This window comes from Macrotis lagotis, chromosome 4, assembly GCF_037893015.1.
Source record: "Macrotis lagotis isolate mMagLag1 chromosome 4, bilby.v1.9.chrom.fasta, whole genome shotgun sequence".
NCBI classification, from domain to species: Eukaryota; Metazoa; Chordata; class Mammalia; order Peramelemorphia; family Peramelidae; genus Macrotis; species Macrotis lagotis.
Window position 1 is genome coordinate 163,077,589 of NC_133661.1, and position 486,430 is coordinate 163,564,018.

Below are 486,430 nucleotides of genomic sequence, written 5' to 3' on the forward strand. Positions count from 1 at the left end.
TCAGAAAAACATATGGATTTGTTTTGCATGACTATACATATTTGTTACAAGGGAGGCTTATTTTTTCCAGAGGATTGAGAATGGAGAAGAAGAGTAAAGAGAGGGAATTGTAGTGACACTTTTTTTTAAATGAACATCATTCAGTTATTTTTTTTTTAGGTTTTTGCAAGGCAATGATATTAAGTGACTTGCCTGAGGTCACACAGCTAGGTACTTAGTAAGCGTCTGAGACCACATTTGAACTCGGGTCCTCCTGACTCCAGGGCCAATGCTCTATTCACTACACCATCTAACTGCCCCTCATTCAGTTATTTTTAAAATAAACGAAAGAGGGAAGTACAAAGTTAAGAAGTGGATACAAAGAGGATAGTGTTGGAATTATGTTGTTAAATTTTTAAATTTTAATTTTACATACACACACACACACACACACACACACATACACACAATATGTACATGGTGAAGGAGAAAAGATAAGTTGTACATAAGAGAAGTCCACCCTTTCATATACAATCCCTTTTGTTTTTCAGTGCATATTAAAATGTGTATATTTGTTGATGATTATCAAATTCATAATAAAAGAATTTTTTTAAGAAAGGATGGTGATGGGAAAAGAGAAGCAGAGGATTATAAACCACTCTGGCAGTTTAGTTTAGTAGCTAGAAAATGCAACAATATCAAATTCAGTTTTTTTTTATCATAGGAAAAACCTCTGCACATTTGAAGGCTACTATGTAAAGTGTTTGCTGCAGCAGTTACATTAGGGTAGTCAACATTCCCTTTGATCTAAAATAATATAAATATTTATTTTGTGATTGCAAACTTTTTCATTTTAGAAAAAAAAATTTCATTATGTGACATTCTAATCAAGAGTGTCTAACCTTGGGCAAATTTAGGGTTCAATTTATAAGTAAGTAATTAAAAGACTGAGTTAATTACAAGTTAATTTTTATTGAAAGCTTTTATTTTTCTGTCACTTAAATTCCCTTTTGTATTCCCCTCCCCACCCCTTTCTAGTGATCCATCTGTTAAAATTAAGATTTTTTCCCAAGTGAAAGGGGAAATAGGAATTCAAAAAAAGTAATCAACATACTTAAAAAGTCTGCTATTCTTATAGGTTGTTGTTTCTTTTTTAATATTCTGTTGTTGATAGAAACATTTTAAAACATAGGAAATCCTTTTTTTTCTTTTTGCATTTCAAAAGCATTGTTTTTTCCTTGTGTTCTGAAATAGCTGAAATAAACCTGATTGTTTTTGTTAAAAATTTCTCCTTATATAGTCAGACAGAGTTTGTATAAAAAGACACCTGGGTTTGTATAAAAGATTATTGATGTCAGCTACTCAAGAATTTTTGAAACTAGCTATTATTATTAACTATTGTTCTTTAAGAAACCATGAATGGCTGGACTCTAGAGAAGCATAGAACAAATTATAGGAACTGATGCTGAGTGAGGGGAGCAGAACCAAGAGAACATTGTACACATTGACAACAACATTGTGAGTTGTTCAACCTTAGTGTATGCAGTTCCTCTCAACAGTTTGGAGAGCTAGGAGAACCCTGGGAGACCTGTTATGGACAATGCTATCCACACTCAGAGGAAGAAAAGCAAAAAAAAAACAAAAAAACAAAAAAAACAAAGAAAAACCTATGGAATCTGAGTGAACACTACATTCACTTTTTTAAAATTTCTCTTATGTTTTTCTTTCTTATCTCATGGTTTTCTTTCTTTTCCCTTAGTCCTAATTGCTCATACAGACTATAATTAATCTGTAAGCATGTTAAACACAAATGTGTATGTACAATGTTCACTGTACTATTCACTGTTGAGGGGAGTGGGATGGGAAAGGAGGGTGGAAGGAAATTATGTAACTTACAGATATGCATCTGCATGTGGATGTCACTGGAACATGTAACTGGAAAAATAAAATATGAATTGTGAAAAAACTAGTTATTATTATGACAGAACCAGCAGAGGGAGCACAGAATATTAGAATGTATTTTTAAAAATCATTTTTACAACATGCAGAATTGTTGAGATAAATATATATATTATATATAATATATATATATATATATATATATATATATATATATATATATATGGCTGCTAGATGAGAATATATATGGCGCAGTGGATGAGTACTGTCCTTGGAGTTAGGAGGATGGAAGTTGGAATCCAGCTCAAATCTTGACACTTACTAGTTGTGTGACTTTGAACAAGTCACTTAACCCTGATTTTCTCACCTCCAGGGGCATCTCCTATAATCTTGATTCATATCTGGTCATTGGACCCAGATGATTCTGGAGTAGAAAGTGAGACTGGTGACTTAGTCCAGCACCCCCTCTGTCAAATCCAATTCATGAGCTTGTCATGGTATCACCTCCCGGATGTCATGGTCTTCTTCAAGAACAAAGGACAAACATATATGTGTGTATGCACATACATATCTATTGAATAGATTGGTATATAGACACACACACACACACACAGAGAGAATTATCCTTGATAGGTGATCTTTTTGACTTCATGATTCTATGGTTTCTCTTGCTGAAAATTCAGTTTTAGATTATTTAAATAGGCTAAAATGGAATCTTGTCATAGCAGTCCTCACAAGAGTTGAATTTTTTGTTCAGTCAAGTCTGACTCTTCATAACACCATTTGAGATTTACTTGGGAAAAATACTAGAGTGGTTTACTTCTCCAGTTCATTATACAGATAAGGAAACTGAGACAAACAGGATTAAATGACTTGCCGAGGGTCACACAGCTAGTAAGTGTATGAAGCCAGATTTGAGTCTTCCTGACTCTAGACCCAGTGCTCTATCCTCTAGCCACCTAGCTGCCTCCTAAATTGTTTTACTATTCACTTTGCCACAGCATTTAATGCTTAATACTAACATATTTATACTTTGAGTATATACAAGTATCCATATCCTCAAGGAACTTAAAAAATCTAATTTTGAAGTTAAGACTATGCACATGAAGAAGGAAATATATGCATAAGGCTGGAAATAATGTACATTTCAAAGATTCTCAGAGCAAAGTTTGCTTTTCACTTTGATTATTGAGGGATGTTTTTTTGAAGGATAATATTCATGGGGATAGGGGATTTGATGTGAGCTTTAAATGGAAGTCAGAATTTCAATTGATAGCATTCCAGACTGGAAGAACAGAAAGAGAAAAGATAGAGAAGCAAGAATATTGACACAGATTTCTTTTCAAATGTCTTTATTTCCTAGACAAATATGTTAAATGAAGTAACATGGAAAGTGCTTTGCAAACCTAAAAGGGTAATATAAATAAATGCCAGCTATTATAATTATTAAATTTCTTAGATAATTTTGCTTCACCTTTGTGACACATCTTGCTTACTTTGAAAGTTTTACCTCTTGTGGAACCTGTTGTAATTTGATTTCAAGTAGGTAAGTTATCTCTGCTGGCTCACTATTTTGATTTGGAGTATATCATCAGCAACCCCAAGAACACATAGGGGATATACACACAAACCTAGACCAATAGAGATCCTGCAAAAACCCCATATTCACTCCAACAAAGAGGAATATTCAGGAGTTCTAAAATCTCTGTTATATTACTGAACCATTTCTCTCAAACTCCTTTCCATCAACTCTGTACCCACACATTATCTTTTCTCACACACAATAAAGTCTGATCAATCTTATTTCTTCTGTTTGATTTCCTTCATTTCACTGGATAACTTTAAGCCAGTGCAGAAGTATTCATGAAATCAGCTCAAAACTCACCCCAACTATTCCCCCTAGCCCTGACAAGGCAGAAGTGTTCTTGGCAAGCATCCAATACAAAATTCATACATTTCTCCCTGATCTTTCTCCACCCCCAAGCCCTGCTGTGCTTTTCTAACACTATGAATGTTCATAATCATGGGATATAAACCATGTACAATGGTAACTACAGAATTTCAAATTTATTTTAGTGGCGGTATTTCTATTATTACAAGAATTTGTCCTAGAAATGGCTTTAGAACTAGTAATGCAACCCAGTAATTCCATCCAAGGCTATAATAATGACATGAATTTTTCTTACAGATGAAGATATAAACCCAATAACCAGATTGATCATACAGTGTCAGCCAAAGACTCTTTGTCCCATTCTCCCTCCTATTTCTAGAGCTTTATTGTTTTCCCTCCTCCTTAAGTTTACTTCTTTATTCCCTATTTTCCTTCTGTCTAAAAAGTGACCAAGTATGTATGTCCAAATCAAGATTATCAAAGAAGGAAAATGGTGCAATGATCCAAACAGTTCCAATAAAGAGGAAAAAGATCTCTATCAAATAATCCTTTTCAATTAAATGATAGCTCACACTAAGAGAATTTACAAAGCATTTTTCCCAGTAAAGTCTTGTGATTGGAAATTAAAAGGGAGAATTATTTAAAGATAAGGAAAATAATATAGGTCTTTTCTGAGTATTTTCAGTAATTTTTTTCCTTTTTTCTTTTTTTAAATAATATTTTCTTGGGGGTGGAGCCAAGAGGGCAGCATGAAGGCAGGAATTTCTGGAAACTCATTCCCCCCAAAACTCCAAAAGCCATAAAATTATGACTCTAGCCAAAATTTAGAAGGGCAGAACCCACATAAAGACTGAATGATACAGTTTCCCAGTCCAAGACAACTTAGAAGTTCCGCAGAAAAGGTCTGTTCCACCAGGACCAGGAGCTGGAAAAAATTGCAGCACAGCCACAGCCATAGCGCAGCACAGCAGGGCTGGGCTCCTGGTGGGGGTTTCCAGACCTCTTGGCCAGGGATCATCAGGGACAGCTGGAAGGGGTGGTGAGAGAACTCTGCCACACCAGAGTGAGGGCAGAGCAGAGCACCAGCCTCAGAGCAGCCCTGCGGTGAGAACCTGCAGCAGGAGTCGGCAGAGCCACCCAGCACATCGGGACCTCTTAGCCCAAAGACAGTAAGGGAGTGGGGGGGGGGGGGGGGGGGAGAACTGCAGAGATCTCTGCTCTCCCTGGGGCAGGACTCAGCTGTTTACTCACATGAAGATCCAGGTTGCACCATCCTCACAGCTCCAGGGCAAAAGGGAGGGCCTAAACACAGACAAGAGAGTAGTCAGAACCTCTCATAAGACCTTGGAGGAATTAAGGTCCTTGTGGGGGGCCCCCAAAACTCCCCAGAGCTGAGGAAATGAGCAAACAATAGAAAAAGAAAAATCTGACCATGGAAAATTATTTTGGTCCATGGAAGATCAAAATACATACTCAGATGACAACAAAATCAAGGTTTCTGTATTCAAAACCTCCAAAATTTTCAAAAGAAATAGGTTATGGATGAGTTCAAAAAAGCCTTTGAAAAGCAGTTAAGAGAGGTAGAGGAAAAATTGAGAGGAGAAATGAGAGCAATGCAAATAAATCATGAAAACCAAGTCAGCAACTTGGTGAAAAAAAATACTGAGGAAAATAACATTAAAAACCAGTTTAAGCCAAATGGCTAAAGCAACACAAAAGGCAAATAAGGAGAAGAATGTCTTAAAAAAACAGAACTGGCCAGCTGGAAAAGGAGATAAAAAAGCTCTCTGAAGAAAATAACTCCTTCAGAGCTTTTATAGATGAAGCACAGGAGAGAGCTGAATTTGAAGATATAATATAGTATCAAAATGGAGTCAATGTCTAAAAGGGAAATGTAATGGGAGTAAGAGAAAGGAGAGGTGGAATAGGCTAAGATATTTCATATAATAAGATTTTTTTTATTACAATAAACTATTGCAATGATATGGAAGGAGGAAAGACAAGGGAGAAGGAGGGAACCTTTGCTCTCATCAGAGGTGGCTAGGAGAAGAAACAGCATATATACTCAATGAGTATAGACATCTAGAGTAAGAAGCAGGGGGGGAGATGTGAGTGATGGAGGAGAGGGTGGTCTATGGGGGGAGAGTGGTCAGATATAACACATTTTCTTTTTTACTTCTTGCAAGGGGCTGGGATTGGAAGGCCTGTCCAGGACCATAGGGCCAGGTAGATGCTGGGCCTAAGGGGTGGTATGTGGGCTCCAGGCCTCTTGGCCTCAGAGCTGGGGATCTGTCTGCTGCACCACTCAGCTACCCTACAGCACATTTAAGAAGAAGGACAGAGTGAAAGGAGAAAGAAAATACAGTTATATGGTAGTGGGGAAGTATGAATGGAGGGAGTTGCGATCAGCAATGGCAACAGTGGAAAAATATGCAAGTAACTTTTGTGATGGACTTATCATAAAGAATGTGATGGGGTGGCTAGGTGGTGCAGTGGATAAAGCACCAGCCCTGGAGTCAGGAGTGCCTGGGTTCAAATCTGGTCTCAGAGACTTAATAATTACCTAACTGTGTGGCCTTGGGCAAGCCACTTAGCCCCATTTGCCTTGCAAAAACAGTAAAAAAAAAAAAAAGATCTCTGGGATACAGACCTAGTAGTGATATTGTTGGGTCAAAGGGTATACACAGTTTTATAGCCCTTTGAGCAACATTCCAAATTGCTTTCTAGAATGATTGAATCAGTTCACAACAGCAAAGCTATACAAACACCTAGCCTTTTCTCAGCATCAGGAAGAAATAAAACTGTATTCCCCCCCCCAAAAAAAAACAAACAAAAAATTAGAAGAAAATGTGAAATATTTCATTGAAAAAACAACTGACCTTGAAAACAGATCTAGGAGAGATAATTTAAAAATTATTGGGCTATCAGATTGGCCAATATGACCAGAAAGGATAGTGATCATTGTTGGAAGGGTTGTGGGAAATCTGGGACACTATTACACTGTTGGTGGAGTTGCGAACTCATCATGGAGAGCTATTTGGAACTACACCCAAAGGGCAACAAAAATGTGCATACCCTTTGACCCAGAAATACCACTACTGGGTCTATACCCTGAAGAGATGATGAAAAAGGGTAAAAAAAAAACATCACTTGTACAAAAATACTTATAGCAGCCCTGTTTGTGGTGGCAAAGAATTGGAAATCAAGCAAATGTCCTTCAAATAGGGAATGGCTTAGCAAACTTCGGTATATGTATGTCATGGAACACTATTGTTCTATTAGAAACCAGAAGGGATGGGATTTCAGGGAAGCCTGGAGGGATTTGCGTGAACTGATGCTGAGTGAGATGAGCAGAACCAAAAGAACGTTGTATACCCTAACAGCAACATGGGGGTGATGTTCAACCTTGAAGGACTTGCTCATTCCATCAGTGCAACAATCGGGAACAATTTTGGGCTGTCTGCAAAGGAGAATACCATCTGTATCCAGATAAAGAGCCATGGAGTTTGAACAAAGTTCAAGGACTATTCCTTTTAATTTAGAAAAATAACAGATATCTTATTGTCTGATCTTGTTACCTCTTAGACTTCTTGTCTCTTCCTTAAGGATATGGTTTCTCATCACACTCAAGTTGGATCAATGTACAACATAGAAACAAAGTAAAGACTGACAGATTGCTTTCCTTGGGGGGATGGGGGGAGGGAAGTAAGATGGGGGAGGAATTGTAAAACTCAAATAATATCTTTAAGAAAAAAACAAAAACAAAAAAAAATAGTGGGCTACCTGAAAGTCGTGACCAGGAAAAGAGCATAGACTTCATTTTTTGTTTTTCTTTTTTTTAATAGTTAAGACATCTTTATTTCCAAACAATGACATATATAACCCCCAGAAACAGAAGTTTTTTTAAAAGTTACCCAATACTAGTTTCTTAATTTGAATGTTATTTTATTTTTACCAATTCCATGCAAAGATGGTTTTCAACATTCATCTTTTTGAAAGTTTTTGAGTTCTACATTTTTCTACCACCCTCCCTTCCCTCCCTATGACAGTAAGTATTCTAATATAGGTTATTACCCAATAACTTTTTTCTTTTTTTATCTTTTTTTAAAGATTTTATTTGAGTTTTATAATTTTTCTCCCAGTCTTACCTCCCTCCCCCCACCCCACCCCCAGAAAAAGCAATCTGTCAGTCTTTATTTTGTTTCCATGTTGTACTGTGATCCAAATTGAGTGTGTTGAGAGAGAAATCATATTGTAGGGTTCTGGTTTTTAATCCACTCTGCTATTCAATTACATTTTAAGGGAAAGTTCATCCCATTCACATTCAAAGTTATGATAATTTATTCTTTATTGCCCTCCATGCTGTCTTCCCTCTGTTTGTATTTTTCCCCCCCTTTCCACTCCCTTTATCCATTTTCCCCAGTATTTTGTTTCTGAATATCACCCCCTTCAGTGTGTTTGCCCTCCTATATCACTCCCTCCCCTTTCTTTCCCCTTTCCCTTTTTCCCTTTTCCCTTCCCTTCCTTTTGTTAGTTCCCCCTTTCCCCCTTCCCCTCCCTTTCTCCGTCCCCACTCCCCTTTTCCCCTTTTAATACCTGAAAGGTTAGATTTTTTAAGTTAACTAAGTATGTGTAAATTGACTTTAAGCCAAGTCTGATGAGAAGAAGATTCAGGTGTTTCTCATCTCCTTCCTTCTTCCCCTCTATTACCATAGGTATTTTGTACCTCTTAATGTAATGAGATTTACACCATTCAATCCCCCTCCCTCCTCCCGTCTCCTTCCTGTCCTCCTTTTTTGAGGAAGTACTGTTTTTAAAAATCATTCTATCTGAGTCATAGAAAATTCTGAGTATTCGGCACTTATAGCTAACTCTTGAGAGTTATTAGGGTCTTTCTCCCAAGTGGGGTTAAAGCTAGTTACATCCCATTGGATAGCAGTCTCATGGATACGTCATGAATGTCCATCACTTCTGGCTAGGTATATTCTCTCTGTTAGAGTTACAATTCTCAAGATTTATGAGAATCTTTTTCCCCACACTGGGATATGGATGATTTCAACTTGTTGGATAGCAGTTTTTGTTTTCACTTTTACCGCACCACCCCTTTTTTTTTACCTTGTGTTGTGTCTCTTGAACTTGCTGTTTGATGTCCAGATTTTCTATTTAGCTCTGGTCTTTTCATCAGGAATTTTTCAAATTCTTCCATTTAGTTAAATGTCCATCTTTTTCCCTGGAAGAGAAGGCTCAGCTTTGTGGGATAGTGTATTCTTGGCTGCATTCCAAGCTCCCTTGCTCTTCAAAATATCTCATTCCAGGCCCTTTGATTCCTTAATGTTGATGCAGCCAGGTAAGTCTTACTATGGCTCCTTGATATTTAAATTGTTTCTTTCTAGCTGCTTGCAGATTTTCTCTTTTATCTGATAGTTCTGGAATTTGGCCACAACATTCCTTGTTGTTTTCATTTTAGGATCTTTTTCTGGAGGGGATCTATGTATTCTTTCAATAACTACTTTGCCCTCTGGTTCCATGATATCAGGGAAATTTTCCATCACTAGATCCTTTAATATTAAGTCCAGACTTTTTTACTCTTCAATGTTTTCAGGAAGTCCAATAATTTTCAGGTTGCCCCTTCTTGACCTATTCTCAAGGTCAGTGGTTTTGCTGATAAGGTATTTCACATTTTCTTCTATTTTTTCTATTTTTGATTTTATTTGACAGGCTCTTGCTGTCTCATGAAGTTATTAGTTTCTGCAAACAATTCCTTTTCCAATTTGTCAATTCTATTTTTGAAAGAGCTTTCCATTTAACCAATTGAGGTTTTGAGAGAATTATTTTCTTTTTGCATTTGCCCAATTGAGGATCTGAGAGATTTATTCTCATTTTGTATTTGTCCAATTGTATTTTCTAAGGATTTGTTTTCTTGTTGCAAGGTATTAATCTTCTCTTGGGTTTCTTTTGCCAAATTTTGTAGTTGATTTTTAAACTCCTTCCTTAATTCTTCAAGGGATTTTTTCTGTACTGGAGACCAGATCATATTCTCCTAAAAGGTTCTAGGTCTCTCTGAGTTAGGGTCTTTTCCTTACAAGAACTTTTCTATGGATCCACCTTTCTGCTGACCCTTCTTCATTTTGCTAAGACCTTGAGTGGGGAGGGGCTGGTTCACAGGGGTTTGGTGTTTGCTAGAGGTGATTGCTAGAGGCTTTACTCACTGAATGCAATTTCTCTGGCTGGCCAGTAGGAGGTGCTGGCTGCTTTCTCTGGCATGTCTGTGACCTTGATTGAGGCCTTCTCGCTTAGCCTGAAGGGAGGGGTTGGAACTATTGAATTCTTTTGCCTCCAGTCAATGGTGGGCTTTACCCTGGGGTGAGGTCATCCTTCTTCCTATTGTCAGCTGGGCTGGTTCTTCTGCTCACATACCTGTGCCTGAGACAGAAGTAGTCTGCAATTGTTTGTTCTGGAAAGAGGCCTCAGCTGCAGTGGGGCCATGGACTCAGAGTTCCTCAGACCTGAAGAGCCCAGGGAATGGTGTCCACAGCTCTGCGGCACAGGAACTCTTCCCCCAGCCCTGTCGGCAAGCTCCAGAGGGTCAGTGCGCCTCTGCTCCCTAGTTGACACAAGCCCCCCAGTCTAGCCCCACCGCTGATCCAGCAGGTCCATCTCTCGGGCCCTCAGACCCCCTGACTCCAATTCAGCTGCTAATCTGGCTGATCGGGGCTGATCCGCCCTCTGCACCCGACTCACCTGCCCAACTCACCCAAAGCTGCAGAAGACAAATCCTGAGGTGGATGTTCTTTCTCCTGGCTTTTCTTTCTAGGTTTTGTGGGTTGGATTTCTGTTAAGAGGTTTGTTTCAGGGGCAGCTAGGTGGCACAGTGGATAGAGCACCAGCCCTGGAGTCAGGAGTACCTGAGTTTAAATCCAGCCTCAGACACTTAATAATTACCTAGCTATGTGGCCTTGAGCAAGCCACTTAACCCCACTGCCTTACAAAAAAAAAAAAGAGGTTTGTTTCATATGATAGATGGGGAAAGATCAGGAGACTTTAGAACTGTGCCTGTCTTCTCTCTGCCATCTTGCCCAGAAGTCCATAGACTTCATTTTTCAATAAACAATATAGCAAAACTGCCCTGAGATCCTAGAAGCAGAGGATAACAATAGAAAGAGAATTTGCCAATCACCTACTGAAAGAGGTCCCAAAAGAAAAACTTCCAAGAATATTATAGACAAATTCCAAAACTCCCAAGTCAATAGAAAAATTAAAAGTTGCCAGAAACAAACAATTCAACTACTGTGGCTCTATAGATTACACAGGATCTGGCAGTATCTACATTAAGGGCTCATAAGGCTTGGAATATAATATTCCAGAAGGCAAAAGGTTTTGATTTACAACCAAGAATCAACTACCCAGCAAAACTGAACATCCTCTTTCAGGGGGAAAAATGGACTTTCAATGATACAGGGGACTTTCAAATTTTCCTATTGAAACAACCAGAGATGAACAGAAAGTTTGATCTCCAAGTACAGGACTCAGGTGAACCATAGAGCGATTGGATGAGAAGGACCAAATATGAGGAACTTAATGATGTTGAACTGCTTGTATTGCTGCATGGGAAGAAGATACTGACAATTCATATGAACTTTCTCATTTATAAGAGCAGATAGAAGGAGCATATATAGACAAGGCACAGGAAGGAACTGAATATAATGGTATAATATGGTAAAAAGATGGAGTCAGTGGATGATAAAGAAAATACTGGGAGGAAGAGAAAGGAGATGAAGAAGGAGCTAAGATATTTCACATAAGAGTCAAGAAAAAAGCTTTTACAATGGAGTGAAACAGGGGAATGCAAGGGGGAATGAGTGCACCTTCATTCTCATCAGAAATGGCTCAAAGAGGAAAAGAGGAAACATACACACTCAATAGGGTATAGAAATCTATCTTACCCTAGAGAAAAATGAGAAGAAAGTTACGGGAAAGGGGGAATGGGGGTGCAGGGGAAGAGAAGGGGGGGGAGTAGGTGATAGAAGAGAAGGAAGATCATGAGAGAGGGTACTCAGATGCAACACACTTCTGAACAGGGACAGGATGAAAGGAGAGAGAGAATGAAATAGATGAGAGTGGGGAGGAATAGGGTGGAGGGAAATACAGCTAGTGGTAGCAACTGTGGGAAAAATATTGAAGCAACTTCTCTGGTGGCAATGATGGGGAAGGCAACTCATCCCAGAGACAGAGCCATAGGAATCTGAACACAGACTGAAGTATCTTTTTTTTTTCCTCTCACTATTCTTGAGGTTTCTCATCTTTTTGGGGGGGAGGGGCTTTATGATTACTCCCACAACAAAATTATTGTAAAAATATAAAAGAAATAAACAAAGGAATAATATTTTCTTTCCCCACCCCAGTTACATGTAAAGACAAATTTTGCCATTCTTTTTAAAAGTTTGAGTTTCAAATTTTCTCTCTCCCTCTCTCATCTCTTCTCTCCCTGAAGCAGTAAACAATTTGCTATAAGTAATACATGTTCAATTATGCAAAACATTATCATATTAGTCATGTTGTGAAACAAGACACAGACCCAAAGGGGGAAGTTTTTTTTAAAAAACACAGAAAGGGAAAAATAGTATACTTTGATCTCTATTTGAACTACATCAGTTCTTTCTTTCATCATGAGCCCTTTTGAACCATTTTGCATCATTGTATTCTTTAGAATAGCTAAGTAATGGGGGCAGCTGGGTGGCACAGTGGATAGAGCACCGGCCTAGAGTCAGGAGGACCTGAGTCCAAATCCAGTCTCAGACACTTAATAATTATCTAGCTTTGTGGCCTTGGGCAAACCACTTAACCCCATTGCCTTCCAAAAAACCTAAAAAAAAAAAAATACTAGTTGTCATTCAGTTGATCTTTATACAATGTTGCTGTTACTATGTAGTGTGTTCACCTAGTCCTACTCACTTCACATTGCTTCAGTTCATAATAAGTCTTTTCAGGTTTTTCTGAAATCACTTGGCCATTATTTCTTATAGCTCAATAATAGTCCATTTTAATCATTTGCCACAATTTGTTCAGACATACTCAATTGATGGGCATTTCCTCAATTTCCAGTTCTTTGACACCTTGAAGAAAGTTGTTAAAACATCTTTTTTTAAAAAATCTCTTTGGGATACAAACCTAGTAGAGATATTGTTGAGTCAAAGGGTATACACAGTTTTATAGCCCTTTGGACAACATTCCAAATTGCTCTATAGAATGATTGAATCAGTTCATAACAATAAACCTATATAAACATCTAACCTTTTTCAGCATCAGTTTCCTCACTTTAAAAATGGAAATAATAATGAAGATGAAAATAAAATAAAACCTTCCTTCCAGGGTTGTTATGAGGATCAAATAAGATGATGTATGTAATGCACTTTGTAAACATTAAAGTATTGTATAAAGAACTATTAGAATCATTAGCATCATCGTCATCATCATCATCATTATCATTATCATTGTCATTATCATTATAGAAAAAAAGCTATAACTGCCTCCTGGATATCTGAATTCTGAACTGTGAAGCTCTGTGAATATCAGATTGAAAAGTATTCAGCTATTTGGGTAAAAAGACAAGGACATGCATCTGACTGTAATACAAATAGTTGATAATTAAATCCTGAAGTTTCTGGATAGAGAAGAGAATTAAAAAAGAGGAATACACTCATATAGAAAGGATTCAGAAGAAGGGAGTGGACTTGTTATTTCTCAAAATGGGGAATGGGATAATAGACATCAAATGAACCTCACTCAATCAGATGAACAAAGGAAGATCTTGAGCAGACAAGCAGACACATGCAAAGAGTTTGGTATACAAATATAACAAACTTAACAGACAAATGGGGGGGGGGGAGATGGGAGGAAGAGATTAAAAGGTAGAATAATACCAGGGAAAGTAAAGTAAAACAAACTTCCTGTTACAAAATGGAAAAAATTAAAAGGGAGAAGAAAAGAACTAGAATCTAAGGAGGTGCCTTAGATTGCTTCTTTGACAACAGGGAAATGGATGAACAAATTGTAATATTTGAATATAATGGTTCTATAGGAAATGATGAGACAATTTCAGAGAATCTGGTTTAGTATAAATTGACAATGAGTGAAGTGACCAGGATCAGAATAATTTTTAAATGGGTGGCAACATTGTAAAAAAAAAGTAATTTTGACAGATTTAAGAAATGATTAAAACAATAACTAGTCCTGTCTCCAAAGGACCTGTGATGAAGGATGTTACCATATCTTGGCAAGGAGGTGATAAACAAAAGGTATAAATATGTATTTTTGTATATGGTCACTATATAGGTTCATTTTGTTTTATTATAATTGTTACATGGGTTGGGTTGTTTCCCCTTTCTGTTAGTAATGGAGAGCAGGAGGCCAGAAAGTTAGCAATAGTGATGTGCCTTCCCCTACCCCAACCAGAAAAAAGTGTTACTGAAGTATTCTTTAACACACAGAAGAAAAAAAAAGAAAAAGGAAGTCCAGAAGGAAGTCTAGACAAGCAGGACAGCTTTAAAAGTAACATATAAAATTTATATCTTTTTTTAAAGCAAGCCATATGAAATAGAGGTTCATACCTTAAAATAGAATCTTATTTTTGTGTCCTGCTATGTTTATGGTAATGCTCTCTTTTTTGGTGTTTAAGTTCAAAATTATAAAAAAAAAATAAGAAAGTGATGAACACCATCTGCTGTAGTGACACAGTGGGAAGTTAGCAATGGAGCTGAATTACCAGAGACAAAGTTTCAAAGGACAATGATTCCAGGTGCTTCGCTACAGAAAATAGAACTCTGTAAGGCAGTGAATAGGGACTGCAAGGAGCTCTTTGTACTTTGGTACTAACTGCTAGAAGTAGAATAAGAAGTTACACAGAGCCATGGAAAATTGTTCTGATATCCTAGAACCAGAGGACAAAATAGAAGTTGACAGTATCCACTATCACAACCTAAAAGAGATTCTAATATGAAAACTCCCAGAAATATTATAGTCAGATTCCAGAGCTTTCAGGTCAAACAGAAAATACTGCAAGCTGCCAAAATGAAACAATATAGATATCATGGAGCCACAGTCAGAAGTATACAGGATTTAACACATTAAAGAAACAGAGGACTTTGAATATGACATTCCAGAAGGCAAAGGAGTTAGGATTACAAGAATTACTTATCCAACAGAACTAGCTATAATCCTTCAGAGGAAAAAAAATATTTAATGAAATAGAGGAATTTTAATCATTGTAACTAAAAGATGAAAGCTGAATTAAAAAAATGTGATCTTCAAATATAAGACTCAAGAGAAACATAAAAAGGTGAAAAAATGAAAAGAAAGAAACAAGATAGCGAAAACAATAGATTCAATAAGTTAAATTGTTTATATTACTTCAGAGGAAGATGATATTTGTAACTCTTAAGAATTTTATCTCTAAAAGGGTAATTAAAAGCAGCATACACAGATAGAGGTGTGAGTTTTAGAAGATTATGATGGGATGATTTCCCCCCCAAAAAAACAAAATTGAAGTATGAAGAGAAGAGAGAAATAGAATGGGATAAATTATCTCACAAGAAAGATATATTACAATGGAGGGGAAGATGGGAGGGGAGCAGACTATGCTTGAACCTTACTCTCATCTGAACTGACTTAAAGGGAGAATAACATATGCACCCATTTGGTTATAATTTATAATCTATCCTCTCCCATAGGAAAGTAAAAAGGGCTGAAAATAAGAGAATGTGGGGGAATTGATTGATAGAACAAAGGGCAGATAGGGGAGGTGATGATCAGAAGTAAAAAGTTTGTTCAGACATACTCAGCTAGGTGGTGCAGTAGATAGAGCACCAGCTCTGGAGTCAGGAGGATCTGAGTTCAAATATGGCCTCAAACACTTAATAATTGCCTAACTGTGTGAATTTGAGTAAGTCACTTTCAACCCCCTTGCCTTAAATAAATAAAAAAAAATTATAAAAAAAGAAGTGAGGAGGGGACAAGGTGAAAATAAAAGAAAAAAGATAAACAAGGGGAAACAGGATGGAAGGAAATACAGAGTTATCATAACTATGAATATAAATTGGATGAATTCACTCATAAAATAGAATTAGAAGAATGGATTCAAAACAGAATCCTATAATATGCCTTTTATAAAAAATACATTTGAAGCACAGAGACACAAAGAATAAAGATAAAGGCTGGAATAGAATCTATTATGCTCCAGTTGAAGTAAAAAAAAAAGCAGGGGGGAGCAATTATGATCTCAGACAAGGCAAAGGCAAAAATAGATCTAATTAAAAGAGATGAGAAAGGAAACAAAATCTTGCTAAAAGGTCCCATAGACAATGAAATAATATCAATACTATATATATATATATATATATATATATATATACCAAATGGTATAGTTTCTAAATTTTTAAAGAAATTAAATAAATTATAAGGGGAAATGGACAATTGGACAATAAAACTATACTAGTAAAGGGTCTTGACCTTCCTCTCTCAAAACTACATAAATCTAACCATCAAATAAACAAGAAAGAAGATAGAAGTATAGAAAATACTAAAAAAAAATAGATATGATATCTCTCTGGAGAAAACTGAATGGAAATAGAAAGAAATACATCTATTCTCAGTAGTATATGGCACCTACTACTAGTACTACTACTATTAGGCCATGTATTAGGACATAAAAATCTCACAACCAAATGCAGGAAAACATCTGTTTCAGATCATAGTACAAAAAAACTTACATTCAATAAAGGACAGTGGAAAGGTAGAGTTAAAAAAAATTGGAAACTATATCATCTAATCCTAACAAATAAGGAGGTCAAAGAACAAATCACCAAAGCAGTATTTAGGGGAAACTTTTTATCTCTAAACATTTATAGCAGGAAAATAGAGAAAGCAGATCAATGAACTGGGCAGGCAACAAAAAAAATTTTTTTAATCTTCAAGTAAACACCAAATTGGAGATCCCCAAAATCAAGAGATTAATAAAATTAAAAGTAAGAAAAACATTGAGTTAATATTTAAAACAAGAGGCTGGTTGTGTTTTTGCCAGGTAATGGGGTTAAGTGACTTGCCCAAGATCACACAGCTAAATAATTACTAAGAGTCTGAGGCTGGACTTGAACTCAGGTCCTCCTGACTCCAGAGTCAGTGCTCTATCCACTGTGCCACCTACCTACCTCAAGAAGCTAGTTTATAGGGCAGCTAGGTGGCACAGTGGATAAAGCACTGGCCTTAGAGTCAGGAGTACCTGGGTTCAAATCCAGTCTGAGACACTTAATAATTACCTAGCTGTGTGGCCTTGGGTAAGCCACTTAACCCCATTTGCCTTGCAAAAAAAAAAAGAAGAAGAAGCTAGTTTATGAAAAACCAACAAAATCATTGGTTAATTTGACTTTAATAACTAAAAAACAAAGTTACCAGTAGCAAAAATGAAAAGGGTAAAAAACGAAAAGGAAATTAAAACAATGATTAGAAGTTATTTTAGCCAAATAGTTGCCAATAAATCTGACAATTTAAAAGACATGATTAAATATTCACAAGATTAACAGAAAAGGAAACAGAATACTTAAATAACCCATTCTTAGAAAAAGAAATTGGAGGCGGCTAGGTGGCGTAGAGGATAAAGCACCGGCCTTGGAGTCAGGAGTACCTGGGTTCAAATCCGGTCTCAGACAATAATTGCCTAACTGTGTGGCCTTGGGCAAGCCACTTAACCCCATTTGCCTTGCCAAAAAAGAAAAAGAAATTGAACCACCATCAATGAACTCCCTAAGAAAAAAATCCCCAACACCATTACATTGTTGGTGGAGCTGTAAACTCATCTAACCTTTCTGGAGAGCAATTTGGAACTATGCCCAAAGGGCAACAAAAATGAGCATACCCTTTGATCCAGCAATACCACTATTGGGTCTATACCCTGAAGAGATGATGAAAAAGAGTAAAGACATCACTTGTACAAAAATATTCATAGCAGCCCTGTTTGTGGTAGCAAAGAATTGGAAATCAAGTAAATATCCTTCACTTGGGGAATGGCTTAGTAAACTGTGGTATATATATATATATACATATATATATATATATATGTATATATATATATGTATACATATATGTGTGTGTGTGTGTGTGTGTGTGTGTGTGTGTGTGATGGAACACTATTGTTCTATTAGAACAATAGGAGGGGTGGGAATTCAAGGAAGCCTGGAGGGACTTGCATGAATTGATGCTGAGTGAGATGAGCAGAACCAGAAAAACACTGTACACCCTAACAGCAACATGGGGGTGATGATCAACCTTGATGGACTTGCTCATTCCATCAGTGCAACAATCAGGGACAATTTGGGGCTCTCTGCAATGTAAAATACCATCTGTATCCAGAGGAAAAAACTGTGGAATTTGAACAAAAGACCAATGACTATTATCTTTAATTTAGGAAAAAAACTGATATCTTATTGTCTGATCTTTCTGTCTCTTATACTTTTTGTCTCTTCCTTAAAGATATATCTGTCATCATATTCAATTTGGATCAGTGTATACCATGGAAACAATATAAAAACTGACAAATTGCTTTCTGTGGTGGGGGAGGAGGGAAGTAAAATTAGGGGAAAAATTGTAAAACTCAAAATAAATAAAATCTTTATAATTCAAAAAGAAAAAGAAAAAATCCCCAGGCTTAGATAGATTCACAGGCAAAGTCTATCAAACCTTTAAAGAGCAAGCAGTTCTAATACTATGCAAACTATTTGGAAAGATACGGAAAAGAAGTTATACCAAATTCCTTTTATGACACAAATATGGTGCTAAAGCAGAAAGAAAACCGGAAAAAAAAAAACTAAAGACAATTTCCCTAATGCATATTTGATCAAAAATTTTTAGATAAAATACCAGCAGGGAGATTATAGTAATATATCAAGAATCATATACTATAACTAGATGAGATTTATACCAGGTATGTAGGGCTGTTTCAATATTAGGAAAACTATCAATATAATTAACCATATTAATAACAAAGCTAACAGAAATAAAATGATTATATCAAAAGATGCAAAAAAAGCCTTTGACAAAATATCCATTCCTATCAAAAAACACTAGGGAGTATAAGGATAAATGGAGCTCACCTTAAAATGATAAATGATATCTATCTAAAACTATCAGCAAGCATTTTCTATAATGAGAATAAGCAAGAAACCTCAATAAAATCAGAGTAGTGAAGCAAGGATGCCCATCATTGCCACTGTTAGTCAAGATTGTCATAGAAATGCTAATTATAGCAATAAGAGAAGAAAAAGAAATTGAAGAAATCAAAATAGGTAATAAAGAAACAAAACTATATCACTCTTTGCAGGTGATATGTAGTATACTTAGAAAATCCTAGGGAATCAACTTAAAAAACTAGTTGAAATAATGAACAACTTTAGCAAAGCTGCAGGATACAAAATGAACTCACATGAACCATTAGCATTTCTCAACATTACCCAAAAAGTCCACCATCAAGAAATAGAGAAATTCCATTTAAAATAACTAGAAAATATTAAATATTTTTCTTGGGAGTCTATATATCAAGACAAGCTCAGAAATTCTATGAATATAATTATAAAATATTTAATACAAAGTTTGATCTAAACAAATAAAAAATATTAATTGTTCATGGGTATGCTGAAACAATATAATAAAACTGATAATTCTATCTAAATCAATCTACTTATTGAGTGTCATACTGAACTACAAAAACTATTTTATAGAACTAGAAAAATCATCACTCATTCATCTGGAAAAACAAATTCAAGAATATCAAGGGAATTAATGAAGGGAAAAATATGAAGGAAGGTGGCCTTGTATTATAAAGCAGTAATTACCAAGACAGCCTGGTACTGGCTAAAAAATAGAGGAGTGAACTAGTAGAATAGATTAGGTACATAATACATAGTAGTAAATGACACAGTAATTTAGTATTTGATAAATCCAATGGTCAAGGATTTTATGAAAAGAACTCAATATCTGAGAAAAACTGCTGGAAAACTGCAGCACAGTATGGCAGAAACTAGGTATACATAGCACCTCACACCATGGACCAAGATAAGATCAAGTTGGGTACATGGTTTAGACATAAAGGGTGATACCATAAACAAATTAAGGGAGTATGGAACAATTTATTTGTCAGATCTATGGATAAGGAAAGAATTTAGGATCAAACAAGATATAAAGAGCATTACAAAATGTAAAATGGATCATTATGATTATATTAAATTTTAAAGGTTTTGTACAAGCTCCTCTCAGCTGTTCAGATATCAAGGATAATCTTAAGAGACCTGCTATGAACAATGCCATCCACATCCAGAGGAAAAACTATGGAATCTGAATGCAGAGCAAAACATATTTTATGTTCACCATTCTAAAATTTCCTTTTTTTCCCCCTTTCTTTCTTTCTCATGATTTTTCTTTCTCCTTAGTTCTAATTCCTCTTTCACATGATGACTCTAGAAATATGTTAAATGCAATTTTACATGAACAATTTTTATCAGATTGTTTGCTACCATGAAGAGGAGGGAGGAAGAGGAGAATGGTAGAAAAATGTGGAACTCATAAATTTTCAAGTAGATGAATGCTGAAAACTACCTTTGCATGTAATTGAAAAAATAAAATAAATTTCAAATAAAAAAAAGATTTTGCATAAACAAAACCAATGTAACCAAAATTATAAGGAAAGCAGAAAACTGTAAAAAATTTTACAGCAAGTATCTTTGATAAAGGGTTCATTTCTCAGATATATAAAGAACAGAGTCAAATTTATAAGCATAAGAATACAACTCATTCCCCAGTTGATAAATGGTCAAAAAATATGAACAGTTTTCCTGCAAAGAAATTAAAGCTACTTATAGTTATAAGAAAAAGTGTTATAAATCACTACAGACTAGAGAAATGAAAATCAAATCAACTCTAAAGTACTACATCACACCCATCAGTTTGGTTAATATGACAAAAAAAAAAGAAAATTGTAAAGGAGAGGATTAGAAAGACCCAGGACACTAACATATTGTTGGTATAATTGTGAACTTTCTATTCAACCATTCTGGAGAACAATTTGGAATGCTGTCCAGATATACTGTGAATACCTTTTGTCCCCAAAATGCCATTCCAATGACATTTTTAAATGTCATTTTAAAAGAATCTATTTGTGCAAATATAGTAGCATATTTTTGATGGTGAAGAATTGAAAAATGAGGGTATGTCAATCAATTTGGGAATGACTGAACAAGTTGTAGTTGTAATGAACTATTGTTGTGGTGTATAAAAAAGGACAAGCAAACCGATTTTAGAAAAATCTGGAAAAATTTATATGAACTGTTACAAAGTAAATTGGGCAGAACCAGGAAACATTGTTCACAGTAACAGCAATATTATACAATGAAGAATTGTGAATGATAGATATTCTCAGAAAAAATAATGATCCAAGACAAACCTAAAGATGAAAAATGCTATCTGGCTCCTGAGAAAGAACTGACTTTGTCTGAAAATAGAATGAAGCAAACTATTCTTTACTTTCTTTATTTTTTCAAGTTTTCTTGCACAAAATAACTAATATAATATAATATATATACATATATATATATATATATATAAAACCTATGTCAGATTACTTATCATCTAAGGGAAGCAGAAAGAGAGGCAAGGAGAAATGGAATTTGAAACTCAAAACTTTAAAAAACAGTAATGTTAAAACTTGTTTTTATGCTTTGTCTTTCTCATGGTTTTCCCCCCTCTTAGTTCTAATTTCTCTTTTACATGTTAAACACAATTTTATATATACAACTTTTATCAGATTGTTCACTTCCATGGTGAAAAGGGAGGAAAGGGAAGGTGGTAGAAAAATATGGAACTCGTGAACTTGCAAATGGATGAATGTTGAAAACTACCTTTGCACTGTGTACTATAAAGATTAATTTAAGGATGTTGCCAAGCTCCCCAAATACTTGTGTAAATGAAAGCAGGATTTTTTTTTGTCAAATCCTGAATAATATGAATATCCTGATGCTTTAAGATGTCATGATTTTGTTATGCCTTGCCAATGAAGATGCCAACCTCTCCATATCCTAGTTAACAATTTCAAGAATTTCTATAGATGATAAATTTCAATATCTAGTGACCATACATTTTTTAATGAGCATCTTTTAACTTATTTAGAATGGTTCTCAAATGACAAACATGCAACATATCACTGCTGTTGAAGTTCCTCCTCACCTACCCCCCCCCACTGAAAAAGTCCAAAAAAAGCTTATGTTCAATTGACATGAGAACTCAGGTTAATGAAGATTTGTATTTGTATTTGTATGAATATACATATATATATATGGATGAAATTTTGAAAAGGTTTAAGTCATATTTCTAAATCATCCATTACTGCCTTTCTTCTTCAGACATAAATAATTTCTATATTTTTATTCAAAATATACTAAGATGATGATTTGCAAACTGAAAATCTTGTAGGCATTTATTATGAAAATCTATTTTGGTTGTTTTCATATATATTCACATCAAGAAAAATAATTTTATTCTATAAAAATAAAACCTTAGTGTACATTTTAGAGAATTTGTTCTAAATATGTTTCAATAACTTTTGAATAGACAAACATCAATGAATGTTTTTACCATCAGCTTAAATCAATTAAAAAGCAATTAAGGCAGTATATTTCTCATTAAAGCATCCATAGACTTTTCCAGATTCATAGAATTTCAATTTAGAAAATTATTCTTTTGGCACTATGTTAAGATTTTCAAGTAAGGGGGAAAAAAAGAAAAGCTTTGTAAAAGGTTATAGAAAACAAAAAGCCAACCTAATATTGGTTCAGAGCCCCATCTAAATCAAATAATTACCTATTTAATGTATAGAAATCATGAAATAAAGCTCACCAATTCTGACATACGGGTAACTTTAAAATGGAACAGATTAATTTATTCATTAGTTCTCTCTTTATTCATTCAATAACCATTAACCAGCTCTATCATTTATTAATGTAGAAATCACTGTGTTTAAAGCAAATGATATGTTGGAGGAAGTCTTTCATACAAAAGGAATCTGGGCAAGTCATGTACAAAAGATGTCAGACAATAAGTGGGTTGTTCAGCCAATAGATATGATCCCATGGAACCAGCTGTAGTTAATCAGAAAACTGAGTAAACTGTGGCATGATACATTGACCTGTCGAATTCAATAAAGCTAGAAATAAACAACCTGGAATTATTGATTCTGGTATTCAGTGGATCTATTGAACTACTATTTATTCAAATATATGATGATCAGGGGCAGCTAGGTAGCGCAGTGGATAGAGCATTAGCCCTGGAGTCAGGAGGACCTAAGTTCAAATGTGAACTTAGACACTTAATAATTACCTAGCTGTGTGACCTTGGACAAGTCACTTAACTCCATTGCCTTGCAAAAAGAATTTAAAAAATAAAGTAAATATATGGTGATCTATAATACCTATCCAGATTCTTTGATCTGAAATCCACTGTCTTCTCCTTTTTGAGCTCATACTTACTTTTTTCTTTTTTGAGATAATTGTGGTAAAGTGACTTGCTCAGAGTCGCATAAGCTAATTCAAGTGTCTAATGTCAAATTTGAACTCAGATCCTCTTGACACCAGGACTGATGCTCGATCCATTATGCCTTATATCTGCCTTATATCTTTACTTTTTTCAGTGATGAATATATCTATAGGGGCTTAAACTATAACCCAACTCTACCCATTTTATTCAGTTTTAATTCCTTTTATTTAATTATCAAACAATTGAGCTATATTAAATAATTAATTTGTACTAACTTAAGTAATGGGAATACATCTATAAAAGTGAGACCTAGTCCTAGCCCTCAAGGAACAGGCATATAGCATGTTCACAAATAAACTAATATAGGATATAAACAAAATAAAATACAAATTTATTTGAGAGATGGGAGTCTGGAGAGATAAGACTAAACTGGGAATTGATACTTCAGCTGAAACTTGAAAGGGGTTGCAGGTTCCAAAGGGTATAGATGAAGAACAATAGTCAAGGCACGGAAGACAGCTAATTTGTATCATCCAAGTGGTCTCCTTTATGTAGAGAGTGTTCTTTTTAAAGTTCAAGCTTAAGTTTTAAGTTAAATAGACTGAATTTAACATGATATTAACAAAACTACCCTACTTAACAAACACCTCTCTTGAAACTTCCTTTTGCCTTGTTCTTTGGCAATATTTTCCTGATATTTTTTTCATCCTTTCCTTTTTTTTTGCACCAACTCTCCCATTACAATTCTTTTGTGAGTTCAAGAGATCTGGAGGAACTGGGTCCACAAAGTTGAGTTGACGGCATTACAGGAATGAATCCTTCCTAAGTGCTCTGGTGTTATTGGAGAAGATGACTAGAGGCAAGAAAATGAACCCAAACCCTGATCCATTTTTCTAGAAGATATCTTCCAAGATGGGAGACAGGACAAAGTTGAGGTGAAATATGGAATGCCTTATCAGTCTGGTTACACACACTGTTCACTTTCTTCTGTAAGATTCATCCTTTTGGTGAATGTAATAGGAATTACAAGTTATGTGTTATTCTTTGTATTTATATCCTCAGAATCTAGCACAGTATTTAGCATATAATAGTTATTTAAATATTTATTGATTAATAGATTTATTAGTTGTTGATTATTTAAGTCTTAGAAATATTATGTACTAAAAACTTTTTTATCACTTGGCATTTCTTTTGCCTGGTGGGGAAAAAAACCCATCATAACTTCCTACTCTCTTTTTTTGTGGAAACCCTAGATATGAATCAGCACCTAAGCAATTTTTTCCCCCAGAACCAAAGAATGTGAGAAAAGAGAGTCTGCCACTTCTTATTAGAAGTTATGTTTTTCTGTAACTGAACTCTTATGATGACATATGTGAGTGTAATGGAAAGGCAAATAATGGAGAATGGAGAGGGGAGAATGCTCTAGACCAGAAACCCAGGGTTAGATAAGTATTCTCACATTTTTCCCAGTCAACCATATTTTTAATTTCCTATATTACCACTGGTTTCCCTATCTTTCCTGGAGGTATCTCTTCTCTCCTCATCCATATTTCTACAAAATCTTAGCTACTCTTTTTTTTTTATCTTAGCTACTCTTAAGAGCTCATGTGCAACCCACCATGAAACAGTATGATGAATGGAGCAGAAGACTGGGAAGAAGAAAATATTACCCTATTTAGTTACATGGCCTGGGGCAAGTTATTTCTTCCCCTTTGTAACAATTGAATTCTATTACATTACAAGTTAGGAGATAAGAGAATACAAAGCTAGATAAGAAGGGTAGCATGTGAGCTTGTCATTCATTTGCCTGAAATCCTGGAAAGTTTTAATGCCATTATCTATGCTACTACTAAATAGCTATAAACTCAGGTAAATCCATGGGGACTTCACTCTGAAATTTGCTATTCCCCCTACCCTTGGAACTTAAAAGTGATCTTCTTAAAAGAATTAGTATAAAGCAATCATAAAATGAATATATATTATATATATATATATATATATATATATTAAAAGAAACAATAAAAATCCTACAATAACCCAATTTAAATCATGTTTTCTTTTAGAACTTTTTTTTTAGGTTTTTGCAAGGCAAATGGGGTTAAGTGGCTTGCCCAAGACCACACAGCTAGGTAATTATTAAGTGTCTGAGATCGGATTTGAACCCAGGTACTCCTGACTCCAGGGCCAGTGCTCTATCCACTGTGCCACCTAGCCACCCTCTTTTAGAACTTTTGAAGTAGTATCTTTCTCCCAGAATATAGGGTTTGTAAAGTTTCCCTGATTAATTTAATGCATCTTTAACTCTTAAGAGTCATAGAAAGGAAAGAATCTTTTAAGGTTTTTTTTTTGTCCATGTATTTTGTCATTCTCACTTGGGAAATGTCTTGAATGATCTTAAAGACTCAGCCTTATCCACCTCATATGTCCCTTGGAAGTAACATTCTTCCCTCAGTCATACTCAATGGTGATTGTAAATATAGAATGGTCATACTTCTTTCTATACTTTGAGAGGAAAGGTTTTGGTGCTGAGTACATTTCATCCTTATCTCACCTTTTCCAGTTCCTCACAGTTCCACAATGAATAATTCTCCACTAATTCAGCCAGCTTCCTTTCTGTGATCTCCCCTGTCTTTCCAATAGAGTTCACTAACTTCAATCAAGCTAGTACTGTTGCTTGAGTAATTCAGATATTCTTGATATCAGAGGCCATCCTATCCAACAAATGTCTGAGCAAGAATTCCCTTTACAATATTCCTAGCAAAAAATCTCTCAGCTGGACAGCTAGGTGGCACAGTGGATAGAGCATCGGCCCTGGAGTCAGGAATACCTGAGTTCAAATTCGACCTCAGACACTTAATAACTGCCTAATTGTGTAACCTTAGGCAAGTCAACCCCATTGCCTTAAATAAATAAAAATTCTTTAAAAATTCCCAGTCTTTGTGTAAGTAAACCTTAAGTAAGGAGGAAACCATTTTCTCTCCAGGCAGCCCATTCCACTTCTGTATATCCTTAATTCTTTCTTTATATTCTGCTGAAATCTACCTCTCTACCACTTTTCATTCACTACTCCTAGTTCTGTACTTGGTAACAAGAAGAACAAATTTAATCTTTCTTCCACCTAAGATCTTTTCAAATATTAGAAAATAGGTAAGATATTCTTCCTAAAAAAAGGTGCCCAAGTGATGGCAAGGAATTTGAAATTGAGGGGATGCCAATCAATTGGGAAATAGCTGAACAAGTTGAGATATATGAATGCAGTGGAATATTATTATTCTATAAGAAATGATGAGCAAGGGCGGCTAGGTGGCACAGTGGATAGAGCACCAGCCTTGGAGTCAGGAGTACCTGTGTTCAAATCTAGTCTCAGACACTTAATAATTACCTAGCTGTGTGGCCTTGGGCAAGCCACTTAACCCCATTTGCCTTGCAAAAACCTAAAAAAAAAAAAAAAAAAGATGAGCAGATGGATTTCAGAAAAACCTGGAAAGATACCGAGAGAAGTGAGGAGAACCAGAACACTGTGTACCTTAACAGCAACATTGCATGATGAACTAGATTTATCTCTTATCAACAATATGGTAATCAAACACAATTCTAAAAGACTCATGATGAAAAATGTCAACCACATCCAGAGAAAGAACTATAGAGTCTGAATGCAGACCAAAACATACTATTTTCACTTTTTAAAATTTGTTTTAGTTTTTTGTTTTTTGTGGTTTTTCCCTTTTGTTCTGGTTCTTTTTTTCACAGCTACTATCACAGCATGATTAATATGGAAATATTTGCAATATGATTGTGCATCTATAACCTATAAAAAATTAGTGCCCAAAACTAAACATAGTATTCCAACTATGTAACAGCTAGGGCAGAATGGAGGTCACAATGATAAGGGAAGTAGTGCTCAATAGTCCTCAGGTCATAGAAAAGTTGATTTTTTTTAACCTAATTTTAGATTTTATACATTTATTCCTATTTAATTTCATCTCATTAAATTCTACCTGATAATCTACCATTTTAAGTTTTCCTTGGATCCTATCTCAGTCATAAAACATGCTAGTGAGCCCTATCAGTTTTGCCTAAGTGTGTCAGTGTGTCATCTATGTCTTCATTTCAATTCACTGGTCAAAATGTTAAACTGCATAAGGTCAAGTACACATTCCTGGGGCACTCCACTAGAGATCTATATCTAGATTGACAAAGACCCATTAATGATTGCTCTTGAGTTATAAATATTCAATCAACTCCAAATCTATCTAATATTATTATCACCTAGCCTCAAAAATGGAACAGAAAAATAAGCAAGACTCTATTCCAAGTGGAAAAACAGGAATGAGGGTCACCATTTGCTCCTCCTTGGTCTACTAGTCCCATTTCCTCCATCTTGATCAGTGGAGCCACCCCCTTGGTCCTTTGGTTTTGATAATCCTCACTGAAAACTGTTTTCTTTATCCCTATCAGTCTACTAAGCTCAGTGATCATGAGAATAGGGCTGAATAGGAAGGGGGATCACTGAAGAGAGCCCCAGAAATTGTGGGTTTGGACACTACCCTAGGTCTACTCTCATAACAAATTCTTGCTCATTTATAAAATAAGGATAATAATACTTGCAATGCCTACCTCAGAAGTGGTTGGAAAGAAAATGTTTTCTTTGAAAACTGTAAAACACTGTATAAGTGTGAGTTTAATGTGTCAAAAATTCAACTTGTGTCCAAAATTCCACTTGAGTTATAAATTTATTTATACAACATGTGGATTACTATAAAAGAGCTTTCCTATTTTATAAATGATTCTGTCTTTGTAGTTTATGTAGAGAATTTAGAAATTACATAGACTTGTCCATTCATTGTGAAATAAGTAAAACGATATCTGATTTGACTTACCCAGTACTACACAGGCTGTGAGAGGATAGAATAGACCTAGTAATACCCCAATTTTCCAGTCCTATGTTTGTTATTGTTAGTGCTCCTATCCCCAATTCATAATCTGTCTTTCCCTTTAGTTGTCCAGTTCCCCATCCTCTTCTTTACCACCCCAATTGAATTGTAATAGGAGCAAGACCTTGTATAAGGTTGACATTCCATAAATACTTGTGGAATAAAGGAAAATGTATGAATTATCAAGTTGTATGCAGGCAGAGATTTGTAAAAACCCTGAGAAATAACTCATCTTAACTACACATTGCGATAGAATGCATAAGGAACAGGTCATGTTTCATTACATCTCTGGTGCAAACCATCAGAAAATTGTCTCCTTAAACAGGTAAGACTGTAGCGTCTTTCATGTTTAAAATTGATCAAAGTGCTTTGATTTAATTCTTTGCTTCCTCCTTTTTCTTCTCTTCAACACACTTAAAATTATATTCACTGCCAAGACACTGGTACATAGGAACAAAATAATCCATCTTTCTCAACGAATAATAGGAAGTGTGAGGGCTTATTTTAAGTAATAGTTAACTTCAGAATTTCCAAGATTTGTTACTATATTAATGGAGGTAGACCCTCCACTGACTCTGAGTGCAGCCTCTCTACAATTTATTAAATCTGATCATTGAGAATTATTATGAACAAAAAACTCAGCACCTTGCAGCCAGTCTGGTGATGAGGCTTTCTGAACATAACTGAGTTCATTCTCAAAAAAAATAGGGATACATATGTTTTGCGTGATTTCACAAGTATAATTAATATCATATTGCTTGCCTTCTCAATGTGGGGAAGAGAAGTATAAAGGAAGGAGAAAATTTGAAACTCAAAAAAAATTTTAAATGAATGTGTTACTCTGATTCTTTACTGAAGTAATGAAATGACCTTGAATTTCTAAAGGCTCTGCCAGCAGAGAGTAACTCTAGTCAGGATTATCAAACTGGAGACAATTTGAGTATAGACCTGAACATTAAAAGGAATATCTTATTTAAAATTCTGCAAATCCTGACATGCATATAGCTGCTAGAATTCAGTTTATCCTTATGCCTTGAATTCAAATTCAATTAAAATAAGCCCATTAAAAAATCTTATCTTTAATGACCAACAAAGGAAGAGACACCTATAGCATGAATTCTTCACATTTTTTTTTATGTGTGCTGAAACTCTCTGGAATTCTGATGAAACCTATAGACTCATCAGAATAATGTCTTTAAATGCATAAAAATAAAATAAATAGTATTATAGAGGAAATAACTTCTAATGAAATACATTTATCAAAATGTTTTAAAACAAATTTACAGATCCTAAGTTTTAAACTCCACTATTCAATCTCCATTTCTAACCCTCTCATGGCTGCACAATCAACTACAATTTAAAGCAGCATGTGATGCCATTGTGAGTGGTAGAAAGGGAGAGAACAATTCTGTACCTATGATAACAAAGAGAAATGTAAAACTGAGGGGGGGGAAGATTAGGTCAGAATAAAGGAGGTTGCTAATAAAAGTTCAATTTTTAAAGTATTATATAAAAATGCTAGTTATTATTATTCTAATTGTTATTTTCTCCAACCTAATTCTTGACTGCTTTGATGCATTTAACAAGCATTTATTAAAACATCTTCTCTATTATTAGGTCCTGTGCTGGTACTAGAGATACAATATCAAAAATAAAACAGTCCCTGTCCTTGGAAAACTTACATTCATTTGGGAACAAGCAACATACACATAAGACTGATTCTTCTGGTCTCCTTACTTCTACATCTTCATAGGAATGGCCACTTTTCCACTTATACGCCCTATTCAGTTACCAGAATTCCTATTTATGACTGTCTAGCTTACTTCTCTCTATATTATCCACAAGAAAAGAATATGACTTTTTTTCAAATGTTTTGCTAAAATTTAGGTAAACTATGTTTTTGGTATTCCTTTGATCTGGTTATACTGTCAACAAAAGGAAATGTTCTATTCTTGATGAAACCATACTAACTCTGTGATACTTGTTGTCTTTTCTAAATATCTACCAACCATATCCTTAATAAATAATACTTTCTAGACTGGCTAGGAATCAAAGAAATACTCACCAATCTATAGTTTGAAGAGTACCCTCTTCCCTTTTCTTTCTTTTTTTTTTAAGAATTGGGACACTATTTGATCTTATCCAGGTCCTAGAATTCTCCTTTTCTCTATGATTTTTCAAAGATGGCTGATAGTGGCTTAAAAAAATCAGATTTGCTAGTTTTTCAGTTTTGACTGGGATCTATCTCATCTGGATATAGTGACTAAAATTGGGGTTGAAGGAAAGAAAAAAGGGAAAAGTTTACTTGATAACTTTGTTTTTTATTTGGAGAGAATAGCAAGTTATACGTAGTACATTTGCGGTTTTTATGTGTAATCATCTTTTTTTTTATTGTGTTATGGAAATGGTTGTTTTGTTCCATAAACTGAAAATAAAGTAATTATGTTAAAAGAGCTAGGAGGTCCTTTCCTATGACCTTAGTTATCTTGAATTTTAATTATTCTCTTTTCCATTTTTTTTAAATCACTCTGAAAATGAAAACCAAAGCAAAATAACATTGGAGTAGCTCTCCCTTTTCAAGATCTTCTATTAAGGATAATAACAATGACCCTGAGCAACAGTTCTAATGCTTATCCTTCATTCTCAAAGAAGACCATGACATCAAGGAGGTGATGCCATGACAAGCAAATGAATTGGATTTGTCTCACTTTCTCCTCCAGAGAGCCACCTGGGTCCAGTGATCAGATAAGAATCAAAATGACTGGAAATGTCCTAGAGGCAAGCATTCTGGTTAAGTGACTTGCCCAGGGTCACACAGCTAATAAGAATCAAGTGAGACTAGATTTGAACTTCCATCCTCCTGACTCCAAGGTCAGTGCTCTGTCCATTGTGCCACTCTCTTCTTTGATCCTCTTCTTTTACACAGTATGACTAAAAAAAACTTTTTTTGTTTTCTGTAGCATTCCTAGACAACTAGGAGCATTAGTTCTTCTGATACTATGTCAGGTTTGTGTATTCATTCTCCATCATCTACCCTTGGTTCATTCTCTCAATATGTCTTTTAAAATTCTAAATTGGATGATAAATTCTTTGTACATTCAAATTTTTTCTCTAAATAACTCCTCTTTTACTTCTTTATCAGAATTTTTCCCTTTATCTTTTCAAATTTTCATTTTTAAGAACTTTCTATCAATTCTTAGACTTCCCCAGTAGAATTTTTGGCTGTGAGGTTATACCTATCTTTTCTTTTTTTCTTTTTTTTTGCAAGGCAATGGGGTTAAGTGGCTTGCCCAAGGCCACACAGCTAGGTAATTATTAAGTGTCTGAGACCAGATTTGAACCCAGGTACTCCTGACTCCAGGGCCAGTGCTCTATCCACTGCGCCACCTAGCTACCCCTTATACCTATCTTTTCAATGAATCCTTTGAAATCTACTTTCCTAAAATCTAAGATACATATCAGGTTGTCTCCCTTTCTAGGTCTTATAATATATCCTAAGGTGGAGTGGTTGCTTCCTTGGAAGGTCCCATTGTTCTCCTTTAAGAAGTTCTTCCTTTTTAGTAAATTAGATTCAGAAGAGCGGATCTCCACATCATTTCCTCTGCCTTTTGAAGGATAAAATTATCATTAAGGAAAGCCAAAAATGTATCAGCTGCTCCTCTTTTGGCTCAGACAAAGATATCCAGCAGACATCCAACTAATTAAAGTCTCCTACCACTTTTGTGTCTTCTTGCCAAGCTTTGATTCATTTTCCAAACTCTTTATCTATATCCCAGTTCTGTCCAGGTAGTTTTTGGTATACTTCTATAAAAATAACATTTCTGTTTCTTTCTCCATTAATTATAGCTCAAACACTCTCCACCATGTTTCCCTCCTCTGGTTCCTGGACTTCCTCACATAACTGTATCTTCCACACTTTCATTTATCTATTCTGTTCCTTTGAGTTAAGGAGCATACTTCCAATCTATATTCTATCCAAGGGTCAAATCCCACCAAATTTCAGGAATAGCTATCAGCTTAAATTTGCCTCCCTACATCAGCATCTCTAGTTCATCTTGCTTGTTTTAGTCTATTCCAATCCAACAAATATATTCTGTTACATAAGACTTCATTCATTTGTATATAGATCAAGAGTTTTATTTGTGGTTATTGTATTATTTTGTCTACTCTGAATTACTAGGCATCTCTATGGTCATTATGTTGCCTACTTTGTAGTTATTCAATGTAAGCAGTTTTCTCCTAACTTTTTTTTTTAGTTTTTAGTTTATAGTCTCTCAAATGAGATTTCTCATTTAAGTCAAATAACAGCAATACCTTGTAAGAACAATTAGCTTATATTTAGCTAGGGGTGATATAATGGCTTTCAGATCTACGTGATTCCCTTTACTTGCTTTTTTATGTAATTTTTACTGAACAAAAATGCTATTAATTCAAATAATAGCAGTTCAGAGTCCCATTTAGGAAACTCTCTAATATTAGGATCATAATCTTATAGCTTTAAATCTAGAAGAAACTTTAGAATTCTGATCACCTCTTTTTACAGATAAGGAAACTGAGGTACAGAGAAATCAAGTGATTTTTCCAAGATCACACAGCTTAGTAAGTCTCTGAGACAAGATTTGAACCTCGGTCATCTTGATTCTAGCTATACATCACTCCATCATTTTATGCAAAAAAAGAGAGTTTTAGAAAGGCTTTCCATAAAAGGTGAAAATTTATTTGGGATTTAAGGATTAAGTTAAGGATTTTAAGAAAGCCAGGGAAATCAGTGGATGGAGCAAGGGAAGTGGAATGGAAGTTGGAGTGGAGGAAGGAAAGCGTTCTAGGCATAGAGGATGGACAGAGAAAATGTCCAGAGACTAGAAATGAGGTGCCTTGTTGGAGCAACAGTCAGGAGGCCAAGGTAAAAGAAGATTGGAAAGGTAGTATGAGGATAGTTTAAGAAGGGAGTCACTGAACACCAGAGGATTATGTATTTGATCCTGAAAGTCACAGGGAGTTACTGAAGTTTTTTGTTTTGTTTTGTTTAATTGTTTTTTTCTTTTTTTCAGTAAAGGGATGACAATAGTTAGAACCTGTAATTTGGGAAAATCACTTTGGTGACTGAATGGAGAATAGGTTGATGTGGGGAGAGACTTAATGCAGGCAGACCCACCAGCAGGGTGTGGCAGTGGTCTAGGTGTGAAGTGATGAGAGTCAGAACTAGAGCAGTGACTGTGTTAAGAAATAGATGGGGGAGTATTTGAGAGATGTTACAAAGGTGAAAGCAACAACCTTGATAATATACTAGACATGAGAGATGAAAGATAGTAAGGAGTCAAGGAACTCAGAGAAGCAAAATGAATGACACATGTCCTCCCAGCCAATGTAGAAGAACACAAGTCTCCCTGATTCTGAGCTAATTCTCTAAGTATTATACTGACTTGTGATTTGATCTATCTCTGCCTATTTAAATTTTCTTTGTTTTTAATTAACCCCTTTGCTTGATGTAGACTATTTACTAATATGTATGATAAATCTTCATGATCAATCATAGATTTTTAGATGAAATAAATTCAAGATAAAAGAAACAGATAAAAAGAAACAATAAAACAGTATGCAATGATTCCTGAGAATATCTGAGAATCATGGGGAGGAAGGGTAAAGAAAGAGTGGATCTTTTGGGACTTCCTTCAGTCCTTGAAGAGGTAATGTAATTACAACTAGCAGCTTCTTTCCACTCCTCTTTTCCAAGAAAGAATCAGGGATCTTACGTTCCATCATGATTTCTCTCATTTCTGTCCAACACAACTTTTCTCTGCTCTCTCCCTCTCTCTCTTTGATCAGCCTTTGTTCCTTGGTTTCTCTCCAGCTCAGCTCACTAAGTTCTAGGACACTAAAGGTGTTGCTACCTCCACTTCTTCTGCTACCCAGCTACTACCGTCTAATGTTTTTCTTTCATTCTGATTGTCTCTATTTCAAAGCTCTTGGGTATGACTCAAATTTTCTTCTCAGCTCAAAGATTGTGATAGTCTAAATCTTTCTTAGGATTGTGTGGGAATACTTGTCTGTCTGAATTTTAAATCTTAGTTTTAAATCTTAATAAATCAAGTCAATTCTTGACCATGTATATATGACTGTACATATCTTTAAAACATATGTGTATAAACACACTTATTCATACATAAACATTGCACATGAGAGCTGGGCTCAGGTTCACAGAGTATGTACATATTGAATGGATAGATGTGTATATATCAGAGACAGAACTTGATTTCCTTATTTTAAGGTCAGTTCTCTCCCTGTTGAGGCTTGACTTTTCTCTCTCCATCTGTGTGTGTGTGTGTGTGTGTCTATCTCTCTGTCTGTCTCTGTCTCTCTGTGTCTCTCTTTGTCTCTCTCTGTCTCTCTGTCTCTCTCTCTGTCTTTCTGTCTGTCTGTCTGTCTCTCTCTCTCTCCCCATCTCCTGATTTTCTCCACCTCGACAAATCATATATGTGTGTGTATTTATGATATATAATATGTGTATAATATGCAAGTACACCTGTGTATGTTGTGAAGAAAATCATGATTTTCATATTAATCAATATGATGTGAAATGAATAATTTAGATTTCTCAAAACCCTATTTTTCCAAGAGCTTGAGAGTCAGAGACTTACAATGCAGTTTAAAGTGATTCATCAATTCTTGACAGAAGCTTCACAATCATCACATTTCTTCTATATATAGTACTATATATAAAGAAATATATATATATATATATATATATATATATATATAAAGAACTATAGAATCTGTTCTCATAACAGAAGTCTGATCCTGTACCTCTTAAACAATCACAACCCTCAAGACTTGAAATAATCTTTTAAGAACTTCCCTCAGGTCTGTAGAACACTTGTATTGTCCTGCACACATGGACTTGTCCTCAAATGATTGTTTTGTAATTCACTTTCCCCCTGCCTTTTCACTTGTGATCTTATGTATGTAACCTCTATCTTTATTGTGACAGAGGGAGTTTTCTTTCTCAAGAGAACGCTAGGTAAGTATACACCTTCCTCATTCTGAAATTAAACTGCTCTGTTTTACTTCCAGCCATTCTCAGATTAGAGATTAATGCAGTAAAATTCTGTTAACAGTATATACACACTGTGAAGATCCATATAGACAAATACATTCAGACTATAGATTGCAGAGAAGAGCTACCTATACCAAAGAAATTATATGTCCTAACCAATTTACATTTCCTACATAGATAGGAGAGTGGAGAAGAGAAGAGAAAGAGAAGTGAATAAGCATTTATATATGGCCACACATATCCCATATATATATGGAATATGTGTGGCCAAGATAGCTCACAAAGGTGATACTGCAGGGCCCTAATATCAGCTTTACTTGGTTGAGTTCTCATTTTCTCTTTTCTTTTCTCTTAGATAGCACAATGGTTAGAATGCCAAGTTTAGAGTAGGAAAGATTTTCTGAATTCAAATTTGATCTCAGACACTTCTTAGCCATATGACCCTGAGCAAGTCACTTAATCCTATTTGGCTAAGTTTCTTCTTTTATAAAATGAGCTGGAGAAGGAAATGGCAAAGCACTCCAGTATCTTTGCTGAGAAAAATTTCAAGTGGGGTCACAAAGAATTGGACAGGACTGGAAAATTAAATTCTCTCAAACCCATAGGTTTGCTCTGATGCTTAGAGGGTCCATTTCTTGGAATTGTTCTCAGTCCTGAGTGACTGTTGCTTTGTCTAGCGTGTGTGTGTATCTGTGTGTGTGTGTGTGTGTGTGTGTGTGTGTGTGCGTGCACACGTGCGCAGGTATCTCCTTCAATTACTCTTTAACTGACTCCAACTGCTCTACTATGCATCTATCTGAGTGAAGAGTTCTGTTCCTAGATACTTAGTAGGAGGTAAAGAGGAGAGTCAGAAAGAAACCCTTTTCTTCCTTCCACCCTACAAGGAGCTCCCAGCATGTTCTAGTTCAGACTGACATCTCCAGGGTCATAACTAATTTTCAATCTGACAAATGGTGTCGCCCTTTTGTATTTGCTATGCTTGTACTTTATAAAGAGAGAAAAAGGTATTTAATACCTCTTTAACACATAGACACCTAACCATCTGTGACTATATCCTTTGACCAACTGGGTGGGTAAAGGGTATCCCCTCTCCCACACACATATTGGCATCTTCCCAAAGATTTTTTTAAAAAATTAATTCTAATATCTTTTTTAATATTACCTTAATTTCTCACTATGTGTCATTCTCTCTGCATTATCCAGAGAACTATCCCTTACAACAAAGAATAAGACAGCAAAAAAAAAAAACAGTTCAGCAAAGCTAATCAACACATCAATCAAGTAAAATTTGAGTATTCAATGTTCCATATCCATACCCACCTCCTTCTTCAGGATCACTAATGAGCACTATAATTACACTGTTAAATTATCATTCTTTGTTTTACTGTGGTTCTAGTTATTTTGTACATTGTTTTCCTTTAGACCTAGGAAAAATTTTGCTGGGTCAAAGGGTAAACACAGTTTAATAGCTTTGAGGGAATAGTTCCAAATTGCTTTCCAGAGTGGCTAGATCAAATTAACAATTCAAAAGGCTATATGTTAATGTAAAATTAAAGAATTTGAAATAAGGAAAAATAGGTCAAATCTATACCTTTAATGAGGCATTATAGACAGGAAAAAAACAATATAATGGTATAATGAATTAGCATATGCCCTTTCTTTGCTGAATCAGTACTGTTTCATCGAAAGGACATCAAAGGTGATTTTGACAGTACAGAGTATACTTTTTTTATATATAATATTTTATTCTTTCCAATAAGATAAAAAGATAATTTTTAACATTCATTTTTACATAATTTCGAGTTCTAAATTCTTCTCCCTCCCTCCCCTCCCCCTTTCCAAAACTGGAAGCAGTTCAATATTTTATATATGCAATCATGTAAAACATATTTCCATATTGCATATGTAGTACAGAGTATTCTAAAAGTCACAGTGCAGTTTTAAAATATTAAAGCTTAAATATCTTTAAATAATTAAAGTTTAAGTATCAGCTAAACTTTAATTGCTTAAAACTGAACTAAGACTTTTGAAACACTCTGCATTATTTCTCCCTATCTCCTTCCCCCAATTCTGTCCAATTTTCCCAAGGTAAGTTCAATATAAATGAAAAACAAATGTGCTTATTTTATTTTATTTTATTTTATTTTTTTAGGTTTTTGCAAGGCAAACGGGGTTAAGTGGCTTGCCCAAGGCCACACAGCTAGGAAATTATTAAGTTTCTGAGACCGGATTTTAACCCAGCTACTCCTGACTCCAAGGCCAGTGCTTTATCCACTACGCCACCTAGCTGCCCAATGTGCTTATTTTAAAGGTGAAGAAACTGAGGCACAAAGAAGTTATATGGTTGAACATCATTACACAAGTAGTTGAAAGGATTTTGTATGAGTAACAGTAAGAGTCAATTTGCACAGAGAGGAGTTTTATGAAATGCCTGAAAAGGAGACAAGACTTAAATATTGAAAGGTTTTAGCTAACATAGTGAGAAACTTTAACTTGAATAATTAGAAATTTAAGTTGTCATAATTGGGGAATAGATAGTAGGATATTGATATTTCTTCCTTGAAATTAAATCTAAATTTGCCTCTTTGAAGTTTCCACCCATTGCTCCTGATTCTACCCATCTGGAGCAAGGTCTAATCCTTTTAAAAACACTTGTAGAAGGTTCCGTTGTCTCTCTTGAGTATCCTCTTCTTTAGCTTAAATACTTTCTTCAAATGATCATTATGTCATAGCTTACCTTGGCTTGGTATCTTTCCATGTTATATTGTCATAGGAAGATTCTGAAGATTACCTAGCAGGATTAGGTACCAGATGCCGAGATTCTTTCTCAAATTAAACTACCAAGCATTCAAACAGCACAACAGAGAGTGCAACTCTTATGATCTAACCATATTGTTTGAATGCTAAACATACACTTGCCTAAAAGACTATTTAATGGAAAATTCACATAAGGAAGGCACCCTCCTATGGCGGTCAGAAGAAGTGATATAAGCACACTCTCAAGGTCTCTCTGAAGTGGAAATGATTCCATGACATGGGAGACATTGGTAAAGACTATCCAGTATGGTGCAACCACATTAAAAAAAGTGCCATGTATTATGAGCAAAGCAAAATTGAAGTAGCTCAAAAGAAACCTGAGATGTGCAAATTTAGAGAATCCAAATGTTTCCATAGACTATTTGTGCCTGACCTATGGTAGAACATTCTGAGCTCATATTGGTCTGATCAACCGCAGTTGGACACATTGTAACTTCACTCTGATATCATTTTGATCCTCTGAGAACAGACAACCAACCATATGACAGGGACATTCTCTAGCTTATAGATAGATGTCTTTCATAAATTGTGGTACCTAGAACTGACCATGATATTCCAGATGAGGTTTGATAAGGCAAGAGTTTGGTGGATTATTACCTACCTGGAAGCTATGTCTCTCTTAATGCTTAATCTCTCTCCAGTTTTTTTTTTTGACTTCTACATCATGATTCACATTTGAGTTTATAGTCTACCAATTAAGTCCCAGATCTTTTTTTCAAAATCACTGTTTTCTTGTCAGCTCCATGTCTGTTTTGTACTTGTGAAGTTGATTTTTTGTATCCAAAAGACTGACTTTACATTTATCCCTATTGGATTTCATTTTATTAGATTAAACCCAATGCTCTAATCTGTTAAAAATTCTTTTGAATCAGGATTCTGTGATCCAGTGCAGTAGGAATGAATGAATAAAAAAATTTATTAAATGCTTATTCTATGTCAATCTAAGAGAGGTGACAACAAGTGGGGAGGATATGGTTATGCATGTAGTGACAAAACATTAAGGATATAGGAGTGCATTATTGTTTCTAGACACTGAACTCTCACCAGCTAAGAGCACAAGGCCCCAGGGCAGGAGCCAAAGTTCCCAATCACAGTTGAAGGGCAGAACAAGGTGGACCAGTAGGAAGATGACTATAGTGGACTCTGGGGGGGGGGGGGGCAGTGTCTAGAGAGTATCTAGTGGTCATATTCCCCCTTGGAGTTTTCATTTTTATCCAGTAACCCCTTCCTCCCTAATAGTAGGAATCAAATCCAAAATAGAATTTCCTCTTATTTACATCTTTTGAAGAGTGAATATATCACTAATATAAGTTAAGAAGTAATTAGCACCTTTGCTTTGAGTAGAATAAGAGCTCTAGCAAGTATCTAGATAATATCATGTCTCTGTGATAGGATTGTAATCTCCCAAATCCCTCGTCTATTTTCTCCTTCTGATTGGGGGTGGGGGGTGTCTGCAATTTGACAAAGTCATTTTTGTTTCTCTTTCTAGAATTTTTCCCTCTTTTTTCTTTTTCTCCCAGTTTTAGTTTGGTGTTTAATGTAGAAAACAAACTTATCATTTTCTCAAAATAAAAAATAAATAAATAAAAACTAAAATAGAGTATCATTAATGTATAAATGTTTCATTTAATCAGGCTCATGTAATGAGATATCTTACATAACTGAATTTTCTAGATAAATAAATTTGACTTAATGAAATACCTGAACCTTGAAAATTTTGAAAGATTGAATAAAATCACAAATAATAAGAAAAATGTAAATCAAAACAACTTTGAGGTTTCACTACATTTCCTGCAAATTATTACAGATGACAAAAAATGGGAATATGATGATGAGGTTGTGAAAATATTTTTGTTGGTGGAAAATAAAAATTGTTTTGTTGGTGGAACTTTGATTTGATTCAATCATTCTGGAAAGCAATTTGGAATTGTGCTAAGAAAGTGACTCTTTGACCTAGAGATTCTGTTCTCAGGACTATGCTCCAAGGAGAAAAAAGTTAAAAAGAAAAGGAGACATATACACCAAAATAATTATTGCAGTTTTTTTTGAAGTAGCAAAGAAGTGAAAAACAAATATCCATTACTTGGAGAATGGCAAAAACAAAAGCAAGAACAAAACTATGGTATGGATTGTGGTAAGATAGTTCATATAAGGAATAAATAATATGAAGAATTCAGGGAGGCAAGGTAAGACTTAAATGAATTCATGCAAAATTAAATAAGCAGAAGCAAAGAAAACTAGACAATGACTACAGCAATAAAAGCAAAGAATAACAATAAGATTGAAAGTGGGGGCAGCTAGGTGGCGGCAGTGGATAGAGCACCAACCCTGGAGTCAGGAGTACCTGAGTTCAAGTCCGGTCTCAGACACTTAATAATTACCTAGCTGTCTGGCCTTAGGCAAGCCACTTAACCCCATTGCCTTGCAAAAAAAAATCTAAAAAAAAAAAAGAAGAAAGAAAGTGAATGCATTGTAATTATGACTAAATTTGACCCTGAAGAAGAAATCAAAGAAAGAGGGGGGAAAGCACATGCATGCACACACGCGCACACACACACACACACACACACACACACACACACACACATATATATATATATATGGAGAGAGAGAGAGAGAAGCTCTTTCTATAATGGTAAAGAATGGGAAGCTGAGGGATATCTATCAATTTTCTATCAATTGAAGATGCTATGGTATATGAATGTAATGGTATATTATTGTAGCATAAAAAAGGATGAAGGTGGTTTCAGGGAAATCTAGAAAGACATGATATTAAGTGAAGTGAGCAGATCAGGAGAACAAGTAACACAATAATGATGATGTTGCAAAATCTCAGGAACTCTGATCAATGCAATGACCAATTATAAGTTCTTCTCTCTCTTCCCTTGATTTTTGGAATGATAAACTCTTCTAGTTTTCCTAACTATTCTCTATATTTTGTGCTGGCTCCAGTTCTTTCTTTTCCCCTCCTAAAAGTGACTATCACCCAAGATTCAGAACTCATCCTTCTGTTTTTCTCTCATTTATCTTCATTGTACAGCTTTCTACAAATCCCTCCCAAATCTATATTTCTAATCTTGACTTCTCTTCTGAATACCAGTCCTACATTTCCCACTACCTACTGGATATTTCCATGCAGATATCCTAGCATTAGCATCAACTCATCAATTCTAAAACGGAATTCCTTATATTTTCTTGAGTAATTTTCCTCCCCTGACTTCCTGCTTTTGTTAATTGTAATTACCATTACTGGGAGGTAATAGAGTCAGAAGCATGGTAAGCATGGTAGATTAAAAACTTCCCATTACATAGTCTTCATAGTGTTTTTCTCAGACATGTCTTTGATCTATTTCTTTTATGTTCACTTGTACCAGTCTAATTTTCATTCTTATTATTTCATACCTGAAACACTTCAAGGCTTTAGAATTGGTTTTCCTTCTCCTCCCCGCTTTAATTTATCCCATCCACCATAACCAGAGTAATCTTGGTAACAGTCAGGATTTAGAACTAGAAATGAAACTAGAGTCCAATTCACTGATTTTATAGATTTAGAAACTGAGTTCCTATGAGTTAGTATATAAGAGAGATACAATTCAAATCTAGGTCCTCCCACTCCAAATTGACATCCTCCAAACAATATTTTGATCATGTCATTTATCTACACAAATACCTTCAATAATTTCTTATTATTTTTTAGTAGTAGCAGCTAGGTGGCACAGTGGATGGAGCACCAGCCCTGGGGTCAGGAAAACTTAAATTCAAATCTAGCTTTAGACATTTGACCCTTAGCATCTGAGCAATTACTTAACCCCAAAAGCTGTTAAAAAAAATTTAGATGGCATATGTATATAAACTATATCAAAATGCCTTCCATTTACAGAAAAAGAATGTTAAAAAAATTTTTGATATGCAATTGGAGAAAATGTAAAATACTATTATCATCCTTCAGTGAAAGCCCAGACTCTTTAACCTTACTTTCAAGGTTTATAACAATACTGTTTCAATGTACTTTCCCACTGTTCACAAACCTTACATTCTTTTTCTTTTGTTTTGTTTTTGTTTTTGTTTTTTTAGGTTTTTGCAAGGCAAATGGGATTAAGTGGCTTACCCAAGGCCACACAGCTAGGTAATTATTAAGTGTCTGAGACCAGATTTGAACCCAGGTACTCCTGACTCCAAGGCCGGTGTTTTATCCACTACGCCACCTAGCGGCCCCCAAACCTTACACTCTTTTAAAGAAATTGACAATAATCTTTTTTCTTTTGTCTTATCTTCCTTTCCCTTGGAAAAAAAAGAAAAAGTGAAAGAAAATCCCTGTAACAAATATGTATGATCAAACAAAAAAAAAATTCATTCACTGGTCGTAAAAAGCTTTACCAGTTAAACTGAACTATCACTGTCCTCAAAATAGCTCTATGCTTACTTGGCTCCACATTTTGTGTTCTGATTTTTGCTCCATTGCCTCCTCACTATGTTGCTCTCTCTCATCTCATTTTATCCAAATCTAACTTGATCCCTTAAGTTATAAAACAAATTCTATTTCTTCTCTGATTTCCCTTCACTCCAGGAAAAAAAAAAAGTGCTTCCTCCTCTCAACCCTTATAGCATTTAATTAATAAATGCCACTTGACATATCACATATATTTTGTTTTAGTTGGATTTTATTATTCAGATATATCCTGTCTCTTCAATCAGACTGTGGGTCCTAGAGAGCAGGTACCATATTATTTGCTTCTTTGAATTTCCTATAGGACTTTGCTTTAACATGATATTTTGTGGACACCTGTGCCACATAGGAGGGAATCCATCAATGTTCATCCTGACTATGTGATGAGCCTCGATTTCTTTTCTCATGTACTTTTTGAATGGCATCCTTTATGTTCCTTCTCCTGTGCAATGCTTTGTTAGTAATGTATTTCAGGGGCCACTAGGTGGTGCTGTGGATAGACTACTGGACCTAGAGTTAGGCAGACTGCTGTTTCTGGGTTCAAATCTGAGCTCAGACACTTATTAGCTGTGTAACCCTGGGCAAGTCATGTAACCCTGTTTGCCTTAGTTAATGCATTCATAAAATGAGCTGGAGAAGGAAGTAGCAAATCACTTCAGTGTCTTTGCCAAGAAAATCCCAAATGGAATCATGAAGAATTGAACACAACTGAAATGACTCAATAATAAGTAGTACAACCTAATTAGGTCTATCATGTACCTCTTCATTGCCCTTTGGATGAGCCAGAATACAATCTGAAATGAGCATTTCCCTGTTGGATCTATCTGCTTCAAGTCTTTCCGTTCTCCAATCCATCTTCTTCCACTTAGCAAAGTGATCTTCCTAAATTCAGGTTTGAACATCTCACTCTCCTATTCAATCGATTACATTGTCTCCCTATTATTTCTAGGATAAAACACAAAACCACCTGTTTACCTTGAAATAACTTGGATCCTTCCTTCCTTTTTCATCATCTTACACTTTATTTCCCCTCCATGTATACTAGGATCCAATGACTTTGGCCTTTTTATCTGGAATTTTTCTCCCTCCTCTCAACTTCCTGTCTTCCTTTAAATTCCAGCAATTAAAACCTACCTTATGCAAGAAGCCTTTCCTTCTCTCCCAATCCCACATCCCCCCCACCCCCACTGGCACCTCCAATGTCTTCTCTTTGTTGATTATCATTAATTTATCAACAATATATCTTGTTTGTACATGACTGTTTACATGATGCCTTTCCCTTTAGAATGTAAACCCCTTGAAAGTCAGGATTGTTTTTGCCTTGCATTTTATTTCATCACTTAGTACAGTATCGGGGACATAATGAATGCTTGTTGACTTGACTAAGATTGAGTATAGCCTTAACCCTGTATAAAAGTACCAGTTTGTCCTCCTATGTTCCCCCTTATTTATTTTCCAATTACATGCAAAGAGTTTTCAACATTCATTTTGCAAGCTTTTGAATCTAGTGTTATATTTAAAATTACACTTGACAGAGATCCTCAAACTAGAATTAACGCTGCTTCTCTCAGACACAAAGAATCAGAATCCCTGAAATTAGAGTAGGAAGAGTGTCAGAGAGCATCTAATTCAACTTGTACCTGAACAGGAATCCTCTCTGCAACATCCTTTCTTTTTGAATCCTTCTTTCTGCTACCTTTCAAAGCAGTTTATAGTATATAAAGTAGCAAGATCACCAGGCCCAAACCCCTCAATTTTCTGAGGAAGAAACTGAGACCAAGAGAGGCAAAGTGTCTTACCCAGTGAAAAGAAACCTTTAGAGTCAGACTTCCTCTGTCATTTATTACCTTTGTGACTGGAAAAGTCACCCAGCCTTTCTGATTCTCAGTTTATCTGTAAAATGAGAGAGTTGGACTTAAAGCATCTTCCATATACCGAGATATATGATCCTCTCCATACAGCTAGTTGAAACAGGATTGACTTTTGTCCAAGAGCCGTCCAGCTCTAGCTGTTAAGTTTTTACTCCCAATGAATCAAAAATCTACCTCTCTGTATTAGTGCAGATGATTGAAAAAATGAATAATCAATTCAGCTTGTTTAGCCATGCCAGCCTCAGCCTCAACCTCTCCCCTCCAAAAAGTACTAATTAAAGCACCCATTGCCAGATGAAGATGAAAAAAAAACTTCCCTCAAGAAAGTTGCGTTCTATTGGGAAGGAAGAGGACTCCATATCAATAATTAAAGGCAAAATAGATACAGTCATTTCAGGGGAAGGCATTGTATATTATAATCTGTGAGATTATTTCCAGTTTTTTAATGCAAGGCTATAGCCCTGAATGAGCTAAGCCTCAGAGATATATTAGAAATTTTATTTTTCACTAGAAAGATAACAGTTGGGTAAAGTGGAGCTCAACCAGAGAAAATAAGGAATTATTGTTACTCATGACAATGAATTGAATCCTTCTTTCTGCCTCCCATTTGGGGTTTTCCTGGCAAAGATACTGGAGTGGTTTGCCATTTCCTTCTCCAACTTATTTTACAGATAAGGAAACCGAGGCAAATAGGGCTAAATGACTTGTCCCGGGATATACAGTTACTGACTGAGGTCAGATTTGAACTCAGAATATGATTCTTCCTGATTCCAGACCTGAAGCTCTACCCATTGCACCACCTCACTTTCTAACTAGTCTGTTACTAGTATTTTATGGCTATCAGATTTTCAAGAAAGGCTGGGGCGGGGGTGGGGGGGTCAGGATTACCATTTTGATTTCTCTTATGATCCTAAACCTGAAAAAGAAAAAGGATTTCCTCTGGGTTTCCGTCCATGACTCTGATCTTCTTTGCTGATAAAATATTTTTCTCCTTTTTCATTGTTCTGGAAGAGGCAACTTCTCTACCCGGGAGGATCAGCACAGTTCAGACTTTCATGTTGAAAGAAGTTTGAAGCTTTTCTTTATTTTTATTTTTGTGGAGTTTTTTCTCTTCTCAGAGTACTAAGTCTTTTAGCTAGGAGTTTAGGTCAACAAAATTCTTTTGAAGCTGAAGGGGAGGAGAGAAGAAAGGGCCAGAGGACTACAAGATCCAGAAACCTTTGGAAAGCCTAGCTGCTCCATGTTGTTGGCTGCTGGAGTTTCCCTGAGGAATGACGCTATGAAAATAAACCCTGATTCGTCAGGGCCGAACTGAATTCTCCATTTAAGGACAGATTGCCTGGCCTGAGCCGAGGCTGAGCTCGGGGAGTACATAGTGGAGAGTAGAGAAAGAGGAGGAGCTAGGCTGGCTGCGGAGCTGCAACTGCCGGGACTGCCCCTAGCTACCGCTTCTAGTCCGGCGGCCGGAGGAAGATTCAGTGTATTCGGAGTCCTCGCCGAGCCCCAGGCAGGATGAACAGGATCTGCTAAAGGTGACCCCCCGCCCCCGAACCTGAGCTGAGGATCCGGCTTGGATGGAGTCCCCCCAGCGTCCCCATTGGTTCCTTTGAGTGTCTGGAGAGTTGGGAGGATTCTTCTTTTTCTTCTTGGCGAAAGGAACCAACTTTTGAAGTTCGAAAAGGAAATTCCATTTCAGACCTCCGCTCTCCCCAGTCATCGGATTAAGGTGGAGGAGCGACGGGAGCTGAAATCACCATGGTGAGTTGGCCGGGGCTTGGAGCCGCGGGGCGCCGGGGTGGCCAGGGGACCCGGAGTGGGGCAGGCTGTACGGAAGGGAAGCCCACCGTGCTGGGCCACTCACTCCTCCGTCTTAAAAAATCCAGTTCGGTCGGTCCTGGAAAAGGTTGAAAGAGAGGAGTCAGGGGTCCCTACTCCTTTCTCCCACCTTTTTCAACAGGTTGGAGGAAGCAAAAAATGCCCAAAGTAATTTTCCAAACTTTGTGTGTTTGTGTGTATCATGGTGTGTGTGTGTGTGAGGTGATGTGTTTTTGAATATAAGCCTGGCCGTCTGCATCTGGCCGCTGCCAGTTGTGGGAAGTGTGGGGCTTGAGCCGGAGGGGAACAAACCACATGTGTTTTCCAGGGGGCATCGGGGGCACGGCCCCCTCTTTGGGTGCGTGCGTCTCCTTTCTCCCTGGTATTGGGTGGGGGGACCCCGCGCTGTGCAACTGCGTTCTTTTCCTCACGGGTCACCTCTGACTAAGGCGATGTTGCCGCCTAACCGCAGCCCACCCGCCCCGAGCCCTGGCCAGGGTCTTCAGCCCGGGCAGCCTGGGAGCCGGGCTGCCTCTTTCCGGAGCCCTGATTTTCCTCGGTCTGTCGGTACCAAGAAGGATTTCCCAGTCCGGGCTGGCGTTTGCGAGGGGGAGTGGGACAACAAGTCTGGAGGTTGTTGCTTCTGTCGGCCTGTCCTGGAGAAGGAGCAAGAGGGAGGAAGGGAGAGAGGGAGAGGAGAGCGCCGCCGCCACCGCAGTAGCCACGGCCACAAAGGGAGGAGGAGGGGTGGGGTGGAGGAGGAAGGGAAGTCCAGGTAAAGAGTACCTGGAGATCGCCTGTTGGGCTGAGCTGGCTGCGCCAAGAGAAAGTGACGGACTGGCAGAGTCAAACATCCTGTGGGTTTAGGAGAACTGGGGCTGGCAAAATCGATGCTCAGAAATAGTAGTTAGTATTTCCCAAACTACTGCCTCGCCGCCCAGTTCCCCACAACTGCAAGGTAATAGTGTTTCTGGATACATACATATATATATACACAACAAAACAGCGTCTTAGCCAAGCTTTTCTTGAGTCTTTTCCCCCTTCTTGAAAACCCCAACACCACCGAAAGAAATGCGGGAATTTTGATAAAAAAAAAATAAAAGATTGAAAAAATAGCATAAAAAACGACTGCGTAAAGATGGAAAGACTAGAGAATTTGCACTAAAGAGTGGAATTTGCCTTATTGAAAATTAGCTTGGGCTGGGAGAGACATAGAAAGAGTTAGAGAGTTAGAGTTGGTTGCTACTTCTGCGAATTTTTCACTATTGTAGAAGTGGAGATAGGTGAAAATGATACTTGGTGCAGTAGAACACCAGTTAAAAATGTAGACATTGTAACAAAGGGCAGGGAAATGTAAAGATGACCCATATGGATCTACACTTGCTACTGTCCTCTGCTGTCTTTGGAAGTTATGTTTATTTGTAAACTGATCTTTTTGCTTGCTCTATCTGAAGGGAACACGCCATCAATAGACAATGAAAAATAGCATCAATTTGTCCCTAAAGAAAAAGACAAAAATGCCTAGCAATTTTCCTTTCAACTATCAGTTTTCAAGAACTTAGTTAACCCTAAATTACTGTAGAAACTGTAACTTATTTAAGTAGAGGTTGTTTTTTGGAATTTGTACTTTCTGATTGAAAGTGGAAATGATAGTCCTAGGGTTAAGGAATTTTTTGAAATTGATTTCTACAATTCAATCTAAAAAAACTTGGGCAATGGGATTCTGATAAAACCTAACTATTCTCATAATGTATTCATAGTGGAATAAAATCTTGAAGGAAAATCCAAAATGTTAGATGCTCTTTTAATGTTCTAAGAGATGTCCCTATGAAACCTATTTTGAGTGTCTGAAAAACTTATATATGTTGTTGTATAGATTTAGGGAATCTATAAACACAAGGTGGCAAAGGGAGGATATTACAGCAGGAAAAAAAATGATGCTTCTAAAATTCTGTAAACTATCCACTTTAAATCTTTCATTGTTTAATGCACACAGCAGCAGCAGGCAGGAGTATGACTTACCTATTAGTGGGCACTTTGCCATAGACACAGATGGGCATATCTGTGGGCAGCCAAGAGACTATCTGTGTATCAGATATGGTTGTTGAGGCCAAGGTTCCCTGTCAGAAAAGTTGAAACAGCTGGCTGCCCTGAAATAAGAGATGGCCATCACTAAATCAACAATAAACTAGGCTAATTTGCAAAAATAAAATGGATTTTTTCTACTACCATGAAGAATTTAGTGTGCTCATTTTGTAAAATGTGAAGTTATGGACATTTGTTATTAAAGGTAATGAAACTTTGTTCTAATAAAAAATATGATATTTTGTTTACATTGGATCCCATGCCAACTTGGGCACTGTATGTGGATTATGTCATCTGATGCTAAAACCTCAAAATGCACCTTTGTTCAGCTGTGCACAGCTGCACCCCACTGTAATTTAGGGCAGGAAGGGAAGAAGCATTCAGTGGAAGTGGTTGAAAGTTAGGATATAGACTGTAATTGGTATAACTTCAGCCAGGATCTAGGGCTAACATTGGAGCCGCCAATTTTTTTTTTTGTGAGATCTTTCAGGAAATAGAGGTAGGATCTTAGTCTTACACTTCATCAGAAAGAAGCCCCACCTGTCTTGAAATCCTGACCATGACTGATTCATTCCTGACTCATAGGGAAGCTAGCCATTTTCTGACTTTCTTTTTGTATCTTCCCTCTTGATGTTTTTCTGACTTCTGAATTTTCTTTGGCTTATGGTGGAAACCTGTATCTCTAGGTGGTAGTAAATTTGAATGTAGAACTAAAGAGATTTTCAATCCCATAAGAACATAAATTCTCTGGGAAAGTTTAAATCACCTTTGGCTTCACCCATTGGCCTTTAAAATCTAGGATTTCCATCTAGGATTATTTCTATTATATGTAAATTTCCTTGGAGAGATCATGTGGTGTGTTGAATGGCAGGACCTTAAACTAACCCTGAGGTTGAATGCTTGAGTAATGGGAAAGTCATTCAACTTTTCAATTTTATCATCTGGAAAATGGGGGGAGGGAAGAAAATATCCCCCACTTCAATGTTGTCATGAAATTCAAATGAGAATATATGTATTATAAAGACCAGATATCCTGAACTGGTTTGATTTTTTTTTTCTTTACCATTGCCACCAATAATAGTTATGCTTCTTTGATCTTAATCAATTACCAGAGCCTTTGAACATATGTATACATAGCTCCTAGGTTCCCAGAAATAGCATGGTCTGATATTTCTCTTTGTTCCCAATAAATTAAATACAGTTAAATCTTTTGAGTTCAAATCTTTTGGCCATACTTAGATAAAACATTCCTACAACATGATGAAAATCTTATAGAACTTGTAAAAGATAACTAATGCCACCTGATAATTTATAGGCAAGGCCCTAGATGTCCAACTTGTGCAAATTAATTGTTTGCAACTCAGAAAATAGTTTCCAATGTTCTATGATAGATAGGTTTTTGTGAGCTGATTTAAGAGAACCTATTTAACACATACTACTGGGCTAATAATACCTGAATCAAGCATCCATAAGTTGAGGACTTATCTATCCTAGCTAGAGAAATATAAATCCATCTCTCTATAGATTTCTTACTTATCTCTCCATCAGTAGTGAGGTTGTGGGTTTTGTTGGTTGAAGGTAGGCCAACCAGAAGTCCATATAGCATCCTATTCATTTTAGAAAAAAATTCCTAAAGTACAGTTGGAACTTTGAGGGAGTTGTTGGGGTTTTTTGTTTTGTTTTTGTTTTTTTTTTTTTAGTTTTTGCAAGGCAATGGGGGTTAAGTGGCTCATCTGAGGTTGGATTTGAACTCAGGTACTCCTGACTCCAGGGCTGGTGCTCTATCCACTGCACCACCTAGCTGCCCCCCCCCCAGGGAGTTTTAAGGAGGGGAAAAAAGAGGTAGTTTGGTCAGTTATAGATTAGGAAACTATTAATTATGGGTAGAAATATAAGAGGACTATAATAGGAAAAGTAAGAGTTCATGACATGAAGAGAGAGTTTATAGGGACCAAAAAAAACCAAAAGTTTGTGTTCTCCATGCATGTATCCATAAACATATACTATCTAAAGTGTTAAAAAAAAGAATCTTAAAGAATATACAGAGAAGTATCCAGTTCTCTTTCTGATCTCAGTCAACATTAGTGAAGAGAGACAGAAAAATCAGAGATGGTTGCATGAGACCTTATTATGCATTCAAGTACAGGATGGGGAAACATTTCTCTTGGTGAACTTTCCTGGGGTTGCAATTGACTTGAAGTTTTGTGACAGTCTTTTAATATTATCTGAATAACTGTCACCCAAGAGGCAGCCATCAAATCAAAGTAGAGTAGAAATCTAAGACTTGGAGTGAAACAGGATGTTGAGGAAACTGTAAAAGGAACTTAAGCTACTATGGTGGAAATGACTTTGAAACTTTGAAAAATCAATCTCCTGTGAACAAGAAGAAAGCTATTGGAGTATTTCATTATTGTATGTTCAGTAGTGATTTTATTTTTGTGTGTGTGTGACTTTCTAATAATATGCATATATAGACTGAGAACTGGAAGCTATCCCAGAAATCACCTGATACAATCAACTCTATTTACAGTTGAAAAAAATAGAGAACCCAAGTAGGGCAAAAGACTCAGCCAAGATCATTGTTGATAGCAAAGAGCTATGACTAGAAAGCAGACTTCTTGACTTCCAATTGTCTATTTTGCAATTTTATCACATTGGACCATCCCTATGCAATCATAGATCTAGAGTTTAGTTCAGTAAATTTAATAAAGCACATTGCTCAGTATTGGGGGATAAAGAAAGAGGTGAGACAGTTCTTGCCCACAAGGATCTTATAGTCTAAAGGAAGAGACAACTTGCAAATAAATATATACAAAGCAAGCTATATACAGGGAATAATTAACAGAGGAATCGGTGAAGGCTTCTTGTAGGAGATGGAATTTTAGTTGCAACTTAAAAGAAACCAGAGAAGTCAAGTAGTTGGAGTAGAGGAGAGAGAATATTCCAGAAATGAAGGACAGCTGGAGAGAAGACCTAGAGCCAAGAGATAATAGTGTGTTTTCTTCAAGGAACAACCAGAAAGCATGGGGTACATGTTGGGGAGTATAGAAGTAGGGTAGCTAGGATGTCCAGGGGATAAAGTGACAACCCGAAGTTAGGAAAATTCATCTTTCTGAGTTCAAAACTAACTCCAGAAACTTATTAGATGTGTGGCTCTGGATAAGTCATTTCACCCTGTTTGCCTCAGTTTCCTCATCTGTAAAATGAGCTGGAGAAGGAAATGACACTCTCCCAATATCTTTGCATAGAAAACCCCAAATTGGTGTCACAAAGAGCTGGTGAGATGATTCAACAAAAATTACAAGGTTTTTCTTTAAACCTCTAACCTTTTGGTCAAAAGAGATTTGAATACCAAGTAGAGCATTTTGTCTTTGTTGCCAGAGGCTACAGAAAGCCACTGGAGTCCATTCATGACAATGAACCAGAAGGGAACTCTAGGGCTATTTTAGTCCTTCTCCCCTCTTTTGTTTTGCAGATAAGGAAACTGAGGTGGAGGGAAGTGAAATGGTTTCTCCAAATCACAAGTGTTTTGTCAGAAGCAGGATTTAAGCCCAAGTTCCCTGACTTAGAGCTAGACTTTTTTTCACTATCATATACTGGTTCCCTATTGAACAGATAGCTTCGATTGTGGTATGATCAGAAGGGAGGAGGGTGCTGAAAGTTCCTTTGATAAAATGTAGTATCTCTAGAAGGCCTTGGTTGTGTAGATGTCACTTAAGTATTTACAGAAGGGCTTCACTCACAACAACCCTTTGAAGCAGGTAGCAGACATATTTTTTCTCTCATTTTTATGCATGAAGTAACTTTTCTCAGGCTCATTTTGAGTGACTTGTCCATGACTACCCAGAGTCAAAATTCACACAAATATTTCTTTCCTTGAAGTTAGCATTTTTCCTACCTCTCATACTGCATTGGGAAGGGTAAGGTAACATTTAAAAATTTCTGATTAGTTTTATCAGATGACTTCTGTCCTACTTCCATCTATGATTCTAGTTGTCTCTCTCTATATTTCATTATCTGTCTGTCTCTGTCTCTGTCTGTCTGTCTGTCTGTCTCTCTCTCTCTCTGTCTCTTTCTCTCCTTTCTCTTCACCTTGTGATCCAGGACATGGTAAAAAGTTGGCTGGTTTTAAATTCATTTTGAGCCTATGTATTTCTAAAATGATGTAAGTCTTTATCTTATTTGATACTATCTAGATTGTAGGTAGAATAATGGGTTTTCTGAAGAACTTAATTTTTCCTGTTTCTTGTCTTTGATTTTTTTTAAGTGAAGTCATTCTCATATTTTACAGAATCCTAAAATCTGAGTTTAATGGAACTTCACAAGTCATCTAATCCAATTCTTTATGTGATGCCTGAATCACCTATGCAGTATTACTACCTGACACCCAACCTCTCTGCTTGGCACTTGCAGTGGGATGAACGCTACCTTATTAATGCAGTTCATCCCATTGTCTGACAATTCCAGTAATTAGATTTTCAGTCATTTTTCAGTCATTCTCTCTGTGACCCTATTTAGGGTTTTCTTGGCAAAGATAGTGGGAGTAATTTGCCATTCCTTCTCCAGCTCATTTTACAGATGAGAAAACTGAGGCAAACAGATGAAGTGACTTGCTCAAGTTAATAGCTGCTGGTAGGTTATCTGAGGCCAAATTTAAATTCAGGAAACTATCTTCCTGACTTCAGGTTCATGAACACTGCATCACCTAGCTACCAATTGTTGGGTAGCTTTGTTCTTTTTGATGCAAAACTTTCAATGGACCCTTTATCTACTCATCCTAAGTCTGCCTTCTGTACCTTCTCATATATTCTTTCTTTCCTAATTGTACAAGATGAAAAATTTAAATTTTAGTTACTTACTGACAATTTTAAACATCAAGTTATTTCAAGGTCTGTTTTAGAAATTATGGAGAAAGAGAGCTAGATAGAGAGGTAGCTTAATATAAACGGAATGAAATTTTCATTTGACTTTTTAGTACTTTATATATTGTATTAAAATGAGTGAGTTTTCCTGAGACTCATTTGAAGGTGTTGATAACTTTGTGTTTCATAATTGGACTCTGTATTTTATACTTGATGAAAACTTGTGAAGTCTCTTCATCACCTTTGAAAGGTATTAGAGCATAAAATCCTACATAAATGTGAAGTATTTTCAGTCACATCATGGAGATTATAAGATTATTCATGATAATATGAATATTTTTCCAATTGGAAGTCCTCTTATACTTTTTTATGAAGATATTGTGCCTTGCATTTCTGTGAAGACCATTTACTTTTAAAATATGTTTTTCATTCTGGCTTCATTTTTGGCTTCTTATTAATCTTGCTGACTAAGACTTGATATTTACAGAACAAAGAAGAGGTTTTCAAATATCAAAAACATTAAAAAGTCTCAATTCTGGGCACATTTTGTGCTATGTTAAGCAGATTATTTTTTCAAACTTCAATTTCAGCATTTGATGTAGCAGACAAAAAGTTTTGCTACTGGATAACTTTAGGAACTTTGCATTTGGGCAAGTGTGGGTTATGATCTTCCCTTTACTGTAAGGATCTTCTCTACCCATCCAAGACAACCATCCCCAAGAGGAACAAAATATCCAAATGGATGTTGTCTTTCAAAGCAATTATTTTGGGAAGTTGCACTATCATTCTCTTAGTGTTCCTGCCATTGCTTCAAACATTTTTGAAACTCTAATGAAATTGTCTTCAGAGCTACATAAGAAAAGTAATCTAATAATTTTGTATGAGCAGCAGTATCTAAGTATTTAACCTATAGTTTGGCAATTCACTAGGCTTAACACTAAGTGACTTTTGGATATTTTCCAAAATGAAATATGTCAAAGGGCCACACAGCTAGGTAATTATTATTAAGTGTCTGAGGCCAGATTTGAACTCAGGTACTCCTGACTCCAGGGCTGGTGCTCTCTCCACCTGTGCCAGCTAGCCATCCCTATATTCATATATTTAAAGGCAGCTCTGGAAGAGAATTTCTCCAAAAAATACATTTGAGCAATCAAAGCAGTGTGGTAATGAAAGAATAACATCTGACTTCAGGGAGGGAGACAAGACTCATTTGGACCTAATTTAGCTGGAATCCTTAGATGTCTTGGAGTCCAAAATACTTCAAGAGCTAAAGTTTGTTTAACTGTGATCAACTGTGACTTGTCCAAGGTCATAAATCAATTATTTTAGTGTTATAACTAGAACAATAAACCAAATCTTCTATCATCTCTGTTTCTGCTAAACCAAGCTAGGATGAAATCTTAGTCTGAGTTGGATAAATTAACTTTATCAGGAATGGTAAAACAAGACCTTTCTGTGCACTGAGGAATGTACCACAAAGTCTCCAAATGGCAAGTACAGAAGGAGTTAAGAAGACCCAAGTTCATATCCAGCCTCATACACTTTACTGTATGACCCTGGCTAAGTCACTTAAACTCTCCCTGTAACTCTCAGAAGTGAGATGCAAATGCTTGCTGTTAGAAGAGGACTTAATAGGAGAGATATCCTCTCTGGGTTTGTTGTTGTTGTCCAACTCATTTGAGGTTTTCTTGGCAGAGATAACTGGAGAGATTTGCCATTTCCTTCTGCTCATTTTACAGATGAGGAAACTGAAGCAAACTTGGTTAAGTGACTTGCCTGGGGTCACACAGACTGTGTGTCTGAGGCTGCATTTGAATTCACAACTAGAAGTCTTCCTGACTCTAGGCTGGGCACTCTCTCTACTGTACCACCTAAAATTGTCCCTGCAAGGTATATTCTTGCTTTGACCTTAGATGTTCTAAGAAGTATTGCTAGGGGAATCACCTAGTAGGTGTGCAGGTATGCAGACTTCTTTATACTCGGTAACAGGTATTGTCCCTGATGTACAAATGGACCTTCATACTTTGTAGCATTGTTCCTAAAGCAGCAGACTAATGTGTTCGAGCCAAGGGCTTAAGGGTTTCCAGCCTTAATTAGGTAAATATAAATCTGATTTGAGGAAAGACTTGAAGAGGGCTTGAGAGAGGTTTATTTCCCTTCCTGTAACTTGGAGACAGACCCTAGTGTGTTAAAGTATGATCATATGTTAAAATTTCAAGCATATAAGGAACAGCATGACTATTTTCAAATTTAAAAATGTAAACTTAAATTCTTGATCTAATACTATGTAGTAGGTTTCTGTTTAGAGGCAGTAAACATTCCTTTTTTTTTCCTGTTAAAAACTTCTTGACTTTTTAACCTTTGTAGTGGTATATATTTCAATAATAGTAACATTGGAAATGGCTTATATAAAAGACATTTCATAATGTAAATACTCTTAAACCAGAGAGGTTTGTATTAGTATTTATTTTAATATCATTTTAAAATTATTTTTATTTTTCTCAATGACACATAAAAGTGAATTTTAACATTCATTTTTAAAAATTTTCTCCTTCACTCACCTATATCTTCCCTGAGTTGGTAAGTAATATGTTATAGATTGTACATTTGCAGTCATGCAAAACATTTCCATATTACTTATGTTATGAAAGAAGACATGGACCAAAAGGGAAAAAAAAATCACAAAAAAAAGTAGAAAAATAGTATGCTTTAATCTGCATTCAGACTCCCATCAGTTCTTTGTTTGGATGAGAATAGCATTTTTCATCATGAGTCCTTTGTAATTGTCTTGGATCATTTATTGCAAAGGATAATATTATTTTTATTTTTTAAGAAATAAGGTTTTAAAATTTTATCTGTACCTTCCTTTCACTCCAACAGAGTAAATTTTAAAGATAATGTAAGATAATTACAACATCATAAAATAAAGGTGAAGAAGGAAAAAAAATTGTCATGTTGAACTTGAGTCTTTCTACACAAGAGAGAAAACTGATCAAATTAGGATGACAAATAAAGTTCTACTTCTTGAACTGTTTGACACTGCCAGTAATTCAAGTTAACATGGAGCCTAGTAATGGGATGCTTTGTATAATACAGCTCTCTGACTCTGAGGAGTAATGTTCAAGACTATTTAAAAAGGTTTAGTTGTTTCCTGTTTCCCAGCAGGTAGAAGCAGACTCTTATCAAAGAACATTGTGGATTTAGAAATGGAACCATTTGTTAAAATATTTTCAGTTTATGAATGGTTTTCAAAGGACATTCAAGAACTGTTTCCCATGAAACAGTAAACATGTTCCCCATCTCCTCTCTGCTATTTCAAGAGCTATAGAAAATGTGAATTCTTCCTTAAAGATTAGAGTATAATCATTTTCTTCCCTTTACATGTTTAACAGATTTGTAACTCAGGAAGTGTGATATTTGCTCAGACTCCTATTTCATCAGGCTTACTGTTCTATTTCCTACAGTGACCCCAAGGGGAGGTGATGGATGGGCACATTTGTCCTTTACTGACCTACGTATTAAAGCCTATGTATACCCTAGATTCTCTTAATAATCACTTATTACCTAGACATTCAACAATTTGCCCAAAAGCCTTACATTCTTTGGTTTTAGTAAGTTAGTACTAGAGATAGAATTAGACTCAGTCACAAAATGTGGTGGACCAAATTTTCCTTGGTGCTAAGCTACCTTTCCTCATGAACATCAGGAAATCCAGATGTATTTGGCTTTCTACTCACACAACATTCCTGATAAACTGTGGGGAATTGGACCCAGCAGATGCTTTGCACTGGTATAGACTTAGCCTGAGTTATTAAAACAAAAGTAGAGATAAATAAAAAGGAAAATTTTATTTAATGTTTGTTATTTAAGTAAAAATAAGAATGTTTTGTATAATATGTTTTCAAAGCAATGAATCATACTTAATCAGAGAGGTCTAAATGATGCTGGAAAAATATATGAGTAGGAATAACTGCTAAACCTAACATGTATCTGGCAGGGAGTCTCTTCTGAGACATCCTTTCAATTCCTTAGAAAAGCCAGCACTTCATTGTCCAGAGGAAGAGAGTCAATCTATACAAAATAAAGTTTAGATAGCATAGTTTTTGAACTGGCATGGTAAAGAGAGAGGAATAGTGTTATGCCAGTTCTCCATTATATGTAGTTTATGCTGTACTGCAGATTTCCTTTTACACGTGATGTAGGTGCCATTGAGGAGGGAAGATGACAAACTTAAGTGAATGCAGCCTCAACTAATGTGTGTCACAGTGAAAGTTCTGGCAACCTTGTCATAGGAGGAATGATTGAGGGAACTTTGGGGATGTATAGCTTTGAGAAAAGAAGTCTTGGAGGGGAAAGTCTTCTTAAATAGTTGAAGGATTTGTCATGAAAATATGCACACTCACATTATCTCTTAAATAAAGCAAAATCAAAATCCATCCACTCTTTTGTCATCACTGACTCAGTGCTTTACATGAGTGGTTCTTAAACTTTGGGGGAGGCCTAGACCTCTTTAACAATCTTGTACAGCCTATGGACCCATTATCAGAATAATGTTTTGTCATCTACTTTCATAATTGCAAGAAGTGTTAAATTTCAGTCAAAGATTAGTGAAAGGGGGCCGCTAGGTGGTGTAGTGGATAGAGCACCGACCCTGGAGTCAGGAGTACCTGAGTTCAAATCTGGCCTCAGACACTTAATAATTACCTAACTGTGTGGCCTTGGGCAAGCCACTTAACCCCACTGCCTTGCAAAAAAACTAAAAAAAAAAAAGATTAGTGAAAATAAAGGTATATTTTCCCCCATTCCCCCATCCTGGCCTGAAGTCAGATTTGAAGTTGGATTCACTATGCACTCTTCTTTAAGATCCCTTCCATATTTGGAGTTGTTACATACTCCAACCTTGACCCACTCATCTTTGAAGCTCAAGCAGATGAAACTTAAAATTTATTTTCTACTTTGGCCTTTCTGAGAGAGAGTGAAAGCGAGAGCAAGAGAGATATGAGCAGGAAAAGAAAGGTGGGAATGAAAGATAGGGAGCTTTGCCTACATAGAAACCAGAGACCTCATTCCTATTGAGGGATCTGAGGGTTTTACAAAGTGTTTTGAATGAAAGAATTTAAAGTACTGAAGGAACATTCTCCTTCCACCATCTCCATTCACCTATTTCATGTTCTGCTTATTACTAGTGAATAATTGTATACTCTTCTATATGTACTTTGTATTTTCACTGTAAGCTTCTTGAGGACAGGGACTATCTTTTATTTTTTTTATATCTTCCAGCTCTTAGCACTTAGCAGAGCAGGCTAGTGATTAATAAATATTTATTGATTCATTGGCTGCTTGCCTTTTGAAATCAATGGAGTAGGGGGCTGCTAGGTGGTGCAGTGAATAGAGCACCGGCCCTGGAGTCAGGAATAGCTAAGCTCAAATCTGGCCTTGGACACTTAATAATTACCTAGCTGTGTGGCCTTGGACAAACCACTTAACCCCATTGCCTTGCCCCCAAAAAATAAATGAATAAAATAAAATCAATGGAGCAGCATCATCTTTTACTTGTAATTCAATTAACAAATTTAGATTTCCCTGAGTCACACAATATATAATTTTCCTTGATTGTTTTAATTTCCTTGGAAAGAAAGTTTTGAGCTCCAAATTCTACCCCTTCCTTCCTTTCCTCCCTCTTCTCAGTATGGCAGAATCTAGATATAGACTAACATCTCACAGTTAATACCAAGATAAAATCAAAATGGGTATGTGAGTTAAATATAAAGGGTGACACTGTAAGCAAATTTGGAGAGCAGTAAATAGTTTACCTTTTAAATCTATGATAAGGGAAGGATTTAAGACCAAACAAGATATATGAACCATTACAAAATATAAAATGGATCATTTTGATTGTATATAATTAAAAATTTTTTTGCACAAACAAAATCATACATCCAAAATTAGGAGGAAAGCAAAAAGCAAAGAAAAAAATTTACAGCAAATATCTCTGATAAAGGTTTTACTTCTCAAATATATATATAGAACTGAGTCAAATTTATTAGAATACAAGTCATTTCCCAATTGATAAATGGTCAAAGGATGTGAACAGAAAGTTTTCAGACAAAGAAACTAAAACTTTATATAGTCATATGAAAAAATTCTCTGAATGGGGATATTATTTGCCCAGGATCATTCTTCAGAACTGGAAGGGACCTTAAAGTCCACGTAGTTCTATTTCTTCATTTTATAGATGTGGTATTGAGACCCTAAAACTAATTTGAGACTTATCCTTTTGACACAGAGGTAAGTAGTAAGGGGAAAAACATGAATTCATCCCTAAGTTCTCTGCCTTCAAATCTAGGACATTTTTCTGTGCTAAAAGAACAAAAGGACTGTGTAAATGTGAGCCTGGATTATTATTATTACTTGATGAATGATTACATCTTATTATTGTTATTATTATTACTTGAGTCATTTTTACACACATACATCCATACATCACTCCAGAGTTAGGCTTGTAGTTGTCTGGATAAACTATGTATAGAAGAAGAGGTTTTGCACTTTGATGCATCCAACCTTTCTGTAGTTAATCTAATCTTTAAAAGTATCTAGAACCATTTTTAAAAAATTATTCAAGGCAGTAGGGTTAAGTGGCTTGCCCAAGTCCACACAGCTATGTAATTATTAAGTGTCCAAGGCCGGATTTGAATTCAGGTACTCCTGACTCCAAGGCCAGTGCTCTATCCACTGAGCCATCTAGCTGCCCCTCCATTTTTTAAAAAATAAATGCATGTCCTGCTGAAAATCTACTAAAGGAAAGAGCTCTTGATTGTCCAGCCTAGTGAAATGACAAGTAATTTGGCTTACATTGGTTTGGAAAAAAAGACTGAAGACACTCAGTAGTGTTTCTTCTCCCTTTGGTTGTTGATGCTATCTATCATCTGGACCTGAAATCAAGAAGGCCTGAGCTCAAATTTGGCCTCAGACACTTTCTAACTTTGTGACCCCAAGCAAGTCATTTAGCCCTATATGCCTCAGTTTATTCATCTGTAAAATGTGCTGGAAAATAAAATGCCAAACCACATCTTTGCCAAGAAAACCCAAAAATGGTATCATGAAGAGTCAGACATGATTGAAACCTCAACAATAACAACAAAAGCTGTCACTTTACTGCTTCTTAAAAGATTATAGGTTGAAATAAGGATAGAATAGAAAGGGAAATGGAAAATAGAATTTTCCAATTACAATAGAATTACAAACTCATTAATTACAAATTATTCATCCTTGGAAGCAGGTAAGGGGGCAGTCAATGGAGATTTGTGTTTCCTTCTTTAATCATTGGTACTCCTTATTTTCCACTCTGGGAGATATGGTTGAGATTGGAGTAACTTGTTAGCAAAGAGCTTCCATATAACTGTTGAGAGCAACACCTTCTCACCCCACCCTTGGGTTCACAAGCTATATTTCATCCTGGATTCCTCACTTTCTCTCTCTCTCTTTCTCTCACCCTCAAATCCAATCTCGAATATGTTGCCTTACCATGTTGATTTTACCTTTGTTAAATGTCTCCCACATACTCCCTCTTGTCCTGGCAATGCTACTACCTCTCTGGAACAGGACTCATCACCTCATGCATCAACTGTTATAGCCTACTGGTTAGTCTCTCTTTCTCAAATCTCTTCCCACCCTAGTCCATACTTTATTTAATTGTCAAATTGATCTTCCTGAAGAAAAGATCTGACCATTTCATCCTCCTACTCTGTTCACTTCTCTTGGCTCCCTAAAACCTCCAGGCTTAATATAAAACTCCCTGTTTGGAATCAAAGTTTTTAAGTAATTTATTTTGTATATATTTGTTTGCATATTGTCTTCCCCAATAAAATTGTCAGCTCCTTGAGGACAGAGACTGCTTTTTGTCTTGTGCCAGGCAAATAAATATTTATTAAATGACTGACTGAATGAATGAGAATGTTAATTCTACTCTTTACTATTGTGAGGTCACCTTTTTGACCTTGAGGGAAAAATAATGAATAATAATAGCTAGCATGTATATAGTACTTTGAGATTTGAATAGCATTTAATATGAATTATCTCAGTTTATCCTTGCAACTACTTATATGAGATAGGTGCAGTTAGCACCTATTCCTATTTTTCACATAGGTAAATTAGGACTAAAAAAAGTTAAATGACTTATCCAAGGTCATTATTGTCCAAGGAAGGATTCAAGCAACCATTCAGGTCTGACCATACCACCTCACAGACAGTTTCCTTATAAACAAAAACATGATGGACTGAAGTATGCCTAAGGACCTTTTCAATTCTAGATTGTGAGGGGAAAATGTCCTTTAAAGATGATATTAAGCCTCACCAGATGGTAGCAGTTGTTTTTGCTTTTCAGTTTACTTTTCCTTAGTAGGACATGATGATAAATTCAGCTCATTACATGCATGAGACAAGAATCATCAGAGGAAAGCAGACTTGATGATACCCTTCATACAACTATATTTCCTAGATAGTCTTGGTTTGGTTGTATTCTTCAGATACAAAGGGGACCATAATAGTTAGCCTTGGAAATCATTAAACCTCTAGTTTCCTCATTTAACAGATTAAGAAAGCAAGTCCCAAGGCTGAAGTACTTTCGCTTAAAGCCTATGCAACTAATCCAGGCAGTATTAGGGTTAGAACCCAAAAATCTGACTGTACTTTTATTAGCCATCCTATATTACAGATTTTTAAAAATTTTTTTACTTATACTTCTCAGTGACAGAACATTCAAGTCTTACACTCCCAACCTAAGGCTGCCATGGAAGTGGTAACCTTTTTTAAAAATTGCTCTTATATAAGTACTTCATCTCCTAGAAGAAAGAGTCCCTTCTGCCCTGAGGTCTGCTGACTTTGGAACTCATTCCCCCAGCTATGCAAATCTGAGATTCTAGCCCTTAACTCTGAGCCCAAATCTTTTGGATATGATAAGAAAGGAAGGAACAGAAATCCTTTTTTTTTTGCTAATAATACAAGATCTCCTGACAATTGCCTCCTGTCTGCCAAGGAACCTTGACTTTGTGAATCTGTATTTGCCATAATGGCAGAGTTTCTGTAAACCCTATATAAATGTAGGGGTCCTTTATAATCATTAGAAACCATTAGATTCAGTGACTGTGACAAAGCTAACAGCTCATGTAGTATATAGAGAGAGCCTAGTGTTAACAGAATAAGTGACCAGCATCTCTCATGGACATAGTTTTGCCATCTTTCTAATTTCCTGAAAACCAGAATTTCCAGCTCAGAGTTATCTTTTTTGAATTATTTTTTCCTGTATGTTTGTGTGTATGTGTGTGTGTGTGTGTGTGTAAACTTATTGCATTATCACAAATGTAACTTACTTTATATTTGCATTTCGATTAGACCTTTTTCAGAGTCATTCATTTAACAAAGAATTCATTGTACAGAGAAAGTCCTGTGTACATTGTGCCTCTCGGGGAAAGACAAATTTTTATTGTTTCTCAGTCATTTTAGTCATGTCAGATTCTTCATGACTCCTCTTAGGGTTTTTTTTCGGCAAAAATTCTTGAGTGGTTTGCCGTTTTCTTCGGTTCAGTTTGCAGATGAGAAAACTGAGGCAAACAGTGACTTGGTCAAGGTCCCACAGTTTGTAAGTATTTGAGACCAAATTTGAAATTAGGTCTTCCTGGTTCAGGCCAGCACTTCCACACCTAGCTGTGCCCTATAAAGTTTAACTGAAAATAATGACTCATTTCCAAAAATGCCTTCCTTCTTCATAGTATGCCCATTTTTATGACTGAGGGACCGCACACTCAGAGAGATTAAGTAACTTGTTCAGGGTCACTAAGTTAGTGAGTATAGCACCAAAACTTGAATTCCAGATCTGACTCCAAGGTTAATGCTTTTTCCATAATACCATAATGATACGAGGCATCGTATATGACAGAACTTAGAATAAGACAGACCTTATTAAGTCCTGCCTCTGACACATCTATAACTATATGACCCTAAATAAGTCATTTTACCTCTCTAGTCAGCACTGAAAGAATGTTTCACAGAGAAAATGTGGACCTGAATGGTAGAAAGGAGTTTTATGCAAATAGGAAATTCCCTATCAGTAAAATCACAGGTCCCCCCAATCCCTTTTAATAGGTCTGAGTGTTCCAAAGTGTTGGCATGAAATTCATATATATATCAGAATTCTGAATACAAATATGTTTTCTTGAATCCTTCTTCTGCCTGGCTTTACCCCAGGCCTAAGGAGAGAATAGGTGTAGTTGGATGTCCCGAAAAATGACTATTGAGAAGATCGGCTATTCTCATCTTGGGCTAAGAACAGCACTACCTCTGTTATTCTCCTTTATTTCATTACTAGAATTAGAATGTTATAGGAAACCTGTAGGTACATTCCAGGAATGTGATAAGGTTGGGTTCCAGTTCAAAACCATAATTTAATGCCTAATAAGTATTAGTACATGTGCCAGAAGTCAATATGAATTTGGGAGCCTTTAGACTAAATGCTGCAAAAGCAAGGGTTAGATTAAAATAAAGGGATGAGTGATGTATATAAAATGACTTGGACTGGAAAGAAATAATAAGTTTATCTATTAAGTTTTTCAAGGACAATTTATTGTCTACTTTTGTAAAGTAGCACAAGCTCTTTGGTCAGGTAGATCACACTGCTATCGGTCATTAGGGAACTGGCTTTCTCCAAAGAAGTAAGGAATTTCTGGGTAGTAAGGGATGGCAGATGGGGGAAGACAATCACCACCTTAAAAGAATGAAGTCGGTTTTATCTTCAGATTAGCCTGACTAGGTCTGATTTCCGAGTACCCCTGCTCTTTGCTCCTGCTTACTAAAATTCTTTGGATTGTGGAAGAGAGGAAGCCTTTTCTTTAAGAACTGAGATAAAAGATATTTGGTTGGAGTAACACTTCATTCAACCTGATTGAGTTTGCTTGCTATTTGAGTATAAATGTCAGATATCAGATTCTTCTGTGCTTTGATGGGAGAGGTTAGGGGAACTTTTAAGGCAAAAAGGAATGCAAAAAAAGAAGATAACCAGTGTGACAAGAGACAAACTGACTCAATTTAATGATATTCCTTAGGGTGGGTACTATTTGCTTTCAACTAGGTAGGGACAGATAAAAGCATGCCTTGAGATATATTTATCATGCAGCAAGCAAAAGCAGGAAGCTCTATTTGGCATGATTTATAAAGATATATACATGTTTCTATGTTTATTTATAGAATCTGACTTCCCCGATTCCCAGGGAATTTTTAAATTGAGATATCATTCTATGTAAAAACTTCTGTTTTTCTTAGACATACTTAGAATCATAGATTCAGACCTAGTAGAAAAGTCAGTCAACAAGCATCTTTTATATCTGTGTGTGTGTGTGTGTGTGTGTGTGTATGAGTGTGTGTATGTGTGTATGAAATATGTTTTCCAATTACATACAATGCTAGTTTCTACCAGGCAATTTTTTTTGGCAAGGTTTTGAGTTTTACAGTTTTTCTCCCTCCCCCCTCCCCTCAACTGAAAGCAATCTGATATAGGCTTTACATTTGCATCCATGATAAGCATAGATCAAAACTGAATGTTTAACAATGCACTGTGCACTACTATGCACTGGTCACTGTGTTAAGCAAGAGGAAACAAAATGCGTGAAGGAAGACAACATGAAAATAATTATATACAAACAAGTTGTATTATAGATAATTTATAATAGAGGGAAGGTTTTACATTAAGGAAGACTAGGGAAGGCTTCTTAAAGAAGGTGGGATTCTAGCTTTGAATCCTTCTAGGATTAAAGGAAGCCTGGGAAGCCAGGAGGAAGAGAATTCAAAATGCCTGAGCTTGGTGAGCTTGTTTGAGGAACAATAAGGTGACCAGTGTCACTAGACCACAGAGTTTGTGGGAGTGAGTAAGGCAGAAAAAAACTAAACAGTAACTGAGGCTTAGAAATCCCCATGATCACATAGGTAGTAAAATGGAAGATTCAGAATTCAAACGCAGGTTCTCTGGCCCCAGATCTACTATTCTTACAAATGTACCATACTTTCTTCTTAGTAACCATTGCAGGAATGAAAAAGTTTAAACACTGAAAAGAAGTTGATGATCATTTTGCCTGCTGAATCCATTAGTTCATTCCCCTTTCTGTGAGGAAAAAGCTCAGGAGGAGCTGTGATCTGGCTTATTTGGAAAGATCTGTACCTAAAATATCTTAATTCTAGAGTTGAATAATCCATACCATTTGAAGCTAAGAACTCTATAAAGAAAACTTTAAAAAACTCATAGTATTGAAAATGAGTCACTTTTTAATCTTCCTGGATATTATCCCTTCCTTAACACCTTTCCTTTTAACATTTCCTACTTAAGAAATTTCCTCTTCTTGCCAATTTCCCATGAACTTTGGACTATGTATTAAGGAAGGTAAAACAGGATGCAAAGTGGGATGAAATTTGAATGTAATTCATTGTATAAGCCCTTGGGGTGGGGGTGACTCAGGGAGGAGGTGGAAGAGAATGTCTGAATTTCCTTAAAAAGTTAAGTCACTCTGAACTCAAATGAAGCCAAAGAAGGGGAAACCGCAGGTCCAAATGTGCAAGAACTCTCTCTCTCTCTCTCTCTCTCTCTCTCTCTCTCTCTCTCTCTCTCTCTCTCTCTCTCTCTCTCTCTCTCTCGTCATCTTGAGCTTTCTGAATATAGTCTCCTTACAATGTTCAACCTCAGATTGCAGTGTTTGACTTAGATGACTTCCTCAAAACAGAGCATAGGTGACAACTATATGGTTTTTTGATTATTTCAAAGAAAAAAGTAAGAAGCAAGAGCGGTATAATAGTCCCACTCCTACACACACACCCCCCCATCCACCTCCTCAAACACCATTGATTGGTGTACCTGGTGCTCTTTTGTTCAGCTAGACTTGGTGATGCCCTTAGGTGTCCAACTGGAAAGCTCCCTGGAAATTTCCTGACCACTTAGAAGTTGTGCATGTAACTTAAGTATGGTTTGACCATGGCCTTAAATCCCGAGGTGGTCCCATTCCCTTGAGTCTATATCCCAGTCTTGAAGCAACTGTAACCTATGAAAAACTCTGGGCTGCTGGAGGACTTGGTAAAGACTCATGTATTTTTTGGCAAAGATTGTCTATCTACCTTCTTTCCAGGACCATTTATTTGTCTTGGGAAACGATGCTATCTACACCTAGGGAACTATATACTTTATCATATCCTTATAATTATTCAGAATTCAGTTCTAATGTACAACTAATTTATACAAGAATGTCATAGAACACTTTTGGTACAAAAAATATGCAGCTGTTTTACCTCAAGTCACCATATAATTTTGTATGTATCTCTGTGTATCTGCATGTATATGAGTGTATACATTATTGTTAATGTGTGTGTGCATATGAGAGAACATTAAAATCTTAGTTCAGTGTATAATCTATATGTAATAAAAACATTGAAATTATAGTTTGAGTATATTCTATCTCCATTATAATATAATATAATAAACATTATATGATATATTAAAGGTCTACAGTTAATGCATTATACTAGTTAATGCATAATCTAATTTAATATATTATTTAGAGAATAGCTATATTTTAAATATAAAATTAAGTAATAGAATTATGTGTATATCATATCAAATAATTTCATTTCATATCATATCATATCTCCCCACTCCAAGCTATAATTTCATTGTTTTCTTAGTCCTTTTCTTCCAACTAAATCTCTTTTATCTCCTCTGTATCTACCTCATATGTTCTGATTTATGTTTATTTTCTCCCTAATTAGAATACAAAGTCCTTGAAGAAAAGTATTGTTTTTGTTTTTTGCTTTTGTTTTGAATCCCCAGAATTTAGCACAATGCCTGAAGTAAATAGTAAGTGGAATGATTTGTTTGCTTTTCCCTTTTCAAATTTTCAAATTTTATTTTATTTTTTAGTTTACAAACATTTATTTTCTCTTTCTCCCACCTCCTGTCCCTCACTGAAAAAAGAAAATCAAAATTCTTCAAATAAATATGTCAAGTAAAACAAAATCTTACATTGGCCATGTCCAAAAATATATTTCATTCTACAAACATTTATTTTTCAAAAACGATTCACCTGATTCTGCTCATTTCACTCTGCATCAGGTCACTCAAGTCTTCCATGGTTCCCCAGAAACTATTGTTTTTCATCATTCCTTAACTAAAAATGGTATTCTATTACAATCATATTCCATTTTTATTCAGTCATTTTCCATTTGACTGAACTTTCTCAGTATCCAGTTCTTTAACACCACAAAAATGCTTTGTCACTTTTTTACGAATCATGTTTTAATATTTAATAAATGCTTCTTGATTGATTGTTGATCAGTTGTCTTTCTCACAGCCCCCTTATCTCAAATTGGTAAACGTCCTGTGACCTTTGCCCTCAGGAATGTTTTAGTTGACCTTCCCTTTGATTTTGGGCACTCCCATCTATTACTTTTCCTGGGATGAGCTTTTCAACTAGAACTGAGTCTCTCATCACTTTTTCACTCAAGAACTTATCTTTAAGGCTATTCAAATGGGCCCCTAATCACTTTTAACTCATCCTTTTCTTCTTGAATCATCATTTACTCTTTAAATCTAATTCTGTACAGGGAGCTCAGTACATAAGTGCTTAATAAATGTTGATCAACTAATGGAACCCACCATTTGTCTTCTAAAAAACCCCTCCAAAAATCTTGGTCCTTCTGTACATCTCAGGACTGCCTTCTCTTTATTGCTCTTCTAACCAGTGCTTGTAAAAACCACCCCAAAGTTACTTTGTCAGTATATGAACTCCTTATTTTCTTTAAAATCCAAGATACTGACTGCCTCCATGATACATAAGCCATTGGCTAGAAAGAGAACTCACTTTATCTAAGAATGAAAAGAATCCTATTATTTAATAGCATCTCTGCTCTTTGAAGAAAAATGCTGCGTAAATTCAAAGTATGTCTTCTATTAATTTCCTAATAGTCATTGAGTCCTGGATTAATCAGCCCATAGGTTACTAGCTCCCAAATTTTATGGCATTCCAATCATATTTTGCATATTTTAGGCTTGCAATAAATGTTGACTGGCTGTCTCAAACAAGTAGCCCCAACATGATTCAATGAATGTGGAGGAGTGATTTTATTTGAGTTTTTTCATTACAAGGTGTGTATGAGATCAGGAAACAAGTAAAAGCCCCAGGAGACTTTTGCTCCTTACCTTATAAAAGTCTCACTAACAAATGGAAGAATTGTATTGAATATTTATTTGGCAGACATTTCTAAGTCAAAGACATAAAGGCCCACTCTTAGTTTTGTTAAGAAAATTAGTATGACTTGGGTAAAATACTAGCATTAGATTTGGTATTAGACGAAGGGGTTTAAAATTCAAACCTTCCTATATATATACTACCTGTGTGACCTTTTTGGGCATGTTGTTTTAAGTCTCTACACTTCAGTTTTCTCATTTTTTTTTTTTAAGATTTGTTTTAAGGCAATGGGGTTAAGTGACTTGCCCAGCTAGGCAATTATTAAGTGTCTGCCAGATTTGAACTCTAGTACTCCTGACTCCAGGGCCAGTGCTCTATCTACTGCACCACCTAGCTGACCCATAGTTTTCTCATTTTTAAAGTGGAAGATGATATAAATCTATGATTGTATAATATTACCTTCCTCAATTGTTTTGCTAGGTAGATGATTCCAGATTTATGGTCCATGCTTCTAAATTTTGTATGTCGTGTTCCTTTTTCTCCAAACATTCCTAGATTTCCATGAGAAGCTTGCTGTGATTTGGATGATGGTATGCTTATCTGATGTACAGATGATACTAATTTGGATGGGATAGGTAACATCAAAAGATGCCCCTCAATAGCCAAAAGGTGATCCTTAGAAAAATGGGCCCAATCTAAAATGATGAAATTAAATAGGAATAAAAATGGTACTAAAAAGTATAAGATGTGGGAAGCATAAGTGGACAGCAATTTGTGAAAAAAAAAAAGACTTGAAGGGTTTTTTTGGGGGGGGGTTAAGCAAGGCAATGGGGTTAAGTGGCTTGCCCAAGGTCACACAGCTAGGTAATTATTAAGTGTCTGAGACGAGATTTGAACTCAGGTACTCTTGACTCCAGGGCTGGTACTCTATCCACTGTGCCACCTAGCCACCCCAATGTGAAGGTTTTAAGGGAATGTAAGGTCAGTACAGATCAGTGCTGTGAGAATAGTCAAAGTGGTAATATCTTGTACATGATACTTGTAAATGATAGTACATGATAAAGAGCTTCATGTTCAGAAAAAGGGATATATATCATAGTTTACTTCTACCCTGGTTAAGTTACATCTAGAGCATTATGTTGTGTCACTTTAGGAAAGACATGAACAAGCTAGAAAGAAAGGAACCTCCAGAGAGAGGAGACTGAGGCTATGATATACAAGAATTGAAGGAACCAAAGATATGCATCCTGGAGGAGAGAAGACTTCAAGTAGATATATCAATGAACAAGAATTTATTAAATTTCTACTATATGCCTGACTCCTAGTAGGATTTAAGTACAAAGAATTAAACAATCCCTCCTCTCTGAAACCTTACACTGTCTTCACAAGTATTTGAAGGGCTACCATGTGAAGAGAAATTAATCTTTCTCTGCCCCAGAGAACTGATCTAGCCTCTGAATGATGGGTAGAAGTGGCAGATACAAATCTAGATGTAAGAGAAAATGGAGGGGTGGCTAGATGGCACAGTGGATAGAGCATCAGCCCTGAAGTCAGGAGTTCCTGAGTTCAAATCTAACCTCACACATTTAATAATTACCTAGCTGTGAGGCCTTGGGCAAGCCACTTAACCCTGTTGCCTTACAAAAAAAAAAATGGACTGCCAATTATAGCTGTCCAAGACTTGAAGTGGGATGCCTCAGGAGAGTATGGGCCCTGGCTGTTTCCTCTTACAGGATGTCTTGACTCTGCTAAATGCTGACCACCAACATGCTTTATTAATTATGCTGTCTTCCAGCCTGAACTGATTCCCTCTTACTGATCTTGTTTTCTAGCATAAAACCTACTGGATGCTGATGGAGATGGTTGTTTATGATCAGGAACTATTGATAGGCTGGGTAAATTCTGAGGTTCCTTTCAACTCTGAGATTACATAATGACTTTTACCTTATTATAATACCTAACAAATAGGTTCAATAAGTGCTTAATAAATGGTTGCTGATTTGACTTGACTTCTCTAATGTTGCTCATATGATCTGACTTGCTTTACCTCTTCATGTCATATAGATTTTTGAGATTATAATGCTGACTCCTTCATTGTAAAATACTTATGAATAAAAATAAGCTATTAAACACTTAAAGTGTAACAAGTAACAATATTGATAATAGATGTTGATTTCCTCAATAATATTTCAGAAGTGATGATTCATTCAACATATTAGCCTTCTTATCATTCCTGGGATGCATTTTGGTTTTAGCTAACAGTAAATTCTACCTTACAGCACCTTATTTCTTAGAGAAAATTTTTGTTTCATTAATTTATGCTCTTGGGGATATTTCTTAGTTAATGGAAAAATAAAACTAGCTATGTATAATCACATTAGTCACATTATGAATGGGAAATTTTAGGCAATGTATTTAAGTGATTTGCTTTAGGATTTAAAGATTTTTATTTCTGATCTTAGATTTTTACTTCTCCTTGTAGTAAGTTTATAAGCAAGATGTTTTAGACTTTGGTGGTTTAAATACTCTTTTACATCTGTTGCCATAGACTGAGGCCCCATCTTTTGCCAAATGTGAAATTGTAGAACAAAATCAAGCATGTGCTTTACATTAGGTTGAATTATATCTGTTAGAGGTACATGTGTGGAAAAATCTTGAGAGTTCACATTTGGCAGATATGTGCACTACAGGATAAAAGTACATATTCACCAATGTTTTTCTTTCTTTAAGGAATTCATACTGGGAACTCTTTATTGTGTTTCCTAGAACTTCAACCCTGTGGTAAAGTCCTGCTGATATATGTGTGTGTGTATGTGTGTGTGTGTGTGCGCGCGCACGCGTACTCATATAACATTAAGTAACTCCAATTTTACCTTATTTTTGAATATAATTGCTAATGGAAAAAATGGGAAATATTTTTGGATCTTTTTTTCAAAAAGTGATAGTTTATTTCTTAAAACTTCTCAGAATTTAGGCTTGCTCAAAATAGTGATCCTCAAGGTATGAACTGAAAAATTCAGGTGGTTCTAGGCCTGGTACCAAATTTTTGATGAGTTAAAAAATGCTTCTTTGTTGGAATTTCCTTTCCTCGGTGAAATGTATTTTCTCTTACATATTTAAAAGCACATAAATGAGGCTTTAAAAATATAACCATAGAATAGTCATTTACCCAAACAAAGATAAAATACTCTTTTCTTTCTATGATCCTCAAGGGTTAATTCTAGAGTTGCCTATCTAAAGATTGGCTCTAAGGTACCTTTTTGTCCTATCAAAAGGGTTATCAAACTCCCTGGTCTGAGGATAACATTAACAAAAGAAAGAATGTTCTAACATCTCTACAACTAAATTGAGGCATTGCTTCTATTTAGTATCTTGGCCACACTGGTAACATTTTCAAGTATACTATATTATTTGAAATTATTAATGTGTTGCTACCTTTGTTGGGGTTTATTGACCAATAAATAAATGTAACTATCAATGTGTGTTTCTTGAGGGCATAATAAACAATTCCATTTAAACAGTGTATTAGTATAGTATAGCTTCTGGGGCACTTTAAGAGTAGAAAGAAGAGCATGATATAGAAAAGAAGAAGGGACTTTTGTCCCCCTTAAAGATATTATTTCTTGTCATGGTCACTGGTTGGAAACCAGTTTAGAAGATAGGGGCAGGGGCGGCTAGGTGGCACAGTGGATAAAGCACCGGCCCTGGAGTCACAAGTACCTGGGTTCAAATCTGGTCTCACACACTTAATAATTACCTAGCTGTGTGGCCCTGGGCAAGCCACTTAACCCCATTTGCCTTGCAAAAATCTAAAAAAAAAAAAAAGAAGAAGAAGATAGGGGCAGGTAAAGTAGCATAAGGTGGTATTTTATCTGGATCAAAATTTTTATAACCTCATGGAATCACTTTTGCTCAACAATGATGTTTTGATTTCAAAAAGAAAATACATACTTTTAAAATTATTGTAAATTTAGTAACAATTAGCAAAGCATCAATTTTTTTTGTAAAATCACTTAAAACAAAATTCAAACTTTTACATTTTTAAAGATATATAGATATATATATATAAATATATATATATATATATATATTTACTTTAACCAAATAACAAAAATTTCTATGAAAAAAATCTCTATGTTCTAGTTTCTAGGTCTTCTACTGGGACTGACTATGATATAATGAGAGTGGATATAGTATAGAGATTGCCAGACTTGGCATCAGGAGCCCTGGATTGGAATGCTACCCTAACCCTGAATCAGCTTTATATAAATAAATTACATTTTTTCTATATATCTTTTAAAATATTTATATGTACATGTACAAAAATATAGTTATGTACACATATATAATTTGTTGCTATTACTTTTCATAATGTGAATATAGAATTAGATTGTGATCCCCCATTAGATTGTGATCTCCTTGAGGGCAGGGATTCTCTTTTGCTTCTTTTGTATCCCCAACTGTTTAGCACAGTGCAAACATGTAGGAGGCACTCAATAAATGCTTACTGATTGATCAAATGATTGATTTGTTCAACAGGGAGACACATACTCATTTAATGAGTTCTCATATACTGAGAAAAAAATCTTTTACATTAATATCCCTTTTGATAGTAGAGTTCTTTGACCAATGGTAAGATAATGAGCTTATTAGTGGTAAAGAAGGAATCACACTCTCTCCACTTCCTCACTGTTGCCTCTCCAGTAGATGAAATAGAGAAAGAGACAGAGAAGAGAGGGAAGACATGGAGAGAGAGAGACAAAGAGAAGAGAAAGAAAGTCAGACAAAGAAGAGATGGAAAGAGAGATATAAAGAATAAGAATATTTGGGGGTGGCTAGGTTGCAGTGGATAGAGCACTGGACCTGGACTAGACCTGAGTTCAAATCAGACTCAGACACTTGATATTTGAAGCTCAAGAATAAGAATATTTGGAACACTAGTACAATTCTCGACATTTCTTTTTTGCTAATATAGGTGCTGTCTGTTTAACTACAAGACACATAGATGAAATGGTCTTCTTTGAGAATTAACAACAAACATCATAAGAAGCATCAGAAAGATAATCCTTGGATGCAATTTGGGACCACATTTTGCAATCAGATCAGCTGTAACCATTAATTAAAATAATTCAAAAATCAGCTTAAATGAAACTTTGACTCATATAGTCAGTAATCATTCAGCAGGCCAGTTTGACAATCTAGCATGGCATCCTGTACACTTGAATGGATATGGGCCACTAGAAATGCCTGTTTCGGGGTCACCTTTTAAGGTGCCATAATGTTCCAAAGTATACTGCACTTATGTCACCCTTGCTATGGAATAATCTTACTATAGATTGATCATAGTACAACCTGAATTCTTGTTCATGGTGAAAACTTTACAATAAGTTATCTTGAAAAATACCTCTGATTTGGTGTATATGAGAGCAAAATTGTTGTTAAGAATATACAGGAGACAATTAACTAACTCTTTTTAAAGTTATTGTTCTGTGAATGTGATTTGCCATGTTTTTGATGAATGAGAGACAAAGTACTTAGAAGGGCACAGAACAGGCTTCAGATAAGAGGCTCAGTCACTTAGTTCATTATGTAACCTTGGACAGATCACTGTGTCTTAGTTTTCATTTTTGTGATAAGGAGAAAATAACATCAGCCCTACTGGCCTCATAGGCCATGTACTTTGTTGTGAAGATCTAATGAGATATTGGTAAAGTAGGCATGATATAAATGATGATGATGTGACCTTTGATAGGGTCAACTTTTTTGCCTGTTATGTTGTTCTGTTGTCTCATTGGGTTTAAAGTTAGAATTCTTTCACATTCAGAGTCAACTGTGTGACTCCAGGAAAGTTACTTCACTTCTACCTAAGATTCTTCATTGGTAAAATAGGAATAATAATAGAACCTATCTCACAGGATGTTGTAAGGAACAAGGGAGATAATATATATAAAATATTCCATGCTATATATCAACTAGTTTTTGTTGTTATTGTTAACAACAATAATATCTCAGATGTGGTTTTCTTAACTTAAATACCTGAAAAAATCTGCCTCCCCAAATTCTCTTTGTAGGTGGTGAACAGAAGGGGTTTAAGAAAAAAGGTACCTATCATTCATTCATTGAACAGTTAGTGTCTGCTTCCTGTGTTAAAAATGCGGATAGATACAGTGGAGGATAGAAATAGATTTTCATACTGTTGGAGCCATTCACAAATAACTTTAATACATAGGGGGTAAGTAGATGATGCAGGAGGTAGAGTCCTGGTCCTGTAGTCAGGAGGACCCAAGTTCAAATGTGGCCTCAGACACTTGACTGTGTGACCTTGGACAAGTCATTTATTCCTGATTGCCTAGCTTCCAGTGCTATCTCTACCCATCCTGAGTCATACCTGGCCACTGGACTCAGATAACTCTGGAGGAGGAAATGAGGTTGATTTAGCACAGCATCTCCTTCATTAATCCAGTCATGTACTTGGCATGGCATCACCTCCCTGATCTTATCCTCTTCTTTGACAAAGAAGACTAAGCATCATAATACTCAATAGGAGTTGCCACAAGGGATTGTATTAATTAAAAGGAGATCACTTCCTGCAGGGTGGAACAGGGAAGCATGGACATTTAATAAGATTGCTATTTTAGGGGAGGCTATGTGGTGCAGAGGATAGATCACTGGCCCTGGAGTCAGGAGTATCTGAGTTCAAATCTGACCTCAGACACTTTTGCCTTGCAAAAACTAAAAATAATAATAATAATAATAATAATAATAAATTGCTATTTTAATATAGTCGATCTCCCCATAAGCATAAGTAACTTTCTGTTAGTGGGGTATATTCAGACTCCTTCAAAAATAGCCTCAATTTTTGCTTCCATGTTTAACTCAACTTTACTGTTTCATGGATATCAAAGGAAAGGACCAAAGGAATGGAATGTATATGCTTATGCTATTATTGATGTATTGATTTCAGTTTTAAGTAGTCTAATAGTAGAAATACAAATAAGCTTTTTATTTTAAGACCAAACTTGCGGGGTGGGGTAGGAAGCTAATATAGTGGAAAATATAGCTGATATAAAATAAAAATATAATAATTTTTTTTTGTAAAAGAGAAAACTTCTTGCATAAAACTTTGGGATCTTTTTTTCTTAGTTTTTTTTTTTTTTTGCAAGGCAATGGGGTTAAGCTTGCCCAAGGCCACACAGCTAGGTAATTATTAAGTGTCTGAGGCCGGATTTGAACTCAGGTACTCCTGATTCCAGGGCCAGTGTTCTATCCACTGCACCACCTAGCCACCCCTCGTAGAACTTTAAATATGAAAGACTTTCCAGTTTGCATCTGATTCTCCCCAATTAAAGACTGAGGGACCTGGGGACAAAAATTTGAAAATAGCACAAAATTTGGAATTCTTGTGCATAGTAATTCCACATGCTTAGTCCTTGCTAAAATGTTCTGTATTTCTTAGATTCAAAGAATTCTGGGCTTAGAAGGTACCTCTTTGAAGTATTCTGGTTCAGTCCCTTGCCAAATGGATAAATCTGTTATCCAACATTTGGGTTTCACCCTAAATCAGCATATTTATTCCTGGGAATTCTTAATTCAAGGTGGTCTCAAGGATTGAGGTAGTGAAATGAACCCATAAATAATCTCTGATATTAGCATTTGATACTACTAAAAGCCAATATTATCCTGTTTTAAGAGAAATTCAATTCCAGTATTTTGGTAATCTTTTTTTATTCTAGAGAAATCAGACTTTTGAGCCACCTCAAACCATGTGGAATATCTATTACAGCTAAGGAATTTGTTGTGGCTTTCTTTGATTGTGGCCTCAGACTCTGGTATATATATTAACTTATCTCTGCTGAACAGATGGACCTGCACTCAGAACAAAGAGGATTTAATTTTGAAATAATTGGTATAAATTAATCTCTCCTTAAAACATGATCTGTGTTGACATGGATAAATTTGAATATGAAAAAAATATTTCATAGTTTGCTCTTTAAAATGATGAAATTCAATTCACTTTTCTTGAGGAAGTTTATTTTGTGTGTGTGTTTTTAAGAGACTTTCCTATTGGTAAATTATTAATCATCATTTCAATGTTTTTCATGTTTGAAATACCAGTCCGCCCTGTCCATGGGGATTAGATCTCTGTCTGTAATTGACAGAGGGCTCTGGAAAGTGGGAATAGTTGCAGTTTGCTCTCTAGCAGTCCTTCAGAAACAATCAAAAAGCAGTGGTTATACAGGAAGTTTGCTTGCCCAGGATTTGCAGTTGCCAATTGTCAAATAGTAGTTTCCATATCAAACCATGTGATGCCATGAATTTGGAAGGAATAAGATTGTGGGAAAGTTTAGTGGCTGAATTGTTTTGTTTTGGGGGGGTTTTTTTCAATGATTTTCAGAGTGCCTGGAATGTTCTTTAAAGTTTTCCTTGTTCAGTGAGCTTTGAATGTATTTCAGGATCTGTCCGACATTGGGCCTGGTCCTGCTATGTTTACATGGGGATTGTTGGGGACATTTTTCTCATATTTGTGCGTATTTGCTTCCTTATTTGGAGAATCAATCAATAACGGTAGTCAAGGCAACAGGCATTTAAGTACCTATTATATGGCAGGCACTATGCCAAGCACTGGTGATAACAAAGAAAGGCAAAAGCAGCCTCTTCTTTCAAGGAGTTCACATTAAGAATAGGAGTCTACTTGTAGACAGAATACTATCCTCAGATCATTTCTGGTCCTTTCCACTTATCCTCCTTGTGATTCTGGAAAGTTTTTGTGTTTTTTTCATTTCCTCTGTCTGGAGAAAATCTATAAGTGACATCAGTAATCACTCTGTTCTGTTATTTTCCGCAACAATATGTATTTGCTTTTTGAAATCATCATGGCATGGTAGAGGACTGGATTTAGAGTCATGGGACCCTACTTCAATTTTCAGCACTACCATTTATTAAGCATGTGACCTTTGGGTCTGTCACTTGACCCATTTGGGCTTTTAATTCATCATAAGTTAATTGAAATGTTTAGATGAGATGACCACCTCAGTCACTTTTTTGCATTGTCTGTGAAACTAAGTGACAAAATTCTCCAACTTTTCTTTCTGTCTCAAGTTTTGTTTTGGTTCTTGTCTCCTCCCATGAATGGTATTTTTTTAACTGCTCAGCGACTATATTCATGCATATTTTCAGAGAGAGAGAGAGAGAGAGAGAGAGAGAGAGAGAGAGAGAGACAGATCCACAAATGACTACCCAAGTGGAAATATTTTTTACATGAGAATCTGCAAAGGGGAAAATTTCGGCATACAGTCCATAACATTAGACATAAATTAGACAAAATAGACATGTTTCCCTAACTAGTTTTATGATTATATTTGTGTTTATTCTGAAGCTACATAATAGGCCCTCAGTAAATGTTGAATATTCTGTTCCTTTTCAGGTACACATTCTTTTCTAAGGTAATCTAGTCTGCTTGATTTTTTTTTTTTGCATCTGCTTGATTTCAACTATTAAATAAGATCCCCCTCCCAGGTTAAACTTAGTATGGCTAATCTCATCACCACCTTCTAACTCTAGCCTTGACTAACACTACCTCCTCAACCTCCTTTCTCCTCTGAGGACAAGAAGGTAAGGTGGAGGATCAAACTCTTCCAAATAGAGTAGGAACTGGACTTGTGCTCACTGCATTCTATATCTGTTGCTCCACCAAATAAGATTCCCTCTCAATCCCTACTCCACTAACCTCTAGTCTTCCTCACCTTCTCCCACCTCTTTGCTGCCTCCTTCTGTGCATTGTCTTCCCCCATTAGATTGTGGAGTTCCTTGAGGTCCAAGACTTAACTGATGTTTAGTCTGACCAACTTTGCCAGGCACGATCTCATCCTTTGCAGAAAGCAATAATTAGCTAGGTGACTCAATGAAGCTTAGTAGAGCACTAGGAAGTTCAAGTCCAGCCTCAGACACTCCCTAGCACTGTGACCCTAGTCAAATCTCTTAACCATTATTTGCTTGAATATACTCAAGAAGGAAATGGCAAAACACTCTAGTATCTTTGCCATGAAAATCCCATATGGGATCATCAAAGATTCAGACACAACTAAACAATAAGAACAATTAATTGTTGAACAAATCTTCCCCCACTATGCCTGAGAACCATGTCCTAGGATTAAAGATTTAAAGCTTTAAGGGAACCCAAGGTGTATTTAATCAAACTCCCAAATTTTATAAACAGGAACATGAGGTTTAAATAAGTTAATTAACTTTCCATGGTCATACGAGCACTACAGAGTTGGAATTTGAACCCAGGATCTTCGGCTCCAAATCCAGCACTCTATTTTCCGACAAAGAATATGAAAATGAAAATAGGGAACTGATCTGCAGAAGACCTCTCCATGAATTAACAATCTGCTCCCCTGAGAATCTGGCTTGCCCATCAGGTCATAAAGAAGCTAACTTAGTTGTGATTTCTGTTAAGAAGGCTATTATTAAAGCTGGAAGAGATCCTTGAAGTTAAACTTCCACAAAGAAATCAAAAGGAATGTATAATTTTAAATTCCCACTTTTAATTAAAGCTAAGCTATAAAAAAAATTGATAAAATATAGCAAAGTATATTATCAGACTGTGCATAGAAATTAATGATGGAATGATGGAATCATAAATTCCCCATGAAAAAGTTCTTCACAGTCTAAGAATTTTAAAGCCAACAATTCAGTTCACATTTCTTAATGTGAGTGACACTGAAAAATATGCTGTGATTTTGAAAGCATGAGCCAATCTTCTAAGGCTGCCCAGTGTTCTCTGTTCTGTGGTTGAATTTTCCATAAGAAGAGAGAATCATTTGTGAATGAATAGAAATAAAACAGAAACTCCTATTGGTATAGAAAAAATTTTATGGTTTGGAAGCTCTTGATGGTTATGATTTAATTTGATCTCATTGAAAAGTACTGAGTTATTTAGGTTATTTTTTCCCCTTCCTATGAAACATTTAAAAATAAATAAGTAACAAGGCACCTAAAATTTACAGATTGAGATGGAGGTTAGTATCTAAAGAACTCTGATACATGTGTGACCTTGTGAAGGTCTTAAAGTCTCCCTAGAGCCTTATGTCCTCATCTATAAAATGAATTTAGACAACTCACAACAAAACTTTTAACACTAAATCTATAATCCTGTGGCTTCTAACCCTGTAACCCAACTTTTATAAGTTGCAGCTACTATCTCTTATACTTGAGGGAGATGGTACTGTTGTTTCCTCTAGCCACAGCCCTTTACTCAGGTTCTCAGAAGGAAATGATGAGAATGTCCATAGCATTCATCTCACTGAAAGGGAGTTAGTAAAAGAAATTCCATAGTTAAATTATCCATATTTATTTTATTATTAAAGACTTTTGCTATTAGATTGGGTGCAGTACAAAGAATGCCACCAAGTTTGGCATTAGAAGACTGAGTTTGAATCCCAGCTCTACTACTGAATATCCTTCCATGTGAACCTTCAGTGAGATATTTTACCTCATTTGTAAAATGTGGGCTTTGGACAAGATACTGCTAAAGTCTTTTCCAGCATCAGTGGTCTTCTGGTAGAACCACAGTAACTGGTACTGTCCACCAAAAATTTGACTTTCAAACCTAGAAGTCATTTATCAGTAAGCATTTATTAAATGATTTTCATAAACTTGGCTTTGAGCTAAGATAAGATATAGGATATAACACATCCCATACAAAAGTAAACACTGTCCCTGCCTTTAAGGCAATGAACATATACAATAGTACAAGATAGATGAATAAAGGATGGAAGGCACTAACATCTGTGGAAACTGAGAAAAGGCTCCCCCCCCAAGAGGGGGACAGAGCTGATTCTTGAAGGAAGCTGGATGTTTTACAAGAGGCAGTCAATGCAAAGCATAGAGATAAGAGCTGGAATCATTCCTCTGCAACAAAAAAAGAGAACCTCAGAGGACAGTCTGATCTAAAAACCTTTTTTTCTTAAAAAACTAACATTGCCAAAAGTTCATTATAATTAATTTTATCATTTTTTTTTTTAGTTTTTTTGCAAGGCAATGGGTTTAACTGGCTTGCCCAAGGCCATACACAGCTAGGTAATTATTAAGTGTCTGAGGCCACATTTGAATTCAGGTACTCCTGATTCCAGGGTCAGTGCTCTATCTGCTGGGCCATCTAGCCACCCCTATCATTTATTTCTTTGTTTTTTAGGTTTTTGCAAGGCAGTGGGGTTAAGTGACTTGCCCAAGGCCACACAGCTAGGTAATTATTAAGGGTCTGAGGTCGGATTTGAAATCAGGTCCTCCTGATTCCATGACCTGTGCTCTATTCACTGAGCCACCTAGCTGCCCCTCTATCATTTATTTCTAATGGAAATATCTTGTAGTTATATTTCCTTCAGGAATATCTAATGAACCCGTTTTCTCTAGTACTTGTTATCCTGAAACAGTATCTAGGTATTAGAGAAGGCATTTAACTACATTATGACTTTGGGGTCCCATTCAATGAATGAATGAATGAATGAGCATTCATTGCTCACTATGCACACATCTTTGGGAGAATTTTTTTTTTATTTTTATTAAAGATATTATTTGAGTTTTACAATTTTCCGCCATCTTGCTTCCCCCCCCCCCCAGATAGCACTCCGTCAGTCTTTACTTTGTTTCCATGTTGTACCTTGATCCAAATTGGGTGTAATGAGAGAGAAATCATATCCTTAAAGAGAATAGAATTCTCAGAGGTAACAAGATCAGACAATAAGATATCTTTTTTTTTTCTAAATTAAAGGGAATAGTCCTTGTACTTTGTTCAAACTCCACAGCTCCTTATCTGGATACAGATGGTACTCCTTTACAGACAGCCCAAAATTGTTCCCAATTGTTGCACTGATGGAATGAGCAAGTCCTTCAAGGTTTAATCACTCCCATGTTGCTGTTAAGGTGTACAGTGTTTTTCTGGTTCTGCTCATCTCACTCAGCATCAGTTCATGCAAATCCCTCCAGGTTTCCCTGAAATCCCATCCCTCCTAATAGAACAATAGTGTTCCATGACATACATATAACACAGTTTGCTAAGCCATTCCCCAATTGAAGGACATTTACTGGATTTCCAATTCTTTGCCACCACAAACAGGGCTGCTATAAATATTTTTGTACAAGTGATGTTTTTACCATTTTTCCTCATCTCTTCAGGGTGTAGACCCAGTAGTGGTATTGCTGGGTCAAAGGGTATGCACATTTTTGTTGCCCTTTGGGCATAGTTCCAAATAGCTCTCCAGAAGGGTTGGATGAGTTCACAGCTCCACCAACAGTGTAAAAGTGTCCCAGATTTCCCACATCCCTTCCAACAATGATCATTATCCTTCCTGGTCATACTGGCCGATCTGAGAGTTGTGAGGTGGTACCTCAGAGAAGCTTTAATTTGCATTTCTCTAATAATTAATGATTTAGAGCATTTTTTCATATGGCTATGGATTGCTTTGATCTCCTCATTTGTAAATTGCCTTTGCATATCCTTTGACCATTTGTCAATTGGGGAATGGGAGAATTTTTTTGTTTTGTTTTTAAACTCATATGTATAAACTTTTTAAAATGATTCTTCTTAGCACCCGATTTTTTAAAGTCACAGTCTCAGAACAATTAGTGTGTATAGATAGCTTCCATATGGTAAGTGGCCTTAAGTTATATTAGTATGATGGGAACCAATTGGTTCCTGTCCCAGAGCAGAGACTACACTATTGCTCACCAAGTAGTCAGAAATGATATAGGAATGTTAGGGGACCAAGGCGTTCTTGAGTGCTCAACTTAAGTGATATGCCTTTATCTTAAACTAAACAGTAAAGACACTGAACCTTAGAAGTTCAAACTCCTTGTCTAATATAGGACCTCTCTCTCTACAATATCCCTAGATTGTGATCTTTCACAATATTTAAATATTTGTCGGGGCGGCTAGGTGGCATAGTGGATAAAGCACTGGTCTTGGAGTCAGGAGTACCTGGGTTCAAATCCTGTCTCAGACACTTAATAATTACCTAGCTGTGTGGCCTTGGGCAAGCCACTTAACTCCATTTGCCTTGCAAAAATAAATAAATGAATGAATAAATAAATAAATATTTGTCATCACTAGGCACACTCTGCTTCTCCCATCAGTTAGTTAATAAATTTGATTCATTTTGGGGAGCAGCTCTATTTGTTTTGTTGCTGCTGCTGCTAATATTGTTATGAAGCGAGGTTGTATACTTTGGTTTTTGTGATTCTCAAACTATGACTTCCCCACCTTCAGTTGAGTATATTTACAAAGAAATCTCTCATTCTTTCTTTCATCCTCTTCTATCAGTTACATATAAAGACTATTTTTAACATTAATTTTAAAGAAAACTTATGCTTAATTTATGGAATAAAATAAACATTCCATATTATAATACAATAAAAAAAGCAACTGTGCATGAAACTGTAAATTTACTATGAACACAACTTACTTTTCCTTTCAAATATACAACAAAATTAGCATGGAAATTTTATATATATATATAAAATTATTCTACACAGGCATCTATTTATCATTTCTTTCTCTGGAATCAGGTAGCTTCTTTCTTCATATGTCCCATATAATCATTTTTTAAAATTTTGAGTTCAAAATTTTCTCTTTCCCTTCCTCATCTCCTTCCCTCTTTGAAAGAGTAACAATTTGATACAGGATATGCTTACATGTTCAATTATGCAGAACCTATTACCATACTCAGTACATATCTACACAGTCTAGCAAAATAGGTTTCCACATGAGCCATGAATATGTATGTTGGTTTTTGAATTTTAAGTTTATCACCTCTTTATTAGGAGGTAAATGGAGTGCTTCATCTTCATTCTTTTGGATTCTTGATTTATCATGGCCTTATGTGACTATTTGTGAGAAAGTTCTTCCTTACATTGAGCCTAATCTGTACCTTCCTTAACTTCTACCCACCGGTGTCTACTCTTTACTAGATTAAAAAGCATTTTGAATTCCCTTAACCATTCTTTATGACCTGCTTCCTATCCTACTCATCCACCATTTGATCTATGTTGGATGCTCTCCAGTTTGTTAATGGCTCTCTTAAAAGTTTTGGCACCCAGAACTGAATGAAACACTCCAGATGTGATTTGGCTATTGAAATATTCAACGGGACTGTTGCTTCCCTTATAATTAATTTATAACATAAAGTCACATTGGTCTGGGAGGGCAGTTACAGCATCTTCTTGGTTCCTATTGGGCTTTGTAGACAACTGAAATCTCTTTAGGTGTTTTTCACATAATTTAGTATTAAACTAGGTCTCTTAAATTCTGTACTTGAGGGGATTGTTATTTTCATCCTAAATGTAGATCTTTACTATTAAATGATGTTATCTTATTTTGGGCCCATTAATTCAGAGATATTTTTGGATCCGGGTTCCATCATCCATTGGTTTATCTGTCCCTCCCAATGTTGGGTCATCTGCAGATTTGGTGTCAGAATACAAAGAAGTTCAAAGTACAGAGAGATCATTTTTGGCTGAGATTATTTATCTGAGAAGAGGTAATAATTGAATTTTGTCTTGAAGGATGAGAGTTTTAATATTTGAAATGGGGGGGGGCAGCTAGGTGGTGCAATGGATAGAGCACCGGCCCTGGAGTCAGGAGTACCTGGGTTCAAATCCGGTCTCAGACACTTAATAATTGCCTAGCTGTGTGGCCTTGGGCAAGCCACTTAACCCCATTTGCCTTGCAAAAAAACCCTAAAAATAATAATAATAATAATATCTTTTCTATGAAAACCCCAAAAGGGGTCAGAAAAGTTACACAGTTGAAGTGACTGAACATTGAACATGATTTGTTGTGGACAATAAGAATTAGACCAACTTGGCTGAAGCATAAAGTTAACTTTACTAGTGGTGGGGATAAGACTGGAAAGGTAAAGTAAGGTCAGATTTTAAAGGGCCTTAAAAATTCACATTAAGGAATTTGCGTGAGGTGAGGTATAAGCTAATGTTAATTTCAGAAATCTTTTACCAGCCAACTATGGTACATGCAAGGCATTTCCAGGCTCTGGGGATGCAAAGGCAAAGAAGAAACTTACTTTATCCTTAGAGAGTTTTCATTCTATTAGGAGATATAACATGTTCACAAATAAATAAGCATAAGGAAAATTGAAGAGAGCACAATTTGGTGACGGAGGGTGAGAAGAGAGGAGAAACTCAGTAATATCTTCAAGGTAGTAGCTTCTGAGTTGAGCTATGAAGGAAGACAGTATTTTAAAAGTTAGAGTAAAGGAGGAAATGTGTTCCATTAAGGGAGATAGTTTTATAGAAATGTACTGGATGGAAACAGGAGATCAAGTGTCAGATTTGGACATCAACTTGATTGGAGTGTAGAGCATAAGTAAAGAGGATTAAGATGATGAAAGACAGGGGTATGAAATGATATAAAATAAGTTTGTCAAAGTGACCTGATTTCAGGGACCCTACTTTGAAAAAGGGAAGGAGGGAAGCAATGATTCCTCTTCAAGATAGTCCCACTTTTGGTTCCTTGGCAATTGATGCTGTTCAATACTTAGTAGAGTGATCACCAGCTTTAGTCTTCCTAGATAAGTGTTCACTATCACAGGGTCTTCCTAACCTCCTTCCTAACTAATTAGACTGATTAAATTTATCACCAATTCCTATTTTGCTGGAATCTAATTAAAGTCAAAGTCACTATAAAGTTCATTTTTTATCCAGAATAACTGAAACAGAACTGGTATATAACAAGTGTTTACTGGTCTAGAACAATGGGGGACTCCTGTGCCCACCCTGGCAGGTAGCCAGATGTTTGAACCAATGTAGAACACTTGTATTGACATCCACCCATGTAAATCAGCTAAATCTGCTAGTACTGCATTTAGAGGCACAGCATATGAGTGTGAATCTTAGTTTCTTTTTCTTAGGACCTTTTGTGTGATTTAGTCAACAAGCAGATCATATCATGTCACTGGATCTGTTTCCTTATCTGGAAAATAAGTGGGTTTAAAGCAGCTCATGAAGGTCCCTTCCATATCTACAGCCCTATGAAAATGAGTTGTCTAGCTACCTTACTTTTTGCACTGCTTTTTGGACTGGTACAATGGAAATTGCCTAAACTGCTTTGTGAAGGTCCTTGGATCCTGCATCTCACATTCTTTTTTTTTTAATCCTACTTGATAGCTGTGATATCAGTTTGGGATTTGCTACAAGTATTTTATTTGACCATAAACCTCAAGTTTATAATTCTATGTGTTCTTTTTTTTTGTTTTGTTTTGTTTTGTTTTGTTTTAGGTTTTTGCAAGGCAAATGGGGTTAAGTGGCTTGCCCAAGGCCATACAGCTAGGCAATTATTAAGTGTCTGAGACTGGATTTGAACCTAAGTACTCCTGACTCCAGGGCCAGTGCTTTATCTACTAGGAAACCTAGCTGCCCCCTATGTGTTCTTTACAAACATCCCACTCCTTTTCCTCCTTGTAAATTTCTTGAGAATAGAACTTCCTAATCCACAATCTTTAAAAATAAATAATTTGGGGGCAGTTAGGTGGTGCAGTGGCAGTGGATAACACACCAGCTCTGGAATCAGGAGGACCTGAGTTCAAATGTGACCTCAGACACTTAATAATTACCTAGCTGTGTGACCTTGAACAAGTCACTCAAACCCCCATTGCCTTAAATAAAAATAAATAATTTGATTTATAAAATTATTTCAATATAATTGGTTTGCCTTATAATCTTATGTGTTGTTGTTCAGTCATATCTGACTTTGTGACACCATTTGGAGTTTTCTTGGCATAGATTTCTGAGTGTTTTGCCATTTCCTTCTCCAGATCATTTTACATATGAAGAAACTGAGGCAAATAGGGTTAACTGACTTGTCTGTGGTCATACAGTTATTAAATACATTTGAACTCAAGAAGATGAATCTTTCTGACTCTAGACCCAACCTTCAATCTTCTGTGCCATCTAGTTATCCCCAATCTTATGTACTTTGTTTCTTAAAAAATATTTATATAGTCTATATGTCAATGCGATTTTTGATACAAATGATACAATATTGAAAAATACACAATATTGATAAAAAATGATTTATTTTATAGGCAGTATGGTTTAATGGATAGGGCATGGGACCTGGAGGCAGAGGAAGATCTGAGTTCAAATTTGTGACTGTGTAACTCTGGGCAAGTCTGACTCCATTTTCTAAATATAAAATGGAATGAATTAAAATAGCAATTACCTACCAGAGTGGGTGTCAGGATCAAATTGAGTTGATAATATTTGAAAAGTGCCTATTACTGCTGATTTCCTTCTTTCCACCTGTGACATTAAAAAAACTGATAAGCGGAGCCAAGATGGTGACAACAGAGGATCATTTCTCTTAGCTACTCTCTCATAAAACTAAACTAAGGACTCTTAACTAAATTTTCGAGAGACAGTGAGGGACCCAGTGAGGCAGTTCTCCTACTCAAGGTAACCTGGAAAAGAGCAGAAAGGCTCTGCTCCCTGGGGTTGGAGGAGTGGCCTGCCAGAGCGAAAGAACTTCAGCTGCCCAGAGGCAGCCCCAGGGTGCTGGGAGCCCCGGCTCACTGCAGCGGGGGAGTTTCCTGATCTACACCCTGGGGAGCACCAAGCACAAATTGGGGGAACAGCAGGGGACCTCTGCCAGATTGAGCTCGTGAAGCACAGCCCTCAGGGCACAGAGCAAGCAGCTTGGTTGCAGCAGCCCAGATCCAGGAACAAGAAGCAGGCAGAGCCAGTAAGCAAGAGCCCCCAGGCCATGAGCCCATTGAACCTAGGGAGGGTAGTGAAGAGAAACTGCAGAGCTCTGTCCTCTGCCCCTGGAACAGGACTCTGGGGTTCTGACCACATTCAGATCCCGATTGCAGTCTAGGGCCCCCCCCACCTCATCCCCGTGGCAGAGGGGGGCACTTATGGTCATTCACAGACCAGGAGGGAGGACAGAGCCTCACACACTGAGACCCTTGTGGGAGTGTCCCAAAAGCTCAGGAAGCACCCCAAAAACAGGCTAAGTCTGGGAAAACGAGGTAGCAGAGAAACAAGAGGAACACCATTGAGAAATATTTTGCCTGTGAGCCCAAGAAGGATCAAAACACTCAGTCTGAAGATGAGGAAGCACAAGCTCTCCTGCATCTAAAGACTCCAAGAAAAAACAGAAATTGGGCTCAGGCTATGACAGAGCTCAAAAAAGACTTTGAAAATCAAATGAGGGAGTTAGAAGAAAAACTAGGAAAAGAAATGAGAGAGATGCAGGAAAAGCATGAAAATGAAGTCAGCAGCTTAGTCAAGGAAATCCAAAAAAATGCTGAAGAAAATAGCATGGTAAAAGCCAGCTTAGGTCAAATGGATAAAACAGTTCAAAAAGTTATTGAGGAGAAGAATACTTTAAAAAGCAGAATTGGCCAGATGGAAAAAGAGATAAGAAAGCTCTCTGAGGAAAACAAATCCTTCAGACAAAGAATAGAACTCAGGGATTGATGAATTTATGAGAAATCAGGACTCAATACTTCAAAACCAAAAGAATGAAAAATTAGAAGAAAATGTGAAACATCTCATTGAAAAAACAACTGATATGGAAAACAAATTTGGGAAAGATAATTTAAAAATTATTGGAATACCTGAAAGTCATGATCAGGAAAAGAGTCTTGACATTATTTTAGAAGAATTACTACAGGAAAATTGCTCTGATATCCTAGAAGCAGAAGGCAAAATAGAAATGGAGAGAATCCACAGATACCCCCAAGAAAGAGATCCCCAAAAAACCAACCCCCAGGAATATTATAGCCAAGTTCCAGAACTCCCAAGTCAAAGAGAAAATATTACAAGTAGCTAGAAGGACACAATTCAAATACCATTGAGCTGCAATCAGGATCTCACAGGACTTAGCAGCAACTACATTAAAAGCTCATAGGGCTTGGAATATAATATATTGGAAAGCAAAAGAGCTTAGAATGCCGAGAATCAACTACCCAGCAAAACTGAATGTCCTCTTCCAGGGAAACAGATGGACTTTCAATGAACCAGGAGAATTTCAAATGTTCCTGTTGGAATGGCCAGAGCTGAACAGAAGGTTTCACCTTCAAATACAGGACTCAGGTGAAGCATAGAGATTGGAGAAGGGGAAAATAGGAGGGACTTAATGATGATGAACTGCATGTAGTCCTGTATAGAAAAATGATGCTGATAATACTCATATAAACCTTCTCAATTAACAGAGCAGGTAGAAGGAGGTTTTATAGATGAAGCACAGGAGAAAGATGAATTTGAAGATTAAAATATGGTGGGAAATGGAGTCAATAGTAAAAAGGGAAATGTGATTTGAGAAAGAAAAAGGAGAGGGGGAATAGGCCAAGGTATTTCATATAATAAGATTTTTCTTTATTACAATGAGCTATTGCAATGATATGGAAGGGTAGAAGGCAAGAGGGAATGAGGGATCTTCCCTCTCATCAGAGGTGACTAGGAGAGGAAACCGCATATATATTAAATGGGGTATAGGCATCTGGAGCAAGAAGGGGGGGGTGGGACAGGGGGAAGGGTGGTGATGTGAGTGATGGAGGAGAGGATGGACCATGGAGGGAGAGTGATCAGATACAACACATTTTCTTTTTTACTTCTTGCAAGGGGCTGGGATTGGGAGGCCTGTCCTGGACCATAGGGCCAGGTGGATGCTGGGCCTAAGGAGTGGTATGGGGGCTCAGGGCCTCTTGTCCCCAGGGCCAGGGATCTGTCTGCTGCACCATTCAGCTACCCTACAGCAGAGTCAGCGTGAAAGGAAAGAGAAAATATAGTACATGGTAGTGGAGAAATACGAAAGGAGGGAGTTACAATCAGCAATGGCAATGGTGGAAAAATATGGAAGTAACTTTTGTGATGGACTTATAAAGAATGTGATCCACCAGCGACAGAGTTGTTGGTGTTGTAACACAGACTGAAGCACATTTGTTGTTGTTGTTGTTATTATTATTATTATTATTATTGGGGGGTACAGGGCAAATGGGGCTGGGTGGCCTGCCTGGGGCCGCATAGCAGGGTGTGTCTGAGGCTGGATTCGGACCCAGGTGCTCCTGGCTCAAGGGTCAGTGCTCTGTCCACCACCCAGCCACCCCTACTACTATTACTATTTTATTTTATTTTAGTTCTTTTTTTTTTCTTTTTTTTGGTTTATGCAGGGCAGTGGGGTTGGGGTGGCTTGCATGTCACACAGCTGGGTGATTGTTGGGTGTACAGGGCTTGGGTGCACCTGGCTCCAGGGCTGGTGCTCTGTCCACTGCGCCAACTGGCCATACCTACAATTATTATTTTTTTTTTTAGGTTTTTGCAAGGCAAATGGGGTTAAGTGGCTTGCCCAAGGCCACACAGCTAAGTAATTATTAAGTGTCTGAGACCGGATTTGAACACAGGTACTCCTGACTCCAGAGTGGGTGCTTTATCCACTGCGCCACCTAGCCGCCCCCATACCTACAATTATTACTATTATTTTTTTTATTTTGATTTTAATTTTTTTTCTCTCCCCTTTACTTTATCACTCAAATGAGTCTATATTTGGGGGGGGGTATTTTGTTTACTCTTAAACAAGAATATTTTATTAATGTAAAAAAATTGTACAAAATGAGAATAAATAAATATTAAATAAAAATATTTTTCAAAAAGCATATTGTCATGCACAAGAAGGATAGGACATGTTTTGTTTGACCCCCAAAGGGCAGAATAAGAAGAACAGAGAAAATATAGAGAAGTAAATTTGGACTCCATTTAAGGAAGAATTTTCTAGTATTTATAGCTAAGCAAAACTAGAATGGGCTACCTTAGGTGGTAATTGTTTTCCTCTCACTGGAGATTTTCAGTCAGGCTCTGGGTGACCACATGTCAGGTCTATGGGAATCATTAAGTATGGATCATTGCCCTTTTACCTGAAATTACCTTCCTCCTCATCTCCATCTTTTAAAAATCCCTAGTGTCCTTCAGAACTCAACAAGAACAACAATAAAATAATAATAATAATAATATCAATAAAATAAAGTTAACAGCAACAATGGTGATGATGATGATACCTAGAATTTATTTTATTATGTACCAGTGCTTGCTATATGACCCTCAGAAGAACCCTGGAAGGTAGGTGGTAGTATTATTCTGATTTTACAGATGAGGAAACTGAGGCAACCAGAAGTTAAGTGACTCATCCAGGGTCACACAGTGTTTGAAGTTGGATTTGAACTCAATGTTCCTAATTCCAGACCTGAGATTCTACCCACTGAGCCACCCAGTTGCCACTCTGTTAGTTTCTACTGATTCCAGATTATTTTGTTATTTTATACATAATCTATATTAATATATATATATATATGATGTTCTAAACAAAAAGTGCACTCCTCCAGGTGAATGATTAAAATAATATTTTAAAAACAGCAAGGCATAGCCCTTGGTAAAGGCAACAGGGCACTGGGCTTGGAATCAAGAAGATCTGTATTACAATACCATCTCAGACCCTAATTAGCTATATGACCCTGGGCAAATCGCTAGCTTCCCTGTGCCTCAGTTTTCATCATTTGTAAAATGAAGGGTTAGAACTATAATACTGGGATTCCCCCCCCCCCTTTTCCCTAATAGGAAGAAAGTTGTTAGCAAGAACTCTAAGCCAGGTTTTATAATCTCTACTTTTGTTAATACTGCTATTTTGACTTTTCTGCCTATGCAACCATAAACAGGCCACTTTTGGCATTCTAAGAGAACTCTTAACTTCCTTCAGAGAGAGCTGGCATTAATGATAACCTCTTTTACTTACTTTGCCCAAGCTGTAGAACTATACCATACCATTCAGAGACGATGAAAAACCATTAATAATGAGACCTAAATATAATGCCCCAACCTTACATGGCCTGCCATGTAGAAGGAAATTATGTAGACACCTCATAAAATAGTTTATGTAAGTGGAAGGCCAGGTGCTCATGTGTGGATGGATTCAAGTGATTTGAAATTTTCTCATACTTCCTGCTGGAGATTACTGTTCATAGTCTGTACAAGATGGGATCAAGAATGAAGCAGGGAGAATAGTGAGGAAAGTTATGCAAAAACTTGAAAACTTGCTGACTTTTCTACTCTTTGCCATTACTTTTCTCCCTTTCTTCTGGCCTATCCCAAAAAGGAAGCTTGGCTACCAATTCTTTTGGCTGCCTTTGGCATAAAATAATTAACATTTTGGCCTCCTGTCTGATGAGCAAATCCTACTCTTTTGTATGTAATTAGGTGCCATTGAGAGTCCTTTCCAAACGGGGTGAAAAAAATGGCACCCACTCCCCTGACATGATGTCTTATGAGGGCCAAGTAGACTTTGGCAAAAATCCAGACTGGAATGGACTTGGCTTCATATCCAAATAATACAGGACTTTTGGCTATTTTAGTGCTGTCCATGAGGGCTGAGAGGCTAAATTCTTAAGATAGTGACAAGTTGTTGGGACTGTAATAAGACTGCTGGTATACTTTTCTTTTTCTTCTTTTTGTTTTCCTTTTGGGGCATGTGTTTTTTCTCCTCTGGTCTCTCACTTGCTGTCCATGGAATCAATCAAAATGAAACTGACCCACTTCACATACACAATTTAGCACATTCCTTTGAGAATAATATTCTTGTGTCCTGAAAAATGAAATATAGCTTTAGCAAAGGTATCTTAAGTTACTAAAATGTACAAGACTTGAAAGGCATCAATTAAAAGTGTGTGGAAGTCCCTCCACTTCAGGGGTCTTTATCTGGGTCTTCAACTACTCAGACTTTTTTCAGTCAGACTTTTATTGAAGTCCTGATCTATTGATTTTAATAAAAGAAAACATTTATGATATAAAGATTTAATGGGATCTTTTCTGAACAACAAGATAAGCCCTTTGAGGTCAGAAGCTTGGTCTGGGATTGGGTTTATAAAGACTTTAAAAGTAAAACCAGACAAGGCCTTTCTCCTGTATGAAATCTTTTTAATTTGGATTTCACTAATTAGGAATTTTAGATTACTCAGGCAGACAATGGTCACAGGTTTTACCTTTCATTCTCCCTAAAGAAAAGACTTGTTAAGAGAATTACAAAATGAAAATTACAAAAAGTACAAATTGATTTGGGGAGCAGGAGGAAGGGTTTTGAAGGACTGATTTTCATTTCTTTCTTGCTTGAATAAAGGCATAATTCCCTGTCATAAAATTTAGAGCTGAAAGAGACACACCAGAGGCCATATATTCCAAACCCCATATTTTATAGGCAAGGGAACTGAAGCCCAGAAAAGTAACTTGCCCAAGGTCACCCAGGTACTCAGTAGTAGAGCCAGAATTCAAACATAAATCTGATGACAAATCCAGCAAAATTTATATAGGAATTTTAGCTTTTCAAAGTGCCATATGTTAATTCACTTTATCCTTTATATACCCTAGTGAGACAAGGCAGGCCAGATATTTTATTTTCATCCTTATTTTACAGATGAGGGAATTGAGGCACAAAAATGTAAATAACTTTTTCTAAGATCAGATAGTTAATAAGTGGCAAAATCAACCCTAGATATATAACTCAGGCCTCCCCCAAACCCAGTATTTTGGTTCTACTACAGCATTACTTGTGCTCAGTGTGCACATGGGTAAGTTAAATTTGATGAATATATGCCAGACCTAGCCATTCACGGGTGTGTGTGTTGGCTATAGTTGAGCTGGCAGGAAAATATTCTGTCTGACCCCTGGGGCACAGCAAGTTGAACTGCTCTGGTTGGTCTGGGTGTAACCCAGCTATTATGGCTTCTCCTGGGTTTCCAATATATAAGAACAATTAAGTCAGTGGCATAATTTAGTGTGGGCCAGAGAGTCCCAAATCCAAAATACTCTTCTTGCTTCCTACTTTTAGAATTTGTAACAATTCCCTCTCCACCCACCCGCTCCCTAGATATAAAAACAGGTGCATTTTTTTTATTCCTTTGGCTTTAAAAAAATTCATCTTGCAAGGAGGAGGAAGACCCACAGTTCTAGTTTGGCTCAAGAGTATAGAGGACAAGCTCAGTACACACAGCTCTATAAAGTCAGGGCCGTGGACTGCTCAAACCTTGGATTTCCACCATCACCTCATTAGTGCTAGGTATAGGTTTTAATAAATGTTAGTTAATTTTGATTCCAAATTAAATCATTCTGTTCTTTAGTTATAATAGAAACTCTGGAGGCCTTTAAAATATAATTTTGAAACAAAAGAAATAAACAAACCATGACTTGGCTCTTTAGTCATATTACATTTCCCAGTTTATTAGTTGGATTTCCACTGCTTCAGAATTGCTAAGGATTTCGACCAGTTTTTTTTTTAATATTTTATTTGTATTCAATTATATACAATAGTAGTTTCTACCTATCATTTTTTGGAAGGTTTTGAATTTCATAATTTTTCCCCCACCCCTCCCTTCCTTTCCCCCCTTCCCCTCCCACAGAAGACAGTCTGATAATCTTTGCATTGTTTCCATGTGATATATTGATCAAAATTGAATGTGTTGAGAAAAAAAACATATCCTTGAAAAATTAAAATAGTAGAGATAACAAAAATCATGTAGTATATAAGACAATTTTTTTAAAATTGAAGGTAATAGACTTTGCACTGATGTAATAAGCAAATCCATTAAGGTTGATCATCACCCCCATGTTGCTGTTAGGATGTACAATGTTCTGGTTCTGCTCATTTCACTCAGCAACATTTCCTGCAAGTCTTTTCAGGCTTCTCTGTAATCCCATCTCTCATCTTAACCAAAATTCTTAATCTGAGTTCCATGGATTTTTTTTTAATATTTTGTAGTCATTTTCATTTTAAGCATTTAAGAAACATTCTGAGAAAAGGTTCATAGAATGCCAAAGGTGTCCATAGCACAAAAAAGGTTAAAAGCTCCTGATATAAATAATATCTAAAGTTTTTTGTTTTGTTTTATTTTATTTATCATTCATTTTCTCTCCAAGTAAAGAAATTGCTGAGGAAAAAATTATTGTAAATGAAATTTTTAGAAAATATTTAAACTATATACACGATAATAAATTATTTACAAGAACCTTGAGAACTTTAGAAAATAAGTTCGTGTACAATTAATTCATTGATTATGAATTATTATGCATTAAAATGTCTCCATAGGTTCCTCTGCTAGTATATATATATTCTTAGCCCAATTCCAATTTAAATAAATTAGAATTTTTTTTTTAAATCTAAGGAAGACCTTAGGAATGATCTTATCCAATCTCATTTTACAGATGAGGAAACTGAAGCTTACAGAGAAAGTGCCTTATTCATTGAGAATACACCAACTAGGTAAATGGCAGACCATTGACTCAATTAATTAGTAAATCATTTTTGGACAGGTATTTCTGAGAGACAAGAAGCAGGGTTCAGAATTACTAGGAGGAAGAGGTCAGAGTAGTTTGCATTTGAAAGTCAGTGAGCATTTTTTAAAATGTTATTTTATTTTTTAAATTTCTCAAAACCTTACAAAAATATAGTTTTCAACATTAATCTTTTTTAACATTAATCATTTTAAGCTTTTGAGTTCCACATTTTTCCTCCTTCCCCTCTTCTCTCCCCACTCCTCATGACAGCAAGTAATTTGATATAGATTATGCACGTACAATCATGTTTAACATATTTTTGTATGTTATGTTATAAAAGAAGAATCAGATGAAAGGGGAAAAAAACATAAAACAAATTTTTAAAAATGAACATAGTTTACTTTGCTCTGCATTCAGACTTCATAGGTTTTTCTCTGGATGTGGATGGATGACATTTTCCATCACAAGTTTTTTAAAAATTGTCCTTATTCACTGAACTGCTGAGAGAAATAGTCCATCATAATTGATCATCACTCAATGTTGCCTTTAATGTGTACAATGTTCTCCTGGTTCTGCTTACTTCACTGAAGTCCACCTGTTTAGCCAGCATTTTCAATGTTTCCTAACCTACTCCCTGCTACAAGAGCTCTTAATTTTAACATTATTATTTGTCTGATGATGCTACTTGGCTTTGTAACTAGGCACAGAACCCACCACCTCAGCAGAATTAAAATCACAGGTGACTCAAAGGGAATGGAAAAAAATCTGGGAGGGTGTTAATAGGTTTACACCCTTACCCAGGAGGCAGCTAGGTGGCTTAGTGGAAAGAGCAAGTCATTTAACCTCTGTTTGCCTTAAACAACTGGGGAAAGGAATGACAAACTATCTCAGTTATTCTTGCCAAGAAAATTCATCAAACAGTATGGTTCACAAGGTCATGAAGTGTTGGATACAAGAGAATGACTGAACAACAACAATATTACCAATACTAATATACATAAAATTGATATAAAGGTGTCATCATAGGGACATACCTGATTAGAAAAGGAGATAGACTTCTCCTATAGCAGGAATGAAAAGTGGAAATAAGCAGAAAACCTGATTGCTGCATTGGTATCTACACAATGAGAAAAGAATCAAAGATAATACCATTAGTGCATTAGTGAAATCATCTACGGATGCTCTAGAGTGACCATGGTTCTGGATTGCATTGTCCAAAAAAAATTTGTCAAGGGCTACATATAGAATTTAATATTTATGACTACAAGGTAACCCACATTACCAATGAGTCTAATAATAAAATGTAATAATGCCTCATGAATGAACTTTGAGGACCGTATGCAGCCCACAGACCTCAGGTCAGACACACCTGCTTTAGATTCTTGATATGGGATTGATGGAAGGATGTGGATAAAAATCTACTGGATGTGTTATCATTTCTACATCAATTAGAGGTCATGGATCTGTCTGAGCCAACAATACCTTGCTAGAGTAGAAAGAGCGCCACTTAACTTAGAAGCCCTGGTTTAAAACCCTGCTGAGTATTGTAGGAAGAAGACACTATGAGGATCAGAAGGAAGGGGGTTCAGATACTACAGTGTACAATGTGCAAGATTCTCAGGGGTTGTTTATCTGGGGAACTGGGGGGGTTGATTTGGTGCTAACCTGATTCCTTGGGTCATTCTGGTGATTCCTTAAAAACACTAGCTTTTCAGTCCTGTTTATGGTGGTAAAAATTGGAAATTGGGGAATGGCTGAACAAACTGTGGCATATGTATGTTATGGAACAATATTGTTCTATTAGAAAACAGGAGGGATGAGAATTCAAAGAAGGCTGTAAGGATTTGCATGAACTGATGCTAAGCAAGATGAGCAGAACCAGAAGAATGTTATACACCCTAACAGCAATAGAGATGATGATCAATTCCTTAATGGACTTGCCCATTTCATCAGTGCAACCATCAGGGACAATTTTAGGGTATCTGCGATGGAGAATACCATCTATATCCAAAGAAAGAATTGGGAAGTTTAAACACTTACCTTTAATTTAAATTTTTTTTAACGGTATCTTATGTAATTTTGCTATCTCATGTATTTTTTTCCTTAAGGATATGATCTCTCTCTCAACACTTTCAGTTTTGATCAATGTATAGTATGGAAACAATGTAAAGACTATCAGACTGTCTTCTGTGGGGGTGGGGGGGAAGGGAAGCAACATTAGGGAAAAAATTGTAAAATTCAAAATTAAATAAATTTTTAAAAATAAGTAGCTTTTCATACTATGATCACATTTTTAAAACTTCTTTTATGTTTTTCCTTTCTTTCCCATGGTTTTTCTTGCCCCTTAGTTCTAATTCCTCTTTTACAACATGACTAATATGGAAATATGTTAAACATGAATATACATGTACAAGTTTTACCAGACTGTTATTGGGGGAAAGAAAAGAGGGTGGTAGAAAAATGTGGAACTTATAAATTTGCAAATGGATGAATGTGGAAAAACTACCATGCATGTCATTGGAAAAATAAAATTTCAATTAAAAAAAGAATACGGGGTGGCTAGGTGGCACAATGGATAGAGCCCTGGCCTTGGAGTCAGGAGTACCTAAGTTCAAATCTGGCCTCAGACACTTAATAATTACCTAGCCGTGTGGCCTTGGGCAAAGCCACTTCACCCCATTGCCTGGCCAAAAAAAAAAAAGAATACTATCTTTTAGTCAAGCAGTATGTCATGAGTTAATGTGTCAAGTCTGAAGACTGAATTTACTAGAGCTTGTATTAGCAATTAATATTTTTTGATTTTTGCTTTTATTTTTGCAAGGCAAATGGGGTTAAATGGCTTGCCCAGCAATTAATATTTAATACAGCTAGGTAGCACAGTAAAGCTGAATCCAGAGGCAAGAAGACTTGAGTTAAAATCGCAAGTACTTATTCATTGAGTAACCTTAGGCGAGTCATTTAACCTCTGTCTGCCTCAGTTTCTTCAACTGTAAAATGGGGGTCAGAATAGGACTTATCAAACAGGGATGATGGGGGATGAGATAATCTTTGTAAAGCTTTTAAATCCCTAGCAACTGTTGAGTGATTTAAAAAAAAATCGAATTCTCTTCCTTTCCATATAGATTGATACTTAACTAGCTATCAGGACTCTGGTTAAATCACTCTCTATTTTTCTCATCTATAAGAACTAGGATAATTTATTCTATTACTGTGAAATGAATGAATGGCAAGCATTGATTAAACACTTTATTTTAAGTGCTGGGTGATACAAATACAAAAAATCAAGACAGTTCCTGCTCTAACAGAGGGTAATAACTTCTTTATGAACTGCCTAGATACCCACACCAGAGAACATGCCCAGGAGGAACTTCCACTCTGGGGCCCCACTTTCCTGATCACTGACAGCTTTTCCTGGAACTTCTTTTAGGAAAGTCCCTCCAAGGGCTTTGCTTTACTTCCTCCCTGGTTTCCACAGCCTCCTTCTTCCACCCTGGGAATCCACTCTGCTCATTGGCAACTGCCTTTTCCTTGCAAATCCTTCCCCTTTAACTCTAGAACTTTTGAACCCTGTTCCTAGATGGGATAAATTGATCTAATCCCCTGTGGCTCCTTTCATGTCTCCTAAGTGTCTTGCTTTTCCTTAACCTTACTCCCCTATTTTTTGTTTCTTCTATTGGATCTTCATCCAATTTGGGACTATCTTTGCTTTTGCATTCAAATCTTTGTAACTGAATGCTTATCAGTTAACACAGTGTGGGGCACATTTTAAGCCCTAAATAATGTTTTTTTCATGTAATCATTCTAATTGAAGAAGAAAATACATGGCTGAGTAAGTAGCCTCTGGGAAAGATTTTCTGATCTGGCAGGTTACAAAGATGATTAGGGAAGCAATTAGGGAATCCATTGACACATATCCAAACAGCGATGGTATTGGATTTATTTTTGCTGTTTTTGTTCAGATGTCCCCATCCCCATTTGGTGGCTTTGGGATTTTAGTATTGTTTCTTTGGCAAAGGTCCTAGAGTGGTTTGACATTTCCTTTTTCAGCCCATTTTACAGATGAGGAAACTAAGGTAAACAAAGTTAAGTGACTTGTCCAGGGACACCCAACTAGTAAGTTTTTGAGTCTGAATTTGACTTGGGAAGATCCTGACTCCAGATCTGGCACTCTATGCACTATGCCACCTAGCTGCCCCATTGATTTTTTTTTAAGTTCCCAGAAAAAGAGGTAGAAGGGTATAGGGGGAGAAAGAGGAATGAATACTTAGAGAATGACTAATCAATTGGATGAGATTGAATGGTGTTCTCGGTTGGTTGTGTGAGTTTGTCTCATTCTCTCACACAGCTATAAGAATGAATGAATTAAATATCCATAATCCTCAACCCTTCACCTAGGTCTAGTGTCCAGAACCTGGACAGGTGGCAAGAAGATAGGTGAGGTGGATGGAAGGATGGGATGTGAAACAAAGGAAGGTTCAGATAAAATATAAAGAAGGCATTAAGAAAACTACAAAGCATTATATGTGGAAGCTATTCTTATTGGTGGAAAAAGCAGGAGTAGAACTCAGATTATCTGACTCCAAGAACTTGAATACTCTTTTCCATATACATACATATACATACATACATACATATAATTTCTTTTTCCAAAGATTTTATTTATTTTTAGTTTTACAGTTTTCCCCCTAATCTTGCTTCCCTCCCCCTACCCCCCACCATAGAAGGCAATTTGCCAATCTATACATTGTTTCCATGGTATACATTGATCCAAATTGAATGTGATGAGAGAGAAATCATATCCTTAAGGAAGAAAAATAAAGTATAAGAGATAGCAAAATTACATAATAAGATAATGGGCTTTTCCCTAAATTGAAGGTAATAGTCTTTAATCTTAAACAAATATATTTTTGGGGTTTTTTTTTTTTGCAAGGCAAATGGGGTTAAGTGGCTTGCCCAAGGCCACACAGCTAGGTAATTATTAAGTGTCTGAGACCAGATTTGAACCCAGGTACTCCTGACTCCAGGGCCGGTGCTTTATCCACTGCGCCACCTAGCCACCCCATAAACAAATATATTTTTAAAAAAACCAATGACTTTAAAAGTTCCATTGATTGAGACTGGCAGGTCCCTTGCCTCTCCCCCCAGTTGATTTGACTTATAAAGATATCTACTGCATTTATATATGGAGCAATCAAAAGAGAAAAGGTGGGAAAGGTCATTGCTTGATTTACAATATCTAGATTGCTCCTCTCATCTAGAGCATAGGTGTTTTTTGGGGGGGTTTTAGGTTTTTGCAAGGCAATGGGGTTAAGTGGCTTGCCCAAGGCCACACAGCTAAGTAATTATTGTCTGAGGTCATATTTGAACTCAGGTACTCCTGGCTCCAGGGCCGGTGCTCTATCCACTGTGCCACCTAGCTGCCCCCCAAACACATATTTTTAAAGATAAACTTCAATTTTCCCATTATTCCTTAAACTTAAACTTATTCTACTCCTCCTACCCTGTTATTCCCACAGATTTCAACTTCCATGATCAATTAATGACAAGAATTTCTGCTTAGATATGATAAGGTGATAGGTTGAAGTGGGGAGAAGGGTGAGAGACAGAGGCAAATCAAGAGTTGCAATAGATAAATTAACAATCATCTTTTGTCATCATCATCATGCTATAGAAATGAAGTGATTTTTTCCCAAATATACACATTTAGTTGTTAGAACTTGGACTAAAACCCATCCCACTTAAGAATGCTAAAGGCAGACTTTAAATCAATCAAGTGGTTATTGAGTGTCTCCTACATGATTGTTCTTTAGTCATTTCAGACATGTACAATTCTTTGTGATGCTATTTGGGGTTTCTTGGCTAAGATACCTGCCCATGGTCACACAGCTAGTAAATGTCTGAGTCTGAATTTGAACTCATGAAGAGAATTCTTCCTCACTCTGGGTCCAGTTCTCTATCCACTGCACCTGATAATATGTTAGATACCTTAGAATTCAGAAATGGATTTAGAAATGTGAAAAATCTAATCTTCTCTCTAAGGTCCCGTTCTCTGGCATCATAGTATTTATATTCTCAAAAGAGAAACAAAATATGCATGAGACAGAGGACAATACAAAATGGTATATCAATATTAAAATGCTGTGGCACTCACTGTAACCATTATGCTAGCTTAGAGGAAAGAATAATCACTTTGAGAACTTGAAATTGATTTCCTGAAGAAAATGAGGATTGAATTGGGTCTTGAAGGATGACTAGGATTACATAGGAAGTAGAGTGATTCTACAATATATAATATTTTTGTGTGTGTGTATTACAAAATCATATTCTTCCCAGTGACCTTGTAATGTCACATGCTTCCCCTCCAGTAAACTCCAGTGACTCCTTGTCACTTTGAAGATCAGATATAAAATGCACTGCCTTCTTATCCAGTCTGTTTATACCTTATCCCTCCCCCATACATACATCCACCCTCTTGTAATCCAGTGACATTAACTTTTCTTGCTGTCTCTTAAACAAGATTCCCCATCTCCACATGCTTCCCTTGTCTGACATTCTCTCATCATTTTACCTCCTGGTTTCTATCAAGTTCCCAGGAAAGACTGATAATGCTTTTCCTCTATTGATGACTTCTAATTTATTCTATACGTCTATCCAGGCCCAGTGAATTTGGCACTGTGGCTTTCTTTACTATTGGACTTCCTTGCCCTCTGTTCTTGTCTTCTCACAATTTTTTCTGACATCTACTTAAATAATGAGTTTGAAGTTAGGAAGGCCTGAGTTCCAGTCCAGTTTAGATTCTTGTTCTGTGTGGCCTGAGTCTCTAATTCAGTTTTCCCAACTGTAAGATGAGACTAATAATAACATTGTTTCTCAGGGTCTTTGTAAGAATCAAATGAGAGGTTATTTGTAAGGCTCTGAGCACAATGCAACAATGTTTCCTCCTTCCCCTCTCACAATACCAGACTGTACTTCAGATTTCATCCAGTTGCCCACACTAGGTATCTTCTTGCTTTTCACCTCAGTATCCTTCAACTCTTCTTCTGGAAAAGTTAATAAAAACCAGTCTCTCCAGATCTGGAGACTGACTAAATGTGGGAGATAGCTTGATGTCAGCTGATTGTGATGTCAGCTGGAATGATTGTTTGAGAATAAGGAAGAATTGCTTCCAAATATCACCCTGCTGTGTGATGGAGAAAGTCATTTACATCTGAAAAATGAGGTTAATAATATCTATAATATAAGTCTCACAGGGTTGTTCTAAGACTTAGATGTGTCACTTTTTTTTTTCAAATCTTAAGCCTCTGTAATTGTTAGTCATTAGAAGTTATTACAAGATTACAGTTCTAGTGAAAAAGCCAGAGAAGGGACCTTGACCAATTGAAGTTTATAGAAAAGCAGCCTTCTCAGGAGACTCATTCACTCATTTATGGTGATTCTAAATTTTCTTTCAATTTAATTTTTTTTGAATTTATTTATTTTATGTTATTACAATAATCTTGTTGTGAGAGCAATCATACACCACCCCCTGATGAGAAAACTCAAGAATAGTGAGAGAGAGAGAAAAAAAAAGCATGCCTCAGTCTGTGTTCAGATTCCAATGGCTCTGTCTCTGGGATGAGTTGCCTTCCCCATCATAGCCAACAGGGAAGTTGCTTCAATATTTTTCCCACAGTTGCTATCACTATCTGTATTTGCCTCCACTCTATTCCTCCCCACTCTCATCTATTCCATTCTCTCTCTTCTTTCATCCTGTCCCTGTTCAGAAGTGTGTTGTATCTGAGTACCCTCTCCCACAATCTTTCCTCTCTTCTATCACCTACTCTTCCCCCCCACCCCCATTCCATCCCTTTCCTCTCATTTTCTCTAGGGTAAGATAGATTTCTATACCTTATTAAGGTTATTTCCTCTCTGAAACATTTCTGATGAGAATAAAAGGCTCACTCATTCTCTCTCACCTTCCCCCATTCCACTCCATTGTAAAAGTTTTTCCACATCATTAATTCGCTCATAATTAGTCCTTCTCACCCAACCTCTCTATGGTTCCCCTGTACTTAGAGATCAAACTTTCTGTTCAGCTCTGATTGTTTCAATAGTAAAGTTGAAAGCCCCCTGTTTGATTGAAAGTCCATCTTTTCACCTGAAAGAGGATGTTCAGTTTTTCTGGGTAGTTGATTCTCCATTGTAAATCAAGATTTTTGCCTTCCAAAATATCATATTCCAAGCCCTATGAGCCCTTAATGTAGATGCTGCCAGATCCTGTGTAATCCTGACTATAGAGCCACAGTAGTTTGTTTGTTTCTGGCAGCTTTTAGTATTTTCTATTGACCTGGGAGTTTTGGAGTTTGGCTGTAATATTCCTGGAAATTTTTCCTTTGGGACCTCTTTCAGGATGTGATTAGTGAATTCTCTCAATTTCTATTTTACTGTCTGCCTCCAGGATCTTGGGCAATTTTGCTATATTATTTCTTGAAAAATGAAGTCTAGGCTCTTTTCCTGGTCATGACTTTCAGGTAGCCCAATAATTTTTAAATTATCTCCTGGATCTTTTCAAGGTCAATTGTTTTTCCCAATGAGATATTTCACATTTTCTTCTAATTTTTGTTTTTTTGGTATAGTTTCATTTCTTCCTGAGTTCTTGCAAAGTCATCAGCTTCCTTTAGTTGCATTCTGCATTTGAAGGAGTTATTTTCTTCAGACAGCTTTTTTATCTCTTTTTCCAGCTGGTCATTTCTGCTTTTTAAAGCATTCTTTTATTCATTTGCCTTTTGTGTTGCTTTTTCCATTTGGCCTAAACTGGTTTTCAATATGTTATTTTCTTCGGTATTTTTTACATTTCTTTCACCAAGTTGATTTTCATGATTTATCTGCAACACTCTCATTTCTCCTCCCAATTTTTCCTCTACCTCCCTTAATTGCTTTTTCAAAGTCTTTTTTTTTTTTTAGCTCATCCATAGCCTGAGTCCATTTTCTATTTCTCTTGGAGGTTTTGGATACAAAAATTTTAATTTTTCATCATCTGAGTTTGTATTTTGATGCTCCATGGCACCAAAGCAATTTTCTATGGTCAGATTCTTCTTTTTCTGTTGTTTGTTCATTTCTTCAGCCTATGACTGATTTACCGCACTTCCAAGACTTGGGAAGTTTTCGGGACACCCCACAGGGACCTTAATTCCTCCAATATCTTATTCTGACTGCTTTTTTGACTGTGTTCAGGCCCTCCCCTCTGCTCTGGAGCTGTAAGGATGATCCCTGCTCTGCTATGGTGGTGTTGTGGGGACCCAGACTACAACCTGTATCTGAGTGTGGGCAAACAGCTGAGTCCCACCCCAGGGAGAGCAGAGGGACCTCTGCAGTCTCCCCCACCCCCACCCCACCTCTTACCATCTATGAGCTGATAGCTCTGGATATGCTGGGTGGCTCTGCCAACTCCTGCTACAGGTTCTCACTGCAGGGCTGCTCTGAGACCAGTGCTACATTCTGCACTCACTCTGGTATGGCAGAGTTCTCTCACTACCTCTTCCAGCTGCCCCTGATGATCCCTAGGCAAAGAGGTCTGGAAACCTCCTCCTCTGCCACAGACCCAGGCCCCTGGACTGGCTGTGCTGTGCTGCAGCTTTTACTTTTTTTTTTAGTTTTTTTTTTAATTTATTTTTATTAAAGATATTATTTGAGTTTTACAATTTTCCCCCCAATCTTGTTTCCCTCCCCCCACCCCCCCACGGAAAGCACTCTGTCAGTCTTTACTTTGTTTCCATGTTGTACCTTGATCCAAATTTGAGTGTGATGAGAGAGAAATCATATCCTTAAAGAAGAGAAGAGAAGTCTCAGAGGTAACAAGATCAGACAATAAGATATCTGGGGTTTTTCCTAAATTAAAGGGAATAGTCCTTACACTTTGTTCAAATTCCATAGCTCCTTATCTGGATACAGATGGTACTCTCCTTTGCAGACAGCCCAATATTGTTCCCGATTGTTGCACTAATGGAATGAGCAAGTCCTTCAAGGTTGAACATCACTCCCATGTTACTGTTAGGGTATACAGTGTTTTTCTGGTTCTGCTCATCTCACTCAGCATTAGTTCATGCAAATCCTTCCAGGCTTCCCTGAAATCCCATCCCTCCTGGTTTGCTAAGGCTTTTTCTAACCCCCCAGGCCTGGTGGAACAGACCTTTCCTACTGAATTTCTAAGTTGTCTTGGACTTGAAAATTGTATCGCTCAGTCTTTCTGTGGGTTCTGCCCCCTCTAAATTTTAGCTAGAGTCACAATTTTATGGCTTTTGGAGTTTTTGGGCCAATGGGTTTCCAGGAATTCCTGCCTTCACACCGACATTTTGGCTCTGCCCCCAACTCTAAATTTCTTAAGTATTTCTGAGCACTCTCCCATTCCTGAGTTTTTAGATTAAACAGAGCTTCCTATTCTTTCTGGGACCTGCCTCTGGGGTCATGGATCCTCTTGCCTTCATTGAATTCTTGATTCCAATTTCAGGTCAAGTAAGGAAGGGAATCTCAAAGAACTGAGTCAACCCTGTGTATGTCCTGGACTTGCCATCGTAATTAGTCCCATTAAAAATATCCTACTAGCACTTTTTTTTTGTGGTTACAAAGAACTAAAAATTAAATAGATGTCCATTGATTGAGGAATGTCTAAATAAATTGAAGTACTTTAAATATAGTGGAATATTAAGGAATAATGAATATTCAGAAAAAGGATGGGAAGACATGAACTGATGCAAGTGAAAACATAAAGGAAAACTGTGTGTGTATACACACACATATGCACAATGATTACATCAGTATAAACGGAAAAAAATTTTTTTTAAAAAGTATGAAAGGCAGCTAGGTGGTGCAGTGAATAGAGCACTAGCCTTGGAGTCAGGAGTACCTGAATTCAAATCTAGCCTTGCAAAATTTTTTTTAAAAGTATGAAAACTTGAATCCCATATAATTTTAATGATCAAGATTCTCTTTTTGTGACAAAAGATGATTCCGGGTGAGAAGAAATATATATTGATATGAAAGTTATGTTAAAACATAAATCAATAAAGGTCCTATTGGACTTATGTTAGAGCTACTTTGCACATTGTAAAGAAATCATAATTCTCATTCCAACTCATGTTTTTTCTGAAATTTACTACTTTAATCATGGTACTCCCTTGCTCAGAAACTTAATTGCTCCTCATTCGCTACACAATAAGGTACAAAAGTCAATTTTTTTCCACCCCCCATTCAAGGTCCTTTTCAATTGCTCCCTACACCCTACTTCTATTGTCATCTACTACTGCTATTCATGAACCCTCAGCTTTTGCTAAACTCCATTGTTCTCTTTCCCCTGAATACAGCTTCAACTTTCTATTCTATATTTTCCATATACCATCTCCCATAGGATGTTAGACTATAGAAGTCTATGATCTACTTCTTTCACTTTACAGATGAGAAATCTAAGTCTTGAGAGGGCAAATTGAATTTCTCAAGGTTTCCCCAAGGTCAACCCAATAGAAACCTTACCCATCCTTTGGGACCTAAATCTGCTCTTACTTTCTCCTCTTCTTTTTTCTGGACTCTTATAATATTTATTATATACAATTTTGTGGCAACTATCTTAGTATGCCAGATTGTTAACTCTTGGAGGATAAAGACATTTTTTTCCTTACTTGTATTTCCCATAATGATTTGCAGAATACAATGTCAAACAAGGTCAACATCTATAAGGTGTCAGCAAAAGTCAGCAAATATCATTTGATCCTAAGACATGTGTGCAATTAAGTATATATAAGATTGAGTGTTGTGGGAGAAGAGATTTAAGAAAACTAGGTAAATTTAAGGAAAGCAAAACTGGGTGATAGGAAATCAGGGAAGGGTAGGTAAACTGAAACAAAAATAGAGAAGCTGGAAAAGAGGAAACTCTAAATTATATTTTAAGTGAAATCAGATTATTCAGATGGAAATGTCCTGTAGGCAGCTATGGAAATGGTGCTGGAACTTGAGTTTGCTCTGGGAAAGTTAGGGACTATGAATAATGCTTAGCCCATTTATCCTAAGGTCCAGGTTTTGGTGGTTGTTCTTTAGACTTAACCTTGGATTAGCATTTGAATTTTCTCGTGAACTTTTCGAAAATGTGTTCAACTTTTCTTTTTTTCTCTCAGTTCACAAAATTAGGTGAGATATGGAGAAAAATGTCCTGGATATGAAGTTAGAAGACTTAGGTTGGGGCGGCTAGGTGATGCAGTGGATAGAGCCCTGGAGTCAGGAGTACCTGAGTTCAAATTCAGCTTCAGGCACTTAATAATTACCTAGCTATGTGGCCTTGGGCAAGTCACTTAACCCCATTGCCTTGCATAAATAAACAAACAAATAATTAACAAATAAATAAATGAGTAAATAAATAAATAAGGAAACAAAAACAAAAATCTAGAAGACTTAGGTTTCAGTCCAGACCTGTTATCTCTTTGGACAAATCACTTTACCTTATTAAACCTTAGTTTTTTCATCTATAAAATAGCATATGTGAAAGGGAAGTATCTCTCTAGATGGAGAGTTCCCAGCCTGGGGTATTTGTATCCTTAAAGGGTCTAAAGAGATATCTTGTAAATAAGTACATTATCTATCCTGTTGTAACTTTGAGGTTACAAAGTGGCTCAACAGATTGAGCACTGGCTCATGAAGATCTGAGTTCAAATTCTGTCCTTAGGTACTTACTGTGTGACCCTGGGCAAATCACTTAACCTCCCTTTGCCTTAGCCATTGAAGAGGGAAATGACCAACCACTTCCAATATCTTTGCCAATAAAACCCCATGGATATTAAGGTTCATGGGGTTATATATAGACACAACTGAACAGCAACAAAATCCTATTATATTTTGTAAATTTAAAAAATAGTGGAAAAATTATAGGTTGGAAAAGGAAAACTAATCAGTATCCCTTAGTCAGAAATTCCAAATGCATTTCCAATCATTTTACAAAATTACATAATTTCAGGTGTACCTTTGGAGAAGCAAATCCCTTCCTCTTAAAAGTGTTCAAAAGGTTTTATTCCATTTATATCAACTTATCCTTACAAATTTGGAATTCACATGGTCCAAAAGCAAGGAACAACTGGAGGGTGAATAAGATATGTAGGGGTCTCTTTAAAACAAAACAAAACCATCTGTGCCAAGAATGAAACTATTGGTTACAATAAATAAAACTAAGGGTTATTTGACTTTGTTCTGCTAAACATTTAATCATTTAGATGTTAAAAACAAAGTTGTGTACAGAATTAAGTGTTCTTATGAAAAATTAGTCTATTTTTAGATATGCATTTCCTTTCACATTTATTAAGTGCCCAGGATGTGCCAGACTCTGCTAAATTTCAATTTTCTTGTAAACTTTTCGAGAATGTGTTCAACTTTTCTTTTTTCTCTCAGTTCACAAAATTAGGTGAGATATGGAGAAAAAAGTCCTGGATATGAAGTCAGAAGACTTAAGTTGGGGCGGCTAGGTGGTGCAGTGGATATAGCTCTGTAGATAGCTCTGTAGATACAAAAAGAGACAAAAGATAGCCCCTGCACTGAAGAAGCTCATTATCTAATGGAGGTATGGGGAAAATTTGAATAGGAACCAAAGAAGATTGGGAGTCCCCCCTGTACTTTGTGATCCCAAAGTTGTCCTCCATCTTTAAATCACAAACACTTGCACGAATCCAGTCTCAGACACTTGACACTTACTAACTCTGTGACCTTGGGCAATTCACTTACCCCTGAATGCCTCACATCCAGGATCATCTTCAGTTTTCCTGATTCATATCTGATCTCTGTAGCCATGTAGTTCAGAAGGAGAAAATGAGGCTAAGAATTTAGCACAGCTCTCTCCTCCCACCACTCAAATCCAACTCATGTGCTTGCATCACCTCCCTGATGTATCTTGGTGGTCTTCGAGAACATCATCAGAACTAAGAAATCAGTTACCTTTCTGAGTTTGGGGAGAAACTAGCATAACTGTGCTTCTTCAACTACAAGTAGCAGATTGAATTAAATGATGTTTAATTTTTTAAAGTAATTTTTCTTAGCTTTTTTGAATTGAAATTACCTTTAGGATAAACAAAGTTTTCCTTTGCTTTAAGATAATTTTTTTTTTACAGAATATTCTCTTTTGAAAAGAGATGAGGGGTGGCTAGGTGGCACAATGGATAAAGCACTGGCCCTGGAGTCAGGAGTCCCTGGGTTCAAATTTGGCCTCAGACACTTAATAATTACCTAGCTGTGTGGCCTTGGGTAAGCCACTTAACCCCATTTGCCTTGCAAAAAAAAAAAAAACCTGAAAAGAGATATGAAACAAGGATGCTCTTTCCTGGTAGCGAACAATTCCATATTTATAGGGAGACAGAATTTGTTCTTCATTATCTGGAAATGTCAAAAGGACAAGTGAAACAGATTAGAAAGCAAGATATTTCTGGAAATGAGTTCAGAAACAGTTTTTTTTCTTTGCTTAATAGTACCAGATCCTTAGAAAATGCAGACATACTGACTCCTGAATATTTTTCAGCTGCTAATTTTATGTGTAGCTGGTATATTAGGTGGTAATTCTATTGATGTAGAGATTTGGTTTCTAAACAAAGTAGATACCACCTTTGATTTTTTTTTCTTCCCCTATAAAAATAAAAACATTAGTAGACAAGAATATGAGAATTTCTGGAAGAATTTCTAAAGTAATTAAATTTCATTTACATTAATGACATGATCTTATATTGATTATATCAGAACATTTTAAATAACCAGTTAGAATCTTCATAATACCTCTCTAAGAAACTGGATTATAAATCAGGAAATATGGGTTATAGCCCTGGCACTCCCATCTATTAGCTATGTGATCTCTTGGGGTAAGTAACTTTACCTCTGAGTCTCAGGCAGGGGAGTGCTAGTGTCAGCTCCTACACAGCACAATTTTAAGATTAAGCTACATTATTAATGCTTTCTTCTCCACTTTCTTAAGTTTGGACTACAAAACAATAAATCAAGCCCTGGTTTGTCAATTTTAAAACATTAATATTTTTGAAAAGCCTTTTGAACAAAAAAGTCTCACCTAGCACATACACTTTAGAAGCAAAGTTTATTTATTTAGCAAAACATTCACAAGCACATCCCTGACTCAGGTTTCTCCTATGTGTAAAGTAAGATCACACTGAATAATCTCAAAGATCTTCTAGCTCCATTCAGTGACACTGTAAAATACAAAGGATGGCAGGAATTGATGAAGATATGTCTGTGTTACCTACCCTGCTTTAGTACTATGTTTGTCTTGCATGGGATGCAAAAAGAAAGACTCATACATAAAGAGCTCCACATTAGTTTAGACAGGTGTACATGCATGAAGCCCTTGGTGGATATAATAGCCATATGCAGCAGTCCTTGTTGCATATTGACAAGATGAAGACCCAGAGTAGACCAGGAATATAGAACATACTAATGACTTTGAAGTTTTGCTAAATAAGCATTGCTTCTAAAGAGTATGTGCTAGGTGGGACTTTTTTGTTCAATGATTGCCTTCAGAACCTGTTTGCAAGTCTCAATGAAGAAAACATTGCTTGTTCTCCTATCCAATTGTTGGTATTTTTTTTATCCCAATATTCTTGCCCTGCTTGATTAACCCCTTTATTAAACTAAAGTTGACTTTGAATGGCTTTGGAATACTTTAAAAAATCATTTATCCCCGGCAGACTTTATTTATTTATTTGCCACACAGCTGGGTAATTATTAAGTGCCTGAGGCCCAATTTAAACTCAGGTACTCCTGACTCCAGGGCTGGTGCTCTATCCACTGCACCACCTAGCTGCCCCAACCTGTCTTCTTCTAATAAGATTAGAAGGGCAATATGACCTTGTGGATAGAGAATGTGCCTTAGTGTCCCCAGACAACTCTCTTAAGGTGCAGACCTATTGTTGGATCTACATTAGTAAAGAGTTTCCTTATGAGAAGTTACTCCTCCCAAAAATAAAGGTTGTATCTTCCCCTCCCCCCAAAAAAGACCAATCAATTAGTATCGAAGTTAATAAGTATATAACATCCAGAGGAGACTACTATTCAGGATAATCTCAGTGATAAAGATATACACCTTAAATTTTAGACATTAATTTATGTCTATAACTGTTTTAGGCACCAAAAGCCTAAATGTGATATTACTATGTATGAAAAAGAACGTGTGTGTGTGTGTGTGTGTGTGTGTGTGTGTGTGTGTGTATGTGTGTGTATGTGTGTGTGATTTCATAAAGTGATTAGGAATATCAAGATTAATGCCATCCTGATACCAATTGTAAATTTACAAAATTCTGAAGACTCTCTTCTAGCCTCTCTTTATTGAAAGTTATTACACTATTTATATACATGTGTGTACAAATGCATTGGGGTACTGTTGTGGTTCACATTTTAGTGGGTTCTATAAAAGAATAGCTTGTATATCAGTGGTGGAAGATAAAAAAATTATTTATGGAGAGATTTGTTCCTTTAAAAAGCTTAGTTTGCATGTAAGCATTGTTTAAAATAAAGCAGTATATGTAACTGAACTTTTAAAGGACACGTCACTTAATATAAAACTGGTCAGCCAGTAGAAAGGTAAATATTTCATATTCATAATCAACTATTTATTTTCATTAATTTCTTAGATGGTTAAGAACAAGAAATGAATTTCTAACTCAGCAGGAGAGATAGTAAAATTCTCCCATTTTCCACCATGTATTTGTGTGAGAAATCATTTGCACTTCATTCTTGCTTTAAATCAAAATACTGAAAAAAACTCCATGTAAGTCCAGAATCAAGTCTGTTTTTGTCTGGTGTTAGGCCAAATACCACAAACCATTGTTCAAAAAGTTCAGCATTGAAATTAAGTTGACATGTGATTATTATATTATATTAAATATTTTCCAAGTTGCAAATCTTTTCATTAAAAATGTTGTTTACACAAAATTAGTAAAATAAAGAAATTGAATGCAAAGTCTTGCAGATAATAGTAAGCATATAAAGCCTTGCTGGATTATTTCTTTTTAATCTTACAGAATTTTCCACAAAATATTCATATTTATTTTAAAGTTTTCATGGTGATAGAATAAAATTTTTTATAATCATTGTAATATAAATTTTAATTTGGAACTTGGGTGGAGTTATCATTGTAGTCTGAGAAGCAAATTACCACGGGGGTTCTTTTTTTTTTTTGGTTGAAAAGAGTTTGTAGAAATCAAAAAAATTGGGAACCATTGAATGGATAGAGAGCTCTAGTGGAAAGTGGGTAAAGAGTTGTTTTCCCAACCAGGAAGACCTGGGTTCAAAGCCCAGCTCTTGAGATTTACTGGCTGTGTGACCCTGGGTGAGTTGCCATCAGTCGTAAGTCCCAAGTAATATAGTCTAACTTGTATTGGTATAGTCTTTTTATATGTGTTTCAGTCATTTTTCAATAATATCTGACTCTTCATGACCTTAAATGGGGTTATCTTGACAGAGATACTGGAATGTTTGTCATTTTCTTCTCCAGTTCATTTTACAGAGGAAGAAACTGAGGCAAATAGATTTAAATGATTTGCTTAGTCAAATAGCTAGAAGTATTGGAGGTCAGATTTGAACTCAGGAAGATGAATCTTATTGACTCCAGTCCCTGCCTAGCCAATCCATTAAAGGGAATTTCCTATAAAAATGAAACCACATGTACAGATCCTGTTGCTAAATTTTATTTCAACTATAAATTAGATACACACACACACACACACACACACACACACACACACATATATATATATATATAACATAAATTTTATAAAACTTGTAAATGTCACTTACTGATAAAATGCACTGAAGTTATTTTTACTTTCTATGTGAAAAAGAAGGTGGCCTCCCCCAGGGAGTTTGCTGTGATTTAGAAAATTTTTAAGTAGATAGAGCCAGGAGCATTTATCTTGCTATTTCTAGGTACTTCATTCAACCTTATAAAGTCTCAAAGGCAGACTTTCTTTGCCTGAATGAGTTATGAATCCAAATTAAGGCAACTATTTAATACTAATAGAAAATGAGATATGATTAATTCTTTCCAAAATGTATTATAACCGTAGGTGAGGGATGAAAGATGTGACTCCAAGAAGCTGTATATTTGCAGCAGCCATATCTGGGTAAAAGGTGCAGATGGGTTTCAACCAGGCTTCAGCCAGGTTGAGAGTTACTGTTGAGTTAGGGGGACATCTATCCCAAGCATGTGAAGACTTATCCTGATGGAATGGGAGGATGAGAACAATTTGTTCCAATGTGTTATGAAGGCAATTGAAGCAAGTGTTGTGAGAGCACTTGGAGCTTGATCAAGTATCAGAGACATCAAGGCCATCTCACTGCATCCTAGGTCATCACCAGTCGTCTTGACTTTTGTCAGTGAACCTGGAAGCAAAAGTGAAGCTGTCAACTTTGTGCACCTCTACCTTACTTAAATCTAATTCATGCTTGTGTCAAGACATCACCCCATCATTGGTTCTCCTTGAAAAGAATGAACAACAGTAGCAATAACAGAACAACAGGCATTATAGAACACAAATAGGTTTGCAAAGCATTTTTAATTATCTCATTTCTTCCCTACAACTCCCTTCTAAAGTAAATGCTCTTCATTACCCTCATTTTACCTACAATGAGACTATGGCTGATTTTTAAAAATAGTAGTAATCATGAACCATAATCAGTTTTTTTAGAAGCTTGGTCTAAGGGGAAAGTGTTTAGACCAATACAGTAAAAGAAAAAAATAAAACTCTGTCTTTAGAATTGCAACAAAATATGTTTGCAGAAGATCTTAAAAATGTATATATTAAATATTTAAGGACTTCAATTGTCATTTTTAGAACCAAGCTCTCTGATGTCTTCAATTAACCATAACTAGAAAGATAGATAGCTATCATAACATCCTTCATATCCTTTTTTTTTTCTTTTGCAAGGCAATGAGGTTATGGGTTGCCCAAGGCCACACAGCTAGGTAATTATTAAGTGTCTGAGGCCAAATTTGAACTCAGGTACTCCTGACTCCAGGGCCAGTTTGGGATAGACTGCACCACCTAGCCACCCCCCTTCATACCCTTTTAATATTTCCTCAGTTCCTCAAGAGAGTCGCTAATTGAAGGTCCACAAAGACAAATGTGACAAAAATGTAAAATGTGTTTTTAATAGGGTTAAATGGTGCCTTAGGTCAAGAGATGGGTCTACTTGAACTCTGATAGACCCTTTTTAAAAAAAGTGAATTCCTATAAGCAAATTCTTTAATTGGTGTCATCCAAGGTTAGGTATTTCCTTTTAGGGACTGAGAGAATTGTTTTCAAAAGAATTCTTCAATACAAGAACCAAATTAATTTCTAAATAGTTCCTAACTGCTTGTAGACATTGGCTCAATTTTAAAAGCCACAAAAGAATGTAAATGGACCAATGAATATTGCCAGTCTTAACTTAAGGCATGCTCAATGAACTAAGCCCCCCAAAATCATTGGCCTTTTTACATAGAAATTGTGTGGACATATGTCTTTACTTCTCAGGCTTGTTCCTACCCAGGAAAAACTCATTTGGGGAAGAAAAAAAATGTATTTTATAATGTATGTGTATCAAGTGGCAAAAGTTAGCATTTTTAACAATACAGACAAATTAATTTTGTGGGTTTTGAAGGAGTATCCATGTAGACAAGATCATAGATCCAATTAATATGAAAGCTTTTGAGCTTGTCATTTTAGTGAATAATTCACTTAACAAATAAGGTCTTTAAAAAATATATCTGGAATATTCATAGGGAAAAGAAATGTTTTAACTCCTTGGACAAAGATAATATAGCCTCCTACTGAGTTAATTTTCTTAAGTTGGTAAATTTTTTTGCATTTTGTTTGCTTTTCATGGATATGAACAGATATAGAGAAACTGTTCTAGTTTTTGGCATCTTTCTTCAGTTGGGGTGAACAACAAGCAATAAAGACTACCATAGTAAGAGGTATGCCCAAGTTCAAATCCTGCCTCAGATAGTTAATAATTACCTAGCTGTGTGACCTTGGGCAAGTCACTTAATCCCCTTGTCTTGCAAAAAACCTTAAAAAAAAAAAGGAGCCACAGAGGCTTTCATGTTGCATTGAAAAGAGACATAGATATCAAGTCAAAAGATCTCAGTTTAAATTCCTGCCTTGTCAAGTTCAGATAGAAATGAGGACCCTATAAAGTTATCTGTGGGCAGCAATTGACTTAGTCTTTTAAAACTTTTTATTTTGTTAAATCCTTCCTCATTACATTTTTTTTTAGGTTTTTTTGCGAGGCAAATGGGGTTAAATGGCTTGCCCAAGGCCACACAGCTAGGTAATTATTAAGTGTCTGAGACGAGATTTGAACCCAGGTATACTCCTGACTCCAGGGCCCATGCTTTATCCACTGCGCCACTCAGCCACCCCTTCCTCATTACATTTTAATCTGGTTTTCTATACACATGCACACAGACACACACATTATGGATGTGTTTGATATCAAACAGCTGTTCCCTCTGAGCTTCTATTTCCTTGCCAATGAAATAATGAGGGTTGGAATAATCTTTTTAAGTCCTATGAACCTATGTATTCCCTTTTATTATTCACTCCCTAAATACCTATCTCTCTCAATGAATATTATATATATATATATATATAAATATATATATATGTACATACATATATTATACATATTTATATATTATATATATATATAAATAGATTTCTATGTGTGTATACATACAAACACATATTGCTTATACCTTTGAAGAATCAGCTTTGAAGAGGTCATTTCATAAAAACTTCAAATAATAGTACTTTTCTAGGAAGGCGGAAACGGTCTTGTTTAGAAATGTGATAGAATGCCAAAGAGAAAGTTTAAATCAAATTATTTTATAAGTCATACAAAGCAGAAACTTTCAAACTTCACAATTTAGACTAATAATGTGTCCTGCCCCCCCACATCACTGATTCATTTTGTTGCCTTTCCCTTGTATATTTCTGTAGCACTTAAAATTTTTAAAAATCCATTGTATATTGTTTTTATCATACCATCATCTCAAAATATATTTCTTCCTCTTTTCCAACATAGCAATCTAATCCTAGTAACAGAAAAATTAGGGGGAAAAGAAGCAGTTCAGAAAAAATATGGATAGTACTCCACATCTGTTGTCCCCAACCCCTCCAATGAAGAGACTAAGGAGCATTTTTTCATCTCTTCTTTTGAGTTTGATCTGGGTCATTATAATTGCATTCAGTTTTGTTTTATTCTATTTTGGGGGGGGGGGCAACCCCTTAGGCAAAAGAGGGAGATAGGTAGATCCATATAGATTTGTTTGATTGGAAGGCTCAGTTAGAATATTCTGAAATGAGGAGAAGGTAGAAGCTAAAGGATGATTTTACATGCTATCACAAGGTCTACATAGTTTACCTTAGGGAAAGCCACTCAGATGTGAATTTACATTGAATTCCAATAAAAAGTTATCTATTTTCCCTTTTGTCAATAAGAATCAGAAAATTTAAAAGGGAGCGGTGCTGTTGACTCTGGACTGGTATACTAATATGTGACAGCTGGCTCCTGACAACAAAGGAGAACAATAAAAAATCAAGCTTGAGACCTCAAAAAAATATATGGCAACCTGACTCATTTAGACTTCAGTCCCTGAAAGAATTGTAAGCTGGGTAGTATAGCTCAGTACCTAGTTGAAGTTTATAATTCTTTGCTCAGTCTTTAAGACAAGATAAAATTATGAGCAAGGTAGCCTCATTGAGAGGGTAAGAAAGGTCCTCTTTATATATCTATCTATCTGTGTGTCTAAATTTATATATATTTTGGAAAGATCAGACTTGTGATAGAATTGAGCTCAATTCTTTCTACTGCCTTCAAAATAATAAAAATCCATCTTTTTTTGAAGGCAGACCTCTGCTTTGGCTGTTAGGTCATTTGTCTAAAGCTGGTGATCTCTTCTAACCATCATGCAACCTTCTTTGTCTTAGTTAGAGAATAATCGATCTGGGGGGACAGTCAGTCTTTCTCTTAAACTCCTCTGACCTATCTCTGCCCCAGGGAGCCAAAAACCTCCAGCTCAGTGATTGCAATAACAGCCCCAAATTGAGGTCAGTAGGAAAACAGATCTGTTTTCAGTTGTAGTAAATGCACACAATGTGATGAGTGACCAGAGAAGAATGTACCCCAGTAAAATGATGGCCTGTGAATCGTGGGTTTGGTTCTGAAAATTCATAAGATATCCAAGCATAGAAAACAGGAAACATCAGTTAAAATGGGAAATAGCTGTGGGCAGAATTACTGTAATTCCCCATTTTACTTTGTAGTTGGCATTGGATAGCAACATACTATAGCTCAGAGAGTGACTGAGACTACATTACAGCTTTCAAATCTGTCCCTTCTACAGAGGGTCATACATAGTCAGGTTTATAATCCCCAATTGATGTCTTTTCAGGACTCTTGGAAGCTGTGATTCAAAATGCCATTGTTGTATTGTCTTATAGCAGGAAAACAGTATAGGTCTGTGACTGGTTCTGGCTTCCTCTTCCTATCCCTTATCCCTTTCTTAGTGAGCGATAGTCAGTACATTGAGAATGACTGCTTATTGTAATTTTAAAAATTAGATTTTTATCGACAGCTTTTATATTTCCCCCAGATGCTTTCCCTATCATCATCCCAGAGTTATGCTTCATAGCAAAGGATTTAAAAGAAAAGAAAAAGGAGGAAAAAATAGCAAAATCAATTCACCCATTGAAAAAATTTGACACTATATGTAGTTTTCCATACCTGTAGACCTTTGTTTGTTTTTTTGTCCTTTGTTCTCAAAGAAGACCATTACATTAGGGAGGTGATGCCATAACAAATACATAAATTGGACTTGAGTGAGGGGAATGCTGTACTAGGTCACCAGTCTCACTTTCTCCTCCAGAGTCAACTGGATCCAGTGGCCAGATATGAATCAGGATGACTGGAGAAGGCCCTGGATTCAAGGCAATAAGAGTTAAGTGATTTGCCCAAGGTCACACAGCTAAGTAAATGTCTTACTTCTGCAAGGGAGAAAGGAAGTGTATTTTTTCATTTTCTCTCTCTTTCTCTCCCTCCCTCCCCTTTAACCTACTCTTTCTTCCTCCTCTTCCCCCAAAGTTTCATTGCCAATTGATTGTTAAACTAACCCTGGCTACATCAATACATGTTTGCTCATCAGACCAACTGAACTCAGAAGAGAAAAGTTATTTTACAGATGGGAAACTGGCATTTCAAGATTAATTGTTCACACATAATAGTCAAAAAATGTCTGAGGTGGGATTTGAACCCCAATTTCCTGACTTTAAGTCTACTTTACATACTTTTTCTCTTCTGGTGTTTTCCTATTTCAACTTTTTTCCTGAATTAGATTTGGAATTTTCTTGGTAGTGATACTAGAGAGGTTTGCCATTTCCTTCTCCAGTTTTACAAATGAGGTAATTGAGGCAAAAAAGAGTAAAGTAAAAGGGTAGCTAGGTGGTGGTGCAGGGGATAAAGCACCAGCCCTGGAGTCAGGAGGACCCAAGTTCAAATCCAGCCTTCAACACTTAATAATTGTCTAGTTGTTGACCCCATTGCCATAAATAAATTTTTTTTAAAAAAAGAAGGAATACAGAATAAAGTGACTTGCTCAGGGTCATATAGTTCAGAAGTGTCTGAGGCCAGATTTGAACTCAGAGATGAGTCTTCCTGATTCCAGGCCTGGTACTCTATACACTTCACTACCTAGCTGGCCCTTCTTAATTATTGATAATGGAATATTTGTGTTGTACATTTTAAATTGGCATTGAAAAATCTTTGGGGGTCATGAACTTTCCATTTGATCAACAAAGTGAGGTTAAATAATAAGAACAATAGTCCACATTTGTAGATTACTTCAATATTTCTAATATTCTTGATAGAAGTTATCTCATTTGAACCTCACAACAACCCTCTAAAGTCACCATTATCCCTACTTTATATATGAAGAAACTGAAGCTTAAGTAAGAAAAGAAACTTGAGGCAGTTAAATATTAATCCAAGGGTGCATCTGAGTTAGGATTTGAATGCAGATCTTTCTGTCTCTTGAGACTATCCACCATGCTTTGAGTTTATCTGTAGCCTAGGGTTAGACACTGAGCTAAACTCTGGGGGAATGACAAAAAACATTTCCTGACCTCAAGGAACTCACAATCTAATGGAAAAGACAAAATGAAAATAATTATGTATAAACCAGATAGATATGGATAAATTGAAGATAATAAACAGAAGAAAGACAATATTTAGGGAGAACAAAAACTTTCAGTCAGAGAAGTTGAGGTTCAAAGATGAGGAGGAAGAGAATCTTAGGCTTAGTGGGGTAGTGATGAGAGTGGCATATGGAAACCTTAGTGCGTCGCTTCTGTTTTTTAAAGCAGTTGGGCTCAAAAAGACATACAGCCTGTCAACCCAGCTTCAACATCTTTCCAGTTTGCCTTAGGATCTTCATGAGCAGGGGTCATTTGTGTGTGTGTGTGTGTGTATAAAATATCATTTATAGGCTATACTTGGTCACATGTTTAGCTAATTCACCCCTAAAAAGCTGTGAGTTATTGAATTTTGAGTCCTACTTGTGGTTTCCTTGGCAATGCCACACCAATTTGACCAGCTGGAAGGAGGTTCCCTGCCCATGATCTAGAGGCTAGACCTTGAGTTGTAGTGATAAGGCCTTTAAGTATCTAGGATTACCTTTACACCTTCCAAGTGTAACTTTATGCCTTCAAGTCTTTCTCTCTACTGAATTTACCCTCAATGCCTCCCACCAATCTGTTTCTATGCACAGTTAAAGTGAAAATTTCAAATGTTTAAAATGAATCTAAATGTCAGTAACAACTTATTTTGTTTTATTTTTTCTCAAATGGAATAGTCATTATTATTATTATTATTATACAAATATTATATTTGTTTTCCAATTATTTTTTTTAAGTTTTGAGTTTTACACTTTTTTCTCCCTCCCTGCCTTCCTTCCCCCCCTCCCCCCAACAGAAGGCAATCTGATATAGGCTTTATATTTGCATCCAAGATTAGCCTAGGTTGAAGTTGAATGTGATGTGAGAGAAGAATCATATCCAAAAGGAAGAATGAAACTATTAGAGATAGCAAAATTACATAATACATAAGACAACTTTTAAAAATTGAAGGTAAAGGTGCAGCTAGGTGGTGCAGTGGATAAAGCTCTGGAGTCAGGAGTACCTGGGTTCAAATCCAGTTTCAAACATTTAATAATTACCTAGCTGTGTGGCCTTGGGCAAGCCACTTAACCCTATTTCCTTGCAAAAAAAAAATCTAAAAAAAAATTGAATCTTTGGTCTTTTTTTAAACTCCACAGTTCTTTCTCTGGATACAGATGGTATTCTCTGTCACAGAGCCCCTAAAATCATCCCTGATTATTGCACTGATGGTTAATCACCATTCCAAATGGAATAGTCTTAAAGGAAGTCCTAAAGTAGCTGGGTGGCATAGCTGGTTTTGGAGTTAGGGTCCATTCAGGTGTTTACTAGCTGCATGAACAAGATGCTTAACATCTTTCTGCTTCAATTTTCTCATGTGTAAAATGGGGATAAAATAGAGACTTTGAGATTATTCCCATAAAGTATTTTGGAAATCTGGCAGATTATCTATAAAATTTTGCTTTTAATATTGAGAATAATAATATTACAAGCATGATAAGCACCCAAAAGACTTCGGGTTTTTTTTTTTTGTAAGGCAGTGGGGTTAAGTGGCTTGCCCAAGGCCACATAGCTAGGTAATTATTAAGTGTCTGAGGCTGGATTCTGAACTCAGGTACTCCTGACTCCAGGGCCAGTGCTCTATCCACTGCACCACCTAGCTGCCCCCAAAAGACTTTGAAATTAGAATTTTCCAAGTCTAAAACAGAATTCCAGGTTAAAAAAACTAATTATACAGAATAAGACCACAACTCTCTCTAAAATGATAGATAATTATTTTACAGTAGTGTGGGGTATCTGTGCAACTACTGTCTTTCCTAAGATCCCAGACCTGTTTTATTTCTGTGAAAGTTCTGTCTGTATCAAGCATAATAATTTTTTTCATCACATGGCTTGTGTACAACATTTTTCTTTGATAATTGATGTCTTTAAGTCAGCTTGAACAGGTTTCTTTGACCTTGCTTAGCCACCAGAGTTATCTAAGTGGGCAGATTTTTCTGATTTTAAGATGTGTTCCTCAGCTGTCTTTTCAGAGCCTCTTTCCCCAAATCAGCAATTGGACTACATAGATGTCAAGGAATCTGAGCTCTGCAATTTATCAGGACCTTGGAAAAGGGCTCTTAGTCTATCTCTATCCCCAAAGAGTCTGCCATCTCAAACTTTTTGGAAAGATGCTAAGAAGAATGGCATTATCAATATAGTAAGATAAATGGACTTACAGATTTCCTTCTTTTAAAAAAAAGTCTTTTGTGGCAAGTTGAACTTGTTAATACCCTACTTGGTAAAGGATATTATTGGTTAATCCTGAGAGGGCTGAACCCAGTTCAGTCCAGATTCAGAATTTTACAATACAGAGTAGGAAGTTAAAAGGAATAGATTTACTTTTTGGTCCTGACACTTGAAGTATGAACAAAACACCTTAATTCTCTTATTTTTGATTGTAGTTTTTCTCTCCTAGAACTAAGTGTGCTAAGAAGAAAGAGGCACCAAGAGTTAAAAGGAATTTAGTCAACATATTAGATCTAGTTTACATATTTGTACTAAGAAGATAATGAATGGTCCTACATAATTCTGCTCTAATCAGAACCCATCCCAAATATTTTATTTAGTTCTGAGCATCACATTTTTGGAAAGACACTGATAAACTGGAAAGCATTCGGAGGACAACCAATGGAAAGATCTTGAGTTCATGACATGAGAATCAGTAGAAAGAAGTGTTTAGATGAAAATGAAGACAGAAAAAGATATGTATTCAAATATTTGAAGAGTTGTCCTTAAAAGAAGAATGAGATTTATTCTGCTCAGGCCAAAAGGGCAGTTCCAGAAGCAAAGTGTGGAAACTGCTGAAAAAGAAAATTTAGACGATGTAAGGGAAAATAATCTGATAAGTAAAACTCTCCAAATATGGACTAGGCAGCTTCAGGAGCTAGAAGGGCAAGTTAACAAACATTTATTAAATGCTTGCTCTATTCTAGGCATTGTACTAAGCACTGGGAAAATAAGAAAATGCAAATAAAAGGAAAACCAACAACCAGCACAGCCCCTCCTCAAAGAGATCACATTCTAATGGAGCAGACAGCATGAAACAACTTTGTACAAATGAGATATAGATATATTTATAAAAAATGCATACATGCATATCTCTCTCTCTCTCTCTCTCTCTCTCTCTATATATATATATATATATATATACACACACACACACACTGTAAATTGGGTGCAATCAATAAAGAGAGGGCATTGGCATTGAAGGGCCTTGGAGAAAGTTTCTTGAAGAAAGAGGGATTTTTACCTGGTACTTGAAGAAAACCAGGGAATTCTGAGAGTAGGAATGAAAAGATGAAAAGGGAGAGAAACTTAGAAATGGGGGATAATCACTGACAATCAATGAATATGTCTTGTGAGAAGAACAGCAGTCACAGTTACTGGTTTGAACAGTACCTGAGTGAGAGAAGAATGGAAAGATGAGAAGGGGTCAGGTCACAAAGGACATTAAAAGTCACACAGAGGATTTACTTATTTGATACTGGAGAAAATAGGGAGTACTGGAGTTTATTGAAAGGGGATGGGGAGTGATATATATCAGATCTCTACTATTTAGGTAGATCAATTGAGTAAAGGTTGGATAGGGAAAGACTTGAGACTTGAAGACAAACTAGAATGATGAAAGCTTGAACCAAAATGACTGAAGTGTCATAGGCAAGAAAAAAGGAAAGAGAAAAATATATGAGATGTTAGGAAGGTAGAATTACAAAGACTCAGGTCTCCACTGGATTTTTTTCAACAAAAGCTAGATGATCATTTGTTGGGTATGCTGTAGAGGGGATATTCAAGAATTGCTTTCCTTTGTTGACATCTGAAGTCCCTTCCAACTCCCAAAATCCTGTGATTCAATTCAAGGAATACTCTACTCCACCCCATGCCTGACCCACACTCTCAGGGGTCAGCCAAAAGGACCTCTCCAACACCCTTGTCATAGACCTCACAATGAATTCATTATCTTGCCCTGTTTTATTTAATTCATTCATCCTTTGGTTGTAGCCACTGGAAACACAGAAGCATGCTGGCTAGTTCAGATTACCCAGGTATCATAAGGGGGTAGTCTCATGTCCAGATTAAGGAAAGACACCCCACAAACACACTTTTCCCAACCCCTGGCAGCAATGTGTTCATTTTGCAGTCATACTTTCTATGGCCTCATTTGCAACTATAGTAATCCCACAATACGGTTGAGATTTTAATCACACTGGTCAGGAAATTCATAGTGAAGGTTACTACAGCAACCTTAAGTCTGCTCTGGTAAGCATATTCCTTACAATGGGGCCTTTCATTACTGCTCTCCCTAAACTGGGCAGTGAAACATGCTATTCAAAAAACAATGAGGCAGAATAGAATAGAAAGGAACTGGCATTGTACTCCAGCCACTTATGCCATATGTTGCATTTTGTCTTTATGTCCAAGCTTATTGTAAACATTAATTCTATCTCCCCAGTAACATGTTTTAAGAATCTTTTTAACTCACATGCCTACTATATAGAGTATGTTACATTGAACTATTATCATCATACTTCCAATAATTTCTTTCAATTGAGGAAAATATTTTAAGTCAAGGTATAATTGAGTGACTTTAAAAAATGTGTTTCTTTTACTATCCACATCCAGAATGGGGGGAGACTGAATAGATACTATGTTTGCTTTTCTAAACTTCTCTTGTGTTTTTCCTTCCTATTCTATGGTTTTCTTTTTTTTCCCCTTAGTCCTAATTTCTCATACACAAAATTACTAATATGTAAATATTTTAAACACAAGTACAAAGTACAACTTTTACCAGACGTTGGCCACTGAGGGGAGGGAGGTAGGAAGGTAGTGTTGTAGAAAAAGGTGTAACTTGTAAATACACAAGTGGGTGAAGGTGGAAAAACTTCCATAACCTCTAATTGGAAAATAAAATATCAATTAAAAAATGTATCTTTTAAAAGAGTAAGATGCCTTTAAAAATGTGTGCCATTTAAACTGGATTCCCAGATATTTTATAATTGTATTTTTCCCAAATAATAAAAGACATTCTATTTGCTCCAAATGACATGGAAGACTTATCTGGGAAATAATGTGGGCTATTTTTTTTCTTCTTTGGTTTCTTCTAAGAAACCATTACTGACCTTTCCGGTTTTTAGTTGATTTTGTGAGTTAGTACAAAATGCTTTCAGTGTACTTCACACTTGTACCAACCCCCAAAGATCTGTGGTTTCTTTAGAAAGGGGATTAGATTTAGTAGGAAAGGGAATTGAGAGGAAAGCATTTTTTTCCTTCTGCTTTTTCTTTAGAGCATTTATGGCATTTTATTTTATTTATTCATACTGACTGCTTTATAACCAAACAACTTTTCTCTGTTGTATCCTCAGAGCTCTGAGGTTGCTTTTATTTCCTTCCTTCTTTAATGTTTCCCTCATGTATAATTTAAATCATTTGCCTTTTATCTTTCCCAATCTCTCAAGCTATTTCACCTTCTCCGTCTCCTAGGAATGTTTCTTTCTTGCTAGACTGAATTTTTGAAAATGAAATTATATTGTTTTCCTTTACTTCTAAAATAGAAATAGTCTTTGCCCCTCCTCCCCCTTGCATTTTGCCTTTCCTTCCAGATTCCCATGAATCCTAATTGATGTGCAGTCACTCCCAAATATCTGGGTGTTGGTTATTTGATTAGTAACTAATCTGTATGTAGCCTTGGCATGTCTCCCAGGAAAGGATCCCAATTCAATGTGAAGAACCTTGTTGCAGGGCGAGAGAGATTGAAGGAATCCGCTAGAGTTGTTTTGCCTCCTCTGCTCAGCTTTCTAGATTCAGGGAAAGAGTTAAGGGGGCTATTGGGGGGGGGCTTCTAGGGCTGGACCCTAGCCTCTGCACAAATGCACATATGGGCCTCATAGCAATTTCATACAACTGTCAGACTGAAAGAAAAAATCCTTAGGCAACTCTCTGTAACTGACCTTGGACTAATCACATCACCCTTTTGACTCTGTTTCTTTAGTTATATAAAATAAGGGGAGTTGACTATATCAGAAATTTTTCACTTGGGGTTCATGAATTTTAAAAATTTTCAATAGCTTTCAATATCATTTGTTTTCCTTGGTGATCCTATGTATTTTACTTTATAAATTTGAAAATATTTTTCTGAGAAAGCTTATGGACCTAGGTTGAGAAAGGACTTCATGACCCCCCAAAATAAGGTTGAGCATGTGGATTAGATGATCTCTGAGATCACTTGTAGTTCTTATGAGTCTATGATTCTAATCTCTATAATCTATTTAACACTTTTCTCCTACACAAAATTTCTCCTCAAATAGATGAGAGTCTGATTGGTCAGAACTTTGATTAATTAGTTGATTAATTAATAATCCAGAAATTTATTTCTGGATATCTTGTTTTGAGGCAATCCATATATTTAAATACCAGGGTTTTTTTGACCTCTGGTAAATAGTACCTTCCTCTGTTGATTATCTCCAGTTTATTCTGTGTTTATCTTGTTTGTACATAGTTATGTTCCTTGAGAAGTGGAACTGGTTTTTGCCTTTCTTCATATTACCAGCACTTAGAAAAATGTCCACCACATAATAGGTACTTAATAAATAGCAGTTGACTAACTTGTACCAGACAAGCTTCTACTATATACTTTCTGATTTAAGGTTGTATATATGAATTTTCTGAAAATGGATGAGTATCTCTGCTTCTTCTTTTGTTGGGAATGACTGAGAGATCATTTTGCCTACTACTTGTGAAATCTCATCATGTTGCAGCTAATTTTTGATCACTACAGAGCTGATTTTTAAAAATCTTTTTATTAAATTATTAAAACTTTTATTTTGAATGTTTTTGCAATTTTTCCCCTAATCTTGCTTCCTTCCCCCCACCCCCTACAGAAGGCAGTCTGTCAGTCCTTACTTATATTGTTTCCATGGTATACACTGATCCAAGTTGAATGTGATGAGAGAGAAATCATATCCTTAAGGAAGAAAAATAAAGTATTGTTCCTGATTGTTGCACTAATGAAATGAGCAAGTCCATAAAGGTTGGTCATCATCCCCATATTGCTGCTAGAGTGCACAATGTTCCTTTGGTTCTGCTCATCTTGCTCAGCATCAGTCCATGCAATTCTTTCTGGGCTTCCCTGAATTCCCATCCCTCCTGGCTTCTAAACAACAATAGTGTCCCATAACATACATATACCACATGTTGTTAAGCCATTCCCCACCTGAAGAACATTTACATTAATTTCCAATTCTTTGCCACCACAAACAGAGCTGCTTTGAATATTTTTGTACAAGTGATTTTTTTTTATACTTTACTAAAATTATTCTTGTTTTAAGAGTAAACATAAAACCCCCTTCCCCCCCCAAAAAGTAGATGAGAAATAAAGTAAAAAGTGTCTGAGCTGGCATTTGAACCCAGGTACTCCCAACTCCAGGGCCAGTGCTTTATCCACTGTGCCACCTAGCTGCCCCTCAGAGCCATTTCTGATGAGAGTGAAGTTTCCCTCATTCCCCCTCACCTGCCCCCCTTCCATATCATTACAAAAGCTCATTGTAAAAAGAAGGAAAAAAAACTTATACAAAATATCTTAGCCTATTCCACCTCTCCTTTCTCTTGCTCCTAATACATTTACCTTTTAGCCATTAACTCCATTTTTGCAATATATTATATCTTCAGATTCAGCTCTCTCCTGTGCTTCATCTATATATAAAAGCTCCTTCTACCTGCTCTATTAAATGAGAAGTTTCATATGAGTATTATCAGTATCATTTTTCTATGCAGGAATACATGCAGTTCATCATCATTAAGTCTCTCATATTTTACCCTTCTCCTTACCCTTCTCCTCTGTTCAGCTCTGGTCAGTTCAACATAGAAATTCCCCTGGTTCATTGAAAGTCCATCTTTTCCCCTGGAAGAGGATATTCAGTTTTGCTGGGTAGTTGATTCTCAGTTGCATTCTAAGCTCTTTTGCCTTCTGGAATATTATATTCCAAACCCTTTGAGCCCTTAATGTAGTTGCTGCTAAGTCCTGTGTGATCCTGACTACAGCTCCACAATATTTGAATTGTGTCCTTCTAGCTACTTAATATTTTCTCTTTGACTTGGGTGTTCTGGCACTTGGGTATAATATTCCTGGGGGTTGTTTTACTTTTGGATCTCTTTTTGGGGGAGATTGGTGAATTTTCTCCCAATTTGTATTTTGCCCTCTGCTTCTAGGATATCACAGCAATTTTCTTGTAGGATTTCTCTAAAAATGAGGTCAAAGCTCTTTTTCTGATCATGACTTTCAGGTATCCCAATAATTTTAAAATTATCTTTCCTGAATCTGTTTTCCAGATCAGTTGTTTTTTCAATGAGATGTTTCACATTTTCTTTTAACTTTTTATTCTTTTGGTGTTGAAATATTGTCTTGACTTCTTATAAAGTTATCAGCTTCCTTTAGCTCCATTCTACATCTGAAGGATGTGTTTTCCTCAGAGAGCTTTCTTACCTCCTTTTCCATCTGGCCAATTCTGCTTTCTAAAGCATTCTTCTCCTCAATAATTTTTTGAACTGCTTTATCCATTTGACCTATGCTGGTTTTTTAACATGTTATTTTCTTCAGCATTTTTTTTTGGATCTCCTTGACTAAGCTGCTGACTTGCATCTCTCTCATTTCTTTTCCCAATTTTTCTTCTATCTCCCTTACTTGATTTTCAAAATCTTTTTTGAGCTCGGTTAATAACCTGAACCCAGCTTCCATTTTTCATGGTATTCTTTAGGTGCAAGAGCTTGTACTTCCTCATCTTCAGATTGAGGAGGATTCTTGGGATCATAGACAATGTATTTCTCAATGGTTTTCCTCATTTTTCTCTCTTACTCATTTCTCTAGCCTGTGTCTGGTTTTGGGGTGCTTCCTGAGCTTTTGAGTATTATTAGGACAGCCACTTTGGGGTTTTTTTTTTGGTACACCCCACTGAGACCTTTATTCCTCCAAGGGCATATGCTCTCTTGCCTGTGCTTTGATAGGTAGATGACTACAGGCACTCCCCTCTGCCCTGGAGCTGTGAGGAGGATCCCTGCAACCTGGATCTAAGTGTGGGCAAACAGCAGAGTCCTGTCCCAGGGACAGCAGAGAGCAGAGAGATTTCTGTAGTCTCCCCTGACGCCCTTACCAGCTGTGGGTTGTGCTCTTGAGGTGCAGGCTGGTTTTCCCTGATTCTCACTGCAGATTCTGCGGCTAATACTCCTCACTCCACATTCATTCTGGTGTAGCAGAGTTCTCTCAAGGCCCCTTCAAGCTGGTGCCAGTGATCCCTGGGCTGGACTGGGCTGCTCTGCGGCCCCAGATTTTTCCATCCCCGGTCCTGGTGAAACACACCTTTCTTGCAGAACTTCTGCATTATCTTGCGCTGGGAAAATGTATCATTCAGTCTTTCTGTGGGTTCTGCCCCTCTAAATTTTGGCTAGAGTCATAATTTGTTGGCTTTTGGAATTTGGGGGGGGAATGAGTTTCTGGGAAATGCTGCCTTCATGCCACCATCTGGGCTCTGCCCCCTTAAAAATCTTTTTCAAGGAATTTAACAACCTCAAAGATGGATTCTAAGGGATTGTCTTGCAGAAGGCAGGATTTAGGGCAGCAGTGTTTCAGAGGAAGAGTGTCATAGTCTTTTAGGACCCTCTCTGTTCTCTTTGACTTATGAACTAATCAACAAACATTTATTGTGGGTCCAGTAAATATGACCAGACTTTATTATAACCAAACAAGAACATCATTTATTGGGATCTTCTGTATGCTTAGTATATAAGGTATGGAAATTACAAAGAAGTGAAATCATTTTTGTCCTCAGGGAGCTAACATTCAACTTCTGTAGCAAGGAGTATATACATTTTACTGTGCAGGCTTTCAATAGATTCAATTCAGTAAATATTTATCAAATGTCTGCAATAAGCCTGGTATTCCCCTTCTGTGTTAGTCATTAGGGATGCAAAAATGAAAAATCCCAGAGGTCTTCCAATGAAGATTTAACAATCTAGTGAACTTATTTTCAATTAATATTACTTGCTTTTCATTTCTGAATAGATATATCCCTATTCACTTAACCTCCCAAAAAAGCCATCCTTTGGGATGCTGATGATGGTCCCAGTGGGATGTCTCAGCATTTTTTGCCAGCTATTTCCTTTCTCATTGGCTACCTAGTTTGTTTGGGAATGACTGGGGCAGATCTCCTGAACCAGCAATCCAGTCTCAAGAGATTTGCCTAGGCTCAGACTGAATTTTGCAGGGCGTTTGGCCTCCTGTTCAGGCAGCCATGTTGGCAGGAAGCGAGACACTTGAGTTTTGGCTGGTGCTTCTGTTGCAAATATTTCTGTAGGTCAACCCCACTGGGGCACATCAGCTCAGATCTCGCAGCCAGCCCTCTGTTCTGAAATGGATTACAGTTGGCAAACAGGAAGCCCTGTGGTTCCCAAACTCCACAGGCTCATTTTGAACCGTGAGTGAATCAATGTGATCCTAGACTGTGTCCAGTCACAACAGTCTAATAAGAATCATAGACAGACAAATGTAAATGGAGAATCCTTGTGATGTAACTCCGTGGCACCCACTGGATCTGTATGTTCTCAACTTATCTGTTATGACTGTCCTTTCTTGATCCCATGTTTTTTTTCCACAGATTTTTCTTTGAATTCATCCACTTATAAAGACTTTATTTCAAGGACATCTATACTTCATTTTCACCTTTCTAATTCCTTTGAAGCAACTGTACCCTGTGTCCAAATCAATGTATAAAAATGCTAAATCTCAGATTCAGGGAATTCCCTAACTTGGTTAAATTTACTAATCACTTCTCCAGTCTAGATTTTCTTGTGGTTTATAAATCTGAAGTTATATCCTGACTCCTATATCTATTTGTTCTAGAGCTAAGATTACTATATACATTGCTCATTTTGTGAATCTCCCCACATTCTGAAGAGTGTAATCTTATGCTCCATTAAGTGTCTGAGGCCGGATTTGAGCTCAGGCTCCTGATTCCAGGGCCTGTGTTCTATCCACTGTGCTACCTAGCTGTCTCTCACATTTGCTTTGATATGAACTTGATTTCAACAAATTCATTATAAACCTATTAATGGGCACAGGATTCTTTCTGTAAGGATGCCTATAATAGTTTTACCCCTTTTATATCAGTTTTTCCTTTCTCAAGAATGAATGTGATAGAAAAAGCTTTGATGGTCTGTCTGAGAAAGTGCGATGTCATTAGAAGGACCCCTTGCCTTGGCCCTTTCATAGACACTCTGGAATGAGAAATTGGTACTTTCAGTTCAGCCTTCCTTCTTGTTTTTAATATTGGACTGACCAGTAGAATCCCTATTTCCTTCTCCCATCTTGTTTATTTTTCCTTTCTGAAGTGGTAATGCTGAAGAAATGTCCTCCTCTCTCCTTTCTTCCATTTTCACCTAGTCTCAGTCCAGGCTTCAGGTGAGAACCAGATAGATAGAAAAAGCTTCAATTTCCAGGTATCATCTCATCCAACTCCAGAACAAAGCCATCTTCCTCATTAGCTGGGAAAAACTGGAGAAAATTTTAACTTCTGAATGGAAACCTTTTAGAAACTTTGAGATCCAAGAGTTCTCTAAATATCAAAGGTCTATAAATAAAATGGTCTTACCCTTTGTATTTTGTCTGTCTACAAAATAAAGCTGTTAGCAATATTTCATCCCTGCGTTTCCCCACAGATTAATTTGAATGCAATTTGAAAGGAGGTAGGTTGATATATGAGACAGTCTTCTAGACTTGGAATCAGGAAGACCCAGGTTCAAACTGTGCCTCAGATTCTTACAGGCTGTGTAACTTTGGGGCATATCATTTTACCTCTGAGCCTCAGTTTATCTTTAAATGGGGAATAGTAACCCCTATCTTATGAGGTAATTGTGAGCATCAGATGAAATACTGTATATATAAAAGCATGACATATAAGTGCTTTGTTAATAATACTATATGATCTTTATATAGATCAGATGATGATAGTACATTTATTTTAAAATCCTGTCCCTGAAAGTTATATTTCAAGACTTTCAAGATTGACTGAGAGACAAAGCTGTCTTCAGAGGATTCCTCTGACAAAGCTGGGGCTGCAGCTGCCATCTGCTTACCTGTGACTTGGATAGAGAAGGAATTAATGTTGGAATAAAGACAAAACTTTCAAAGTGGGCTGAGTTATTTAGGTACCTTGGCCATGTCTAATTCACTGATCAATTATCATCTACCATTTGTAGATAAAGTCCTGGAGACAGTAAGACCTGAGTTCAAAACCACTAACAAGTTCTGGGCAAGTCACTTAGTCTTATTTACTTGCATTTCCTCATTTATATAAGGAGCTGGAAAAGGAAATAGCAAAAGAAAACCCAAATAGGGTCATGAAGCATCAGACTTGACTGAAATGAATACCACCATGGGTAGAAATAATCTGAGATATCTGATCTTCAGGTTCAATCTGAACCAAAAATGATAAATAGAAAAAGAAATGAACCTGATTCATAACTGAATGCCTCATCCTTTGTCAAATTGAAGCAAGGTCTACTCTCTTTTTTTTTTTAGGGTTTTTTTTTTGCAAGGCAAATGGAGTTAAGTGGCTTGCCCAAGGCCACACAGCTAGGTAATTATTAAGTGTCTGAGACTGGATTTGAACCCAGGTACTCCTGACTCCGGGGCTGGTGCTTTATACACTGCGCCACTTAGCCACCCTACTCTCCTTTATGAGATAAAAATGCAATAGAGGAGTAGAGAAGGGGAACTTGGGGTTGCTTTGTGGCCACAGAGGAAGTGACAACTCCATAGGACGTGTTATCCACTATGACTGAAACTGAAACAGTTGGAATTCTGTGAAATGGTAAGATTTATAATGATGCAGCATCTAGACTTTCTTTCAAATTTTTATGGATGGAAGGAAAAAAGACCTGTAAGTTTGATCTTTGTCGATAGTAGGATCAGATTGTTAGAGATTTATGTGTTGTTTCTTTGTGTACTGAGGCACCATTGTTAATTAAAGTTGAGGGTATGGACTAAGATAACAGAATGTTGACCCAAGATTAGTGGTTTAAAAGAAGTCAGGAAGTGGAGAAGAGGGGAGAGAGAGAGAGAGAGAGAGAGAGAGAGAGAGAGAGAGAGAGAGAGAGAGAGAGAGAGAGAGAGACTATTTTAGACATGGGGGACAACCAGTGGAAATATACCAAGTCTTAAAATTCTTTACCAAATATATATGCATCCAGGATTTAATGCTTTAAGATTTTTTCAGCATGACTAAAATTCACTAGCTTTGCCAGTGCACATTACTGTGTATACGTGTCTGGATGAAGGGCAGACTAACAGGACACTTGCAGAAATCTGAACATTCCAAGTATTGGTTTCTGTAACTGCTCTCCTGCTGCCCCAGTTCCAGCACAGAGTATATCCTTTCAATGAGGGAATAATCATAGCTTTGTTGAATGATTCACCTTTCCTCTCCTTAGGTCACACCCTGGTAAACACACATCATTTAGTGACTTTGCACCAATGAAAGTCAGCCGGGGAATCAGCAGAGGCTTTGGCTCTATTTTAAGGGCACCCACAATTGCCTTTACATGCCTTGGTAACATCTTGTTTTCAATGTATGGGAAAGAACTGACTCACATGGAGTACAGGCTGTACTTCATTTTATGTAGTAGGTGTGTTCTTTCAAAAGTACAGAGATCAACTTTTTTACATGTGTAGTTATGCATTAAATTTACTAACCAAGAAAGCCTGGTTGTGAGTCCTTCCTGTCAGGAAGGAATTCTAGGCTTTATGTGTGTGTATCATGGACCCTTTGGGATCAAGGCCTATGGACTTCTCAGATTATTTTTTTAAGGGTGTATAAAATAAGATCTATAGGATTTTAAAGGAAATCAATTCTATAGAATTGAGTTATTAAATATTTTTTAAAATAAACACCAATCCTAGGTAAAGAACCTTTATTCCAAGTGAATGAATAATCAATTCAAAGTTTGTTTTTAAGTTTGATTAACTGATTTTCTTTGATTCATTGGATCATTATACACATGAGACATTGCTTTAAAACTTAAAAATAACACTTAGAATGATGAGTTACAGAGTAGTGAAATAAAATCCCAAAATGCCCTCAATCTAGATAGATGGGAACTAACAAACACTATTTGCTATTTAAATATCTTTCCCTAGTTTCTACTCCCCTTTATTTGTTGTCTTCCCCAATTAAATTAGCAGTCAACCAACAATCATTTATTAAGAAACTATATTATGTTGTTGCTGTTGTTGTTTGACCTTCATTCTCAAAGAAGATGAAGACATCAGAGAGGTGGTTCCATGACAAGCAAGTGAATAGGATTTAGGTGAGGGAAGACTGGGTTAAGTCACCATTCTCACTTTCTCTTCTGGAGCTGTCTGGATCCAGTGAACAAATATAAATCAGGGTGACTGGAGATAATCCAGGACTAAGTGACTTGGCCAAGATCATATAGCTATAAAGTATTAATACCTGAGATCAAATTTGAACTCAGGTCCTCTAGACTCTAGGGTCAGCGCTCTATCTATTGTACCACCTAGTTGGATAGAGTGATGGACCTAGAGTCAGGAAGACCTGAGTTCAAATCTAGCCCCAGACAAGTCACTTAACCCTATTCAGTTCAATTTCTCATTAGTGAAGTGTGTTGAAGAAGCAAATGGCAAACTACTCCAGTATCTTTCCTAAGAAAATCTCAAATGGAGTCATAAAATATTAGACCCATATGAAAATGACTGAACAAAAATAATATAGTAGGTACTGTATTAAGTACTAAGAATACAAAGAAAGGCAAAAGCATAGTCCCTGCCCTCAAGGAACTCACAATCTAATGAGAGACAACCTACACATGACTATATATAAAACAATATACATGTAGGATAAATTGGGGATGGTCTCAGAGGGAAGGTACTACTTGTCAATGTCTTTACTTTGGGAACCCTCTTTACTTTTACATTTGTATCCTGGTATTGGTCCCTTAGTAAATACTTAGTCAGTGCTTTTGCTTTAATTCATTTATTCATTCATCAAGCCTGACCTAATTCTGCTGCATCTCTGGAGGACCACCTGCAACAGTCCTCTCTTGTTCTTCAATCCAACTCTGAATCATAGCTATTAGAAACCTAGAGATCACCTACTGATCAGTAAACTGGCCCATGAACTCGATATGACCCACCACCTGTTTTTTATATGGCACATAGGCTAAAAATTGGTTTTTGCGTTACAAAATGCCTTGAAAGTTATACAAAAACAGACCTGGCTTATTTTACAGGACACAGTTTTCCTAACCCTGGACTCTAACCCTTTCATTTAAGTTGTAGAAACTCAAACCAGCAAAATGAAGTAATTAGCCCCCTGCCCAAGGTCACACTACTATTCCTTCCATTTTAGAGCTAGTACTCTTTCTATCTCCTCCCACAAGAATTTATGTTTAATGAATGAATAAATGGAAAGCATCCCTAGCTACAGGTTATTACATCAGGGTACTTTCCAGTCTCTCAATTCCCTGTCTGCTTACCTCATGAGTGATGAGTCATTTTTCCCCTAGGGAAGTATCTAGTCTCAGCTCCATACAACCTTAAATATTGACCATATATTGCACCAATGAGCATTTTCTACTTCCATCAGTAACAGGAATGTCCTTACATGTTGACTTGGTTGGGCTGTTTGCTCCTACACAACAGGTAATAATAACAAGTACCTGTTAGATTTGAATTCAGTGTCTTTGATTCATGTTGGTAATGCATAAGACATGACCCAGGCAGAGACGTTTAGGAAGATAGAAAGTACATGGTGGAGGGGCGGCTAGGTGGCATAGTGGATAGAGCACCAACCTTGGAGTCAGGAGTACCTGGGTTCAAATCTGGTCTCAGACACTTAATAATTACCTAGCCGTGTGGCCTTGGGCAAGCCACTTAACCCCATTTGCCTTGCAAAAACCTAAAAAAAAAAGTACATGATGGAGGTATAATGAAAAAATAGGATGAGAGAGATCAGGGAGAATGAGCAGAGTAGATTGTAGAGAATCTTAAAAGCTAAGCAGAGGAATTGAGACAATGTGGAAGGAAATAAAAAAATTTTAAAGATTTCTGACTAATTGGTGATATGATAAAAGTAACATTTAAGGAATTGAGAATCTGGAAAGGGTTAATAAGAAGGCATAGAATGAGTTCTTTTTTTTAAATCTCTATATCACCTTAATTTAATATTAAATTAGATTATTTATCTCCGTTTTACTGCAAAAAGAGCATTGATGGAATTGAAAGTTGACAGATCACAAACCAAGAAGAGAAAAAACAGAAAACCATAGTCCAATTTATTAATTAATGTTAATGCACAATTAGCAAAGAAGTTGTGTCAATGTATTTTTTTTTTAGATTTTTCAAGTCAATGGGTCTTAAGTGGCTTGCCCAAGGCCACGTGGCTAGTTAATTATTAAGTGTCTGAGGTCGCATTTGAACCCAGGTACTCCTGACTCCAAGGCTGCTGCTCTATTCACTGCGCCACCTAGCCACCCAAGTGTCAATGTATTTTTTAAAATAATCAATATAACTAGGTTAGATCCCTATCAAGAAAATAAGGATGGTTCAATATTTGAAACGTGTTACAAATTAAAATCACATGATCATATCCATAGAAACATAAAAAAGCCTTTGATAAAACACAAGACTCATTTGTTTTGAAAATACTAAAAAACAGAGGAATAAAAGAAACTTTCCAGTTTATGATCAAAGCATCTGTCTAAAAACTATTATTTGTAAGAGAAAAACTGGAAGCTTTCTCAGTAAGTTTGGAGCAAAAAAAAAGAATGCTAAATGTCTTCTTTAGCAAAGTACTGGAATGCTAGATAGAGCAATAATAAAAAAACTGAGAAAAAATAACTTTACTAAGTCATCCAAATATAAAATAAATTTGCAAAAAGAATCAGCTCTTTTACATACAGTAAATTTTCATTTTGGGTCATTAAGTTATATAAAGTTACTGTGAATACTGAATTAATGAATAGTGAAATATTTCTTCAAAGAGAAATATAGGATTAGGTTCCTTAGAGTTTTTGGTCACAACATTATTTTAACAACTTTGGAAGTGGCCTCACACATGGATCAGTGAATTTCCTCTTTCTTTTTCTGAATGTTCCATATTGCTGATTCATTAGTATTAACCTTATGGTCAACATCACTATAACTCATGGATGGTCTAAGCTTATCTAACAAACAGATTTTCTCCATGAGGTACATCCTAGCCTTCTTGTGCTTAGGAAAACTTGATAGCATTTCAATGGTTCTTTGGGGTCATTTTAAACAGTGTAATCACCGACAAAATGCAGTGAAAAGCATGCTTGTTTACAATGTGAGAACTGAAACAAGAAAGCAGAGCTTGTCTTGTTAAACCTTGGCTGGAAATGTAAAGGTTGAGGGCCTCCAATCTTTCACCCTTGCTCATATTCACAAATGACTATCAAGGATTGATTTTGGGTTTGCAAATCAATTTTAGAGACTAGGTGAATTTGCAAATATAGAAACTATAAATAAATCTACTTATTAATACAAGAAAATGCTATTAATAGATCATTCAAGCTCTGTCATTTGTAGGGAAGCAGAGTGGTGTGATGGAAATAGGGCTGAATTTTTGAGTCAAGACTGGAGTGCACATCTCATCTCTGACATTTGCTACCTATATGATCTTGGATATTTTACTTAACTTCCCTTAATATCAACTTTCTCATCTGCAAAATGAGATGATTGAGAATGAAATGAGACTAATAGCTCTAGATCTATATGATCCTATAAAGAGAATCTTGATTGTTTCAAATTTAAAAGTTTTCACGCAAATAAAACTAATACAGGTAAAATGAGAAGAGATAAATTAAATGATGAAACTATTTCAGTTAATTAGCTGATAAAATTCCAGTGTTTGAAAACTATAAAGAATTGATACAAATACTTTAAGATTAAGAGTTACTTCCATTAGAAAAGTGAATAGAAAGGGTCTCAATAGTTTTCAAAAGAAAGACAAGCTATCAATAACTAGCTGAAAAAATTCCAAATTCCCAATGGTTATAGAAATGCTAATCATACCACCCTTGGAAGTAGGACCTCACACTCATCAATGTAACAGATGCTAAAATATAGGAAAACTCAATCTGAATGTAATGGAATATCTCTTTGTCATAAAGAGTAACAAATAAGACCTCAGAAAAAATATGAAGATTTTTATGAAGTGTTGGAGAGTAAGGAAAACCAAAAGAACTATATACATGACTGAAACAATTTAAATAGGGACACCCAGAGGGGCAGCTAGGTGGTGCAGTAGATAGAGCACTGGCCCTGGAGTCAAATTCAGCCTTAGACACTTAATAATTACCTAGCTGTGTGGCCTTGGGCAAGTCACTTAACCCCAATGCCTTGCAGAAACAAAAAAAAGGAAAAAAAAATATAGAGACACCAGATCTAAAATGATCAAGGACAAGGATTAATTTTAATATCATATTTTAAAAATTGGAAGTTGTGATTAAATCCATAATCAAGTTTTTCTTGGGGAGTAACTTTGTAAAGGTAATTCATTTGTGTTTGTTGGAAAGTATTGGTTTTGGTATCATATGTATCAGTCAAATGTATTTTTAAAAATAAAAATTGAAGAAATGAAAGCAGAAAAAAGGAGAGGCAGTATGGTACAATTGAAGCACCACCTTCTCTCAAATTGAAAAGCCCTAGGTTCAGATCTTGCCATCAATTATGATCTCAGACAAGTCACTTAATCTCCTCAGCTTCAGTTTCCACATCTATAAAATGAGAAAATTGAACTTATATGCCCTTTGAAGCCCCATTTATCTTTATGATTGCAATTCTATGAATATTTTGAACAAAGCATAACCAGAAGACACATTTCCTGGAAAGACATTTGAAAGTGAAGGAGTGAAATATTTCTATCCCACCATATCCATTTGCCTTCTGAGGTTGAAGCTTATGTTACTTATCCTTGATATGAATATAATCATTCCAATTTCCATCTTTTATAGTCTATCTTCATTTAGAAAACTCTTTAGGACTTGTTCTCTAAAAAAAAGATTTGGTTTCTAGTCTAGAAGAGTTTGACAGGATTTCAAAACAAAAACCCAAGTATCTTCCCAAGTCTTCCTTATGCCCCACCTTTCTAAGTATGCTACTTCTTTTTCCTTCCTGAAGGTAATGTATCTAGGCTAGAATAAACTGCAGTGGTTACAGAGGTGCTGGGAAACCACAGCAAGGGAGGTTTATTGACCAAAGCAAGACTTAACACTAAGGAAGAACTATATAAGACAAGATATGATCATTGAATACATTTGACATATTGATGATTTTGATGATAATGCATTTATTGCAAATATACTATAATAGATCTGTTATAGCTAGGTTCCAGAGTGAACAGTGAATCCTCTAAAATGGTTATATATTCAGTATTTGAATTCATACTACTTGAAGTTATATTATGACCATTATATATGGTCAGTTTCCAATAAAAATATCATGTAAATTGTTTGCATTAATTGGTATATTTTATTAAAATATAACTATATTTTTACTTTGAATATGCCTCCTCTCTATGTGTCCCTTTAAAGAACTCATAATGGGACAAAAAGAGGTGAGAGGGAGACAAGTTGGAAAAGATAAGTAAACACAAATGTATACAAATTAAACAAAAAGTAATTTAGAGAGTGAGTATTAACTGGGAGAATTATAAAAGACTTTGTGTAGAAGATGACATTTGAGTTAAGTCTTGTCTGGAATCAGGGATTCTAAGAGATGAAGGTGATAAGGTGAAGTTACAAAATCTGGATGAGTCTATACAACTCCATGGAGGCAGAAGGTGACATGTCATGATCTGTGCAGTAGCAAATAGGCTAGTTTGGAGTTTAGCTTGTCATCATGATGATTCTTAGATGCCTTTCTTGATCTCTTTAGTTATAATTAATTTCAAATGAAAAAAATATACATTTATTTTATATGTACTTTCATTTTGTCTCCTTTAATAATGTCTAAAGTTCTTGAGGACAGGGACTATGCCTTCTATCCTCCAATCTTACTCTTAATTCCCCTTACTTTTCTCCCACTGGAAGCATAGACTCTTCCCTTGGGATCTTCAGTGTTGAGTTTTTGTCTTATCTTCTTAGAACCAGTTATGTTACTTTTCAGCAATTGCCACACCAAGCTGACATTTTGTATTACCCTCTTCCTAGCTCACTTATTGTATTCTCCCATTGGCTCTCCCATGTAAGTTCCTTGAGGGTAAGTGTTGCATTTGTAGCCTCACAGCTTGGCAAGGTACCTGGAATATAATAAGCATTTATTAAATGCTTTCTCACTCATTCTTCAAATCTCCAGAACCTAGTATAAAGCTTGGTACATGGGTACTTAATAGATGTCTATTGATTGAGAAGGAGTGTAGCCTAGATGTGAGGGTAATGTCTGAATTCTCAAGTCTATAGTTACAAGAGAACTCCAAAGGATATAGAGAAGACACTGAGTTATTTTCACCATGAATGGTGATGGTTAAGCTAAGACTCCATAAGAATTCTAGGGGTTGTAAAATTATTGTCTCTAGGCTATATCCCTTCTATCATTATGAAATTCTCTGTAGACCACTATTTGCCTCATTTAAAAAGCTATTGGGTTTTTTAAATTTTTTATTTAAGGCAATGGGGTTAAGTGACTTGCCCAAGGTCACACAGCTAGGCAATTATTAAGTGTCTGTGGCCAGATTTGAATTCAGGCACTCCTGACTCCAGGACTGGTGTTCTATCTACTGCACCACCTGGCTGGCCCCAAAAAAGTTATTGTTGATGTTGTTGTTTGTACTTCATTTTTAGAGAGGACCATGACATCAGGAATGTGATGCCTTGACATGCAAATGAATTGGATTTAAGTGAGGGGTAGGCTGTGCAAAGTTCCCAGTCTCACTTTCCCTTGAGTTATCTGGATTCAGTGGTCAGATATGGTTCTGGATGACTAGAGATGGCCCTGGATGCAGTGGGAGATCTTGATCTTTTTAAGCTAATGTTTTTTCCAAGGTCTCAGTTTGGTATTTTATTGTATAATAGCTATGGTAAGCTAACTTTGCCATAACCTAATCTGTCCTTTGACTTCGTTTGCCTCAAATGAAGGAGGGAATTTGATATTATTTAAGCAAAATCATAGCCCCCTCCCCTCCAGTCACATTTGTTTGAGTTACCTGGATAAATAGGGACATGTAGACATAGTTGAAATCATATCATTAGATTAGATTCCTCTAGTTTTAGAATGTGCTCTCTCTCCTCACCTATATAATTCTCATACACAGTTTTCTTTAAATCTTCCATTAAGGTTTCACCCAGTACATTGGAGCCATTTCACTGATTGTTTAAAAAAAAATTTCTGTGAACTGCTCAACCTGGTCCTTCTCAACACTTGACCACCCTGCTCTCTTTTTCAATGCTATGTTTCTTCTGCTGATGGCTTTTAAAGAAATTTCTCTCAAACTTGTCTTTATTGGTCATATACTTAAGGCAATATACATGTATGGTTATGTATTTTTCTTTGTTCTGTTTTTATAAGATCATGGTGTTTTATGATTTTCAGCTATAGCATCACTAGAAAATATTTACTGGCAAAAGATGAACCTTAGAGAATACCCATTTCATTGGCTATTTTCACTTATATGATTATGTATATTTGGCAGACTTGTTATACATATACATGTATACAGAACTACAAAACTTAAACTTGACACCTAGCAAGTACCTAATAATTTTTTTTATTCATTCCTTTCATTCACTCATAAAAAGTTGTAAATGAATCTTTATGGGAAACTTTAGGACATCAGAAAGTGATCGCATTTTCAATTCAGAAGAAAAATGTACCTTCTTGACAATCATGTTTGGTTTTTTGTTTGTTTTTTCAGGGAAGCAAAGGACACTATCGATACCACTGGCAGAGTCATAATGTCAAACATAGTGGTGTGGATGACATGGTTCTCCTGTCCAAAATCTCTGAGGACTCCATTGTAGAGAATCTGAAGAAAAGATATATGGATGACTATATTTTTGTATCCTTTGAAGGTTTGATCAGAATGTTCATAAATGAAATAGTAAGATCCAAACTATTGGAAGAAGAAAGATATTATTGAATACTAACCAATTTATTGATATTTAATAGAATAAAGAGATTTCTTAGCAATTTACCATACTTAATTTTTATGACTAAATGTATAATTAGCTAAGGTAATGGAGACTATTGTACTGACCAGAAGAACTGAGTAGACAAGAGGAAGCTGTCTAGAGTGCAATACCAAAGATTGCTCAGTAATTCAGTCATATCCAATTTTTCATGATCCCACAGATCATACATAGCACATCAGGTCCTTCTATCTTCCCCTTCCTCCCAGTCTGTCAAGCTCATGTTCATTACTTCCATGACATTATCTACCCATTTTGTCTTCTGCCATCCCCTTATCCTTTAATCTTTCTCAACATCAGTGTATTTTCCAAAAAGACATATCTTTTTATTATGGATTTAAGCCTCAGCTTCAGTATTTATCCTGTCAAAGAATAGTCTGAATTAATTTATAGATTAATTATTTATTAGTAGTAAGAATTAAGTATTGACTGATTTGATCTCCTTGCTTGTCCAAAAGTCTTCTTTACAACCAAAATTTGAAAATGTCAATTCTAGGGTGGTCAGTTTTCCAAATAGTACAACTCATGGCCTTATATTCCTACTAGAAACATGATAGCTTTGATTATACAGACTTTTATCAGCAAGGTGATGTCTATGTTTTTTAATATGCTATCGAGATTTATCATAGCTTTTCTTTCAAGGAGCAAGCTTCTTTTAATTTCATGGCTTGTAGTTTCTGTCTGCAGTGATCTTTGAACCCAAGAATATAAAATCTTTACAACACTGCTTCCATTTCTTCTCTCCCTGTTTACCTGGAAGTGATGGGACCAGTTAAGAAATGTGAAACCTTATAAAATGACTTTTTAAAAATTCATTTTATTTTAATGCCAGAAAGATCTTTCTCCATGGAACTTATTTTGTGATGTCAAATCATACATGTAATGTTAAGGTTCAAATCCTTTATGCACAATAGTGCTAAAGAAACTAATTTTTAAAAAATACATTTTATTATGTCCTTTGTCTTTAAATAACTTAAACCCCTTCTCCCCGCCCCCCTTAATCCAACTCCCTCCTCTGACAAAGAATAGCAATTAAGTAAAAACTTCCTAAATGATGATGATCACATTTGCCAATGTAGACAATAGTCTACCCTGGTAGTCTTCTGTCTTTCTTTCCTGAAGAAGGAGGTATGCTTCATTATCAGTGCTCTGAAATCACTTGTTTTTCAGTTACTTGGAGTTAAGTCTTCCTCTTAACTAATGTTTTTATTTACCTCATAAATGAAAGTCATTATGTATATTGCTCTCCTTGTTCTGCTTGTTTTGTCCTACATCAGGTCATAGAAATATGCTCAGTTTTCCCTGAATCCCTCATGTGTTACTTCTCACTACAAAAGAATATTCTATTACATTCATATTCTAGTTTTTTCAGCCTCAATTAATAGATACTATGTTTCTAGATTGGGACTACCAAAATGCTCCTATTGGTATTTGGTATGAAGCACAAGGTCATAAATGTAAGGTTGGTAAGGACTTCAGAAGATCAATGCCCCTCATTTTAGTCCAGTCCTCTCATTTTATAGATGAAGAAACTGATGACCAGGAAAATTAAGTGACTTGCCCAAGATCACACAGTCAATGAGCAAAGGAAACAGGAACTTAATCCAGATTTTCTGACTCCAAATCCAAGACTCTTCCTTCTCTGTCTCATGGCTTTTTTTAAGGGACACAAGGAATTCACTTTTCAAAATTGGAGTGTAGGAATTTGAGACCTTGCTTAAAACCTACAAAGACTTTGTTTCAGCACTGCTATCACCTGGTTTTAATCTAGAACCATGTCAGGGATGTCATGGGTTTTCCTAGACTTCCCATGAAGACGTATTCACATTTCCCCCCTCTTGATGCTGCCTGGGCTGATAGCAGAGAAAAAAAAATATTGAAGTCAGGACAGAAAGAGTCTCTGCTCTTTGCTGCCCTATAGACATCTATTGTTAATGGCCTTCCAGGTGTGAAAAAAATTTTCAAGAGATAATACTATTTTTTTTAGTCCAGAAATAAATATGCATATTTTAAAAAAACAGTTTTGCATGATTTTTTGTTTTTTCAAAATTATCCCATTCTAAAAAATTATAATAATTTGTCCATTTTTCTGCATTCTTATGTTTGTATAAGGAAACCTCAGTAGCAAATGTATTCCAAGGAATACCTAAAATTCTTGTCTTTCTTTGTGCTTTACTTTTGGCATGCCAAAGGCAATTTAAAAGTTTTTTAAAAAAGCAATGTGAAATTTTAATACAAACTTGCATTATCTTTACTATGATGGAAGATGAACTGGAGCTAGCATCCTGGGACTGGGCTGGGTCCCAGATGTGTCCCAACATCCAGGGTGGCATAATTCCTTTCCTCTAGGGTCATCCCATCCCAGAGCCAAATATGAGAGGCCACACCCCCTCCTCACTTCACTGCACTCAATTGGTCCACCTGGCTGCCATCTGGATACCATAAGACCACACTTGCCCCAGGATAAAGAATGAGTTCTCTTCCCTGGACATCCAGATCATGTAGGACACCAGTTGGGAACATCAGTGTCAAAGATGATTCATAGTGCATCCATGGTGAATTCTACTCTACCCCTTTCATAGACACACTCAAATTTTTGCCCTTCTCATCCCACTGAAACTTCTATGAACCTTATTCTCTCTTCTGATACTATGGATGGCATAGATTGCTGAACCTGAAGTTAGGAGGACCTGAGTTCAACTCTAGCCTCAGGCACTATCTCAGATTCTATGATCTTGGGCAAATCACTTAACCCTGATTGCCCTGTATCCAGGGTCATCTCCAAACATCCTGATTCATATATATCTGGCCCCTGGAGTCAGATGACTTTAGAGGAGAAAATGAGGATGGTGACTTAACACAACATTCCCTCACTCAAATTCAATTCACTTCCTTGTCATGAGATCTCCTCCCTGATGTCATGATTTTCTTCAAAAACAAAGGACAGATATCATCATTATCATCATTGTGGAACTGAATTTTAATGTAATTCTTCCTAACTGTGTGACCTAGAGCGAGTCACTTTTTTTTTCTAGTTCCATCATCTGAAAAATTAGGGAGGGTTTTGTGACTCTTACTCTATGTTTCTCTGATCTTTAAAAACTTGTTTAAACTGATCTAATTACAAATCATTAATTTCACCTTGACTCTTTCCAAGAGATTTATCAAGTTTAGATCTTGATTTATTTTTTCAAAAAAACAAAATCTGCCCATTTACATGGCTTAAAAGTATTGGTCATCTACACAATGATCTCACTGCTGAGGGGGTCTACAGTTTTGCCTATATTGCTGTGTTGTATCCTGAAAGGACATTTGCAAGTCAGCTGTTTAGAAATGGGAATTCATTTTCCCATATATCTCTAGTGGTTAAGTTCTCAGAACAGCCTATAAAAATGGCATGTCAGCTACAATTATGGATAGCTCAGCAAAAGGGAATACTGGATGACTAGATCTGTGGCTCCCCTGAACCCCCACAGAATCCTGCAGTAGCCACAGTGATGGTTATTCTTACAGAAAGAAGGAAGCTGGGTAGCACCTCCTTTTCCAACAGTAATTATCTCCCCCAAGGAGATCATAAGTTTCTTGAAGTCAGGGGCTGGTCTTGTTTATCTTTGTATTTAAGATCCTCCTAGACCCCCCATAGCTTTTCTGGCACAGAGCCTTAGAGTTTGTGGACTCTCAATAAATATTTCCTGATGGATTGCTTATCAAGACATGCTCTTTGAGTGTTCACAGCAGGATGGAAACCATGATTCATTTCTGTGGGCTAAAGCATTCACCTTAATTTTAATTGCCTAAGTTTCTACTGACTAAGAATGTGTTCACCATTGTGTACTCATTTGGATGTTAAATTCTCAATGAAAAAGGAAATAAGTTATTTGAGTACTACTGACTTTTGGGGAGAACTTTTATTGATTTGTTTTGCTTTTGATATCAAAATCATTTTCAGATTCATCCCTCTTTCTTCTTTTTCCATTTCACCCCACCCCAAAGTGATCCTTCCCCTGTAACAAAGAAAAAAGAAACAGTTAAAACAAGATCAACCCACACATCTATTGACTCTTGACAATAAGTGTAATATTCTATATTCATAGTTCCCCACCTCTCCACTAAAAAGGACAGTATAATTAACTCTTCAGTGGGACCAATATTGGTCATTTAATTAAACATCATTCAGTTTTATTTTATTGTTCCTTTAATGTATATTGCTGTATTCATTATGTGTTTCCTAGTTCACTTTGTTGCATCAGTTCAGACTCTTCTTGTTTCTCTGAATTCTTCAGAATTATGTTTCTTGGAGCGCAAGAATATTCTATTACATTTGTGAAGCACAATTTTCCATTTTTAGCTATTTTCCCACTAGTGGGGTACCCACTTTCTAATGTTAGGAATATGTATATAGTTATAATTTCTTCCTTTGACATCCTTGCCATCCTTCCAAGCAGTGGGATTTTTATCTCAATCAAATAGGATGAATAACTTAACTCTTTTTTTTACATATCAATTTCTTATTTCCCAGAATGCTCTGTCCAACAGTGACTCCAACAGTGAGCATATTCACGACACTGGATTTTAGAGAAGCTCTATAGGCTAAGTGGCACAGTAGATAGAATTGTGGACCTGGAGTTACGAAGACTCATCTTCCTGAGCTCAAATCTAACCTCAGTCACTCATTAGTTGTGTCTCCCTAGGAGAGTTACTTAACCCTGCCCCGTTTTTTTCATCTGTAAAATAAACTGGAGAAGTCAGTGGCAAAAAACTCCAGTATCTTTCCCAGGAAAACCCCAAATGGGATCATGACAAGTTGGACATAATTGAAAACAACTGAACAACATCTTTAGTGGAAAGATATTGGAATGGTTATGATTTGCCATTGTAATCAATCATAAGCTCCAATGTCAAGCTCATACTCTACCACTTGCAAACTATGTGACCATGGGTCAAGACATTTCATCTATGACTTTCTATTATCTTATCTGTAAATTGGGAACAATCACGTCTTCCCTTTCATCCTCAGAGCTTTTAGGACATTCAAATTAGATGCTGTACAAAGTGCAGCATCTTAAAGTATAATATAATTATAAACTGTTATATTATTTCCTGAAATGTTTAAATAGATCTGTCATTGCATCAGTGTGGCACTTCCTTGGGCACACCTATCTCTCTGCATGCTTCTGTATGCTTCTGCATGCTGTTGAGCAAAGAATGGTTTTCACATTTTTAAACACAATATTTTTTTTTTAAATGTAAAAACTATTCTTAGCTTCTGGATAGTAGGCCCTAAGTTTACTAACCCCCTCTCAATATAGAAGTCATTGGATTTTGGAGTCTGGAAGACCTAGTTGCAAATCCCACATCAAAATTATGTTGAACTCAGCAAATCACTTGGAATAAAACAAGGAGACTGTAATTAATAATCTCATAAAGTTCTTTCTGACTCTAAATCTGTAATCCTATGATTTTTATAGAGCAGTTAGGTAGCACAGTAGTTAGAATACAAGGTCTCAAGTCAGGAAGACTCATATTCCTGAATTCAAATCCACCTTCAGACACTCACTAGCTGTGTGACTCTGGACAAATCACATTACCCTCTTTGTCTCAGTTTCCTCAACAGTAAAATGATTTGGAGAAGAAAACAGCAAACCTCTCCAGGATCTTTGTTAAGAAAACCCCATATGGAATCTCAAAGTGTTGGACACAACTGAAAAACAATTGAAAAACAACTGATTCTTCTCTCTAAAATGAGGTCTCCCTCTGAATTTCCTTCTAGCTCTCTAAATCTTGGTTTCTCTGATTCCTTTAATACAGAAGAACACAAGTCATCCATGCTAACCTGCCTGTATGACTCCCATCTTTTTCTTCCTATAATGAGTTCTCTCTATAGGGGCATCCTTCTAGTGTTCTAGAAGCCTTCCTCTTTTGGTTACATACAGATAGATGCCCATGGATTTCATATGCAGTTAACATTTATTTTATAGACTCTAGGACCCATTCAACATAAAATGTTTTTTAATGCTTCTGAAAATAAAAATAATTCTTTTTTTCTATAGCACTTGAAGGTTTACCAAGTGTTTAATTTTACAGATAAGGAAACTGAGTCTCTGAAGAAGTTAAATGACTTGACCAAGGTCAAATAGCTAATAGGTGTTAGGTCCAGTCTATTTACTCCATACCATCTTAATAACTTCCATAGGTATTTATTAATTTATAACAAGAGTTTGACAGCACATATTTTCCTCAAATCAAGGCTTATTTTATTGCCTTCTCTGTAACAGTAACAGAAATATCATAGGAATGATAAAGCAGCATTACATTAAAGTGAAAAGTGGTTTGGGTTAGGTTTTTTCATTTTTTTTTCCTTTTTCAGCATTAATGGTCAAAGCCAGAGTCTATTAGATTTCACATTAAATTGCAAAGTTGCTCCCTGCTGTCCTTCTCCTAGGTCATTTTTTTCTTTATTATTGAAGATCAGCATTTGAATCAATCATTTGTTAAAGCTTCCGCTCTGAATGGCCATTTCTTTGGACCACATCAGATTTGAGTTGACTAGAAAAATGCTGACCTTGTTTACTAACAAAATCCAACATTTCAGCTGTTAATGTTCACAAAAGCATGCTCTATTCTCCATATTTGTTCCTAGAAAAATTGTCACGCTTCTTGAAATTTAAATCTACATTTTGTGAGAGAAATATTGCAGTCTTCCCCAACCTCCCCACCCCCCCACCTCCTCAAACTGAACTTGTCTGGCTTTCCCTGGACATGCTTGGAATGACTTAATGTCTAGCTTCTTGGCTGCAAACACCAGTTACTCATGAAAGTCACTCAGTGTTATATATTCAGAACTTCTTTCCATCAAGGCTATTTTTGCACTTAACCAACTCAAAGTTATATTTAGCACTTTGAAATATTTACAGATGAGAATTTATAGACTTTGTACACAGGTCAAGTCAAAAAAACTTATTACTTAACATATGTAGGACAATTCCCTAAGTATTGGGGATACAAAGAAAGGCAAATAAACAACCTCTGATTTCAAGGAGTCTACAATCTAATAGAAGATATATAAATATATATGTGTAAGCTATATACAGGGTAAATTGTCATTAATTTCAGAGGGAAGTCATTTGCCTTAAAGATGACCCAACAATTATCACATTATTTTTGTATAATTATTCAATTAACACAAACTGATTTAAGTGCTGGTCACTGTGCTAAGCATTGTAGATAGAAAAAAAAAGCAGAAATAGTCTCAACTCTCCAGGACTTCATAATCCACATGTGTAAATAGGTACAAGCAAATACAAACAAAAGAGATGGAAGATTTAAGGGGAGGCTATGACCTTCCAGAAGCACCAGAGAACTCAACAAGACTATTTTTAATGACAAAAATGTAATGTAGTATAAAGGCTGAATCAGAAAACCTGACTTATTAGAGCTCTGTTGCTACCAGGTTTGGTGTTGTCCTTCAATCATTTACAACTCTTCATAACTGCATTTAGGATTTTCTTGATAAAGATACTGGAATGCTTTGCCATTCTTTCTCCAGTAGATGAAAGCAAACAAGTTTAAGTGACTTGCCCGGGATCACACTAGAAGGTATCTGAGGCTGGATTTGAACTTAGGTTTTTCCTGACTCCTGAATTCTATCCACTTAGACACCAGTTGCCACATATCCTCCTTGAGCAATTCATTTCTAACTTGTCTAGAGCTGTTTTCATATCTAGAATACTTATAGAATACATCTATATAGAGTTTATAGAATTTTTTCTTCACAATTTTGGAAGTTGGTAATACATATATTATTACCCCACTTTCCAAATATGGAATCAGAAGGTTGAACTGCCCAAGTTGATCCAACTATTATATAACAGAGTCAATACTAAACCCACATTTTTTGTTTTAAATCCAGTACTCTTTCTTCTGTATCCCATTCCCTTTAACTACTCATAATTTGCCCATCCATAAAATGAGAGGATTGGATGAGACACCCTTTTTCCATCTAAAATTCTATTGAACTTCTTCATCTTTTGGCATGGTGCACCTTATATAACAGAAAAACACACTTTACAAATTACATTTGAAGCCACACCTATACAGGTAAAGGTTAACCAGTGGGTTGAGGTAATTATCTAGATCTTTCTGAAGGACCACCTGAATTATGCAGTGGGAACTGGGAATGATTGGATTATACTGATGGTTATCTAAAGTTTCCACTTTGTTCTCTCTTATCTCACCTTCAATATTCAGTGCTGAATTCTGCCTTTAAAAAAAAAACCTTCATAGCATCTTTCATATACACCTCCTTTAATCTGTCATTGCCACCATCCTAGTGGAGGCTCTTATCACATCATTCTTGAACTATTACAATAACCCTCTTACTTTCCCTGCCTCAAGTCCTCAAGTCTCTCTTTCTTTCTCTCTCTCTCTCTCTCTCTCTCTCTCTCTCTCTCTCTCTCTCTCTCTCTCTCTCTCTCTCTCCCTTCTACTATAAAATTAATCTTCCTAAAATGTAGTATTGATTGTGTCTTTTCCTATATTCTGTAAACTAGTTCTTGCTCACACCCAGGAACAATTGTTAAAGCCTGTTACCATTCAAGGCCCCCACAACCTGGTTTACTCCTACCATTCCAGTCTTTTTGTACCTAAATACTCTCCTCTCACCCTCCCCCCTACTCTATTCTGTGAGTCAGTGACATTGGCTTCCTTGATGTTCCTCACACAAGACATTCTAACTCTATGTCCCCTAGGACATGGGTCCAGCTCAGATCCCACCTCCCCTTAAGTCTCCATTATCTTATTTATTTTTTCTTTATCCTATCTATGTCTTGTTTATATATGAATGTTTATATTTTTGCCTTTCTTTATATTCCAAAACTTAGCACAATTAATAAATGCTTATTCTGTGACTGACTGTATCCATCCATTCAGTTCAGATTTGTAGAAGGGTACATTTCCCCACTCCTGCCCATCCTGTTTATGTTGTCTTCCATTATTCCATTGTAAGCTCCTTGAGGATAAGAACTATATCTTTTTTATTTGTATCTTCTGTGCTTAGCATAGCATCTGGAAAATTATAGGTGCTTAACAAATGTTTACTGACTGACTTTTTATCCTGAAAAAAAAAAAGCAACTTAAAGCTTGGGCCAGTGGGCATGATAGATTCACTCACCCTGTTCTGGCTACTGGTGTTATCTTTATTATTATTATTATCTAAATCATTCTAGGAATTAACTGAACTGGTCCTTGGCAGTTAACACCAGAATAATCCATATTCAAAGGATCATAGATTATAATTTAGAAGGAGCATTAATGATTAAAACTGAGCCCTATAGTGTTAAAGAGACTTGTCCAAAGTTATATAGGCAGTAAATGAAGGAGGTAGCATTTTTAACCCAGCCCTGTTAGTTCCAAATTGAATATTCCCACTGCATCCAATCACTAGTCTGAATTGTGAAGGATTATAGCTAATCAAATTTGTGAGAATTCTTCAAAATAATAATCTTGCCCTTCATATAACTAGATATAGGTGTCTATAGCTATCCATCTATCTGTCTTTCACTAGGATATTTAATGGTCAGTTTTCTGGGTGCTTGACCTTCCTCATTTCCATCTGAGTTATTGGATGGTGATTTAAGATATTACCCTTTTGATGCTTTGTGCTTATCTATATATGTATTATATTTTATTTCCCTCAGCAGAATATAAATACCTTGAGGGCAGACACAGATTTGAAGATTTTTTGGGGGTGTTTGCATTCTCATCCTTTAAAAAGAACTTAATCAGTGTTTATGGGGCAGATAGGTGGTGCAATGGATAGAGTGCCAGGCCTCTGTCTTAGCCTCAGTTTCCTCATCCTTAAAGGAGAACACCTATCTTCCAGGGTTGTTGTGAGTATAAATGATATGATGTTTGCAAAATATTTTACAAACCTTAAAGCACTGTGTGTGTGTGTGTGTGTGTGTGTGTGTGTGTGTGTTATTAGATCATAAAGTTTTTAACTAATAAGGGACAGAGAGGGAGATGAGACATTTGTCTTGCCCAGGATACTTGACAAAAGTTTACCAATAAATGTGGCCTGCCATTTTAGGCAGGAATTGACATTAGGGATGTTGCAAATGACATTCAAGTAGCATTAATCATGAAATAATTGACTTTCTTTTGTGTCAAGTTATTTTTAATCAGAGATAAGCATTTCCCCATCATCTAATTTTATTTGAATTAAAGAGAGCTGGTGATAGATAAAATAGAGATTGTTACTTGTAAATTTAAGACTAGTAAGTGAACTGCCAGGACTAGGACCCAGTTTTGATGATTCCCTAAGTCCTTATTTATTTGCCTTTCTTTGTATCTCCAATACTTAGGGAATTGTCCTACATATGTTAAGTAATATAATATATAGTGCATAGATTATTGGTCTTTGAATATGAAAGACTTGAATTCATATCCTGTCTCTGATTCTTATTGTCTCTGTGGCCTTGAGTTAAGTTGTTTAATTTCAAATTTCAATTTAGTTATTTTTAAAATGATATGGTTGAACTTTATGACTTTAAGGGTCTCTTCCAAATCTAAATTGGTACTAAGTTCAGCTGCCCATTTTTCCAGGGCATGGGGAGCTGGGGAGGGGAAATCAATGTTCATTAAATAAGAGAATGAATAATTCTAAAACATCAATTATGTTCTTGGGGGGAGCATCAAGATTTCATAATTATGAACCTTAACTAAATATAACTACAGACATATATTGGATCTGTATTAATTTCTGTAAACCCTTTCAAACAGATGCCATACTTTGGGGAAAAGGAAATTGAAATGTACCAAGGAGCTGTAAGTAATCTATTCCCTAAATGACTATAATGTTCTGAATTTTATTCTTTATTCTTAGTAATATCTATTTTCATATGTTTTCATTCTTCTTATACATCACCTTATCATGGACAGTTCATTAAATGATGGTATTTGATTTCAAATGTATGAATGTCAGGGGTCATTTGATACAATCTCCTCATTTTGCAGATTATGAATTTGTGACTTACTTAAAATCACCCAGAAAGTAATTAGCAGCAGTGGAATCAGACAGACCTTAGGCTATCTGACTACAAATTCTGAGTTCTTTCTGTTCTATCTTGCTTCCTGAAACTAAAGAAGCTCAGTGAAATTTGATTTTTGGCTCAAATATTTTTTCTATTCTACAAGTTACTCCCTTTTCCTGATCAAAAAAAAAATGTTTACTATTATCACACAATTCCAAATTAAATCCCAAAACAAGCTTTCCCTTTTCTGAATAAGATTGAACTTTTGTTTAAATGTTCCTACTTCACAAACAAATGACAATTTTTTTTTCCTAGGTGCAAGTGTGCACCCCATTTAAACTGTATCTCACATAAAAGCAGTTAAAATGGTAGGGAGAGTAAATGCTATATGAAACAAGTAAGATAGGAAATTGGAATATGGATGATGACACAGCGGGGGGGGGGGGTGTTATACTCCTTAGTACACTTGCTTCCCTTTTCCCTTTTAGACTTACTTGTTTGCTTTTCTCCCTTTTCCATCCTTTTTCTTTTTTATTTCCCTCTTTTCCCCCCCCCCAAAGCTTTCATTGATCCTGATCTCACTAAATCAAACCAAAAGAAACCAATCCACTGAACCTGTTGGCTGATGAAGGGTCCTGGGGGCTGAGCCTAAAATGGGCTGATTTAGAAAAATTCAACCTTTGTGACTTTGTGATCCTGAGTAAATTAGGTAATCCTTAAGTAAGTGGGGAGTAACCATCTCCATTAGTGAAGGAAGTTTCCTTCCATTAATAAATCATCCTTCCAAAGCAAAAAAGAGCAGAGAGGGAGACAGAGAGACAAATAGACAAAAACCACTATTCACTTTATCCTTTAATTTATTTAAATCTCATGACTATCTTGAGGGATAAGCAGAGATTGCTTATAGACAAGGACAGAGGACCTGTGGGATTTTCAGGCCTTGTCTAAGCTGGTGACCCAGATCTCCTGACTCTGTCTCTTTCCTCATCCTGGATTTAGGAGTTTGTGATTCAAAGTGTGTTTGTGATTGAGTAGGGGTATTGCTTTGATTTGGAGCTAGAGATGGAACAGGAATGAAAAGGGATTTTGGTTGGATAAGGAGAACTGAGTTATTTCCATTTAGAAGCCTAACAAATAAGTCCCATGAAACTGGGAGGCACAAAACTACCCAGGCCTGGTTGTTTGTTATCCACTAGAGATAAAACAAACAGGCCAAACCAGTTTGCTCCTTCAGATTACCACCACCACCCCCCTTCCTCATAAAAAGCCTATCTCTTCCAACCTAACCCCCACCTCCTATCTCCTCAAGATATCAAGTGCTCTCAACTCATCACTTCAAGAAAATTAGAGCTTTATAGTTCAAATTCAGTGTGCTGGGTCTCATGAACAGCTTGTTTCAAATTTAGCTTAGCCCAAAGGCCATATGGGTGGGCAGAGCTAATGGGCAGCTCTCTCCAAGGTGAGGCTTTTAGTGGTAGGGTGTGGCATTAGAATATCTGAAGTCTTTGGTCATGACTAAGGACTGAATCATGTCTGCCTATTAGGGATTCCTGCCTTTCATTTTCAAAAAAGAAATGCCCTGGGTCAAATTACACCTTTAACTGCATGTGGAGCTTCTATTGACAGAGACCAGGGAGCTGTCAAATTCTGGCCTTTTAGATGAGCAACCAGCAACATGCAGTTGCAAGAACATGACCTGAATTGAAGTGTATTCTAGAGTAGAGAGGAGAAAGGAATGTTTCCAAGGCAATTTTTTTTTTTTTTTGCTGTTTGACCTTGTAGCCCTAGGGCAAGTCTCTAGTGATTCTGGTTCTATCTCCTAATGTTTAAAAATCTGTTTTTACAATTAATGTATCATGTATACCTTTCCCTTTTCCCTCTCTCCAGGCACAGTATGAAAATCCTCCTCATATCTATGCACTTGCTGACAACATGTATAGAAATATGATTATTGACAGAGAAAACCAATGTGTCATCATAAGGTAAGATATTCATATATTACATTTCTGGGTCAGTCTGGCAAAACTCCCTACTGAACCATGCCAAATGTTTCCTCCAAAAGAATACAAGTAACATTGATGTCTCTAACACTCACTTAATTGTCTGATCTTGTCCATGGACATGTAGCCCACTGGACTACCCACTGGACTGAACCTTTCTAATTAGTGGCACTTTCATGTCAGCAGGTAGTGCCACAAGCCTATTCACATGGTGGAGTTCAAAGCCTGCTGGCTGGTTTATCTTTTTTTATTTTCATAAAAGCTGAAATGACTAGCACAAAGGGAGATTCTGCAATATTAGTGTTTGTTCCATGTGCTCAAATTAAAACAACCGACTTGTTGGCTTCCAGTGCCATATGTCCCCCAAGATTACTTTAATCAAGAGAAGGAAAGGCCTTCCTGCCATGTTTTAGCAAAGCAAATGCCCTGGGAAATGATGGTTTCCTTGCTTACCTTCAACTTCCCTTTTGAATAGAGAACTTTTACTTCCAAGTCAGAATATTTCTAGCTAAGTTTTTTGAGCATTGTCAACCAGGACTTTTTTTGCTCTGCTCCATTTTAAATCTTCTTTCATGATAGAATTTTGTCTCTTACCATCTTGAATGTTCCTGATGTGCTTTAAATTCTATGAGAGAATTTCAACTGAACTTCTCTGTTGCCTCCCTACTTCCATTTTATCATTCTTTTGTCCTAACACTTCTTAAGTTAAAAATCAGCACCTGAACTTCAACAGCAGGGAGGTCAAGAGCTATGTCTTTAAGATATCAGTCAAAGGATAGTAATTAAAATGAATGAACAAAAATAAAAGAGAAAAGAATTTTATTAATTTACTGAGTTTTAAAAACTTTTAATAATAAAGGAAATGTTCTAATGAAATTCAATGTTCTGATCTGACTTTCCTTCCCAAAAAAATTTCCAATCATAACTTGAGTTGTTGAAGAGAGTCTCTGTCAGGTTCATTAAGCAGAGAGGTTCACAGGCTATATGGTTAGTCTCAGAATGGAAATTAAGACAAGTTTGAGAAAGAATGGAATTGGTGGCCGGTCCCACTCTTACACACTTCTCTTTTCCTCTTCACTTGCATCAAAAGCAAGAGCAAAAGTAAATAAATTTCATTTTTGGATTAACCAATTTAGGAATATGTACCTAAGTAATAAATTCTTTCTTCTTTTCTTCTTTCTTTTCAATTTTGGTTGGTGTTTGGGGAGGAATTGAACAAGAATGTTTAACTGAAAAAATAAAATGAATTTTAAAGAGAAAAAAGTAAGTGAACTTCTCCAAGCCTCAGTTCCTTGATCTTTCTTGATCTCTAAAATAAAATGGTTAGACTTTGACCTCCAAGCCATCTTTCAACTCTAAATCTCCAATCCTATGAGCCTACAAAGGAAGAAAGCAATGATGTTTCATTCAATTTGTTCATTGCCTACGTATGTATTTTGCTCCATGCTATTAGAGTATCAAAATGAATAAGATATAGTGAGAGAGAGAGGAGACATGGACATGAAGTAAAAATAATGTCAAATAAAATAAGTGTTATTGAAAAGACAGAGAAAGATAGAATTGGAGAAGGCATTGTTGTTCAGTCATATCTGACTCTTAGTGACCCCATTGGGATTTTCTTGAAAGATACTAGAGAGATTTGCCATTTCCTTCCTTCTTCAGCTGTTGGGTAAGGAAATTGGTAAACAGGGTTTACCTGTTTTTTGTCTAAGGTTACACAGCTAATAAGTGTCTGACAGAATGGGAAAAAATAGCTTCTGGAGTCAGAAGACCTGAACTCACATTGCACCTCTGTGTGACCTTAAGTACATCACTTATGAGGAGGTGGGAATATAGACCTGCTGTAAACCTAGAGTCCTATTTTAGACAATGGGAATAGAATGAAGGCAGGAAAATATGGAATATTTTTGGGTACTAGTAAATAGCTCAATTTGGCAAAGTTGTATGCAGTCCCTAAGGAGAAATAAAACTGGAAAGGGGGGCTGGGGCTGAAGCCAGATTATAGAAGATTTGAATGACATACTAAAAAGTTTGGATTTTATCTGAAGGGTAATGAAGAACCACTAATAGATTTTGAGCAGAGAAGTAATATGGTCAGTGATTTTCCAAAGATTACTGAGGATTATAAGATTACTCATGGGGTCTCTATATTAAATAAGCTTTTATATATCTGAATAACTAAACTCTTATTTATATGAATAACAGTTAGCTCAGCACACCAAGAACATATGTTCTCAGAGCCTAATGTGCATATTAATATAAGACTATAAGTGTTTTCAACAGGCATGAACCGGAGTTGCTTCTGTTCAATCAAGATTAAGTTCATACTTCCTGCCAGCTGTTAGCCAGGTGTTCCAATGAATTAATCCAAGAATTAAAAGCTGTTGCTTCTCAGGGCCATTTCTCTGCTACCAAATTTGGACTCAGAATAGAGAGGTCTGTTTCTGTAAGGCTGGGGATGATTGAATGGTCACATTGGGAAATGCCAAAACCCAATCTCATCGTACTCTTTTTCTACTAAGTGAGCCTGGATATGAGAGAGAGCAAAGAGGAGATGTAGTTCTCCATATCTATATCCCTGGGGACAATTACAGTAAGTTGAAGTGATAAATCCTGTGGGGCAGAAGGGAGAGGTATACAACTGAATGGTTTGCTCAAGATAGTTATGAAGGGGAGAGCCAGATGAACCAGATGGTGAGTATGTAGCAAGCACAGGGTTTAGACAACCAAATGCTGACTCAAACCCAAATGTATCTCTGACACCCAAAACAAATCCAGATCTCTCAAGTTGGTTTAAAGGGAAATGGGCTTAGACTCTTACCAAATACGAAGGAGTTATTGCTAAGGTGGTAGGAATGGGGTGAAGATCTAATAGAAGGAAATACAGATCATTTTCATGCTGATGATGAAAAGGAAAACAAGAAGAAATAATGTTCTAATATCTATGGTGCTTAGTTAGACCCCTGCCACCCAGTGGGCTCCCCTATGTACCTTGTCATGATATTAACTCTTCATTTATGAGACACATGAAGTTAATAAAAATGACATTTATGATACTCTTCCAGCACTTCTTCATTTCTTTTATTAGGTTTGGGTTGGGTTTTTTTGCAAGGCAATGGGGTTAAGTGGCTTGCCCAAGGCCACACAGCTAGGTAATTATTAAGTGTCTGAAACTGGCTTTGAACCCAGGAACTCCTGACTCCAGGGCTGGTGCTTTATCCACTACGCCACCTAGCTGCCCCTCTTCATTTCTTTTAAATAGAACCAGATACAGTGGCAATAAAAGCAGTTAGGTGACTGATCCTGGAGCAGGAAGATGTGAGTTCAAATCTGATCTCAGACACTTACAAGCTGAGTGATCCTGGACAAATCACTTAAGCCTGTTTTCCTCCATTTCCTCATCTGATATGGCAAACTACTCTTTGCTCAGAAGACCCCAAATAGTCATCAAAAATTTGGGCCTCAAAAGCAGAAAGGCTTGCCTCTGACACATGCTACACTGATTATGGGATGCTAAACACATCCCTTAACCTTTCAGTGGATTGGGCAACTCTCTAAGATATTGCTAGTGTACATTAGGAAAGGAATTTCTTCTCCCAGGTGTTCCCCATGAAATCACAGATCCAGTCCTTCTCCAGCCTAGTGCTTATTGGTTGATTGACTAATCTATTGATATGAAATGAACCTTTAAATATTGTCTGGCCCAAAGTTCTCATTTTATAGGTCAGAAAACAAAAAGAAGCCCATTGAAGGAAAGTGACTTGCTCAAGGTCATACATCTAAAGTAGTAGATCCAGGACATGATACTTGCTATGGTGGAAGTAACATTGATTTTGGAGTCAGAGGACTTGGGCTCAAATTCTGCCTTTACCACTTATAAGTGTTGTGATGATGGGTAAATCACTCTCTCTCTCTGGGAATCAGTTTCCTTCTCTGGGAAATGAGGAGTTCAGACTCAGTGGCCTCCATAAGCCATTCTTCCAGCTCTAAAGTTATTATCTAGCACCTCTGTGTCCAAAGTCAAGTGTTTTTTCCACTCTTCTTCTCACTGTCTTCAGTCCCAACATGCCATGTGAAACGTCTCCATTGAACTCCCTCTCTCTCTTTCCATGGTCTAATGGCACTCAGGATAACTGGCTGTAGCTATAGGGCAGTATTGATCAATTAAATGATATTGGTCCAGAACTTGAGATCAAAGACTTTTTTCTCTATGTACATACCAGCTATGATTATTATTTGTCTGTGTTCCCAAAAGTTATACAGAGGCCGTTTTGCCACGTGTAAGTCTAATTCTTAGTATCAATGAATCAACACACCATTTATTAAGGACCAGGCACTCTGCTGAAGATAAAAACACAGGCAAAAATAGTCTCTGCCTTCAAAGAGCTGACAGTCTAATGGGGAGATAACATGAAAACAGCTATGTACAAGTAGAATATTTATAAGATAAATTGGAGATTATATCAGAGATACTGGCTTTGAGGGGGACCTTGGAAAGACTTCTTGTTGAGGGTGGAATTTTAGCAGAGGCTTCAAAGAAGGCAGAGACCAGGAAAGAAAACATTTCATCTTAGGTCTTTATAATAGCTAAGATAGGGTTCCTAGAATGAGAGAGGAAGGAAAATACACTAAGACATCAGATTACCATGAGGCTGGAACATGGCTTCTTTCCCATAATAATTCTGCATTGGTCTCCTTAGCAGCTGGAGGGGCTTCTTGGCATGAAATTCCCCATAGTTTTCATCCTCTGAGGAACAGGTGTTTAGTGGGGCACTGCCAGATTTCCATATACAGCAGTCTTTGCTCCCTGCCACAGTGTGCTCCTAGAAACCATGTGGTTTAATGGTTCATGTTTTTCCCCCTAGAAACAGTGCTGTAATTGGAGGTTGTGGTCCAGACCAAGAACTCAGTATCAAATAAATTATAACTATAGCCCCAAATGGTATAAGTAAAGCTATAATAAATATAAACCTTTATAATATTATACAAGGGGTCTGATGCACTTATAAAGTACATGATTATAAGATTTCAGAACAAGAGAGATACAATTTAGCTATACTAGTCAGGAAAGACCTCAAGGAAAAGGACCATCAAGGGTGGAATGTGGTTATTCCTAGTGACTAGGAAGGAGAGAGTTGGAGTATAGCTAAAATCAATCATGAAGGTTGCTTCTCACCTCTGGTAGAGTAATGATGGACAATCCAAGTGCAAAGTGAGATATATTGTCAGGAAGGGTCAAAATGCTGATTTGTTTTGCTCAGGAGCACTTTGTTATGAGGAATGTTCATTATGATAGGGTAATGGGAAATCATTGGGAGGTGATAGCAGTATAAACAAGGAAATGAGAACATCAACTAAACTTTTGGGGGTGGGGGTGGGGGTGAGCATGGGGAGGTGGGACCTAGCTTGAACACAGCAACAAAGAAGTTTGAGTTGGCAAATACTATTGCAAGCTTGATATCTCCCACAGATGGTACTATGGAGCTGGAGAACCTAGTAGGTACTTAATACCTGATTAATTGACTAGTAGGAGAGATTGATTTAAGTAGATAGGGAGATAGGATTGTAATAAAAGTAGAGTGTGACAAAATTGTTGAAGGCCCTGAATGCATAAACTATTTAGATTTCATGTTCCATTTAATGTGCAGATTTTTCATAAAGGAAAAATCATGAAATTCATTGACTGCCAAGCATTTAAGTATTTTTTTCACTTTTTGCTGTAGGAAATGTTTCTTGGATATACAATTTTTAAAAAAGAGTAGTCTGCAAGAAGTGCACAGGATAAAGTGCACATGTACCAAGTGCTATGATGGAGAAGAGAAGCATTCTGAAATAGAACTCAATTACTGGTTATTAAGGAGTGAAGGGGAGAAACATGAGGCACAATGGTTCAGTTGGCCTCACAACACACACACACACACACACACACACACACACACACACACCCACAAACGGAATCCAAGAAGAATAGTTTGAAACTTCATGCTGCTGCTGCTTATCTTATTCCTTTACTAGATGCTAAATTCCCTGAAGACAGGGATTAAATTTCATTTCATCTTTGTGATATTGAAACATTTACATATATATATCATTTTATGTTTTACAAAGCTTTTTACACCCATTTTTTCATTTGATCCTCAGTACAAGTCTGTGTTATAGGTATTATGGGTGTTATCCCCATCTAACAGATAAACTGAGGCTTAGACTCAGGAGTCACCTGACTGTTAAGTCCAGAGTTTTCTAAGTCAAAAATAGAATTCAAAAACAGGTCCAACTTTGTCTAGCGCTCTCTACTATACCATTCTTTGCCTCACCTTTGAAATTTAGTTCTTCCAGGAAAAAAAAAAGCAGTAATTCCTTATCTCACTGTTCAGCCATGTAAGCAGAAGGCAGTAGTGCCATTTTTGTTCATCAAATCACCAGCTGCATTACCAACTTTGAAGAAAATGGTGATTTCCATATTCACTTCCAGGAAGCACTTTGGTATTACAAGTTCCATGAAACCAAGGGCAGTTGTCTTTGATTGTTTTTCCATGTTAACTTGTAATTTTCCATAAGCTTGAAAGTTTATTCTTCATTCACTTAAATTCAATAGTCTCTATTATTCATTTTGTATTTATAAGGCCCTGTCAGTGAGATTGAAATTGAAGCAAAATTCAGTCACTAATATAATATCTGATAATTTGTGTCTGTAGATTCAATCATTTTGCATCTTCTCTTTTTCAGCACAAGGACAAGCAGGAGGAAGGATGAGTAGGAAGGATATTTTTATTATTGTTTTAGCCTTAGTAAGCTTTTTCTAAAACCATTTAATTAGTCATTCTTAGTAGAGTTTTGCATCTAAGGGGAAATGCCCAAATTTGACTATAAGCCATGGTTGATCTATTATTTTTTAAGATTTCATTATTTATTTAAAGGGTTCTTTTTAAATTTTGAGTTCCAAATTCTCCTTCCCTCTTATCCCTCTCCCACCCCAATGAGAAGGCAAGCAATATGATATCAATTATACATGTGAAATCATGAAAAACATATTTCCATTTTGACATTTTTAATTTTAATAATTCTTTTTTTGGTATTCTTTTCTTTTTTAAATTTTGAGTTCCATGTGGTAAATTATTAACTATTTGAACAGGAATGTGGAAACTGATTCACTTTTGACTGAAAATGGAGAGCTTGATTATGCTATTCAAGCAGACTGCTGAGTGGAGGCAGGGTTTGATTGAGTCATATGCATAATTTAGCTGTTGTTGATGATGTTGGAGTGCCCACAAACAAATATTGCCTAGAAAGATTTCTAACATGTCCATTTTCTTTGGGGACCAAATGTTAGTGCTTGCCTATTTGACAATGTGATTTAAAATACGGATTTATTTTCTGGGGAAGACAGAGAATTTTTATTCAAATAGTCCTCAAAATATTGGAAATACAATTGTTGTGGTCATCATTCATTAATTACATTTTGCCAACCTAATTCAGTAAGCATGTATTATTAAGCAGATATTATTTGTGATCTACTGTACTTAACTAGGAGGGACACAAAGATTCCTGTCCACAACACATTTAAATTCTAGTAAATTTTTGTTGGATAAATGAATGAATTATATTAGGAGATAAAGCATATATTTGTGTATCTATATAATATTTTAAGAAGAAAATAATAGTAGTAAAATTATTAGTAATTTTTCTAACATTAAATGGCAAAGTGGATAGAGTACAGGTCCTGAATCTGGAAAACCTAAGTTCAAACTTGATCTCAGACATTTACTAGTTATGTGAACTTGGGCAAATTGCCCAATCTTTCTCAGTCTCAGTTTCTTCCTTTGTAAAATGAGGTTAATAGCACCTATCTTACAGAGTTGTGAGGAGGAATTGAGATAATAATAATATAAAGCTCTTAAATCACTATGAAATGCTTTCTATTATTGTTTTGATACTAAGAATTCTAAGGGTTTTAGATACAATTTTTATTTTTCCTTCTATAGATGAGAAAATTCAGGCTGAGAAACTTGTCCAAGGTCTTGTTGCTGTTGTTCGGTCATATTCAATTCTTCATGACCCCACTGTAATTTTCTTGGCAAAGACACTGGAGTGGTTTGCCATTTCCTTCTCCAGATCACTTTATAGCTGAAGAAAATGAGGCAAAGGGTTAAGTGAATTGTCATAGGTTGTATAGCTAGTAAATATCTGAGGCCATATTTGAATTCAGGTCCTCCTGTCTCAAGGCCTAACTTTCTCTGCACTGTGCCACCTAGCTACCCATCCCAAGTCATATATCTAGTTAAGTTCAGAGGCAGGATTAAAATTGATCTTCCAGAATCCCAAGTTCAGTCACCTGTTCAGTAAGAAAGGAATTGAAAAAGCCTTCCCATAAATGGCACCTGGACTTTTCTTGAAGGAGGGCCAGGGAATCCAAGAGATGACACAAAAAGGGAGTGTATCCCAGCCATAAGGAAACAGCCTATAAAAAGGTACAATAATTACATTTTAATGGCCAATTTCAAGGTGTGAGTTTTGTCTACCTCCTCTCTCCTTTCTTTCAAGAAGAGCAGAAAAAGTTGTTTTGAAGAAAAAAATAAACATCTTCCCTTCAGATACTGTAACTCTGCCAAGAAATGACTGCATGAATAGTTAGTGATGCTGGGCTGACCAGAACCTTTCTTTGATGTGGCTTCTCATTCCCTTGAGATTATCTTGTCTTATGATCATCATGGTGCAAGGCTATTATTTGTCATTTCCGATTTTGTGTGAGATAGTAAATATTTTTGGCAAAATGAAATCACTAAAGGGGTGTGCTGCCATAAAAATATAGAGAGGGTTGGAGTCATTGAGACTGTGATTCCAGTTGAGAGTCATTTGCCAATGGGGATTACAAAGTCCTTACTTTTGTGATTGCTTCCGCTTTCAAATCTCCTTTTCTGATAGCATTTTTTTATTACTTTATCTTCTGGGCTAATGATCAGTTACAGCAATCCTTTGGTCTTGTATAACCTTAGAATTTTCAACCTCATGTTTATTTTTCATTAACTCAATTCTTTTCTTACTTGAGAAATCCCTCACAAAGTTGAAAAAGCCAAGTTTGATATCAGGCAACCTCTGGCTTTTGGAGACCTATGTTCAAAACTTACCTTAATCTTGACCAAATCATTAAACTTGGGGGGGGGCCTCAGTTTCTTAGGGGGCATGGTGAATAGAGTGTCAGGTCTAGAGAGAAAGATTCATCTTGATGTGTTGAGATCCAGTCTTAGACACTCACTAGTTGTGTGACTTTGGGCAAGTTACTTAATCCTTTTTTTTTTTGACTCAGATTCCTAATCTGTATATTGAGCTAGAGAAGGAAATAGCAAGCTACTCTAGTATATTTGCCAAGAGCACCCCAAATAGGGTTACTAAGAGTCAGGCATAGCTAAAACAACTGAACAACAACAAATTCTTATCTTATTCTCTAAAATGTGGGGAAGGAGGTAGACAAGATCCTTTCCAGTTTCAAATTCATGGTGCCATGAATCTACCCTATAAAATTCTACATGACTCTGGTTGAATTTTTATAGGTTCTTTAATAAACACTGCTCCATTATGTACCAGAAACTCTTCACCTGAAAGATAAATTTAGCCGTTAATTGATCTTAAAGTGTATTATTTGCTTCTAAGATCCATCCCCCGCCCCCCCCCCCCCCGATTAAATGAGATTTCTCAAATCTTCCATTTAAAAAGGGTACCCAGTCCAGCCATGTCTTCATTTCTCAGCAGGAATACTCCTTTGTGTCCCCTAGTTTGTATCTGCTCTCTCCCTTCTTGTTATTCAGTCATTTCAGTTGTATAAGGTTTTCTGTGATCCCATTAGGTATTTTCATAACAAAGATATCAGAGTGGTTTGACATTTCCTTCTTTAGCTCATTTGATAGATAAGGAAAGTAAGGCAAACAGGATTTAATGACATCCACAATCAAACAGATAGGCAGTGTCTGAGACCAAATTTGAACTCAGGAAGATGAGTCTTTGGGCCTCTAGCCCCAGATTCCCATCTTCCCTCCCTTCAGCTTCTTGAGGTTAGGAATTATCTTTTTGTTTGTATTTATATTCTCAGAAGTTAATATTTGGCCTTGCACCTAGTAAGTTCTTAATAAATCCTTATTTATTATTATTATTATTATTAATTATGAGTCCCATCTGGATTATCAATCAGGTAAGGCTGATAAGGTCTAAAAAAATACAGCTAAGTAGAAAACATTTATTCTCACCAAAAATTTAAAAAGTACATTTGTACTATATTTAATGAAAAGGAGCAAATATATCAAAATTATAAGCAATGTAATTAAAAAAAGGCCAATATTGAAAATACTTGGGGTCAGAGGAGAGTGGGGAAAATGCATCTCCTCTATGGATGAACTTGACTATTGTGAACCTATAATATTTCTTTGGAAGAAATGCATTGTGATATTATGAATTTGTATCTTATAGCAGAGATAAAAATGTTTTGAAATCATTTTTATAATTCTTTGTTGTAGAATGACCCTATATCAGGCTACCAGAAATATCCTTGAAGCTAATAATTTATTATCATAGGTCATTTATATTTTGTAAGTCACTCTTTCCATTTCTTATTGAATTTATACAACATGTTCCAAATTCTGTAATGACTGTGTACAGAAATGTTAAATTATGCTTCTATTTAAACTGATATTTTGTATGAAATCTGTGAGATTTTGTTTGAAAATGTTTCAAAGCATTTTAGTAGCTGATTTTCTAAATATTAAGAAAATAAAGTCTTAGGATTGTTTTTCATTCAGTTGCGAGTCAATTTATGAAAACTGTTAGAAAAGAGAGTTCACATTGCCTCTTACCATAAACAAAGGTGATGACATCTATGAGTCACTGGTTAATTATTCATGTTCCATTCATTGTTACTTTGCTTTAGTTCTTTTATTGGTGTTTTCCTCAAGAGAAGGAAAGCAGGTGACTTTACCAGGGAGAACACCAGGTATAATTATGGTTCCATATACTTAATATACAATTCAGGTAATTATAACATTCCATCATTGTATGATATTGTGAGCAAATTACCAGTTCAAATCAATAATACTCTTTAAAAGTAGGTAAATTGAAACCTAGTAATGACAATTCAGATCAATGTCTAGACAATTTCTAAATTCAGTTGAAGTTATTGAAAGACAACAAATTGCTGAACATTTAGAGGTCTTAATTCTGGGCCAAGAGCCCTTACTTAATGTATAAAATAATATTTTCCCTTCTACTGTGGTTGTTTTTATTTGCTTCCAGGAAAGGAGAAAAAGCTTCGGTTTTCTTCACTAAAGTCATAAGGAATAGGAGGCAATGCTGTCAAGTTTTTTTATTAGCATTTTTAAGGAATTAAACAAATATTTCCGTAACATAGTAAGATAAAAAAGATTATTCTACATGAAACTGATAATCTATTATGTACAACTTGTTATTCCTGTTAAATGTATAATAAAGTTCCCAAGCAAATTTCTTTTCTTCTTTTTTTTTCTTCCCTCATCCTCCTCACTACCCCCACCCTAAAGAAGACTACCATTAGACACAAATAAGTATGACGGTGGACTACTTTAAGAATCTAGTATTTCACCAGTGGGAATATTCTCCCACTGTGTCTGTTAACACAGACCCTCCTTTCCTACCCACTAAGAAGGTTTGCACAAATGAACAAAGTTGAAAAATTCATCTTCCCTTTGGCTAATTTAGTGATGGACTTCTCCAGACTCAGCTATTCTTGTCTTCAGACAAAGGACATATACCTACATGCACATACCTATGTGTTTAATGGCTTAAGCTGCAAGGTTGCAAGCTTCTTGAGACCAGGGATTGTCTTTTGTTTCCATTTGTATCCCCAGTACTAAGTAAGTGCTTATTAAAAATTTGATTCAAGGTACTCATGATGAAAAATGCTATCCTCCTCTAAAGAAAGCATTGTTGGAGTCTAAATATAGACAGAAGTAGACTATTTTTCATTTTCCTTTTTGGTTCAAGTTTTCTTCCACAAAATGACTAATGTGGAAATATTTTACAATGATTTCACATGTGGTCTATATCTAATATATATATATAATCTTAATATAAAGTGTGTGTATCTGTGTGTATGTATTTATATGTATAAATCTGATTATTGCTTACCATCTCAAGGAGGGAAGAAAATGAGGGATAGAATTTGAAACCCCAAACTTAAAAACAAATTAAAGTGTGTTTTTGTGTGTGTGTGTGTGTGTGTGTGTGTGTGTGTGTGTGTGTGTATGTGTGAAGCATAGCTAGGTTAGAATGAACAGAGTACTAGATCTGGAATAAGGAAGACTCATCTTCCTAGGTTTAAATCCCTCCTCAGATTCATAATAGCTGTGTGATCCTGTGTAAGTCACTTAACCCTGTTGCCTCAATTCCTCAATTGTACAACAAACTGGAGAAAGATGGCAAAGCACTCCTGTATCATTGTGAAGAAAACTCCAGATGGGGTCCTAAAAGTTGGACAAAACTGAACAACAACAAAATGATAAAGCAAGCACCAATAGTTGTAGTTTTTGTTATTCCAGTTTCCCTGTTAATGTGATAAGAGAGCTAATGCCTACCATCACAGCATTGTGGTAGCAGCAGTAAGTTCTGTCTGGAGACCTTTGAAAGAGAAGAGTTCTTAGTCTCCCTTCCCAAACCAAAAACCTCAAACTCTATTTATAAGCATGGAACAAACCAAGGTTTCCAAATAAAGTGTGGGGCTAAACTTAAGTCACTGAGGACCATCTATTCTGACCTCCTTCATCGCACTATGTGGTCAGTGTTAGGAAGAATAACCATCTGACTTGATTTCGGTGTATATTGCACTGATGTCATTATCTTACAGGAAGGATAGAATTGTGAAGAGTAGATTGCTATTTTAAACACACACACACACACACACACACACACACACACACACAAACACACCTCAGAACATGCCATAAAATTGAAGAACAGGAAGGCAGTTCTTTGTTGTTCAGGATGTGATTAATATTGCCTCATCATTTAATTTTGGAATGCCTAAAATAAGGAAGCCTACATCAGTTCCAGGCAAATAGCTTGAAATCTGATACTTTTCTATCCATTTAAAAAACATTTTTTAAGCCTAATCATTTGTTTATTTTCATTCATTTGCCAAAGAAAGAAAGAAAGAAAGAAAGAAAGAAAGAAAGAAAGAAAGATTCACGGGGTGCTAGTGCACTTGGTGATGAATCCCACATCCCCCAAAGGAAGAAAGCAGGTTTCTCTCTCTCTCTCTCTCTCTCTCTCTCTCTCTCTCTCTCTCTCTCTCTCTCTATCTATCTATCTATCTATCTATCTATCTTTTTGTTTTGAAGAATTTTGTAGCAGGTACATTCAATGGGGGCGACATTTCTTTTCCGAGTCTCCTTGAAGAACTAGAATTGTTTTGGTTTAAACCATCAATTAAATGTATTATTAAGCTTTTCATGGAAACCACTTGTTTGGCAGAACCCTAGTGTTTCTCACTTCTCTATTCAATTTCACACATTTTTAATCAGTTCCTTATTGGTGCTATGTCATGAATCACTTCATAGATGTTTTCTGTGTCCTTTTCTCTCTTCAGTGGTGAAAGTGGTGCTGGAAAGACTGTAGCTGCCAAGTACATCATGAGTTACATTTCCAGAATATCTGGAGGTGGGCCCAAAGTCCAGGTGAGTTGACTGAGGCCACTCAAGGCCAGAGTAAAACATTCTGAGGCCCTGAGATATGTCAGGATTCTGGAAGAAATTTACAGAAATGCAAGAAGATAAAATTTATTACAAATTACCTTTTGTTGCTCAAATCAAAATTTCAGTGCAGAATCACACAAATAACCCAATAACTCATCTTAATCAAGCACATGTATAAGACAAATTGACAGATTTTGGCAGTTCACAGTGGACAACATTTCTATCTTTTATGTCTTATTTTAAAACCTTATGATGATCTGTTTAAAATGTCTTTAAAGATTAAATTCTGGTGATGTTTTGTCTAAGATCTTTCAGAATCAGTTTCTAATCAATCAGTCCTAGAATGATAGAATTGGGAAAGTCATAAGGAGGAATGTTATGGAAGGGGGGAGGTTGTTTGGAAGAGAAACACTGTGTGATAGTGGATAGAAGGAGGCCTGTACTTGAAATTTGGAAGACCTAGATTCAAGTCTCTTCTCCACACTTACTAGCTGTGTGACCCTAACAATTCTGTAAGACTATACATCATACATGAATTTCTGATATTCATCTGTGGAAAGTTATCACAATATTGAAATGATAAATCTAGACAAAAAGGAAGAGTTTCATTTTAGGCATATTAGGTTAGGTGACCATGAACAGAGTTTTTGTGCACTCTAGGGATCCTTTAAAATTGTGTCTCATATGCCCACCAAAGGCTTTGACTTTTGAACTATGACACATATGATCTAATTTACCACAAAAAGAAATTATGTCTTGAAAAAAAGTTTTCATTGAAAATACATGCACTTATTACTTAAAATGTGTTCTATTTCATCTCCATTATTGCAGCTTTCTAGCTTACCTACTCCTAGAGCTATTTCTGATCATGGCATGTCCAGATGAAGTGTCTTACATTAGAAATATAAATCTAAAGCAACACAGAAGTCAGGACTAGAAATGCTAATTTGATAATCATTCACATAGCAGGGAGATTTAACATTGTGAAAATGAATGAGCTTTAAAAGAGGGGTGGGTTTTTTTTTGCAAGGCAGTGGGATTAAATGACTTCCCCAAGGTCACACAGCTAAGTAATTATTAAGTGTCTGAGGCCAGATTTGAATTTAGGTCTTCCTATCTCCAGGGCAGGTGCTCTATCTACTGTGCCACCTAGCTGCCAGGGGTGGTTTTTAAAGAAGAAACAATGATTTCACCTTGGAATATGTCCTCTCAGAAAGGATAGATTTGTGAGGAAAATGACAGGATAACCAAGAAAGAATAATTGACAGAAATCTAAAGAGGAATTATTTAAAGAAGTGAGAACAGTCAACAGTATCATGATAAGGAGAACTGAAGGAGAATGAGGATGAATCCAAAGCAACTGAGTTAGTTGACAAGTGACCTTTAAGAAAGCACCTTCAGGAATGCCATTGGGTAGAAGCCATTAGCAAACAGTGATGAAAAGAAGGTTGTGTAGCTAAACAAAAAAAGAGAAATTATATAGGAATTCCATGGTTTTCTTTTCATGAATATGGAATTTTGTATATTTTGTAGATAAAGGAAAATAAGAATTGAAGAGCAGACCAAGGAAGGTCACAGTCAATAAATGAAGCCAAACAATAATTAACTTAAAATGGAGGCTAACTGTATAGTTGATAGTGCTCATCTACCCCAGAACCTGACCCTGTAAGATGATCTATAAGATAATATAATTTTCTGCAGCTCTGGATGCAGATAAAGGGGAGATGGACTTGAAATGGATTTCTCTAAGGGCATGGAAAGAAGTAGAATATGGTACACTTCTTATTTTCTATCTTATTAGACAGATTTAGAGTTGAAGTGAATGTAAAAAAGTCATCTACTCCCAATTCCCTCATTTTCTAACACATCACAAAATTGAGGCTCAGAAGAAATAAGTGATTTACCCATCCCAGGTTCTCTTTAAGTCCAAAACTAATGTTCTTTCCACTGTACCATATTCTCTGCTCTAACAACACATTCAGTGTCTCACTAGTACAGAACTAATGTTTCAACAGGGATAACCAGGAAGTATTGAGAACATCAAGTTGCCACATTTGAGTCCCTTTACTGGGCATCCTTTTAAGTGTCTGAACCCTTTTTTTTTTTAGTTTAATGGTCTCATCCCCACTTCCATTCCAATCACCATCTTGCCCATTCTAGACAGTGGATGTGCTGCTCACAATGCAAAATTCTATATTTAAAAATAAATAAATAAAATTAGATCCTAGCAAGCCTAAAAAGTTGAGAGAAAGAGAGAGAGGGAGGGAGAGAAAGAAAGAGAAATATTTCATAGTAGAAAATGAGGTTACCCTGACAAGATAGGTCATATAAGATCAAAACAACTTTCTTGGTGGTGTGGATGAAATAACAGATCCATTGAAGCATGAGAGTGTTAAAGAAAGCTAGGATATTTTTTTCCATAGCAACCTGCAAAACCATAGAGAATTTTCAATATCACAGTGGAGTGATTACCCATATTGATGAAATCAAAGCTCTTCTGAAGTGGTGCTGTAAGAAAAGTTAGCAGGGTAGAGTGGAAAGAGTACTAGCTCTGATGTCATGAGACTAGATTCAAGTCTTACCGCTGATAAATATTAATTATGTGACCTTAAATTAATCTTTTAACTTTCCTCAGTTTCTTCATTTATAAGATGAGAAGTTGGATTAGAGGACCTTTGAAATTCCTTCTATAATACTTTGATCTTTAGAAGTATTAGGCATAACCTCAGTGGACCAATTTACCCTCCTTACAATATGACCCTTGATGTCATTATTTGAGGCTGTTGTTATTAATAAGAATTTTAATATTTCAGTAGTTCATTGGTTGCTAGTCTGCAGACTTGTGGTTTAAGATACCATTCTTCCTGTTTTTCCTCTGAAGACAATGATATGGGGTTCCTGGTTTAGAATTAGTCAGTAGCAAAGAGAAAGAATAACCCAGTAAATTGTTATTTCTGGAACTTAATTGTCCATAGTCTGTGAATTACTAAAAATACTTGTCTGTAGTCTGTGAATTATTAAAAATACAAGAAATGACTTATTTTTGCTTCAGATACCTCATCAGTATTAACTAACATCTATTGAACTGTCTCACCATTGCGCGGGCTTGATGGGAAGGTACATATCATGTAGACTGACATTGGGTTGACAGTGTTGTAAAATCCAAATTCAACTTTTCATTATAGTCCTCATACGTCCTTGCCTAGTCAGGCATCAACTTCTATACAGACTGTGGCTTCCCAGTCTTTAGATGCAAAGGATCTATACTCCACAATGCCAGTGAAATCACTGAGCTGGTGGGTGGTTACTGACAGTATAGTCTCTTGGGGGAAAATGGGAGGGGACACTGAGCTGAGCAAGCCTCCCAACAAATCTATCAGAAGCAGCTGTGGCAGTTTCAGTGAGCTTGGAGGTCTACCAGCTAGTACTTGAGATGTGCTGGCATATGATGGTGATCCTGTAGGATTGTAGATTTAGAGTTATAAGGGAACCTTAGACATCCCTGATTCCAATGCTCTCAATTTATAGATGAAGAAATTGAGAACTAGAAAAGTTCAATGACTTGCTGGAAATCACATGGGTAGGAAACACTGGAGTTGGAATTTGAACTCAAGTCTTATGACCCGACCACCCAAATCCAGTACTCATTCTCCTGAATTTTCCTGACTAGAAATTTGTTGTAGTGCACCTTTCATTGAATGGATACTAAATGATGAAACAAGTAAATAGAAGTTTAGGAAATCTCAGTTTTAAAGAGCAAATTTTATATAGATGCCTATAATCTGATAATTCTTCTTAATGAATTTAGAAATTGTATTATTCTCACTATTGAGTCTATATACCAAAGAAAGAGGGGGTAAAGGGACCAATAGGTATAAAAATTATTTATATCAGCTTTTTCTGATATCAAAAAATTGTAAGCTGAAGAAATGCCCATTAATTACAGAATGGCTTAATGAGTTATGGCATATGAATATGATGAAAGGGATTGAAGGGGATAGTTTCAGAGAACTCTGTATGAAGCAATGCAAAGTGAAGGGAGCAGAACAATGTTATAATATGAAATAATACTGTACTGGAAAACTAGTTTAAAAAATTTAGAATCAGTAAAATGACCAAGCATACTCTTAAGGGTATTTATGATGAAGCATGCTATCTACTTTATGACTGAGGTAATTGGAGTGCAGATTGAGACTTTTTTTTTTTGATATGGCCAACATGGGAATTTTGTAGGATTGTGTATATTTGCAACAAGGGTTTTGGGGTTTTTTTCTCTCTCAGTTGTCAGGAACAAGGTGGTGAAGATGGATTTTTATGGATTAAAAAAATAAATAAATTTTTAAAAGAAAGAAAATGTCATTCCATTCTGACTTAGATGCATCTAAGACAAATGAAATATATACTAACAGGAGACTGTTACTTTCCCCTCTTTATCCTGTTCACTGCCAGATAGCCATTCTTTATAAAAAAGAATTGAACAGGGGTGGCTAGGTGGCACAGTGGATAGAGCAGCAGCCCTGGAGTCAGGAGTACCTAGTTCAAATTCAGCCTCAGACACTTAATAATAACCTAGCTGTGTGGCCTTGGGCAAGTCACTTAACCCCATTGCCTGGCCAAAAAAAAAGAATTGAAGAGAGCAATTTTTTGTTTTTTTGTCCCATTTTTAGCATGTAAAGGACATCATTCTACAATCAAACCCCTTATTGGAGGCCTTTGGAAATGCCAAAACCGTACGGAACAACAACTCCAGCAGATTTGTAAGTCTTTTCCTAAACATTCACTCTAATGGTCCAGTTCATTCAAATTTGATTTTTATTTCTGTTTGCAATATCTATCTATCCCAAAGGAAAAATCTTTCTTTTTGAATTTTTCTCATTTCTTAATCATTTCTTCCCTTTACAGATCTGGTTTTAACTGACTTCAGTCTCAAGCTGATTGTAGGCATTTGATTATGTAAATAAGATCATTTTCAAAACTTTCTTAAACCTGAAGTCTTATTAAGGAAATCAGAATTTGTGAAGAGAGCAGATTAGGGCTGAAAGAGAAGAATAAATCAACCTTGATTCTTCTGCCAAATAGATTTGTAATAAAGACTAGAACAATGGTGCAGACTTCACCACTAAGTCAGACTGATTTAACTACCTAGAAGTTTATTTTAGGGAACTCTGAAGGGTGAAGCTTTCTTTTACCTTGAGATAGGAACCTTCTTGACTATCTGACAGGATGATGTTGATCTCCACACCAACCATGAGGAGTCTCCAGTTCTTGTATGTATTTGTCCTTGGGCTTGGTTTTCTTGAAAGCTAATAATGATGATAACTAGTATTTATGTAATTTGGAAAATATACATATATGATCTCATTTGATCTGTCCCAGAGATCCTGTAAGATTAGGTATATCATTACTCCCATTTATAGGTCAAGAAACAAATTGAGAGGGGTTAAAGTGACTTATTCAGGGTTGCAGCTAGTGAGTTTTGAGAATGGGTTTGAACTCAGGCCCAATACTCTATCCTCTTCATTATCTAGAGGTCTGTTGGATAACAGTATATCACATCTATACAATCATGTTACAAACTACTTTCCTAATTTTCTCTTACTCTCTTTAAGTCACCAGATCCAGATGAGCTATAGGGACTTAATTGATTGCTATCTAGTTAAAAAGCTGTCACTTAATCCCAAAAAACAGAACTAAAAGCAGTAAGCAGAAGCTGCAAAGAGGCAAATTTAGTTTGGGGTCAGGAAAAACTATTCCATAGTGAAACTGGCTACCTCAGGAAGTAGTGGATTCCTTCTTAATAGGGTCTTTTAAGCAAAGACTATTAATCCACTTGTGGGAGATATTTTAGCTCAGTAAAACAATGAATAGAGGGCTAAACCTGGAATCAGAAGGACCAGAATTAACTGTGTGACCTTGGGCAAGTCACTTCACCCCTTTAAGATTCAAATTTCCTTATCTCTAAAATTTGGATAAGAATAGTATTTACTTTCCAGAGTCTTTGTGAGGATCTAATGAGGTAGATGTTTTTAAAGTGCTTTTTAAAAAGTCCATTCATCTAGTCTTTGGCATCCCTAGTTCTGAAGTCCTATGATCTTCACCTAACACAAATGACCAAGTATGGGTGGGTGAAGGGTGAAGGGAGGCTTTGCAAATGTTAAAAGCCTTCTGCAGATTCACACTGTTAGTATTATCATCCCTATTGCATAGAAAAGCAAAGTGAGGCCCAGGGAGGTAACTTACTCAAGGTCACACAGTGGGAGACCTTATCCAGAAAAAGTCAAACATAGTTCTTTCTGCTACATTGTGCTATGTCCCAAGTGATGTCATCTTTGATAGAGAAGTCTCTGTTCACAAACATGAATGTATCATGTTAGGGGTTAAATAGTATCTAAGCTATAGTTTATTCTTAGCACTGAAGTACTATGGAAAGCCAATGGTAATCATTCTCGACCCTCTTTCATGAATGAATGAATGAGACTTTTAAAGGAGAAAAGTAATCTTTTTTTTTAAATCAGTATAATGGGAAATTTTTAACTTTAAAAAAGAACCCTCTGAAATTCCGACACAACTCCACATTCCCTAATGATTTATGCCTGTCAGCCTAATGACCTTTCACTCCTCTCAACCCAATGTTATTTGAGATATTTACCTCTCATCATAATATTTCTTTTTCTGCTTGATGTCTGCAGCTCCAATGATGTGTAGAAAGTTTGGAGGGGGACAGGACTGAGTTAGGGGAGGAAATGGGAATTGAAGCGAGAAGTAAGGGGCCAGGATATGCACCAATTTCTCCATACTCCTTTTTAAAAATATATTATTTTATATATTTGTTGGCCTATTTCAATCTTTAAAGAAATTCTGAAACTTTACTAGGCTGCACAATTTACTTTAATTTCAAAACAGTCTGTCTTCTCCACAGGAGCCACCCTGGCAATAAAATCAATGAAGTAAGCCTTCTTTTCTCTTTTCCCAGTGTGTAAATTGTAAATGGTACTTACCTTAGGAAATTAGCCAAGGATCTATGAGGGTCTTGTTTGCATATTTACCCTCACCGTATGCCATTTTAGAAAGAAAAATACAAGATATCTTTTTTTTCTTGGGGGAAAAAAAAACCTTTAATCTTCAAAGATTCTTCCTGAATTGTAATTTTAATTCATTTCTGACAGCTATTGAAATGAATTTTCTTTTCTAGGCTTCTTGTTTTGTTTGATATTATTTAAAATCAAAGTGAGATAAGTCAGGTAGAATGGGGGGGAGTGGGGAAGGATAAGGTCAACCTGAATGAATTCTGGGATTGGGGGGGGGGCAGGGTTTCCCCTTCTCTCTGTAGGTTTATATGGATTCCTAAAATTGTTTATAGCACTTTAGTGAGTACTGAATACAGAGAGGAAAACTATATCATTCATAGTCCCTGTCCTCCAGTAGATTATAGTCTAGATTCTATTTAATAAATAGGACAATAAATACTAAAATTTCTCTATCTGATCTGTTTGACCTAATCACTAAGAAATTAAATAGTTAAAAGGAGTACTTCCCTCAACAACAGAGTTAGGCGAATGTTCAGGTAAATTAAACATGATTCCATTCTCTTAATAAAGTTATCAGTATCTTTTAAAAACTAATCAGCTGGGGCGGCTAGGTGGCGCAGTGGATAAAGCACTGGCCCTGGAGTCAGGAGTACCTAGGTTCAAATCTGGTCTCAGACACTTAATAATTACCTAGCTGTGTGGCCTTGGGCAAGCCACTTAACCCTATTTGCCTTGTAAAAACCTAAAAAAAAAACCAAACCTAATCAGCCTACTAACTTCCTCCATCAAATATAATCTCAGATATTATTATTAGTCATGTTATTATCATATTATATATTATTATTAGCTCTTAGGTTATATAACACATTAAAATTTGTAAAAATGTTTACTTATGTTAAAGAACAGTCTATATTCATGTCTTTGGGGGGGGGTTTATTTTTTTTTTTTATTTAAGGCAATGGGGTCAAAGTGATTTGCCCAAGGTCACGCAACTGGGAAATTCGTGTCTGAGGTTGGATTTGAACTCAGGTCCTCCTGACTCCAAGGCTGGTGCTCTATCTACTGTGCCACCTAACTGCCCCCATTTCTTTTAGTTTTTTATTTTTAGTTTTTTAGTTTTTGCAAGGCAATGGGGTTAAGTGGCTTGCCCAAGGCCACACAGCTAGGTAATTATTAAGTATCTGAGGCTGAATTTGAACTCAGATACTCCTGACTCCAGGGCCAGTGCTCTATCCACTGTGCCACCTAGCTGCCCCCTACCCCAATTTCTTTTAAATAGAAGCAAATACAATGGCAATATGGACAAGTAGGTGGCACACTGGATGATAGACCACTGGCCCTAGAATCAGAAAGACTTGAATTCAAATCTAATCTTGGATGCTTACTGACTGTGTAAGACCCTGAGCAAGTCACTTAATTCTGTTTGCCTCAGTACCTAATCTATAAAATGAACTGGATTGGCAAGCCACTTTAGTATCTTTGCCAAGAAAACCCCAAATAGGAGTTACCTCTGTTACATGCTCTTGATGGCTCTTATCCCAGACTGAAGGGCAAGATTTTTGATAATACCCACAAGCCTGCCCAAGAGGAATTCTGCTATCACTTGATCAGGCTACCAGAGTTCACCATCATCCAGCCAATGACAATCTATGACCTCTCCACCCTTTCCCTTTTCAGGATTAAAATGTCAGTGAGGAGGAATGGAGGTTCATCTTGTGAATAACCTATATATATTTGATCCATTGAAGCTAGAACCATATAGAGCATTCCTTATAAAATGCTGTGACTGGAACAAGAAAACCGATGATTGTTTCAGTGCACAAGATGAGGAGGTATCAAAGGTAGATGTGGTGAGTTGAGTAGCTGGACTTGGAGTAAGAAAGACCTGTAGTTGAATTCTTTCTCAGATATATACTAGCTGTGGTAACCCTTCTTGTTGCCATTTTTTCAGTCTCATTTTGTGACCCCATTTGGGTTTTTTTGAGCAAGGTACTGGAGTGGTTGCCATTTTCTTTTCCAGCTCATTCTACTGATGAGGAAACTGAGACAAAAAGAGTTAAGTTGCCCAGGGTTACACAGCTAAAAAGTATCTGAGGCCAGATTTGAACTCAGAAAGAGAAGTTTTCTTAACTCCAGATCCAGCAGTCTATCCATTGCTCTATCTAACGTTAAGTAGGTATGATTAACCCACTTCAATTTCTAAAACTGTAAAACAATAAGTCTGGACCTCTGAGGTTCCTTGCCACCTTAAATCTATAATCCTTTTATCTTTAATAAATCTATAATCTGGGAGTAGAGTAACTTGAAAAATATATTTTTTAATCAATCAATTTCCTCAAACTATGTTGTATTATGAGCCAGTAAGAAGCTATTGCTTTGTCCTTTCTTCAAAATAAAATCTAACCTTCAAAACAACCAAAACAATGCTTTATTGCAGGGGAAATACTTTGAAATACAGTTTAGTCCAGGTGGAGAACCAGATGGTGGAAAGATCTCCAACTTCCTTCTGGAAAAATCCAGAGTGGTGATGAGGAACCCTGGAGAACGGAGTTTTCACATATTTTATCAGGTTAGAACATTTTTTTTAAATGAAACTTTTTTCTTTTCCAGATTAATTTTGCTTGGGTGTTAGAGGGCTCCTAGAATATGTATTACACACAACCAGTAATCAACAGATACTCTTACAAATACAAATACTCAGGGTATGCACAGTTATTGTAAATGAATGGTTTCTGTTAGGTTTGGTAGAGCACACAAAGAAGCCCAAGAAAGTCTTTGCCTTAAAGCAGCTACAAACTCTGGAGGGACAAAATTGTTGTTCAATCATGTCTGACTGTTGATAAGTCTTCCTGATTCTAACCTCACCATTTTATTCACTGTGCCACCTAACTGCCCTGACAAAATACAAATACATAAAAACTAGTCATTATTTCCAGATTTATCCACTGCACAGTTAGCTGGTACAGTGGATAGAGTACTGACCCTGGAATCAGGAGGATCTTAGTTCAAATCTGACCTCAGACACTTAATAATTACCCAGCTGTATGACCTTGGGCAAGTCACTTGACCCCATTGCTTTGCAAAAACCAAAAAACAAGTCTTTTCCCGTCTTATGACAAAAAACTCTGCTTCAAGCAAACTCTGATTATAAATCTATAAAGATGAAACAACAAAGGAGATGTAACATTATTTCCAGATTTAAATTCTTTTAAATGAAAAAAAAGAAATGTTCCAAAGCCATATTGTAGCTTTTTGCCAAAAGAGTGAACTAAACTAGCAGTGTCAAACTCAAATAGAAATGAGTCCACTAAACCATACATTAAGATTCCTGCAGATTGACATTGACTGAAAAAGTCACATATTAAGATTAACTTAGTACTATTGTAATTTTATATATTTGGTTAAATATCTCCCACTTAAGATTTTGAACATTAGAGTGTTGATAATTATGTCCTGGATCTATTCTAGTTAGCATCACAATGGAAGAAGGCATCAAAAGTATAGAATAGGAAACCAAAGCTAAGTAAAACACAACATTTAAGAGTTTAGTGAGCTGACCCTGGAAGATTTATCCTGGCTTCAAATCTGATCCCAGACATTTACTAGCTGTATGACCCCAAGCAAGTCATTTTGTTTGCCTCCCTCCATTCCTTCTCTTTCAAATGAGTTGGAGAAGAAAATGGCACATCACCCCTATATCTTTGCCAAGGAAACCCCAAACGTGGTCATAAAGTATACTAGAAATTGAAAGACTCAGCAATAACAGCTCAATTTGCATCAAGTGCATGAGATTGCAACTGAAAATATCAGTGTATCTTAATCTGTCTTAAGGAAATGTGTTATAGTGTCTGGAGGGAGCTGGTAGTCCCTTTTGAGTGTGAGTTAATTGCTATTCAAGCCACTTTTGTGTTCATTCTTTAAAAAAGACACAGTACAATGCATTTGCATAATATCAAGATACTGATAAACTGTAGAGCACTGAGAAGAGAGCAAATAAAACTGTAGAATCTTGAGATCATGTTGTAAAAGGTTTAGTTGAAGGAATTTGACATGTTGAACCTAAAGAAAAGAAGACAATGGAAAAATGAAAGCTATCTTTAAGTATTTGAAGGTCACTTAATAATTACCTAGCTGTGTGACCTTGGGCAAGTCACTTGCCCAAAATTAGGATGGTTCTGTCTGTCCCCCCAAGACAGAACAAGAGATAATAGGGAGAAGCTGCAAAGAGGAAAATTTGTATTTAATGTAGGGGAAATTTTATTTTTTTTAGTTTTATTTTTTGCAAGGCAAACAGGTTAAGTGGCTTGCCCAAGGCCACACAGCGAGGTAATTATTAAGTGTCTGAGACTGGATTTGAACCCAGGTACTCCTGACTCCAAGGCCGGTGCTTTATCCACTACACCACCTAGCTGCCCCGGAAATTTTCTTAATAAATAGAGCTAGCCAAAGGTGAAATGGATTGCCTTGACTGGCAGTTAGGAAATTCTCCTAATTAGAGTTCTTGCTAGCAAATCTGGAATGATCACCTGTTGGATTTCTTATTGAGAGAATTCTTGTTCGGGCTTAAATTACCTAAAGGACCTCTGAGAGCCCTTCCATCACTTAGATGCTATGTAGCCAACAAATTAAAGATTTACATGTGCATTTACCCATCATATCATTTTCTCACTACAGCTAATTGAAGGTGCTTCTGCAGAGCAAAAACACAGCCTTGGCATCACAAGCATGGACTACTATTACTATCTGAGCCTGTCAGGATCCTACAAAGTTGATGACATTGATGACAGGCGGGAATTTCAAGAAACATTGGTATGAATGGATCCTATGACTGAGTGGGTTCTGCTGAGTGAACTGTTGGTAACCACAGTAGCAGAAATGACCAGCCTATCAAGGGGAAAAGGAAAATTGCCAGACATTTCAAATTGGTCAGGCTCTTATTCTAAAGTAAATGGTTAAACAAACTTAAAAACAACCACTCTACCAAATATCTAAGGTAGAATTAGTTAATTTTCTGAGACATAAACAGAAAACAATCAGTTTTATGCCATATTTTACTACATTCCTATCCTCAATTTGATGATTACTTTGTTAAAGATGGTAGTGAAACAGAATCATGAAAGAAAGAGGAGGCTTTTATTAAATGCTTATTAATGCCAAGCACTGAACTAACATCTTTACCTGCCCACCACAAGCTTACTTTCTAAGAGAGACTGTACATAAAGGGGAGTGGTTGCCAGGGACAGGTACTTTGGTTTGGGATGTTCCTTGGGTGGTAAATGGAGAAAAAGATTGACACACCCTATTCAATAGCATGACTCTGTCTATCTGATTATGGTTTGGGAGGGACTGGTAGGGGAGGAACAAAAGGAATGGGTGGCCAGGGTAGAAAGTAGCCTGGCCAGCTCTGGCTTGACATAGAAGGCCATATGAATCACTCACCTATTAGGACTGAAGAACTAAGTTAAAGGTTAATTAGTATAATTCATGGAACACCTATTATTGTTTCCTCCCCACATCATTATTAATTTCTTTTCTTCTTGCAAAGTTCTCAATTCAGCCTCTAAAACAGGTATTCTTGGTGTCAGAGCATTTTTTTTATATTTTGATTACTGTATTTCAATATAATTGGCTTCCTTTTTAATGCTGTGTATTTTATTTTATGCATTTAAAAACATTGTTCTGACAAGGGTTCACTTGACTGTCAAAGGAGTTCATGATGCAAAAAAATATTAAGAATACTCATTCCAGGCTGAATACTTTTCCAGTTATGACCAGGAAAGGAATATATGAATAAACTCTTTTTGGGGACCAACCTGAGCTCACTCACTTTGACACCCTCCCAAGAATTTCTAGGTCAACTTATTAAGCCAAGTTATTTCTTTTCTCTTAGACACCCAACATCTTTTTTCTCTATAACCCAACCTAAACTGTGACTCATTCTGTTTATGGCATATCTCTGAAAGACTGGAAGAGCTGATGAGGAGTATGATTTGTTTGTGTAACTCAGGTACCTTTCCTTTTGTAGCATGCAATGAATGTGATCGGGATCTTTGCAGAAGAACAGGCCCTGGTGCTACAGATTGTAGCTGGAGTACTCCACTTGGGGAACATCAGCTTTAAAGAAGTTGGCAATTATGCTGCTGTGGAGAGTGAAGAGTGTAGGTGCCTCTAAAAATTTGATAGAATGAATATGTATCCAACCTAACTGCTCTGAAATGGCCAGTAACTTTACCTAGCAGGCACTGGAGCTCACAATTTCAATGTTGATATTGATACTGATATCTTTTGCTTTTAATCTTCTTTGTTTCCTAACCTATCCTTCTCCTATATCTTACCCAGCAAGCCCCCCATGCAACAAAGATTAAGAACAAAATTCAGCAAAATTAACCAACACATCAATAGAGTCTGACAGTTTCCAGCAGCATTGCACATCCACAGTCCTGCACCTCTGCAAAGAAAGAAAGAAAGTGAATTTTTTCATCCTTTCTTCCAGGTCAAACATACTTAATATTATTCATAGTGTGTTTGGCTTCTTGTTTTTGTTATTTCCATCTGCATTGTGCATTATTTTCTTGGTTTTTCACTGGACATCAGTTCGTATAAGTCTTTCCATGTTTTTGAATTATTCATGTTCATTGTGTCTTATGAAATAGTATTATATTATTATAGGCATGGAACATAATTTGTTTAGCCCTTCCACTTTCAATTAGCATTTATTTTGCTTCCAATTTTTTTTTATCTCTGAAAATGAATATTTTGTTGTCTGTAATCTTTCCTGTCTGGGACCTTTTTTTTTAGGGATATGCTTTGTAGTGACACCTCTGGGTCAAAAGATCAGGATACTTTGGTTGCTTTCACTGCATTTTTCTGCATTGCTTTCTGGGTTAATTAGACTAATTAACGAGTTAGCAGATTTTTAGAGGCATAATTGAGCCACACAAGTGGCTCTCTAAAGTCTCTAGTTAAAAAATATATAAAATTTGAGATTTGGCCATTCTAACATACACTGATTTGAATTTATGACTTATTATGAGGGGTAATAGATATTGCCCAGTTTCCATGTCTCCCACCTTCATGGTACACACAAACAGCAATGCCATTGTAGGATGAGGAAAAGAATCCAGACCCTGGTAATCTTGGAATATTAAAACAGAATTTCATCTCTGGATAAAAGAGATTTATTTTCTCCAGTTAAATTTGAAAAGTAAATAGCAGAAAAAACTTTCTCTATGCCAGCAAACAAAACTATAGGGATTAATCTTCCAGTGGAAACTCATTTTTTCTACATTCACATCATTTTTTTATTTAACTAATACTGGGATACATATCTCCCCTACCCTTATCCAGCAATCAGTCACTTTTGCCATAAATATATAAAGATAGAAGAGGGAAAAACAGTTCAACAAAATTATTCAATGCCTCAATTATGTTTGGCAGAATATATGCATTATTTCATATCCATAGTTCCCCTTCTTGGCAAAGAAAAAGAGAAGTACATTTTCTCAGCTCTTCTAATTTTCCAAGTATCAATGATGATTTTCTTCAGGGAATAACTTCAATGGCTATTTTTGCAGTATAGAGAAAAATGGCACTTCAGTAAAACAAAGTCACTAGTTAACTATGCTTTCAATCTATCCAAAACTATTAGGGAACACTTCTATGCTTTCAAATTGGAAGCTCTTTGAGTTTTTCAGTTTTAAAAGGTCCTGGTCTTTATCATTCAATTTCCTAAGATGTAGATGACTCTCCTGTCTTGTTAGAGAACCCACATATCCCATAACCACCCAAGAAAACATTTATTTCTTTGCATCTCAGCATTCTTCAGGGATGATAAATTTAGAAATTTAGGAATAAATAGTATCCCACTCATTGCTGACAGTGCAGTGGAAAATCAGGCATGGGGATATTTCCATTCCAAATAAGGCTTTTTTTTTGTTTTTTCTTTTTCTGATAAAGGAGGAAATACTGTTCACTCCCTACTTTCTGATATTGTCAATCTTGATAAAGCAAATATGGTACATTTCATATATAGTACTATGTACAAGAGTTTAGAAAACAAGAGCATTCCTTAATTGGTCAAGTTTTTTTTTCCCCTAGATGATACACATACATACATACATACATTGCAGATACTCACCAGGATCACTGATACTTGCTCTATGACATATATAGTTTGGGGTTCATTGTGATTTTTACATAGATAATAATATTTTCCTTGGCTCTGTAGACTTGTTACATTAGAATCCTTTGCATCCTATTTATATCCCAGGACAAAATCATGAGACTGCAGTTATTTCTCTTGGTGTTTGAGCCAAGATGAAGTGGTTTGTTCCTCACTGATGACAGGAGGAAGTGACCTCTTCTGCCAATTGGGTAAAACCCAGCACAGGCTGAATCTCTTTGGCCTAAACTGGTGGTAAGATGGACTCAGATAATCCCATTCTAATTTAGCTAGCAAACTTCCTCTTAACTATCCTGTTTTTAGGAAGTCCTGGAGTTCTTCCAAAATCGAAATCTCCTGATTAACCCAGAAAAGCAAAATTCCCCTTAAAAGTATCAGTTTGATCCAGCTAAACTTTGACTAATGAAAACTTACTGTAATTATGTTATAAAAATTTTACATCTTTTCACCTCAATATTTCAGAAATTTTTGGAAATGGAAATATACAAAAGTATATTTTTAAGAAAAATGGAAATAAACAATTAAAATTATTGTGGGAAAAGATGAAAAGTAAAATATGAAAGTATTTGAAGCTAGATAGCCCAGTGGATAGAGTTCCAAGCCCGGAGTCAGAACGACTCATCTTTCTGAATTCAAATCTAACCTCAGATATACATTGGCTCTGTTTCTTTGCCAAGAAAAACCCAAAAAGGGATCACGAAGAGATGGACACAAATGAAAAATCAATAATTCCTTTTCCCCACCCCATATTGATATGTTTGATTCACAAAATCTCCCAAAAAGTTCACATCATTATCTTTTCTTTATTACTTACTTACAATTGAAATTATGAATATTTTAGTAAAAAATGAATTTTGCCATGTTGTATTTTTTAGGTGAATGATATCTGGGCTTTTTTTTATGCAAGGGAGAATTGATAAGATGTAGATGAATGACTGGTTTATAAAATCTTGCTGGCAATATGTATAGTATCCTATCTTTTCTACTGCTAACTTCTTCCATAGTTTCTCCCCCTATGCCTTGGTTTACATTCCAACATTCCCTTGGCCCTATATATTTGGAACTTTTTAATCCAATTCCCAATTCAATCTGCTTCAAAGCCCCATGTTTCCTAATTCTATAACATATATGGTATGTATTCCTTCCTCTCTATTCATACTTCTTAGATTATTATAATAGCTTTTTCAATTTTTTTTGCCCTTTTCATTCTCTCCTCTATATTGCTACTAGACTAATGACTCTTAACCTATTTAACCCTGCTCAAAAATTTTCTATATACCCCTATTATTCAATTCCAAATTCTAATTTGGTATTCAAGAACCCACCAAAAGCTAACACTAGCCGTCTCTTTCATACGATTCCCCTTCATAAACCTTTACCTATCTTACTCTAAATGTATCTTCTATTTTCCAACCTCTATGAATTTATTCTCAAGTTCCTTTACCCATGTCTTTCTCACTTTAAGTCCTTATATATTTGTGTTAATTCCCTATATATCTTAGACTGTAAGCTTTTAGGAGAGATAGTCTATGTAGATTTTTTTCCCAATCATTTCTTTATTCTAGCTGCACTTGGATAAGGATAAGGATAATCAGCTGCACTGATTTTATTTGTGCAAAAGCTTTTAAATTACATTTATTTTTTCTTGTCTCATCTCTTCTGCAGATTTACTTTTTTTTCTTTAATCAGTGCCAAATAGTTTCAATGATTATGATATTATTTGAAGCATAGAACTATTATTCTCCTTCATTCTTCCTTTTTCCCCCCCATTACTTTCCTGGAGCTTCTAGACCTTTTGTTTCTCCAAATGGTCTCTAGAATTATTTTGTCTAGTTTTATAAAGTACTCCCATGGGTAGCCTGATAGTTATAGTACTTAAGCTGTAAATTTACTTAAGGCTGAAAGTATGTTTTAGTAGATTGACTCCCAGATATTTTATGTCTTGTGTAATTGGGAGAGCTTTAAAATCACCCATCCAGGTGAAAAGTAAAATATTTTCATCTTGAAAAATAAGAAAATGTGTTTATTTCAACAGTTTTGGCCTTTCCTGCTTTTCTCTTGGGGATAAACCAAGACCGTTTAAAAGAGAAACTGACCAGCCGGCAAATGGATAGTAAATGGGGAGGCAAATCCGAATCTATTCATGTGACTTTGAATGTAGAACAAGCCTGCTACACCAGAGATGCTCTTGCCAAGGCCCTGCATGCTCGAGTCTTTGATTACTTAGTAGATGTACGTAAAAACAAATTAATTTCATTGGGATGATGTTATTTATTCAAACATAACTTTTTATTGTAAAGCTATTAAATACTCAATTTTCACTTTCCCTTCATCCTCCTCCCTCATCCTTGAAATATACCCTGTCTGGTAATTTGCTTTCTCAATGGGAGAAGTGAGGTGGGAGGGAGGCAGAGAATTTGAAACCCAAGATTTTGGAAGTAAACATTGAAACTTATTTTTGCACGTAGCTAAGAGGAAAAAGAAATTAAAAATAAAATAACATTAAAAAAATAAATGAAATATACCCTGACTTTCACTCCAGGGCTTATCTAGCTATTCGTGTCCAAAACTGAGTCTTAAGATGCTTAATGCTAAACTGATAGGGTTATGAATTCTGAATGAGAAACTGATCAAATTATAACAGAACACCGAAATATTAAAAATAAAGCAAATGAATGCTGTAGGTCTTTTCACTCCTAATAACCCTTGATATTTGGAACCTGTTTGTACATTCGACAGTCACACTAGATTACTTTCACTGTAGAGTTATTTTGATGTTCAGGCAGCTGTGGTGGTCAGTTTATGTGGATTACCTGCTACAATGAGAATGAGATGACCCCATATACCTTACACAGAACATGTAACATGCAACAAATGGCATTTTGTTACTGTCTGTAAAAGGTTTAGCCATATCCAGAAACAGGAACTACTCAATCCTGAATGCTTTTATTTCATCAGATTATCAATTCAAACAAAGAAAATAAAAATGCAAAATTAAGTGCAATAAACCACAGAAAGAGTTATTCATTTCCCAAAACAGTACCATACCAACAAAGTTTTTCCTCGAAAGTTGGGATTTTTATTTACAATCCTAGACTCTGTCAAAGGATATTGATGATTCTTGTAATGTAACCTCTTGGGTTCAGTTATACTTCAATGAAATCTATCCAGATTAGAACTGATTCTAATTTAAAGGATTCCACAGAAGAGATGAGCCATGTCAGAATTAAGCAACTTTGGGGGGGGGCTAGGTGGCACAGTGGATAGAGCATCGGCCCTGGAGTCAGGAGTACCTGAATTCAAATTGGGCCTCAGGCACTTAATAATTACCTAGCTGTGTGGTCTTGGGCAAGCCACTTAACCCCGTTTGCCTTGCAAAACCCTAAAAAAAAAAAAGTCCCAGCTTTTTCTCCTTTCCTTGTATTTTGGATCACACTTGTAGTTTTTTGGGGGATTTGTTTTGTTTTTACTCATTTTGCTATTTGAAGTAGTACTTCATGTGATGAGGAAGAAACACTGGGTTTGGAGCCGAAGAACCTGGTTTTGTAAGCTGGCTCTCATTACATGTGAACTTGGTCAAATAATTTAATTTGCTTCAGTTTTCTCAATTCCTAAAGAAGCTAATAATACTCCCCCATACATAATTCTCACAAGGTTATGAGGACAGTGCCTTGTGAACCTACATGGACTCTATAAAGACATAGTGTTATTGTTGTCCTAAGAATTTTGTGAGCCAAAAGCAGAATGTCAAAATAAGGCCTTCTGATGTGAAGACAGTATTCTTGGAGAAATATTTCAGTTCATTGAAATTGTTCCACAAAGAAAGAGTGATTACTTTGTTTTTCTGAAGGAAAAGTTTTTGATAATTTTGTTGTTTATTGTCTCTTAGTCCATCAATAAAGCAATGGAAAAGGATCATGAAGAATACAACATTGGCGTCTTAGATATTTACGGCTTTGAAATATTCCAGGTGAGATTTAATGCAGAAGACAGGGTGAATGGTTGGGGAGAAGGATGAAATATTTCACAGGAGTTACAAGAGATGTTCTGGCTAATAGAAGAAAAGTGTAGATTTATTTTAGTCTTTTTTTCTGAGCATTATCTGTTCTTTACTTCAATAACTTCCCATGAATACAATTAAACCTGTGAGAAATCAGGCTTCTAATGTTTTTTATTAAGACTCAAATGATACCAGTTTTATGCTTTACTGTAAGACTAGAATGACCCCAGAAATGGGTATTTTTTCCAGTGCTTTTAACAATAAACTCAAAATAAACTGAGTCAATTTTTTTATCTTCCAGAAAAATGGCTTTGAACAATTTTGCATCAATTTTGTTAATGAAAAGCTACAACAGATTTTTATTGAATTAACACTAAAAGCAGAACAGGTAAGTCAACACCTGGTTCCCTCCCCTGGTTTTCTGCTTGGTTTGGTTTGATTTTAAGTTAAATTAGTTGTATGTTAGAACCTGCTCCCTTCCCTTTCTTCAGGTTTGTCTGGGATAATGAAATGCCTCCTTAGAGAATCAAGCAGAGAAACCCAATGATATTGTCAACTTAGCATATTAAATGATAACATCAAAGGGTAACACTTTTTTCCCTTTCCTTAAGAAAAGAAATAGTGAGTCTGATAACAGCATCTAGAATTTGGAATCTGACTTAAGCTAATTTGTTTTGGTTTCTTTTAAAGAGTAGCAAGACTTGTTTCTCAATAAATGAAATCAGTTCCTTAGTTTATTTGGGGAATATAACATCTTTCAGCAGCTACCTCCTTTACTTAAAAATCTCAGTGGTCTCTTGTTGACTACAAAGTTAAGTTGAAATTCTTTATCTTCCATAAGTTGAATCCATATTACTTTTCCATTGTCCACAAAGTTACATAAAACTCTCACATCAGCTACTCATTCATTCCATCTTAAGTTCTTTCCACCTTCAAGGCTTTCTTCATGCTACATTTCTTTCCTCTCTTTACCTTTTTTACCTGGCAAGATACATATCCCCCATCTAGTCTTACCCTCCTCCTGACCAAAATCTTATTTATTCTTACAGACCCAATGCAGGCTCCATTTTCCCCCATGAATCCTGCCTGCATCAATCCAGCCTAAATTGATCTCTGTATTTCCTCTCTTTGGGATCTATTGTCTATTTTAGATCTTTTCTTATCACATCTATCTCTATTGTAGATATCTGTTGCATACAGAAGACTTTGGAAGTCAGGAAATGTTAGGTTATATTTTTTTTTGTATAACCCTCCCCCACAGTAGCTAGCATATTGATTTGGTGCATAACAGGTATAGAGGATTGATTCATTGTTTCAAAAAGTTAAATATTATTGCTCTATTCTTATCACTGTTTGATCTGTTCTTGGATAGAAATAATTTGGTGTTGACAAGTTGGAAATAGTAGAAATAAAACTTTCTCTAGTAGGTCCTGGGCAAAGTAACCATTTTTGAGTGAACATAGCCCCACATTCAGTTTCTTTCAACTTGCATACATATTATTTCCATACACTGAATTCCTGCCTCCCATCCTTCTCTTCTCAGTTATTCTAATGTAGTGAGTTGAAATTCTCAATAGCCCTCACCTACCCTACTTCCAGGGAATTGATTAGATAAGTTTCTAGGCAGATTTTTTTGCTCTTTTGTTTTGTTTTTTGTTTTTTCTTGTTTTCAACGAGGTTCATTTTTGTTTCATAGAGAACAGTGGTATAAGCCCATAGAACACAATGCATACTACATAAGACTAAATTTTCCATACCACTAATGTAATAATCAGCATTCACTTGTTATATTAAATTTATAAAGTATTTTAATTACTGGTCAAAGAAATGTTATTGGTCCTACACCATAATCACCCAACTGATAGGCTTTTTAATGATAATAAAGAACTACCAAGCCTCTGTGTTAAGTTTTTTTCTAGATGTGTATTTCTAGTTGGTCAGTCAACAAGATATCTTTGAGACAGACTATGCACTGGAGAGAGTTATGAAATGAAAGTGTCTGGCTATCTTCAAGGAGCTTATAATCTAGTAATAACATGCATATGATATAAATAAATAAAAAGTAAATCTTGTGGGCAGACTACTAGTTTATAAGGCTTTAGGAAAGAGTTCATATGAAAAGTATCATTTGAGCAGTTTAAAAGGAAAAAAAGGGAGAAGTAAGGAAAAGAATGCAGTTCAAACAGGGGGACAGCCATTAAGCAGATGCCCAGAGATAGTAGATGAAGTATTGTATATAGAGGTGCTATATTCATCTCTTGGCATCGAACTTTAAGAAAGATGTTAAATTCTGGAGAGTGCCCAGAGGAAACCAGACAATTAAGATAAGATGGTAAAGGAAATTGAATATATGTTGTACAAGGATTGATTGAAGGAACTAGAGATATTTAGCCAGGAAAAGAGAAGGGAGGAAGGAGATGAAATATAGAATGTCATAAAGGCCAGCTACAGTTGTAGGCAGAAGCCTACTCTGCTTGCACCATTATCATGTCATCGTAGAAGATCATGGAAATTTTCATTTCTCTCTCTTGCAGGAGGAATATGTACAAGAAGGTATTAGATGGACTGCAATTGAATACTTTAACAACAAAATTGTATGCGATCTCATAGAGAACAAAGTTGTAAGTGTTGGACCTGGCTACATTTCCCTGTTCCCATATTGATCATTAAATTTTTCTTGTGCTTTTCTCTGTTTAAATATACACAGAATTAAAATTTAAATATAAATTAGTCTCAGAATATTGCATATTTCTTTAGGTTCTGCTGGTGTGTTGATTAGTTATAATGATGTTTCTCTCTCTCTCTCTCTCTCTCTCTCTCTCTCTCTCTCTCTCTCTCTCTCTCTCTCTCCCTCTCTTGCTCTGTCTGGGTTATGTGTCTCCTTCCCAGCCCCCCAACCCCCACTTTCCTACCTCCTTCTTCTACTTCCAATTTTATCTTTGTTCACAAAAGCTAGCTCTCTAAGAAGGGGTGTAGGGAAAGATATATTTGGAAACAAAGGTGATATAAGATAAACATTATCAGAAAAAATAAATAAGATCAGTCTTTTAGGTTTAGTGAGGAATTCCACAGGGATGAATAAATGATTTTAGCAAATAAATTATTGTATGAATATATGTATATATATATGCATGTAGATGGATAGTAAGATAATTTTTTTAATTTTTTTAAATTTTATTTATTTAAGATGATGGGGTTAAGTGGCTTGCCCAAGGTCACACAGCTAGGCTACTATTAAGTGTCTTAAGATCACATTTGAACTCAGTTCCTCCTGACTCCAGGGGTGGTGCTCTATCTACTCTGCCACCTAGCTGCCCCAATAAGATCATTTTTTAAAAGTAATCTGATATTTTTCTCATGAAGACAATTTCAATAGCTTACTCAAAGTTAGTTGTCCATCTCTGAGATACAGTAACAATTTTCTCAAACTATGTGCCTTTGATCTTAAAAGTTGCCTAGAGCATGACTGTCCAACCTAGTTTTAAAAGTTTTTATTGAAACAATAGATAATATGGGGTGGTTAGGTGGCACAGTGGCTAGAGCACCTGCCCTGGAGTCAGGAGTACCTGAGTTCAAATCCAGCCTCAGACACTTAATAATTACCTAGCTGTGTGGCCTTGGGCAAGCCACTTAACCCCATTGCTTTGCAAAAACCTAAAAAAAAATAGACAATATATATTTATTTGCCTTTTTAGTGAGAGCTCGGCATCAGTCAGCTTCATTTACTAAAGCATTTAGTAAATCCATAGGCGACCACACAAAATCACCCTGCAACTACATGCTGCTCTGGGCCACATTTTGGATAGTCCTAGCCTAGAGCATTGAGAGGTCAGATCACTTTTTATGGTCATATAACTAAGATATTAAAACCTGTTAGAATTTGAACCTCAGTCTTTCTGAATCTGAGACACTTCTCTGATCACTGTCATGATACCTCTTAGATATGTTATCATATTGGAAATATTTCAGAATCCCATCTCTTCCTGTAGCTTTCTTGGGATTAGGAAAAATAGAAATAAAAATGTGGATTAAATCAATTCATCAAATTCCTATCACTTATGGGCCTGACCCTTGACTCCCTCTTACATAACTTTAAATTAAACAAATAAAAACTGGGGTGGGAGGTAGGGATAAAAAGTCAAACTCATGCTTGTTTCAGGAAGAAAATAACATGTGATTTTAGTTAAACATAAAGGGAATTAATAGCCTTTCATAGAAAAGTCTTTTTTTACATCAATAAACATAATACATAGCTCTTTTCTTGAAGGATCATTAACTAAATTCTTATATTAAAGGAAATGCTTTCAAGATAAGGGTTGCTTACATCATCTATATAATTTCTAATTTATATTAATTTGACCTCTTTGATTTATCCAACTAGAATCCCCCGGGGATCATGAGCATCCTGGATGATGTCTGTGCCACAATGCATGCTGTGGGTGAGGGTGCTGATCAGACACTACTTCAGAAACTTCAGATGCAGATTGGAACCCATGAGCACTTCAACAGTTGGAATCAAGGATTTATCATTCATCATTATGCAGGAAAAGTATGATAAGCATTGGTTTCAGAAGGGAAGGAAAAAATTCAATGTTTTGCATGAACTAGTCAATAAGCATTTATTTAATGCCTTTTGTATACTAGGTACTGAGAATAGAAAAACGTAAAAGTCAATCCATACCCTCAAGGAACTCACAATATGATGTGACATTTTTGTGTCCAGTTCAATTCGTGGCTAATGCATGGAATGAATCCTTTTATCAGAGTTTGCTACTGATCTCTGAATTTAGTCCTGATTCATTTGTGCTATTATTCATAAGGAGTTCCAGAGTGTGAATGAATTTAGTGAGATACCATCATCACTATGGGGAGTTGGGACACCCTCTAAACAGAAGTGTTATTAGCATCATCTTTTTAAATAAGATAACAAAACATTTTTGTATTCCTTTTAAAATAAAAATTAGTTGAAGGAATTAGTCTGTGCTTACTAATTTTTAAAGAATGAAGCCCTACCAACCCATACAAATGAATTTTCCTTCTAGAGTAAAATTCAGAGTTATTGTATGATCAGCAGAATTGTCACCTGCCCATCACACTGGTGAACTGATGGCATTGACATAGCATGTGCTCAATCCAAAATACAACATTTGTTCAAATCAGAAAAATGTCTTCATCAATCATGAAAATGGTTTAGTATGGATTCACCAAGCTACAAGTCTAGTTATTTATTTATTTGTTTGTTTGTTTGTTTATTTATTTATTCGGTCCCAGGTATCCTATGACATGGATGGCTTTTGTGAGAGAAATCGTGATGTTCTCTTCATGGATCTGATTGAACTTATGCAGAGCAGTGAACTGTGAGTCAGAATATATGCATATGATAATGTTCCTGGGATTATTGATTTAGATCTGTTTGGGAAAGTGCAAGTAATCTAGTTCAACCTCAAATGAGGACACTAACATCCAAAAAGATTAAGAGACCAAGATCAGGAAGGCATAAATCAGGATTTTCACTCAGGTCCTCTGACTGAAATCCAATTTGCCTTCCATTATACCATCCTTCCTTATGCTTGGTGGTTAGCATCTTAGTCACCCAGCAAGATTTCTCAAGGCTAGAATGCAATGGAATGGCCAAATCAACTTAGAAAAACATCCTATTTGTCATTCATCTTTTTCTCAAAAGTTTCATACACTTCTTTAAATTTGGTTTCGCAAGACAGTGGGCTTAAGTGACTTGCCCAAGATTATTAAGTATCTGAGGCTCTATTTGAACTCAGGTCCTTCTGACTCCTGGGATGGTAACCTATCCACTTCACCTTCTAGCTGTCCCTTATATACTTTTGAATCATATTCCTACTACAAATCTAGGCTTCTGTGTTCCCACTTCAATGATCCTTCTGAATTCCCTCTATTTCCCCCCTTATCATAAAGTAGTTAGGTCTAGAGCTCCCCTAAGATTTTCACTGAGGACATCACACATGAGAATTCTTTGCGTCTCTTTTCATTCCTGGCATGGCCATCCCTGATATTGCTAGAACATTCTTTGGAATGGCCTAGATGCATCAAAAGTCCAAATGAGAAGTTTTTTTAGAATTCTCATAAAGCAGGGGCAGCTAGGTGGTGTAGTCGATAAAACACCAGCCCTGGAGTCAGGAGTACCTGAGTTCAAATCCAGTCTCAGACACTTAATAATTACCTAGCTGTGTGGCCTTAGGCAAGCCACTTAACCCCCTTTGCCTTAAAAAAAAAAATTCTAGTAAAGTGAGAATTTTTGCTTCTTTTCTTCAAGGACCTAGTTTTCAAAGAAATTTTTACATTAGTGCTTTAAAGTTGGCATAGGCTATCTCATTTGATCCTCACCCTGACCCTGAAAAATTGGCCCTATTATTATGCTCATTTAATGATGAGGAAACCAAGTGTGAGTAAAATTAAGTGACCTGGCTAGCATCATAGCCCTACTAAATGAATGAGGTTGGATTCAAACTCAGGTCCTCATGCCTCCAAGTCCTGCCTGCTATCCACCACAGCACATAACATGGCTATATATCCTTATTCCCTGTCCAAGTTAAGTGAAGCAGAACCCCAAGGAAAGAATCTGGATAATTCCAGCAGTTCTGAGTAGCCATTGGGAAGTAATTAGGGTTTGGCCCTATATCATTAAATTCACTGAACAACTGCTTTTCTCTCTATTAAATTTATGCATAATCAATAGCTTAATTTTTTTATAACATTAAAATCCAAATGCCACAAATGTTCATCTGTCGGCAATCAAGAAATACTTATTAAGGGACTTGGATGCACTAGACACTAAGCTGCTGTCAATTGTACATCCCTTCAGATTCTAGAGGTCATGTTATGGTCCCATTGAGTTCACTGGACCAAAGCAGAGTGAAGAGTTAGACCATCAGATCAAAACAGTGACTATATTATATTATATTCAGGTTTTAATTTCCTGGGGATACTGAATTGCAAGGGCAAATAAAAGAGAGGAGAAAAGTAGGGAAACAGGTTTCAAAAATCAGTTGCCCGGCTTTATATTCTAGTGATAACTATAGTATCTTGGAATTCTTTCTCATGTCTGTTGTTTACTATTCCCTAAACTCTTGTACCTTTGTACTTGGATTATCCCACTGTACCAGGTATTTCTAGAATACCACTCTAGAAAGAGAATTTTAGCCACTAAAGCTCTTCTCCAATTTCTTACTTAATTTCTTGCTCCTTTTGTTTAGGCCTTTTATAAAGGCTTTATTTCCGGAAAACCTACAAGCAGACAAGAAAGGACGTCCAACAACTGCTGGAAGCAAGATTAAGGTATGTTTTGTTTTGGGGTTGATATTTAGTCTATGGTAAGGAGAAACTTACCCAAGAGCCAGGGACTGGACTTCACAAGGCTCCAGGGCAAAAGTGAAGCCAAAGAGATAGGAGGGGTTTGATAAAGAAAACACTGATGCAACTGCTTAAATAGAGGTTCATAAATCATCAACTGAATTTACCTTGGCTGAGTATAAGTCCCAAATGGATAATAAAGTCCCTTGACTGACTATTATTCAGCAGATGATAATCAGCTGCTCTTTTAAGAGGAAGTGGATTTTAGATGAAACTGGAGGAATTTTTGTTAAAATTAAGAGGCAGGATTCTGATTCAGAGACACGTCTGGAAGATTAGTTCCAAACCTATCTTAGAAATCAAGGCCTGAGACTGACCAGTTTCAGAGCTTCATGGACATGAAATTTTGCTGTACTCTTTTAGAAAATGTTCATTTTATCGCAGACTTCACAAACTGTGTTGATTGTCTTGTTTGTCTGTTTGGATGCTCAAAGACAAGAAGTTCAATATTTTTCGACATATATTGCATATGTACAGTGTATAGAACAATACTCCAAAAGAGCATTGGTATGGTCCATTGATTGAGTAGTCAATTTGGAGTTAGAAGACCTGGGTTAAAATATTTTTTGTTTTGTTTTTTTTGCAAGGCAGTAGGGCAATTTTGCCCAAGGTCACATAGCTAAGTGTCTGAGGCCACATTTGAACTCAGTTCCTCCTAACTGTGGAACCAATACTCTCTCTACTGCATCACCCAGCTGTCCCTGGGTTCAAATCTTGACTCTCCTGGACAAATGACTTCCCTGGGCCTCACTTTCCTCAACTGTAAAGTGAAGGGGTTGGATAGATAACCTCTGAGATCCTGAAGTCTACAAATATCTCCTTGATAAAGGAGACAAGTTAAATGCAAATGTAAACATAGGAGCATTTTTTTCCCCATTACTCCCTAATACAAAGTTCATTTTTCAGGCAGACTATATTCTTGATTGTTCCAGTTTCACCCCCACCATCCCACACATGTACCTCATTCTCTTTCCCTAAATGGCACTTGAAATGCCATTCTCCCTTTCCCCAGACGCATTTATCCATCTTTCAAAGCACAGTTCAAAACCCATCTCATCAACTAAGCCTTCTGCAGTGACTTCAGCCAGCATTTCTTCCCACTCTCTTTGGCAATATCCCCATATATTATATGTATCAGAAGAGTAGGCTTACTCAAGAATAATGTAGATAAACCTACCATAATGTTAAGCAAAAAAAATGTATAATAATTCAGCACTTTATTATATTCTGTATTATATTGTCTTCTTCATTTATTTGTATCATCTCCTTTCTCCAAAGGAATTACAAACTTCTTCAGAGCATGGGACAATATTATATACTTCTTTTGTTTCTCGGAGACATAGCATCTTCTTATTTCAAGTGTTTTTCCATGCTTTCTCATTTAATTATCACAATAACTCTGTGACTAGATAGTATAAATAGTTCTATACCCATTTTATAGATGAATGAATTGAAGCTCAGAAATTGTCTATCTGGGACACAGACTTAGGTTTGGGGATTCGGGTCTAATGCTCTTTACACTATGCTTCACTATAATATCCTCAGTCATAATGTTGTGTTGATTAAGGGTTGAGAGGGTCAGGCAAGGGACAAGATTAGAGTTGTATGGATTCATTATGCTTCATAGAAGAAGTAAGTTGGAAGCTGGCTTCTGAGAGAAGAGGAAAAAGTCTACATGTGTCTAGGACGACTGGAGGGTGGAGCAAGTAGTCAGCCATGGACAGTCATTGGATTAAGTTGGCTGTAGCTCAGTGTCCATGGCAAGAATATTCATCATGAAATAAGAGAAATTCTCAGAAGCCACAAACATTAATATCTGCATGCAGCTTATGACTCATCAGTTCAGCTGAAGGTCCAGATTTTAGCTCTGGGGTGGAAAATCTGGTCACATGGCTCTCAAATGCATATTCAAAGGACCCAAATCAGCAGGCTTGCACATGATCCATCTTTGGAACTAGCTGAATTTTCCCTCATATCTGATTCTTGATGTATAAGGATGCCTATAGAAAAGGTGATAATCTCTTATTTCAGACTTAATGTTTCCCTCCCTCCCCACCAATAATTTTAATTATCACTTAATAAATAGCTCTGTCGCACACACAGGGTTAATGGCTAGTACTTCCAGCCAACAATTGGAGGTTCGGTATCTAGTGTAACTTTCAGTTTATCCAATGATGTCTGAAATTTGCTCAGTTCTGTTCCCCATCATACCCTACTTCTTATACCATGTGGTTCACTTGAAATAGGCTCAGGAAAATACCGACCACCATCTCTTGTAGAGGGGATTGCTTATAGTACATACGCTATTATTCTTAGACAACTAGGGCAGACTTTGGAGTCAAGAAAGATCTGATTCAGAATATTACTTTTGATACATACTCACTGTCAGATTATGAGCAAATTTCCTCCTTATCAGTGCCCTCGGGAAACGTTCTAAGACTATAAGTTATAGGTGTATTGCTGATCTTTATCAATGGAGAGATTTTCCACTCTGAGAATTTTACCAAACTGATGAAATTCAATTTTAGTTTAAAATGAAGTAAAACATACCATACTAGTCTATTATAAAATCATTTAGAGACATTCCTTCCCAATGGATACATTGAAATTTTAAGATTTGTCTACAGGTTCATAACTTTCCATTCTCCATCTTAAGAATTATTTCCCCCCCTTGAGGAGTTTCTTGAAAAACATTAAGAGAATTTTACTGCATTGCATAATGATGTACGTGGCAGTTGGGAGAGGAGAATTTCTTCGCCACGGTTGTGGGAATATGGAGTAACAACAGTGTTAAAATCTTTGCCAATGGTACTTGAATACCCAGTTTATGAGATAGGGGAAAAAAAATGTTTCATTTGGTTCCCACTGAGCCAACTATAAATTAGCAGAAAAACATGGTGAAACTCTCAGCAAAAAAAAAAAAAGCTTAGTGAAAATCCAGATGCTGCTCCTCCTGGTTTGTTTTCTAGGAGTCTATGAAGCAAAATGCTCCTTTCAGTTGATCAAAGTCCAAAGCAACTTGGGTGGAGGACAGTTGAACTCTGAATCCTCCAATAAGACACAGCCTCTCCCACAGGTGTCCATAGCTCCATCATGCTCAACTTCTACTTCCCCTTTCTAAATTGTATTAGAGACTTCAGCTCTAAAGAGTCATTTGGCCTTTAAAATATGTCTTCTAAAATTATCCTTTTATTCCCCTGCATTCTATTTAATCTATTTAATCTGATTTCCTGAGTCACAACTAGGACAGAGAGAACGGACTTTACTCTGGGACCTTTAGCACTAATATCATTTCAGCAGTATAGAAACAACTGAGCTTAATATCTAGTTTGGCAAAACTAGGAAACAACCAGATGCCAGCTAAACTTCAAGAGAACCAAGTGAGCTCTTTCTTGATCCTCTGATTCTACATGTTAGGCATTCCTGATAATGTCCAAAAATCTACAATTCAACTGAATTTGTCTTAAAACTTTGACTTGTGGGGGGGCAGCTAGGTGGTGTAGTGGATAAAGCACCAGCCTTGGAGTCAGGAGTACCTAGGTTCAAATCTGGTCTCAGACACTTAATAATTACCTAGCTGTGTGGCCTTGGGCAGACCACTTAACCCCATTTGCCTTGCAAAAACCTTAAAAAAAAAACTTTGACTTGTGATCATATTCAATACTACTTGCCCTTGGTGTCAAAATTGCTAGTCATGGAGGATATCAGAAATCAGTGCTTTGTCCCATAGCCCTAAGTTTGGCAAGGATTTTTCTTTCTTTTTCTTATTTTCTTAATTCTGAATTTAAGAAATAAAACAAGAATTCCATAACATAATAAAATAGAAAAAAGAATTTATATGAAATTGCAAATTTATTGAATATAACTTGTTATTCCTTTTAAATAAATAATAAAGTTATCATGTAACTTTCTTTTTTTTTCTTTTTTCTTCCCTTACCCCACCCTAGAAATGGTTACCATTAAACACATATATAAAAGTAAAATCATTATGTATATATATATATATATATATATACATATATATATATATACACACATACATACATACACTTCTATTTAGCATTTCTTTCTGTGCTAGGTAAAGAAAGATGACTAGGAAATTTTTTTAATTCTTCACTCTCAGAGGTATGCTTCTTCCAGTGAACATGTTTAAAATGTCATTTTCAATAAGCTTTTTACACCAACCCACAATATATTGAAACCTGCAGTGGGGAAAGTTGTAATGTGGAAGGAATAACTATTTGAATCACCACAGTTTACCATAGCAAGCAGCTTCAGGAACCCTCCTGATTCTAGGATTCTATAATCCATCTACTTCCAGGCCTTCCCTAAAGTTCTCCTGATGCTCTTCTGTAAAGTGGAAGCTTCCCTGGTTTCTAAAAGGTTTTGATAGCACAGAACTCAGATCTTACTAGTCAATCAATCAATAAGAGTTTATTAGTCCCTACACTGTGCTAAGTCCCTTGGATATAAAAAGAGATAAAAGATAGTCCCTGCCCAAACCAATCTAATGGTCTTCCTGACCAAATTGTCTCCTATGGTTACAGTATTTTTCCCTTTAATACTTCTCAGGTCCATAACTTTGTCCATTTGGGTGCTCCTTTATCCAAAATAATGGACACAACCCTGCTACAATTTAATAGATGATGTTTATCAGTTCTGGTGACATCAAAATTTCATTTCTCCTGCTACTATTCAAGAAGAATCTCCCTAAACTTAGTTAGGCTGGTTCTCAGGCAACATTCAACCTGTCTAATTTTTGGTAGGACCTATCAGAACCTCTGACTTTCAGAACCCAGGATCTCTTCTATAACACAGAGGGTAACTAAGTAGTACAGTTTACTCTATCAATGATCCCAATAACTTGAAAGCCCAACTATAAAAAATCCTACCTGTCTCTTAAGAGGGACAGCTTGGTGACATTGAAGTGAGTGCCAGAACTGCAGTCAAGAAGACTCATCTTCCTGAGTTCAAATCTGAACAACATATACTTTCTGTAAGCCTGGGAACGTCACTTAACAACCCTGTTTGCCATCTGTACAATGATCTGGAGAAGAACTCCATTATCTTTGTCAAGACAATTCCAAAAGCATTGGATACAACAGGAAAAAAAAAAGATATGATTGAAATGTCTCTGAAAAAGATCCAAAGACCATAATGGGCAAGTGCTATTTATCTGACACATTTTCTCTTTTGTGTAAAGTTATAAAAATTGTATCATGAGAAATAGGAAGATAGTCATCAGAGTATTTGGGATGATGTAGAGGTAGTTAAATCAAGGCAAATAAAAATGGGGAGATGTCTCATGCCTGAACTGTCTCAGCATAGGGTTTACTGGTATCCTTCAGACATACAACCTTTAACTTGTTGCACCACATAGCTCGGTGATGCAGTGGATGCTGTGCCAGACTTGGAATAAGGAAAGCATATCAACTCTAGCCTCAGACACATAAGTAGCTGTGATACCTTAGGCAAGTCACTTGACTTCTGTTTACCTCAGTTTCTTCATTTATTAAATAAGGATAATAATAGCACCTCCTTTACAGGGTTTATATGAGAGGATCAGTTGAAAAGTACAGATAGAATTCTATAAACCTTAAAGTTATATATATATATATATATATATATATATATATATATATATATATATATATATATGCTATGTACTGTTATTGTACAAAACAATATAATAAATGAATGTCTTTGTGAAGAAAAAAATCTAAATTTTGGGTAGTTGTAGAGTAAATCATTGAAAATAGAATTGTAGTAGAGCATAATGGGAAAATCATTGATTCAAGATAAACATGGCTTCCAATCTAAATCCAAATGACTGCATGCCTTATATGAATATTCAGTCAGTCAGTTAGCAAGTATTCAATCAGACTCCAGTGGTCTTTGAAAGACACAAGATTTCTTATAAATACACTTATTCTTCCCCGTCAACATTAATTTTGCTGTCCTAATCAATAAGGAGAAAATAAAAAATCATTAGATATGACCCCATAGCCTTCATGGATCCTGTAATCCAGTAGGGTGATTAATTTGACACAAATTATTATTTTAAAAAGACTGAGAAATTGAATAGACCGAGGTTTAACCTTGGAAGTATAACCCCTTCATTTTATAGGGAAAGAAATGGAGAACCAGGGAGATTGAGTGACTTCTCCATTGTTACTCAAATAAGATGCCTAGCTGGGATGTGAGCCCAGATCCCCAAAGTAAGATTCCTTCCAAGATAACATACCTAGACCTTCATGAAAGAGCAAAATACTGTGAGAGTTTAAAAGAGGAAGAGATGTATCTGGCTGATAGGACCTAGGTGGTAGACTAGATAGTGTTTGATTTGGATAAGATTACCTGATTTCAAATCTTAGACAAGTCATTTGCCCACTGCCTGCCTTAATATCCTCATCTGTAAAATTAATTATAGGAATTTATGGAGATAATTATTGGTACCTACCTCACAGGATTTTTGTAAGTATCAAATACTTGAGCATATGTAATGTGCTTTGAAAAGTTTCAAATGATACATAGAAGCTAACTTATATTAATATTATTGGAGACAATCAGGAGATGGCATGTGAGCTGGGCTTTTGGGGCAATGGGCAGAGAGGCATTCTGGTACAGGGAATAGCAAATTAGTTGAATCTTATTTAAAGGGCACATTTTGAATGCATTCTTATATTTTAAAAGTTTGTATTAGATGTTTAATGAAAAAGCAATCACAATACTATGGGGGGGGGAATCTGTGAAACTTTTAGTAATAATATTGCTGATGTTCACCAGCTATGACTTGAGCCATTTCACAGTGCTATTAAAACCAATTTGCTTTGATCTCTCTTGCCAAATTCTACCCTAGAGGATATAAGTGGATCCATTGCCACTGATTTTGAGCAGAGAACAGAGAGATTAACTGATCCTATACATGCTAATGTTTCGAGGTCATACAGAGAAAACCTTTGGCAATGAAACTAAGTAACTATTAAAAGGATTTCAAATGAGCTTTACATTCACCATTTTCTTTCGGTTCTCATTATTTGAATGAAAATGAACAAAACACATTTTTGGACTATCTGCGCCATGTTTGTACAGGCAAAAAAGTGCAAATTAGAAAAAAACATTACTCTAAAAATGATGAAGTCTGTGAATTGCTAGTGAATTGCCCTAAGGCCATATAAGCTTAATGTTTGTTATTCGGATCTCTTGGGCATTCTTCCAAATATGAAAAGCTATTACAAAAGAGATTTGCTGAGAAAGTTGACCTATGGAATAATGCCACATATTCTTTTTCATTTCATAACATGAAAGATGAAATTCTTACTGTTGCCTGTCCTTGAAATTCTGTGAAAAATTAAATGCAAAGGAGCTCTTGGGAAGAAATTTTGACCTGGTTTTCTGTGATTATAGTATGACTTAGAGCATCATAGAACTATAAAGGATCTTAAATGTGAGCTAGCCCAACCCCCTCATTTTTTTCATAAGGCAACTGAGGCCTACAGAAGTTAAGTTTTTCAAGTCAAGCTATGGTGGTAAATATTTACCAACCATCTACTCTCCCCAAAAATGTGTGGCCAGGGCACACTTAAGTTTCTTTTTTGCTTGTTTGTTTTTTTAGAGGCTTTTTTGGCAAGGCAAATGGGGTTAAGTGGCTTGCCCAAGGCCACACAGCTAGGTAATTATTAAGTGTCTGAGACTAGATTTGAACCCAGGCACTCTTGACTCCAAGGCCAGTGTTTTATCCACTGCACCACCTAGCTGCCCTCACACTTAAGTTTAAACGAGGTCATTCACATTTTTCCATCCCTTTAGAAAGTCTAGATTAACCACATAATAAATTGAACCCTGATTTTTAGCATTCATATATATCTGCAACATTTTGGCTCTTTCATCTCTCCTTGCTAGCTCTAGCATACCCTTAGTTCAAAGTCACACTAGTGACTGACAACTTGGATACTGACCTCAATTTTAACACTCTTTCCTCTCTACTTCCGACCCAGCCTTGTTGGTGAAGACAAACTTGAAGGCTATAGAATGTGATATGGAAGAAACTAGGAATCAAAATCCTTAAGATGGCAAAAGATATTTCGATTGAACAGACTTTAATTCAAATGAAAACAGAGTGGGTTAAAGCTGCTGACAAGGTAGTGGAAGTGGCATATTGTGGTACTTACAATATGAGACATAATGGAGAATGATTTAAATGCCAAAAATCAAAAGACTGCAAAGGCTGTGAAGATTTTTGTCTTTGATACTGGAATTAAGCCTACAGAGAGTTGACTGAATCACACTGCCCAGGAGGCTATGCCTTTTTATATTCTTCTGTGTGAGAAAGACAAATTTGATACTTTGATTAGAAAGATAAAACAATTAAAGAATTCATGAGCACAAACTTATTCCTAAAAGCTTCCTTCAGGTTTTGTCACAGGTTTAGTTCAGTTTCTTAGTGTGATCTCTGGCACTCAGGGTTAGCAAGAGTTTAAGGAAGAAGACCCATTCACCCTTACTCATAGTCTTAGTCTTGCTGCTCAAAAATGAAAGAGTAATTGGTCCCTGCATCAGGAGAAACCTCACTTTCTGACAGTACTGACTTAGAGCAAGTCACATTTCTTCACACTTCACTACCCTTGAAATTATAACTCATTAAGGATCTGAGATGTAGAGTGTAAGTGGGTATACCATGGAGACTTTACCATGTTGATTTATATATTTTTGTTTTTTTGTTCAAGTGAATATAATATAATATGGCCTTGGAACTAGAGATAAATCACAGAGGAATGCTCACAGTTTTTTTTAATCTAAATTTATTTTTATTAAAGATATTATTTGAGTTTTACATTTTCCCCCCAATCTTGCTTCCCTCCCCCCTCCCCCCCACAGAAAGCACTCTGTCAGTCTTTACTTTGTTTCCATGTTGTACCTTGATCCAAATTGGGTGTGATGAGAGAAATCATATCCTTAAAGAGAAGAGAAGTCTAAGAGGTAACAAGATCAGACAATAAGCTATCTGTTTTTTTCCTAAATTAAAGGGAATAGTCCTTGCACTTTGTTCAAACTCCACAGCTCCTTATCTGGATACAGATGGTACTCTCCTTTGCAGACAGCCTAAAACTGTTCCCGATTGTTGCACTAATGGAATGAGCAAGTCCTTCAAGGTTGAACATCACTCCCCTGTTGCTGTTAGGGTGTACAGTGTTTTTCTGGTTCTGCTCATCTCACTCAGCATCAGTTCATGCAAATCCCTCCAGGTTTCCCTGAAATCCCATCCCTCCTGGTTTCTAATAGAACAATAGTGTTCCATGACATACATATACCACAGTTTGCTAAGCCATTCCCCAATTGAAGGACATTTACTGGATTTCCAATTCTTTGCCACCACAAACAGGGCTGCTATAAATATTTTTGTACAAGTAATGTTTTTGCCCTTTTTCCTCATCTCTTCAGGGTATAGACCCAGTAGTGGTATTGCTGGGTCAAATGGTGTGCACATTTTTTTGCCCTTTGGGCATAGTTCAAAATAGCTCTCCACCAGTGGAAGTGGCATATTGTGGTACTTACAATATGAGACATAATGGAGAATGATTTAAATGCCAAAACAGCTCCACCAACAGTGTAATAGTGTCCCAGATTTCCCACATTCCTTCCAACAATGATCATTATACTTCCTGGTCATACTGGCCAATCTGAGAGGTGTGAGGTGGTACCTCAGAGAAGCTCTAATTTGGAATGCTCACAGTTTTCAGCTATTTCTGTGATAATTGATTAGTCCATTGGTACAATAATTTTGTCAGTTGAGCTCATTTTTAATCCGGGAGGCAGGGAGTTCCTGACCTATACCTTAGGAAGAAGCAATGGAAAGGAGGGATGACTGGAAAAAGGAGAAGGGTTAGGAGTCTTTTAGAGGAGAGAGGAACTGCTGAATTAAAAAAAAAAAAAGGCCTGGGACAGCTAAGTGGCAGAGTAGATAGAGCACTGGTCCTGGAGTTAGGAGGACCTGAGTTCAGATGGGTCCTGAAATACTTAATATGTGTGTTTGTGTGTGTGTGTGTGTGTGTGTGTGTGTGTGTGTGTGTGTGACTTTAGGCAAGTCACTTGATCCCATTGCCTTACGAAAAAATTTTTGAAAAGAAAAGGCCCACTTGGAGATATGTTTGTGGTAGGGATAGAGGAGAGCAAGATAGTACTATGTCTGGGTTTGATTTACCTCTGGAGTTAGGGATTCATTGTTAAGTTATGAGTAACTAACACCTACCATTTACTTCAGTGAGCTAAATAAGCAAGTTTAGATTCATTTCTCTGCACTCTAGGTCCTATACCTCCTACATCTGCAGTTCCTGGGAATAATCATGATATTTTTAATGATGTTACTGAGGCACTCCCACATCATAGAATCTTAGAGCTGGAGAGGATCTCCTCAGGGAGACAACATGGCTCAGTTGGAAAAGCCCTTGCCTGGGTGTCATAAGATCTGTACTGTAAACCTGGTTCATCCACTTAACTGCCTTTAGGTCCTTTAGCAAATCATTTCACCTCTAGGCTTCAGTTCCTCATTTGTATAATGATTGTGCTTGACCTAGATGACCCCTAAAATCTCCAGCTCTAATTTCAGTGCTCCTATCATTTTAGAGGTCATCACATCTAACATGTGTGTTTTACAGTTAAGAATCATAAACATAGAATAATAATTTACCCAAGTCATACAGTGAATTAATAGCAATCCATCATTAGAACTTTAGTTCAGTTCTTTATCTCTTCTTTCCATGACTATTTAAAATTTGTCTTCCTCTCTTTAATAATTTTCCAACACCCTGCTCTTAATGTGTTACTTCCCTACTCAGAAGTTTTCAATAACTCCCAGTTGCCAATGAATATAAAATAAATTTCTGGTCACCTAAAGTCTCATTCCAATCTTTTTCGTTTTATACCATACTGTATTGTACATTCCCACTCGACCAGACTATTGAATAGCTAAATTCTAGTCTGTTTCCATACTCTGCTTACTTTCTTGAAATAGGCTTTCTTGCTGCCCCTCACTTCCATTTCTATGCAATAATGTCCCTCCCATATTTCAAACCCCTTATCCAAGAACCATATCTTCTGTAAAGTCTTTCTTAACCACCACCACCACCAATTCTATAATTCCAGTTACAGAATCATAATGATCTTAGATATCTCAAGTTTGCTTGGTCTTTTTTACATCTATATCAATCTCTTTTGCATTCTAGTTATTTTAAATGTTTGCCTGTTTTCCATCTTAAATTGTGTATTTGAAAGAGGGTCAGTATGATATTTATCCTTGTATCCTCATTCCTGCCCAATAACAGTGCCTTCCTTGTTTTATTTAACTTTTCAATCCAGGCTAGTGGTTTCATTGGTGCAGAGAATCCCCAGGTTCTCAATTTATAGTCCTAAGGAGCTGAGACACTGGGTCACAGAGATAGTATGTGTCCCTGACTCCCAGCCTGGCCCCTCCCATCCATGTGGTCAAGCTCCCTTTTTCATAATTAGGCATTTAATAAATATTTGTTTAGTAGTTATGACAGAATCATTAAAACTCCAAATTTTCCAGTCTATATTATCATGGAGTATCCTACGAATCATCAAAGAAAGATTATGTTCATTAGGACTTTTTATGCCTAGAGTTAAATTGTGAATGTTGAAGTTTGAGGGCAGTGTATTATTCTGTTTAATATTCTTCAAAAATTAATAATCCATGAATGGTAAACATCATACATTAACTAAATAGAAAATTGAATTAATTGAACCTGTCATGCTCCAATGATTCTGGATATTGTATAAAGTGTGTATTTGATGCAGGAGCTATTTATATCAAAAGTATTCATGTGTAAAATTATGAAATAGACCAAATGAAAAGAAACATAGCCCTTTTTTTCTTTGTATTTGTTCTTCTATAATTAGTTCCTTTTGTTCCTCAGACTCTCTTAAGGAAAATGGATGTTATTTCTGAACAAATCTGTATTGTACTTGAAAAGTATTTTCCTTTTTCTTTTTTTTAAATTAAAGATTTTATTTATTTTGATTTTTACAATTTTTCCCCCAATCTTACTTCCCTTCCCCCACCCTAAAAAGTATCTCCTTTTATTGTAGAACAATCTTGTATTAATATAGTATCGTGCTTGTGTCAAAATGAGGTAGCATGGCATAATGGGTAGGGGCCATTCTTGCAGTAAGGACAGACTGATACACAATCTTAAGGCAAATCACCCAAGCCTCTCTTTGTTGCTATGAAGTTGTTTTTCCAATCATATCTGATTCTTCATGATCCCATTTGTAGTTTTTCTTGACAAAGATACTGGAGTGGTTTGCCGTTTCCTTCTTCAGTTCATTTTAAACATGAAACTAGGGTAAAGAGGGTGAAGTGACTGGACCAGGGTCAGACAGTTAGTAACTGTCTGAGATCATATTTGAATTCAAAGAGAAGAGTATTCTTGATTCCAGGACTAGCACTCTATCCATGGAGCCAGCTAAGTGCCTTTTCTCTCCATGCTAAGACTTTTCTTTGCAGACAAGTTGTTGATCTGCATCTGTGGCAGTTTTCTTACCAGGTGTTTCCCAAGGAAATAAAATCACAGGTTTGCATAAATACATATTTATGAAGGAAGTGCACCTCAGAAAGAGAGATTTAAATGAGTAAGTCATAGAGAACAAATCTTCCCAATGCCATTCTGACAAAATTCAGTTCAAGCAAATGATTCCATTTGTCATTAGCTCTCATGATGACCTAGTAGAAGAGGAGAAGCATGACAACATTGGCATTGGTGAGGCTCTGGGCTTGTGGATTGAATATACCTTGGAGGCTCTTTTGCCCAGTCTATTCCTAGATGCAACTGTGCATTGGGCTGAGATTCAATTCAATGCCATATTTGGAATATTACTTAAAGTTCTAAAACTGAGTTTTAGGAAGGTTATTGGCAACCTCCTTGCTTGTCCTAGGATAGTAATAGTTAGATGGGTGAGAAGACCAGACAGAAAAAAAGCATAGCAAAACTGGTTAAGGACCTGAGGTTATTTAGCCTGGAAAAGAAAAGATTTGCGAAGAGGAGACAGGAGACATGGTCACTCTCTTTCCCTGCGTAACTCCTAAGGGCAGAATTAGAGAAGTGGGGATGGAATTCCATTCAAATCCTTAAGCATTAAATTTTTGTCTTCCAAGTTTGAAAACCTGTGCTAGCCTCTAGGAAGATAAAGACAAAAAATAAAAGTCTTCAATGTCAAGAGATCTGTTTGAATGCAGAGAGGAAATTTTTAGTTCAGTCAAGGAATATATTTCCTAACAGTTAATCATTCAAAAATTTTAAAAAAGTGAGTTTGGGAAAGGAGTTCTTCATTATAGATCTTCAAGCAGAATCTTGATGATCATTTGTTGCCCTGAGGAGGGGTTAGGGGAAACAGCATAGAAAAGATTCCTTTTTGAATAAAAAGACCACTAATATCCCTTCCAACTTGGAAATTCTGTGATTCCATGTCTTCCTCTTTTCTTTCTATTCCTCACTCCTCTCCCTCCCTTAATTTTTTTTATTTTTCTGCTTACCAGTTCCATATTTACAGCATCTTCCCAAACTTCCCTTCCCTACTTTCTCTTTATGTCCAGGATTCCATTACCTTTGGACCTTGTGCTGAGGAACTAAAATGCAATTTTTTTTGCCAAGAAAATAATAAATTGACTGCTCTACTATGCTGCATAAGTACTGTATAAGTTATTACCTAATGCTCTCACCTTCCCTCCTTTTGCTTCCCCCCCAATATATTTTTTCTCATTTATTCTGGAGACAATATTTTTATTCAGGAGTGGACAGGATTCAGCCACAGGCCTGTAGTGGATTTTATTACTTTAACCACCTACTTCTCCCTTGTCCGTATCACTAGAACTACCATTATGAGAGTGGTGAGTGGGTGAGTAAGAATGACCTCTGTGCATCTCCCTTCCTCCAGGAGGTTCTTCTACTTGATTTCTTCAAGCAAAGCAAAAAATTACAAAACCCTACTAATCATATCTTACAGAGCCAGGGATAGACTCCTAACTCAAGGTCAGGAATAGCCTTATTACTTTAAGCCAGGAAGAACCTTATAACTTAAGCCCCAGGAAAGCTATAGCAATGAGGGCTGGTCAAGGGAACTTCTGCTGTTTATTCCCTCTTATTTGCAGCCTTAGAAATAACAATTCACGTGACCCTGACACCATTCTTGTACTTGCATGTGCTTCTTCCCCAAAATACCTAATTAGACACCTCAGACTATGATTCAGTTCAGCTTGTCATTGGCAGCTTTATTCAAAAGTGGAAGCTGATTGATTTTAAGAAGTAAAGCAGCATGCTGTACAGTAGATAGAATGCTGGAATTTCTGTTAAGTAGTTCTGAGTTGAATCCTATCTCATATGTTTGTTAGTTTTGTAAACCTAGTAATAAAGTCACCCAACTAACAATTTCCTCATCTCTAAAATGGACCACTGCTAGGCGATACAGCAGCTAGAGTGTCAGTCTTGGAGTCAGAGAGACCTATTTTCCTTAATTCAAATATGACCTCAGGTACTTACTCCCTGTGTGACCCTGGGCAAGTCACTTGACCCTCTTTGCCTCTAGAGAAGGAAATGACAGATTCCTATCTTTTCCAGGAAAATCTCAAATAGGGTCACAAAGATAATAGAAAACACTGAACAATAACAAGAAGATGGAGCTAAATCTGACATTATAAAGTATTTATCAAACCTTAAATTCTTTTTTATAAAGGATCTACATTATTGCTGTGCTATTTTAGTTTCTTCTTTTTTTTAGGTTTGGTTTTGTTTTTGCAGGGCAATTGGGGTTAAGTGGCTTGCCCAAGACCACACAGCTAGGTAATTATTAAGTGTCTGAGACCAGATTTGAACTCAAGGTACTCCTGACTCCAGGGCCAGTGTTCTGTCCACTATGCCATCTAGCCACCCCATATTGTCAGTTTTTTTAAGAACAAGGGTCTTCTTGTTTATTTCTTTCCTCCATTGGGACTTAGGGTTAAGGCTAAGGGTTATAGAAAGGACAATAAGACTCATTCCCTAGGATCTAAAGTAGATGCCATCTATATAAACAAATTGCAGTTCTCTTAAGTTCTAAGTTCTGTATTGCCTGGACCAAATCCTTAGCCATCTCAGGACCTCAGTTTTTGGGGGTTTTTTACTTTTTTTTTACAAGGCAATGGGGTTAAGTGGCTTGCCCAAGGCCACACAGCTAGGTAATTAATAAGTGTCTGAGGTTGGGTTTGAGCTCAGGTCCTCCTGACTCCAGGGCTGGTGCTCTATCTACTGTGCCACCTAGCTGCCCCCAGGACTCAGTTTTTTAAATGAGCAAATTAGGCACCCCACTAAGGTTCCTTCTATTTTCAAATCTGGGATTCTGTAATTCTTTGAATCAGAGATGATAGGGTGACTTTTTTCTAAATATCAGATATTTTATCTAACATTTAGCCATTATTTTGTCACAAAGAACAAATTCCATATTTATTTGAGATAATATTAAATAATTCATTTCTTAAATTTAATTGAATTACCATCACAAATAATTTCATGGACAAAGGTAACACCAAACACAAATTGGGGAAGCATTGTTTGGGGAAAATTGTTTCGTATATTGCCATACCTTCAGAGAATAGGGGTTAATTACCTGCCTTTTCCCCCTATATTGTTAGTACCTAATAAAATGTTCTATGCACTACCCTAAATTTGTGCAGCTGAAAATTGAAGGTCTTCTAATAATAATAATAGCAAATATTTATAGTGTTTGCAGATTTGCAAAACTCTGTATAAATAAAACTTCATTTTATCCTCACAACAACTCTAGGAAGTATCATCTTTACAAATGAAGAATCAGAAAGAAGTTAAGTGACTTGTCCAAATACACATAGTTAACATAGTGTCTCAGACCAGATTTGAACTCAGGTTTTCTTAGATTCCACAGCCAGCATGCTATCCACTGTACCATATAGCTGGTGTTTGGAAAAGTGGAATCTAGCTTAGACTCTTCAGTTTTCTTCTGCTTTTGTGGAAGGATTGTCACCTAAAATTTGCTGATTTTTCTTAGAGAAACCTAGTAGCTAATAAAGATAGCTATGACTTATTTTTCTTAATTAGAATGACTGTCTTCTCTCCATTTCATTATTGGACCTGCCTAAAACTGTCTCATCTATCTGATATAATTCTTTTATATTCTCCAAATAATTCCTCATGAGTCATGTGGACTCATAAGCTTAAGAATCCTCTTTGGCATTTTGGATTTTTCTAATGCTACTATGTGGAATGCAAAGCCAGTAATTAAAGCTTCCCAGCTTAAAAACTTTCTAGTCTATCTCTCTGCTCCCAAAAGGGAGTGAGCAAGGGCAGCGGTGGGAGGGAGACAGAGAGATTTATTATAATCAGCTCTGAATTTTTTTTCTCTTTTTTTCTTTTTCTATTCAAAGTGGATTAGATTTGCATCCAGAATGCATTTCATATTTTAAAAGAAAAGGATAGTGTCACTTTATTATCTATTTTTTAAATTATATACTGGTTTGGTTAATATGAGAGGATCATAAATATTTAAGTTTCTCCAGCTTCCCGTCTCTCTCTCTCTCTCTCTCTCTCTCTCTCTCTCTCTCTCTCCCCTGATTGCCAAGTGTCTTTTAAAAAGGTTGTCTACAGGTGGAATCAGGAGGATCTGAGTTCAAATTTGACCTCAGATACTAGCTACTCTAATAACTTCCAAAAAAAAGTTATCTACACCCAAGCTTTTGCACTCTTAACTTCTATCCTCACCATTAATCTGAGGTTGCTCAAGAGAATGTCAGTAAGGGTCTTCCTAATTGCCCAATCAAATGAGGTTTTTTTCAATCTTCATCTTTCTCATCCACCCTAATTTCTGACATTGTTTCCTTTGGATTTTTGTGAGAACTTTTTCTGGTTCTACTCCTGCTTCTCTAAATGTGACCTCTCTATCATCTTTGCTGTATTATATATTCTCAATCACTTAGGATAGCTATTCCTCCAAGGTTCTGTTGTTGGCATCTTAACTTCTTTCAGCTTTCTCTCTGCCCTAACGATAGCTTATCCATGGTCACTTCTAGTAATTGTTAAAGGTAAGTTTGTAGTCCTGGGCTTCCTTACTTCCAAATCTAGCACAGCACCATGCTGCTGTAGGAATTGTGAGGGATCTCGTGACACCAAATCTGTATCTCTAGTGTTTATCTTCATTGAATATGTCATAGGCATCTCAACTTCATAACATAAAAAATTGAGCTTACTTTTCCCTAAACTGGCTTTTTCCATCTAATTTCATTATTTCTATCAGTGGCCTTCTCATGCTAAAAACCATAGGGTTATCTGTGAATCTTCCTTCTCACTCAACTCTCATGTCTAATTTCTTTTTCCACATTCTCTCCTTAATCAATTATCCTTAATAATATTGTCATATGATCTGGTCATGTAATGCTAAAATGATTGTGGTATGGCAAGCAGTTTAAACCAGGTTGAGGGTAACCAATTAGGATCAAACCCATTGGTGAGTCGGTGGGGAAGGGTTTCCTACCCAAGCATGTAAAAACTTCCCTGGAGGAATGGATGAATAAGAATAATTTATTCCAATGGTTACCAAGGTGCCTGAAAAGGGCACTATGGAATACCTAGAGCATCAGAGATGCCAGGGTCATTCAGCGTGTCCTGAGTCATCTCCATTCATCTTTACTTTTGTCTTCCCCTCAGATTCTGATGATTCTGAAAGAAAGAGTGAGACCAAAGACCAAAGACTTTGCACTTAAATCAAATTTATGAGGGAGTCATAAGATATCACCCATATAATTTTCCACTCTAAATGTTCAAATTTGTGCATTTACTTTGTCCCCTCTTAAGTCATTGCTCAAGATACTCTCTATATCTAGAATGTTTTCCTTCACTATTTTTGTTAAATTTCCATCCATCCCTATTAAAAACCAAACAAAATATCACCTCCTCTATGAAATCTTTCTGGATTTCATTTATTGACCATTCCCCCCTCAGATCTCACTTAGAATGAGATTTTGTGCCTCTCTGGAGCATTATCATCTATTTAGCATCATTATTTGGGTTGAGGTCTTTGTCCCCATAGTGCTGTAAGGTACATGAGAATAGGGACAGATACTTGTGCAAACTTTGTATCCATTCCAGTGTCTCTTACAATGAGTGCTGTTTACAGTAGGTATCTGCCAAGTATTTGTCATATTGAATCAGGTTGTGTTTTAAATGAAAATGTATTTTAGTGATAACACTAGAAGTAATTTTGTTAGTGAAATATATAAAATTCAAGCATACAAATGCTTGATACAAATATCATATCAAAAGCTAGGCATGTTGCAGAGAGGAACAAGAAAAATCAGTAGATTTTGTTAATAAAATGTCAGATACTCTGTGAAATTTAGTCTGTATTGATACATTTATACTCATAATAAAGATGCCTTGTAAAGAATCTTAAATTTGCAATACATTGGGCTCTTCCATGCATCTAAAATTATACCGTTCCTTTTCTTCCCAGAAACAAGCCAATGACCTTGTCAGCACCCTGATGAAATGTACACCCCACTATATTCGTTGCATAAAGCCCAATGAAACCAAAAAATCCCGCGACTGGGAGGAAAGCAGGTAATGTAAAGTCAAAAGATGGGGGAAGAGAGCCCTCTATAAACAATGGTTTCTTTGAGTCATGACTGCTGCTGCAGAGAGAGAAAGGGGGGGATTGGAGGAGGGAGAGAGAGAGAGAGAGAGAGAGAGAGAGAGAGAGAGAGAGAGAGAGAGAGAGAGATTGTTGTTAAGTGTGGCTAACTGTGCATTATAACAGTCAGAGAACATGCTCATCCTTCCACTCATTCCTTGTCATATTAGCACAAGGAGAGATTGAAATGACTTCCAGATAAGCCCATCCATCATGCCTTTTTGGTAAATTTTCACAATTTCAAGCCTGTATAGTCTTCCCCAGCATCTCTGAAAGTGATAGCATGCTTCTCTCCTCTGAATTAGCTATTCATTATGTTGCTTTTGGCCAGTTTAGGCACATTCCAGAGACAACATTCCTCAGAATTGATAATACTACTGGGTTGTGATGAGTTTTAAATTTGATTCAAAGCTGTGTGTAGGCATTCTTTATGTGCCCAGCTCCTTGAAGGTATTAACAGGATGTGGCATATAATGCTTAGGCTCTTCCTCAAAAACATTAACTCTGAAAGCCGATTTAAAAAGCAGGCTGTCCTTTACTTTTGCTCACATGAATCAACTTGCTTATAAAAGAAGCAAGGGAAAAATACTCTATGTTCTGTCTCCCCATCCATGGAAAGTATTGCTATTCAAAGAGTGGCTGTGTTAGAGGAGAAACAGCTCTAGGAGAGATGGGGAACATAGATGGCATTCAGAGACCCTCGCCATGGTTCTTTGGCTCCTTAATGAGCCCCATGTCACACAGATGCATAGTTGCAGTCGCCCAGATCCTTCTCCCTCATAAATATCTCTGAGGGACCTGTCCTGTTCAGGATATGTAAAATGCTTGATTGGGTACAGAGAGTACTAGGAGGTAATTTAAAGATGCAATCATTATATCCCACTGAAAAAACTTGACATGAGAAGGAAGATGAGGTGAGAAATTATTTTAAAAAACTATCTTAAAGGATAGCACCAGTTTCAGCCTGTAAATAAAGGATTCTTAACCCTTTTGTGGTCCTACACCACTTTGACAGGCTAGTGAAGTTTGTGGAGCCCTTTTCAGAATAATATTTATAAATTCATAGGATTATAAGGGAAACCAATACATTGAAATATGGGTTATTAAAAATATATGAATATGTCTCTCTATGTATATTATTTATGAACATATTCATGGAGTCCACATTAAGAATACCAGCATTAGATCAGGGACCCCCCATCTCTAGGGTATGGTGAGAGAGAAAGGGAAAAAAGGGGAAAAAAAGAAATTTACATGATAACTTTGTGGTACATTTAGAAGAAAAATAAGGTGGATATGGTGGATATGAGCTTTCACATGCAGTCATCTTTATTTTTGTACTGTGATAGAGAAATGCTCATTTTATTCCATAAATAAGATATTAGAAGAAAAAGAAATGGAAAAAAGGAAATCCTATATTATTGTCCCTCTTCTGTTATATATCACATTAAACATGTGTGTATGCATTACATTATAAATCACTTAGATTAGTCTGTTAGGCCAGGCTGGACCAGGGTTAGTCAGGATAAAGGAAGAGATGGAGATTTCATTGGATCATGAATTGAAAAGAATTGAATTGAAAATACAATTGAAAAGAGGCTTTCTATCAGAGCAGCACAAACTAAGGTAACTCAATTGAGCCCATTTCTAAATTTTTTTTGCATATTTATATCTCAGAAATCAGCAGATTCTACATATCATGACTTGATTTATCATTTTACTGACTGTCTAGATTTAAAGTGATTAGAAGAAAGTTAATAATGCAAATTAAAGTGAAATGTGTGAATTGCATACATTTTTTTCCTTTTACAAGAGCCAGTTGTTAAGGCATTTAACAGTGCACCCACCCCCACCCCACCCCACCCCAGATTGAAAGGGACCTTAAAGGTCATTTAGCCCAACTATGACTTCATGAGAGTCCTTTTATAACAAAGTAAATCAGTTAAGTAAAACCAATAATGTAATGACCTCATCTGAAAGTATTCCCCATTTATATTACTCTCCTTCACCTCTTATTACAAATTAACAGATAACATCAGTTTTAGAAAACATAACAGTCTTTTACACAATAAATATCTTTATTAATAAGAGTATCTTCTAATGCATCTTCTACAGCATAAGTGATTTTGCCACCACTTCAGTTTTGAGTTTTCCTTTCTGTGCCTTTGTTGTTTTCAAGGCTGGAAGACTTCTAGTATGCTGATTTCCTGAGACATAAAGGGAAAAAATTCTACTCTGTGTTCCACCTTTTACGTTCTTCCCTTAAATTAGGGTTACTTCTTAAATAGATAGATGGAAAAATATCAACCATCACATGCAGCCATATTCCCTTCCTCTAGACACCATGAGGTTATCCAGATAAATTTGCATTACTTCCCCTTCACCCCGGTCCCACTGCCCCAAGAAATAACATTTTTTATATTGCATGTGAGGCTATAATGCACTTTATATGTATTATCTCACATGATCATCAAACAATCCTACCAGATATGCAATTCAGAACTATTTGTATGGCGATAGAGAAATTGAGTTTCAAAAAGGTCAGGTGACTTGTCAAAGAATATCCAACTAAATAGTGGGAGCGCCAGTATACTCACCCCTCATTAGCCTCCACTGGATGTGTGCTGATTAGCACCAGTATACTCCATTTCTGACTGTATTCTCCCTCTCCTGGTGGGTCAGAAGAGGAGAAAAAGGGGGAAGAAAATGATCACCATTGCCCAGTGTTAAAAATTGTTCATAATATACTTAGTGTTTTAGATATGTTGGTCAGAAACAATCTTTGTCATTCATCATTCTAAATCCAAGCATTTCTAGTAGAGTTATCTCTAAACTAATCCACTCTACCCCTTCCCCTCACTCAGCTTTTTATCACAAGACATTCATGGTAACATTTATAGGAATTTTGAACAAGGAAAGGCAAAAAGCATTTATTTATTCAGTTCCGACTATGCCCTACTAGTTACTTACAAATATTACAACCCTGGGAAGTAGATGCTATTATTCTGCCCATTTTACAGATAAGAAAACTAAGGCAGGCAGAGATTAAATAACCTGCCCCAGCATCACATATCTGAGGGTATCTGAGGGAAGATTTAAACTCAGGTCTCCAGGGCTAGCACTTTTATCCACTGCCCAGCTAGTAGTGAAAATGATCTTGTATTCATTTTACTTATATTCTGCACATACTTAAAAATGTACTATTCACTGTCCCATAGTATCCTTAGAATCAAGACTCAAATCTAAGCCTTTGATGACTCCAAGTCCAACATTCACAGAATGAGAACTCAAGGAATCTCAGAAATAAATGATCTTGTAATTCCCTAATACTACAGCACTATTCTTTCAAAAGACTGTAACTAATGGTTAAACCACAGTAAATGGGACAACTGAGATTGTAGCTTAAATTTACGTCATGAATCTTCTTAATAGGATGGTCTTTCTTTAGAAAAGTAAACTGGTTGTTCACTGCCGTCACAGGATTTAGTGAACAAATAGTTATTTAGCTTTCCAGTATACCAGCTTTAATTTCCCTCACCTATTAATTGTGAGCAGGCACAACAGGAGTATTGAATGACAGTGATTATTCAAAAAGCATCTGTCTTTCTGAGTGTTCAAACAGTCAAAGTTCCATTCTCAATGGACTTTGTTACCTAGACCAGAAATTGTATGTAGTTTGTACATTATGGGTTTGGGGTTTTTTCCTCCTCCTTGAAAAAATGTGTTTCTGGCAAAACCACTTGGCCTGAAATCTGAAATGCTGCCATAGCACAATTTAGGCCTTGACCTATTTGAGGTTAATGGCTAATGGGAGGCTTGATGAGAGGGCTCCTCTCTGGAGAAGAAAACAATGCAGAGTCTGGTAGAAACTGTCCAATGTTGGCAAGGAGGGGGTAAAGGAAGAATAATGAGACTTTGCAGTGTTTTCCAGTTGTGAACATGAGATGTTTCCTACAAACAGGAAAAATTTTAAATATCTGATCTTTACCATGAAGGTGGTGTGACTGCTGCTGCTGCTGCTGCTGGTGGACATAGGACTGCCTTTAATTCTTTGACTACAAAAAAGACACAGATTTCTGGTGCTCTCACAGGATATGAGATTGGAAAATCTTTTTTACCAAGAATCTGTCTCTCTGACAGAAATTGCAAACTGCTTCAATGAATCATAATGAATTTTTAAAAAGGTTTTAAAAACTAAGAAATATTCTCCTTTTACCTTTGATTTTTCTCAAAGTAATGTCTCCATTTACATCTTTGGATGTTAGCTCCTGAACTTAAAATCTCAGAGTGAAGCTAAATTTGAAAATTACGAAACTCCTATTGAAATGAGCCTCCTCCCAAAATGTGGTTAAATCTGACTGTAAGAGCAAATAGATAGGAAAAAATGGTAACTTGCTTTCTCTAAATTGGAATAATCAAGTCCTTTGAAAGTCTGAGTATGCAGCTGCCATTACCCAGATATCTGGGAGGAAATTAGGTTCTTTTTTTTTTTTTTTCTGAATTGTCTGGTCAGTTCTATTTAGTCTTATCCCAATCACATTTATACATTTCTTTATAATGGACCCCTTAAATAGGCAAACATTTCTCAAAGTATCCCATTCTTTTTAAACTAAAACCCCCTTTAGGTAAATTGTTAGAACTACTACTACTACTACTACTACTACTACTACTAATAATAATAATAATAATAATAATAATAATAATAATAATAATAAAGACCCTAAATTGGAAGGTGAAAACACCTTCCTTCCTCTTATTCTTCAAATCAATAGTTAAATTTTACAAGTGATGTACATGAATGTCATTGGATAGTTCTCCAATAGCAAGAAAATGTGATAAGTACAGATTGTAATATGTGATAAATAATGTTTTATATATAATATCATCTATACACACACACACACACACATAAAATATGTACATATTATTGATGGGGAGATGATGATATCTGGGAGGATGAAGGAAGGCCTTATGGAGGTGGCAAATGACCTGAGCTTTCAAGAAGCTAGAGAGTCTAAGCTACAAAAGTGAACAGAGAGAGCACTCCAGTCAAAGGAGAACATTCAGTGCCAAGAATAGGAATGGACTTACAAGTACGGAGACCTGAGTTTTGTGTGTTAGCACTATCACTAATTTTTATTCTCTTGGCCAAATCTCTATACCTCTCTAGGCTTCAGTTCCATTATCCATTAAAATGAGATAGACCAGAGGATCTCTTAACTTTTTTTTTTGAGATGATTGGGGTTAAGTGACTTGCCCAAGATCACACAGCTATTAAGTGTCTGAGGCATATTTGAACACAGGTCCTCCTGAATCCAGCATCAATGTCTTGCATCTAATATAAGCAGTCCACAAAGTCCTTAGCTTAAATGATCATAGATTGGTGTTCAAAGTGGAAGGCTAAATTGGCCAGCCTCCTGTCTATGTATCTCAAGTATTAAAGCCAAAAAAAAAAAAGATTTTGAAAATTGATATTTCTCTGTTCCTCCAAATCTCTTGATTCTTTTAGAGCATGTTCCATAGCCCAGATCCTTCTTACCTTTACAGACCTATTACATACCATTTCCCTCCACACCATCTATATTCTAGTTGTTCTGCACATATCTCTAATCTCCATGTCTTTGCTTTAGCTGTCTCCCATCCCTAGAATTCATCCACTTCTCATAATCCATGTTTTCCTTTAAGATCTAAAATAAAATATCAACTTTTACATCATCATCATAATTAGCATCTCTAAAGCATTTTAAATTTGCAAAGCTCTTTACAAGTATTATCTCATTCGATCCTTACAACAACCTGGGCAGTGGGCACTGTTATTATCCCCCTTTTACAATTAAGGAAACTGAAGCAGAGACTAAGTGACTTGTAAATATCTAAGGTAGTATTTGAACTCAGATCTTCCTGACTCCATGTACAGTGTTCTAATTACTGCCTGAGTGGTCTCTCCTACAAGGGAAAACCCCATATATTCATTCATTCATTTGTTTAAATTCTTATATATTATATGTTCTATATATTCTATATTCTTATATATGCCCATTTTGTTTACTCCATTAGACTGCAAATTCCTGCAATGTAGGCATTGTTTCTTTTTTATAATAAGTTCTAAGCACATTTCCTTGGATGCAATGCTTGTCAATTGTTGATCAATAAACCAACCTAGGTACTGATATACATTAGATTGTGCCTTTGTCCTCAGCAGCTTCTAATATAATTAGCAACAGGAATGATATGGGTATTTCCAACTGAATATACAAGTCATGAGAAATCATTTTCCGATTAAAAATAGTCTTAGTTTACCCAGTGGAACATTAAGTGGTAGATTCTAGGATGATTTTCTCAGCATCCATTATATTCCATGCATGTTCCAAAATATATTGCTAGTTTAGTACTGTGTACTGACAAAAAGAAAAATAGAACTACTAAAAAAAGGATTTGCAGAACAAAGATGTTTGAGTTTTCATTGGTCACAAGTACTTTGTGTGGGCATTTGTAGTTATAAGCTTTTATTAGTCTTCCTCTAAATTTAGATAATAGTCAAAAGCTACCATCTCCTCAAACTTGCATTAAAATTAAACTTCAGTGAAGAAAACAGAAAAGAAACTCATATTCTGGGTTCACAATCTTTCAACTAAAGGCAAAAGGCATCCAACTCCCCCCTTCTAATGCTAATAATATTCAACTAACATTAATGTACTGCTTTAACATTTACAAAGTATTTTGCAATTATTGTCTCATTTACTTGTCACAACAACCTGATAGGTAGGTGTTACTATTCCCATTTTACAGACAAGTTGCTGAGGCAGAAAAGTAACTTGACCTGAGTCACACTGCTATTAAGTATTTGAGACAGAATTTGAACTTGGATCTTCTAATTCCAAGTCTTATATTCTGTTCCCTATGTCACCTAGCTGCTTAATACTTGATCCTATTGATGAAATACAATAGCTATCCTTGGATTTATAATTTGTTATAATAAAAGTTGTAAGAAAACAGTGTGGTAGAATAGCTAGAGAACTAGCTTTAGAATTAGAAATCAGTTAACTAGCATTTATTAAGCTCTGGATTAGTTCCAAGTGCTCTGCTAGGTGTTGAAAATGCAAATATACTGGAGATAGTCTCTAGCCTTAAGGAATATATATATATTCTGAAGTTGGAAATTGGGGAAGGAGAGATACAGCAGAGATAAATAAATAGAGGTTATATACAAACTAAATCTATACTGATTTTGAGGGAGGCATTTCTTCTTAGGGGCAACTAGAAAGATCCCCTGAAGTAGGTAGCCTTTGAACTGGGCCTTGGAAGGAATAAGTGAGGAAGAGCATTGCTGGAGAAAATGTAATGGAAAGGCAAGTATAGGGAACAACAAAGACTTTAGTTTGACAAGAGCATAATGTATTAGGAAGAATGATGGTAATCAATCAACATTGAAATATATAGTCCAGAGCAGATTGCAGAGGGACATAATGGTGCCTAGAAGATTTTGCATTTTATCCTAAAGACAAAGGTGAGCCATTGAAACTTCTTCAGTAGTCAAGTTAACATGTTCAGTCCCAGTACTTAAGACCATAATTTTAGTAGCTGTTTGTAAGATTGACTTGGAAAGGTAATATTAGAAACAGGGAGAGAAATTAGGAGACTCTTGTGATAATTCAGGCAAAAGATGATAAAACTCTCATGAGATAGTGATGGTGTGAGTGAAGAAAGGGATAGATGCATAAGAGGATCAGTGAAACCCATCAATTGAAAAGAGAGGAGAAGGGGAAGTCACAACGGAGTCAAGAATGACTCAGGGTATGACCCAGACTGGCTGGAAGAATGTGGGTGTTCCTGATAAAAATAGAAAAATGAGGAGGAGGAGGATTAAGAGATTTAAAAAAAAGAATGACTTCTATTTTGGATACAAGATATTGAGAGTTTGAGAGGCCTGTGGGTTGTGCTGTTGGAGATGAGGAACTAGAGCCTGAGAAAGCGATAGCTCAGAGAGAAGGGGGGGGGAGGGAGGGAGAGAGAGAGAGAGAGAGAGAGAGAGAGAGAGAGAGAGAGAGAGAGAGAGAGAGAGAGAGAGATTGCAGATATAGAAAAGGAGACTCAGTCAGTAAGCATTTATTGAGCATCTACTATGTATCAAACACTGGGTATATTTTTTAAGAAAGGCAAAGGACAGGTAGTAAATAAGAGAGGGAAGACACTAGAATTAAGTGGGGTTGGCAAAGGCTTCCTCTGGCATGTAGTATTTTAGCTGAGACTTGAAAGAACCAGGAGGTGGAGATGAGTAGGGAGAGCATTTCATGGGGCACAAACCTGGAGTTGGTATATGATGTGTCTTGTCATCATGGATGAATCCAAGAGTTTATGTTGAGAATTAAGTATAAGAATCCTGGAAAGGTAGAAGGGAAGTAGTACAGTGATGGAGTTCTCAGCCTGGAATCAGGAGGATTCATCTTTTAAGAGTGACCTCAGTCACTTGCCAGCTTTGTGACCCTGGACAAGTCACTTAACCCTGAGTTTTCTTAACTGTAAAATGAGCTGAAGAATGAAATGGCAAGCCACTCCAGTATCTTTGCCAAGAAAACCCCAAATGGGGTCACAAAGAAATAACTAAAAAAAAACAAAATGATGACAAAGGGACAGAAAGGCTATTAGGCTAGGAAAGAATTTCCAAAGTACACTTTTAATTTGATCCTGTAGGTGATTGGTTGGGATCCACTGGAATAGAATCTCCACTGGAAGATGATATAGTTATAACTATACTTTAGAATAATAATTAGGAAAGGTTCCAGGGCAGAGGGGGAGGAAAGAAAAATCTAGGTTGAAGTTAAGACTCTGACACCTAGTACCTGTGAGACTATAAGCTATTCAATTAAGTTCTTTAGACAACACTAATTGACAGGAAATTTTCTAGTTTATATCAAGTAAAGTTTCTACTTTGGGAAACTTATCACACTTAAATTGCAGGTCACACCCTCTTAAAAGTAGATAATGCCTTAGCTCACATTTATTTAATGTTTTTTGTTATAGCTTGAAAGATGAAAAAATTTAATTCTATGATAAAATTGGTTTTTTCTAGGCCTATATATCATTCTTGTTGATCTATTCTTTGGTGTTTCAATGTGGTTTCCTCCATTTGTGAGTTGAGTCTATTATGGAAGAAAAATAATTATTAAGTTTTGTCCTTTTGCTCCTTTCAGGGTAAAACATCAAGTGGAATACCTGGGATTGAAAGAAAATATTCGGGTTAGAAGAGCTGGTTATGCATATCGACGAGTTTTCCAGAAGTTTTTACAGAGGTAATGAACAAGTGACATCACTTACGCACTCTTTGACAGAGTTTTATTGTAGGTTGCTAAAATTTTACTAAAATAGGAACATGAACTGAATCCAGGGGGTTGTGAACCTGTTAAAGCATCATAAATTCAGAGTTCATTGCAACTGTTATCCTAGTGGTGCTGGTCTTTCTTTGTACAATGAATGAAGAAAAGGTTTAGTCTTCATGTTAACAGTATAACAAGATTTCAAAGGAAGATGTAGCCTACTTGAAGTTTTTCAGTAGTCAGTAAGCATTTATTAAGTGTCTAGTATTTGCCAGGCAGTTCATAAAGAAAGGCAAAAGATAGTTCCTGCCTTCATAGAGCTTACAAATTAATGGAGGAAACAAGATGCGAACAACTAAGTACAAAATACATACAGATTAAGTAGATCAGAGGGAAGATACTAGAATCAAGAGGAACTGGGAAACACTTCCTATAGAAAATGGTAGTATATGCTGGGACTTGAAGAAATTCAGGGAAGTCAGTAAAGAACACATATAAGGTAGTCAATGATAATTACAAATGTTTAACTCTGCATTACTTCAGATTTGAGAGGATTTTATGTGTTCTATAGTTCAGACTTTAATGCAGTGTGACCTCAACCCTAAGTGAATCTAATGTGAGGTTTTGCCACACTTTGAGTATCTATTCAATCTCCTTTCTTACTGTATTTGAAATGTAGTTCTGACCCTAGAACAATTATATTCTCCTGGATAGAGTTCCAGATAAACATTTCTAGTGACCTGAAAACAAGATGTAAAGATATGATGTAAAAGAAAACTGGAAGTCTCTGGAGAGATTAAGTCCAGCCTTTGAAACCCAATACTTCCTAGAAAACTGTTTTTCCTATTGGGGTATGATTCTATTCCCAGTATCAGATGTTCAAGACTGCCTGGTAAGAAAACCAAGAATACCTAGCTTAAAATGTCAGTTGAAGTTTAAAAAAAAAAAGTAGGAAGGATAGAAATCCATATAGTGGCCCCTTCCTATAAATGGCCTCTTAGGAAATGAATGATGAAGACATGCCAGGTATCCATAATATGGGAGACATTTACAAAGCATAAATATCTGGATTTTATGTAATGATAGCTGCTTGCTTGAGCAGGAAATCCAAGCAGCTTGTCTGGAACATGGTATAAATTTTACATGTTGTCTAGCTCTAATAAAATAGGGGCTTAAAAATTTTTGTTGTTACTCTATTCTAGTAAGGGATGTGCCCACTAGTTATGTAATCTTGGACAAGTCATTTAACTTCCCTGGGCCTAAATGAGTGATCTGGTCCTTCCAGCTCTGGATTTATGGTGCTGGAGCTCTGAGACTTTTAGTTCTAATAATCTATGATTCTTTTAACTTCCTCATGGAAGAATGGACAAATTCCTCATACCTAACTAAAGTGCTCAGTTTCCTAACAGACAAATGTTAGTGCAAATCTTAAATATCCAGCATGAATCTTAGAGGTTTTCTGAAGTATATGAGATAACTCAGCATACATTTAAGAGATGAAAGTTTTTAACCAAGGAAGTCTACCTTTTCACCAGAAGAGTTTCTATAAAGTTTCAAAAAATAAACAAGGCCTCTGATGATTTAAAAAAAAAACTATTATAAGAACAAACAAATGAAATGTTCATGAAATGAATAGATTTTCTTCTAACTGGATTTAAGTACATATGTAAAAGACCGATTTAATGAAACCTACCTAATTCATTATAAGGTGGCCATGAAAGAATTGAAGAAATGGTCAGCTAACCTCCAAAGGCCTACAGTATATGACCTAAAGTCATCCAATAGCCTTACTCTAAATGAGTATTTCATGCAAAAATGTTGTCATGGGCTATTTGATAAAGATGATAGCAGCTAATTTAAGAGCATATTGTGTTGATGGTGGAACAGCATATCAAGGTAGATTTTTTTTAAACTCACAGTATCACTACCTCTGGCCTTATTTGGGATTTTATAAGATTCAGCAGGGGGAAGAACTTATTGTTCCTTTTTATTTTAATTTTATCAAACAGGGAATAGCTGATATATACTCAAAGTAAAGAAATTAGATTTGAAAATTTAGTATTTGTTTAGCTCAGCATCAGTTCATATACATCTTCCTATTTTTTTAATTTCTTACATTTGCCCTATGTTATGTCACAATAATATTCCATCACATTTATATGCCACAACTATTTTCAGCTATTCCCTAGTTGATGGGCACCGATTATATTTTTAATTTTTTGACCTCACTGTCTAAGTAACATTGCTACTCCCTCACATGGTTTATATTGCATATCAGAATGAAAAAACTCTAATAACATGGCAGTGATTCAAATAACTTGGCTGATCATTACAATTGGGCAGCATTTGGTTTAATTTCAGTGTTCTTTTCATATATATTACAGAATGACATTAATAATTCATAAGAAAAGATCAACAAAATTAAGCCCAATGTTGCCCAATTGTTATTACCAATCTTCATCCCAGAGAAAAGATGAGGAAATGTGCCTCCTTTGTTTTCTTGAAGAGGATGGGAGCTAAGGGTGATAGATGTTAAATATGCTGCCAGAATTGGTCTCTATGTCTGTTGATTGTACTTAACCATTTTTCATCATCATAAGGAAGGACATCAATAAAACATTAATATTTAAAAATAAAAACAGTCCAAAGGATAAATTATCCCAAAAAATCTTTTAAAGTTGGTCTTTACATACTTTACATATTTTTAAGGAATCCTTGGTGAAAATATGAAAAGAGAAGAAATAAGCTTTTGCTGATGATTTTCTATAGTAAATATTTCCATAGTCCTACAACTAACCAAGAGATGTAAAGAATATAAATTCTACCATGTCAAACTAATTTTTGTTGATTTTTTTTTCAAAAGCATTTGAGTTGGCAGAATTTAGCCTTTAAGGGATTTCATTAATGATATGTTTCCCTTGCATATGTAAATCAACATTAGGATCTTATGATAGAGGTAACCATCAAAATAATTTTGTTCAATGCTCTACTAAAATCAGTATCATAATATACAAGTAATCATGTATATGCATAAAACTAAGATGATCAGCAGTATAATGGAAAGATATTCTTCCCAGAATTCAAAATTGAGGTTGAGTTCTCCTAATATTCCTGGTATTCATTATGTCAATATCTAAAATGCAGTGAGAAATCTATAGGGAGTAGACACAAATTTTTTTTTAAAGAAAGAGTTTATTTGTTTGTTTGTTTGTTCATTTATTTATTTATTTTGGCTTTTAAAGTTTTTCTCCCATTCTTGTTTCCCTCCCCCCACCCCCCACAGAAGGCATTCTATTAGTGTTTACATTGGTTCCACGTTATACATTGATCTCAGTTGAATGGACATTCACTTAATTTCCAATTTTTTTGCCACCACAAACAGGGCTGCCATAAATATTTTTGAGCAAGTGATGGTTTTTACCTTTTTTTATCATCTCTTCAGGGTATAGACCCAGTAGTGGTATTGCTGGGTCAAAGGGTATGCACATTTTTGTTGCCCTTTGGGCATAATCCCAAATTGCTCTCCAGAAAGGTTGGATGAGTTCACAACTCCACCAACAATGTATTAGTGTCCCAGATTTCCTGCATCCCTTCCAACATTGATCACTGTCCTTTCTGGTCATATTGGTCAGGTAGACACAATTTTTTTAAAGAATGTGACCCATTCTCCAAGACATGGTCAAAAAATAAAAACAGGTAGTTCTCAAAAGGATAATCCCAATCAATAATTGTCTGAAAAAAAGTGTGGGTAATTGTGAAAAAAAAAATATAGAAATCCATAGTAAAGCAGTTCTGAAGTATTCAGGACTTTTTCCTAGGGGATCCATTCAATATGCTTGAGGTCGTTCTTGTTTCTCCTAATCATGTGAAGAAATCAGTGGAACATTCTGGCTGCCCATCTGTAACCACTCACATTTGCCCCTTGCTAGCTCTTCTGTTCTTAACACCCAATTCTTTAATAACAGCATTTACTCCAGTACTTGGTATTATTCTTTATTGGTATAATAGGTAGTAGAGCACTGGACTTGGAATTAGCAATATCTGATTTCAAATCCACTCAGACTCTTCTTAGTTGTGTGATCCTACACAAGTCACTTACCCTCTCTGTGTCTCAGTTTCTTGATCTGAAAAATGAAGGGGTTGGATTCAATAGCCTTTTAAGGTCACTTCCTTTTCTAAGTCTATGGTCCTATGAATTCAGAGAAACATGACAAACTTCATAAAGTAATAAGATATTTGTCCTTCATTCTCAAAGAATTAGGGGAGGTGATACATGAATTAGATTTGAGTGAGGGGGTGCTATGCTAAATCACCAGCTTCACTTTCTCCTGGGGAGTTATCTGGGTTTAGTGGCTAGATATGAATCAGGACAACTACAGGTGGCCCTGGATGTGAAGCAGTCAGGGTTAAGTGACTTGCCCGAGGTCACACAGCTAGTTTGCGGCTAGTGTCTGAGGCTGGATTTGAACTCCTGTCCTCCTGACTCCAAGGTCAGTGTTCTATCTACTGTACTATTAAAAATAGTATTACCTAAAGAACAATATGTCCATTGATTTCAGGGAAGAAAACAGCAAGCAACAACAAATATAAGGTAAAACTTGGATAGTATAGGTGAAAGGAAACTGGCAGTACAGTAAACTTAGCACTGAACCTAGAAACAGGAACACATGGTCAAAGCCTGCTTCAAACACTTAACTTAGTTTTGTGACCCTCAGTTAGTTACTTGACTTCTACATCAATTTCCTTATCTATAAAATGGAATAACAACACTGTCTACTTCCTTGGGATGTTTTAAGGATAAAGTGAAAGAGTATTTAGCCTTTGCAAATCCTAAACCACAATATAATTATTTTTTGTTGTTATTCAGTTGTATACAACCCTTTGTGACCCCATTTTCAGGGTTTTCTTGGCAAAAAGATTGGTGTGGGTTCCTGTTTTCTTCTCCAGATATCAATATTAGCTAATCATAATAGTAATAATAATAATATCTGACATTTATATAGTATTTACCAAGTATCAGACGTTCTTTAAGCACTTTACAATTATCTGATTTGAGCCTCAAACAAACCCTGAGAAGCTAATGTTCATTTTATAGAAGAACACATTAAGACAAGCAGATTAAGTGCCATGCCCAGGGTCACACAACTAGTGTCTAAGGCCAGATTCCAGATCTGGCACTTTATTCATTGTACCACCTAGATGTCCCTAATAATAACTTATATTTATGTCATGCTTAATGTGATTGTGTGTGTGTGTGTGTGTGAGACAATGGGGTTAAGTGACTTGCCCAAGTCACATAGCTAATAAGTTATCACATAGTTAGTAAATCTGAAGTCAGATTTGAACTTAGGTCCTCCTGCCTCCAGGACTGGTGCTCTACCTGTCGTACCACCTAGCTCCCCTTTAATGTGTTTTTTTTAAATTGTTCATGAGTCTTGTTTTTTAATTTCTTTTTATTGGTGGTATTTGTTTTGTTTGAAAAGAATAAAATAATCTTAAGAAAAATCATAATTTCATTGAATCCCAAAATTCTGCAACAAGACCTCTTTGAAATCTATCTTCCTTCAAAAGATATCAGCTTAACTTTGGGGAAAAATTAAGTTGCTGTAAAACACCTGGAAATAGATGATCATGGTTCTGATTCTAGCTCTGTTGCATATTTTCCGTTTGTCTTTGAATAAGTGACCTGTCCTCTCTGATTCTGATCTTCAGTTTCCTCAAATATAAAACTGGATGACTAGACTAAACAGCCTCTTAAGAAACCTTGTAGCTCTGACCTATAATCTTGCTCAAGTAACAACTGGTATTTGAATGGATAGTCCCCTAGGTTTCCATTGGGATAGAAGGGTGATAGAGAAATAGATGGAGGAAGGAAAGTAAGGATAGAGAGAGGGAAAGGGAAAAAAGAGAGAAAGAAAGAAGAAATCTTGTAAAAATGCTTTTAAGAAATTGCAAGGTACTATAAATGCTCCCAAGCTGCTAAAACCCCTTTCTAAAACCCTACTAATGAACGGCAGTTTTGCTGTTCAACTTTAACCAAAACTTGCCACCATCTCACAAGATCTGAAATGGCAAGGGGAAGGAGAAATGCAGCAAGTGTAAATAAGCTATGTATCACTTGTATTTACTGGGCAAAAAAAAGACATTATGAATATTTTAAATATATATATATATATATATATATATATGTATGTATGTATATATACTTGGAAAAAGAGGTGAAGCAGTAATGTTTTGCAAATGAAGGCTTACAGATAAGTGGGTACTTTGTGTTAACCTTGGTAAACCCAGAACACCAAAACAGAGAAAGGCCAGCAGCATATTTTGTAGGTACTTTAAACAAAATTTATAGAAAAACAAAATGGAAGACTTACAACATGCTTACATGAGTTGACAATCATAAGTTTCAGTCTCATTAGCCAGACCCCAATTGGTTTGACAAGATTCAGGATCATCTGGGTCTGATTAGGCTAGAATTTACTTTTGAATCTTACAAATTGTGCTAAATAATTGAATAGATTAGACCAGATATATAAAGAGAAATGTTTACTTAATAAAACAAACTTTTGGAGTATTCTTAAAACCCTGAGACAACAACCATGCAGACCACAAATTCACTTGCCAATTGAAAATGGTGCCTTATTAAGTAGTGCCTAGTAATACTTCCTCTTGAATAATCCATTTGTCAGAAGCAGTATAAATTAGAGATGTGAGAAAATAAAGTTGGGTAGGAAAGTCACAGCCAGAATATAGAGAAGTCAAAATATTAAGCTTAGAAATTGGAGCTTAATGTAATAGGTATAGGAAGTTGTCACATGTTTTTAGACAGGGGTCTATCTTGAAGGCCTTGTTTTAGGAAGACTGATCAGAGATATTCAAGGGAAGCTATTCTGTAAGTAGTTGGTCATAATTAAGTCAAATGCAAGTAATGAGAGGGGTTAGAACGAAGATGATTTGGAAATTATCTTCATTCATGTGAAAGTCTGTGCAGAGGGAAGGAGGAGCAATAGAAGAGAGATTCAGTCAGTGAATGCAGGGGAAGAAAAGTAAAGGACCAAAGATGGCACTTTAAAACATACCCACAGCTAGAAGAAAAGGAAGAGGGAGGACCAAGAGAGGGCAAAAAGGAGAAAGAGACAAAAGAAAAGAAGCAAGACATCAAATGCCCAGTAGTTAAGGGGAGATAGTATTACAAAAAAGGATGATGAGCTAAATATTACCAAAATTTATAATAGGAACTAAGAAAAGACTTTTAGATTTACACCCCCTCCCACCCCCACCCCCAAATTACTTGGGTGGTACTTTGAGAATGTCTGGGGAATGGGGGGGAGGGGGAGGGGGAGGGGGAGAAATAAAAGCTAGATTTTTAGAGATCAAGAAAGAAATTCTCAGAGGAAAGAAATGTGAAATAAAAATAAGTGCTTGCTACACATGTTCCAGGTAAACATTTTCCCAACCACTCTGATGCATTCCTAAGTGTCTCAGCTGTTCTTGCATTAGCAGTCACCATTGGGCCCTGAGAACAAGAATACTGAGTTTCTTCTTGTTTTCTCATCAATTGCTTCAGATATGCCATTCTAACTAAAGCAACTTGGCCATCATGGAAAGGAGATGAGAAACAAGGTGTCCTCCATCTGCTGCAGTCAGTCAACATGGATGTTGACCAGTTCCAACTTGGAAGAAATAAAGTCTTCATCAAGGCCCCTGAATCTGTAAGTATGTTTTGTGGAGCAAACATGGCTGAAGGAGGAAGGTCTCCAGGCAAGAGGATTTGTGGAAATCTGAAAGAGTACTAAATCACTGAGGGTGTTACACATCTGAGCAAAGCAGAGGATGTTTAGACAATATTATCCACATAGCTTTGTAGTTATTCTCTAAATGTACACAAAGTTAACAGATTTAATGCACCTGTGAATGACTTGTAGGGCTCACTTTGGTGATAAATCATTGTGGATCTTCTGTTAGAGATCAACTCAAATGTTAACTCCTACATGAGACCTTTATTGATGTCTTCTTCTCCCTGCTAGCATTCATCCCTATATTCACTTTGATTTTACTTGAAATGTATTCTCTTTATTTATATGTGAAAATATTTCTCTTTTCCTGATAGAATATACATTTTCTGAAGGCAGACAGTTTCATGTTTTCCTTTGTATTCCCAAGACCTAGCACCTGGCTAGGTGGCTGGAACCACATAAATACTAGGCACCTAATAAATACTTGGTTTTGGGGTTTTTGCAAGGAATTGGGGTTAAGTGATTTGTTCAAGATCACACAGCTAGGTAATTATTAAACATCTGAGGCTGGATTTGATCTCAGTTTCTCCTGACTCCAGGGCCAGTGCTCTATCCACTGTCCCACCTAGCTGTCCCTAAATACTTGGTTTTTGATTCATTGGGGAACAAAAGAAGACAGACATAGAAGCACATATGATAAGGTTGATAGAAATAACTCATTTTGCAAGTAACCCAGTCAAGCATGAATGTCTTGTAGTTCTCACACTTGTCAGATATCACTGTACCAATTTAGAGAATTCTCTGTCTTTTCTGATGAGGAAGTTAGTTCAGTATTAGAGACTGACATATAAAATTGTCCACCCTAAGGGAAAGCCCGACATAGTCACCAAATTATCAAGGCCAACTTTGAAATGAATAATTTCTAGGTTGGAAGATTTTTAAGTGACAAAATTCAAACAGTTTGGCCCTAGGGTCCTCTAATGCACCCCCCATGGACTTCAAGGCCCTCGTTTAAGGAAAGCAACAGATTTGGGGGAATATATTATCAGACAAGACTGGAAATCATCAACACAGTATTCAAAGATGCATCAAAAACAGAATGATGAGACAGAATTCAGTAACTTGTTGCAAGCATAGCTGAGCACCATGCAAAGCAACATCAAGTCAATTATTAATCATTTATTATCTTCTCGGCACTATCTTATAGAAGGTTACCCTAACTATTTTACAGAAGCCTTTTATAGATAGGAAAAAATACTTTCAACTTCCCTAAGAAGTGGAGGTTAAAGATTAGAACAGAAATCTATTCCTAGCGCAGAAAAACAAACTGAGAAGTTATTGCATCCTGGACTGCACCAAGTAGACCTTTGACATTAGCATATGAAAATTATGTGAAAATTAGGTTGTTATATTTAGCTACGAAATTCTTCAACTGAGATTTCAGTTTCTTTTCTGTGCTTTACAATTTAAGAACTTGAACTTGGGAAGGGTTAAGTTATACACTATAAAGGAAAAGACTTAGAAAATGGAATCTGATGGGGGTGAAGGAACAATCTAATTAAAGCAAAATGAAATGGAACATAACCAAGTTTTAAGTTAAAGCTTTGAGAATGTTAAAACTAGGGGGCAGCTAGGTGGCGCAGTGGATAGAGCACCAGCCTTGGAGTCAGGAGTACCTGGGTTCAAATCCAACCTCAGACACTTAATAATTACCTAGCCATGTGGCCTTGGGCAAGCCACTTAACCCCATTGCCTTGAAAAATCTTAAAAAAAAAATAATGTTAAAACTGGGGGCAGGTAGGTGGCACAGTGGATAGCATATTGGCTTTGGAGTCAGGAGGACCTAACTTTAAATCCAACTGTAGACACTTAATAATTATCTAACCGTGTGACCTTGGACAAGTCACTTAACCCATTGCCTTGCCAAAAAGAATGTTAAAACTGACAGGGACATTTTTTTTGTTGTCATTCACTTGTATCCAACTTCTTCATGAGTTTTGAGGTTTTCATGGAAAAGATACTGGATTGGTGTTTTTCCATTTCCTTCTCCAACTCATTTAATCTATGGGAAACCAAGACAAGCAAGGTTAAATGATTTGCCCAGGGTCATACAATTATTGTAAGTATTTGAAATTAATTTGTACTCACAAAGATGGGTCTTTCAAACATGTTTACCATCATCAAGGAAGATGATGAAGGAAAGGGTCTAACTAAAAGAGGGCTTCCCTACAGAAGTGAGTTCCCTTTATATGTTCCTGTTTGATCCATAATTGCTTTTAAAAGTTTAATCTGCTTGTTCATGCATGAAAAAATCATGTGAGTGAAGAATGCCTGTTGTCTAGACTGATATAATTCAAAAGGCCATCCATAGTGCTTATCCATCAGAATACAATGCTGTTTGTTGACTGTGGGGTGGACCCAAAGCTAAACAGACTGAGCAGTCAGTTAGTTTGCCTCTGAGAAATTTTGCAATAATTTTAATGACTTCAATCTTCTCCCTGCAACAAAGATTTGCCTTTTTAAAATCAGTATTCTTCCAATAATGCTTTGTAGCTATGAGCCATGGAATATGACTATCTCAGAAGAATTAAAATTTTAGGTCACCCAATGGAGTATTGGGTAGGTAGAAGACTATAACAATACCAAGGAAAATCGGCACATGAAAAGTATTGTAAAAGATATCATCAGGAAGATGTATGACTAGAAAATAAGTTATACCAGTCACGTAGTGAGCCAATGAGATACCAGTGTTTCCACTGTTAAATGTTAAGAATTCTAGAGACAAATCCCAGATCCTTGGATGTACTACTACTACTATTAAGGTTCTACCAGAAATTATCAACCAGTCAGTCAATAAGCATTTAAGAGCCAACAATGTGCCAGACACTGTGCCTAGTCCTAGGGATACTAAGAAAGATAAAAACATGGTATTTGTCCTCAAAAATGCCCTCATGTTTTAGTAGTAGAGACAATATGCAAATAACTATGAACATACAAAACAATAGTAACAGACAACATTTATATAGCACTTGTTATATGACAGTTTTGTTTGTTTGTTATATGTGTTTTACAATCATTAACTCATTTGATCCTCACCACCCTGGGAAGCAGATGTGATTGTTTTGCTTGTTTTATAGATGGGGAAACTGAGAGAAATAGAAGTGAAATAATCTGCCCAGGGTCATGTAGTCTTCTATCTATTGCAACATAAAGGAAGAAAAATATGGACATGAATTGTGTGAATGAAAAGTCATAACAGTTTTTATATACTACATTGGAGACCCAAATGCATTAAAGTATCAATATATGTAGTTTCCATTAAAGAAGTTCCTCACTTCCCCATATTATAATCTATTATTTTTATTCAAGGGGTCCCTGAACTCCTCAGTTGTTAGTGTTCTCTTTCTCGTCAAATTGCCTGTGTCCATGTTGGTTTTGGTCAGTAATGTAAGCTCCTTGTGGTCAAGAAATATTTTTCTTTGTATTTCAAGATCTAAGTATGGCATCCTAGTTTAATAAATGATTACTGAAGAGAATCAAATGAATGCAGAGATTGGTTATATTATAAAGGAGCAAAAAACAATATTCACAATCAATGTTTTCAGGAGAGCAGAGAAAATGGTTATGAGGTGAAGACAGCACCTGGTTGGATCTTTCCTTGGCAAGGCCTCCTTAGTCTGCCTTTAAGTAGCAGCAATCTAGAAGAAAGCCATAGAAGTCATGTTAATTAATATTTAATCTTGTCTTTGTGCAATTTGTATTGTTACATCCAAGAGTCTTTCATCAGGTTTTGTGATGCTTTACTAAGGCTAAGTGGTCAGAGAATTTTGGTGGCTTTTTGTTCCAATTCAGAACATCTGTCTCTTGGCCTTCAAAATATGAAATTAAATGGCATACATCGATAAAAAACCATCTCTGTAAAGGATGTGGTAGCATTTTGCACTTGGGTTATTTGTATCTTCACAGTGACTTCATTTCTATATTTAAAATTAAAATGTTGCATCACATCATTAAGCAACCCACAGAACGGTTCCTGTTTTTTTTTCCCCTCTAATTTTTCTAAAATGGGACCAACTGATTTATTGGCCAATGCAGAACACCCTCTGTAGTTCTAGATCCTCTTTTGTTTTCCAATTTATAGGTTTCCCTATGTGATTGAAACAACCAAAACATTTTAATGCCCCTTTCTCTCTTCCTCCCTCTACCCCTTTGTTGAAATAGGAGGTTCAGCTCCAAAGACTCCAAGAGTCTATTTTTGTTTCTTCTTTTCAATTTATCCTCCCCAATTGTGTGACTGACATCCTTTGCAAACCCCAGTTCCCACCCCTAGCTTGTGCACACATTCATGAATCCCTGGCCTCAAGGTGCTTCTGCTAAGACATCTTTGAATGTTCTTTCACCAAGTGACTTAGCCTTGGCCCTTGAAGTAATTGCTGAATTTGCAAAATGATCTGTTTGCTTTGAGAAGCCACATTGGACAGTAAAGCTCAAAGATGGGGATGTTTTTCCTTTTCCTAACCTCCCTGGTTTCTAACCCTGGGGTTTTTTTTGCAAGCAATACAAAATCAAGCTGATCTTGGAGAGAAAGATCCCACTTGGCACTGCAACAGCCTTTAGGCAGTTGTGAATTGGTAGCCTCTTTGTTCTGTTTTGTGAGTCACTAGTGTCTTTTCTCTGCTACTCCCAAAATAATTCCAAAACCAAAAAGAAACTAAATGTATTTGCTCAAAAATGCTCAGTGTGATTAAAAAAAATACTTATCCTGTTTAAAAAGATGATTATTTTGGACATCTAACATGAACTGAGAACATTTAAGAAATAAGGCAGATAAACCAGTGAATATAAGTGAACTCTCCCTTTCTATTTGATTTTCATGGGATTCTGGTCATGAGTTTTGTTATAGACATCCATCATATTAGGCTTGGAAGGAAAGTGTAAGAAAATTAAAGTGTTCTGGAGGTGGGGTGGTACATTAAATGTAGGTATTACCTCTTTTTCAAACAATCTGGGTTTGGGCAGAGTTTCTGAAGGTACTTTTCAACTTATTCAACAAATATTTACCTGAGAGAAAAGGTTTAGGTAAATCTGTAACTTCATGGAACTTACAAGATTTAGTTGTTTGGGAAGCAGATAAGATCGAAAATGGTTATATTATTGCTATTGGCTTTCCCAATGTGAAAACTAATTCTACAAAACAAATTGACAACTTATTTATAATTATGGTTTTAGAGAGTTACCTGAGGTTCTAGTAGGTTAAGTGATGCATGTCAAAGGCAAAGTGTGAACCCACACTTTCCTAACTGACTCCAAGGCAACCCACTGCATATTATTCCAATATACTCCTGTAGGATATTTCATATAGAGAAATAAATATAATTCAGAATAATAAGTACATAAAAGATAAAACACCTAAAAAGATAAAACACTTCATGGAAATGGTTGCTCTTGAGTTGGACTTGAAAGGTTGGTAAAAATTCAATAACTGAAGAGGAAAGGAACATCTAGATATAGAGGATTGATTGAAAAAAGTCATGATAACATAAAACCTTAGAAAATTAGAATATAAACTACAGGAATAGCCTGATAAAGCAGAAAGATTATGAAACACACTACCTCGTATGTGATAGAGTACTTTCTCTACCAGTGCAACTGTGAATCTCCACCATTTACAATTTTAAAGAATTGCCAACTCAATCCTTCTCTAGAGCAACTAGAAATTTTGCCCCAAAGGCTATAAAACCACACCTTACTCTTTCACCTATGTATACCACTATTAGGTCTGTATCTAAAAAGATATTAAAAAACAAAAAAGTACAAGGATTTTATATGTACAAAAATACTTATAGCAGTTCTTTTCTGGTGGCAAAGAGTTGGGAATCAAGGGGATGCCATCAATTGGGAAATGACTGACCAAACTGCAGTATGGGATTGTGATGGAATATTATTGTACTATAAGAAATGATGAGCAGGATACTTTCAGAAAAATCTGAAAAGACTTACAGAAGCTGATACAATGTGACATGTACAATGTACAAAATAACAGTAATATTGTAAGATGATCAGCTGTAAATGATTTAGCTATTCCCAACAATACAATGATCCAAGACAACTTTGAAAGACTTATGGTCAAAAATGCCATCCATCCCCAGAGAAAATGTCCAAATACAAATTGAAGCATATTTTTTTTCTTTTTCTTGAGTTTTTTTGTCTTTGTTTTCATTCACAACATGACTAATATGGAAATATGTTTTGCATGACTACACATGGATAACTTATATCGAATTGCTTGCCTTCTCAATGGGGGGGGGTGAAGAGAAAGGGAGAAGATTTGGAGCTCAAAAGTTTAAAAACAGGGCAGCTAGGTGGCATAGTGGATAAAGCACCAGCCCTGGAGTCAGGAGTACCTGGATTCAAATCCAGTTTCAGACACTTAGTAATTACCTAGCTGTGTGGCCTTGGGCAAGCCACTTAACCCCAATTGCCTTGCAAAAACCTAAAAAAAAAAAGTTTAAAAACAAATGTTAAGAATTGTTTTCATATGTAATTGGAGAGAAAAATAAAATACTAAAGAAGATGAATCAGTTAAAAATAAATTTAAAAACTTAAAGGAAAAAAAGAATTGCCTAGGTATCACACAGCCAATATCAGAGCTAGGATTTGAACTAAGGTCTCTGAAGTTCCCATTCTAGCTCTCTAGCTATATACTACTCAACCTTGAAGCACCTAGAAAACAGATGATCTGTCACCCTGTGACCTTGGGTAAGTCATTTAATCTGTATGGGTCTCCATTACTTTAACTCTAAAATGAAGCAGCTAGACTAGATGATATTTGTAAAGAATTTGCACGTGCAATAGGATCTTAATAAGTACTGATTCCCCTATCCTTCTCTTCCCTTTCCTTTCCTTCATAACATGATGCAGTAGAAAGAATATTGTATTTAGAGTCCAAAGACTAGGATTTAAATCAGAGTTTTGTCACTTACTACCTATGCCTGCAACATTTGACAAGTTACTAAATCATAGAACTTCAATTTTCTTCTCTAAAATGAAATGATTATACTACATTATCTTTATGGACCTTTCCCAGTCTAGACCTATGATCTTATGACATGATGAATTTAAGGTGCTGGTGGGGGAACAGTAAAATTGAGATGCTAATTAGATAGTTGAATATATAAGTCCATTATATAGAACTATACTTTCACACTCATGTATGGTGACAGATTTTTGAAGTCCACTGTACTGATATCATGGAACTGGAGGGCAAAGTAGTTATTGAAAGAATACATCAATCCCCTCCAGAAAAAAAAAATATCCTAAAATGAAGTATCCATATTAATAGTTGAAGCTATGAGGATGAATGGTTGGATGAGAGAGAGTTTAGAAAATATAGGTCTAAGGACAAGACCCTGGGACAAAATTGACATATGAGCTCAGAAAGAGAAGAAAGGAAAGAAATTCTTAAAAAGGTAAGAGGAAAACTGATAGAAGGTGTAGTGTTTCTGATGACGAGCAAGGAGAGAACCTAACAAAGTATTTGACACATAGAAGGTGCTTAATATTTATTGACTGAGTGATTGACAGATTGAGAGGATCAATGATCAACAGTCTCTTCCATAGTCGCTGGGTTTGTTAACTAGAAAGTCATTGGTGGCTTTGAAAGAACAGCTTCAGTTGCACAGTGGATATAGAAGACAGATTGCAAGAAGTTGAAGGGAGTGTGGGTGGTGAAGAATACAGAAATATGAAACAAGAAATAAAGTTCTGTTCCTTCATAACTAAGCCCAGTTATTTTTATTGGAATATTTTTACTATGGGCTTTTAGTTTTCTCCATTGTGGGATTTTTCCCTTCAGTTTCATTCTATGAAGTCAAGGATATTTCTCCATGTTTAAGAAAAAAAGTTTGATGAGCATTAGAGGGAGGAGAACAAAAAGCAAGGAAATCATTTTGCCCATCTTAATATATACTTTCATGATTGACCAACCATTCCAATTACCCTTTCAAATAGTGGCCTTAAAGTGATGTGGCTTTATAAAGGCAAAGGTGTTTTCCATCATTTCATGTTTCATTTTCAGTTTGGAGTTCATTTTCAAAATGACATTAGATAGGAACTTAATGTTTTTCACACAATGAAAAATCAGCCACTCTTTAGAGCCCAAGAATATTTGTCTTGTATATATCTTAAAATATATCTTTCAATTTTTTTAAAGGATTGTATATAATACCAAGTATCAATTACTTAAATAAATTGATATTTTTTAAAGCATCTGATATGTCTGATACTGTGAGGGACACCACATACAAGACACAATTCTTGTCCTCAAAAAATCTACCATCCAGTTAGAGAATAAAGACTACTACAAATGAAGCAGTGAGATGACATAGTAGGTAGAGTGTGGAACCTGGAAGCAGGAAGATTCAAGTTCTAATCTGATCTCAGATAAATTGTATAAACTAGGCAAGTTACTTAAACACTGCATCAGTTTCTTCATGTATAGAACAGGGATAGCATCCAACCTCTCAGGTTTGCTGGAAGGATCAAATGAAATAATATTTGCAAAGCACCTTGTGAATCTTAAAGCTCTATGTTTATACTAATTCTTAATATTTTTAAAATATGAAATTATGCTAAAAATACATGATGCAGATTATATAATTAGATCCATTTGTCCATCACAAGATCTTTATGAGAAATAATATCTGCATTAGAATTAGTTACTGAAATGTTTTTCCCACCTCGTTGGGGATAGATAGCTGAAAAATAGCCTGGCATAATGGATAGAGAGTTGGATCAAAGCCCAGAGTTCAAGTAATACCTCTGTCACATACTGGCTTTGTTACACTGCACAAGTTATTTAACCTCATCATGTTTTAGGCAATTCTCAACAAAAAAGGTGCTAACCTGCCTTAATAGAGAGAGTTCACTCCCCTGAGAGTTCTTTAAACCAATGAAATCAGACCCAGTCCCAATCTCTATCTCTTTATAGGATCATGATTTAGAACTAGAAAGAATATTGGAAATCATCTGGTTCAACTACTTTGTTTTCAAGTTAAGGTAACTAAGGACCTATAGAGGTTAGGTGTCTTACTCAAGATCACAAAAAGTAATAATTAACAGAACTTGAAAATCAACCCAGAAGATCTGATTCAAGCAGTATTCTTTTCATTATATCATGCTTCCTCCCAAAGAAGAAGCATATGAGTCTGATTCAAATCCTTAATTCCTTTATCTCAAGAAGAATCACAGAATTAAAAGCTCTCTTGAATAAATAATTGAATTGACTATGTTTATGGTGCCATCCATAGTGGTGTATACCTGCAAATCCCTTCTACCATGGACTCAGATTGGTGGATTACTTGAGTTTAAGAGTTCTGAGATTCAGTGGACTAAGCACTAAGTCTGGCACCAAAATAGTGGGAACTGGGAACAGTGAACCATCGGACCACTAAGAGGAGTACTGGCCCAGGTTGAAATCAAGCTTGGAGAACTAGGAAGATCCAGTCTTAAAACCAAAAATAGTCAGGAAGTTATTGCATATGTCAGAAACAATCGATAGGTCAGTTTTGATTGCCTTTTTGGTTGTTGTTAGGAGAGAGGAACAAGAAAATGATTGATATAAAATAAAAACATCAATAAAAATCCTCAGAAAAATAGCTGATACGCTTTGTGATGGCTAAAAATTGGAAATGTCCATCAATTGGAATGGCTAAATAAGCTGTGGTATACATTTTTTTTTAGGTTTTTGCAAGGCAAATGGGGTTAAGTGGCTTGCCCAAAGCCACACAGCTAGGTAATTATTAAGTGTTTGAGACCAGATCTGAACCCAGGTACTCCTGACTCCAAGGCCAGTGCTTTATCCACTGCGCCACCTAACCCTTCCGTGGTATACAATTATAATGGAATATTATTGTACTATAAGAAATGACAAACAGGATGATTTCAGAAAAGCCCAGAAGGACTTTCATGAACTGACTCCCAATGAAATGAACAGAACTAAGAGAATATCATACACAATAACAACAATAATGTTCAATAAAGCACTGTGAATGACATAGATATTTTCATCAATACGATGATCCAAGAAAACCCAAAGGACTCCTGATGAAGCATACTCTGCCTCCAGAGAAAGAACTGATGTTGAATATTGACTGAAACATGCTAGTGTTCACTTCCTTTTTTTCTTTTGTTCAAGTGTTCTTGTACAAATTGACTAATATGGAAGTGTTTCACATAATTGTACCATGTATATGTTTGCTAATGGTTTCAAGAAGTGAAGAGTGGAGGAAGCATGGGAAGGAAGGATAAAATTTGAAACTCAAAATATTAAAAATGTTTTTTAAAATAGCCTATCTTTGTTTCTCTCTTCACTTAACAGTTATTTCTTCTGGAAGAAATGAGAGAGAGAAAATATGATGGATATGCTCGGGTTATACAGAAAACTTGGAGGAAATTTGTAGCAAGGAAGAAATATGTCCAAATGAGAGAAGAAGGTATACAAATAAATTTATCATTTATTTATAAAGTTTTGAGACTAAGCCAGCATCAGATAATCTGTATTTTTTTTTGCTAAGATATTGACATACAATTTCTCTCAAAGATTCATATATATTCTCTGATTCTTTCTTGTTATGTACTTCTCTGCCTTTTCTTACATGACTCTTTCTTCTCTTTGTGTTCTTCATCCTCCTGGGAAATATCAGCCTCTGACCTGCTCCTAAACAAGAAAGAAAGAAGGAGAAATAGCATTAATAGGAACTTCATTGGTGATTACATTGGAATGGATGAGCACCCAGAGCTCCGGCAGTTCGTTGGCAAACGAGAGAAGATTGACTTTGCAGATACAGTCATCAAGTATGACAGAAGATTCAAGGTAGGCACCAGGGGCCAGAAGTCACAAAATTGGCACCAAATTGTATCTTTTGTAATTCCCCAGAAGCTTTACAAAATTGCAGCTCAATAATTCCCTTAGAGCAATTGACAATTTATAGCAAGTGAGAAATAAATGTTGATTTGACTTAGTTTTGCTGCCCACATAATCTGATAAATAATTGATGGGTAAACATTTACCAGGCTAATGAATCCCAAAGTGTCTTACTCCTGCCTAATGAGAGAGAATCAGATTTAAATTTGATCTAAGGGGGGGGGGGGGACTCCCTTAATATTTAGAGTTGTCCAAAAGTAGATTAAATGACTTCAGGTAGCAATAATTTCCCCCTTTCAAGAGATCTCCAAGTAGGAATGTTATGAGTTACTAGCTAGGGCTTGAAGTCATAAAGACCTGGATGCAGATGCCACCTTAGGGGAGAGTTGTAATAGCCCTTTCTTCACTAAACAGTGAATGGGATAACATATGTAAAATTCTTTGCAATTCAATCTAAATTTTGACTAACATTACTACAATCATGAAGAGAAGATCCTTGGTCAATTATGGATTGGAATAGATGGTCTCTGGAGACCCTTCCAAATCTGAGATTCTGAAGATTCTAATGGGGTGGCAGAACCAGGAATTGCATCCAAGCTGTTCTGCCAGTCTCAGATTTCATCAGGGAACCTAGCTTTTCTCCTATGGATGCCTTTAAAATGTCTTATTTTAGGGATACTCCCTCTTTTCTGTAGTTCCTTCCCTCCATTTTTCTTTAATCATTAAGAATATCTTTGTGAGTACCCACTACCCATGTAGTGATACCTGGGACTTTAACAGAAAATGCTACCAGACCATGAAAACAGTGAGGTCAGAGGAAGACATGCTTAGTGATTAAGAAAAAAGGGGAGGATTTAAAGAAAGGAAGAAGGGAGGGCCACAAAAAATGTGATACCTTAAAGGCATCCATGTCAAAATAGGGAGTGTCACTGATAAACTCCTAGACCGGCAGAGTGACCTGAATTCAGGGACTAACTCAGCTACTTCCAGATGTATGCCTGGCGTGATCACTTTTACTAGTCTGAGCTTCATTTTAATTACCCATAAAATTAGAGAAAGATATCTATCATTTGTACCTATCTCCATTTCTATAATCATGAAAAACACACAGAAGTAGCAACCAACTCTCTCTCTATCTCTGTCTCTCTCTTCTCTGTCTCTATCTCTTCCTCCTTCCCTCCTCCAGAGTCCTTTAGCAAAGATCAGTCAGAATAAAGAACATAAACAATCAAAGCAAAAAAATCCTCTAACATCTTCAGTGACTATATTTATGTATTATTATTATTAATCTATTGTTATTAAATAATTGTTGTTTGCAAAATCATTTACAAAAGTTGTCTAATTTGATCATCACGGCAGCCCCATAAGGTACTCTCATTGTCCCCATTTTACAGTTAAGGAAATAGAAATGGGGTGGGGAGGGGGGATTATGTGAATTAATGTAGGGTTCTACAGAGATTAAGATAGAATTTGATCTTGGTCTTTCTGACTCCTAAATCCAACATCATACCCCATCCATACTGGCATCATAACCAGGCATGGAGAATTTGGGACTGATAACTGCAATTGAGATGCTGAATATTAATAAGGGATTCTATCAAAATAGGCATCTTGGTTTCCAGTCAGCAAATATTAGGCTTCTTGTTGTGAATCCTCTGCAGGTATAAACAGTTTTCTCACTAGGGAGAAACTGTTTTTACTATGTAAAAAAGCACAAAAAATCTTGATAATTTAGAAAGTGTTTATCCAGTGTAAGGGTCCCATGAGTACTCTGCTCCATGATGACACCACCAACCACATTCACATTATTGCACTGCCTGTTAGTCCTTTTCCCCAGAAACTGGGGAAACAGCTAAAAACTCAAACATAGCCTATGTTGCTTTATGTAGATGTTCCAGTTTTGGCAAGGGCAGTATTTAAATTTTTGCCTTGCCATGAGCTTTGCTGTCGGTGTTACATTACAGAAGATGGGGGGGGGGGGTGATTATAAGAACTGCTGTCTTTAGTTGCTAATCCAGCTGCTGAAGTAGCATGAGAATAGTCACTATTAGTCCTTCTGGGTAGTCGGCCTTTGGTCTATGTCCCAGCATTCTTCATAGGATCTTAGATCTAGAACTAGAAGATACCTTCATGATCATTCAGGATTCTTAACCTGAGGTCTATGAATTTTTTTTAATTTTGATAACTATATTTCAAAAAAGGTTAAGAAACCCTAATTAGTTCAACTCTCTTAGTTTTTCCATTGAGAAAAACGAAGGTCCGAATCACTGAATAAGTGGCTCAAAGTCATACAGGACGTAAAAGAGTCCTGGCTTGAACTCTGGTCCTCTAGGTCCAGTGCCTTTTTCACTATATCATGCTCCTTCCTCAAAATATTGTTCTTTATGTACTGGTTATTTGCCCCTGTGCTGCCATATAAATATCCAGTAGGGAAAGGGAGACTTGACTTTGTTTCTATCTAAGATAATCTCCATGGTAGTTCCACCCATGTCTTTATTACCACAAATTCATGATATTACTTCCTGGATCCTTTCCAGAAGTGTCATTCTTAACCACCATCAACTCTACCCAACCTCCTTTTCACGTTCATCTTTCATTATAGGGTATAAAACGAGACTTAGTTCTTACCCCAAAGTGTCTATATTTGATCGGACGAGAAAAGGTGAAGCAGGGACCTGATAAGGGCCTGATGAAGGAGGTGCTGAAGAGAAGAATTGAGATGGAGAGAATTCTGTCTGTGTCCCTCAGGTGAGTAACAAAACCAGTCCTAAATCAGGGCTACCCCACCTCCCTGTAGCCAGAATGGTCAAGGAAAGGTTTCTGGATGCTTTCCCAGAGTATTTAGAGTCATAGACAGAACTGGAAGGGACCTTAGAGAACACCTGCACAAATGGTATAGCAGAGATCATTTCTTTTTTTCCTTCCTCCCAAAATGGAAATTTTTAACTTCATGAGCAGCCACGTGGACCTTTGTACAATGGGAACAAAGAACCAAGAAGCTATTTATGGTCATGGATATAATAATAGCAGTTTGCATTTGTATAATGCCTCATGGTGTAGAAAGCATTTTGCATATATTACCTAATTTGATCCTCAAAAAATATCATATGAATTCATGTGTTAATAGTCCGATTTTATAGCAAAAAGCTCAAAAGATCTAGAACAGATTGAGCAGGGTTCTGAACCCAATTCTTTGACTCTTGACTCTGATTATTATGTCCTCTATTCTAATTCATTAATGTATGACAATAATTAAACAAGGATGGTTAAAAAAATAGAGAGAGAAAGAACAATTGATGTTTTAATCAATCAGTAAGCATTTATTCAAAGCTTCCTATGGGTTTGACACTGTGGTAAGGGCTTGAGGATTCCAAGAAAGGCAGAAAACAGTCCTTGCCTTCAGGAAACTTCCATTCCGGTGAGGGAAGACAACATTCTTACAGGTCGTCAAACAGTAATCCTAGAGAAGAAGTCTCAGGTGACTAGGGGTAAGGGGGAGAGAAAGAAAACAGGGCTGGGAAAGGTTTCCTGTGGATGATAACATTTGAGCTGAGTCTCAGAGGAAGGTAAAGGTGATCTGTGTGATTCAAAACCACAGAGGGACGGCTAGATGATGCAGTGGATAAAGCACCAGCCTGGAGTCAGGAGTACCTGAGTTCAAATCTGGCCTCGGACACTTAATAATTACCTAGCTGTGTGGCCTTGGGCAAGCCACTTAACCCCATTGCCTTGCAAAAACCTAAAAAAAAAAAAAAAAGAAAGCCACAGAACACTTTCAAGGCCACCCTCCAGCCTAAAGGGAACAGGGATAACTGACTTGAGTGATGCTAATAAGGGCCAGTTCTTGCTACAACATGAGCTGGACATGGAAGGGCCACCCTCTCCCTGGTAGCTGCCTTGCAGCCTATTTGACCAATTTGCTCAATAATTCTGATGTCATCACCAAGAATTCTGTGTTGACTCTGGGCTACAAACTACACCTGGAAAACTTCTCATACTCATGAAGCCCTGATGAGAGGAAATAACATTTAGTGCTTAGAAAACAGGAAGAGAGACTTCTGATCCTCACAGCTTCCCATTCCACGTCTTTCCTCCTTGAGTTGTGCTTATGGGACTTTTTGAAGATTGCTGATTCCCCTCTCTAGAGAATCTCTCTGGTCCCCATTGATGTAGATGTAGATGAGTCCTGGCTTATTTAAACACACTGGGTGGGGAACCAAGCTCTCAAAATTCTTAAAGCATAATTAGCACAAATGGCAGAAACTGTTGTATTCAGGAAATTCAAAAGTTGTATGCACTTAAGTCTCTGCCTCCCTAGGCTCAAAATTCTGGCACTAGAGTGATCAGATGAATAATCCAAAACAGATTTCAAATTGTATCTATTCTTGTCTGTGTCATCACGGTTTCCAATTCCTTACTTAGTTGTCCTGAGCTAAGGGGTCTGAAGAGCTGAGAAGACAGACTTTAAAAGATGCCAGTTCAGGATGTGGTAAAATTTTTAGGCAGATGTGTCCATCAAGTTCCTGTTTTTCCACCAAATTTACATCTGAAATACTTCATTGCTGAGTATTTAACCTATGTCAGGCTTTCAGATGCCCTTCATACCAATTACACAAATTACCAATCTCAGAGAGGGATTTGCCCATTGCCTGTTATCCAGAAAGATGAGCAAGGTTTATCAAATGAGACAATGATTACAAAGTGCTGAGCATAGTGCCTACCACTTAGTTCTACATAAATGTTGTTGTTACTATTGTTGTTAATGCTTCCTGCTCTCCATACTTACCACAACTAGCTTTGAAGTAGCTACAGTTATCCAAGGGCTCCTCATGGTCCCTGAGCAGCATTCTGTTTGCTCCAAGAGTCAAAAGAGGTAGTCTTTTCTTTTTTCTGCTAGACTGTGAAGAAATGGGCTTTCTTGGCTGTGTTTTCTGTATTCTGTTGACAGTAGCCACAGAAGAAAAGTAGGGAAATAGGAACTCTTTAGCTTTGTGTGGCTCATTTCCTCTATGAAAAAAGTGGAGATCCTTCTTAAAGAATATTCTTTTGCTTACTGACTTGAAGTCAGGGTTTGATATTCTTTTTTAAATATATTTTTATTTATACCTTTTTATATAATATAAATAATTATAAACATATTAAGATATAAATATAATAAACAAATAACATATATAAAGAGCTATTTTATATCTTTATTTTTAGGTCACCTAAAATTCCCTTCCCTTTTGGAAAGAATCATCCTTTATTAAAAAAAAGAAATTAAAAACATCAAGTCAGCAGTGTATTGAAAGAGTCTGATAACATGCAGTATTCACAGGCTGTGATATTCTTACAGAGTCAGTTAAATGTACAATAGGGATTTATTCTCAAGTAATATCCATAGCATTGGAATTTACATTTTTAAATTTTTTTAAATTCACAATTTATTGGCCAGCCCCTTTCTTTATGTTGTTTTGCAAACAAATCTCAACACAAACATAAAAACAGTTCTTGCCTATTAGATTATCAGTTAATATTTTAGATATTATTTATAAGAAAAAAAATTTTTGCATAAAAAGGTACATCCAAGAATTAAAGGTTTGTCTGATAGTAAAGGCAGAATTACTTATATCCCTTCCCTAAATATGCAAACATCCATATACATATTCAATGAAGGAAAAGTGCTTTTAAGAGTGAACATTATTTGAAACCACATTCTTAAGCTTCATTGTCCCTAATAAAATATAGTTGTTAAATTCTTAAAATATTTTCTCTGATATCACTTACCTAAGTTTATTTTTCTGGTCCCCTTGATAGACATAGGACCTCTTGATAATACTGGCCTGTTTAAGTTCCTTGTCCTAGGTTTGACCCTTATAGTAAGAGCATCTGGAAAATAAGGCAGGAAGTGACTCTGGCTGAATTAAAACCTAGCTTTAGGAAAAAAAAAATGTAAGAATCATTCCTGATGAAATTAGCTTTAGTTTATAACTAATTAGAGGTAGGATTCATGATGGATATCTTTGCACATCTTTTGCCTATGAGTTATAACGGTGATAAGAAATCTGCTAGAAAAAAAAAATCAGATGGACTTTTGTTTGTGTGGAACTGAACCTGGAAGGGAAACAGACGTGGAAACTTGATGTTCTATATTCTCAGAATTGTTTCAAGGAATACTGAAATAAAAACTTGTTAGCTGTTTGTAGGAAGATGGGAAAAATAGAACAGCTGCTAAACACCTTTGGAATTAAGAAGGCTTATTCACTATATTGTTCTGCTACAATTCTTGAAGGCGTAAGTTCCGGCTAGTCCAAATAGGTCTAGCCACCAACTGGTATGTCCATTATCCAACAAAGACCAACTTTGTTGACTTCAGGGATATTCAGAAGAAGCATATTTGGCATCAAGGATTAGTCTTTATCAGTCACAGATATTCAAAAAGATTCAAACGAAGATAGATCCCAGTCTCCAACCTGTGTCAATATGACCCAAAACCAACTGGACAAAATCACAAATAACCAAAGAATTGGGATATACTAGCCCTCATACACAATAGTTTCTTTGAATGGGCAATTCAAACTGAATGCTTAGATCTTTTAAATCAGTGGTGTCAAATTCAAGTAGAAATGGGGGCCACTAAAGTATTCATAAAAATTTAGTGGGCCTTATATTGATTTAGAAAACCATATTTTTGTATGTCTTTTCATAAATATATCAAGACATTAAAATCAGATAGGAACTACATTTTAATCTGGTACAAGCCTCCCTTGAGACCATGTGTTTGATACCTCCAACAACTCATTTTGCAAACAGTAACAATATTGGCCAAATAGGATGCACAGTTCACTGTAGTTAGTAGCAGGTCCTGCAGTTTGAGGAGAAGATGAAGATGCTGCCTCTCTTTAGGGATAGTAAACCATAGGTGGAGAATGAGATATACATTGTCAGACAAAGTCAACGTGTTTATTTGTTTTGTCTACTCTTTTGTTATAAAAGATAGTTTTGTTGTGGTGAAAAAGGGAGATCCAGTGTAAAATATTTGAAATTGTTTTAAGATCATCAATAAAACATTTAAAAGAGAAAAGTATCAAATCCAGTCTCAGACACTTAATAATTACCTAGCTGTGTGGCCTTGGGCAAGCCACTTACCCCTGTTTGCCTTGCAAAAAAAAAAAAAAAAACAACCTAAAAGAGAAAAGTAGAATGTAAATGGCACTCTTGCTAGGGTCAATTGAAATGGGAAGAATCCCCTGGCCTAAATAGAAACTGCACTTGAGACTGACATCAGCAAATCCAAGAATAATAGATGACTTGGCAAGATGTAGAATCATCAGAGGGTGTAAATAGATTTAGTCATCTGCAGATTTCAAAGTCCTGGCATGTTTCCTGAGTCCCAGAAAACAGAGTCATCAGTTCTTATTTCAAATGGCAATCTGACTCCTGGTCCATGCATTGATCTGGTCTAGCTCTTATCTGTAAAACCTCTGACCACTAATAGGTTACTCACAAACTGTGATGTCTCAGCATCTTTTCATTCCTATTGATGGTATTGCTGAGAGGTACCTTGCTGAATTTTGAAGGATCTATAGGATTTGGATAGGTAAAAGCAGAAAAATGATCAGATATTTATATGCAGTGTTCACAAGCTGTGACATTCTTACAGAGTCACTTAGATGTACAATAAGGATTTATTCCCAAGCTATGCCCATGGCACTGGAATTTTCATTGTTTTATTCTTTTAATTCACAGCTTATTGGTCAGCCCCTCCTTTATGCTGTTTTGCAAACAAATCTCAATATAAACATAAAAAAAGTTCTTGCTTATTAGATTATCACTTAATGTTTTGGATATTAATTACAAGAAAAAAAATTTTGCATAAAAATGTACATTCAAGAATTATAGGTATGTCTACCAGTAAAGGTAGAAAGAGAGAGTCTGAGTCAAACTCCTTTTGAAAAGCCATTTAATTTTAGAAAGGTACATTCTAGGACAACACAAATCTATCCCAATGACCAGTTGATGGACAAGACAGGTGTGTTCAGGCATAAATACAGGCCTAAGTTTACAAATGTCTCAAAGTCAGAAGTGAAGGAATCTCAGAGGTAATCTAGTCAACCTGTACCCAAATTCCTTTAATTTCCCCTCCCTCTCCCTATTCCTGAATTATCCCATGTGCAATAAAGAGTAAAATTCATGCTTGGACTCTGTTTCATGGGTTTCCATAGCCAAAAAATTAATCATTTACTGACCATCTGCAGGTAGTATTTAAAACATAGACAGGTAAGACAGCTATATTTTGAATCACATTAAAAGTGTGTTTGAAATGAACATACCTCATGTTAGAGATCTGAATGATGAGTAAAGAAGTGAAAAGTCAATTGTATGATTGTGAAGATATGTTCTCTTGTTGAAAACTACCCCCCTTTTAATATTTTCATCAAGGATACCCTCAATTTATGCATAGATCATTCTCAAAGATTTTCTAGAAATGAAGTTTCTAGAGTATCTATTAACTCTGTTTTTTTAGATAGCAGAACGAAGAATCAGAGATGCTAGCTAAGACATTGAGGAACTGAAGCAAAGCAAATTAAGGCACTTTAATGACACCCCAAGTGGCCTAGATACTAGCACCAAAAATAAAGGAAATATGGAAATAAGTAGCAAACTTCAATCTTTCTAGGATTTACAGTTGGACTCATCTGCTAATATCCCTCTTCTTCAAATCATGTCTCACATATGTCTAGACCAGTTCTGAGCTCTGGTCTGGTTTTCACCAGTGCAGCATATCATCAAGTGTTTTTCAAGAGGCTAAAGAATTGATCCTCACTGACCTGAAAGAAATTAGAGTGGTTAAGTAGCATCTAGGTAGAATATCAGTTGGAACAAAGGAAAAGTCAGGAATTGAGGGAGTAGATACATGAAAGATCTAAAGATCACAGTTGTACTTCACTTAAAAAGCACAGTAACAAACTAATGAAAAATTCACATTCTGAAGCCTTCAAACCAAAGAAATAAGATCCTGGGAACTATTCTGAACTATTTTTCTAATGTTCAGAGTAGAAATAGCCAAACTACCATCTAAAATCCAATTGGAGGGGTGGCTAGGTGACATAGTGGATAGTGCACCGGCCTTGGAGTCAGTGCTACCTGAGTTCAAATGCGACCTCAGACACTTGATAATTACCTAGCCATGTAGCCTTGGGCAAGCCACTTAATCCCATTGCCTTGAAAAATCTAAAAAAAAAAAAAAAATCCAATTGGAAAAAAACTAAATTAAAATAAAATTAAACTGGATCCAGAACTAATCTTTGTTGGGGGGTGGGGCAGTAATTTAACTCTATTTAACCCATCTGGCTATCTTTATCTAAGAACTGTACCTCCAGCTTATGCAGTGTTGGTCTGAGGAAGAGAATATGACTCATTGAATCACAGAGTTGGAAAGGATCATATGATAACGTGATAAAAACACTAGCACTTAGTTTTGAATCTTGACTATGAAATCTCCTGGGAAACTTTGGGCAAATTTCTCAGAGTATATGTCCTCAGTTTTCTAATCTGTAAAATGAGAAGGTTGGATTAATGTTCAAATTTATGATGCTTTGACATTAGGCTAAGCTACATCAGAACAGAAGTCCCATGAATGGCATAAAAGGTCCATTTGAATATGTCCAGTAATGGAGATTACTAAACTAACACATTTCTCTTTTGGATAGAGCTAATGATTTCAAGCCAAAATCTGCCTCTGCAATTTACATTGAATTGTGTCCTTTGGGGTCAAGAAAAAGCTTCCTAAAGTCTCTCCTGTATGATGATTTTTCAAATGCTTGAAAGCAGCTATCATGTCCCCTATGTCTCTCTACTTACTCTTCAATGATATGATCTCCTAGTCATTCTGTTATCTATTTGTCATTGGGTGTTCCTTAAATCTGCTGCCCAGAATTAACCATAATACTACAGATATAGTCTCACAAAGGCAGAGTATAGAGAAGTCATAAAATGTATTAAGTATCTTTGTGCTTTATACTGACACAAAAATGCCTAAGTGACCTTATGGAAAGAACTCTGGATTTGATGTCAGAAAATGTGGTTTCAAATCTTGATTTTGCCATTTACTACTTATGTGATTCTGAGTAAGACATTTCACTTTTCTTCAACTCAAGTTTGTTTAATTGCAAAAAGAGGAGACTGGAACTGGGGACCAGACCTATCTTGTCCCTTCTAGTTCATACTCTTATAATCCTTTGCCTCTCAAAATAAGATTCCCTAAAAACAGTCTGAGTGACATTATTAGAGGTCCACAAAGGGCAGACTTTGGAATTCTGTAAGACCTAGATGTAAATCACACTCTTAAATATCCCTGGAAACTCTCTAAGATTATACAAGATTATGCAATTTAGCATTACCTGAATTCAACTTTGTATCTTTAGGAAATAATTTTGAAAAAAATTACCCCCCCCAAAATGTGTTACATTTACTGTACAGTATTGTGCTTTGTTCCCTGCCCCTACCCCCCGCCCAGGCACTCCACAGGCTCCCCACCAAAAACAAAGACAAAAACAAAACCCTCCAAGTAAAAACCAAAGATCAGAGGTATGGAGATATTACCTCTGCTATAATGTGGAACTTGGCAAGAGAGGAGACCTTTATCCAACCCTGCCCACCCACCATAGTCCCTGGCCACCATGTGTCACCCATTCTCTTTTGTCTGCTCCTGTCCAGCCCCAGCACATTGGTCCCCCCACCCTGCTTTTCCTCTCAGCTCCACCTTAACCCCCCATGTGTTCTCAAACTGGGGACCAGCTCCCTCTCTGTCTCTTAGGCCAAGAAAGAAAGAAAATAGTATATATGTATATATATATGTATATATATATATATATATTGTCCAGGTCATACTAAAAAAAACTATTTTTACAGTTTAGAAAAATAAATGATTTTCTTTGGCTTTTTGCTTAATAACTAATGTTCTTGAGAAAAATTAAAAAAAGTTAAGATTGAAAGAATATTGTCAAATTCTTTAGCCCCAAAGATAAAAGAGAACTGAATACACAGCAGGTCCAGGGAACGATAGAGGGCATCTTTCAACACTGTATAAAGAATCAAACATCTGTAAGAAATTGCAACTAGAGCATAAGAATAAGACGGTGTTGATTTCCAAGGATAAGTCTGATATTTTAGGAAAAAAAACTTTATAAGTTTTGCTTCAGAGCTCATGAATCTTAGGGGAGGAGAGAGGGAGACTTTAGTGAGAAGCTGGATAGCATTGCCAACTTGTTCTTCTAGGTCTTGGGAGTGATGGTCTTCAGCTAATTTCTTATATAGACGTTCTGAAAACTTATAGTAGTGGAAAGAATTCAGGAAGGTGGGTGTAGAATCCTTACTTCAAATCCATCACTGCCTTTTGAAATCTTGAAGAAACTCACTTGACCTCTCTTGGCCTCAATTTCCTCATCTGTAATATTAAGAAGGTTAGCTGAAATGATCTCTAAGTTCCTAGCCTATTGTCTTCTTCTCCCTATAAACATAAAAAAAAATCACTCAAAGTTATGCATTTAGTTCATCCAACAATGAAGCAAAGGCACTTTCTCACTTGTGATAACACCAAACAAACTAGAAACATTTATTTCCATAGACTCTCCTGCTAGGAGCCTCTTAGCAAAAAGAAGCATCAACATGTCCACTTGTTCTCGTTGCTAAGGAACTGACTGAACTGAACCAAACTAAAGAAATATGTTTTCTATGAAGGTGTCTTTTCCTAGATCCCAAATGGTTCTTTCAGCAAGTTATTTCCCTTCTCTGGATCTCAGTTTCTACATCTGTATAAGGAAGGGATTAGATGAGATTTCTCTAATGTCATTTCAATGTTTTATCATTTCTATAATATAATTTTAAGTGACTGTGTATCTAGTGACTGGCACATTGGTAAGTATGCAATAGATAGTTGTGGATACCTCACTCCACCCACCTGCCCATCCTACTCACCCCTTATTTTTCTTTTTTCTTTTTTCTTTTTTCTTTTTTGGCAAGGCAATCAGAATTATGTGACTTGTCCAGAGTCACACAGGGAGTAAGTTTCAAGAGTGTGAAGTTAGATTTGAACTCGAGTCCTCTTGACTCAAGATTTTAAGGTCCTTGAGGAGACAGATTGTCTTTCTTTTTTGTATTCATGTCCCTAGATTTAGTTCAATGTTTGTACATCATAGATACTTAATATATTTTTTGATTATTGACTTGAATGAATTTGTTGTTCTAATCTGCTGAATTGCTATAATATGATTCTGAGAGCAATTGCAGATTTTATATCTTCTCATAAATAGGGGGTTACTTACTAATAGGTCAATAATTCTTTTTTTGTGAGAATTTTGATCTTTTGAGCAAGAGAATAGTGGATATCTCTATGATCTTTAGCCAAAAGACCGACTTTGTAATCAAAATCCCAGTTCTAATACTTATTAGCTGTGTGGCTCAGGCAAACAAGTTGATTTCTCTAACCCCAGTTTTCTCATCTGTACATAAGAGCTAGCATTTTATTCTTGTTATTGTTGTTGTTGTAATTCTTCAGTTGAGTCTGGCTCTTTGTGACCCCATTTGGGGTTTTCTTGAGAAAGATACTGGAGTGGTTTTCCATATCTTTCTCCAGTTTTATTTACAGATGGGACAACTGAAGCAAACTGTGCTAAGTGACTTGCCCAGAGTTCCACAATGAGTATGTATCTGGATATGAACTCTCAAAGATGAGTCTCCCTGACTCCAGGCTATCCACTCTAATTAACTTTTTAGCTTTTGCCAAATCCTATACTCATCCTCAAAACAATTCAAGGAAGCAAGTAGTAGAGGAATTACTCTTCCTAATTTATGGATGAGGAAAATGAGCTTCAAACCTTGAAGTATTTAACAACAGCTAATAAGAATACTTGTCCAAGAGGTTTTAGAGTGGATTTCCTTCTCAGTTATAGACTAGACTGGGTGACCTCCCATGCCATCTCCTTCCAACTCTTATATTCTGGTCTTTTGTTTCACAGAAAAGGTGAGTTTTGATTCAGCATTTTGGAATAAAGAAATTACATGACTTTCCAATGATTACATAGCTAGTAAATGTTGGATGCAACATCAAAACCCTGGATCTACTGCTTATTTTCACTACATCATACTTGCCTCTTCATATTTTCTCATTTGTGTAAGAAAAGTCTTTTGTCAGTCTTTAAACATTGTAGAAAAGAGAGAGAAAGAACATTAATATACTATCATTTATTTGTGCTATGGCATAGTAGATAGAGGGTTAAGAAGACTGTGTTCAGGGGCAGCTAGGTGATGCAGCTAGAGCACCGCCGCTGGAGTCAGCAGTACCTGAGTTCAAATCTGGTCTCAGAAACTTAATAATTACCTAGCTGTGTGACCTTGGGCAAATCACTTAGCCCCATTGCCTTGCAAAAAACAAAAAAAGAAGAAGACAACTGTGTTCAAATTCTACCTTTGATATATTCTTGCTTTATAATTCTGGGCAAATCACTTAACATATACTTCAGATTTTTTTTAATCCAAAGTGTGGGGGGGGCAAGACATTCACAGACATGAGAAAGGTCACAGATCTCAGACTGGGGCTTTGGGGGAACAGAACAGGAAAATGAATACTTCATCCAAGATAACTTAGATACTCAAATAATCAATAACTGAAAAGCAGTTATTTCCTTGGGGTGGAGGACAGGGGCTTGATTAGAGTATTGCCATAGAATTAGACCTTTCCCAAACCAATTCAAAGAAGGGATGGGTTATCTGCTGACCATAGCTGTTAACTAACATGTCAATATGTTTTTGTTTATATATATGTGTGTGTGTGTATAAGTGCTTGTGTGCGTAAATAAGGTTTTGACAATCTTTGTTACAGAGATATAAGCTAAATTAAATATATGTATATTGATATGTATATTGATTGTGTATATTGATACACATATATACATATATCTGATGTGAACTCATTTGGTCATCATCATCATAATCCTGCAAATTTAACAAATAAAAAATCCCCAGGATGGCAACTCTATCCACTAATGTGGATTTCAGTTTGTGACTTTGTAATTAAGTCTGAACCAAATGAAGTTTAAATGATTTGTCCAGAATTACACAGCTAGTAGGTGTCAAAGGCAGAATTTGAACCCAGGTCTTCCTGACTTTTAGCCTTTCTTGACCTTTTATGTATACTTTGTTATGCTGTCTATAAGGGAGGTTGGTATGTTATTCCCATTTTACAGATTTTTCAAAAAACCAAGGAAAACTATTATTTGCCTCCAAAAGAGAGAGTCATGTAAAATGAGAGGGTTGTACAATATGTTGGTAGTGAAGAGAATTTGGAAATATTATCATTTTGGAGGACTTGATAAAGTCCTGCACATATCAGTTCCCAAAATACCTAGAAGGCACTAAGTTAAGCTTAGAAATAAACCAGACCTCACAACTGATAGACAGAAGCCCCATTCCTAGTCAGCTCCATGGCAAACCATTCCCTGCTTCCATCTGAGGCACCTGGGGGCAGTCAGAGGAAAAATTACCCAAGACCACTTTCCACAGACAGACTGACAAGCAGTTCCAGGGGCCTTGGCTTCTGCTGCTCTCCTCTCCATCTTCCCCTGGACTGCAAAAGTGTGCCCTAGAGATTAGCTTTCATAGTCCAAGTTCCTTTTGCAAAGACACAGCATCCCAGGTTTCAAGTCTGTTCCAAAGCAGTTTATGCTTCTGCAGTGAACTAGCTCAGTCCCTTTTACTTGGAGCCCAGTAAACAGCCAGTGGCAGCAACAACAAGAATTCCTAGGTCACTGCCTTAAACACAAGATCACAGAGGAGAGAGGGCTACCTTGGTACAATAGAGCCTGCCAATTGTTGCTGTGGCAACCAGCTCTTGGTTTTCTATGCTGAGACTTCACATTTTCAACCTCAACAATTCATAAATACCATATTGCACTTAATTTATTTTTAATAACAGGAAAAAACAATTTTATTCTCCCCTAACAAAATGTCCTTCCCAGAGGAGGTTTATCCACTAGTCCTGATCATTTGTTAAGTGGCACTAGGAGAAAATTGAAAACACATGTAAAATGGAGCCTCACTGCCTTTAAAAAAGAGAGAGACCTTGCTATATCTAATGTAGTTTTAAGCTTCCCCAGCTTAAAAAAAAATCAATTATAGCATTTTTCCAGTTTCCCCAAGCCCTTGTCTAATCCAAAGTCAGATTGGAGCATGGCTTCCCTCACCTCCACTCTTCTAACTCTCCTGAGGGTGATGTGACTATAAAAGGGGGAGTCACTGAAACCTGAGTCTGGATCTTACTGTGTGACCCTAAATATACCACATAAACTTTCTGAGCCTCAGATTCCTCTGTAAAATGGGGATAATAATTGTCAGTGTTATGTGAAAATCAAATTGGACACTATGGATAGCGCTTCACAAAGCACTGAATAAATATTAGCTATCATTTTTGCCCACAGACACACCCTGTCTGGACAAACCACTCTTTCATCTCACAAAATCTACATGTCTCACCCTTCCCTTTATAGGGCATGTAAGTATGGCTTGAATTTAATTGGTGCCTAACTTGGAATATATATTTGTTGTAAGGAAAGAGTGAGTTTAGAGTGAGAAGACCCTGAATTTGAAACCTCACTCTGGTACTTGTTAACTGTGTGATGTTGGTTATGATTTTTACTTTTCTGGACCTCAGTTTATTCATTTGTAAAAATGAAGGGATGATTTAGATATCCTCTATAGCAGTGTTGTCATACTCAAATAGAAGTAGAGGTTATATTCAACCATACCCACATCCGTAGGTCTCATATTGATTTACAAAACTTTGTTAACATGGCCTATTTCCCAGGTTCATTTCAGTCTAGTTTGGGCTACAGGACATGGGATACTGCCATGTGCTTGGACAACTCTTTCAAATTCTAAATGCTAAGATCTCTGAACAGTTGTCTTATGTGTTTCCCTGTCAGTGTTGAATGTCATAACTGTGATCAAAAAATGTTGTTTTCTTGTGGTATTTTGTGTTATTGGGGATAATTGTTTCCATTCACTTCAGACTCTAGCCTTTCACGATTGTATGTCTGTGTATGAATGTTTTAAAGAAGTACTCTGTTATAGGTCTAGAATAACCAGAATTTCCCTTCTTAGTTATACAGTCATCCATCAAACAACACATTTTAAATAATGAGGCTCTTTTAGAAACATAATCTTGTACTTTTGTTTCTGATTTTATTGATCTTAAGGACATAGAACATAAGATGAAGCTCTCCAGGTGGAATCAGAATTTTCATACTGGAAAGGAACATAGAGATTATGTTCCTTACTTTAAAGTTGGGGAAACTGAGACCCATGGGAGTCATGGTGATTTGTCCCAGTCACATGGTTATTCAGTAACAGCATTAGGGCTAGAATTTGGGTCACTTGTCCAGGACTTCCTCCATGACACAATGCTACCTACTTGTTTTAAAAGGCAAATTTTACAGGTATCATAAAGAGGGAGGAATTGTTTTACATTATCATGAATCACAAAAGCCAAATTTTGTTTCATTCATGAGCAGTGTAAAAATTGCTAATTAAAGATGCCAAATCTCAATGAAACCTGAGAGTGAATAAAAGAATGGCTGAAAAATTGTTTTGCAAATCTTTATATATGTGTAAGCATTATCTCCCCTGATCAACTGTAATGTTCTTGAAGGCAGTGATTATTTAACTTCTGTTATTGTATTCTCCATGCCCAACACTTTATAGTCTAGATGTTTAGGGAATACTTGTTGATTGATTAATTTGGAGTCAAAAGACCCCACTGCTTACTACCTGCCTAGCATCTTGTGTCTCACTTTCTTCTTCTGCAAAATAAAATAGTACAATGTGCTGATAGTGAAGTTCAATCCATCTGGAGATCTGAAGTTCTATAATGGGGCATGGCCAGAAGTACAAAACCCTCCCCTGACATTCTGTCTCCTGTCTTTGCAGCACACTACAAGATGATATATTTATTCTTCATGAACAAGAATATGACAGTTTGCTTGAATCAGTCTTCAAGACAGAATTCCTAAGCCTCTTAGCAAAACGTTATGAGGAGAAAACCCAGAAGCAACTACCTCTGAAATTCAGTAATACGTAAGTAGCCACTAGCAAGAAAGCAAAGCTTTCTGAATCTAACCAAGGGATGGTTCCTTCTCCACACTATCTCTTGGTGGAGGCAGGGAAACTTCCCCAGTTCCCTTATTCTAACAGTCTCCATTCTTATCCCATTCCTTTCAATCAAATGGCAACTGAACCTTTGGGATACCCAGCCTTTCAGGAGTCAATTTATAAGACAGTAATTACTAAGCCGAGTAATTTATTTGACTTTTTTTTGGAGAAAAGAGAGTAAAGTGGGAAATAATGGAATTTTTCATGGCAGTCCCCCAAAATGTCTATTTTTTTAATGGTATCATTATATTTCTAATATCCCAGGTTCAAAACTCAAGCATTCATTTCACTGCATCCATCCAATAAGCCTCTATCTCTACAATATCTCTCAAATACAGCCTCTCATCTCCATCCCATATTAGCTCAACAGACTATCTTTCTATTAGGCTCCTGATTAGGTTTTCCTGCCTCCAATTTATTACCTTTTTAGTCTCTTTTGTATCACCACCATGATCATGTCACTCCTCTACTCTCCTATAATAATGATAATAATGAAGAAGACCACAACATCAGGGAGGTGATGCCATGAAAGCACATGAATTAGATTTGAGTGGCAGGGGGTGCTATGCTAAGTCACATGCCTCACTTTTTCTTCCAGAGCCACCTGTCACCTGGCCAGATATGAATCAGGACAACTGTAGATGACCCTGGATGTAAGGCAAAGTTGAGTGACTTGCCCAAGGTCACACAGCTAGTAAAAGTGGCAAGTGTCTAAAGCCAGATTAGAATTCCTGTCCTCCTGAATCCAAGACTAGTGTTCTATCCATTGTACCACCTCATCTTTAATGGCTCCCCATTGCTCTTTCTCTTCTGGTATAAATAGCCCTTCACAATCTAACTTTACCAGGTCTGGCCAGCCTAATCCCATATTACATCTGCCATGTTCTACCTATGTGGTTGCTGTTTCTCAGTCTCTTTTACTGGATTATCATCCACATCCTGTTCTCTGACTGGAGTTGTATCCCAGAGCCAGATCCTGAGCCCTTTTCTCTCCTTACCATCTTCCTCATGAGTCTAATGAGTTTAATTACCACTTGGATGCAGATAATTCCCAGTTCTTTTTCACTAGAGCTCTAGTCCCTCATTTCCAAGTAACTTGTAGACATTTCAAACTGAATGTTCCAGAGGAAGCTCAAAATTCAATTGACAAAATCTCTATCCCCCTCCAAATCCTGTTCCCCTTTCAAACTTTCTTATCTCATTCTAGAGAACAACAAACCTTCCCATCAACCAGATTCACAGCCTAGCAATCATCCCTGTCTCCTATGCTTTATCTCATCTCCTGAATCCAATCATGTGTCAAGTCTTATCCTTTCTACTCCTGTGGCATCTATTGCTTCCAATCTCTTCATAATATTCACAGCTGTAATCTTAGTTAAGGACCTCTACCTTAATCCCTCACCTCTCTCAGGAATTATTACTTATTCTTTTCTAATTGGTTTCTCTGCCTTATGTCTTTGCTCTGCCCAATCCAATTTATATGGCTGCCAAAATGATATTCCTAAAGTCAGTCAGCAGGTTAAACTCTGTAACTCTTCTACTCAGGAAGCTTCAGTAGCTCCCTAGTGCTTCTGGGATAAACTACTTATTTTTGTTTCTTGGCTCTTCTTCCTATGCTGATTGCACATTACTCCTTCCATCCACTCTATTGTTCAATTAAATTGGTCTCCATGACAACATGCCATCTTCCAAGGCAAAGCTGTGCCTCCTGACTAGAATTACCTCCCTCTTCATCTCTACTCTTAGAATTCCAAACTTCCTTAAAACTCTACTGCTGTGCCACCTACTTTTTAAAGGACGCCTTTTCAAGTCCTCCCAGCTATTAGTGTCAACCTCCTACTCCATTTACTTTGTATTTGCTTCTGTTTCCCATAATACAGTGCCTGACTCAATGAGTATTTCATAAATCAATGTTGATTGCTTGACTAGTTAATCCCATTCTCATACAGTCCTCTTCCATCTCTGTGCCATTCCCTCAACCCACATAATCTGGGACAGACTCATTCCCACTCCCCAAATTCCATCTGCTAAAGGAAAGAAGGAAGTAAAGTACTTCAAGGCCCAACTCAATGGCCACTCCCTCCATCCTCCTTCCAAGGAAGTTTCTATAACCCCTTTCCTACCAGGTGAGTGTGACTTCTCATCACATTGTACTTGGACTTCTCTCCTTGTCATCTAATAATTATTGTTTATGACCTCATCCTTATTGGATTCTAAGCTTCATGAGAGCAGGTTCTTTGTCATATCAATAATAGATAGCAAGAAGTATGATCAAATCACTTGACTAATACATGGTAGGAGTGACCTAAAACCCTAAAACTTTGCATCCTTAGCCCCTACTTGGCACCTTTATCCATAGGGTGGAGGGCCAGACCTTTCATTACCCTGGTACTCCCTCTACCTGTTGAGGTCAGCATCATATCTGCCACTTACAATCTTTCTGTCACACGGATCATCCAAGGGCTCTATTCTCTGTGCTGTCTCATCTTACAGTCTTTACAGTCTTAAGACAGCTGCCTGGAGCAGGTTCCCACAAACAATAATATCAGAGGCAGGACCCGAACCCAAGTCTTCCTGGCTTTGAGTCTTGTCCTTTCTATATTCTACCATGATGCCTCTTCCTTGCCCATTATTATTATTCAGTCATTCAGTTGTGTCCAACTCTGTATGACTACAAGGACATTGTCCTTGGGACCTTCTTGGGAAAAATATTGGAGTGGTTTGCCTTTTCCATCTCTGGTATGTCCCCATTTTACAGATGAAAAACTGAGGCAAATAGGGGTTAAGTGACCTGCCCAAAATCACGGCTATTAAATGCCTAAGGCTAAATGATGAACTCAGATCTTCTGACTCCAAGTCTCATGCTCTATCCATTGTACCACTTACCTACCCCACCTTATATGTTTGCTAATTAAAAAGTGATGTGCATTCATGGAGCATTCAAGGTGATGAGGATAGTTGTACTTCGAGGGGGCTAATTGATCCACACCTTGCATAGAATGTGGAAGCTTCTAATAAGTTGGTTTCCAGTTCCATGGTGCAGTGGAGAGAGTATTGGGCCTGGGTTCTAATCCTGCCTGGCAAGTCCCTTTTGCTAAACCTCAGTTTCCTCATCTATAAAATTAAGGATTTGGACTTTAAGGCTTTTAAAGTCTCTCCCAGATCTAAGTATCCTTTTGCTTTCTTTTGCCCTTGAATATGTTTGTTGTATCCCCTGACAGCTCTACATGGTGACAGGGATTACATTCACTGAGAATAAAGAAGATGTCTGACCCAGACTTGGGAAGGACCTGAGTTCTGAACTTATCCTGGCTTGCTTTCTAATGATGGGCACAGGAGGGATACTGTCTAGGAGAAAGGGTCAGACCATTGCTCAGTGTGTCTGCAGATAGAAGACCTCAAATTAGTAAGCATATACCATCAGGCCAATACCAGAGCCAGCTGAATTATTTTCACTTGAGTATCTCAGTTCAGACTCATGTTGGCACCTCTTCCTTTGCCCTATTTATTTTTCACTCTGGCAGAAACCAGAATCAAAAGGGCCAGGGCTAGAATACCTCTATCTTTGGCACCGTGCAAACTCTATAAAGCTGTCCAGGACTTCGGGAATGCCAGACCACACCCCTACAGACCTTGCCAAGTTCACTACCTCGACTCGGCTTCCTAGTGAGGACAGGAACAAGACTCCATCACATATTGTTGACTTCTGGTTCTTGTTCATCTTTTGAGTGTTATCTATCATTTCACTGATATGTGGAGTTTCTTATAAGAAAACATTTCCTTCCCATTGGAGACTGACCAGTGTTTTGGAATATATATATAATCATAGAAAATTGACTGAGATATTTAGAGTTTAAGTGCTTTAACCACATTTCCACTTCCAGTATGTGACTGACACTGGACTTGGAAGACAGGTTTTCCCGATGCTGTGATGAACTATGATGTGACATTGCCTCTCTTCTCAGCCACTTATTCCTTTGTAAATGTATTTGTCACAGGCTTGAACTGAAGTTAAAAAAGGAGAACTGGGGCCCTTGGAGTGCAGGGGGCTCCCGCCAAGTGCAGTTCCATCAAGGCTTTGGGGACCTCGCCATTCTCAAGCCCAGTAACAAAGTGCTGCAGGTCAGCATCGGACCAGGGCTACCTAAGAATTCCCGTAAGTGTGGTTTTCCTTCATATTTCATACAGAGTGGATTTTCTAAAATGTGTATGCTGACCTAAGAAAAGGACTTATGAGCTTTCCTGGATTAATCTAATAAGTATATTGTATGCAGCATAATAATAATGCCACACTTGTAGAAAGTGCTTTAAGATCTAAGATTATGCATATGCTATGGAATCTTATGCTAACCATCTGGAATAATGCAAATGTTATTATTGTTATTTTCATATTATGGACTAGGAAACTGGATCAGGAAGACTTTGATTCAAATCCTAACATTTGCCCACTGTGTAATCCTAACCAAGTCCCTTTTTTGAGGGTGTTAGACTCGGTGACCCTTCCAGCTACCAGACTGTGGTACCTTAACTAGACTCTAAGATGTCAATCACAGTGGCCTGACCTTAGACTTAGACAAAAAGCTATGGGCTCAAAACCTACTTCTGACGCTACTTAAGTTACCTTGAGGATGACATTAATATATCTGTACCTCAGTTTCCTCATCAATAAAATATGACTGTAATACTACCTGAAGTTCCAGTCTCATAGTGTTGTCATGAGGATTAAATGAGATCATAGTTAAAGCACTTTACAAACCAACGTTTGTAAAGCACTGTGCAAATCGTTATTGCAAAGGTGATGTTTCAGCACTCTTCCCTCTATGTAAGAGCTACCTCTACACAGTGCACATGAATGAGACACTTAGAGGCACCCAAAAGCCTGCCTCCCTTAGGAGAAGCCCTTCTGGACTCAAGTTATCGATTTCCTTTTTATCCTACGTGCAGATCTCAAAACGTCATGGCCCTATCACTAAAATAAACCTCTCCTTAACATACATTTGCATGTTTACAGGTAATGTTCACCATTCAGGGAGTCTTGAGTAATAATGTTAATAATAATGATGATATTTTATATACTTTTATTTATATTATATCTAAGTTTTATATTAAATATAATATATTTTATATATTGATATATGATATTTATATATTGCTTTAAAGTTTGCAAAAGTGTTTTACATACACTATCACAAGCACAAAAATCATTTGAGGTTTGTTTTATCATTTCCATGTTACTTATTGGGAAAATTGAGACTCATGGAATTTGTTATTTGCCCAATGTCAAGAGTTAGAATTTGATCCCATGAGTTGTATGCTCATTAAAACATTACACTTCAAATGGCTATGATCCTATTTGAAATGGAATTAAAACTAGACACAGTCACAATGGTTTAAATCTCAAATTCTTCCCCTCACCAGCCTACCACCCTCTCTGCTGCAATTATACTGCCACTTTTACTTCCTGAAAGTCCTCCAAACATAACCTTTCCTCTAGCTGGGCTCTCCTTCCCCCTCCACTGTCAGATTCAGTGCTCATACCCACCTCCTTACCTTTGTTTCTCTTGACATGTACCCTCAATCTGACTTCCCTAGTCAAATCCTGCCGATCAATATATAACATTGTTTTCTTTAGTGTTTTGTTGTCTTAGTATATTATTCTCTCATTGTCTTATGGAGGTTAAATCTCAGCTCCACAAAAATAAAGTGTTCATTTCAAAAAAGACAAGTCAGTTCATTCCCACAATTCCAGAAGAGTATTTTTATTCCATTGTAAATAATTTTTTTCTGTTGAAGTCATCTGTCTTAAGGCAATAAGGTGCTTTTTTAAAAACTGCAACATGAGAGAGAAGGAACTTCAAAAACAAGCAAGACATCTTTGAAACTAATGTATTTTATATTATATACTTATTATTTTTGTTTTGTTTTCAGTTCTGAATTCTTTCCACCCCTCCCCTACTCACCCATTGACAAGGAAAGAGATATAATACACATTATACAGAGGAAGTCATGCAAAACATATTTCCATGTTGTAGTATGTGCATATTTTCTAAAGCAAATGGTATGTATTAGAGAGTTGTGACTTCATATGCAATCCTGGTTTTCTGATCTTTTTATACAGAAATGCACATGACCTGACTAATATGGAAATATGTTGAACATTATTGTATGCAAATAGAAAATATCTGATTACTCACTGTCATAGGGAGGAAAGGGAGGGAAGGAGAAAAATATGGACCTCAAAGTTTACAAAAAGGATGAATGTTGAAAACTATTATTGCATGTAATTGAAAAAAATTAAATAAAATAATATTCAAAAAGAAATTAATAGGCATATTGTCTGATGTCTGTCAAGTCTTGAATAAAAAAAAAATTCTTAGAGTTTCTTCCAAAATAAATTTTAAAATTTGTTGAAAGATAGCAAGATGCTTGAGAAGAGGAAGCATGGTGCCACCCACTCAGATTATCACCAGACAGCTCTATCAGGGGATAGGTGTGCAGGAATGCTTTCTGATTTTCATAGGAGTGAACTTTATTCTTCTCAGCTGCCATATTACATGAAAACAAGGGAGTGTGAACCTCTGAAGGTCATCTATCTTTTGACAGTCTCTACAAAGAGCCTTCCTACCATCTGGGTTTTCAGGTTTGCTGGTAGGGTTTCTGGATACATTTCAGCCTTATCTTCTATTATCTAATGCTACAACCAGTTAAATTTGATAAAAGAAAAACCAAAATTTCTAAGACTTGTGTGTAGTTTTTCTGTAGTTTTTAGTTGTGGGACCAAAAATCTTTTATTAGATATTAAATTGCATATACTTTTTTTTTGCACTGGAACAATTTAATTCATATAGAGGCAAGGTGCAGTGTACTGTCTAACAATGAGGGCAATACAAATGAGCCATCTGCCAGCATTGGTAATGAGAGAAGTATGGCTCAGTTTACTTTCCCATTCACCTCTAAGCTGCTGATGCCACTCTTCCCAGGTTTGCAGAAGTGCTGTTCTATATGCCTTATGATTACAGTGTCATTGCTGGGAAAAACTCCAGTCTCCTCATTTTTACAAAGGATGCAACTTAGGCCTCGGTTAAAGGACTTGTTGTTGATCACAAGTAGCAGAGCTAGAATTCATTAACAATGTCATACTACCAACACATCCTCCCTTTGCCTTTTGGGATTTCGGTCTCAAATTCTTCCAGATGTTTCCTTCCGGAAATCAAATGAAATAGGCTTACCCAAAGGGCAACGTCCCATCACCTCCACCCTGTTAAGGTGACTTCATGCTGTGTCTTCTGTTGATTTTTTTTTAGGCCCCACCCGAAGGAGTGTTACCCAAAATAGAGGCTATTCCAATAGGTCTCAGAATCCAAACTACCCCATGAGAGCTGCTCCCCCACCTCCAGGTAAGTAGAACTCTTTCTTCTATTTAAACAGTGCCTTCTGAGTTGATCCCAAGAAATATGAACTTACTTGTTATAACTGTAAATTCTATTAGTGAATGAAATCACCAGTGAATGCACTCAAATTTACTAAATCTTCTTGAGGCTCAATTTGGAACATGGAACAAATATTCCTACTTGTGAATCACACAGGTCATTGCTTCACTGACCATATGGATAGCTGAATTAACTCTTTGCATTTTATTATCTAACTGGAGGAAAACATCCTTCCATCGATTATAATGGAAGAATTCCTCATCCAGGATTCCCATTTTCCTGTCCAACTCTCAACCCATAGGATGCTTCCTTCATCATAATCAAAAGCTGAGCAGGCTTTCAGTTATACCCTATTTGTGATTATTTACAGGCCCTAATAATAAGTAGGAAAATGTCATTCTTAATTAAACATTAACCAAGAATCTATGAGCTGCCACTTTTCTAAGTCCAGAGGGTTAAAAAAAATAGTCACAATTTTTAGAGAGGAACTTAATAACCAAGTGTTTCTGCTTTTCTTAGAAAATAAAAATTAGTATACCACTACTCTAAAATAAAATGAAACTCTCCCTTAAAATCTGATTAATATTTGAAAAGAATCCATTATTTGTCTAGGCTTTTTTCCCCATTATTTCCATTCAGCATTAAAATTTTACAATCAAAACTGAATGCTGTGAAATTATAAAGACCTAAAGAAGAAATAATGAGAAAGCTCCTTCTACCACCCACCCCTCCCCCTTATTTGCAGAAGTTGGAGAATGTGGGTGTAGAACATTCCATATGATGTTGATCTTTTTTGATGTATTGATTGGTTTTGATAAATATTCCTTGCTCCCCCATCTTTTCTTTATTATGGTTCTGTGGCAGGTTAAAGGAACATATATTGAAAATTATAGATGGCATAAACTTTCCTCTTCCAAAACATTCAGTAAAATTTTTCTTTTTATTCAATATTTTTACACTTATTTTAAAATGGACAAGGACTTTTTGAGAGTTTGAAGATTTTGGATTTCTAAGGCTAAAAGTCCATTCCTCTATTTTAGGGAAAGATTTCACTTAAATCACCCTAGATATATGGATGTAGCCTTTTCTAGAGCAGGTAGTTAAACAAACTGCTTTAGTCCCCAGCTCCAACATGCTACATCACATATAGGTTTTCAACATGTGTTTTTGAATTTTGAATCTGAGTTTGAGAGATTGGACTCCCCCCTCCCTTTGCAAAGGGTTCCATGGCTAATGGGGGGGGGGGGGTTCTGTCAGTCTTTAGAAAGATCCTGAAAAGTGGAAAACCCAACAGAGATTCCTATATTGTATGAGCTAGAAGAGACCTGAGACATTATTTACCCCAACTTCCCCTGACTAAGTTTTTACAGAGGAAGAAGCAGAAATGACTTTCCAATTGCAAATGGATGACTCAGCCAAGACTACATCTCCTTGAGCATCATGTGAGCACCAATGTGTATGTTTCTCCTGGCTTGCATATAAATTTGTTTAAGAGAGGATGAAACTCAAGTAATCCCAGTCTAAGACTGCCCCCTTGTTTCTTCTTCATCCCGGAGCAGGAAGCTGGCATCTGAGGAGGCCCAAATGCAAAATAACACTGACCCTTATTGTGTATGGGAATGAGACCAAGAAAAGGCAGACTGGCATAGGTTCAAGGAAAGTCACATAGGGTTGAAATTTGATCTTCTTGACAGCTAACTTGTATTTGGATAGTTTTCCCCAGTCCCAATGGTTTAACCAAAGAATATTTGCCACTGCATGTCTCAAGCTTATTTAAAAAAAAAGTGACCCCTTAAAAAAATCTGGCCCTCAACAGAAAATGTGTGGCCTGTTGATTAGATAGTGGCCCACTTGCCTACCCAGGATCTTGGTCAGCCCTCTTAGGAAACAGTCATATATATTATATATTTGTGTGTGTATTTGTGTGTGTGTGTGTGTGTGTATTTTCCCCCTTTAGGCTACATGAGTACACACACCAAACAACTGCAGTTGTTGTCCAGAGTCTGCCCAGGCCCCCTCCTCTCCCAATTTCCAATACTATCTTGTTTGTTTTGGTAGGCCATTGAGAAGAAAATGGTAACTACCTGACTTGTATCAAGACTTTAAAATTAGATCCATTCACTGAGAATTGGAATGTAAAATTTGAAAGTTATGAAATGTCCTTTAGATACTTCTCAAAAGAGGGATAGACTGCACTAAGGAAGGTCAGAAAAACTAAGAAGCATTTTCACTTTTCTTTCCCTCCATTCTCTGACTAGGATATCATCAAAATGGAGTCATCAAAACCTCCCAGTTTGTCCCTCATCCCCAGACTCCTGGAAACACAAGATCCAATCAGAAAAGCCTGTACACATCTATGGTGCGTCCACCCTTACCTCGGCAACAATCAACTGGATCTGACAGAGTTTCCCAGCAACTTGAAAGCCTGGACTTCTTAAAGGTTCCAGATCAAGGAGCTGCTGGGTGAGTGTCCACATACCACTAATTAATCAAGAGGGCAGCTTGAGTCCTCTAAATAACAATCCAGATTCTGAAACCTTTTTGTTCCATCTTCACACTCCATATGCCCTTTGAGAGAGATATTACTGGGGGCATAATAGAGAGAGATTATTGACTGATCCTGTGATTTAAATGATGCAACAATTTCCCAGTTGAGGAAATGTTGACTTTTTCAAAATGGCACCTTCCCTGATAATTACAGTATTAGAGATTTGTCTAGATCACTGAGAGATTAAATAACTTGCCCAAGCCAGTCAGTCAAAAAGCATTTACTTTAGTCGTTGCTTTTTTGTTAAATTTTATTCATTTAAGGCAATGGGGTTAAGTGACTTGCCCATGTTCAGTTAGGTAATTAAGTTTCTGAGACCACATTTGAACTCAGGTCCTCCTGATTCCAGGGCCAGTGCTCTATCCACTGTACCACCTAGCTGCCCCTATTCAGTTTTTTTTTAAATCTAACTCTTTGTGACCTATTTTTGGAATTTTCTTAGCAAAGATATTGGAGCGGTTTGCCATTTCCTTCTCCAGCTTATTTTATAGATGAGGAAACTGGGGCAAACAGTTAAGTGACTTGCCCAGGGTCCCACATGTAGTAAGTATCTGAGACCATATTTGAAGTCGCAAAGATGAGTCCTCCTGACTCCAAGCTGGATACTCTATTCACTTATCACCAAAGTGCTCTATGGTTCCAGTGCTGAAGATAAAAAAAAAGGCAAAATTTAATCCTTGCCTTCAAGGAAATTTCACTCCAATGGGAAAGGCATAAATGTCTAGGTACATACAAAAGATATACAGAATACAATGAAGGCAAACTGGAAGCATCAGAGAGATCAGGAAAGGCCTAAAGGATAAAAACTGTCTTAAAAGATCAGTATTTCAAGGTTATAAACAAATGAGGATGACTTTGAGGCTGTTTTGAGTTTATTCTTGAATCAAGGGTTTGAACTGGTGTTAAGTGGCTCCTTGTAATCTTCCAAAGAGCACAGATTATGACCTTCAAGTTATGTATGTGTATCATACAAATTGGTTTTTGCACACAGCTTTGGTGCATTTAGGGCATTCCTGAGGAAATACCTTATACATCTTGTCTTCACAAAATTCCAGGTGAATAGAAAGGAATTATTCTCAATATTTTCCTGGAGAAAGGAAAGTGCTTAAATTAATTAGTAAATGGGTGAAAAGAGCTGGCAAAGAGTACTTGCAATCATTATATTTGTTCTAAAGTGATTAGATTTTTTTAAAAAACTTATTAGATATCGGGGTGGCTAGGTGCCATAGTGGATAGAGCACCAGCCCTTGAGTCAGGAGTACCTAAGTTCAAATCTGACATCAGACACTTAATAATTACCTAGCTGTGTGACCTTGGGCAAGTCACTTAACCCTGTTGCCTTGCCAAAAAAAAACCCAAAAACCTTATTAGATATCTTTTTTTTATAATGTTAGTCATTTCCTGATATTCCTACACTGATCCTAGAACTGTACTTCCTGCCCCCCAAATTCCCCAAAGGAAAACGCCAGTATTGTTAAGGGAAAATTAAACAATAAAGCACTCTCTGCACCTGGGGTTCCCCAATTTCCATAAGATGAGGAAGGAACCATGTTTCATCATCTGTCCTCTGAGAACAAGTTTGGTAATTACATTTAATCTGCATTGAGTTACTTGTTAATGATGTTTTTCTTCCCAATGTTGTGGTATGTTGTTCTGCTGGTCTTGCATCAGTTCCTACAGATTTTCTCACAGTTCTTTGAATTCATTCTGTTTCTTGTGGCTGCCTCTTCTCTTGTAGGTCATGCTTTGAGTAAAAGTACATGGCTGTACTGTAAAGGTCATGGATAGTATTATGTCTCCCTAACAGTTTCAGGGAGGCCTCTTCTGGTTATATTGATGTGGATTTATTAGTCATCTAGGGACAAAGAAAATCCCACCACCAAAAGGTAACAAAAGGTGTATACTGCTAGACCATATAAATGGGAACTGACCCTGTGGATGTCACCTTTCCATATGAAGATGAGAAGAGTCCTATCATAGTAGTAAATGTTACTTCATCCTTGTTTCTCATCCTTGCCACATTAGGGCAAAGTGATAACCTCGGATCTGCTCCTAATATGTCCAGTAAAACAACTTTGCTGTTTCACCAAAAAAAAAAAAAAATCCAGCCCACTCTCCTCCACTGTTCCTCCATGGGCCCAATTCATTGTCCATCTGAATGCTGTGTCAAGATATACATATTGCTGGACAGATTTAAATCATGGGTGGGCAAGTAAAACTCCTGGGGATTATAATGTGATTACAGATATTAGATCTTCTTCTAAGAAATGGCAAAGGATTCTAATGACTCTTATTAAGAGTCTATGAAGAGTGAGGTGGCTGGGTGGCACAGTGGATAGAGCACTGGCCCTGGAGTCAGGAGTACCTGAGTTCTAATCTGGCCTCAGACACTTAATAATTACCTAGCTGTGTGGCCTTGGGCAAGCCACTTAACCCCATTTTCCTTGCAAAAAAAAAAAACTAAAAAAATAGTCTATGAAGAGGTGTTTTACCAAATGAATGCTTTTCATAATAAAACAAGAAATACAATGAAATCTTACTTTCCTAACATCTTGCAGTTAGTTGTAAATGTCTTCCTTTTTTTTAATATTGCTTATGAAAGCCTTGTTTATTCCCTACTGGTACCTTTATTGAAGATACCCTCTGCTAACATAGAAATGATTTTCAAAGATTCTATATAAAAAGGAGAGTGGGTATCTATGTTAGTGAATAGTCTAATACTACAAGCTAGATAGCTGTATTACAAAGATCTAAGATATTGGTATCTTCCCCTTGAGATATCATATATATTGATCCTTCAATATACACATAATTGTCTTGCCTTATAAATCTCCATGTCTCTTCTGTTTGTGGTCTCTTTATTTTCTTTCTGGAATGCTTTTGGGTAACCTTATTTAGTTGGATACCTTGCCAAGATTTCTTTGAATTTCTATCCTCCACTGCTTCTTGATGTTTTGAAACAGTACTTCTCATAAGTGTCCATATTTTTTTTGTCTAAGATCTTAAAAACTAATTTATATTCTAACCCAGTGTTGCATTTGGCTTCCATCTCTCTTCTATTTGGCAAGTATATCAGACATTTGCTTACTAAAGCATTTTTGAACTCCTAGTTTCCTTATTATGACAATTAATATACATTGGTGAAACTTCTGGATAAAATCATTACAAGCCATTGTTTCTATTGTTTCTATTGTCAGTTTCTAATTTTTAAATTTTACTTAAGTAGTTTAAGGTTGAGTTTTATCATTTGTGTTCTGTATCTTTTATTCATTATCACTTTTTAAAAAAACTAATTGTAATCTTAGCTCTGATAAGTTGATGGTCTGACATAGAAATAATTTACTTTCTGTTGAAATTCCTTCTTTTTTTTGTTCTTTGTGGTGTCATTCGATATTATCCATATCTAGGAACTCTCAATTCTTTTTTCAAAGAAAGTATTCATAAAAAGGTATGAAATGTCTCTGTACCCTACAAATCTCTTTTGATTAATTTTTTCCTGAACTATGTTATTCCATTTATTTCTCTGACCTTTCTATGCCTTTGAACTCACTAAGTATCATCATAGAGTATATATATTGATTAAAATATTTTTATCAAGGTTCTTCAAAGAGCTTCTCATTTCCTTATCAGTGGATGTTGTTGAACAATCTGTGGCTCTTTTCATGGTTATATTTTATTAAGTTTATCATAAGTACAAAACATAATGATACACAATGATATATAATAATATACAATATCCCATGCAATTATGTTTTCTTGTTGCATAAAAGAATGTATCAAAACCTTTTCAGTCAACTTCTTTCATTATATTCCCAAGGAGTACCATTTTGCTGCAAATTCAATCTTCTGGTTTTATTTATAACAAGAATGTCTAAATTGACATGATTCAACTCCTCTGATGCCATGTGTACTCATCTTTAGAATACAGAAAATCAAATTAAAATTTATTGATGTCCTAAAAACTTTGATTCTTCACAAAGACCTGTTCTGATGCCTCACTTGGGGGGCATAGTAGTCACCCTGAATTCTTGATTATACTAATGGATTGTACACTTTCATAGTTCTACCATGCTGGAAAGACTTCAAATTGCCCCCAGTTAGAAAAGGACCAATGTAGCTAGCTAAAGAGAGCATATCAGCAGGCACTGAGTTAAGATTTAACAATAACTTTTGACTCCAGGATTAACAGCTCCCAAATTGCATCTTCATCTGCTTCTACCTTGTATCTTTCCCCCCAGTGGGCAACAACTTTCACTTAATATGGATTTAAATTTATACTTTGGTGGCTAAATCTAGACATTATGCATCTTCTCTCCCTAGCATTTTTCTTCGTTATACCAAAAGTCCTTGCAATAAGGGGACCTTGAGGATTTTTTTGCTTTGTGAACTCCTTTAGCAATCTGGTGAAACCTATTTTCAGAATAATGTTTTTAAATGCACAAAATATATAGGATTGTAAAGGAAACTTAAGTATATTGAAACAGTTATTGATGTAGTTACATAAAAACCAGTTCATGGACTCCAATTGACCAGCTTTGCTGTAGTTGTGTTACAGATGGAAACACTGACCCTAGAGAGTAAATAAATAGCTAGCAGGTAGCCGTATTAACACCCTCTGGATTGGGCTCTCACAATTGTTTCCCCAGAGTACTATGGCATAATTAGTATCTTCTGCTTTCTCTTGGGCCAGAAGGTAACTGTTTCTGATTGAGCTCAGTTTAAGTCAAAGGACTTTTCCTTGTAATGCTGTTGGAAAAGCAATGCCCCGACATGGCAAAAGCACACTGCTCTCAGTTGTGCTACATTGCTCCTCCCTCTGAGAGCAACAGCAACTGCCACCATTGAATACGGCCTTCTTCCCAGGGACAAACAACATGAACTGCTGTAGCAGATGAACTTTGGGCTGCATATGGCAACTCCTGTACATGCCATGCCATTCCAAGATAGACAGGGCATGATAGCTAAACAGTAAATTAAAACAAACTAAATCCCTTTGCTCTCTTTCCAGCTCACTCTTTGCTTTAAAGTTGGCAGCCCCCAAAAGTCTCTCCTGCCCACTTTGCACAGGCTCATCCATCGGACAGATGGCAGCATCTGTCAGCCAAAAGCAGCCAATTTAGGAAGTTTATATCTTAACCCAGCTGGCATACGTGCAGCCTTCAGTTGCCTGGTACCCCCCACCCTGGGCTATACAATATCCTTTATCTCCTCTGCAGCCAAGGATCATGCAGATGCTAGCTCATTATCTCAGCCACTGACTATGCCATTAACAGGAGAACCAGAATCTCTATATATTCATCAGCCAATCACAATGCATTGGTTGACTGCCTACTGTGTGCAGAACACCATGTGATGGTTCAGTATGTTCAGAATCAGTCTTTTTCTCCTGTTTGAACCAAAATCTAATGTAACAATGTTCCTGACAGGGAGGGCACTTTGACTTGATAGATGAGATTTTTCTAAAACTTTATAAAAGGACGATGGGGTGAATTTCTCTCAGTTGAAACCAGAGAGCTTGTACAGAATGTTTCCAAAGCTGTAAGATTACCTAAAGTTAATGGTTTCTCTTGTGCCAAACAAAAATCAAACTTAGCTTCTAATCATGGGAGGTTGTTAGAACATTGTCCTGGACCTAGAAGGGAATTCTTAGATCGGATCAGGGAGTTAAATGAGGATCATGGTGAATACTTAGAATTCACTTCAGAAACAGAAATTCCTACATATCCACAAATAATATTTATAAATTTGCCAGCCTGATAGCACTATATAAATGTACTTTATTATTGTTACTATTATTATTAACTTAATAAGCAACTCAAGAACAGCAACCTCTTGGCACTTAATATTTGACAGAACCAAGAATAATACCCCTTGTTCTCTTGTCCTTATGGCTCATCTTTTTGTTTTTCCTTAGGAGAGAGGAAAAGCAATTATATAATTGGTGTAAACTGACAGTTTTTCTTGGTGGCTCACCCACTTATAATCTGGATCTAATATTTTAGAAAGTCTGCAGTTTCATCAATGCAAGCAGACTTAATGTTGCTTATACCCTTCTATGCTTTAGTGGAAGGTCTTTGTATCTTTCTGTTACCCAAAATTGTTGTTATTTGGTAACCAGCCTTCTGCTGGTGCTCCTCTCTTAACTTACCAGAACCAGGTTTGAGAAAGCAAACATGCAGGCTATCTTTGGGCTTGGACTCAAAGCCTTTTTGTTCCACTGGCATCACTCAGATTATCTCTCTTCTACCACTAAGTGGGAGTATGGGCATTCACTTAGTTCCTTCCAAAAAACTTAGCATTATAGGAGCATTTTTTTCTTTGAGGTCTGTCAGTAATGGAGAAGAAAATTTAATTCTTCTGTCCTCATAAGATTCAGTTTATTAACAAAGAGAAAGCCAATAACTAGGTTCAGATAAACCTGACATAGTACAAATTTGGGACAAGGCTCTTACTGCAAATCAGAGCCAGTTGGATGAATTAGTATATATTAGCAGTAGCAACAAATATTAGCAAGGGATCTGACAGGTGGCAGAATTCAGAAACCCGGCTGAAGACCAGGAATACTATAATGGTCAAATCAGGCAAATCATGGTGGTATAGTGGACCAACGGGAGACTGGGACCCAGAAGAAGGCCGGACAGTAGATAAAGACTGTCCAAAGGGCAGCTAGATGGTGCAGTGGATAGAATGCCACCCTGTAGTCAGAAAGACTCAACTTCCTGAGTTCAAATATGAGCTCAGACACTAGCTATATGACCTTGAGCAAGTCACTTAATCCTGGTTGCCATGGTAAAATGAGCTGGAGAAGGAAACAGCAAATCATCCCCATATCTTTGCCAAGAAAACCCCAAATAGGGTCACTGAGAGTCAGACGTGATTAAAATGATTGAACAAGAACAAAAACAACTCAAAGGATTGAGCTTGGTTAGCCCATGACTACAATATAATAAACCTATTGTTCAGAACTTAAAGCCATGAAAAAGGCCTTGACTATAGAGTCACATTTAGTGAGTCAAGTTATTTTCTCAAAGTGAGAGTTTCTTTTTTGTTTTGTTTTTTTGTCCTTCAGTTCATTTTACAGATGAGAATACTGAAGCAAATAGGGTTAAAATGACTTGCCCAAGATCATGCAACTAGTGTCTGAGGCTATATTTGAACTCTGGAAGATAAGTCTTCCTGACTTCAGAGCTATCATTTTATTCTCTCCATTGTACCTCCTAGCTGCCCTTTGAGCTGGTGCCCTTTATGTACTGGCCAGTCTGTTTATCTGGATCTCAGACTCCCACTGGTGTACTATATCACCATGATTTTCCTGTTTTGATCATTACACATTTGTTCTTTTCTTCATAATAGCTATGGTACATGCACAACTGATGGTAAACAGCGCCTTCTTTTGACCACTTTGCATTTTGTCATTGTTGGCATCCCTTACCAACTTCAATATCAGCTCCCAGCAAAACTAGAAAGTCATTTGTTTTTTACCTTACTTATACTATGCAGTGTCCCCATCTAGTGGTAGAGAAGGTAACTTTTTGCTTGAAGAAGCTTAAATTGATTTGTCACCCACCACCTGAGGGCAGGAAAATGAGCAGTTTCCAGAAAGGTTTCTAGGGAAAATAGTGATACAACCTGTAAAGTTAAATCTTCATTAGTGCAGGTCACTCACAATCTGCAGAAAATCTTACTGGCTGAGATTGCTTTGTTTTAGAGAGAGCTCTTAACACTTACTCAAAAGGAAATGAACATTGCTTAATTCCATTGCCAGGTGAGAGGCAGCACAAAATAGGGGAAAAGATACACATTCACTGACCTGGTCAGAAGGAATTAATTAAAACAACCATACCAAAGGGCAGCTAGGTAGCACAGTGGATAGAGCACTAGCCCTGGAGTCAGGAGGACCTGAGTTCAAACTTGACCTCAGACATTTAATACTTAACTGTATGACCTTGGGCAAGTCACTTAACCCCATTGCCTTGCCCAAAAAACCAAACAACCACCCACACCACCTATAATCTCATAAAAGGCAATAAGAAACAAAAGTCCCAGAGGGAACTGTTTCTAAAGGTGATTGACCCCAAATTGCTGAGGTACATGTGCTTTGCAAAGAATAAGTGTGATCTAAGGAAAATGCAAGCCAATTAATGCCCCTCCAGGGGTCACTAAAAGCTTCAGCACTAAGGATGCCCCAACCTAACATTCTTCCTCTCAATATCACCAAACCCATGGCCCAAAAGGCCACCATCAAACACCTACATTCATCAGATCTAAATGCTACTTTGTACCAATGACTGTTTTAGAGGCTCGAGATTGAGGGTCAAATACAAAGCAGCCCTTACCTTTAAGGGGTTTACATTCTACTGAGGTAGGCAACATGTATACATCATTAAGTATAAAGTACATACAAACTATAAAAGCCAAAGCCATTTCAGAGAGGACACTAAAATCTGGGGCTGGGGACCAAGAATTGTGGAGGATGTGGCACTTGATTTGGGCTTTTCAGATAGCTAGGCATTTGAATAAGCAGAGGTGAGAGAAAAGATTGCACTCAAGGCAGCAGAGACAGCCAATACAAAAATTTGGAGGTGGGAAATGGACCATCATGGATGAAGAACAGTATGACCAGTGGAGGAAGAATGTAGATGGACCACATAGGTTGGAGTCAGATGGGTAGGGCTTTAAACGACAAAGGAGCTTGCATTCTTGATCCACAGGTTGATAGAGGGAAGGCATTATGATTTCTTGAATAGGATTGAGGAATAGTCAAACCTATGCTTCAGGAATATCAATAAGGAAGCTGTGAGGAAGAGTATAGTGGAGAGCAACTTGAGAAAAGAAGACTAAATAGTTATTGCAACAGAATAGATTGATGATAGCTGCATCAGTGAAGAAAATGGGGACAGATGGGGAAAATGTTGTAAAAGTAAAAATGATAAGACTTGGCAAATGGTTAGATATGGGTTGGGAGAAAGGGTGGGTGGATAGAGAAAAGATGAGTCTGAGACCAGGATTGAGGGTAATGTCTTTAACAGAAATAAGTACGTTTGGAAAAGGAGTGATTTTTCTTGGACCCATTGAGTTATAGATTCATTCATTTAGAAATTTCTGATAGGCAGTTTGTGTTATGGGATTGGAGTTCAGATAAAAAAAAGCTGGGAGTTATCTGAGTAAAAATGATCTTTGAACTCATGGAGGCAGCCGAGGTTGCCAAGAAACAATGCATAAAGATAGAAGACTGAGCTTTGACCAAGTTACATTACTGCATATTGATGAGGATCCAATGAAGATGTAAGGAAAATCAAGAGAGAAAAGAGAATTCAGAGAAAACTAGAGTTGTCATTCCTCTTTTAGGAATAACCATGCATAGTCAAACTCATAATCTGCCCTTTGCTTACATTTATAATATCCTTGATCACCAAGTGTGCCAGTTGATACCTAGTTGACCTCTGCAGGTGGAAAATCTCTGGATCATTGTTCTGGTCTACATTGACCACTATACTAGGTCAATACATGGGTAGTCCAAAGCCCTGGGGAACTGCTTGTTCTCTTTTCTCCTCTATTATGACAGCAAAGCTAATTGAAGATGATTTGTGACCAATTGAGGACATAAAAATTAAGATTTTTTTTTGGTTTGGTTTTGTTTGGGAATGACCACCTTCTCAGCTCTCCCATGACAGCAGGAAGGATTGGAAAATTCAATGATCTGAGATAATCACTGACATGGTATGCTAGAAAACCTTTAGCATCACATTGCTCCCATAAACATTGTGAAGTGCTGTAGATCAATGTTTCTTTTACATGTAGCAGTTTATATATTTTTAGGTGTATATCTAATTTCAAAATAAGCTCCTTGAGGAAAGGTTTTTTCCCACTATGAAGGCATAGTATCTGCCACATGGGAGACACTTAATAAATATTTGTTAATTGATTGATAGATGAATAAACATATCCATAGGAAAGCAACCATGAACACAGGAGTTTGAAATCCATATGATGACCAACAGGTAGAGGAATATGGGATGCTGATTTTGAAGAATAAAAGACAGGATGGAGAGAACATTCAGTTATTCAGAGGAATTTCATGAGAAAGACATTCTGTATTGCACCAAAAGATTCAAGTTACAAAGAAGTAGATTTGGAGTCTATGTAAAGAATTTTTTTTTTTTTAGGTTTTTGCAAGGCAAATGGGGTTAAGTGGCTTGCCCAAGGCCACACAGCTAGGTAATTATTAAGTGTCTGAGACCGGATTTGAGCCAAGGTACTCCTGACTCCAAGGCCGGTGCTTTATCCACTGCACCACCTAGCCACCCAATGTAAAGAACTTTCTAATAGTCCAACAGTAAAATGAGCTCCTTGTCACTAGAAGAATTCAAAGGCCAGAGATGTCGAATCTACACATGCAAAACTTCTGAATCTGGCCAAATCAGATTAAAATATAATTGAAAAGTTGCTAACAGAAGTAAATGAAAATGTAATAAAACAAAGATGATGTTAATTTGAGGTTTACTAAATTAATAGGAAGCCCAGGGATTTGTCTCTTGAGTTTGACTCCACTTTAGTATAGAGATGGCTTATCATGGATAGAGAAGACTCTCAACTGGGTTCAGAGGTTAGTTAAGTGACCTCTAAAATCCTTTATAACTTGATAAAATTCTGTCATTTTGGAGGTTTGATGGAGCAGCTAGGTGGCACAAAGGGATAAAGCACCGGCCCTGGAGTCAGGAGGACCTGAGTTCAAGTGTGGTCTCAGACACTTAATAATTACTTAGCTGTGTGACCATGGGCAAGTCACTTAACCCCATTGCCTTGCAAAAATTAAAAAGAATGAGGTTTGAAAGGTCTGTAATTCTCTAGACTAATGATCTTTGGGTTAAAAAGGGCACATTATTAAAGGGTGTACAGAGATAACTCCAAACTTTTATCACCAGAACATAGATTTCTTGCTAATAACACAAGATAGAATTTGAAACGGAAAAGACAATTGCGTAGTCAGTCCCCACTAAATATCTCAGCAATGCAAAGTATAATGTTGTTTGCTCTATCTCTTCTCTTCCCTTCCCCCAACATACATCCTCCCTATGCACATGTCTGGCTCCACATCAGCACAAACACATGCCTTCTCTCAAGTCATGGGGTCAGCTCAACGGTAAATAATACTCCATTATCTCAAAGCTGTGATGGATTCAAAACAGCTCCAGCTGCTGAATGATGAGTGTCTTGTTTAGCCAAGTGAAATGACTCAGAACAAAGGGAATGCTGGGCCAGCTTACACAATCTAAGTGAAGAGAATACTTGAGTCATTTTGGTTAAAGTAGGGGTTTGGGGCCGAATTCTGATGGCTTGTCTATGCTGTCTTGATTGATTTTCAAGTTTCATTTTTCATTGGATGTAGGAAACCATCCCAAAGAAGCAAACTAAGGCCTATGACTTTCACATATTCCTATCACCCAACCTTCCCCTTCTAATATACACAAACACTCCTCTAATAAGCATGTTGAAAGAGGTAACATTTAGTAAATAAGAATTTCATTGCATAACCCAAAGAAGCTGTTTTGGCCCAAGAGAAAAGAATGAGTTTTTAGGTAGTCTTTTATTAATTTTTTTATTTAAAAACTAATAAATATAATAATATATAATAGTAACATTATAATATATAACACAAATAATGAAAATATATTTTATTAAATTTGTTATTATTTATTACCTTTTTTGTTAGTCATTTCCTAATACAGCTCTCCTCTGTCTCAAACTTTCTTTGTCATTAAAGTTAATCAAACTGTCATCCTTCAAAGGCAATGCTCTGTACCCACAGTCTCCTATGCCTCTGCAGCAAGTAGGGAAATAAATTCCATCATTTGTATTCTGAGATGACTACTCCATTAATTTATATAAATTCTTTCATGTTTCTCTCAGTCCCTCACACTTAAGTATCTCTTACAGAAACACAGTATTCCATTACATTCATTCACATACTACCTTGTGTTTAATTATTCTTCATCAATAGGCGCCTGCTTGTTTCTATCATTATATTGTCACAAAAAGGGCTGCTATGAATATATTGGCCTTTCTTTTTGTCTTTAGCTTACTTAGGGTAGAAGCCCAGAAGTAGGAACTTTTAGGGATATGAGCAGTTAAGGGACTTAACTCACATAATTTCAATTTGTTTTGTAGACAGGTGAAAAGAATTCATAGTTTTAGTTAGACAATCTTATACAAATGAGAAATACTGGTAGTTTTGTCAGTAGTAATGTGGTCAAAGCCCTCAATCATGAACCTGATCAGCCTTTCAACAAGTGGTTGTGGCAAACATTGTAAGAGAGATAGAAGGGAAAGACAATCTTTGTTCTTATAAGTCTTACAATTCACCTGGGGAGACAAGGTGAATTTTTACACCTTGTGATGCACCTATGTGATTACCCCACCCCAATGTAAAATTATTCTAAGAACCTGTAGTAATTTTGCAAATATCCTCAGTGGTGGTATATTGGGAGAAAAAGCAAGTTATTTAGAAACAAATCAGATGAAGATGAGTGATTAAAATCAATAATACCATTTTGGGTTCAAGATGAAGCATGACTATAAAAAAATAAAGAAACTGACTTTTTTTTCTGGGGATCATAATAGGGATGGCCCTGAAGGCAAATCCTACATTAGGAATGAGACATATGTTTTGATCACAGAAACCTGCATTGGAATAAATGTACATTTTTTCAGGGGGACTATTTTGAAAGAAAAAACACTGTCACATTTTTCAATTGTTACATCTTATATGTGTACCCTTTTTAATATGGAGCAGCTCACATGTTTCCTTTCTTTTCTTTTCACTGATTCACTATATATAATTTAAATCCTCCCCCTCCCAAGACCAAACAACAATATATTCTTCTCCCTACTCAAAGCACAGATTTGTCTCAACTTACCACAAGCTAATAACAGCTTGGGTCCTTATTAGAATAGATTTCAACTTTTGTGTCTGAGCAGCTACTGCATGCCCCCTCTCTTCACTCTCATGACCCCATGCTCTTCTGGTTTGGGTCCTCAGCTGGATTACTGTAGTAGCCTCCTAACTAGTTTAGTCTATTCCTTCTCTTACCATCTAATGCATCACTGACAAATTAGTATTCCTTAAAATACAAGTCTGACCATTTCACTTCCCTGCTCAAGAATCTTCAGTGTCTTTTAAGATAAAATAAAAACTTCATACTGGCCATTAATTCTTTCAGTGCTGGAGAAAAAAAAATGTTTTCTTTAGGCCCAGTACTGAATATTTTGTGCTAAATTTGGGCCAAAATATGAATTTCACAGAAGATCAATTACAATTGCCATATATGTTAGTTTCTTCCTAACTACCCTATAAATGAACCTAAAACAACTAAATAACAAAACTTGCAGAAAACATGTATTCTTAAAATAAAACATGCTCCCATGTTTTAAAAGGTCTTCCCAATCTGACTCCAGTCTACCTTTTCAGACTTGAGATTTTTCTTCCTACAACACAATGGTCCACATACATTAATCTACTATTCCCCAATCTCCTATGACCAAGTCTTTGCAAAAGCTTGGTCAAAATGTACTTCTTCCTTTTACCCACACTGCATAGATTTATTTCAAGATCTGATTCAGGTGAAACTTCTGCTCCTTTTCCTTCTTAAAATTGTTTTTACCTGATATCACAGATTAAGAGTTGAAGAAAAAAATTGGGCCCTCTCATTTTATAAATAAGATAAATGAACCCTAGGGAACCTGAGTAAAATGGACAAGGTCACAAAGACAGTAACAGATACAGGATTTGAACCCAGAAACCCTGACTCCAGAGCCACTGTTCTTCCTCAACAGAATGTAACCTTAAGAACAGTGATCCTGTTTGTCTTTTTGTATCCCCAGTACCTGAGACAGGGCTTTGTACATGGCAGGTTCCTGATAATTTTTGTAGAATTCAGTGTCTTCAGTTCTTCTACCTCCTGAGAGAAGCACCAATCAGAGGCCACTATGAATTATGTTAATGGTGCATTTTTCCTGGCCCACAAAACAAGTCAAATATTCTCTCTTCCCCACACCCAGTATTCAGTTTGTTTTGTGTTCTCCAACCTGCTTTAATGGAAATGTCAGCTGTATTTTCCTTATTATGGGATTTGACCTTCCAGAAGTAGAAAATAAAATAACTACTTCTTAGCTTCTCTCCCACCTCCAGTCCCTCCTTCCTTTTTTTTTAATTTGCTTATTGCAAAGAAATCAGATGACTCCTCTAATACCCAGGCTAATGGCTTTTATTAGTACAGTGCTGACATAGTCCCAATATAGGCTACTTTAATTAAGAAACTACTTACACTGCATACTTTCACAGTAAGCATTTCTCAGAACAGGAAAGCTGGGATTTTCAATAAACATTAACTAGGAAATGATTTAATACTTGAGATGCCTACACCTGCTGGTGTATCTGCCTTTCAAAGGAAAGCTAAGTAGTTTGGATGTATGAAAAAGAGGTCAGTTCCAGGGAGTGGATATTGAATGACCTTTAAGCTGTCTTCCCTCCTCCCCATTAAAATATCTCCCCTCCTCCCCATTCTCTCCCAGATTGACAGGACTGTGCCACATTCTTGGTCCATTTCCTAAGTTACAAAAGAATGCGTGTCATAGCAGGAGGAACATCTCCCCCTGCTGGTTCTTGGGGCTCCGCTGCCCTCCATCCCTCACCAACCCACCTGTTTAGGATTGTGGTTTTTACAGAGCCTTTAATCTGTGTCCCCACCCCCAACCTCAATTTCCTCCAAAGGTAGGAGCAAGAGATGAGCAGAAACACGGAAGATTTTCCTTTATTCTTAGTAATAAGAACAAACATTTTTATAGGGCTTCCTATGCAAGTATGCAGTCAAATCTTTTGTGGGGCATGATTTTATCTTATCAGAAAGCATTGTGATTAAGCACAATATAATGTGTACTCAGTACTGGGAATATAATAAACAAAAATGAAAATCTCCCCTGTTGAGAACCTTACATTTCATACTTGATAGACAATAAGTTCAGATATACTTTAAATCAGAAAACTTTGAGTAAAATAGGAGTTCTCAATCAAGTCTAATTCATAGGATAATAATAGAGGTTTTAGAGCCAGAAAGGACCACTAACATCATCCTTTGTGTCTTGTTCCCCTTCTCAGAAAAAGGTTTGAAAATGCTTAAATTATGATACCTGGAATTATGAAGAAAAATCCAATTATATTGAACTATAATTATCAGTTTTTTTAATTTCAAAATTTTGGAACGCAAAATGTATTGTGTTCCCCTTGCTTAGTACATAAGCATTTAATCAATGTTTTCATTCAATAAAGTCCCCTCCCCAGAATTTTCGATTTCTTTTGTCATTCTAAAGTTAAAAAAAAAGCAATAAGCATGAAATTTCTATGAAATTATAAGTCTTCAATACAAAGAGATTCCAGTTATTTGTAGTGGGGGGGGTGTCTGTGTTATGTTTATTTTAAAGTTCCAGGTCAGTCAAACTCCTGTATTTTCTAGATTAAGAAATTGATAAAAGGAAGATGCTCATTGTCAAATAGGAAATGTCAAAATTAAGGGGTAGCCAAGAACTGTTATAGGTTATAGCTAGGTGATTAACGATAAGATTATTGACCTGGAGTCAGACCTGAGTTCAAATATGTCCTCAGCTACTTACTGACCATACATTGTCTCAGTTTCCTTATCTAAAATGAGTTGGAGAAGGAATTGGCATTGTCCATGGGATTATGAAGAGTTGGACATGACAGAAAAGCAACAATATATGTTATTAACACACAAACTTATTGCTATAAAATCTTTCTGAGAACAACATATGCTTGAGAAGGAAAAGAACAGGTAGAGTTCATAAATGACTTTCTACCATAAAACACATTTTGATTTGACTTACAGGCCTAGAAGCTATGAGATTCCACAAGGACTTTTTTAAGGATTTGCTTGAACAGTAAAATCAAGTGCAAAATGAAATTTTATAAGATCACTTAATGTAAGTTATACTGAAGGTATCAAGCTATCTTCCATCTCCATTAGTTTGCAAAGGCCTACAATCTACATGCTACTCCCCTCTGTCTCTTAGAGTTCCTAGTTTTTCTACAAAGTTCAGCTCATTAAGTTTTTCCTAATTCCCTCAGCTACTAGTGCCTCCATTTCTATCCCCTCCCTCCCAAATTTAATCACCTTTATTTATTTTGTATATATTTTAATTATATATTGTTTTTTCCAATATATTATAAGCCCCTTGATGGCAAAAACTGTTAAAATTTCTTTGTATCCCTAGCATCTTGGACACAATAGAGATTTTAGTAAAAGCAGTATCATCCGGGCGGCTAGGTGGTACAGTGGATAGAGCACCAGCCCCAGTCAGGAGTATCTGAGGTCAAATCTGACCTCAGACACAATAATTACTTAGCTGTGTGGCCTTGGGCAAGCCACTTAACCCCATTGCCTTGAAAAAAGTAAAAAAAAAAAAAAAAAGTAGTATCATCTTGGAGTCCTGTTGGCACACTGACAAGTGACATTTGAAAATATACAATCTATGATTTGAAATTAAAGACTTTCAGCCAACATGAAAAAATTAAAGAATTGAATTATATAATCACTTTCCCTTTTTCTTCCATTCTATGAATAGACTGACCAAAGAAAGATAAGTCATGATGCTTACTATTTTTCATATTAAGTTCAACTAAGTCCAAAGAAATTCATGTGTTTATATACACACACACACACACACACACACACACACACATATACACATATACACCTACTCATAATATATGTATTTAACTGGAGATAACCTTTATGCCTTCAGATGAGTTTTCTGTGTGCTTTCTCCTCATAATCTTCTAGAAGACCTAGAAGATCTACTTTCCTAGTCTACTTTCTCCTAGCCCTATTGCTCTAACAAAGCCTATTCTTAGGGAAAGAGTATATCTCTGCTATCTGACTAATCAAGAATTCAGTCATGATGGGGAAATGTTGATGAACCAGTACAGATTAAAATAAGCAGGACTAGGAGAAGAATTTATGTAATGACCACAAGAATGTAAAAAGGAAAACAACATTCAGATCAACACAATAATCAATCATGACTTTAGAGGACAGATTGGGAAAGCATGCCTCTTGCTTCTTGAAAGAGAGGTGGTGGACCCTGAGTGGAAGGGGGGGATCCATCTTTAGATATGGAAAAGTGTTGATTTGTTTTTGCTTACCTGTTTTTCTTTGTCATGGGGAAGGGACCATTGGAAAATGATATAATGTTAAAGTAATAAAAAGGAACACATACACACACATTCACACAACACACACACACACACACACACACATACTGCCATTTAACCAAATATAATCTCCACAAAAAATATTCCTGATACAAAGTTCTAGAATTAGTTAGCTCCATCTCTGAAGTCAAGCATCCTGTGCACTAAGAATTCTTCATTGACCATGTATTCACCATTCCCTTGCTCCTCTCTACAGTGTCCGGAGGCAGACGACAAATCGGCCTCCTCCAGCAGGTGGCAGACCCAAGCCCCAACCCAAACCTAAGCCTCAGGTACCACAGTGTAAGGCTCTGTATGCTTATGACGCTCAGGACACAGATGAACTCAGCTTTAATGCCAATGATATCATCGATATTATCAAAGAAGGTAAGAGAATGACCATCCGAGACTATTTCTTGAAACTCTGTCATTCCACCAGGTTGGATTGCAGACTTGCAGGAACTACCTTGGGGGGTGAGTGGGGGAAGCGTAGCCTGATAGTCAGAAAACCAGGGGTTAAGGAATTTACAATTACTGGAACTCAGGAAATGGTTGACTATCAGGGTCCCCATGTAGTCCCAGGTGAAGCTTGGAAGATGCAAACATCTCAAAAAGTCAGAAATCCAGGTGAGTCATTTAAATAAAGGATTCCATTCTTTGAGTGGAGGTATTGGCCTAGGACTGAGCTAAGTCTGCAGGTAGGCTCCATCACAACCTAATCCTGAAAGGAGCCCTTGAACCATCATCCTGGATCCAAACCATTGCAAAATCTAGGGTCCCTCCCCGTTCTGACAGTCTATGATTCTGAATTTACTAATTCATGTTTCAAAAATTTTTCTCCTTATATGCAAATAGAACTACTATCTTGGCGCCACAGACAGAAGGGGGAGTCAAGGACTAAATATCCACTAACATCATCTTTCTTTGTCCCTACAGATCCCTCAGGCTGGTGGACTGGCCGATTGAGAGGCAAACAAGGACTATTCCCCAACAACTATGTGACCAAGATATGAATACAAAAGAGATGTTGAACCATATTTAGGGAGGAGTTCTAGAAACAGATGGAGAACAAAACATTTTAGATGACTCCTCTTCTAAACAACAGCAAGCAATTTCTTCTCTGTGGCCTGAAGTTCTTAACTGCACCTTCACTAGGGAGTTTATTAAGAAGGCAGGGGGAGGGTGGCATGGGTTGAAGAGGTGGTTGGGGGGGGGATATTGTTAGGAATTACTCTAAAGGCAACTTTAGTATTATCTAAAAGGCAACCAAGTAACTAACCTATGTCATAGGAACCCAGAAGGACAGAGATGCAACCAACCAAGATTTATTTATTATATTTAAACTTGGTCAGATGGAAGGTGAAGTCTATTCAGTCCTTTTGATTTCTGGCAAAGCAGCAAGTCACTTTCCCACGCAGGCCCATGGAAAGTGTTAAAGGCTTTTGTTGACAAGTGCCTTTTACCTGGAGTCTCTTTGTTAAAAAAACAAAAAATCCAAACTTCTTGACACAGATGGTCTTCTCCACACCTCTCTGCCAATGCTGCAATTCTCCCTGGAGGGATTCATCCCAAATAAGGCTCTGGGTCACCCTTGGACAAAGGACTGATGAGTATGAGTGAGCAATTTCCATCCAAATGCTGAAAGTGGATGATACTGTGCTGACTCTCTCCAAGTGTATATGGAATAGCTGGTTTGCACTCTGCCCTGAATTTGTCTAAAGGATGGTCAGGCTGGGCAGAAGCAGGGGGGCATGGGAGGAAGGATGGGTTCTCCATGTTGCCTTCTTTGTATCTTAAATTGGAATGTGGCTGGCCCATGTTGGTTTTATGTGTAACGGTGTACCTATTACAAGGATGTCTCTTCCTCAAGCTGTACATTTATAAAAGCAAATCATAGACTGTATATACAAAATTCTAAAATGGTAGAAACATGTATGAATGTATAATGTAGTATCCCACTGTACTTAGTTGTTAGTTTTATTCTAAGACTTGCACCAGGTACTTACAAATGTGCACTATTCCTTTTCAATTATAGAATCAGTGTTACTGCTCCTTTGCCCTTCTTCATACTCATTTTAGATATCTATTGCTTTTCTTTTTGATAATCATCTTCATCTCCTTCTCCACATCACTTCCCAATTCTCCAAAATAAACAGAGGAATCAGCCAGTTGCCTTGTTCATTCATAAGTTCAAGCACAGATTAATATTTCTGTGATTCCTCCTTTTCCTCCCCAACAAGTAAATCTCTTCTTTGACAAATGGGAAACCAAGGCATGGATACTGTACAGCATGAGGTTTTGACCTGTTTTCTGTTAGGGAAAATAAAATAAGAGGACCATGAACCAGTATAAAGCAATTATATCTAGAACTGGAAACATAAAACCTGATTCAATAAATATACTTTTCAAAAGCTCTTTAGTTCTATATTATAAGCAGTTAAGTAAATTAAATAAATAGAAGGCAAAAGTAAAGAGAATATAAGAAAGGGGGAAAAAGTGAGGCCCAGAGATAGAGGAAGCTAGAAAGAAAACTTAGACCACTGAAAAATAGGGCAGAGGCCAGTGGGATAAGGGGAAAGGTATTAGGGTTTTCTCCCACTTGCCAAGTCTCTTTTTTTCCTGACAATAACCCAGGTGTCTCTCTGCTTAAAGGTCAAAATAAGCCCCCTTCCTGATTTCCCCTGTCTCTATCAGGGACTACCACCTGCCCAAGAATCAACTCTTTTACCCAATATTATCACCCCAATTCACTTCACCCCAAGTCTACTTCTCTTCCCAGCCTGACCCTGGACCCAATAATCATGAACTACCACAAACTACTTCTACCATCTACTCTTCCTCTTGGGAGTTTGAGAAAAGAAAGGGAAAGGAAAGGTGTCATCTTAGAATAGAACCTTTAAGTAGGGAGAGCACAATTGCATAGTAATAACTGATCCCTACATCCATCACTCAATCCCCTACAAGATGCTGAGAGATGGAACCTTGGACCTTTGTTATGGCTATGGCACTATTTACTTATTGAAATTGGGAGGTAAGTGTATTATTTTACAAGGCTTATTTTAGAAAATTTGTGAAATTAAACCAAGGGCCAGATTATAGTCCACAGGTCAGCAATTCCCATGCAGTACACTTGGGAAGATCCCTACCTGGAAAAGTTGTAGATTTTTATAGATCTAAAGGCATTGGTTAGAAAAGATTTAAAAGGATGGGAATTTCTATGTAGTAGGCTAGAGTCAATTACTGTTCACTTTCTAAAGATGTTAGGGGCTGCTCCTAATCAATGTTTGTCTGGGTTTTAGCCACAGCTTCCAAGTTTGAAGCTATCTCCTGTGTAAAGTGCATGATATTTAGGCAATTTCCTTGTGACAGACATGTCTTTGGTTATTTTCCTTGAGACATTATTTCTGGCCTACTTCCAGATTCTCAGCCATATTCCAATCAGTTTATATTGCCAGATACTCTGTCAAAATATCCTTGCCAAGCAGCTGCTCTTATTCCCCTCTGAAGTCTCAAAATGATTTCCCCAGAAGGGGTTATCTTACAAAAATACTTCCCTCCCCAATGTTGCACACACTATTCCTTCTGTTCTTTTCTCCTCTGGCTCTTCCAGAAGACAAAAATAGATAAAACAACATCTATCTGCTTTCTTTCCTTTTTTCTTCCTTCTTGATCCTGTTCTTGGATGAGGCTTTTTCCTATTTCCCATACTCTGGACAACCTTCCTAGCTATGGGTCCTCAATCTCTCTAGTGATGGCTGTGCAGCTTTCTTCCCAGCATTTCCCTCACCCAATGAACATTTGGTCCTCAACACCCTGTGAGATAAAGATATCTGACCAAAAAAAAAGTCAGTGCCAAAATCACAGTTCATTACAGACCAAATCATAACTAGAATTCTGATGTCTGATCCCTTTGCCTCCCCACAACTGAACTACTCTTTGACCTTCATTCAGTAAAAGAAATACCTACTTAAGGTTAATGGTTAACAGGCTGTATCTTATTTTCTGAAATCTAGAAGCATGAATAGACTCGAGTGTTCCCATTTTCTTTTGTCTGTGTTTCCTAAATTAGGACATTAGAATTATGGTTTTAAAGGTGAAAGAATTCTCTGAAGCAACCTACACATTTTTTTCCTTTTTTATCAACTTGATCATTGATCATAGATCTCTATACTTTTGGGTAACTTAAGTTCTATTCTTTGTGAACCTAGTCTGGAATCAATATCACCATGTGCATAAATGCTGGTTATTATATAGATACAGATCCAGTCATTTAGCTGCTTTACCTCAAATGCAGTGTGTAGATTGTAAGCTCTTTGAGGACAAGGACACTATCTCATGTTTGTGTTTTTCATATCGTGCTTTGTAAATAGGAGGTACTCTTTATGTATCAGTTAAGTGAATAAATGTGTACAGGTAGATAAAGTGCAAAAAGAGGCAAGATTTGAGGTAAAGATGTAGAGTTTGGATGAATTTTAAAGCCACACATGGCAGTGTTATAGTAGAAAGCAATCAGGTCCCCAAACCAGGAGAATCATTCTGGTCCACCCTCTAATACAACTGAGATGTGTGACCTGGGGAAGATTATCAGTTCTCCAAGCAACTCCAAACCTCTTGACAAGCAGGTACTGACTTTTATTAGTAAACGGTGTATCCACACCAGAAAGTTCCCTATATAACTAAATTACATGTCTTCTGATATTCTTGTCCTTTAAAGCCATGGTTGGGAGGAAATAAAGAAATGCAAAAAAACTTTTGAGGAAAATTGAAATTGAAAACACTGAGTTTTAAGTACCCTTTGTAGATCTAAAAGTCACTGTTTAGGAAGATAAAATTTATAACTTATTTTGACATTTAAAAATTTTGAGTTTCAAATTCTCTCTCCATTCCAGCAAGAAGGCAAATGATTTTTTACAAGAAGTCATGTAAAACATTTCTATTATTATACTTTGACAAATTTAAAAGGATAAACACTGCAATTAGTGGGTATAGGAAAACTAAAGGGAGCAACTTATTTTTCTGATTTTAAAGAGTCCTCAGAAAAAAATTTGTGGGTTCCCCCCTAACAATTATTTACTGAATATTATTTTTTTAGATTTCTACCCCAAGTGACAGGCAGTTTAAAGGGATAGCCCACCAGAACACCAGAAAAGTCCTGTCTAAAAGGAACAAAAAAAATCTTGTTAAGGAAATAAAAGTTACAAAAAGGAGAGACAAAGGACGAGTGGTTGAGGTAGTGCTAGAGCAGCTCAGGTCCTGGGAAGTTATCCAGTACTGTTCCCCCAGGCCACTAAAAAGTGAGAATGCTCTGAAAGATGGCAGCCATCTCTAATTAGGGCCAGCTATTAATGGAAAACTAAGTTGTACTCAAAAATCCCTAACAGCTATTTGTACCATTGATTTTTTTTTAGGTTTTTTTTTTTTGCAAGGCAAACGGGGTTAAGTGGCTTGCCCAAGGCCACACAGCTAGGTAATTATTAAGTGTCTGAGACCAGATTTGAACCCAGGCACTCCTGACTCCAGGGCTGGTGCTTTATCCACTATGCCACCTAGCCGCCCCTGTACCATTGATTTTTTAAAAGAAAAATACATCTTATGTGTTTCATGAAATCTAGTTTCAGAGGAGGCCTGCTAGACCAGAGTATAATATTCAAAGGGAAAATGACCTGCTTTTTTTTTTTAACAGTAAAATACGAAGCAAAAAAGGTACTGAATTTCTAATTAAATTGTGCCCATTAATGACTACATTGTTCCAGTGATCCCATTACTGCTCAAAACCCACCTATACCTTCCCTCCTCACCTAAAAGTATGACTTAGACAAGTCTCAAAACTTGAGGAATCCCTCCCCACCAAAAAAAAATTGCCATGAAATCAATCTAGAATATAATGGAATCCCTTTTAAAAGAAACCAAACACTGATGGAATACAGATAGAATATTTACTGTGTGAAAACAGGTATTTCCTTTTATTTCATAGGACAGTTTGGCCCTTCTCTAAAGTTACATTAATAATGAACATATTTTAAAAAAAGGCAATAAGGAAAGTGTTAACCTCAAACCAAACAAGTTTTATGTTGTGTGAAACTAGAGAAGTAACAACCTTTCCAAGCAACAAACATCATCAAAAGAAAATAAAGATCAAATGAGATTTTACCCTTATGAAAGGGCATGGAGTGTGTAACAAATTCCACTTCATTGTGGGGGGAAAGGCAAGAAAAGAAGCTCTCAGAGGCAGGTAGGCAGGAAAAATGGTCCAGAAGGCTATGTATAAATATTACTGCTGTACAATGATTTTTCTGAACTGTTTCTAGAATAGGAGTGGTTCACTTTTATCAACTGCTGTAAGCTTCCTTCTGGATGCAAACCTACAGCTGTTAATTACAATCAGAAAGGGAGGTCCACCTGGTCCTTCGTGGGCAGAGGGCCAGACACTTGAATTACCTCCCGGAACTCACATATAAATCACATTCCTTTACCACCAAGTAGGCTATACTGTGGATAGACCTGAGTTGTTTCCCCCTTCCTTTGTACAAAGACTTCCAAACACAAACTGTAAATAGAATTCATCAGTTGACCCTGGAGATCAAGCTCTGGTGAATTGATTCACAAGAACTAAACTCACAAAAGACTCAAATATTAAGGCAGAATGGAGATTTATTGATTTACAGAAGGAAAACACTAATACATTATACCCTTCCTGGATGGAAAAGTCTACTAGAGAAACCAAATTACAAATCAGAAGCTTACTTGGTGAATGGAAAGTATGAGTGAAGAAAGCTGGACTGTCCTAAGGTATACTTTCAATAAGATGAGAAAACTCAGTGAGGCAGCAGCTTTTTCTATTTATGGGCTTTGTCTTAGAACAAGCAGGAATAATTGAATGACTCTTGAACAGTATTAGAGACAGATTCCTACCCTCCTAGATTCCATGTAAACCATATCCATTCTGTTTACTTTTTATTCTAACAACCCCTCCACTTCATTTAAATATACTTTGACAACCTAGATTATTTCCATGGTCATAATTTATTTACACTGATTACATTTTAAGTACATTGCCTAGTAATAAAAATACTACTAAGGGACCTATTTATTATATTCTAAAACTAAGTTCTGAGACAGGCTAAGTATTGCTATATGAAAAATGCTATTGAAAAACCTTTAAAATGTTTCATTTGACAGTCTACCCACAAAATTGATTAGTACAACATGGCAGAGCAGTATCATGCCTAGGCAAATTATCTTGCTTTGATTATAGGAAAGACCCTTTAATATTAAATACATTTCATGATCACAGACATTTTGGCTTGGCAACAAGAAGGTTGCTAAGGTAGTTTCTTACCTATTAGTTTTTGTTAACTCAAAAAAAGTAGGGGATGACATTACAGATTTTTAAATCTCCATAAAACTATTTACAAATGATATTCATTTCAATGATATTCAACTTGCAGCTGAAAGTCCAAATGATCTGTATAAAGTAGAAAGGGCACTAAAGCAAGCCTGAATCAGTCCTATATAACTCCCATCTTCACAAAAATAATTACTCCCCTTTTTTGACTCAAGGACTAAACAGGGAATCTTAATTTTGCAATTAAAATAATTATTGGAAATCGATCCTCAGCATACAGGAAAATTTTTTCCATTCATATTTGTGATAATCACTGACACAAAATAAATAGTCCCAAACCTATACATTACATTCCAAAAGTTTATATCACAGTTATTTAGAGCCCAGAAAGTATTCCTTTAGGAAAAATATAATTTAAATAGTGGTTAGCATATAAAAGTCTTTTTTTTTTTTTTTTTAACAAATATTACTGAGAAACACTATTCTAAGTTCCAAATCTGTAATGTGCTAGGAATACATTTCCCTTTTGGCAAGATCACTATCATTATCATAGTACCTGCTATGTCTGCTAGCTATCCTTTACAAGAGGAACATACAAGAGCCAAGGCCATTCATTCCCAATTCACCCCAAAGAGCCACCAGGACACTTTCCTCCAAACCATACCATTACACCAGTTATTTCTATATACACTTAAATTTAAACATATCTAATCCTCCTGCTTATTCCATCTTGAACTGATCAATAACTATGCCAAAGATCTATTCATATACAATTTTTTAAAAAATTCAAACCTTATTCTATTTAAAAGGTTTTGAAATCCAATGGTCTTTGGGAAAATAAAAGGAATGGCTGCATCACATTTAAAAGAAAGAATAGTACTTAATTGCTGTGTACAACAATAATAAATCAAAACAAGTTTACAATAATTGAACATTAAATTCTGAGGGAAAATATACACAAGTTTCCTTAAGGAAAATTATGGTTTTATTTTACCTCAATATACATTGAGAAAATAAAATATAAAGGTTCCACAAAGCAGGTCGTAAGAATATATACAAAAGATGTGCCAAATGAATGTCGATGTACAAGAGTGTATGGACTAAGGAATCTTCCAACTTGGGTCCAACCATTTCATGACTTTGCCAGTAAAGGTGATGCGAGATCTTGGACAGTTTTTGAATTTAGCTGAGGAATGGTGCTGATCTTCATGAGTTTGCTACTTGCATATTTATTCTTGATGGCCTAAATGATTCCAAATGAAGCAATGTCAAGATGTTAGTTCTGGTCATTTACAAAAGCAGAGATAAAACATAAAAATGTGACCCAACATCGCTTCTCCAAAGATCATTAATTACCTCCTGGGAAAGGAGACAGTGAAGCTCTAAGATGTAATACATAGACATTTTTGTCTATCTTGTGCTTTATTTACAGTTACAGGGCTAGTTACATCACAGATGTTTTTCTCTAGCCCTCACAGCCACAACAACCGTGAGCTCAGTAACACTAAATATTCTTGTTTCCTCCTATATTTGTTAATAGGAAGGAAAAAAAGGCTGTGTGTGTGTGTATACATATATATAGATAGATGTAGATATAGATATATAGATTGTTAATGGAGGTAAAGTGCTTTGGGGATCCAAAGAGTAAACTTAATAAACTACTTTGCTATAAACAGTGGTATAAGTTACTTTCAGAACTGCCATAGTCAGTAATAAAGACAAACAGAAGCTATACCCTGTCCCACCAGTGCATAATATTCTTGTCAGTCACAAACACAGGAAAGAGAAGCAAGTCTTGAGGCAAGTAGCACACTTCCTTGGGTCATTAGAAGAAAACAACAGAGGTCAAAATAAAGGGCTATCATAAATGAGAAAGAGATGTGTCCATATGGACAGTACAAGATCTGTTGACCTGCCTTAAAGAGGCCACACAGCCCTACTAGTCACTTAGAAAGCTCTGAGAGGATCCTTAGAGAATTAGTAAAAAAAAAAAAGCTCATTTTAGAAGGAAATCAGAGCTCAGGGAGATAAATGAATGTGTCCACAGTCAAACAGGAAACCGGAGGTAGGATTCAGAACTAATTTAGAGTAATGAAGAATACTGCTAATGAAACTAACTCTGTTAAGTCCCTTATATTTCCAGAACTGAATTTTTTGCAGGAATGGCTTTCCATATGTATTCAGTAAGTTGTTTATTTAAAAATTCCAAAGTTGGAAAATGAATAATACTTACAATAAATTTTGTCAGGTTTTCATTTACTTTTACTATATTCTTAGCCATATGCTGCATCACTTCCAATACATCATTCTCTGAGTAACCAGTATAATATTGTTGCTTTAGGTTCTAGAATAAATAACAAGAAGAATAGAGAAGTGAGCTACGGCCCTAAGAAAGGGAATCTGTTATACTTCAATATCTTAGAATAGCTCATCTTACAAGGCAGATTAAAACAAGAATTTCACCATTAAAAATTTTTTTTCTTTTCTCATGCTTTTTTTCCTTTTAGTTCTAATTCTGCTTTCACATGATTAATATGGAAATATGTTAAACATGATTGCACATGTATAACCTATCAGACTACTCATAGTGAAGGGGAGGGGGATAGAAGAAGATAGAAAAGTGGAACTAAAAAGCTTACAAAAAAAAATAAATGTTGAAAACAATCTTTGTATGTAATTGGAAAAAAATGAAATAAAAAAAACCCCAGAAAAAATATATAGGTACTTAACTGTGACTACTACAATCAAACTGTTAGAACTTCAAGACCATCCAGCTATGTAATTATTAAGTGTCTGAGGCTGGATTAGAACTCAGGTACTCCTGACTTCAGGGCAGGTGCTCTATCCACTGTACCACCTAGCCGTCCCCCTCAGTTAACTTCTTAAAAGTCAAAGTTCATTCGTTCATCTAAAGAGTAAATATGAACTCTGAAAATTAGGCTGAAGCAATGCAAAAGACCTAGGACTTTTGAAACAAACCCTAATGGAGTACAATGAGAATTGAAAAACTAAAGAAGGTATATTCCACAAGGTCAATTTACAAAGTTTGAAACAATTAAGCTGGAATGAGTGCACCCCCACCTCATGCTGGGAGACTCTAAACTGCATCATAAACTTTTTTTTAGGTTTTTGCAAAGCAAATGGGGTTAAGTGGCTTGCCCAAGGCCACACAGCTAGATACTTATTAAGTGTCTGAGGCTGGATTTGAACTCAGGTACTCCTGACTCCGGTGCACTCAGGTGCTCTATACACTGCGCCACCTAGCCGTCCCCATCATAAACTTCTAATGAAATCCTGCACTCACCCATTTCCCTTGACCTAAAACCTTCTGAGACAAGCAAGAAGCAGCAGCAGCAATCTCAGAAGGATGATAATGCACCATGTCATAGTCAACAATTGTTAGCTCCATCAGGTACTTGGCTAACGTATGCTGTTCAGCATCTGCCTGTGAAAGAATCACATTCATTATGGAATCAGAGTTGTTAATCTTTGAAAAATCAGTCAAGAGAGATAGCATGGTACTGTGGATAGAGAACTAGCCTCCAGGTTAAAAAGTCCTTCTTCTCCCAAAATATTGACTGTGTGACCTTGGGCAAGTCTCTTAACTGGTCTAAGGCAACTCTAGAGGATTAATATTACAAAATAGTTGTTGATTTGCATTAGTAGAGAGTTTCTGCACTGGGAGTTACCTACCCTAATGAAATTGTAGGTTTGAAATGAAAATCAATCAATAAATAATCTAGGTCAAAGCAATACAGATCTAAATCCACCTTATTCCACCTCTTGCTGGACACTAAAAACTATTATATTTTGTAACACATGAGAGAAGCAATGGAAAAGGGAAGTTTCCTATTTACACAAATAATGTTATATGGCAAGGCTGTCCAACCTTACTTTTAAAAGTTTTTATTGAAACAGACAGTATAATTTGATTTGCCATTTTAGTGAGAACTCTGCTGTAGCTAAGCTTTGTTTACTAAAGCATTTAGTAAACTCAAGGGGGTCACATAAAATCACACTGTGGCTGCATTCTGAACAACCCTGCTATAAGCTTTTAAAAGATTAAAAAGACATTTCCTATTTAATTTACAATCATATGAATGCAGATAAGGCAAAGTGTACCATTTTAAACAGTTCCAAAAATTTTTTTTTAGGTTTTTGCAAGGCAAATGGGGTTAAGTGGCTTGCCCAAGGCCACATAGCTAGGAAATTATTAAGTGTTTGAGACCGGATTTGAACCCAGGTACTCCTGACTCCAGGGACGGTGCTTATCCACTGCGCCACCTAGCTGCCCCATCACTTCCAAATTAGCAACCAAAATAGCAGTAATTCTAAATCTTAACTATTTAGTTGAAGTAAAGTGAGGACCCTCACCTCACCAGCTTTTGATGCTCGTCTTAAGAAGTGGAGTGGAAGTGGTCGACCCAATTCAAACTTCAATTCTTTCAGAATCAAAATTTCCATTTCTCGAATTTGAGAACTAGTATATGCATTGTCTGTGATATAAACAAAGTCCTCGACATTTGGAGAGAATATCTCTTCATACTTGGAAGCCAAAAGCAGAGCTGTAACTCCAACCAATTGAAGCATCTTCCGAGAAACTGGATGAACCTACATGAAACAATATTTCCTCTATTACATACAAAACAAGAGACCAAACCCTCCCTTGCACCCTGTAAATTTATGAAAGGAATTCTAGAATCTAAGAGACCTATGTGGCAAAAGAAGGGGGAAAGGAATTTCTTAGAATTGGAGGATTCCAAGTTGGGATAATGAGAATGAAGTGAGGGTTGGGTGTCCCTGCCCTCCTTGCTAGTGGTGGCTAAGAGAAGTGAAGAGGCTTTCTTCATCACTGAAGCCTCAGAATGTTCCATTTCCCATGGACTAAATCATATTTTTAAGTTATAAGAAAAAAGAACATTCTATAGGGGGAAAAAAATTTCAAGTTAAATTTTACAAGATTAATGTATCTAAATATTACACTCAAGTATGCTACAGACTTTGGAATTACTTTTAAAACTATGATGTGTTTAAATTAACTGAACTTTAGGCCAAATATGGCAGCTCTCTTCATCTGTATTGGTAAATTGAAATTTAAATCTTTCTTACTCCCAGCAAAAGATCATACAAATTGAACAATGAGACATACATATTCTTTTTGTTTGTTTTTTGCAGGGGTTAAGTGACTAGCCCAAGGTCACACGGCTAAGTAATTATTAAGTATCTGAATTCAAATTTGAACTCAGGTCCTCCTGACTCCAGGGCTGGTACAATATCCACTGAGCCACCTAGCTACCCTGAGACATACACATTCTGATCAATAAAAAGTTTCAAATGGTTTAGACAATTAATTACTTTAGAAGCTAAAACTTCCTGGGGCGGCTAGGTGGCGCAGTGGATAGAGCACCAGCCCTGGAGTCAGGGGTGCCTGGGTTCAAATACGGTCTTAGTAATGACCTAGCTGTGTGGCTTTGGGCAGGCCACTTAGGCCCATTTGCCTTGCAAAAAACCTATATATATATATATATACATACATACATACATATATATATATATGTAAAGAAGCTAAAACTTCCAAACTAAGCTACTTTTCAGGCCTCATCTTTAAAAATTGTGAAAGGAGAACAGAGACTCCAAATTTACCGTCTAATTCAGCAAATATTTACTAAGTGTTCACTTTATGTAAAACATAAATCATGAATAGAAAATATGATAACCCATCTTTCTTTTCAAGAAGCAGATACTTTTAAAAGACAGCAAAGCAGCTCAAAGACCTTAACCAAACTATTGAAAATGAAGTTTCTAATATAATACCTACTTGCAAGAAACGATCCATGATTGCAATACACATATAAAGAGTTTCCTGCAGAAGGTGAAATTTGGAATGGACTTGTACCAACCAATCAACCAGGATTGCACGCATACGACCATTGATGTCCTTTCCATCTAAGAAATGTGGGTTTATAGACTGCTGAACCTATAAAATTTAAAAATAATAATAACCCTATTATCAATGTGTTGCTATGGATAAATGTCTCCAAATTACCACAGTATTCTATACATGCAAACAATTCTACCTCAAGTTGTCTCAGATACTGGTAAATATCCTTAACATAGTCACTGCAAAGCTGAGGATTCTCCCAATCTTCATTATCAATGTCCTCTATCTTGCATAAAAGTGCATTTGAGAAAGCCTGGCACAGGTCTTCTTCCTTCATAGAAACATCCATAGGGGTTGGAGACAAACCCTAAAACAAGATAGATTAAAATAACAAAAAGGTTGTATAAAGAAAAAACAGATTTTACACTTCCTAACCTTTTAAGTTTTTTTTTTTGGAAAACAAAAAGTTGAAGAAAAACTCTTTTTTTTTGTTTTAATTAAAGATACATGGATGAACAATAATGGCAAAAATAAACTACAATAAATTTCAAGATGGGTTACTATTGTTCTATAAGAATCTATGAGAGGGCAGACTTCAGAGTAACCTGGAAAGACTTGCACAAACTGATACTGAGTGAAGGGAGTAGAACCAGGAGAACAGAGCATACATTAACAGCAACACTGTGTGAAGAACAGCAATGGACTTAGCTCCTCTCAGTAGTTCAGTGACCCAGGTCAGTTCTAAGACTTGTGATTGGAAAATGCCATCCACATCCAGATCAAAAAACTATAGTCTTGAATGCATCCCAAAGCATACTATTTTCACTTTTTAAAACTTTAAACAAGTTTTTAAAACTTTTTCTCATGGCTTTTTCCCCCTTTAGTTCTGATTCTTCCTTTATAACATGACTAATCCATATGTTAAACATGATTGTAAATGTATAATCTGTATAAATTTATTCATTGTCATGGGGAAGGAGAGGAAAGGAAGGGAAATAGAAAAACATGGAACTCAAAAACTTACAGAAGGATGAATGCTGAAAACTAACTTTGCATGTAACTGAAAAAATAAAATAACATTGAAAGAAAAAAAAAAGAATTATGTCAACCAGATATAGTAAAAGTGCTTTTGAAAGGCCAAATCTGAGAACTAGTACACTAATGAGAGTGCACTCCAAGAATGACCTGGATGAGTAAATGTTAGATGTAAAGAAAAAAATGAAAAGTTGCTGTATTTGTGGGGGAGGGCAAATAATCTACACACAAAAACTCAACAACAGGCTCATTCTTGGTAGAACTCTTGGTAAGATCATGAGATCATGGATCTAAAACTGGAAGGGTCACTATCAACCATTTAATCCTTTTAACATTTTAATAGCAGTGAAAAGAGGGCCAGAAAGGTTAAATAGTCCAGAGTTAAAACAACAGTAAAACGGCCAAGTCAGGATCTGAACTCAGGTAATCAGCTACCAAATTGAACATTCTTTACTTTATTAGACTGCTTCTCAAATATTGCAGAAAATTTTAGGAATAGTTCACATATTTAAAAATTATTCCCTCTAGCTGGTGCTGAGTCATTTCATGTCCAACTATTCGTGACCTCACTTGAGTTTTCTTGGAAAATATATTGGAATGGTTTGCCATTTCCTTCTCCAGCTCATTTTACAGATTGAGGTAAACAGAGTTAAGTGACTTTCCATAGTCACTCAGCTAATAAGTATCAGAGGTCACATTCAAACTCCTGACATTAGGACCAGCACTCCTATTCAATGTATCACCGACCTTACCTGATTACTGCTTGGATGAGTATAAGGCAAGAAAATTTGTGAAAATAAAAAAATAATATGATAGTTTTGATATAGGAGATTTTTCCTATGAAATGAGAAATGAGAATGTTCACTAAATGAAAAAGTTCAGTAAATGAACAAGATAATGTAATCCATCCCCATATCAAAAGATGCAACACAGTGATTGCATCTAATATTCTTACCTCTAGAACAAATGAAGAAATAATTGAAAGTTAATGAGATGAATGTCCTATTAAAGGGATGCCTACAATAGAGATTCTCAACTTGGGGCCCATGTATAGATTACAGGAGATCTATGAACTCAAATTTTAAAAAAAGAAAAAAATACATCTTTATTTTCATTAATATTTAGCATTTTCTTCGATTACAAATGTAGGTAACAAACATTATGAGAGGTCTCAAAGTTTCAACAGAATACATGGAGCAAAAAAAGTTAAAAACTCCTAACTTAAAAGGAGTTAAACCTACTATAAAAGTGAGAAAATTTTCTCACTAGGGCAGCAAAGTCAGGAAAGAGCCTCCAATTATAAACCATCATCTACAAGCAAAGATGCAAAGAAAAATGCTGATTTAAACAGACACAAGGGGGAGGGAGAGCCCATCAAGAAATCTTAGATCTGAAGAAAGACTTTGAAAAGAAAAAAAATTTCAAAAATCAAATAAGAGAAGTAGTGGAAAAAGAGGAAAGTAAGAAAATTATGAAAAGATAATAGCTTAGTTTTAAAAATACACAAAGAATATTGAAAAAATGCCTTAAAAAATCAGAAATGGCCAAATGGTTTTTTAAAAATCTCACTGAAGAAACTCTTAAAAAATTAGAATTGGTGAAATGGAAACTAATGCCCCATGAGACATCAAGAAACAATAAATTTGTCTGATCTTGTTATCTCTTATACTTTATATTTCTTCCTTAAGGATATGATTTCTCTGTCATCACACTCAATTTGGATCAATGTACAGCATGGAAATAATGTAAAGACTGACAAATTGCTTTCTGTAGGGGTGGGAGAAGGGAAGTTAAGATTGGGGGAAAAATTGTAAAACTCAAAATAAATAAAATAATTTTTAAATAATTTAATTGGCATGGCACTGAATTCATTAGTTAGGTAAAATTGTCATTTTTTATTGTATTGGCTTTACCTACGCATGAACTACTACTCCAATTATTTAAACCTGACTAAACATAAAAAGTATGTTCATGTAGCTCCCATGTTCAGCAGGTATGTTCTCAGGTAATTTATACTGTCTAATTATTTTAAATGGTGTATAAACAATATTGAATAATGGTGACAGTGTAGTTTCTCTATTTTTGGCTTTGAATTAAAACTATTTTAATTTAACTTTGAAATAATTAAAATTTTTAATCACTCTTAAATCTTTAATCACACACTTTGCCTCTGTTTTATGGGCAAATTCATTTCATTCACATTCTAAACTGTAATTACTTGAATATTTCCCTCCTTATTTTTCCTCACTATTCTTCACCCTATTTTTTCCATATCCCTCCTCTTTTCTTTAATTTACTTCTACCTGTTTCCTTGCCTGTATTCTTCAGTCCTTTTATTTCTTTCTGAATTTAGAAGATTTTTATATCCTTCTAGATATAAATTTTGTTCCTTTTTTAACCCATTCTTGGTGAAAGTATACCCACCCACCTTATCACTTGCTTTTTTCTGCACCAATTTTTTCTTTTATGTCAATTGTATGATATAATTACTCTTTTTTATAATCACTCATCATATATGGCTCAGTCCAAACCTTTCTTTCAAACTATCCAAATAATGACAGTCATAAGAGTACTGATAACATATTCACATATAAGTAGTAAACAATTTGACCTTATTGAGACCCTTATAATTGGTTTTAATATTTACCATATATTCCTCCTGGATCTTACACATCAAATTTTCCATTAAGTTCTACTGTATTTGCCACTGAAAGTCTTTCAGTTCATTAAATATTTTTTTTTCTTTTAGGATTATACTTCTCTGCTGGCTAAGTAGCCATTAGTTGTAAACCCATCTATTAAGCTCTACAAGACCTACAATCCTTCAATATGGTAGCTACCATATTTCCCCATGTGTAAGAAACACCTTAATTTTGGGACCTGAAATTTGAGAAAAATGTACTGAGTTACTGAACTCAGGTTTTATTATCATAAAATTCATACAACTCCTCACCACTGTCAAAACTCCCATCCATTTAAAAGATCATATTCTCCCCAGAGGTTCTAGGACTCTGAGTTAGGTCTTTTCCTTCCAAGAATTTTTCTATGAATCCACTTTTCAGCTGACCTTTCTTCATTTTGCTAAGACCTTCAGCTGGGGAGGGGCTGGTTCACAAGGGTCTGGCGCTGAGATTGCTAGAGGCTTTACTCACTGAGTGCAACTTCCCTGACTGGCCAGTAGGGGGTGCTGGTTGCTTTCTCTGGCATGTCTGTGACCTTGATTGAGGCCTTCTCCCTTAGCTTGAAGGGAGAGGTTAAAGCTATTGAATCCTTCTGTTTTCAATCAATGGTGGGCTCTAGTCTGGGGTGAGGTCATCCCTCTCCCTAGGGTCAGCTGGGTGGGTTCTTTTGCTCACACACCTGTGCCTGAGGCAGAAGTAGTCTGTAATTCTTTGTTCTAGGAAGAGGTCTCAGCTGCAATGGAGGCCTGGACTCTGAGTTCCTCAGACCAGAGGAGCCCAGAGATGGTGCCCACAGCTCTCCTGCACCGGAACTCTCCCCACCAGCCCTGTCAGCAAGCTCTGCTTATGCTCCCTTAGTTGACTCAAGCCCCCTCAGTCATCTCTCGGGCCCTCAAGACTTCCTGGTTCCACTTCAGCAGCTAATCTGGTTTATCGGGGCTGATCTGCCCTCTGTAACCAGACTCCCCAGCCTGGACCCAAGGCTGTTTCAGAAGATAAATCCTGAGGTAGGTGTTGTTTCTTCTGGCTTTTCTTTCTGGGTTTTGTGGGTCAGATTTCTGTTAAGAGGTTTGTTTCATATGATAGATGGGGAAAGATCAGGAGACTTTAGAACTGTGCTTGTCTTCTCTCCACCATCTTGGTCAGAAGTCCCTTATTTATTATCTAGTATTAGCTAAGAAATAGAGTGGCGGACCAGTGGAATAGACTAGGAGCAACAGCAGGAAATGATTATAGTAATCTGCTGTTTGATAAACCCAAAAAGTCCAGATCCCTGGATAAGAACTCTCTCTTTGATAAAAACTGCTGGGAAAATTGAAGTTAGTATGAAAGAAACTTAGATTAGACCAATACCTTGACCAAGATAAGATCCAAATGGATACAGGATTTAGACATATAAAAACAATACTATAAGCAAATTAGAAGATCAAGGACTAGTTTACCTGTCAGATCTATGGAAAGGGGAGTAGATTATGACTAAGGAAGAGATGGAGAACATCACTAAAAACAAACTAGATGATTTCGATTACATTAGATTAAAAAAACTTTTGCACAGATAAAACCACTGAAAGCAAGATCAAAAGAAATGTAGTAAATTGGGAAACAATCTTTACAACTAATGATTCTGACAAAGGACTCATTTCTAAAATAAACAGAGAACTGTTATTTTTATTTTTTAGTTTTTTTAGTTTTTGCAAGGTAAATGGGTTTAAGTGGCTTGCCCAAGACCACACAGCTAGGTAATTATTCCACACAGCTAGGTAATTATTAAGTGCCTGAGTCTGGATTTGAACTCAGGTCCTCCTGACTCCAATGCTGGTGCTCTATCCACTGCACCACCTAGCCACCCCTGAGTCATATTTAAAAAAAAAAAAGCCATTCCCCAATTGACAAATGGTCAAAGGATATGCAAAGGCAATTTACAGATGAGGAGATCAAAGCAATCCATAGCAATATGAAAAATTGCTCTAAATCATTACTTATTAGAGAAATAAAAATTAAAGTTTCTCTGAGGTACCACCTCACACCTCTCAGACTGGCCAATATGACCAGAAAGGATAATGATTATTGTTGGAAGGGTTGTGGGAAATCTGGGACACTATTACACTGCTGGTGGACCTGTGAATTCATCCAACCTTTCTGGAGAGAAATTTGGAACTACGTTCAAAGAGCAAGAAAAATGAACATACCCTTTGATCCAGCAATACCACTACTGGGTCTATACCCTGAAGAGATGATGAAAAAGGGTAAAAACATCACTTGTACAAAAACATTCACAGCAGCCCTGTTTGTGGTGGCAAAGAATTGGAAATCAAGTAAATGTCCTTCAATTGGGGAATGGTTTAGCAAACTGTGGTATATGTATGTCATGGAACACTATTCTATTAGAAACCAGGAGGGATGGGAATTCAGGGAAGCCTGGAGGGATTTGCATGAATTGATGCTGAGCATGATGAACAGAAACAGAAAAACATTGTATACCCTAACAGCAACATAGGGGTGATGATCAACCTTGATGAACTTGCTCATTCCATCAGTGCAACAATCAGGGACAATTTGGGGCTGTCTTCAATGGAGAATACCATCTGTATCCAGAGAAAGAACTGTGGAGTTTGAACAAAGACCAAGGACTATTACCTTTAATTTAAGGCGGGAAAAAAACAGGTATCTTATTGTCTGATCTTGTTATGTCTTATACTTTTTGTTTCTTCCTTAAGGATGTGATTTCTCTCTCATCATACTCAATTTGGATCAATGTACAACATGGAAACAAAATAAAGATGACAGACTGCTTTCCATTTGGGGGAGTGGGGGGAGGAAGTAAGATTAGGAGAAAAATTGTAAAACTCAAATAAAATCTTTTTTTTTTAGGTTTTTGTAAGGCAAACGAGGTTAAGTGGCTTGCCCAAGGCCACACAGCTAGGTAATTAAGTGTCTGAGACCGGATTTGAACCCAGGTACTCCTGACTTCAGGGCCAGTGCTTTATCCACTATGCCACCTAGCCACCCCTCAAATAAAATCTTTAATAAAAAAAAAAAGAAGAAAACTCCCATCTATTAGCTCGTCCTCATCTGTGTTTGATGATGAATCACTGTCTCAGGAGAGACACCTGACACCAATCCTCTGGTCTATGGCTGACCACAAGCACTCCCTGGGCATGTCTGGGTGTGTGCACAAACACTTAGTCCATTTGGTCTCATGAACCTGAAGCACCAATTGTCTCCTCCTCTGAAATATATAACTTCTTTCTCATCAGCAATTCTTTTTGTCTAATGCTGAACCATCTCTATTACCACAGGAATTCCAATTGCCCTTAGCTCTTCAATCCATAGCTTCAATTCCAATCTCTAAATCAGGTCATTTTGTTGCTTCTCATGGCCTTCTTCTGCCAGGGCATTTTCAGTAGGGTTTCTTCTTCCCGTAGCCAATCTTGGGTTGTTTTCTCAGTTGCAAGAGGATCAAACTTACATTCAGGAGCATGATTTCCTTTCATTTTTTTGCAAAATGGGTCACTTTGAACTTGAATTCAGCACTGTACAAAAATCTTTTCTGAGCAAACCATAATCCAATATGTGAAACAATGAATACAAAGATAAGCATGAAAAAGTGGGAAATGCAAGTAAAAAAACTACCACCACTGTATAAGTGTGCATATATATATATATATATATATATATACATAAAGAATGATACCATCATAAGCAAATTAGAGGAACATGAAAAAATAAGAGCTATTTTTCAGCTACTGGGATTCTCTATTTTATGTAGATCCTCCTAGGGGGTAAGCTCTATCCACCAATCAGAGACTTTTTATAGTGTGGATATCTGGAAATCTATGAAAACTGAGTTCATGATCAAATAAGAGCTACAGAGGTACATGGGGAGTAAAGTGCATAATTCTGAGTATGTGAAATTAGCAATTTTCTCTAATAAAGGTCTCATTTCTCAAACATATAGGGAGGCCATATTTATAAAAATAAGAGCTATCACTCAATTAATTAATGGTCAAAAGTAAGAATGGGAAATTTTCATTCTCTTTTGTTATTATTTTATTTTCCAAATACAGGCAAAGGTTCTTTTCAATATTCATCCATTTGTAAGTTTTTGAGTTCCACATTTTTCTACCACTGTCCCTTCTCTGTCCCCTCACCCTGGTAGCAAGCAATCTGGTAATGTACAATCAATCCTGTTCAACATATTTCCATAATAGTCATGCTGTGAAAAAGAAATTAGAACCAAGGGGGATACAGTTTGCTTCAGCTGAAGTGAAAACGGAAAGGGTAGCAAGCAATTCTTATCTCAGACAAAGCAATTGCAAACATAGATCTCATTAAAAGAGATAAGGAAAGAAACTATATCCTCCTAAAAGGTACCATAGACAATGCAGCAATTTCAATACCAAATTTGTATGCACCAAGTGGGATAGAATCCAAATTCTTAAAGGAGAAACTGAATGAGTTACAGGAAGACATAGAAAACAAAACTACTGGTGGGAGACCTCAACCTCCCACTCTCAGATTTAGATAAATCTAACCATAAAATAAACAAGAAGGAAGTTAAGGAGGTAAATAGAATGTTAGAAAACTTAGACTACATGATAGACCTTTGGAGAAAACTTTTTGTCTGCGGAACATGGAACTTACACAGAACCAAGGGGGGAAGCCATCCATGAGAAAGAAAGAAAAACATATAAATTTAAAAAATTGAACATATTATACTTTCTTCTGCATTCAGACTCCATAGTGATTTTATTTTTCTTAACAGGTCTCTCAGGGTCATCATCTTCAATCACTGAAGCTGAGAGAAGCTAGAATCATCATAGTTGATATAGCTCACAATGTTGCCAATAATGTGTAAATGTTCTATTTGTTCTGCTTACTTCACTCAGCATCAATTCATGCAAGTCTTTACATGTTTTTCTAAAGTCTGGCAATTTGTGACAGAACAGCAGTACTTCACAACATTCAAATATCCTAACTTGTTCAGCTATTCCCCATTTGATGATCATTCTCTCAATTTCCAAATTTTGTCACTATAATAAAAAGAGCTGTTATAAATATTTTTGTACACATGGCCTTTTTTCCCCTTTTTTTTAAATCTCTTTTTTTAGTAAAGGTTTTTGCAAGACAATGGGGTTAAGTGGCTTGCCCAAGGCCACACAGCTAGGTAATTATTAAATGTCTGAGGTCAGATTTGAACTCAGGTACTCCTGACTCCAGGGCCTGTGCACTGCGCCACCTAGCGGCCACCTTTTTTTTTACTCCCTTGAGGATACAGACCTAATAGTGATATTGCTAGATAAAAAGCCAGTTTTTATGCCCTTTCAGCATAGTTCCAAATTGCTCTCCAGGATGATTGGATCAGATTACAATTCCACCAATGATGTATTAGTGTCCCAGTAGGCAATTTTTTTGCAAGACAATGGGGTTAAGTGATTTGCCCAAGCTAACACTGCTGGGTAATTATTAAATGTCTGAAGTCACATTTGAACTCAGATCCTCCTGACTCCAAGGCCAGTGCTCTACCCACTGCACCACCTAGCTGCCCCTCTCCTATTTATTTTTATTGTCTCTTTGTTCCTTGTCATTCCTCTATTGCTCAAGAGAAGGAGATGACCATAAGCATGAAGCCAATGAATGACCTGGTTGCTGGATTACAGCCTGCCCTTCTACTGACCCATCCACCCACATAAATGTTTTGATACCTGTTTTATCAACCAAATCCCATGAGTCTGCTCACTGGTCTAGTAGAACCTCCTTGAAGGTCAAGATAAGTCTGTTAAGGTTTGATCACTACTCTCTCAATTTTCAACCAATCCCAAAACACTCAGATTCTGTATTTTATGTAGACCCTTCCTAAAGGGTAAGCTCTATCCATCAATCAGAGACTTTTTATAGTGTGGATATCAAGCACTATAAAATTAAGACTTTGGAATAAGGGGGCTTCTCAGATCATGAAAATGAGATGTCAAGTAACCTTTAATAAAGTGCCATTAGCTTAGAACTCCACCTCAGTTGTTTGTTTTTCCTTGCAGATTAGACAGTCCCTACAATGCCCCTGAATTAAGGATATGAATATGATGGAAGATTATTTTGCTAAAAAGAACTATATGAACTTATACAAAATAAAGTGAAAACAAAGTGTCATGACAACCAGTAATAGCAATGTGTAAAGACAGTCAACTGTGAAAGTCTTAATAACTCTAAACTATTCAATGATCCACCAAAATTCCAAAGGATTTATGATGAAAAATGTTTCAAAGTAGCAGTGACATGATGATGATGGTAATGATATAACATTTTACAGTTTAAAACTAGAGGCAGGGGCAGCTAGGTGGCACAGTTGATAGAGCAGTGGCCCTGAAGTCAGGAGTACCTGAGTTCAAATCTAGCCTCAGATACTTAATAATTACCTAGCTGTGTGGCCTTGGGCAAGCCACTTAACCCCATTGCCTTGCAAAAATCTAAAAAGAAAAAAAAACAAAACAACAAAAACAAACAAAAAAAAAATCTAGAGGCAGAAAAATCAGGAGAAAGAATTCTTCAATAAAATGAAGTAAAAATGAGTAAGAAAAGAGTCTAATAGGGGCAGGTAGGTGGCACAGTGGATAAAGCACCAGCCCTGGAGTCCCGAGTACCTGGGTTCAAATCCAGTCTCAGACACTTAATAATTACCTAGCTGTGTGGCCTTGGGCAAGCCACTTAACCCCATTTGCCTATCCCATTTGCCTTGCAAAAAACCTAAAAAAAAAAAAAGAGAGAGAGAGTCTAATAGGAGTGCTGATTGGACATATATCTGTAGTAAATTACTGTCTCAATTTTAGAAGTGAGAAAGTGGTCATACCTGTATGGCTAGTATCAGAGTCAACAACTTGAACCTAGATCTTGTGGCTCCAAGTCCTGATCTCTTTCTATTACACTATGTCAGTTAAAGTATATACTAAAGAAAACCAAGTATTTTGGATAAAAATTAAGCAATCTGATAACTATCATTTATAATATCTATGATTTCCTACCTTTGGAACTAAAGTTTCCTTTGGTACTGGATTCACAGTAGCTGTAGGTTTTACATCTCTTATAACATTTGTGGCTTTGGTTTTTTTCACAAGCACTTTGGCTTTCTCAGTTTTCTATGATAAAAAAAGTTAAGGCATTATTAGTATTAGCATTAATAGCAAATTTTTTCAGTAACTAATTTGTACAGATATACACATCTGTAAAAAAATTACCTTAGCTACTTGTGTTCCCCTTGTTGTAACTTTATTTCCAATTTCTTCAAGAGCAGCTCTTCTCACAGTAACTTGCTTCATGGCTTTTGAATTAATTCCTTTGTTAATATCCTCCAAACCATTAGTCACCTAAAGAAAAGATCATTTAAGTTTCTGAGACAAAGATATATTAGACAGACAATCATTAAAAATGCTCCAGGAAACTGAAAATTGTATATTTATGATGTTCTTTAAAATGATGAGAAAATATTTTCTTCACCTACTTTGAAGAGGTGTGGTGAAATGTCATATATTTCATTTCATCCGAATCCGCTAACATTGCTTATTTGACTAAATAGTTATTTTTCTCTCTTTCTTAATCTATTTTTTTTACAAGAGATGCATTAAAGGTTATATTCAGAAGATAGAAGGATTCAGAAAAGGTGATATAAAACAAAAGACAATAAAAATTATTTTTCAGTAGGAAATAAGAAATGGTCTTTTCCTTTAGTAGCCTCTTGTCTATTGAAGAATTCTTTACATTAAAAAGCTATTTCGAGGATCTCATAGGAGCTGATCTATAAGAGAATTTGAAGTCTTCATATGAAAAGGATTATGGGAAGCCAAGACCAGAGAGAAGCTAGAAAGTTCCCTAAGCTTTTCCCAGTTTTCCTCTGATTTCCCCCATTTTAAAATGAAGCCTCTAAGCAGACTCTAAAGCAACAGAACCCACAAAAAAGACAGAGTGAAATAACTGTCAGCTTCAGGAAAAGTCTGCCTCACTTGAATTAAAGGGAAGCACAGCCCAGCATTTGGAGAAGCCAGTGGGAGACCCATAGTCACAGCACAGACGGCCAGCAATATAGCCAACTAGTAGAGAGGGCACCAACCCCAGTGAGAAGGGCATACTGAGAGGCCCAGAACACTAGTTTGACAGATGAGTTTGAGTCCGGCTATCCTAATGAAGGGAGGAAGCTACCAGAACCTAAGACCCCAGGGCAAAAAGCTAGTAATGGGGCAAAAAGTTTGGAACTGTGCCCCTTGTGCCCCAGGAGCAGAGTTGCACTTTCAAATTTATCAAAAAAAAGAAAAAAAAAAGGGGAGAGCTTAACCATAGAAAGCAACTATGGCAACAGGGAAGATCAAAATGCCATCTCAGAAACAGAAAGCAGTGACAAGATGCCTACATGTGAAGCCTCAAAAGGGATTATGAATTGATTTCAAATATAAACAGTCCTCTTGGAAGATCTCAAAAAGAATTTTAAAACCAATTAAGAGAGGTAGAAGAAAAATTTGGAAAAAAATTGTGTCTTGAAGGAGAATTATGAAAATTGAAAAAAAAAAAGAAAACAATGCCTCTTAAGGCAGAGTTAGCCAAATGGAAAAGGAAATATAAAAACTCACTGAAGAAAATAAAACCTTAACAATTAGAATTGGACTAAATCAAAAAACAAGGAAAAAAATTAAAGAAAATGTAAAGTACCTCAAAGGTCAAACAATCAACTTGGAAAATACATCCAGAAGAGATAATTTAAGAATAACTGAACTACTAGAAAGTCATGATCAAAAAAGCCTGGACATTATATTTCAGAAGATTATCAAGGAAAACTGCCCTGTATACTAGTATAAAAGGGTAAAACAGTCCTTAAAAGAACCCACCAATCACCTCCTGAAAGAGATCTCAAAATAAAAACTTCAAGGAATATTGTCAAATTTCAGGATTTTCAGCTAAAGAAGAAAATACTACAAGGAATCAAAAAGAAACAATTCAAATACACACAGGATTACACAGGACTTAGCAACTGTGTGGCCTTGGGCAAGCCACTTAACCCAATCTGCCTTGCAAAAACCTAAATAAAACAAAAAACAAAAAAAGATGGAGGGGGGCTGCATGGGTCTGGATATGATAGATAGTCTGTTGGATTAAAACCAATAATCAACTATCCTGCAAAATTCAAAATATTCTTTCAGGGGAAAAGATGAACATTCAATGAAATAAGGGACTTTCAAACTTACCTGATAAAAAGACCAGAAGTAAACAGAAAATTAGATCTTCAAATATAAAACTCAAGAGATGAGTAAAAAGGTAAATGGAAAGAAAAAATGCTAGTCAATAAGACTAAACTGTTTACATCCATATAGGGAAAGATATTCCTTGTAATTATTAAAAATTGTCTATTAGGACAGTTGAAATGAGTATAGCTAGATATACTAGGGGTGGGTATAAATTGATTATGATGTAATAATATTTTTATAAAGACAAAAAAGGATTATACTGGGAGAAGAGGAGGAGACAAAGAAAGAAAGAAGGGAACATTGATTAAATCTTATTCTCAACATACTGAGCTCAAAAAAGGAATAACATACACTCCAAAATGAGTTTAGAAATTTATCTTACTAGGGCACTGGCATGGGAATCAGGAGGACCTGAGTTCAAATACAGCCTCAGGCACTTAATAATTATATAGCTGTGTGACCATGGGCAAGTCACTTAACCTGATTGCCTTGCAAAAATTCAATGCAACAATCAGGGACAATTTGGGGCTGTCTGTAATGGATAATACCAATCTGCACCCAGAGAAAGAACTGTGGATTCTGAACAAAGACCAAGGACTATTACCTTAAATTTAGAAGAAAAAAAAAACCTGTTATCTTATTGTCTGATCTTGCTATCTTAAGGATATGATTGCTCTCTCATCACACTCAATTTGGATCAATGTATACCATGGAAACAATGTAAAGACTGGCAAATTGTCTTCTGGGGGCGGGGGGAGTAAGATTAGGGGAAAAAATTGTAAAGCTCAAAATAAATAAAACCTTTAATTTAAAAATAAAAGAGGGGGACGGCTAGGTGGTGCAGTGGATAGAGCACCAGCCTTGGAGTCAGGAGTATCTGAGTTCAACTCTAACCTCAGACATTTAATAATTACCTAAATGTGTGGCCTTGGGCAAGCCACTTAACCCCATTGCCTTGCAAAAACCTAAAAAAAAAGAAGGAAGGAAGGAAGGAAGAGACAGAGAGAGACAGAGAGAGAGAGAGAGAAATTTACCTTAAGATGGTAAATAGGATGATAAGGGGAAAGAAAGAGGACTGAAGGCAGATTGAGGGAGGTGGAAATATTATGGCATATAGCACATATCACATTTACTACAAATCCCTGGAATATAAAGGTACTTACTTCAAAGTCTATCTGTTTGGAAGCAATTTAGAAAGCCATTCTGTTTCACTATTTAAAAGGAGGTGTTATGTTATTACACTTAATTATTCTTTTTTTCCCCTTGGTTTTTATAAGGCAATGGGGTTAAATGACTTGTCCAAGGTCACACATCTAATTAATTACATGTCTGAGGCAGGATTTGAACTCAGGTCCTCCTGACTCCAGTCAGTGTTCTATCCATGTGCCACCTAACCTGCCTCGTACCAGAAATGTTTCACTAAAGTGGACTATTTAAAATTACAACACGTCTACAGCTTTCTTTTAGAACAATATTTAGAACTGAACTTAATTTATTGTAGAATTATTTACATATCAAAAAGTGTGAGGTGGGGCAGCTAGGTGGCACAGTGGATAGACCACTGGGCCCTGGAGTCAGGAGGACCACCTGAGTTCAAATCCTACCTCAGACACTTAATAATTGCCTGTTTGATCTTGGGCAAATCACTTAACCCCATTGCCTTAAATAAGTAAATAATTTTTTGAAAGTATGAGGAATAAGGATGATATATTTTCCTATATGCAATAAAAATATAACCTACTAGCCATGAATTGAATTGGTTCTAGACAAACTTGCTTAGGGGGAAAAGAAAACAAAAACAAAAAATTTCTATGCATGATGGCTACTTTGAAATCATTAAGTTACAATATTGTCATCATCAGTTACTTTTTTTAAGGAAAAGTACCATGTTAGACCTATGTAGCCTCAAAGAACTTTTTTTTTTTAAAAATGAGATTCAATAAAATGACTAAGATACATGTCAGACTGAGGATAATCTAATCTATATACAAGAATTTTGGCTATTAAGAATATCATGAGGGTAGGAGAGCCAAGATAGCAGAGTAAAGGCAGGAATTCCCATAAGCTCTCCCCAGACCACTCCAAATACCTTTAAAGTTCTAACCAAATTCTAGAGTGATGGAACTCACAAAAAGACTGAGTGAAACGACTTTCCAGTCTGAGACAACTTGGAAGATCCACAGGAAATATCAGTTATACCAGGGTAAGAAAGGGCCACAGTGCAGGGCAGCCCAGGCCACACCAGTTGAAGCAAACTGGTTCCAGTCATCCAGGAACAGCCTACTGGACACCTGGGTCCCTGGTTCCAGACCTTTCAACCCAGAGATTGCCAAAAATAACTGGAAAGTCAGTGGGGAAAACTCTGCCACAACAGGGCAGTAGAGTCCAGCCCAGCACAGGCCTTGGTGCAGACCCAGCCCTGGGGAGCCAGGAAGAGCCACCCAGCAGGGAGTCACCAGGCTGTTGTTTCTAGAAAGTTCAGCCCACAGACAGGGGGTCAGGGGAAACTGCAGAGGTCTCTTTGCTATCTCTGAGGCAGGACTATGTTGTTTTGCCCATACTCAGAACCAAGTTGCAATCTGGTGCGCCAGTCTTGGGAAAATAAGCTTTACTGCCATAATGGAACTTTTCCTCACAGCTCCAGGGCAGAGGGGGAAAGTTTGTGATCATCCACAGACCAGAACAGGTTTCTCATAAGATCTTGGATGAATTAAGGTTCCTAGGGGGTGGGGGGTACCTGAAAACACTTGCAAAAAACCTTCAAAAGCTTGCGACAGTACACCTCCCCACCCTAGAAGCAGAGTAAAGGAAATGAGGGAAAAAAATCTAACCATAGTCTGACCTTTTGGTCCTATAGAAGATAAAAATATACACTCAGAAGATAACAAAGTCAAAGCTTTCAAGAAAAATATGAACTGGTCTCAGGCTATGGAAAAGTCCAAAAAGGATTTTAAAATTCAAGTAAGAGAGGTAGAAGAAAAATTGAGAAGAGAAATGAGAGCAGGAAATTCATGAAAACCAAGTCAGCAGCATGGTGAAGGAATTACAATTTAAAAAATAAAGAAAATAACATCTTAAAAACCAGTTAAAGTCAAATGGAAAAAAGAATACAAATGATCAATGAGGAGAATACCTTAAAAAGCATAACTGGGCAGATGAAAAGGAGCTACAAAAGCTCTCTGAAGAAAATAATTCTTTCAAGTGTAGAACTGGAGCTAATATTTGTAAGAAATCAAGAAACAATAAAACAAAACTAAAAGAATGAAAAACTAGAAGAAAATATGAACTATGTGATCTGGAAAACAGATCTAGAAGAGAAAATTTTAAAATTGCTAGACTACCTAGAAAGAAACAATTCAAATATTGTGGCACTACAGTCAGGATAATACAAGAATTAGTATCTTCTACAAAGGGCTTGGAAAATGATTTTCCAGAAGACAAAAGAGCTTGGATTACAAGCAAGATCAACTACCCAGAAAAATTGTACAATGAAACAGGGGACTTTCAAATTTTCTTGAAGAAACAGCCAGAGCTGAAGAGAAAGTGTGATCTTCAAGTACAGAACTCAGCTGCAACACAGGGAGGGTGGACAGGAAGGGCAAATTATGAGGGACTTAATGATGTTGAGCTTTTTGTATTCCTGCATGGAAAGATGATACTGATAACTCATAGGAATCTTCTCATCTATTAGGACAATTAGAAGGAGAATATAGAAAGGCATAAGAGAGTTTGATTTGAAAGTATAATATATTAAAAAAGATGGAGCTAATGAGGGGAAAAAGGGAAAGGAGAGGTAGAATGGGAGAAGTTATTTCACATAAAAGGGGCAAAAACAAAGCTTTTGCAATGGAATGGAAGAGGGGGAAGGAGAGGGGGAATGAGTGAGCCTTTACTCTCATGGGGAGTGGCTCAGAGAGGAAATAACATACACACTCAATTGGGTATAGAAATCAATCTTACCCTAGAAGAAAATAGGTGAGGAAAGAAACTGGAGAAAGAGAACAAGGGAATTGAAGAAGGTATAGGTAATAGAAGAGAAAGAAGATTGTGGAAGAGGGTAGTCAGATTCAACACACTTTTGAGGAGGGACAGGGTGAAAGGAGAGAGAGAGAAAAGACTAATCGAGAGTGAGGGTGGAATAGGATTGAGGAAAATACAGCTAACAATAGCAACTGTGGGAAAAAAAATTTGAAGCAATTTCTCTGATGGACTTATGATAAAGAAAGCATATTGATAGTGTCTGATTATCAGACTAAAACACATTTTTCCCCCTTACTTCATTTTTCTTGATGATTCTCTTTCTTTAAGGGAGTGAGGGAGAGGAGGAAGAGATTTTGAAACTCAAAGTTTTGAAAGTGCTGAAAGTTGCTTTTCCATGTAGCTAGGGTAAAAATTTAAAAAATAAAATTATGAAAAAAGAATGTTAAGAGAAGAACTGAGAAGATATACCAACTTCCCTTCTTTGTAAAGTTTGAAAACAGGTAGTCTAAGAATATGGAACACTGAACATCCTATCAGGCACAATCCTATCCTCACTAGGAGGAGTTTCAATATGCATATTTGAATTACAGTCCAGCACAGGCTACCCCAGGTGAGCCAGCAAAACACCAGGTCCCTGCACCAGGAAGCCAGGAATAGTCACAAGCCAGAAGCAGGCCTTGGGGGTAACTGAATTAGTTAAATATCCCCGCAAGGATCTATCCAGGTTCCTTCCTCTCTAAACTATCTCAGTGAACTCATCAGACTCTATGGATTCAATTACAATTTCTATGCAAATGATATCCAGATCAATATATTTAGCCCTAGTTTATTTCCTGAGTTCCAGGCAAGCCTTTTTGGAAATCTTGAACTGTATAATCCACAAACAAATCAAATTCAATACATCCAAAACAGAACTCATTACCTTAAACTCTCCCTTTTTCCAAACTTCCACATTACCTTTAAGGGCACCAATCCCCCTTCCCAATCAAACAGATTCCCAACCTCAATATCATCTTTGAGCCCTTAACTCACCCACATATCCTATGCATTGTCAAATCTTGTCATTTCTATTTTCTCTCAACTTGTACAACCACCATCCTAATTGAGGCTCTCACCCCCTCTAAACTGGATAACTGCAATAACTTTCTAACTGGTTCCTCTACTTAGCTTCTTAATTGATTTTTTTTTTCTGAAGCATAGATTTGAATATGTCATTCTCCCTACCCTGTGGGTTCCAATTCAATATGAACTCCTTTGTTTGACATTTAAAGCTCTTTATATCATCAAATCTTCTGACTTTCATCCCCTCCCTTCACAAACTTTGTTAAAGCCAACTAATCTATTTGAGGTTCCTCTAAAGGGTCACCTTGCATCCAGAGCCTCAACTTACTAGCTGTCCTCCAGCCTAGAAAGTTTTGCCCCCATTGGGTTTCTCTCCAGATCCAACTCAAACACCACCCAATCCCCCTACTTTAGAGTCTTCCCTCAGATTACCTTCTACCTGCACTCTATTCATCTTGTATTTACCTAGCTATTGACATGTTGTCTGTTCCCTCAGAAAGTGAGCTCCTTCAGAACACAGGCTTTTAGGACCTTTCTTTGAATTCCCAGGCACAGTTGCTGGCACACACAAAATTCTTACTAAATTCTTACTATCTTCTCACCCCCACCCCATTTCTAGCAGTTTTCTCACACTCTCATTCTCCCTTTCTATTGGTCAATCTCTCCTTAGATTTCTTCTCTGATATCACAGACTTGCTCCTTCCCTCCTAGACCAATATCTTCAAAACAAAACTGGATTTTCCTGAATCCATGCCCCACTTCCTGGGAAAGTTGAACTCTACATCTTTAAAGCCTTAGAATCAAAACAGCTGATTGGTGACTGACTGCATGAAAAATTAGTCTGTCTAGATTAAGTCAAGAGATACCAGATCATGCAGCATCCTATATGCTATCCACTCAGGATGTGCCTCAAAATTCCTATTTACATTTGCTATGTTCATGTTTTCCCAAGTCTAGGTATCTAGCCTATCTCTTTTAGATGGCAGGATCCCACGTCATCTAGTGTATTTTGGACATTTCAAACTATATGTCCCCTAGGCAACTCCAACTCAAAATCTTCCCTCAAAAAACCACCCTGCTTTCAAATTTCCCTGTTTTTGTCAAAAGTAGTATAACCCTTCCAGTCACCAAGGCTGACAAATTCAGCTAACTGAATCTTTACTAACACTCAACAATCTATTGCTAAAATTTCATTCTTTTTCTACATCTCCACTCACAAAACCACCATCAGGCCCTCATCAGTTCTTTCAGTGGACTATTGCAATAGCCTCTTAATTTGGTCTCCCTACATCACTCCCCTCCACTATTTATACAGCTGCCACCATGATTTTCCTAAAGAATCAGTCCTTTGCTCACCATTCAACAAGCATTTATTTACCTACTCAGAATCTGGCACTGTGTTAAGAGCTGGGTGGATAAAAGAAGGCAAAACTGTTCCTGACTTCAGGAGCGTCTTGAGCCCTTTCTCATCCAGGTCTAGCCACCAGATTCACTTAGTACCATTCTAATAAAGGGGGACGAGAAGAAAGGAGCCAGGCACTTAATTTAATATGTACCAGGCCCTAAACAAATAATATCTTATTTGATCCTCACTACAATTTTGCTAGCTAAAATGCTAAAAATCAGACTTCCGGTCAAGATGGCAGAGAGAAGCCAGGCCCTGTGCCAAGGTCTCCAGATCTTTCCTCACAAACAGTATGAAACAAAGCTCTTACTGGAAGCCCCATGGGCAAAACTCAGAAAGAAAAGCGGGGGAACAACACTGTCTTTGGGGTTGGGGGTGTGGCAAGTGCAGAGAGCCAGTGGGGGCGGGGCGGGAGCCTGCTAATCCAGGACCAGCCCCGGGGCTGGTGGGGCTGACAGTCTGGGACTGACAGGAAAGGCTGGAGGGGAGGTGCCAGACTCGAGCACCCCCTACTGGCCAGCTGGAGATACTACAACTGAGTAAAGCCTCTACGAATCTCAATACCAACCTCTGTGAACCAGTCCCTGCCTGAACACATGATCTTAGGAAAATGAAGAAAGGCCAGCAGAAAGGGGGGAACCACAGAAAGATTCCTAGAAGGAAAAGACCCTCATTCAGAGAGACGTAGAACCCCTGAGAAGAATATGATTTGGTTTCCAACACAGAAAAATTTCCTTGAAGAAATCAGGAAGGAGTTTAAAAATCAATTGGAAAATTTGGGAAAAGAAACCCAAGAGAAACTTAACACCTTGCAACAAGAAAACAAATCCTTGGAAAATACAATTGGACAAATGCAAAAAGGCAGTAATTCTCTCAAAACCTCAAATGATCAAAGGGGAAACTCTTACAAAAATAGAATGACCAATTGGAAAAGGAGTTGCAAAAGGTAAATGAAGAAAATTCTCTCCTAAATAAAAGAAAGGAGTCTATGGAAACCAACTTCATGAAAAAACAAGATTTTGTTAAACAAAACCCAAAAAATTGAAAAAAATAGAAGAAAATGTTAAATACATCAGCAAAACCAATGACACCTCCAGAATTGATCAAAGAAAGATAACCTAAAAATTACTGAACTTCCTGAAAACATTGAAGAGAAAAAAGTCTGGACTCAATATTACAGGATTTAGTGATGGAAAACTTCCCTGATATCATGGAACCAGAGGGCAAAATAGGTATTGAAAAAATACATCAATCCCCTCTGGAAAGACATTCCAAAATGAAAACGCCAAGGGATTTTATGGTCAAATTCCAGAACTATCAGATAAAAGAGAAAATCCTGCAAGCAGCCACAAAGAAACAATTTAAATACCAAGGAGCCACAGTAATGATTACACAGGACCTGGCTACATCAACATTAAGAGATGGAAGGGTCTGGAATGTGATATTCAGAAAAGCAAGGGAGCTTGGAATGCAGCCAAGAATACACTATCCGGCAAAGCTGAGCTTTTGCTTCCAGGACAAAAGATGGACATTTAATGAAATAGGAGACTTCCAACTTTTCCTGATGACAAGACCAGAAGAACTTAATAGAAAATTTGGACTTTAAACAGGAGACCCAAAAGACACATGAAAAGTGTAAAAACTTTTAAAAAGGGGGAGGAGGGGAAAGAAACTGTTATCAAATAAGATGAAACTGGCAATATCCCTACCTGGTGGAACGACTTTAACAACACTCAAGAATGTTAACTCTATTAGAGAATTTATTAGCTGGAAGAAATGGACACACATGACTTATTTCAGAAACAAATAAGATAAAACTGGATATATCCTCACCTGGCAGAAAGACTCTAATAACTCACAATAACTGTAATTCTAGGGGCGGCTAGGTGGCGCAGTGGATAAAGCACCAGCCCTGGAGTCAGGAGTGCCTGGGTTCAAATCCGGTCTCAGACACTTAATAATTACCTAGCTGTGTGGCCTTGGGCAAGCCACTTAACCCCATTGCCTTGAAAAATCTAAAAAAAAAAAAATAATAATAATAATAATAAAATAATTGTAATTCTAGTAGAAAGAACAGTCAGACATGATGGACACTCATGACTTTTCTGTGACTCAGAATGATTTAAAAATAATACCTCCTTAAAAAGGGGGTTCAGTAAAAAGATGGGAGGATCCAGGGGACTGAATGGGGTAAATGTCCTTGCATTAAGAGGTACAAAGGACTTATGGCAATAAAGGGAAAGAAGGGAGGTGAGAACCACCTGAATCTTACTTTCATCAGATTGGCTTTAAGTTAACATACACACACTCAGTTAAGAAACTTATCTTACCTTTAAAATGTTAAAAGGGGAAAAGGGGAGGGGGAGGAAAGGGCAATCAACAAAAGGAAGGTAAGGAGGAAGGGTCGAAGGGAAAGGGGGTAAAAAGGGGAGGGTGTTGGATATAGGAGGGCAAACACACTGAAGTTGGTGGTATTCAGAAACAAAACACTGGGGAATATGGATAAAGGGGAAAAGGGGGGGGGTAATACAAACAGAAGGAAGATAACAAGGAAGGCAATAAAGAGTTAGTAATTATAATTCTGAATGTGAATGGGATGAACTCTCCCTTAAAAGGTAAGCAAATAGCAGAGTGGATTAAAAACCAGAATCCTACAACTGCTTATCGTAAACTCATTTGAAGCAGGGAGATACATATAGAGTAAAGGTAAAAAGGTTGGAGCAAAATATATTTTGCTTCAGCTGAAGTGAATAAAAGCAGGGGTAGCAATCCTTATCTCAGACAAGGCAGTTGCAAAAATAGATATTATTAAAAGATATAAGGAAGGAAACTATATCCTCCTAAAAGGTACCATAGACAATAAAGTAATTTCAAAACTAAATATGTTTGCATCCAATAGTATAGTATCCAGATTCTTAGAGAAGTTGAAGGAGTTACAGGAAGATATAGATAGCAAAATTCTACTAGTGGGAGACCTCAACTTCCCACTCTCAGATTTAGATAAATCTAACTATAAAATAAACAAGAAGGAAGTTAAGGAGGTAAATAGATTGTTAGAAAATCTAGACATGTATGGAGGAAAGTGAATGGGGATAGAAAGGAATATACTTTTTCTCCACAGTACATGGCACACACACAAAAATTGACCATGTACTATACTAGGATATAAAAACCTAATGATCAACTGCAGAAATGCAGAAATAGTGAATATATCTTTCTCAGATCAAAAATGCAATAAAAATCACATGTAATATTGGGCCAGGGAGATATAGACCCAGAACTAATTGGAAACTGAATAACCTCATTTTAAAGTATGAGTGGATCAAACAACAAATTACAGAAAGAATTAATTATTTTATCCTAGAAAATGAGAATAATGAAACATACCAAAACCTGTGGGATTCACTCAAAGCTGCTGTCGGGTGATATGTTATATCTTTAAATGCTTACATGAATCAATTAGAGAAAGAGGAAATCAATGAACTAAATATGCAACTAAAAAAATTAAAGAACAAATTAAAAATCCCCAACTAAAAACCAAATTAGAAAGTCTAAAAATTAGAGGAAATTAATAAAATCGAAAGCAAAAAACTATTGAATTAATAAATAAAACCAAGTGTTGGTTTTATGAAAAAAACCAATGAAATTGATAAACCTCTGGTCAGTTTGATTAAAAAAAAGAAAACCAAATTATCATAAATGAAAAAGGGGAACTCACCACCAATTAGAAGGAAATTAAAGTAAGAATTCGGAATAATTTTGCCCAACTCTATGCCAATAAATTTGATAATCTAAATGAAATGTAGGAATATTTACAAAAATATAAGCTGCCTAGGTTAAATGAAGAGGAAATTAAATATCTAAATAAGCCTATCTCAGAAAAAGAAATTCAGCAACCTATTATTGAGCTCCCTAAGAAAATTTCCAGGGCCAGATGGATTCTCAAGTGAATTCTATCAAACATTTAAGGAACAACTGTTTCCAGTGCTATATAAACAAATTGGAAAAATAGGTGAAGATGGAACTCTGCCTAACTCTTTCTATGACACCAATATGATGCTGATACCCAAATCAGGAAGAGTCAAAACAGAGAAATTATAGACCTATGTCCCTGATGAATATAGATGCGAAAATTGTAAATAAAATCTTAGTAAAACAATACAACAAGTTATCACTAGGATAATATATTATGACCAAGTAGGATTTATCCCAGGAATGCAGGGTTGGTTCAGTATTAGGAAAACTGCCAGTATAATTATATCAATAACAAACCTATCAGAAATCATGATTATATCAATAAATGGTGAAAAAAGCTTTTGACAAAATACAGCACCCATTCCTACTAAAAAACACTAGAGAGCATAGGAATGAATGGACTGTTCCTTAGAATGACAATATCTATTTGAAACCATCAACAAGCATTATATGCAATGGGGATAGGCTTAAGGCGGTCCCAATAAGATCAGGGGTGTGACAAAGATGCCCACTATCATCATTACTATTCAATGTCAAATTAGAAATGTTAGCTTTAGCAATAAGAGAAGAAAAAGAAATTGAAGGAATTAGAAATGGGAAGGAAGAGACAAAAATCTCACTCTTTGCTGATGACATGATGGTCTACATAGAGAATTCCAAAAAATCATCTTAAAAACTACTAGAATTGGCAACTTTAGAAAAGTCACAGGATATAAAATAAACTCTCATAGAGCCTCAACATTTCTATATATGACTAGCAAGATGCAGCAGAAAGAGCTAGAAAGAGAAATCCGATTCAAAGTAATCTCAGGCAATATAAAATACCTGGGACTCTACCTGTCAAGGCAGACTCAGAAACTTTTTGAAAACAATTACAAAACACTTCTCAAACAAATAAAATCATACTTAAATAATAGGGAAAATATCAACTGCTCATAGCTAGGCTGAACAAATATAATAAAAATGACAATTCTACCAAAATTAAACTACTTGTTTAAGTGCACTACAATCAAAATTCCAAAAAATTACTTCAATGAGTTAGAAAAAATTGTTAAGTAAATTCATATGAAGAAATAAAAAGTTGAGAATCTCCAGTGATTTAATGAAAAAAGTATAAAAGGAGGTGGCTTAGCCCTACCAGATCTAAAATTATATTATAAAGCATCAGTCATCAAAACTGTCTGGTATTGGGTAAGAAATAGAGTAGTGGATCAGCGGAATAGATTAGGTGCAGTAGCAGGAAATGATTATAGTAATCTGCTGCTTGATAAACCCAAAGAGTACAGTTGTTGGGATAAAAACTCTCTCTTTGATAAAAACTGTTGGGAAAATTGGAAGTTTAGTATGAAGAAACTTGGATTAGACCAACACCTCACACCCTATACCAAGATAAGATCAAAACAGATACAGGATCTACACATAAAAAAATAGTATTATAAGCAAACTAGAAGATCAAGGAGTAGTTTACCTGTCATATCTACAGAAAGGGAAGTAGATTATGACTGAGGAAGAGATGGAGAAAACCATTAAAAACAAAGTAGATAATTTTGATTACATTAAATTAAAAAGCTTTTGCACTGTAACCAAGAGCAAAAGAAATATAGTAAATTGGGAATCAATTTTTACAACTAGTGTTTCTGATAAAGGACTCCTTTCTAAAACATACAGAGAACTGAGTCAATTTTTTTTTCTTTTTTATGCAAGGCAAGTGGGGTTAAGTGGCTTGCCCAAGGCCACACAGCTAGGTAATTATTAAGTGTCTGAGACCGGATTTGAACCCAGGTACTCCTGACTCCAGTGCCAGTGCTTTATCCACTGAGCCACCTAGCTGCCCCCAGATCAACTTTTTGCAATGAACCCATTTACTTTTTTTTTTTTTAGTTTTTGCAAGGCAATGGGGTTAAGTGGCTTGCTTAAGGCCACACAGCTAGGCAATTATTAAGTGTCTGAGGCCAGATATGAACTCGGGTCCTCCTGACTCCAGGACTGGTGCTCTATCCACTACACCACCTAGCAGTCCTGGGTCAAATTTTTTTTAAAAAAGACCAGCCATTCCCCAATACACAAATGTTCAAAGGATATACAAAGGAAATTTACAGATAAGGAAATCAAAGCAACCCATTATTACATGTAAAATTGCTCTAAATCACTAATTAAATAATTGCAAATTATGACATCTCTGAGGTACCACCTCACACCTCTCAGATTGGCCAATATGACTAGAAAGGGCAATGATCAATGCTGGAAAAAAATGTGAGAAAGCTGGGACACTAATACATTGTTGATGGAGCTGTGAACTCATCCAACCTTTCTGGAGAGCAATTTGGAATTATGCCCAAAGGGCAATACAAATGTGTTTATACCCTTTGATCCAGCAATAGCACTACTGGTTCTATTCCCTGAAGAGATCATGAAAAAGGGTAAAAATATCACCTGAACAAAATTGTTCATAGCAGCCGTTTGTGGTGGCAAAGAAATGGAAACTCAGGGAAAGTCTATCAATTAGGGAATGGCTTAACAAACTGTGGTATATGTATGTGATGGAACACCATTGTTCTATTAGAAACCAGGAGGGATGAGAATTCAGGGAAGCCTGGAGGGATTCACATGAACTGATAGTGAGTGAGATGAGCAGAACCAGACAAACATTATACACCCTAACACCAACATGGCAGTGATGAACTTTAATGGACTTAATCATACCAACAGGACAGCAAGCAGGCACAATTGTGGAGTGTCAGTGGCAGAGAATGACATCTGCATCCTGAGAAATAATTGTGCAGTTTGAACAAAGATCAAGGAACATTACTTTTAATTTTTTAAAAATGTCTTATTATGTAATTTGGCTCTATCTCATACTATAGACTTCTTCTGTAAGGATTTGATTTCACTTTCATCACATTCAACTTAGATCAATCCATACTATGGGAATGATGTAAAAGACCAGCAAACTGCCTTCTGTGGGGGGTGGGGGGAGGGAAGAGAGATTGGGGGAAGAATTGTAAAACTCAAAATAAATAAAACCTTTCTAAAATTTAAAAAAAAGATGTTAACATCTTTTTACAACTGGGGAAAACTGAGGAAGAAAAAAGATAAGTGATTTGCACAGGGTCACAGGTAAGTATCTGAAACTCGATTTGAACTTGCTTTTTGACTAAGACTGTGATTAGTGATGTGTGATAAAAGAGCAAAGAGTCAAAGATAACTTTGAATTTCTCAACCTCAGTGACTGAAAAGATTGTGGTACCTTTGACAAAAAGAGAAGTTTGATAGAGGAATGGGTTTTGGGGGAAGGTGTTGAGGTAGAGGCACAATATTAAAAAAAATTGCAAATGGCAAGTGATATTGGAGGCACAGCTCAAAAAGTTTTATGTACGATGTAAATGGAAAATGCTATCCGAGGCTCGGTTCCAGGGGAAAAGAGGCGGAAGAAACAGAAAATCATCCAGCGGTGAAAGTGGGATTTTGCATCGTGATGAAAGTTAGGGAAATCAACAAGCAGAAGTAGAGCGAGCTTTACAATTATAGGAAATTTCCAGGGAAAAGGCACAGATTAGAGAGAGAGAAAAAGTATCTGTCTTGGGCGGCGAGGTGGCGCAGTGGATACAGCACCGGCCCCGTCGTCAGGACCAGGGTTCAGACACTTAATACTTACCTAGCTGCGTGGCCTTGGGGAAGCCACAACCCCATTGCCTTGTTTAGAAAAACTAAAACAACAAAAAGTACTTTTCCTGTGAGGCAGAGTCCTGGGCGAGGCAAGAGTCGGGAGCCCGGGGGGCAGGAGGAAGCGGGCGGAGGCGGCTTTGTCTTTGCTCCCTAAGGAGCCGGGGCCCCGGAGGTGAGGCCGGGTGGGGGGGCTGTGTGCCCGTCCGGCCTCCGGGGCCAGGCGGGGAGCGGCGCCCGGGCCAAGGCCGCACCGGAGGCCCCAGCATGGGGCAGATTCGGGGCGGGCCCGGCCCCCGGCCCCCGGCCCCCGGCCCCCGGCCCCCGGCCCCCGGCCCACGAGCCGGCCGGGCCTCGCAGCTGGCCCTCGGGGCCGGGGCCGCCGGAGCCTGCCGCGCAAGGGGGCATCGGCGCCCGGGGCTCTCGGCGCGGGGCCCCGCACTCCGCCCGGTCCGGGGCGCCCCGGGGTGCAGTGAGCGGAAGCCGGGCAGGGCCGGAGCCCGGCCTGCGGGCCCGGGCAGGGGGCACGCGGAGGGCAGCTCCCCGGGCGCGGGAGGGGAAGGGGCCGGGATTCACGGCGGGATGCCCCGCTCCGGCCCGGGGGCGCCCGGGGGAAGGTGCTGAGGGGCCCGGGGAGCCCCAACACGCTGCACTCACCGCGGGGCGTCGGAAGAGCGCCATGGAGCCGCCGCAGAGGGGAGACGCCGCCGGGGCCGGGGCCGGGGTCGCACGCCGCCGCAGCTCCGTCCCTCCGTCGGAATTCAAATACCGCACCGCTCGCGCTCCTATTTGCCCTTCCTCCCGGCGATGCGCTCTTCTCATTGGGCAGGTCGATAAAAGGGCCCTCCCTCACCTCACGTTGATTGGCTGTTTTAGAGGACCCGTTGGGCTGTCATCTTAATTGGGCATTTCATTGGCCTTTCCTCCCGACGATGCTTTCTTCTCATTGGGCAGGTCAATCAGGTAGACCTCCGCCCCCCACACGGTGATTGGCTGTTTATGAGACCTGTTGGCTGTCATCGTAATTGGGGTTTTCTTTCCTCCACATATAGGAAGGCTTTTTTTAAGTAAAAAAAAAAAAATTAAATGACAGAAAGGAAATAGAAACAAAATAAATTTGAATCGAACACCGGTAACGGAAAACGGGAAAGTTTTCCAGCTTTTAGTATAAACCCTTCAGGCCTGAGGACATCTCGCGATGTTTCCACCAGACAGGTCGGAACTTAGGACCGCGGAGCATTCTGGGAAACTCATTTCCTCCTTCTGTGTGTGATGAAGAACCTTGAGACTCGTCTGTTCTCAGCTACTGGAGGATGAAAGGCCATCCGTGCGCCCACGATGAAAATGCTGTCCACCGGCAGAAAAAGAACTGAAGTTGTCCGAACACAGACTGAAGCTTTTTTTTCTTGCTCACTTTCCCTCTCTCTTCTTTTTTTTACAAGGCGATGGGGTTAAGTGACTTGCCCAAGGGCACACAGGTAGGGGATTTTTTTTTTAAAGTGTCTGAGGTCATATTTGAACTCAGTTCGTCCTAACTCCAGGGCCGGTACTCTATCAACTTTGAACCACCTAACCGCCGCTTCTTTTTTCTTTCTGTTCTCTTGCATAAAGTGATTATTATGAAAATGTTTTATCTCATTGCACATGTTTAACATATCAGATTGTTTAGGATGGGGGTAAAGAGGAAGATGGGAGAAATAGAATTTGGAACACAAATTTTTTTTAAAATTTGACGAATTGGGGGAAATTATATATATATATATATGCATATATGTATATATGTATATATATATGATTTTGCAGGGCAACTGGGTTAAGTGGCTTGCCCAAGGCCAAACGGCAAGTGTCTGAGCCAAATTTGAACTCAGGTACTCCTGACTCCAGGGCCAGTGCTCTATGCACTGCCTCATCTAGCAGCCCCGGAAATATTTAAAAAAAAACAAAACCTCTCTATCTGGGAATCATGGATGACTAGAAGAATAGTGCCATTAAGTGAAAAATAAAATTAATATGGAAGAAGAGGGAGCATAATGATTTATTATTCATGCATTCATTCACTTTTCACAAGGGAAATATGTGGTGGGTCAAGTTCAGTTTAGAAATGTCTAGTTTGGGGGGTTTACAGATAGTTGACAGTTGGAAATGTGAGCCAAAAGAGGAGACAGTATCAAGGAAGGGGTGGTTGGGTTGCTTTAGAAAGGACAAGGAGGATGAGGACAGTGAAAGGGGCATTTGGTTTGACAATTAGAAGGTTACGTAGAACCACTTGGAGAATGACTTCACGGAGAGACTAGAAAATAAATAGCTGAGGAAGTATCAGCCTAACAAATTCTCTTGTGTTTAAAAACAAGTTTGTTGATGAATTTTGAATTGACATTTTTTTAATTCAAGGAAACTGACAATGTCTCCTCCCTCCCAAACTGAAAAAGAATTTCCTTTAGAGAACAAGATTTTAAAAAGTCAAATCGTCTTGAGAAAATTTTACGTTAAGAGTGGAGTCACTAATGAGATAATGAAACTTATCTATAAACTATCTATAGGAATCTGGATCTGTATCCCAAAGAGATCATTTAAAAGGGGGGAAAGATCCACATATACAAAAATATAGCAGCTCTTTTAGTAATGACAAAGAATTGGAAATGGACAGGACATTCATCAATTGGGGGAATGGCTGAAGAAATTACGGCATATGAATGTGATGGAATACTATTACTCTGTAAGAAACCATGAGCAGACAGACTTCAGAAAAGCTGGAAAGACTGGCATGAACTAATGCTGAGTGAAAGAGAGGTAGAAGACTATGGAGATGGAATGAAGCCTATTTGTTAGACTTGAATGATGTGTTGATTTGTTTTGCTTAATTGTAATTCTTTGTAAAAGAAAAGTTTTTATTGGGATCAAGAGAAATCACTGGAAGTGACAATGATACATCTGAGAAAAGATTATTAGTAAAATGCTTTTAAACAAAAGAAATCCAGAAAAAAAGGGGAGTTTGTTTAGCAAAAAGGAAAGGGTTCCATTTTGGAGAGTTTAAAGGAATGGTAGAACAGAGAAGAATATGAACTATGAAAGAGAAATGAGGTGCGTAGAAATGAGACTATAAGGAGATTTAGGAAATGGGGGGGGCAGGAGGGGGAGACGGCTTTAGCAGAGGTTGATTCCTAATCATAGGATTAATGGGAGAAGGGATAAGCAATTTGTCTGTCATTTCATAGGAATGACCAGTTGATATGGGTCCCTACCTACTAAGATCTTATGAAAACTGGGGACCCTTACTGACTTTGAAAAATAATGTGGGTGATTGGGATCCTTCGGGACTGAGTGGAACTCCCACTCAAATTTTTCTTGGAGATTCATTACAAGAAGGTGGGGGAGAAGCACAAGCAAAAGTTACAAGCAAAAGATACAACTCTACCCGAGTCATTCCAATGTGTACACACATGGATACACAGACACACACACATACACATATCATATCACTGCCTTTAGTCTGTGCCAAAGTTCAGATCTGTGATGACTCAGTTTTCTTCAGTTGATCCATTGCTACTTCAGTCATCTAGAAACTGAGGCCTGAGAAAATGGGGAGGGATAGCTAACAAGTCTGATAATTGTAAGATCATCATAGGCCAGAGTTTTATATTGAATCAAAGATGATGAGATTTCTTTATTTTGGTCATACAGGTAGGCAATTTTTAAGTGTCTGAGGCCAGATTTGAACCCAGGTCCCCTTGACTCCAGGTCCAGTACTCTATCCACTGTGCTACCTAGCTGCCCGCTATGATGAGATTTAATGTAGACAAAACCAAAACAAAATTATTCCAGGTATAAAGATGAGGATGGAGGATGGGGTGAATAGCTTATCTGAAAAATCTGGAGATTTTAGTGGCAGAGATCAGTTTAATTCAATCATGAAATATGGAAACCTAAAAACCTACTTGTTAAGCAACTATTAAGTTAAAAAATATGGAACTCTCAAACCCCCCTAAAAACCTGTTTATTAAGCAATACTAAAAGATAATTCATATTCAACATTATTTAAATATCAGCTATTACTCTGCAATAATAGTATATATTGAGAAAAAAGAAAAACAAACATTGGTAAGATTCAGGTCACAGATGTTTGGAAAGTGAAGTTACAATAGCTCTCGTTTAAAGAACAGATTGAAAAGCAGGTTAAAAAAGAAAAACTGAGGACCTCCATGAGTTCAGCCTTAACAATATTAAATATGTTAACCTTCATTTTGTCCTAATAAGGGACAAATGTTAACCTCCAAGTTTGGCCTCAAGAGCAAAACAGAAATAGGTTAACATAATTTGTTTTCTCTAAGCTTGCTGATTACACAGGCATGGATGGGAGGGGGGCTTGGATCTGGCTATAGAATCAATCCTTCCAAGATACAGCTTAGAACTGGATCATCATCTATCTCACTACCAGAAGGAATGATATGAAAAGCTACTTCTCCATGAAGGTCAGAAGTGCCCTTCAACCTGGAATGGGGCTAAATATAAGACACACCTACTAGGAGGTATGTCCAGGACACACCAGAAAGAATGGCTCCTCCCAAGTCCAGGATCTTTGTGAATTATCAGTTATGCCAAGACCTCCACAAATGAGAATCTTCCCCCTCCAAGAGGCTGGCACATCCAGTTACCCTTAATGAGGATTAAAGATCATTAAAACAGAAACATTAGGATTTTGGAAGTAGTTAAATTCAGAGACAGACAAAAAACTTGTGGTTGCTTTTCAGAAAGCATTTTAATAACAGGGTTTAAAAGAACTTTGTCAGACTAAGATGTAAATGGGTTAACTTTGTTCGGATTTGTTGGACATTGACCTCATGGTTGTCATTCATTGTGATATTAGGGAAGTGGAAATCCTTTTAGTCTAGATTTTTAATTAATTCCAGGTCAAGAATACCCTCAAGAGAGCCTTTCCCACAGAGGTATGGGAGAAAGCAGAAAGATTTCTTGATGGCAGTGGTGGCAGTAGAGGTCCTATCCTTTGAAAGCACTTCTGCAAATTACCTTCGGGGAGGGGGGGGAGGGGGAGTAAAGTAAGATTAGAGGGAAAATTGTAAAACTCAAAATAAATAAAATATTTAAGTACCCCCCCAAAAAAAAAGCACTTCTGGCTGATTTCAACATTGCTATTATATATGATTTTCTCTTGTCCAGTGGAGGATCATCCTTGACTATAGTGTAGGGAATGGGGGGGGGAATGGTGCCACAGAGAAGACTCCTATTTTTAAGATCCCTTTCAGCAATGCTTTCAGTTTTATTCATCTCCTACCCAAAAAACCCCCAAAAACCTTATCTACAGGAATAAGAGGTTGGTCCAGAGGGGGTAGTTATATTTAGGATCATAAAGTTTTGAGCTAGAAGTACCCTTTAGAGAACAACATCTAGTCAAACTCTTACTTTACAGATAAGGAATTTACCAAAAGTCACATAGGCACTGAGAACGAAAGGTGGTAATTCAAAAAAATTTAGGACTTGAAATTCAAGACCCTTAATTATTTTATGTAAAGATGAGAAAGGATTTGTAAGGGTATTTAATTTCTTTGAATTAGGGACCTCAAGAGAAAAAATTACTTGCTTTCCAGATCACCCTTCCAGATTAAATAAGGGAGTGTATCTTCAATCAACCTGAATCAAGTAGGGGAAAGATGAACCATTAAAGCTTAAAGAGAGTGCAAATTAATATAAGGAAAAATGACATTGAGATTGTGGTCAGAACAGGGCAATGCCATGGAGCAAGTTCAAAATGATAACAGAGGGGAAAAAAAACATTTAAAGAAAAAGGTCTCGGAGGCATCTAGGTGGCACAGAGGATAGAGTACTGAGACTGGAGGACCTGAATTCAAAACTGGTCCCAGGCACATTACTCAGCTGTGTGACCTTGGGCAAGTCACTTAACCCCTTTGCCTTGCCAAAATAAAAAATAAAAAAAAGGGTCTCAGGTACTTCATGAATATAGATGAAATCACCACAGATGAGAGAAGATATGGATGGGTACACTCAAGCAAATATTAAGATTATCTTAAATAGTAGAAGTTGATCAGCAGAATTTAACAGTCAGGATTTAAATAGGTTGGTGTAGATGGATGGAAAAATGATGAAGGACCAATATTCCAAGGGACATTAGGGATATATCTTGACTAGCTCCCAAAAGTAAAAATAAAAAAAATTAAAAAAACCTTCATTGCCAGGGATGGTCTTCATTCAGTTTTATATCTGACATATATATGCTTAAAAGTTTTACAACATCATCCTCTAAATTCTCTTTTGATTAAAAAACTCTATTTTTCTGGGTTTATGTTGTTTTCTCTCAAAAGAATTTAAGCTCACTGAGGGCAAAGACTATTCTTTCTATGCACAACAATGTATGTATGAAGAACTGGCTTTACAACCAAAAGGACTTGGGTTCAAATATGCTGACTGTGACCCTGAGCAACCTCTCAGGACTCTGAGTGACTCTAAAGTTGCAGGAAATGGGCTAATTTTCATTATTAGAGGTAGGTTTCACTTTTCTTTTGCAATATGGCTTTTTCATCTGCAATATATTTGTGTCTTGCATAATTTCACATGTATTTTCACAAGTTTCACATCACTTGCCTTTTCAGAGGGTGAAAGGGAGAGAACATGGCACTCAAAATTTTAAAAAAGTTTAAAATAAAAAAAATTTAAAAGACCATGGCAGAGAAAAGTTTCCTCATCTAGGACCTCCCTCTACCAATGCTAACACAGATCCAGTACCAATACTAGAAATCTCCCTCTTCAATATTTCTCCTCACCCATGGTAAATATTTGTTGAAAAAGAAATTGCTAAATTCACCAAACCATACCTTGATGAGAAATAGCTCTAAAGCAATTTTTTATTGTCCAGAAAATATAATTCCTCAGAAAGTTAACAAATGATAGCACTAATTAAGCTTAATTAGTAATAGCCTACATGTCCAGCTCCCCAATACCTCTAAACCTTTCCAAAGTCTTATATTTATAAATTAGACATTTTACTCAAAGGGAAAAATAGAGGTAATTGGGCTGTAATTCAGTGCTCTAGATCCACGGATGTAGCCCATTTTTATAAGATAAGGGATATTTGCAGGTAAGGGAATTGGTCCCATAACATATTCAAGAGAACTGGGGGAATGTGAAATTAATGGGTAAAGCCCTCTGAGAGGAAAGAATGCTATGTATTCTGGGGTATATCCTGACTAGAACCATCTAGTCAAGGAGCTGTAATTGAGGAATGTAATTGAGGAATGAGTTGGATAGGACAAAATGCAATTCTGATCCCCAAAACCAATAAGGTAGGCAATTGAGAAAGGAAGCAAGTCTGGTGTCATTCTCTGTTCTTTATTTGCATTCATCTCCCATATCCTATCTACTGTCAAATTTTGTTTTTTGCCTTTTACAACACCTTTCCTAAGTCTCCTCTCTACGCATATAGCTGGCTCCCCTTTCTCTTCATCTTAAGACTCTTTCAATGGCCTTATTAGTCTCCTTTCCCATTTCCCCACTTGATTCTATCCAGCAGCCAAAATCATTTTCACAAAGCACAGGTCTGTTCATTTTAACCCTTTTCTCAATAAACTCTAGTAACTCACTAGTCCCTCCAGTAACAAAAATAAAATCTTCTGTGTGGTGTTTAAATAGGTAAAGCCTTTTGTAATCTGGCACCTTATTACTTTTCCATTGTTATTCCATATAATCTATTAGCCACCTGCCTACATGGCCTTGCTGTCCCCCATATGCAACCCTCCTTCTCCCCACTCTATGCTCTCTACCACGTATGGGAATGATTCTTTTTCCTCATGCCTTTTGTCTTCCTTCAAGACTTAGAGCAAATCCCGGGGTGGCTAGGTAGTGTAGTGGATAAAGCACCGGCCTTGGAGTCAGGAGTACCTGGGTTCAAATCCGGCCTCAGACACTTAATAATTACCTAGCTGTGTGGCCTTGGGCAAGCCACTTAACCCCGTTTGCCTTGCAAAAAAATCAAAAAAAAAAAAAAGACTTTAGAGCAAATCCCACCTTCTGCAGAAAACCTTTCCTGGTCTCTATTTAATATTATTAAATATTTAATCTTCCATGCTCTCACCATGTTTGTTTATACATATATATATATATGTATATATATGTAACTATTTACATATATATGGGAAAAGTAAGAATGAGGTATTCTTTTTTTTTTTTTTTTGGCAAGACAATGGGATTAAGTGACTTGCCCAAAATCACTCAAATAGGGTAATTATTAAGTATCTCAGGCCAAATTTTAAGTCAGGTCCTCCTGACTCCAGGACCAGTGCTCTATTCACTGTGCCACAGAGGTGCCCATGATGTATTCTTTTGATCTTTATATTTAATAAAGGTTCCATTTAGAATGGCTAAAGTTGCTGTCCTAACTCAACCAGTTAAATTATAATGGGAGTTCTCATATTTATTCCTTAAAATTTATGCATCTTTTGGTTGTATTAAAAATTAAACCTGACAGTCTAGGAGATACAGAAATTTGTGACCTTGTGAACAAATTGTACTCTAAAATACTAAGTAAGTATGGTTTTTATAGAACTAGGAATATTCAGAAACTTCTCTCATACACAAAGAAAAACTGATAAAAATGCTAAAAATAATTGGAATATTTTAGTATTATTATTTAGTAGTCAAGTTTCATGGACCATCAATTTTAATAATAAAACTTCTTATAAACAATTAACATCTTTCAGATGGGAAAGAGTCTGCAAGCAATTAAAATGCAAAAAAAAGTGGAAGAAAATGTCATGTCATGTAAGAAAACTGTTACTGATCTACACATATTTGTTGACAAATATTTTGCAATTAAAATGATAGATTGCCATTCTTACAAATTTTATTTTGGAATTATTAGATGCAAGGAAATGAAAAACATCAAATCAAAAAAGCATAACAAAGTGAAGGAACTCATGCAATATTTTTCCCACTGGATCATTTTCCTCTAAGGACAGCGTTTTAAAGAGCTCCAACATTAATAGTAATGGAAGTTAATCCTTTATAAAAAAACTGGTTTTTTGGCAATGGTCTGTTTAAAAGAAATAATAAAAAAATCAAGAGTAGCCATTATCAAACAAGTCAAAGTATTTCTAACTGTTTCAGTACAAGCTGTTAGCCATTTACTTGGAACTCGAGTTTCCTAGGTACTAATCAAGAGAATTTTCCTCACATCCTTTATACCATCACAGGAATAACATTATAAACAGAAAGGCCACTTGTGCTTTACTCCATATTAAAGTGTAAGTTTGCCTCCATCTTGTATTTTGTAATAAAACTGTAGCTTAAAATCTGAGTTTGCATCTGAAAATAGATAAATTAACATGTGATGTTTGTCTTCACAAAGCAATTAAATTTTAGAAGTAAATAATCAGCTTTCCTTCCTTAGATTTCAGACATCAAAGCAACACACACACACACACACACACACATATACATACATATATACATATATATATATATATATATATATATATATACACACACATATGTATTACAGATTAAAAAAAGAATTTGACTGAATTTTGTGGAGTTGATAGAGGTGGGATATACAAGAGCTGTGATTTCATGGACTTTTGGGACACACCTGTTATGGTAACTCCTTCCATCAATGTAGATCTTCAGCATTTAGTAGATCTCCTTTATGTTAGGAGAGTTGCCTGGGGAAGTGACTTGCCCATGGTCAAAAAAGGCTGACAAGTATTATAGGAAGGCCTTGAACAGGTCTTTCTAATTTCAAGCTGATTGCCTTATCCTCTATATCAATGCTGTTTTTAATTGTAAAAACTGCTATTACCCCCATCCCCCCCAAAAAAAGAGGATGAAAAAAGGTTAAGTAACCTTAATTTAATAAAGACAAAACACCAAATTGGGTAGATTAAGACATGAAATAACACAACTTTAAAGCATTCTTTATCCCATGATTTTTTGATGTTGCTTTACACACACTATGAAAAAACAAGGACAATAGAAATTGAAGGTATTTATTAATCAATCCACTTACAAAGCAGGTGGCTTAATGCAAGCTTATTGACATCTTCACATATGATCCATAGGAACATGTCTTCCACATTATGACAGTAACACTGTCTGGATGCATTTGCAACTTGGGGCATTACTGAGCACATTTAAACAAATAAACTATGCTATTCTGTAATATGAAAGTATTTTGATAAGGAATCTGCATCCTGAAGTGGATTAAAACTTCCTCCAAAGGAGAAATGTTAGTACATTAACTTAACTCTATATACTATATTATTCAGCAAATCTTAACTATAGAAATTAATATTTTTAAACCAGTGATTGACTGTTGGCAATGTATACAGTGGAATTCTATAACCAGAGCAACACTAGGTAACAGCATAATTGTGCCTCACAGTATCTGCAGATTTACAGGTTTTCAAGTTTAATGAGAAATAAAACAAGAGACATGTAGATTTAGCTAACTTTATTAACTTTTAACTAATAAAAATCCCTTGAAAATGATCCTGGGACCTTTAGAAGGTCTATGAACGCATGGATACCTGCCAACAATTGCAATTCTAAATCTTGATTGAATGTGTTTACAAAACAAATGTAAGCAGATATCTTAAACTAGACGTGCTTTAGCTGAAGACTGAAGAACAAAATTCTACATGTCTTTTTTCAGTTTCCCTAAAAATTCATTAAATCTGCAAGTATATACAATTCAGCTAATGGAATTTAATATTTAGTGTTCGTTAGAGCTGTTTTACAGCAGGGAAAATTAAATCAGGGAATCAATTTCTAGACAATGTAAGAAAAAAAGATAAATACAATCAGAACAGCAGTATAAGTGTATAATATCGATATTCATCTATATCTGCATTGTGCTGAAAGGAAATTTAAAAGGATACACCAAGAAGATTCAAATCGATCACTCTGGTGATGATGATGCCACCTGCATCTGACTCAATATAATTTGTATTCTGTTCCCAGTATTAAGGATGGTTTTTTAACTCAGAACTCATATTGTAAATATACAGCAGCCACTTTGTCCTACATAAGGAATGTCTTAATACACAATATTATCTTTTTCTAGTTCATCTCTATACAGTAAACTAAAATACATGATTGATTAAATTAACAAATTCAAGGTTAGTAATGGATGAAATCATAATTCTCAAAGCTTGGTACTATGTAAAAACAAAAGGACCACACAATTCTACTTCCTAAAGCAGCTAATCTTGCCTGCAAGTTTAGGGTCACAAAGCCCATAATATGTGCAAAGAAATGCAATCAATACAAGGAACCATGCAAAAATACAGTAAAAATAAAAAGGGAAATGTAAAATCTAAAAAAAGCTTTTATAAATACATTAAATCAACTGTATACACAAACTGTAGGTCTAGCATTAGTTGTACCATGTAGCAGAGCCAGCACTCTTTAAGTTCAATGCTTCCAAATCTGCGCAGGTAAGTCATGCCATCTTTGGTTGACTGCAGTACCAGAAAGGATAGGAATGGGAGGGAGGGCAAGAGTTCTGGGAAAATGGTGTCAACTTTCACTTGGCAGCTGAGCTTCAATGTCCACTCTGCAAATGGGGCACTTCTTATTAGTAATTAACCACTGGTCGACACACACTTGGTGGAAAAGGTGCATACATGGAAGACGCCTGAAATTTAAAAAAAAAAATTAATGTTATAATGAATACAAATGACATCTCTAAAGACCTTATAGGTTGTTTCAAGGACATTGGGAACTTGTTTTCTCTTCAAAAAAAATTTTTTTAATGTAATACTTTAGATAAAAAGGATAGGGACAATATAAGAAAAATTACTAGGATTCAATACATTTCCATAGATATAGAAATATACAACATATTGTGAATGAGTATTATTATTATTACAACTGTACTGGTAGTTATGCACCACATAATATATCCATTTTCCCCAGAAGATAGAATAGAATGCTCTTTCCAACTGGATAAAATTTGCAAAATTTATTTTGATGGTAATATCTTTTAGAGCAGTACCACTTTACCACAAACATATTAAATAAGAGATTCATTTTAATGAACCAAACCAAGAGTTTAGTTAAGAAACTACAGGAGCTCAAAGAGGATTTCCACAATACTACGAAAAATGGGATAGCATTGTCATTTTAAGAAAGTCAAGTGACACTGAACCTAGATAATATTGACAATGAAGTCACTTAAGCCAATTTTAATTCTTCACTCAGACTAGGTTATATTTGTATGAAACAAAAAGACACCATTTCTTTCTTTTTTTTTTTTTTTAGGTTTTTGCAAGGCAAACAGGGTTAAGTGGCTTGCCCAAGGCCACACAGCTAGTTAAGTGTCTGAGACCGGATTTGAACCCAGGTACTCCTGACTTCAGGGCCGGTGCTTTATCCACTACGCCACCTAGCCACCCCGACACCATTTATTTCTAACCCTCTAGTCTTTTCTCAATTAAGGCAGTCATCCTAAGGATTTCAGAATGGGTACTCCCAAGAAAAACAGATTAATGCTGATCCTTGCCACACCTTTAAATTACTGTGCCAAAAGAAAAAAAAAAATCACATGAACCTCTTCAAACACAATTAGGATGGTCCAGGGATGATAAGTCCATCACCAGGTCCAGATATTTTCAGGTTTCAGTCCTATTCATAGGCTAGCACTCTGTTTGCAAAACCTTCAAGAACCAAGGCAAATATCATACTACAATGAAATGCTGGAGGAATGAAACACTCCCATTCCTCCCACTGTGGGCATCAAAAACTTATTCTTTTAATACTTTATCTGAAAGCCTCCCCAACTGACATGGGGGATTCATTGCTATAAGCTATCCAGCTCAAATGCTGAGGAATTTGTTTTGTTGTCTATTTAAGTACCTGAAAGCCTCATATTATGTTGCAAGGGGAAAATATGAGACTATTAATCTATTATTTGGTACCTGAATTCAGAATCTCAACCTTAAGTAATTTTAATTAATTTTATTCACTAACTTCCTTCAACATAATGCACTATATTCCACTTGTAATCTAGAATTGCTTTTGTATCCCTCAAGTTAATTCCCGTGGTCACAATAGATTTTTGTATGGAATGAATTCTGATTCTTCTGTCTATTTAACATTGGGTTGTGTCTGGACCTCAGTTTTTTCAATCTATAAAACTGGGATTTAAAATTAACACAGAAAATTTTGTTCTACAGTAACTTTGAAATATAAAACAATATAGCTTCCAAAAGATAGGAAAGACCACTTTCATCCCACATTCACCAAGGTGGTCAAATTTACTTGTCAGAAAACAATTTGCCTATCATTTCAACATGTAAAAGTTCAGTAATAAGTGACACTAGTGCATAATATAACTGATATATTCTGATAAATTTTGAAAATACTCTGCCTCACAACAATCCTGTGAGGAAGGTAAGAGCCTCTAGAGTTCCTTTTTTCTTTTATTTTTTCTGAATTCCTAGTTTATTACAGTAAAAAGGAAGTTAAGCTCTTAAAAGGTACAGGGAAGCTGGTCACAATAACAAAATTCTTAACTGTGTAAGGAATGCTTGCAAATGGTTCCTTTGTACATCATTCCTTCAGAGAGAAACAGAAAGAGTCATGGAACTGGAAGGGACCCAAGAAGGAATCTAATTTGTAGCTCAGTAAGAGATGAGAAAACAAAGATGTAGATAGGTGGCACTCAAGGTCAAAAGTCAATGAATAGCAGAGCTGAAGGGAGAACCTCAATTTCTCAACAGGTGGTACAATGCATTGACCTTACTATCAGTAGAGAAATTCATTCTTCTCTACCCCCCCACCCCCTCCCTCTATCATGCCCAAGACAGAAACCTGGTTGGAAGGATGTGTTAGAAGAAAGGTTAAACCAGGCCTAATAACCTTCTGTATTTCTAACCCTAGCTATATATACTGGCAATTAAAATAATCTAAATAACAATGAATTACCTCACATCTTCACCTTCCTCTAAAATAGACAAACAAATGGTACATTTTTCCTCTGTGTCTTCCTCCGTTCCCTCTTCCCCATCTTGTTTGCAGTGCAGTTTCCTCTGTGAGAACCAATCAGTTGTTACCTTATTAGTAGAGATGACATTATTGAACTGAGTAAAATTTGTTTTTTAAAAATCATCATCAACAACAACAAAACAATAACATTGAACAGTATCAAACAAGTTTTTTTAAACAGTTATTTATGGCTAATGAAAAGGTGTAGCTTGGTAAATAAATCCCAGGGGGTAGCAAACATACCCTTTAGCTTCAGGATTTAACAAATTAAAAGAACTATCTCTAATTCAGAGTAATACCCTTATCTTAAAGGTAGCATATACATTTAAAAGATACATACACAATGTATATTATATGATTTCTATAATTTTAAATAATAACAAAATAAGGAAAAAATTTCAAATCACACCTTGTAGATTTTTTTATTAAGACTTATTATTAAAATATTGTATGCATATTTATTGATATTGCCAACACCAAAAACTGGGAATGAGAATAAATAGTTCCAAATTGTAGGGACCAAGAATAACAATTTCTGCTTTAAGCCTTTAAAATTCAAAATAAAAAAAAATATGGCAAGTATGGTAATGTCTATTTTGTTAATCTTTTTTTTTGCAAGGCAAATGGGGTTAAGTGACTTGCCCAAGGCCACACAGCTAGGTAATTAGTAAGTGTCTGAGATCAGATTTGAACCCAGGTACTCCTGACTCCAGGGCTGGTTCACTGTGCCACCTAGCCGCCCCTTGTTAATCTTTTTGTAGCATGATTCATCTTTACAAGCTTCTTGCAGAGTCCTGATAACCACTCATAATTTAACTACTCCATCAATGTTCAAAAAAATTAATAACAGGCACTGGCAGTCTAAGGTACATGAAATTAAGAGTTCCAAATAATTGCAGAAAATTTTAAACTATTAAATTTCTGATATCTTTACAATTGCCAATGGTGATGTTGCCTATATATGTTCCTTAGAGCTGGTAGAGGAAAATCTGCATAGATTAAGGTCTTGTTTTCAAAGTTTAGAATGTGACTAAATAACCCTTCATCGAATGCTATAGAAGTAGATAATTTGCTAAAGAATCAAATTTTATCTTAAGAGGGTAATGATTTGAAACTAATTCTAATTTTACTACCCTTAGAGCAAGAACCAGTTGGCAGCTTCGGCTATGAATAAAATAAGCTAACTTGGGAGACTTAAAAAAACAACTTCGAAATATTTTTCTAAACCCCCCCATCAAGACTATTAAAAGAAAGTCTCACCTTTTTGTATTTGTGAGGATATGTACATCTTTCAATTGTTCCCTGGGAAGCTCCACGATTGACATTTCCTAAACGCTCTTCCAAATGAATCAGTTCCTGAAAAATAAAGAAAAAAACATTGAAATCCAAATTAACCTCATAAATCACAAGGAAGAGGATTTCAGGGGGGAAAGAGCCAGTAATGATTTTGGTCATATCTAAATTTCTATAAAGTTACACTGTTAAAAAAAACTTGGTACATTAAAATAAAAAGTTGAATCTGTTATTTGATTTCAATTAAAAAGCATGAAATTAGGATTTTCATGCAAAACAGGAATATAAAAATCTAAGAATATTTCTAATTTTAGATCGGAAACTGAATTTTTTTGGACTTTGAACTTTGAGAATCATGACTGGGTATTTACATGGCTTACAATCATTACAATCTGGGGGCCACAGAGATATTGTAAAGCTCCACAAATACCTAAGTGAACAAAGCATTGCAATTTAATGTTAAATACCAACAAACTATTTAGCCTAAGGACATAAATTATTTTTTCTTGAATATATTGAATTATATTCAGTAAATATTAGCATTAACTAATTTATATAGATACAGTCTTTACATTTAAAAAATTTGAGAAGCAATAGTCTACTTGAAGAGTACAAGTAGCTTTATTCAATTTCTGCAGAGATTGCTGAATACTTTTTTTACTCATTTTTTAACAAGTCAAACATGGAAAGATTTAGAATAAAGAGACCCATGTTGTAGCTCTTGCCCTGCCCTAACTTGCTGTGCAAACAAAGGTTTCAGTTTTTTCACCAGTAAAATGAAGCAGTTTCCTCTAAGTTCCTGTCAAATTTTATGTGTAAGTATACACGTAGATTTGATACATACATACAAACACACACAGCATATTTATACATAAGAAATGCTAATAATGACTAATTATCATGAAAATTAGTATATTCTTTTCCCTTTGCACTGAATACAGTGACATCTCAAATAAATACTGAAACAAATAAGAGTTACATGCTGTTCCCTTTATTAAATACATTTTGCTCAACAACTATAATTATTTTATTACAAACCTCAAAATTGCCCCTGAAAGGGCCTCTAAATGATGTTCCATCCAATCCTGACGAAATGTAACGGATATGAGGATAGCCTGCCATGTCTGGAACCTATTTGAACACAGACAAAAGTTAAAATAATATTCAGAACAATTTCATTGGCTTATTTTCATAATGGAAAATAAACAGTTTTTGTCACCCCAAGGCAACAAGCAGTTGGAGTAGAGGCTGGCTGCCACATCCAATCTTCAGTTGAATTTTAGAGACAATTATATTTACATATAAGACTAAGACAATCTGTATTGGTAAAAGGTTGGATGAGTGTCACCTCATCTCCTCATAACAGCATCACTGGGAGATGAAATGAGTAATCCTCAAGGGAACCTCCCTCTCTACTACAGTCTGGCTGAGCTCAGTATTCAAGGATCAAGCAAAGTTAAAATATAGGGGTCATTCAGATTTTAATTTGCCCAGAGTCCTGACTTTGCACAATTCCCCATTTGGGACTAACCCTATCTATGGTACATCACCATTGTTGTTTTTCTTTCAGTCTTGTGCATATCTTTTGTGAGTCCTTTTGGGGTTATTCTTGGCAAAGATACTGCAGTAGTTTGCAATTCCTTTTCCAATTCATTTTTACAGAAGAGGAACTGAGGTAAAGAAAGTTAAGTGACTTGTCCCGGGTCATACAACTAATGTCTGAGGTCAGATTTGAACTCAGGAAGATGAATCTTCCTGATCCTTGACAAGACACTCTATCCAATATACCACCTGGTGAGCCCTACAATCATATCTGCATTGCTTCTCTATCTTCATAGCTATAAATTAAGGAACAAACTTGCAACCAGAAACAAGCAAGTATTACACCATCAAAATCCCATGCTTCTTTTTAATGCTAGTTAAGGACAATCAAAATCTCATATATCCTCTTAAGGAGCCAAACCTTATTGAATAGGTTCTTTAAATAAACTAAGTCAGGTTATATATTAAACCACTTTAGGGCTTATCATGTATTAATCTGAGAAGAGGATTTACAAATCACCATGGTCATGGAGAAAACTCAATAAACATAAACACCATAAAACAAAATAAAAAACTAGAAAGTAATTCAATAATGAACATCAATATTAAATAATCTGGCAACCCACTCCAATGTTCAATGAATTAGGCATTTAATCTTGTGTCCCAGATGTCCCATGGAGTTGTCTGGTCCCTGGAACCCTCTCCTTTGGACATTCTGGAATAGGCCTCATTCTCAGGACATCTCTGAAGAGGGCTCCTCCTAGAATATTTGTTTCTCTGGTTCCAAGTCACTAGCAGAGATTTAGACAAATTCTAAGATTTGTCAGCAACAATCCTCAATACAATTTAGTAAGTGCAACCTCCCAAATATGCCTTTTTAGTAACTAGCTCATACAGTAAGAACTAACAACCATATGGTTTCAACCCTAAATCTATAAGTATAATAAATGAGGTAAACATAATTTAACTGAAACTTCAGAGAATTTCAGTTTTTTACAAATTACTTTCTCTTTCTTAAACTCTGTACCTGATATAAATAGTGTCATCCACAGGGTTAAGGAAGAGGGCCTAACTTTTTTAAAAAATGAGGCCTCGTATCCCTTATTATCATCACCAATATACTTCAAAGAATAGAGGATATGATGCAACATCTAATTTTAGGAACTTATTACAAAAAACATAATCAAGTCTATATTTCCTGTGAGATACATTTGGATACTAAATATATATTCTTAGATTTCTAATCTTTTGATTTTGCCTTCACCAAATTTACAACTCCATTAAATCTAGAAATTTTTACATCGTCATTTTATCTGCCCTTTTCAAGGATAGAGTTATTTTTATCTATCTTCCTATCTCATATCATTTTGAAGCAATAAAGTACTTTAAGGACCTAATCTTACATAGAAATATATAAGTAATAAAGGGATGTGAAGCCTAAGAACTCCTTTACTTACCTACTCAGGATATGAACTGACCACAAATTCAGTCAAAGCATTAAGACCTTTCATACCTGCATCCTATTATGGTAACCCAGATGTTTCCTCATTATTCTATTAAGAGATTTAATATAATGGGAAAAAACCTTCAATATTCACCTACCCTGATTATAGAAATTTGCTATGAAAAGAAAATGGAGGGACAATATGACAATATCAAAACTGTCCCTTCAAGGAACAAACTGATGTGATACAATCCACCAACTTTAGAACCTGATTCCAGACAACAGTCAAGTTATTATGATTCAACCATTCTGGAGAACAATTGGGAATTATGCCGAAAGGGCAATAAAACTGTGTATACCCCTTGATGCAGACCATTACTAGGACTGTATCCCAAAGAGATCATAAAAAACGGGGAAGACTCAAATGCCCAATAATATTTATAGCAGCTTTTTTTAGTGGCAAAGAATTGGAAATTGAAAGGATGCCTATCAATTGAAGAATGGCTGAACAAATTGTGGTATATGAATGTAATGAAATACTGTAAGAAATGTGATGAAATTCTGTAAGAAATCAAGAGTGAGCAGACTTCAGAAAAACTGGAAAGATTTGTATGAAGTGATGCTGAATAAATTGAGCAGAATCAGAAGAACATCGTACACAATATCAGCAATATTGTGAGACAATCAACTATGATGGTTCAGCTCTTCTCAGCAGTCCAAAGCTCAAGTACAATTCTAAAAGACTTGTTATGGAAAATGTCATCCACATAAAAGAGAAAAAAAAAAAACTATGAAGTCTGAATATAGACCAAAGCATACTATTTTTTTTATTTTTAAAACTTCTTTTAAGTTTTTACTTTCTTATGTTTAAAAAAGCTCAATTCTTCATAAAATGACTAATATGGAAATTGGTTAATACATGTATAACCTACATCAGATTGCTATCATGGGGGGGTGGGGGGGAGTGGAATGTGGGGGTGGTAAGAAAAAGTGGAACTCAAAAGTTTACAAAAAGATGAATGTTTTTGAATGTAATTGTAAAAAAAAGTTAAAATAACATAACAAAAAAAAATTCAGTCAGTCAGTCACACAGAAAAGTTCCACGTTATTCACAAGTAGCATAGCCAAGCTCAGAATTAACTAGGAAGGAAATTTTTTTAGCACCATGGGGTAACTGAGACAAGAAGATCCCTCTTTTGCCTATGCATGAGAATCCCAAAGTTTTCCCAGGAAAAGACATCCACTTATAGTAGTTCTCAGATCAAACCCTGTGGGTATCCATATGATATTTCCCCTGAATGACGGACTAATGGCTTTATTATAATTCAGACAATAATACCTGAAATAAAAACTTAGATTATTACACATATACACAGTCATAGACACAAACAAGATTTATTTATCCCTTAAGATTTTACTTCAAATAACACATTTTCACTAATCACAGTTTAGGGTAATTTATTATTATGTTTGCTTATCTTTCATCAACAGCAACAAGTACATAAAGGATATTTAATTACCATTCATTAAGATCCAATTCTAGAGCTTTTATAGAAAATTCTAAAATTTCCCTGGGAAAATTTGAAGGGACTAGGTGAAGGTAGGAACCTCTTGACTCAAGTTACCCCATATTGTTCTTTCTTGTCTGAATGAACAAGAAAATTTTCCACCTGGTTTATAATGAGCTTGACTTTGCTACCTTGTGAATAATGGGGAATACTGCTGTGTGACTGGCTCGTAACTGTGACTTTTTTTCTTAATTTTTTCTTATTTTATTTTCTTCACTTATGTAAAGGACATTTATCTTTCATTTATAAATTAAGAATAATCATATTCTGGAGACTCACATATAAAGCAAGTATATATTAGTTGACTCAAAGTCTCCAGAAAAGCTAGTCACTATAAATCTCTAGATATACATACAGCCTTTTAAAACCTAAGGTAAAAAAAAATCTTTGAGTCTAAAAGTCTATTGCTATTAAGCTAGTTTAAAAGTCTAAGTTCAATGCAAACTATTTATTAACAGATACAATTTCATAATGTTCTGTGATAGCCAATTAATTTCAGATAAAACACACTATTCACCATATGCAAATACCTCCACTTTGGCTGGATGTTATCCTAATTTTCAAATTTCTAATTTCTAAATTAGAATTTTTTAAGTAGTCATCACGGTCTTAGCTCTTATGACCTAGTTCAAGTAGAAAGTACCCCTCATAAATAAGGATAGCTTAAAGAGGCCTTTGTTAATTTTCCTCCCAACAGTAAGGTATCAGTATTATTCATTTTAAAAGAAAATATACTCCATTAAACATTTAACATTTTTCAAATATATTTATCACATTCTTTTTTATTTTTAGGTTTTTTTGCAAGGCAATAGGGTTAAGTGGCTTGTCCAAGGCCACACAGCTAGGTAATTAGAAAGTGTCCTGACTCCAGGGTTGGTGCTCTATCCACTGCACCACCACTCCACCCCCCACATTCTTTTAACAGTTCAATCCTTAGTCTAATGGCATAGTCTAAGTACTTTTCCAACAGTATTTCAGTTTTTCAAAATTTTATAACATAAGAACAAATTTGATAATTTCATGTATTTAAAATATCAAACAAAATTAATTGCCAGAAAAATAACATCAGTTTAGCCAAATGCCATTCCAAATTATCTTATCCAGAAAATTATTCATTTCATCACCATTCTATATGAATTGCATTCAAGACCAATACAAAGTACATAAATTTATTAATGTTTACATAATACTTCCATGTGTCAGGCAGGCACTGTACGAAACACATTACAATTATTACATCAGGACAAATTCTGACCAAATCAAATTTGAATTTGTCACTGCTTGAGTTCAAAAGAGAATTTAGAGCTATTTCTTCTTTATTTCCTTCCCTCTTTAAAAATACCTAAAATAAGACAAATCAATTCCTTTTGTGTTTTTTACCTAACCCCAAGAAATTAAGAGAGTGAATAAGGGCATACTTTAGCTAACCCACCCCTTCCTTTCCCAATAGGGCAGACAGGGAGGAAAAGATATTAAAAAGAGAAAGGGGGAGCTTAATTTTTATTATAAAGGCCTTCAAGAATAATTATTTACAGAATATCAAAGACAACAATATCTTCTTTACCAGTCAGTTAATTTAATTTGTTAAACTCCTATTAAACTCCTTACTAGCTAGAATAAAGAGAGGAGGGATAACCTCCTATGAGTTTTCTTTTGTAAATTTTATATTGTCTGAGAAGGGAGGTATAGAAGAAGACATTCAGTATTTGGCAAAGAGACTTAAGACATCCCTGGAAAGCATAAAGAAAACAGGAAAAGGGGTTACACAAGGAAATTAGGAAGAAGGGTTTTTAACCTGGCAGTCTCATCCCATTCTCCCATTTCTCATCTCAATAGAATCAAACCCTTCTCAAATACAAAAACCCTTTATTTCCCTTAACCTTAAAGCAAAGTGATTCTAATTTTTCTTTTGTTTTTTTTTCACCTCCTCCAATCTACTTATTTAAATCTTCTCTCATGCAAATTTTCCCTACCAACTTTGAAACTAACATTTCCTCATTCCTTACTTCTTTATCATTACTATTTTCTTAAATCCATCTCATATTATTTCTCAACCATAATATTCAACTGAATCTCTCCTAAACAGATTTCCTTTTATAATAGGACTTTCTAATTCTGGAGTTGTATAGCCTATTTTAATTCAGGTGGCTTTGCTAAACAATTTAACTCAAAAATCATTTCAAATTAATTTTGCCTACTCTCTAATAGTTTGAAATCAAATCTACTGAATATCTCCCTATCATCCTTGAGGAAGAGAAGAGAGGTTAGTTGAATTTACCCTTTATCTGTAAACCTCCAAGGTACACTAAGATCTTCTAGCAATCCTTATAATTTGAAATTTTACAATAAAGTATTATATTTCAGCTATAGTTTTTGGTTTCTAATTTATGTTGCTCTAAATTTCTATAGACAGTGAACAAAAATTCCCTTCCTTTTTAACAGAGTTGGTCTCCCAAACTTGATCAGAATTAGAAATGCAGAAAGATTATCTTTTTTAAGGCTTTGAAAGTTCCACAGAAGTTTCCACTCTTTCATTCCTTTTCCTTTGACTGATACAAGAAAAGTTGGTTTGGTTTTACTGAGACACAAAACAAACTTGTTTACAACTTGCTTAATATTACAAAAATAAACCAACACTTCAAATTCAAAAGCCCCACAATCATCTGGACCATTATGAAGTGAGCCCAAGTTTTGGACATTCTCTATTAGTCAACTTGCTCTCATCCAAAACTTTAATAGCTTGCCTAAATCAAGCAAGAGGTCCACTCTGTTTCAATCCCATAATATTGCCTTTCTTTTTTGTGACTTGTTTTGTCATTTAGTCATATCTGACTCTACATGATCCAAAGTGGAATTTACTTTATAAGATACTCAAGTGGTTTGCACTTTCCTTCTCAAATTTCACTTACAGATAAGGAAATGAGATAAATTGCATTAATTGACTTGCCCAGGGTCTGAGGCAAGATTTGAATCTATGACTATAAGTCTTGATTCCAGGCCCAGTGCTCTATCCTCAAAGCCAACTCTTCATCATTGCCTCATTTATTTTATGCACATATAAAAATCAATTTTGGCTTTGGTATCTATCTCTCCTTATTCTTCCTTATCCTATCCACTATCCTCCCTAAGCAGTTTAATTTCTCTGTTCACTTCAAAGTTGATCCAGAATCAGACCAAACTCTGAATACTAACTATGGTAACAGAAGGTGGCTATCCTAGTGATAGTCATCCAAGTGAAGATACCCTTCTTAGCTGCCAAATTGTTCAAGTCAGGCTATGGCCCCATCCTGGTTAAAAAAAGACACTCAGGAAAGGGAGTTTATTTGCTTACTTGCCACCAAGCAGTTGGAGTGGGGCTAGCCCCATCATGGAGAAATATAATTTTATCTCTGTAATCCACCATTCCTTCTTATCATTGATGCCATTCAACTTCAACAAATATAAATAATTCCAAATTCTCTAACACTATAGGAAAGTCAAGTAATGGTTTCTAAAATGTAACCCCAGATAACTATTACATAAAATAAGAGCCATTCTTCCTTTCAGTCTCAGTTTCCTAAATCTTGCATGAAAAGGAATCGCTGTAAGAAATAGAAAAATACAAGCATGACTAAGTATCTCAAAAGATTTTGCAAGCCACTGTCAAGTTTCATCAAAGCTGCACTAAAATTCTAGAACACATCATTTAAAAAAATAATTTTCCAACTTCCTACTTTCATGCTCCAGACCTGCATCTATAACTTCATCTCAAGCTCACTCAACAAAGCCAAAGAAATATGTACATTATCATTTCCATGCCCTGCCCCACACCCCAACCCCTCAAAACTTTTTTTATAAAGGCAGAGTTCACAGATCAGAGCAAGAGGGTTCCACCCAGGCTAACTGGTTCAACCTCCACCTTTTACAGAAACTAAGATCCAGGAAAATTAAGTTAACAAATCCTTTTGATTAAATATCTTCATGATCCCCTGCCCTATCTTTCCTACTGTTTTTACCTCTACTACCACAATATTGTCTTTGTGCCAAGATTATAATTTCTTTACAAGTCCTTCAACCTTTATTTTCTCCTTCCTTTAAATCTCTCTTAGCCTAAATTCCCTCATGAATAGGAATTTCATGTCATTGCTAAAATATGCATAATGGTATCCAAGTCATACAAATGCCCCTCATATTCTGGTACTTCCCCATTTTCCCCCATTCTTAATTCATATTACTGTTACCCAAATATTTTACACATTGAGGCTAAACAGAACCACACCTGAAATTTCTTCTTCTCTAATCTTTACCTATTTCATCCTTCTTGTCTAAGAACTACCACAAAGCACTTAGCTTGAATTTCTTTATTGCTGTTCAGTCATATTTGCCTCTGTGATACCTTTTTTGACTGACTTGGGAAAGATTCTTAGTTATTCTGCATAATTACACATTTACATACACACACACATGCACACGCACGCATATATATGTGTATGCATGTGCATGTGTGTGTGTGGGTATATGTATGCTATTCCTGTACTACTGCTAAATTGGAACAGGAATTATTTTAGCTTAAACTTTTATTCCTCTGAAACCATAGGCAGTGTTCACTAAATATCTGATGAAGTCAACAGTGTCAAATGTTACCAAAAAATCAAGAAGAACTAATTATTGGTGATCAAGGGGTTGGTCATTAGTGATCTTTGGAGAAAGCCATTTTAACAGAGACAGGATATAGACATCAAAGAGAAAATTAGTGAGGGAAAGTCACTCTTGAGAACTTTGGCAGTAAAGGGAAGAGATATGTCTAAGTCCAAATTTGAACTCAGGTCCTCCTGACTCCAGGGCCAGTGCTCTACCCACAGCGCCACCTAGCGACCTTGTTAGTTTTTAAAAGTTGTGATAGACCACAGAATGCTTAGATAGAAGGAAAGGAATTAACAAATGAAGCTGTAATTTATTCACTTTTTTTTAAGGTTTTTGCAAGGCAAATGGGGTTAAGTGGCTTGCCCAAGGCCACACAGCTAGGTAATTATTAAGTGTCTGAGACCAGATTTGAACCCAGGTACTCCTGACTCCAGGGCTGGTGCTTTATCCACTGCACCACCTAGCCGCCCCCAATTTATCCACTTTTAAAAGGAGGGATTTAGATTAGAAGATTGCCAATGAACATTCTTTTTTGTAAAATCCTACAATTTCTTTAAAAAACTTTACTATATATATACTAATTAGATTTACAAACTTTTTATTATGCATTTCATTATATAACACATGTACAATGAAAAAGTATTGCCATACTTTATATTAAATAAATTTTGTAAAAAAGCAATCTTGAAATCACTAGTGCCAAAAGAGTACAAGTACAAAATTAAAATGTACCAATCATGTAAATGTGTATTAACTAAAAAGCCTACATATATTTCCAATAGTTAATGAATTTAAAATAAAAATTAAACCTGATACTCTTCCATTCAACAGAAGAGGGAAATATAATACAGAATTACAGGTTCTAACGGATAAGGTAGCTAAGTCAGTTTTTTAATCCTTTGGGGGAGGGAGGGACAGGGGAAGGAAGGAGAATTTTATTTTTAGTACAGAGGAAATAACTCAGTAAAGTATTGAAATTTTTAAAACAGGCATTCATGAACTCATTGCTGTAGAAACACTCCTATGAATCACTATCTTATTTTTCCCAGTTCATAAATGGGTCCATTTTTGCTAATAAAAATCAAGCGAAGAAAATTCAAAATGAAAATGATATTTCATACTTAAATGGGTTTAGTTGCTAATCAATTGCAATACAGTGCTATATTAAGCTCACAAAGACTGGTAAGCATTCAAACTAGTTTAGCTTAGATGTAGAGGTCAAATGTCACTATACAATAATTTCAGTCCTTAAAAGGAATTAAATGAAAAAGTCAGAACATTGCAAATATTTCACATTAGGCAACAGTAGTTTTATTAAGACACTACCTTTGGGGCAACTAAGTGGCACAGTGGATAAAGAACTTGCCTTGGAATCAGATGCAAATGCAAATTTGTCCTCAGACACTTATAAGCTATGTGACCCTGGGTAAATCACTCTGATTGCCCCCCCCCAAAAAAAAGTTAAGGAAAGAAAGAAAAAAAAGATACTACTATGTGCTTAAACTGAGCATGGGAGATTCAAAGGTGAAAAATCATACTTTCTCTCAAGAAGCAATCTTAATAGTGGGTCAGAAGTAGTAACAATTTCACATAAGAAGGACAAGACATAAATTCATCTTATATCCCAAACCAACAAATTTTATAAGATGGAAATTAAAAGAATAAATTGTAACTAATTTACTATCTTTCACTAAGCAAAAAGCAACTTTTATAATTCTATGCAAACAAATTTCAATATTCGATGCATGGCCTTTCAAAGAATTAAAATAAAAAGGAGAATATTTTCAGGTTATTCTAATAACAAATAGTTGACAAGTAGTCATCTTACCATTAATGGAAGAGCTCCTAACTGTAAATGATGAAGTCGAGGAGGAGCATGGTAATGAGCTAAGTGAGGATGCAATGCACCAGGAGGATATGTCCCTGCAGTCACTCCAGCTTCTATTCCCAATTCCCTGCCAAAATCAAAAGACAAAATTTTTAAACTTTAGGTCTCTTTCTTCTCTATTATCCAATCAAAAGGAAGAATATTTTGCTGTACCTTTCCAAAATTATTTCTTGTTTAACAACATATTTAGTTGAAAGTGAAAATTCGGTTGAAAATTCAAATAGTTCAGAAGATGAAATTTACCTCAAAACAAAAACATTCGCTTATATTTTATTTTAGATGTAATCCAATGACTACATCTGTTCAGGTAACTTTCATTATTGAGAATCCACCAATATATATGAACATTTCTTTTGTAACTTCATCTTACAGTGATGTCAGTGGCACTGAGAGAGTGAAACATTAATTTGTCTGTAGCCAAGTTGATAATATATGTCACAAGTAATATCTAAACCCAGGTATTTCAGACTATAAATACTCTACCCATTAAGTGACATTGTTTCTCTAATGACCAGTACTAAAATGGTTAAAGTATGTAAAAGAAAAGAACCCTAAGATTATGTCTTTAAAAATACAATCAAAAGTATGTGATATTCATTTTAGTGAAATCATTGGGACCTCAAAATTATTCTTTTGTATTTGAATTCAGTGGACTGTTAGTTTCTTTAACTTGAGCTAAGCTTTTTAACTTTTGGGGGGTTTTCTTTATAAAGTTGGAACCAGATGATGCCTGTGCTTTCTCCCAGGTCCCAGGTCCAAAAGGTTATCCAGTTCTATAGCAATATACAGAGATAGTATTACTTTGTTTAAATAAAACAAGTTCGCCAGTGTTTGTATTACTCTGCAAATCTTTTGTTCTAGATCAAAATTTTCTTTTATGAAATTTTGGACTTTTTAATAAAAAATAGCTGAAAGAAATCAAATGATGCTATGTCTCTACAAATTCCTTATTCTAGACCCTGAAACTGTGGCCTTCCTTCCTCTCCACAATTCACTGTACATCTCCTGAGTTTGTACCTCATTCAAGTTGTAGCACACAAAATTTAACAACCTAACTGCTGTCTAGGACAGGCCTTAGAAACATATTTTGCAGATTTTTGTACTTGACAAAATTGTTTAGAGTAAGATGAGCAGAAGATTTTTATGACAGGCTGTATATATTCAAGGACTGATAAGATTATTAAAAATAAAATCCTAGTTTAAAACTGGATTTTATCTTTTTGGACCTTGTATACAATACGCATTTGATAAATACTTATGGAATTTCCATTTGTTGTAAAATAATAATAGTGAGTCTTTCTTCATATATAGCACTTTAAGATCTACAAAGAGCATTATAAGTGATCATATTTGATGCTCACAATGCTGTAAGGTAAGTTCTATATTAGTCCCATTTTAGGGAAGAGAAAACAGTCTGAGACAGGTACTACCCTGCCAACAATCACATATTAACAGTCACAATTAGAATCTGAACCTTGAAGGAGGGCAGAGCCAAGATGGCGACATGAAGGGATCAAGTATTAGGAGCTCTCTGATAAAAACTCATAAACTAAGGACTCTAACTAAACTTTCAAGAGACAGAACCCACAAAGGGACCCAGTGAGGCAGTTCTCCTACTCAAGGTAACCTGGAAAAAGAGCAGAAAGGCTCTGCTCCCCGGGATCGGAGAGCCTGCCAGAGGGGTAGCGAAAGAACTTCAGCCTCCCGGAGGCAGCCCCAGAGTGCTGGGAGCCGTGGCTCACAGCAGCGGAGGAGTCTCCTGAGCTGCACCCTGAGGAGCACTGGGCACAAAGTGGGGGAACAGCGGGGGACCTCTGCCAGAGCGAGCACATGGAGCCCAGCCCTCAGGACACACAGCAAGCTTGGCCACTGCATTCCAGATCCAGGAAACAGAAGCAGGCTGAGCCCGTAAGCAGGAGCCCCAAGGGCATGAGCCCTTTGAGCTGCGGGAGGGGAGTGAAGAGAGACTGCGGAGCTCAGTCCGCTGCCCCTGGAGCAGGACTCTGGGGCTCTGACCACATTCAGATCCTGATCCCAGTCTAGACCCCCCCCCACCTCGGCCCCGTGGCAGAGGGGGGTGCTTATGGTCATTCACAGACCAGGAGGGAGACTGGGTGGCCTGCCTGGGGCCACATAGCAGGGTGATCTTTGAGTGTCTGGGGCCGGATTTGGACCCAGCTGCTCCTGGCTCAAGGGCCAATGTTCTATCTGCCACCCAGCCACCCCTACTATTAATACTATTTTATTTTATTTTGGGTCTTTTTTTTTCTTCATTTTGGTTTTTGCAGGGCAGTGGGGATCGGGTGGCTTGCATGTCACATGGCTGGGTGATTATTGGGTTTACGAGGCTGGATATGGACTTGGGTGCTTGTGGCTCCAGGGCTGGTGCTTCGTCCATTGCACCACCTGGCCATACCTATAATTATTACTATTTAATTTTAATTTTTTTTCTCTCCCCTTTACTTTTTTCGCCCAAGCAAGTCTATCTATATTCATGGGGGAGGGGCATTTTGTTTACTTGTAAACAAGAATATTTTATTAACGTAAAAAAAACCATTTTTACAAAATGAGAATAAAAAATAAATTAAAAAAAAAAAGAATCTGAACCCTGGTCACTTGGGCTACAGGAACATTCCTCTTTCTACTATATCATAGGATCTCTCTAATAATATACAATTTTCCTATGGCAAATCCTTTAATTCAGAGTGCAATTCACAAGAGAAGGGCAAACACAAGAGAAGCTCTGCCAGAGCAAATACCTTGTTTTTTTTGATAGCAAATTGCTTTACCTGTTTTTTTCACATCTGATACTCACAACTAACTCCAAAAAATTCAATTCTCAAAGGCTCGTGGCTAATGATACTACTTGAATATACAATATGACAACTTATTGGGAATCATGAATTATAAATCAGGAGCTGTGCAAATATGCCTGAATGGTATGCCTTTATTCAATCTAGTATGCACTTATTCAATCAAGTTTTAAATTCTGAATAGTTTCCCAATACTTAAGGAAAAAAAAACCCTTTTGATTAGGAACTTTAATGTCATCTTAGGGAACTGAAGAGGAATTTCATTGGAAATAAGCTAATATTTGCCTGGAGAAGACAATTTTAACAAGATAATTTGAGGCATAGCAATATGAACTGGGTGGGGGTTGGGGGGGAGGAAATCACAAGTTTGTCATGAGATGACGATCTTCATAAAAGACAAACGAACAGCTTACCAAGCAGACCTTTCTGGAGCTTGTCGAGGATGGGAAGACATTGTTTGAGGTACATGGATGTGATGCCCATGACCATAATTTGGGTGCATCCGATGAGGATGGGGTGGAGGGCGCTCATGTGCCCTCCTAAAAACAAAGAACAAATAAAGACAATTAGAAATAATTCAATACTTACTGAATTTTTCTTACCAAAGAAAAACAAGTATGAGGCTATATTCATCTTCAATCATCTTTGTCTTTTAGCTTCCTTTTTTTGGCCTTGGACATATTACATATGTCCCTTCAGAACATGACTCACATCTACAAAAATATTTAAAGCAGCTCTTATTGTAGTGGCAAATAATTGGAAATTGAAAGAATGCCCATCAATTGGAAAATGTCTGAACAAATTACGATATATGATTGTGATGGAACACTATTTAATTCTAAAAGAAATCATGAGCAGGCAAATATCATGAAAGGATACGGAGTCCAGAAGAATATTGCACACCTTAACAGCAACAATGGGTTATGATCAATTATGATGAACTTAGCTCTCCTCAGCAGTTCAGTGACCAAGGACAATTCTAAAAGACTTGTGATAGAAAATGCCATCAACTCCAAAACAACTACGGAGTCTGAATGCAGACCAAAGCATACTATTTTCACTTTTTAAAACTTGCTTTTTCTTTTTCTCATGGTTTTTGCTTCCCTAATTTAGTTCCACTCCTTTCACACAGGACTAACATGGAAATATACTAAATATGACTGGAAATATATAACCTATATCAAATTACTGACATGGGAAGGGAAGGCAGAAAATAATGTAACTAAAAAGTTGACAAAAAAAATGAATGTTGAAAAGTATTTTTACATTTAATTGAAAAAATAAAATAACAAAATAACATAACAAAGAGATCCATTCCCCTTTTTTAGAATTTCTTTGGGATAGAAACCTAGTAGTGGTATTGCTGAATCAAAGGGTTTTATAGCCCACTGGACCAGGTTTCAAATTGCTCTCCAGAATTGTTGGATCAGTTTTACAACTCTATCAGTGCTGCAAAGTGAATATATATTGAAAGAAAAGAAGCTGAAGGAAAAGAAAGTGAGAAGGTTAAATCTAGAAACAAAAATGACACAAACAAGCAAGTATGTGGGGAGACAGATTTAAGAAATAAAACATAACATTCAAGATGGGGGAAGTTGAGGGGGGAAAATGAAGAATAAAAACAAAAAGCATCAAATTTAAAATGAAAAATTATATTCATAATTTTTTATAATTTGCCATTCAACTTTTCCATTCACATTTCCTTTTTATATGCCTTACTACACCAAGGAAACATTAACATCTCAGAAGATGGTATAGTTCAATGGAAAGAGCAGAGAATCCAGTGCTAAAACCTAGGTGACCCTGTGCAAACAACCTACCACCTTCCGTCAACCTCAGCTTCATAATACATAAAAGAAAGCTTAAAATAACCTCTGGAATCTAGACATATGATCTTATGATTTTCCTATAGGTATAATTCATCAATGGATACAAATATCCAAGCATCCTATATAAAGCAGAAAAAAATTAAAGGATACTATTGCACTCGTAATGACTTTTCTTTAAGCTTGTTCCCAGTTTTAAAATAGAAATCATCCATATAGCTGAATCTCTATGATCACTTTTAAGATTTTAAAAATTACAGGTTTTTTTAGATGGAGGTGGTACCAAAATTTATTAATTTGGCAATTTTGTGAAAAGATTTTCAGAAGTGTTAAAACAACAAATGACAAAATGACTTCTTTCCTGAATATCCAAGAAGAGTATAATCTTCATTGTCAATTGACTCAATTTTAATTTCTAACCAGTAACAATTAAATAAAACCTGTTTATTTCAACTTTGTGAAAATCCAACTATTTTAACTGCACTTTCTTACTCAGAAGTTATGCTATGCTAAAAATCTTTTATTGAAAGTCTACTTTACACTAAGCCATTCTGAATTTAAGAACAATACTGGGCATATGTTGTAAGGAAACTATATACATTATGTTTTTGATCAGTCATATCTCCTCTTTATTCCTGCTGAGGTAAATTACTTGACACTCAGATCTCAGTTCTTTCACTGAGAACTCCCAAATGCCAGGCTAGCCACTGCATTCCTACCTGACCCTCAGAATGGATCTCATGCGTTTTAATCAACCCTTCTCCTACAGGTGCTGTCTGTTTCTATTAGAAAGTGAGCACCCTTATTTTTTTTATTTTGCTTTTCTTTTCCTCTATCCCCCTCTTCAATTAATTCATATTCTACCCTTGAAATGTAACTTGGAAATTATTTGCTTTCAACAAGTTCCTTAGATGAAATTATTTTTGTGACAGGTATTTTTCATATAAAACATCAATATGGAGATGGGTGAGAAAAGAACTGAGTCACATTCTAATTATTATATTGCTTCTTAAAATTTTTATGATTTTGAAGACTTAAGGGACAAGGAGGAAAAAGGTGAATATGATTGTCTCACACCAAGTTTTGAACTTACGTTGGATGTTGCATCATTCTTCTCCTTTGGACCTCCATCCTCTGGATCACTTCATGAGGATGTAGTCTCTGTGCTGAAGGTGCTGTAGCAGGGATATGATGTGAAATTGGCTGGTGTGTAGGGGGGAGATGCTGAGGAATTGGAGCAGCTGTACTGCTTAAATGGTGAGTTGGGGGTGGAGGAGGCACAGGATGAGATGCAGCATGTGAAGTCATCTGCGTATGGAAGGGATGTACAGGATGAGGAATAACATAATCCACTTGGGTTGGGGGTTGAGTCTGAGAAGGAGGGTTTCCATGAGAGTGGGGGCATGCAGAAGCTTGATGATGAAGTGGTCTAGTTAAAGAAGGATCTGAAAAATACAATTTAAAGGCACAATGCATTCTTTAGAATTTGTCATCAATAAAACTAGCATAGCAATTAAAGTAGCACTACAACGTCAGGAAAACTGAAGTTCAAGTCCTGCTTCTGAAGAGCTGTGTAACCATGGGCAAGTCAACAATTCTATTCATGTCTAAGAAGTTTACTTAAATGAGATGGGATAAAAAAGGGAAGAGTGCTTACAATATATTTTAACTACACCTTTCTCTAAGTTGGATAGCATTGTCATGAGTTACTTGCCCATCTCTATCATTATCTTGCTGTTTGTCATTGAAGAAGTCAAATCACTAGGAATTAGGTTCTCTTATCTAGAAAATAGGGGAGTTAAATTATATAATTATTAAAGTCTCTTCCAATTCTTAAATTGAGCCTCTATAAGTAGACTGTTTGTTAGACAGTAATGAAATCATTCTACCAATGATCTAAAGTTTCTATATACCATAACTTTTTTGCCCCCTTTGAAGATAACAGACACATGAAACTGCCATTACTCAAATGAAGCTTACCTTTAATTAAAAAAAAAAACACTAAAATTTCTTTTCTGCAATTTTGATTAAGTTATATTCTTCTGAAAATCTTCAGGGTATATAGTGCCTTTTAGAGGTGGGTTTGCTTTAGTAAACTCTGATTCAAAGTCATATCTGGCTAATGAAATGGTTAGGCATGGTAGCACTGCTTTTAAAAAAATGATATTAAGTATCCTGTCATGCATTTTCATGGTACTGAAGTTGATTAGTGGTCAAATTCATTTCTTTTACAACAGTCTCAAAAGAAAACATGCATCTCAAAGAAACTCACAATTTCTAGATTATTTTTGACCAACTAGAGGAATAAATCTATACGAATGAGGACAGTGATGTCAGGTAACTTTATGATGACTATAATTTATGATTTTGACAGTCATGCCTTCTGGATTTCCTAGGATATTAAAAATTTACCACTAGAGACCTTGAAGTCACTTTGTTTCCTGTGATACTGTAAACTAAATGAGTTGATTCTCTCGTGTTTTCAACATTTTACCCATGCAAGTGAATGAATTACAATTTGTATCTAAATATCTAAATAATTCTTTAAAAAAGTAAAACATTCTACTTCTGCTTCTAGTGCTATTAATATTATCTTTTATCCTCTGATTCCATAAGTTCCACAAGAAAGTGAGTTGGACGGCATCCCAGTTATACCTGAAATGCCAAATGGGATACAGAAAGGAACAGGGATTAAAAATGAGAGGACCAGATCAAAACTCCATGTCTTAAGTCCTAGTTCCTTTAACCGTAAGTCATAAATAGTATGACTAGGTTCAATGTGCTAAATGGAAAGAAAACAAGGAATTATTATGTATGTATTTCATGCAAGACATTGACTTATTAGATCAACCAATATGATCTCATTTGACTCTCAAAAAAAAATTTGCTATTCTGTACTATTCTTATCATTCTATAGCTGAGAAAAAAGTCAGAAAGCAGTTAGGTGATTTTCCCAGGGACAGAAAGCCAGTTAAGAGTCTGAGGCCAAGAGGCAGCTAGGTGGCATAGTGAATAAAGCACCAGCCCTGGAGTCAGGAGTACCTGGGTTCAAATCCGGTCTCAGACACTTAATAATTACCTAGCTGTGTGGCCTTGGGCAAGCCACTTAACCCCATTGCCTTGCAAAAACCTAAAAAGAGTCTGAGGCCAGATTTGAACTTAAGTTAAACTGATTCCAAAGTTAGTGTTCTATTCACTAGCTATCAAGAGATTCATAATCACGGTAGAAGTGTTTGTATGTATGTGTGTTTGTGTGTGTGTGTGTGTGTGTGTGTGTCTAAAGAGTTAACAGGGTTTTAAAAAGCATAAGGCAAGGTCCAAATGCCTAATTAGCTTATGATATAGTTGGATATACAAGATGAACATAGAACACAACAGTAAATAAGTCAAATTGTATGGTATAGACAATAAAAGCAGAGAACAAGAGGAAGGTTAAGAAAGGATTCAAGAGTGAGTTAAATCAGTCTTGAAGGGCTTTCAGGAATTTTAAAGATGGAGAGAAATACTGGTAAAGTTAAGAAATAACAAAGGGGGCAGGAGGTGGCACAGTGGATAGAGCACTGGCCCTGGAGTCAGATGGACCTGAGTTCAAATCCAGTCTCAGACACTTAAATACCTAGCTGTGTGACCTTAGGCAAGTCACTTAATCCCATTGCCTTGCCGGAAGGAAGGAAGGAAGGAAGGAAGGAAGGAAGGAAGGAAGGAAGGAAGGAAGGAAGAAAAGGTAAAGATAAGCAAAGGAAGAAGAAGGAAAGCTAGGATGTATTCTTGGGATGGTAAGGAGTTGAGTTCAACACTAGACTAAAGGATACAAAAGACAGAATTATACAGTTTTACAATGAGAAGAGATGCTGAAAAACTGATTAAATAAGAATCATTTTAGCATTAATCATTTCAACCTTTTCTTATAATATTTAATCTTTATTCCTACCTTTTCTCATTATTTCACATTTTAAATCTCTTATAAATTATTTGGTTTAGCCAGCCTACACCTCCAGAGCACATCCCACAGATGGTAAGGGGGCTGGGGTGGAACCTACAGAAATCTCTGCTCTCCCTGGAACAGAACTCTGCTGTTTACCCACACTCAGATGCAGGTTGCAGTTTGGGCTTCCATAATACCATAGCTGAGCAGGAACCCTCCACACGTCTCCAGGGCAGAATGGAAGACCTGTGGTCTTCCAAAGCACAGGAAAGAGAGCAGTCAGAGCCTCTCATAAGACTTTGGAGTGATTAGGGTCCCAATGGGGAATACCTAACCCTGCCTGACCAAAGCCTTAGAAGTGCAGTGAATCAGTCATAGGCTGAGGAAATGAACAAACAAAAGAAAAAGATGAATCTGACCATAGGAAATTACTTTGGTCCCACAGAAAATTCAGAAGACAACAAAATTGAAGCTTCTGTATCCAAAGCCTCCAAGAGAAATAGAAAATGGGCTCAGACTATGGGTGAGCTCAAAAAAGACTTTGAAAAGCAATTAAGAGAGGTAGAGGAAAAATTGGGAGGAGGAATGAGAGCAATGTAGATAAATCACAAAAACCAAATCAGCAGCTTGGTGAAAGAAATACAAAAAAAAAAATACTGAAGAAAATAATATGTTAAAAAAAAAACAATTACAGCCAAATGGAAAAAGCAAAACAAAAGGCAAATGAGGAGAAGAATGCCTTAAAAAACAAAATTGGTCAGATGGAAAAGGAGGAAAAAAAAGCTCTCTGAAGAAAATAACTCCTTTAAATGCAGAATGGAACTAAATGAAACTGATGACTGCAAGAAATCAGGAAGAAATAAAACTTCCAAAAAGAAAGCCAAAAATTAGAAGAAAATGTGAAATATATCTCATTGGAAAAATTGACCCCAAAAACTGATCCAGTAGAAATAATTTAAAAATTATTGTGATACCTGAAAATTACAAACAAGAAAAGAGCCTAGACTTCATTTTTCAAGAAATAATATAGCAAAATTGCCCTGAGATCCTAGAAACAGAGGGTAAAATAGAAACTGAGGGAATTCATCAATCACCTACTAAAAGAAAAACTTCCTGGAATATTATAGCCTAATTCCAAAACTCTAAAATCAAAGAAAAAATACTAAAAGCTGCCAGAAACAATTCAATTATGATGGCTCTATAGTCGGGATTACACAGAATCTGGCAGCATCTACATTAAGGGCTTGTAGGGATTGGAATATGATATTCTAGGAGGCAAAAAAATCTTGGTTAAAAACTAAGAATAAACTACCCAGCAAAATTAAACATCCTCTTTCAGGGATGGACTTTCAAACTTTCCTACTGAAACAACTAGAGCTGAACAAAAAGTCTGATCTCCAAGTGCAGGACTCAGGGGAACCATAGAGAGGGCAGATGAGAAGGACTAACTATGAGGAATTAAATGATGTTGAATTTTTTGTATTCCTGCATGGGAAGAAGATATTAATAACTCATATGAATTTTCTCATTTATGAGAGCAGTAAGAAGCATATATAGACACGGAAGAGGAAGGAGCTGAATATAATGGTATAATATAGTAAAAAGATGGAATCAATGGGTGATAAAGGAAAGTACAGGGAGGAAGAGGGAGAGAGAAGAGGAAGAAGGGGCTAAAATATTTCACATAAGAGTCAAGAAAAAGCTTTTTCAATGGAGTGGAACGGGGGAAGGCAATGAGGGGGGAAATGAGTGAGCATTCATTTTCATCAGAAATGGCTCAGAGAGGAAGTAACATATGCACTTAATAGGAAATAGAAATCTATCTTACTCTAGAGAAAATGAGAAAGGGATGGGATAAGGGGGAATAGGGGGGATAGGTGATAAAAGACAGGGAAGATCATGGGAGAGGGTACTCAGGCACAGCACAAATTAGAACAGGGAAAGGTTGAAAGGAGAGAGAATAGAATAAATGAGAATGGGAAGGAAATAGAGTGGAGGGCAATAGAGCTAGTAATAGCAACTGTGGGAAAAATAATGAAGCAATTTCTTTGGTGGACTTATGATAAAGAAGGCAACTCATTCCAGAGACAGAGTCATTTGAAGTACATCTCTCTCTCTCTCTCTCTCTCTCCCTCTCTCTCTCTCACTATTCTTGAGGTTTCCCTCAAGAGGGAAAGGGGGGGGTTATGTTCACTTTCACAACAAGATGATTGTAACAATAAAAAAATAAATAAATAAATATGGCATATTTTCCAGATGTAATATAGGAATACAGAAATAACTATGAAGAAAGAGACACTAGAATACCCAGAAAAAGTGTGGTTAGGCAGGGAGTTAAAGACAATGTGGCCTCATCAAGAATATGGAAGACCCACAGAGCAAAAAAGGAAGTCTTTGAGATTTTTCATTTTATGATATAGACATATAAACTATGAAAGGAGAGGGTAGATGTAGGCAGGGGCTAGAGGTGTCACATGATCCTTTGGGGCAAATTAATTATCCTTATTCCCCTCTTCAAAGCACAAAGCTGGGCCTGTTGGTAGATGATTAGGGGAGAAAAAGGATTATTCTCCCTTTTACTCCCAGAGTATCCAGACTTTTAAAGATAAAAATTAAAGTAAAAAGCAAGATGAAAATTATCTCTTCCCATGCTTTATTGAAGAGGACAGAGCACATATATGCCCTAATTTAAGAGATCTCATGACCAAAGAAACATAAGGAGAGCTAAAATATTTATTTTAAAATATATACTAATTGATATCTGACATTTTGAAATTACCTAAATTTCTCAAGTTTCTCTTCTGCCCCTTTCCCAGAGTCATTACTCATAACAAGTAAAATAATTAAGAAACATTAACCAACACATCAATGAAGAATATTTTTAACAACCAATAGTCAATAAGGAAATTCCCTCAAGTTTTATAAAATGAAGATTTTAATCTATTCTGATAACTTAGGGAGGCTTTAACAAATAATTTTTAAATAGTTCATGTATGATATCTTGGCAGTTTACTTCACATTGATCAAGTCAACTATAATTGTATGTCACTTTTATAGTACATGAAAAACATTTCATTTCAAAGCGAGGAAAAATTCTTCAGGAAATCTTTTCTTCTTTCACATACCTTAACATAAGAGTGATATTTTCATCCATAAAATAACTTTAAATTTTTCAAATCTATTTTCATGTATAAGAAATAGAAGCACATACTGGATAGAATATTAAAGGCAGAATGAGGGTTTGAAAGGTTTGAACCCTTTCTCAGATACTTAATACCACCATAAGCAACTAAGCAACCTGACTTTCCTAAGTGTCAATTTAGTCGTCTATAAAGAGGGATTAATTGCTGCAGTATAACTCAAAAGATTATGAGACTTTTTGAACTCTAAAAATACATAAATACCCATTTTTGAAAAAACCTTCTAACATTTTATTTTTCTTGCATTTTTGTAAATAATCTGAATTAGGACCCAAAATTAGTGGGTAAATACTGAAAAGTGCTCATAAATAATTCTATTGAATATATAAGAAATGTATTACTATGATTAAAATGAGTCTAGGTAAATGCCAACTAGAATTATACTTACAAGGGGGTGGCATATAATGTCGACATGATGAAAGAGAGGCTTGTGGAGGAGCCTGGGGTTGAGGCTGTGCAACCACACTGGATCCATAACCATCCATTGAAATTGGCTGACTTGGGCCAGCACTAGCCTGGTGGCCAAAAATTGCAGCTCGTGAAGTAGAAACAGGGCAGCAAGGATCAAAGGCGGATGCTCCATGAAAGCCACCATTTCCATGACTTCTGATACCATTGTTGCTCAGGTCTACTGGTAAAGCCTGCTGTATAAAATAGTACTATGTTTCCAAATGAGCTTTACAGAAAATTTCAAATCATTAACATGTTCCATGTGACTTTATTAAAAATTTTCTAACGTTATCTATAAGAATGCATCAAATCAAGAGACTGAAGAAATGTAATCAATTAAGTATTTTTATCCACTATACTGGGCTACTTTTGGGCTACTTCTTTGATGAGAGGAAAATGTTTTTCCATCATCTATTCTTCAGGATCTATAGCTTGCTTTTTAGCATTCCTTTACATTCTTGTACTCACTGTGTATATTCCTTCTCTATCCTAATTTTTTCACTCTTCATCAAATCACACAAATCTTTAAATACATGAAACTATGTTTCTATGAATACTTCATGTTTTCTTTTTCTAATAGTGTAGGTATTTAGTTACTAAATATTTATAAATATTAAATATCTAGTTTATGGACACTAGCTGATAAGTATCTTTGGTCAGGAAATTTGGGCATAGTTCCAAATTGCTTTCAAGATCAAAACTTCAGCAATAGTGATAGTTTAATGTCTTTTCCAGTAATTTTTTCATAAAGTCACCAAATTTTTTATTTTTCACCAATCTGATGGGTAAGGTCGATCTTCAAAATTTCTTTAATTTGTATTTCTCTGAACTCAGAATTGAAAGATACAATACGAAGAAAAGATGAGTTCTAAAACAAAGGTGAAAAATTTTGTTGCCCAGGCAGCTAGATAATCTTAAAGAATTAAAACATCAATGTGTAATTCATGGCTAAGAGAGTGAGAGCTGTGCCAGGATGGATTTCATTTTGAAATTTAACTATAATTTCAAGTGTTTTGTCTCTGCAGAAATTATCATCTTTTATAGTATTCAATCTGTCTCTCTCTCTCTCTCTCTCTCACACACACACACACACACACACACACACACACATATCATCTAAATAATTACCCAAAAGGGTATGGTGTATGTACACAGGAGTAGAAGCTACAATTATTTACATGGTGCATTTGAAAAAATTATACTATAAGAACAGCAATGAGATTATCATATGTTCCATGAAATTATATTCCTTGTTGCTTCTGAACACATGGTAACTCATGAAATTCAACATACACTCTCAATATTGTTGTCAAACAAAGGACTCATTTCTAAAATATACAGAGCACTGAGTCAAATTATCAAAAAAACAAGCCATTCCCCAATTGACAATTTGTCAAGGGATATGCAAAGGTAAATTACAGATGAGGAAATTAAAGTGATCCATAGTCACATGAAAAATTGCTCTAAATCATAACTTATTAGAAAAACACAAATTAAACCTTCTCTGAGGTAACACCTCACACTTCTCAGACTGGCCAATATGACCAGAAAGGACAATGATCAATGTTGGAAGGGATGTGGGAAATCTGGAATACTGATACATTGTTGGTGGAGCTGTGAACTCATCCAACCTGTCTGGAGAGCAACATGGAATTATGCCCAAAAGACAACAAAACTGTGCATACCCTTTGATCCAGCAATACCACTACTTGGTCTATACCCTGAAGAGATGATGAAAAAGGGTTAAAACAACATCACTTGTACAAAAATATTCATAGAAGCCCTGTTTGTGGTGGCAAAGAATTAGAATTTAAGTAAATGTCCTTCAATGAGGAATGGCTTAACAATCTGTGGTATATGTATGTCATGGAACACTACTGTTCTATTACAAAACAGGAAGGATGGGAATTCAGGGAAGCCTGGAGGGATTTGCATGAACTGATGCTGAGCAAGAAGAACAGAACCAGAAAAACACTGTATAAACAGCAAATGGGGGGTGATGATCAACCTTGATGGACTTGCCCATTCCATCAGTACAACAATCAGGAAATTTTGGGCTACCTGCGAAAGAGGATACCATCTGTATCCAGAGAAAGAATTGTGGAGTTTGAACAATGACCAAAGACTATTACCTTTAATTTTTAAAAAATGATATCTTAATATATAATTTTGTTATCTCTTATACTTTATTTTTTTTTCCTTAAGGATATGGTTTGGAACAGCTAGGTGGCGTAGTGCATAGAGCATTGGTCCTGGAGTCAGGAGTACCTGAGTTCAAATCTAGCCTTAGACACTTAATAATTACCTGGGTGGCCTTGGGCAAGCCACTTAACTCCACTGCCTTGCAAAACAAAACAAAACAAAAAAGGATATGATTTCTCTCTCATCACATTCAACGTAGATCAGTGTATACCATGGAAACCATGTAAAGACTAACAGACTACCTTGGGGGAGGGGGGAGAGCAAGATTAGGGGAAAAAATGTAAAACTCAAAATAAATAAAAATTTTCTGATAAAAAATATTGCTGTCAAAGACTGATATAAAAATTTCATTTGCATTTCAAAACAGAATAAAACAAATTTTATCTATGATTAATCTAGATAGCAAAATACATATGAGGTATTTACAGAAACATAGCTTTATGGTTTCAAATATTTGTATGACTTGATGAAGAGTGAAAAAAGATGGAGAAGGAATATATACAGAGTGACTATAAAAATGTAAAGGAAAACAAGCAAGCTGTACAACTAAATGAGTCCAGGTCCTGGAAGAAAGAAGATGAAAAACATCATACTCCTCTCTTCAATGAAGCATCTGGGTATAGTAGAGAAAATGCTGGGCAGTAAGAAAGACAAGGTCTGAAATTCACCTTAGATATTTCTTAGCTTCATGACCCTCAGCTTCCTAACTATAACATGAGAAAATAGGATTCAATGGCTTCTAAGGTCCCTTCCAAATATAAAAATGTATGATGCAATAAATCATGGTCATGCAATATGGTAGATACATTCATAAATAGTAGTTATGTCTAACCAGTTTGTTTAATGAGTTTTTTCCATAAAGACTATATGGTGGTAATGATTACTGGCATGGAAGGATTAATGGAGAAATGAATGGTGTAAAAAAAGGCATCAATAAAATTCGAAAATACTGTGTAAAAGTCTGATCATTTCATTTAGCTGGCATCAAAAAACTATCAACAAGAAGAAATCTCATAAATGCAAAGATTTATAAAACTATAAATAGAGTAGATGGGATTGAAGAATGATTGAATAAAATAAAGTATTTATGTATGATGGAATTCACACTAAGAAATAAATATGAAGAATTTAAGATGACAAAGGACTTCTGTGAATTGATCCAGAAATCAAAGTATTTCAAAGGAACCAAGGCAAAAATGTATATTATGATCATGAAACTATAAAGGAAAACATCAACATAAGATCTAAAATACCAGAACTATAATAAATCTGCTGACTTATGATTTTAACATCTATTGGTAAAGAATGCTTTCCCACTTTTCAATCAGTCAGAAATGTGGCTTATGTTTTATAACGTAACTGTTTTAATTTATTTTATCTGTATATCTTTGTTAAGAAGAAGGATTCCATGGGCAAGGGGGATAGAACTGTTAATTGGGAAATGATAGTAATGTTTAAAAAACAGAATCAACAAAAAGAACAATTCTTTAATTTTTAAACACCTCTGTCTTGCATTTAACAATCCTGAATTCCAAATCCTGGACACTCAAACTTAAAAAGATAAACCTGTCTTTTCATAGGTACTTTTCACACCATAATACATGGTCATCCTCCTTCAAACCCTTGATTTCTAATAAAAGGCAAGTAAATCTTTAAACAGTCTCCACAGGTGTTAAGAGCAGATCCTGAAAAAAGTCTCCCATTGTGCTTTCTTGCTAAGTAGGATAGCTTTTACAGAGTCTGGGTAAATGTCAGTTAATCATAATTCATCTAGATTCTAACAACTTAACCTAATGAGACCCTTCTTTCTACAGATTCCATACTTGTATTAACTTTTATTGTTTTACTACAATATTGCTTCCTCTATCCCACATGCTGCCTATGAAGAGAAATGGCAGGAAGGAGGTCAAAGGTCAAAGACTGTTTTTGATTTTTGTCTCTGGAGCTCAAGTGCCCAATACCGCACTTTGCACTTAAGTGTATGTTTAATAAATAATTTAATAAATTTAATAAATAGTAAAAATAAATTTAAAAATAAGTTTAATAAATAATTCTTAAATTAGTGAAAGTAACTGGACAAAAGAGATAATAACAAAAATGAGGCTGTGTAAATATGTAACTGTGAACCTCTCAGGGTGCTTCAGGTAACTAAGGCACTAAGTAAGTACAAAGCAGATCATCTGTTATGGCAAGGTATGTTCCTCAACAAGAGATCCCTACATCAAGGATATTCCATGCCTTCCTTTCTCACCAGCTGCACTCCCAAGACTGTATTATACCTTGCACCCAGAAAAACCTTATAAGGAAACTCAGGATCCTTTGAGACTAAACTGTCTTTGGTACTCACACCTCATCAGGCGGCTCAACATTCCACCCTTCTAACAGTTGGAGAAACAATTCTGCTTAAAGTTTCCATTTTTTTTAGGTTGTTTTTTTGCTAGGCAATGGGGTTAAGTGGCTTGCCCAAAGCCACACAGCTAGGTAACTATTAAGTGTCTGAGACCAGATTTGAACCCAGGTACTCCTGACTCCAGGGCCAGTGCTTTATCTACTGTGCCACCTAGCTGCCCCTAAAGTTTCCATTTTTAAAGAGGGCACCAACCTCTCTCTTCACTTCCTACTAGTGCATCTCCTGGACTGGACTTTTATCACCTTCTGCCCCAACTCCAAACTCCAATTTTCGTCCCCACTTCCATACTCCCCTCCTGTTTTCGGCTTCCTTTTGTGTGCTGTTCTCTAAGGAAGAGATTTTCTTTCTTATTGCATCTCCTATACTTTAACACAGTGCAGGAATTTAGTAAATTGTTGACAGACATCTCTGTTTTCCTGCCCCTTCCAGTTCTACCCCCAGATAAGTGGCTTTGGGTTTGTTTGTTTTTCATTTTAAATGTCTTTTTAAAACTATACTACACTATAAATATCAACAGATACAATTCAATAATATGAAGAGAGAGTGTGAGAGAGTGTGTTTGGTTTCATCCAGTTTAATATAGAATGAAGAAAAAGTCTGTGATCATGTTGGTCGCCTTTGCTACCATAGTAAAAAACTATGGTGGTTTCTAGGAGGCAATCTAGGTACACAGGAAAAAATACTGATTTAAGAGTTAAGCTAGAAGAAATATGTTTTTTTAATAATTTTAAATGTATAATTAATTGATATTTTGCTTGATGAGAGAGGGGTAGGGCAGCAGGAAGGAATCTGAAACAAAATTTAAAAACAATGCCTAGGGGCGGCTAGGTGACACATTGGATAGAGCACCGGCCCTGCAGTCAGAAGTACCTGAGTTCAAATCCGGCCTCAGACACTTAATAATTACCTAGCTGTATGGTCTTGTGCAAGCCACTTAACCCCTTTGCCTTGCAAAAAAAAAAAAAAAAATCCTAAAAAAAAGAATGCCAAAAAAAAAGAACAAATAATAAATGTTAATGGTTCTTTAAAAAAGAGTTAAATTATCTGGGTTCAAATTCAACCATGGCCATATGATGCTTTTTTAAAAAAAAATCTAAAAATATGATAGAATCTCTAAATTATATTCCAGTGTAAAGGATCACAATGTTCAGGACCATTTTTCATTTTTATCTTTAAACCCTAACATTTAGCATAATACTTTATAAATTAAAGAAAGGAATAAATCTTTTTTTTGAATTAAATTAGTAATCAAAAAGTTCACACTGCAACCTATTATGGTATAAGAATTTAATTTGTTAACTATATAATATCTGAAAACATGAGAGCAATCAATTTGGAAAGCTTATATACTTCTCAAGAAAAATTAAGTAACTTTTAATAAATTCTACATACCTGTTCATGGTAATTGGTAGCAGAACTACTACTTGCTCCACATGGTGCCTGCACTTGTGGAGGTCTTTCCACCGGACAACTAGGCTCACTGAATGAAGGGGAAATTGGAACAGTGGGGTGAGGAGTATGGTGGTGGTGGTGATGATGCTGAAAGTGGTGCCCATGTTGCTGAAAACAACTTGTGTGGGGATGCCCTATTCCATGAAGATTTTGTGATGATCCTCCACATGGAGAGTGCTGAGGGCAACAGGAAGGTAACCTTGGCATTGCAGGAGGACCAGTCTCCATTACAGCACTAGATGTGGTTCTCCTAATATCATCTTGAAACAAAACAAAACAAACAAAAATAAAACACATAAGGTAAATGTTAAATAATTGGATAAGCTGACCAAAAAATGTTTATTGAAATCTACTGACTGCCATCAGTAAACAGATATTATGAAGATAATGCTTTTATTAGATGAACATTTCAACCTCAGCAGCCAGTCTCAGGATAAACCTCACCAAACTTAGCTAGGCTAGTTGTTAGATAAAAGATATAAGCTCTATACTAGGATTATACTATAACTAGGTGTCCTGAGGTAGTACAGGGACTCCCAGTGGTCACTAAGATTTATTCAGCCTCAAAGTCAAATATTAAGAGATATAATCCAATCACCAAAAGTTACTGGGACAAAGATATTCTCACCAACTTTTAGGAATGCATCAGATCCAAAATTGAGGACTCCTGTTTTTAATCTTTTTTAAGCCATATACAAATCATGAGAGAGAAATATAACATTAATAGGTTAAATATTTTGTTTGTGTATCAAAACTTATGCTCACTGGAAAATTTTGGTCAAAGGAGGCAAAAATTAAGGGATGAAAATCAGGTCAAAGATGAAAGTCAAAAAGTCAGTCTTATATAGAAAAGATTTAATGCATATCTTCACTAGAGGATATCCCTCATGGTACAATCACTCTCCATGATGCAAAAGATAACTCATAAGATCTAGTGGGTCAACCACTAATTTAAGGAGACTCACCAAAGATCTAGTTCTATGCTTCTAATGCTATGAAAAATACTCACTTTGCCTAGCCTTAGTATATAACAAAGTAGGTAAGGAATATAAATCATCAAAGGAAGAATTTCTATTCCAATGTAACAGTCTCTGTCTTGCCACTATTGTTCCTTGGTGTTTATCTGCTTGAACCTTCCTATAAATTTTCAACTCATTATAAAGTCAGCATTTCTTGGTCAAAATCCCTTTTTTTTCTCCAGTCTTAAATAAGACAGATTTTTTTGATCTTGCCAATCCATTCTTCTATAAACTCTAAACATTGCCTTGGACCTTTACACTCTGTGTAAATTCTCTAGACCAAAGAATACGATCTGTCTATTGAAAATTTATTTCTTGTTACTTCCCAGCTTACCTGATTTTCAAAATTCAACTTTAACATACCCTATCTTAGAAGTATATGTCAAATGAAAATTAGCTGCTCATTAGCAGGAAAATGGCTAAACAAATTCTTGTGTTTGTGATGAAATACTATTATGCTAAAAGAAATGATAAGGGGTTCCCCAATTGATAAATGCTCAAAGGATATGAAAATCTAAGTTTCAGATGAAATTAAGGCTATCTATAGTCATATGAAAAAGTACTCTAAATCATCATTGATAGAGAAATGCACATTAAAACAACTCTGAGGTACTCAGATTGTTCAATATGACAAAAAAAAGGAAAATGATCAATATTGAAGGGGATGAGGGAAAACTGAGACACAAATGAGTTGCTGGTGGAATTATGAACTAATATGAACTTTCTGGAGAGTAATTGGAATTATGCTCAAAGAGCATATCCAGCAATATCACTACTAGGTCTGTATCCCGAAGAGAGCATAATAAAGGGGGAACAAAACAACATGTACAAAAAAATTTATAGCAGCTCATTTAGTAGTAGCAAAAAATTGGAAATTAATGGGATGCCCATCAATTGGGGGAATGGTTGAATGAATACTATGGTTCTTTAAGAAATCATGGGCAGGGGCAGCTAGGTGGCACAGTGGATAGAGCACCGGCCTTGGAGTCAGGAGTACCTGGGTTCAAATCCGACCTCAGACACTTAATAATTAACTAGCCATGTGGCCTTGGGCAAGCCACTTAACCTCATTGCCTTTCAAAATCTAAAAAAAAAAAAAAAAAATCATGGGCAGCTGCACTTCAGAGAAGCCTGGAAAGACTTGCAAGAACTGATACTGAGTGAAGTGAGTAAAACCAACAGAACATAGTACATATTAACAGTAACACTGTATAATCATCAACTATGATGAACTTGCTCTTCTCAGCAGTTCAATGATCAAAGACAATTCTAAAGGACTTGTGATGCAAAATACCATCCACATCCAGAGAAGGAACCATGGAGGCTAAATAAAGACTATTTTTAATTTCTAAAAACTTTCATTGTATTATTTTTCCCCTCTTATGGTATTTATTTTCTTTGTTCTGATTTACTTTCACAACATGATTAATATAGAAATATGTTTAAAATTTTCAAAAAATGAATGTTGAAAACTATTTTTGCATGCAGTTGGAAAGATCAATTAATTAAAAAACAATTAAAGAAAAAAAAAAGAAATGATGCAGGGAATAGGTTCAAAAAAACCTGGGAAGCCTAACTGACAAAAAATGAAATGAGCAAAACCAGGAACATAAGACACAGTGGCAAAAATATTATAACAAATATCAACTATGAAAGCCTTGGCTGCTCTTATCAAAAGAATGATCTACAACAATTCCAAAAGACTCATGATGAAAAGGCTACCCACCTCCAGAGGGAGAACTAATGAACTCAAATGCAAACTGAAGCAAAATTTCATTCCACTTTATTTTTCTTGCTTTGGGAGGGTTGGAGGCCCCAGCAACACCCAAACTGTCTATTATAAAACTGTTTTGCCTAAGTTCACATTTATAATGGATATCATATTGTTGTGTTCTCATGGGGGGGGGGGGGATTTGAAACTCCAAGTTTTGAGAATAAATATATTAGGAAAATTATCTACTGCCCAACAAGATACCAGAAAACTTAAAGGCCTTGAACATATAACTGATATAACAATCTGTTGACACCCAAGATATGTCTATCTTGACTCCATCTCCTGGCCTCTCTTGAAATGCTTTTGCTCAGTGGACCTCAAGATGTGGCTTGATAAGAGTAATTTGTACAGAATCATGATTTTTTTCTCCATATTAAAATAAAAACACCAAAATTAAGGATATCAAATTAAAGTATTATTCAATTCAGAGCTTATTCTATAGAGGAAAAAATAAATTTGTTTAAAGGGTAAATTTCCATAAATTACTAGTATAATTATTTAAATACTCAGCTATCTCTTCTTAACAATTCATACTCAATACACTCAAAAGAAGCTGGAGGGCAAAAAAAAAAAAAAAAAAGAAGTTAAGCAGAAGACACAGTTTTTCCCCAGCTGGTTGTCCCAGGAATAACTAGATGGAAAAAATGTTTGTTAAGGTAGAATTCACTATCTCAAAAGGAAATAAAGTCAATTTTTCAAACTATAAATTTTTAACATATCTTTTTTCTATTTAATTCTATTTTGCCATTCCCTAAGAATTATTATAAATGTGCATTTGGATCTAATTTTATAGACAAATGTCTAATACCGATTAGAATAATCACCAAATGTCTACAAGGTGTAACCACTTTCTTCTTTGGGAAATTCAGAACATGTGAATACATGTTAAAACTGGTCAAGCAGCATCTTGTTGCATTCTTTAAAAAAAAAAAGCTCTTCTGAAAGCAATTTGGATCAAAGAAAGGCATTCTGACGCTTTCCCTCTCTTACATAGCATAATTTAAAAAAAGTTATAAGTGAAAGGGAGATTTTAAAAAAAACAATCAAAACAAAAAGCAAAAGAATAGGAAAACTGGAGGGTACTGGAAAGATAGAAAGAATAAGCAAGCTTAGGAATGCCTATACATTTTTGAGGGCACCTTGGTGGCAAAGCTTGAAGTTAGGATGACTCATCATCTTGCTGAGTTTAAATCTGGCCTCAGCTCCTTATTATCTGTAAATTAAGCTATAGAAGGATATGACAAAACAGTATCAATTTTTGCCAAGAAAACTCCAAAATGGAATCACAAAGAAATGAATCAACAAATTCTTCTTTATATCCTTGACCCTTCCCTAGCTAAGGAAGGACCTTAGGCAAGTCATTTAACCCTACTGCCTTGCAAAAAAACAAAATAAAATCTAATCTAAATCCTTGACCCCTTTGACAACCTGACAAAGCCTACAGACCCCCCTTCTCAGAATAATGGCTTCTAAAAATTTAAAACTGAAGAAAATGCTAAACTTTCAATTGGATGTTGGTTAAATTTTTTTCCCCATAAGTTTTTCCATCTATTTATCCAAGAATCTCATGTAATCCAAGTTTAAAATCCCTGGTCTAGATAGAAATTTAAGAAGCACCTTATCATCTTACAGAAAATTTAAGAGTTCAAAAAAAAGCAGCAAAAGGAAAAAGGATGTGAATCATCAGCTAGGACGCTCAAGGGCCATTTTACAAAAATACCCCATATTAAAAAATAACAAAAATATGTTTTCATGTGAGAGAAGAGCAAAACCTCCTCAGGTTATATCCTGACCATACAAAAGCATTGAAAAAAAGGGAAAATTGTAGTACTGGGGCTTAATAAGGTAAACTAAAGGATGTCTAGATGAGTTACTTACATTCTGAGAAAAACATATTCTAGAATTTAAAAAAAAATTCCATTAACTACAGAAATGAGGGGAAAATGCTTGTCATAAGCAAGGCAAAATAAAGACAAGAATAATAAACATTGAAAATTGGTCATCTGCGGGGCATCTAGGTGGCAGAATGGATAGAGCACCAGCCCTGGAATCAGGAGAAACTGAGTTCCTATCTCAGCTCAGACACTTGATAATTACCTAGCTGTGTGACCTTGGGCAAGTCACTTAACCCCACTGCCTTTCCAAAAAAGAAAAAAAAGAAAATTGGTCATTTTTACTGACAGGATTCACCTTTTCATTCAAGGCTACACAAAAACCACCATCATAAGAAATCTAAGTCTTTCAAGATGTGGCAATATTTATCAGATTATATTTTTAAAAATCCAAATAAAAATGTTTGGGGAATTTTCTTTAAATCTTCCATTGGTTTTAGAAGTTGTATCTCCTTGAGAGAATGATCAATTCTAATAAGTATTTTGATATGAAAAGAAAAAATTTACACAATTTCCCAAGAGGAGAAAACAATATATTACTTCATGATCAAAAATCTGTCTACACATCAGGGAAACCAAATAATTTAAAATCTCATGAAATACTATTTCAGTAAAACCTACTTTAATACTATTATTCAGTCATTTTCTAAGCCCATTTAAGGTTTTCTTGGCAAAAACAGTGGAACAGTATGCTTTTTCCTTCTCTAGCTCATTATATAGATTAGCAAACTGAGGCAAACAGGATTTTAAATGACCTGCCCAGGATCACACAACTAGTAAGTGAATAAGGCCAGTACTTCTGAACTCAGGAAAATGAAACTTCCTGATACCAAGTCTGCCACTCATCAAATCACCTACCTTCACTAGGCTTTCTTATACCAAGTAATATAATTATTTTTTCTCCTGAATAATTTGTATACAACTGACATTTTAATGCTTCACAAATAGCTATCCAAAAATTATGCTCTTTCCCACATTTATCCCATGCCCATCTCAAAATATTATTCAAACACAATTATAGTTCCTTTTTCTCCCTCTCCCTTTCTCTGTTCCCCCTCCCCTTTTTCCCCTTTTAACACTTGAAAGATTAGATGTTTTTTAAGTTAACTGAATATGTGTGTAAGTAAACTTTAAGTCGAGTCTGATGAGAAGAAGATTCAGGTGTTTCTCATCTCCTCCCTTCTTCCCCTCTACTACCATAGGTATTTTGTACCTCTTAATGTAATGAGATTTACCCCATTCAATCCCCTACCTCCTCCTGTCTCTTTTCTGTTTCCTCCCTTTTTAAGGAAGAGTTTTTAAATCATTCTAATCTAAGTCATAGAAAATTCTGAGTATCCATCACTTCTAGCTAAGTACATTTGATCTAATAGTTACAATTCCTGAGAGTTATTAGACTCTTTCTCCCAAGTAGGGTTAAAGCTAGTCAAACACAATTATAGGGGCAGTTAAGTGGTACAGTAAATAGAGCACCAGCTCTGGAGTCAGAAGGACCTCAGTTAAAATCCAACCTCAGACACTTAATTGCTTAACTGATGACCTTGGGCAAGTCACTTAACCCCTATGCCTTAAATAGAATCTTAAAAAAAAATTATAATTTTACTATTACTTTGGTAATATATACTGAATGATTTAAAAATAAAAAAGATGCAGAACATGGTGTCTCTCTCTCTCTCTCTCTCTCTCTCACACACACACACACACACACACACACAGATATACCCCTTTCTTTAGGAATAATATTCAACCACATAATTTGTAGAAAACAAAAAAGTTCTGTTCATGAAAACATTTTTTTAAATGACTAGAGACTTTCTACGTATGAACAATTAGGAAAAAATGCCCTAAAATTTTACATTAGTTCTATTCAAAATTTTTATTTTTCTACTGCTATATCAATACTACTCATTTCATTCAACCCAAAGAACCCTAGCATTAGTCTGCATAATGTACATACTGAAAATGTATGCATATGTCTATATCTGGACACCTCTTTACTGTCAAAAGTAATCACTTAATGCCAAGTAAAATTAGGACCAAAAGGTACAGAACAGGTACCTGCTGAGCTGCAATGGCAGTTCCCTCAACAGAAGTCCACTACACTGATAGAATTCAAAAATAAAAATAAATTAACAAAAGAAATTTATTTCAATTATATAAGGGAAAAGACAAGAAACAAGGTTAGTACCATTAGAATTCAAAGTTAATAACTAAAAAGACATACATTTTTAAACTTTAAAAAGAAAAGATTACTACTTTAAATAAGAACAAAAACATCTCTGAAAAGAAATAATCTCTGAAGCAAAATAATCCAAATCAGGAAAGGAAAACATTTAAAAATAGGCTCATTACAGTTATTAATACATTTTAAAAACATTTTATAAAGGTATTTGTTGAGGGAAATATTTAAGTATTATAGTTACTTATTGATGGAAATATGTAAGTATCATAGCATGAACTTAGAAAAGTATGAGTTGATTTTCCCCTCTTAGTTCTAACTCTTATTTCACAGCATGACTAAATACAGGAAGGGAGGGGAATGGGAAAGTGGTAAAAAATGTGGAACCCAAAAATTTGCAAAAGGATGGCTGTAAAAAACTTCCTTTGCATGTAAGTGGAAAAATTATAAATTTTTTCAAAGTTTTAGAAGTCTAAAGGAATGAAAATGATAGGTATAGTGAAATGTATGCAAAAAGCAACAGAAATATTTTGAGATGATCAGTTGTGAATGACTTGGCTATTCACAGCAATACAATGATCCAAGATACTCTGAAGGTTCCATGATGAATAATGTTATCTATTCCCAGACAAAGAACTGATGGTGTCAGGAATACAGAATGAAGTATACTTTATTTTTCTTGAGCTCTATTTATGCTCTATGTCTTCTTTCATAACACAATTAATGTGGAAATGTTTTGCTTGACTAACATATCAAATTGCTTGCCTCCTCAATGTGAGAGGAAAAGAGAGAATTTGGAATCAAAAGTTTTAAAAAGAAATGTTAAAAAATTGTTTTTACGTGTAACTGGGGAAAAACAGAATACCAAATAAATTTTTAAAAAGTAAAAAAATGAAGACATATGTTTGACAAAATCAAGCAGTGACACTGAGTGTTAAGTGAGAAATAATTCTCATGATGTCATAAAAATTAAAAATCAATATTTCTTCCTTCAGTCATATTTGGAGAATCTGCCATGCAAATTTTATTTAAAGCCATAGACAAAAACAGTACAGTAGCACAGAAGGCTGTTTATCTGCACCACTGGAAGGAAAATCTAAATCAAAGAATCCAGCAGACTTCCAAATCACAATCATTTACACTATATAAATCCCAGTGTGAAATATACAATCTTTCAACATTATAGAACCAGACCAAATCTTGAGGACTCTAATTTTCTGTTAATGGATCAGAAATCCTCTTTAATCACTAAGTACACTCTTAAATGTCATCATTATTATTTTCTTAAAGACAGTTGAAAATTATGTTTCAGTCACCAACCAGAACTGATTTTTACACATCTATTACACAGCAGGAACTCTAATCAGATACAGTGAACAGAAAGACAAAAACAAGTCAACTAAACAAAAATATCTTAGTCACTGGCTGAAAATATAGTCTTTAACATTAGAGCCCTAATAAGGGTCTATTTCCAATACAACTTCCAAACACTGTCCAACAAGGTAGAAGTTTGTTCACTAACAGTTGCATACTGACATAATTAAAATCTCTTTCATTTTTTTGAAAGTAACATTATATAGTGATTAATGAAATCAGTGAATTAATTTTATTGAAAAAATAAAAGTGAGGAAGTTGAAAAAGAAATAGTACATTTCACTTACCTCCTGTTGAAGTACCAGCAGTACTATTGTTGGGAAGAGCAGAAGTTTCTGACACTGCAGAGGGCTGGGTACTAGAGACAGCTGAAGTAGTTTCAGAGGCCTGCTCTGAGGTAGATGCATTTGAATTGTTATTGGAAGAACTCACAATCTGGGATTCCACTCTAGTAGAGGTGGTTGGTACTACTGTGGGTTCTATGAAATAGCATAAAATAATAATTTATTATTTCAAATTTAAAATATTGTTTTAAAGATCATATAAAACTTTCATAAGTTTATATCAATAGGATTAGTTATATAAACATAACATTTTAGGAAATAGAAATTCTTTCAAAATAAACATAGATAAACATATGGCAAACAAAAATTTCCCAAAATCAAATGAAAGTAAAGTAAGCAGAACCAAGAAATTAATCTGCATGATGCCAATAAAAGTATAAAGGAAAAGAATACAAATATTCCAGAATTTCCATTTCATGTAGCAATAATTATTGATGGTGCATGATTTTTGATATCATCAATGTAGTGATGTTTAACTCTACTTATATGTTACAAGAAATAAAAGTAAAAGATTCAAAAATAAAATCATATTATGAATAATAAATGAAATAGTAATAAAATTACTAGAGTCAAAATGGCTCAAAATTCCATTTTATGATAAAATATTAGGCTATATAGGTGGTCACAGTAATTCTGTAGTTATAACAGTAAAAATTCCTTGCCGCATAAGAGCAGCACCACTGAGAGGAGGCAAAACTAAAGTTTATTTCTATCTACACTTATATACAATATTACCCTAAGTCAGGAAAGAAGAATTAAGACTGTATCTCACTAAAGTATCATCTGCCTTTACCCTCCTTTTACTATCCTATCTTTCCAAATATAACTTCTTTGCCTACAATAAATGTTTAGATTGCTTACTTGATAAAATTAAGTAAAAGCTAGAGAAAAAAATTAATTCATAAACAAAATATATCCTAAGTTCATTTGCAATTTTTTGAAGTCCTTCCCCTCTTCAAAATTCCCATGCATTTTTTCATTCCCTTTGATTTAAATTTCCATGTTAAAACATCAACATTAAAAATAAACCATTTAATTCCATTTTTTAATTTAATTTGTGATAGAACTGTATTCTTTACAACATTATAAATTTCATTTATAACTGAATTTTATTTTAAGGAATTATATTATTTTAAGTTTATATTTATAACATTGTTTCAGGAAGAAACAATCCTAAAATTCAAACTTTCAAAACACAATTGATTCAAAAATAGATCCATAATTGATCCATACAGCCTATAAGTCAAACATATACACAATCATTACAATTTACACAGCAAAGATGACAACCCCGTTGCATGCTACAAATATTTGTCTAAATTTCTGCTATCTTATTGAGGGAATTTTTAGCTCGAAAATATCCTTTCATATATAACTATACTGATACCATTTCAACCTACCATCTTCATCCACAGTAAGGTCCACAACTTCTGCTGCACTCTGCCTCAAGGGCTGTATTACTGTGGAAATTCTACTACGGTTTCGTGGTTCCTGAGGCCGAGTAGGATGAGAATTTGAGCCTTGGCCCCAGTGAGATCTGGAGTGTCCAACTGATGAACGAGACCTTTAAAAATTAAAATTTTATGATGATGAAATTAATGTGATTTTCAAGCACAGATCAAAGAGACAATTAGTTTGACCAACATGTCCCTTTTTCCTTATAAATTCTACCTGTCAAAGTCTTCCAACAAGCTCTCCCCTGGTAGATGACATCTATGATTACGGAAAATCAAAATCCCCTAAAAAGTAAATTAGATGACTGAGTACACCTGGTGTATAAACATACCAATAATTGGTTTAAGGGATGACAAGAGTCAACTGTTTCTTAAAACACTCACTCTGGTTTTGATAAAACATTTATTTAATAGCTAATAACGAAAGTTTATTTGTGTGTGTGTGTGTGTGTGTGTGTGTGTGTGTTCAGGATTCCATAAAGTAAAACTAACTATATTCTTACCACTACTGGTCACAGTGATTGAGAACAAGGGTACTTGAAAACAAAATTACACTCATCTAGATCCTGCCTTAGAGATGAAAGAAAATATGAAGGAATTAGAATGACCTCTACAGGTCAGAAGAGTTGATATTAGTCTTAAATATATTGGCTAGTTTGTTGGTTCCAGAACTAACATAAGTCTCAACTATAAGGAAGCTTTGCATTTAAACAAGGGCCTTTAAGGATTGGATACTACCAATATTCAAAATATTTAACTAAAAATAACATTTAAGATAACATGTTTCTTTGTGAGATGAACAACCTTGATGGAAGCAGCTCCACTCAGCAGTCCAGAGAGCTGGGACACTGTATTAAACTGTCTATGGACTATATTATCCCCTTCCAGAGGAAGAAAAATAAAACAAAACATACATACACAAAAAAAAAAAAACACCAAACCTTCAGAATCTGATGAATAGTTTATAAAAATTATCTCGTATCTCTTTCCCTTAATCCTCATTTCTCATACTGAAAATTACCAATCTGTAAACACATTTATCAAAATATGTATGTACAATGGCAACCTGACTGTTTGCCACTGAGGGGAGAAGGGAGGAAGGGAGAATGGAAGGAAATTTTGTAAATTTCCATGTGCATATGGATGAAAATAAATGAATTTAATAATAAAAAGGATGTCTCTTTACATTTATTTATTGTTTAGTAAAAAATATTATGAGAAAACAAAAATTAAATCAAAGAAACATTTATTAAGTATTTTTTTTTTTAAGGTTTTTGCAAGGCAAATGGGGTTAAGTGGCTTGCCCAAGGCCACACAGCTAGGTAATTATTAAGTGTCTGAGACCTCATTTGAACCCAGGTACTCCTGACTCCAAGGCTGGTGCTTTATCCACTAAGCCACCTAGCCGCCCTATTAAGTACTTTTAAAGTAAGTATTCATTAAGTACAACTTCTAAAGTACTAAGGGTTAGGGAAACTAAGGCAAAAATCTCTGCCCTCAAGGACTCTATATTTTACTGATTTTTTTTTTTTGGTTTTTGCAGGCAATAGGGATAAGTGGCTTGTCCAAGATCACACAGCTAGTGTCTGAGTCTGAATTTGAATTCAGGTCCTATTGAGGCAGTGCCAGTGCTCTATCCATTGTGTCACTTAGCTGCTCCCAAGGAGTTTACATTTTAATGGAAGAGACAACAGTAAATAGCTAGGTAGCAACTACACTGCAGATGTAAAAGGAAAAGAAAGCATTAGTAGGTGAAGAAATAGGGAAAGATATCCTGGAGTAGGTGAGCTTTGAGCTGAATGGGTAAAAAGTGGGGCGGGCCTCCATTTTGTAGAGGGGCCTAGCCCAGCCTTCATTCCTCCCTATACTCTCTCAAATTCCTGGATTTCCAAAACATGTCTCATTCTGTAACTTCCCTCCAAACCTAAGGCCTCCCACATCTCTACCCTGGAACATCCAACCACTCCAGAGTCCATCCCAACATGGCTATCCTATATATATTTCCCATTAGCAAGTTTCTCCTGGAAGCTCCATTTTGAGGAAGGGTCCTGACTGGCCCTAGTTTTCCTTCCAATCTAGTTCTTGACTTCTAGACTGTAAAACTATGTCCTTATACTACTTATATCATCCTGCCTTTAGGATATCTTCTCCCATTACAAAGGTCTTTCGGAGAAGGAATTTTCTTTTTGCTTTTATTTGTATCCCGTGAGCTTAACACAGTACTTGGCAAAAAGTGCTTAATAAATATTTCTTTGCTTTCAAGGTGTGGGGACAATGAAAAATCAAAGAAAAGAGAAAACAGATGAACTGTTCTTGATGCAGAAATTACAGGTAGATCAGTATGCTGGAACACTGGAGAATAAAGTTTAAAAAAACATAGAAAAGGAAGAAGGGAGGGGAAGAAGGGAGAAATCTAGAACTCAAAACAGGAATTCACTTTACAAAAATAAATTGGCAATTGAATGGACAATAGATTATAATGGGAAGAGACAAGGTAGAGGAAACAACCAGGATGCCCAGCAAAGATGCTATGAAATTAGAATCAACAGGATATGACCAAAGATTAGATATGACTAATGATAGAGTGAATAGTCAAGGAAGACGCCTAGCATTGATTCTATGCATCCTGTTCTCTCCACTAACAAAAAAACACAACCTCCCTTTAGGTCCTCATTACCTCTTTCCTGGACCATTGCCATAGCTATCTGATTGGCTTTCCTGCCTTGTCTCCACCTATTCTATTCATCTTTCACCAAGTTGCTAAAGCCTTAGGTACATGGCTCTCCATTACAAATTCTAATGGAGTGCTCATATTCCTCCAAGTTTTTCATCATTTCTACTTAAATTCTTTCTTGCTGATTTTAATCAGATCTAAAATAGTAATTTCACTAAGGGGTTCATCCACTTTTAAAGGATAAAAGTGATCATTAAATCAAACAAGGAATTTATTAGTAACTCTCTACTGATCAGGTATTGGTGAACAAATGTCTAAATTACTGTATCACATTCTCTACCATGCCTATATGCCTGGCTTGAGATGCTTTATGAACTTTTCATGTATTATCACCTTTCCAAATGAACTCAGAAGATAACATCAGTTCTTTCTCTTCACTCATCTTCACCCAATTGCCATCCTTACTTGCTCTCTTATCTCTGAATTTTAGAATTCCCCGTTTTTTAAATTTTCAGGCTTATTAATACTTTATTCATATTAATGATTGTTTTCTTTTTTCTTTTTTCTTTTTTTAGGTTTTTGCAAAGCAAATGGGGTTAAGTGGCTTGCTCAAGGCCACACAGCTAGGTAATTATTAAGGTCTGAGGCCGGATTTGAACTCAGGGACTCCTGACTCCAGGGCCGGTGCTCTACCCATTGCGCCACCTAGCCGCCCTAATTGTTTTCTTTTTTTACTTAAATTTATGCTGCCCCAAAATAAAACTTTAAAATGAAAACCACTCATAATGAAGAATACAAAAGGAAAAAACCACCTAAAATTATCACCATTAGCTTTTAAGTTCTCTAGTATTTACCCTAGTTTTTTCTTCTTTGCAGTACTTCATATACATTCTCCCAATACTTCTTAATAATGTACATTTTGTTATTTTTAATGACAAAATAGTATTTCAAGATCAACAGTAGGGTGGCTAGGTGGCGCAGTGAATAGAGCACCGGCCCTGGAGTCAGGAGTCCCTCAGTTCAAATCCGGCCTCAAACAATTAATAATTACCTAGCTGTGTGGCCTTGGGCAAGCCACTTAACCCCATTGCCCTGCAAAAAAAAAGATCAATAGTAGCTTTAAAATATTAACCTGGAACAAATAAATAAATGGAACATACTAAGATTTTAAGATTTTTTAAATTAATATTTAATTTGTGGCATGAATGAAAGCACTAGTCAAAAACTACTCCAATTTCTATTTTAAATATAAATATGCTGTTATCATAAAAAAATTTAATTTTGCCAAACTACTAACAATTTGTCTTCTTGTGTTTATTCTGAACTCTATAGTTTTGAATACATTTATTTCTATTTACAAACAGACCATTTACATAAAACATCAACCTCTTACCGGTAGCTTTCACCAACTGTTACAATCTCCACTTCACTGTCAGTTGAGGTAACATTAATTTCTTCATTGGCAGTAACTTGCGGAGTGGAGGATGCTTCGATCACCACAACATCCTCATCAATATTTCCTGGAACAGAAAATTAAAAGTTTGAAAAAGATGCTCCTGATAAAGTACTTTTAATTTAAGTTTTTCTTTAAAAAAAAAGTTAATTACAAGTTTTTAACATACAATTAAAGTTTTCTTTTGTTTGTTAATTGAGCTTGAGTACTAGACACTGTACTGAAAATAAATCTGTTCTCTAAAAGGAATCAAAAATGAGTGACAACTTATTCTCAAACAAAATCAAATTTTATTTCAAATTAATGAAGCATTTCCAACAAGCAATCTATTAACTTTTATTTTTAATGGCAATGGGGTTAAGTGACTTGCTCAAGGTCACACAGCTTAAGTATTAAGAGTGATCCAAATCTGAACCCGGGTCCTCCTGGAGTCCTCCAGACTCCAGAGCCAGAGCTCTATCCACTGTGCCACCTAACTGCCCCAAACAATATATTTCCAAACAAAGCACAAGACAAGAGCTTCTATATTTAAATAGAACATTTGGTACATGTCAAAGATACAAATGGAAAAAAGGAAACATGAAGTCCTGTAGTTAAGTTTTACCTGTATTATATGGGAGCTCCATTACGCTTTCAAATGGAACAGAAATGAAGAGCACTAGCATTCTATTTTCTAGCATGGTAATAAAACAAGAACCCAAGGATCTAAATCCTTTACAGTTTTCACATTGACATGGTACAATCTTGATTTATCTGTTTGGAGTTCAGATCTATAATGTCTACCCTCAGAGTCTGTGATAGCAAGCTTAAAGTTGGATTTGGAAGTAGAGTTTAAAAAATGGAAGAACTGCTACAAGCAGGGGTGTAGTATTTAGGATACCAGATTATATGGATTTTTCACCTTTCAGATTCTTCTAAATATAAAAACCAATCATGTTTTAACATAACATATTTATATAACTTTAAACAACCTGTTAGAAAGGATGGATGGGGGGCGGCTAGGTGGCATAGTGGATAAAGCACTGGCCTTGGAGTCAGGAGTACCTGGGTTCAAATCTGGTCTCAGACACTTAATAATTACCAAGCTGTGTGGCCTTGGGCAAGCCACTTAACCCAATCTGCCTTGCAAAAAAAAAAACAAACCCTAAAAAAAAAAAAGAAAGGGTGGATGGGAAGAACATAATTCTAGGATTCTATGAATTTTAAAGTTTTTTCAAGGATAAAAATGGGGCCAATTGGGTGACACAGTGGATAGAGTTCAAATCCAGCCTCAGACACTTAATAATGAGCAGAAGGGTGGTGAGCCGCAGCATGGCTGAGCCTTACTTCCTTTTGCGGGTTGGCAGGGAGTGAGGCAGCAGCACCATCAAGGCCTCGGGCACCCTGAGAGACTACAAGGTAGTTGGAAGATGCCTGCCTACTCCCAAGAGTCCAGTGCCGCCTCTTTATTGCATGCGGATCTTTGCTCCTAACCATGTCGTAGCAAAGTCCCGATTCTGGTACTTTGTGCCCCAGCTGAAAAAGATGAAGAAGTCTTCTGGAGAGATAGTATACTGCGGACAGGTCTTTGAAAAGTCCCCTCTTAGGGTGAAAAATTTTGGCATCTGGCTGCGTTACGATTCCAGGAGCGGAACCCACAACATGTACAGGGAGTACAGAGACCTGACCACTGCTGGTGCCGTCAATCAGTGCTACCGAGATATGGAGGCCCGTCACCGTGCCCGAGCCCACTCCATCCAGACCATGAAAGTGGAAGAAATTGCTGCCAGCAAGTGCCGCCGACCGGCAGTCAAGCAGTTTCACGACTCCAAAATCAAGTTCCCTCTACCACACAGAGTTCTGCGTCGCCAGCACAAACCACACTTTACTACCAAGAGGCCCAACACATTCTTCTAAGTGCAGAGGCAAGGAGGCACAAGTTTTATTTGATCTGTTTAAATAAATTTCCTATTTGGAAACCCCCCCAAAAAAGACACTTAATAATTACCTAGCTGTGTGACTTTGGGCAAGTCACCTACAACCCACCTACAGTGGGTTCACTGCTTTAAGTAAATAAAATTTTAAAAAAAGAGAAAAATAAAAATAAGAAAAATTCTTCTCATTAAAAATATTATTGAAAAAACATAAAACTCAATAACTAAAAGATGCTTCCTTTAAAAATATGAGTTATATGACAGCTTGATGAAGAGGGGCAGAGAAAAAGGGGGAAAGCAACAAAGATAGAAAAAAGACAAACTTCAGAAAGAAAAATAAGGAGATACTAATGAAGTTGGAAATATACACACACACACATATACAGAGATTTCAAAATACACAAGGAGGAAGAAAAGACAAGAGGATCATAAGGTTTTGTAATATACGTATTCAATTCATTTAAATATATATAAAAATGAACACTAGTTATCAAATGTCCTTTGAAATGGTAAGTATGCCAGTTTAGAATATCCTTTTCTATAACTAAAAAAGCTTTAAACTTTTAAGATCTATTGTTAAAATATTCTGTACTTGTGAATTCTAAAGTTTTACTAATTTTTGAAGAAATAATTTAGGTTTTAAGTTTACTTTGAAATTTCTGAAGAGTTGAATAATTTACTAAAATAAGGCAATGTTTATTCTAGATAACTGGATTATTAGCATGTAGTTTCATTTTCAGAAAACATTTAAAAAATAGATACAATGCTTTTCTTTGTGTTATTTTTTTGGCAAACAAAATAGAATGGCAACTAAGCTGCTGTACTAAAAAGTTGTAATGAAAAAAACATCAGCCTCCCAACCTCAACCTGAAATAGAAACTACATGGTGACTGCTGCTTCAGGAAAAAAGTTTGAAACACTGCTTGCAGTCCTCCAATAGTTATCAAAAATTTAGTCTCAAAAGAGAATATATTCATAGTTCAGCTTTACATAGCTTGCTGTGAACTAAATGATTCTACTGAATTCCACAAGTGTTAGCACACAATAGGATTATTAAATAAATTCTCCCACTTTGAATAAATGAACAAAAAAAATAAATCCTCAAAGCCTCTATACTATATACTATATTTTGAATTTATTTTGAATTTCTGAAAACTGTAATTAAACAGGAAAAATCTCTAAGTTTTGTAAAATCTTTAAAGGTTCACACATTGATGGAAAGGCAGAAAACTAAAAGAACTCATTTCCTAAATGTGGATAATTCTGTGGTACAATATATAGTGCTGGACCTATGGTCAGGAAAACCTGAGATCAAATCCAGCATGTCGCTAAGCAAGTCACTTAAGCTATTTGCTTCATTTTCCCCCATCTATAAAATGATTACAAATACTAGCCCTACCTCCCAGGATTGTTAGAAAGATTAAGGAGATAGAACTTGCATAGTCTCTAGCATATATAACTATTATTATTACCTAAGAATTTTGTATGTTTATAAAGCTCCAATTATTTATAAACATTTCAGAATAATTGACAAAAGAAAAATAAGGAAATGACTTTTGAGTGGCAGATTTGGAATACTATGCTCTTAGCTTTTGGATTAATAATGCATCTAAAAAAAAGAATCTATTTTGTAATGACACCACTGTGACCTCAATCTGAGTACCTCAATCTGAGACCATCATCCTGTTTCTGTTTGGCCATTTGCCTAGAGAAAAAATGTGAAAAGAACTTTTACCTACCTTATCACAATTAAGAGTGTTAACATAACAATTTTATTTTGTTGTTTGTCATTCACTCATTTCAGTTATGTCCAACTCTTTATCACCCTATTTGGGGTTTGTCATTTCCTTTTCCAGATCATTTTACAGGTGAGGAAACTGAGATAAACATGGTTAAGTGAGTTGACCAAAGGCACATATAGCTAATAAATGTCTGAGACCAATTTTTTTTAATTTTATTCTTTTTTTTTTTTAGTTTTTGCAATGCAATGGGGTTAAGTGGCTTGCCCAAGGCCACACAGCTAGGTAATTGAGTGTCTGAGGCTGGATTTGAACTCAAGTACTCCTGACTCCAGTACCGGTGCTCTATCCACTGAGCCACCTAGCCATCCATCCCTCAGACCAGATTTGAACTCAGGAATATGAATCTACCACTCTACCTACTGCATCATTTAAATACTCATACATTGTATATAAGGTACTTAATTTTAAAGTCTATTAGATTAGAATATTTAAAACCATAATTTCTTTTACTTTCATACTTTTTTCAGGAATGTACTTAATATGTAAAAGACTACCAAAAGTAAAAAAAAGCAAATGAATGACTACATTGATTTTATTACTTTACTGCTTAAATAGCAATTTATGAAAAGCAGTATATTTATATTACTCCTAGAATTCAATGAATAAGGCTTTAAAAACTTCTACAGTTTGATAGTGAAAAGCACCTTAAACCTTAATACCAAACTAAAAATTGATAATTATTCCTAAAAATGAAAGCATACTACAGTATTTTTGTATCAATGATAATTCACACTAAGTGTTTAAAATGAATACTATATGGCCTACCAATTTTAGCTGTTGATTTCAATTGCCTTTCTTCAATATAAATTGAAGATAACAGAACTAAGTGCATAATAAAGAGAATCTATACAAGAATACAATAAGTGTGAGCCAGGCATCATTCAAGGCAAGCACTGGAAACACAAAGAAACAAACCCTACTCCAAGAATCTTACAATCATTGTCTAAAGACAATAAAGAGAGTCAATTACAAAAAACAGGTAGATGCAGTTTGAAAGTACAGGTATCTGCAGTGTGAAGAAGACCCACAAGATTTCATGCAGAATGGTATGACACTTGCGTGCAGGCGGCCTTTCAGCTATGTCTTGAAGAGAAGGAAACTTTTAAGATGGAGAAGAACCAGCTTGCTCCAGGTCCATGGGACTACAGGACCAATTGAAAGGGATGGAGATGGTGAGAAGAACAGAGAGGAAGCTGAGTTGGATAGCAGAGTATGGGAAGATGAATAAAGTACAAAAAAAGCATGTGAAGGTCTTTACAAGATAAACAGTGGATATTCTCTAACGGCAAGAAGCAAAAGGGAAGCCACAGGTATTGACGAAGTCAGAGAATCAGGATCAGAATTGATAGTAAAGCAAACAGTTGGATGGATTTAAACTAAAATAAACTAGAGGAAGGGAAACCAATCAGAAGACAGCAACAATAATTTATCCACAAAGTAACAAAGGCCTAAACAAAGGTAAGAATAGTAAAGGTACTATGAAACATGTAGGTAAAAGATTGGCAACTGACTATCAGATAAGTTCAGTGAGAGAGAACGAAGAGAATAGCAAGGTTATCAAACCAGGAGAATGGTGATACCTTCAACAAAATCAGGCAAATATGAAAGATGGGAGAATCTGGGAGGAAGAATAAAAAATGAGATGTTTTATAGAATATGAAAGATTTCCTAAGATATGAGCTTCTATTACCTACTTTTCCAAATAATATATCTATGTTTACTAACTAACACACATTTGTCTATGCCTCTAAGGCATGCCTAATCTTCTGAATTGATAAAATCCTCTATCACAGAAATTCTTTTTTTTTTTTTGCAAGGCAAATGGGGTTAAGTGGTTTGCCCAAGGACACACAGCTAAGGTATTTATTAAGTATCTGAGGTCGCATTTGAACTCAGTTACTCCTGACTCCAGGGCCCTATCCACTGTGCCACCTAGCTGCCCCCCATCACAGAAATTCTGAAGAAAATACTAAAAGATAATAGTAAAAATAAAAAGCATGGAAAGAAATAATTTCATTAATGAATACTAACTGCTTCTTACATTAGTTACATTCTACTAGAGCATTCAGAAATATGTCTCAAGAATGTATAACTGTCATGACTGGTAGTTGTTAGAAACAGATATTTAAAATACATCAAGGAGCAGCTAGGTGGCACAGTGGATAGAGCACTGGTCCTGGAGTCAGGATGACCTGAGTTCAAATCCAGGCACAGACACTTTATGATTACTTAGCTGTGTGATCTTGGGCAAGTCACTTAACCCCATTGACTTAATTTTTTTTAATTTAAAAAATAAAATACATCAATCAATAGTTATGTTAAACTGAAAAGAAGACTTTAATTTGTCTACTATTGGACGATTAATAAATGTCATATAAAAGACTTTAATCAAGAACTTCTGACCTATGAAGAGCACCTTCTATCCACTATAATAGATTTCCTCTCCTTCAATATTAAAATTTTTCTAGAGCAATAATCCTAACTTTGATGAAAGGAAAAATTAATCCACCAGGGGAGCATGAGTTGGGGTAGGGTGCTTCCCTTCTCCCACAAAGTAAGGAGAACAGAAAGGGTACATGATCAGGAAGAGCTAGAGCATTTGCTTCAACAAGCAGTACCTGTTATCAAAGATTTTTAAATGACACAACTAAAACCTTACAATATTTTTGGCAATAAGAAATCATTAAACTCAGATCCATAAACAAAGGATGAAGATTTATGAAATCAAGATTCAAGATGACTTCAAATGTCTAAAATTAGGTTAAAATACCTAATATGAAATTTATAAGGAAAAATGTTGTCTTTAGCTTATCAAAGTGAAATTATGAGAAACACAGCTCAGTTTACACTTCATATGAAAAAGAACACACACACTAGGTTTTGTAATTTTAGAAAAAAAATATATTGGGGGGGCAGAGCCAAGACAGCCACAAGAAAGGATCTTGTCTTAGGAGCTCGCTCATAAAACTCATAAGCTAAGGACTCTAACTAAATTTTCGAGAGACAGAACCCAGAGAGGGACCCAGCGAGGCAGTTCTACTCAAGGTAACCTGGAAAAGAGCAGAAAGGCTCTGCTCCCCGGGGTAGGAGGGATGGCTCAGAGGAGGGGTGGCCCACCAGAGAGAAAGAACTTCAGCCTCCTGGAGGCAGCCCCAGGGCGCTGGGAGCCCTGGCTCACAGCAGCAGGGGAGTCGCCTGAGCTATGCCCCAGGGAGCACCGGGCACAAAGTAGGGGAACAGAGGTAGACCTCTGCCAGAGGGAGCACTTGGAGCCCGGCCCTCAGGGCACACAGACAGCAAAGTGGTCTTCCAGCAGCCCAGATCCAGGAACAAAAGCAGGTGGAGCCAGTAAAAGCAGGAGCCAGTAAAAGCAGGAGCCCCCAGGCCATGAGCCCATTGAAGCAAGGGAGGGGAGTGAAGAGAGAGACTGTAGAGCTCTATCCTCTGCCCCTGGAACAGGACTCTGGGGCTCTGACCACATTCAGATCCTGATTGCAGTCTAGACCCCCCCATAGAACAGCAGGGCCCCCCCACCTCAGCCCCATGGCAGAGTGGGGCGCATATGATCATTCATAGACCAGGAGGGAGGACAGAGCATCACACACTGAGACCCTTGTGGAAGTGTCCCAAAAGCTCAGGAAGCACCCCAAAACCAGGCCCAGGCTGGGAAAATGAGCAAGCAGTAAAGAACTGTTGTAGTAGAGACCCAAAGAATGGGGAATAGCTAAACAAATTGTGATACATAAAATGTATTATTGTGCTATACGAAACAATGGACATGATGAATACAGGAAAGTGTGGGAAGATTTATATAACTAAGAAGGTCCTAGTATATATTCCATCTTACTTAGATCATATGCATGATGTGTTTTTTTTTTCAGTTCAGTTCTGGGAGCCATATTTTAGGAAGTATACTGATAAACAAGGGCATTCAGAGAAAGTTGATCCAGATGGCAAAGTATTTCAAGTATTATTTTGGGATGAAGAAAATGAAATTAGGATGCTTATAATATAGTTTAAAAGAACAACATAATTATCTTCATTTATTGGAAGAGCTGTCATGTAGAAAAAGGATTATACTTCTGCTAATGAGGAGTGTTGCGAAGATTCATAATCAATGTAAAGAAAAACTTACTAACAATTAGATACATCCAATTATTAAACAGGAGCTAGGAGATTCACCCTGAGGAAAAGTATTCAAGAGAAGGTTAGATAACCATGTATTGAGTTAAGTAGTCGAATAGATTCATTTTTTAAAATCAGGCATGAGTTGGACTAGACAACTTCTGAGGTCCCTTTCAATTCTGATATTCTCATTTGATTTATTCTGAGGAAATTGCTCAGGATGCTAAAGATTCTAAATACTAATAACTGGGCAGAAAGCTGGGAAATCTTCAGACTGAATAACTTGAATTGAAGAAGACTAAGGAAAAGTGTTAGAATTAGAACTGGAAGAGTCCTTAGAAATCACTTAGTTTAATTTCATTTTAAAGAAAAAAAAAATAGGGGCGGCTAGGTGGCATAGTGGATAAAGCACCCGCCTTGGAGTCAGGAGTACCTGGGTTCAAATCCGACCTCAGACACTTAATAATTACCTAGCTATGTGGCCTTGGGCAAGCCACTTAATCCCATTTGCCTTGCAAAAACCTAAAAAACAAACCAAAAAAAAAAAAAAAGAAAAGAAAAAAATGAAGTCCACATAAGTAGTGAGTGGCAAAGACATACAGAAATCTTTAAAAGGGCCTTCCAAAGTGTTTAAATTCTTAACACAGTGCCTGGCACAATGTAAGCTGACATGAAAGAGGGAAAACACTTTAGCTCCAAAGAACTCTTGAGTTCTGTGGATAAAAATTACAAGGCAGTAGACTTCAAATTAAGAAAGAAAATTTAGAATTTTAAGAATTAAATTGGACTACTGCAGTAGCCCAATTGGTCTCCCTGACTCAAGTTTTTCCTTTACTCTCATTGTCTATCAAAGTATTTAGCAGTGTTTTGTTCTCCCCCCTCCCCCCCATTACTTCTAGGAATAAATAGTCTACTTGGTTTGGAATCTGGACCCAGCTTAACTTTACAACCTTAGTTTCACATTACATGAACAGAAGAATCCAGCCAACCTTCTCTTCTTATATCTCCTTAAATATAACATTCCCATCTTCTATGTACATTATGCATTTGAACTACCTGTCCTCTTTATACTCCCTTCTCACTCTCATAAAAACATACCTAAGATTCCTTAAGATTCAGGTCAAGTGCTTCTCTCCCTTCCCCACCCATTTTATCATTTTGATCACTTTATATATTATATGCGTGCATGCAGCCTTCCCCAGCTAAAGCAAGCAAAGGGCAGGATCCATTTTCCTTTGTATGTGGATGCCCAGATACTAACACAATTGCCAGGTACTTCAATAAATGCTTGTTGGTTGACTCTAGAATCAAACTTTCTTCCAACAATACTCTTCAATCCAATGACAGTGGTCTACTTTACATAACTATAGTTTATGAGGATAATATTCTACCATCTCCTGAATGTAAGTAATTTCACTCAGTATCCCATGCTTGGAATGTTCTCTCTGCTGTCTTTGCCTCTTGCTTCCCTGCATTTCTTTAAAAATCAGCTAAAATCCCACATTCTATAAGAAGCCTTTCCCAGTTCCTCTTAATCTTGATTCTTTTCCTCTGAGATTGCTACTCCTGGTTTAACCTGTACTATCTTGTTTTCTTTTGGCTTTTTTTTTTAGGTTTTTGCAAGGCAATGGGGTTAAGGGGTGGCTAGGTGGCCCAGTGGACAAAGCACTGGCCCTGGAGTCAGGAGTACCTGGGTTCAAATCCGGTCTCAGACACTTAATAATTACCTAGTTGTGTGGCCTTGGGCAAGCCACTTAACTCCATTTGCCTTACAAAAACCTAAAAAAAAAAGGCATATGTATATACATTTGTATTTTTAATCAGATAAAATATAACCATTTACAATTAAGAACTATTATAATTTAAGAGGATAATATTCTTTTCTTGAAAATTCATTTTCTATATACTTCCTTGCCTATGAAATAAAAGTTTATAAAATACAAAAGTCTTCAAGATGACTCAGGATAACTAGTAATATCAATTGCAAGATGCTACAACAATGGCCTTTTAGATTTAATGAATATATAGGGCTGTGTCCCCATATCAAATGAATCAACAAATGCTCTGCTTTTCCATAGTCCTTCTATCTTTGCCTAACAGCCCATTTCCTCTCTTTCTACATGCTATCAATTATTTCTTATCACACCAAGGTCTGAATGAAAAAGTCTTCTTTCCTAATCTGCTATATTTATTTGGAACCAAAAATTCAAGTTTAAATAAGTGATTGGGTTATAAGCTCACCAAAGTATTAAGTAAATACATATTCATATCATGACTTCCATATGTACTGCTCAGCAGAAATTTTTTTCCTTTCTATTGAGTTCTCCATAGATGAAGCTGAGTAGTAGTTGCAGTTTAACCTTAATAGCATCAATGTATCACAGATCCATTACTGCATACTCCATCCAATGGGTAAAATAAAAGATACCCACTTCCTGACACCACACCCTAGAAAAGGTTCATCTACAGGCTCCCATAATTTAACATAATTATTGAAGTATGATGAACACAATACCTGCATAACTACTTTTTGGCTTCATTATTTTTCTCTTCTGTCATAATAATTTCAGCTCTTTTGAATTTTCTTTTCACATGGTCTTGATTTCTTATGAGTTCAAACATGTAGCAATAATTGCACTTTCAAAGAAAGTCAGAAGTAAATGACATGAGGAAATGAACAAATTTTTCAACGGTACCTTGAAGTGAAAATAATTTTTAGATAGCTTGCTTCCAAAGAAATGGACATTTTTATTTAAGTTTTGTTCTATTTAACTCAATGCATAGGTTAATTTCGCTAAGTAAATAAGATCAAAGTAAAAATGCTAATTTGTAGGTAGCAGCTTTGATAAATAAGACTGTCTACATAAAACCACAGCTACTAAAAATAACTTTAAAAATCCAATGGAATTAATTAGTAGTTTAGTGTTCTCGAGATGTTTTTGAAAGGTAACTTCAATTGATGTATCTACAATGCCTAAAAAATTCTGCAAGAAAATTTTTTTTAAAAGACAAAAGCTTAAATCTGAGATAACTACACTTAAGAGAAAACGATACAAGCAATATGCTTGGTATAAGAAAACATATCTGGGGGTGGCTAGGTGTCGTAGTTGATAAAGCACTGGCCCTGGAGTCAGGAGTATCTGGGTTCAAATGCGGGTCTCAGACACTAAATAATTACCTAGCTGTGTGGCCTTGGGCAAACCACTTAACCCCATTTGCCTTACAAAAACCTAAAAAAAAAACCCAACCATATCTGGAATAAGAATTAGATGCTTTAACAACTATAGTTATCTAACTGGCAGGTACTAGAATTTCTCTACAAACCATGAAGGAAAAATTTAATTATTTCCTATAAGTCCATTTAAAAAACAAATCAGCTCCAAAGTTATACTTTCTAGGCAGTTTTCAAGTTTACATAAAAGGATAATAACTGGGGTGGCTAGGTGGCACAGTGGATAGAGCACTGGCCCTGGAGTCAGAAGTACCTGAGTTCAAATCCAGCCTCAGACACTTAATAATTACCTAGCTGTGTGGCTTTGGGCAAGCCACTTAACCCCATTTGCCTTGCAAAAACCTAAAGGATAATAACTAAAAGAAATAATTGTGGACCACATACAAAGGTTTTTGCTAAAATGTTGGGGCTTTTAATAACTAATATTCAATTTTATGATGATGTATAAAGCTAAACTATATCAAACTGGTCTAGAAATGAGATCATATAAACTCTTTAAATAATAAATTTGGAAAGAAATCATTCTGGACCTACAGGTTACTTTATGGATTCATAACAGTAAATGAAAGCCATTTTATCTGATGGAAATCAATGTTCCCTCTTTATCTTCTAAGTTCCTATGCTATCTTTTTCTACCTTTTATTTGGTTATGAAATTTATTCATACATTTAACCTCTGCTCAAATGCCAACTCCTCCTTTAAGAAGTCTTTAATCCCACTATTTGATAATAAGTTTTCCCCTCTAAAATAAAAAATGGTTATTTTCCCAATTACATAATGACCATACACCTCTTATTCACTTAATTCTATACTATTTTTATTTTTAGTTATTTGATTAATATCTGTGGCTACTAAACTAAGCTCTATAAGGACAGTCATAGTATTTACCGAATTAACAATGCATTGCCTTATGAAATTTAGTCTACTGATGAACTGCTATTTAATTCATCAGGTTTTCCACAGTTAATGGTATCAATTAAACCAGATTTTAAGTTCCTTGAGAGCAGGGGTCAAATCATATGTGTCTTTAAATCCTTAAAAATGCCAAATATTATCTGTTTACTTGAATGTATATGTAGGTAAAACCAGAATATCCCATAGGATATTTATTTCAATTCTGAATCTTTGGATTTGTGTTTCCAGAGATATGCTTGATACTTGCAATATACAAAGATGAGAAAAAAACTTACCATGAGTTTGTTTGTTCCCAAAGTTAATTTATAAATTGGCTCTTTGAAACTTGGAATGCATTTTCCCATAGCAACAATATTATAAATGGTTGTAAGGGTCCCAAAACAGCCCACAAATGCCTATTTAACCCATATCATAGCTGGAATACTCCACATCAGCAAAGTAGAAAATAACAGCATTTCAATACCAGAAGAATTTAATATAAAACTGAACAAAATAATTTAAAATACTGATTATTTTAAAATATAGCTCAGCCTCCTTTAGTGAAATTAACTTCTTTCTATCAGTTAGGTTGTATATTGGCTCATGCTGTTTAGCTTTCTCCCAATCATTAACAGGGCTCTGACCGGCAACATTTTTCAGTCAAAATACAAACAAAAAGAGCATGTGTACCTATGTATTGATTCATATTCAAAGCATATAAAGGCCTGACCTACTATCCTATTTATTACTTTTTAAATCAAACCTAGAGCTTTTAATACTAAATCCATTCCAAGATCAGATGGACAGAGAGTTTACTTTTAAAACTGAGACACCTCCCTTTCCCAAAGTTGGGCTAAATGATCCTCAAAGCTTCCTTCCAGTGTAGCACCGGCCCTGGAGTCAGGAGTACCTGGGTTCAAATCCAACCTCAGACACTTAATAATTATCTAGCTGTGTGGCCCTGGGCAAGCCACTTAACTCCATTTGCCTTGTTAAAAAACTTCCTTCTCTGTGGTCTTTTATGGAAAAAGTTTTGGAAGGTGGGAAAAAGCTGAGCAAGAAAGGGGCAAACATGAAATGCAAAGAAGTTTTCCTTCAAGCACTGTTTCTAATCACCTTTACTATCAATTACATAGTATCTTGCCAGACAGTTATGTGATGATAATGATAGCTCCTAGCATTTATAGCTCTTTAAAGTTTATAATGCTCTCTTTATATATATATTATCACATTGATCACAGCAATCCTGGTAAAGTGCTACTATTATTTCCATTTTACAGAAGAGGAAACAAACTGAGGTTTAAAATAAATTGGCTGGGAGGGCTAGGTGGTGTAGTGGGTAAAGCACTGGCCTTGGAGTCAGGATTACCCAGGTTCAAGTCTGGTCTCAGACACTTAATAATTACCTAACTGTATGGCCTTGGGCAAGCCACTTAACCCCATTTGCCTTGCAAAAAAAATAAATAAATAAATAAAATAAAATAAAATAAAATAAATTGGCCAAGGTCACACAGTATGTGCCTCAGGTAAAATTTAAACTTCCTAATTCCCAAAACCAGCATGTCTCTCCATTGGATTGTCTACTTATCTGATCTTTCTTGCTAAATTTAATAAGGTGGGAAAGTACTCAAGGATCACAGAAGCAGCAGCAGGAGAATGTTGTAATATTGTCTGATATTCATATGGAAACTGACTGTACATGAGTTAAAGTCCTTTACTATAGAGAGTGTGTGTGTGTGTGTGTGTGTGTGTGTGTGTGTGTGTGTGTGTATCTATATTATATGCCAGGCACTGTCTTATGTCCTGGAAATAATACAGACACAAAAATGAATTAAACAATACTTTCCCTGAGGAGCTTACAATCTGACTGGGGAAGATTAATATCTAAAGGAAACACAAGACTGCTTAAAAACATTGTAAAGGAGCATTAAAGAGGAAAAAATCTTTAATTGATCTATATCACTTTTATATTTTATGACCTTATAATTTAAGCCACAGGAAATCCCATACAATTTTCATTGTTTTCCTTCATTTATGCATTCAACAGGCATTTATTGAATGCAATTAAAAATTCTTTCCAATACTATTTTGCACTAAAAAACAATAAATGAGTAACTAAGAAAAGTAATATTAGATATTTATTACCTAATACAAATTCATAAAATAATCTATAGAAAATGTACAATGGGGGCCGGCTAGGTGGTGCAGTGGATAGAGCACCAGTCCTGGAGTCAAGAATACCTGGGTTCAAATGCGGCTTCAGACACTTAATAATTACCTAGCTGTGTGGCCTTGGGCAAGCCACTTAACCCCATTTGCCTTCAAAATCCTAAAAAAAAAATGTACAATGACTACAGTATAAATTAAGTTATCAGTAAATGGAAGACAAATTCTGAGAAATTTAAAAAATTAACAGTTCTAGCAATGGGAAAGGACCACAAGTACAAAAACATTACATTCATTGTCAGACATGGTCACTTCACTGTCTTGATTGTTTTTGCTTCCCTATTTTTCTGTGAAACAACAAAACATTCAGCTCCCTTAATAATGCAGAAATGACAAAACAAAATATAAAGCTTTTTTAACTAGTTTAACTCGTTTTTTAAACTATTCTAACTACTTTTTAATTTAAAACTAGAAAACTATATAAATCTTATCTTAGAGAGGTAGCTACCATGTTTACATACCAATGTTCAATATTCAATATATTAAATATATTAAAATGCATTCCATGATAATGATTCTCTTAATACCTTTAAAACACACTAAAAATTCTTCTTGAAAATTCAAACATATACATACTTCAAGGTATTTTACTCACTTGAGTAAATAGAGTCTTAGTTTTACCTGAGGGAATGGTTGCACTGTTTGGGTGGTTTTCACTGGTCGACACAAATAAGTCTTCTTCTCCTTCAGTGGAAGAGCTAGAAGAGGATTCACTACTGAGGTCATTCTCACTGGAACTGCTAGAGCTAGGGAGTAATGCATACTTTCTCCGGACTTCTCGTTTTTTCCTCTGCATTAGAATTCTTTCCTTTTGTTTCTGTGTCCTCTGGGAAGAATTTTTCACAAATCTCTTTCTACATGGAAGTCTCCTTAATGAATTAGTATGAAAACAGGGCCTTTTCATCAGTAATCCTGAGACGGATTCTGTCTCAGTCCGAGGCCACTTTTGTGACCGAGAACCATGAGTTCTACTTTTAGTATTCAATATTGCCTGAGAGTGCCTAACAGATACTTCCTTGTCTTCATCAGATGTTACCGTGTCAGAATCTCCAAAATGCAGACTAGATGAAGGGGAAGAAACACAATCAGTAAAAGAGGAATCATTATCTTCATCACTCTGTGTTTCTAAGTGTTGCCTCAATCCTAACATTCCCTGACTTTCTTTAACAACACAGTTTTGGGTATATGAAGGGCCAGCCTGCTGACTCTTACGTTTTTTCCTTACAACAATGCCTTTTTCTTGTTCTTGTTGGTTACTATTCATGTCTTTCTCCTGTTTTTGAGAATCATCACACAAGTGAGAGAATTCATTCTCTACTTTACTAGCGATCATCTCAACTTCTGCAGGGAAGTTTTTGGCTGCCCCGATGGGCTCAGGATGCAAGAGGATCCCTTTTAGACTCTCCTGTGTCTTTGGTGCATCAGAAGGTACCTCACTCTTCATATCCGCTTTTAGGGTAAAGAGTCTGTTACAATCAGGAGTCCATTGAGTCATGGGAAATTGTAAGTACGTCCTAAAAAGACAAAACATAAAATATTTTTAAAATGTGTTCATCATACTAGATATACAACAGGATGTCAAATTCTGCTAAGACATTCTCATGAGAGGATTATCATTGCCTTCTAATCCTTTAATATTTCCACTAATAATATCTTTTTTCCTAATTATAGAAGCCATAGATACTTTCAAAATAGTGGGCTAGGTCATAATTTCAACTTAAAAATATACAGAGCACCTTTTACTGAAATCACAAATTTGGCCTAATCTCTTCAAAAATTAAAGAGGAACAGAAACAAATTAACATAAAAGGATTAGTAATTGAATTGAAACTATGATCTCAATCCAGTCAATATTCATTCCCTTTCTATTTATTCTAACATGGGATATAGTTAACAACAAAATAGTCTACTTCTCAATATCTAAGCCATATAAAAAACTTACTATCATTTAAAAAAAAAATCTTGCATTACTATAGCTCCCTTCCCTACCTGACTCAAGATATCCATGTTATTTCATTTATTCTCATGGCATCATTCTACAAAGCATTATCCTACTCTGCTTTTAAGATAGAGATAAGAATACGGCAGAAAAAAGACACATTGGGAAGGTGATGAGAAAACAAAAAAACATCAATTAGCTTTTAAAGTACATATGTTCATGCCAACTACAATAGAAACAAAAGCAGAACTCTGTATTATATACAAATAATAGAGAGATCAGAAGGGGGCACAGAACAAAGGAAGAAAAGGGAACAGGCATTTATTAAGGGCCTAGACTGTGCTAAGTGCAATACAAATAGCATGTGATTTGATTGTACAATAATCCTATAAAGGTAGGTGGCATTATTAAGTCTATTTTACAATTGTGGAAAGAAGGTAGACAAAGTTAATTGGCTCACCCAGGGTCACACAACTGATATCTGATACTGAATTGGAACTTGGGTCTCCCTGATTCCAATAACCAGCATTCTTTCCACAGCTGCCTAGAACTACTAAGTTAAAATTTATTTTGTAATTTTAAAAAATATATAAGCCATTCAAACAATGTATCTGATGATAGTTGTTAAGTAAATAATAAAATTTATAAAATACAAATGGCTAAAATATCTGTAGGCTATAAGCATCTCTTTTTAAAATTATATGTTCTTTTTTTTCGGTAATTCTTATTTATTATGCACAAAGTTAAGTACTTCAAAATCAAACTGGTTTGATAAAACCAATCAATGACCCTTGTAGAATTTTAGTACTAGAAAGGAATTTCAAGAGATTTCTATCTCAAACTTCTCATTTGGCAAAAGAAAACTAAATGTCCAAGAAGATAAAAAATTTTCCTTCAGTTGGATATGTAATTGATGACAGAGTCTGAGGAAATTGATTACCTAAATTCCTCAGATGCCATTGTTTCTAAACCAAAACTCCTCTACCACTATATGGATACATAACTATTGGGGAATGAAGAAGATGAAAAAGTTGGGGCACAGAGTCCCCAGACAAGACCTCTAACAAACCTTTGCATTCACCTTTGTACATGCTACTGAACAACCGTGTAGGATTGTCACCAAAAGTCACTGATGAGTACAATAAAAAATCTTAGCAACTGTATTCTCAAGGGCTACCTGGTAATGAGTAAGCTCAGCACTAATCATCATTTCTATATAACACTCCACAGACTACTCTTTGGATGCAGTCAGTAAATCAATTACAATCACCTAAATTGTATCACCATCTAATTCGCCGCATAAGAATAGCATCTGAGATTTTATTAAATGCTTTGCTAAAATTTAGAAAAACCATCTGCTAAATTATTTCCCCATTACCACTTCATTAAAACTGACAAAAATGTTATAAAATTTAAAAAAAAGGTTAATTTGTCAGGATCTGTAAAATGTTCCTTGAAAACCCTACTATGAAAGTAGAGAATTTAGGTTCAAGTTCTACTTTTGTGCCTCTGATATGTCCTGGCAATGTGATCATGACAACTTACAGCCTCAGTGTTCACATAACATTAAACTGAAGAATTATTAAATATTATTTGTGACTCCAAAAACTGGTCACAGAAAGAAGTTAAGTGACTTATCTAAGATCATGCTACTAATATATGGCAAATTCTGAGAAAACTTATGGTATCCTGTTTCATAATCTAATAATTTCCATCACTCTATGATTTAAATTTAGGCCATCTGTCAGGTTTGGATTTTTATGGAGAGTTGTATGTATTTCTTGTCCCTATCATGCCTGACTTGCCACTGCATTTATTAGCTATTTCTCCCATGCCCCAACTTGAATCAACAGAATCATTACAGCAGTGACCTAAGAGATTAGAAGAAAGTTAAAAGTCAATGCCACATCATGATAATGGCTAAGATGAAAATAAATGTCTAAATAAAAAGCTATTTATCAAGTGCTTAATATGCATGAGAACTATGTTCAGTCCTGTGGAAACAAAAACAAAAGACCCTCCCCTCTCAAGAAGTCTAGAAACCTATCAATAATATCATTTATACAATCTTCAGTGTTCCCTGGCTTGGATATCATAAAGAAAAGAAATTTGAAGAAAACCATTTTTATTATATTTACATGGGTAGTTATTTTCTGATGATTAATACACTGAAGCTTTGAACTAAATTTTCTCTAAAATAAACTGTTACAAATTCTTGAACAGTATATAACATTCATTCAAATAATATTGACCAGTATGGTACAACTGAATGTGTAAAAATGGCCTAATATTTAACATGATCTATCAATACATGTGCAGAAATATTTGAAGGGTACTAAATAAATCAATAGGAAAACTGCTGCTTTCCATAAGTCAAGATGACTATTTGACAAAAAGGTGCTTTGAACTTTTATTCAATAATTATTTCTGCAGAAAGCAAGCTAATTTATATTGTTCCAGATGCCATATCTAGAATATGAGAATACCTTAATCAAAAACAGGTAAATGACCAAGAAGCAAGATGACATCATGACACTGCTTGAAGTTTTGAGGAAACTCATGATACCAATATGCATTCAATTCCATATATCATATAAATCTGACCTACTGCTATATCTATAGTAAAATGCTATTAAACTTATTTCATAATAATGAGTTATAAAAATGTTAAATTACAGTTATTCTTTTTAGACAGTCAAGAAGTACATAATACAGATTAGAAAAAAAAGTACAATTCAGGACTTAAAAGCTTAAACTTCAATTTTATCTGAAAATTCAATTCATCCAAAATACATGTGTTCCATGATGTGAGACAACTGAAGCATTATTTCAATACACAAATGGCAAAAAGAAGGGAAAGATGACTAAATTATTCAGCTAGTGGATTTTATCTGAATAGAGATTCATCAATTAACCCAATATGTGATAGTTTTCCACAATAACTGATTTATCTGAGATACCTCCCCTTCATAATCAAAGAGCCTTAACCTAACTAAACTGAATTGCAACACAAATTATTCAAAATTCAATCTTATTCTATTTTCAGTTCCTAATCTATTCCTTCCTCCCTTCCCTTTGCTCACAAATTGAGAAGGCAAAAAGAAAACCCCAAAATTCATTAGAAATATGTATAGTTATGCACTATCTTTCTCCAGAAGTAGGCAACAAGTTTTGCATCATGAGTCTAAATTGTGGTTGGTCACTGCATTGATCAAATGTGGCTAAGTTTTTCAAAATTAAATGTAACATATTTATTAGTGATCTGTCAAATATAGAAAAATTTGCTACTGGGCCTAAAGTAAGAAAAACAAAAACAAAACAACTCAGTCCTCAAGAAACTAACATTTGGGAGGGGTAAAGGAAGATTGTTGGTAAAGAGTTCTACTTGTACACATTAGTAGCTTAATGACAAAATAATATAAAGAAAATTTGAGTGCAAAAGTGTCTGTGTGTGAGGGAATGAGGAGGTAGTAAAACAGGTAGGCTTCGAGGAAGTAAATCTAAAAACAAAAGTATTCTGAGAAGTAAAGATCAGGAGAAAGTGTAATAAGACAATTCCAATGTCTGAAATAATTCGAACATAGGAAATGACTTCTATAACAATGGGAAATAAGAGTTCAGGAGAACAAATAGTAGCACAGATAATAGGAATCTAGGTGCACTTTCAAGTGGGGAGATAGGTCAATGAAATTGTGGAGGACCTTACATGTCAGACTGATGTCTTATCTTAATCCTCTATACAAGCACTAAAAAAAAAAAAGATTATAGCAAGGGAGGTAACTGTCAATGTTGAATTGGAAGGCAGATAAGGCCAACAGAGAAATCAATTAAGAAATTATTTACTACAGGTTAAGAGGTTGAGGAAGATATGAACTAAGGTAGTGACCATGTTAGCAAAATAGTCAACAGAGATGGAATCAACAAGACCTACTTCAAGAAATCGGACTTAAAAACTTAGTTCTTCCACTCTCCTTATCTTTCACCCCTTGAGTCTTAAAAGACAAGTCAGGTATAATATTATGACATTTACAGTTATTACTCCATAATCTGTTACATCATCTCATGTTTGCTGTTCCCATAATTATCCTAAGTCCAAGAAATATTTCTCTTTTTATCTAGTATGCTAGAATAGAAGTCTCCAAAGTGCCAGAGTCATACCCTGAGGGCTGGGTGACCAAACAACTGGAGAGCTGAAAGATGACTTGCATCCCTTTGTTCCCACAAAAGTAAAGCTAGAACCTGTCTCCAAAACAACCAAGCCTATATATATCTCCAAATGATACTCTACTTCTATAAAGCTAGCCCCTATACATAGTATCATATCCAAATTTACTTTGTATAATGTTTTTTATTAATATGTATGTTTTATATTCAGAGCTTCATTGGAGACAGGAAAATTGAAGTCAGGTAACTAATGAATGCTGCCTGATGTTTTGATTTTCGTTTTGCTTTTGCAAGACAGTGGAGTTAAGTGACTTGCCCAAGGTCACACAGCTAGGTAATTATTACCTATCTGTGGTAGGATTTGAACTCAGGTCCTCCTAACTCCAGGACCAGTGCTCTGTCCACTACACCACCTAGCTGCCTGTCTGACTTTTTAATTGAACTTTAAAAAAAATTTCCAAGGAAAATTTATTATGCAAATTGTTCCTCCACATTTTGGGCATCTCAAGTTACAATCATCCTCAATTTACTATATACATTGTAGAATGAGCAGTAGAAAATCAAAAGCTATTCTACTGAATGAAAATTACCTGCATAGAGCTGTTTGGTTCATGAAGCATTTTCTTTTTTAGATTTTTCAAGGCAATAGGGCTAAGTGGCTTGCCCAAGGCCACACAGCTAGGTAATTATTAAGTGTCTGAGGTCGGATTTGAACCCAGGTACTCCTGACTCCAAGGCCGGTGCTCTATCCACTGCGCCACCTAGCCGCCCCCATGAAGCATTTATTAAAGGGGCAAAAAGTAAAGTCAGAATGGAAAATTAACAGATGCCATGAAGAGGAATCATATGTGGCAATTAATCAACAGATATTATATTATGTGCCTCATTGCTAAGGATACAATACAAAGATTGAAACCATCCCTACTTCTCAGGAGCTCAGATTCTCATGAGGAAGATAAGAACACATAAAAACTTACAAAGCATAATTATTAAGCTAATAAATACAAATTGTACAGTTAGTCACAAAGTAGCTTAAGAAGGAAAATAGTAGCAGTTGGATGAGGGAGGAAGCAGAGATAGAAAAAGCCTCATGAAAAAAAAGAAAGTGTCTTCTATAAACATGAAAAATATGCTCTAAATCACTAATAATTAGAGAAAATGCAAATTAAAACAACTCTAAGATAACCACTTTATGCCATAACAGAATAAGAAAATGAGAAATGTTGGAGTTGTGGAAAAATAGGTACATGGGGGCGGCTAGGTGGCACAGTGGATAGAACACCGGTCCTGGAGTCAGGACTACCTGGGTTCAAATCCGGCCTCACACATTTAATAATTACCTAGTTGTGTGACCTTGGGCAAATCACTTGACCCCATTGCCTTATAAAATAAAAAAAATTTAAAAGAGAAAAAGAAAAATAGGTACATGAAAGCAAGGATAGTGGAGTTCTGAACTGGTCCAACCATTCTGGAGAACAAACTGTAATATGTTCAAAGGGATAAACTGTTTATACCATACCCTAGGATCCAGCAACTACTATATTATTTTTTTAACTCAAAAAGACCATAAAAGAAAAAAGAAAAGGATCCACATGAACAAAAATATTTACAGTAGTTCTTTTTGAGTTTATTTTTAATTTATCCCTCCAGCAACATGCAAAAATAAGTTTCAACATTTTGGGGAGTTACAAAGAATTAGAAACTTACAGAATGCTTACCTACTGGGAAGTGGATGAACAAGTTATGGTACAGAAATATAATGTAATACTATTGTTGGTATAAGAAATGAAAGGAATGATTTCAGAAAAACACAGGAAGACTTTTGTGAACAAATGCAAAGCGAAGTGTGTAGATCAAGTTAATGGAGGAGAGGGAAGACCATGGGAGGGGGCAGTCAGATACCAATTATTTTTTTGCAATGTGGTATTGGGTGACTTGCCCAGGGTCACACGGCTGGGTAATTTGGGGTATCTGGGGCCGGATTTGGATTCAGGTCCTCCTGGCTCCAGGTTCAGTGCTCTGTCTACTGAGTCACTTGGCTGCCCCACAACACACTTTTGAGGAAGGACAAAGTGAAAGGAGAGAGAAAATAGAATAAAGATGGGGGGTGGCTAGGTGGCGCAGTGGATAGAGTACCAGAGTACCAGCCCTGGAGTCAGGAGTACCTAGGTTCAAATCCAGCCTCAGACACTTAATAATTACCTAGCTGTGTGGCCCTGGGCAAGCCACTTAACCCCACTGCCTTGAAAAAAAAACTAAAAAAAAAAGAGGAGTGGGGAGGAATAGATGGAAAGAAACACAGTTAGCAATAGCAACTATGGGGGGAAAAAACTGAAACAACTTCTCTGATGGACTTATGATAAAGAATGTGATCCTTCCCAGAGAGAGCTGATGGTATCTGAACACAGAATGAAGTACAATTATTTTTTTTTCCTTTTTCACTCACTTTATTTTTCATGAGATTTCTCTATCTTTGTGAGGTGAAAGGGGATCATGTTTACTTTTATAAGACTATTGTACTAATGTGTAAATAAATAAATTTTAAAAATAAAATGCTGTATTGTTCTGTGAATTGGGGAGGGAGGGGAGTTGTAGGTAATGGAGGAGTGGGAAGATGGTGGGAGAGGTAGTCAGATACAACATTTTTAAAAAATGCTTTTAAAAATTATTTCTAATTTTTCAAAATAAATGTTTCCGGTAAATAGCTCGTTTGTAGGTGGATAACTGTATGTTGCATCCCCCATTAGACTATGAGTTCCTTGGGAGGAAGAACTGTCTTTTACCTTTCCTGGAATTTCCTAAAACTTAGGCAAAGTCACAAGCACATAGTTAGATACTGTATTTACTGACTTACTAGTGTTTATTAACTTACTAATTGACTCATGTAGACAACCTAAGAAAAATTGCTATGAAGTAGACAACAAAGTATCCCATTTTATAAATGAAGAAATAGACTCAAGAGAGGCTAAAGAGATTTGACTAAGGTTGAAACAATGTATTATAGAAGTGAAAGTTGAACCCAAGTCTTTGAACCAAAGTCAGTGCTCATTAAACAAAATTTTAAAGAAATCATGCTTACACATTGCTTACCTTCTCAAAAAGGTATAGAGAGAGAGAGAGAGAGAGAATTTGGAATTCAAAACTTTTAAAAACAAATGTTAAAATTCATTGTTTATATAATTCAGAAAATAAAACAAACATTTAGTGTTAAAAAAAGCATGCTTTGGGAAAATTACTGTTAGATACAAACTACATATTTCTTTAGGCATAAGAATAAATGGAGACAAATAGATGGTGGGAGAGACTTAAAGAGTTATGGTCTGAACTCACATACTGCCTCAGATATTAGATTTGTGACTTGGGACAAATTGAATTCTTTAAACTTCCATTTCCTTATATGTAAAATGAGGATAATTAGTTGTGAGGGTTATTGTGAGGACATTTATAAAGTTCTTTCCAAACTTAAAATGTTATATAAATACTAGAGACTATGTTATTATTCATTTCAGGGATCCACTAACATAGTATTTATATGTCTAATCAATGCAGGGGAAGTGACTCTTCTTTCAAGACTCCAGCAAATACCACCCAGGCTGGAAATGCTGGCTGTAGTAGCAAATGATTGTAGCAATTCATATCAGCACTTCTATTTGAAGACTATCTACCAACTTTTGAAGTGGTTGTCATCTATAGAAAGAAACAGAGGGGATTCTGACCCTTTGATTTTTTTTTTTGGCTAGGCAATGGGGTTAAGCGGCTTGCCCAAGGACACACAGCTAGGTAATTATGAAGTGTCTGAGGCTGGATTTGAACCCAGGTACTCCTGACTCCAGGGCCGGTGTTCTATCCGCTGCGCCACCTAGCAGCTGCCCCTTTGATTATTTTTTTGATCCTGGGAATTCTCAAGAGTAATTCAGATCAGCCCCTTCTCTGCAATTTATAGTCTTGAGAGAGTCCTGAGAAATTAAACCACATGCACAGGATAACTGTCAGTATGCATTTATGTCAGAGGTAGGGCTTGAACTCAGGTCTTCCAGGGTCTAAGTCTAGTTGTCTTTTCACTCGAGCAAGCTATAATCTTTAGAAAGTAGAAGAAATAGCTATACCAATAAAATCATGCCAAAAATCACATATATGACATGAAAAGAAAGTCAAAGAAAAGGAGTGTTCATTAAGAAAAGAAGATATACCATGGAAATAATGTAAAGACTAACAGACTGCCTTCTATGGGGGGTGGGGGGAAAGAAGATTAGGGGGAATAATTGCAAAATTCAAAATAAAATCTTTCTAAAAAATTTAAAAAAATAAAAAGTAATAAAAAAATGAGGAATAAGGGAAGTGATAAGAAAAAAATAATAAAATGTTCCATTTATGAAAGAATCAGCAAAAAATGTAATAAGGAATATGAGAGGAATGCTAAGAATTCTGTCAATAATTAAATTCAAGTTCACTAGTCTACAGTTTACAAATTAAAAATCTCCTTCATATTTTGAAAATTAGGACATTTTCCCTTCTCTAGTGATACATCTCTCTCATTTTCTATGATCCTTAAAAATAAGAGATAGTAAAACTCAGCAATCACATCTATTAAGACCTGAGGATATAGGTCAAATGGGCTTAGTGCTCTCTTGCTATCCATCTCCTCACTTACCTTGTGCACCAATTCCAAAGGAAAAGTTTTAAGAAAATAGTTTCAGTTGTTAAATGCTTATTGATATGATTTAACTATGGGCAGCCATGGTAAAGTAAATAGTACACTGGTTCTGATGTCAGAGAACCATGTTTCAATTCCAGCCTGTGCTACTTCCTGCGTGACCTTAGGCAAGATTAAATATTCATAGACCTTAGGTAAGGGGATGTAACCGATGGATGGTTTTGAGGTCCTTTACAATCCTAGGTCAGAGTCTGTGATTCCCGCTCTAAGATTGTCAAATTATAAAAATCTAGAGTACTGGAAAATAATAAATTTATTGTTTGAAAAAAAAGCAAAAGAACTTACTTTGTGCCAAGGAACAAATACAAACAGTTAAGACAGTCCCAGATCTGAAAAAAAAAAGTAGTTCTAATAAAAGACAACCAAAATGAGACTGGTGGTCAAAGTTTGTTGCTTTCATTTGTAAAATTACAGGGATGGTCAGTGGAACTATAGGGGAAATAAACTGACAAGCCTTTCTAATTAGGATTAAAGTATTTGAGAAAGCAAGGAACATATAAATCTGGCAATTTTTTGCAAAAGTTGTTGGCAGATTATATGAAAATAAAATATTCATCTCTCACAATAACAATTAAGACTGAAATCTAAATTTAAATCTTAAGCTACTCAAATTCAATGAACAAATATTGACTTTGTACAAGACACTTCAAAAATAAAAAAGGAATACTGTAACATAAACAAGACAGGTACATAATAATATGTGGTACATTAAAATTTGTAATAGATTAATATATAATCTTTGTTTTCTTCTCTATATGGGAATTTGTTCATGTTTTTGATGATTGTCAAGTTCATAGCTTTAAAAAAAGAAAAAAATTAAATTACAGAAAGTTGTAATAAGCTAGAAAAGGGGATTGGCAGAGTTATCAGCTATGTATTATTAGAAAGTAAGAGGGGCCGCTAGGTGGTGCAGGGGATAGAGTCCTGGAGTCAGGAAGGCCTGAGTTCAAATCCAGCCTTAGACACTTAATAATCGCCTAGCTGTAAGACCTTGGGCAAGTTATTTAATCCTAATGCCTTAAATTAAAAAAAAATTTTTTAAAAAGAGCTCACTTTCAGTTGGGAAAATTATGAAATATATGGAGAAGATGGTAGGTGCATTAGGGAAAGAAAATAACTTTACCAAGCAGAGAGAGATGTGAATAAAGTATAATTCAACTGAGGTAGCTAGGTGGCCCAGTGTATAGCACACCAGGTCTGAAGTCAGGAAGACTCATCTCCCTGAGTTCAAATCTGGCCTCGGACATTTGGGGGCTATGTATCTCTATGAATCTCTGGGCAAGTCACTGTTTGCCTCATCTATAAAATGAGCTTAAAAAGTAAATAGTAAATCACTTCAGTATTTTTATCAAGAAAACTCCCAAATGGGATTTTGAAAAGTCAAACACAATTGAACAATAATAATAATCTAATTTGCCTAACTAGATTTCATTCCCCTCCAGCATGCATTATACAGATTTTTTTTTTCCCTATGCCCCAGAAACCTCTTCATCCTAAAAGCACATTCCAGCCCTGGAATTTACAAACTCCATTCTTGCAGCCTCTCCCTCTGATTAACTAGCTCCTCCCAGAATTTCCATTTAAGGAAATCAAGCAGACCAGCAGTCTTCATTCCTCTCCAGGAGCTCTGGACTTTCTCTGCCATTTCCTCAGGTACTTTCATACCTAATTCCATATCCCTCCCATCCTCCTTCTATGTGTAATCTTTCTCCATTAGAATGCAATCACAATGCCTGGCACAAAGTTAATGCTTAAAAATGACTAACAGGGAATAGAAAGGTAAGTTAGAGTTAAACTGTGTAAAGCTGGCTAAGGAACCGTTTTGTTTTAAAACCTATAAAGAGGGAACCACTGAAGGCTTTTGGAACAGTAAAGTGATTTAGTCATATCTTCTTATGAGGAAGACAGTTTTGGCAGCTTTATAAAAGATAGTATGAGGAGGGAGGAAAATGCCTTTTAAAACTTGTAGAAGTGATGTCAGGATGGTGGCAATTTTAGTGGAAAGGATCAGGCAGGCAGCTGAGAGCCATTATAAAGAAGATTTGACCACTCACTGAGTGTGGATATTGAGAAAGAAGAAAGAACCAAATATAATCACAAGGGAACCAAAAGTTTAAACATTCATATGAAAGGTCAAAGTCAGGAAAAATTCAAGAAAGGACTGAGAAGTGGCATAAAAGTACAATCTTGAAGGAGAGGAATAATTTCGACAAGAATGAGAGGACTATATTCTAAGAATGGAGCCCAGAACAGAAAAATGCAAGAAATGGGTGAGAAGGTAAAATTCAGGAATGATCTCCATTTGGCTGAAATGTGAAATCCGTGAAAATAAGAGACTGAAAATAAACCTGTGATTTTAATTGCTAGAGGGAACTCCCAGATGAGGAAATTCTCAATCAATAGCCCATACTGGGAAGTTTCCCTGCAACTTATAGTCTCAGTCACCTATCTTGGAAAAGCTACCTAAAGTGATAAGAAAACGAAATTGACAGAATAAGCATGGACAAATGAAAAATTCAAACTACTGCTGTTGTCTAGGTTTACTAGAAAACCCTTAAAAAAGTTCACTAAAATTAACTGAAACAATCATTTTGCAAAACAGTTCACTTCTACTAAAATTCCAGAAGTTACATGTTAAATTAACCATGAATATCATAAGCATTTCTGCCACTGATTGATATAAAAAAATTATTTCAAGGGAAATGACCAGATGAGCAATAAAGGGACATAACTGAATTCCATTGCCCAATGTTAAATAAACCTAAGAACAAATATTGCATAGAGGGAAAAAGTATTCCCTATTTGACAAGGTGGGAAAAGTAGAAAGCAGTTTGGCAAAAAATAGATTTAGATCAAAATATTACCCCTTTACCCCATAATAAGTTTTCAAGGATATACTGACCTAAACATAAATTAACTGCATGATTTTAAGAAAGAGTCATAAAAGGTAATACTTTTTAAAATTATAGTGCAAGGATGGGGGGGAGGAAGAGAGGAAAGCTGAGGAAATCTTTCTTTAAAAAAGTTATTTGATGAAACTAAATTTCATATAGCTTTTCTTTCTTCTAGTATCTTCCCATATCTATTCTTTGGATCATCCATCCACCCTTAGTCTTTTTAATTTTTTTTAGGTTGTTTTTTTTTTTGCAAGGCAATGGGGTTAAGTGGCTTGCCCAAGGCCACTCGGCTAGGTAATTATTAAGTGTCTGAGACCGGATTTGAACCCAGGTACTCCTGACTCCAGAGCCAGTGCTTTATCCACTGTGCCACCTAGCCACTGCTAGTCTTTTTTAATTTTGCTTAGCTATACAAATTGTTTTTTAGATTGTTGTTCTTTTCACTGTTATGGTTATTGTATATATTGTTACCTGGATCTTCATAGTTTTCAGTTCACAGAAGCATTATACTTTTTTATATATTTCATTATATTCATGTACCATGATTTGTTTATCCATTCCCCAAACCTAGTTAGGTATGTTTGTTTTTGTTTGTTTCTAGTTCTTTGCTACCACAAAAAGTGCTGTATAAATATTGAGGTATAGGGCGGCTAGGTGGCGCAGTGGATAAAGCACTGGCTCTGGAGTCAGGAGTACCTGGGTTCAAATCCGGTCTCAGACACTTAATAATTACCTAGCGGAGTGGCCTTGGGCAAGCCACTTAAACCCATTTGCCTTGCAAAAAAAAAAAAAAAAAAAAAAGAAATATAGTGAAATAGCCAGACCATTGCAAATGACTTTCCACAATGGTTATCAATTTATATTTTTGTGAACTAGTATGCCCATCATCCCAAAATCTCTCCAATATTGACTTTTGACAGTTTTATCAATCTTCTGAGTGTGAAGTGAAACCTCAGAGTTATTTTGATTTGTGTTTCTCTTATTAGTTACTCAGAATATCCTTTGACCACTTCTCCATTAGGAAGAAATGGTAAAATAAGGTTAAACAGAATATATGGCAGTCAATTTTGACTATAATATTTTTTAAGTTTTGCATAAAAAAAATCAAAGCTGTTACAGTAAGGGAAACTGTCAAATAAGGAAAAGGAATTTTTCTTTAAATTCAAATATTTAAGAACAAGAGTCATTCTCTAATAGGTAAGTGATCAAAGGCTATGAAGTTTTCAAATGCAAACTATGAATATTCAATGAAAGACTATTCCAACTCACCAAAAAAAGCAAATGCAAGTGACTGTGGTTGCAACTTACAACTGACAATTTGGCAGGACTACATTTAAAACAGAAATAGTCAATGCATTGGAAGAGCTGTGGGAAGCCAATCATATTACCACATTGTTGGTGAAACTGTAAATTGATCCAGTCATTCTAGAAGTCAAGCATGTTAAGATTTTCAATGGCATTATAAAATCATCCAACCATTTCAGAAAATATCTTAAAACTTTGAAGGAAAATCACTCAATTATTCAACTTCTTTGATTCTGAGATCTTACTGCTAGGCATTTATTTAATCCACAAAAAGGTAGAGAGGTCCTGCACATACTAAAGCATTCAAAGTACTTTAATTAATTTAATTAATGAATAAGGAAAAGGGGCACTTGAAAATAAAAAGGAGATTTTTATGAACTGATACACACTGAAATAAACAGAACAAGAAAACAAATATTTACTATAAACTTGGATAATGTGTGTGTGTGTGTGTGTGTGTGTGTAATTAAAAACCACTAAAATAAAGTTAAATTCTTGGATTTGTAAAACCTAATCTGGGCCCAAGAAAGAGAAAGAGTGATGGGTAATTATGCTAATAGACAGTTCTCACTGTCTCTTGGTTCTACTAATTTTCTTTGTAACAGAAGAAAGTCAATAGAATTAGAGGAATATAGAATATATCAAAAATTATGATAAAGGTGAGAGGAGATGGAAAGTCCTGTAAGGAGAAATAGTAAGTCAGTTTAATAACTACAAATAATGTATAGATGAGAACAATGCTTTAGGAATAGGCAGTTTTCTGAGGATTAGAGAAAGGAGGGGAAAAGAAGCCAGGAAAATCAATTAGGAGACTGTTCCAATAGTCTTAGAGAGAATGAATGAATGAAAAGTCATTGTTAAATGCTTAGTGCTAAGGGCCAGGTATCAAAATTCAAAAATCACATATTCTCTGACTTAACTTAAAGGAAGGAAACAACAGTCTTTATTATGAAAGAACTTTTATCCAAGAAGTCACAGGGATGCAGAGTAGAAGCACAGAGCAACTGATTTTAATAAGTTTCTTCCAGGAATGATAGTTTGAACTGATTATTTCCCCATAGCTAGAGGCTATAAGGGTGAAAGAATATGTAAAAGAGGGATATAACACAGGCATGGCAAGAAGAGGGTGGGAGAGTAGCACAGCAGGTCTCAACTGAACTAAGAAAATTCTGACCAATTAGGAGCATGTCCCATGGGAAGATAATGGTAGATCATAGACATCAAGACACAGAATTGAAGCAAGGTGATGATGACCCAGCCTGGATAGGTGAATGGAGAGATTTAAAGGCAAGAAAGAAGGCTAAGGAAGGGCTAAAAAAAAAAAAAGGTCTTTTGGGGATTTGATATATAATAAGGTGAACCTGGAGAACACATCTTTTTATTCAGCTGTATTTGAAAGCCAGAATGAAAAGAACTGAGGAGTCTTAACAGATTTTTTTTGTTTTTTCCTAATCTGACTGAAGGGATTGAAAAGATACAGACCAATAGAAGTGAAAGAAGGATCAAATTTAAGGGTTTTTTGGTTTTCTGATTGTTGTTTTTTTAAAGATAAGGGAGAAGGCATGTCGTCCTTAGGTAACAGGGAAGGACTTAGTGAATAAGGAAATATAAAAAATTAGGGAGAGATGATCAAGGTAAGCTCTTACAAATGGAACATTTTTTAAAGGACCAATGTAAAAGAACAGTTTAATATCTGATAATAAGGGGAAAAGTAGGAAGCTAAGATATACATGCAAATAAGAATTATACAAGACGATCAAAATGCAAGAACAATTCATGAACTGGTTTTTGTTACCCACTAATATCTTAAAGAAATAATGACAGACTACATGGTAAAGAGTTGATGAAGTTATATAAGCAGATTTTTATTGTTTCAGGGTTGGCTTGGGTTTTTTAGTCTGGACTTGCTATTTCACCTCCCAATGTGGAAATTCCCCTGATTCAGGAAAAGCAAGTAGACTTTTTAAAAAACAAATTTATATTTGAGACTTTATTAAAAACTCAAAGCAAGACAATAATTTAAATAAGTTCAGGTTGAGGCAAAATGTTGTAGTAGCTTAAAAGTCAAAGCAAAGAAGCCCTGGTTTGAGGTCCCCTCTGACACAGACGTCCCCTGTGACCTTGAATAAATACATTACCATCTCTCAGTTCACTAGGTAACCATCTCAGTTGCTGAGATGATGTACATTAATAGAGGGAACTTCCTTACCTCATTTATCACTACAAAAATGACTACAGGTTCAGTCCCTACCCACAATTCTATCTTTATCCCAAAAAATTTATATATGGGTTTCAAATCAATTAACATTTCTAAACTACCTACCATATGTAGGTACCTACCATATTTCTTCAAGGAATTTTTTCTACTGGAGGGATACAACATGTGCACAAGTAAGTTTAGACAATATATATAACGTTTTATATATATATATATACACACACACACATATATATACACACACACACACACACACACATATATTTATAACATATATATATATTTTCAAGAGGCATAGTGTTAATAAGTGACACAGTGAGGAAAAGTAGGTTAAAACTTGAACTATATTTGAAAGAAGTAGAGGTGAAGGAGTGAATTCTAAATATGGAGAATCTTGGCACAGAAGCAAAAGATGGCATATGGTTCCCCACTAAGCAGGCAAGTTTTATTGGAGCAGAGAGTAAGTAAAATAACAAGAACCATGACAAGAAAAAGTGAAAGCCAAAAATGTAAAGGGATTTCTGCACTGGATAATAATATAATATGAATGATATGAAGGCTAAATGATATGAAAATTCCTTTCAATATTTCTTTGTGATTTTCTCATTCAAAGTAATCATTCTTGAGGTGGCTAGGTTGCATAGTGGATAGAGCACCAGCCTAGGAGTCAGGAGTACCTGAGTTCCAATCTGATCTCAGACACTTAATAATTACCTGTGTGGCCTTGGGCAAGCCACTTAACCCCATTTGCCTTGCAAAAAAAAAAAGTAATTATTCTTCAATTTCATAATTATAAAAATATATTCCCTAATGTATAATATCCTACACCCTGAGATCTAGGACCATTACTAATACAAAAAAATAGAAAATTCTTGAAGCAACATTAAAAAAATTATGATAATATGAAAAATCGGAATAATAAAGGATTCACAAACTAAGAGTACATGTATAATTTTAATTCTCAAGGTACTGATTCTGACATGTAAATTCTTAATCTAAATTAAAAATGAATTTAGCCATAATATCATAGATTTACAACATCTGAAGCATTTGCTTCTTTACACAGATGAGAAATCTGAGGACCAGGAAGTTAATTGCCCAAAATTAAACAGAAAATGGTAGCATCATTATCTTAACACAACATATAAAAATAATTTTTGAACGATGTGTCTAACCAAAATGTTTTAATATATAACTATTCCTAAAGCAACACAGTTTATTAATTTCAAATTTTATTCATTTAAAAAAGTTATTGGGCATCTACTAAATTCAATGCAATGTTTGTGTTCTTATGTACTAAAATAATTTCAGTGTGCTTCAAAATACAACAAACACTAAATACTGATTTTTGTTCAACAAAGTAAAAGATTTAAATATCTACAAGTGAACCATAAAGGGTACCAAGAGACAAAATATATGAAAGATACAAAGAAAAAGAAGTTATTCAGCATGAGATAAACACATAACAAGGAATAATAAAATTTCAACATGAGTACCATTTTAGAAATTATAAATGGCATATATGTGAATGATATGACAAGGGATAATTTACTTCATACAACTAAGATGCCTTCAATACAGCAGAGATGTCTTTCTCCTTATTGAACATATGAAGTGATTTATCTTCTTAGTATGTTTTTTCTTTCTAGGGATATGAGCACCATAAATACTAACAAAAAAATTTACCATTTCTATTGAAAAAAGGTTTTTAAAAAATTCCGTTAAGCCTTTCAAAAAGTATTTTTAAAAAGAATCTATTTTTAGTGTTAAGACAATGAATATAGAAAGAAGAATTCTCAGGTCTGAGATACATTCTATTAGGAAGATATAATAGGGATTCAAATAATGAAATACATCTCAATTTCAAGTGGAATAGAGCATTAACAATAGGAAAAGATCAGAAAGGTTTCCCATAAACTGGGCCTTGAAAAGTTAGGGATTCTAAAAGTAGAGGATTAACAATCAACCAACGAGCATAAATTTAAGTTCAAGTCAAATACTTTTAAAAAATGGTTCCTGTCCTCAAGAAGTTTCCATTCTAATGCATATAGAAAGTCATTCCATGCAAAGGCACAACAAAGAGAAATAGCACATCAATTTAAAATGATGCGTAGGGTTGGCTTGGCTAGAATACTATAAGTGAAGCAAATAATTTAAAATCCAGTTGGAAAAGTAGATGACTCATATTATGGAGAATTCAAATTCTGAATTAAAGAGTAAGTAGCATTTTATTGTGTAAGTAATTAGAGATATAAAGTTTTTCTGAAGAGGACAATGTAGTCAAAACTATTTTTAAAATATTCATTTGAAATCTGTCTAAAAACAAAGACCAAGTAAAGTAGGAGGCTCAAGTCAGAGGTGATGAGGACCTAAAGAAAAGGACAATATGGAGTGAAGCAGACATATACAAGATTATATAAAGGTAGAATCTAAAGATGTAGAAGATGTAGAAAAGTGATAAGAAAAAACAAAGATTCAAAACTGACACTAAAATTTTAATCTTAGTTGATTATAAGAATGGAGACAAAAATATGTATGTAAATGTGTGTATCTATAAACATATATATATGTTTGAAAAAGTGGATTAAGAAGGGGAAGACTGAGATCATTTTGGACATAACAATTTTGAAAATCTGATGCAGATTCATGTGATGTCCAGCTGCCTCTTGATAATGTGAGATGAAATTTTTAGAGATTAGAACCAGATATATAGATTTAGAAGTCTATCTGGGTAGAGACTGAACCATCAGAAAGCTAACATCAAAGAGAATGATGAAGGGGGACTAAGAAAAGATCCTTGAGAGTCCTTCACGTTGAAGAGGCAGGAGATAATGATCCAGAAAAGGAAAAGTGGAAAGACAAGTGAGACAGATGAAAAGAGGAGGAGAACAGAGAGCAAAGAAAAGAAGAATCAAGACTTAAATGTGTCAGATACTGCAAAGAAATCAAGTAGTATGAGAAGTGAGGAAAAGCTATAGAATTTAGTAGAAAGAAGTTACTAATCATCTTGGAGAGACAAATAAAAAAGAGAATTTAAAACCTACAAAGACAGACAATATTAAATTTAACAGCTTTATCGTATAGATAAATTTACTGAAGCCCTAAAAGGTCAAACAATATACTGGTGGTCACTCAGCTAAATAGAAGCTGAGACAAGTCAAGAAATCAGATGCTACTTTGCCCCAGGCAAGGGTTCTACAATACTGTACAGATCTGAAATGAATGAGTGTGGAACTATTGTTTATATATTAATTCTCATAATCATATAATAGTGAAAAATGTTTTTCTTTTAAGAACCACAGTGGGTACTGGGTCTATAATCCAGAAGAGATCATGAAAAAGGGTAAAAACATCACTTGTACAAAAATATTCACAGCAACCCTGTTTGTGGTGGAAAAGATTTGGAAATTGAGTGAATGTCCATCATTTGGGGAATGGCTGAACAAACTGCGGTACACGCATATTATGGAACACTATTTTTCTATTAGAAACCAGTAGGGATAGGAATTCAGAGAAACCTGGAAGGATTTGCATGAATTGATGCTGAGCGAGATGAGCAGTACCAGAACACTGTACACCCTAACAACAACATGGGGGCGATGATCAGTCTTAACGGACTTGCTCATTTCATCAGTGCAACAATCAGGGATAATTTTAGGGTATCTGCGATGGGGAATACCATCTGTATCCAAAGAAAGAATTGTGGAATATAAACAAAGACCAAAGACCTTTAACTTAAAAAAAAAAAAGTTATCTTATTATATAATTTTGCTATCTCTTATTTTATTTTTTTCCTTAAGGATAGGATCTCTCTCTCAACACATTCAATTTTGATCAATATATAGCAAGGAAACAATGTAAAGACTATCAGACCTGCCTTCTGTGGGGGGTGGAGGGGGAGAGAAGAAAGATAAGGGGGGAAATTGTAAAATTCAAAAAACAATAAAAAAATCACAATGGGGGAATCAAAAACAATTATGCTTTTAATAAGGCATAATGAAGGAAACTTCTCTCCAACAAAAGGATGATCTTAAATTCAACTTGAGGTCTTAAAAATAAATCATGCTTTCGAATTGGAACTAAGGAGAAATATATATATATAAAGATGTCTAAATGACAAACACCAAAAAATCTCTTTTCTTATACTGTCCACTACTGTTACCTCAGAATAGTGTGAAGAAGACCCTGTGATCTTGAAGGTTGTGGAGCTCTGCACAGAAATTCTTCCAATATTATCTCAGCATATTCTCTCAATAGAAAAGAAGCCTAGCTAAGCTGAGTTAAAATTATCATAGAAGGTTGGTGACCAAGTAATAAAATTTTCAGCAATGGCACTATATGAAACCAGAAGTTGAGATCTGTACTGGAAAAAGGAGGATCCACAAAGATGAAATCACAAATTAGTCAACTATTTATCTCACACTATGTAAGATAAATCTGTGATTTTGTCTATCTATAAATTCCCTGAATTGATGCAAATCACAGTCTAAAGCTGCACAAGAGGGAATATTGTCTCAAAGTGATTCTCATTCATGCCTTCCTATAAAACTGTTGGGGGTGAGGGAGGCGGGGGAGAGAACTATTAAGCTGTCCATTGCCTGGTGTCATCATGACACCTCTTTTTAATCCTATATTTCCTTTTCATCTGCATTAAAATTATTCTATTTATAGAACCAATTCCTGCAGAAATGAAATATATCTTTGGAATGTGTAAGTGAAATAAGACAAAATTAGAATAATCTCTTCTAAGTTTTAACCTAGTTAGTATGAAAATTTGATTATGAAATTAATTGATCAGCAATTTAATTTTGCTTTATATTCAAGTCTAATATTTTATTTTTCCAAATCCTAATAAAAGTCTTTTTAACTCAAAGACCAAGTAACTCTTACTTTAGACCAGGTATGTTCTGTCTGAATTACTGACTAGTATAGGAATAAGACTATTAAAAAAAAGCTATTCTGTCTCAATTTAAGTTCTTTAAGTGTAAGAATTTCTTAAAAATAGCTTCCAATATAAACCAAGATTATTTGCTGTTAGCTTGCCCACCTCCTGGTGACCCTCACTATTTCAATCAATCTCCTTCACCAGATACTTTCTTACTTGGGGAGATTCAATCTTAATGTCATTATTCCACTGAATAAGTCCAATTCATGAATCTCTTCATTAATCTTGTTCTCTACCTCAGCAACCTTTCCAGATGGTCACACCCTTAACCTTATCGTCTCCTGAAATTATATCATCTCCAAGATTTTTGAACACTGAATTCCACTCTTATCATAACCTACTGTCCAACTTATCTTCAATATTTTCCTCTCCCTGGCACCTCCTAAATCTATTTGCACTTCTAACCCTTTTTGTTCCCTTTGTTCAACATTCAGGTTCTTCCCCCATTTTTTTCCATTCATCCTCTCTCCTTGAATCCATTGCCAATCATTGAGTTTGGTCAATCCTGCCATGGATCTTTTTTAAATAATTACTCCAGAACACTAAAGGAACTAACATAGTCATATATAATGGGCATGCCATAAATGCAAGTTACATAATTTCAACTGGTCCCTTACTGCTACATAGTAATACTCTTATTCTTCCCAGTCTCATACCTCATAGAAGTTTTCCCAAATCTCCTCCAGTCCTCAAATCCCTGTATTTTAAGGCCAAGCTGAGACTGTCATGGGAACCCTCAAGATTCCCAACTCACATTTCCAAAGCTGAATAAAATGTTCAAACATCCTCACTGTATGCACTCCAATCTTTGAGAAAGAGGTGACCCTTTGTGATCCTCAACTCATACTTCCCTATTTCCCTAGGGAATGTGCCACATCTGATCATTTCTTTTTCATTTGTCATCTCATCCTATCTACCAAAGGATATTGTCAACAAGCATGTTTAGGATTCCTCATGTACTTAGAAAAATCCTTTCCTTGGCCCTTTCATCCCTACAAGCTATGTCTTTACATTTTACTCCTTTTCACAGTCAAGTTCCTTTAGAGAGCTTGTCAATAGTAGCTACCTTGTCTTCCTCACTTCTGACTTCTTAACCCTCTTTTAATTAGGCCTTCAAATTTAGGATTCTAGTAAAACTGTTCCCATCATCAAGGTTACAAATCATCTTTAACTTCTATAGCAAATGGTCTTTTAGGGGATCCTCATCCCTGACCTGCTAACTACTTCTTCCTCCTAAACACAATCTTCCCTGGTCATTAAATGACTTTGTGTTCTCCTGGTTCCTCTCATGCTGGAACATTATAGTCATAGTAATAACATGAATATTTTGAAATTTACCAAAAAAAATTTAGAGAATAATCTAAATCAACTAGATAGCATCAAAGGACAGCAATCAACTTGGAGTCAGGAAGAGTCTTGCCTTAGATACTCACCAAAGAGTTCTGCAATCCTGGGAAAGTCACTTAATCTCTCTCAGTCCCATTTTCTTGTCTCTAAAATGAGGGTATTGAATAATCTAAGATTCTTTCCACGGGCATTTTTCCACCCAGAACATTAAGATGCAATGGAAAGAGAACTGGATTTAGGTCCAGGCTCGGTCACTTAATAGTTTGTGACAATGGTCAAGTTTTTTTTAAAATATCTGTGCAACAGTTCTTCTTCTTTAAATTGGAACTAATTATATCTATACTAACAACCCTCCTAGGAATTTTTCACTGTCCAGAATGAATACATAGAATGAAAACTCATTATAAAAATTCTATAGACACAATAATACAAAAAATTGATGGTAGAGTATTGACTAACATTGAAATGGGTTAGATTGTGGTTAAAAATAAATATTTTCCATTTCATTATAAAATATTTCAAATGTTTTATTTTTTAAGTTGGGTAAAAAATCTTTTTATCTTTTGAAATTTTTCTCTAAATTCTAAATTATTGGGGGTGGCTAGGTGGCAGTGGATAAAGCACCAGCCTTGGAGTCAGGAGTACCTGGGTTCAAATCTGATCTCATACACTTAATAATTACCTAGCTGTATGGCCTTTGGGCAAGCCATTTAATCCCATTTGCCTTGCAAAAAACTAAATAAATAAATAAATTCTAAATTATCTTCTCCAAGACAACTATAAACCACTTAGTTGGTCCAAATTATTCCCTAAATTTTTTTTGACAAATCTCAAAATTTTCACTTTAACACTAAAACAATCATATTATCAAATTCTGGAATGCAAAAATTTACATACCGTTCAATGAATAAATTTATTGACAATTCTCTTATTATCTTGTCATTTCTTTTATTGCTGGTCTATAGAACATTTTTCTATTTTGACCCAGGCAAAAATGTGGCTGTTTAACTTAGTAAGGCAAAACAAAATTAGCAATAGAATGCTCCAATGCAACATTAATAGTCAATCTGCAAGCACCGTATTAAAAACACCTTAAGGGAAGCCCTGCTGAGATGAAGCTCTTCAAGTATCGTACATGTTGAATAAGTGCCCTCAGAAAAGGAAATAAAGTATAAAAGGAAGAGATACATCAGATAGATACATATCTATCAGAATGATACATAAGCTTGCTACATTATAAAAACTCTCATAAAATGGAGAGTGTTGCAGCTATGACAACTCACCTCAAATATACTTCCACTCACATCACTCGCATCTACATCTCTGAACAATACAATGTTTCCACCAAGCTATAGAGCAACACTTACAAGTTAAGCCAAGGGCCTACAGGGCTTCCATGATCCTCCTTGTTGTTGTCTTAAGGTTGGGGGGAGCTATAGTTCTGATATGCAATGTCCGTAAAAGGCCAGGCTAACCTATTTTAGAAAGACTGACACAAACCTCCTCTCCTGCAAGCTGAGGGTAGATATTCCCACTGCAGCAGCACTGCCACTGACTTTGGCAAAATCTTTAAGGGCAAAACAACATCAATATTACGTTCGTGTCCAAACCGATGATCCACAAAACCACACAATCCGCACGTCTCCGCTTCTGACGTTGTGTAACTTCTGTATTCCCTTGGATTTCCTAAGGAGGCGAGCCCTTACCGGGCAGGAGGCTGCCACCTCCCGGGGCCCTCTCCCCCCACGCGTTACCTTCACAAGTCCATTGTCAAATGGAGCTCCCACGCCTCGATGCTCCGTCCACATCGGGGACTTCGGGGAGCCCCGAAAATGTAAGCTGCCTCCCCTCCCCCACCGCGGCTTCCTCTGGGGTGTGGGTGTGTCTGTGCACGGCTCCGGCTCCCCACAAAAGCCAGTGCAATTCCGCCCGGGGGCCGAGAGCCCAGATGCTGGCCGGCCCCGAGGGAAGCCGCCAGGCGCCCAGGACCCCGGCCATCCCGGGCCGCAACCCTTCCTCTTTCTCCCCTCCCCGCCGGCCCCTCCCCCGCCGCGCGCACGCGCGCCCCGCGGCCCCTCCCTCCCCGGCTCCCCCCGCCGCCCCTGCCCCCCCGCCCCCTCACCTTAGGCAGCGGCCGCCCCCGGCCCCGGCCCCGGAGTCACCGGCCCGGGAGGGAGCGCAGGGGATGGAAGGGGGCGTTGGCAGCCGGGGGTGCGCGCGGCGGCGCTCGGCCCCGCAGGCCCCGGCGGTCCCGCGCGGCGCCCGTCACGGGCGCTTCCCCGAGGCGAGCCGGGAAGCGGCGCAGCAGAGGGCCGGCCCGGCCAGCCCAGCCTGGCCCGGCGCCGAGTCCCGAGCCGGGTCCCGCCGCCGCCCGCGGTCGTTTCTGTCTGGGACTGCGCAGTCCGCGCACCGCGCCGCCGCCGCCGCCGCCGCCGCCTCAGCCAATCCCTCCCCCACCACGGCCAGCGCGACACTTCGGCAACTTTTCGACAATCCGGAAAGCGAGGACGCAAAAGGCTTTCCCTCCTCCCGTCCCCGCCGCAGAGATGCCTTGCGGCCTGCGCCTGCGCGAGCTCCTCCCGGCAGCCCCTTCCGCCCCGCCCCCGCCCGCTCCCCTCCGCCCCCGCCCGGCTTTCAGCACAGTGTCAGTTCCTGGGCTCCAGCATCGCATTTTCCTCTGTAATCCGGAGTCTTTTTTCATTAGAGAATTAAGAAATTTTCTAACCAAAAGCCACAATGCGAGAAAGTATTTTGCATAATGATAATAAATGAAATTTAATAAAAACAGGATACATCTGGAGTAAAATATTCTTATTAAAATTTTCTTTCTATAAATAATTTCAAAATCTATTTGATGAGACTAGCTAGTTTACTAGAGGGCTGTTAAGGTCTATTTGCCAATGATGTGGTGCAGAAACAACTAGCAGTTTTTGAAACTGAGGCAAGCATCACAAAGGCTCATGCCAGAGGACAGATCCCGAACTGCCAGGGTGCCCCTGAGGAGACACGCCAAGAATCGAACAATGTTGTAGCTTCACATTTAAATTATTTTTGATAATACAGTCCAATCTACAAGTCTGCCAAAATGGCTACCCTGCTGTTCCTCAAACAGGACATTTTCTCTCCCATAATAGAGCCTTTGCAGAGGCTGTGGCCCATTGCTAGAGACAATCTTTCTAAAATACAGTAGCCTAACCTTTTATGGACATTTCATATCAGAATTAAAACTTCCCCCCAAGATAACCACAATCCACTAAATATAATCTATTCATCTTATTCTTGTGTATAGCTTAATGCAAATAAATTGTATGAATGTGTAATTGAGTAAATGTATATTTGAGATCTTTCCTCCTTTAGGTTTACAATCCCTAGTTTCCTCCAGAGGTCATGTCTAAAATCCCTGCCTACATACTTCCAGCTACTAGTGCTTTCCCTGCCCTAAATTGGTTTTACTTGTTTAGTTATCTCTGTATGAGGACTGCTCTCCACAGGCTGTGGTATTTGATCTTCATTCTCTAGGATCATGACATCAGGGAGGTGACAAGCACATGGATTGGATTGGGGGGGGGTCATGCTAAGTCACCAGTCTCACTTTCTCCTCCACAGCTAGCTGAGTCCAATGGCCAGATGTGAATCAGGACAACTGGAGATAACTTTGGGTGCCAACAATCAGGGTTAAGTGACTTGCCCAAAGTCATATGGCTGGTAAGTAGCCAGCTTCTCAGGTAGGATTCTAACTTCCATCTTCCTGACTCTATGGCCAATGCTCTATCCACCTAGCTGCTCATAGGCTTTTCGAGAAAAGAGAACCCACAGAAAGATCGAGTGAGGCAATTCTCCAGCCCAAGGTAACCTGGAAAATAGTGGGAAGGCTTAATTCTACAGAGTTGGAGGGGCAGCAGGGGCAGCAGCATGCTGGAGTGAAGGAACTTCAGCCTTCTGGGAACAGAATGCCTGGGTCCCTGGCAGCACTGGCTCCAAGCAGCAGAAGCAGTTTGCTGACCTGTCACCCCAGGGAGCACCAAGCACAACTTGGAAGGTCAGCAGGGAAACCTCTGCCAGAGCAAGCATGAAGCCCAGACCAGCATAGCCCTCCTCAGTGCTGCTGAAGCCCTCAGTGCAGCCCAGATCCCAGGAAATGGAAGAAGGTCTGTGGAGCCACCCAGCAGGAACTGACTGGCAGCAGATCCCTGAGCACTCAGCCCACGGAATGTAAGGGAGTGGAGGGAAACCCATGGAGGTCTGTATTCTGTCCTTGGAACAGGACTCTGGTGTTGGACAATATTCATCCCTGGTCACAGTCAGAGGCCCCAGAGGGTGAACTTGTGGCCATTCAACAGACCAGGAGAGCAAAGTCTCACATACTGAGGTCCTTGCAGGGAGTGTTCCAATAATACTCAAAAGTTCAGGAAGTGCCCCAAAATCAGGCACAAGCCAGGGAAATGAGTAAATAGAAAAAAAAAGGAACCTGACCATAGACAATTACTTTGGTCCTGTGGAGGACCAAAATACACAATCTGAAAAGGAGAAAGTCCAAGCTTCTTCATCTAAAGACACCAACTCAGTAGTCAGGAGTACCTGAGTTCAAATCTGGCCTCAGACACTTAATAATTACCTAGCTATGTGGCCTTGGGCAAGCCACTTAACCCCATTGCCTTAAAAAAAAAAAACCTAAAAAAAAAGAAGAAATGAGATGCAGGAAAAACATGAAAATGAAGTCAGCAGCTTAGTCAAGGAGATCCAAAAATATACTGAAGAAAACATATTATAAACCAGTTTAGGTCAAATGGATAAAAACAATTCAAAGTTATTGAGGAGAAGAATGCTTTAAAAAGCTGAACTGGCCAGATGGAAAAGAAGATAAGAAAGCTCTCTGAGGAAAACAAATCCTTCAGTTGTAGAATGGAACTAAAGGAAGCTGATGACTTTACGAGAAGTCAAGACACAATACTTCAACACCATTGAAAAAACAACTGATCTGGCAAAAAGATTCAGGAAAGATAATTTAAAATAATTTTAATTATTGGCATACCTGAAAGTCATGATCAGAAAAAGAGACTTGACCTCATTTTTAAAGAATTCCTACAGGAAAAGTGCCCTGATATCCTAGAAACAAAGGGTAAAATAGAAATTGAGAGAATTCACTGATCTCCCCCAGAAAGAAATTTAAAAAAAACATAAATATTATATCCAAGTTCTAGAACTCCCAAGTCAAAAAGAAAAATATTACAAGCAGCCAGAAGGAAGTAATTCAAATATTGTGGAGTTACAGTCAGGATTACCCAGGACTTAGCAGCATCTACATTAAGGGCTTGTAGGGCTTGGAATATAATATTCCAGAAGGCAAAAGAGCTTGGAATGCAACCAAGAATCAACTTCCCATCAAAACTGAACATCCTCTTCCAAAGGAAAAGATGGACTTTCACTGAAATGCAGTGAATTTAAAATGTTCCTGTTGAAACAACCAGAGCTGAACAGAAAGTTTGATCTTCAAGTACAGGACTCCAGTGAAGCATAGAGATTGGAGGAGAAGGGTAAATTATGAGGGACTTAATGATGATGAACTGTATGTATTCCTGAATGGAAAGATGATACTGATAATACTCATATGAACCTTTTCATTTAATAGAGCAGTTAGAAGGAGCTTTTATAGATGAAGCACAGGAGAGAGCTGAATTTGAAGATATAATATATTGTAAAAATAGAATCAATCGTTGAAAGGGAAATGTACTAGGAGTGAGAGGGGAAGGCCAAGTGGGAATGAGGGAGCCTTCATTCTCATCAGAAATGGCTCAGAGGGGAAACAGCATACACACTCAATAGAGTATAGACACCTAGAAGAAAAAGAAGAAAAGGGGGAGAGGGGGAGGAGAGGGATATGTAGGTGATAGAGGAGAGGACAGATCAAAGGAGAGGATAGTCAGATATAACACATTTTCTTTTTTACTTATTGCAAGGTACTGGGATTGGGTGGCCTGTCTTGGACCATGGGGATGGGTGATTGCTGAGTTACTGGGGTGGGATGTGTACTTGGGGCCTCTTGGCCCCAAGGCTCATGCTCTTGTCCGCTGTGCCACTTGGCTGCCCCACAACACATTTTTGAAGAGGGACAAAGTGAAAGGAGAGAGAAAATATAACAGATGATAGTAGGGAGGAATGGATAGAGGGAATTACAATCAGCAACAGCAACTGTGGAAAAATATGGAAGTAACTTCTATGATAAACTTATAATAAAGGAAGTGATCCACCTGAGACAGAACTGATAATATCAGAACATAAACCGAAACACATTTTTTCCTCTTTCTTTTACTTGATTTCTCATGAGGTTTTATATTTTGTGGGGAAGGGGTATTATGTTTACTCTTAAACAATATTTTAGTTAATGTATAAATAAATTAAAAGAAATTGTAAAAATATCCTCTTATCACAAAAAAAGACCAACTTTGAGAACTTTTATAAACTAGGAATAAAATGAGTAGAACCTAGAGAACAATGTAACAACTCTAAGAATTATAACCCTTATCATAATTTCAGAAGATTGATGATGAAACATGTTATCTATTACACACACACACACACACACACACACAGGAAGATTTACAGATGAGATCTTAGACATAGAATAAAACACAGATATAGTTATAGGCATTAGATAGATATATGGGTTATAGCCATTTGAAAATTTTGTTTTGTTAATGCATATTTGTTACAAGAAATATGCTACTTTTTAATTCCAATGATGTAGGGGTGGGAGGGAAAGAAAATAGATTGCAGGTTGTTTTTTTTAATACAGAAGTTGAAGATACTACAGGTATGAAATGTTTGTATGAACTTTCAGTTCAGATCACAAATTAGTTAACTACTTTGTTAGGGAAAGATCTCTGAATAGCAGGAGTAATCTATAAATGTTTGTAATATATAAACAATTCATATCAATAAAACTAAGAATATTAAACAAAAAAGCAGATTGGCTTATCCAAAGAAAATAAAGTCCTCTATTTGGGAGTAAGTCAGAATGAGTCACTGGTCTACTGGAAGAACTTAGACTCATACCAATTATTCTGAAAGAATACTGAGACCCTGTCATTCTTGGGATATGAGGGACCATTTCCCAAGGGTGATATATCCTTTACATATGTCCTTCACTATTATCATAATTTAATTCATATTCTCCCCATCCCCAAAAATTCCTCTGACTCTGGGTATATCTGTGAGAAAAAACACCCCTGATTGGGGGGGGGGGAATACTTTGTAATTACTGTTCTTTCTTTGCATTTTGAATAAATACTTCAAAAAAAAAAAGAAAATGAGGCTAAGTTAAGATAGTTAAATGGAGCCCAAACTTTGATAAGGAACATTGTTATTTGCCCTTCTTCTCCCAGAGGACCAGAACAAGGAGGAAATGCTGTGATATGCAAGTACACTGAATTTAAGTGAGGGAGGGCTGTGCAGTCACCAGCTCACTTTCTCCTTTGGAACCATCTGGATCCAGTGGCAAGATGCACCTCAGGAGGACTGGAGATGGCCCAGATACAGAAGGAGACCTCGGCCTTTTTAAACTAAGGTCTTTAACAGGTCTCTGTCTGAGTGAGGAAAGACCCATTCAGTAATTAAGGCTAAGTAAGAAGAAAGATAAAGAATGGCCTGTTTTACCTAGTCAAAAATATGATAGAGTTGATGAATCAGCAATGTAGACTGAAAGTTAGATGTTGTTGTTTGTCCTTCATTCTTGAAGAAGGTCATGAAATCAGAGAGATGATGCCATAGGGAATTGGATTTGAGTGAGGGGATGCTGTGTTAAGTAAGCAGCCTGTCTCACTTTCTCCTCCAGATTCATATGGGTCCAGTGACCAGATATTAATCAAGACTACTGGAGCAGGTTCCTGTATGTAAGACAACCAAGGTTTAGTGACTTGCCCAAGGTCACACAGCTAGTGAGTATCAAGTGGTTGAGATCACATTTGAACTCAGATCCTCCTGACTCCAGGGTAGGTGCTTTATCCACTGAGCCTCTGAATATCTCAGAAGGTATGCTATACTATAAATAGTATGTGCTTTCCCACATCCCTGGAATTTTTTCCCTTACTTAAAACTTTGCCTTCCTACATTGTTTTTAACATTCCTGATGAGCTGAGGCATGCCTGAAAGGACTGAGTGACTCTCTCACTACTTTGTTTATCCTGAATCTGGAACTCAGGAGTCTGAGTGCTTTCATACTGTTAGGCAGGCCAGACGTCAATAATGAACTGTGCTAGCCTGGGACTGAAGACAACTATGTCCTAATTTTCTTTTCTTTTCTTTTCTTTCTTTCCTTTTTTCCTTTTTCTCTTTCTTCATTCCTTCCTCTTTTTCTTTCTTTTTTTCTCCTCCCTCCCCTACAGCTCCTCTCTCTCTCTCTCTCTCTCTCTCTCTCTCTCTCTCTCTCTCTCTCTCTCTCTTCATATGGAAAAAATTCTGAATTTCAGCTCTAATAGTACATAACTTATAGGATCCCTAACTGTAGATATTTCCTGCCATTCAATCCTAGGACTAATTCTCTAAGTCTATGCTAAATAATGTCATTAGCTCTTAAGAATTTAACTATTATCTTTACACAGATGACTCACAGATATATTCATCCATACATGTGTAATTATATATTTTATGTGCATAAAGAAATGGAAGATTTCAAGAATTTCTGATGAAAACAATAGAACTGAGTTGACATAAAATAGAAACATAAGAGTCAAATTACTTATAGCTGGGAGGGACTATCTTGTGATTAATAGTTTACCTGCAAATAAAAGGATTAGAATCAAGAATAATAGGAAAAAAAAGTAAATATGGAGGAAGAGAGGATAGAAGTAATTTTATTCTCTTTTGATGTTTTTAGAAGATTGAAAAGGGAGGGATAGGAGACTAAAGGAGAGGAAACCAGGTTTAAGAAGGAAGCTAATATGGGAAAAAGGAATAATAATAATAATAAGCAAAAAAATTCCAATGTTGAAGGGAAAATTTTGCATTTTGATAGATAGAAAGATAGAAAGATAGAAAAAGATAGAAAAGATAGAAAGAAAAGGTAAAATTCTGGGATGGGGCAGAGAAAAGGGAAGAAGAGAGGGCAACTACAGAAACAGGTCACTTTATTTATAGATTACATACTTTAGGCAAACTTCCTCTCTCTTAGCATTTCATCTTATTTGTAAATAAAAAGGGTGGAAGCAAGGAGAGGAAAAGAATAAGAGGATAACATGAAAGGAATGTGGCATCCAACAATGTTATTTATAAGCAACAAAGCAACACACTAGAAACAAATATTCACTTAGAATTAAAACAAGGGACTAGAGTAAAATCCACTATGCTCTAGATGAATTTAAAAAAAAAGGTAGCAATGATGTTATCAAATATAGAAAAGAACAAATGTATTCAACTTAAAAAAAGCATAAAGAATCTACCAATATTTAATACAAAGATATCAAATAGCATAACAGCTAAATACTTGAATGAAAAGTTAAGTGAATTTCAAAAAGAATCAGAAAATAAGAAGCTGAATGGAACTTTAAAAAATATGAAATGTTAGATAGATCTCTGGTAATTGTTGAATGGGAATAAAAAAAGAATTTACATATTTCTCAGATATCCATAGAACCTTTAAAAAGTAAATGAAGTTTTGGGGCACAATGAACTCATGCAATGATGCAGTAAAAATACTATACAATAATTTTCAGATCACAGTGCTATAGATTATATTCGATAAAAGACATTTGAAAAATCATTTAAAAGTAATTGAAGACTAAAAAATTTAAATCTCAATAACTTCATCAAAGGACAAATTATAAAAAGTAGGAAAAATTTTCTCAAATGATATGACAATCATGAAAGACAACATACCAAAACTTGAAAGATTCAACTAAAGCAGTTTAGAGTAAATTCATATCTATATTGTTGATGTCACCTAAAAACAAATATATATATATTTTCTCTGATTTTTTCTCTCTAATAACAAATATTCTTCCCATTGTATCAATAATCTCTGAGTGATGGCACCTACATCCTGGAGAGTGAAGATTAACATGCTTTGTGGAGGTCTTAGCATAACTGATAAGGCACAAAGGTCCTGAGTTGGAGGGCCCATTACTCTTAGTCTAATGGAATGTCTGTTATGGAGTTCAATACTAACTTGAGGGGCTCCCCCTTGATGGACAAGCCAGAAGCATCCTTTTTTAGATCCTGTCTTCTGATAGTGGAATTGTATAAAAATCCCTCTCCAAATTCCATTTTGATTTTCTAGTTGGGTCCTCACAAACACATTTAATAAGCATGTATGCTAACGTAATTCTGTTTGTTCTTTCTTGAAACCAAATACTGGAGACTAATGGTTGTCCCTTATTAGGACAAAATCTGGAAGTTAACACCTATTTAATTTAATTTTTTTATTAAGGTCAAACTCATGGATGTAGACAATAGAAAGAACAAATCATTGAACTGGGCCCAAAAGAAAATTAGCACAATGACAAACCAATAATTTGCAAATAAATAACAAAGTTGAAATTCTGAAAAAAAGAGGCTAATAAAATTAAAAGTTTTTTAAAAATTGAATCAAATAAAATTAGGAACTAGGGTTTTTCTGGAAAAAACAAAAGATTAACAGTCACTCTGATTTTTTAAATTTTTCTTCTCAATTACTTGTAAAAATAATTTTTCTAATATTCTTTTTTTTTAATTTTGAGTTACAAATTCTTTCCCTCCCCCTCCTCCTTCCTCGAGAAGGCAAGCAAATTAATATACATTATGCATTTGCACTCATTAAAACATATTTTCATATCAACCATGTTACAAAGAAAAGCTACCCCCCCAAAAATGAGAAAAATATAGTAAAAAAAAAATCCATGCTTCAATCTGTACACCTCACTAAACTTCTAGATACTCAAACTCTCAATTTCAAACTAGCTTCATGTTTTATAAAAGGTGTCAAAGGATATCACTAGGTCCATCAATGTATCAGAACATACCTCTTGCTATAGCTAGTTGATATTCCTTGGATGGAGATACTTAGGCCTTGAGGATACCTAGTTCAAACACTTGTGATAATTCAAAATATACTCTTGGGGCAGCTAAGTTGTACAGTAAATATGGCACTGGCCCTGGCATCAGGAAGACCTGAGTTCAAGTCCAGCCTCAGACACTTAATAATTAACTATGTGACCTTGGGCAAGCCATTTAACCCCATTGCCTTGCAAAAAAAAATTTTTTTTAACACACACACACACACACATATATATATTTATGCTTATATACTTATCTGATAAAGATATCCTTAATTACATTGGATCATTGCATATTTCTTTATGAGTAAAATATAATCATAAAGTTCAATGATGGAATAGCAGAATACTCAATGTAGTAAGTTATGTATCTTACCAGAATTTGATCAGGAAAAAATGAATGCATATGTGTCCAGAGTATAGAGTCTAATAAACAGAACTGTAAAGAAAAAGTTGCATCTGCCAGTAATAATCAGAAATGGAAAAAGTATATAAAATATACCGATGATAAATTATATGCAAATTGTTTTTGGAGCTATATGACAATGTTGCCTAGAACAGTGCTTCAATGACTGGCATATTCTAGACCCAAAATAACTTTTAATGAAAGAATGAATAAAATACAAGTGAGCATACTCACTTGGATCGCTAATCTAACAATAAATTATTACCTAATTAATGAATGATAGTGGAAAATAGATTTTTCTACAAAAGAATTATTGAAATTTTTGTAATCTAACAATTTTCTGATAGCATTGTTTTATTCCAAAATACATAATCTAGAGTCAAGTGGGCAGAATAAAGGCAGGGACTCCCCAGAGTCCTACTCCAAACACCTTTAAATATCTAACTAAATTCTAAAGTGGCAGAACCCACAAAAAGACTGAATAAAACAATTTTCCAACCTAAGACAACTTGGAAGATCCATGGGAAGGGTCTATTGCAATGGGGTGGGCTGCAGCACAGCCCAAGCTGCACCTGAGCAAACAGGCTACAATCATCCAGAAACAGATTACAGAGGTATCTGGATCCCTGAGGGCTCCTAGGTTCTTGGCAACAGTGACATAATAGTTACTAGACCTCTCAGCCCAGGGATTGCCAAGGACAACTGGGAAGATCAGCAGGTAAACTCTGAGGCACCAGAGTAAGAATGGAATCCAGTCCTGCATAGACCTCAGTGCAAATTTAGCTCCGAGGACCTGGAACAGACCTGGGGAGCCACCCTGCAGGAAGCCACCCAGCAGCTGCTTCCAGAGTGCTCAGCCCATGGACAGTAAGGGGAACCAGGGTGATTGTAGAGGTCTCTTTGTTTTCCTAAGGCAGGACTCTGTTGCTTCAAGCATACTCAAATCTGGGTCCATTCTGGGGCCCCAGGCTCAGGGAAAGGAGCAGAAACACAACAGAGCTTATGGTCTGAAGTGGAATAAGAACTCTCCTCAAAGTTCCAGGACTGAAATGAGTCCTTGTGGTCATCCACAGACCAGAGCACAGAACAGGATAATAGTCATAGCCTCTCATAAGATCTTGGAGGAAGTGAGAAGTTGCAGGTCTTGGAGTGGGGGGGGGTCATCCCTAAAAACAGCTGCAAACACCCCCCAAAAGCTTGGGAGAATGCATCCTCCATCCTGAAAGAAAAGTCTCACTTTAACAAAGAGCTAAAAATCAAGTCATAAGCTGGATAAATGAGCAAATAACAGGAAAACAACCTGACCATAGACAATAACTTTGGTACTATGGAAGATAAAATACACACTCAGAAGATAACAAAGTCAAAATTCCTGCATCCAAGGCCTCAAGAAAAATATAAGTCTCTGGTTATGGAAGAGCTCAAAAAAGATTTTCAAAATCAAGTAAGGGAGGTAGAGGAAAAATTGAGAAAAGAAATTAGAACATCATGAAAACCAAGACAGTTTGATAAAGGAGATACTAAAAAATACTGGGAAAAAAAACATCTTAAAAATCAGTTTGGTCAAATAGAAAAAAACAGTCCAAAAGGCCAATGAGGAGAATGATGCCTTAAAAAAGTAGTATTTGACAGGTGGAAAAGGAGAAACAAAAGTTCTCTGGAGAAAATAATTCCTTCAAATGCAGAATAGAATAAGGGAAGCTGATGACTTTGTGAGAAACCAAGAAACAATAAAACAAAACCAAAAGAATGAAAAAACAGAAGAAAATGTTAAATATCTTATTGGAAAAACAACTAAGGGGCAGCTAGGTGGCACAGTAGATAGAGCACAAGCCCTGGAGTCAGGAGTACCTAAGTTCAAATCCAGCCTCAGACACTTAATAATTGCCTAGCTGTGTGGCCTTGGGCAAGCCACTTAACCCCATTTGCCTTGCAAAATCCTAAAAAAAAAAACCAAAAAACTGAACTGGAAAGTAGATCCAGAATATATAATTTTAAAAATTATTAGATTACCTGAAAGTCATAACCAAAAAAAAAAGCAGCTTAGACATCAAATTTCCAGAAATTCTTTAGGAAAATTGTCCTGATATTCTAGATGCAGAGGGCAAAATAGAAGTAGAAAGAACCCAATGATCCTCTCCTGAAAGAGATCCCAAAATAAAAACTACCAGGAATATTATAGTCAAATTTCAGGACTCCCAAGAAAAGGACAGTCAGGATAACACAAGATTTAACAGTTTCTATGTTAAGGGCTCACAATAGAATATGATATTTCAGAAGGCAAAAGAGCTTGGATTGCAACTGAGAATCAATTGCCCTTTAAAACTGAATATACTCTTTCAGGGGAAATGATGAACATTCAATGAAATAGGGAATTTTCAAACTTTCCTACTGAAAAGACCAGAGATGAACAGGAAGTTTGATCTTTAAGTACAGGGACTCAGGTGAAGCATGGAGAAGGTGGAAGGGAAGGCAAATTATGAGGGATTTAATGATGTTGAACTGCATATATTCTTGCATGGGAAGATGGTACTGTTAACTAATATGAACCTTCTCATTTTTTAGGGCAGTTAGGAGGACATATAACAAGGCAGAGAAGGGAGGAGAAGTATATTTTAAAAGATGGAGATAATGGAGGGGAAAGGAACATATTAGGAGAAAGAGAAAGGAGAAGTAGAATAAATTATATCACATAAAAGAAAAAGTTTTTACAGTGGAGTAGAAGAGGGGGGAAGACAAGAGGGAGGGAATGAGACTTACTTTCATCAGAAGTAGCTGTGTGGGGCGGAGCCAAGATGGTGGTGTGAAGGCAGCAATCTCCAACAACTCTGACCCCCAAAACTCAAAAAAACAAAGGATGGCTCTAGCCAAAATTTAGAGGGACAGAACCCACAGAAAGACTGAGTGATCCATTTTCCCAGTCCAAGATAACTTAGAAGTTCCATGGGAAAGGTGTGCTTCACCTGGACCAGTGGTTGGAAAAAAAGCACCAGCACAGCCCAGCCCAGAGATCACCACAAGAGGTTGTGAAGGGGTGGTGAGAGAACTCTGCTGCACATGGCTGAGTGTGGAGTGAGGAGCACCTGCAGCAGAATCCCCAGGAAGAATTGGGAGAAAGCCTGCATCCCCAGAGACTATAAGGGAAGCAGAGATTTCTCTGCTCTCCCTGGGGTAGGACTCTCCTGTTTGCCTACTCTCAGACTCGGGTTGCAGTTTGGGCTTCCATCCCAAGATAGCTGAATCCCACCTTATATATAGCCTCAGGGCAGAGGGAAGTGCTGTGGTCATATACATATCAAAGCACAGGTTAGAGAACATAAGACCTTGGAGGAATAAAGGTCCCAGTGGGGCTCCCCCAAAAAAAACAAGCCCAAAGCCTTGGAAGTGCTGTAAATTAGTCTTGGATTGAGAAAATGAGTAAACAACAGAAAAAGAAGGATCTAACCATAGAATTACTTCAATCCTATGGAAGATCAAAACACATACTCAGATGATGACAAAATCGAAGCTTCCATATCCAAAACCTCCAAGATAAATAGAAATTGGGCTCAGACTGTGGATGAGCTCAAAACAGACTTTGAAAAGCAATTAAGGGAGGTGGAGGAAAAACTGGTAGGAGAAATGAGAGCCACACAGAAAAATCATGAAAACCAAATCAAAAGCTTGGTGAAAGAAATACAAAAAATACTGAAGAAAATAATATGTTAAAAACCAGTTTAGGAATAATCAAAAAAGCAAAACAAAAGGCAAATAAGGAGAAGAATGCCTTAAAAAGCAGAATTGGTCAGCTGGAAAAGGAGATAAAAAAGCTCTCTGAAGAAAATAACTCCTTCAAATGCAAAATGGAACTAAAGGAAGCTGATGACTTTTCAAGAAAGCAGGAAGAAATAAAACTCTTCCAAAAAAGCCAAAAATTAGAAGAAAATGTGAAATATCTCATTAGAAAAACAACTGATCTTGAAAACAGATCCAGAAGAAATAATTTGAAAATCATTGGACTATCTGAAAGCCATGATCAGGAAAAAAGCCTAGACTTCATTTTTCAAGAAATAATACACCAAAATTGCCCTGAGACCCTAGAAGCTGAGGGTAAAATAGAAATCGAGAGAATTCACCAGTCAACCCCTGAAAGGAATCCCAAAAGAAAAACTTCCAGGAATATTATAGCCAAATTCCAAAACTCCCAAATCAAAGACAAAATTCTAAAAGCTGCCAGAAACAGACAATTTAACTACTGAGGCTCCATAGTCAGGATTACACAGGATCTGGCAGCATCTACATTAAGAGCTCATAGGGATTGGAATATGATATTCTGAAGGCAAAAGATCTTGATTTACAACCAAAAATCAACTTCCCAGCAAAACTGAACATCCTGTTTCAGGGGAAAAGATGGATTTTCAATGAAACAGGGGACTTTCAAACTTTCCTAATGAGATGACCAGAGCTGAACAGAAAGTTTGATCTCCAAGCACAGGACTCTGGTGAACCATAGAGGCAGTGGAGGAGAGGAAGTAACTATGAGGAACTTGATAATGTTGAACTATTTGTATTCCTGTATGGGAAGAAGATATCAATAACTCATATGAACTTTCTCATTTACAAGAGCTGTTAGAAGGAGCATATATAGACAAGACATAGGAAGGAGTGGAGTATAATGGTATGATATAGTAAAGGGATGGAGTCAATGGGCGATGGGGGAAAGCACAGGGAGGAAGGAAAAGGAGATGAAGAAGAAGCTGAGAGATTTCACCTAAGAGTCAAAAAAAATCATTTTCAATGGAGTGGAGGGGAGAAGACAAGGGAGAATGAGTGAGCCTTCATTTTCATTGGAAATGGTTCAGGGAGGAAATGACATACACACTTAACAGGGTAAAGAAATCTGTCATGCCATGGAGAAGGATGGGAGGAAAGGGATGGGATGAGGGGGAATGGGGGGAGGGAAGGGGGGAAATAGCTAATAGAAGAGAAGATTGATTGATGGAGGGGGACTCAGATACAATATACTTTTGGACAGGGCCAGGATGAAAGGAGAGAGAAAGAACAGAATAAATGAGAATGGGGAGAAATAGAGTGGAGGTCCAGCTAGTAATAGCAACTGAGAGGAAAATATTGAAGCAACTTCTCTGGTGGACTTATGATAGGAAAAGCAACTCACCCCAGAGACAGAGCCATTGGAATCTGAACACAGACTAAAGTACATTTTTTTTCTCTCTCTCTCTATTCTTGAGGTTTCCCATCTTCTTGGGGGGGGGGGGGGGGGAAAGTGGAGGTTTATGTTTATTCTTATAACATTCAATTTACATCAATGTATGGCCTGGAAACAATGTAGAGACTGCCAGACAGCCTTGGTGGGGGGGAGGGAAGGGAGGGGGGAAATTGTAGAATTCAGAGCCTTGCAAAAAATGATGGGTACATGTTACTATTGTATATAATTGGAAAACAAATAAAATGTTAAAAACCAAAAAAAAAAAAAGATCAAATGTGGGAATGGTTGAATGACTATGCATTTTGGTCAGGAGCATTTTAAAAAAGTTAAATGATAATGTAATCAATATCAATTTTGAAAAGCACTCAATCCTAGTATGCTTGTTTATTTCAGCAAATATTAAATCATTAATAAAAAGGATTCATTTTACAATTCAAAAAAAAAGAAGTGGCGGGGGGGGGGCACTTAGGTGGCACAGTGGACAGAGCACTGGTCTTGGAGTCAAGAAGACCTACCTTTAAAGCTGATCTCAGATATTTAATACTTACTTAGCTGTGTAACCTTGGGCAAATCATTTAACCTACATTGTCTTGCAAAAAACAAACTAACAAAGTAAATAGTGGCTCTGAGCTAGAATAATATACACACTCAATCTGGTATAGAAATCTATTTTACCCTAAAGGAAAATAGGAGAGGAAAGGGACAGAAGAAAGGGGACAGGAGGAAGGGGACAAGGAAATAAATGATAGAAGAGTGGGAGAGGTAGTCAGATGCCACATAGTTTTGAGGAAACATAGTGAAAGGAGAAAGAAAATAGAATAAATGGGGGTGGGGGAATAGGGTGGAGAGAAATACAGCTAGCAATAGCAACTGTGGGAAAAATTATTGAGGCAATTTCTCTGATGGACTTATGATAAAGAATAAATGAAAATGTCCTTCATTTTTTTTTCAGGTTTTTGCAAGGCAAATGGGGTTAAGTGGCTTGCCCATGGCCACAAAGCTAGGTAATTATTAAGTGTCTAAGACTGGATTTGAACCCAGGTACTCCTGACTGCAGGGCCAGTACGTTATCTACTGCACCACCTAGCCACCCCTACACTGGTTTTCAATATGTTATTTTCTTCAGTTTTTTTTGTATTACTTCCACCAAGTTGCTGACTTAGTTTTCATGATTTATCTGTATCACTCTCATTTCTCCTCCCAATTTTTCCTCTACCTTCCTTAATTGTTTTTCAAAGTCTTTTTTGAGCTCATCCATAGTCTGAGCCCATTTTCGATTTCTCTTGATGGTTTTGAATATAGAAACCTTGATTTTGTTGTCATCTGAGTATGTATTTTCATCCTCCATGGGACCAAAAGAATTTTCTATGGTCAGATTCTTTTGTTTCCTGTTGTTTGCTCATTTCCTCAGCCATGACTGATTTACCACACTTCCAAGGCTTTGGGGTTGTTTTTTTTTTTGTAGAAACCACTGTGACCTTAATTCCTGCAAGGTCTTATGAAAAGCTCTGACTGCTCTCCCCTCTGCCCTGGAGCTGTGAAGATGGCCCCTGTTCAGTTATGATGGTATTGTGGATGACCAGACTGCAACCTGGATCTGAGTGTGGGCTGACAGCTGAGTCCTGCCCCAGAAAGAACAGAGACACCTCTGAAGTCTCACCCGACCGCCTTACTGTCTATGGGCTGAGAGCTCTGGATGTGCTAGGTGGCTTTGCTGGGTGGCTTTGTAGACACCTGCTGCAGGTTCTCACCACAGGGCTGCTCTGAGCCTAGAGCTCCACTATCACCACCCCTCCCTGTTATTCCCGATGATCCCTGGGCCAAGAGATCTGGAAACTGCCCCTTCTGCCACAGTCCCAGGTGTCCTGCTGGGCTGGGCTGTGCTGTGACTGTGGCTGCACTGCAGCTTTTTCCAGCCCCCAGTCCTGGTGGAACAGACCTTTCCTGAGTAATTTTTAAGTTGTCTTGGACTGGGAAATTGTATCACCCAGGCTTTCTGTGGGTTCTACCCCTTTAAATTATGACTAAAGTCATAATTTGACAGCTTTTGGTGTTTTTTGGGCGCAATGAGTTTCCCAAAATTCCTACCTTCATGCCACCATCTTGGCTCCACCTAAACACTTTATTCTTTTTTCTTTAGGTTTTTGCAAGGCAAACGGAGTTAAGTGGCTTGCCCAAGGCCACACAGCTAGATAATTATTAAGTGTCTGAGACCGGATTTGAACCCAGGTACTCCTGACTCTAAGGGGGGTGCTTTATCCACTACGCCACCTAGCCACCCCTAAACACTTTATTCTTAAAATAAATTTGTTTCGATATCCTTTTATTTAAAAAAATATATATCCACATTAACAAAAAGAGAAAAAAGACATTGTCTGAATATGATGTAAGAAAAATACAAAAGTGATAATTAAAAGCAATAAAGAAGAAATTTCTGAGATCAAAGGAGAAATTAATGGAATGGAAATTTTTTTTAGGTTTTTTTTTGCACTCATAGAGGGGGTGGACAAGAAGGACTACTTATGAATAACCTAATGATGTTGAACTGCTTGTATTCCTGCATAGGAAGAAGATACTGATAGCTCATATGAACTTTCTCATTTATTTATTATTTAAATTTATTTTTTTATTAAAGATATTATTTGAATTTTATAATTTTCCCCCCAAACTTACTTCCCTCCCTCCCCACCCCCATGGAAAGCAATCTATCAGTCTTTACTTTGTTTCTATGTTGTATGTGGATCCAAATTGAGTGTGATGAGAGAGAAATCATATCCTTAAGGAAGAGACAAAAAGTCTAAGAGATAACAAGATCAGACAATAAGATATCTGGTTTTTTCCCTAAATTAAAGGGAATAGTCCTTGAACTTTGTTCAAACTCCATGGCTCTTTATCTGGATACAGATGGCACTCTCTTTTGCAGACAGCCCAAAATTGTTCCTGATTGTTGCACTGATGGAATGACCGAGTCCTTCAAGGTTGATCATCACCTCCATGTTGCTGTTAGGGTATACAATGTTTTTCTGGTTCTGCTCATCTCACTCAGCATCAGTTCATGCAAATCCCTCCAGGCTTTTCTGAATTCCCATCCCTCCTAGTTTCTAATAGAACAACAGTGTTCCATGACATACATATATCACAGTTTGCTAAGCCATTCCTCAATTGAAGGACATTTACTTGATTTCCAATTCTTTGCCACCACAAACAGGGCTGCTATAAATTTTTTTGTACAAGTGATGTTTTTACCCTTTTTCATCATCTCTTCAGGGTATAGACCTATGGGTATGCTCATTTTTGTTGCCCTTTGGGTGTGAACTTTCTCATTTATAAGAGCAGTTAGGAGCCTACATAGACAAGGCACAGGAAGGAACTGAATATATAATGGTATAATATAGTAAAAAGATGGAGTCAGTGGGTGATTAAGAAAAGTACTGAAAGGAATAGAAAGAAGAGGAAGAAGGGGCTAAGATATTTTACTTAAGAGTAAAGAAAAAGTTTTTTACAATGGAGTGGAAGGGGGGCAGGTGGGGGGGAATGAGTGAGCCTTCATTCTCATTAGAAATAGCTCATAGAGGAAATATCATATACACTTAATAGGGTATAGAAATCTGTCTTACCTAGAGAAAAATGAGAGGAAATGGATGGGATAAGGGGGAATTGGGGAATAGAAGCAGGGAATAGGTCACAGAAGAGAGGGAAGATCTTGGAAGAGGATACTCAGATATAACACACTTCTGAACAGGGATAGGATGAAAGGATTGAGAGAATGGAATAGATGAGAGTGGGGAGGAATAGAGAAAAATACAGCTAGTAATAACAACTGTGGGAAAAATATTGAAGCAACTTCTCTGATAACTATGATGGGAAAGGCAACTCATCCCAGAGACAGAGCCATTGGAATCTGAACACAGACTCAGGTACATTTTTTTTCTCTCTCACTATTCTTAAGGTTTTCCCCCCCTTTTTGGGGGGAGGGGGTTTTAAATTATGCTCACAAGATTATTGAAATAATATAAAATAAATAAACAAAACAAAACAAAAAAGAATAAAGTATTCTAACCACATAAACATTTTAGATAAAATAATGCAAATAATAACCATATGAAACTGTCAAAAATATAAGAGCAATGTAAAATAAACCAACTTTTAGGTTTCACTTCACATTACTCTAAGTATAGAAGATAATAAAGAAACCCTAAATGCAAGGGGCGACTAGGTGGCATAGTGGATAAAGCACCGGCCCTGGAGTCAGGAATACCTGGGTTCAAATCTGGTTTCAGACACTTAATAATTACCTAAGTGTGTAGCCTTGGGCAAGCCACTTAACCCCGTTTGCCTTGCAAAAAAGAAAAAAGAAATCCTAAATGCAAAAGGGTCTGTTAAGAAAATACACAATTTGTTTTAGGATTTATCAATTAGTCCAAACATTATCAAAGACAATTAGAAATCATGTAACAAAGTCATTTAATTATGCATTCCCTTTGACACAGATAACCCATTCATATACCAAAGAAGTCAAAGTCAGAGGAAAAGGTCCCAATATCACTAATATGTGTGTATACATATATAAATATATATATATATAAATATATACATACATATATATATATATATATATGTTTTTGCAAGGCAGTGGGGTTAAGGGTTAAGTGTATTGCCCAAACCCACCCTGCTAGGTAATTATTAAGTGTCTGAGGCTGAATTTGAACTCAGGTCCTCCTGACTCCAGGGCCCGTGCTCTATCCACTCTGCCACCTAGCCACCTCTACACTAATATATTTTTAGCAATATTTTTTATCACAAAAAATAAAAACAAAGTAGATGCCCACTTATTACAAAATGACTAAAAACATTATGATATTTAAATATAAAGAAATGTTGTAACCATAAGAAATAATATTAGTAATTAAGAGAACAACAGGGGAGGCTAGGTAGCACAGTAGATAGAGCACGGGCCCTGGAGTCAGGAGGACCTGAGTTCAAATTCAGCCTCAGACACTTAATAATTACCTAGCTGTGTGGCCCCAAGGCCACTTAACCCCATTGCCTTGCAAAAACCTTAAAAATAAAGAAAGAACAACAGAAACCTTGTGTCAGTATTGTGTAACAAGGAACTGGTCAACGATGGCCTAATTGTTGGAGCATGTTCCAGGGACTTGCCTGCTACTGTATTCATGGATCTGGAGAAACATGTTTCTGAAAATCTATAATAGCATAGAGTTCTAACTCTCTACTTCAGTCTATGAATACATTCTTTGACTACTACCTGTTTTCTTACTGTGACATGAGAAAAGGACTTACAGTTGGCTGCTGAATCATAATTAGGTGTTCATACAAAAAGTACTATTCACTCACAAAAGCCATCTCTCTCCCTAGCTGCATTCAAAATAATGAGTCAAAATTATATAAATCTTTGGTTAGAGATGGAAGTCACTGGCCTTCAATTTCCCACCCAGGACCTTGCCAAATTGCCTATGATTGTGTGATCCTCTGTTGCTTCAGTAGGAATACTATATTTGGAAGCAAATTTAGTAGGATAAATGTTTTGAGGTAACTTTCATTCTAAGTCCATTCTTCCCAGGAAATGAAACGTTAGAAGGATGATAGTACAGAGCCTTCGGGAGGATGCTGCTATGTTTCAGTTTTTACCATTTTACTTCAGTAAATATCCTTTTATACAAACTGGTTGATGTTAATTACTTATAAGTGATATAGAGGAATTTTACACTGTCTAAATTGAGAGTATAATTAATTGTTCAACCTTTAATATAAAGGAGATACATCTAAAAATCAACTGATTCTAGGAGGAATATACCAGGTTTAGGGACTTGAGCTGATGGCAATTAAAAGATGGATTCTTGATTTCTGATTGGGCGGGGGGTGGGGGGGGGGGGGGTGTCATGTAACCAACTTGTTAGTGAGTGAGAATTGGGTTAAGGAGTACCAGAATCTAATGTGCAAATTCTGTTCCAAAGTTCATTGGTATAGGACTCTTTCCTTATTGGTGGAGATGAATAACCTGCTCTGAATGAAGGGAAGATTCAGAATAGAAATTTCCTTATTTGTTCCTCTAAATTTTGAAAATAGAAAGGATTTTCAAGTCTTTTTCAAGTGTGAAATTGTTTAGGATACTTCTGTCTTCTAGTTTCAAGAGAAAAGATGAAAAAGGTGAACTTCATTTCAATATTCTGAAAGAAAAGACTCTGGGAAGACCTAAGCAGAGTTGGCAGCATATTATGTCTCTGTCCCCAGTGTGTCCTACTACAGTCTTCTGAGGAATTTCCTCTTGTCTACAAAAAAAGACCCTCTTCTCTTGGTTGAGCTGAATTACCTCACTCCCAAAAGAAGATTTCCTTCACTCTACATTGTCTGGTATAGCTATTCTCCTATGTACACCTCTGATTTTTCTTTTGCTATAATTTGGATAAATAGGATTCTTTTCTATCCTTTATGTGTGTTCATTGTGGAGGTATTAGAGAAGAGGTTAAACTTTGACTATAGTGTTTGGTATCTTCTTTTCTTCTCAAAAATGACAAAGTAATCAGAGGTTAGCTTGAATCTGATTGTTATTGTTGTTGTTTGTCCTTCATTCTGGAAGAAGACTATGACATCAGAAAGGTGACATGCAAGTGAGATGGATTTAAGTGTGGGGATGCTATGCAAAATTATCAGTCTCACTTTGTCCTCTGGAGCCATCTGGATCTAGTGACCTGATATGGATCAGGATGATTGGAGATGGTTCTGGATGCTGTAGGAGATCTTGTCTTTTTAAAACTAGGTCTTTCCCAGGTTCACAGTTTGTTTTAGGCAAACCCTATTCAATCTTAAGGTTAGATAAGATAAAGCAGAGGCCAGGAATGTTGGGAGGGTAAGGGAGTTGTTGGCAGGGTAAAAGAACCTGATCATATCCCCTATGAACAAGAGAACAGATAGATATCTAGCTGGTACTCTCTCTGAAAAGTGCAGAATTGTGGGCTCCAGTCCTAGCCTCCTAGGTCTTTTCTCCTTATGGTAGGAATGAAACCTTTCTTTAAGACAGATGGAGGGAAAAGAGGCTAGAGATAACAATTCCGCCTCCCTTTAAGTGACCTGATGATAAATCTACCTTATGTGGGCCCCTCTTTATACACAGTCTCTTTCCCTATATGAAGTACCTTCCTTCCCTTAATAAGAAATATAGAAGTATATATATAAACACTTAACAGGAAGATGAATTTAGATTAATAATAATGATTCAATTTTCATTCCAAAGAATAGTCAATAAAATTTACTTCCCTCCTTCCAGAAGAGAAGTGGAATACTAAAGGAGCAGAATGTTGCAAGTATTACCATATACCATTATTTTGTTGATTAGTTTTAAGTACAGTGTACAAAACAAAAAATAAAACTACTTTAAAATCTAGTTAATTTGTTTTTTAAATTTGGGTCTATGATTTCAGTAATGTAAGTAATTCTAAAGTGTGGTTGCTCAATCTACCAAACCAGAATGGCAACTGTTCTGTCTTTTTAGTCTTAGAATTACCCAAGGCACAGGCACAAAGTGAGGTTGATTTTCAGCATGATTTTTTATACTTTTCTTCCTTGATCTACCTGCACAGTAGTTAAACACACATACACACACACACACAAACATACAAATACTACATGCATAGGGACTAGAAGACCTGTTCAGTTCCTTGAATCTTTTTTTTTTAGGTTTTTGCAAGGCAAATGGGGTTAAGTGGCTTTCCCAAGGCCTCACACTTAGGTAATTATTAAGTGTCTGAGGCCAGATTTGAACTCAAGTACTCCTGATTCCAGGGCCAGTGCTCTATCCACTGCAACACTGTGCCACCTATCTGCCACCCCACCTAGCACCCCATCCTTGAATCTTTATCTCTTTAGATACATCTCCTTTTCTTATCTGTAAATGTCAAGAACCATATATGTTAAAAAGAATTTTTTATTCTTGTCTTTTGAATTTCATTTCTTCTTTTGTAGTTTCCCATCCTTTTCTGGCTTTCTTCATCTATAGAATTTTAACTCAGATGATTCTATCTAGGCTTTTCCTGAACATTAAAATTTGTTCTACACAGATCTATGGGGTAAATATTAATACCTTGCTTTCCCTTCCTCTTTCTCCCAAATTTTAGGACTGAAGAATCACTTGCTCCCAACATTGCTACAGTTTTTATTGCAGAAATCATGTTGATAAGAAATAGATCCAGAACTGAAATTCATCTTATTTGTTCCACTACCTTTTGAAGAATAGCAGAATCAGCAAGATAAATCAAGAAATTATTAGTTTTGTTGTTTCAGGTAAAAGAGGACCTTTAGCAGATTTCTGGATGATTAGTCTAGAACTTTATGCCAAGTTTTACAATCTCTTTCCTAAAGTCTTCATCTCTTTTCTCTTTCTAGGGGCAGAGACAAGATGGTGGCAATAAGGCAGGAATTCCCAGAAACTCATTCCCCCCAAAAAACTCCAAAAGCTGTCAAATTATGACTCTAACCAAAACTTAGAGGGGCAGAACTCAGAGAAAGACTGAGTGGTACAATTTCCCAGTCCAAGGCAACTTAGAAGTTTCATGGGAAAGGTCTGTTTCACTAGGTCCTGGGGTTAGGAAAAGCTGCTGTAAGTGCAACTGCAGCTGTACCAACATCCACAGGCACAGCACAGCTGGATGGGGACACCTGGTTCCATGACAGAGGGGGCAGTTTCCAGACCCCTGGTCCTGGTATCACTGGGAACAGCTTGAAGGGGTGATAAGAGAACTCTGCCATATCAGAGCAATTGCAGGCCTCAGAGCAGCCCTATGTTGTGAACCTGCAGTGGGAATCAAACCTTTGGCTAATCTGATTTAAAAAAAAAAAGAAGAAAATCAAATTACCAGTATCAAAAATGGAAAAGGTGAACTCAACACCAATGAGGAGAAAATCAAAGAAATATTTCAGAGCTATGTTGCCAAACTGTATGCCAGTAAATTTGGTAACCTGAATGAAATTAATGAATATTTTACAAAAATACAAACTGCCGAGACTAACAGAAGATGAAATAAAATATTTAAATAACCCCATTTCAGAAAAAGAAATTGAGGAAACTATCAATAATCTCCCTTAGAGGGGAGGCTAGGTAGTGCAGTGGATAGAGCACTGACCCTAGAGTCAGGAGTACCTGAGTTCAAATTGGGTCTCAGACACTTAATAATTACCTAGCTGTGTGGCCTTGGGCAAGCCTCTTAACCCCTTGCCTAGCAAAAACCTAAAAAACAAAATAATAATCTCCCTAAGAAAAAAGTCTCCAGGCCCAGATGGACTTACAAGTGAATTTAACATAATAAATATGACAATTCTACCCAAATTAAATTACTTATTCAGTGCTATCCAATCAAACTACCAAGTAACTATTTTTCTAAGTTACAAAAAATAATAACTAAATTAATAAGGAGCAACAAAAAGGCAATAATATCAAAGGAACTGATGGGGAAAAAATGTAAAGAAAGGTGGCCTAGCTCTAACAGATCTAAATCTATACTATAAGGCAGCAGTCATCAAAATGCAAGAAAAAGAATAATGGATCAGTGGATTAGGATTGTATCAAAAGAAATATTAGAAAATAATGTACATGAGAATTTCTTTTTCTATGAAAAGAGATATAAAGGCACAGAGTTGAGGCAGTGTTTGAAATATTAAATTGACCCAACATGGTATTTGCATGAGGCCGAGTTGCAATGTTTTGAGGCAGTTTTGTAAATTGACATTAGGAAAAGGATTGTGGTATTTATTCTTGCATATTGTATTCATAGGTAGACTAGAGGATACTGATTTTACTCTTTATTTCATTTAAAGCAATACAATGATGATATTCTACAATTGGGTGCCATAATATCTGGATGAGTACTTTTTTAAATATGAGGAAACAATAGACTGCTTCCTTTTATTCATATCTATTATTTTTATTTTTTGAAGGCAATAATTAAATTCACTTCTATTTTTTTCCTGGTATTTTACATGATTTGATGTGTTTTACTCTAACAGGGATCAATTTCCACTTAAAATATATGTTGACTTCTACAAAAAAATAATATACAAAAGCAAATATGCAAAATAGCCTAGTGTTTGATAAATCCAAAGATCTCAGCTACCAGAGAACTGACTATTTAACAAAAACCGCTATGAAAAATGTAAAGTAGTCTGGCAGAAAGCAAGCATAGATAAATATCTCATATTATATATCTGATATGATTGAAATGGGTACGTGATTTAGACAAAGTGAGTTATCATAAGCAAATTAAGGTAGCAAAGAAGTGTTTACCTATCATATATAGATAAAAGAAGAATCCATGATCAAATAAGAAATAGAAATGTTCATAGAAAGTAAAATGGAAATTTTTGATTACATAAAATTGAAATGTTTTTGCACAAACAAAACCAATGCAGCCAAAATTATAAGAAAAGAAGTAAATGGGGGGAAATTTTACAGCAAGTTTCTCTGATAAACATTTCATTTCTCGAATACATAGGAAACTGAGCCAAATTTATAAGAATAAGTGCTTTTTCTTAGTTGATAAATAGTCAAGGTATATACAGGCAATTTTCAGAGAAGGGAATTGAAGTTTTCAATAGTCATATGAACAAATGCCCTAAATAAAGGATAAATGAGGAAATAAAAATTGAAACAACTGGGAGATTCCACCTCATACTCATCATATTTATTAAGGAAAATTACAAATGATGGAGGGAATATGGTATATTAATAAAATGATGGTAGAGTTGTAAATTGGCCCAACTATTCTAGAGAAAAATTTGGAACTATAACCCAAAAGGTAAAAAATGTATGGATCCCAGCAATATCAATACTTAGTCTTTGTCATAAAAAAAGTCAAAGAAAAAGGATATATGTATCCATAGGTACAAAAATATCTATAGCAGTTCTTTTGGTGATGGCAAAGACCTCAAAACCGAGTGAATGTTCATCAGTTGGGAAATGACTGAACAAATTTATATGGTACATGAATGTGAAGGAATACTATTCTACTGAAAGAAATGATAGTTTCAGAAAAACCTGGAAAGACTTATTATATATTATATGAATGGATGCAAAGTAAAGTGAGTAGAGCCACAATAACAATCTGATCATTACAATGATACAACACAATTCCAAAGGACTCAAGATGAAAACTGATACTCATCTCCAAATAGAGAACTGATGAGCTAAAGGTACAGATTGAACATGGCTAATCAGGAAATTTGTTTTCAGTCACTTCCTAAGTATAATAAGTATTGTATTTTTTTTGCCTTTTTTTGGATAGAGAAAAAGGTGGATAGAAGAAAAGAATTTAGAACTGAAAATAAAATGTAATTTAATTAAAGAAATAGACACATGGGCTCTTTTGGCCTCTTCATTAGGTAAACTATCACTATCAGTGAATGACTTTCTGCTTAGTATCATTTAATTTCAACAAAGATTTGCAAAGACTTCCTAATTAGTCTATAGCCTATGATTATTTGATGGGCATCTTATCATTTGGTTTAAATGAGATAGAGATGGTTAAATCAACTCTAGCCATGGGGTTAAGTAAATCAACAAACCTCATTCTAACAAATCATATTTCATGTAATTCCCTTACTCCCAAATTTTTGCTTCTCTAATTCTAACTGAATTGATTTTAGTTGTATAAACTATTCCATTCTTAAATTTTTTTCCTTTTTGTCTTTTCTGTCATCTTTTCCTCAGGGTTATGAAAGGTGTCGCCCTTATCTTTTCATTTCAGAAGAAAATCACTTTTATATTTAGGTCACATATACATTTGGAGTTTATTGTCATATACTGACTTAAACTTGATTACAGCTTTTCCCCTAGTTTTTTTTCAAGTTGAGAGTCCTTATCCTGGTCATTGACTACTGGTCTACCTATTTTATTTCACTAATTTTTCCATTTTTTAACTGATACCAAATAATTTTTTTTTAGGTTTTTGCAAGGCAAATGGGGTTACATGGCTTACCCAAGACCACACAGCTAGGTAATTATTAAGTGTCTGAGACCGGATTTGAACCCAGGTACTCCTGACTCCAGGACAAGTGCTTTATCCACTACACCACCTAGCCTCCCCGATACCAAATAATTTTAAATACTACTGTTCTTTTATATAGTTTGAGAGCTAGTGTTGCTAGAATACCCTTTCTCTATTTTTTTCTATCACTTCATTGAGATTCTGAGTCTTTTATTCCTACAAATGAATTTCATGATTATTTTGTTGATTTGAATAGAATAATCTTTTAGAAGTTTGACTAGTATGACATGTAAAATAATTTCTGTACCAATTTAATTTAAAAAAATAACACTTCCCAATAATGAACTATTAGTACTTCTTGAACTATTGAAGTCTTTTATTTCCAAAAATGGCTTTCAGTGGTTGTATTCATTTAAGTTTGAACTGAATTAAATTTTTCTACTTCTTACTGATATATGATAGAAAAAGCTTGATATATATTATACTTTACTAAAGTTATTATGTCAATTTTTTTGGTTGAATCTATAGGATAGGACAACTAGGTAACACAATGTATAGAATTCTGGGCTTTGCTAATAATAATGCCAATAGATCACATTTATATAGAATTTATTTACCTGGCATTATCTAAGTGTTTTATTTGATCCTCACAATAGCCCTTGGGGATAGGTATTTTTATCCCCCGTTTTACAGTTAAGGAAATTAAAGAAAAAGTTTAGGTGACTTGCCCAGAGTCATATAACTAGTATATGTATGAGTCATTTTTGAACTCAGATCTTCCTGACTCCATGCCTAGTACTCTAGCCATTATACTACTTTTTATTTTCCATTTTATATTGAAGCCTTTCTTCAAATTTTCATTTATCATTATTTTTATTTATTTTTACTTTTATTAATCTTATTATAATTGTGTTTTAGGCAATAAAGGATGGATCTAAAACTTTTTAGTGTTGATAATTATTTTTACTGTCTTTGCACTTCATCAAGTTTGTAAAGTTTCCAGGTAAAACTGAGAAATACATATACTTTCTACAAATTCCATTCAATAACTTCCAGAGGTCATGCAATCTAACTTCTGTAAAATTCTCATGTCCTGAATTTTTTTTTATTTGGAATTTTGTTCATTTGTCTGAGCTGCTACTTTTAGACATGGGAAAGGGGAAATAAAATCAAACTCTTTTAACAAATTTGAATAGTCAAACAAAATAACTTTCTGCCATTTTTATTTGGGCAAATAATAAATGAATCATTCTGTTCTTTGAATCCAATATTATCAGTCTTCTGGAATTATTCATCATTGTTTTCTCTGGAACACTGTTGTTGATTAGAGTTCTAAAGTCCCTCAAAGTTGTTCATCTTTATAATTTGTTAATATATATATATATATTAAAGTATATATATATATATATGTATATGTATATATACATATACATATATATATATATATATATATATATATATATATACACACTGTATTTCCCCATGTATAAGATGAGCTCTTTTTCAAAAATTAAGGGTCTAAAAACTGGGACCCTCTTATACAGTGGTTGTAGATTTTTTTTTTACTTACATTTTCTACTTTTTGTTCGCTTCTTATCTTTGCATTCATTGTTTCGCATTTGTTACCAGGTTACGTTTTTGCCACATTCTGCCCAGAGATGACTCAGAAAAGATTTTCATATGGTGCTAAATTCAATTCAAAGTGATCCAGTTTGCAAAAGTGAATGGAAATCATGCCACTGAATTTAAGTTTGATCCTCCTCTAACTGAGAAAACAATCCAAGACTGGCTACAGGAAAGCTAGACGGCAGAATAAGGCCATGAGAGGCATGTCAGCACAATGGCCTGAGTTAAAGAGGGAATTGAAGAAATGGATTGAAGAGCAAAGGGCAGTTGTAATTCCTGTGTCCACATAGATGGTTCAGGCAAGAAGAATTACTGATGAAAAAGAAGTTTCTGATTCCAAAGGAGGACACAATTGGTGCTCCAGGTTCATGAAACGGAATGGACCAAACTTGCATCCACACACCAGACTTGCCCAGGGAGTGCTTGTGGTCAACCACAGACCAGCAGAGCACAGGCAGGAGAGCAGTCAGAGCCTCTCCTAAGAGAGTGTGTTTCATCATCAAGCACAGATGAGGACAAGCTAACAAATGGGACTTTTGACAATGATGAGGCATTGTATGAATTTTATGTTGAATAAAAGGAGTTTAATACCTTTATGTAATTTTTTCCCACACATGGGAATGTCTTTTACATAGGGAAATATGGTTAATTATTCTCCTAGTTCTGCTCATTTAACTCTGCATTAGCTTATACAACTTTACTCAAGTTTTGTCTTGTTTTGTTTTTAAAAATCCTTTACATCATATCCTTTGGCCTAATAGAATTCCATTAAATTCATACATCATTTGTCTTGCTGTCCTTCAACTAATTCATAACTCCTTAGATTCAAATTCTTTGCCACCAAAAAAAAGTATCTTTAAATATTTTTGTACAAATGAGTCCTTGTTCTCTTGATTTGATCTCTCTGGAACATATGATTCATAACAGTACTGCTAGGACAAAAGATATACATAGTTTGATTACTTTTGAGACAGCTGCAAATTGCTTTCCAATTAGCAAAACTAATTCATGGCTCTATCAATAGTGTATTAGTGTGACTGTTTTTCACACACCTTCTAACACTTGCCATTTTGACTCTCTTGTCATTTTTTCCAATCAATCTAATACATGAGATAGAATCTAGGACTTATTAATATTTGTATCTCTCTACTTATTTGTGGTTTGGAACATCTTTTATTGCCTTTGGAACAAGAAGTATTTCTTCACATCCTTGACCATATATCAGTTGTGGAATGCCTCTAATTCTTATAAATTTGTACCAATTATTTTGAAATAAGATTTTAATCAGAAAAACTAGATGCAAAGAATTTTTTAGTTAAGTATTTTCTTTCTGATAGTAATACATGACTTTGTGCACAAATGATTTGATGTGTGTAATCAAAACGTTTCATTTTTTTCTGTCTCTCTATCCCTTGTTTAATTATGAATTTCCTCCTGTCCATAGATCCAAAATGAAAGGTCTTCTGTGTTCTTCTAATTTCTGACATTTTTTATTTGTCATATATTCATTTTGAAACTAATCTTAATATACAGTGAAATATGTTGGTTTAAATATAATTTCTACCTGAATGTTTTTAGATTTCCCAGGAATTTTTGTCAAATAATGAGTCTTACCCCAATGACTGAGATCTTTGGTTGTATTAAAATTAGACTACTAGGTTCATTTGATTCTGTGTTGTATACCTACTGTGTTTTTTATTGATGCCTTGTATGGGATCATGACTACCACCCCTGCTTTTTCTGGTTTCATCTGAGTCTTAATAGGCTCTAGTCAGCCCTTCATTTTTACTCTTTGTGGCAAAGAGCAATCTTGGTCTTAGAGAAGAAATGAGAAAATGTACTTCGCTATTTTAATGGAGAGGTGTGAATGTATGGATATGGATTATTGCCATTCTGACTTAGATACTAACTGTGTGTCCCTGGACAAATCATTTAACTAATCAATACTTTAATATCATAAAATGGGTATAATAATTGAAATTACTTCACATAGTTGTGAATATCAAAATAGCTAATGTAAAAAGTACTTTGAAGATAGTAAATCATTGTCACTTTATATGCTAACAATTAAAAATTATCATTGTTCTAAACAACATTGAGATTAAAGAATAATAGTAACACTAAATAATTTAATTGAAGAAAATTATAACAAGAGAAGAGAACAAAACATTTGATATATATAGAGTAATTCTTATGGGAATATTTATATCCCTAAACTCTTTCATCAATAAAAGAAAAATTAAAAAATTATGCACATGTATAAAAAATAGAAAGACAACAAAGTGAAAAGTATCAAACTAAACACAAAATGAAACAGTCTGGAAATTAAAGAAAATATTAACAAAACTGAAAACAGAATTTTGCACTAATAAATAAAACTAGCAAATAAATGACAATAGAAATTAATACAACAGATATAATATTAGCTAGTCCAATTTTTTTAAAGGAAAGGATATTCATAACTAATGAAGTAAACATAAAAGAAAATTACTAGAAAATATTGCCTAATTATGACACAAAAATTAATAACTTAAATGAAATTGGTATTTACAAAATATAAAAGTAGTTTAATAGAATAAGAGAGTATCGAAATAACTGAATCTCAGAAAAAGAAATTGAATCATAAAGGAATTTGCAAAGAAAAAAATCCCTGGGGATAGCTAGGGGTGGATAGGGCACTGGTCCTGGAGTCAAGAGGACCTGAGTCCAAAGTTTGACCTTGGGCAAGTCACTTAACCCCAGTGCCTTGCAAAAACAAAAAACAGGAAAAAAATCCCAGAAGTAAATTATTTTACAGTACAAGTAAATTCCATTACTCAAGGTATAATTAACTCCAATATTACATGTTATTTTACAAAAATATGAATAGTCTATCTTACCAAATTCCTTCTATGATATGGTCTAAATACCTAAAACAAGGAGAGAAAACAACAACAACAACAACAACAAAACTATGGATCAATATCCATAATAATTTTAATATAAAATTTTTAAATAGAATATTAGCCAAGATGAGACAGCAATATTTTAAAAAGATATCACTGATTTATATTTTTGAATACAGTTGGTTTAATGTGAGAAAAATTATAATCACCATAGGTATAATAAAATAATAAAAATCAAATTATCTCAATATTTAAAAAGTTTTTTGATGAAATACAATTCTATTTTATCTTGATTAAAAATATTTTTATTGGTGGCTAGGTGGCGCAGTGGATAAAGCACCAGCCCTGGAGTCAGGAGTACCTGGGTTCAAATCCAACCTCAGACACTTAATAATTACTTAGCTGTGTGGCCTTGGGCAAGTCACTTAACCCCACTGCCTTGAAAAAATCTAAAAAAAATTTTATTTAATTTTTCAATTATCAAAAAATTTATTTTTTCTTGCTTTCCTTCCCCCCCTTACCTTACTATTGCATTACTTTACTATTAGGAAGTAGCATGTTTCAGCATATGTCCTCTAAAATCATGTTTAATCATTTTATTATTTACCATCCTTGGGGAGAGTCTCATCATCTCACATCTGGATTACTGCAGTAGGCTATTGGTGGGTCTTACTGCCTCAAGTCTCTCCTTATTCTAAGATGTCCTACATTCACTAAAGTGAAAATTCAATCATGTTACTGTCCTACTTAAACTCCAGTAGCTTCTGCTAACTCCAGGATCAAATATAAAGTTCTCTGTTAGGCAAAGTTCTTTATAACCTACCTCTTCTACTTTTCCAGTCTTTTTATACCTTATTCTCAAACATATAAACTGTGATCCAGTGATCCACTGGCCTCTTGACTGTTCCACAAATAAGACATTTCCTCTCTCAGATCTAAATATTATCCCCTATGCCTGGAAAGCTCTTTCTCCTCTGTTCTGACTACTGATGTCCCTGGATTCCTTTAAATCTCAATTAAAGCCCTACCTTCTTCAGAGAACTTTCCCAATTTCTTTTAATCCTAATGCTTTGCCCTGTTAATTATTTCATATTTCTGTGTATTATTTGTTTTTTATTTATTTGTTTTCATGTTCTCTCCCCATTAGACTGTATGTTATTAGAAAGCAGGAACTCTGTTTTGCCTCTTTTGTATGCAATTCCTGCCACATAGGAGATATGTAAGATATATAAGAAATTCTTGTTAAAATTGACCATGTACAGGGCAGCTAGGTGGTGCAGTGGATAGAGCACCAGCCCTGGAGTTAGGAGTACCTGAGTTCAAATCTGGCCTCAGACATTCAATAATTACCTAGCTGTGTGGCCTTGGGCAAACCACTGAACCCCATTTGCCTTGCAAAAACCTAAAAAAAAATTGACCATGTACTAGGGCATAAAAACCTAATAATAAATTGTAAAAAGGCAGAAATAGTGAATACATCTTTCTCAGAACATAATGTAATAAAAATCATAAGCAATACTGGGCCAGGGAGATATAGACCCAGAACTAATTGGAAACTAAATAACCTCATTTTAAAGATTGAGTGGATCAAACAACAAATTATAGAAAGAATTATTTTATCCCCAGATAATGACAAGATAAGAACAAATTAAAATTCCAAATTAAATACCAGATTAGAAATTCTAAAAATTAAAGGAGAAATTAATAAAAGCAAAAGCAAAAAAACTATTGAATTAATAAATAAAACCAAGAGTTGGTTTTATGAAAAAAACCAATAAAATTGATAAACCTCTGCTCAATTTCATTTAAAAGAGAAAGAAGAAAACCAAATTGCCAGTATCATAAATGAAAAAGGTGAACTCACCACCAATGAGGAAGAAATTAAAATAATCATTAGGAATTTTATTTTGCCCAACTCCATGCCAATAAATTTGGCAATCTAAGTGAAAAGGATGAATATTTACAAAAATATAAGTTTCCCAGGTTAAATGAAGAAGAGATTAAATACCTAAACAACCCTATCTCAGAAAAAGAAATTCAACAAGTCATCATTGAATTCCCTAAGAAAAAATCTCCAGGGCCTGATGGATTCACAAGTGAATTCTACCAAACATTTAAGATCAATTGGTTCCAATTCTATATAAACTCTTCGGAAAAATAGGGGAAGATGAAACTCTGCCTAACTCTTTCTGTGACACCAATATGGTGCTGATACCTAAACCAGGAAGAGTTAAAACAGAGAAAGAAAATTATAGACCTATCTCCCTGATGAATATAGATGCAAAAATGTTAAATAAAATCTTAGCAAAATGATTACAACAAGTTATCACTAAAATAATACATTATGACTAAGTAGGATCTATTCTAGGAATGCAGAGTTGGTCCAACATTATGAAAACTGTTAGTATAATTTATTATATCAACAAAACTATCAGAAATTATATGATTACATCAATAGATGTTGAAAAAGCTTTTGACAAAATACAGTATCCATTCCTACTAAAAACACTAGAGAGTGTAGAAATAAATGGACTGTTCCTTAGAATAATAAGCAGTATCTATCTGAAACCAAGCATTATATTCAATGGGGAGAGGCTAGAGGCATTTCCAATAAGATCAGGGGTGAAACAAGTATGTCCATTATCACCACTACTATTCAAAATTGTATTAGAAATGTTAGCTTCAGCAATTAGAGAAGAAAAAGAAATTGAAGGAATTAGAATTGGGAAGGAAGGGACAAAACTCTCACTTTGTGCAGATGACATGATGGTATACCTAGAGAATCCCAAAAAATCATCTAAAAAACAACTAGAAATAATTTGCAACTTTAGCAATGTCACAGGATAGAAAATAAACCCTCATAAATCCTCAACTTTTCTATATATGACTAGCAAGATATAGCAGAAAGAGCTAGAAAGAGAAATACCATTCAAAGTAACTTCATACAATATCAAATACCTGGGAGTCTATTTCCCAAGACAGACTCAAAAGCTTTTTGAAAACAATTACAAAACACTTCTCACACAAATAAAATCACATTTAAATAACTGGAAAAACATCAAATTCTCATTAATAGGTCAAGCTAATATAATAAAAATGACAATTCAACCAAAACTAAACTACCTGTTTAGTGTCCTACCAATCAAAATTCCAAAATATCACTTTAATGAGTTAGAAAAAGTTGTAAGTAAATTCATATGGAGAAATAAAAAGTCAAGAATTTCCAGGGATTCAATGAAAAAAATGCAAAAGAAGGTGGCTTAGCCCTACCAGATCTAAAATTATATTATAAAGCATCAGTCATCATAACTGTCTGGTATTACCTCACACCTCTCAGACTGGCCAATATGACCAGAAAGGACAATAATCATTGTTGGAAGTATTGTGGGAAATCTGGGACACTAATATATTGTTGGTGGAGCTGTGAACTCATCCAATCTTTCTGGAGAGCAGTCTGGAGCTATGCCCAAAGGGCAACAAAAATGGGCATACTCTTTGATCCAGCAATACCACTACTGGGTCTATACCCTAAAGAGATGATGAAAAAGAGTAAAAACATCACTGGTACATAAATATTCATAGCAGCCCAGTTTGTGGTGGCAAAGAATTGGAAATCAAGTAAACGTCCTTCAATTGCGGAATGGCTTACCAAACTGTGGTATATATATATATATGTGTGTGTGTGTGTGTGTGTGTGTGTGTGTGTGTGTGTGTGTGTGTGTGTGTGTGTCATGGAACACTATTGTTCTATTAGAAACCAGGAGGGATGGGAATTCAGGGAAGCCTGGAGGGATTTGCATGAACTGATGCTGAGCAAGATGAGCAGAACCAGAAAAACACTGTACACCCTAACAGCAACATGGTAGTGATGATCAACCTTGATGGACTTGCTCATTCGATCAGTGCAACAATCAGGGACCATATTGGGCTATCTGCAATGGAGAATACCATCTGTATCCAGAGAAAGAATTGTGGAGTTTGAACAAAGTTACCAAGGACTATTACCTTTAATTTAGAAGAAAAAAACCTGATATCTTATTGTCTGATTTTGCTATCTCTTATACTTTATGTTTCTTCCTTAAGGATATGATTTCTCTCTCATTACATTCAATTGATACAATGTATACCATGGAAACAATGTAAAGACTGAGAAATTGGCTTCTGTGGGGGGTGAGGGGAGGGAAGTAAGATTAGGGGAAAAATTGTAAAACATGAAATAAATAAAATCTTTAAAAAAAGAAATGTTTGTCAATTATTTACTATTTATTGATATATTTTTTGAAGATTTTTTAAAAACATTGTCATTATTGTATAAATTGCTTTACTTTACTCTTTCTGCTAAATTTACCCAGCATCACTTGTTTTTTTTTTTAGATTTTTTTTTGCAAAGTAAATGGGGTTAAGTGGCTTGCCCAAGGCCACCTAGCTAGGTAATTATTAAGTGTCTGAGACCGGATTTGAACCCAGGTACTCCTGACTCCAAGACCAGTGCTTTATCCACTACACCACCTAGCTGCACCCCTGCATCACTTCTTACAAGTCTTCTTAGGATTCTCACAAATGATCACCTTTATCATTTCTTATCATAATAGTATTCCATTGTATTCATATACCATAAGTTATTCAACTAGTTCTCTATTAGATGAACACTTTGATTTTCAATTCTTTGCCTCCACAAGAAGGGTTTCTATACATAGTTTGTGCACATTAGTCTGTTTCCTCTTTTTTGATCTCAAGTCAGAGTTGTGGAATTATTGGGTCAATTCAATAAAGGTCAATAACCTTTTTTGCTAACTCAAAATTGCTTTATAGAGAGCAGGTTCAATTTACATGCCTATATTCTTTGATTCTTATAATTATTAATTAGCCAGATTTCTTTGATTCTTAACTCCTTACCTTGAAAAATAGATCTTTATTAGAGAAATTTGCTGTAAACATTTGCTTCTAGTCCTCATTCAGTCAATCAATAACCTTTAATAAATGGTTAGCATCTCTTCTGGACTAGACCAGGTGCTGAGTGCAGGGAGTACAAAGAAAAAAAGAAAGAAAAAAAAGAAAAAAAGACCTTCTTTGGCCTCCAGAAGCTTGCAATCTTTTTTTTTAGGTTTTTGCAAGGCAAATGGGGTTAAGTGGCTTGCCCAAGGCCACACGGCTAGGTAATTATTAAGTGTCTGAGACTGGATTTGAACCCAGGTGCTCCTGACTCCAAGGCCGGTGCTTTATCCACTATGCCACCTAGCCACCCAACTTGCAATCAATCTTTAGAAGATTTATTAAAACAAGTGATACACAGGACAAAGAACACAACTGAGAGTTGAAGATATCAGGCTTAAGAGCGGGCATGAAAGGATTCTTATAAAAGATGAATTTTATTTGGACCTTAAAGGAAATGAGGGAAGCCAGCAGGTGGAGATGAAGGACTTATCAGGCACTAGGGACAGCCAGAGAAACCGGTTGGAGCAGAAAGAGAGATGAAGTATCTTGTTCCTAGGGGTGGCTAGGTGGCATAGTGGATAAAGCACCGGCCTTGGAGTCAGGAGCACCTGGGTTCAAATCTGACTCAGACATTTAATAATTACCTAGTTGTGTGGCCTTGGGCAAGTCACTTAACTCCCATTGCCTTGCAAAAACTAAAAAAGTATTTCATTCCTGGGATTGCCAGAAAGTCAGTGCCACTGAATCAAAAATAAGTGGCAGGGAGTAAGGTATAAGAAGTTCAAGAGGTAGGAGGGGGCTAGACTAGGTTAGGAAGGACTTAGAATGTCAACTGAGCATTTTGTATTTAATCTTGGTTGCAATAGGAAGAAGAGACAGGAGTTTATAAGAAGGTTGACATGGTCAGAACTGTGCTTTAGGACTATCATTTTGGTGACTTAATGGAGAATGGACAGGAATAGGAAGAGTCTTGAGACTGACTGATCTACCAGCAGGTAAGTCTTCCTTAATATGTAAAAAGTTATCTAAATCCAAGATCAAGGAATAGAAATTACATAGTCTTTTCCAATAAAATTAAGAATAAAGATTTCTGGGTGGCTAGGTGGCGCAGTGAATAGAGCACCGGCCTTGGAGTCAGGAGCACCTGGGTTCAAATCCGGTCTCAGACACTTAATAATTACCTAGCCGTGTGGCCTTGGGCAATCCACTTAAACCCATTGCCTTGAAAAAAAAATCTAAAAAAAAAAATAAAGATGTCTACTATCATCACTATTTTTTTTTAGGCCTTTTGCAAGGCAATGAGGTTAAGTGGCTTGCCCAAGGCCACACAGCTAGGTAACTGCACCACCTAGTCACCCTTATCATCACTATTATTAAATATACTACTAGAAATGCTAGCTATTTCAGTAAGACAAAAAAAATTAAGAAAAGGAATAAGCACAAGCAAGAAAAGCATAAAACTGCTTTTTGTATATGATATAATGGTATACTTCCCCAGAGAGTCAACTAAAAACCCAACTGAAACAATAATTTCAGCAAAATATCAAATAACAATTATGAATAAAACTCAGTAGGAAGAAAAGAAAAATGACTATCCAAAATAACAGAAAGTATAAAATATTTGGGACTTTACCTAATAAGATATACATAAGAACTATATGAATACATCTGCAAATTCATATTTATACAAATAGGAGACCTGAATAATAGAAATGACATTACTACCTAGATTAATTTAATTATTCAGTGATATTTCAATTAAAGAATAACATTACAGACCTATGAAAAAAGATTATAACCTAATCACAAATTTATATGATTATAGACAAAATTTAAATAGAAGAAAAAATCAAGAATCTCAAGTCATGTAATGAGGAAAAATCAGAAACAAAGAGAATTATAAAGTTCTTGCTTTCAAACTATACTACAAAGCAACAATTGAAAATTATTTGGCAATGGCTAAAAAATATGAAGGTCAATCAGTAGATCAGCTTAGGTACACATTGTGCAGAAACAAAACAGATTACGTGTACAATGTGCAGAAACAAATAAAGCAAAGTAGCATTGTGTTCAATAAACCCCAAAACTCAAATAACCAGGGTACTGATTCACTATTATAAAAATATTGCTGGGAAAAACCAAAAGAAAGTTCTTCAGAATTTAAACTAAAATCAAGATCTTATACCATCTATGAAGATAAGCTCCAAATAAATACATGACATAGATAGAAGAGGTAATATCTTAAGCAAGCAGAGAAACAGGAAATAATTAAGGGAATTAAGGGAAGACTTCATGACCAAAGGATAAAGAGGATCATAAGATCAAAGTGGACATATCTGATTAGATAGAATTAAAAAGACTTTGTACAAACAAATCTAGAGTAGTTAAAAAGAGAAGCAGTTATCTGGAAAAACATTTTTAATAGCAAATTTCTCTGACAAAGGTCTGATATCCAAGATCATCAACACAGGATAATAAACATAAGAAAGAGAACCATTCCCCAATAAATAAATGACCAACAATGATTCCTCAATAAATAAAAGATAAGAGCACAATGAATTTTCTTTTTTTTTTGCAAGGCAATGGGGTTAAGTGACTTGCCTAAGGTCTCATAGCTAGGCAATTATTAAGTGTCCGAGGTCAGATTTGAACTCAGGTTCTCCTGACTCCAGAATTGATACTCTATCCACTACACCACCTAGCTGCCCCTTCAATGAATTTTCAAAGGAAAATATATGTTGTCAACAACCATAATTAAAAAAATATTCTAAATCATTAATAACTAGGAAATGCAAATAAAACAATTTGATTTGTTAATATCAAAAAAAGATAAAACAAATCACATTCCCATTACATTTGAAAAAATGGCATAAGGTGGAAATTTTTGGAAAGGTAGTAGGAAAACAGGTACTATTTATGTGCCTATGAAGTGGTTCAGTCTTTCTTGAAAGCAATGTGGAATTGAGTTACTGAACTTCACACATTCTTCACTCAGTGATACCTCTTCAAAGTATATAACCTCCAAGAGAGTAAAGTAAGGGATCAAAAGACCTTATGTACAAAATGTATAGCTCTTTTTTTGTGGTGACAAAGAAGTAAAAAATAAGGGGCTCTCCATTAAGTAGAGAAATCTAATATGTGAATATAATGGAATGTAATAACACCATAAGAAATTATGAAACAGACTAACCTGGGAAAACTTGTATGAAATGATATGGAATGAAGTGAAAAGAACCCTAAGAACAATCCATATAATGACATAAAGGAAACTTACATTAATAGATTTAATAACACTGAATAATTTAGTGCAACTCCAAAGAACATATCCTGAGAGTGAAGTGATTAATTCAAATTTCAGAATGAGACATATTTTCAGACATGTCCAAAATGAAGGTTTGCTTTATTTGACTATTCATATTTAATACAAGGGTTATATTTTTCTTCCTTTCAATTTGGTTTGGTTGATATGATAAGATTACCAAACTGAAAAAAAAAGATAAGAAAAGAGGATGATTATTGAAAGTATTCATATAAGAGAAAAGAAAGATGGTCTTTAGGAAACCAAGGATAGGAAGAAAACTTTAAAACTAACAACTTGCATTTGTTATATATTTGGAGGAAGAAGCAAGTTGTATATGACAGAGATTCATAGTTTCATGTAGGATTCTGTTTTTATGTTCTTTTTTATACGAAAATACCATCTTATAGGTCTTTGTTAAATTTAGAATAAAAATAACATTAAAAATTAAATCAACATTGAATAAATCTGAGGTTCAATTCTAATTTTTGAAAAACTATATTTTTATCTAATTTAATGTTTGCCCCTAGTTTTTTTTAAATATCTGAATTAGAGAACATTCTGAAAATAATATGAATTACTAGTTAGCTTCTATGTGATTTCTTCAGCAAGAGACAGAGAAAACTCAGAAAACTGTGCCATTTCACAGTAACTCAAGCTTCAACCCTTGTCACATCCACTTCCACAAATAAAATTTAGTTCTTTGTCAAAATAAAGTTCTATATTTATTACGTGAATTCTGGTGCAATAGAAGGTGTGAATAGACAGGGCTGGTTCATACTACCCCTACAGCATTTCCACTATGGCCAGGCAACCCAGAGTGACAGTCTGTCCAATTTGCTTGAGTAACTCAGCATAGACCAAGTAAAAATGGTCACATATATTGAAGTATTTATGTATTTCTTTTTGTTTGTTGTTTTTTTTTGCAGGGCAATGGGGTTAATGACTTGCCCAGGGTCACACAACTAGGGTATTATTAAATGACTGAGGCCAAATTTGAACTCAGGTCTTCCTGACTCTGTTCTATCCTCAATGTATATCTTAACCCTTTAACATGTTTCAACCTGAGCTATAGGTTTTATTAGGTTCATATCTATTTTTTGTCCCTAAATAAGTTTTTGAAGATTTGTCCCAATATCAATTTCCCCATAAATTTTTTAGTTTTTATAGTGTGATTTTACATAATATGGTGCTTTTGGGGGGATGCATATGTTTCATTATAGCAGAACTGTTTTATCTTTTTTCTTTCTTGATGCTCAGATAATTTTTTTCTCTTTATGATTCTATATCTTTATACCTGCTTGCCTTGTTAAATCAAGTTGGGATTTGTCTTTCCTTTGTGTATTTTATTGAATTCTAGACATTTCTTGATCTTATCCACTATGATTGCTTTTTCTCTAATTAGGTCCTCAAACCCAGATTTTCTCTATTTTTCTTTTTCAAAATCTTTGGAGATCAAATTAAACTAGTGTTTGTATTTAATTTTCTTTTTCACATCTGTTAACTTTTCCTAATGCCTGACTCTTAGTTTCTGGATCTGAAAATGAGAATTAGCTCAAAATAGTTTTTTTTAACAGATAAAAGTGAAATTTTCTATTTCGTAGACAAATCACTTTTACATTGATGAATACTTATCAACACCTACCATGCTTTGTAGAATTATAGAATTTCTTTCAGACCAAGGAATTAATAACTTCAACACATCAGTTTAGTAAACTCTCTTCTCTTCTATATGCTAAATATAACAAAACCTCATTTATTTGGATATTATTTCTTTAGAATTTGCTATGATAAGCAGAGGATTATTTTAATTTTTTATTTATCTTGTCTCCAAATGAATATCAGAAATAAGTCTGAGGGGCAGTTAGGTAGTACAGTGGATGGAACACCAGCCCTGGAGTCAGGAGAACCTGAGTTCAAATTCTGCCTCAGACACAATAATAGCCTCACTATGTGACCTTAGGTAAATCACTTAACCCCACAAACAAACAGACAAACAAACAAATAAATAAATAAACAAACAAACAAATAAATGAATGAATGAATGAATAAATAGAAAGATAGATAGATAAATAAATAAAAACAAATAAATGAATGAATAAATAAAGATAAATGAACAAACAAATAAATAAATGAACAAACAAATAAATAAATGAAAATTTTAAAAAAGAAATAAGACTGAAGAGTAAGGAAACAAAGAAGTTAATTTAATTCACAAAACTATTTCCAGATTTTATAAGCACTAATCTGTTCAAAAAAAGTTCGTATGATCTTCAAGTAAGTAAATTCCTGGCTTCTACTATTACATCAATGCTAATGTCTAACAAAAATCTAATTGTAGTTCTGAACTCTAACCTAAGTTATATACATCCTAACCTATATTTCCAACTGCCTAATAGATATTTCTATTATGATATCTGTAATATCTAATATTGAATGTCTCATCTACATTCATCATCACTAATCCCAAAGCCCATTCAACATCTCAACTTCCTTTATTTATCAATTGTACCATCAATAGCCTAGTCACTCAAACCCAAATCCTCAAAGTGATCCTATTCAGTGGGCAGCTAAGTGACCCAGTGGATAGAGCACTGTCTTTGGAGTCAGGAGGACCTGAGTTCAGATATTTAATACTTATCTAACTATGTGAACTTGGGCAAGCACTCAACCCTATTGCCTTGCAAAAATAAAAAAAACAAAGTCATTCAAATTCAACAAGCATTTATGAGATACAAAAAGATATAGTCTCTATTCATAAAGAAATTTCCTGACATTATATCATTATATATATATATATACACACATATAAATAAGATAAGGAAGCTACATGGTATAAAGGATCATAGCACTAGGCTTGGAATCAAGAAGACCCAAGGTCAAATCCTATCTAGATACATAGTAGCTATGTGACTCTGGGCAAGTCACTTAACTTTTCTCAATTTTTTTTTTTTAGTATAATGGAGGACTGGTAAAGCTGTGGAGTATGTTCTGTGGAAGTAATGTCCATATGAAATAATCTGGGGAGCCTATTTCCAGAAAAATCTGATGAAATATAATTAAAGGACACTGTTTCTCAATTTGGAGCATGTGCAAATATTTTAAAACTAGTTCCAGTCTTCTTTAACCACATGGTGAAAAAACACCCGTTTTGCTCCTCAATTGGGAATGGAGTAGATTCATACTAACTAGCCTTTAAAGGCCTTTTCCTTTTTTCCTGCCTCTCTGTACCTCTGATGCAATAGTTTTTATGCCTTTATCTCCATCTAGAACATTTCCAAGTAACCCATGTGTGCATGGACTTTTGCATCTAGCTTTGCTGATTATATTCTTTCTGATTTTAGGTGGGATATTAGAAATGGTTATGATCTTTATGAATTATGAAATGTCAGGAGAGTAAGTTATTGAAAGACCAGAAGTTTGAGTTCATACTGGGATGTCAAAACCTAATGGTGAGAAGCAAAGTCCTAAGTGCCCTGTTGACTCAGCATAGATCAAAGGCAGTTATGTTGGAGGTGTGGCAATTTATCAACAGCTAAGGTGACTTTGAAAACAAGTTTGGTGAGGCAAATATTTTGTAGAACTTATTTTAATTTGAGACCACCTTGCCTAGAACCAAAGTGCTACTGGGAAGAGTTATATGCTAGGGAAATGTATCTATACTTATATTTTTACTATATCTTTTTTTTAATTTTTGCTGGTCTTCCCATGTTATGTTAGGAATTGGGCGGATTATGCTATATAATAGTCAGTGTGATCTTCTGGCTCTTTCATCGAGGGTCCCATGTGTGTGTGAGATGGCACCCCTGGCTGGGCCCCATAGGCTGGAGCCATGGGGAATGAGAACTGACCCTGGGACACAATAGGGCACATAGATGGCACTGAAGAGGTGGGGGAGGGCAGGAGGGGATGTCTCTAGGGTCTTGGAGGAAAGAGGTCATTTTTTTTAACTCTTCTAATTTATTTAATTTTGAGTTTTACAATTTTCCCCCAATCTCGCTTCCCTCCCCCCACCCCCCACAGAAGGCAGTGTTAGTCTTTACATTGTTTCCATGATATTCATTGATGAGAGAGAAATCATATCCTTAAGGAAGAAACATAGAGTATGAGATAGAGCAGAATTACATAATAGACAATTTTTTAAAGTTGAAGGTAACAAATTCCACGGCTCTTTCTCCGGATACAGATGGTATTCTCCAGTGCAGACAGCCCCAAACTCCCTGATGGGTGCCCTGATGGAAGGAGCGAGTCCATCCAGGTTGATCCTCACTCCCAATGGTGCTGTTCCGGTGGACAGCGTTCTTCTGGTTCTGCTCATCTCACTCGGCATCAGTTCATGCCGATCCCTCCAGGCCTCCCTGGACCCCCGACCCCCGGTTTCTAACAGACCAGTAGTTACTGGCCCTGGGGTGCCACAAGGGGCCATGTTTTAGAGGACCTCGGCTTGGTGAAAGTCTAGGCCTTTGCAGTGAGTGGCACGTGCTGGAGTTGAGGAGAAATCAATAAAAAGTGGCGATGGGAACAAAAGGCTGTGCCCGGCCAGGGCTTCCGCTTCGCCCACTTTCCCTAGGCCCGGCCCGACTGGCCAGTTCGGGGGTGGGGGGCACGGGGAGGGGGAGGGGGCCCAGCCGGGGCTCTGCGTGGAGCTCCTGCCGTCGTCTCTGTTTGGGGGCGCCCTTGGTTCCACAGGGGCACGGCTGAGGCCCCACGTGGGCGGCCCTGCCTCTCCGAGGGTGTCGCGGGGGGCCCGGCCCGCCCCGGGCCCGTCCTGCCCCCGGCCCGGCGGGAGAATGGTGGCCTATTTTTTACTATATATTTAAAGAATATATGCCTTGAAGACTCTGATGTTTATTGATTAAATGAAACTGGGATATTAATTTTTGACATTTAACATTGAGGAGAAGACACTAGATTTGGGGATTGAACTAATTGCATTAGAGACAGACACTACCTTGCATGGGAATGACCAGAATCCTGATGTGAAAATGAAGCCAGTTCTTGGGCTGGGTCAGGTTTGAAGTAAGTATAGTCAGTGCTTCCTCAAATGCATGGTTCAGAGGCTACTACAGTAGTTTAGGTAAAAAAGCAATTCGATATTGAAATTGTATAGCAGCTTTTTTTAAATCAGGAAGGAGATACATACTAAAAGTAGAGTAGAGGTAGAATTTATAGAGCTTTTTAACTGATTAGAAATGGGGATAAAAAGAGGTCTGATATAGGAATGGCCCTGAGTTACACTTTAGTTTTATATAACTGGGAAACAAGAAACAAGAAAGTCTGAAGGTATAACAGATCTGCTAGAGAAAACACAATGGAGAAGAGAAATGGTAGTTTTGAATATTCTGAGTTTATAATCTAGACAAGTCCTTTTGAAAGAGATGATGATGATTTGAGACTGGATTTCTGGAAAAAGATGGTGTGGGCATACTAAAATAAAACACTTTACAAATATTATCTTATTTGATCTTCACAGCCCTGGGAGAAAGATACTATTATTACCCCTATTTTTATAAGTTGAGGAAACTGAGTCAGCCAGTGAATAAGTAACTTCCCCAGGGTCACAGAGCTAGTAAGAGCTTGAGGCCAGATTTAACCTCAAGTGCTAGTAACTCTGCCCAGTGTTCTATCTTCTTATCTATATCAAAAAGAGATTATTTAAAAGAAAGAAAAAAAAAAGAAATCTACCTCTAGGCAGTAGAGAAATATGGTATACTTAAGGGAAGTTCCAGTTAACCACAAGGCAGAGAAGAAACATAATGTTACCACCAGGGGAGTTACCTGGGTTTGGATTATGAAGCTCTCTTATTAAATGAACTGAGCTGTGGAGTTACTAAGAAAACATCCTAATGCATTTATTCCTACTAAGTTTCATCCTTTGGGACTCCAGAACAGCCTGAAAAGACTTCTATGAATTGATGCAGTGTGAAGTGGGCAGAAGCAGAAGAACATTATACACTCTAAGAATAATACTAGGTAATGATCAAGTATGGTGGACTTGCACATTTCATCATTATAATGATCAAGGACAATTCTAAAAGACTTGTGTTGGAGAATGTCATTCATATCCAGACAAAGAACTGTGCAGTTTGAATGTAAACCAAAGCCTACTGCCTTTAATTTTTAAAAATTGTCTTATGTATTATATCATTTATTTCTCTCTAATTTTTTCCAATCTGGATTTGATCCTTCTTTTACAACATGATAAATATGGATCTATGTTTAGTATGCTTATATATGTACAGCTTATATTAGATTGCTTTCTGTCAGGGGGAGGTCAGGGGAAGGAAGGGAAGAAGGAAGAAAAATGTAAAACTCAAAACCTTGACAAAAAAATGATTGTTGAAAACTACCATTGCCTGTAGTTGGGAAAAAATCAAATATTTAATAAGAAAAAAATTCATCCTGCTGATGAAATTATTTTGGATCCTGTCATACAACTTAGCTATATTTTCTAGGCATTTTTTAGTCATCTGAAATTTGATTAGCAAATTACATAAGTTCAAGCCATTAATTTAGATAAAAAGAAAAATATTCGCAATGCGTCAAGAAAAGAATTCTTAGGGATATCCTCTCAATTGATATCAATCCACTGTTTCATTCTATCAATTCTGAATCCATCCAACATTACTAACATGTAGTCTATATCTATTCATGCTAGGGGCTTTGAACATGTCCAGATCACTTAACATGGAGGCACTTTCTTCTGGAAGAAAATATCCTGTGCTCCCCTACCAGAAGAGTGGCAATAGTCTCTTTCCATTGACTTCCAGGACAGAACAGACTTTATTTTTGAAAAACTAGCAAACTCAGACACTCACTTTCATTTGTTGTCCAAAAAGGGGGCAATTTCATTCACAGTTCAGGAATTCCTTTCCTTCATTGCCCCTTTTATCCTATGTCTCTTTCAAATAGGCTTGAAAATGAAGTTTTGCATTGTTTCATTTGTCCTTTTCAGTTCTAGATACAGGGGGGGGGTAGAATCCTCTGGACTCTGGAATCAAGCCATGGCTACGTTGGAATCAGGATTCCAGATGGGACACGCAGTTGTACTAGCCTGTCAAGGAAGCTCTGAGAAGTCAGGGAGCTGGAACTCAAACCCAATTGGGATTTTAGTCTTGTAAATAAACTAAACTATTATTCTAATCTGCTGACCCACCTCAGAGTATGAGGTATTACAGAAAGGGATTATGCTTCCCTCCCCCAATTTATTAATGTTTTACTTTTGAAGTACAAATTCTTCTATAAAAGTTAATCCAGGGGAGGCTAGGTGGCTCAGTGAATAGAGCATGGGCCCTGGAGTCAGGAGTACCTGAGTTCAAATCCTGCCTCAGACTCTTAATAATTACCTAGCTGTGTGGCCTTGGGCAAGCCACTTGAACCCTGTTTGCCTTGCAAAAACCTAAAAAAAAAAAAGTTAATCCGTTAAATTGCCAAAGGGAACTGGATTCTCTCTTTAGGGGGTATATCATCAGTGAGGCCTAAAACCAATGGCAGAAAACCTGGATATCCTTTTAAGGGTAGGTGGGAACTCTAATGGAGGGATGAAATGTAACACATCTGGATTGCAAGTAGCAGGGGGTCAAAGTATTCACTATTATATTTCAATCATGTTCACAAAGATAGCATAACTGGCTCTGTCAAATACTATTGTCTATATAGTCAGGTGATTACTAGTCTGACAACCTTACCCATTCTCTAAGAAAGAGCAATCAATATCAAAAATCACAGCACAGAACAAAAATTGTCTTTCACATAGTGGGTGCTCATTAAAGGTTGATTGTTGTTAGAAAATAATTATAGTTATATGGAGGAATGAGAGAATGAGAATCTTAAGGATAATAATTAAAAGTGGTAAAGAATGGAGTCCATCAGTTCCAGATCTAAAACTAGATAAAGGAATTTACATGCTCCCCGCTGTTTTAAAACTGCTCAGAATTTTATTACAAATTATTATATAGTAAACAGGTTAAAACTCCTAGAAAAGCAATAAGCACTTTGAGGATAGGCTAGATAAAATTTGAAAGAGACAGACAGACAGACAGACAGACAGCCCTAGCCATGTGGCATGGGGACCCATGGTGAACCACCAGGACCTAGCATGGGAGTACATGGCTTAGGAAGGAAAGAGAGATTCAGGTTTCCTGCAAGGGTGGAGGATAGAATCAAGAAGAAGCAAGGTGTGGTGCTTCCTCTTAAATACACTTCTGTAGTAGGTTGGAAAAGGGGGTGGCCTGTGGGGAGTGGTTTAGCACCTGGGTTAGGTATTCTCCAATGGGATGCACTCCCAACCCAGGTTGCATGACCTCTAAGTTCAATATGTCATTTCCTGTTACTCTAGCTTCAATGGGCAAGGTCAAGTAACTGGGAACCAGAAGCTGGGTGAAGGAGGAATGAGGAGACAGGATCCAAACAGGAGCCAGTTTACTTCTCAGGAGCAAACAACCTTCTACAATTAACAAAATTTAATAGCATAGAAGATTACAGAATTTGTTTCTAACTAAACTTTACACATTCATAGTTCTCTGCATCAGTAATTGTCAGAATGATTTGGTATTAGTTAAAAACAGGTCACCCAATGAAATAATAGGTACATAACATAAACAAACATAGCAGTCTAGAGGTTCGTAAGACCAAAGATTTCCAGTCACTAAGGTAGGAATTCACTATTTAAAAAAACTGCTGGTAAAATTACAAAGTAGCTTAGTAGAAATTAGTATTAGAGCAATATCTTACACTTTATACCCTAATAAGCTCCAAATGGATTTTTGACTTAAATATAAAAGTGATGTTACAAACAAATGATTGGATCAAGGATGAAATTCCTTTTCTGATCTATGGACAGGAGAAGAAGTCATGACTTAACAAGCAATACAAAGTTATCAGAGAAGTTAAAATGGAAGATTTTCATTATATGAAACTTCAAACTTTTTACAAAATAAACCCAATGCAGTTAAAATTGGAAAGAAACAACTAAGTGGAATAAAAAACTCGAAACAACAACAAAAAAACCTTTGCAGCAAGTTTCTTTGAATAAGCTCTCATTCAAAGGCAATGATTTAAATTTATAGAAATTATAGCTATTCTTCAATTGGTAAATGAACAAATGATAGGAAAAAGTAGTTAAATTATCAACAGACATATGAAAAAATTAATAATTAGAGAAAAGCAAATTAAAGCAATTTTGAGTTTCCAAATTACAACTATCAGAGTAGGGAAGATTATAAATGAGGAGGTTGGGGGGGGGTGCTGTTGGAAAACAGATACTGTTGGTGCAACTTTGAATTGATCTAGCATTCTGGAAACCAATTTTGAATTATGCCCCTAAAGTCACTAAATTGTGCATTATGACTTGGCTGTTCTACTACTACTAGGCATATAACCTAAAGAGATAAAAAAAAAAAGAAGAAAGAGATTCAAATGTACAAAATTACTGATATCACCTCTTTCAATAGTAGTCCAAAACTTGCCGTCCACTTATTAGTGGATACCTAAACAGTTTGAGGTATAGGATTGTAGAATATTATGCCACAAAATGGATAGATTCAGAGAAAACTTTGGTATACACTTAAGAAATGAGAGAGTGAAGTGAGCAGAACTGGAACAATTTATATAACAATATATATAATGATAGCATTTTGGAAAAAAAATCAAACTTAAAAGACTTTAGAATTGTAAATAAATGTATTGGTAAGCCACAAGTCCACAGGACTGAAATCACCTCTTGTCAGAGTGGTGGTGAACTTAAATACAGAGTAAAAGAAAGATTTTCAGATATGGCCAATGTGGGAATTTATTTTGCTGTATCATGCATACTTATTGTGAGGGTTTTATTTTATTTTGTTTAATTGCAAAAGGGTAGTGTTTATTGTCAAACAACAGTCCCAACTCCAAAAAACTTTTGAGTTATATCTGATTTCATTACAAGAGAAAACAGAAAACATTCATGCTGAGTCCTCTTGTACTGAGTACAAAGGAGGCTTCTGATTTTGGCAAGATGAAGGGTATTTAAGGGTTACAGATTCAAAAGTTAAAAAAGAAATATAAAACAAAAATTAGATTTTAGTCATATATTCTAATTAAGTTTACATATGATTTTATATAGTTGTCTAGATCCTAATCATAACATTGGGTTTGTAATCATTTTGTTTTCTACTAGTTTATAGATCTGCATAAATTTAGCATCACCAGGAACACTCTAGTGTGACTTGATGTAATATTAATGTATTAAAGACACTTAAGTATCTTTTGCCTATTTGTAATAGTTCTGTCTCTTGTAATTAGGTAGGGGGGAAAAAGGCTTTTATTTAGAACAATGCAAAAAAACTCAGAAATCAACTATTTTTTCAGAAATCAATTAATTCAGAGCCAAGATGGTGAAGCTCACCGGAACTCTCCCCAGACCTCTCCAAATGTCTTTAAATAATGACTCTAAACAAATTCTAGAAGAGTAGAACTTACAAATAGATGGAGTGAAAGAATTTTCCAGTCCAAGAAAATTTGGAAAGTTTGAGGCATTAGGGTGAGAGAGCAGCCCCCTCTTGCATAGACCAGTTCCAGCAATACAGGAATAGGTAGTTGGATGACTAGGTCAGTGGTGGTGGTAGTTTCCAGAATTCTCAGCCCAGAGACTGCCAAGGACAACTTGAAAGGTCAGCAGAAAAAAAAAATCTGTCATACCAGAGTGAGAGTGGAATATAATCTAGCACAGACCACAACAGTGCAGCTCCGGGCCTAGGGAACCAGGAACAGTCCTGTGAGGTCAGTGAATCAACAGTGGCAGTTAGTTCTGGAGCTCTCGGACCCAAAATGGTAAGGGGTAGGAATAAGATTATAGGGGTCTTTTTGCTATCACTGATGCAGGATTCTGTTGCTTTGCCCATACTTGGATCTGGTCTCAATCTTAGCTTGCTGTCACATGAAGAGAACAGAGTTTGCTGCTACAGGAAAGTAGGAACCCTCCTCACAGTTCCAGTTAGAAAGTGGTTACCCACATACCAGAGCAGAGGCCAGGAAAGTAGGAAAAACCTCTGCTTAGATCATAACACCTTGGAAGAACTGAAAATTGTAGGTCACTTTAAGTATCTTTGAAAATAGTGGCCAAAAAAACCCTAAAGCTTGGGACAGTGTGCCCTCCACCCTGGAAGAAGAGGTATGCCTTAACCAAGAGTTAAAATCAAATCAAGGGCAAGGGAAATGAGCAATCAACAGAGGAAAAAAAAAATCTGACCATAAAGTTACTATGGTGATACCCTCACTCAGAAGAAGATAACAGAGTCCACACTTCTACATCAAATCCTCTAAAAAATATAAACTACTCTCAGGCTCTAGAAGAGATCAAAAAGGATTTTGAAAATCAAGTAAGGGAGGTAGAGGAAAATCATGAAAAAGAAGTCCATAGCTTGGTGAAGGAGACACACAAAAATATACTAAAGAAAATGACATCTTAAACACCAGACTGGGCCAAATGGAGAAAGAAGTAAAAACCTCAATGAAGAAAATAATTCCTTAAAATACAGAAGTCATTATATTTATCAGATTGGCTAAAATGACAAAAAAAAAAGAAAATAATCAATGTTAGAGGGAATGTAGGAAAAATAGAACACTAATGCATTATTGATGGAGCTGTAAATTGATCCAATCATTCTGGAGAACAATTTGGAACTATGCTCAAAGGGCAACAAAACTGTGCATTCTCTTTCATCCAACAATATCACACTAGATCTGTATTCCAAAAAAAAGTACCCACATATACAAAAATATTTATAGCAGCTATTTTTGTAGTGGTAAAGAACTAGAAAATAAAAGTATGCCTATCAATGGGGGTATGGATGAACAAGTTATAGTATATGAATGTGGAGTACTATTCTTCTGCAAGAAATGGGGGTGGCTAGGTGGTGCAATGGATAGAGCACTGGCCTTGGAGTCCGGAGTACCTGGGTTCAAATCCAGCCTCAGACACTTAATAATTTCCTAGCCATATGGCCTTGGGCAAGCCACTTAACCCCATTTGCCTTGAAAAAAATCTAAAAACACAAAACAAAACAAAAAGAAATCATGAATGATTGGACTTCAGAAAAGCCTAGCATAAATTGATGCTAAGTGAAGTGAGCAGAATAAGAAGAAAATTATACACATTAAAAACAACATAGCAGGGTGATCAATTATGATGGACTTCTCATCTGTACAATGATCAAAGAAAATTTTAAAGAACTTATGATGGAAAATACCACCCACTTCCAGAAAAGGAACTATAGAGTCTGAATGCAGACTAAAGCATACTATTTTCACTTTTTAAAACTTTTTTTATGTTTTTTTCTTTTACCCATGGTTTTTTCCCTTTTAGTTTAATTATTTGACTAATAGGAAAATGTATTAAACATGATTATACATGTATTATCTATATCTGATTACTCACTGTCTTAGAGAAGGGAGAAAAAATGGAGAAAAATATGGGTCTCAAAAGCTTTCAGAAAGATGAATATTGAAAACTTTTTTTGAATGTAATTGGAAAAATAAAACAAATAACCTTCAACAAATATAGAATTCAGCAAAGGAAAGCTGATGATTTTGTGAGAAAGCAAGAAATAATAAAACAAACCAAAAAAGAATAAAAACTTAGAAGACAATGTGAAATATCTCATTGGAAAAACAAATTATCTGGAAAATAAATCCAGGAGGGATAATTTAAAAATTACTGGACTACCTGAAAGCCATGAAAAAAAAACAGCTTAGATATCTTTCAAGAAATTATTGGGGCGGCTAGGTGGCGCAGTGGATAAAGCACCGGCCCTGGGGTCAGGAGTACCTGGGTTCAAATCTGGTCTCAGACACTTAATAATTACCTAGCTGTGTGGCCTTGGGCAAGCCACTTAACCCCATTTGCCTTGCAAAATCCTAAAAAAAAAAATTATCAAGGAAGGGGCAGCTAGGTGGCATAGTTGATAAAGCACCAGCCTTGGAGTCAGGAGTACCTGGGTTCAAATCTGGTCTCAGACACTTAATAATTACCTAGCTGTGTGGCCTTGGGCAAGCCACTTAACCCCATTTGCCTTACAAAAACCTAAAAAAAGAAAAAAAAAGAAAAAAGAAATTATCAAGGAGGAGGTAGAGCCAAGATGGTAGAGTAAAGGCAGGGACTCATCCAAGCTCTCCCCCAAACCACTCCAAATAACAACCAAATTCTAGAGTGGTAGAATCCAGAAAGAATGAGTGAAACAATTTTCCAACCCAAAACAACTTGGATGCACCACAGGAAGATTCTGTCACACTGGGATTATAAAGGACCTGCAGGGTAGCTGGGGCCCTGCCACAGTGAATCAACTCCAACCATTCAGGAACAGACCATGGGGTACCTGGATCAGTGACAATGGTTGCGATTTCCAGACCTCTCAGCTCAGGGATTGCTGAGAACAATTTGAAAGGTCAGCAGGAAAACTCTGTTGCACTGATGTGAGATTGGAGGAGAGTCCCAACCCAATTGAGAAGCAGGCCTCATAAGCCACTTATGGAGCTGTCAGACCATGAATGGTTGAGGATTTGGAGGAGAGTGCAGAAGCATCGCTGAAGTAGAATTCTGTTGCTTTGCCCAGACTCAGATCCAGGTCATAGTCTGGGACCCCAGTCCCAGGAAAAGGAGCTGAAGCACAATAGAGCTTTACTGCCATAACAGAGTAGGGACAATACTCACAGTTCTAGGGAAGGGGGAGTGCTTTAGATTACCCATAGACCAGAGCACAGGCCAGAAAATTAGTCATGGCCTCTGAGAAGACCTAGGAGGAATTGAAAACTGGCAGATCCCTGGGACTATCTCTCAAAACAATTGCAAAAACTCTCAAAATCTTGGAACAGTGTTTCCCTCCATCCTGGAAGCAGAGCATCACCTTAACAAAGAGTTAAAAATCATATCTTAGCTGGAGAAATGAGCAAATAACCAAAGAGGGAAAAAAAAATCTGATCATAGACAATTACTTTGGTCATAAGAAAGATCAACATACATGCTCAAAGAAGCTAACAATGTAAAACCTTCTGCATTAAAACCCTCCAAGAAAAATATGAATCAGTCTTAGTCCATGGAAGAGCTCAAAAAAAGTCAAAGAAGAAAGGTAGAGGAAAAATTGGGAAGAGAAATGAGAGCAATGTGGGAAAATCATGAAAACTATGTCAGCAGCTTGGTAAAAAAGATATAAAAATATGAAAGAAAATAATATCTTAAACACTAGGCAGGGCCAAATGGAAAAAGTGGTCCAAAAGGCCAATGGAGAGAAGAATTCCCAAATGGAAAAGGAGATACAAAAGCTCACTGAAGAAAATAATTCTTTAAAATACAAGAAGGGAAAAAAATAAATAAAATAAAATAAAATACAAGAAGGGAGCAAAGGGAAGCTGATGACTTTGTGAGAAATCAAGAAACAATAAAACAAAATCAAAAGAATGGAAAGACAAGAAGAAAATATAAAATAACTCATTGGAAAACTGATCCAGGAGAAATAATTAAAAAATTATTAGATTACCTGAAAGCTGTGATCAAACCTAGACATCATTTTCTTAAGAATTTATTCTTTTTTTTCTTTTAGGTTTTTTGCAAAGGCAAATGGGATTAAGTGGCTTGCCCAAGGCCACACAGCTAGGTAATTATTAAGTGTCTGAGACCAGATTTGAACCCAGGTACTCCTGACTCCAAGGCCGGTGCTTTATCCACTATGCCACCTAGCCACCCCTTTCTTAAGAATTTATGAAGGAGAATTGCCTAGATATTTCAGAACCAGAGGATAAAATAGAAAAATTCCCAGGAATATTATTTCTAAATTTCAGAGTGCCTAGGTCAAGGAGAAAATATGGCAAGCAGTCAGAAAGAGACAATTCAATTATTGTGGAGCAACAGACAGTATAACACAAGATTTAGCAGCTTCGACATTAAAGGATCATAGAACTTGAAATATGATATTTCAAAAGGTAAAAGAACTTGGATTACAAACAAGAATCAACTCTCCAGCAAAATTGAGCCTATACTGTCAGGGGAAAAGATGAACATTGAAAGAAAATAGGGAGGTTTCAAACTTTCCTGAAGAAAAGACCAGAGCTGAACAGAAAATTTGATCTTCAAATATGAGACTCAAGTGAAGCATAAAAAGACAAACAGGAGAGGGAAATCATAAAGGATTTAATGATGTTGAACTGTTTATATTCCTGTATGGGAAGATGATATTGTTAACTCTTTCTAACTTTCTCATTTATTGGGGACAGTTAAGAGTATAAATAAACAGGGCATAGGTGGGAGTTGAGTAATAAATTAAGATGGAGTTAGGTACAAAAGAGAAATGTACAGGGAGAAAGGGAAAGGGAGAGGCTTATTAGGGTAAGTTATTTCACATAAAAGCAAGGAAAAGCTTTTGCAATGAGGTGGAAGGGGGAGGTGAGGGGAAATGAGTGAGCCTTACTTTCACTGGAATTGGATCAGAGAGGGAATAACATACATAGTCAGTTGGATATAGAGATCTATCTTACCCTACAGGAAAGTAGGAGGGGAGAAAATGAGAGAAAAGGGGGGGGGGCTGATAGGAGGGAGGGCAGATTTTGGGAGTGTAGTCAGAAGCCAAACATTTTTAAGCAGAAACAGTGAAAGGAGAGATAGAGAGAGAATAGAATAAACAGAGGTGGGGGGAATAGGATTGAGGGAAATACTGGTAATTGTAACTGTGTGGGGGGAAATATTGAAACAAGTTTCTCTGTTAAAGGTTTCATTTCTCAAACATAGAAAATGGAGTCAAATTTATAAAAAATAAGAACCATTCCCTAATTGAAATATGATCAAAAGAAATGAACAATTTTCAGATAAGGTTAACAATGCTATCTATGGCCATATTAAAAAATGTTCTAACTCAGTATTGATTGAAGAAATGTAAATTAAAACCATTTTTATGTATTACTTTATACATATTGGATTGATTAACAGGACAGAAAGGGAAAATGAATAATACTGGAGGGGATGTAGGGAAAATGAGACATGAATGCCCTATTGGAGGAGTTGTAAAATGATTTAAACATTCCGTAGAGCAATTTGGAACTATATCCAAAAAGCTATAAAACCATGCATATCCTTTGACCAAATAATGCCATCACTAGGTCTGTAATCCAGAAAAGATGAAAAAATGGGAAGGAAAAGAACCTATATGTATAAAGATATTTATAATAGTTCTTTTCTGCTGGCAAAGAACTGGAAATTGTTGGAGAATGGCTGAACAATTGTGGTAGATGATTATGACGGAATGCTATTCTGTAATAAGAAAGGATAAGTGGGGGCAGCTAGGTGGCACAATGGATAGAGCACTGGCCCTGAAGTCAGGAGAACCTGAGTTCAAATCCAGCCTCAGACACTTAATAATTACCTAGCTATGTGGCTTTGGGCAAATCACTTAACCCCATTGTCTTGCAAAAAACTTTAAAAAAAAGTACAAAAAAAAAAAGAAAGGATGAGCAGGATGCTCTCAGTAAAGCCTGGAAAGACTTTAATGAGCAGATGAATTGTGAAATGTACTTTATACAAAGTAACAGCAATGTTAATAGGATGATCAGTTTGTGAATGACAACTTTTCCCAGCAGTGCTGTGGCCCAGGACAACCTAACATCTACTTAAATGACTGCTGGTTTAAATTTCTGCCCCCAAGTAAAACAAACTCCTATCAGCAAAATAATTAATGCCTGTCCTAACCCAAAATGATTAAGTCCTTTATCTATATTCCTTAATTACCTCATCTTTGCTCTTTAAAAGCTCACCCTCTTCTCATTTGATCTGTTTTCTCCCTTTGGGAGGACAGCCCTCTTGGGGAGCATGATTTCCTCCAAATAAATTTACTTTATTTAAATTAAAAAAAATACTTCATTGAGTCTCCTGTCTTAAAATGTCACACATCCTGAAAAAAACTTCACTTGATCATTTCATACCTCCTCCACTATTGTTCTTTATCTCTTCTGCTTCTTTATCTCTTCTTTTAATTAAGCTTCTCAAAAAGCCTATAGACTACAATAAGTAACTCTACTTTTTCTCTTTCTGATTTTCCATCTCATCAATATTGTTCTCACCTAAATTACTAATGAGTTCTTAATTACCAAATCACATAATTTTTTCCTCAATGCCCCTTCTCTTTGACCTCTCTAGACTTTGACACCATTGATCACTCTCTGTTCTTTGATACTCTCTTCTCTCTAGGTTTCAGGATGCCACACTCTCATTTTCCTCCTTGGTCTCCTTTACTGGATCCTCTTCTAGATCAGGGCTGTCCAAAATGCATGTGACCTACAGGCTACATGCAACTGCAGGGTGATTATGCTGCCTACCTGTGGGTTTATTAATATTCTCACTAAAATGGCAAATCAAACTATATTGTCTATTGTTTCAATAAATGCTTTAAAAAATAAGATTGGAAGATCCTGTTCTATACCATTCCCCTCTATAAGTGATTTCATTTGTTCCCATAGGTTTAATTGCATTTTTCTGCTGATGATTATCAAATCTACCTTTCTGGGCTGGCTAGGTGGCGCAGTGGATAGAGTATGGGCCCTGGAGTCAGGAGTACCTGAGTTCAAAAACAGGCTCAGACACTTAATAATTACCTAGCTGTATGGCCTTGGGCAACCCCCTTAACCCCATTTGCCTTGCAAAAAAACTAAAAAAAAAAATGATCACAATCTTTCTGCTGGCTTCTAATCTTGTATCTTCAACTGCCTTTGAGTCATAGTGAATTAGATGTCTAGGAGATGCCTGAAACTCCATATCTCCGTAACAGAATTCATTATATCTTTTCCCTCAAATCTGGCCCCTTGCTTCTACCTTCTCCATTAGGTCAACACCATCCTTCAAACCTCACCGTCCAAAACCTAGGAGTCATTCTGAATTCTTCTCTATTTCTCACCCCACCATATCAAGTCTATTGCTAGGGCCTGATGATTTGCAACATCTGAATACATTCTCTTCTCTAACATTACCCTACTACTCTACTGTAAGCCCTCACCCTCTCACTCTAGGAGTCTTTCTACACTATAACATACCCTCTATTCAGTCACAAATTGATTTTTCCTAAAGTGCAGGTCCAAACATGTAACTCTTCTACTACTAAATAAACTCCTGTGGTTTCTATTGCTTCCAGAATCAAATACAAAATGCTGTTTGACATTCAAAGACTTTTATATTCAGTTCCCCTTCTCCCTTCTTTTCCAGTCTTACCTTACTCTCTGCCATATATTCTTGGATACGGTGATACTGTTCTCCTGGCTGTTCCATGAACAAGATGTTTCATCTTTCTCTTGGCTCCTGACATTTTCTCTGCCTATCCTCAATGCCTGGAATGCTCTCCTTTGTTCTTTCTGACCATTGAGTTCCTTGACTTCTTTTAAGTTCCAACTAAAATCCCATCTTTTGGGAGCAGAGACAAGATGGCAACGTGAAGGCAGCATTTCCTGGAACTCCTTCCCCCCCAAAACTCCAAAAGCCATCAAATTATGACTCTAGCCAAAATTAGAGGGCAGAACCCACAGAAAGACTGAGTGATACATTTTCCCAGTCTAAGATAACTGGGGGAAAGGTATGCTTCAACAGGACTGGGAGTTGGAAAAAGCCCCAGTCACAGAGCAGCCTGGGAACAGCTTGAAGGGCTGAATGATTGTGGAGTGAGGAGTACCATCCACAGAACCTGCAGCAAGAATCGGGAGAAACCAGCCTACACCTCCAGAGCACAGTCCACAGATGGTAAGGGGGGTCAGGGGAGACTGAAGAAATTTCTTTGATCTCCCTGGGGGCAGGACTCTGCCATTTGCCCACACTCAGTTTGGGCTTCCATACTAAGATAACAGAGTAGGGCTCCTCCTTACAACTCCAGGCAGAGGGGAGTTCTGTGGTCATTGACATATCAAAGCACAGGCAAGAAAACATAAGACCTTGAGGAAATAAAGGTTCCAGGGGGAAGTGCTGTAAATTAGTTTTGGGCTGAGGAAATGAGTAAACAACAGAAAAAGAAAAATCTTACTATAGAAAATTACTTTGGTCCCATGGAAGATCAAAGCACATACTCAGATGACAACAAAATCCAAGCTTCTGTATCCAAAACCTCCAAGAGAAATAGAAATGGGCTCAGACTATGGATGAGATAAAAAAAAACACTTTGAAAAGCAATTAAGGAAGGTAAAGGAAAAATTGGGAGAAGAAATGAGAATAATGCAGAAAATCATAAAAATCAAATCAATAAGCTTGGTGAAAGAAATACAAAAAAATACTGAAGAAAATATGTTAAAAACAGGTTAATGCCAAATGGAAAAACTAGACAAAAGGCAAATGAGGAGAAGAATGCTTTAAAAACCAGAATTGACCAGCCGGAAAAGGAGATAAAAAAGCTTTCTGAAGAAAACAGCTCCTTCAAATGCAGAATGGAACTAAAGGAAGCTGATGACTTTGTGAGAAATCAGGAAGAGATGAAACTATTCCAGAAAAAAAAAACAAAAAATAGAAGAAAATGTGAAATATCTCATTGGAAAAACAACTGACCTTGAAAACAGATCCAGAAGAGATAATTTAAAAATTATAGGGCTACTTGAAAGTCATGACCAGGAAAAGAGATTAGACTTACATTTTCCAAGAAACAATACAGCAAAATTGTCCTGAAATCCTAGAAGCAGAGGTAAAATATAAATTGAAAGAATTCACCAATCACTTCCTGAAAGAGATGACAAAAGAAAAATTTCCAGCAATATTATAGCTAAATTCCCAAACTCCTAAATCAAAGAGAAAATTCTAAAAGCTGCCAGAAACAATAAATTCAACTACCAAGTCTCCATGGTCAGGATTACACAGGATCTGGTAGCATCTACATTAAGGGCTTGTGGGGATTGGAATATGATATTCTGGAATGCAAAAGATCTTGGTTTACAACCGAGAATCAACTACCCACCAAAACTGAACATCCTCTTTCAGGGGCAAAGATGGACTTTCAACGAAACAGAGGACTTTCAAACTTTCCTATTGAAACAACCAGAGCTAAACAAGAAAATATGATCTCCAAGAACAGGACTCAGGGGAACCATAGAGGGGGTGGATGTGAAGGATTAACCATGAGGAGCTTAATGATATTGAACTGTTTGTATTCCTGCATGGAAAGAAGATACTGATAACTCATGAACTTTCTCATTTATAAGAGCTGTTAGAAGGAGCATATAGAGACGGAAAATAGGAAGCAGCGGAATATAATGGTATAATATAGTAAAAAGATGGAATCAATGGGTGATAAAGGAAAGTACTGGGAGGAAGGGAAAGGAGATGAAGAAGCAGCTAAGAAATTTCACATAAAAGTCAAGAAAAAGCTTTTTCAATGGATTGAAACAGGGAAGATGAGGGGGGAATTAGTGAGCCCCCATTCTCATCAGAAATGGCTCAGAGAGGAAATAACATACACACTTAATAGGGTATAGAAATCTATCTTACCCTAGAGAAAAATGAGAAGAAAGGGATGGGATAATGGGGAATGGGGGAAGGGAAGAGGGGAGAAGGTGATAGGAGAGAGGGAAGATTGTGGGGGAGGGTACTCAGATACCACACACTTTTGGATGGGGCCAGCATGAAAGGAGAGAGAGAATAGAATAAATGAGAGTGGGGAAGAATAAAGTGGAGGGAAATACAGCTAATAATGGCAACTGTGGGAAAAATATTGAAGCAACTTCTGTGGTGGATTTATGATAAAGAAGGCAACTCACCCCAGAGAAAGAGCCATTGGAATCTGAACACAGACTAAAGTACATTTTTTTCTCTCTCTCTCTCACTATTCTTGAGGTTTCTCATCTTCTTGGGGGGTAGGGGGGTTTATGTTTACTCTTATAACAAAATTATTGAAATAATATAAAATAAATAAATCTAAATCCTCCACTGAAAAATAAAATAAAATCCCACCTTCTACAGAAGCCTTCTCCAACCCCTCTTAATTCCAGTACCCTCCCTAAGTTATTTCCTATTTATCCTATATATATATATACATATATATATATATATATATATATATATATATATACTATATATATATACAAAGCTTGTTTTCTATATATTTGTTAACATGTTGTCCCCCATTAGAGTATGAGGTCTTTTGCTTTTGTATAAAGCAGCACTTATCACAGAGCCCAGCACATAGAAGGCACTTAATAAAAGTTGACTGATAATTGTGGAAACTCTACCCTAATCTCACCTTCTTTTTCCCACCTACCCCCATTTCGAGTGATATTTAGTTACATTTTGTGAAAAGTTATAGAATAGTTTGGGACTCAATTCAGAAGATAGTTTCATTTAACAACGTGAAGTCACAGTCTAAGTCTATAAATCAGGAACACATGCCGAATCTCATGGGATTGTTTCAAGAAAAGCACACTTATAAACTGTACAATGCAATTTATAAGCTCTTACTATGAATGTTATTGGTTAAGAGCCACAATGTATCAAAAGCAGCTTTATTGCTACAATCATACACAGGCAAAACCCAATATAGTTTACTGTGTACTCTCTCCCGCCCTCCACTCTATGCAATTCAACTGAGTGCTTCAAAAGAGATTTATATTTGTTTTTACTGTCATCCATTAGAATTGAGATTTTGACCAGGTTAAAAATCGTATATATTCCACATATAATTTTTTTATTACCTTTTAAATCATAAAACAAAGGTTAGTTTAAAGGCCAAGTGGTTTTCTCTCTGCAAAAATCAAATTTATCTTTTAAAATTTTATACAAAGACACAAAGTTCATTTGCCATAAATATCACCATTCAAATTCATTTTCTCTGTGGATTCCTTATAAAACTGCTCTAACTCTGGTCTCCAACACTTAATTATGACCTAGCTGTATGGCCTTGGGCAAATCACTTAACCCCATTTGTCTTGCAAAAAGACAATATGAAAAACAAAAGTTTTCTGCTCTGCCCTCTACTCACATCCTCTGTGCAGGTACTTTTTTTTTTTAGTTAGGTTTTTGCAAGGCAATAGGGTTAAGTGACTTGCCCAAGGCCACACAGCGAGGTCATTATTAAGTGTCTGAGGTCACATTTGAACTCAGGTACTCTTAGCTCCAGGGCCAGTGCTCTATCCACTGCACCACCTAGCCACCCCGTGCTGTGCTTCTGATTGTTTAATGATATCAAGACAACAGTTAATTGGTTTCTGAACTTCATTGGCTTGTTTTTCATGAATCATTCAAGGACAAAGTTTTGACACATTCATTCCTTAAATACTCTGAAGGTTTATCACATGGATAAAGATAAGACATTTCCTAAAATTTATTTATTTGGATTCATAGTTCATAGATTTCAACAAGGTACCTTAAGAAGTCACCTAATAATTAAAACCTCTCATTTTGTAGATGTAGAATCAGATTATTACAGATCATAGATTTAGAGACATATATGACCTTAAAAAAGTTTACAGGAGAGTAAAATGAAGGCCCAGAGAAGTTTTTACTTCCCAAGGAGACATAAGTGGTAAATAGTTGAGCTGGTCTCTCTGACTGCAAATCCAGTACTCTTTCTAGGCAGCATATTTGGTGGCAGTATATAAAATGGCCTCAAGCAAAGGAAAAAAATGTATGTAGGGAGATCAATAAAGTCACTATT

The 486,430-nt window shown here is 36.2% G+C and overlaps 3 protein-coding genes and 1 pseudogene across 10 annotated transcripts; 2 read left to right on the forward strand and 2 right to left on the reverse strand.

Moving 5' to 3' along the window:
* Window positions 1-45,796: 45,796 nt before the first annotated feature.
* Window positions 45,797-294,235, forward strand: MYO1E (myosin IE). Its single transcript, XM_074234549.1, has 28 exons — window positions 45,797-46,216; window positions 140,935-141,078; window positions 151,943-152,032; window positions 154,126-154,220; window positions 167,842-167,929; window positions 172,615-172,704; window positions 177,413-177,544; window positions 179,650-179,784; window positions 181,001-181,133; window positions 185,193-185,389; window positions 187,047-187,127; window positions 187,459-187,545; window positions 189,692-189,778; window positions 191,539-191,706; window positions 192,429-192,514; window positions 194,387-194,468; window positions 213,072-213,178; window positions 222,440-222,538; window positions 230,130-230,274; window positions 240,677-240,791; window positions 241,002-241,171; window positions 243,825-243,970; window positions 258,185-258,331; window positions 262,405-262,562; window positions 265,711-265,803; window positions 268,095-268,299; window positions 285,865-286,034; window positions 286,584-294,235. Exons 1-28 carry the CDS (start codon window positions 46,214-46,216, stop codon window positions 286,658-286,660), a joined length of 3,330 nt encoding a protein of 1,109 aa, XP_074090650.1. The 5' UTR covers window positions 45,797-46,213; the 3' UTR covers window positions 286,661-294,235.
* On the reverse strand, window positions 292,281-337,367 carry CCNB2 (cyclin B2). 2 transcript variants are annotated; one of them, XM_074234558.1, is made up of 9 exons: window positions 337,308-337,367; window positions 309,819-309,947; window positions 309,606-309,719; window positions 299,070-299,240; window positions 298,811-298,969; window positions 297,367-297,603; window positions 296,297-296,437; window positions 295,226-295,336; window positions 292,281-294,235 (listed from the first exon to the last, which is right to left on the reverse strand). In XM_074234558.1, the coding sequence occupies exons 1-9, from the start codon at window positions 337,365-337,367 to the stop codon at window positions 294,125-294,127; spliced, it is 1,233 nt and encodes a 410-aa protein (XP_074090659.1). In that variant the 3' UTR covers window positions 292,281-294,124. The 2 variants fall into 2 exon arrangements, with proteins under 2 accessions (XP_074090659.1, XP_074090658.1); XM_074234557.1 differs by lacking the exon at window positions 337,308-337,367 and adding an exon at window positions 326,557-326,643.
* Window positions 337,368-337,428: 61 nt separating this feature from the next.
* RNF111 (ring finger protein 111) lies at window positions 337,429-424,666 on the reverse strand. Of its 7 annotated transcripts, none has more exons than XM_074234554.1 (14): window positions 424,552-424,666; window positions 399,522-400,414; window positions 384,649-384,775; window positions 380,528-380,691; window positions 379,071-379,262; window positions 370,486-370,805; window positions 364,420-364,675; window positions 358,000-358,351; window positions 355,494-355,619; window positions 352,208-352,334; window positions 342,241-342,333; window positions 341,170-341,265; window positions 339,850-339,977; window positions 337,429-337,558 (listed from the first exon to the last, which is right to left on the reverse strand). In XM_074234554.1, the coding sequence occupies exons 2-14, from the start codon at window positions 400,393-400,395 to the stop codon at window positions 337,441-337,443; spliced, it is 2,973 nt and encodes a 990-aa protein (XP_074090655.1). In that variant the 5' UTR covers window positions 400,396-400,414; window positions 424,552-424,666; the 3' UTR covers window positions 337,429-337,440. The 7 variants fall into 7 exon arrangements, with proteins under 7 accessions (XP_074090655.1, XP_074090657.1, XP_074090656.1 ...); XM_074234556.1 differs by lacking the exon at window positions 424,552-424,666 and adding an exon at window positions 424,184-424,372; XM_074234555.1 differs by lacking the exon at window positions 424,552-424,666 and adding an exon at window positions 423,930-424,170.
* On the forward strand, window positions 386,061-386,619 carry LOC141521718 (large ribosomal subunit protein eL20 pseudogene; annotated as a pseudogene).
* Window positions 424,667-486,430: the final 61,764 nt, after the last annotated feature.

Excerpts from the sequence above, each read along its gene's own strand:
- RNF111 (XM_074234550.1), bottom strand. The coding sequence starts at position 400,431 with ATGTTTTGTCTTTTTAGGACGTACTTACAATTTCCCATGACTCAATGG. Across the intron at positions 380,692-384,648 it reads ACAGTTGGTGAAAGCTACCG|GTCTCGTTCATCAGTTGGAC; the intron begins GTAAGAGGTTGA and ends TAATTTTTAAAG. Across the intron at positions 352,335-355,493 it reads GCTCCAGAAAGGTCTGCTTG|GGAATTGGGAATAGAAGCTG; the intron begins GTAAGCTGTTCG and ends TGATTTTGGCAG.
- MYO1E (XM_074234549.1), top strand. Across the intron at positions 187,546-189,691 it reads TAACACTAAAAGCAGAACAG|GAGGAATATGTACAAGAAGG; the intron begins GTAAGTCAACAC and ends TCTCTCTTGCAG. Across the intron at positions 194,469-213,071 it reads CTGCTGGAAGCAAGATTAAG|AAACAAGCCAATGACCTTGT; the intron begins GTATGTTTTGTT and ends TTTTCTTCCCAG.
- CCNB2 (XM_074234558.1), bottom strand. The coding sequence starts at position 337,367 with ATGACTTACCTGCGCAGATTTGGAAGCATTGAACTTAAAGAGTGCTGG. Across the intron at positions 298,970-299,069 it reads AGTATCTGAGACAACTTGAG|GTTCAGCAGTCTATAAACCC; the intron begins GTAGAATTGTTT and ends TAAATTTTATAG. Across the intron at positions 296,438-297,366 it reads GAGCATCAAAAGCTGGTGAG|GCAGATGCTGAACAGCATAC; the intron begins GTGAGGGTCCTC and ends ATTCTTTCACAG.